At 47.8% G+C, this 490,576-nt stretch overlaps 11 protein-coding genes, 1 long non-coding RNA gene and 8 other non-coding genes across 53 annotated transcripts; 11 read left to right on the top strand and 9 right to left on the bottom strand.

Annotated features, from left to right (window-relative positions):
* Positions 1 to 31,221: 31,221 nt before the first annotated feature.
* Positions 31,222 to 31,323, top strand: LOC112438302 (U6 spliceosomal RNA). The gene has a single exon (XR_003026758.1). It is a non-coding gene; the product is annotated as a U6 spliceosomal RNA (small nuclear RNA).
* A 14,310-nt stretch (positions 31,324 to 45,633) lies between these two features.
* RNF220 (ring finger protein 220) lies at positions 45,634 to 292,067 on the top strand. 6 transcript variants are annotated; one of them, XM_003812810.8, is made up of 15 exons: positions 45,634 to 45,995; positions 52,450 to 53,191; positions 254,494 to 254,626; positions 263,071 to 263,116; positions 266,627 to 266,728; positions 272,681 to 272,723; positions 275,883 to 275,926; positions 276,368 to 276,500; positions 285,042 to 285,138; positions 285,339 to 285,425; positions 285,565 to 285,620; positions 285,754 to 285,832; positions 290,003 to 290,111; positions 290,225 to 290,299; positions 291,046 to 292,067. In XM_003812810.8, exons 2-15 carry the CDS (start codon positions 52,567 to 52,569, stop codon positions 291,115 to 291,117), a joined length of 1,701 nt encoding a protein of 566 aa, XP_003812858.1. In that variant the 5' UTR covers positions 45,634 to 45,995; positions 52,450 to 52,566; the 3' UTR covers positions 291,118 to 292,067. The 6 variants fall into 6 exon arrangements, with proteins under 6 accessions (XP_003812858.1, XP_008963528.1, XP_057155053.1 ...); XM_008965280.5 differs by having other exon boundaries at positions 45,671 to 45,995; positions 275,883 to 276,004; XM_057299070.2 differs by having other exon boundaries at positions 45,721 to 45,999; positions 275,883 to 276,004.
* On the bottom strand, positions 275,576 to 287,305 carry LOC129393338 (uncharacterized). Its single transcript, XR_008620139.2, has 2 exons — positions 285,704 to 287,305; positions 275,576 to 276,795 (listed from the first exon to the last, which is right to left on the bottom strand). It is a non-coding gene; the product is annotated as an uncharacterized LOC129393338 (long non-coding RNA).
* TMEM53 (transmembrane protein 53) lies at positions 291,573 to 314,854 on the bottom strand. 6 transcript variants are annotated; one of them, XM_034963476.3, is made up of 4 exons: positions 314,704 to 314,836; positions 314,139 to 314,309; positions 300,529 to 300,650; positions 291,573 to 295,565 (listed from the first exon to the last, which is right to left on the bottom strand). In XM_034963476.3, the coding sequence occupies exon 4, from the start codon at positions 295,527 to 295,529 to the stop codon at positions 294,915 to 294,917; it is 615 nt and encodes a 204-aa protein (XP_034819367.1). In that variant the 5' UTR covers positions 295,530 to 295,565; positions 300,529 to 300,650; positions 314,139 to 314,309; positions 314,704 to 314,836; the 3' UTR covers positions 291,573 to 294,914. The 6 variants fall into 6 exon arrangements, with proteins under 6 accessions (XP_034819367.1, XP_063464149.1, XP_034819369.1 ...); XM_063608079.1 differs by lacking the exon at positions 314,139 to 314,309 and adding an exon at positions 304,257 to 304,814 and having other exon boundaries at positions 314,704 to 314,826; XM_034963478.3 differs by having other exon boundaries at positions 314,139 to 314,219; positions 314,704 to 314,811.
* A 110-nt stretch (positions 314,855 to 314,964) lies between these two features.
* On the top strand, positions 314,965 to 366,270 carry ARMH1 (armadillo like helical domain containing 1). 10 transcript variants are annotated; one of them, XM_008965277.5, is made up of 13 exons: positions 314,965 to 315,246; positions 328,581 to 328,704; positions 330,057 to 330,284; positions 337,490 to 337,558; positions 338,451 to 338,617; positions 341,306 to 341,502; positions 344,488 to 344,572; positions 364,807 to 364,929; positions 365,005 to 365,077; positions 365,224 to 365,353; positions 365,440 to 365,517; positions 365,815 to 365,896; positions 365,970 to 366,270. In XM_008965277.5, exons 3-13 carry the CDS (start codon positions 330,079 to 330,081, stop codon positions 366,080 to 366,082), a joined length of 1,323 nt encoding a protein of 440 aa, XP_008963525.1. In that variant the 5' UTR covers positions 314,965 to 315,246; positions 328,581 to 328,704; positions 330,057 to 330,078; the 3' UTR covers positions 366,083 to 366,270. The 10 variants fall into 10 exon arrangements, with proteins under 10 accessions (XP_008963525.1, XP_034819307.1, XP_054949918.1 ...); XM_034963416.3 differs by having other exon boundaries at positions 315,042 to 315,246; positions 365,206 to 365,353; XM_008965273.5 differs by having other exon boundaries at positions 315,082 to 315,246; positions 365,022 to 365,077; positions 365,711 to 365,896.
* Positions 362,452 to 362,566, bottom strand: LOC112438252 (U5 spliceosomal RNA). The gene has a single exon (XR_003026705.1). It is a non-coding gene; the product is annotated as a U5 spliceosomal RNA (small nuclear RNA).
* A 5,418-nt stretch (positions 366,271 to 371,688) lies between the features above and the next one.
* LOC112438247 (U5 spliceosomal RNA) lies at positions 371,689 to 371,804 on the bottom strand. The gene has a single exon (XR_003026701.4). It is a non-coding gene; the product is annotated as a U5 spliceosomal RNA (small nuclear RNA).
* Positions 371,805 to 373,681: 1,877 nt separating this feature from the next.
* KIF2C (kinesin family member 2C) lies at positions 373,682 to 408,760 on the top strand. 5 transcript variants are annotated; one of them, XM_003812801.7, is made up of 21 exons: positions 373,702 to 380,647; positions 381,572 to 381,666; positions 388,030 to 388,131; positions 388,298 to 388,346; positions 390,905 to 391,027; positions 394,144 to 394,266; positions 394,745 to 394,845; positions 395,764 to 395,859; positions 396,941 to 396,995; positions 397,087 to 397,249; positions 398,569 to 398,659; positions 398,921 to 398,984; positions 399,062 to 399,153; positions 400,215 to 400,357; positions 401,288 to 401,492; positions 401,601 to 401,711; positions 402,930 to 402,997; positions 403,359 to 403,464; positions 403,558 to 403,671; positions 407,841 to 407,964; positions 408,113 to 408,760. In XM_003812801.7, exons 1-21 carry the CDS (start codon positions 380,578 to 380,580, stop codon positions 408,193 to 408,195), a joined length of 2,178 nt encoding a protein of 725 aa, XP_003812849.1. In that variant the 5' UTR covers positions 373,702 to 380,577; the 3' UTR covers positions 408,196 to 408,760. The 5 variants fall into 5 exon arrangements, with proteins under 5 accessions (XP_008963520.1, XP_003812849.1, XP_034819390.2 ...); XM_034963499.3 differs by having other exon boundaries at positions 373,709 to 380,687; XM_008965272.6 differs by lacking the exon at positions 395,764 to 395,859 and having other exon boundaries at positions 373,682 to 380,647.
* Positions 408,761 to 416,490: 7,730 nt separating this feature from the next.
* RPS8 (ribosomal protein S8) lies at positions 416,491 to 419,750 on the top strand. Its single transcript, XM_008965271.4, has 6 exons — positions 416,491 to 416,622; positions 417,056 to 417,162; positions 417,687 to 417,786; positions 418,626 to 418,801; positions 419,012 to 419,141; positions 419,588 to 419,750. The coding sequence occupies exons 1-6, from the start codon at positions 416,619 to 416,621 to the stop codon at positions 419,695 to 419,697; spliced, it is 627 nt and encodes a 208-aa protein (XP_008963519.1). The 5' UTR covers positions 416,491 to 416,618; the 3' UTR covers positions 419,698 to 419,750.
* On the top strand, positions 416,886 to 416,965 carry LOC112438432 (small nucleolar RNA SNORD55/SNORD39). The gene has a single exon (XR_003026852.1). It is a non-coding gene; the product is annotated as a small nucleolar RNA SNORD55/SNORD39 (small nucleolar RNA).
* Positions 417,502 to 417,605, top strand: LOC112438446 (small nucleolar RNA SNORD46). Its single transcript, XR_003026862.1, has one exon. It is a non-coding gene; the product is annotated as a small nucleolar RNA SNORD46 (small nucleolar RNA).
* On the top strand, positions 418,855 to 418,924 carry LOC112438444 (small nucleolar RNA SNORD38). Its single transcript, XR_003026861.1, has one exon. It is a non-coding gene; the product is annotated as a small nucleolar RNA SNORD38 (small nucleolar RNA).
* LOC112438443 (small nucleolar RNA SNORD38) lies at positions 419,402 to 419,470 on the top strand. The gene has a single exon (XR_003026860.1). It is a non-coding gene; the product is annotated as a small nucleolar RNA SNORD38 (small nucleolar RNA).
* Positions 419,587 to 422,399, bottom strand: LOC100974075 (small ribosomal subunit protein uS8-like). Its single transcript, XM_055094031.2, has one exon. The coding sequence runs from the start codon at positions 421,751 to 421,753 to the stop codon at positions 421,361 to 421,363; it is 393 nt and encodes a 130-aa protein (XP_054950006.1). The 5' UTR covers positions 421,754 to 422,399; the 3' UTR covers positions 419,587 to 421,360.
* A 2,523-nt stretch (positions 422,400 to 424,922) lies between these two features.
* BEST4 (bestrophin 4) lies at positions 424,923 to 442,982 on the bottom strand. 2 transcript variants are annotated; one of them, XM_014344791.4, is made up of 12 exons: positions 442,712 to 442,895; positions 433,874 to 433,997; positions 431,136 to 431,253; positions 428,912 to 429,075; positions 428,730 to 428,824; positions 427,805 to 428,038; positions 427,416 to 427,570; positions 426,941 to 427,018; positions 426,450 to 426,647; positions 426,247 to 426,327; positions 425,967 to 426,121; positions 424,923 to 425,821 (listed from the first exon to the last, which is right to left on the bottom strand). In XM_014344791.4, exons 4-12 carry the CDS (start codon positions 429,061 to 429,063, stop codon positions 425,548 to 425,550), a joined length of 1,422 nt encoding a protein of 473 aa, XP_014200277.2. In that variant the 5' UTR covers positions 429,064 to 429,075; positions 431,136 to 431,253; positions 433,874 to 433,997; positions 442,712 to 442,895; the 3' UTR covers positions 424,923 to 425,547. The 2 variants fall into 2 exon arrangements, with proteins under 2 accessions (XP_014200277.2, XP_063464064.1); XM_063607994.1 differs by lacking the exon at positions 433,874 to 433,997 and having other exon boundaries at positions 442,712 to 442,982.
* PLK3 (polo like kinase 3) lies at positions 441,164 to 448,057 on the top strand. 2 transcript variants are annotated; one of them, XM_055093875.2, is made up of 16 exons: positions 441,164 to 442,165; positions 442,435 to 442,735; positions 442,902 to 443,009; positions 443,098 to 443,214; positions 443,686 to 443,815; positions 443,913 to 444,000; positions 444,814 to 444,909; positions 445,009 to 445,207; positions 445,322 to 445,448; positions 445,657 to 445,748; positions 445,988 to 446,081; positions 446,220 to 446,303; positions 446,396 to 446,558; positions 446,707 to 446,836; positions 447,326 to 447,439; positions 447,547 to 448,057. In XM_055093875.2, exons 2-16 carry the CDS (start codon positions 442,526 to 442,528, stop codon positions 447,736 to 447,738), a joined length of 1,944 nt encoding a protein of 647 aa, XP_054949850.1. In that variant the 5' UTR covers positions 441,164 to 442,165; positions 442,435 to 442,525; the 3' UTR covers positions 447,739 to 448,057. The 2 variants fall into 2 exon arrangements, with proteins under 2 accessions (XP_054949850.1, XP_063464049.1); XM_063607979.1 differs by having other exon boundaries at positions 441,164 to 442,735.
* Positions 447,960 to 450,797, bottom strand: DYNLT4 (dynein light chain Tctex-type 4). 2 transcript variants are annotated; one of them, XM_034963543.4, is made up of 2 exons: positions 448,857 to 450,797; positions 447,960 to 448,752 (listed from the first exon to the last, which is right to left on the bottom strand). In XM_034963543.4, the coding sequence occupies exon 2, from the start codon at positions 448,739 to 448,741 to the stop codon at positions 448,070 to 448,072; it is 672 nt and encodes a 223-aa protein (XP_034819434.1). In that variant the 5' UTR covers positions 448,742 to 448,752; positions 448,857 to 450,797; the 3' UTR covers positions 447,960 to 448,069. The 2 variants fall into 2 exon arrangements, with proteins under 2 accessions (XP_034819434.1, XP_063464151.1); XM_063608081.1 differs by having other exon boundaries at positions 447,960 to 448,748.
* On the top strand, positions 450,616 to 457,608 carry BTBD19 (BTB domain containing 19). 7 transcript variants are annotated; one of them, XM_063608062.1, is made up of 9 exons: positions 450,797 to 450,979; positions 452,285 to 452,498; positions 452,626 to 452,679; positions 454,098 to 454,157; positions 454,517 to 454,549; positions 455,048 to 455,116; positions 455,190 to 455,321; positions 455,426 to 455,551; positions 455,690 to 457,608. In XM_063608062.1, the coding sequence occupies exons 1-9, from the start codon at positions 450,894 to 450,896 to the stop codon at positions 455,822 to 455,824; spliced, it is 909 nt and encodes a 302-aa protein (XP_063464132.1). In that variant the 5' UTR covers positions 450,797 to 450,893; the 3' UTR covers positions 455,825 to 457,608. The 7 variants fall into 7 exon arrangements, with proteins under 7 accessions (XP_003812848.1, XP_063464132.1, XP_063464135.1 ...); XM_003812800.7 differs by lacking the exon at positions 454,517 to 454,549 and having other exon boundaries at positions 450,616 to 450,979; XM_063608065.1 differs by lacking the exons at positions 454,098 to 454,157; positions 454,517 to 454,549.
* A 3,927-nt stretch (positions 457,609 to 461,535) lies between these two features.
* On the bottom strand, positions 461,536 to 461,650 carry LOC112438249 (U5 spliceosomal RNA). Its single transcript, XR_003026703.4, has one exon. It is a non-coding gene; the product is annotated as a U5 spliceosomal RNA (small nuclear RNA).
* A 1,942-nt stretch (positions 461,651 to 463,592) lies between these two features.
* On the bottom strand, positions 463,593 to 487,408 carry PTCH2 (patched 2). Of its 2 annotated transcripts, none has more exons than XM_008965267.4 (22): positions 484,557 to 487,400; positions 483,549 to 483,741; positions 473,816 to 474,005; positions 473,639 to 473,708; positions 473,370 to 473,461; positions 472,512 to 472,707; positions 471,573 to 471,694; positions 471,278 to 471,425; positions 471,066 to 471,197; positions 470,817 to 470,972; positions 470,642 to 470,734; positions 470,166 to 470,291; positions 469,956 to 470,074; positions 469,503 to 469,851; positions 469,062 to 469,374; positions 468,827 to 468,969; positions 468,562 to 468,742; positions 468,148 to 468,428; positions 467,910 to 468,047; positions 464,897 to 465,039; positions 464,723 to 464,822; positions 463,593 to 464,323 (listed from the first exon to the last, which is right to left on the bottom strand). In XM_008965267.4, the coding sequence occupies exons 1-22, from the start codon at positions 484,626 to 484,628 to the stop codon at positions 464,069 to 464,071; spliced, it is 3,612 nt and encodes a 1,203-aa protein (XP_008963515.1). In that variant the 5' UTR covers positions 484,629 to 487,400; the 3' UTR covers positions 463,593 to 464,068. The 2 variants fall into 2 exon arrangements, with proteins under 2 accessions (XP_008963515.1, XP_034819474.1); XM_034963583.3 differs by having other exon boundaries at positions 464,113 to 464,323; positions 464,902 to 465,039; positions 484,557 to 487,408.
* Positions 487,409 to 490,576: the final 3,168 nt, after the last annotated feature.

Here is a 490,576-nt window from a genome sequence, read left to right as displayed (position 1 = left end):
CGTGCCCCTCACTAGGGCCTAGTTAATTTTCCCTTTGATTTTAATATAGATTTATTGAAAGTTTCAGTTATCAAAACAAACTGCAGCAGCAAATTGGTGTTCTTTGCAGGCCTACAAGTGCCTATAAAGCTGCCATGCTTGGGAACGAATGGCGCTCTCCGGGAGGTCAGTCATGGCAACAGGAAGTCCCTGGGGACACACACACTGCAGTTTAATATTTTTCTTATTAGCCTTTTTCTTCTTGGCTATCTAAGCCTCCCCTTTAAATCGGAAATCAAATGGAGCCACCTGCCCAGGGAGGTTCTCTTCCTTAGGCTGTGACACTCTCTGCCTACTCTCTGTCCCCTCTCTAGTCCCAGTGTCCTTACCTCAAATCCTGTGACTCCACCCTGATTTGCCCCCGGGCCCAGAAAGAGTCATGATTCACATGCCCCAGAGGTGTGGCTCACAAATGTCATGAATCCCACAGCTTTGTCCCAACTGTACAAAGTCAGCTTGGGCTATCCAGCCACTAGTCAGAGGCAAAGCAGCCCTAGAAAAGATTGGGGCCCCAGATTTCTTCCATATCTTGTGCTCAGAAGGGAGGAAAAAGCAAAGTTTGAAAGCAAAGCAGTTGCTTTCAAAGAGGCAGACGATCCTGCCAGGATGTATTGAACTCAACGGAAGTAAAAAGGAGATGGTGATCCTAGAGAGTGTGCAAGCTCTCCTTCCAGCCCAACAATTTTCCAATTTCATTCTCGTAGTCCCATGCTACTCCCAATATGGCTCCCCCTCCTCTCAATCGCAGCTTGATTTTTGAGGCTCCTCTCTCTGGCCCCAATTTGCCTAAGGACCAGCCAGCACTCTCTAGTGCCCCAGGGGCTCCCGTAGCTAGAACCATTCACTGCCACTTCTAGGATCTGAATCAGTCCTGTCCCGGCGGAGGGTCTCCATGCCTGGTAATCTCTTTTTTTTTTTTTTTTTTTTTTTTTTTTGAGACAGGGTCTCACTCTGTCACCTAGGCTAGAGGGCAGTGGCTAAATCACGGCCCACTCCCAGGCTCAAGCACTCTTTCAACCTCAGGCTCTCGAGTAGCTGGGACTATGGGTTTGTGCAACTTCGCCTGGCTACTTTTTGTTTGTTTGTTTGTGTTTTTTTGTAGAGACAGGGTTTTACCATGTTGCCCAGGCTAGTCTCAAACTCCTAGGCTCAAGTGAACTTCCTGCCTCAGCCTCCCAAAATGCTGGTATTATAGGCATGAACCACCCCACCCGACCCACACCTGGTAATCCTGAGGGCACCGTTATCCTTTCTGGGTCTGATATGCAGCTGCATCACGTTTGTGAGCCGCATCCCAATTCCCAATGTCCTCGCCTCGTTCTTAAACATTCCCTGCTAGGCCGGGTGCAGTGGCTCACACCTGTAATCCCAGCACTTTGGGAGGCCGAGGTGGGTGGATCACGAGGTCAGGAGTTCAAGACCAGCCTGGCCAGTATGGTGAAACCCTGTCTCTACTAAAAATACAAAAATTAGCCCAGTGTGGTGGCACACGACTGTAGTCCCAGCTACTCGGGAGGCTGAGACAGGAGAATTGCTTGAACCTGGGAGGCGGAGGTTGCAGTGAGCCGAGACCACGCTATTGCACTCCAGCCTGGCGACAGAGCAAGACTCTGTCTCAAAAAAAAAAAAAAAATCCCTGCTGGTAGCAAAGGCTACTACTGCCCTTCCTCAGAACTCAGACTATGACTTAAGGGTCTGGACAACTATAGCTGTGCGCCAGAATGGTGGAAGATGCTGAGGTTTGGACCCAGACAGTGCAGGATTTGAATCCTGGCTCTGACACTTACTGACTGACTCTGTGACTTGGGAAATCTCTTTGTGGTTTCATTGCACCTTCTGCTTACATCTACTCTTGTCTGGGGAGCACAGTAATAAAGTGATTTGCCTCGTGTCTCTCTCCTACAATATTCTGAGATCCTCAAGGAACAGGACTGTGTCTTATCTTTATATTCCATGTGCATATAGTTGATGAATAACTGAAGACAGCTTCTCTGAGCCTGTTTCCTCAACTGTAAAATAGAGATAATGCCTATATCACCAATATAGTGAAGAAAGTGCCCACCCAGCATAAGGTAGGTACTTAGTGAGTAAAGTTTCCTTCATCAATTTTCCTTAGAGTTTCGTTGTCAACCACGAACACTCCTACTTTTCTCCTGTTCCCACCTCAGCTTCAAGTTCAGCTCTCTCTTGTTGTCTACTAGGGCTTTCGCATCACTGATCAGAGGTCAGCATTCACCCGGGTCCCTTTGGAGTGGTGCTGACTTCTCTCCTCCAGGCCAGGCTCCCTTTATCTTTCCAAACCCACTCAGAAACTGCTGCCTCCTGGTGGCTCTGTTTCTAGTCAAAAGTCAGATTCCCTAGACTGCCTTGTAGTTCATCTGTAGCAATGCAGATATTCTCAGGCCAATAGTCTATACTGGCTCATAGTACAAATGTGTTTACATTTACATTCATTCATATACCAGTCTTGCTAATTGTAGGCATCCACCTGTTCCTATAAAAATACCAATCCGGGACCAGGCGCAGTGGCTCATGCCTGTAACACCAGCACTTTGGGAGGCTGAGGTGGGCGGATCACCTGAGGCCGGGAGCTCAAGACCAGCCTGACCAACATGGAAAAACCCCATCTGTACTAAAAATACAAAATTAGCTGGGCATGGTGGTGCATGCCTGTAATCCCAGCTACTCAGGAGGCTGAGGCAGGAGAATCGCTTGAACAGGGGAGGCGGAGATTGCGGTGAGACGAGACTGTGCCATTGCACTCCAGCCTAGGCAACAGGAGCAAAACTCCATCTCAAAAAAAAAGAAAAAAAAAAAAAAAAACAATCCCTAGCAGTGCTCCTCCCAAATTCTCAATTGTACCCATCAACTCAAGGTACTGTGCTCCACTGGTTTCTACCACTAGGTGCGTTGTGGATGCTGTCCTTGAAGTTTCTGCTTAATGGGCCCAATTCTTCTGGTACCACGACAGCATGAGAACATGGCACTCTCCTTCAAAGAAGACAACTCCCTCCACATTACAGGTAGGAAGATGTGGAGCCCCACAGCAGGGTTGTTCGAGCTCTTCATTCTTTCAGAGACAGCTGTTTCCACATATTCTAACAGCCCTTTTTCTTCTCACGGTGCACCTCTACTACCACCAGAGTTGCCAAGGTAGGATGAGTTTATTTAGAGCCGCCATGCTGAACCAGAGGCGTGATCTCTTTTCAACCTTTAATCCTGTGGAAACTGGCTCACTCTGCCAGTCTCTACCCTCCTCTATCATTAAGTCACTCGCTGGAGCTCTGCTGTCCTTCCAGCAATTTGGTGTCCATTGGTTTAACCACATACCCTTACTCTAATTGTGCTGGTATATACCTGATCCAGTTATGGGCTTGGTTCAAATTTACTTGCTTTGCTCTGAGAGGCTTTTCAGCCCCCATACAAATTAGTGCATTGAAATAGATATTTGGGTCGGACAATGTTACTTCCCTTCCCACACCGGATGTAGCCAAGTATTGGCTGCAAACCTACTAGGACTCCATTATACTACATGCTTCCCCTAGGATTTAGTGAATAAGCTGCTTTTACTGCCAGCCACCTTTCCCTGCCTTCCCAGACTAGCAGGGCCTGTTCATTATACTGGACTCTTTGTGGTTTCATAGGTCCTCCTTCCTGGTCCTGATTTGGCAGTCAGATCCTCTATCCTCATGCTTCAGCCTCTGCTTCCAACCTCATTTTCTAGTCATTCTTTTAACTCATCTTCTCTTCCAGGCCCAAGGGACAAATTACTACTCGTCAGGGTGCTTTGCACTTTTCAGCCTCCAAGCCTTTGCTAGCATTGTTCTCTCAAAGGGGGTGCCTACCCCATTCCTATCTCCACCTGTTGAACTCCTGGAGAATGATGCCCTGCTCCAAGAAGCATTTGCTTAGTGGCAGTTCCTTCCCATCTTCTGAGTGCCCCAAGCCCTTCCTGCATCTTCTGCCCTGAACAGCACTCTGTAATCCACAGGGCAGGGGCTTGCTGAGCAATCTTAATGTCTAACCAGTGTCTGACCACAGCCCCAAGACCTGAGAGTTCTAGAGGGCTTTTAGGAAGGCATCTGAAGCCTTCAGAGCATCTCTTCTAGCAACCCCAGCAGAGTCCTAAGACCTTGAACCCATTCTTTTCCAAGTATATACTTTTTCAATATTCAACAAACATTCTTTGAATACATATGTTGTGCTATGTTCCATGAAAAAGCACAAGACAGGAACATGAACAAGAGACACAGTCCCCGCCCTCATAGAGCTTACATTTGAATGAAGGAGACATACTGGTAAAGAAATAATTGTCATTCAGAGTGACAACTGTGATTATAGGCAGCACTTGCAATAGGGATTTAAAGATGAGGCATCCCTTACAGCCTGGAAAGCCCTCCTAGAACAAGTGACATTTAAGTCAAGTCTTAAATGTTGAGTAGGAATTTCTTAGACTGAGAAGGGATTGAAGAGGGGAGAGCATTCCAGGTGAAGAGAATAACGTGAGCAAAGGCACTAAGCAAAGAAATGGCCCACGTGAAGATGGAAAGAAAGTTAGTAGGACTGGAACAGAACGTGTGCAAGGGGAGTGACGAAAGAGGAATTTGAAGACATAGGCAAGAGTTAGATCCTGCATAGTCTTCTGAGAGTTCTTAAGGTGTTTGGACTTGGTCTTGAGGGTAATAGAGAGCCACTACTGGAGCTTCTGTGTTAGGGCAGTGCTTCTCAAACTTTAATGTGCATTCCAATCACCTGGGCATCTTGTTAAAATGTAAATTGTGATTATGTGGGTCAGGAAAAGGCCTTGACTCTGCATTTCTAACAAGTTTCCTGGGGAGGCTTGTGCTGCTGCTCTTCAGACCACACCTTGAGTAGCAAGGTTTTGAGGGCACAATCATCCTACTTTAGTAGTGCTATCTCTCTGGCCTACCTTCCCCACCTTCCCACCTTCCCACCTCCCCTAAACATGTCCACTCACATCAGTAGGCACAGAGCATTTTTCTTTCTGCTGAGTCTGGTTTAAGACTACTGTGACTCTTACTTTTTTTTTTAGCATCTATATTTTAGAAGCCGTTTATTAAATATTTGTTCCATATCCAGCGAGGTATCAGGTAAGGGGTAAGGGTGGGGGGCTGGGGGAAGATAAAAAGCAAGACATTTTCCTGCCCAAAAGTGTTTGGTGTCATCTCCATCTCTGAAGGGGCAGCTTTTCCTGAGCTGCCCTCTGCCAGACCTGTCATAAACATGCTAAATGAGGCCTGTCTCAGCAGTGCTCCCTGGGGTCCCACCGCTTCTGCAGCCCCATCCAGAGATGAGCCTGTTTATCCCTAACTATTGTCTCTGACCTCTAAATCAATTCCCTATCTGATACAAAACCTCAGTCCTCCCCTACCCTTCTCCCAATTCCAAGCTAGGTCAATTTGTAAAACCAGAGGCAGTGAACGATGACAGTGGTTACGCGTACGGGCTCTGAAATCAGACTGCTTGGGCTCATAGCCCAAGTCCACTACTTATTAGCTGAGTGAACTTGGGCAAGTGGCTTAACTTCTCTAAGCTTCAGTCTTCTCATCTGTAAATTGGGGACAGTACTTTGGCCTGTACCATGGGGCTGTGGTGATGATCAGATACAACAATGCATATAAAGCACAGCCTTTGAAACACGCAGGAAACACCCAATCAGTGTTATCTGTTGTTTTCATAGATACGAAAAGCTATGTGCATGGAAGCTTATCAAAGCTCTTTGAAAGCCTGTATCTGTAAAAGTCACTGTTGTCCATTATACACCTGTGGCTTTTCCTACTTGTATCATCCCCTCCCTGATGCTGGGGAGGCAGAATACAGCCGGAGATGTTCATCCCAGAAAAAAGGCCTGCTGGATGAGGCAGCCTTCAGAAAGCTCTTATGGGACAAGAGGTTTCAGCTCCCAAAGCTGAGGCTCAGTGTTGGAGGGGGGATGCTTTGCAGATCCCCTCCCACCTCAACCCCATCCCCATAGTGTCCCCTCAGTCCAGGGTCACCCAGGCTGCCCTCCTTCCAGCTGCAGTGAGAGGCAGCTTCAATCATTCATCTTAATGTCTCTATTAAGCAGGGTTATGACCAGGACGAGACAAGAAACAAGGTCTTTTAGTGTAAAAACACAGCTCCAGGGCTTGGTCCCAGGGAACTCCTTCTTAGCACTGCTGCTGCTCCTGGGCTACTGCTGCTGGGGGGCCACTGAAGTTCCAGATTGGGCAGGAAGATTCTGCTCTGAGTTCTCTCTCTTCTCTCTTCCCTTGAGCCTCCTAAGGGCCTGCCCAAAGCTTCCATTTCCAACAGGAAAAGCAATGACTTGGCATTTGGAGGCAGCCATGAGACCTCCAGGCTGTCTTTGTGTTAGGCCTGTACCCTGACGAGGGATCACTGTCCTCATCATCATCTCACCACTCACCAGCAACGTGGAGGTAGCTGCAGCCTTAGCCACTGGGCCCTGGGCAAAATAGGCCCTCACCTGGAGTCTGGGCTCAGAGCCTAGGGATAATAAGAGTATTTCTGATTATAGAAAGACCCAAGGAGGAATCCTAACAAGACTGCACCACAAGTCCTTGTCACTCATATTAGAGAAGGTTTAGGAACCATCAGTGGACTAAGCATGTTCTCAGACCAAGACCTGGGCTCCATGGTAGTAGCTGTCAGCTCAAGGAGTCCAGTGTTTACCGACTCTCACCTACACTCATGCATGGACAGCAGCAGGTTAGCCCACTCACCTGGAGAAATGGGCTGAGGCTCCTGGAGAACCAGAATTAAAAGGCAACTACCGAGAATCCATTTGGAAGGACTCAGTGGGAGCTGTGTGTACAGGCTTACCCTTCAGAGGCATGCAGAGGGTTCCCAGGTAACTGCTCCCAAGTGTTAGTAACATCGCCGTTAAAACACGAGTCCTTTAACTGTAGAACCCACAGAGGTGAAGGTACAAAAGAGAGAGGCAGGTCACCCAACACAGTTTGCTGACTGCAGTCCTGCTAATCCTCAGGTCACCAACTGCTATTTCCCACAGTGCTGCTGCTGTCTCACTGGTCCTCGTTTCTCTTTCTGTATCAAGACTTATCCTAACCATAACCTCCTCCCTGAGGTGGGCTGGCATAGAGGTAAACTTCAAGCCAGGGATCCAGGCAAACCTGGGCTCACTTCGTGATTCTTCCTCTTCTGAGCAAAGTGACTCTGGGCAAGTCATTGCTGCTCCCTGAGCTTCTGTTTCCCCTTTTGTTCCTTAAGGTCTTGAGTGAATGAGACTGTACATGTTCAGCTTAGTGTAGGACCTGGAATACAGTGGAAGAAGGTAAGGGTGGAGGAGAGAACTGGGAGTCTCGTTCCACTCTGTGCAGAGGAAGGAAGCCTCTGTGCCTAGAATGCAGGGGCGTTCTAGACTCTCCTCGCTGCAAGCTGTGGGTGGTAGGACTGTGAGCGCAACAGGGCTGTGGAGGGAATGCCAGAGCAGCTGAGGGCAGCACAAAGTCAGAGTGAGTTAGCACTGGTCCCAGGGGTTGCACGAGCAAGGCAGGCTTTTACAGAGATATCCAGGGAATAAGAAATACCAGCAAGGAAGTTGCCCCATTAATAAATAAGAAGGTGGGAAATTAATGATGGTCTGAAAATGGCTGAGCTGCTGAACTCAATCTTTAAATCTGTCTTTAACAAGAAAAATAAAGAAAAGAGATTTGGCCAATTAGGAGGTAATGAAGACATTGTGGAAATAGCACCTGACAAAAGCGCACATGCGGGGAGGGGCTGAATGAGCTTCCAGAGGCCTGGACGCCCCTGCCCCTCACTGGACAGAAGGAGGGTGCCAGTGGAGGGGCCTCCTGCTTACAAGCAGGGAGGGTGGAGGATCGTCCAGGGCCTGGGAAGGGACAAGGAAGAAACAAAGATGGGGAGACTCCAATCTGGGCTTAATGGATGTTTTTCAAGAACCTGTTGTGAGCCCGGGCAGGATGCTCCACATTCTCTGACATTGTCTCCTGTGAAGGCTGAGAATGAAGGTGAGGAATTGGGGGATAAAAGGAGAGCAAGAATGGGGGCAGATGTAGAAATAAAGGGGACCCAGGAAAGGAGGGATCTCTGGGGGATGGGAAAAAGCAGAAAGGCCCTGCTCAGAACTACAAAAAGCTTAGGCCCCTGACATCTAGGATGGTTCCTTCTAGGGAGTTTATACCTAGAAAAAAATTAAGAGAAGGAAATAGGAGACGAGGCATGGAAAGGAAAGAGAAAGAAGTCAAGGGAGAGACCTGGAGTCTAGAAGAGGAGAGGGCAAGGTAACACATGGAAGAAGGAAAATTGGAGTCAGTGTCTAGGCAGAGCTTAGGAAAGGAGCCAGGGTGGCTCCCACCCAGGAGGAAAAAGAGCCATTCTGCTAAGTTCCAGACAAACCACACTGCTTGCCACACTGACCTAACTCCGGTATTCCACTGAGGTCCAGGTGGCCCTCCCTGTGAGCAGAATAGCAGATTTGGTGAGGTCTTGAGTAAGGGAGTGAGAACACAGGTCCAATCTAACCCCGGCCCTACCCCTTCTTAAACACAAATGAACCTGGTCCCATGGCTAGAAAGGGGATCCAGTGCTCCCTTAGCCTTCCCCATCCTTTCCCAACCAGGGCCTACGACCTCCTGCTGCCCCTGGGTGAGGCTCCAGGGTCTGTCTCCAAGTGTGGTTCCAGAATTCAATCCAAAGTGGCTGGGCTGTAACCCTGACATGGTCTGTGGTGGAGGGGAATGAGGGGTGCCATGAAACTGCAGAAGAAAGAGAGGGCAGCTGGTGATGAATAGGGGCAGCCAGAGGCTTGTTAGAGAGGGGTGTGGAGAAGAGGGCCACTGCAGGGATGAGCCCTGGGCCTGATTTATCATCTTCACAGCTGATCTGAGCAAGAGGGGTTAAGTAGCAAGTTAATGAAATCTGCAGATGCTGCTAAATGGGGGAGAGCTGGGAGCACCAAGGCTGGAGGGGATACCAGGCAGGACACAGGCAGCAAGTTGGCCACCAAAGAAAGAGGTTCTTCTAGAGGGGAGAGACAGTCAACATATTCCAGCTGAGGGAGAGATCCTGTCTTAGTCTCTGAAATCCAGTTTTGGCAAACCACGGAGAGAGAAGTTAGAGATCAGAATGCAGGAAGAACCAAGGTCCCATCCCAGAGATGTCCTCAGCCAAACTTCACAGCCCCCGCTCCAATCCCAATGGGCTTCGTCAAACACTGGGCAGCCCCCGAGCCCTAGAGACAAGGAGGTGAATCAGACCAGTCTCTGCCGTCTCTTCTCCCAGACTGAGTGGTGAAACAAGTAACTACAGTTCTCTGCGATAAGTGCTGTTCAGCAACACAAAGGAGGGAGCAATTCATCCTGACAGGGGAGGGCAGGGAGGTCAGGATGACATTAAAGCAAGGCTTGGTAAGTATGGATTTCGCCAGGCAGACAAGGGGAAAGGGGGATTCTGGGCAGAAGGAACAGCATGAGCCAAGGCCAGGAAAAGAACAAGGGAAGCTGAGGGGAAGGAGCTGACCCGGTGGAGATGCCTGTTCAGGCAAGGAAACGGGCAAGGGAAACCAGCCCAAAGCTGCAGGCAGGCCAGAGCAGCAGGTCCTGCAGTGGTCTGGCTGTGTAGGACAAGTGAGGCTGGGGGAGTCAAGGGGCAGCAGAATCCTTCCCGAAAGAGCTGCGGCTGCATGCCAACTGCATTCTCCACCTCCAGTGCTAGCGCAGGGCCTCCATTATAGCGTTGCCCCAAGGATGAAAGAAAATCGTTCCTGTATAGGGTTTGACACAAGGCCTGGCATACAGTAAGTGCTGACTAAATGTAAGTGTTTTTTGTTTTTTTTTTTTTTGAGACGGAGTCTGGCTCTGTTGTCCAGGCTGGAGTGCAGTGGCATGATCTTGGCTCACTGAAACCTTTGTCTCCCTGCAACCTTTGTCTCCCAGGTTCAAGCAATTTCTCCTGCCTCAACCTCCTGAGTAGCTGGGACTACAGGCACACGCCACCATGCCCGGCTAATTTTTTTTTTTTTTTTTTTTTTTTTTTTTTTAGTAGAGATGGGGTTTCACCATGTTGGCCAGGCTGGTCTTGAACTCCTGACCTCAGGTGATCTGCCTGCCTCAGCCTCCCAAAGTGCTGGGATTACAGGCATGAGCCACCGCACCCAGCCTAAATGTACGTGATTATTATTGTGGTGGTTAATATTCCCAGGCTGAATTTAAAAACCTGGCCCATGGGTCTGACTGCAGCTCCAAATGCACCCAGGGAGTGGCAGAAGATTGAGTGGACAGGTGGCTACTTAATAAGTAGAAGCTCAGGTGCATGAGGCAGAAAGTCATCAATAGCTCTAATGATGAGGTGGGAGAGGGTACTGCTGAGACATCAGGGACCCGAGACCTCTGAGAAGGGGAAGACTGACACACAGGCTTATATCAAAAAGAACTCTGAGGACCAGACTGTCAACACCTCTCCCCAGGACCTGCAGGGCTGCTCTTGGAAGCAGGGAAGGAGAGCAGTTTGCGTCTTAGGGCCAGATGGCCAAGCCTTCTTATCCTTTCTCCAGCCCTTAAAGCTATCCTGGGCAAGTGAATACCTCCTTTCCTACAGAGGCCTTGCTTTCTCTACTCAAAATGTGAGTAGCAACCCTCCCCTTGTAGGAAAACTCTCCCTAAGGGAAGTTGCAAGGGTATAGAAGCAAAACATCTGTCTCAGTCCTTTTTATTCTGTATCAGAGAGGTATTCAGTGAACATTTGCTGGATGTAGGACTGAATGAACTGGTAAGAAACTGGAGGCTCTTCAGCATAGCACAGCACAGCCGCAGCTAGAAAAGGTTCCTCTACTCCCCATCACATACACACATACATACATACACACCTCTTTCCTCGTTTTATCTCATGGCAGCTGGTGTTAAGAGAATGGATAACAGTATGGCTATGTAAAGAATAAACCTTGGAGTCAGACAGTCCTGGGATTCAGACGTTGTTCCACTACTCACCAACTTAAACTCCTAAGGAAGTTCCTTAACCTGCCTAAATCTCAGTTTCCTTCTCTGTAAAATGGATATAATGATACCTACTTCATAGGTTGTGTAGATTACATCAATAATACATGTAAAGAGCCTAGAAGAATACCTGCCACACAGAAAGTAACTGTTCTACATAAAGCAGGATCAGTAAAATGAAAACAGGAGACATTTGAATTCTCCCCTTATCTCCACTGTCCTTTCAAACCTTCTCTATGGGCCTGTACTCTCTCTGCCCCTGCATGATTTTTAATGCAGGTCATTTAACTCTATAATAAAAACTGGGTTCTGGGCCAGGCACAGTGGCTCACACCTGTAGTCCCAAAACTTTGGGAGGCTGAGGCAGGAGGATTACTTGAGGTCAGGAGTTCAAGATCAGCCTGGGCAACATAGCCAGACCCTGTCTCTACAAAAATAAAAATAACAAACTGGGTTCTGAGACCTACCAAGTCATAAGATTAGGCAGGCCAAGTAATAATTCATCCTAAGATGGAAGAGACACATGGTGAGATTGAGCATGAACAGGACTGGAGGACACAAGCAAGCTGCAGAGCAGGTATCCCAGCCCCCCATGTCATCTACCACATGGCATCAGTGCCTCTCCTCTGCTCACATATAGGTTGTGTGAAGAAGTGCCTTATGATCAGGGAAGAGGAGGGTAAAGCCCTACTTTGATGGATGGGTTTACCCAGTATGTGGGTACAAGCTGAAAATGGACAGTGGCTGCGCTGAAAGACAGAGGTGAGGGAAAATCATCCCAGTGAATAAAGCACTGGTCATCTACTTTGGAAAGAGAAGTAATTCAAGGTTAGAATATATATGGACTCATGAGCAGTGGGCAATGATTGGGATGACTGGCCAGGGCCTGGAAGCAAGATTGGAGGACCACAGACAAGACAGTCTGGGGTAGTAGCAGGTGAATGGACATATGAGGATGAATACAAAGTGTGAAGATCTTTGTATCACCTGTTAATGCCCTTCAGAGAGCATCCACCATGGAAGAGGCACTAAACCATCAAGTAAACAAAATGACTCAGCCAGTTGATATCAGCCAGCTTCTGTCATTGGCTGCCCTGATGTTGGTGCAATGAATGCATAGATGAAGTAGCCATGATGGCAGGGATGGAAGGAAGTTATGCATGGGCCAACTAACACAGGTTTCCAGTTACCAAAGTTGATCTAGCTACTGCCACTGCAGAATGTCCAACCTACCAATGCTAAGGCCCCAAGATGGCAATGTCCATTGAGGAGATCAATTGGCCACTTGTTGGCAAGCTGATTATTTTGGACCCTTTACATCCTGGAAGGAACAGAAATTCATTTTGACAGGAATAGACCCATATTCTGAGTTTGCCTTTTCTGCCTTGTAGGGCTTTAGCCAACACCACTTAGTGAAGGCTTACACAGAGTGTTTAATCTACCAGCATAGGATCTCATATAGTATCCACCACATCAGAAAAAAGGACCTACTTTACAACAAAGGAGGTGCAAGAGTGAGCCCATAAATGAGATCCGTTGATTGTTCATATCACATACTACAGAACCCAGGAACTGCCAGCCCAACAGAGAAGTGAAATGTTCTGTTGACATAGCTGAAACGCCAGCTACGATGTGATATTTTATGAGAATGGGGCACCATTTCTTGGATACTGGCTCTCAACTGGAGGCAATTGTGCCTTCCAGGGGACACTTGGCAATGTCTGGCGATGTCTGGAGACTTTTTTTTTTTCTCTCTGAGGTCTGTCACTGAGAAAATGGAGACACGGCCGGGTGTGGTGGCTCATGCCTGTAATCCCAGCACTTTGGGAGGCCGAGGCAGGCAGATCACAAGGTCAGGAGTTCGAGACCAGCCTGGCCAATGTGGTGAAATCCCATCTCTACTAAAAATACAAAAAAATTAGCCAGGTGTGGTGGTGCACACCTGTAATCCCAGCTACTCAGGAGGCTGAGGCAGGAGAATGGCATGAACCCGGGTGGCAGAGGTTGCAGTGAGCCGAGATCGTGTCACTGCAATCCAGCCTGGGTGAGAGTGAGACTCCGTCTCAAAAAAAAAAAGGCCAGATGTGGTGGCTCATGCCTATAATCCCAGCACTTTGGGACGCTGAGGTGGATGGATCATCTGAGGTCAGGAGTTCAAGACAAACCTGGCCGACATGGTGAAACTCCGTCTCTACTAAAAATACAAAAAATTAGCCAGATGTGGTGGTGCATACCTGTAATCCCAGCTGCTCAGGAGGCTGAGGAAGGAGAATCTCCTGAACCCGGGAGGCGGAGGTTGCAGTGAGCTGAGATTGCACCATTGTACTCCATCCTGGGTGACAAAAGCGAAACTCCATCTCAAAAAAAAAGAAAAAAAGAAAAGTAGATACATGTTTTACTGTCACAACTGGGGGGTAGGGACAGAGAGGAAAGATAATACTACTAGCATCTAGTAGGTAGAGCCCATGGATGTGCATCCTACATGTAGGACAGCACCCCCTAACAAGGAATTATCCAGTCCAAAATGTCAATAGTGTCAAAGATGAGAAACGCTGTTCTAGGACACAGTATATACTTTAAGTCAAAGACCTTTATATGGAGATGTGTCTGCAACTGGGTCTGGGAACCAAGGGATAGAAGCAGGAGTAGCCCCATTTACCATTACTCCTAATGATCCACTTGTGGAAATTATGGTCTTTGCAAATTTAGAGGAGCTGGTTGCCAAAGGGGAAACACTTCTGTTCGGAGACACAGCCAGATTCACATTGATCTATATAATATGGTTGCTGCCTGGTTATAATATGGTTTTAATATGGTTCATGCTAGGGGACCAAGAGGCAAGAAGAAAAGTCACCCTATCTTGGCAGAGGTAATTGATTCTAATCATTGGAAGGCAGTAGGCTGCCATTACACAATGGGGGCAACCAAGAGTGATCCACTTGGTACTTGAGCGTTTATTGATCCTGCCTTCCTGTTTTGATGATATATGGACAAGTGCAACAACCGCAGTTTGAGAAGGGCATGGTGACCAGCCTGAGATCCCTTAGTGATGACAGTCTGGGTCATGCCACAACTGAAGCTACCAAGACCAACAAATGCATTACCTGAGGGTAAGGGGAGTCTAGAATTGTTAGTAGAAAGGGAATATAATAAGTTGCGGCCCTGAGACTAGCTGTAACAGTGGGATCTATAGTCTATTCTGAAAACCTTTCTCTTCTAAATTTTTCTTAGGAAGAGAGGCCTACCAAAATCCTTGAGGAGATGTTCTAACAATTTATATAAAGAAGTGAATCCGGCCAGCCATGGTGGCTCACACCTGTAATCCCAGCACTTTGGGAGGCCGAGGAGGGCAGATCACTTGAGGTCAGGAGTTCGAGACCAGCCTGGCCAACATGATGAAACCCCATCTCGACTAAAAATACAAAATTAGCTAGGCGTGGTGGCACACTCCTGTAATCCCAGCTACTCAGGAGGCTGAGGCAGGAGAATTACTTGAATCCGGGAGGTGGAGGTTGCAGTGAGCTGAGATCGTGCCACTGCAGTCCAGCCTGGGTGACAGAGCAAGACTCCATCTCAAAAAAAAAAAAAAAAAAAAAAAAGAAGTAAATCCAAGTGGCACCAGGAAAAATTGCAGTAGTCGCTGTGGTCTGTTGCCTAGATCCACCTTCAGGAAGAAAAGGAATTATTTCACCAGTTGCTGGGAGTGCTGTTTATGGCTAGGCCTCAGCTGTGTTAGCCTTGTTGAGGGACTGCTGCAGTTGAAGAAAAACTTCTTTGGCTAACATCCTTTCTCCTTCTAGGGGCTGATCAACACTAGAATATAAAGATCCCAGCCCCCTTATCCCAATTCAAATAATTTTGAAAGACCACCCCAGCTCCAGAGCTTCCTATAGGATTGTTTGAGGCCTTTGTTGGGACTGCATCACAGCTCAACTTCTCCCTCTGCACCAATACTGCCTCCCTCACTTCCATCGGTGTTGATCCCAAGAACACTCTTTAAAAACCACTTGCATGCTACACTTTGTCTCAGAATCTGCTTCCTGGGTAACACAACCTATGACAGTCAATAAACAAAATAAAATCACTGCTATGGTCTGAATGTCTGTGGCCCACCCCCACAAAATGTATACGTGGAAATCTAATCCCCAATGTGAGAGTATTTGGAGGTGGGGCCTTTGGGGAGTGATTAGATCATGAAGGCTCAAGGAATGTGATTAGTGCCCTATAAAAGAAATCCCATCCATACCATAAGACAGGGTGGGAAAAAAAAAGATAAAAATAAAAAAAACAAAAACCCAGAGAGATCCCTTGCCTCTTCTACCATCTGAGGACACAATGAAAGATGGCTGTCCATCTATAAACCAGGAAATGGGTCCTCACCAGAACCTGAATCTTCCAGCACCTTGATCTTGGCCTTCTCAGTCTCCACGATTGTGAGAAATAAATTTCTATTGTTTATGAGCCATCTGGTCTATGGTATTTTGTTATAGCAGCCCAAATAGACTAAGACAGTTTCTGTCCATGTTCAACTTACTTTCTAAACATGGAGAGCCAGACAAAACCCACAAATATCAGAAATAAGTAAATCATTAGATATGTTAGAAGATGATAAGTTCTAAGGAAAAGAGAAAAAAGTAGAGTAGGGTAAGGAGATCAAGAGTGTCTGGGTATAGGAGTAGGCAATGGTAAACAGGATGCAGTATTAAATCAGAGGTCAAGGTATACCTCACTGAGAAAATAATATTTGAGCAAAATTTAAAAGAGGTGAGAGAATTGAACAAGTGGGTATCTGGAGACATTACAGGTAAAGAGAAAAGCGAGAGCACAGACCCTAAGGCAGGAGTCGATGTGTTTCAGGGGCACCCAGCAGACCAATGAGGCTGGAGTAGAGTGAGCAAGAAGGGAAATAAAGTGATAGGAATAGAAATTAGAGAGGGAATGTGGGAATTGAGAGTGTCAGATTGTGTAGGCTATTTTTTTTTCTTTTTTTTTTTTTTTTTGAGTTGAAGTTTTGCTCTTGTTGCCCAGGCTGGAGTGCAATGGCACAATCTCTGCTCACGGCAACCTCCACCTCCCGGGTTCAAGCAATTCTCCTGCCTCAGCCTCCCGAGTAGCTGGAATTGTAGGCATGTGCCACCACGCCTGGCTAATTTTGTATTTTTAGTAGAGACGGGGTTTCTCCATGTTGGTCAGGCTGGTCTCGAACTCCCAACCTCAGGTGATCGCCTGCCTTGGCCTCCCAAAGTACTGGGATTACAGGCCTGAGCTACCGTGCCCGGCCTATGTAGGCTATTTTAAAGACTGTGGGCCATTTTAAAGATGTGGATTTTGCTTTGAATAAAATGAGAACTGTATGCTATTCATCCTCCTCCAGGAAGCCCTCCTTGACTGTCTCTGGTTAGATTAGGTGCCTCTGTACTCTCACAGCCTCTTGGGCTTCCCCCGTAGTAGCACTTATCTATGGTAAATAATTGCTTCATTATCATCTGTATTGCCTGCTCAATTGTGAGCTCCATGAGGACACACTGAAATTATGTTGATTATAGGGGATCTTTGTGAGGATATAGACAGAAATAAGAAAGTCAAGTCAAGATATATAGCCACACGGTTAGACTTCACAGAGATCATAAAAAAAACTTAGAGAACTAGAACTGGTTCAGGATACAGCATAGTTCTAGAAATTAGGTGATTTCATTGCTGCCTCTGAATTGGGCATTCATTGATCTCTACTCTTATGTTTCACCGTTATGGTCACTTAGTACTCTGTCCTTGCTTCTATGGCACCCAACACTTCCAACCAATAAGAGTTTATATTTCCAAGGAAAAGGATCTTGTTGGTTTGACCATACCCTAGTCACTAACTCTGTTGGGCAGAGATTTCTTGTTGAGCCACACTGTGGATTCTTGGTCAGCCAATAGATTGGCTGTCTTTGGGTCTGATCTTCATCTTTTTTTTTTTTTCTTTTCTTTTGAGACAAAGGTTTTCTCTTGTCACCCAGGCTGGAGTGCAATGGCGCAATCTTGGCTCACTGAAGCCTTCGCCTCCTAGGTTCAAGCAATTCTCCTGCTTCAGCTTCCTGAGTAGCTAGGACTACAGGTGCGCACCAGCACGCCCAGCTAATTTTTTTGTATTTTTAGTAGAGACACACCAATTCTGGTTTCAACATGTTGGCCAGGCTGGTCTCGACCTCCTGACCTCAGGTGATCCGCCCGCCTTGGCCTCCCAAAGTGCTGGGATTACAGGTGTGACCCACCGCACCCAGCCAGGTCTTCATCCTTGATCCAGTTTGCTGTGGCCAGGGTGGTAAAGTCACTTAATACCACATATGGTCATCTATACATAAGAAAGCACCCAGGGCCCCTCCTCTTGGTCAAGAGCTGTAGATGTAGCAGCTACTCATCGGATAATAGATTCCTCTCCAGTACAGCTTAGCATAGTGATTGGCAAATAGGAAATATCAATAAATCCATCAATCTTGTATAGAGTCCTCCTCTCTCAAGGGCCCAGCACAGTCCCTGGAACAGAGTAGACTAAAATAATTATTTTGGAATAGTAGGCCAGTGTATCCAGACAGCATAGCACAGAAAGAAGCAATGTAGAGTAGTGGTTATGCATGTGGATTCTTGTCCTAGACTGCTTAAGTTCAAATTCCAGCTCTGCCACCTAGCAACCGTATGACCTTAAGTAAGCTACGTAACCTGTCTGAGACTTAGTTCTTATGCCTGTAAATGAGGCCACAAATGACCCCAACATCATAGGAGTGTTGGGTGCATTACATGAGACAATACACAAAGTACTTTTCTGCATTCCTGGCACATAGTGGTGCCTCGATGGATAGTAGTGCCAGTGCTATTATTTTTGTGAGACTCGTGCTAATGAACATGGAGCTCTAGGCCAAATACTAGTCTGGAAGACAGTAGTCATCATACTATGCAGAGAGCTTCCTAAGGACACACCAGTTCTGAGATGTTCAGGGCCATTGTCACTAGCAAACCCACTGTCTTCCCTGTGCCCTCACCCACCAGGTTATAAGTAACCTGGAGTTTATGGGTCATCCAGATAACTGTTGCTGACTTTAACAAAGAAAGATACTAAGACCCAAACCTTTCTGGGTCCATAATAAATATATTAGTTATTGGTCAACCCGCTGCTATACCTTTAATCTGAAGTGAGGTGGTATCCAGGCAGAGTACGGAGAGAGAGGGAGGCGGGGGCAATGACCACAGCCAAGGATTCTGTAAGTCATAACTCGATTTCTATGCAAGTTAACCTTAATATATCCAGCATGGAGAAGCCGACTGGTCACCACTTCTAGGCACAAAAGGATCAATGAGAAGGTCGAGGCAGAGACAGATGTCTGCATTTACATGAATATAGACATGTGTGAGGTTGGGGGCTCATTCAGGGCTGGGGCAAGCCCTAGCCCTACACCTTCTTGAACCCCTCTTCAGGCTGGCATACAAACTGGGACTGAGAGCAGATGGAAGGTGAGGCTCTTCTTTGGGACCTACTTAGTGAAGAAGGGCTCACAATGGATGAGATGACAGGAAGGTTTAGGGAAAGGAATAGGAGTACCTGCCTTGGCTTGGGGTGTGTTGAGGGGTTGGAGGGGTGATGGGCACTGGGAAGGAATAGAGAGAACAGATGGAAGATGGAGTCCCTGCTGCAAGCTGAGCCCTCAGTAGACTGGGCAAGGAACAAGGAGAGATCCCCTTTCCACCAGAGCACCATAGTGGCCTGCGGTGGACAGGAGCCTGAACAGCTTCCCTGCAGGGCTTTCTGGGGCAGTATGGCCAGGCCTCCTAGTTCCCTCCAGATGCTCCACCTGTGACAGAGCCTTCCATTTGGCCTGCCCGCACAAGGAGCACCACACAGCCATGCCAACTCCACCTTTACTGTGCACAGCACCCTTGTGGCTTTGAGGCACACTTGTCAAGGGAGAAGCTTTTATCCAGGCAACTAATTGTCTGTTTCCCCACTAATTCAGCTATGAATTTCCTTTGAGGAAATGGTGCCTCAGATACCACCAGGGGGCACTAGGGCCTCTAGGCACCAGGGGCCAAGGAAAATGAAATCCCCTTTCATGAAGGCCCCAAGTCCAGGTTCTGAGCCTCCTGCAGCAGTTCTCTCCAGCAACACCTTGGCGCAGCAGACCAGGGAGGCCGCGTTGTTGGCTTATCTAATGAGAAATGAGAGGACTGGGCCAAAGAGCCCTATTTCTGTCCAGCCCTATACTACCTGCCATAAAATTAAATGATCACAATGAGTACATTAATTACCTGACACGAATGCTTTAACATAACAAAATTATTAGCCATTCTAGATTTAGTGTTTGTACAGCACTTTATATTTGCAAGGGCGTTGCAATAACTTACGCTGCTGAGGGTGCGTTTCAGGCCCCGAACGACATCCTAAAGGGTTTCTTCTGGCCAGCCAGCTGTCTGGCCTCTCCACAGCTGGTCCCCTGCCCTTCTTGTCTTCACTGACTGCTTTTCTTCTCCAGCTGCCACCTGGCGTCTCCTCCTTGCAGCTCCTTCATCTGTTCACTGAATCCCTTTTACCTCAGACAGCCATGAGACAGTGTCTTCACTTGTGCCCATGTTACCTACCTGATCCTGCATCAGAATTAAAGGGCTTAAGGGCAGCAGCCATGGGTCGGGTGGGTCTTGGTGCCCAACAAGGCTCTCTCCTGTTCTGCTAGCTGTGGCTGCAAGTGTGGACACGTGATGGACTCTGCAAACAGTAGGGGCTCTACTATGTAGGGGCTCCGAGTTTTGGGCCTGATGTTGCTCGAACTCCACAGGAACTGACTGCACGTCCCGCCTCAGTTCATTTGTTGAGTGCTCACTTTACCCACATGAGAGCAAGCCCCGGGTCCTTGGGGAGCATGGCATTGAGGAGACTCACTACTGTGCAGATTCAATTTCAGACTGGATGGGATATCATAGGAGACCGCACTAGTAAAACTTGTTGCAGTTGGCTTGAGTGTGAAATCTGCTTCCCAGGCAGAGAGATCAAAGCCCAGTTGATGGATGTGTGTGTACCCAGCTCTCCTTGCTTGCTTTCATCTTCCTTCCAGAAAGAGGAGTAAACATTCAGCTAGTGAGCACTGCAGGTGTTCCCTTGAGTGGAAAGGAATATCACTGACAGCACATAAGACCACCAATGAAGGTATCCATGAGGATACCAAGGGCCTCAAGGAGGATCAAAACGAAGGGCATTTGCAGCAGTAGTTCTAGAATTTTAAGGTAGGAGCATCTTTGGGGCAGCAGCCATTTGGCTGGAAGGCAGCTGGGGAGATGTACCTTGAAGCTACATTTGTATAGCTCATATGATACAGATCAAATGTTTCCTAACATGTTTTTAGTCATACTTTACGGAAGCTGAGAAAACATCCATTTTTAACATGAAGTATATCATAGTGCATAGTATAGTGGTTAAGAGCAGAATCAAGAGGTGGACTGCTTGGCTACAAATGCCACCTTCATCATTAACCAGCTAGGTGACTTCAGGCAAGGGCTTTAGCTTCTTTGTGCCTCAATCTCCTCATCTATAAAATGTGGATAACTGTAGTGTCTGCATCAGACTTGCCGTTAGGATTAAGTGAATTAATCCACATAAGCCATTTAGCATGTGCTCATTAAGAGTTAGCTGTTATTATTTATTGGGAGAGACTTGGAAGGGCCTGGTATTTGGGAGTAAATTTCCAAGTCATTCAAAGTGAGGGAGATAGGGAGAGGGATTCAAGATTTAGGCTAACAGGGGTGTGTGCTGTGGGGTATTGAGGAGCCTCCTAGTAAAGTCCAGAGAATTCCACCTCTAAAGGGGTCTTTGAGGGGAAAGGGCTGTGCTCCAGGTGATCAAAGACCCTCAGCCTTTCTGTGTGCATCAAGTTTGGAGATTGGGAGCTCCCCAACAACTCCTTTGACTGGACTAGATGTTGCACCAAATGGTAGTAAGGAAAATGAAGCATTCTCTTGCTTTTCCAAGCATAGTCTGGGGGACTCTCCCTAGTCCAGGACACAGCCCCCATCAGACCAGCTGGACTGGAGGACCCTACTCCTCCTGCCCGCCCCCACTGCCCTCCAGGCTCTCTGCCTCCTAGAGACTCTGAAACAGTGGCTGCACCAAGGGAGGGGACATCTGGGTTCCTGGCCCTGACCCAATGGGGAAATGAAGTAGAAATGAGCCAGGCATGCAACGAAACTTCATCCCTGGTGAGGTCCTGGTAAGTCCCAGGCCCACAGGCTGAGGGTCCTGGGGCATGTAGTGCCACATCTCCCTCTTCAGTGAAACAAGAGGCTCTCACAGAGTTCCTCTGAAAGCCTCTTTCATCAACAAGTCCATTTGTGATTCTGTCTCTTCTTGTGGTGACCACCAGGAAAATGAGAGAGCAGAGCTGCATTCTAGGGTTTTGCTATGACTCTTCTAGGCCCAATCTTAAAACTGAGATGATCATGCCAAACCCCCAGCTCCTCCCCTACACTCCAGACTCAGAGTAAGCTCATTCACCAAGCAAGTGCAAAAAGACCCAGAAGATCTGCCCAGCCAAGAAGGTATGTATTTCCTCCTTGGAACAGCATTTTCAGGAAGACTCTAGATTAAGAATTAGAAAGCCAATGGGAAAACTTCTGACCTTATTACTTGAGGCGATCCTCTTGCCTAGAGGTCTTCAAAGGTGATTCCTTAGGTCAGGAAGAAAATAGTAGAACTACAATTTATATGTAGTTTTACTGTTAAAATAATGAGCTTTACTGATATTTTACATGAGCATTGAGATGGACATCTTCACTTTTTAAGTCATTTGGTCACCTGTCATGTGAGGGACACGATGCACGCTGAAGGCAGATGGAGACCTCAACAATGTAAGAGTTGACAGTGGTGCCTATGATATGTTGCAGTTAGCATGTGCCTAGTTAAGCGATTTGCTGATTTTGTTAACCAGTTTTAGCTAAACATGCCCATAGAATGAACAGATGGTTTAAAAAGATTCCTGCAGATCGGGCATGGTGGCTCACACCTGTAATACTAGCACTTTGGGAGGCTAAGGCGGGTGGATCACCTGAGGTCAGGAGTTTGAGACCAGCCTGGCCAACATGGTGAAACCTCGTCTCTACTAAAAAATACAAAAATTAGCCTGGCGTGGTGGTGGGCGCCTGTAATCCCAGCTACTCGGGAGGCTGAGGCAGGAGAATTGCTTGAACCTGGGAGGCGGAGGTTGCAGTGAACCGAGATCACACCATTGCACTCCAGCCTGGGCAACAAGAGGGAAACTCCGTCTTAAAAAAAAAAAAAAAAAAAAAAAAAAGATTTCTGCAAAGAAAACATGACTTGAAAATAATACAAAAATTCAAACACAAGCCATCACTTCTACTCCTAGTAGGAGCTGTTAGCCAGATGATCAGATATAAGCAATTACAAGCTAATCAGATCTGACAAGAAGTCAGCAAAAACTTTTTGAAATTATTAAGAAGAGTATTTGAAACATAGATATACATACATTCTAATGAATTCTGCCCTAAGCATATATTGTACCATAAGACATTAGCTGATAGTGATAATTTATAAATAAACATATGTATATTAGGGGAATGTAAACTTTTTTTACAGATAGGTAGACATGATCAAGAAATTGGGGACCGCTATTTTAGCTTATCTGTGGGTCAGGTTTTTTCATCATAAAATGAAAAGGATTATTGTTTTTCGGAAAAGTGATAAGATGAAACTTTATTTCTCTTAATTTGTGATATGTTATTTAGTGTCTGCACTGTCATTTTCTAACTATGAAAACTTGTATGTTTCTTAAAATTATCTGAACTGTGCTTTGCTATATCTATAGATCATTATAGGGTTGTTATAAGAATTATATTAAAAATTTTAAATGTCTGCCATACTGTGGGCCCTTAATAAGTGGCTATATTACTACACATAAAGATATTGCTGAGCAGAAATAATAGGATTAATAAATTAATAAGATAAACAATATTTTGGCACAAAAATTTTTTAAGTGCCTTGGAAGTACCAACTCACTTGAAAATTGCTATGCTGATTAAAATTGACCACTTACCACTCATCGAAAACCACCATGCCAGGCTTTAGGCTAAGTGCTGAGGATAGAGAGATGAGTTTGTCATAGACTCTGGAGACTAGAATTTGGAGCTGGCTTAGTTTAGGTGACTATAACAGCCTCCTGCCTAGTCTCCCTGCCTGCATTGTCCCTCACTATTCCCTGGCTCCAGCTTCCACCGTCATGTGACTGACAAACCAGTCTTCCTCATCATTTTCATCATTCATTCCCATGCCTGAAAACCTTGTGCTATTACCTCTTCATTTGCTATATACTATCTTATATTATTCAGTAATTTTTATTCCAGTTAGTCTTCTCATCTCAGCTGAAACTGTTATAGTTAGTACTTAGAATTTATAGATAAGGTTGCCTTTGAGAGAATTTAACTTAATCAACAGGTGACGAAAGGAGCCCAACCTCTCTGAGGCTCTTGGGAACAGCTACTTGACCACTAATCAGTGGTGTTAACACATCTGAGGAAAGAAAGATGTGGTCTGCAATGCGACTTGGAATAGAGGAAAGCCAGAGAGATAAACTTTAGCTGGATGCACCCAACATTATCTGTGGGACAAAGATATTGGAAATAGGGGAGCCTGGGAATTTCAATCATTCCTTCAGGCCTATTTGTTTCTTCTGGCTGGTAAGAGGTCCTGCTTTATGTCTGTTATATTTCTCTGGTTAAGGTACTTAGCATTCTTCTCATCTTTGATCCCCTGGATGAAATATTCTCTTTTTTATTATGAGTTGTGAGAATACCATCAGGGTACTAGTTTACTAATTCTACCTTCCAGGTACCCACAGACTGAGGTGAGGTGTCTCTGCTAAGATGTAATACATTCTGGTCAATGGAAAATTATATCTTCATTGTGACTTAATGAGCTGGTATTCTGGTTTACACTTCTGAATTTATTCTTTGTGAGTCTGATTATCTAAGTCTCATAATCTCAGTTTATGTGAATCTGATAGTTAGGTAAAGGTCTTAGTGAAAAAGATGTAATTATGGACCAAGAGAAAATATAGAACATTTTTTAAAACTTGTGGTTGAAATGCTTCTTTTAAGTAGGACATAAAATCTCGAAGCTGTAGAGGAAAAAAATTAAAATTTAAAACTATATAATAAAAAACTATAAACAAATTTGAAAGACATGATAGGCTGGGATCACATATTTGCAACATACATAATAAATAAAGGATTAATAGCTATAATATATGAAAAGAACCTAATAATGAATAAGGAAAAGCCAACCCAAAAGAAAAACAGGCGAAGGATATGAATTAGAAAAGTCACAGAAAATATGTTCGATATTAATATGTCTAATAAACATTTGAAAAATAGTTCAAGTTCACTTTTAACTAAAGAAATGAAATTAAATTAGCAGTGATATGCCCCTTCCATAAGATTGATGTAATTTTAAAAAGATACATGAGAGGGTGTCTTAGTTTGGGCTGCTGTAACAAAGTATCATAGACTGGGTGGCTTATAAACAACAGGAATTTATTTCTCAAAGATCTGGGGGCTGGAAGCCTGAGATCAGGGTTCTGGTGAGGGCTTGCAGACAACACAGTTGCACACAGCCAACTCTTCTGGGTTGCAGACAGCAGACTTCTTGTATCCTCACTTGGTTGAAAGAGGACAAGAGAGCTCTCTAGGGTCTTTTTTGCAAATGACCTAATTAACTCCTGAAGGCCCTACCTCCTAATACCCTCACATTGGCGGTTTGAATTTCAACATATGAATTTGGAGGGGACATAAACATTCACTCCACAACAGAGAGATGTGTCACTGCTATTCAACTGAAAAATTGATATACAGTTGATGAGGGTGTGGGGAAACCGATATTTTCAAATACTGCTAATGGGATATAAGTTGGTACAGCTTCTTTTAAAGCATTTATCAAACTGTGCCTCTTGCTATTATACTTGAAGGACAATCTGGCTAACAAAATTCATAGACTTTATTTTCTTCCCCTCAGAACTCGAAGTCATTGTCCTGTTGTTTCTCTGACGTTGCTTTAGTTCTTTTACCCCAGTAGCTTCATTCATCTCGGTTGGTTCAACTTAAGTATTTTTTTTCCCCAGAAAAGGATCTTATGCCCTTTATTCCCTACATTCTCACTTGTTTGAGAATGTCTGTCTTTGGCTTGTATAAATAAATGACAACTTGACCAGATATAGTATTCTCAGGCTCACTCTATGTCTCCTGAAACTGCAACCATTGAATGTTTCTGTGAGGTCTGAGGGCCAGCCTGATTCTTCCTTCTTTTAGGTGACCTGCTTTTTCTGCTTGGATGACTGAGGAGTTCCTTTTTCTTTTTATTATTATTATTATTATTATACTTTAAGTTTTAGGGTACATGTGCACAATGTGCAGGTTAGTTACATATGTATACATGTGCCATGCTGGTGTGCTGCACCCATTAACTCGTCATTTAGCATTAGGTATATCTCCTAATGCTATCCCTCCCCCCTCCCCCCACTCCACAACAGTCCCCAGAGTGTGATGTTTCCCTTCCTGTGTCCATGTGTTCTCATTGTTCAATTCCCATCTATGAGTGAGAACATGCGGTGTTTTTTTTTTTGTCCTTGCGATAGTTTACTGAGAATGATGATTTCCTTTTTCATTCTTAAAGTTGAATAATTTAATCAGGATAGATCTTGGTTTCAATTATGCATTATCAGTTTTTCTTGGAGCACAGTATATCCTTTTAATGTAGAGATTCAGTTCTCCATAGTTCTTCATATCAGAAAAGTTTCTTCTGTTATATATTAAAACACCTCTTCTTGCCGGGCACAGTGGCTCACGCCTGTAATCCCAGCACTATGGGAGGCCGAGGGGGGCGGATCATGAGGTCGGGAGATGGAGACCATCCTGGCTAACACAGTGAAACCCCGTCTCTACTAAAAATACAAAAAATTAGCTGCGCATGGTGGCAGGCAGCTGTAGTCCCAGCTACTCCGGAGGCTGAGGCAGGAGAATGGCACGAACCTGGGAGGTGGAGCTTGCAGTGAGCCAAGATAGGGCCACTGCACTTCAGCCTGGGCAACAGAGCAAGACTCATCTCAAAAAAAAAAAAAAAAAAAAAAAAAACCCTCTTCTTTTTAATTTGTTGTGTTCTTCAAGGATGCCAATTTTCTTTTGGCTATATCATCTTTATGTGCCTTCTTTTTTATTATATATTATTCTTTTTGAGACAACGTCTCACTTTGTTACCTAGACTGGAGTGCAGTGGCACAATCAGAGCTCACTGCAGCCTCAACCTCCCAGGCTCAAGCCATCCTCCTACCTCAGCCTCTCAAGTAGCTGGGACTACAGGTATGTGCCACCATGCCTGGCTAATTTTTTATTTTTTGTAGAGAAGTGTCTTGCTATGTTGCCCAGGCTGGTCTCGAACTCTCAGATGCAAGTGATCCTCCTGCCTTGGACTCCCAAGTGCTGGATGACAGGGGTGAGCCACTGTGCCCGGCCTCTTCTATATTTTTAAATCTTCTTTCAAATTTTTTAGAAAATTGACCATTTTCTCTTATTCACTATTATTAGATCATGAATTTCTTTATTTATAAGTTATGTATAGTGTTAACTGGGTCCCTAATTTGTCTCCTCTGCTCTACAGTGTCTCTTTTCATCTTATTCTGTTGTTTTATCATGTTGTCTTTGCATTCTTTTATTTAATTATTTAATTTATGGTTTTTTATTCTTTTCTTTTTTTTCTTTTTTTGGCTCACTGCAACCTCCGCCTCCCAGGTTCAAGTGATTCTCCTGCCTCAGCCTCCTGAGTACCTGGATTACAGGTGTGTACCACCATGCCCGGCTAATTTTTGTATTTTTAGTAGAGACGGGGTTTCACCAGGTTGGCCAGGCTGGTCTTGAACTCCTGACCTCAGGTGATCCACCTGCCTCGGCCTCCCAAAGTGTAGGGATTACAGGCGTGAGCCACCGTGCCCAGTCATTTAATTCATGTTTTTTTAAATTTCTTCTATAGCATGAAGCACTCATGGACAATTTTCTCTTCCTCTGGTATTACTTTCAACACTCCACTCCTTATCTTTTTTTTTTTTTTTTCACTCCATGGTTCATTTCCTTCTTTGTTTCTTTTTCCTTTTCATTATGCTATGTTATATTTTCACATTTATTATACTGATGTTTTGGAGGAATTCTTCCATGATATCCATCCAATCTTATCTAGTCTCAGGAGTGGGCACATACACAGGCAAGACCAATCAGTGTTCTAAGACAATTGATAATATATGCCTTGTTTCTTTTCTACATTATATTGCCTTGGTTTTGAATCCTCAGAAAAGTGCTTTATAAAATACTTCGGATAGCAGTCATAGCAGCTAAGCACTCCCTTACCCTCACCATATATTGTCAGGCTACGGATATGTAGACTAGCCTAGTCCACCCTCAAACTCTAGCTCTTAGGTAAAAAACAAACTCTAATTCACAGGTCATCTCCTTGAGGGGCTTTCTCTTACTATCTTTCCTAAGGATACCCAAACTCTAGTTACTCTATTACAGCACTTCTGAGGAGGTCTTTGTGTGTCTTCAAAGCGTTTGTCACTATTTCAGAGTATCTTATTTATTTGCTTATTATTTAATGTTTCTCTGACTCTTGGAATGTAAGTTTCATGACAGAAGGGACCTTGTCTCTCTTGTTAAGTTTCTGTATCCGCAGCATCAAGAACAGAGCCAAAGAAGATAATTGTTTCAAAAAATATTTATTTTCAATTTTATTATAAATTATGAAGTGAATATTCTTAGCATACATCTTTTTGAGTCATTTAAATGATCTCTTTTTTACTTTAAGTTCTGGGATACATGTGCTGAACGTGCAGGTTTGTTACCTAGGTATATATGTGCCACTGTGGTTTGCTGCACCTATCAACCTGTGATCTAGGTTTTAAGCCCCGCATGCATTAGATATTTGTCCTAATGCTCTCCCTCTCCTTGCCCTTAAATGATCTCTTTAGAGTACATTGATGGAAGTAGGATTACTATGTCAAGAGGTACACACATTTTATATTATGTTACCCATAGCCAAACTATTTCTAGAAACGTGGTTCACACTTATACCCTCAAGAAAAGTGCAGGTGAGTGCTCATTTTCCTCACCTACAGTGGATTCGGTCAATCTTCCTAGTCTTCACCAACCTATAAGTAAAATATAATAGTTCATTGTTTTATTTATATTTTTTATTTAGGCTATTAGCCATTTGTAGTTCTTAATTTGGGAATTGTCCATCATGCAATTTCACCATTTTCTATTGGGTTGTTAGTTTTTTCTTGTTCATTTATGATCTAATTGGATATATGTTATTAGCTCTTTTAAATTGAATATTATAAACATTTTCTCTATTTGTTATTTGTCTTTCAGTCTTATTTATGGCCTTTCTTGATAGGCAGAATGTGCACATTTGTATGTAGTTAATATTTTCCCTTTATGGCTTCTGGGTTTTGGGATATGTTTTGAAAGACCTTCTTCACCTCCAAGATTATACAAATATTTACCCATGTTTTCTTCAAGTATTTTTATAGTTTTATGTTTTTCTCTAGGTCTAAGGAGTGAGGTAAGGATACAACTTTATTTTTTTCCAAATGACTGGACAGTTATTCCAAAATCTTTTGCTGAATTATTCAATGTATCTCCACTGATAACATTTAGTGATTATTTATCATGTGCCAGACACTAAATCCTCCACATACCTAATCTAGTTTAATCCTTACATCAAGTGGCGACAAAACGAGATTTGCATTTATAGCACACACTCGCACAGTTTGTCTTTAATGTAGAAAACAGATTGGCGGGGCATAGATAGATAGATAACGGGATTATGGGAATCAGCTGATGCAATTATGGAAGCCAAGAAGTCCCACAATATGCTTTCCACAAGCTGTAGATCCTAGGAAGCTGGTGGTGTAATATATCTGAGTCCAAGGTCCGAGAACTGAGGAGCCAATGATGTAAGTCCCAGAGTCAGAAGGCCCAAGAACCTAGAACTCTGATGTCTGAGAGCAGGAGAAGATAAGTGTTCCAGTTAAGAAGAGAGAAAGTGAATCCACCCTTCCTCCATCTTTTTGTTCCATCTGAGCCTTCAATGATTGGATGATGTCAGCCCACATTGGTGAGGGTGGATGTTCTTTACTCAATCTACTGATTCAAATGCTAATCTCTTCCAGAAACAGTCTCACAGACACACCCAGAAACAAGGTTTTACCAGCCATCTGAGCATCCCTTAGCCCAGTCAAGTTGACATATAAAATTAACCGTTGCAGTGGGGGAAAGAATGATTGCAGGAAGACCCATTATTTATGTCATCCAGGCGAGAGGCTCCTTTGAAGCTCTGTATTCTAGCACCTTACTGTGCATGGCACATGGTAGGTAACAAGTGGAATGAAACTTGTCCATGAAAAATGATAGTGACTTGAACGGAGGTTGGGAGGGATGGCAGTAGAGATGGAAAAAAAAGTGAAAAAAATTGAGAAATAATTTGAAGACAGAATTAACAGGTCTTCATGATTATTTAAATATGGAGAGATGAGAGCAGGAAATGTCAAAGATGGCTCAGCTTTCTGGCAGAGATAGATTTAATGGAATATTGATGAGTTTACTTTTGAACAGGCTGAGTTGAAGGTACCTTGGAGATATCCATTTGAAGAAGTCAGGTAAGCAGTTAGATATATCAGTCCAGAACTCCAACAGCAAGGTATATTTGAGGAGCATATGCATGTTGTTAGTAACTGAAGCCATAGGAAAAGTTAAAATTACTTCAGGAAGGGATATTGAATGAAAAGAGAAGCACTCCTAGGACAGATCCCTGAAAAACTCTCCTACTTAAAGGTTTAATAGAACACAAAGGAGGAGTCAGCAAAAATGTTTGCAAAAGGGCAGCTGGAGAAATAAGAGGAATTGGGAGAGTGTGGTGTTTCAGAAGACAGGAAAGAGAATAATTAAGGAGAGAGTTCAGGGTAATTCTAAGAGAGCAAATGAAATGATGGGCCATGAACTGTAAGCTCGACAAATGGGGAAGTGAAGACAAGAAGGGAGTAATAGAAAGAAAGGGGTCAATAAACTGATATTCAAATGAAAGGGAAGAATAGTTGCAGTCGTACTAGCTTAATAATGAGCTGGAAGCATAGGTGCTTGTGGTCAGAAAGTAGACTATCTGAATTAGTGATTTTAGAAGTAGAGAGAATTTTAGGTCATGATGACAAGATCCAGGGGGTGACTGTGAAGGTGGGTGGTTGAATAGCAATGTAGGAGGACATGGGAGATACTCTGGGTCTCTCTTGAGGACTCTGAAGTCACTTAGGATGATGGCAGTACTCATGGCACAAGAGAAGACAGTAAGCCAAGTGCCACTGTCTTCTGTGAGGTGGGGAGATTACAGTTACCAATCACGGAGAGAGTAGTAGGGGTTTTCACAAAAGGGTGGAAAAGCAGTGGACTCTAAGTAGCACTGGGAAGCATCCTCATCTCCTGACAGTACATAGGTGTAAGAATATGAGCGGATCTCTCTTGAGGGAGCTGCAGGGTAAGTGGTGTAGAGAGAGCCAGGTTTAGATAAGGCATGAGGTGGAAAGAACATTCAGAGAAAAGTGTTTGAGGGCATAGGAGAGTTGAAATTCCAAAGGGCAAATGGAAAGTTTTGGCAGGGAGAGAAGAGAGGGATTGGATACTTCCACACTTAAGGAAGTATGTAGCATTTTAGGAATGATAGCTCATATAGGACAAATATGGGAAGAGACAAAGTATCTATATTTGGAGCTTTGACCTATGAAAATAGGAATGAAACTTGATAGGTTTAGTCTCACTTAGCCCTCAGAGAAGAGTGGACACAAGGGCTTAAAAAAAAGTCAGCTGTGGTCTGGAAAGTCCTGCAAACATTTCTTCTCACGCAGAGATGTGATTAGTCATAGGAGATGCAGCAGAGGATAATAGTAGGGAACAAAAAAGCTTGAAGTTCAAGGTTCTTTGAGGAGAGGGATGAACAGTGGCTCTAACAAGATTGGATTAGACCCAGGATCCACTGGTACCCTGTTTAATCGAGGCTTGGAGGTCTGGATGTTTGTAGCTTGGGATAGGGTGGATGTGAAAGGAGGAAGTGAAGGGTGGCCCAGGAGTGCTTCAGCAGCACATATGCTAAAATTGGAATGATACAGAGATTAGCATGGCCCCCTGCACAAAGGATGACACAAACATTTGTGAAGCCTTTCATATTTAAAAAAAAAAAGAATGGCCTTTTCTTTTTTTTTTTTTTTTAGACAAGAGTCTTGCTCTGTAGCCCAGGCTGGAGTGCAGTGGCACAATCTCGACTCACTGCAACCTCCACCTCCCAGGTCAAGAAATTCTCCTGCCTCAGCCTCACGAGTAGCTGGGATTACAGGCATGCTCCACGATGCCCAGCTAATTTTTTTTGGCATTTTTTAGTAGAGATGGAGTTTCACCATGTTGGCCAGGCTGGTCTTGAACTCCTGACCTCGTGATCCTCCTGCCTCAGCCTCCCAAAGTGCTGGGATTACAGGCGTGAGCCATCGCGCCTGGCCAAAGAATGGTCTTTTCTTGACCCTAGATCTATAGGTGCAGATACAGTTTAGAACTTCGGATATCTGTTGTATTACAAGTTTTAATTTTACTCCCCAAGTATAGATATAACAGCTAAACTATTATTTTTAAATATTTTCACTTGTTCTTACAGGTTAAATATTTAAATTATTTGGGCCATTTTCCCCAAATTTTACTCTTATTTTAGCATATTCTATATTTGCTTAATTTTTAATTTAAGTAATTGTTTTTAATTAAGTTAATGTCAACAATAAATATTGGTTTCGAGTTGGTATAGTGATAGAATTCAGAAGTCTTAACAAAACTGAAAGTTGTCACATTTCAGGAGGTAAAGTATAAAGCTTAGTTTTTAATTTGTCCTTTCCTTGCCAACACTTTATAGAATCAATAGAAAATACATTAGCAGAACTAGGCCAGTATCATACACAGTGCACTTTCCTCACCACCCTCAGCTCCTTGTAACTTCTTGCTCCACTGAATTTCTGAGAACCTTTTTGTCTCTAATACTCACTTGGTACTTTTTACGGATATATTCCATTCTTTTCTCTCTGTGGAAGCTTTTTGTTTTTTATCTATATATAATCAATTTAAGATGCATATTTTCCCACATTTTAACAGCTCTGAAATGGGGATGCATCTTATAATCTAAACTATCTTTGATTTGATAATGTACAGTACTTTGTATCACTCCCCCAAACAGCCTAGTATAATTCCTAACACACAGTAAGCACTGAAAAAATGTTTGTTTATTGATTGATTATATGTAAATTAAGAAGAGGTCACATAATTCAAATTATTACTTAAATACAAATGTTAACCTGACCTCTAGCACATCCTCGAACTCTTAAGGTTCATAAGTTTTTAATTCAATAAAATGTAAGATCATTTCAAAAAAGAGGAAATGGGCCAGGCATGGTGGCTCATGCCTGTAATCCTAGCACTTTGGGAGGCTGAGGCAGGTGGATCACCTGAGGTCAGGAGTTTTAGACCAGCCTGGCCAACATGGCAAAACCTCTACTAAAAATACAAATTAGCCCAGTGTGGTAGCGCATGCCTGTAATCCCAGCTATTCGGGAGGCTGAGGCAGGAGAATTGCTTGAACCTGGGTGGCAGAGGTTGGCGTGAGCCAAGATCATGCCACTGTACTCCAACCTGGGCAACAGAGAGAGACTCCATTTCAAAAAAAAGAAAGAAAGAAAGAAAGAAATGAATAAGGAAAATTTAATTATTTGCCTGCTTTTATAATATTTAAAAATGGATTTAATATTTAAAAGGCATTCCTTAATAATACCTACCTTACTTTTGTGTAAAATTTGTCACACACACAAAAAAATTTCTGCAACACAGGAAGAAAAATCTATTAGAAGAGAGAGTATATGATTTACCTGAGTTCTACAACTAGTAAATGTCTTGGCTTCTTGCTTATAGTACTCGTTCTTTTTACTAGACTCTCTTGTTCCATGGAAAGGCAGATATACAAAATGCATTCTTAAATGCAACCTGTTTTTGCAGAGTGCTTTTTAAAAGTGATTGCCATGAAGTGAAATTCTAACTGCATATGTGCTGCTGCATTCATTTCTTTCTAGTCTTCAAAAGAAAGGAATGGAAAAGATACAACAGAGCTGAAGTATAATTGCTTATTAGGTGTCGTTCAATGAGGGAGGCAGTAAAAAGTGAAACTAGTATTATTGCATAGTAAAGAGCACCTTATTTAGCTCTTGGGAAAGATTGAAGGATATTTACTGCAAAAATGCAATTTTCTCCGACTTCAAAGGAATCATCACAAGAGTCAACCCATTTTCCAACTTAGAACCTTTAAGTCATTCCCATGATGTGTTTCTATTCCTTTGTCTCACGTGGCTCCTCTGCAATTTCTCTTTCGTGCCACTCCATTGCTTAGCTTCTATTCGACTTTTGGAGGAACTTTCACTGCTACATATTGATTTCTGGGCTCTCCTTAAGTTGGGTTACCCCTTTCCTGCTTTTATTTTTATTGCAATAATATCTCTTTTTTTTTGAGACGGAGTCTTGCTTTGTTGCCAGGCTGGAGTGCAGTGGCCCAATCTCAGCTCACCACAACCTTTGCCTCCCAGGTTCAAGCGATTCTCCTCCCTCAGCCTCCCGAGTAGCTGGGATTACAGGTGCGTGCCACCATGCCCAGGTAATTTTTTTTCTTTCTTTCTTTCTTTTTTTAGAGACGGGATTTCACCATGTTGGCCACGATGGTCTCGATCTCTTGACCTCAGGTGATCTGCCCGCCTCGGCCTCCCAAAGTGCTGGGATTACAGGCGTGAGCCACTGTGCCCGGCCTGATCTTCCTTTTTCAATTATTTCTTTATATTTAGTTAGTTTGTTTTGCTTTTTTAGCCATGTTAACTTTTTGAGAAGGTTACTTGATCTGAGTTTCAACTGTTTTATCTGTGAAATATGGATGAAAATACCTACCTATCAGGGTTTTTTTTGTGAAAATTAAGTGACACCACTTACTTAAAAGTGGCTAGTGGAATACCTGCTTCCTTTCATAGTTGGCTCTTCATAAAATATTATTCAGTTCAGGCTGGGCGCAGTGTCTCACACCTGTAATCCCAACACTCCGGGAGGCCGAGGCGGGCAGATCACCTGAGGTTGGGAGTTCAAGACCAGTCTGACCAACATGGAGAAACCCTGTCTCTACTAAAAATACAAAATTAGCCAGGCACGGTGGTCCATGCCTGTAATTCCAGCTACTCGGGAGGCTGAGGCAGGAGAATTGCTTGAACCCGGGAGGTGGAGGTTGCCGTGAGCCGAGATCACGCCATTGCACTCCAGCCTGGGCAACAAGAGTGAGACTCTGTCTCAAAAGAAAAAAGAAAAGAAAAATTCAGTTTAGTACATCCCTTCAACGAGAACTAACTTTAATTCTTTGCCATGCTTTTGTATTAAATGCTATTGCCCGTAATTTACTCAAATTTTCCAAATTCATGTAATCTTCTTGCAGGCCGGCCATGTAACTTATCTGGACACTTTGAGAGTGTAAAGGGGCAGGCACCATCAATTATTATGTTAAGACAACAGGTGTTAATTGGGACTGTCTTAGGCAAATTAGAATGTAGCCTATCAGCCCTCTCCTGGCTGTAGCAGACTCTGCTTTCTACCTTGGAATTACTTTCATGGTGCCCTTTTCAGGACCCCATTTCTTTTCTAACCTCTTCGCTGAGTATAAATTTTCCCCTTTGTCACCACCACTATCAGTACCTATGCTTGGAACTGCATATGTTTACTTTCTAAACCACCCAGTCTCCTTCACCGACTTCTCCATTTCCGTCAAAGACTAGAGCACACTTCAGAGTTTATCTCTGATTTTCCGTATTCCTTCAAGTCTCATATCCAGTCAGTTGGCAGTTTGTTTATTTAATTCTATAAGTCTTTATTGAGCATTTACTTTGTGCCAGATGCCAAGTGAAGTGCTAGGGATAAAACTACAAATAAGATATAATCCTGATGTACAAGAAGCTCATTTTTTTCAGAAAGAGAGTTAAAACAGATGGACGCAGTAGCCCATGCCTGTAATCCCAGCACTTTAGGAGGCTGAGGCAGGTGGTTTGCTTGAGCTCAGGAGTTTGAGACCAGCCATGGACAACATGGCAAAACCCTGTCTCTACAAAAAAAAACATAAAAAATTAGCCAGGTGTGGTGGTATGCACCTGTAGTCCCAACTTTGGGAGGCTGAGGTGGGAGGATCCCTTGAACCCCAGAGGTGGAGGTTGCAGTGAGCCAAGATCGAGCCACTGCATTCCAGCCTGGGCAACAAAGTGAGACCTTATTTTAAAAAAAAAAAAAAAAGGGAAAAAAGAAAGAAAAAGGTTAAACATGTAAAGAAATAATTACAATACAATGTAAATGCCAAAAGAGAGTCTTTGGTATAGTGGAGATGCTAACATGGAAGTTATCAACTCTGCTTGGGGTGGTTCCAGGAAGGTTTTGTGGAAATAAAGGCAAACTCTACCTGTAGCTGATTGTATGAATTAATAAACATGTTATTACCTACTATATGCTAGATACTATGTTATGTACCAGGAATGCACTGATAAGCAAGACAGGCATCGGCCCTGTCTCTCTGGGGTTTATAGACTATTAGGGAAGGCAGACGGTATAAAAGCAAAGGGTATTAAAAAGGAGAAGAAAGGATGAGGCATCCTGTGAACACACAAAGAGGGAACTAGCCAACAATGCTTCCAGTTCCAGAACAGTTAAGCTGAAACCTGAAAAGATGACTAGGATTAGCTAGGTAGCTATTAAAATAGGTGGAGGTAGAGATTGATAGAAGAGGGAGAGAGCAAAGTCTTAAGGTGAGAGCATGCAAAGCACTGAAGCATTGAGAGAAGACCAATATGGCTGGAGAACAGAGAGAAGTGGAAATGCAGGTAGATGTCAGAACATACAAGACCTTGTGGATCATATTAAAGATTTTAGGAATTTATCCAAAGGTCAATGGGAAGCCTTTTTTTTTTTTTTTTTTTTTTTTTTTTTGAGACGGAGTCTTGCTCTGTTGCCCAGGCTGGAGTGCAGTGGCACAATCTCCACTCACCTCAACTTCCGCCTCCTGGGTCCAATCAATTCTCCTGCCTCGGCCTCCCAAGTAGCTGAGATTACAGGCATGCGCCACCATGCCTGGCTAATTTTGTATTTTTAGTAGAGATGGGTTTTCTCCATGTTAGTCAGGCTGGTCTCGAACTCCCCATCTCAGGTGATCCACCTGCCTTGGCCTCCCAAAGTGCTGGGTTACAGGCATGAGGGAAGCCATAATTTAAGCATTAAAAGTGATATACAGATTTGCTCTTTTAAAAAGGAGGCTGTTGCAATAGCTTGGACAACAGGTGATACTGGTTTAAAAAATGGAGAATAATGATGGTTTTTAGAAATATCTAGATGGTATAATGGCAAAATTAGTGGCCGGGCATGGTGGCTCACGCCTGTAATCCCAGAACTTTGGGAGGCTGAGGCAGGTGGATCACCTGAGGTCGGGAGTTTGAGACCAGCCTGACCAACATGGAGAAACCCCATCTCTACTAAAAATACAAAATTAGCCCAGCGTGATGGTGCATCCCTGTAATCCCAGCTACTCGGGAGGCTGAGAATTGCTTGAACCCGGGAGGTGGAGGTTGCAGTGAGCTGAGATTGTGCCATTGTACTCCAGCCTGGGCAACAAGAGTGAAACTCTGTCTCAAAAAAGAAAGAAAAAAGGCAAAATTAATAATTGATATGGTATGGATGGTGGAAAAGGAGTAGTCAATGATGACTCTCAGATTTCTGCCTTGAACCACTGGTTAGCTGGTAGGGTTATTTACTGAGTTGAGGAACACCAAAGGAGGAGATGGTTTGGGAATGAAGATGATAAGTCCAGATTTGCGTATGCAGAGTTTGAGGTGCCAGTGAAATATTCAGGTTAGGTAGGCTATTGGGTATGAGGGTCTGAAGCTACAGATTGAAGAGCTTTAGGTATATCCATTGTAAGAAAGCCATAGGAGTAAATACATTTACCTCAGGAAAAACTCAAAGTGGGAAGAGAAGTGTACATTCAACAGAACCCTGAAAAACATTGAATGGTCCATAAAGATGTGTCAAAAATGGGTAAGAATGAGCTACTAGTGAGGTAAAAAGAAAATCAGAAAGGCGTGATGTCCACAAAGTCAAGGGAAGAAAGCATTTCAAAGAAGGAATGTCAGGTAAAATGGGAAATAAAAATTGATAACCTTACTGAAAGCCATTTTTTTGAGGAATGGCAGACAGAAAATCCAGATTGATGAGCTTGAAGAGTAGGTGGAAGGTGAAAAAGTAAAGACGGGGTCTGGAAGCAACATTTTCACAAGCTTGACCGGGAAGAAGAGAGAGGAGAGAGCATTAGAGCTGGAGAAGGATGTGGATGAAGGACTAAGGAGGATTTTTCTTTCTTTTTTTAAAAATTTCTCTCTCTCTCTTTTGAATGAGAAATACTTCAGTGTGTTTAAGTGCTGAATAGAAACAATTATTAAAGAGAAAGAGATTGGAAACATGAAAAGTGTGCTACAGGTGCAAAGACCCCTGAAGAAGACCAGGGCTCCAAAGCAAAGTGGAGTTGTCCTGTCTTTCATTGGAGAAGGGCTTCTTCCCTCTCTGTACCAGGAGAGAACAAGGAAAGAGGGGACAGGTGCAAGTAAGGGGTGTGAAGTTGAAGTAGTTTCCACTTGACAGCTTTTAATCTTTCAAAAATAGTTGCTCAATAAATATTTATTGAGTTGATGAATGAATACAAGCAAATAACATGACTCTGAAATCTGCACACTTCCCTCTTTTCCTCCGGAAGCATTCTATTGTCTAGAGAAGCTTGGGGATGACAGTGAAGGTGAGCAAGATTCAGAGTACTTTTAGGAAGAGGAAGAAGGATGTTTCCAAATCAAACAACAAGGACACTAAAATCTTGCTCCAAATGGAAATCAGCATGGAATAGCCGCTGTGTTGGATAAGGTGAAAGCAAAATGGCTGGCTATCTGTTCTATACAGGTCTGTTCTGATCTATGCTTTAAAAAAAATCCTTTTCAATTTCTAGAAGTTTCAAGCCACAAACTTGCACTTTGAGGGGACAACATGGAACTCTCACCTATTGAACCCTTACTATTTGCCAATAACTTTGGTGAGTACCTTTCATTTAATCCTCATATCAACTTCATGAAGCTACTAACATTGTCTCCGTTTTAAGCTTGTGGAAACAGAGCTTCAGAGAAGGTAAATGTGACAAGGTCATTCAACCAATAAGTGGTTGAAATAGGATTCAAACCCAGCTCTGCCTTCAGTTGCTCTTAACTATGATGCTATAATTCCATGAAATTTTAATAACTCTCATCACTACAAATACTCTTTATGACACAACTCTTGGGTAAATTGTTCCCTGACATACCATGGGCATTATTCTTGTAATATTTTCCACTCTTCAATATTCAACTTTTATATCTTTTAATGTCCTACTTAAATCTTATCTTTGTAAACTATCGCAAGAACAAAAAACCAAACACCACATATTCTCACTCATAGGTGGGAATTGAACAATGAAAACACATGGACACAGGAAGGGGAACATCACACTCTGGGGACTGTTGTGGGGTGGGGGGAGGGGGGAGGGATAGCATTGGGAGATATACCTAATGCTAGATGATGAGTTAGTGGGTGCAGCGCACCAGCATGTCACATGTATACATATGTAACTAACCTGCACATTGTGCACATGTACCCTAAAACTTAAAGTATAATAATAATAATAATAATAATAAAAATCTTATCTTTGTCCAAAACACTTAAGGACATCTCAAACCATGATGGTTTCTCTGGCTTTTGAAAACCTACAACAGTTTGCCTGTATTACCCATTTGATATATTTTATCTACATTATAAAATTGAGTTTGGGTTTATTTAACCTTTCTTTTGATTATGAGTTAATGCTACAATTCTACAAGCTTCTTGGGGGATAGGAAGTGCATTTTGTGCCTTTTTGGGGGGATGGGGTGGGCATCTTTTACAGCTTCTTCCTACTGCCTTGATTCATACATAGTATGTAGTCAGTAAATATTTGTTGCTAGATTGCCAGACGGTCAATCTTGGCATTGATATTGGCTGAATGTCTTTGGGAGCTGCCTGCAACTACTTCAGAAAGTTTCTTGTTGGAGTCAATATGAAAAATGGAGGATTTATTATTTCTACTGTGAATTTATTTTTTCTTTTTGGGTGATAAAACTGGAAATCTCAAAAAGTCTCCTGGTTTATGTGTTGGGCATAGATGAGGGAGATTCCTTTTGAAAGTGAGTGTAGAAAAGCAGACTTTTTATTTTGTGAAGGTTTTTTGAAGCTTACAAGTCCTTATATATATATTTTAAAAGTCCAAATTGCTCGAACTTGAAGTTCCCCTCCTCCTTGCTCCTCCTTCAGGGCCTTTTTCTAAACCTACTTCCCTTAAAATGACTTTTATTGATTTTCACTCAATGAGAGTTATTCTTCAGAATGAGGATGGAGGGGTCAGAGAGAGAAATTTACCCTGTGTTACCTGTGGAATAGGTGTGCATTTGTATCCAGTCTTGCTTTATTTGTTCTGTTTCCTGTATCCAGAAACCCACACACTGGGGATCATTAGGTCCTCTGTGTCTTGGTCGGAGCTTGAGTACAGTATACTAATAGATCAATTTATGTGTTCATTCATTCAGCAAACATTTATTGAGCAGGCATGTCCTAGGCATTGGAGATACTAAGATGAATAAGACATAGTCACTGCCCTCAGTGACCTCCAGATGTACAAGAAGACACCAGCCTGAAGGCAGCTGGGGTCAGGGAACAAGGCAACTGAATATCCTCCATCAGGAAATCCTAAGAGAATAAAAAGACCAGTCTTGTAACATAAATATAAACATCTAATCAAATTAGCCAATTAGAAAAACATTTTTAAGAAAAGGCAATCTTTTACCAATTTGTCCTATGTATCTTTTGCATTTTTTCTCCCTAATTTCTTTGTCTCCAGTCTTACTCATCTCCAGTCTACATTTAAAATTGCCTCCAATTTTATTTTTCTAAACCCTGATCTGATCATGTCATTCCTGTTTTGAGAATTTTCACTCATTCATTCTGCACTTTTTATCAATCACCTACTGGATGTTTCCAGTGAGTGTGAAGTGTTTGGGATGCAGTGGTACGCAAGCAGGCCCTTCCTTCAAGAAGCTTTAGAATCTAGACCAGGTAGTACTTTCTGAATCTTGTCCTTTTATCTAAATCAGTTGAGTCCGACAGACACCAGTATCTGTTGTGCTAAGTACCACGCAAAACAACTAAGACAGAATTCTGCTTTAAGCAGATCAGAGTCTATTAGAGGAACCTGAAAACAATCGATAATTCCAGTACAATGTGATAAATGAATAGATGCATGCATAGACTGCTATGATAATCAGATTTGAGGAGAAGAGAGGCTGGTGGGCAGGGTGGCTTCCTGGAAGAGTCCATCCCAAACAAAGTCTTGAAGTATAAATAGGAGTTGGCTAGACACTGGGAGTGTCCAGTTAGTTCCTTAATGTGACAAACAAGATCTTTCACAGTCCATTAATCTATTTTTCCAGTCTCCCCTTATATCTTCTACATCTTTTTTTTCAGCTCCCAGCCCAATTTCTGAATGTTTTTCAAATTAGGAATGAATGCCCCTGGTTTATTTAGTGTTGTGCTTTGGATGTGAGAAAGCACCAAATAAATGTGGTGCATCTTTCTGGAGCATCAGTTCTATCAAATGATAAGTAATTTAAAACATGGTTTTATATTAAAGCTTAATATATTTGTGGAATTGAAGGCAAAATTTTCATTCATTTTTCAAGATAAAACAGGATACATAAATTTCAAGCTAGTGGCAAGCCATTTTAGGCTTGCCCTTAGACATCACCACCTGCACCACCTCTTTCTTGAGGAAAAATTTGAGATGTACTATCGGAATGTGGCAGGAAATTTCATGTGCCTTTGCATACGCTATTTGCTCATCCTGGAGTGCTCTCCCTATTTTTCTCCCTTGATAAACTACTTATCCTTCAAAGCCCAACTTAAGTGTCATTCCATATAACAGTCATTTTTAACGAAGCTTAAATGTCATCCCATATGATAGTTATTTTTTAAAACACCCACTTGTGTCTCTGCCTCCTTTCCTAATAGCTCCAGGCAGACTCAGCACCTCCTTCTTTTGTGTTTCTACCACCCTATACTCAGAATATCCATTATAGCACTGCTTTCATTGTGCCATATGTATTTGCTTTCCAATCCATCTCTGCTGTTGGACTATAAACCTCTCTAGGGCAGGCACTATTATTTATCTTTCTATTCTTAGTGACTGGCACTTGGTAGACACTCAATAAATGTTTGTTGAATTTGTGGACCATTCCTTACTCTGCATCACCTCTGTTCTTATATAAAGTGATATCTCCTTTACTTCTCATCTTCAGGGAATGATGTGTTACACAAAAGTATATTTTCCAGACAACTGAAATTTACTTCTTAAAGTATCAAAATCTTCTGTTTAAATCATTTTGGTAGGAATTTATTTTTCTATATTTTCACACGTGTGCTTACTCTCATAAGTAAAATATACTAAGTGTAATGTGTTCCTTGATGACCTATCCCCAAAAGTATCAGGGTATGTTTGGTTGGAATTCATGACATCCGCTGGGAGCACTGATGGGATAGGGCTTTTTGCCTTCACACCAAATAACCCTATTTTGTTGTAGTTTTTGAGTTATGGTGCTTGCTTCTTATAGTTCGGTCACCATTTCTCATTGTCAGTGTTCTTGCTCTAACAACACTACCCTTTGCTCTTTTTATATACGTTTTAACGGATATTAAAATTACAAAACTAATATATGTTCACTGAAAACAAACAGAAGTCTATGGAGTAAAAAGTCAAAGTCCTCCCTTCATTCCTGTCTAACCCCCTACCCTGTCACGTCCACACTCTCACTCCCTAGCCATAACCATTGTTAACGGTTTAATGTATCCCTACAGGCCTTTTTCTGTCAATGTGTGTGTACACGTATACGGACAAATATCAAATCATATTGTACATACTGTTGTATGACTTGCTTTTCTCACTCGACAATATATAATAGGTATCCTTCTATGTCAATACATCCTAGTCTATATCATTCTTTTTAATGGCTGCCCCCTTTTAATTTGACAATCTTAATCAGCTGTGAATGGGAAAGCCAAATAATCAAGCTTATTAGAATTGTACCTAAGAAAGAATAAATCGGCTCTGAATGAAGGCTTGTGTAATTCTCCTAGGAGGGAAATGTGTTAACTTTAGTGCATGGACTTTGTAATGTTTATTTTGGCTATTCTGGGACCCTTTTTGCTTATTTCCTGCTTCATTGTGTTTTGGATAGCTGAGGTTGCTGGACATATGACCTGTGAATTAGTGAGGTATTACATATTCAATTTTGCATTACATAATTTTGCTCTGATTTTATGAGGGATTTGCATTTAATTTATTCGTTTAGATTGCTGTTATAGACAGTGATTAATTCTAGTTTCTGAGTACTTGCATCGTAGTGAGGACCACTGCATGTGGTAACAGCTAAAAATATTTGGCTTGATGATTGAACAGGCCTTCTTATCTGTATCATCTATCTGTGAGAATGTGCACTGGATCTACGGGAACTCTCTAAGTTAGTCTGAGGGAGCCTTTTACTACTGATAAACATTAAAGTACTGACAACGTCTTTTGCTATAAATAATAAAATCTTATTTAGGATTTATAAAGAGTCTTCCTTCTGCCTTCATCCACCATACTAAAATGGCTAAATCCTGTTGATTCTACCTTTTAGATCTCACTGTAATGTGTCCCCTCCTCTCCACTCACTCTGCCCCAGTACCTTGGTTCAGGCCCTACTTCATCTCAACTGAATTACTTGAGATAGACTTTTTGATTGGCCTCCCTGCCTCTTGTCTAACCTCCACCTTGTCCACCCAGCAACTAGTGCTTGTTTTAAAACAGAAATCCTACCCTGTCACAACCCTAAAACCCTCTAGGGGTTTCTCATCATCTATAGGATAACGTCCACTTTCCTTAGCTTAGTATACAAAGCCTTTTGTGATTTGGCCCACTTCTCCTGCCTATCTCTTGCTGCTCAATGTTTCATATTTCAATTTTGAGGGAAATCAGTGGCTTATAATTCCTTTAACACACCACGCAAGAGAGTTCTCGATAAATGCTTGTTAAATGAATGAATGAAATACCTTATGTAGCTAGGGTGACCATTCAACCTGCTTGGCCCAGGATGGCCCTTGTTCACATTTGTCATCCCAGTGTAATTATTAAAAGTGTCCCTTTTTTATCATCAAACTTGTCTCAGTTAGATCAATAAATTCTAAGGTCATCCTTATTATAGTGGTTATCAAATTGATTTCTAACTCTTTCTTTGTCTCCTCTACTAGATGGTGAGCTCTTTGAGGACAGGAGTTCATTTTTATATCCTCGTTTATTCATTCAACTAAGAGACTGATGCTGTAAGGTGCTTAGGGTATGATGTAGAATGCAACAAACATGGTTCTTGACTTCATGAAGTTTACAATCCAGCAGGAAATAATAATTTAGTGGAAAGAATAGAGCCTAACATAATAAATGCTGGTGTATGAATGAATGATTAAACATGGATTAGAAGTTCCTCAACAGGCCAGGCGTGGTGGCTCACCCCTGTAATCCCAGCACTTTGGGAGACCGAGACAAGCGGATCACTTGAGGTCAGGAGTTTGAGACCAGCCTGGCCAACATGGTGAAACTGTATTTCTACTAAAAATTATTTGGGCATGGAGGGGCATGCCTGTAATCCCAGCTACTTGGGAGGCTGAGGTAGGAGAATCGCTTGAACTCGGGGCGGAGGTTGCAGTAAGCCAAGATCACACCACTTCACTCCAGCCTGGGCGAGAGAGTGAGATTCCATGTCAAAAAAAATAAATAAATAAAAATAAAGTTCCTCAACAAATAATCCTGATATCACGAATTATAGAAATAGTTGTAAATGTAGAACTCTAAGTGATCAAATTAACAATTTATTTAGAGTTGCCAATTAAAATTTTAAAATACCAACAGCACACATATATGTAAACATACTAAATATTTAGATGCTACCTTAATGTTAAACATAAGTAAAAAGGACAATGAAATAATAGCAAGAATGAGATTTTGAGTCTCATTCTTTTTAGACAATTTATAATCCTATGTGGTTCTCTGTAAAGTGGATTATCAGTGTGTACTCCATTTCTCCCCACCCTCCCTTTTTTTTTTCCAGATGAGAAATCTGAGGTTTTAGACACTTAACTACAAAACAAAAGAATGACTTTTTTTTTTTTTTTTGTCACCCAGGCTGGAGTGCAATGGCGTGATCTCGGCTCACTGCAACTTCCGCCTCCCGGGTTCAAGCGATTCTCCTGCCTTGGCCTCCTGAGTAGCTGGGATTACAGGCGCATGCCACCACGCCCGGCTACTTTTTGTATTTTTAGTAGAGACAGGGTTTCACCATGTTTGTCAGGCTGGTCTTGAACTCCTGACCTCTTGTTCCGCCCGCCTCGGCCTCCCAAAGTGTTGGCATTGCAGGCGTGAGCCACCGCGCCCGGCCAGGAATGACTTCTTAAACCAGGATTTGATTTTGGTTGAACTTTGCTTTCAGAACTAGAACTACCTGCTATCCAAGACTTGTTAACCACGTTTTCATGGGCAAATTACAAAACCCTTTCAACCCCAGTTTCCTCTTCTATAAACTAGTGGTAATATTATTATCTCCAGAATTAATCTTAGGAGTAAATGAAATTATGTAAAGGCATTTAGTCTCATAACCGAGCTCCTAGAAAGCACTCAGGAATGTTAGTTCTCTATCCATTTCCCCTGTTTATCTTTGTGTTTGATGAATTATAGGATGATATGAAATGATCTGAAATGAACTGTAATATAAACATCAATAAAACACCAATAAAAAATTTTATTCTCACATCTGGATGCTATACTAGGCCTTCACCTCCTCCAAAAGTTACAGTTTTATTAATATTCATTTATTATTTATTATTATAGTCAAAGACCCAGAGAAGCATTCCAGGAACAAAGCAGCAGGTAAGATTTTTCTGGGAAAAGGCAGAGATTTTGAGGGACCCAGGATTTGGGGGTCATTTAAGCAGCAGTGGATGTCAGTCTTCAAGCTTTGCCCATTTACTCATGGTCCCTTTTGGTTCAGGAAAGGAAGAACAATAAGCACGAAACCATTCACTGAGACCTTTGCGGGTGGGGGACGAGGGATGTAAACAAAAGCCAACGCTCTCTTTAGTTCACAATGGCTCGCGACCCCAAGACTTCCAAGCTCTTTGGTGAGGGCCAGCAGGTCTGTTCTCCAGGAGTGCCCTGGGTCTGGACTTCATTTCCCAGAGTCCCTTAGTGCCCTAATGTATTCAGTGCTCAGAGTGCCTGTATGTGTGTGAGTGTGAGAGAATGTGTGCGTGCGTGTGTGTGTGCGCGCGTGTGTGTGTCTCCGAGTCCCTGGGAGAGTGGAGGCTCATTCACTGATTAGATCCAGCGCTGAGAGGCAGCACTGCTCCTTCTCTCACGCCAACCGAGTCTCTTGATCTGTACATGCAATCCCAGGCAGCTCGCGAACACAAACCCGGGGCCAGCCGCCTACTGCTGCTGCTGCCGCTGCCGCCGCCGCCGCCGCCGCTGCCTCCGCCGGCTCTGCGAACCCGGGACTTTTCATGCACCACACTCTCCGCCTGCTTCCCTCCGTGTCCTGAAAAGTGCGACCGTTCTCCCAAGGAATTTCCACGGCAAGTATGGAGATCAGAAAGGGGTGTGGACGTGTGTGCGTACCCAAGAGGGGTGGGTGCGAGGGCGGCCGGCTTGTTCAGGAACCTGGCTAACTTTCCGGGTCCGTTTCCTAGGGATTCGGGCGGTTCCCTCTGGACGGGGGCAGGGACTGGGACTCGGACTGGCGCGTCTTGGATCATCGCGACGGAGCCTCTCGGCATCGGCGCCCTGCGCGCTCCGTGCGCTGCCTCGCTCAAACTTTCCGTCTTGAGTTTTCCTTAATGTGTTTTATTTGGGGAGGGGGGGAGGTGCAAGGGGGAGGGACCAGACGCGGGAATTGGACAAGTTGGGAGGGTGAGGGCACTGCAAGGGAAGGGAGCAGGACTTCTTTTCTCCATCTCTTAATAAGCCCCATTCCCACTTTGTTCGGGTCGATCGCGAGAATGCTTTCTCGCCGGGCTCTCTGGTGCACCCCCCGGTGATTTCCGGGCTCCCCTATGTACCCCGCGTTGATTTCCGGCGAGGCCAGGGCTGGGTGGTACTCAGTGGGGAGCCCGAGGCGGCGGGCGGATGGAGAAGGGGCGATCCGAATGAGAAACTACCCCGACAGCCTCCACCCCACACACAGCCGGCTCCGCGGGATACCCGGGGAGTGGCTGTTTAGCCCTGGACCCCGGGGCTCGGCTGACTTTTTCCTAGCGGGGGCGGGTGTGGAGGGAGGGAGGTGGGGTAGGATGGATGGATCCTCTGCGGGCAGGAAGGAGGCAGGTGCTAGCATAGAGGCGGACCGTTCTAAACGCCACCGGTGAACTCCCCACTCCGCTGGGCTGGACCGGCCTGGCCGTAGAGTAGCCCGACACGTGGGATCTCCCGGGATTTTCGGGGTCGGGACCCCCTCTCCCAGCGGTTCTACTGAGCAAGGCGGGAGGACGATCGTGGAGACGAGGGCTACTCGACTACTCTACTTGTAGTTTTATTTTTATCTTAGACCTGCCTTAAACTGAGTAACAATTTCTCTTCTGACTTGAGAACAAAACTTTTCAGTGAGCACGCCGGTCGCTGCGGTCCTGCGGCCACTGCCGCCGCGCTTGTCAGCCCGGGCCGAGCGACCTTCTCTGCCCGGAACCCAGCCCCGCCACCGCACTCCGGAGCCTCTGGCCTCCCCCACCCCACCCCCGCCCCCCAACCCGGGGCTTTTCAGGGCTCGGCCTGGGCGTTTCGCCTTTGTGCTTTGTAAGAGAAAGCCTTTTCTTCCAGGGCACAACAAACTTGGGCGGAGAGCTTCCGTGTGGCCCCCCGGGCGAGGCCGCCCACGGTGGTGAGGCCATCCGAGGGGATGCCCGGTTCATCCCCCAGTCCAGGAGCCTCTCCGAGAGCTCGCGGCCCAGGTCGACCCCAGCTGGCGAGGGCGCGCAGGAGTCCCGAAGTAGCGGGGACTAGGGCAGCCAGGAGGCAGGGGGAAAGCTCTCGCTTCCCGTTAAGCACACCCTGCATTCTCGGGTCGTGGATGCAGCTCCAGCGGAGAGCCCGTGTTCCGGCCCTGAGCCAGGCGCGCGTCGCACTGGGTGGGTGCATGGGGCCCGGGCCATAGGTGTGGGGGCACAGCCCTACCTGGCCGGCCCGGGTCGTCTGGGGTCTGCGCCGGCCCACTGCCCCGGGAGCCGCCGAGGGGGAGAGCACCGCACTCGCTGCCCACGACGCCCAGCAGCCACATCTTGCCTCTCGCCTCCGCTCCGGACTCGGCTTGAGGGGCAAAGGGGAGAGAAAGGAAAAATAAAGAAAAAAAAGGGCGGCAGTGAGGAAGCAGCGAGGGGACTGGGGGGAGCAGAGTGGGCAGGGGGGCTTTGCCTTGCCTGGCCTCCTCTTTCCGTCTCGCGGGCTCTTCCTGCAAAGGGGAATGAGCAGAGGGGGGGGAAAGGCAGAAAGAGCGTCGAGGAAAAGCGGTGCTGGCGTCTTCCGTGCCGATCCCTCCTGGCCCGCAGAGACCGGGCAAAAGTGGCGTGAGTTCGCTTGCTGCGCTTCGAGGCAAGGCTGGGGAAGGCCGAGGACGGGGCGGCGCCGCGTCGCGCCGCTGGTGGCCGACAGGGCCGGGGCCGGGCGCGGAGCGAGCGGGGACACACACCTGTTCTGCGAGCCGCGCGGTGTGCGGCGGCCGGACGGCCGCGGTGCGGGCCGCAGAAGCCTCCCTCCCGCACTGCGCATCCGCAGTCCAGGAGCTGGAAGGGCCCGGCAGCCCCGCGCCGGTCCGCATTTGCAGGAGAAGCGGGAGTGGAGGAGTCCGCGGCTGCCCGCTGAAGCGGTGGTGCGCGCGGCGGCGGGACCCGGGTGACCCCCGGGGCGGGGCTGCTCGGGGGCTGGAGGTCCTTGGACTTTGGTCGAAGGCTGGCAGCTCTGAGCCCCTGCCCCGCGGGCCCCGCGCGGCTGCGGACCAGGGGCCCTTGCACGTGTCGGTTCTTCCTGGACTGGCGCTTTGGTTGCCCAAAGTTGGGCGCAGATTGTTTCGTGCGGCGGTTGTTGGGACCCAGAGTATTCTATATACAAAGGCAACCGAGAGCCGGAGGGAGAGGTCGGGCCAAAGAGTAGTGGGCTCGGCTCCGCGTTGGGCCCAAGTTTATGTAGGTTTCGCCTTCACCTCTTCTTCCCCCGTTTTCCCTAAAAGAGTTGATTTTTTTTTCCCAGTCGAGACTCTTCCGAGCTGAATAATGCACCCGCTCGCTGAGCCAGTATCCCGCGACCCCGCACTCTCGGACTGGCCCGGGCTGTCTCGGATTCGCACCCTTTGGCCAAGCTGGGCCTGAACCCGGGTCCAAATCTGGGACGATACCCGGCCATGCCTGAAACACAGGCGTCGGCCCTAGCCCGGGAACTGTGTTAGCCTTATGTTCCCTGAGCTCTCGCATATGGTGGTAAAATTTCTGTTAGAGCGGTGTTTCCAAATACCCCCTGGGCATTTGGTGTGCGGGAATTCTCTTCAAGCGAAGAAGTCTGTGAACTTAAAAAAAAAAATTCTTTCCTGCGTTCTTAACAACCCCCCACTACTCTGCCTCATTTCCCATTGTTCTTTGCTTTTTAAGTTCCTTGTTAATTTTAAAAGTTTATTTATGCAAAGGAAAAATATCGTTTAATTTGTTCTATTATTTTAATTCCTGGCTTTTGGAAACGGTTCAGAGACCACAAAAATGTCACCTGTTGTAATAAGCAGAGGAGTGTTGTGTGTGCATTTTAATTGCCAGCAGAGCCGTAGTTTGGTGGGCGCCCTGAGCTCGGCTCCGGGAAAGAGCAAACCTTTGCAGCTTTCTTTGTGGCAGTAATTTGCAAAGGGGTTTGGCTCTCAGCTACGGCGGAGGCAGAGGGGGCAGCAGCACCGCTTCCTTCTATGCCGATCCCGGGCGCGGGTCAGGAAGCCCAGACCTTGGACCGGGATGGGCAGAGGATGGGATGGAAGATTACCTACTCTCTGAGACTTTCTCTTGGGCTTTCGGTTTTTCTGTGCGAAAGTGGCTAGTTCGCTCCGCAGAGCGCGGAGCGCTGCGCATCAGCCCAGCCTCAGACATTTTCACGTTCCAAACGCGGACGTCTTCGTTTCATTTGTCTTGGTTCTGGCGTGTTTAACCACGCAATTAGTAATCTCACTAATTATTCAGATAGCTGGCGTTTTGCAATCACTTTAAACCAGGGTCAGGAGTGTAATTTAAGAAACAAACAAACTCCCACAGATACGGAACTGAACCAAACCCATCACGTCAAGGATTTGAAATTTTTTAACTCAATATTTGTTGGTCCCTCCGTCCAACCTCACTGCCTGCCAGACAATTTATTTAGCTTCGTGGATTGATCCCTCCTCCTTGTTTAGTTAATTCAACAAAGACTTTTTGCAATCTGTTTGGAGTTTGTCTGATGCCGTGGAAAAGTAGCTGATGATTTATTTGGTTGCTTTTCGATTTCTGTCTTCAGCCCTTCTTTCTCCTCCTTTCAGCGGGGATGTCAGCTGTTATTACTTCCTATTGATCCCTTTGCAAAGTGAGAAGTGAACTAAAATTAATGTCAATTCCACTGCTCGGATCAATAGCTGGAGTTATTTTAATCTGGATTTGCACGAAGTGCTAAATTAAAAAAAATCAGCATAGAGGCAGAAAAGTAACAGTTACTTACTTTCCCTTTGCCGGGTTCTTCACAGTCACCCAAATGCTCCATCAAGCTGATTATCTTACAATCCATATTTTTTTAATTAAGAGGGTCAGTTAGTTTTCTTATTTTGGGTTCTGTGTTTAAACCCATGACATTTTGACATTGGGAGTGTATTAACTATAGATTTTCATAATGACTGTGGTCAGCTGAAGCCTCATCTATACAAGTTGTTAATGTGAGGAGAGGGTAAGAAAGAAAAGGGAAAAGAAAAAAAGCACTCCCCCCTCCCCCATGGAGACCAACGCCCACGCAATGAAGTAAAAGAGATGTGGCCTGGAAAAATATTGTTGATTTATTTTCAGTGTAATGAAGTTTTCAAATGAATAACCAGGGTTGAGTGATTCACCAGGTTCTGTTGGAGTGTCCGGTGCTGTCACCAGATTCCTAATTTATGAAACTCATTTAAGATAATGAGGTGATCTAGGAAGTAAAAATAGCAAGTGAATCCTGGGGGGGGGGTCGTATTTTGAGGGGGAAACATTCCTCCCTTCACATTTCTTTTCTCCAGTTTGCCTCATATAATATTGCTTGTTGATAGACAAGTAGCTATTTCTGTTGTGAAGAGCTGCTTAGAACCCTTGGAACAGCCCTAGACCCACTTTCAGAGCGTCCATGTTGTATGACCATTAATCTGACTAGAAAACAGCCAAGAACAGGATTCCCAGACTTGTCAGCCTAACTGGCTGTCCTTGGCAGATCATTCCCTGCACTGCTATAGCTTGACAGGAAAGTTATTTAAAATTTGGAAGAGAGAAAAATCCGTTAATGTGAGATACATAATCTGGTAATTTAGCAATGATGTCTATAAGGAAAGATGCCAAATGAGGAAGCAGTGTGATGGTGTCCACTCATCTTCCCAATTAATAACAGTCATTGACAGGTCTGCTACAGGATGGGAGAAGGAAATACTCTCTTTGCACTGCATTAAGCCAGGAGGATTCATCTACCGTTTAACTGATGTTTCTCTGTTTGAGGGAATACCAAAGATACTCCAGGTGGGCTTTTTAAAAGGGACGAGGTAGATTTTATTTCTGATATGACTCTCAATTTAAAGGTATAATTTGTAGCAGACAGTGATTTTTGGTTATGCTTTGAGTTTCACTAAGTTTCTATTTCGTGTATATTTTTGACACTAATAAGTCCTGGTATTCATCTTATGTTGTGCTGGCTTTTGATATATAGCCCTTCTCCCAGCCCCCACTCAAAATACACTTTGGAATGGAACCACTGACTATGAAAATGTACAACCTAAATTTACAAGGGAAACTGAAAGAAGTCTCTCCGAACTCCAGTTTGTTCCGGGGGCCTTTATTGGACATCAGCTCTGACTGGGCCAATAAGCAGAGCAAAATAAGTCAGAAATTTTGTTAACATTTTGTTCTAAATGTTAATGGCAAATCCAAGGCAGTTTACAAATCTACTTAAGAGTGAGTGCATTAGTAACTAAAATTACCGATCTGTTCTTTGCTGCCCTTAGAAGACAGATGCTTCTAGAGAGCGTATGCCAAAGGCACCCATTATGGTTTTAAATGTTGTCAGAGACGCCAGGCATTTTACTGATGAAGGTTTTGTTCCTTCTCAGAAAAGAGAAATAGAAAGCCCATGTGATTAGAGAGGGGTGTGCATCAAAATAAATGTTAATGCTGTTTGTTCACATAGCACTTTTTTCTGGAAACAGTCTTAGATGATACATGAAGATGTGTGTGTGTGTATGTGCCAATGTGTATCTTTTATCCACGTGTATACTTTGTACCAACTAATATGTACAAGTGTTCCTGGTCTAGATGAACTTGAATTAGGGATATTTCAGTATCAGGGTGTTGTTAGGGGAGATGAAGAGAGGATGCATATGTGGGGAATCGTATAGGTAGAATGTGGTCTCTGAACATCAGGCCTGCCATGAGTGGTGGATGCAGGCGGAAGCACTTTAAAACATAGACCCCCACTTCATCTACTGGATGGCTTGGCCTTCCAAAGCTCATTTGTTCAGGGAATATCGTATTTGGAGGTTTTATGATATTTTTTTCTTTGCTGGGCTCAGGCGCATTTCACCCGGAACGTGTAGGGACCAAAGTCAGCTACGTGTACATCACAGTAAGTTGTCTATTGATTTTCCTGAATGAAAATGGTCTGATGCTGCTGCCCACTGGCTCCTAAAGCCTGTGGTGTCTCTTGCCCGAGCATCTGTGAGCCAGAAGGATGGTGTTTCGATCACTTGGGGTTTCCCTTTTTTTCCTCCCCCTGACTTTCCTCCCCCTTCTTTTTTTCTCTTTGCTGTTCCTACAGGTCTTAGGAGGGAATGATTCCCCAGTAATATTCCCTGCCCTGACCCAAAGTGCTGGTTGGCCTCCCTCCCAGGGAAGACTGCTTCTTGTGTAACGCCGGCCACAGAAAGAGACTCCGATGGACTTACACCGGGCAGCCTTCAAGATGGAGAACTCATCCTACCTTCCCAACCCTCTGGCATCCCCAGCACTGATGGTCCTGGCATCCACGGCTGAGGCCAGCCGTGATGCTTCCATCCCTTGTCAGCAGCCACGACCCTTTGGTGTACCTGTCTCAGTTGACAAGGACGTGCATATTCCTTTCACCAACGGTTCCTATACCTTTGCCTCTATGTACCATCGGCAAGGTGGGGTGCCAGGCACTTTTGCCAATCGTGATTTCCCCCCTTCTCTACTACACCTCCACCCTCAATTTGCTCCCCCAAATCTAGATTGCACCCCAATCAGTATGCTGAATCATAGTGGTGTGGGGGCTTTCCGGCCCTTTGCCTCCACCGAGGACCGGGAGAGCTATCAGTCAGCCTTTACGCCAGCCAAGCGACTTAAGAACTGCCATGACACAGAGTCTCCCCACTTGCGCTTCTCAGATGCAGATGGCAAGGAATATGACTTTGGGACACAGCTGCCATCTAGCTCCCCCGGTTCACTAAAGGTTGATGACACTGGGAAGAAGATTTTTGCTGTCTCTGGCCTCATTTCTGATCGGGAAGCCTCATCTAGCCCAGAGGATCGGAATGACAGATGTAAGTACTTTGGTTCGAGCCCTCCCTTACCCCCAGTAAGCCCTGCCTCACCGTGATGTTCAACAGGTCGGTGGCGTTTTGCATGCTCCTAGTAATAGGAAGGGCCAACTACTTCCCTTTCACTAGCTGTGGAGTGCTAACCTTTGCTTGTCTCTTATCAGTGAGCACTGATAGTTCTTGAAATGTTTTTCTGAAAGTAGCCAGAGGCAAGTTGGCCCCAGCACAGCCTTTCTCTCCGGACCCTAGTGGGCTTATTCTCTGAGGACTTGAGTGAAGAGGGGTGCCACCGATGTACTGAAGTGAATGTCATTTCATTAAGAAGTGTCGGCTCCTAGGGAATTTGGGGGGCCTAAAGAAACATGTCCACCCCTCCTCTCTTTGCTGTCCTCGTTATGTTTGTCTGATCTCAGTGTTATTTTTTAGCTTTTCCATTGTATCACATCCAGCAGACTCCACGTGATTCTATTTTCACAACTCTCAGCCCTTGTCCACATCAGGCTATTTTTCAGAGAAGGACAAAGGTGTTGTCAATCACCATAAAGCATTTCAAACAGCTGTGTTTTCCTTGCGATCGCAAGGCTAGAAAGCCGACTTCTCTTGGGATTTCACAGGTTTGCTGGATGCTTATCCTGGGGCTCACTTTTAGGACTAGACATGGTTGACCTGTGTGACTGCTCCATATTTGATGTTCACAACTATTATTAATTTCTGCTTATGAAACAGCTTTTTCTCATGTTCTCCAAGTGCCTTGTTGGGCTCTGGCTACACTTATAGCTGGAACTAAGCCTTTATTTGGAACTTGTAGACTAGGAGTGCTGAACCCTGCAATCTTTTGCTCTAATATAATCAGAAAATAATTGTGTTTTGAAGCTTTTGGGCTGTGGGTAGACAGAGCAGTTTTCTTCAAGCCTGGTGAGAATTTATGAACTGAGGGTGTTTTTTCCACGCAACCCTTTGTTCTCAGATTTGCTTCATTTTATTTTCTTAAGAAAACTACATCTGAGGTTTGCCTTCCCCTTTTCTCTATTTTTTCGTGCTCCCATCCTCTCTATAACCACCAACACGAATACCATTTTTTTCCCTCCTCTTTATGATGCCGAGGAGAGTAATAGAGACATTGCAGCTCTCTCCCCTGTCGCCACTGCTTCCTCAGGCTGTCTCCTTGAATTAGGCACTGTGTTAACTTCCCTGCGCTAAAAGGCATCTGCCTAAACCCAGCGTACCTTTTCAATAAAAGTCATCATAAAATCAACCTGCCTTGTAAATCCATCGCTCTTTGGTTTTGAAATATGTTGCAAGTGTGTCTTTTATGTCAGCGTCTGTAAGCCGGAGACCTCCCCACTTAAGGGAGAAGGCTGCTGGCTGACAGCACTACTGCTAGTGTTGCCCTCTCACTTTGGCTTTGGTTCTCTTTCACCTTTTCACTTTCTGTTGACTTGTGTGTCTTGTGATCCTGCTTCTTGGATATACCTGCTGAACAGGTATCGGCATTGTGTTGGTTCATTTGATTTTATTTAATTTTAGTTTTCATTTGTCCAGTGATGTGCAAGTGATCAAGGCTAGTTATAATGTGACCTTCAGCCAAAACTGCCTTGTGTTAGGGTGTGACAGATTCCGCCCCTTTTTTTCTCCAAATACAAGTTGAAAATGAAATCTTCTCGTAGCTAATATGCCACAAAGTAACATCTGGAGATTGAGATCTCTTTCTTCTTACCTAACGGATCCAGCTTGTCTCCATTTTTCTATCTTTTTAGCCCAAACCTGTATCCGACTCCAGAGCAGGAGGAAGCTTGTTAGTCAAGTCAGAACTCATAGACGTGGATATCCATTCCCCTCTGAGTGTCAAAGCCATAACTCTTCTGTTTGCCTGGTTTGCATTGTGTGGTGGTGGCATCCCCCATGGAGATGGATCCCTCACACAGGAATACGCCTGGGTGGAGAAAAATTAAATGAGTCTGTCTCCCAAAGTGAAATGGAATTCTGACCTTGAAATTAATGAGATTCTGATCAGAAGGGTGGGGAAACTTCTTTATTTCCAATGCGGTGTTATATAAATTGGAGTCCTTTCCTCTTTTATTCATTTAAAATAGTCTTCCCTTATAGAGTACCCTGTGTTCTCCTTTTTTTTTCTTGTACACAAGCATAAAACCTATAGGAGTGTCTGTGAGGGGAGGGTGTTTGTACACCCACGTTATTATCCAGAGTTGCATTTGTGACTAATCTTTAATAAAAAACAAAGGTGCAAAGTGAAAAGGAGGCTGTGCTACCCTGTGGTCACCCTGGAGTTGTGCTCTTTACTCCCTTCCTTACCTTAGGTGGTTAGCACATCCCTCACTGGGTCATACTAGATAGCGTTTGTGCTTTTGATTGTGAATTTTTGGAAGGCAGGAGAAGTATTTTTCTGTAAGGAAGGGTTGAAGAGGCAGTAAGACAAAGTCTGCAGCAGCTTTCTTGGCTCCTGTCATATGCCGACGTGTGTTGGAATATTTATGGTCTGTTTTATGTAAATACATATTTAAGGGCCGTTAGAAGGCCTGATTATTCCCACTAGATGCCTTTCAGGTCCTCCCTACAGAACCGTTTTGAAATAAGTAATATTTCTCAGATAATCGAGTGACAGTATACAAGACTGCTTCCAAAGGGAGAGAAAGCTTCAGGGGCAGATGGGGGCAGTGACGGGGGATGGGGATATGAAAAGACAGAGGATAGAAAGTGTTCAGACGAGCAGAGTGATAGCATACAGTGCTTTCGCCAGATTGCCCAAATTAACCATATATGGTTGATATACACACACACACACATATGTGTATATATGTATATATATTCTTAAAATTTAGAGTTAATTGCTGATATGGTTGACTCATTTTTCAGTTCTCTTCATATAAATATCTTTTCATAAAATATTTTAAAAATGTTTTAATTAAGTGCAGCAGTCAAACTCCGAAGTAAGCATTTAGCTTTAGAGTTTTGTTGGTGGGTGGGGGTGGGAGATGAGAATGGGGGTGTGTGTCCTTTACTTAGAGCAGAAGTTTTTATGACTGAGTTTTAGGTCATTAAGAAATCAGTTGTATAATGGAAACACTGACAGTTTTTACTGTTGCAGCCACCCCCTGCTCACACACTACATCAATATGCAGATATGTCCACTTGTGAGCCCACTGGAAAGAGAGGCCTGCAGACATGGTGTAATGCACACATGTTCTTTCCTTAAGTCTGGGTACTGGTAGGCAGGATTTCTTTTGTGGTTAAACATGCATTTTTATAGACAGAAATATAGCGATTTGGGTCAAGCATCATCTTTCCTGATAGATGATTCTGGTTTGCTTGCCTGTCCATCCACCTGGCTTCACAGGTGATTCCTGAGGGAGGTGTTGTGCTCTATGGAAAAACAAGCAGCCTTTACTCTGCAGGACTGACTTACTTGCCCTGGAAAATGGGAGAAGTGTTTTGTGAGAAGCCATTCATGGAGGATGCATAATTCCCCAGGAAGGGGACTGAGGTAACTCCTGTTTATTGTCACTCCCTGAATCAGTCCCCAAGACTCATTGTCCAGGGAAATAATGCTAAAATTTATGGACCAATTACAAATAGTTCACGTGTGCTTTACATATGAAATGTCTACAGCCATGTTTCCCAGGGCCTTTAAAATAAACATTTCCTCATTAAGGAAACTTCACAACAAAAGGGAAGATAAGTATTGTCTGCTGTCTTGTGTTAGAATCTGTACATTTATTACCCCCTTAGCACTCTGGCTCCTGTCATGTGCATTTCCTGATGGTCCTCTTCAGGCTGCCCCTGTGCCCAGATTCCTGCCTGTGTGAGACAGTCTTTGGCCAGCCTGCCAGCCTATCCACTCAGCCCAGATTGGAGTTGGCGAAGTATACATGCTCACCACAGGACTGAGAGGGCCCAGAACTGCCCGCGTGGAGCGGCGACTGGCCCTGTCTTCTGGCTTACCCCAGGGATGGACCCTGGGCACTGACCATAAGTGGCTTGGCTTTGCCCTCTTTCCTTGACCTTCACTGTGGTCGGGCAGAGTCACAGGTAGGCAGGAAACCTGATGGCTCACAGCAGCTCCTGGATGTTCTGCTTTGCTCTCATCTTTGATGTACTTGAACAGCCATTCTTGGGTCCCAAAAGCCCTGAGTAGGAGATGGTATTTTGTACTCTGTGTCTTTATATAAAGGCATGTATCATTGAAGACCCTGTGTTCTAACAATCAAATCAGCTGAGCCCACCTAGCCCAAAGGCAGCCTGGAATGGGGAGGGCTGGGGTGAGGGGGGATACTTTCCAAGGGCTCTGGGACTGGGGTGGGCAGGGACTCTACACTGGGCTTTTAGGAGAGTTGTTCTTGCTAGGGAGAATGTTTGGGGCATGCCAGGTGGCCAGGCTGCACCTCTGGGTTGCAGCTGGGACAGATGACCACTGGGAAAGGGTCAGCAAATCGCCAGAAGACCTGGGTCAGATGCTTCCCTCTGTCCTGACTGCCCAGACCTAGCCTGACTCTCCCTCAGCTGCTCCCGGGTTCTCCCCTACTCCCCGGGGGCAAGAACTCCTGTGATGTGTGTGGTTGTTTCTGGTTGTTCACTCCCAACACAGCCATGGAGACTCTTTTTCATGCTGCTGGGTTTAATTGTCTTGTTGGGATAAAGAAATGTTTGCACAGCTAAAGTGGGGCCAGGCTGGACGGGAGCAGTCCCTGATGGCTGCAGAGCCATCTGGCCTGGCTTGGCTTGGCTCGGCGCGCCGCTCGCCCGGCGGCTGGGCTCGCTGTAGTTGTGCTCCCGCTCTTCCCCTGCCCTCGCTCCACGCCGCGCCGCTCTGTGCGGCGGCTGCCTCCTCTTACGGCCGGAATGCCTAATCACCATGGTGAGAAAACGGACACCGCAGCCGTCCTCCCTCCTCGCCCCGCGCCCTCCCTCCCATCAATTGTCATGCAGAAGTGATCCGGGCTGCCGTTTTCTCGCGGCCGCCCGCCAGCCCCTCGCCGCTGCCGGCAGAAGGGTGGCTGGTAATTGATCGTCTGGGGGAGGGGGCGCGGAGAGGCGCGAGAACTGGCCCCGGGGAGGCCAGGCCACGGGGTGGGCCCCGTTCGCTTACTTGCAAGGGACTCCCAGCCTCCGCCACCGAGGCGGCTTGCAAGTGGTTTCAGAAATGTTGGTGATCTCGCCGTCGCTCTGCAGCACTTGGAGGCCGCAGGAGGACTCCGCGCGCCGCCTCGAGGGCCGGGAGCGCCCAGCCCGCGGCCGCACACACGAGGGCCCGTCGCGCCCCCCGCCCTGCCCCGCCTCGCCCTCCACGTCCCTGCGCCCCCCAAGTCGCACTAAGAACCCAGTCCCCGATCGGTTTCCTCTACGCCGTCTGAGCAGAAGAGAGTGGGAACCGGGGTGAGGGATAAGGGGGGGCGCCCACGCGACGTCGGGGTGCATGGGAGCGCGCGGGAGGCGCTAGTGGGTGCACGGGGCGTGAGGGGGACACAGCGCGGGCGTGGGGATGGCCACTGCGCGGGGAGGGTTCTGCCTGGAGAAGGAGGGATGGGAGGAGGTTGGGGGAGCAGGGCGCGTGGAGGAGGGAGGTTGGACGTGTGTACAGCGCCTGGGGACCTTGCTGGCCCCTTGGTGCCCCCAGGACTCTGAGGCTTCTCCTTTCGGCTTGAAATGTTTTTCCCTTCCTGCTTTTCAAATCTGTAAAAATGTTCCGGGGAATGTTTCCCAAGTCCAGGGCTCCGTCCTTCGGCGGGATTGCTGGCATTCGGGCAAGGCGAGTCGCGGTGGCCTCTGAGGCTCGCAGCCAGCACAGCGGGGCTCGTTAAAGTCTGGGCAATTTCTGGAACTCTTCCCACGGGAAGTTTTCCGGGGCTGCCTTCCGGTCAGCGGCCCCAGGTTGATTATTTGGTGGCCCTTTTTTGTTTGAAAACAAAAAAAAAAAACACACACACATTGTATCCACATAACAAAAGTTGCTGTCCCTCCCCACCCCCTTTCCTCATTAGGCAGGGAAGAGGAAACTGAAAAATAGAATTATATTTTTATATTGGTTTTCTTATTTTTAACCCTTATTAACTACATCCATCTGGTTAATAAATATTGGCACACATTGAAATGTATTCTTTGTAAATAATTCAGATTTGGAGTGACAACATATTTAATGGAGTTATATTTTTATAATAGTTTTTCTTATTTTTAACTCTTATTAACCACATCCACATCCATGTGGTTAATAAATATCAAAGCACACGTTGGGACGTGCTCTTTATAAATACTTGAGATTTGGAGTGATGGTACATTGCATTGTAAAATCCACAGGATTTTTAAACACCAAAATAGCAATATTGTTTGGACTTGCGTTTTTGCTGCTAAGAGTTTAACAGCATTTCCCAGCGCCATTTTATCCCATCTTAAAGAGAGATGAACTGCAGACTTAAGGATAATTTATTGCTATATATTAGCTAAAATGCCTTTAAAAAAATTTTTTTAAGTATCATTTAAATTGTGGCATGTATGGTTGAACAGAATGTGTTGTTATCCTTTGTAACTTCACATGTGTGCTACAGGGTAGGAATTTGTAAGTATCTCTTTCTTTGCAGCAAGAAGAATTTTCTGCGAAAGAACTTTCTTACACCTTTTCCAAGAAAAGATCCTGGATTGGGACTACATGTTGAGCCTGGAGAAATGATAGGCTGTAGTATGAATCAGAACACCTGGTAGATGCTAAGTAAACAGAAGGAATTTATCATCTTCCAGCCTTACCCAATGGATTGGACTTTTCTGTTATCTTAATCACACTACTTTGGTTTTAGTGTTTAAAAAAATTATTATTTTTTGTCTGGTACCAATCATCTAAAAGGGTTTAGTGTTCATTGCATATTGAATACCTTAATGGTGGCGATTATAATCTAGTTTTTACTTTAAGTTTTCATCATCTTACCACTCTTCAGCATTGCACAGAACAGTATCTGTAAGACTATGTATGCTATCCCAAAGGCGTAGAGGTTTGAGGAAAGAAAGGAAGAACTTATTTATGCCTTGAGGTTTCATGATGATGAAGGTAGGGAGGGAGTTTTCCAAGAATTTGTGAAATCACCTTTCTCAAATATAGACTTATTTTATTACTTGGGGTACTATTAATACAAAATCGTTCATAACTTAACAAAAATTTAAATCTACTTTTTTCTCCTAACCCTTAGAATCCTAAGATTGGAGCCTATCCCCTTTCCAAATGTTTTCCCACAGCATTACATCCCCTATCGTGGAGTCCACACATACGGCTCTGCTTTTGGTGTGTATTTTAGAAAAAAGTTTCTACCTAGATCCTGGCCAAAGTTGAAAACAGTCAAGTGATGTGGAGGTTTTGTAGACACATGTAACCATCTGGCAATTCAGATATGTGGCTGTCAGTTTTCTCTGTGGAATGCGTTCTGGTTTAAGATGACCTAGAAGAAATGAAAGTTGTGTTTTTGCTGGGGAGACATGGTGCTGTGTCCAGTACATTCTGTTAACAGATCTGAAGCTTTAGGAAAATCTGGAGCTATGTGAGTGAAGAAGGAACCTTTTGGTACAGTCTTACGAGAAATCCAGGCCAGTAAGTTTGAGTGTGACTTACCAGGCAAGAGTTGTCTTTTTCCACTGAAATTCAGGCTAGACTTATGGCTTTACATCAATCTTAGTGCAGCAGAGACAGAAAGCTGTAGGGAGGGGGCAAGGGCCAGCCCTGGAGAGACCTTCGCTTTATTTTCAGGTATATGATTCCCATTTAGGTGCCAGCTAATCCTATATTGCTCTCATTTGACCTTGCTTCTGGGGGTTTGATTTAAAGCAAGTCAGAGTGGCCTAGCATAATAAATACCTGTTAGAGGAATAAAAGCTGTATTTGCCCCCTTTGAGCCTCAACTCGAAGGTGTTTCAGATCAAAGGTGGGGAGGCAATGTAACATAGTCATTATGAGTTTGGCCTCTGGAGTTAAGTCCTGACCTGTTAGCTTACTTGCTTTCTGATACTGGGCAGGTTACCTAATCTCTCTGGGCCTCAGTATTCTTGCCTGCAAAATGGGAGTTATACAGACTTAAAGGGTTGTTGGGAAGGACTGAATGAGATTAAACACACAGATAATGCTTAGAACAGTTTCTCACACATACTAAGTATTCAATACTTAGTTACTGTTATTATTTCAAGGACAATCTGGTGGTAAAACCTTCCTTGTTAGAAGCACTGATGTAGCCAAACACAGGGTCATTAACAACTAGCAATGTATGTAGGGTCCTTTCACACACTCATGCCTTATGGCAATGTGGAAAGAGGGAGGGAGAAAGGCTTGAAAGCCCTTTTCTGTGATGGCCAGCTGCTTCTCCTCCCTTCATTATTATCCATCCACCAGGATTAGCCCTGGTGTCCTCCTGACCTCTTTCTCCCTTGTTTTATTTAGAAGCAAGGTAATAGTCGAGTTAGAGAAACTGAGTCTGGGAGTCGGGAGAGGATTTGACTAGGGTTGGATATCTAGGCAGTGGCCCGGGTTAAAAAAGCCAAATCTCATGGTATTTTCTTATTCTGAAATTTTATATTACTGGATATTGTTTGAAATCAATGGGTTATTAGAATTTGTGTGTGATAGAGATTTGGACTACATGTAATGAGATTTGCTGTAATAGTATTTGACTAGTATTAGAATTCACAATCCCTGGGTTTCTCGTGTGTCCTTAGATTTTAAGTTATACAGACAGTTTTAGCCTCTTGCCTATGTGAGACAAATCTGTGAACCTTCCCCCATCTGTGTGTGTCACAGTCCCACAGCATGATGGATTGTCTCTGCTTGGGGGAGGCTTAGGACGGGGCTTGAAGGGGCCTTGTAGGTCAGAAGAGAAATACAGCAGCAGGACTGAGATGGGGGGGGGTGCCTGGGGAGGGATTAGCAGGGGGAAGGGGAGGGCAGGGTTGGGCGGGGCATAGTGTCTGTGTGCATTCTCCTAGGAGTAAAAGAGGGCTGTCCATTACCCTGAACGCACAAATAAACTCAGTGTTTTTCTCTTTGTAGAAAAAAAGCCCCATGGGACTTGGGAATACCAGAGAATGACTCTGCATGTCAGTGGGAGAGGTGGGGAGTAGGAGGATGGGAGTGGGGAAGACTGACCCTGTGCCTGAGGACCTCGGATTTGAGTCTGTTATTTAAATAGAGTAGCTCATATTTGAAGAGCCTCATGCCCACACATGTTTGTAGCAGAAATAGCTGTTGGCAGCCAATCATCTGATACCTCAGTCTCTATCAACTCCTTCATGGCTCCATTTAAAGGAAGGGTTCAGCTCACCTTTGGAAGTAAAGTGTCACTGAAGGTCATGCAGCACCCAATTCTCCTCCCTCTCTGTCCTCAGCCCTTCCCACATACAGTCACAAAGGTGTGTACTAGGTAGGAAGGGAAATGCTGAATGTTCTTAATTTTTGGTTCTTAAAGAAGGAGAAAGTCTGGGATTTAGGTCCAAATGCCAAAATCATGGTTCAGAAGGAATTCTAGAAAAGGAGCGGAGTCTGAGAGGTCGCTGGAGCGGTAAGGGCAGTGGCGCATGCTCGGCTGAGGAATCAGCAGGACTGCAGTTAGGGCCTAGGCTTCAGCTTCCTTCCTGAGCAGTAAAATTAAAAAAAAATCCTTAGAACAACAAAAGTCTGGACGCATGGGCTTCCTTCCTGACAGGCCAACCTGGTGGGGCTTCATTCAGACTGAGCAGCAGTCAAGGCTGATTTACGGGGAAAAGAACCCAGACATGGGTTTAACCCTTTCCTAACCACAGAGATGCTTCATTGCAAATGCTGCCTCCTCCTTCTAACTTACCATCATGGTATGGGGAGATTTTTATTGTCATTTCTTCTTTATTTAAAGTGAGTGCCTGCTGCTAAAGTACCCACTGTCCTCTTCATGAGAAAGCTGAGCCTATGAGAAGTTGAGTGACTTGTAAGAAACTCAAGTCTGTGGCTCATGGCCAGAATAGCTCTCAGGCTCTTGATGACATTATATTGACTCTGTAGTATTGAATCCATCTTTGATCGTGGGAAGTGCCTCCTGGAGTCTGTACTGGGGTGCTGCTGTGAGCCCCAGTTTTACCTCCATAAGATACTGGTCCCACAGAAGGAATAGTACTGCTTCATCTTAGCTGTTTGTTGGTGGCAGTGGATAAAACTGTCGCAGAGTATGTGAGACATGACTCAGTTGCCGTATCATTGGTCAAATGTGATGCACTCATTAGTTGGTTTAATCATTCAGCTGTATTTACTGCGTACCTACATTGTTCCAGGCACCATGCGAGGTACTGGGAATAGACTGATGTGCAAGATAGATTATAGCCCCTGCCTTACTGGACTTCAAAGTTTAGTTAGCAATTGTAGGATGCTGCGAAAAGTACTGTCATAGGGGAAATATAACATGCCATGAGACTTAGAAGTTGGAGCATCTAATCTCGTCTAAGAGTCAGGGATAGCTTTCTGGAGCAAGTGACCTTTATGCTGATATCTGAAAATCAAGAAGGAGTTATTTATTCAAAGGAGCTAGGGGTAGCAGTTGGCTTTTTTGGACAAACTGTAGTATCTGAGAGTGGAGGAAAGAACTCCAGAATTGCCAAGGATTGCTCACAGTGAAGTGAGAATAGAATTGTTCCCTGGCAGGGCCTGAGACCTGACCTTGGATGTCTATAGCACTTCATCCTATAACCAGGCATTCTTGAGAATATCCATTTGGTGCTTATGTGGCTCTGAGGCTCATCATCATCTAGGGTCCTGCTTTTAAAGTAACTTTCTAAAGATATGTCACTAGAAAATGCTTTCTGATAACATATGCTATCTTAACCACCAGAGGACCCGTGAGCACCCAGAACCATGCTTGGCACAGAGTAGATACTCTGGAAATATTTGCTGAATGAAGGAGGGCCATTGCCCTGCTGATGTTTAGTGAGTTAGATTAAGGGTCCTCATCTTTTTACTAAAGTTCAGGCTTAGCTCTATCCTTTGCCCTACCCGGAAATGTGACAGGTCTCAGGGCCTAGAGTACTCGCTTGGCCGTTAAACTAAGCCACATAGCACCCGGGATTCTTGGCAGAGTTTCTTGGCAAAGTTTCCTCTGGGAGGTGCATTGCTCAGGCTTGACTTTCACGAGGGAGGTTAGGCATGTAGTGCCAAGAGTATTGAAGTAGGAAAAAAAGAAAGCGAAGCAAACCGTTGTTCTAGCCTGGCACACGTCGGCATGCTAAAAACAGTTCCTTCCAGCCGGGGCCTCTGTACTCCACCATCCCCGCTGTGGTTTTCCTTCCCTGGCCTCTTATCTTCATCATCGCTCTACATCCACGAACATTTCCTGAGCTCCTGTGTGTAGAGCGTTGTGCTCGGTGCTGTTTGCAAGGGAATCAAAGAAGTAGGAGATGATACTTCCTCTTCTTGACAGCCTTATGGTTAAGGTGAGTAGCTAAACTGTATATATGAAAAAGAAATGATAATATAAAATAACAGACAGTAAGGGCACTAGGATTTCAAGAGAGAGAGAGAGAGTCATCCCTGAGGCTGGCTTTCCCAGAATGTGATCTAAGGACTGCCTGCTTCAGATCACTTGTGCTGGTGATAGTGGAGGATGGGGACAGGGATGGGGGTGGGGTGAAGAATGTTATTTATAATGCAGATTCCCAGGGCCCACACTAGACTTCATCTTCAGAATCACAAGGAATACAGCTTAAAAACTGTGTATTTAGCAAGCAGCCATCCTAGGTGATTCTTGTGTTCCTTAAGGTTTAGGAATCACTCATCTAGGGTGAAAGTCTCGGGGGAAGGTTTCACCGAGGTGTTTGGCCTTGCAGAAAGGGGAGTGAGGACTAGTGGGGAGGAAAGGAGAGGATGGAAACCCACTGAGGAGTCTGGGCAGGCAGGGGAAGGGTGAAGACCCAGCATCTGCTCACAAACAGTACCTTCCTCATCCAGTCTCCTGTCTTGGGGAGGATCTGTCCACCTGTCCCGGCTCCCCCTCTGCCACTGCTCCTCCTCGGATTGCCTCCTTCTGCCTGTCTTATTGCTGATCAAGTGACTGTATGTGCCCAGACCTCCCCTTCTTGGTGCAATATTATTATGATGAGGTGGCCCAGCAGAGGGTCTGGAGGTGCTTGGCCAGATGTGAGGGAGGCCGGTGTGCGCTGCGGTGCCCCTTGGGCTCCAGCCCGCTTATCTTCTCACTGCTGTTGCTCTGCCGAGAAGGGGCTGGAGAGGGTTTGGTGTGTATGCTTTGCCAGCCTCCTCTGTCCTCTTCCGCAACCCTTGAGCTTTCAAATGCTCATTTGTAAAGAAATAAAAGTTGGAGGGTTAGAGGAATCTGTCAGTGTCAGAATTAGTCACCAAGACCTGCAGATTGGCTTTCTGCTTTAAGCTTTAACCCTTCCAGGGGGCAGCTGCCACCGGGTAGAAGGTTCAGTGAGCTGTGACTAGGGGCATGCTCTGAGAGGTTCAGGGGGTTTTGGGTACCTGGGCAGTAGGGGATGCTCTCGTCAACTTTGCTTATGGAGTTGGGGATGGTATTTTTCCCCCAACATAATTCCCCCTTTAAAAACACTCATCACATTAAATTGTAATTATTTGCTTAATTGTGCCTCTCCCATGGGCCCATGTCTGTCTCCTTATGTGACTCCATCTAGCGTGTCCCCTCACGTAGTGCCTAGCTTGGTAAATATTTGTTGTTAAAGTAAATGAACCCAGGATCACTGTTTCTTCTGCTGAGTTTGCAGAGTTGCCAGCTGGCTCTACTCACTTGGACATAGTCTGAAGGGCCACACAGGATCCACCACAACACTGGGCACCTCCTGGCATGTTTACAAGTGGGAGGTAGTGACTAGAAATAGAGGAACGGTTCAGCAATAGGGCAACAGCACAGTCAGAAGCTCTGGGCCTGTCATTTACTAGCCGTGTGACGCTGGGTAAGTCTCTGTTTCTCTGAGCCCCAGCTCCTCATATATAAAATGGGAGATGGCAGATAATCCCTGCCCTACCCTACAGGGTTGCTGAGTAAATAGATAATCCAGATGTGTTTTGTAATCTAAAAGTAACCGTATAAATGCCACACCCTCACATACACATAGGTACATGCAAGATGTCTATCTACGTCTGTCTCAAGAGCAAAATGGTCTTTGGGGGCTAAAATAGTTTATGAAATGCCTGAGTGTTCAACCTAGAGGGAGCCCTCTGACATACCATTCCCTCCTTGAAGCTGAGCTACAGAAGACAGTCTGCATTCCCTGAGACCGACTGCAGCACTATTTTTCGAGGTGTTTTGGGGCAAAAGTTACCCAACTCTTGTAGACTTTTTGTGAATGTAAGTTGGCAGGCCGTTTTCTATACAGATCTGTGACATCTCAGCTGAAATTTTATTTGCTAAATCCCCACTGAAAGAAGTTTACCCTTTGCCTTTCTTCTCAGCAAAGCTCGGAGCATCTTTATTTTTCTGTTTCCAGGGCCAGTGACTCTATTCCTATTTTGTGGAGGGAGATGTTTTGGCTCAGAGGCACAGTGCTTAGGCCTGAGGAATGATAGGCAGAACCAAGTCAAAGAGGGCTTTCTGCCCTAGAGATCTTTCCTAGGCTGCAAGAATAGCCATGCTTTATCGGCCAGTATGACAAGATGAAGAGGTCCCTGTCAGATTTGGAAGGGCTTGCCCCTTAGGCAAGATCTTTAGAAGTTAAAGCTGGGCCAGGAGGATTGGAAAGAGCAAGAATTTGAAAAAGGCTTTATTAGGCCGGGTGTGGTGGCTCACTCCTGTAATCCCAGCACTTTGGGAGGTTGACGCAGGAGGATCACCTAAGGTCAGGAGTTCGAGACCAGCCTGGACAACATGGCAAAACCCCATCTCTACTAAAAATACAAAAATTAGTCAGGCATGGTGGCACACACCTGTAATCCCAGCTGCCTGGGAGGCTAAGGCAGGAGAATTGCTTGAACTCGAGAGACAGAGGTTGCAGTGAGCCAAGATTGTGCCACTGCACTCCAGCCTGGGTGACACAGCAAGACTCTGTCTCAAAAAAAAAAAAAAGAAAGAAAGAAAAAGACTTTACTTGTGCGGTAAACTTCATTGTGTGATTATTTAATAGACCATTAACAAGCAGATTCATTAACAAGATCTTAATTAACAAGTTCCAGGGTTATTCCTCCAAGTTCCCAGGGGTCCTGTTCTCCTCCCATTTAGTCCCAGAGACTTCCTATCCACCTTAAACTAACCAAGCCAGATGCATTTAAATTCAGTCTTTTTATTGCAAGTGAAATGACTGCAAGCAAAGAGAAGAACATAGTATCACTCCTAATAATAATAGCTGACACTTCAAGCACTTTCTATATGTCAGGCACTATTCTGAGTGCTTTACAGGTAATAATTGATTTAATCCTCATAAAATCCCTACGAGATAGGTGTTATCTCCATTGTACAGATGAAGAAACTGATGCACAGTGTTTAAGCAATATGCCCATTGTCACACAAGCAGGTGTGAGAGAAGAGGTTCAGATCCAGGCAGTCTGACTCCAGAGTCAATGAGAAGGAAGGACACTCCAGGAGAGGGAGACCTATGGGTCAGATTCACGAGGTAACAAGAATAATACTTGTATTTGTTCACTGTGTGCCAGACACTGTTCTGAGCACTTCATATATGTATGTCAGGCTGTCTCCATACTCGAAAAATTGATAGGAGCCTTTTGCAGTGTGGCAGCCCTTAGGCACAATTTATTTTGGCCCACTCACAAGCCCTTTTCACCCTCCCTGCCCTGTGAGTTCCTTGAGATGGGAACTGTGTCTTATTCTAAGATCTCTGTTCCTAGTACCCAGTGCGTTGCCTGGAACTTACTAGTTATGATCTAAGAAAAAAAGTTTGTCAAACATACCCTTTGGTGGGATGGGAGAAGATGATTTAGTATCTGCTAACGCCCAATGTGCTTTACAGACATAGTAGTTTAAGAAGAGCTAAATCTGTGAGATGAGACAGATGCACCTACTCTTTCTGTGCCTCCATTTCCTCAGGATAAAGTGGGATGAACACTAGTATCCATCTCTTAGTGGTGCTATAAGGATTAAATGAGTTAATAGAAAATACAAATAAAGTCCTAGGAACAGTGCCTCGCACAAAGTATGCCTTCAATAAATGTTAGCTATAATTAATATGATAAGGGGTTGGGCACAGATTTGAGGTCTCTTAAACCAGGCTCCTCCAACTCTTACCTCTACTCCTAATTGCATTATGGGGACAGTGACTCCAGCAAGCCCTGAACTCTTATAAGTTTGTGCAGTTTATGACAAGTCTTCCTACGGCTGAAAAATCTTCCAATTGATATTCAGGAGTTGGTACCTATAATGTTGTTTTTCCTTCTTGGCTTCAGTTATATGGGGGCTGGAGCAGGGATGAGTTTAGCACCCACCCAATGACCACCTTTTTAAAATACCCGAAAAGGCACAGAGTGGAAATGACTAGAATTCTACACTAAACTCCTACCCGAGGAAGGACAGTAAGCCAGAAGGAATTTTTTCTGGGTTTAATAAAGGGCTTGACGAATCCTGTTCTATGCCTCTGCCTGGACAGCCAACTCAGATAGCAAGTCTGTGGACCATTTACTGTTCACCAGCTATTTTGAGGAGAGGATGAGGAGGTGATAGAATGCCTAGAATCACTGGGAAATTTGAACTGGGAAGGAACCATTGCAGGCTGCTTTATTTTTCCAATTTTCTAATAACTTACATAATGCTTAAGACTGTGTTTTCCCCTTTAAGGGGAAAAATGGCTTTTGCTCTATTTAGAGCTCATCACATTTGTACAGTCTACAAATACTCTTCTCCTAAATCTCAACTTGATGACTTCCAAGCACCGTTCTCACAGCTGGCTGCTTTCGCTCCCACTCCACTATCCCACCCCGCCCCATCATCTTTAGTTAACGATGGATGCTCATAAACCCCCAAACTGGCCTCCCTCTTTCCGACTTCGCATCCTTGTGTTCTTTCTAAGTAGCTCGGCCATAATATCACTTTTCTTTAGCAGCATTCTAACTTCTAAGAGGCTTAATAGGCAAGGAGATTGTGGGGTCTTTGACTTCCTCTGAGTCTTAGCCCTAAGTGGTTTATTCTATTAAGCTGATTCTTGGTGGTGGATAGAGCTTTGCTGGATAAGAAGTTGGGGTCGGGGAAAGTTGCAGTTGGAGGAATTGGATACTTTCACTCCCCCTTCCACTGTGCCCCACCCTCCAACCCACTCCTGCCCCATTCTGTTTTTAGAGCTTTTGAATGAAGGAAGTGGTGATGAAATTAAGTAAAGAACTCTTCTTAGAGGACTTAAGAGGTTGACATTTTCCCCAAAAGTGTCTTTTGCCTCCTCACCTCTTCCCTCCCTGCACTTTCATTCCTACTCTTCAGTCTGCCACTTGTGGACTTTTTTTTTCTTTCCTTCCACCTCTACTTATGCCTCCACTCCAACACTAGCTTAAAAAAAAAGCTGGGGGGAGTAATGAATAACAATTTTGAGCAATTGTTTTAAAGAGAGGAATCCTATCCAGGTGTGGAATGTAGAAAAAAAATAACAGATAAGATTTTAACAAAAGGAACAATGCAAATTCTTCCAGATGTTTTCTCCTAGCATTACACCAAGTTAAATATATTCCTTCTAATATTCTGACCCAGATTAAGGATTTTCAGGTGTCCCTATTAACGTTCTCTCTTGGTTCAGGAGGGCCAGCAGGCTGGGAGAGCAGAGGAAGTGTCTCTTCTTTATTTAATCATGCTGAGCTGCAGAGGAAATCGTAAGGGACATTTGTGAGCACGAAGAATGATATTAGAGAAGTGAGAAGGGGAGTCAAGAGTGTAAATGTAGGAAAAGAAAAATACAGGACAACCTTCACAAGGAAGGTGGGAAGAAAACCAAAAGTAGCCAGAGAGCTGAAAAGAAGGAGGGAAAACTTGAAGATGGAGGTGGGAAGATGGAAAATGTGAAGCATTTCAAGGAATTGTGAGTAATTTGTTTGATGGCCTACAGTTGTTGATGAAGGCGTGGGGAAACAGGGTGGGGACGTGTGGTTGGTAGGCCTATAAGGCAGCAGCAGAGTCTCTTTGGAGGGCCTTTCAGCAATGTCTGTCTATGAAAAATTTAAATACAAATATCCTTTGATGGGATTCAACTTAAGAATTTATCCTGCATATATTGGGTTAAGTACTTAAAGATGTATGTTCTTTATAATGTTGTTTGTAATGTGAAAAACAAACAAACAATGTAAATGTACATTGATAAGAAATTGGTAAAATAAATAATGATATATCTGTGTTATAGAATACTACATAGTGGTTAAAAAAATGAGTTAGAGCCATAAGTGCTTATATGTAAAACAAGATACAGAGAGAAAAAAAAAAACCTCATAGAAAAAAAGATACATTCATGTCTATCTTTATATATGCATATAAAATGTCAGAGGGATACATATGAAACTGTTAATGCTAGTTTCCCCTGGGAAGTATGACTAGGTAGGAAGAAGCGAGTAATACTTTTTCTTGTATGCTCTTCTGCGGTATTTGAATAGTTAACATGTGATGTATTATTTCTATAATTAAAAAATTTAGTTTATGATTTTAAAAAGTTAATTTGGAGATGCTGGAACAGGAAAAGGATATTAGGAAAAAACTAAGGAAATCTAAATATAGTTAATAATGTATCAATATTGGTTCATTAGTTTTGATAAATCTACCATATTACTAATATATTAATAATAGCGACAACTGGATGAAGAGTATATGGAAACCCTCTTCTACTATCTTTGCAATTTTTCCATAAATCTAAAAACTATTCCAAAATAAAAGTTTATTTTTATTTATTTTTATTTTTTATTTTCTGAGGCAGAGTCTTGCTCTGTCTCCCAGGCTGGGGTGCAGTGGCATGATCTCGGCTCACTGCAACCTCCGCCTCCTGGGTTCAAGCAGTTCTCTGCCTCAGCCTCCTGAGTAGCTGGGATTATAGGCGCCTGCCACCACATCCGGCTAATTTTTTTGTATTTTTAGTAGAGACAGGGTTTCACCATCTTGGCCAGGCTGGTCTTGAACTCCTGACCTCGTGATCTGCCCACCTTGGCCTCCCAAAGTGCTGGGATTACAGGCGTGAGCCACCACACCCAGCCGCCAAAAGTTTATTTTTAAAAGATGATTCAGAAGACTGTATTATGGGACAGGCTTATAACCTAGCATTTATGATTGAATCTTGGAGAGATGAATTGATAAAACTGAATGATTCCTCTGGTTCTATAATTACTACTTGGTTCTATTTCTTCCAAATGGTCAAGTGGATGTGATTACAGTCACAATTGCTGGGAAAGTGTCTGATTTGTGTGTGTGTGTTGACAAAATTAGTTTTCTGAATTTGTTTTTTCTTCTGAGTTAGTTTGTAAAAAAGGTTAACTGATGGTTATTTCAGTTTTACCATCCAAAAAGCACGGACTGGTCTAGGAGCTATATAGTGAAGGTAGTTTAAAAATGAAATAAGATGGCCGGGCGAGGTGGCTCATGCCTGTAATCCCAGCAGTTTGGGAGGCCGAGGTGGGTGGATCACAAGGTCAGGAGTTCAAGACCAGCCTAACCAAGATGGTGAAACCCTGTCTCTTCTAAAAATACAAAAAGGTAGCCAGGTGTAGTGGCCTGCGCCTGTAATCCAAGCTACTCGGGAGGCTGAGGCAGAGAATTGCTTAAACTTGGGAGGCAGAGGTTGCAGTGAGCCGAGATCGTGCCACTGCACTCCAGCCTGGGCGACAGAGCAAGACTTCATCGACTTCATCTCAAAAAAAAAAAAAAAAAAGACTTGAAGTGGTCAAATGCTTGCTGCTTTCTTCAAGTGAGCAAGATGGGGTAAACAGCAGATGTGAGTGCTAAATGGAATTCCATTTAACCAGCTCTGTTTGTGGCTGTATCTATGAAACTTTTTCTCCACTTAAGTTGGCGCTAGAGCCACATAGGAGTGGGCAAGAAGACTACATCCCTGGCCATCTTTTGAGTGGAGTCTCTTCCCTCCTCATGCACCAGCAGGCCTGGTGGTGGCCATCGGCTCTGTTTGTTGCAGGATCAGAGTCTGGAGGGCACAGAGCCGTTGGCTCAATATGATATGTGCTCATTGATCCTGCTGCTGATAGTAAGGCATGGCTAAGGCCAAATATAAGGCATTTTCCCTTTGAATTAATTCACATCTCAGCCAGAGGAAGGCACCTGGGTTTTACCTTCTCATGTAGTAGAGAGGGAGATCTCTGGGTCCTGCTCCCAGTTGGCCCTGGCACCCAGCTTGAAAAGAGGGATCCTCTGTAATATTGGCTGCAACCAACTACTTCATCCTTCTTGGAATTCCCCTTACCGTGGCTTCTGCGACATTATACTCCTATTGTTCTTCCACTTCTTCAACCATGTTTTTGCTGTCATAATACCCTGTGTTTCCCCATGTTAAAGCACTTTGAATTTTTTTTTTTATTGTGATAAAGTGTGCATTGGGGAGGGGAACAGGATCCTGCTACTCTGTAGAGGCATTTTAAAACAACAGTCAACTAAAAGTTGGTCTGCTTTTGTTTGTTTTTTTTATTTTTTGAGATGAATTCTTGCTCTGTTGCCCAGGCTGGAGTGCAATGGCGCGATCTCGACTCACTGCAACCTCCACCCCCCAGGTTCAAGTGATTCTTGTGTCTCAGCCTCCTGAGTAGCAGGGATTACAGGTGCCCGCCACCATGCCCAGTTAATTTTTGTATTTTTAGTAGAGACAGGGTTTCACCATGTTGGTCAGACTGTTTTGAATTCCTGATCTCAAGTGATCCTCCTGCCTTGGCCTCCCAAAGTGCTGGGATTACAGACGTGAGCCACCATGCCCGGCCTGTTTGTCTGTTTAGAAGCAGGGTCTTGCTATGTTGCCCAGGCTGGAGTGCAGTGGCTATTCACAGGTGTGATTATAGTGCACTACAACCTCAAACCCCTGGGCACAAGTGATCTTCGTGCATTAGCCTCCCCAGTAGCTGGAACGACAGGTGTGCACCACCACAAAAGGCTCTGGTCTGCTTTTTAATATCATCATGTGCTGGCAATTTTAAACAATGTCACTTGGAAAATATTTCTCCCCACAGAAATATTTTGTTGGTATAAGTTTGAAAAAAATGCTGTGGTTACTCTTGAGTTTTGGTATGTATGTAAGTTTCAAATTGGCTTTTTTTTTTTTTTTTTGAGTCTTGCTCTGTTGCTCAGTTTCAATTTTGAGTCTCGCTCTGTTGCCCAGGCACTGTACCCAGGAGTGCAGTGATGCGATCTCGGCTCACTACAACCTCCGCCTTCTGGGTTCAAGTGATTCTCCTGCCTCAGCCTCACAAGTAGCTGGGACTACAGGCGTGCGTCACTACACCTGGCTAATTTTTGTATTTTTTGTAGAGATGGAGTTTCACCATGTTGGCCAGGCTGGTCTCGAACTCTTGACCTCAAGTAATCCACCTGCTTCAGCCTCCCAAAGTGCTGGGATTACAGGTGTGAGCCACCATGCCTGGCCAAATTAGCATTTTTAAATTATTTGTCCTTTAATGAACATTGTCATCTATAAGGCAGAATTTGGAGAACTTCCAGTTGTACTGTGGGCCCCTGACATTGGCAAATTCAGCTTGATTTGGGTAAAAGTACGTAACAGTTCAGAATCAGTTGAGCTTCCATAGGACACAGTTTGTGTCTCCAACTCCCGTGACACAGCATATTCCTTCCTGCATTTACACAGTATATTCAAAATAAACAATGATAGCACATGAACTGTAAAGATAAAGACATGAAAATTGGAGTTCTTTCCAATTCTGCAGTTCTTTGTGACTACTTGGAGTTCTTATATGTGTTTAAGTTTTAAAACAGTGAAATAAACTGTGAACTGCAGGGTGTAATATTTTTGTTTGGTATGTGCAAATTTTAGTTTGCCCAGTAAATAGTTTACTAAATTTGAACATCTTTAAAAATAAAACATAATGGCCAGGTGTGGTGGCTCATGCCTGTAATCCCACCACTTTGGGAGGCTGAGGCCTCCTGAGGCCAGGAGTTCAAGATCAACCTGGCCAGCATGGTGAAACCCCATCTCTACTAAAAATACAAACATTAGCTGCTGCAGTGGTGCACGTCTGTAGTCCCAGCTACTCTGGAGGCTGAGGCAGAAGTATTGCTTGAGCCTGGGAGGCAGAGATTGCAGTGAGCCGAGGTTGTGCCACTATACTCCAGCCTGGGTGACAGAGCGAGACTCTGTCTTAAAAAATAAAATAAAATAAAATAAAATAAAACATATTTTTAAAATCATTAACTGCTTATATTAAAATTAAAGAATCAAGAAAAGTATTATGACTGATTATTACATGATTAGTTATTTGTCATTTAAAAAATGACCTGCTGTGTCAAATATGTTCCTTGGAACATATTTGAATTGGAATGCCCTTGGAATGATGTTTGAATTGAAATATGAAATGATGAGCCAGGCACAACTATGTAAGGGTTTGGGAATAGGGGGTCCTGGAATGTTTGAGGAGGAGAGAGAAGGCCTGAGGGCTGGGACAGAATGAATTTGGGAGAATATGGCAGGAGATGAGATGGAGAGGAGCCAGACCTCTGTAAATCTTTTAGGCCACAGAGAGTTGGATTTTATTTTGGGTTCATCAGGAAGCCACAGAGTGTTTTAAACATAAATCACCATGTTGTGATTTATCACTTTAAAAGATTACTTTGGGCTGGGCGCGGTGGCTCACCCCTGTAATCCCAGCACTTTGGGAGGCCGAGGCGGGCGGATCACGAGGTCAGGAGATCGAGACCATCCTGGCTAACACGGTGAAACCCCGTCTCTACTAAAAATACAAAAAAAAAAAAAAATTAGCCAGGCATGGTGGTGGGCGCCTGTAGTCCTAGCTACTCGGGAGGCTGAGGCAAGAGAATGGCATGAACCTGGGAGGCAGAGCTTGCAGTGAGCAGAGATCACACCACTGCACTCCAGCCTGGGCGACAGAGCGAGACTCTCTTAAAAAAAAAAAAAAGATTACTTTGGCTGTTTCGTGACTAACAGATTGATGTAGGGAAAGTGTTAGTAACAGAAGACTTGTGAAAAGGCCATTGCACAGGAGTTTGAAACCACCTGGGCAACATAGCAACACTCCATTTCTAAAAAAAAAAAAAAATTAAAAATTAGCCGGATGTGGTAGCACACACCTATAGTCCCAGCTACTCAGGAGGCTGAGTGGGGAGGATCGCTTGAGCCTAGTAGTTCAAGGCTGCAATGAGCTATGATTGCACCATTGCACTCTAGCTTGGGCAACACAGCAAGATCCTGTCTCTTAAAAAAAAAAAAAAAAAAGACGAGGAAGGAATAATGTCTTAAAGTTTTTGAAATATCCACAGTACTTTTCCCATAGTAGGTACTCAAAAATGCCAAATAAATAAATTTATAAAACGTGAAGTGCCTAAAAAAACACCAAAAAATCTGCAATGGAGTGTGACATGCTGAGCAACATGGTGCTAGTCCAAGAACATTGACTTTGGAGAGCAACAAATTGGGCTTTAATTGCGTTTCTGATACTTCTTAGCTATGTTGCTTTGGGGCAAGTAATTTAAACTCCCAGAGCTTGGGGCTTCCATGTCTGCACAATGGGAATAAGATGACTCACTGTTTTGTTTTAATGAACAAATTAAATGAGATAATGTATTTATAACATGGTGCCTGATTTATGGTAAGCCACTCAATAAATAGTGACTATTATAGTTAGCAGGACATGAGGATACCTTGAGACTGTGGTCAGTGAAACTTCAGTGTGATTACAGCCAGGGGGAACAAGGCACCGGCGTTCCTTGGGATAAAGAGGAACACTTGGGACCTTTTCACAGTTGAAACTCTGTCTCCTGAATCTAAACTTGTGCTGGCCTTCGAATAATTGGATTTTCAAGTCTAAAGAGGAAAAAAAGGCCAGGCATGGTGGCTCACGCCTGTAATCCCAGCACTTTGGGAGGCCGAGGTGGGCGGATCACTTGAGGTCAGGAGTTTGAGACCAGCCTGACCAATACGGTGAAACCTCGTCTCTACTAAAAATATAAAAATTATCCGGGCATGGTGGCATATGCCTTTAATCCCAGCTACTCGGGAGGCTGAGGCAGGAGAATCACTGGAACCAGAGGTTGTAGTGAGCCAAGATCGTGCCGTTGCACTCCGTCTTGGGTGACAGACTGAGACTCCATATCAAAAAAAAGAAAAAAGAGGAAAATAAAATGGAAGAAACCTTTGGATAGGTTAGGGTTAGAATCTTTTCTCTCAGCTCAGTTCTTCCCTCTGATTTTAGGAGGAGTCAAATCCCTCTCCTTCCATTTCCAAGTTTAACAGAACCGTCCTAATGTATATGCTTCCTTGACACACAAAGTCCCTGAAGCAAGTTTCCACTTTTCTCTGCAAAAGCTCCCTGGAGCGCAGGGAGCTCTTGTCTTGTATCTAGTTAAATGCCTCGATTAAGGATGTAATCATAGTTGTTTGGCTCTGTAAATCATTTGACCCTCACCTAAAGCAGCCCGGGCCTCTGGGGGGCCCAGCAATGACCATTCTGAATCTGGGAGGACAGAGTGGAGCTGAAGATGGCTTTTACCCTTAGTGGAAAGACAGCCAGTTTTAGGGGGGGTAATATATTTTTCTTTTTCCCTAGGTTTTCTTGTCGAGATCGTGTGTGTGCTCACACACACACATGTGTGAGCAAAAGAGAGAGAATAAAAAGAAAGAGGAAAAGGCCCAACAGTGTACAGCAACTGCTAGTACAAAGGCCAGGGGAGGGACTTGCAGGGAAAGACAAGGAAGTGATTTTGCCCAGTTTAAATCCCACTTGAACCGTGTGGTTTCTGAGTCCTGAACCTTTTGAGGTTCAAGTTGAGTGCACTCTTGACAAAACGTGATTTTCTGGTTCACATCAAAAAGGCTTTAAAAGACTTCGAAGTCTTTTCCTTAGGACATCAAACAGTCCACAACAAAGCAGGGTGCTGATGAGATGCGTGCAAATGAACAGATTAAATTCTCCCCTGAGGATTAGATTCTCCTTAAGAAGCATGTGAAGTTGGAAACTTGGGAGATGGGGCTATGCCAAAACATACTCACACTCTTGGGACCCCAGAGCGCCCTCTCGTCTGTTTACCCCTGGCACCTCCCTGGGCCTGGAGGCTGACCTTATTTGTTATGAAGTTCACACAGAAGTGCCCAGGGAATTAGAAACTGAAAACAAACTCTTCAGGATTCTCTATCTTGCCTAAGGCAACACTTATGTCCCCCAGTAAAAGGTGTAAATTAACTTAGAAAAGATAGGTCATTCCTTTGAAAAGCTGACAGTTGTTTGGATGGCTTAGAGCACAATTTTGCTTATTGAACGAGCCTCAATCTTCAGAGAAGTAAGTATTTAGAAGACTACTACTGCCTTATGGCAAATGGAATAGCACGCTTTGGGAGTGGCATAGCAAACCAACCAATGCGGTAGACTTTCTGTTTCCAAGTGAGCAGCTAAAGCTAAAGTCGATTGCATAGACACAGCTGTGGGTGGGCCAACTGCATGAGCACAGTTTCTGAGCCAAGCCGCTAAAATATTAATGATTAGCTTTAAGGAGGAGCAACTCTGATTGAGGCCACTCTCCTGTTAGAAACCATAATTAGCAATTAAAATATATTCTAAAAACTGTTCCAACCAGCAGCTTTTAAATAAATAATTGTCACTGCTGATTGAACTTGTTTTATTTCCCTGTGATTTTTCTTATCTTCCCCCACCCCACCCCGCATAACTTACAACCCTGTAAATGCTCAGTAGCTGTTAATGTGAGTCTGTCAATACATTTACCATGGTGACTTGGGCTGTATTTGGCGAGCATTTGAAGAAATCAGTCACTGGTTGGAGGGAGGAAAGACAAGCTGTCGATATCCAGGGAGAAATGCTAATAACCCTGGTGACAAATCGTCCTCTGGATTCTCTAAGGGTTAAGAAAAAGCACCTCTTAGACCTGGGAGCTCAGGGGTAAGGGATGGTGACTTGTTAGGAAGTGCAGACAGTAGCTGTCATGATCTGCAATGTCCTTTTCATTGTCTTGCTTTCAGCCTCTCAAAACCACAGATGAGTTCTGGAGACAGACAGGCCTGGATTTGAATCCTGATTCAATCCACTGTGTAACTGTGTGATCTTGCAACCACTGAACCTTCATTTTCTCATCTGTAAATTAAAGATTGTAATACCTGGCCTCATGAGGAGTTGGGAAAGGCCTTAAACAGAGACACTAACTTACTGTTTCTCAAACTCTTCTGGGAAAATACACATATAGAACAAAACTAACTTCTGCCCTCCAGCATTGCAATCGTGTATAGAAAGGATCAACTATTGGAAGTCTTGTTTTTAGCTTAAATTTTTGTACATTTTGTACTTTAGTTTGTTTTTTTGTTTTTGAGACAGCATTTTGCTCAGTCACCCAGGCTGGAGTGCAGTGTTGTGATTGTGGCTCACTGCAGCCTCAGCCTCCTGGGCTCAAGTGATCCTCACACTTCAGCCTCCCAAGTAGCTGGGACTACAGGCACCCACCCTTACACCTGACTAATTAAAAAATTTTTTTTGTAGAGATGGAGTCTCACAATGTTGCCCAGGCTAGTCTCAAACTCCTGGGCTCAAGCGATCTTCCTTCCTTGACCTCCCAAAGTGCTGGGATTACAGGAGTAAGCCACTGTGTCCGGTCTGTACTTCAGTTTTACTTTGTCAAAATAATGTTTTAATATGCCTATCATTAAGTAAAATTGGTACTCTGGTACGATTCATTTATTCAAGTACTTTTTGAATACCTACTAGGTGCCAGGCAATTTTAGGCCCTCCGGATACAGTAATGAATAATACAGGTAAGGTCTAGGCTCCCATTGAGCTTACAGCTACATCAGCCAGGGAACCTAGTACTGATGTTTCTTAGGTGGCCTGTGACCCATTTAAGGAGACAAAAACCCTATACCAGGGAATCCTATGGACAACCTCCCGCTGGCTATCTGCCATGATTTTTAGAGGAGAAAGAGAATAAAACACATAGACAAAAATCATTAGTATTTTGGTATATATCATTCCAGCTTCCTTTTAATGAGTAGATAGTAAGTAGATCAGTGTGTTTTGATATAAGTAGGGTCATACCAAATGCTGGTTTGTTACTTTCTTTTTCACTTTTTCATTTATTACAGATACTACTCTATGTCAACATAAATCTCCATCACCATCACTACTCTTAAAAGCTTAGTATTCCATTGCAGGGATGCATTACATTTTATTTAACCAATCTCTGGTTGTCTAATTAGGATGTTTCCAGCTTTTCAATATTAGAAACAACATTACAGAGAACATCTTTGTGAATTTACTTTTGTCAAGCGTCTGATCATTTTCTTAGGATATATTCTCGAAAGTAGAAATGTTAGATAAAAAGGTAGGCATATTTAAATCTTTATGCCGATTGCCAGATTACCTTTTTCTTTATGCTGTTATCAACACATTGTGATAAATATTTTTAATCTTTGGCAATTTAGTAGACAAAATGGTTTCTTATTTATTTAATCTGTATTTCTTTAGTTACTAGTGAAGCTAAACATTTTTTAAAACACTTATTGGGATTAGTTTATCTTCTTTTTTGAATGGCTTATCCATGTCCTTTACAGGGTTTCCATCTTTTTCTAATTGATTTTAAGAGCTCTTGTTAATAGGAAGGATATTAATCTTTTTTAATCTATAATATTTGTTGCATTTTTTTTCAGTTTATCATTTGTCTTGGTACTTTAGGGTGGTGGAGCTTTTTGTTGTTGTTGTTATTTGTTTTTATTTATTTTTATTTTATTTTATTTAGTTTTATGCCTTGTGGAGCAGGGCTACCCCATAGGCAGTGTGTCCAGAATAGCCTTAAGTTTTTACTTTTTAACAAGGCATTTTATCATTTTTTTTTCCCCTTTTGGCTTATCCTTAGAAAGCTGTAAGGCCACTTCTAATGAATCCCTAAAGCTATTCAAATGTGCCCTAGTTATCTCAAAGATAGTCCCCAGTTTTGGGAAAAAAATCTAGATCCTAAATTCCTGTGGATGTCCACTCAAAGGGAAGATGAGAGGTACCAAGACCTGAGAGAGGAGGGCCATAGGGTTTACAGCTAGTGGAAAATACAGACAGACCAGTCGTTGAAATAAAATGTGATGAGTGAGATAAGAGAATTGTAGATGCTAGAGACGGGAACAAAAGGGAAACCTAACTGATCCAGGGACACAGGATATGCATCCTGGAGGAACAGATGCTCAAGTTAAGGTTTTATGACTGAGTAGAAGTTAGCTAGGTGAAGAGTGGGGAAATACATTTCACGCAGGGAAGTAGCAAATGCAAAGACTTACAGTCTAGAACTAGAAGTCATGGTAGCCACTGGCCATGTGGGTATATTTACATCTAAATTAATTAAAATTAAATAAAATTAAATTTGTATTTCATCAGTCCCATCAGCTACAGCTCAAAGGCTGACTACCCACATGTGACTAGTGGCTACTATATTGGACAGAGCAGGTACTGAACCTTTTCATCATTGCAGAGGGTTCTGTTGGACAGCTCTGTCCAGAAAGAGCTTGATGCATTCAGGGAACTGAAAAGGGTTCACTCTAGCAGGTATGCAGTGTGCAAGGGTGGAGAGTGGCAAAAGATGAAGAGGACATGGCAAAGAATGGAGGGACTTAGTCAAAGCTGACCCTGGCATTGGGGCTAATGTTCCTAGCCAGGTGCTCTTACAGAGAAAGTAAAGAGGAAATAAATTTAAAATTTACTGTCTAACAGCCCTGCAGGTAGACATTGTCTCCATTTTATATAATGCAGCTGAGACTCAGAGAATTTAAGACATTTGACCAATATACAGCTAGTTAGTGGCAGAGCTGGGATTCAAAGACAGACCTGTCTGATGCCAAAAATCTGTGCTCTTCCCCTTTTGTCACTCCAGCAGACTTCAGAAAGCTCTACCCAGTGATCTCTTAGATCAGGATGGAAATAATTCTGACTAAGAACAGACACCTTCTCAACTTGATGCTTTTTCTGTTGAGGCGTGAGCTTGGGACCCAGCATGGAAGTAAAAGAGCTTAGAGCAGAGCTTTCTTTGGAGCTGTGCCTCCTGTTCCCTGAGTCTCAAAGAAAAACTCCTCCAGGTGCTCCAGAGGCCTTGACATTAGCCAGATTCAAGGATGAGCTCTTCCCAGGTGCTAACCCTCAGATCAGGACTGCATTGCCAAGGAGAGCCGCTGGCCTGCGGAGTCCCATGTGAAGCCTGTCAAGGGGGACCCCTGGACATCAGAATATATGACTTGGCTCATCCCCTCACCTAGAACCTGTTGTGATGGCTACTTCCAAGATATTATCATTGGAAAGAAAGAATGCTGATCCCCAGTTAAAGGGGGGAAATCCTTGCCCTAGTGCAATCCCATCTTGTCCAGCAGTTGAGAGAAGAGTGTGTCAGGCCGTGCCTCCCCATCCCTAAGCAGCCATAGGGACTGAGGCTTTTAATTTGCTGTCACAGCTCCAGGCATTTTTCTGAGCCAGGAAAGTCATGCCTGGCAGGATGTTAAGGAGAACATTACCATCTGAATGTGAACTCTGGATTAGTCAGTCTCCCTAAATTCAAGATCTAGTATTTTCTAGGGTAAATATGGTACCTTCACATTTTCTAAGCTGGCATGAGTGAATGGCTATGTGGGAAGATAAAATGCATGATCATACAGAACAGGAATAATAAAGGGCGTAAATCTAAGGAAGAAGTAAAAGACGCAGTCAACATGATAGGGAGGAGGATGAGCCTTGGAGATGAGCAATATTCTGAAAGAAGAGAACATTTTAAATGGATGAGGAGGGAGATGCTAGTGGCCTCTGCCTTGAAAGTAAGAAACATTTGTGGAGAACTTGGGAGGAAAGAATTGAGGAGCAGCTGGAAACTTAGTGTATGAAGAAGGTTAGTGATCTCTGTTAAATGTAGTGCAGAGAATACTTAAGACATGATAAGAGGAGTCAGCAGCATTTCATCATTCATTCCACACATTTATTGAGTACCTACTATGTGCTAGGAGCCATTAGGTCATAAGAATCCAATGTAAAGGAGACCTGACTTCTACCTTCAAGCATCTTACAGTTCTTATGGGGAACACAGATATGGAAACAGCCAAATACGTTACATTGAGGTTCACATTTTAAGAGGAATAAGTATATGGTATAGTTCACAGGAGTAGCACCCAGCCTGGAATTATTAGGTCAGGAAACCCTTAAATACTGTCTTTATACTAATGAAACCCAAAATTATAACTCTTAACCTTGACCTTGTCCTCTAAGCTCCACACTGGTGCACACAGTTGCCTACCTGATGTCCCCAGTTGAATGTCGGAAAGACATTTCTTTTTTTTTCTTTTTTGACACAGGATCTTGCTCTGTCACCTAGGCTGGAGTTCATGGCATGCTCATGGCTCACTGCAGCCTCGGCCTCCCTTCCTCAAACTCCCTAGGCTTAGGTGATCCTCCCACCTCAGCTTCATGAGTAGCTGGGACTTCAGGTGTGCGCCACCATGCCTAGTTAATTTTTGTATTTTTGGTAGAGATGGGATTTCGCCATGTTTCCCAGGCTGGTCTCCAACTCTTGGGCTCAAGCAATCCACTCTCCTCAGCCTCCTAAAGTGTTAAGATTACAGGTGTGAGCCACCGTGCCCAGCCTGCATATTATCTTAAAGAGTCCAAAGGAGAGCTCTTGATTTTTTGCCCCACTGCCACACCACTCACACTTTTTTTTTTTTTTTTTTTTTTTGAGACAGGGTCTCCCTCCTGTTGCCGAGGCTGGAGTGCAATGATGTGGTCTCGCCTCACTGCAGCTTTGACTTCCCAGGTTCAAGCAATCCTCCCAGCTCAGCCTCCTGAGTAGCTGGAGTTACTGGCGTGCACCACCATGCTCAGCTAATTTTTTTGTATTTTTAGTAGAGACAGGATTTTACCATGTTGCCCAGGTTGGTCTTGAACTCCTGGGCTTGAGTGATCTGCCCATCTAGGCCTCCCCAAGTGTTGGGATTACAGGCATGAGCCACCATGCCTGGCCTACCCCTCTTTAAAAATAAACAAAGCCAGAAATAATCTTGCTTCTTTATGTCTCCCCATCTCAGATGATAGCACTGTTGTTTACCCAATTGCTTTGGCTGAAAAGTTAGGAACCCTCCCTGTTTGCTTTTCCACTCTTGTACCCAAGGGCCCTCTTACTCCACCCTCTTGCCTAGTGGAAATAAGACTTCTCAAATAACTGGTAGTGGCCCAAACCACATTGAACCATTTCACAATTTTGAGACCTAGATATTGAATCATCAGGATCCAGAACAAATATCTCTGCTGCTGAGCTTCACTCATGTGTATCTGGCTGCCTTATAGACTTTTATTCTTGGATGTCATGCGGGCACTGAATACTCAGCAGGACCAAAACCAGATTTACCGTCTTCTCCCACTAAACCTGTATCTCCCTTTGTATTGCCTATTTTGATTTATCATGCTAATGTTATTCAAATTAGAAACAGGATCCCTCCATTACCTCACCCCTTATAACTAATCAATTTTCATGGCCTAACAATTCTGCTTAATAAATACCTCCATCTGTCCCTACTTCTTTTCCCATAGTTCATACTCTCCTGCTGTCTTAGCACACTGTTGCAGTAGGCTCCTAACATGCTCTGGCATTAGCATCTGCTCTCTTCCAGTTCATTCCGTATACCCTACTGATAAAGGTCTTGCTAACATGCAGACTTGTTCATGTCACCTGCCTACCTAACACCCCTCATTCCTATCACAAAAAAGCCCACAACTCTTCAGCCTCCTGTTCCAGGCTCTTTTCTCACCATTCTCCTCTTAGCTTTTCATTTATAAGCATATCTTGCAGTATGTAGCTGTTAATGAGTATTTGGTTTTTTCCCCAAGTACATTTTTTCTTTTATATTTTGAGATGTTGCATACATACAGAAAGGTGCACAAGACATATGTGTACAGTTAAAAAATTATATGATGAACATTCATGAAACCACATCCAGCTCAAGAAATAGAGCATTAGCCAGGCACGGTGGCTCACACCTGTAATCCCAGCACTTTGGGAGGCCGAGGCAGGCGGATCGCCTGAGGTCAGGAGTTTGAGACCAGCCTGTCCAACATGGTGAAACCCTGTCTCTACTAAAAATACAAAAATTAGCCGAACATGTTGGTGCATGCCTGTAATCCCAGCTACAGAGGAGGCTGAGGCAGGAGAATTGCTCGAACCCGGGAGGCGGAGGTTGCAGTGAGCCAAGATGGTGCCACTGCACTCCAGCCTGGGCAACAGAGCAAGACTCCATCTCAAAAAAAGAAAGAAAGAAAGAAATAGAACATTTCCAGCATGTAAGAAGCCCCTTGTATGTTTCTCCTTGATTATAACCCATCCTCTCTTACTTAGGTAATCACTATCTTGACTTTTATGATGATTACTTTTTTGCTTTTTAAAATAATTTTATCACACATGTAAACATCCCCAAACAATATAGTGTTGTATTTTGGGACGTTCAAATGAGAGAGATCATGTTTTTTTTTGTACTGTTTGTGTTTTGTTCTTTCTGTTCATCACTAAGTTTGTGAGATTCATCCATATTATTGCATGTAGTTAGAGTTCTTTCATTTTTATTGCTGTGTAATACCCTAATTTCCTTTCTTTTCTTTCTTTCTTTCTTTTTTTGAAATGGGGGTCTCACTCTGTTGCTCAACTGGAGTGTGGTGGTGCAGTCTCAGCTCACTGCAACCTCCACCTCCCAGGCTCAAGCGATCCTCTGTCCTCAGCCTCCTGAGTAGTTGGGACTACAGCCACGCACCACCACGCCAAGCTAATTTTTGTATTTTTTTGTAGAGACAGGATTTCGCCATGTTGGTCAGGCTAGTCTCAAACTCCTGGACTCAAGCAATTTGCCTGCCTCAGCCTCCCAAAGTGCTGGGATTACAGGAGTGGGCCACCATGCCCGGCCTACCTTGATTTCTATATCCATTCTGATGGTGATATACATTTGGGTTGTTTATAATTCTTTGGTTCTTATGAAAAATGCTGCTATAAACATTTTTATGTGTATCCTGGTGTACAGGGCCTGAGTTTCCTGAGGGTAGAGACCCAAGAGTAGAATTGCTGCCGCCTGGGGAAAGTGTTTCTTCAACTTTACTAGCTAATGTCAAACTGTATTCCCAAGAGGTTCTACCAATTTGTTCTATTTTTAGCGGTATATAAGAATTTTTGTTGTTTCATGTTCCCACTAGTACTTGATATTGTCAGACCTTTTAATTTTTAATCATCTTTCTGGATATATAAATTTAGTTTTTGTCTACATTCCCGTAGTTACTGATAAGCTAGAGCACCTTTTCATATGTTTATTGGCCATTTAAATGTTCTCTTTGGTGAAGTGCCTGTTCAATGTTTTGTTCATTTTTCTGTTGGGTTGTCTCTTTCCTAATTTCTTCATGTAGGCTTAGTATTTCTCCTGTTCAACTATTACAACTCATTAATATCTCCTATAAATATATATTCTAACTGATCTCTGTATCTCCAGTCTCAAACACTTTGATTCCATCGTCTTCATAGCTACCAGAGTTCTAAGAGAAACCCTGTTGTTGTAATTCCCATCCCTAAAACTCTTCAATGACTCTCCGTTGCCCTTGAAGTTAAGAGAAGGACAACATGGGCTGTGAGATCCTTGATCATCTACTCTCTAATTTCTTACTCCGGCTCTTGCTGGATCCTCTCTCCATCTTGTATTCTACGAAACACACTATCTTTATTTCTAGCAAGGCACCTGTTTATTGCATTTATTGGTTAATATGCCTGCCTCTTCCATCATATTATACATAAGTCCTTTCAAGCCATGGGAAGCCCCTTGAAGGTAGAGGAATTGCTTCATCATCTTTTTGTTCTTGCGCCTAGCACAGTGTCTGGCACAGAGCAGGATATGATAAATAGTAGTAATTGTTATTAATGTTATTACTTGTATTGGGTATGATTGGGTGCCAATCTGTTTTCCTTATTAGACTGTAAATTCCTTGAGGAGCCTGGTACTTGGGTGGCATGTGGTAACATTTGTCTAGTGAATTAATAACTTATGAAAAACTTCTGAAAATCACAATTGCTTTAAGCAGTATTTGGAGTAGGAACATAAAAACATGAGTATTAACTTTGCAGAGAAAAAAAAGCTGGTTTACATCCATCTCATGAAGATGAAATCTTAGGCTCAAACTCGTTCAAAGTAAAATTTTATAAGAACAAATGTAATGTTTTATGCTTCGGTTAAAAAGTAAGGGGTAAAAGTGGGGAAAGCCTAACTTGTCAGTTCATATAGAAAAGAAGCTCAAATCTGTTATATGGTATTGTCTTTCATCTAAAAAATTAAGTTTTGCGGTGAACTGTAATTTGTGTGTGAACGTGACTGGGAAAATAAAAATTCTGCTAAAGAGAGTATGATTTGCTTAGCACCTGTGTCTGCAGTCTGAAGAGCTTGTCACTGTTAAAGTGAAATCTTATAGATGTTTCAGCTAAGACTGTCTTTGCTCAAAAAGAGGGACCGGGCCGTTCCTTGGAGTAACCTTTTTTTTTTTTTTTTTGAGATGGAGTCTTGCTCTGTCACCCAGGCTGGAGTGCAGTGGCGTGATCTCGGCTCATTGCAACTTCCACCTCCGGGTTCAAGCAATTCTCCTGCCTCAGCCTCCCGAGTAGCTGGGATTACAGGCACATGCCACCACGCCCAGCTAATTTTTGTATTTTTAGTAGAGACGGGGTTTCACCATGCTGGCCAGGCTGATCTCGAACTCCTGACCTCGTGATCTGCCCACCTCGGCCTCCCAAAGTGCTGGGATTACAGGCGTGAGCTACCGTGCCCAGCTGGAGTAACCATTCTTAAACTGTTTTCAATAAGGCATAATGGATGAAGTTACGCAGATAACACTGTCTCATAGACACACCTGCAGCGATGCATAATTTCTGGTCCATGAGCTCTACGTCCACTTCTTTCTGTCTCTCCCTTAAGAAGATGTATTGTAATGGAAGTGAGCAATAGTGAAATTAATTATTATAGTGATAACCTTGATCTGCTCCACATTTTATTTCCTAAAAAGCAAATCATTTTTCTAAAGTTCAATACTTTAATTATTAGTGTTAAGAAATTACTATATTCCTGACAATTGACATCTTGTTGAGAACGATATGTACAGCAGTATATTTTGTTTGTAGGAAGAAGAGAGGCTTTGGAGTCACACCAGCTGTGATTCATATAGCAGTTCAGTCATTGCCCTGTGATCCTGAGCTAGCTGCTTAATATCTCTGACTTTCATCTAAAAAATAGGCTACCTACTTTACAAATTGCTGTCAGGACAATAAATAATTACATAAAACAGCCAAGATAGTACCTACCCCCTAAATATCTTTCAAATCTATATACATATCTCTGTTCTCCCCGCTACAGCCCTATTTTAAGTCACTAGCATCTATGTTCTGGATTATTTAGCACCCTTCTAAATGGTCTTTTGCTTCCAGTCTTGCCTGCCCTAGTTTTGTTCAGAGCAAAGGATGTTGTGAAAGCTGACTTGAACCACTAACAGGTGTGTCCCTGGTATGGAGATGAATATGTAGCCACCATGGATGAATGTGTGGTATGGAGATGAATATGTATCATACTACAGGGACTGGTTTAGCATTTTATGCATTATCTGATTTAACCCTCACCATAAGCCAGCGAAGTATTATTCACCCTTTAAAAACTGGAGTTTAGAGAAGGTGAGTGACTTGCCCACTGCCACTCTGCTGGGACGTGAATAATTCTATGTGTGTCCAGGCCTCTCTGGTTCCAAAGCTGATGCTCTGCCCCTGCTTCATGCTGCCTGTGCTGTTCGGTGTTCTAATCCTATTTCTAAGTCCCTGCCTTCTGGGCTTACTGTACACTCCTGGTAACAGCTTTGCACGTCACTTAGCTATGGGGAGATGACGGTGGATGCAAATATCTGATTTTCCTGACAGTCACATTCCCTTTAGTATATTAATAAACTGACATTGGCCGGGCAGTGTCACGCCTGTAATCCCAGCACTTTGGGAGGCCAAGGTGGGCGGATCACTTGAGGTCAGGAGTTTGAGACCAGCCTGGCCAACATGGCAAAACTCTGTCTCTACTAAAAATACAAAAATTAGCTGGGCGTGGTGGTGTGCGCTTGTAATCCCAGCTACTTGGGAGGCCGAGGCACGAGAATCGCTTGAACCTGCGAGGCAGAGGTTGCAGTGAGCCGAGATCGCCGCACTGCAGCCTGAGTGACAGCAAGACTCCGTCTCAAAAAATAAATAAATAAGTAAATCAACATTCTGGTTTTATACTTCATTTTTTTTCAGACTTAGATGCATGAGCCTGCCTGGGTTCTCTGGACTCTGACAGGATTGAGTTTCTGGACTAGCAAGGCTGAGGGCCAGACTCTGGTCTTTGATAAATTTGATAAGGCAATATCATGTGGCACAAGCCTTCTTGCAGCCAACCTGCTGCTCCAAGCTGCAACTTTCTGATGCCTGCAATTAACCTTGATGACACTGATGAAAAATCTTATTTGGTTTGAAACCTGGATGCTTTTATAGACTTTTAGATAGTAACAGAAATGAAGACTGTCTACACTTGGTTTCCTTGAGATTTAGGAAACTTCTCAAGCATTTAATCAACAAACATGTCTTGAGACCTATAACAAGGGGAATACAAAGAAATTTAGTGTCTCGCCCTTGCCCTCAAGATGCTTCCAACGTAATTGAGAACATTAGAGGTTTTTTAAGACCCACAATTCAAAATACCGGATTACAGTACTTTCACATAGTAAACGTTCTGTGTGTCCAAATGGGTTTCAAGTGAATGCTTGATATACCTGAGCCTGACTTTTATGTGGAAGCTTGATAAATATTTGTTGAATGATTATTGAGTATTGGCCTCCCAGACACTGCTCTCTCATAGGCTTGACTCTAGCTCTGTCCTCTCCAAGAAGCTGCAGACTTAGGATATTTAGCTACTCACTGTACAACCACACCTCAATGAATCTTCCGTCAGCACCTCAAACTCAACATGTCAAAACTGATTGTATTAACTTTCCATGTTTGGAGAGGCAGCATAACCTCAAAGTTAGGAGCATGGAGTCTGGGATATTGGTTTCAGTCACAGCTCTAGCTAGCTGAATGACCTGGAGAAAGTCTCTAAACTGTTCTTTCTTTGTGTGAGGAAATATAGGTTTACTCTTGGGATTCGATGAGATAGTGGATACAGCACATTCAACACGATACCTGCACACAGTCAGTAATCATTAAATGTTAGCTATTATCATCCATAATTGCCCCCAAAACTTCCAGTTTTTCCTGTCTAGTAATGATACCATTATCCACTTGAACCCTCTTCTTCACGCCATCTCAGCTAAAGAGTTAGCAAAAACTGTATATTCTACCTTTTTTTTTTTCCTCACCCTGTCACCCAGGCTGGAGTGTGGTGGTGCTATCACTGCTTACCGCAGCCTCAAACTCCTGGGCTCTGGTGATCCACCTACCTCAGCCTCCCAAGTAGCTGGGATTACAGGCATGTGCCACCATGCCCAGCTAATTGTTTTATTTTTTGTAGAGACACGGTTTTGTCATGTTGTCCAGGCTGGTCTCTAACTCCTAGACTCATGTGATCCGCTCCCCTAGGCCTCCCAAAGGGCTGGGATTGGGGCATGGGCCATGGTGCCCCTCCTATTCTACCTTTTTATTTTCTCTCAGATTATGATTCATTCAACATACACTTATGTGACATCTACCGAATACCTAACACATTGCTAGGCACTGAAGTCACAGAGATGAATACTTATCAGTTTCTGTGTCTGTAGAAGCAAATACATATGTACCTGCAGACTTCAGATGATCCACGTAATGGAGATACAGAAAGTATGTTTAAAAAAGAAAAATTTCTGAGCCAGGCGCAGTGGCTCACACCTGTAATCCCAGCACTTTGGGAGGCCGAGGCAGGCAGATCATCTGAGGTTGGGAGTTCGAGACCAGCCTGACCAACATAGAGAGACCCTGTCTCTACTAAAAATACAAAATTAGCCAGGCGTGGTGGCACATGCCTGTAATCCCAGCTACACGGGAGGCTGAGGCGGGAGAGTCGTTTGAACCTGGGAGGTAGAGGTTGCAGTGAGCCGAGATTGCGCCGTTGTACTTCCAGCCTGGGCAACAAGAGCGAAACTCCATGTCAAAAAAAAAAAGTCTGAAAGAGATTTCCCGTCCTCTTTTCAAAACCAGTGCCCTTGCTGAAGCCTGCATTGCCTCTTACTGTAGATATAGCAGGAGGTTGGGTTTTTTTTATTGGTTTTGAAATGTATAGGTAAAACATAAATTCATGCCCATTGCAAAAAAAAATAAATTACAGAAATAACTAAAAAGTAAAAGCCGCTTACTCCACCTCTTTAATCTTACTCCCTTCCACAAACGTAAATAACTGCGCTGTTTACTGTTTAATAGGTACCCTTGAAGACCTTTTCTATTTATACATGTATACATTTATGTATATTTATGTAGATAGAAATACAGTTTTTATACAAATGGGATGATACCATAAATGTGCTTCTTCCTTTTTTCACTTAACCATGTGTGTTTTCAATTTTTCCATGTCAATACATAATAGAATTACCTTATTCTTTTTAACTCCTAAATGGTATTCCATATTTTGGAACTACCATAATTTATTTAGTTATTTTCCTGTTGGAAGCCTTGTAGTTTACTTCCAGTTTTTCATAATTGCAATCAACGCTGCAGCGAACTTTTGGCACATAGGTTTTTATGGACACATCTAGTTATTTCTGCAAGTAAGTTTCTAGAAGTGGAAGTACTGAGTTAAGAGGTGTTTTTGTGAGGCTGTGCTAACTTACCCTTAAAAAAGACTGTACTTGGCCCAGCGTGGTGGCTCACGCCTGTAATCCCAGCACTTTGGGAGGCCGAGGCGGGCGGATCACGAGGTCAGGAGATAGAGACCATCCTGGCTAACACAGTGAAACCCCGTCTCTACTAAAAATACAAAAAATTAGCGGGGCGTGGTGGCAGGCACCTGTAGTCCCAGCTACTCAGGAGGCTGAGGCAGGAGAATGGCATGAACCTGGGAGGTGGAGGTTGCAATGAGCCGAGATCGGGCCACTGCATTCCAGCCTGGGCGACAGAGCGAGACTCCATCTCAAAAAAAAAAAAAAAAAAGGACTGTACTTGTTTACATTCCCATCCAACAGAGAATGAGAATATTCATTTACATAATGAGAATAATCATTACACATCTCACCAACACTGGATATTATCAGTCCTTTAATTTTTGCAAATCTAATGAATAAAAAATGTATATTGTTCTTTTATAGATTTTCTGTGGCTACTAATGAAATTGAGCATGCTTTCATATATTTATTGATTATTTCTATTTGTTCTGTGAATTGCCTGTTTATATTGTCTTTTTCTCTATTAGATTGTCTTATTCTTTTTAGTTTGAAGGTTCTCTCCATTACATTATGATATTAATTCTTTCTCTGTGATATGTGTTGCAAATATTTTTTCCTGGTCTCTTGCTGGTCTTTATTTACATTGTCTTAAATCATACATAAGGTTTTAATTCTTTTTTATTTTTTATTTTATTTTATTTTTTTTGAGACGGAGTCTGGCTCTTGTCGCCCAGGCTAGAGTGCAATGGCGTGATCGGCTCACTGCAACCTCAGCCTCCTTGGCTTAAGTGATTCTCCTGTCTCAGCCTTCCGAGTAGCTGGGATTACATGCATGGGCCACCACGCCCAGCGAATTTTTGTATTTTTAGTACAGATGGGGTTTCACCATGTTGGCCAGGCTGGTCTCAAACTCCTGACCTTGTTATCCGCCCACCTGGGCCTCCCAAAGTGCTGGGATTACAGGCGTGAGCCACCGCACCCGGCCTTAACTCTTCTGTCAGTCTTTCCTGTTATGGCTTCCGAAGTTTGTGTTTTGCTTAGGAAGGGTATTCCTACCCCTTAGAAGATGTTATATGTTTTAAATTTTCCTTTCAATAATTTGATAGTATGTAGTGTGAATTAGGTTTATAACTTTAAGAGAATTTCCAGTAGTCCCAACACAATTAAATAGTCCATCATCCTTTTCCTGCTGATTTAAAATGCCAGGTTGTACATGGGTTTGCTTCTAAATTCTATTCTACTCCTTGGATTTTTTTATTTTTGGTCCATTTGTGTGCAAACACCACACTGTTGTGATTATTGTAGCATTATAGAATTTTTAAAAAACCTTATGAGGCCAGCTGGGTGCGGTGGCTCACGCCTGTAATCTCAGCACTTTGGGTGGCTGAGGTGGGCTGATCACTTGAGGTCAGGAGTTTGAGACCAGCCAGACCAACGTGGTGAAACCCCGTCTCTACTAAAAATACAAAAATTAGCCGGGCTTGGTGGCGGGCGCCTGTAATCTCAGCTACTCGGGAGGCTGAGGCAGGAGAATTGCTTGAACCTGGTAGGCAGAGGTTGCAGTCAGCTGAGATCGCGCCACTGCACTCCAGCCTGGGCAACAGAGCGAAACTCCATCTCAAAAATAATAATAAAAATAAATAAATAAATAAATAAACTGTATGGGGCCAAAAACTGTGTATTCTACCTTCTTTTTAATTTTATTTTACTTTGTGGATTTTTAGTAGAGACGGAGTTTCACCATGTTGACCAGGCTGGTCTCGAACTCCTGACCTCAAGTGATCCACCTGCCTTGGCCTTCTTGAAGTGCTGGGATTACAGGCGTGAGCCACTGTGCCCAGCCTCTACCTTCTTATTATCTTTCCTTTTTCTTTGCCTCGGTAGTTTTTGTTCTCATACTTTTCTTGACTGCTTTTATACATCTTCTCCCAGTTGAACTTTAGAATAAATCTGTCAGTTCCATAAAATATCTTATAAGTATTTTGATCGGAAACTCATTAAATTTATAGTTTAATTTGAGTTTCATCCAGGAATATGATGTGTTCCTTATTTATTTTTGTCTTCTTTTAATGTCTTTCAATAAAGTTTACAATTTCTTCATATAAATCTTGGACATATTGGTGAGTTTAGTTGCATGTATTTTACAGTTTGCTTGCTATTGTACATCTTCCACCATGTCTTTCTATTTGGTTATAGTTGGTGTATAGGAAAAGGATTAATTTTTGTGGCTGATCTTTTATTAAGGCTTTACTAAAATATAGTATTAGTTTTAAATTTTACAGTTCTTAGATTTTCTAAGTTGAAAATTAAATCACTTGTAAATAGTGATGGTTTTATGTATTTCTTTGTGATGGTCTTTCTTTTTCTTGTCTTATTGCACTAGTTAGGACTTCCAGTGCCATATTTAGTAGTTGCAACTATAGCAATGAAAGCTGCCATATTTATCTTGTTCCTGACTTCAATAGGTATGGTGAATATTCTTAACAAATTAAATAAATTTTCTTCTATTACTGGTTTTGCAAGAGTTTTACATTTTTTATTTTGTTTTTTATTTGTTTTCCTGCTTGCCTCTTAAAATCAGGAATGGATATTAAAATATATATAACTTTTTGAAGGATCTCTTCATGGTGATCATGAGGTTTTACCTCCTGTAAACTATTAAGGTAATGGATTATATTAATAGATTTCTAAATACAGAACCATCCCCTGCATTACTAGATAAATTTTATCTAGTCATGAAAATTGTTTTTTTAAGAACAGTTAAGTCTAAGATATTTGCATTTATGTTCTTAAGTAAGCTAGTAGTCTTCTTTATTTATGCTATCTTTGTCTATTTTTTATATTGGAGCAATATTAGTTTAGTGCAATGGTTCTCAAACGTTTGGTCTCAGGACCCATTTGTCCTCTTAAAAATTATTGAGGATCCACAGAGAACTTTGTTTATGTAAGTTACCTATCAATGTTAGAAATTAAAATGGAGAAAATTTTAAAACACAAGAATATACAAGCATGCATTTTGTTATTAATAGTTGCCAGAGCAATGACATCATCACATGGCATTCCATTAGCCTCTGGAAAACTCCACTTTACACTTGTATGAGAGAATGAGAGGGAAAGAGTCAAAACATCTTAGTATCATTATCAAAATAGTTTTGGGTGTGTGGACTCCCAGATAAGTCTCAGGGATCTTCACATATCCCTAACCTACACTTTGAGATCTGCTGATATGGCAGAATGAGTTTACCATTCTTCCTATGTACTAAAATAAGTAACTTAGAAATTATTTATGTGTTGAAGGTAGAACTCATCTGTAAATTATTTGAAACTGATGGTTTTTGGAATGGTATATCTTTGCTTATCATTTCCATTTCCCCTACAGTTAATGGTCTACTCAGGTTTTATATCTCTTCTTGGGTCAATTTGTAAATTTATGTATACTGGAAAATCATGGAATTTCATGTAGATTTTCATTTCTTTAAGAGTAAAGTCATGCTTACATTACAATTTTTAGATTTTCTATTGAAAATTAAATCCCCCTTTTTTTCCTTCTAATACTATTTACCTGTGTATTTTCTCTTTTATTCTCATTTGGATTTGCCTTGGGTTTAACTATTTTATTGCTGTGTGTTAGTGTGTTTTAAAGAACATTTTTTGGTATGATTACTCAAGTTTATTTTTGTTTGTTTGTTTTTCAGTCTATCTTTACTAATTCATTTATTTTGGTGGGTTTTTTTTTAAGTCAGATTTATTGAGGTATAATTTATATATAGTAAAAACCCTTTACAGTGTACAGTTCTGTGAGTTTTGACAAATGCATATAATCATTTAACCACCACCACAATCAGGGCATAGAAGAGTTCTACCATCCTCAAAAATCCCTTCATTCCCCTTTGTAGTCAGCCTCTTCTCTCCTGGCATCTTGTTTCCTGTTTTGGTAGTTTCTTCCTTTTTGTTACTGAGTAGTATTCCCTTATGTGGATATACCACCATTTGTTTATGCGTTCACCAGTCAAAGGACATTTAGATTGTTTCCAGTTTGGGGCAGTTATGAATAAAGCTACTATAAACATCTATGAACAAGTTTTTGTGCAAACATAAGTTTTCTTTATTCTTGAGTAAAGAACAATGAGCAGAATTGCTGGGTTAAATGGTAAGTTTAAGTTTGACTTTATAAGAAATTGCCAAGCCATTTTCCTGTCATTCTCTGTTCACTAGATTTGCTTACTGTTTGTTTTGCTCTTTCCTTTGCTTCTGTCAAATCTCTGTTTTTGGGATGTGAGTTTAGACTCCTTACTATGATTCCCTTTAGCGAGGGCATAGGACACACCAAAATGCCTCAAGCACAAAATGCCAAGGAGGACACCTCAGTGACAGGATGGGAAAATGGAGTCATAGGAGGGAGAGGAGAAAAATAAGAAAGAGGAAAACGGAGAGCAAAAGAAGGGGAAGAAAAGAAATGAAAATAAAATGATGCATAGGAAGGCAGCGGTGAGTGCATGGAGCTAGCAGTGAGACTTTCTAATAGTCTTGTTGCCAGTCTCCTGGGGGCTCATGGGGCTCTCAAAGAAAAATTTATGGGATGGAAAAAAATGTGGTAGGGATTTAATAAATATTTGATTAACTGATTGATTAATTCATTATGGAGCTTGGTATTTTAAGTAGGTTATAAGAAACAAGTTTGTTAGAACTGCAAAGGCATGAACTGGAGACAGTAAAAACATTGAAAACCACATGGAAAGATGAATAAGTTGAGAGAGAAGAAGAACCCTGAAAACTGATTTAATGGTCTGGAATAAGAAGAGGGGTTGGCACTGGAGATAATCAACTAGTCATAAAACTACATAAATACAACACAGATTGTTTTGGAATAAACACGGGAACTTAGTGAAGATCAAGGGTGACCTTCTGAGTTCTCTAGCTCTAGCACATGCCATCTGTCCCTGACTGACACCTGAACCGATCTCAGAACACCCTGGGGCCAGACAGCTAAGTGATGAGGAAGGAGTGGTACTGAGGGAGTGTAAGCTTTGGGGTGGGAGTAAGGGGTAGATTAAATGCCTCCAAAGATCCCTCTAGCTTTCAGATCTTGTGATGCTTGTGAAAATATTGCTAGAGTGTGATATTCTTAGAATAAGGATTCTCTTAATTTGGAGAAAGGCCCTAAGACCTTCAAGGGGAAAGAATACACAAAAGCCATTGGGTAATCCAAGCCAAGACAATTACCATTAGTCTCTGGAGGTGTTTAATTTAAGAGAGAAAGAAGTTCCTTTCCACTGAAGAATTAATGGAATTTGGTTACCAAGGGTCCAATGTTCCTATTATGAAGTAAGGTAACTGCATGTTGTAGAAGAAGGAAAAAATGGTAGCAGGACAGATGTCTTTTCCCTTCAGATTATATGAATTTTGTGCATGGCTTTCACATTACATTAACTATGAGTTTAGTCCTTCCCTCACAAGAAAGATCATTCACTTTTCAGAGTGCCGGAAAGCCCATGGAGTTGAGATACTATATAAATGTCATGTGAGAAATGACATTAAAAAGTTGCACTATTTAAGAAACGTTTATTAAGGACCTACTAAGCACCGGGAACTGTTTTAGGCACTGGGAATACAGCAGTGAACAAAACAGACCAAGTCCCTGTCCTCAAGGAGCTTCGTAAGTTTTGGTAGGAGCACATGGGGTCAAGGAAGTCTTAAGAAAGGAGTGACATTTGCTGCACTTCCTATCTGTTGTCTACGTGGCAGCCAGAAGATTTCTAAAATCACAAACCTGAAAACGTTATTCCTTTGCTTAGGTCTCACCAATGGCTCCCTTTTGCTTTTCTGATGAAGATCGAACTTATATTGCCATGGCCTGCATAGTCCTGCAGGGTCTAGCCCTCTCCCTCTCTGGCCTCATACCCCTCTGTCTCTTCCATCTGGGGTAGGACATCCTGCAATCCCATCACACTGGACTTCTTTCAGTTTCTCCATCATGTCACCCCTCCTTCTGCCTCAGTGTCTTAGCACCCGCTGTTCCCTGGATCTGGAACACACGTCCCCCCAACCCCTCCTGCTCCTACCTATCCCCAACTGCCGCCAGTCTTGCCCAGTTACACCCACATATCCTTCAGCTGTAGCTCCAATGTTAATTCCTTAGAGTTTTCCCAACCGTTTCCCCTTCCCTGCAAGCTATATATACTCTCCCAACACCCTCCCAACACTCTACCTTCCTCTCTCCTCTTCCTCCTCTTCTCTGCCCCTTCCCTTGAACACTAAACAAATGAACACACAAATAAATATAAAATAGTAAATTGAGATAAATGCTTCAAAGGAAAAGAATAGCTTATCATAACATTTCAATAGGGAAACATCATTTTATATATATTATAGAAATATATTAGTTCATTCTTCACTCAATAGGTGCCCAGAACTATTTGTTGAATGAATGAAAAAATGAATGAAAAAAATTATGAGTAAGATTTCTCCAATTAGAGAGGGAGTGAAGATAATTCCAGGCAAAGAAAATGACACAGTCAGAGATACTGAAGCATGAATGAAGTAACTGGCAGATGACTAGAAAGACGGGCAAGAGGGACTGGCTCCTTTACAATAAGATGGTAAAGGTAGGCGGGATACTACGTATAACCTTGGATTTTTTTTTTTTCTGGTTGAGAGTAGGGGTAGATGGTGGAAATTAAAAGTATTTAAGCAAGGAAGCGTTATATTTAGATCTGCGTTTTAGGAAGATAGCTGATTCTTCATCTAGGGCTGTTCCATGTCTGAAATTTTAAGTTCTGAAATGGAGAAGTCCTTCTCATTCAGCATTGCTACTAGGTTGCTTAATCAAAGTCAGTTAAAGTGGTACATCATAAAAAGTACCACATATACTACATATATACTTTCAACATTGCATTCTAACTTAGAAATGCACAACCACTTGCTAGTCTTTGGGTAGAGTGTCAGGGCCTTTTATCAAGTGTGGAGTCCTTGATTCTTGAACAACCATATCCATACCGACTTGTCTATGGATTTTGGCTTCAGCTTCTTTACAATAGAACAAGAAAGCCAGGTGTGATGGCTCACGCCTGTAATCCCAGTGCTTTGGGAGGCTGAGGTGGGAGGATTGCTTGAGCCTAGGAGTTTGAGACCAGCTTGGGCAACATAGCAAGACCCTCCCTCTACTCAAAATAAAAAATAAAAAAATTAGCAGGGCATGGTGTAGGCACCTGTAGTTGCAGCTACTTAGGAGGCTGAGGTGGTAGGATCACTTGAACCCAGGCGTTACAGTGAGCTATGATCATGCCACTGTACTCCCAGCCTGAGCAGCAGAGTGAGACACTGTCTCTTAAAAAAAAAATAACAAGAAACTTAAATATTCTTATGAAATAGCCTCTGCACAGACTCCATTGTTAGGATTTTTCCAGTTTTTTTTTTTTTTACATGATATCATAATGGTTAGGACAGTCTCTCAAGCCAGACCACCTGGGTTCAAATCCTGGATGTACCATTTCCTAACTTGGGTAAGTTGCTTAGCCTTTTTGTGCCTCAGTTTCCTCAGTAACCACTTCAGAGAGTTATTGTGAGGATGAAATGGCTATTTTATATAAAGCCTTAATGTACTGCCTGATACATAGTAAACATTCAATAAATGCTAACTGTTTTCTAGTTGTCTTACCCACACCCAATTCAATAGCATTTAAAAAAGAGATTTACCTTTATGAAATTTCCCAAAGTATCTGATTTAGTGTTCTTAGAAACAACAGTTCTCTTTCTTTTTGCACGATTGGTTTACATAATGTTTAATTAAATTATGTAAATGTAATAACTACTACCACAGGAATAAAGAAATTTTGGAACAATCACAATGACTTACACTCAGCTGGTAAAAGTGGAAGTAGTATATGTGTGTGGAAGAGTGGCCTGCCAGCCATGAGCATTCAGAGCACTGTGTCCATTAACTGGAACATATTACAGCTGGAATGGAAAGTTTTAGTTAACCCAGTAAGTCTGTAGGGAAGAGGCTGGTTAAGAGAGCATCCACTCTTGGACAACAGCCTCTACCTTGCAGCTTCCTCTCTCCCTTGCTCCTGTTATAACTATGCTTTCATCTCATTGACTGCCTAGATCCAAGCCAGACCTTTAATGTCCCAAAGCACCAAAAAAGGGAATGTTCCCTTATGTAATTTAAAATGAAAACAATTCTAACTTGTAAAATAAGTGTAAGGAAGTTCAATAAATTTCTGACTTTTACCATGGTGATTCTTTTGGTGGGTTTTTTTTTTAATGTCAAGGTTTTTCTAAAAATATGTTGTGGGGGTTCACTTTGCTTTTTGGATGCCCTAAGAATGTGTTTATCTATTGAGTAATCCAGCACTGCCTTTGACGCTTCCATTTCTTCCCAATCTCTCAGCCTTCTCCCAGAATTACTTCCTTTCCTACTGAGCCTACATCTCATGACCCACCACTTTTAAATGCTGTCTTGCCAATGTCTTCTACCCAATTTCCTTACACACTTGTCCTCACACAGAACCTCCCCTAATAAACCCCCCAAAACTGGGTATACTGCATTTGAGATAACTTTGTAGCTTCCAGGTAAAAATGTCCAAAAAGTAGTCAGGCACAAAATCTGAAACCCAGGAGACAAAGTAAGGGTAGATAAAGGAATTTGGGGATCTTCGAAAAAAAAAGTGAGATTTGATCCTGTGCAGGTGGGCCACATGGCCAAAGAAAGGCATGTAGAGTGGGAAGAGCAAGAGCTGGACTGAGAACTCTGGGAACACCACTGTGTAAGGGGTAGGTGGAGCGGAACTGCCGTTGAAAGAGGGAATATCCACATGCAAGGAAGCCTGAATCCAAGGAAGGAGAGCTTCAGGAAGGAGTGATTATGGATGTCAAGTGTATTAAAGAGGTGAGGTCAGATTAGACAATACCTAGAACCTAGTAGGTTCTCAATGCATACTTGCTAACTGATGGATTCACCAAGACCGAAACAGTCAGGAAGTCACTGATGATCTTGGTGCTTAGTTTGAGTTTTCCTAAAAGTGGACCCTGAGACAAGGATTAGTCTGTTTGAAAGATGAAGAACACTGGTGTGTGTGGGAGAGGGGGATGAACAGGGAGGGGATGGCCAGTAAAAGGTGAATTAAGCCAGCAGCCACCCTGGGCAATTATAGCTTAATCCCAACGGGAAAGTTCAGGAAGTCAGTGAAGAACACCCACCTCATCGTTCCCCGTCTCACGGGGTGAGGGAGCTCTTTCAGGTCATTGGTTGAGGGCTGTTCTTAGAGGGCATTAATTCACTGACATTTCCAGCCTGCTGCTTGGGCAGCAGAACAGACCCCGGCTGTGAGAGAAATCCCTCAGGTGAATGAATGCAGGTACCAGCGGCTGGAAGCCTGGGGTTCACTGAAGTAGTAAGGGCAGGGGATACTGGTAGGGCAGTGACATCCTCTAACACCTGGTACCTGCGGTTTCACTGGCAGAAACTAGACTGCTGTGGAGCAGTAGGAAATTGGAAGTGAGAAGTGGAGGAAATGGGTGTAGGTAACTATTTCAAGATGTTTGGCTGAAAAGATAAAAAATATGTCAGTAGGCTGATTCTGCGAAGGGTAGGAAAAAACAGGGTAAAATGGGAGATCGGAGGGTTCTCCGATCATTGAGGGTTCATTGAGGGTTCTCACAAAACTTCCCTGTTTTTAATTAGGGGAGAGGAGGTCAGCTGCACTAACCACTTCTTACTTCAGGATCCTCTTTTAGCTTCCCCAGACAAGCGCCCAGTGTTTCCTCTGCTAGACTTTGGGTCCTGGGTTCCCCAGCTAAAGAGGCTGTGCTGGTACAGCCTCACATGCTAGCAATTCTAAGCTTGAAGTGCCAGAGGAGTAGATTGAATATAGCTGCAGAGCAGACTGGGACACGTGTGGAACACGGTGGCCAGATTCTGAACTCTAGGAGAACCACAAGGGTCAGAGGAGACCTTCTGAGGGGTCTGCCGCTGCTGAGGGACTCCTTGCATTCCTGGCCTTCCCCCTTCCCTGTCAGCACATCTCAATAATTAGTTTGGTTTGGGTGTAACAGACCTGCCCCATAGAAGGAACCTTCCTGGGACATTCATCTAAATAACTCTTTGATTGATGTCTCTCTCTTAGCTAAAGCTTAAACTCCCGGGGGCAGGGACGGTATTCATTTCAGCACTATTGTATCCCTAGTGTCTGGTGCCTAGTCAGTACTCAATAAATATTGCATATTTAATGCAAAAATACCCAGCAACAGGTAATGCTGTCTATTGATGGTGGCTACACCAAGAAAAAGATAAAACCAGGATTTTTATCCTTCTAGAAGTGGATTTTCTATGCAGTTAATGAATTTAAACTTACAGGTCCCTTACTTGCATGAACTCCTTTAAAGACCCTGGAAGAGGCCGTAGCAATATTTTTACATGGTTACATTTTTTCACGTTGCAAAAATAAAATACTTTAATCAAAATTAAGACTACTGTTTTCCGTCTGAGTTCATATTTCCCCTCCTGGAGTGGCGTTGGAGTGGCTGTGGATGTTTTGGTGATCTGTTTCAGGTAAAGCAGAGTGGGGAGTATATTTTATATTTAGTTTATTTGAGTATATTTTGTATTTAGTTGATGCATCTGTTTATGTGGTTTGCGGTCTCTTCTGTGTAGAGTTAACTTACTGCTGCCTGTCCTGGTATATAAATGGCTCTCAGGAGTACTGCTACTGCCTACTATGCTAATTAACTGGGTCAGGCCATGAAGGTGCATGATGAGAGCTTGTCAGGGGACATGAATGTGTCCTATGATGCTCTGCAATGGAAGAGAAACAAAGCTTAAAATGTATGGATCCAGAAACTAGTCCTCACATATATAAAATTGTAAGTGAAAATTTTAGTTCTTGTTAATGGCTGGTCAAAATGAAACCTCGCATCTGTCAGGAATACATCTTAATGCAGTGTATACAATTGTAAATGTATCATTTTTTTTCTTTTTTCTTTCTTTTTTTTTTTTTTTTTTTTTTTTTGAGCCAGAGTCTTGCTCTGTTGCCCAGGCCAGAGTGCAGTGGTGCAATCTTGGCTCACTGTGACCTCCATCTCCCAGATTCAAGCAATTCTCCTGCTTCAGCCTCCCAAGTAGCTGGGATTACAGGTGCACACCACCATGCCCGGCTAATTTTTTTTTCTTGTATTTTTAGTAGAGATGTGGTATCACCATGTTGGCCAGGCTCATCTCAAACTCCTGCTCAAGTGATCCGCCCGCCTCGGCCTCCCAAAGTGCTGGGATTACAGGTGTGAGCCACCACGCCTGGACATATATATATATTTTAATGGGAATCACATGAAATGGAATTTATTAAAATTCCTGTGTTTATACTGCATAAGTCTGTAGCAATACTACTAACAATGAGTGCATTCTTATGTGAAGTTATATACACATCTCCAAAATATTGACCAAAGGTAACATAAAACTCATAATATGTCGCTATAACCAGGACACCAATAATAAGCTGTAAAAGAGTATCAATAAAGTCTGAGAATATTAAGGAAAATTTGAAAGGCCATGAAATCTTACAACTCCTATATGAAAGAAACTTGATAGAGGTTTCCCCAAATTTCACATTAATCCTTGACATTTATGTAACAGTACTAGTAAGGGGTTTTGAAGTGGAAAGAAATTCTCTAAGCTATCAGTTATAAACAAGTTTTGGTCAACAATGGTAGAAAAAAGACAGGATTTTCTATTTTCTTTATAGAAAAATGAAGTATAGATGCTTCAAAATTGTTCACATGAAGAGTCAGAGTCCACAGCTTAGAAAATACAAGAAAGGCCGGGCACGGTGGCTCACGCCTGTAATCCCAGCACTTTGGGAGGCCGAGGCGGGCAGATCACAAGGTCAGGAGATCGAGACCATCCTGGCTAACATGGTGAAACCCTGTCTCTACTAAAAATACAAAAATTAGCCAGGTGAGGTGGCAGGCGCCTGTAGTCCCAGCTACTCAGGAGGCTGAGGCAGGAGAATGGCATGAACCCAGGAGGCGGAGCTTGCAATGAGCTGAGATTGTGCCACTACACTCCACCCTGGGCCACAGAGCAAGACTCCATCTCAAAAAACAAAAAAAGAAAATACAAGAAAGGCTGGGCGCAGTGGCTCACGCCTGTAATCCCAGCACTTTGGGAGGCTGAGGCGGGCAGATCACCTGAGGTCGGGAGTTTGAGACCAGCCTGACCAACATGGAGAAACCCCGTCTCTACTAAAAATACAAAATTAGCCAGGTGTGGTGGCACATGCCTGTAATCCCAGCTCTTGGGAGGCTGAGGCAGAAGAATCGTTTCAACCCGGGAGGCAGAAGCTGCAGTTAGCTGAGATCACACCATTGCTCTCCAGCCTGGGCAACAAGAGCAAAACTCTGTCTCAAAAAAAAAAAAAAAAAGAAAGAAAGAAAATACAGGAAATAAGCACTTAGAAGTGTATCAATTAATTTAAAATTATGTCATTGGAATATTTTTATGATGTTTCTCATTTTCCTCAACCTTTAAAACTTTGTAACTGTTGTGAAATGATTTGTCGTTCTAATAAATACTCACTTTTGAACCTAATTTTATATTTATAATTTTGTTTCTTTTTTTTTTTAAGAGAGTCCTCAAAGTCATGTGCTAAGCTTCGGATGCCACAGAATGTGAATCTGCCCCATATCCTCCTTATCTGCCTGGCTTTAGGTGGTTTGGGCTGTAAAGCAATATCATCTCGAGTCCAAACTATAGACAATTGGTGTATAATTGGCTTCCATGTAGACATTTTAGATGTCTCCTGACCTCTTTCTTTGTTTTTAGACTAACTTGAGTTTCCAGAATTAACCAGGAGCTGAGAGCCACTCCCTTCTAATTCACTCATGGAGTTTGAGCTTTAATCTTCCTGAGCCTCCTCATTCTAGATTCACCCTGAGCCCAGGCTCCAGGGACAGAGTCTTTCCTTTTCCATAGGGTAACCTCTAGAATGGAGACAGTTGAAGAGGAGAGGAAGAAGGTCACATGTGTGCAGAATTCTAATTTGGTGATTCTTTGGAGGGGTGCCTCCTAATTGGTTCAGTTGGCATATCTTGCAGAGAAATCTGACAGAAATAAGAAAGGAGGGGGCATGCTATGAACAGTTGCAGAAAATAGGGATATTTAGCCTAGAGAAAAGATACCACTTTTAGAGTCCTATATCAGCAGCTCTTGCCACAACAACATTGTATAACAAACTTACTCAGAATTCAGTGTCATAGATGATGGATATGTATTTCTTGAGTGTACAGTTGTATAGATCACCTGAGATTCAGCTAGTCTAGGCTGAGGTCAGATGGGCCTGACTCTAAGCTGTGGATTAGGTCCAGGTCTGTTCCACGTGTCCTTTATTGTCCTTGAACCAGCAGCTACCAGAGGCATGTTCTTCTCATGGTGGGAGGCAGGAGCCCAAGAGACCAAGGCCAACTTTGCATGTGCATCTTTTTCTTTTTCTTTTTTTGTGCATATCTAAAATCTCTACTTGCATTATATCTGCTAACATTCCACTGGTTAAAGGAAGTCGATGGCCAAGCCCAGAGTCAGAGGGTAGGAATGTCACTTCATCCTGCTTTGAAGACTAAGCAAGTCATATGAGTAAAGCACATCTGTGTGGCAGAGAAGATGGGAGGCGGAGGAATGAAGGGAATGGATATTTGATGAACTAATATGCCACAATAGCTATTATATCAAAGAAACAGCAACTTTCCTCATCTCTCATTCAGTCCTCAACCCACGAAAGCCTATCCTCACTCCCCACTCTTACCAAAATCTTTCTCTTACTGACTGCCTCATTCCATCTAGAATCTGATTTCTCTTCTTCATTCTCACTACATTGCTTGCCTAGATTGCTGCTATAGCCTACTAACTGCTCTCCTTGTCTCTGGTCTCGTCCTTTCCTGATTCATCATTCACAGAGCTGCCAGCTATTATCCGTATCTCATCAGCATCCACATCATCATTATTGTTACCTATTTTGCATTATACTTACTGGTTTATGTGCCTGGCTCCTTCATTATACTGAGAGTGTCTGGATGGCAAGAAATGTGTTTTATTTACCTTTGAATCTCCAGCACCTTACACAGGGTCTGACACATAGTAAAACTTCAATAAATTAATGTGAAAAGAAAGAATCAAAGAAAGGAGATGGGGTTTCAGTTCAAGTCTGCATGACCTGAAAACCCATACTGTTTCTACACTATCATAATATATCTTTAGTCACAGCTGTGTTGCTGATAAAAATAAGGACACAGCTCAAACCCTCCCACTGCGACACCAGTGGAAAAGCAGGTTACTGAATCTAGATTAACTAAAGATTCTTCCTCCCATAGTCACAATAATCCTTCCCAATCCTAATTCCTCTCAAATGGAAAGGTCTAGAAGCCATAAAAAAATTTTAATGGCCATAAATATATTAAATATATTGAAAAATGATCAACTTTACTCTTAGATAAATCCATGTGCCATTTTTTTTTTTTTAGGTGGACCCTCGCTATGTTTCAGAGGCTGACCTCAAACTCCCGGGTTCAGGTGATCCTCCTGCCTCAGCTTCCTGAGTAGCTGAGATTACAGGCATGCACCACCACACCTGGCTGCAATATGCCATTTTTTACCTATCAGATTGGCAGAGATCAAAAAGGTTTTAATAGTGCACAAGTATACCTTAGAGATGTTGAAGATTCAGTTCCAGGCCACCACAATAAGGCAAATATCACATCAAAGCGAGTCACATGAACTTTTGGTTTTCTGGTGCATATAAAAGTTACATTTATGCTATATTGTAGTCTATTAAATGTGCAATAGCATTATGTCTAAAAAACAATGTACACACCTTAACTTAAAAATATTTCATTGCTTAAAAATGCTAATGATCATCTGAGCCTTCAGCAAATCATATTTTTGCTAGTGGAGAGTTTTGCCTTAATGTTGATGGCTGCTGACTGATCATGGTGGTTGCTTAAGGTTGGTGTAGCTGTGGCAATTTCTTAAAATGAGACAACAATGAAGTTTGCCACATTGACTTTTTATGAAAGATTTCTCTGTAGCATGTGATGCTATTTGATAGCATTTTACTCACAGTAGAACTTCTTTCAAAATTGTAGTCAGTCCTCTCAATCTCTGCCACTACTTTATCAACTAAGTTTATGTAAGATTCTAAATTCTTTGTTGTCATTTCAGCAATGTTCACAACATCTTCACCAGGAAGTGGATTCCATTTTAAGAAACCACTTTGTTTGCTCATCCATAAGAAGCAACTCCTCATCCATTCAGGCTTTCTTATGAGATTGCAGCAATTCAACTACGTCTTCAGGCTCCACTTATTGTAATTCTCACTATTTTGACCACATTCGCAGTTACTTTCTCCACTAAGGTCTTGAAACCCTCAAAGTCATCCATGAGGGTTGGAATTAACTTCTTCCAAATTCTTGTTAAGATTGATACTTTGGCCCCCTCCCATGAATCACGACTGTTCTTAATGGAGTCTAAAATGATGAATCCTTTCCAGAAGATTTTCAATTTACTTTGCCCAGATCCATCAGAGGAATCACTATTTATAGCAGATATAGCCTTACAAAATGTATTTGTTAAGTAATAAGACTTGAAAGTTGAAATTACTCCCTGATCCATGGGCTGTAGAATGGATGTTGTGTTAGCGGGCATGAAAACAACATTCATATTCTTGTACATCTCCATCAGAGCACATGGGTGACCAGGTGCATTGTCAATAAGAGGAATATTTTGATAGGAATATGTTTCTCTTAGCAGTAGATCTCAACAGTGGGCTTAAAATATTACGTAAACCATGCTATAAACAGATGTGCTGTCATCGTGGCTTTGTTGTTCCATTTATAGAGCACAGGCAGAATAGATTTAGCGTAATTTTTAAGGGCCCTAGGATATTTGGAATGGCAAATGAGCACTGGCTTAAACTTTAAGTCACCAAGTGCATTATGCACCTAACATGGTCAATCTGTCCTTTAAAGCTTTGAGGCATTGACTTCTCCTCTCTAGCTTTGAAAGCTCTGAATGGCATCTTCCAATATAAGGCAGTTTCATCTACATTGAAAACACATTGTTTAGTGCAGCCACCTTCTTCGATTATCTTAGCTAGATCTTCTGGTTAACTTGCAGCTTCTCCATCAGCACTTGCTACTCCACCTTGTAATTTTCTGTTACAGAGATGCCTTCTTTCCTTAAACGTCATGAGGCAACTTCTGCTAGCTTCAAACTTTTTTTTTCCTCTTTTCTTTTGAGACGGAATTTCGCTCTTGTTGCCCAAGCTGGAGTGCAATGGCACGATCTCAGCTCACTGCAACCTCCGCCTCTCGGGTTCAAGCGATTCTCCTGCCTCAGCCTCCCGAGTAGCTGGGATTACAGGCATGCGCCACCACGCCCAGCTAATTTTGTATTTTTAGTAGAGGCAGGGTTTCTCCATGTTGATCAGGCTGGTCTCGAACTCCCAGCCTCAGGTGATCCGCCCACCTTGGCCTCCCAAAGTGCTGGGATTACAGGTGTGAGCCACCGCACCCAGCTGCTTCAAACTTTTCTTCTGCAGCTTCCTCACATCTCTCAGCCTTCATAGAATTGAAGAGAGTTAAGGCCTTGGTCTGGATTAGGCTTTGGCTTCAGGGAATGTTGTGGCTGGTTTGATCTTCTATCCAGACCACTAAAACTTTCTGTCAGCAATAAGACTGTTTCATTTCTTATCATTCATGTGTTCACTAGCATAGCATTTTTTATTTCTTTTAAGAACTTTTCCTTTGCATTCACAGCTTGGCTAACTGTTCAGCACTAGAGGCCTGGCTCTCAGCCTGTCTCGGCTTTTGACATGCCGTCTTTACTGAGCGTAGTCATTTCCAGCTTTTGATTTAAAGTGAGAGATGTGTGGCTCTTTCTTTCACTTGAACATTGAGAGGTCCTTGTAGGGTTATTAATTGGCCTAACTTCAATATCGTCGTGTCTCAGAGAATACGGAGGCCCAAGGAAAGAGATGGGGAAATAGCTGGTCGGTGGAGCAGTCAGAACACACACAACGTTTATTAAGTGTGCCATCTTATATGAGTGTGGTTCATGGCACCCCAGATCAATTATAATGGTAATATCAAAGATCAAGAATTACCAAAATGTGACGCAGACACAAAGTGAGCACGTGCTGTTAAAAAAATGGCACTGATAGATTTGCTCAACACAGGGTTACCACAAACCTTCAATTTGTAAAAAATGTAATGTCTACAAAGTGCAATAAAACAAGGTATGCCTGTACCGGTGAAAGGTGTGGAAAGAGACATTCGCATATTTTGCTAATCAGAGTGTAAATTGGTTCAACCTCTATGGAGGGCAATTTGGCAATATCTATCAGCTCTTCCTGTACTGATATGGAAAGGTCTCTGATATATCTTGTGTCGTAAGTGAAAATGCAAGATGTGGAAGCGGAGTGCATTATTGCCTTTTGTGTGTGTTGTAGGAAGATAAACAGCTATACATATAAGTTGTTATTGCTTAGGCAAGCCCTGGGAAGATATACAAGAAACTTTAATAGTACTTGCGTTTGGAGAGGGGAATTGAGCTGGAAAACAAGAGAGAAGGAAGATTTATTTTTCATTATATAATCTTTTGTTATCTTTTAAATTTTGTTCCATGTAGAATAGAATTGTTTAGGCCAGGCACAGTGGCTCATGCCTATAATTTCAGCACTGTGGGAGGCTGAGGCAGGTGGATTGCTTGAAGTCAGGAGTTTGAGACCAGCCTGGCCATCGTGGTGAAACTCGGTCTCTACAAAAAAATACAAAAAAATTAGCTGGGCATGGTGGTGCACACCTGTGATCCCAGCTACTCGAGAGGCTGAGGCACGAGAATTGCTTGAGCCTGGGAGGCGGAGGTTGCAGTGAGCCAAGATCACACCACTGCACTCCAGCCTGGGCAACAGAGCGAGACTCTGTCTCAAAAAAAAAAAGAATAGAATTGTTTAGATGCCAAAAACAATATCAGAAGATCAACAACAAACTGGAAAACATATTACAACATAATATGACAAAGGGCTCATTTCTTTAATCTACAGAGAGTTTATAAATCAGTCTAAAAAATTAACAGAAGAGGGTAAAGGATATGAGAACTCATTTTAGAAAGAAATATAAATGGCCAATAATCATATGAAAAAGATGCCTAATTTATATATTGTTAAAGGAAAGAAAACCCACAGGGAATCCTTTGGAGAAGAATTGAACTCTATTATTAGATGTGTTTAAGTAGAGAATAAATAACCAATTATTAAGGTTGTTGTTAAGGAGTCTCTTTGAATCATCTGATAAAGGAAAGGTTTCCAACATCTGAAGGAACTAATTCCTTCCAATCTGTAGGGTCTTTAATTCTTTATGGTACCCAGTGGAGGTGTATAGATAAGGCCAGGCAAACCAGCCTAAGAAAAGGAAGGGAAGGAAAATAATAGAAGTTCACCTAGAAAGCACAAATCTCAGAAATGGAAGGGATCTTGGAGTTCATTTTTCAAACCTCCCCCCTAATACATTTCCTCTTGGGACACAGTCCCAGATCTGCCACTTAACACCACTGAGCAAGTTTATTGGTATATTATTCATTCATTCATTCATTCATTCACTAAATATTTACTGAGTTCCTTCTACGTGTGAGGCACAGTCCCTGTCCTCACGGAAACAGGCATTAGTCAAATGTAAAATTGCAACTGTAGCAGGCACTGTGAAGTAGAATTATGTAGTGCTATGAGAGCCTGAGTATGATATTACCCAGACAAAAATTTTTGGAAAGTTGAACTGATTAGGATGAATAGGCGTTTAGGCCACAGAGAGGAAAAACAGTAGGCAGAGGCAATCGCAGGTGCAAAGGCCCTACCAGGAGGAATAGTGACAAGCACTAGGCTGGAAAAGAGTGAAAATAGTATGAAAGTATAGTACGAGGTGAGGCTGCAGAAGAGTCTGACATTAAGGAGTTCTTACTCTAAGAACAATGGGAATCCCTTAAAGGGTTTGAATGGGATGAAGGCATAAAGGACACACATCCTGATCAGATTCACATTTTGAAACTATGACTCTGGCTGCAGAGTAGAGAATGCATTGCAGGGAAACAAGAGCAGATGTGCAGAGGTGAGTAAGGAGGCAGATAAAGTAGACAGGAGATGATGGGTGCTTAGACCACCATGGTAGAAGTAGAGCAATGTGGACATATGTGAGAGATGTTAGGAAGTAAAATTGTTAAGACTTGATGATGGATTCCATCTCAAGAGTGACAAAGAGGAAGGAAATACGTCAATAATGCTTCCTAAGATTTTGGCATGTGCAGTGGAATAGATGAGACAGATAACAATGGAAGAGAACTAAGTTTGGAAGGGAATCACAGTTCAGTTTAGAACATGCCAGCTTTGAGATGCTTTTGAGAGCACACGTCAGTCAGTTGGCAACATTTATTTATGGAGTGTCTACTAAGTAGCTAGTAGTGGAATATACAGGTTTATTTATGTGTAAAAAAGAAAAATAAAATGGATACACACAATTCCCCCTTCTTCGAGACCCTTGCTGTTCCACTATTCTACTGTCTTCTCACTTCTGTCATTGTCTGTTCTCTGACAGTCTCCACTCCTCCTCATTTGTTGGATGGAATGATCTGATCCCTCACATTTGTAGTTTCTTGGCCTGTTAATTTCTATAGACCTTAACCACCACTCCACTTCACTGTCCAGTCCCATGGCCACACTGTGAACCTCATCACTAAGAACTCATCAACCTTAAACTTCTTGCTCTCTAGCTGGACCCTTCTGTCCTTTTGGCTCTCTCATTTCCCTCCCGTCCTCTTCCTGCATCCTCCTCATTTACTTTCCTATTTCTTCCCTTCCTATTATTTCCAAAGCTTGTTGGAAGGATTTCCTCTCTATCGTGGCCTGACAAATAGGAGACATTCAATGAATACTTGAGAAGGTGACCTTCTCCGCTTCTTTATCTCCCATTCATTCCCAACCCACTGGACTTCAGCATTGACCTCCACCTCCACTAAGGCTGAGGCAGGGGGATCACTTGAGCTCAGGCATTCGAGGCTGCAGTGAGCAGTGACCCGCTGCTGCACTCCATCCTGTGTGACAGAGTGAGACCCTATCTCAAAAAAAAAGATAAAATTCACCATTTTAATCATTTTGAAGTGTACAAGTCATTGGCTGAGTGCAGTGGTTCGTGCCTGTAATCCTAGCACTTTGGGAGTCCGAGGCTGGTGGATCACCTGAGGTCAGGAGTTCGAGACCAGCCTGGCCAACATGGCGAAACCCCGTCTCTACTAAAAATACAAAAATTAGCTGGGCGAGGTGTTGGTTGCCTATAATCCCAGCTACTCAGGAGGCTGAGGCGGGAGAATCGCTTGAACCTGGGAGGCAGAGGTTGTAGTGAGCCAAGATCGTGCCACTACACTCCCAGCCTGGGTGACAGAGCAAGACTCCATCTCAAAATAAAATAAAATAAAGTGTACAAGTCAGTGGTTTTTAGTATAATCACAATGTCATTCAACTATCACCACCCTCTAACTCTGGAACATTTTCATTACGCTATAAAGAAGACTCGTACTGGCCAGGCACAGTGGCTCATGCCTGTAATCCTAGCACTTTGGGAGGCTGAGGTGGGCGGATCACCTGAGGTCAGGAATTCAAGACCAGCCTGGCTAACATGATGAAACCCTGTTTCTACTAAAAATACAAAAAATTGGCTGGGCATTGTGGGACATGCCTGTAATCCCAGCTTCTTGGAGCCTGAGGCAGGAGGATCACTTGAGCCCGAGAGGCAGAGGCTGCGATGAGCCGAGATCGCACCATTGCACTCCAGCTTGGGCAACAAGAACAAAACTCCATCTCAAAAAAAAAGAACAAAAAACAAAAACAAGAAGCCCTGTACTTCTCAATTCCCCCTCTTCTCCATCTCCTGGCAACCACTAATCTGCTTACCATCTCTGTGGATTTACCTATTCTAGACATTGCACATAAATAAAATCATAAAACCTGTGGCCTTTTGTGTCTAGCTTGTTTCCCTTAATATAATGTTTTCAAGTTTTACTACTATTGTAGCATGTTTCAATACTTCATTCCTTTTTATGGCTTAATAGTATTCCATTGTATGGATATACCATATTTGGTTTAGCCATTCATCAGTTGATGGAATGGATCTTGTTTCCACCTTTTGGCTATTATAATAATGTTGCTATGCACATTGCTGTATGAGTTTTTGTGTGGACATATGTTTTCAATTCTCTTGGGTTTATATCTAGGAGTGGAATTGCTGGGTCACGTGATAACTGTATGTTTAACATTTTGAGGAACTGTCAAACTCTTTTCAATAGCCACTGCACCATTTACACTGTTCCTGCATCAGCCTTACATGAGGGTTCCAGTTTTCCTGGGTGCCACTTATTTTCTGGTTTGTTTTTTTTGTTATGTTTTGTTTGGGATTTTAAAAAATAGCCATCCTAGTGGGTGTAAAGCAATATCTCATTGTGGTTTTGATTTGCATTTCCCTAGTGACTAATGATACTGAGCATCTTTTCATTTTGGGGCCGTTTGTGTATCTTCTTTGAATGTAGAGTCTTTTTGAAAGGCAGTCTCATCAGGTTGCTTCAGTACTGAACATTTTGAATGGTTCCCAATTGCCTACAGGATAAAATAAACATTTCTGAGTGTGCCACACAAGGCCCTTCAGGATCTGGCCTCAGCCTTCCGGTCCAACAGCTTCTGTCACTCTCCTTCTCACACTTTCTGTTTTAGCTGTGTTGAACTGAGGAGAGGTGGGGATATTTTGCTTTTGTTTCCTTTTTTTGTCAAACTAGTCTGCAACAATAGAGGATGTCAACCAAAGTTAAGGAATGCAGTGAGCTGGGCCAGCAGGGTGATGGGATGGGTGCGCGTGCCTGTGGTTCCCTGCCACCTTGCCTTTCTCCCTCTGATCCTTCTTGCCTTTTGCTTCTCGGCAGCACTCACTTTGCCCTAAATAGGTCACATAAGTTCCGGACAGGATGATATTCATGTCTCTAGACCATACTGGAAGGTTCTGGCTTTGAGGTTTTCCTGGGCTGTGAGGTGTGTGTTTCCCCACGTCCTCTGCTTTCCTGGGACTACACTAGGCAGGGCAGGAGGAGGCAGGTGGGCAGAGGAACAGCAGCCGTTTGTTCTGGAGGCCCCTTCCTTCTCCCGTCTTGACTGCAAAGGGCTGGAAAGTCAGCTTCTATTGTGATTAAGTTATAATTTAAGGCAGTGAACATGTGCTCTGCTGGCGGCTATAAAGATTCAAATCATAAAGTTTTACAGTGGAACGGTTTCTGTAAAAGCATCGTTAGGAAGTGGGAACCATGCCTTTAATTCTTATGACATATGGGACTGCCTGGTTTGTTTTGGTTTCAGTGGAGTTTAGTAGGGTGATGGTCTGACTAATTAAAGTCAGACCTTCTTCCTCTCCACAATGCGGTGCCCCATCACAGGACAGTGTAGAAAGGTGGAACTTTTCTCCCCATCTCAGCTCACCAGGGATGGCGGGGGCGGGGGGCGGGGCGGGTCTCAGAAATCAGGAGTAACTCTTTGAAAACTAAATATTTTAAAATCTCTTCCAACTTACTAGGCTTCATTTCTTGGGGAGTCTATGTGTTCCTCTGTTCCTTTCTGGCCAGGGGCAAACCTCAACAGTGAACCAAGCCTGATTGAAGATAATTTCCTTCAGAGGGGTCAGCTGAGAAGATAATTGGGCTCTGTAACTAGGTCAATGGTAGAAACAAAGAGAATAATAATATCGTAGCTATCTCATCCAACTTCCACCTAACTTACATGCCTGGTTAACCGACACTCTGTATATCCTGTATAAAACATTCTAACTGATGCCCACGACATACTATTGGCTGATGGTTTTGCTAGTATACAGTATGGCCACTTACTGCCATTCCCATGCGTTATCTTGTGTGCTTACCATAACTCAGCTGTACTTGTTTCTAAGCCTCTTTATACCAGTGCTAGTTATTATTGCAATTACCTAATTTCATTAAGTACAGTCGGCCCTCTGTATTCACAAATTCCTCATCCACAGATTCTACCAACCACGGATCAAAAATATTCAAGAAAAATAATAATAATAATAATAATAGGCCAGGTGTGGTAGCTCACGCCTATAATCCCAGCACTTTGGGAAGCTGAGGCAGGTGGATTACCTGAGGTCAGGAGTTCAAGACCAGCCTGGCCAACATGGTGAAACCCCGTCTCTACTAAAAATACAAAAATTAGCTGGGCCTAGTGGTGTGTGCCTGTAATCCCAGCTACTTGGGAGGCTGAGGCAGGAGAATCGCTTGAACCCGGGAGGCGGAGGTTGCAGTAAGCCGAGATCACACCATTGCATTCCAGCCTGGGTGACAAAGCGAGACTCTGTCTCCAAAAAAAAAAAAATAATAATAATAATAATAATAGGCTGGGAGTGGTATGGCTCACACCTGTAATCCCAACACTTTGGGAGGCCAAGGAGGGAGAATCACTTGAGACTAGGAATTCAAGACCAGCATGGGCTACACAGCAAGACCCTGTCTCTTCAGAAAATTTAAAAATTAGCTGTGTGTGGTGGCATGCACCTGTAGTCCCAGCTACTTGGGAAGCTGAGGCAGGAATGTCACTTAAGCCCAGGAGTTCCAGGCTGCGGTGAGCTATGATCACACCATTGCACTCCAGCTTGGGTGACAAGGCGAGACCCTGTCTCCGAAAAAATAAAAACAAAAACAGCAATACAAAAATAAATATAAATATAAATATAAGAACTATTTACATAGCATTTGCATTATGTTAGGTGTTATAAGTATCTAGAGATTATTTAAAATATACAAAAGGATATGTGAAGGTCATATGAAAATACTATGCCACCTTATATAAGGGAATTGAGCATCCAAGTGTTTTGGTGTCTGGAGGGTCTCCTGGAACTAATCCGCCATGGATATGAAGGGACAACTGTATTTTGTAAACGCAGTGATATAAATTGGAGAATTTTTTTTCTATGAAAGCCAAGTTGAAAATTATGGCGAATCCCTAAAATAATTGCTGTTGAAAGATATGTGGGTAAGACTGAGGAAAAAAAAATCACAACAGTCTAGGAATTTGCACTCTAATTGCTTTAAGTTCTTGTTCCACTAAAAACTAAAATTGTAGACAATGTGTTATGGGTGTGATTTATGCAGGAAAGATCTGAAAAGCCAGTCAGCAGACACATACCTTTGGCCCTACATCAAAAACTTGGAGAATGAATCCATATTTATATTTTTTAAGTTAAAATAAAATGTTCAGGCTGGGCGCGGTGGCTCATGCCTGTAATCCCAGCACTTTGGGAGGCCGAGGCGGGCGGATCACTTGAAGTCAGGAGTTCAAGACCAGCCTGGCCAACGTGGTGAAACTCCGTCTCTACTAAAAATACAAAAATTAGCCGGCATGATGGCGCATGCCTGTAATCCCAGCTACTCAGGAGGCTGAGGCAGGAGAATCACTTGAACCTGGGAGGCAGAGGTTGCAGTGAGCTGAGATCGAGCCACTGCACTCCAGCCTGGCAACAGTGTGAGACTCGGTCTCCAAAAAAAAAAAAAAAAAAAAAAAAAGTTCAAGGTAAGTATATATCTCTGTTTAATGATATACAGGACTTTTCAGATTAATCATCCAATGCATTGAATAAGAGAGTTTCTCTGTAATAGGATTTATCATCTATTGGGTGCCATTATTGAGTGTATTAATCTCTACAGAGGCTGGGCGCGGTGGCTCACACCTGTAATCCCAGCACTTTGGGAGGCCGAGGTAGGTGAATCATGTGGTCAAGAGATCAAGACCATCCTCGCCAACGTGGTGAAACCCTGTCTCTATTAAAAATACAAAAATTGGCTGGGTGTGTTGGCACACACCTGTAGTCCCAGCTACTCAGGAGGCTGGGGTAGGAGAATCAGTTGAACCTGGGAGGCAGAGGTTGCAGTGAGCTAAGATCGCCAGCCTAGTAATAGAGCAAGACTCCATCTCAAAAAAAAAAAGAAAGAAAAAGAAAAAAGAAAATCAGTTGCAGAAGAATATATACAGTATGATATACATGCTTATAAAGTTCCAAAACAAGCAAAACTAAGCAATATATTGCTTAAGAACATATATATATTTAGTAAGCTATAAAGAAAATAGGGACCTGAGGAGGAGAAAAATCTGAGATGCTAGTTCTGTGGGTGGGATGGGGAAGTAGGGACTTGGGGTCCAGAAGGAGCACATAAGAGATGCCAACTGTGAGTAGTCATGGTCTATTTCTTAAGTGGGATGGTGGTTCACAAATGTTCATTTTATTGGGCTTCATAACTTTCACGTAACTCATATATAATGTTTAATAAAAGTTTAATGCCTTGAAGAAGGAAAAGAAAATAGAAAAGTACGGAGATTAAAGTCAAAGATCTTGACTTGAAGAAATTTAGAGTTAGAAAAGCCAGAAAGCCAAACCTCCAGAAACGATGAGCTTAGCTGGGTGTTGTACCGGGATCCATGCCCTGACTGCTGTTTCTACCCCGTCCTTAGGAGAAGATCTCCAGGCTTCCCAGGCCCTCTTTCTCTCACAGTGTGTGGTCTGTGGCCCTAGAAATATTGCAAAGACTGTTACTGAGACCTTGTAGTTGGGGCAGCAAATACTACAGGGAGGAAGCTCGAGGGAGCCTAGGGAAGGCAGATGTTAGAGTCACTGGGTTGTGGGCTTGCAACCATCAGGCTAGAGATAGCCTTGGGCTTCAGCTTTCTGTCACAGCCTTGAGGCAAGCTCTGTGTGTCTATGGGATTTTTGTGAGCGTGCTTGTGTTTTCAGGGTGGATAGACTAATCAAACTTTATGAAAAAGTTTGCTCTGGCCTTAGCAGAAACAGCAGATGGCCTGAGCTGCATCTTTGACCCAGAGTCCTAATGCTGGTCCAGAAGCAAGCAGGGAAAGTGTAAGCAAAGAGCCCATCAGTTATGTGTTTTGGCCAAATTGGTTGGTTAAGCTACCAAGCAAGCAACCTAATTCCTTGGGAAGCACAGCTCATTAGGAAGGGAACAAAATCATTCTTATTAAAAATAAGAGGAATGGAAATAAATTGAATTACATTTTCTAAAGCTGCTCAAAGAGTATGCTAAGTGTTTCCTAACATATGCATATGAAGTTCATTCACTCACTTAAAAAATTCTTTCATTCAGTAAATATTTACTAGCAGTCCAGTATCCACCAGTCTTAATCCTACACTTTGGGAATGCATTGGTGAATAAATGAACATGGTCCCTTCCCTTGTAGGGCTTATAGTCCAGTGGGGAAAAGAAGTAAACATAGAATTATTTATTGTTACAAATGCGGATGAATGCTGTGAAATAAATCGCACAACTATCTAGAATAATAGGGTGATCTATCAAGAGTGGTCTCTGATGAAATGCATTTAAATTAAGAACTGAAGTTAAGGCCTGCAATGAGCAAGGACATTTCAAAAAGAAGGAACAGGTATTTTAATGGTCCTGAGGCAGAAAAATGCTTGTTTGCATTTGAAGAATGAGAAAGAACCAATCAGCTATTGCTACATAAAAAGCAACCACAAAAATCTCCTTTGCATACAACAGCACTTACTTCTCATGCATCTGTAGGTGATCTGATCTAAGCTCAGCTTGGCCAGGAATCTCTGCTCCTTGTAGTAGGTCTAATCCAAAGATGTTCATTCTGCAGCTTAGGCTGAAAAGACAGTAGCTACCTGGGGAGAGCTCTTCTCTCCAGGAGGACCAAGCACACAAGTACATGCTTGGGTCACATCTGCTAATGTGCCATTAGCCAAAACAATCACAAAACTGAGTCAAAAGTCAAGAAGCAGGTAAACTTCTCCATGGAGGTAGTTGGGGAGTAAATGTTTTTGAACAATAATCTAATCTACAACAGTACATTTCTTTGTGAATATTCACATCCCTCCCACCTGCAAAATACATTCACCCACAATCCCAAGACTCCCCCAGTTTTTATTTCATTTATTTATTGAGACAGGGTCTCGCTCTGTCACCCAGGCTGGAGTACAATGGCACAATCTCGGTTCACTGCAGCCTCTGCCTCCTGGGTTCAAGCGATTCTCCTGTCTCAGCCTCCCAAGTAGCTGGGATTACAAGGTATGCACCACCACACCCGGCTAATTTTTATATTTTTAGTAGAGACGGGGTTTCACCATGTTAGCCAGTCTGGTCTCAAACTCCTGACCTCAAGTGATCTCCCTGCCTCCGCCTCCCAAATGCAGCCTCCCCCAATTTTTACTCAAATCATGGTACTTGGCTTAAGATCCAGGATCTTATCATCTGTATATCAGGCCTAAATATGGTTTCTCTTGATCTGAAGACCTAAGAACTTAAAAAAATCCCATTCAACATACAGTGGTAGAATACAGGATAGCAGCAATAAATTATTCCATTCAAAAAAAAAAGGGAAGAACTGCCAGGCGTGGTGGCTTCTGCTTGTAATCCTAGCACTTTGGGAGGCCAAGGTGGGTGGATCACCTGAAGCTAGGAGCTCGAGACCAGCCTGGCCAACATGGTGAAAGCCCGTCTCTACTAAAAATACAAAAATTAGCTGGACGTGGTGGCACATGCCTGTAGTCCCAGCTACTCGGGAGGCTGAGGCAAGAGAATCGCTTGAACCTGGGAGGTGGAGGTTGCAGCAAGGTGAGATCATGCCACTGGACTCCAGCCTGGGCAACAGAGTGAGACTTTGTCTCTAAAAAAAAGAGAGAGAGAGAAATGAAATCAGAAATCGCCAGTCCATAGCAGTTCTGAAATTCTACTGGGCAAATGTTGACAGGTCCCACGGTCCTAGGGGTTGAGAATGCTCTCTGATTAGGCTCTGATTCTGGATCTCCCATCCATTGTTCCCCATGGCTGTTGGTCCACTCCTCTGGAAGACCTTCCTTTTCTATCATCCTTGGACATCACCCATGGACACTTCTGAAAAAGATATTAAATATTTTTTGTGGGTGTGCAGCTTTTTTCAGCCTACTGCCTACTTGTAGAAATTTGGGGCCCCAGAAATCTTTTTACATCTTCAATAGTCTCTGTTTCTTTCTGTTGGAGCAGGCAGTCTTTCGCCAATACAGCTCTCTCACAAACTTTGTGGATTTTTTTTTTTTTTTAGACAGAGTCTCGCTCAGTCGCCCAGGCTGGGGTACAGTGGCGCATTCTCGGCTCACTGCAACCTCCGCCTCCCGGGTTCACGCCATTCTCCTGCCTCAGCCTCCCGAGTAGCTGGGACTACAGGTGCCTGCCACCAGTGCCCAACTAATTTTTTATATTTTTAGTAGAGACAGGGTTTCACCGTGCTAGCCAGGATGGTCTCGATCTCCTGACCTCGTGATCCGCCCAACTCAGCCTCCCAAAGTGCTGGGATTACAGGTGTGAGCCACCGCGCTCGGCCAACTTTGTGGATTTTTATGTGTTTTATACTTATCAACTCTATGTACCACAAGCCACACCCACAATTTTTACAAGACAGAATCTACCGAGACTTAAGTACTGGGAATGTCAGGCTGCTGTAGAACCTTGCTCTTAAGTTTTCTACAAGCTTCATTTTCAGCTGCAAGAGCCTATTAGATGCCATCTGATTTCCTTCAGAGCTTAATACTCTTGATTTTGACTTCACCCGGAAACAGTATCGTTCTTGCCGCACTCTGGATTAGGTCTTTAGCCCCAGGACGGATCTTAATTTGAAAATCTCTTACTAGAGAGATTGGAGATGAGAAAGTTTTATTTTTCAGCCCCACAAATTCTGGGTTCTCTATATTCCCACTGAATCCTGCTTGCAAACTAGCCAGTTTTCTGAGTTTATCACTTTCTTGTTAGTGCTTCATCAAATACAGCTAAAAGCAGCCAGCTCATGCTTGCAATGTTTTGCCTTAAGATCCCCTCCTTCACCTTTGCTAGTTTATAAGATACATTTCCTGCCTTCCAAATTATTGTAGTTTAGTCACAAGTTTACCACTAAATAATACAAGTTGCTATTATTCCCGGCTTTTATACCAGCTTCCTTGCTGCCCACTTGCCTAGTCCCAAAGCCAATGTCACATATCTTTGTGTTTTGTTGTTGTAGTTATAACAGCGCCTTGCTATTTAAAATGACTGCAAAGGCAGGGCACAGTGGCTCACGTCTACTCCCAGCACTTTGGGAGGCCAAGGCAAGTGGATCACTTGAGTCCAGGAGTTTGAGACCAGCCTGGCCAACATGGTGAAATGCCATCTCTACTAATAATACAAAAAAAATCAGCCAGGAGTGATGGTGCATGCCTGTAGTCCCAGCTACTCAGGGGGCTGAGGTGGAAGGAACGCTTGAGCCTGGGAGGTAAAGGCTGTGGTGAGCCCTGATCGTGCCACTACACTCCAGCCTGGGCAACAAAGTGACTCTGTCTCAAAAATTAATTAATTAATTAATTAATTAAGTGATTGCAAAAGATGAAATGAAAATGAATGGTGTAAAAGAGAGAAAATAAAAGGGCACAGACCCAAGCCTTGGATAACTCTAACATTTAAAGATGTGGTAGAGGAAAAGAAGAAAGGAGTCTGAGAAGGAATGGACAATAGAGATCGTAAAACCAAGGAGGAAAAAGGAGTGTTTTAAAAGAGAAAATGGGCCAGGGGCAGTGGCTCACGCCTGTAATCCCAACACTTTGGGATCACTTGAGGTCAGGAGTTCAAGACCAGCCTGGCCAACATGGTGAAACCCTGTCTCTGTTAAAAATACAAAAATTAGCTGGGCATGGTGGGGCATGCCTGCAGTCCCAGCTACTTGGGAGGCTAAAGCAGAAAAATTGCTGGAACGTGGGAGGCAGAGGTTGCAGTGAGCTGAGATTGTAACACTGCACTCCAGCCTGGGCAACAGAGTGAGACTCCGTCTCAAAAAATAAAATAAAGTAAAATAAAATAAAATAGAAAATGATGAGTTATGTCAAATGCTCCTGGGAGATCAAGGACAGAGATGTACGTGTCTTCAGGATTTGGCAATATGGAGGGCAATAGGTCACTTTGAGAACAGTTTAGTGGAATGACAGGGCAAATTCAAGTTGACATGAATTGAAGAGCTAATAGGGGGTGAGAAAATGTATGCAGCAGATGTAGACAACACCTTGGAGGTGTCTGGGGATAAAGAAGAGCAGAAGACTGAGCGTGGTGGCACACGCCTGTAATCCCAGCACGTTGAGAGGCTGAGGTGGGAGGATTGCATGAGCCCGGGAGTTCAAGACCAGGTTGGGAAACATAGTGAGACTCCATCTCTGCAAAAGAATTTTAAAAATTAGCTGGGTTTGAAGACGTGCACCTGTAGTCCCAGCTACTTGGGAGGCTGAGGCAGGGGGAATCACTTGAGCTCAGGAATTCGAGGCTGCAGTGAGCTGTGATCGCCCTGCTGCACTCCATCCTGGGTTGGCCATCATCCTCAGCAAACTAACACAAGAACAGAAAACCAAACACCACATGTTCTTACTCATAACTGAGAGTTGAACAATGAGAACACATAGACCCAGAGAAGGGAACAACACGCACACAGGGCCTGTTGGGAGCTGGAGGTTGAGCGGGGGGTACTTAGAGGATGGGTCAATAGGAGCAGAAACCACCATGGCACACATACACCTATGGAACAAACCTGCACGTTCTGCACATGTATCCCTTTTCTTTGGTTTGTTTTTCTTTAGAAGAAATAAAGGGGGAAAAAAAGAAGAGCAGAAAAATATGATGGCAAGTGGAGAGGATGTGGAATCAAGAGAGAGAACTTTTTTGTTCTTGAGAGAAGATAGCAGTGCATGTGTGTGTGTGCTGGTGGAAGTGATCCAGGCAAAGAAAAAGACTGACAGTCAAGAAACAGAGATGATGAAGCAGTTTTAAAAGACAAGAAGGGATGGAATCCAGACCACGTGTGAGGGATTAGACTTCAGTCGTAAGAGGGTCATTCTCTCAGTTGTAACAGAAGAGAACAAGGAGCAGATGAAGTTAATTCAGAGATAAGAAGCCAAAACAATGAGCACCCGCTTTTCCTGGGTGCCTGCTCTGTGTCAGGCATTGCGCCAGAAGTTCTGCATGCAGTACTTGGGCCCCTTGATTTTGGTTTTATTTCATTCCCATTTTACAGACAAGAAAAGAGAAGCTTAAAAGGTTAATTTTCCTAAAGTTTCTCAACTTACAAGTAGCAGAACTGGGATTCAAACCCCATCCATCTGACCATGAACCCACATTTGATTTCTATTCCAAACAGATTCATTTTTCCATAGAGAAATAATGTTCAAAAAATGAGACAAAACTAAGAATACACGGCCTGCAGACCAGACCTGGTCTAGTCTGGATCCCTGGGACTCCCTTCTCAGGGGAGCAGGAGGGGTGGAGGGCAGTTGCTGTGGTGAAGACATTTGAAGGAAGTGGGGAGAGAAGACTGATACTAACTCCAGTCCGTTCGCCTTTTAGATACTGCATATTTTTCAAAGAATTTTTGTGTTCCATCTCTCAGTGAGCAATGAATAGCTTCAGTGGAGCTAGAAATCTTTCTGTAGGAAGAAAGGAGCTATGCTCTGGTTGTCATGAGTCATTTGAGTTCTAGGGGATCTGAAATAGGATTCTTCACATTTATCCTTGGCATAGTCTAGGGTAATTCAGTAAATTTTTTTTTTTTTAGACAGAGTCTTGCTCTGTCACCCAGTCTGGAGTGCCGTGGCGCAATCTCAGCTCACTGCAACCTCTGCCTCTCAGATTCCAGCGATTCTCGTGCCTCAGCCTCCTGTGTAGCTGGGATTACAGGCATGTGCCACAATACCTGGCTAATTTTTGTATTTTAATAGAGACAGGGTTTCACTATGTTGGCCAGGATGGTCTCAAACTCCTGACCTCAAGTGATCTACCTGCCTCGGCCTTCCAAAGTGCTGGGATTGTAAGAGTGAGCCACCACACCCAGCCTTTTTTTTTTTTTTTTGTCCAGATGGGATATTGCTCTGTAGCCCAGGCTGGAGCGCAGTGGAACGATCGTGGCTTACTGCAGCCTCAAACTCCGGGATTCAGGCAGTCCTCCTGCCTCAGCCTCTGGAATAGCTAGAATTACAGGTGCACACCATCGCGCCTGGCTACTTTTTCTATGTTTTGTAGAGACAGGGTCTTGCTTTGTTGCCCAGGCTGGTCTCAAACTCCTGGGTTCAAGCCATCCTCCCGACTTAGCCTCCCAAAGCGCCAGGATTGCAGGCATGAACTACCATGCCCAGCCCAAGCATAGTATTAATACACACCTTTTAAAAGGATGAGTTCCATCCCTTTGCAGCCGGTTAGACCTGTTCTACCTTGCTCAATGTCAGAAGCCCAGCTTTTAAATACTGTTCTAGATCAGAAGGGAAACCAAATGAAAATGTGTGGAAGAACTATGTCCAGGCTCACAGCACTATTTTAGAAAGCATCTCAACAATGGAGTCAGGAAAGGGAGAAGTGCCATGCCCATATCAGAAAATATACTCATCATACTAACATGTACAGTGCTTTGTGCTCATTCATTTAGCAGATACTGAGCTAGTACCAGGTTCCAGGCCCAGAGCTAGCTAAAGGGGTATGGAGGTAAATGAGGCTCTTCTCCAGACCTTGAAGAACTCCCGAGCTAGTGGGCTAGCAGGTTACTCTGAAGAGGTGTTCAATGAAGATATGTCTGAGGAGCTATGAGAACATAGCGGTGGCAGGCTAGATAAGGGGTCAGATCAGAGAGGGCCAAAGAGTATAAGCAGTGGTGCAACTTGATCTGATTTGAGATTATGATTTATAGTTTGCTTTTGCATATTTCATTATTTTGTTTAAATCAGATGTTCATAGCCTTCCCTCTTAGGATTTTTTCTGCCTTGAGCCTTCCAAAACGTATCAGAATGCAGCTTGTCTGGTGTGTGAGAAACCCCTGAAGCTGTGAGCCCCCTTTCCAGGAGTCTGGGCTCACTGCTAGCCTTGGCCCTCCTAAGCCCCTTACCCTTGCTTTTCCTAGGCAAGCAGTGAAATGTCTCCAAAATCTGGGAATAACTGTTTCCCAGCCTTGGGCTGGTTCTCCTTCCTTCCTTGTTCTTCACAAGCTGTAGAGCCTCCTGAGGTGGGGTCGAGGCATCTCATTTTCAGGGTTTATTAGGGTAGGCTAATGACTACCTCCAACAAATCCTTTTTAGAAGGCAGTCACATAGCGGTGCCTTTGGAATTCAGGTTGAGCCGTCCCCTAGGGTTCAGGATCCCCCTGCTGGATGCTGTAACTGGCATAGAAGAAAAAAAAGAGCATGAAGGGTCAAGTAGGAGACTTTTATTGGCCCAGGGGAAATGGCTTACATCACCTCCACCTACGATCCAGTGAGTGGAATTCCTATCTAACTGCGAGGGAGGCTGGGAATGCAGTCGAGCTGTGTGCCCAGGAAGAAGAGGAAGAAGTGAGCACATAGCAAACTGCCGCACAGTGGGTAGAACTGACAAAGACAGTAGACTGCTGAGCACCAGCGAGTACGAAGGCAACAGCCACAGGATCCCCCTGTGGCCGTGTCTGGAGACATAGCACGTACTTGGGGCTTTAGGTGGGAGGACTGGCAGAGGCCACTCCATGAACGAAAGGAGCCTGGGCACCAGGGGCTGAGTAAGAACTGTTTTGAACAGAATGGGAGCTGACTCACATCTGGAGGAGGGTTCTCAGGTGGGGTCCCTCGGTATTGCTGTAACTGGGTCAATCTGATTGTCTCTCTTCAACCTTTTTCAACCATGGTAAGCACAAATGCCCTAAGCCATTGACTGTAATTAATGAATTTCTCTCCTATGCATCTGGATTGTACAGTCTAGATGTACAAGTTGTACTATCCTTGGGAGAACTAAGAAAATAGTTGCTCTGACAGCCGGGCACGGTGGCTCACGCCTGTAATCCCAGCACTTCGGGAGGCCAAGGCAGGTGGATCACAAGGTCAGGAGATCGAGGCCATCCTGGCTAACACGATGAAACCCCATTTCTAGTAAAAATACAAAAAATTAGCTGGGCATGGTGGCACGTGCCTGTAGTCCCAGCTACTTGGGAGGCTGAGAATCACTTGAACCCGGGAGGCGGAGGTTACAGTGAGCTGAGATCGCGCCACTGCACTCTAGCCTGGGCAACAGAACCAGACTCCATCAAAAAACAAAGAAAAGAAAAGAGTTGCTTAGGTAATTGTTCTGTCTTTGTGGCTCAGTTGAGGAACCCTGGCTGAGAAACCCCTGCCTGAAGAGATGCAAACAGCATTTTATATTTGAGGCAAATGCTCTAGACTATTCTCTCCCTCCCCCCAGTCTCCTGCGCCCTGAAAGGAAACAAACTGATGTCATGAGAAATTCCTTTCTAATAACAAAAACAAATGGGAGGTCTCCCGGGATTGTTCCTATGGAGAGACAGTGGTTGTGTAAGAATGAGAAAATGGTGACTCCTGCTCAGGGTTCTGGTTAAGTAGCAGGTAGAATTTTTCCAACATCATTTTGAATCAAGAGAGGCACCGAAATCACTGTAGTAAAATCTTCGAGTGGGAAAAATATAAAGAAAACAAAATCCAACTAAGGCCGTTTTTCCCCAGGAAAGGCATTAGTCAGGCAGCCGCTGGAGCCAGCCACCTCTCAAGAGCCTGTTTTTCAGTGTCACTGCGGTGACTCTCCATGCTCTGGGTTTTAATTCTAGCCTCTAATCTCAGTCGCTTCTGTGATAAATTAATTGTAATAATAGAGGCCCCAGTTACGAGGTCTGCACCGTTTGCTTGTAATGTGAGCGACAGGTTTAGGGCCTGCTTTATTTAAGATGCTGGGGTAATTACATGGGAGTTAGCATATGCAGGCAGAGATATGATTCATTCTTCCAGCCACAAGCATGACACAGCTGTTTGTGGGATAAAATAGGGGAACCGTGTTGTTACAAAATGTTCCCCTTATTATACCTCATTAAAAACAAGGCTGTGATAAGTCAGGACTGGCAATGAAGAAAATCTATTGCCCCTCTGTAAAACCTGATAGGAGAGGGCTTAGAGCTATGCTGTGTCATTTTATTTTTTATTTATTTTTACTTTTTTATTTTTTTGTCCTTTCTCTGACTCTTTTCTCCCTATTATTCAGCAGCTCTCTGAATACTTGGGGAAGGAACAGTCTCCCAGACCGTCTTCCTTTCTTCTTATGAAATAGGGGCTGCCCTTTCCTTGCTTAGCTAAAGCTGAGAATGTTCAGAAAGAGAGAGCATTCGCCCAGAACAAAGTGAAAGGGGGGGTCTTTTGGGCGACCTGTCCCAATTTTGTCCTCATCACCTTTAACAGGAGCACATAGGCTGAGAGAGCTCAGAGGCTCCAGCAGGGGCCAGAGCTTCAAAGTCAGAGAAAATCACGGGCAATAGACAGAGGCTCATTCCTTTCAAGAGACAGACATATGTTCTCTTCCCCCATCATCTTTCTTTTTAAAAATAACTTTAAAATTTAAAATGAATTTTGGCCTCATTTTTCTTCTTCTTTTCTCTCTCTCCAAGGTTAGTGAGAGCTTAAACCAACATGCAGATTAACATTGAACTATGGACCCAGGGCCAAATAAATCAGGCTGGTTTTTTATCAAAATGGTTGGTTAGGAAAAATAAGCATCACAGTATAGAATAGTCTTCAGCAATACCTACCTAGGGCCATTCCAGAAGAGCTGTTCCATGACACGTCCATGTGTCTGTTGAACAGTAAAGCCCACTTGGGAAGCCATGGAGCTTCATGGCTAAGAGTGGGCTGGGAAGCTCGACTGCCTGTGTTCAAATCTTAGCTCCACCACCACCTCCTAGCTGTGTGGACTTGGGAAGTTGAGCCAATGTCTCCAGGAGTCAATCTTCACAATCTACCAAATGAAATTGGCAATAATATTATCCACCTCTAGGGTTGTTCTAAGGAATAAATAAGATAATCCATGCAAAAGGCCTAGAACAATGCCTGGCAAACAGCAAGTGCTCAATAAATGTTAACTATTATTATAAGTAACACAATTAACAGCAGCAAACTGCTTTAGCCCAGGTTGTGTGTTAGAATTAGAAGGACGGTTTAAAAATTGTCATCCAGGTGCGGTGGCTCACACCTGTAATCCCAGCACTTTGGGAGGCTGAGGCGGGCAGATCATCTGAGATCAGGAGCTCGAGACCAGCCTGGCCAACATGGCGAAACCCTGCCTCTACCAAAAATACAAAAATTAGCCAGGCATGGTGGTGCATGCCTGTAGTCTCAGCTACTTGAGGGGCTGAAGCAGGAGAATCACTTGAACCTGGGAGGCAGAGGTTGCAGTGAGCTGAGATTGTGCCATTGCACTCCAGCCTGGGTGACAAAGCGAGACTCTGTCTCAAAAATAAATAAATAAATAAATAAATAAATAATTTTAAAAAATAAAAAATAAAATAAAATGGTGGTTGCTGCAACAGAAGTAAGGACTATACCCTGATTTGTGACCCTTTTGCAGAATTTGGGTTTTGAGAGTAAAGTCTCAAAATTTAGGATGGAGATAAAGGGAGAGAAGCCCCTGGGCATCCTTGTTTGTCTGAGTTATAAAGTAGGGACGTGGGCCGAGCATGGTGGCTCCCACCTGTAATCCCAGCACTTTGGGAGGCTCAGGAGGATGGATCACTTGAGGTGAGGAGTTTGAGACCAGCCTGGCCAACATGGTGAAACCCCATCTCTACTAAAATAATAATAATAATAATAATAATAATAATAACAATAATAATAATACAAAAATTAGCTGAGCATGGTGGCGCACACCTGTAATCCCAGCTACTCAGGAGACTGAGGCAGGAGAATTGCTTGAACCTGGGAGGTGGAGGTTGCAGTGAGCCGAGATTGTACCACTGCACTCCAGCCTGGGTGACAGAGTGAGACTCTGTATCAAAAATAAATAAATAAACATAAAAATAAATAAACTAGGGACCTGCTCACTTTCGTAATAGGAGTATCTTAGAGTGGTAGCCTTTTGGCACTGTAATTTTTTTTTTTTGAGACAGAGTCTTGCCCTTTCACCCAGGCTGGAGTGCAGTGGCATGATCACAGCCCACTGCAGCCTCGACCTCCCAAGGCTCAGGTGATCCTTCTGCCTCAGTCTCCTGAGTAGCTGGGACTACAGGCAAGCACCACTATGTCCTGCTAATTTTTTTTTTTTTTGAGACAGAGTCTCACTCTGTTGCCCAAGTTGGAGTTCAGTGGCACGATCTCGGCTCACTGCAACCTTCGCCTCCTGGGTTCAAGCGATTCCCCTGCCTCAGCCTCCCGAGTAGCTGGGATTATAGGCGTGCGCCACCACACCCGACTAATTTTTAGTAGAGCACAGGGTTTCACTATGTTGGCTAGGCTGGTCTCGAACTCCTGACCTCAGGTGATCCACCCGCCTCGGCCCCCCAAAGTGCTGGGATTACAGGCGTGAGCCACCACACCCGGCCATGCCCTGCTAATTTTTATATTCTCAGTAGAGACAGGGTTTCGCCATGTCATAATTTTTTATTTTTACTGGAGATGGGGTATTGCTGTGTTTCCCAGGCTGGTCTTGAGCTCCTGAGCTCAAATGATCCTCCTGCCTCAGCTTCCCGAAGTGCTGAGATTGCAGGCGTGGGCCACCATACCCAGCCTGCACTGTGCTCTATAGTAAGAAATATGTTTTACATCATGACTCAGTACACATGATCAACTGAAAAAAAAGTTTCACAAAAATAGTACTTAGCCTTTTTCTTTTTCTTTTTTCTTTTTTTTTTTTTTTTTTTTTGAGACGGAGTCTCACTCTGTCACCCAGGCTGGAGTGCAGTGGTGCTATCGGGCTCACTCTAACCTCTGCCTCCCAGGTCCAAGTGATTATTCTGCCTCAGCCTCCCAAGTAGCTGGGACCACAGGCGCACGCCACCACACCCAGCTAAGTTTTCCTAATTTTAGTAGAGATGGGGTTTCGCTATGTTGGCCAGGCCAGTCTCTAACTCCTGGCCTCAAGTGATCTGCCAGCCTTGACCTCCCAGATTGCTGGGATTGCAAGTGTGAGCCACCGCTCCTGGCTCTATTCTATTGTATTTAATTAAAAAGTGCTCATTACCACTCTAGGTTGATATCATCCTTCAATAATGGATCTCACTTTGCAAGCAAAAGGCACTTGGTTAGTAATTGAGTTGAAGCGTTCTTGTATTCTGGAGGAAAAGGAACACATGAACATGGCATGTTCAGGGTACAGCAAGTTCTAAAACACTGCTGGAGCAAAAAAAGTTGTACTGAAGAGGTAGGTAAGGGGCTACATGATATAAAATCTTATATAGACTACAAATAAGTAGCATCAGACAAGCATTTGATACTAAGAGATAATACACATTTCCGTATAACTATACATACTATGAAGCAGAAGATAGTAAACACTGTAAGAACAATTCGATAAGCTGTCTTGGGAGTTCAGAGGAAAGGGAGATGGCTTTCAGCTGGGAGCTTCTCGTATTCTTTGAGATTCTGTTATACAATTGTTCATGCATTCATGTATTTAGTGAATATACATTGAGTTCCCACTATGTGCCAGGCACTTGCCCTTGGCTGTCATCCATCTACCTGGTTAAAACCACATGAGGATGACTTAGATTTTCAGCTGCCTGTTGCACATTTTTCAGCACGAAAAAGCAAAAGTCTTTTTCTTGAAATCTCAGGGAAAGTCCTGGCGCATTCCTTTGGCTTTGATTCACGCCCATTCCTGAACCAATCATTGAGGCCAGGGAGAAGTCATCCTTCAACTGTGTAATGCCTGGGTCACATTCATGACCCCGCAGTTGAATGCAAGGGCAGAATCTGCTTCACCAGAGTCCCATTGGCTGAAATAGGGGAAAGGGTAGTCTTGAATATCCCCTTTTGTCTCGCAGCTCTAAGTCTTTACTCATGCTGTTTCCACCACCTGGGAAATGGTCTATCATCTCTTTGCCTAGCTGGTGTGTTACTATTTGTCCTTACAAACCCTGCTCAGTCATTATCCCTATTGTAAAATGTACTTTGTTAGAACTAATTACTTTCTTTTCTATGTTCTTTTTTGTTTTACACATAATTCTATCTTTGAATTTCTATATTATTAAACTAAACCGTTCTTCGTAAGACCAGTTGAGTAGCAAAATATGAAATCAACTAGAAAGGGAAATACTGGATATGTTTCTTAAGGATAGTTAAAGATAATAAATAAGGTATCAGCCGGGCATGGTGGCTCATGCCTGGTAATCCCAGCACTTTGGGAGGCCGAGGCAGGTGGATCACCTGAGGTCAGAAGTTCAAGACCAGCCTGGTCAACATGATGAAACCCCGTCTCTAGTAAAGATAAAAAAAAAATTAGCTGGGCCTGGTGGCGAGCGCCTGTAATCCCAGCTACTCAGGAGGCTGAGGCAGAAGAATCACTTGAACCCAGAGGTTCACTGCAGAGGTTGCAGTGAGCTGAGATTGGGCCATTGTGCTCCAGCCTGGGCAGCAAGAGCGAAACTTCATTCCAAAAAAAAAAAAAGAAATAATAAGGTATCAAAGGAGGAATCACAATAGAAATTGGTACCTTTAAATAGATAAAAATGAAAACACAACACCAAAACTTATGAGATACAGCTAAAACAGCACTCAGAGGGAAATTTATAGCTGTAAATGCCTATACTTTAAAAAGAAGAAAGATGTTATATTAATAACTTAATCTTCCAATTTAAAAACTGAAAAAAAGAACAAACTAAACCCAAAGCAAGCAGAAAAAAGGAAATAAAGATGAGATCATAAATAAATGAAATATAGAATTGAAAGACAAAGAAGAACATCAACACACCCAAAAATTGGTTCTTTGGAAAGATCAATAAATTGAAAAACCATTAGCTAGAATGAATAAGAACAAGAGAGAGGACTTAGATTACTAAATCAGGAATGGAAGAGGAGACATCACTACCAGACTTACAGAAATAAAAAAAGCATTATAAGAGAATATTATGTACAAATATATGCTAAAAAGTTAGATAAATCAGATAAAATGGACAAATTTCTAGAAAGCACAAACTGCTGAAACTGACTCAAGAAGAAGGAAAATCTGCATAGACCTATAACAATTAAGGAAATTGAATTGCTAATTTTAATATTTCCCACAAAGAAAAGTCCAAGCCCAGATTACTTCACTGGTAAATTCTACCAAACATTTTAGAGAACAATTAATACCAATTCTTCACCAAGTCTTCCAAAGAATACAAGAAGAGGGAACCTTTTCCAAATTATTTCATGAAGCCACTATTACTCTGATACCAAAACCAGGCAAACATATCACAAAAAAATAAAACTTTAGACAAATAACTCGTATGAACATATATATATGTATATATAAATCTGCAACAAAATTCTAGTGAACCAAAGCCAGTGACATATAAAAAGAATTATATACTGTGACCACGTGGGATTAACTCCAGGAGTGCAAAGTGTGTGTAAGATACAAAATAAATCAATGTAATATACCATATTAATACAAGAGAGAACAAAAGCTATATGATCATCTCAATAGATGCAAAAAAACCATTTCACAAAATTCAGCACCACTTCATGATAAAAACATTCAACAAACTAGGAATAGAAGGGGCCTTCCTCCATGCTTAATGGTGAAAGACTGGATGCTTCCTCCCTAAGATCAGGAAAAAGACAAGGATGTCCACTCTTTTTTTTTTTTTTTACTTTTGAGACAAGGTCTCACTCTGTCGTCCAGGCTGGAGTGCAGTGGCATGATCTCAGCTCACTGCAAACTCTGTCTCTTGAGTTCAAGCAATTCTCATGCCTCAGCCTCCCGAGTAGCTGGGACCACAGGTGCACACCACCACGCCCGGCTAATTTTTGTATTTTTAGTGGAGATGAGGTCTTGCCATGTTGGCCAGGCTGGGCTTGAACTCCTGGTCTCAAGTGATCCACCCGCTTCGGCCTCCCAAAGTGCTGGAATTACAGGTGTGAGCCACTGTGCCTGGCTGGATATCCACTCTTACCATTTGTATTCAATATGGTACTGGAGGTTTTAGCTAGGGCAATTAGTCAAGAAAATAACAGTCATCAGATTGGAAAGAAAGAAGTAAAGTCAATAATAAACAGAATGACTCAATTTTAAAATGGGCAAAGAATCTGAATATTTATCTAAAGAAGATGTATGAATACTTGGCAAACCCACGAAAAATATTCAATGTCTTTAGTCATCAGGGAAATGCAAATCAAATCCACAATGAGAGTCTGCTTTGCACCCATTAGGATGTATATAATCAAAAAGTCAGATAATAGCAAGTGCTGGTAAAAAATGTATAGAAATTGGAAGAACCATATGCTCCCGGGGGGGTGTAAAATAGTGTAACCACTTTGGAAAACAGTCTGGCAGTTCCTCAAAAAGCTGAAGATAGAGTTGCCATTTGTCCCAGCAATTCCACTCCTAGGTATATACCCAAAAGAACTGAAATTAGGTCCACACAAAAATTTGTACACTAATATGCATAGAAGTATTATTCATGATAGCCAAAAGGTGGAAGCAACCCAAATAGCCATCAACTGATGAATGGATAAACACAAATGTGATTTGTTCATACAATGGAATATTTTTAGCCATAAAAGGAATAAAATACTGTTGCATGCTATAACATGGAAGAACGTTGAATACATCATGCTAATTATAAGACATCAGATACAAAAGGCCATGTATTATGTGATTCCGTTTATATGAAATATTCAGAACAGGCAAATTTATAGAGACAGAAAGTAGATTAGTAGTTGCCTAGGGCTGGGGTGAGGGGAGGATTGGGGGTGACTGTTTAAAGGTATGGATTTCAGGGGTGATGAAAATGCTCTAAAAGCCATTTGTAGTGATGGCAAGCCAACTGTTTTAATGTACAGGTTGAGCATACCTACTGTGAAAATCCAAAATCTGAAATGCTCCAAAATCTGAATTTTTTTTTTTTTTTTTATATATGGATGAGGTCTCATTATGTTGCTCAGGCTGGATTCACACTCCTGGGCTCAAGCATTCTTCTTGCCTCAGCTTCCTGAGTAGCTGGGACTACAGATGCATGCTACCTTGCCTGGCTATCCAAAATTTTTGAGCACCAACACGATGCCACAAGTGGAAAACTCCATATTGACCTCATGTGATGGTTCATAATCAAAACACAGTGAAAACTTACTTTCATGCACAAAATTATTTAAATTGTTGCGTAAAATTACCTTCAGGCTATGTGTGTAAGGTATATGTAAAACATAAATGGGCCTGGAGCAGTGGCTTACGCCTGTAATCCCAGCACTTTGGGAGGCCGAGGCGGGTGGATCACGAGGTCAGGAGTTCGAGGCCAGCCTGGCCAACATGGTAAAACTCCGTCTCTACTAAAAATACGAAAATTAGCCAGGCATGGTGGCGGGTGCCTGTAATCCCAGCTACTCAGGAGGTTGAGGCAGGAGAATCGCTTGAACCTGGGAGGTGGAGGTTGCGGTGAGCCGAGATCGTGCCATTGCACTCTAGCCTGGGTGACAAGAGCAAGACTCCGTCTCAAAAAATAAATAAATAAATAAATTTTGTGTTTAGACTTGGATCCTATCCCCAAGATATCTCATTATGTATATATAAATATTCTAAAATCCCAGATCCGAAAACACTTGTGATCCTAAGCATTTCGGATAAGGGATATGCAACCTGTACTAAAACTACTGAATTTTAGCTGGGCACAGTGGCATGCACCTGTAGTTCCAGCTACTCGGGAAGCTAAGGTTGGAGGATCATTTGAGCCCAGGAGTTTGAGACCAGCCTGGGCAACATAGGGAGATTCCCCCACCTCAAAAAAAAGTAAAAACTCAAATAAAATTATTGAATTTTATGCTTCATATGGGTCTCTGTATGGCATATGAATTATATGTCAATAAAGGTATCTATTAAAAAAGGAAAAAAAATGGCCCAGGCACGGTAGTTCATGCCTGTAATCCCAGCATTTTAGGAGGCCAAGGCTGGTGGATGACTTCAGGTCAGGAGTTCGAGACCAGCCTGACCAATATCGTGAAACCCCATCTCTACTAAAAATACAAAATTAGCCGGGCATGGTGGCGGGTGCCTGCTTGGGAGGCTGAGGCAGGAGAATCGCTTGAACTCAGGAGGCGGAGGTTGCAGTGAGCCAAAATCACACCATTGCACTCCAGCCTGGGCAACAAGAGCAGAAACTCTGTCAAAAAAAAAAAAAAAAGAATCATGAGGACTTGAACTGGAGCAGTAATGGTGGGGATGGTGGAGAAGGGATGAAGGGATAAACTTAAGAGACATTACGGGGCTAGACAATCTATTAGACTTGCTAAAAATATGATTGATGTACAAGCGAGAAAAAGAAATTAATTCAACTAGAGATATTCTCAGACATGCATGAAATAGCATTTGCAGCATTGTTTGAAACAGCAAAAGTTTGAGACAACCTAAATGTTCCTCTCTAGGGAGCAGGTTAAAAAAATCATAATTTTTTTGCATGGTACAGGCATAACATGGAGCACCAGGCAGCCACCAAAATGAATGAGGCAGCTGTTTAGATTACTAATATGCAGTGACCTCCAAGACATATTGTTAAAAAGAAAAAAAAAAGATACAGAACACTAGATTTAATATGCCTCCCTTTGTGGAAATGTATTTGTTTGCATATGAAAAAAATATCTGCAAAAGAAACAGATAAAATTGTTTCTTGGGAAGCAAACTCCAGGGGCTGGGTAAAAAGAAGACTTTTGCTCTTTCTTTTGGTACCTTTAGAATTTTGAATCCTGTCAATGTATTATTACCTATCAAAAAAAGTAGATAGAATTTAATAAAAACAAATCTCTAACTTGTCTTTTAAAAAGAGGAATCACTTCACAATGAAATTTCTAAGATGCGTGCCTGGGAGTAATGAATAGCACCATTAACAGAAACAGGCCAAGCACAGTGGCTCACGCCTGTAATCCCAGCACTTTGGGAGGCTGAGGCAGGAGGATTGCTTGAGCCCAGGAGTTCAAGACCACCCTGGGCAACATCGCAAGACCTCATCTCTACCAAAAATTTAAAAATTAGCTGGGTGTGGTGGCACACACCTGTAGTCCCAGCTACTCCGGAGGCTGAGGTGGGAGGATCACTTGAGGCTGGGAGGTTGAGGCTGCAATGAGCCATGATCATGCCACTGCACTCCAACCTGGACAACAGAGTGAGACCCTGTCTCAAAAAACAAATAAACAAATAAAACCAGAAACAAAAGATACAAAAAAAAAAAAAAAAAGAATAGATTTGGCTGGCAAGATAAATATTTTTAGACTACCACAGTGCTTGGCACAGAGCAGTTGATAATTAAATATCTACTTAATTAATTCAGTAGTGCTAGGCACGAAGGTTACAGCAAGATGATCTCTAAGACTGCTTTCAAAGAATAGATAGTGTAATGGGAATACAGACAACTTAAAAAGTAGTTACAATGAAATGGGGCTGGTACAGATTGCTTTGGAAGCATGTAGTTAGTAAGGGAACGTAACCTAATTTAGTTAGGAGAATGCGGGAGACCTAAAAAATGAATAAAAGTTAGCCAGGGATTACAGGTGTGCGCCACCATGTCCAGCTAATTTTTGTATTTTTAATAGAGACGGGGTTTCACCATGTTGACCAGGCTGGTCTCAAACTCCTGACCTTGTGATCTGCCCACCTTGGCCTCCCAAAGTGCTGGGATTACAGACATTAGCCACAGCGCCTGGCCCGACAAAGAGCTTTCTAGCAGAATAAACTTTGTATATATTGGCCCAGAGGTAAGAGGGTAACAGAAAATAGATCAGGAGAGCTACAGCTCTGGGAAGACAGTACAGCTCTGGGAAGACAGACATCCGTTTTGCTCCCTGCTGTATCCCAGCATTTAGAGTAGTGTCTAGCACCTTAGTAACCACTCAGCATATGCTTACTGGATGGATGAATGAATGAGTGAATGAACCAGTGGCAAGAGATGATGCTGGAGAGGTAGACAAGGGTCAGTTCGTGCAGGGCTTTTATATATATGCCTTGCTAAGAAGCTTACACTGAATCCTAAAGACTACGGGAAGCTACTGAAGAGGGGCAGAACATGCTCAGATCTGGGTTTTAGAAGGAGCCGTGTAGCTGCAAAGTGGAGAATAAAGAGTAGCTGAGGGATAGCCCAGGTGATGGGGTGGACAGGGGCACCATCCTCCAAGGTGGAAGGACAAATCAATTTGAAGGGGAGAATGAGCTCAGCTTTTGACAAACTGAATTTCAGGTGCCTGTGGGAAATCCCAGTGAAGTTGGGGATACAGAGAGTTTTGTGAGGATGGAAATCAGAGGGATCTGGGCTGATGATAGAGAGTCAGAGTCACTAATATTTATAACTGAAGCTGTGGGAGTGAATGAGATATCTCTGGAAGAGGGATAGACAGGCATGAGAATGAATGAATTCATGAATGAATGAAATGCAAAGCCCTGCTCTGAACAGCTTTGGCTAAAGACCTGAGGAATGATTAATGCTAAGGAAAAAAGGGGAAGACTTAAATTAATGAACCACTGCTCCCTCTCAATCCCATGCTGCAGAGCTGAGTCCAAGAGGAAAAAGCCACATGCCCCAGCGTAGGAAAGGGTGACTTGTCACTTCAGCAGGTCCCACTTTTCACCCCTGCCCTTGGCCACCTCCACAGTGGCATGGTTTTCTAGTCCAGGGTGGTGCTGCTGTGTAGCAGATGCATGTGGTGTGGGCTGATGGCCCAGAGCACAGCTCTTCTCTAGCTCTTCCCCTCCCCCCAGCACTGAAACAGCCTCCCCATCCTCCTAGCAAGTTGCTAAAATTAAAACTTAATCAAGCCAGCTCACTTGGGGATGTGGAATAATTTTGCAGCTCACCCCAGAGAGCAGGGAACTGCTGGGGCAGACAGTGTGAGAGCTGCGGGCGGCACCTCCACCTTCTTGTGGTCCTCCTCCAAACTCCTGTTGGATGAAAAAACGGTGCTGCCTGCCTCCTGCTGGCTTGGTGATTGCCTCAAAGGTGAAGAGTCCTGGCCTGTAATGTCTCCTCTGTGACACTGGCCTAGGGATGGGGATAGGACCCCTGGGACAGTTTCTTCTCTGGCCAGTTCTGCCATTTTCCCTAGATGCTAAGCAACGGTTACACTAGTGTCCCCTTTCCAATAAATTCTGGGCCTTCAAGCCTAGAATTCCCAAGGCATCTCTAGAGGTCCCGTTAAAACAATGCCATCATGACAGACATATTTGATATGTTTGTCTCATCCTTTCCAGTTGTGCCTACCCTACCCACAGTCCAGATACTTTCTTAAGGGTCTTCATGGTTCTTGGCACGTATCTATATGATAATCTCCCCTTCCCTGACACACACACACACACACACACACACACACACACACACACACACACACACACACACAGAGTATTACATTGCTAATACCTGGTCATTCTGTGCTTAGAGACCAAGGTTTTCCTGTATAAAAAAACCCTAGGAGTCTCAACCACCAGTGTGGGATAATATCCTCAAGTCTTGAGGGAACATCAGATCTCATCAGGGTGTGATCAGCCCACAGTTTGTGCCAGTTCCTTTCATCCACCTGTGGGTGACAATCCCTTCTTGTCCCATCACCACCACGTGATAATCCTCGTCTCCAGCCTTAATATTGTCTAATTGTATGAGACAATCTGTCCAAACAGGTCTTCCTGTATTAAGGTCAGACCTCGTGAGTATGTGATCATCCCCATCCCTTTCCTTGGTACATGCAAATCTCTCCATTCCCCCAAGTTCAACAATTCCCCTCATCCCTGGTTCATTTACTAGCCACCTTATTGAGCACCTACTATACTGCTGCAAGCACCCCTTTTCTCATGTCTCCCCTCTTTCTGCTGGAAGTTGCTTCCTAATTGTTAGGATAAATCTTTCTGCAAAGGTAATTATAATTCTTCTCATCTGAACTCCCAAGGGATCTGGACTGGCGCCAAAGGCAAAGGTGCTTGATACTTGGAAATCTGCTTGTGCTTCCACGTTAAGCAAAAACCAGTGGGGAAAAGCCTGGCCTGGCCAAGTAGGCTGCTGGCTGGAGCCATGGATCAGCCATGGCCTGGCCCCGACCGAGCTCTGACAGTGGTTGCTTCCGGAGACCCAGGCGTGCCAGAAGGAAAGCAACATTTACTATGGGATATATTTGGTGAGTGGCAAAGGTCCCTATTTCTTTCATTTATAGATTCATCCTTCCAATCTACACTTTTTTCTGGGTTCCTAGAAAAGAAAGAACCATTGGCAGATGTGCGGTGTAACTCCAGAGGTCCACATGCTCTTGATAATACTGTCCTACCCCAAGCTCCAGCACACACAACCTCACCACCCAGTTCTGCCCAAGAGTGTACCAGGACCAATGTCACCAAGCTCTCCATTTGCTTCAGTCACTACACAAGCTCCCTGACTCCCAGGAAGCCTTCGTTCCTGTAGGGCTCTGTATACCCCATTATCTCGTGGTGCTCAACCTTGCTTGCATGTTGGAACCACTAAGTAAACTTTCAAAAATACTGATATCCTTGAAGTCCCCCTCCCTGCCAGATCATAAGGAAATTGATTCTGGAGCGCAGGCTCACAGCTGGGAGTTTTCATTTTCCTGGTGATCCTAATGTGCAGCCGTGGTTGAGACCTGCTGCCCTCATCTGACCCCATGTCTGGCCCCTCCTCAACTGCCACAACCCATCAAAACCCTCTATACCAGGGATTCTCAAACTTACTATCATCAAGTCTTTCAACAGGACTTGTTAAAACATAGATCGCTGGGCCCCACGCCCAGAGTTTCTGATTCGGTAGGTCTAGAGACCCCCAAGGATGCGCATTTCTGAGAAGTTCCCAAGTGGTGCTGATGGTGCTGCTGTTCCAAGGGCCACACTCAGATAATCGTTTTCAATATCCTGCTCATTTGGTTCCTTGACCTTCTCTCCCCCAATAAACTTGTCCTCTATCCCACCTCAGTCACAGACTCTGATATTCATCCCGAAATCTTGTCATTACCAGTAATTGTACCCCTTCCTAATAACCAACTTAAACATCCTGCTCTCCAACTGCCAATTTACTCCTGGTAGTGACCCAATTCCAACTCCAATGGGAAGGACTGCACCCTATTGACCCTGCCTGCCTTTCATGTCCCCCACCCCATCTCACCTAACTTCTCTCCTAATGTAGCTTAGATTATCTTCTAGTAATTGTCTCCCCGAATCTCACCATCAGAGCTTCCCTTTCTGCTGGAAGCTCTGATGCACACAAACGTGCAAAAATATTTACCATCTATTTTAAAAGCCTTCCATTTCCCCCTGTAGCTACCTCTCCATTTCTCTGTTCCCCTTTAGGTCACCCCCTCTCCTTTCATTCTCAGGTGAACCCTCACTAGTCAGATTTTTCCTATCCTTCCTGTGAAATGGCTTTTGTCCAGGTCACTAGTGACCTCCCTATTGCCAAATCCAACAGCCAGTCCTCAGTGCATATCATACTCAATCTGTCACTCCCGTCTTCTAGAAACACTTTCCTCACTCCGCTTCTAGGACACACCCTCTGTTGGTTCTCCTTCTTCCTCACTGCTTGTTCCTCTTGCTGGTTCCTCCTCCTTTCAGTGATGCTAAACTTTGGAGTACCCTTGACTTAGTCCTCAGATTTCCACTCTCCTTTATCCACACTACCTTCCCAGGTGATCCCTCCAGGGCTTCATACCAGCTCCATGGTGACTCCCAAATTTATATCTCTAGCCTAGACCTCTCCCCTGAACTACAAATTCACCAACTCCACTGCTTACTGGACATCTCCAATTGGTTGTCTAACAGGCAGCTCAAATGTTAAGTCCAAAACTGAACTCCTTATTCTAACTGCACAGGATCAAATGATTATGTCCTTTATCTCTACCCTGCCCGTCAATAGCCACTCCAGTCTTCCAGTTGGATCAGGCCAAAACATTGAAGTTATCCTGGACTCTGGTCTCCCACACCATTCATACTGCCTATCAGCAAATCCTGTTGGTTCCCAAATCTGACAGCTTCTCTCCGTCTCTACCACATGACCCTGAACCAAGCCACTACTATCTCTCACCTAGACAATTTCAACAGAGTCCTTAGGTTTTCCTGCTTCTACCCTTGTTCCGGCCCTTTTAATACATAAATCAAATTCTGTGACTCCTCTGGCTTGCCATTCGTTCAAAGTAAGATCCAAACCTCTCTACAGGCATGAGAGACCTACCCTCTCTGGCCTCCCTGCCCCTCCGGGCTCACAGGCTACACACGCTGCCCTTGGGTCTCCACCTTAGCCTTTTAGTTCCTTAACTAACAGCTTAGAGCCTTTGCTCTTGCAGTTCCCTTGGGCTGGAAGTCTGTTTTCTCAGACGCTCCTTCCTATGTCTAAATTCTGCCCGTATCTGGAGACTTCCCTAACGCACCCCCGCTGCTACCCGCATCTCACATACTCCCCACCTGGCACTCTCTGGCTCCTTGTCTTGCTCTCTTTTTCTGGGTGGACTTGTGCCTGAAATATGTATTGATTTGCTGATTGTCTGTCTCACCCACTGGAATGTAAGCACTGCAAGGAGAACTTTGTTCTGTTCACTGCTGTTTCCCCAATGAGCGTGTATGATAGGTGCTCAATGAGTACTTGTTGAATTAATTAATTAATGGAAGCGTGTTTAGGCCTTTCCTCCCCAGCGGCTGCAGCTCTGTACAAGGAGGTGTCCCAGGCTGCCTGTCTCCATTCTCTAATAGCCTCCTGGCCACCACCTGGGCATCCACCTCCCCAGAGCCTGCCAGACCATTCTAATTGCCGCTGCTGCCGAGGGAGGGAGTCTCTAAAGAGAGAGGAGGGAGGGAGGAGCTCCATCTGGTGTCCAGGAAAATAAGGGAGCCAGCTTTGGTCTGCGGCTCCAGGTCCACCCTGGAGTCCACAACGTGGGGCTCGGGAGCCAGGGGCGAGGCACCCTTCGGGCATAGACGGGCCCTTGGCTCTTCTGTCCTGTCAGAGAGTGGGCCTGGGGGCCCCATAGAGGCCCCTCGATTTGGCCAACTGAGCGGGACCCAGCACAAGGCCTCCAGGCTGCAGAAGGCTGTGGGGGTGGGGGTGGGGGTATCGGGAGACAATAGGAGAGCCCAGAGCCAGCTCTCCCTTTCCACCAGCCCGAGTGACACAGTGACACAAAGGGAGAGTCTTGTGCTTGGGGGAGGGGGTGGGGAGAGCCCTTTGTCCCGCTATTTTCTACATTGCTGGGGGTGGGGGGTGGGAAGGGTGTGGGGGGGTGACCAGCGGCTGTCAGTATGGGGAGGAGTAGAGAGTGGTGCAGAGGCCCTGGAAAGTTTTTGAATTTCAATCAGGTTGGCTTTGAAAGAGTTTGGCTTTTGTTGAAAGAAAGAGAAAGGTTAATGCTAGAGTTGAGGGGGAGGGGGTGGATTCTGCAGATAGAGTCCTGTTTGCAGGCCGGTCAGCTGTGGGACACCCAGGCTGGCAGAAAGGCTGGGGATGGGTGAGCAGAGGAGGAGCAGGCGTCCCATTTCCCTTCCCGGGCCCAGGTGGAGGAAGGCTGGGCAGAGAAGCATGGGGTTATTGGGTGTGGGCAGAACTGGTCAAGAAAGGAAAGCAATGCGGCCAAGCAGGACAATTTCTTTCTTCCTTTTGCATGCCTTACAGAGCCTTTGACTTTTTAAGCCAGGAAAGAATGAAGTTCCCTCCCTCTCTCCCCTCCGTTTCTACTCCACCCAAGCACAGCGGCGGCGGCAGAGCACTTGCCAGGGCTGACTTTGTGACAAGTGCAGGCTTGGTTGGTGCAGGAGAAGGGGGCTGGGTGGCTTGGGACCTCTTAGTGCTCAGGAATCAGCTGTTTTCTCCGCTCTTACCCTCTGCTGACCCTCCTCTGCACTCTAATTGCTCCAAAAAGAAGCATAAAAATGTGGAGCTATTGTACTCTTTGAAATAGGCAGCATACTGCTTTCTCAATGTTGGGAGAAAAAGGAGGAGGAAGGGAGCTACAGCCACGCAGCAGGCTAGAGATCTGCAATTCCAAGTTGGGGAGTGGGCACCTGGCATTCCCCAGCTGACTTCACACCACTGAAACACACACACACACACACACACACACTTTGTAAGGCTCCTGGCTGCAGTATGATCCTTTGTCTCTCTCTCTCTCTCACACACACACACACACACACACACACACCATACACACTCACACACACACATACACTTTATGAGGCTCCTGGCTAAGGCTGCCGCATGATCCAGTGTTCTGGGAGTCCCAGTGTATTCTGGGAGTCCCAGTGTATTCTGGGAGTCTATTGGGGCAGTCAGTTCTCTAAATGGCACCACTGTGTGTTCTCAGCTCTAGGGGTTCTACAACCATAAAGATAACTCCAGAACCAATCCCTGAATTCCAGCCTGAAAACATTTGAGAGGAGAAAGATCAGAGGAAGAGGGAAAGAGAATATAAAAATGGGATTATTCTTATTTCGACATGTAATAACCATCTGCATGGTATTAGGCCTCATCTTCCTGGAGCAAATATTCATGCATTAAATAATTTGCTCAGCATTCCTTGTGTTAGACATCGTGCCAGGCCCTAGGAGACACAGAGGAAATAAGAGCTGTCCCTGCCCTGAAGGAGCTTATTCTTAAACAGAAAAGCAAATGGAGAATAAATAATTCTAATCCAATGAGATAATATCACACATGCCACACAATACATTGTAACATACATCACATTTAACTTCATTTGACAAGCGAATACTACAGAAAAACATGTGAATTATTATTATTATTATTATTAAATTATTATTTTAGAGACAGAGTGCTAACTCAGTCGCCCGGGCTGGTGTGCAGTGATGAGATCGTAACTCACTGCAGCCTTGACTTCCTGTGCTCAAGCGATCCTCCTGCTTCAGCCTCTCCAGTAGCTGGGACTATAGAAGCACGTTGTCACGCCTGACTAATTTTTTCTATTTTTATTTTTGGAGAGATGGGGTCTTGCTGTGTTGCCCAGGCTGCATTTTTTTAAGATTTCATTGATATTTTTTACTTTAATGTTTGGTGCATTTGAAGTGTTTACCAAGGGCCAGGCGCAGTGGCTCACACCTATAATCCCAGCACTTTTGGAGGCCTAGGTGGGCAGATCATTTGAGGTCAGAAGTTCGAGACCAGTCTGGCCAACATGGTGAAACCCCGTCTCTGCTGAAAATACAAAAATTAGCTGGGTATGGTGGCACATGCCTGTAATCCCAGCTATTTGGGAGGCTGAGGCAGGAGAATCACTTGAACCTGGAAGGCAGAGGTTGCAGTGAACCGAGATTGCGCCACTGCACTCCAGCCTGGGTGACAGAGCCAGATGCTGTCTCAAAAAAAAAAAAAAAAAAAAAAAAAAAAAAAAAAAAAAAAAAAAAAGAAGCGTTTACCAAGGAAAGCATTTTGGAGGTGAAAACGTGTCCCACCAAGCAAAAAGAGGATTGGACTCCAAATGCAGGCCAAGGGAAGAAAGAGGAGAATGTCCATGTGTGCATACATTAGTGTGCTGGGAAGACCTCCATGCCCACACTGCCCTCATCCAATACCACATTAAAAGTATTTTGCTGGTTTACTTCTCCATCTGATTTGCAGCCACATATAATCTCAGACACCCCCTGTTCCGCCCTCTGCCACATCACCTCCCACAGGAGAGAAACAGCTATCCTAGGCCATTCTGTTCCCCTTTCAAGGCCAGATCTGTGGTGAAGAGAAGGCATTGAGAAAGTTAACCCAAGGAAGAATTTTAGGCTAGTGTTTTCAAAGCTTGGACCAACAGCATCAGCATCACCTGGGAATTTAGAAATGCAAATCCTTAGGCGCCACCCTAGGCCTACTGAACTGAAAGCTCTGGGTGTGGGGCCCAGCCATCCGTGGGTTGTTTTTTGTTTTTTTTTTTAGACAGAGTCTGCTGTTGGCCAGGCTGGGGTGCAGTGGCACAGTCTCGGCTCACTACAACCTCCACGTCTCGGGTTCAAGCGATTCTCCTGATTCAGCCTCCTGAATAGCTGGGACTACAGGTGCGTGCCACCATGCCCAGCTAACTTTTTTTATTTTTAGTAGAGATGGGTTTCACTGTGTTAGCCAGGATGGTCTCGATCTCCTGACCTCGTGATCCACCTGCCTCAGCCTCCCAAAGTACTGGGATTACAGGCATGAGCCACCGTGCCCGGCTGCCATCCGTGTTTTAACAGGCTCTCAGATCATTCTGATGCTCCGTAAAGTTCTAGGTATGCTGATCAATGTTGCCACCCTTGGTTAGATCTTCCTGATGCACTTCAAAAATAACTTGCTCTGGTAGAAGCCAGGGGGCTAATGGGGGCCAATCCAGCCCAGCACCTAAGTCTTTTGGTTAGTTCTTGGGCTAATCTGCCCAAGGATGTGGATATGAATGGCTGGGACACAGACACTTTTAAGGACCCCGTTATCTGGGATGTCTGGGCCCTGACCCTTCTGAGCCTTGACTGGCCCCCTGTGCTCATATTGAGAGCATGGGACCTGGCAGAAGTTCGAGGGGCTGATCCAGTATGGCAGGTCCCTTTGAGAGTCCTCTTAGGGATCCGGGTTTGTGACAGCACATGACACGATTTGGCTCTCTGGAGTTTCTGGGTGGGCGGGTATAATGAAAGGATGGTTAGAATTGGAAAGAGCAGTGAGGGAGAGAGCAAAGTCCCCTCTTCCATATCCGATTTTGTAAGCAGCTTCTGATACCTCAGTGACAATATCCCAGCACCTGTGTCTCATTGGCATCAGTATCTTTTTTGGCACAGACCGAGAATCTCTTTTTGGAAAATTCCCTTGCCAAAAGCACGTGACCATATCTGTCTTAAGAAGCTGGCACCTATCCTTTTTTTCAAATTTGTCTCTGGCCTCTCTTCCCTCTCCCAATGTTCCCTTTCACCTTGAGCTAGAAACATGTGGTGTCCTCAGGGCCATTTCAGATTGATGCAACCACATCACTGGTTCTGACCTGTAAAAGTAAAGGCCAAGAATTCCTTTCAGAGGGGAAGAAAAACTATCATGAACTAGACATGAAATAGCCAAGCACTGTGCCCCTCGCTTTCCATGATGCTCCTCATTTATCGTTATAGCAACCCCATACACTATATGTTACTTCCCCCATTTTATAAGTAAGGAAGCTGGAGTTGGGAGAGTTTGTCCCTTGTGCAGCATCACACAGCTTCTAAGTGGCAGTCAGGATTTGAACCCAGATCTGCCTGACTTCAGAGCATGTGTTTGCTGCTCTTTACCACACTGTATCAGGAGAGATCCTCTAGGTCCTGGCTCCCTCCCAGGCAACCCCAAGGAAACAGGACTCTGGCCAAGTCCACGAGCTTTGTAGGTCCTGGCTGGATTCCCTCTTGATTAGACTCTGGTCAGGCCTTCCCTGATTTCTCCTGGCCAGCTGGCCTCTCCGCCTCCTTGGCTCTACGTGGGCTCCTGAGGGAGAAGGCAGAGTGAAGCCACCAGGCCTCTGGACAGGTTGCAGTCAGCATCCGTTCCATCACGCGTTAACCCCTGCGGCTGGCCCACAGCAGGGAAGCCCTCTTGCCTAGCTCTGCATGGACTGCTCGCTTGCCTGAGTTTGCATTATTTATTTAATGTCTTGTACCGTAAATAATGGTAACTTTATGGTTATTAGGAACGGGTTAAGGTACATGCGGGTAGCACCAGGCTGCCTTCAAAAGGAACAGTCCTGGCATAAAATGTTGCGATAATTGCTTTACTGCTGAGTGTTGGTCTTTATTTTGTGTCTGATTTGTCCCTTAAGCCAGCGTAACATTCTCCCCACGGCAGGAGAATGCAGAGAGCAAATTGAAGGGCTGAGCATGAACAATGCGACATGGCGCACTGCTGGGTTTTTCTTTTTTCCTCTTTCTTCGTTTCTCCCTTGACCTCCCTCCAATCCTCTCCGCTCCCCTCCCCCCATGCCCTGCCCCAGTCTCCGCCCTACTCTGGTTGGGAGAATCATTCTCCCCCATCCTTGACACCTCTAGAAGGTAGCCCATCTTACCCCCTTATTTCCTTTTGTTGAAAATAAGGTTAATAGAGCACTCCTATTCCTTACCTCTTCTCTGGGCAGCAAACAAGACAAAACAGATAAACACATAAAAGATGCCTTCTTTTCATGGACCCGGTGCCCAAGCAATGCCCAGGCACTCTAGCCCAGAAGTTATTGTCCCTTACATTTCTTAAAAGGATGTGGTATCCTGGCCAGTGCCCAGCATCACAGTGGTCAGAGAGGGCTGGGTGTGCAGAAGGACTTGGGAGGGTGGCAGGGTTGCTGGTGGCGGGTGTGGAGGGGTGAAGGGGGCAGAGTCTGCCAGCTCCTTCCTAATAGTGGGAGAGAGTGATGGTCTTCAGTGGCCAGTGGGACTCTTCCTCTTCTCTTCGGTCCATCACACCAAGGCAGGAAGGCCACTGGCACTGGCCGCCATGTGCCATACACATATTTCCCTTGTCTGCACAGGAGTGGAGTGAGGGCAGGGGTGGGGTGAGGACCTCTCCACTTGGGGCAGCCTTTTGGTTTGCCAGAAGTGGATCCTCCTGGCCTTCATCTGTTTACCCCTGGGGGTCATCTATCAGCCTCCAGCAATACCCTGCAGGCCGGATGGCCCAAGCCAAGTGAAACCTCTTCCCTGTAGCAGAAAGCAGGTCCAGCATCTCCCAAAACGGGCGCTCTGACTGACTGGGCTTCTTCGATGTTCAGAGAGCTTGGCCAAAGCACGAACACTGGAGTAGGAGCCAGAAGTCCTGTGGTCTTGTCTGAGCTTCCCCACTGACTTGCCCGGTGTGGTAAATTCGTAGACACAGAAGTTCCTTGGAAACGTTCTGCCTCGGTTTCATCTGTAAAATGAGGGCAAAAATCCCTGCCTTATGGGATTATTGGGAAGATCAAAAGTAGCTAATGAGTGAATACAGACTCCAGAACCAATCATAGATTGTTGATCCTGGAGTCTCAAATAACCCATCATGCCCTCAGGCCAAAGGCCAGTGACTATTTCTGGGTAAGGATGAGAAGCAGGTGGGACTGGAGGGGCAGCTGGGGTGGTACAATGACAAGGAGAAGAAGGAGGCAGAGATCCTCCAGCCCCATAGCTATCTTGGAGCAGAAAACCAGTGTTGCTGTCCTCCATGGGGCAGGCCTCAGGGAAGACCACAGGCTGTACCCCACCTTACAGGAATGCCTTCTCCTAGCGGCTGGATCTCTTCCCTCCCTCCAGCCAAAACCCCTTCTTCTGCTTTGGCCCTTTCTCTTGCCATTCCTCCTCTTCTTCCTCTAGGGCTTCTCCTTGGCTACAATGGAGGGGACAACAAAGTCCAAGCAAGTTGATATCCAGTGGCTTTAAGCTACAGGAGGCTGAGAGGATTTGTGTGTCTCTCCACTTACTCCACCTCTCCAGAGCCTAGTAACTCATCAATAGCGGAAATTTGAACAAAGTGGAGAACCTGGGATGAAAGGAGAAATGCTGCGGTGATTGGGGGTGGGGTGAAGGGGGAAGAGGGGATGGCTTTAATTAGGGCTTCTTGGCCTCGTCAGTCCTGGGGCTGGTCGGGGTAATCCAGTTAGAGTCCCAGCCTTTCATCTCAGCTGGCCGGCCTCTCGGGGGCCCTGTCAGAGCCTTTAGGGGGCAACAAGTAGCGGGCAGGCTTGGAGTGGCGTGGGGGTTGATAACACACTTACTTCCAGCTGGACGCAGAGGGGGGTACGGAATGAAGCCCCGCCAGCACAGCAGTTGGTGGTGAGCAGTGAAGTGGCTGGTGTGGGCGGCTTGGGCACTGGGCGGCTGTCTCCTGACACCAGAAACTCTCTTTATGAAAGGATCAAGTCGGTAGCATTGTTCTCTGGCCAGGGAACCAAGGGCTCAGAATGCTCTTTTGTGTGGAGGTGCCCCCCACCACCACACTCCCCCTTCTTTTTCTCCCTTTGAGCCACTGCTGGCTGTGCCTCTGCCCCCATGCTTGGGGCGGGAGGCGATGGAGTGGTGGAGATGGGCTCGGGACAGACAGTCCTGGGGGAGCCATCTGTGCTGGGGTAGGATCCACTGGAGCTGAAAAATTAAACAGCATTTTCAATTAACTTTTCCTCTCTTGTTTGGGGGTGGGCGTGTGGGGGTGGTGGAGCAGGCTGGTTGAATTTAACCTTTGAAAAGCTGTGTGGAGCAGAGGAGGAGGGAATGACCTTTCTTTCCCGAGGCAGGGTTGGGCGGGGGTGGGGAGCAGTGGAACTGTTTCCTCGGGCCAGGCGGGGGACCCCCTCCTGGTGAATATTCCAGAAGCTCTTGGTGTCCTTGGCCCCTGAGGTCCCATCTGTGTAGAGAGAGGGTTTGCTAGTGCATCTCCAGGGTGTTCGTCATAAGGAGAGATGGGCGAGTCGTGTGGGGTCAGCAGGTGGATGAAGGCTCACTGCCGAGCAATGGAAATCTTTTTCACCCCTCCCTCAAAGGCTGCCCCTTTTCTCTACCCATCTTCCCTTCTGCTGCTCAGGAACGCCTGCATCTTAGTTTCCGCTCCTGGGCTGGGTGCCCCAAAAGTTGGAAGAACATCTGTAGAAGGGACTCTGCTGTAGGTGGCGTTTGCTCTAAAGGCCTTTCCGTTCCTGTCTCATTAGCACCACAGAACGTAACACGACCAGAAGTCAGAGTCAGAGTCCAGTGTGTATCCTTCTCACATCTTGTTGCTGCATGCCCTGGCCTTCTCCATTTTCCCTGGGAACTGGGAGCAGGTCTTCCTCACCCCTCTCTGATCTCTTTCTCACTCCACATAGTGACCAGAAGAGGGCTTTCACCTCTTCTTTAGACCCTCGTGGTGGAAAACTTCTGTCACCATAATGACTGTTCGTACCTGAAGAACACTCTGTAGTTTGCAAAGAACTCATGGGAGTCTTCTTTTAATCTGTGGGGATAGATGGAAAGGAGTAAGCCCTTTTTTATGATGAAGAAACTGGGACTCAAGAGAGATTAATTTTGAAAAATGGGGCATCCCCTGGAGGGCACAGCAGCATCACCTAGGGGTCTTTTTCAGTTATCCATCCCACCCAGAGATTCCACGGTCCTCACTCCTCCTGCCCCTACCTTCACCCCAGAGTAGGGTTTCTTAATGAAATTATATCTTTTGCGTTTTCCTTTAGCTAAATACAGACAGTCCCATTTACGGGTGTGAAAAATCAGGAAGTCTACTCAAGTGAGCTGAGGCAAAAGAGGTAATAAAGCCAATGGTTTCATTTGGGTTTTCACCAGTCCTGGTGTTTATCCGAGCAACAAGGAGGATGGTATTAGAAAATAGGCATAGGCAGCCGGGTGTGGTGGCTCACGCCTGTAATCCCAGCACTTTGGGAGGCCCAGGAGGGCAGATCACGAGGTCAGGAGATCAAAACCATCCTGGCTAACACAGTGAAACCCCATCTCTACTAAAAATACAAAAAATTAGCCAGGCGTGGTGGTGAGCACCTGTAGTCCCAGCTACTTGGAAGGCTGAGGCAGGAGAATGGCGTGAACCTGGGAGGCGGAGCTTGCAGTGAGCTGAGATCATGCCACTGCCCTCCAGCCTGGGCAACAGTGTGAGACTCTGTCTCAAAAACAAAAAAAGAAAGAAAGAAAGAAAAGAAAAGAAAAAGAAAATACGCATAGGCTGGGTGCGGTGGCTCACACCTGTAATCCGAGCACTTTGGGAGCCCAAAGCAGGCGGATCACTTGAGGCCAGGAGTTCAAGACCAGCCTGGCCAACATGGCAAAACGCCATCTCTACTGAAAATACAAAATTAGCCGGGTGTGGTGGCACACACCTGTCATCCCAGCTACTTGGGAGGCTAAGGCATGAGAATTGCTTGAACCCAGGAGGCAGAGGCTGCAGTGAGCTGAGATTGTGCCACTGTACTCCAGCCTGGGTGACAGAGCGAGACCCTGTCAAAAAAAAAAAAAAAAAAAAAGAAAGGAAGGAAGGAAAGAAAGAAAGAAAAGGAAAAGAAAGAAAAGAAAATCAGCATAGAATGATTACAGGTTCAATGCCTGTTACCCCAACACTTTGGGAGGCCAAGGCGGGAGGATCGCTTGAGCCCAGGAGTTTGAGACCAGCCTGAGGTACATGGTGAGACTCTGTCTCTATTAAAAAATAAAACAATTAGCCAGGCATAGTGGTGTGCACCTGTAGTCCCAGCTACTCAGGAGGCTGAGGTGAGAGGATTGCTTGAGCCCAGGAGGTCAAGGCAGCAGTGAATAGAGATCACGCCACTGCACTCCAGCCTGGGTGACAGAGTAAGACCCTGAAAAAAAAAAAAAGGAAAGAAAGAGAGAGAGAGGAGGGAGGGAGGGAGAAAAGAAGGAAGGAAGGAAGGGAGGGAGGGAGAAAAGAAGGAAGGAAGGAAGGGAGGGAGGGAGAGAAGGAGGGGAAGGAAGGAAGGATATGACATGAGCTGCTCCCTCAGCTACCCCAGGGCACAGTGGAGCAGCACCTTCCTCCCCAAACCTGTTCCTTGTCTTGTATTTCATGCTCAGTTAAGGACACTGCTCTCTAGCCTCAGCTTGGGGCACTCTCCTCTTCCTGGGCTAAGTTCAGCCAAACTGCTTTTCCTTCAGTTTGTCTAATATGCAGGCTTTGCTTTTCAGGACATTAACATCACCCTCCCTGACTCTTACCCCTCCTTCCTGTCTCAGTGAATTTTACTGCTCAAAGAAGCCTTTCTGTCCCAATGTACATTTTGTCTTCCGGTTACACTTTCTCATAGCATTCTGTCCTTCCGGGATGTAACGTATCATGGTTTCTAGTGGCACGATGAGGTGGGGCAGTAGTTACCATGTCTCCCCTACCAGTCGTTACGCACTGTGAGCACAGGTGTCCTGCTATTTTGTTCACTACTCTATTCCCAGTGCTTCTGGGAGGCACTGAGGGGCTTAATACGGTCAATGAATGAATGAAAGGAGAAAAGGGAAAGGTAGTAACTCACAGAGAAAATGAGCAAAATGAAAACCAAGATTTCCCAGAGGTAAAGGTGAGAAACGGTTGTTGCTTCGAGGTCTAGGAAATTTCTTTAGGCCCCCAAAACGGAGGCCAGTTGGCCTGAATGGTGCAGAGAACACTCTCGCAGTGGGGGGATGACGGGGAGTGATGTTTGAGGACCTTTTGGTGAGGCAAGGAAGCATGCAGCCCACTTCAGCTTTCTCCTTATTTTTCAAAGGTGCCAGTCCATTTTTGGAGCCCTGAGGAAGAGAAGGCTAGAGGGAGAACACGAAAGACTACAGCCAATTCTGATAAAGAATAAGGGAAAAGAAAAGGCTTTGCCTGCTGGAATAGCTTTGGGTGAGGTCACCGTAGTTTTCTACAAAATAAAGGGATTGGCTACAGGAGCCACCAGAAGAGAGATCCCCGGGCCTGCGGGCAAGAAGTTGAACCCTAGAGAGAAACTTTCACTAGCGAAGGGTTAAAGGGAATAAACATGTTTAGCAATGTATTGAGGGTGAGGGGAAAGGAAAGGTGGGGGACAGACCAGTGAGCATGTAGACTGCTAATAAATGAAGAGAAGTGGGAGATTCATCTTACCTCCTACAGGGCAGAGATGCTCAGCTCATTTTTTAGATCAGTCTTTAAGAAGAAAAATGACAAAAAGGAATTTGGATAATTAGGAAGTAAATGCAGACTGTGCAAAAATCGTTCCTGATAGAAAGCAGGTAGGAGAATACTCAGAAAATGTAAAGGTTTCACAAATCAGCAAGCCAGGATGACATCCATCATGAGATATTAAGGCTAGTGTTCTGGGAACATGCTAAGCGGGGCGCTGATTGAACCACTTATAATTATGTCTGGAAAATCATAGAAAGTAAAAGGGGCCATCAGGAGGCTGGAGAAGTGAAACGGATGTGACTCCTGTCTTCTAAAAAATGGTAAACAAGCCTAAAAATGTTCATCCAGTCAGTTTGGAACTGGATACAATGAAAGGGGGAAAAAATCTGTCATCTCCGGGAGGAAAGTAAAATTGAGAAGAGTGTGTGTGTGTGTGTGTGTGTGTGTGTGTGTGTGTAAGTATGCCTAAGGGCCAAACCACACCAAACAGAATAGCGCTAAGTGATCAAATTGAAAACAGAAAAACAGATGTGTTGTAATGGGTGTGCCACAAGTGGCTGTTGTTAAAACAGGTTCAGGTTTTCACTGTGGTTGTAGGTATGTAAGTGAAAACTGCACAGAAAAGAAAAATCGATGGCAGGGAATCATTCAGAGAGAGGGACACTCTCTGGATGAACAGAGTATTCTGAACCAATTTAACATAAGGTCTCATTTTGGATGGGGAGAAAGCTGCATGTAACTGAAAAAGCTGATAGGTAGGTGTGGCTGAGGAACAATTCAGGAACCTGAAGAAGTCAACAACCACATGAACACCTAATTATGGGGGGAGGCGGTGGGTTGAAACAAATGAACATATTTGGGAGGAAATCTCTGCTCATCCAAAAAAGCCATAGGAAGGCCCTGGAAGCTGCCTTGCTTTGGGGGTTGCATGCACACAATTTGGATGTGGAGCTCTGGGACCTAGAAGGGAGGTGACACACTGGGGTGGTTTCAAAAAGAATGGGGACGGCCCCTAAGGGGGTTAGCTGAGAGGGAGTGGCTCCTCATGGTAATGATCCTAACTGACTCCACAGCCCCAGCGCCCTACACACTTTTACAAGGTTAAAGCAACAGCTTGAACCTGTATGGGGTGAGCATTTGTTTCCTTTCCAGATTGCCAGCTAATGAGGAAAGATTAAAGGAGCTAAATCTGTTTAGCTTGGCTAAGTGACGACGGAGGCGGCGGGAGTGGAGAGGCATGCTGGGCAGCCTGGCCAAGCGGAGGGGTGTGATAACCGTCTGCAGATTTCAGGAAGGTGTAACTACGGTGGAAGAAGAGCGGCTGTCTCAGGTGGCACAGGGGCCTCACCCTTCGGCAGCGAGTTTCCCAATAGTGAGCTTGGTGGCTCCTGGAGCAGCCAGTTGACCTGAGGAAGAGAGAGCAAGGATTAGGAACATCCCGGCTGAGCCAAGGGAGGGACCAAGCCAACCCACCCAATGGTGCAGGCACTGTCCCAACAGACCAGCTTTCATTTTGCCTTTTGCTAGCAGCATCCTCAGCATTCCCAAGGGTCTTCTCTGACTCTCTGCCCCCACTGCAGCCAATCCCTTAAGGGATTTGGAGTCCAGAAAGGTTCCCCCACTTTCTGGCCTGTGATAGACATTCGCAGTAGCTGGTTTGGCAATTCAGAACCTGCCTGTTCTTTGATGATGTCTTCAGATAGATTATTCCAAGGCTATGAGATCAGAACCTGTGCGAGGAGCTCTTCTGGGAATGGAAATAACTCACCCAAAAGGGGAAGCAAGTGGCAAGGCCCAGGGTGTGGCGTCCCTGGGGTCCCGAGCCTGGCCCATGGGGGCCAGCCAGGCCGCCTCCCGCATGCTTGCTGTTGGCAATCTCACGGTTAAACACTTAAACAATCTTTCTTTCTCCTCTTTTCTCTCTCCCCCTCTCTCTCTTTCACTCTCTTCTTTTCAGAGTTGACAGGGGCCAAATAAAGGCCCTTTTAAAAAAAACACACAAAACAATTTTGTTCCTTCTGAAAGTGATGGAGCGAAAGTGAGTGCAGATTATAGGCCTGTGAGGCGAGGGCCTTCCAGACGGGGGGAGAAGCGGTGACATGATGGGAACCTAATGGCAGTAATTGGCCCTGGCTTTGACAGGGCCCATATCACAGCTCAGGAAAAGAGAGATGTTTAAAGTAAAAATTTACACAAAATTATATGTTTTCGGGGTGAAAAAGACTGTTTGGATTTCATTTTTTTTCTTCCTCTTCTTCCCCTCAGGGCATGTTTCATGGGTCATCCTCTGCGTGTGTGCGCGTGTGTCTGTGTGCGTGTGTGCACACATGCCCGTGCAGCTGTCTCCCCAGGTATATGGGCATCTTATGCCACATCGCCAATGTCTTCTACTTCCGCTCTTCCTGGAATAGCGGCGTTTGTTAGCTTTGGAAGTTTCCCTTCAGAAAGCAGAAAGAGCCTAAGAGAAGAAGGGAGAAAAGAACCATTCGAGTAATAGATCAGGCCACCCTTCATAGTATCACCACAGCAGACCTTGTTTGGATTCAATATATAGTCGTGTAGCATCTTGTATTTATCCTTGTATCGCTTAGTCCTAAATATAACCAAGTAATAGATCAAGTAGTTATATTTGTTTAGTGTCTGACTCCCACTCCAAACTGTGAGCTCTTTGAGTGCAGGACCCTGTTTCTCTTGTTAAGTGCCATAATCTCAGCACCTAGCACAGTGCCTCCCATGTAGCAGGCTTGCAGGATTTGTTAAATGAGCGGCCTAAAATAATGGAATTATGGAGGGACGGCTGCGACGTTGGAAGCCCGTGCCTTCCTGAGTAGAAAATGATGATCAATCAGACTTTTGTCTAACTAGACAATACTAGAATATTCAGATAATTGATTCTTCATTGCCTGTTGGAAATGTGGCCTGAGAGGAAGACTTCAGAGGTGGCAGTGAAGCTAGAATATTAGGCATTCATCCCTGGTTCAGAATGGTTTAGGCTTCCTGCATTGTGAGCTTCACTAGAAGCTCTACAGTCAAACCCCAACTGACTCTTTAATGCTAATGGCCATGCTAGTGTTGAAACGATCTCCTCTTCTGGCCTGCAGAATGTCCTGCTGCTCCCTGTTTTACTTGGGATTTAGGCGTTCTCTATGGACTAAGCTAAGAACGAGCCAGCTATTGGGCTACTTTTTAGATTTTTTTAAAAAAGATATATCTTTTGGCTAACATGATAACAAGACCCATAAATGAAACAAAATTGAATGTTTTATTCACATGAGCTCAAGGGAAGTACCCGAGTCACAGAACCACAGATTGGGGAGTGGCTTTAGAGGTTCTGAAGTTCATGCTTTACTAGTTGTGTGCATAACCTCTACAGTAACCTCTCATGCTCCAGATGCAAAGATTGGCACGTCCAGCAGGGCAGGTAGAGTTTAAAGTCAAGAAGCAAAGGGGTAGGAGCTGGGCTGGACAAGGACCAGTCCTTGAAAATGGGTCAGTCATGGGGGAACAAACACAGAAAGGGAAGACCTAGCAAGACTGTTCCAGGGAGTGGCTATGAAGGCTGGAAATAAGTTCTGAAAGGCAAGTCCAGGAGGCTGGTGTTGAATGGAAATGTATAGCTATCAGCAGCAGGGACCAAGCCAACAGTCTATTCCCTTCCCATTTTGCCTCAATGTTTGAAGAAAATCTCAGCCCAGACAAACCAGGAGGTTTCAAGACCACTAGGGGAATCCAGAACACGGGGTGGATGTCACTGGGGACGGGAGAAGGGTAGCAGGGTAGAGAATCAAATGGAAATGGGGCTCTTAGAGCTGTGGCAGTTGCTGAGATTAACTGAGGTCAACACAATTAAGTAGATGGTTCTTGAATAATGTAGGTGTAGTTTGTGTGGTGATTATTGTGTTAGGTACAGTAATAGCAGATAAAGTCGTAAATGATCCACAGGATTGGCATGCTCTAGGAATGAAGAAGTCATTGCTTGTGGTGAGAATACAGGTTCTTAAAGAAAAACTGAGGCATTTGGGGTTTCAGAACCATTTATTTGTCCGAACATTTATAGGACGCCTGCTCTATTCCAGGTATCATGCTGAGTCAAAGCTCTTCAGGCCTACTATTTAATTTGAGTCACTTCCCTTTTACTTTCCCTTTGTGTGATGAACTGAGGGTGCCAGTAGAGGGGAAAATGGCTAACATTCCATCCATGAAAATCACACAGTATGAGAAGGCTCTCTTGGCATTCTCAGAGTTCTCCGAGCTCTGTAGATGCTCCAAGAGTCTAGGAAACAGCAGCAGCTTACAGAAGTTTCCTCCTTTGACATTTAGCACAGAGATGGCAACCTTGTCCTTATCTGCTACCTCTGTGTAGGAATATTAAAATTGTAAATTACATACACTTTCCTAAAATACAGTCCTTTCACCCGGACCTGAAATAAATGACTTGGCTTCAGGTGCCTCTGGGTATCACTTGGCTTGCCCGTCAGTGCGGATCTGAAGATGAGACGCTAAAACCTTCAGATCTGCCTCCCTTGAATGTGATCTTAGCTGCTACACCATCTCCTTCTAAAAGGATAGCAAAGGAGATATGGGTGTTGTTTGCTTTTTCACTCATCTAAACTTTTTGCTTAAAATTATGGAATCTCAGAGCCTTGGAGATGATGCAACATATTTTTAAATAAACTGCCTCGTCTAAGTTAAGTGCTGGAAATACAAAGGTTTAAAAACAGTTCTCCTTTAAAGGAATTCATAGTCTACCAAGGAGACAGGCCAGCCAAAGAGGTAATGTCAAAACACTATGGTAAGTGCTAAGATAGATGTAAGATGCAGCACCTCCTAGAAGAAGCAAACACCTAAATCAACTAGAGACCTTAAGGAAGACTTCGCAGAATTAGCAAAGCTTAAAATGAATCTTTAAGAAGTTTGCTACGCAGCCAAAGAGCAAAGGAAAGGTGTTCCCAGCAAAGGACATGGCATGATAGTTGAATGCATGAATTTTAAGTCAACTATTCCTGACCCCTTGTTCCTTAATATGTTTAGCAGCTTCTAAGAAATTCGCTGTCCTCATTTTTGTGATAGCCGTGTGCAGCGTATAAGGATAGTGAGAAAAAGAAAGGGCTCGAAGAACCACCAAGAGAAAGGAAGATGGGAGGAAAGTGAAGGGAAAGAGGAAGAGAAGGGAAAGGAAACCAATATTTATTGAGTGTCTATTATGTGCCATGTGGTTTTACATGATCTCATTTCATATTATTTCCATTCCATATATTAAGTCAATATGTTTCAGAGAGATGAATGATTTCTTCACCTAACTTCACCTTTTTGTCCTCTCCTGTCCCCATTCTCATGCTAACCCTACCTCAGACCTCTCTTTGAAGCTCCACACTGCCTATTTACCACCACCACATGGATCTCTAACAGACACTCTGCCCTCACCAGTCCAGAATGCTGCTCATCATTTTTCCCACCAAAACTATTCCCTCTCCCCTTTTCCCATGGCACCTCCCCATCCACTTGTCCAAGCCAGAAACCTGGGAATCACTCTTCAGCCTTTCCCTGTTCCTCAGCCCCTCAGTCTACCTCTAAATCCTATCTCAAATGCATTCCCTTCTCCCCAGCTTGCCTGGCACCGCCCAAAATCCAGGCATCAGCATCTGTCCTCTGTCACTGCTGGAACTGTCTTCTATTTGATTTCTCCCTTCCAACCTTGCCACTTCCCATTCTAGCCTCTCCACCGGGCAGCTAAGGAATCTTTTTAAGAGATATGACCCCTAGAGTCAAGCCCATAATCCTTAACGTGGCAAGACCTGCCCCCTGTCTTCCCGGACCCCCATCTCTCCTCGGGGTCTTTCATCCTGCCCAGTTCCCTCTCTCCAGCCTCCTTACATGACTGCTTCCCCTCATCCTTCAGATCTTAGCTTCAATGCCATTTCCTCAGAGAACTCGTCCCAGTCTATAAAAGATTTCACCTGTTTTTTTCTTTCTTTCTTTTTTCTTTTAACCTGGCCTTTGACTGTTGTCATCACCGACTTTTCTATTTCTTATCTATTGTCTTCAAGTGTGTTTGACAAATGTAGTTAGACATTTATTTGCCTGTTTAGTTGTTTCATGTCTGTCTTGTTCACTAAGTGTAAGCTCTGTGAGGGCAGCACTGTGTTTCTTTATATTTTTAGAGACCAGGGTCTTGCTCTGTCATCCAGAATCATCAACACTGTGCACAGCACTGAGCAGAGAGTAAGCACTTAAATGTTATATTTTAATACATTACATATTTTTGTTAAAAAGGAATATTAAATTAAATGTGTTCAGGATAAAGAAGAGCTTGGATTTAAATCCGCCTCTAGGGCCAGGTACGGTGGTCCACACCTGTAATCCCAGCACTTTGGGAGGCCAAGGCAGGTGGATCACCTGAGGTCAGGAGTTCGAGACCAGCCTGGCCAACATGGCAAAACCCTTTCTCTACTGAAAATACAAAAATTAGCTGGGTATAGTGGTGCGCACCTGTAATTCCAGCTACTTGGGAGGCTGAGGCAGGAGAATCACTTGAACCCGGGAGGCGGAGGTTGCATTGAGTGGAGATCGTGCCACTGCACTCCAAGCTGGGACAGAGCAAGACTCCGTCTAAAAATAAAATAAAATAAAATATAAATAAATCCACCTCTAGGCTGGGTGTGGTGGCTCACACCTGTAATCCCAGCATTTTGGGAGGCCAAGGTGGGAGGATTGCTTCAGGCCAGGAGTTCGAGAATAGCCTGTGCAACATAACAAGACCCCATCTCTATAAAAAATAAAAAAATTAGCCAGAGCAGTGGTGAGCACGTCTAGGCCCAGCTACTCAGGAATCTGAGGCAGGAGGATCGCTTGAGCTCAGGAGTTGGAGGCTGCAGTGAGCTATGATCACCCCACTGCACCCTACTCACTCTGGGTGACAGAGTGAGATCCTGTCTCTAAAAATATGCAAATAAACCCACCTCTTCCTGATGCCAAAGCTCATGATCTTTCCTCTTCCTCAGGCATTCAGTGGGGGAAAATCCAACACGGGCCATCAGGCAGTGCACGGTATTCCTGGAGTTTGTTTCAGAGAAGAGACAGAAAGCCTTTAAAAACAATCCTGGGCCAGGCACGGTGGCTCACACCTCTAATCCCAGCACTTTAGGAGGCCAAGGTAGGCAGATCACGAGGTCAGAAGATCAAGACCATCCTGGCTAACACAGTGAAACCCCATCTCTACTAAAAATACAAAAAATTAGCCAGGCGTGGTGGTGGGTGCCTGTAGTCCCAGCTACTTGGGAGGCTGAGGCAGGAGAATGGCGTGAACCCGGGAGGCAGAGCTTGCAGTGAGCCGAGATTGTGCCACTTTCCTCTAGCCTGGGCAACAGAGCAAGACTCCATCTAAAAAAAAAAAAAAAAACTTAATCCTGATTAGAAAGTGAACTCTTTGCAGCTAGAGGCCATGTCTTCATTGTTTAGTAAAGTGCCTGGCACAGGGTAGATGCTCAATAAATAATGAATGAACGAACAAATGAACCATGAGAAACTCACAGGTTTCTAATTTGAACAAATGGGCAGGGGCACCGTTCACTGAGGTAGATGAGGGAGAGGAAGAGCAGATTTGTTGGCTGGGTTGGGAGGGGTGGGGAGAAATGAAAGAAGAGTTTAGTTTTAGAATGACATGCAGAGAAAGGCACAGTTGTCAATAAGCGTGTTGTGTTTTGAGAACAATGAGAAGTTTATTCATTCAGTCATTTATTTATTTAGTCATTAATCAACAAATATCTATTTAAAGCTTAATACATGTCAAGCACTACGCTAGGCACTGAACATATGATAATAAATCAGACAAAGTCAAGAAAAGGAAATGGATAAGAAACACCTATTAAAATGCAGAGTGGCTCATGCCATTATCAAAGCAAGCATAGGGTGCTGTGTGTGGGGCCTCAGAAGCGGAGGCTGCAAGACTTCCTGGGGAAAGTAACACCCCAGTTGCATCCTGAGGAATGGAGGAAGTAGGTGCTAGCCAGACTGAAAGCCAGAGAAAGGGTGTTCGAAGCAGAGGAAGTAGCATGTGCAAAAGCCCAGCAGCAAAAGAAAGAAAAGCACTCAGAGAACTCCAGATGGTTCAGCAACGTGGGAATCCAGTGTCGAGCTCAAGGTGCTCCACGGACAGTAGTAAGCGGCCCAAGTTGTGAACCTCCTTGACTCCCCTCCCTCCATCTCTCCATGTAGAGAGAAGAATAGATTGCACGGAAAGTCAAGTGCAGGTGTCAGTCAGTCCCTGTGACTCACAGTAGGATGTGTGAGGGGAAATGAGGAGAAAGTAGGGTTGAAATTATAACCTTGGACCAAATTGTTAAGAGCCTTGTCTGCCATAATGGAGTGTGACTTCTAGGGGCAGTTGGTAACCACTGAAAGTGTTTAATTGGGAGGGTGGTGGTGGTGACATGATCAGATCCATATATTAGAAAGATAACTCAGGGCTAGTGTGAAAAATGGATTAGCAGGGACATGACAAGAAGGGACTATATTTTCTGTCAAGAAGGCATTCTTCAGACTGGAAAAAAATAGAATGGTAAGAAGATGCTGAAGTCCAGCATTGTGTGTGTGTGTGTGTGTGTGTGTGTGTGTGTGTGTGTGTGTGTGTGAGAGAGAGAGAGAGAGAGAGATTATAAGAAACTACATGAGTCTCGGGCTGGGCGCGGTGGCTCACGCCTGTAATCCCAGCACTTGGGGAGGCCAAGAAAGGTGGATCACGAGGTCAGGAGATCGAGACCGTCCTGGCTAACACAGTGAAACCCCGTCTCTACTAAAAAATACAAAAAAAAAAATTAGCTGGGCATGGTGGCGGGCGCCTGTAGTCCCAGCTACTCGGGAGGCTGAGGCAGGAGAATGGCATGAACAGGGGATGTGGAGCTTGCAGTGAGCCGAGATCGCGCCACTGCACTCCAGCCTGGGTGACAGAGCGAGACTCTGTCTCAAAAAAAGAAAAGAAACTACAGGACTCTCAGTTCTGACGTTCATGGGCAACTTAACTCCCTGCCATCTGCCTCTCCTGCCTTGGGTTTCCCTGACACATTTTGCCTCCTCTGCTCAAAGAGTCCTCCCTGCGTCTTGCCCATCTTAAAGTAAAACTTCAAGTTCAAGCCTTCCCTACTCCTCTTCCCCCAGACAGATTGAACAGTTTCATTCTCTAGGCTGCTATATCATTCTGGACATAACAACTACATTATAATTACTGTTTTTCTCGTCTGTTTCCTAAACTAGATTATATACTCCTTGAAGGCTAAGACTGTACAAGTTTCTTTGTATCCCCGACATCAGGTATTGTTCATGGCAAACACTCAGTGAGTACTGGATTGGAATTTATAGGAATGCTAATAAACTGGGATGATCTAATAATGTGATTTGTTTTTGTTTTTGTTTTTGAGATGAGGTCTCACTCTCTTGCCCAGGCTGGAGTGCAGTGGCGCAATCATAGCTAGCTGTAACCTCAAACTCCTGGGCTCAAAGGATCCTCCCACCTCAGCCTCCCAAGTAACTAGGACTACAGGTGTGCACCACCATGCCCAACTAGTTTTTTAATTTTTTTGTAGAGTCAGGATCTCACCATGTTGCCCAGGCTGATCTGGAACTCCTGGGCTCAAGTGATCCTCCCACCTTGGCCTCCCAAAGTGCTGGGATGACAGGCATGAGCCACCACCTAAGGTGAAATTTAATAAATGTGAATTCCTGCACCTGGATCTAAAACTTTAGCTGCCCCAGTACAGGATAGGAGAGCAAGATATCTATTCAGCAAACATCTCTGGACTATCAAGCAAATGCTAGGTACTGTGCTTGACGGGGGACATAAAGCAGGAAACCAGGGAGACACATTCTTTGCCGTCATGGAGTTTACACATGGGATGACAAATTTTAAACAAGTAACCAAATATAAGTGAAATGCTGTAGAGAACAATATAGAGTCCAATGGAGACCTCACCTGGTCAGGACCATAGAGGAGCACTCTATGAGGAAGTGATGTATAAGCTGACCTGAAAGACTGCTGGAGTTTTCTAGGCAGAGTCAAGGGTTGGGCCTCTGTGGGTGTGGGTGGGGGCAGGGGTGAGATAGCGTTTTCAGCATTGTTATCATTACTTCCTTAGGCAAGTCTTCCTTGACTTCTCTGAAGAAGTCACATCTTCTGTGGCCACATGGATCGCTCGTACAGAACTTACCTCTACTGCAGATTCGTGTTTATTTCTGCCATGACTTGATCAATGCCCAAGGCCCCCACTAGACTGTATGCAAGGTGAAGAGACCTGTCCCTGTGCTCATCAGTGTATTTCTACTGCCTAATACAGTACCTAGCATGTAATAGGCTCTCAATTGATGTCTACTGAATGAATGAGTGAATGAATGAATGAAGTGGGTATTCCAATCAGAGAGAACAAGCACCAAAGACCAATGTGTCTGGGAACACAGTGAAGGGGAGACTGAGTGTCTCAGAAAATCTGAGTGTTTGGTCAACTGCCGGCTATGCATGAAACAACAAAGCAAGATGGCCGCAACTTTAGGATTTATTAAGAAAAATCTTGTCTCTACTCTGTCTTGGCCAGACTAAACCTACAGTGTTGTTTTCTTTCCTGGGTGCCACACTTTAGAAAAGACCATGACAAATGTTTGCAAAACATTTCCATGTGGGAAGCTCCATCACATGATGGAAGGATGGTGGGATTTGAATCAGATGGACATGGTTTGAATTCCAGCTCTGTCGCGTGTTCACTGAATTGGACAAATCGCTGAACTTCTAAGAGCCTCTTTTCCTATCCATAAAGTAGAACTAATAATATTCAGAGTCCTAAAAGCTAAATGGAATGACATGCAAAATGCCTAACATGGAGCCTGGCACACAGTAGGCACCCAATAAATGTGAGGCCCCATACCTATTAGAAGAAGCAGAACTCAGAGCATTTGAGTTACAGAAGACTTCTTGAAGGGGGTAAAAGTCGAACTGGTCACTTAAGGACTGGAGGATTCTACTTTATTGAAGAAAAGAGAGACCTTAATTGAGGGGGGTGGACAATAATTGAGCACAGCACTGGGCTGGGCTCTATGCATGGACAGAGAACCAAGTAGAGACCAATCTGAGCTTCAGGTAGAAACATCCCTCCTGTGGGGTGGGGGGGGGGGGACCTTCTGTGCTTGACGTCACCTTCCCAAAAGGAATGCAATGCCTGGGGACCATCTTTGACTAGTATACCCATTTTGGAAAGTAGGGGAACTCGATCTTAGTTTATAATTTGCTCACAAACTTAGATAACCTCTGAGGCCCTGCCCTCCTGGAGCTGGTGTGGTACATACATTCCACTAATGGTAGTTAGAGCAAGTAGGACTGTGTGTGCATGCATGCATATGCTTAAGCACTCACAAAGCCAAAACAAAGCATGCTACCCACACTGGCCTTGGAGCTTGGCAGTCACAACCAACAGCAGCCCATCCAGAGAGCAGCTTTGGGTCTGGAAGGACTAGTAAGGGAGAAGGAAGGCGAGAGATGGGGAAGAACATATGTTCAAAAATAAACACTGCCTCCTGCTAAATGGTCTAGAAAGCATCTGTAAGAGGGGCTCTGGGCTGTGGGGTTTCCAAGGATGGTGAGTGCGGGAATGTTTTGTCTGTGGAGTTGGGGCTGGGGGCTTCCACATCCTGCCCACTGCCACATCTGGGGAAGTCATCTGCACTGGGCTGATGGCTCCCCAAGCACTCCTGCTTTAATGGCTCGTGGTGCCGCAAGAAGTGGCCCTGTAATGGCCATTCCAGGCTGCCCCGGGGAAGGGTCTGGGCAGGCCCCAGGCAGCCTGTTTGCTCTCCTCCCACCCCAGGCCAGCCAGCACCTTTCACCTCCTCTTTGCCTAGGTGAGCTGGCCTGAACCCTAGTTGGGAGCCTCCAGCTGTGGGGAGACAGTGGGACTAGAGGCCTTGGACATTTAGAGTGGGGATAGGACTTGGTCCCGCGCTTCCTGAATGCCATCCCCTTGCTAAGGCACAGGCTCCTGCATCTGTCATGGTTTGCGTTCTTCTCTTGACACAGCTCTGCCAAAACCTCATCTCTTTACAAAATGAGGCTAATGGTTATGGGGTCAGGTCCAAGACCAAGTGGTGCAGAAGGAGCAGGAACACCATGCTTTGAAAGAACCTGCTTCGCATGGTGTTAGGGAGAGGTATGGAAGGAGAAAGCAGAGAAATGTGCTGAGGCGGCTCAGAGGGCTCCCGCCTCTGCTATCCCCCAGGGCCCAAGAGGATCCACTGGTCATTTCTGCCCTCACAATCCAGCATCCAGCGCAGCCCCATCCTCATCCATCCCGAACCTGAGACATAACTGCAGGTGCAGACAAACCTGCTCGCCAGTGACCTCTGGCATGGGGTATTTTAATGGCATAGTCCCCTTGCCTTGCTCAGGTCCCTGGGGAATTAGCTGGGGGACCCAAGAGCAGCGGCATTGTGAGTCGAGATACCTGCAAGTTGTAAGGATTGAGCGATGGGTCCTAGCTTCAGCAAGGGGGAGACTCCCCCTGCCACTCTGGTGCCCCAGCAGCAGCCTAGCTAGAGTGGGGGCCCAAATGTGAATGGGGGGGATGCTGGAGGGGGGCAAAGGGAGGGGAGGGCTTGCACTGGCTCCTCTCAGCAAGGGCTCGTAAAGCTGCAGGTGTGAGATGTTGTTATTTAGTCTAGAGCCTGGTATGTGACAGCCTGGGCCCTCTCTCCTGCGAACTGCCGCCGCCACCGCCTCTGCTGGCCAGATAATTAGTCCATTACGACTCTCCCACCTCGGGTGGGTGGGGGCAGGGTGAGAGCCCACCCTCAGACTCCTTGTAATTCAACTTCCTGTGTTTTATGGAAGCAGGCTGTTGGGGGCAGAGAGTGAAAGGCCGGTCCCTAGGCTTGGCCAACCCCTTCCTCGACTCCCAGCCCCCACCTCCCTCCTTCCACCCAAACCCGGTTGCTGTGGTGACCAAATGTTATTTCCCAGCTTCATGTTGGAACTGCTTTGTAAAAGTTTTTTACATCTCTTACCTGCCTCAAACACGAATGCAGGCTGGTCTATCTCTCCCTGCGTCTTGCTCTGCCCGTCTCTTCCTCCGCATCTCTCCTCTGTCTCTCTCTATTTTTATTACACGCTTATCGCCTTTTTCCCTCCTGCTTTTGAAATTGATTTCCTTTCCTTTCTCCCCCTATTCAGGACCTAAACGCTGAATGTTCGATATTTCATTTGAGACCGCTAATCGCATTACTGCCCTTGACGTTTTACAGATATCATATTATGGGCGCAAATTTGGCAAATTATTAGCGCTGTAATGTATAGCTTGTCAGAGGTATTTAAGACGCTAAGAGCCCAAGGCTTATCGGGGTTAGCAGAGAGCTCTCGTTGAGCTTTTGAAATGCAGAGAGCCAGTTATAAAACACACTGTGACTCTCTCTTCAGCTGGTGAAAAAAAGGAAAAGAGAAAAAGAGAAAGAAAAAGAAAAAAAAATGTCACCCGTCTATCAGAGGCTTCCAGGGCTGATAACAAGCAAAATTCTTCTCTGTGGGTTTCACTGGAAATGTGAGAAGCTTTTAAAACATTTCTCAAGCTGTCTGGAAAAGAAAAAAAAAAATCTTTATTGAAAGGATGTAGCAATCTTTTTTACTGTGGCCTATTTATCTCTGGGGAAAAAGCTGTAACAAGAAGATCCCCTACTGGTCACCAGCCGTGTCAGGGCCTGCCTGGCTTTGGTGCCAGGACTTTGGTGTGGGGGGCTTGCTGAGCGAGAGGGGGGCCACCTTTGGCAAAACGGGGAAAGGCTGCTGGCTGGTGTGCATTCCTGTGGAAGAGGCAGCGTCCTGCACGCCTAGCACAGTGCTCAGGGCTCAGCAGACGCATCTCATCAAATCCTTTTTGAATGAATGGTTGAATGAACCAACCAACAAACACACACAAAAAATAACAGAACCTTGAAACTGCTGCCCCGCTTTGGTCTGCCTAACTGTGCCAGGTACCTGTTTACCCCCCTACTACTGTAGCAAGTGACTTTTGCTGATACCACTGTCCACATGTGTTCCTTCACCCTCATACAAACATCCCTGCTCTTTTGAGGCCATTCGATCCTCTCTACTTTACTTTCTTGTCACTGTCATCTGCTGATGACATCTCCCCTCTATTCAGCAGGAACGTTGGCACTCAGTATCTCCCTGCTCACCCCTATTCTGCGTTCCTCCTGTGAATTGCAGCACCCACATGGACTGTCCACATCCTGGGATCCTCTGCTGCAGCATCCTGCACTCCTACAGCAGATTCCATGGAAACACAGCCCCGCCCTCAGTCTGACCATCTCCCACAATTTCTTCGTCTCGAAAATAATGAACTCTGAATCCCACTTTGTAAGCTGCGTCTGCTGTCCTTACGTCTGTTCCCCTTCCTCACTCCCACTGAATCTGTTTTTGACCTCATTTAGACCTTCAGTCCCTGGACCATTCCTAATTTAACAAGCCCACCATTCCCCTCCTAGCTTCACTTTCTTTCCTGCCCGAACTTGACCCTTTGATCAATATCTTTAAAGAATTTCTTCGTGCCATTTCCTCACCCTTTTGCCTTTCTGTCCCACCTGTTTGCCTACCTCAGATCCCAAATCCATGAAAGCATTTACTTTCTCCTCTATTTCCGGCCTGTGATGCTCCGGGGAGAAAAGCGCATAACCATTTCAACTGGTGTCACCATTAGCAGACCCTGACTAAGTCTCAACAGTCTGCGTACTTGTCCCAGAATGATTTCCCATTTCCCACAGCAGTTGTTGTAAACCCTTCCCTCTCTCAAAATATTTCTCTTCACTGCCTCTGTTTACCTCATTCTCTGTAGATGACTTCATTTCCTGCTTTTCAGAGAGAATAAAGGCCAAACAGCCACAACTTTTCTCCCTCCCTAACCTTGGCCTCACCTTGGAGGCCATCTTCACTGAATTGTCCCCTAACTCAGTACTACTCAGTACTTGTGTCCTGACTCAGTACTACTCAGCACTTTTGTCCTAACTCAGTACTATCCAGTACTTGTGTCCTAACTCAGTACTCATCCTTCCACCTGGGCCCATCACTCCTCCTCCTTCAATCTGGCACCACCATTTCTTCTCTCACATTTTAAATATCCCTCTTCCTACCAATGCCTTTCTCTCTGCCTTCACACACCCTCAAATCTCCCCTTTAAATCTTCTTTTAATCTTAACTTCCAAGCACATTACTGTCCCCTCTTCCTCTTTCCCTTTACTGATAAACTTGTTCAAAAGACATCTCACTCACATTGCCTCCACTTCCCCACCTCCCATTCAGTCAGCCCATTCACTCAATGAGCTCTATCCCACTTCTTCACTGACATTCTGATCACCTCTTCTTTCTTCAAAGCCGCTCTTCCCTTAGCTTCTCTGACTCATCTCTTTGGATCTTATCTACTTCTACTCCTGCTCATTCTCCTTCCCCAGCTTCTCCTTGATGTGCCCCTTCAGTATCGCTGCTGCCCGGAGTACACTGCTTCGCTTCTCTCCTTACTTACGCATCTTCCCGGGGTGAGCTCATCATGCCTGTAGTTTCACCTGCCACCTAAACACTGATGAATACCATGGCTGCAACTTCAGCCTCAACCTCTCTCCTGAGCTTCATGCCCATATTCCAGCTGCCAACTCACTATCTCTCCTTGAATCCTTGCAGAGCACCTCCAGACTCAACATATTCAATACTGACATCATTATATTCTTCCAAGCCTGCAACTTAAATGATCCATCAGCACCATCTAACCACACAAGCAGAAACCTAGTTTGACCTAGAGTCTTCCCTTTTTCTTTCCCCATTATCTGTCCTCTTTCACCAAAGGAAGGAGGAAAGGAAGGAAGGAAGAAAGGGAGGGAGGGAGTAAATAAGTAAAACTTGGGAAGTAGGAGAGAAGTAAGTTCCTTGCCTTGTACCTTATATCAGAATTAATGAATTAAGCCAGGCACTATGAAGTACACCTGTAATCTCAGCCATTCGAGATGCGGAGATGAGAGAATCGCTTAAGTCCAGGAGTTCAAGACCAGCCCAGAAAACATAACGAGACCCTGTCTTATTTTTTTTTAAGTAATGCATTAAATAGATGAATTAAAAAGTTAAATGCAGGGCTGGGTGCAGTGGCTCACACCTGTAATCCCAGCACTTTGGGAGGCTGAGATGGGCAGATCATCTGAGGTCAGGAGTTCGAGACCAGCCTGGCCAACATGGTGAAACCCCGACTTTACTAAAAATACAAAAATTAGCCAGGCATGGTGGCGGGTGCCTGTAGTCCCAGCTACTTGAGAGGCTGAGGCAGGAGAATCTCTTTGACTTGGGAGATGAAGATTACAGCGAGCCGAGATTGCATCACTGCACTCCAGCCTGGGTGACAGAGCAAGACTCCATCACACACACACACAAAAAAGTTAAATGCAAAGGGTAAAAATCATAGCTATGTATCTGGAAAGAACTTTCATAGTGTGAATGCAATGAAGTCACCAAAAATTCTAAATTACTATACAACAACAAAAGCCCCACCATAAACAAAAATAAAAGGCAAATGCCACCTGAAAAACAAAGATTTGCAGTAAGTATAGCAGAACATTTGATGTCCATAATATGTAAAGAGTGCTTACAAATCAATAAAAAGCACTAATAGCTCAATATAAAATGGACTAAGTAATGAACAACCAGTTAATAAAAGAAATATGAACCTTCATATTAATATAGTTCATGTAAATTAAATGAGGTGATATTTTGCCTATACAAATTGGCAACTTTTTTTTTTTTTTTTTTGAGACGGAGTCTCACTCTGTCACCCAGGCTGGAGTCCAGTGGCGCTATCTCAGCTCACTGCAAGCTCCGCCTCCCAGGTTCATGCCATTCTCCTGCCTCAGCCTCCCCAGCAGCTGGGACTACAGGCACATGCTGCCACACCTGGCTAATTTTTTGTATTTTTAGTAGAGATGGGGTTTCACCGTGTTAGCCAGGATGGTCTCAATCTCCTGACCTTGTGATCCACACACCTCGGCCTCCCAAAGTGCTGGGATTACAGGCGTGAGCCACCGCGCCCGGCCCTGCAAATTGGCAACTTTTTTTTTTTTTTTTTTGAGACAGAATCTCACTCTGTTGTCCAAGCTGGAGTGCAATGGCACAATTTTGGCTCACTGCAACCTCCACCTCCCAGGTTTAAGTGATTCTCCTGCCTCAGCCTCCCAAGTAGCTGGGATTACAGGCATGTGCCACCATACCTGGCTAATTTTGTATTTTTAGTAGAGATGGGGTTTCACCATGCTTGTCAGGCTGGTCTTTAACTCCTGACCTCAGGCGATCCACCCACCTCAGCCTCCCAAAGTGCTGGGATTACAGGCATGAGCCACCGCGTTTGGGCAGGATTGGCAACTTTTAAAATTATAAAGTTCAGTGCTAATAAGGGTAGAGTTAGGCAGGCATTCTTATATACTATTGGTAAAAGCATACATTTGTATAACCTTTCTAGAAGCAATTTTGTAATGTGTAGCAAAATCCTTAAAATATTCATATCCTTTATTTTAGTAATTCCCTTCTTGGAATTTATTCTAAGAAAATAATTAGATATGTGGTCAAAGATTTATGCATAAGGATCATCATTTCAGTATTATTTATAGCAGAAAAGATCTGAGAACAACCTAATGTTCCACAACAATAAAATGGTTAAATAAGTTGTAGTATAATCATATGATAAAATATTGTTCAGCCATTTAAAAACATATATTTGAAGAATATTTCAGCAGAGATCCTAAAATAATGTTAAGTAAAACTATGCATGGGGGAAAAAAAGGAATTACACACACACACACACACACACACACACACACACACATATTTTTAGACAGAGTCTCGCTATGTCACCCAGGATGGAGTGCTGCAGTGGCACGATCCTGGCTCACTGCAGCCTCCACCTCCCAGGTTCCAGTGATTCTCCTGCCTCAGCCACTCGAGTAGCTGGAACTACAGGCAAGTGCCACCACACCCAGTTACTTTTTGTATTTTCTAGTAGAGATGGAGTCTCACTATGTTGTCCAGGCTGGTCTCGAACTCCTGGCCTCAAGTAATCCACCTGCCTCGGCCTCCCAAAGTGCTGGGATTACAGGCGTGAGCCACCATGCCTGGCCAGATATTTATTTATATTTTAAAAAGGAGATTTATTTGAAAAACATAAAAGCACGACAGAACACTTCATAGGCCACTTTACACAATAAAATAAGCAACAATAGGCTGGTAATAGTGCTATAATCCCAGCATTTTGGGAGGCCAAGGTGGGCGGATTGCCTGAGCTCAGGAGTTCGAGATCAGCCTTGGCAATATGGCGAAACCCCATCTCTACTAAAAATACAAAAAAAATTAGCTGGGCATGGTGGTGGGCACCTCTACTCCCAGCTATTTGGGAGGCTGAGGCAGGAGAATCGCTTGAACCAGGGAGGTGGAGGTTGCAGTAAGCCAAGATTGTGCCACTGCACTCCAGCCTGGGTGACAGAGTGAGACTCTTGTCTCAAAAAAAAAAAAAATTAAAATTAAATAATAAAAAATAAGCAACAACATACATTTTTTTGTGAGCATAAACGTTTAGGTATACTAACAAAAGTTGCATGAGTATAGCATTTATGATCAGACGAACCATATTCATAAAGAAATAGGTCAAAGAGGGAAATGTATAAACACATTTCACTATAGTTGGTAATTGTGTGCCATCAGCTTTATAATTGTGGTTATCTGAAATACCATGATGAACAACCTAAGTCTTTTGACAAGATGGAGCAAAAACTACAATGGGTTACCACTGTGGGTCACCACCACATATGCAGTCACCCAAAGAGCAGAGATCTCAAGAAATTTTGTCTTTCACAAATGCAGATGTACAAAAAGGACATCTCGTCATTTACTGAGGAAGTTTCAACATTTTTACATAGATGCGCAATGCTGATACACAAAATCAACTTTGTGATAATGCACTTTCATGGAGTCAAATCTGGAAAAAAAAAAAAAAAAGCATAAAAAGAATTACAACTCTCTTAAAAGTCTCTACACAATTTATACCTCCAGTATTGGAAATGATGCAAAGATGAAATACGTAGCACAGCAAATTATAACAAATAATGCTGACAATTTAAAATAGTGAAAGAACTGGCTGCGCACAGTGGCTCACTCCTGTAATCCCAGCACTTTGGGAGGCGAGGTGGGCAGATCACGAGGTCAGGAGTTCAAGACCAGCCTGACCAACGTGGTAAAACCCCATCTCTACTAAAAATACAAAATTAGCCAGGCATGGTGGTGCACTCCTGTAATCCCAGCTATTTGGGAGGCTGAGGCAGGAGAATCATTTGAACCCAGGAGGCAGAGGTTGCAGTGAGCCGAGATTGCGCCATTGCACTCCAGCCTGGGTGACAGGGTGAGACTCTGTCTTAAATAAATAATAAAATAAAATAATGAAAGAAAACTAACCTGTGATTGTGATCTTGGAGATTTTGGACATTAGAGATTTACGTTTAGAGATTTTGATCTTTTGGGATGTCAACATTTAGAATTATGGCATTCAGGATTGTGTCTTTCAGAATTATGATCCAAACCCTTTTAAAACACAGGTGTGACTGGGCTGCTCTTTGTAGATTCCTCCCTTGCTTCCTGTAATCCTCAAGGTAAATCCGGGGTCCTCCAGAAGTTTCACTAAGTGCTTCACAATCCAGCCCAAACTATTTCTTCTGTCCCATTTCTCATGCAGCTCATCTTCCCCTAAACTTTGTCTGCTTTTGCATGATTCCATGGCTTTGCAGGTCTTGTCCTTTCTACCTGTTGTCCTGTTATTTCCCTTTTCCATCTAGGAAGATTATTTATTCAAAACTCAGCTCCAGTATCATCTCCCTGGTGGACTCACTCCGTTCCAAGCATTTAGTTGCTCTCTCTGATGTGTGTCCAAAGCTCTTTGCCAGTTAACCCCATTAGACTGTAAGAGCGCAGAGGCCAAAGTCTTTTCCTTATTTTTGCTTATTTTCTCAGCAGCTAGCACAATGCCTGGCAGGTAGTGGGTGTTTGAGGAATATCAGATCAGTTATTAAATTGAAGATTTCTGACTTTTCCCTTCCCCTGTGATGAGAGAGAACAGGAGAGAGACAGCCCCAAAAGCCATGACACTTTGGGGTCAGAAGAGCCCTTCAAGATGATCTGGTCTCTTCTTCCATGTTTGAATTCCCTCCATTAGGACCAATTATCATCCAATCACTGCTTGAATACCTCTTATGAGGGGGAGCTCATTATTCTTCAAAGCAGTACTCTGATTGTTAGAAAATACTTTCTTAAAATGAGCCTAAATTAGCTTTAACTTTCACCAACTGTTCTTGGTTTGGCTCACAGGGGACATATAAGAATCAGCTTCCTCTGCCTGTGGCACCCCTCTCTAAGCCTCCTCTTTCTGCCCCCCTTTTTTCTAAGGTGCTGAGTCTCACTCCCCCCTCTACTGTACTGCTTTATCCCTCTAAAGTCAGTGCAGATGACCTCTCTCTCAATTAATACTCTACTGCTGATGATTCATAATGATGTTTTACATATATACGCTCTTTATGGTTTACAACGGGCCTTCACATACATTTATTATTATTTTGAGCTCACAAAGAATGGTGCGCAGACCTGCCCTGTCCAAGGTGGCCAAACCAGGACGCAGCAGGGTGAGCCTGTCACCACTTTATGAATGCGGCTGGAAGTCACATTAGCTGCTGACTCATACTGACCTTATCAACTAAAACCCCTACCTTGTTTCATTGCTGAGTCATGTCTCTTTCATCCTGTCCTTATGCTGTTTTTTTAGATAGAAATTCAGACTCTTACATTTATTGTTATCCTTACTTCTACTATTTATTGAGTCCCCACTATATACCAGAGGTGGACACTTCAGACATATGTGTATTTTGGCATCTTTTATCACATGGTTTATTCCTTATTAAAACTGTGGGTGAGCATTATGAGTTCATTTTGCAGGTGGGAAAGCTGAAGTTAAGAAAGGGAAGCAACTTTTGCAAAGTTGAATAGCTTATAAGAGGCCTAATTGTTTTATGACTTCAAAGCCTTGCTTTGTTCTGTTTTGTTTGAATTATAACAATGTGCCTTTCAAAGGGGAAGGAGGAGCAGAACAGTAGGACTTGAGTGCTTGTTGTATGACTGATGCAGTGATAGGAGCATTGCCTTCATTATCTCCGTTAAGCCCCACAGCAATCTTATGAAAAACATCAGTAATCTACTTGCTATCCACCTGTGTCTCCTGCAAATGGGAACAGCTCAAAGCAGAAGGGTATACTGAGGCTTTCTGCTGAATGGTCCTGCCCCTGAAGACCTTCTTGTCACAGCAGGGGAGGAAGAGGGGAGCTCCAGCTCCCTAGGGGAAGTCGGGGTGCAGCTGCGTTGCTCTGTAGGATTGAGCCACTGAGTCCCTGGACCTGGTCAGTCCCTGCTTGCACCTTTAAAGACCAGACTAAAAGGAAGGAGGAAATAGATGGCAATAAAATAGAGGACTTCCAATGTCACAGACATGAGGGTTTGCCCCATCTCTTTGGTCTTGGAAAGAACTGCCCAGCTTTGAGTCCTAAAGGGGAGAGTAAACGAAAGTCCGCTGAAGGCTCTAGGTCAGCATATTGGTGTGAGTTTAAAGCTTTAAGTCCAGGCTGGGCATGGTGGCTCACGCCTGTAATCCCAGCACTTTGGGAGACCAAAGTGGGAGGGTCACTTGAGCCCAGGAGTTTGAGATCAGCCTGGGCAACATAGTGAGACCTCATCTCTAAAAAATATCAGAAAAATGAGCTGAGCATAGTGGTGCATGCCTGTAGTCCTAGCTACTTGGGAGGCTGAGGCAGGAGGATTGCTTGAGCCTGGGAGGGCTGCAGTGAGCCCTGATGGCACCACTGAACTCCAGCCTGGGCAACAGAGTGAGACCCCGTCTCAGAAAAAATAAAAGAAAAAGAAAACAAGTTTTAGTCCAGGTTGGTTCTCCCAAACTATGGAATAGATAGAAACATGTATTAAGTACTTGCTTTGGGCCAGTACTTCATACTGAGTTGCAGGGACCACAAAGAATAAGACACCTGCCCTGAAGAGGTTCAAAAGCTATTGACTGACATGAGATAGAAGTACGGGGTGCTTCCGGCACATGAAGGGTCACCTAGATCAGACAAGGGATGGACTGTCAGAAAAGGCTTCTGCAGGAGATAGCACCTGACCCAAGTTAGGAGGAGTTGGCACTGGAAAAAAGTGGATAAGCATTCTAAGCAGAGGGATCAGAATGAGCAAAAGCAGAGAGGTAAAAGAAAGCATCCATTTTTAGGGGGAATTTGACCCAAGTCAGCATTGCAAGGACATAGAGGTAGGGCCTAGGAGATGAGCCTGAAGAAGGAGGTGGGTGCCACTTCATGGAAGATCAGCTGAAGAGTCTGAACTTGATTATTTTTATTGAGACAGACTCTTGCTCTGTTGCCCAGGCTAGAGTGCAGTGGCACAATCTCAACTTACTACACCTTGGCCTCCCGGGTCCAAGTGATTCTTGTGCCTTAGCCACCTGAGTAGCTGGGATTACAGGTATGTGCCACCATGCTCGGCTAATTTTTTTACTTTTTGTGCATGGAGGTTGGGTTTTGCTATGTTGGCCAGGCTGGTCTCGAACTCCTGCGCTCAAGCAATCCTCCCGCCTCAGCCTCCCGAAGTGTTGGGATTACAGGTGTGAGCCATTGCACCTGGCCTGAACTTGATTTTTGTTTTCTACATTTCTATTATTATTATTATTTTTAATTTTATTATTATTATACTTTAAGTTTTAGGGTACATGCGCACAATGTGCAGGTTTGTTACATATGTATACATGTGCCATGTTGGTGTGCTGCACCCATTAACTCGTCATTTAGCATTAGGTATATCTCCTAATGCTATCCCTCCCCTCTCCCTGAACTTGATTCTTTAGTCAATTCAAATTACGATTGCATCTAAATACCAAATATCACTTCTTCACTGCTGGACTTTGACAAAGCATTGGCATTTAATCTGGTTTGGAGATGTTAATGGCCTTTCAGCCCATTGTTCTTTCCTTAGATTTGGGGATTATCAAGTATCAGAATGAGGTGGTCATTCCTTTATCATCACTGCCATCATCATCATCATGGTTGCCATCATAATAGCCGAATTATGAAACCTAGAATTGTATATGGAAGAGAAAGGTGATCCTCCAGTTCGTTAACCTCAAGTCTGTGATATATCAAAGCACACCCATTAGAAAATAGTCAAATCATTACGTCTCTAGTCATTTGTTATCTGATACGGACAGACATTTAAAGATTGGAGAGAACTAAAACAACAAAGAACATACCTGGAACAGAAATTTACTAAATGTTTTTAAGCTCTTCAAGTGGAGATGCTATTTAGAGCGGGAAAGGGGGAGCTATTGAGTTGTCCAGACTCGATGTGACCAGGGAGCAAGTTACTGCTAATCTCCGTAGGAGGAGTAAAGCTTTCTGGCTTTATCGGGGGTAGGGGCTGGGAACTGGGGGAACAACTTCATTACATTTCCTTCTGTGTGAGGAGGGGCTTCAGGAGGCAGCTTCTTTTTTTTTTTTTTTTTTTTTGAGACGGAGTCTCACTCAGTCACCCAGGCTGGAGTGCAGTGGCACGATTTCGGCTCACCGCAACCTCCGCCTCCCTGGGTTCAGCGATTCTCCTGTCTCAGCCTCCCAAGTGGCTGGGACTACAGGCACATGTCACCATGCCCAGCTAATTTTTGTATTTTTAGTAGAAACGGGGTTTCACCATATTGGCCAGGCTGGTCTCGAACTCCTGACCTTGTGATCTGCCCACCTTGGCCTCCCCAAGGGCTGCGATTATAGGCATGAGCCACCGTGCCCGGCCAGGAGGCAACTTCTTCTGAGAAATTTGTGAGAACTCCCACTGATGTTCCTTGCCTTGTTTACTATTAGGGTTCTTTGAGAGGAGCCCAGAGCCCAGGCCAGATGTGTTCACAATTTGAATTTAGTTTGTGAATTAGCACATCCACTATGGATCTCTAAAGGAAATGTGGCTGTTCATGTTAGTCTTTGAAGTTAATGTGTATTTCCTAATACCCACATCAGTCCTTCGATACACCAGCACAGCACAGGCAAAGTGGGACTGACCCGCCATCCTTCTGCGCAGCTCCTGGGTGACTACTGAAGCTGATGTCTACTTAGTAGAGGTCTGGGAGATTGTATGGGGCCTGGCTGGGACTTCTGGTCAGCGAGCAGACCTTTGAAGAATTGGCTTCTTCAAACCTGTGGCCCATTCCCAACAGTGAGGCTGCTGGGAGCTGGCTACGTGCTGTGGGTCCAGGCAGTTCAAGAGGCCTTCCTAGAATATATGAGAACTCTGCAAATTTTCCTTCAGCCTGGGGAGCGGTGAGAAAGGATGAAGTGTAACAGGGCCCTGAAACCTCATCCCAACTCGCTATTAAGCAAGGGTGCTCTTTTCTAATCTAATAGAGTAAAACTGAGAAAGGGGTCTTCTCTACTTCCCAATTCCAGGGCCTTCCTGTATTCGCTGGTGATGATGGAGTAGGGTGACCTTAGGAGGTGTGACTTGGGCCCTACAGGCTGTCTGGGAAAGTCAGAGCTTCCCTCCGTACTCCTCCCAGAACACTGAGTGGGTGGCTGTGTTGTGAGAGTCCCTTGAGAGCCCAGAGGCAGAAACGAACTCTTTGCAAGAACGACGCATCTCCAGAACATCTTCTCAGAACAAGGCTGCCTTCACTAGAGCTCATTCAGTAAGTGCTTTAGGAACAAGGCAGTGGGGGTGAAACATTGCTTTGAACTGGGCTACCTGAGCAGCAAGCTTGGAAGCCTGGAGAGCAGCAAGTGGTGCAGATTTACAAGACCTCATTAAACAGCCCGTGGGATTGATACAGGCCTTTATACTTGGAGGTTCTGGGCTGTCCAGCAGGCTGTGGGCCCTGTGTCCCCAGGGCCCTGGAACGTGGGCCTGCAGCCTTTCTCAGCTCTCACCCTTGTCGCTTTCCTCTGGGGCTGCGGAGCTGGAGAAGGACGGATCTCTTTGCTTCACTCTCATGAAATGGCGCATCAGTAAGTGCTACTTAAGAAAACACATGGTCTGCCCCTCGAAAAGGCCCCCCTCTGCTGCTGCCGCCACCAACACCTTTCTTTATTCCGCCCAAACCTCACCAAGGGGAATTCGAAACAACTGTGGTGATAAATCCGCCTGCAGATAATTGGCAAGAAAACAACACTTGTGCAGTATATAACGTTTTATGGTTGTTTCATGTACTTTATTATAATACTAATGAGCAGTTATATATCAGGAGCTAACTGCACGCCGGATTAGCTTGTTAGCATGATATGAAATGGCAGAGCAAACAGTCCAGGCCCCTCGCTCCCTGCATGCCTCCCCCACCCTCCCTCCCTACCCCTCGGTCCCATTTGCACTCAGTAATTAGTATGCAAATTAGGCCCCGGGACCACACAAGTTCTAGTATATTACAAGGGCTTTATTATGCTCTTGTGAGTACATGATGGAAACGGCCCATGACAGTGTTTATCTCACTACCTCTGTCTTGCCTTCTTCTTTCTCTCTCCCCCTCTTCTACCCCCTGCATACACACACACACACAAACACCTTTCTTTGCATGGTCTACAACCAACCCCTTCTTGTATCAGACCTCTAAACTTGATAGAGTTCACTAGGTCTTTCTGCCCCTGTTTGAACATATCCAGTGATGGGAATCCTGCTCCTTCTGGAAGCCATAGTTCCATTCCAATTACCATAATTGAAAGAAAATTCTCCCTTTTTCTGTGGTTCTTAATGTGTGTGTGTGTGTCACAGACTCCTTTCAGAATGTGTTGAAAGCCATGAACACCTTCTACAAAAAAAAATGTATATTAACATTTACATAACATTTTATATTCCATTTTAGGGACCCTAAACCCATGCACAGAGGGGGATCCATAGACTTCTTACCTCATATTGAGCCAAAAGTTGCCTTTCGTTACCCTAGGAGTAAAGTTCTGCCCTTTGAATCTCTTCAGAGGGAGTCTATTCTCTTTACTATATGATAAACTGGCAAATACTTAAGAATTCCTGTCGCATTTCTCAAATTCTTTCCCCAACTTCCCCAACCAATGATCACAAGTCAGGGTTCCAAGACATCTTTCCATCCTGACCCACCTCGCCCTAGTCACCTATCACCTGAATGGTACGGAGCCCAGAAAAGTGCAAAATGTTCCCACTGTGTTTGTGGTGTGACCAGCCCGCCTTTGTTCTGTGCACTGCGCCTCTGCCAATGTGGCTGAAGTCTTCAGAAGTCTTTTGGCAAATGTAAACTCAACCAGAATTCCTGGATCTTCTTCCCATGAACCTTCTCGAGGCGTAACTTCTCAAACCTATACTTCCAGAAATTCTATTTTTAGCCTACATGCAGAATAGTTACTTTCGTCTGTTAAATCTCACCTGTATGCCTACTTGCAGAAGTGATTTTTGAATACTGATCCTGTACTTCATCTTGTTGGCTGTCCCTAGCCTTATCTGACTATAAATGTGTTAGCCATGCTGTTCATGCCTTCAAGTTGTTGATAAAAATGCTGTACAGGACAAAGGACAAATCTGGTCATATGTCACTGGAGACCTTGTTTTCAAACTCTCATCAATATTCTTTGGGTGTGGTTATCCAGCCAGCTCTGTATCTACTTACCTTTCTCCAGTGTTTTCTCTCTTGTCATCTCTTTTCCGTCTGATTTACCCTATAAATGTTTTTTTAACCCCTGCCCCTTCTTGAAAGGATCCCCTTGATCCTGTATTTCCCCTTAAGCTACTCTTATTTTTGTCATTTTCTTCTTAGTTGCATTTCTTGAAAGATTGGTCTCCACTTTCTCACATCTCATCCAGAAGTGAGCTGGCTGGTATGGCTTCTGCCCTAGCTACTGCAAGTAAACTGCTCTCTCAAACAGCAGTAACAACCTCGGAATTGCCAAATTCTGTGGACATGTTTCTGTCTTTGTCTGTCTTAATTTCACTTTTGCATTTGGCACCAAAAATCATTGCCCTCTTAAAAAGCTCTATTCTGGCCAAGCGCAGTGGCTCATGCCTGTAATCCCAGCTCTTTGGGAGGCCGACACAGGTGGATCACCTGAGGTCAGGAGTTCAAGACCAGCCTGGCCAACATGGTGAAACCCCATCTGTACCAAAACTACAAAAATTAGCTGGGCGTGGTGGCAGGCACCTGTAATCCCAGCTACTCGGGAGGCTGAGGCAGGAGAATGACTTAAACCCAGGAGGTGGAGGCTGCAGTGAGCTGAGATCATGCCACTACACTCCAGCCTGGGTGACAGAGTGAGACTCCATCTAGGGAAAAAAAAAAGAGGCTGGGCGCGGTGGATCATGCCTGTAATCCCAGCACTTTGAGAGGCCCAGGCAGGCGGATCACCTGAGCTCAGGAGTTGGAGACCAGCCTGACCAACATGGCGAAACCCCGTCTCTACTAAAAATACAAAAATTAGCCACGCATGGTTGTGGGCACCTGTAATCCCAACTATTCAGGAGGCCGAGGCAGGAGAATCACTTGAACCTGGGATGCGAAGGTTGCAGTGAGCCGAGATCACACCACTGCACTCTAGCCTGGGCGACAGAGTGAGACTCCATCTCTAAATAAATAAATAAATAAATAAATAAATAAAGTTCTATTGCTTTCGTTTGCCATGAGCCCTGATGTCACTCTCCCAGGTCTTTCCTGACTCTCTGAGCATCCCATCTCAGTCTCCTTGGGTGACTCCTCTTCTTTCACTTGCCCCCAAATGCCCGAGCTTTCTACTTATAGTTCTGTCTTCCCTCCTTTTATTCTTTTTTTTCATTCAAAATGTGAATAAATACCATTGAGCCACTCTACGTGCCATGCACCATATGAGAGAGCAAGACACAAGGATTCACGTAGCCTGGAGCCCACCGTCAAGGAGCTCAGGCTAATCATCATAATGCAATGTAATGAGTGTCTGCAGAGAGGAGAGTATGGAAGGACATTACAGGAGCCAAGAGGAACTAGTGAGCCAACCTGGAGAGTGTGGAAATGATTTCACAGAAAAGGTAACACTAAAGTCAGTCTTAAAGGATGAGTAGGGTTTACTAAGCTCTCCCCAAAATCTCTCATTTCTGAATCCAATACCTTATCATTTTTCATCTGTATTAATGCAACACTGTTCCAGAATTTTCTGATTCCCATCCTACTCTTTGCTTCCTCTAACCTGTACCTCTCCCCCAATCTATGCTCCACACTAAAGATGCAGCAAGGTCTTTCTAAAATGCAAATCTGATTCTTTGTAAAATTCTTGATTGACCTCTTTTGCCTATTAGGATAAACTCCAAACTCTTCGGCGTGGTATGAATACTGTCTCCTACTAACCTGACCTCTGTCTAGCCTGCCAGCTCTCTTTGAGGGCCTTTTGTTTGGCAGGTGTTCTTGCCCACTGTGATAGGGTCCACCACTGGGCCATGAGAAATCCATCATTTAAAGGCATTCTTCCACACTGGCTTCAACTTTGAAGAATGCTCCCCTTATGCAGCCAAGCTCAAAGTCTATGCCTGATGGTCTCCCCAGGATACCTCTGAGCAGCCTTCCTCAACCACTGCCCACATCTCTTCCCCAGGCTGCAGCAAGACCCCACAGCACAGGCAGACAGAGGAGAGAACAGGACGGCCGCTGCCCATAGGAGAAGATCAGAAAGGAAGAATCTGTAAAGCATGAGCACAGAATAATGGGCTTCATGAATACTTAGCATAAGGAAGAGAGAAAAAAAAATCTGTGTAGCAGGCAGTTTTTGTAAAGCGTTGAACTGTACCACACATCACCCCCTGACAGGCCCTGATGTTAGCTCCTGGAATGGATCACAAGAGACTCATTAGAAAAAACAAATATTATCGCACGCTGAAATGATTTATGGAGAAAAATGAAAAATTTTGTGTTGTTGCGTTCCCTCTCACTCACTCCCCCTCGCCTCTGCCTTCTATGGGGAAGTTATTTATGGCTCTAGACCCTTAACAAGAGAACAGCAAAGCTCTGAGCTGATCACTCCTGCAAACTGCCTACATTTGATTTTTATTAGTGACTTAAAGCTTCCTTTTTTTTCTTTATTGTCGTGGGTGAACCAAAATGCATTTTAATGCCTGCTATTCAGGCCAGACAAGAAATGTGTAGATGCCTCCCACGCAAACCAGCCACGCCAGTGTCTCTGTCCAGAACCGAGGGAGGTGTACAAGAAGGGACCAAGAAAGACCAAACTTTCTGAGAGCACGAGTCAGGTCTCCCTGGTGTGCAGGCCACTAGATATAGCAAGTTGATTTCCTCGTTTTTTGGGGCAGAGAGTGAACCAAGTAAGTTTCAGACAAGGAAAAGAGACAGTAATTAACATTTGTTACGGTGTTTGCAATCTGCCAGGCATTATTCTAGGTGTTTTCCCTTAGATTCTTTCACTTAATCTTCCCAACAACTGAGAGGTAGGTATCCTCATGCTTATTTCATGGAAGAGGAAACTGAACCTCAGAAAAGTCAAGTAACTTTTCCAAAGTCAGGCAGCTAGTAGGCCTTGAGTGGTGGCTCATGCCTGTAATCCCAGCACTTCAGGAGACCGAGGTGGGTGGATCACTTGAGACCAGGAGTTCAAGACCATCCTGGCCAACATGGCAAAACTTCATCTCTACTAAAAATATGAAAATTAGCCAGGTGTGGTGGCACACACCTGTAGTCCCAGCTACTCGGGAGGCTGAGATGGGAGAATCACTTGAACTCGGGAAGCAGAGGTTGCAGTAAGCCAAGATCGTGCCACTGCACCCCAGTCTGGGTGACAGAGTGAGACTCCGTCTCAACAACAAAAAAAGAAAAAACAAAGTCACGCAGCTAGTAACTGACAGAACTGGGAATCAAATCCAGGTCCATCTCACAACATTGTCAGTATTTATCACCGTACCACATTGTCTCCTAAACTGGATCATGCTATCTCTAGAATCATAACTTCTGAGCACTAACTGGAAGGTTCCTCAGAGACTTACTTCACGGTCCCATCTTCTATCCACTGTAGGAGCTTTCCCTTTTCTGTTCCGGACGGTCATCACCATGTTCCTGTTGGAAGGTGCTGCTTCTCAAGGCAGCCCAGGGCGCTGCAGAGCAGTTCTAGACAGCCACAAGTCCTTTGCACACTGAACCGTCATCTGAGCCTCTCCTGTTTGGTCAGGTGCTTTCCCATTCAGTCACCTTGCTCTGGAACATTGCAACTGTCAGATTCCTTCTTCCCATATGTCTCCTGGATATAGGTAACTTTATAAAATTAAATTTTGAGAGATTCCTCTTAAGAAAAATTTTAACTTTAGAATGCCCCCAGGTGGAGCAAGACCTTTGCATCTCTCGCTGTGACAATCAGGATCCATGCTATGGCAGAGCCTGGGCTTGACCTAACTAAGCCTTTGGGGTCCTTTTCTGCCTGGCCTGTGTGATCCTGGACCTCTGTTCACATTGGTCCTCTAGGCTCTCTGGTCTCTCCAGCTGCTTCACATGATGCCAGCACTGGGCCAAGAACAGAGGGGGTACCAGTGCAGACCCAGTGGACCCTCACAAGGGAGCTTTACAGTGACCATCATTTTTCCTTTTCCATTGAGCTGTGACTTCCTACTGTCAATCAGACAGTGAACAAAGATGCACAAGAAACCTCAGTGGGCAGGAGCTGACCAAGTCTTTCATCTGTATCTGGGTGCCGTGAGTCCAAGGCTGTGGCCTCACTGAGGACAGTCAGCAGAGGGTTACACACTGAGCCTCGAGTGACTAGCCTTGGAAAATGCCCTGCCCATGCCCCTGTACTTTAGGATGTCCTATGGGGGAGGGAGGAGGATATAGGGAATTTAGCAGAAAGTAAGAAGCTACCACAGAGATGGCTGGGGAACCAGGCTCGGGCGCACAATCCCAGCTAATCCTAATCTGTGCTTTCCCTCCACAGCGTGTCCCCAGGGGGGAGCTAGGGTTCCAGGAAGAGAGGATGGTGTTCTTGACAACAAGGGGCTGGGAGCCCCAGATGAAGGGCCATGGGGGCTGCACTTCAGGGTGATCCGTAACTCACTCTGACATCTGAACAGAAGGAAGGGCTGCCCAGGCCCCTGCCCCACCACCTCTCATTTAATCCACAGGGAGACAGGGAGCCCAGCCTTGGGACGTTGCTAGCAGCTTCCCCTGAACCCTCGAGTTCTCCTGTAGCAAATTGGGCTGACCAAAGAAGGCTGGAGAGGGGAGGAAGGCAGTGCTGGAGAAAGGAGTGGTTACCTTGAGTGGGGCTGGGGGCCGGAGGGTCTGCGCCTCCCCTCCCTGCCCCAGCCCCTCCCAGGCCCGCTCCAGGGCCAGCCGCACTGGGCCTCATTCTTGGAGGGCCCTGTCTCTCGGCAGTGTTGCTAGGTGCGGTGAGCCCAGGCGCCTGCCACCGGCTGGCCAAGGCTCTGCCTGGAGACCATCGGGGAGCTGGGAAGAAGGAGCTGCATTATTTGGTTGATCCCTCCCTCCCTCCCCCAGCCTCAGCACAGTGAGCTTTCCGGAGGGATGGTTCTGAGCCAGCCCATCCCCAGGCCTTCCTCTTTGTGCAGAGACCTCCCCGTCAGACCCCCCACCTTCGCCGGCTACCCCCTCCCCCTTCCCTCCAGTTGAGCAGAGCCAGAGTTAAGCCTGGGGTTAATGCCCAGTGACACCTGCAGGTTGGCTAGTGTTGTTGACATGGGGCTGGGGGGAGGGGAGGGGGTGATGGGGGAGATCGTTGGTGGCTTTATTATGGAGAACTCAGCAGGCCTGGGGCCTTCTATTGTCCAAGTGGCAAATAAATAAATAGGAGAAAGTAAGTCTTCCCCATGGCTTACCGACGGGAGGTTAACAGCTGGACATGACATGACAAATTGGGCATTTTTCTTTGGGGACTGATCCTTACAGCAGCTAGCAGGGAGAATGAGAGAGAGAGAGAGGGAGGGGGGAGTAGAGAGAGCGAAAGCAAGCCGGAGCACGGAAGGGGCTAGTCACAGAAGTCAACGTGGAAGCCGTGTGTGCATGTACAAGAGTACGTGACCGGGGTGTACAGGAAACATTGCATCATGTTTGGGGCATTAAAAAAAAATACATGCAAGCATTTCACATGTAATGACTTCAGGAGTCAATCCCAGAACCCCGAAAGCTGGGTATCTGGCTGTGGGGGGAGATATCTCTGGGATCTGCCTTCTTGAACCCCTCCCCTGTCCTGCCAAATGGAAAAACCAAAAGGTCAACGCCAGCTCTGATCCCAAAGAATCTCCTTCCTCCAGATGAGTGGGATTACTGGGCAGTGGCGAGTGGTGGAGCAAGCAGCCTATCTCCAGCCTGGGCCCGGGGTGAGGACTCTTGCATTATGCCCAGTTGCCCGGAACTGGTCCCAGCTGGACATCAGAGCATCCCACTGGCCTGTGGAGCTGGGGTCAGGGAGCAGCAGCTCTCCCCTGACCCTGTCCCATCTTCCTCCTCATCCCCAGGGAATACCCAGCAAGAGGTCGGGAGGACCACAGGAGACAACCACTCCCAAACAATGATCTCAGTTGCCCACTGTGAACTGGAGCAGGGGTGGGAGAAGAACAGAGCAGGAGCAGACAGGAAAATGCTTGATCTCTGCCGGGGCCCCAGAACCATCTGAGCCAAGGACTGCTCTCCCTCCCTGTCTTCTGAGGCTGTAGATTATAGTGGGTAGTCACTTGTGCTCTGGAGTCAGACAGACCTGGGATCAGCCTGTTCCTCTTGTTCTTGGCCCTGTGATCTTGGCATGCTATTTAACCTCTCTGAGCCTCAGTTTCCTTATAGGTAAAATGAGACTAATACCAGTACTAGCCAGCATGAGGTTTTAATGAGTTCATGCATGTAAGTGCTGAGTGCAGTGTGGCACACGATAAATCCTTTATAAATGCCACTCAGCACTGCTCTGGGGCTAGCCAACCTTTTCCTCCCTGTTGCCCTGTGTTTTAAGATTGACTGAGGGCTCTATAGAACTGTCCTCTGGAGAAGGAGGGAAGTGCATCTCTAGCTCACCTTTCTGGAAGTTATCTTTTCAATCTCCAAAGGCTGGGCATGGATTAGCCTAAAGCCTTGTGGAACTTTGCCTTCCAAGACATGTTTGTTTCTAGCAGTGGGCTGCAAGGAGAAGCCTTGTGGCTGTGATTCTGCTCCATGCCCACTCCACGGCGGATGCCTGACCAGTGTTCCAAGGACATTTTGAAGGAAGAGAGGATTTCTGATTTCCAGGAGGGGTTGTTGTATGTCCTGGAATGCAATCTCTCCATTCTCCCACTGGGTACAGAGAAAAACCACAGGAAAATGGTGAGAAGATGCTGAATGAGTTAATGCAACCAGGAAATACTTATTGAGCATGTACCAAGTGTCAAGCATGGCTCTAGACCCTGGGAATAGAGCCACAAACAAAGCGGGCTAAAATCCTTGCCCTTGAGGAGCTTACGCCGTAGTTCTCTAGGAAGGCAAGCGGGACACCTCAGCGTTGCCTCCACCCCTTCCATGTGGCCAGGGTCCATTGTGATCTTCTATGCTCTTCCTGTTGGATTCAAATCAGGCCTCACAGAAGAGCCAGTCACAAAGGGAACTCGGAGATGTGCAGGACAGAGAGAAGAGCTGACGGGACATCTGGTACCTTCGGTTGGAGGGAGGGCAGTTTCTGAGGATTAAAAGAAGCTTTATTGAAGGGAGGTTTGAAAGGAGAAGAATTGTGGAGAAGAAAGCTACTGTGTATTTCATGCTGATTCCATGCCATTAACTTTCAGGCACTTTACATCCATTATCTAATTTTATCCTCACAGGCACTCAGCAAGGCAGTTCACGTTATTCCCACCTTGAGATTCAGAGGAGGAAGTGACTAATCCAAGATCCATAACAGGGAAATGGGAAGAACTAGATTTGAATCCGGACCTTTAGTTCTTCCCTTTGCCCAATTATGCTCCATGTGGTTTGCTGGAGAAAGCCTGGCAGAGGGTGCAAGGGCAACAGTGGGGGTGGGGGTGCAGAGGCTAGGAGACCTGACCAGAGTGTAGAGGGGTTCACAGGGCCAAGGAGAGGAGATATCTAGGGGGCCTAAAGATGGGTGAGACCTCTGAGCCTCCCTAAAACGGCATACTGCAACCTCTTCATCAGAAACCCAATTTTTTTTTTTTTTTTTGAGATGGAGTCTCACTCTTGTTGCCCAGGCTGGAGTGCAATGGCGCAAACTCGGCTCACTGCAACCAGGTACCAAACCCGTCACTGGGTTCAAGCAATTCTCCTGCCTCAGTCTCCCGAGTAGCTGGGATTACAGGCATGCGCCACCACGCCCGGCTAATTTTGCATTTATAGTAGAGACGAGGAGAAACCCTTTCTTGCATGTTCTCCTACCTCATTGCAAGCCTTTCTGAACTGAGTGAGGGGCATTCTGAACCTGAGAGAGAAAGGGGCTAGTTCTCTGAAGATCATCACCAGACCATAGAACCAAAGTGGGTAGAAGGTTTATAAAAGGAGGTGGAAGGTGTGACAAAGACAATAAGCACCCGAGATGACTCACACTGCTTGCCAGGTAAGCATGGGCTGCAGGACGTGGGAGGAGAAGCTGGCGAGCTCACTGTCAGTCCTGGTTCTTCCGGCCACCCAGCCTCTTCATGGCCAGTACCAGAAGGCCAGATCCCTGTCCTCCTCCCCAGGCCCAGAGCCATGGCTCAGTGGCCCCCCAGGCCCAGCCTAAGAGGTCGCATGGCTAGGACTTCTACCTGGAGAATCACCTCCACCGCAACATCTGAGAGCAGGAGCCACACAGGAGCTTTCTTCTTCCAGGAAGTGCCTTCCCCCAGCCCCCTGCTACTCACTCCCCTATATAATATTCCACGTTAGAGCTCATAAGTGCTGCTGCGGGTCCCCAGCCTGATTGAATTTGGAAGCCATTGTTTACAGACGTCTGGCTGTACGGGGGGATTTATTGAATTTTCCATGAAATGTTGCTCCCCTAATGCTGTAAAAGGCAAGCGGCCCACATCAGAGGAGCCCTGCGTTACAGGATCATGTTACCCCGAGATGGAGTGCTTGCTTCAGAGTCATTGATGCAACGAGCTCTGGCTCTGAAAAGTAAGACCTCGGGCATCACTCCTGACCCCTCGCTGGCACCCCAAAGCTGGGACTTCTGAGCCAGCTCTGCCCCTGCATTTCCCTCCACCCATGTCTGGTTAGTCTCAAATCCCTCTCCCAAATCCACTCTCCTCTCCAGCCCACCTGCTATGGACAACTGCATTGCTACAGCAGCCTCTCCAGGCGCCTCCTGGCAGTCCTCTCTCACCTGCCCCAGTCCCAGAGTCATACCCCTCAAGGCAGATGACACTAAGGAGGGGTTCAGCAAGTAAATAAGCAAAGGAAGAGAAGGAAGCAGGGCAGAAAGAAGGGAGAAGAAAACCAAGGTGTTCATGTTGTCACACATTGAGAGGGATGCTTCCTCCAGGGTGCCTGGCACACTAGGCCCTGGGAATCTGTGAACACAAGAGCCCCCAGGATGGGAAAAGGCATTGCCAACAGCCCTGTGAGACAGAGCTGAAGTGAAGATGTCTCCTTGTGTGTCTCACAAAAGTGCAACTGGACCAAGCCTTCCCCATTTTAAAAAACACATTCTTTAAACCCTCCTCACTCCTTGAGCTTCTGTCCCCTTCACTGCCTCACTGCTCAAAGGCTTTTTTATATTTAACCACTTCCATTCTCTCCACTGGCTCATTTCTGCCACAGTCCTTACCTCTTTGGTGAATCTGTTCTCCTAAAGATTGTTCATCCAAATCTCCAAGTCCATGTTGGTGCTCACCCTTCTTAACATCTCTTCGCCTAACCCTGCGGTCACCCTCCTGAAACCCTTTTCTCTCTCGGCATCTCTCATACCACCTCCTGGTTCTCCTTGCAGACAGCTCCTTCTCTGGCTCTTTGCCCTCCTGCCACCCTAAATAAAAGTAGGTGTTTCCCAGTGTTCTACCTTTGACCCTCTTCTCTCGGTGCACACTTTAATCTGATGAGCTCATCCATTCCTGCAGCTGCAGCTATCATCTTTATTTAGAGGACTCCTGAATATAAAGCTCCAAATCTGACCTCGTGCTGCTCTGGTCCCATTTTTCCAACTGCCTGGTGAATATCTTCAGCGCTTTGTCCAACAGACATCTCAAAATTCAATCCGCCATGTAGCCCCAACTCCCATGATAATTCACCTTCCGCGGTCATTATTTCTGTTGATGACATTGTCATCCTCTCAGTTATCCAGTCATGAGATCTTGAAGTGGTCTTTGGTATAGCTGCTCTAGGCCCATCTACCTACTGCATACTGAGTATCTCAACCCAGACTCTTAACACAGCCTTATTACCCCCAGCACGCACACACATCAACTCACAACTTGTTCTCTTTCCTTCATTTTCTTTCTACCACGAACAGTACCGCTATTGTCCCAGGCCCTTAAGCCAGAATCCTAGGCATCCTCACTGTCTTCTCTCTTGGCCTCACATCCCCCATGTCTCGTTAGTCACGAAATCCTGTGGATTCCTTATCATCCCTTATATGTGTCCCCTTATCTCTAGCCCCTGCTACTGACTTAGTTCAGGTCCTCCCTGTAGCTCACTTATACTGTCTAAAAAATCCTTCTGACCAGTGTTCACCATCCAGTCTTTCTCCCTACCGTCCATCCTCCCCACTGCTGCTCACATGATCTTCCTAAAACGTGACTCTAACACCTGTCTAAAACACTCCAACAGCTCCTCATTGCTTCCAGGATTACATCAGAGCTCTCTAATGCCTCCTAGCATTTGCACACAAGATTTCCTTTACCTGGAATGTTTCTTCCTTCCAGGCTCCCCACCTAGACTCCTTCATTCAGCCTCTGGTACTCTCCCAATTCTTCTTTTCTTTTTTTTTCTTTTTAGACAAGGTCTCACTCTGTCACTGAGGCTGGAATGCAGTGGTATGATTGCACCTCACCACAGCCTCGACCTCCAGGACTCAAGCAATCCTCTTACCTCAGCCTCCCTTGTAGCTAGGACTACAGGTACCACCACATCTGGCTTAATTTTTAAAAATTATTTTTGTAGAGACAGGGTCTTGCTGTGTTGCCCAGGCTGGTCTCGAACTCCTGGCCTCAGGCAATCCTCCTACTTCAGCCTCCCAAAGTGCTAGGATTACAGGCGTGAGCCACTGCGCCCAGCCTCATTCTTTAAAACCCAGCTCAGAGATGCTGTCTTCCCTAACCCCTCCAAACATAAGTGGAAACCCTTTCTTTCTAGTAAGCAACTACTGTACTTAGTTCTTGACACTCTCAAAACAGCTATGATTGGCCGGGCGTGGTGGCTTATGCTTGTAATCCCAGCACTTTGGGAGGCCAAGGCGGGCAGATCAGTTCCAGACCAGCCTGGGCAATGTGGTTAAACTCTGTCTCTACTAAAAATACAAAAATTAACCAGGTATGGTGGCACATGCCTATAATCCCAGGTACTCAGGAGGCTGAGACACGAGAATCACTTGAACCCAGGAGATGGAGGCTGCAGTGAGCCAAGAACACACCAGTGCACTCCAGCCTGGGCAACAGAGTGAGAGCCTCTGTCTCGGGAAAAACAAACAAACAAACAAAAACAGCTATGACGTAGCATTGCAATGTTGATATACAAGGCCATCTTTCCCAACTATTCATTTCATTAGCCCCAGTCCCTAGCACAATGCCTTGCATATAGGAGGCTCTCTGAACAATTGCTAAGTGAAGGTCAAGTTTAAGCGAAGGAGGCAGAGCGCACATGAGGAACTTTTATCACCAAGGGGAATTTTTCTCTCTCCACCTTTTCTGTGGTTCTCAAAAAGGGTGAATTCCAAGAGTGATAGTCTCTTGCTCGCAACCCATCATTCCTAGAATCCTGGTGTTTCCAACAGTAAGAGGTGTTCACCAGCCAGCAGGTCCTGAAGCCTTGGAACTCCCTCTCTCTCTTCCCTCCTTGCCCAGCGTGATCAGCCTGATGTCTCTTCCCTCCCGGTTCTGCTTCCCCATTCTAGTGACCCCTTCCTCCCCTTCCTCCTGCTGCTTCTTAACTGGGGGACTCCAGTGTGACTGAAGGGCCTCAGAGGGAAAACAATGATCCTCCAGAGAGAGCATGTGTTCACCACGTTAGGTAAACATGCCAAGCTGCAGGGGCCGCCTGAATGAGGGGTCTCCAGCCAGGGATGGGGAGAATCCCACACCAGCATCTTAGCTGGCAGACAGACCCACCTTCGCCCTGAGTAGGGGGTGGGCAGTAGCTCTGAAGAGAAGTAGCAGGACATTGTTTTCTCAGATTTCATTGGTTTATTTATCCTACGCCTGGGCTCCATCTGTCCTGTCTCCAAAAAGTGAAGCAGCAAGGACTCCAAGCCACCAGAGAAGCCCTGTCCTCAGCCTGCAGCTCTGTGAGGACCTAGAGCCAAGCGGAGTTGGGAGTTTGTCCCCTGCAGGGTAGAAGCCTGGGAATGTTTCAGGCCCTATGGCTCAATTGCCCAAAGGGATAGAAAGAGAGCAAATAGGCCAAAAAGATAGCATGAGCGTAGGCCTGAGCCCTCCTGATTCCTGACTGGTGTCCCTCCACAGTCCCCTTGGCAAAGCCAAGAGGGCCAGGGGCTTTTGGAGAAGTGGGCCAAGAAGGCTCGAGAAGAAGCCCAGATGACCCAGACTTGACCTCTCTACTGCAACCAAGAGAGGCAGGTGTTGGGTGGAGATGCTTGGGGTTATGGAGACATCCCCTTGGAGGAGCCTGCTGTGTCTCTCGGGCTGCACATTAGCTGGGAAGGCTGTTGAGTACCATGCAGCTGGTCTTGGTTTTGCAGAGTTCTGGACAGCATTCAGTTCCCTGAAATCAGGGACAACAGAGCAAATCTCCCCTAGGTGCATGGGAGAATCTGCGGCCCTCTCAACAGTGATGGGCTGATAGGAGGAATAAGAAATGGGGAATCAGGAGAGCAAGATACCTTGAAGAGATGCAGAAAGGTTGTTTTCCATCCTTACGAGTAGGAACCTCTCTACAATACAAAATCATGGCAGCTCAGGACTTGCCCCACATTCATACCTTACCTTATCCCAGCCTGAGGTTGAGCTACAGGAGCTGTACCAAAGTATAACATAGCTAGGCTTTGAATGAAGGTTTCCAGCCCTTTTAGTTCTGAGTGTATGTGTAGCTTCAGCAGCAACTCAGTGGAGATGCTCAGGGCGTTCTTGGGCCTGTTCTAGTCCCTGCAATGCTTCTCCATGGCCAGGTTGGATCCCCTGTTCATTTCACTCACCACCCCCATGTGTCTGGTCTCCTAGTGTCACATGACACACTTGAACCATGCTTTCCAGAGCCCAGATCCATCACTCAGGCATTCAGGGGATTTGGATATCTCCTAGCACCTCCATCGCAGCAGAGCAGAAACTAAAGTCATTGTCTTCCCACTAAACCCTGCCAAAATTGGCCCCTCTCCTATCCTTTGTACGTCTGGAAGTGTCGCCCAAGTTTACTGTCATCTTCACTTCTTGCCGTTTTTTTTTTTTTTTTTTTTTTTGAGGCGCTCTGTCGCCCAGGCTGGAGTGCAATGGCATGATCCTGACTCACTGCAACCTTCGCCTTCTGGATTCAAGCAATTCTCTTGCCTCAGCTTCCCGAGTAGCTGGGATTACAGGCACGGGCCACCACGCCTGGCTAATTTTTGTATTTTTAGTAGAGACGTGGTTTCACCATGTTGGCCAGGCTGCTCTCGAACTCCCGACCTCATGTGATCCACCCACCTGAGCCTCCTAAAGTGCTGGGATTACAGGCGTAAGCCACCGTGCCCGGCCATTTTTTTTGTTATTATTAATAGCACTGATGAGCATTCATATTTTTGAGAATGTCTGATAATTTCCTTAGGTTAGGGTCCTAGAAAAGAAATTATTGGGTCAAAAGGTATAAACTTTTAAAAAGCTGTTGATACGTATTGATAGACTGCTTTCTAGAAAGGTTATACCAATTCACAATCTCATCATCAATGAATGATTATACCCATTTTCTTAAACCATCATCCACATTATCAATTTTTAAATCTTTACTAATTTGATTAGCCAAAGGGGAAAAAAAATCTTTCTGCATTATGGTAGCAACCTCCCATTGGTCTCTCCACCTCCAATTCACCTTGTTAATAATCACCAGGTTATACATCCTAAGACTGAGATTTTACCGCGCACTTCTTCACTCAGAATCCTTCAGCTCTGCTCCCCAACTTGCCTGCTGCATAAACTGAACACCTCAAGCTCCCATTCCCACAAGCTATGCTTTAGATCTAGTCTCCTCCTAACACATACCTCCATTTTTACCTCCTTATGGGGCATGGTTGGCAGCCACCTCCTCTGAGGGCCTGACTCCAAGCTGGAAGTCATTTGATGTGTGCCAGTGGAAGCCATTGCCCCTCTAGTGCCTGGTATATGCCACCAAACCGTGGACAGCAGGCTACTGAAACTGGAGTATAGAGGCTACTTGGTTGGGTCCTATAAGCCTCATCTAAGACTATTTCAAAAAGGCTCCGCAGCAGGCTCAGAACTTGTGAGCAGGAAAACTCCAGATCCTCACAATGGCCTCCTTTAGGCTGTCTCAGATGTGTCCATCACGAATGAAAATGAAACTCCTGCTGGGTGTGGCGGCTCGTGCCTGTAAGTCCAGCACTTTGGGAGGATTGCTTGAGCCTAGGAGTTCAAGACCAGCCTGGGCAACAGGAGTGAGACCCCACCTCTACAAAAAAATAGAAAAAGCTAGCCAGATGTGGCAGCACATACAAGTCCCAGATACTTGGCAGGCTGAGGTAGGAGCCTCGGAGGTCAAGTCTGCAGTGAGCCATGATTGTGCCACTGCGCTCCAGCCTGGGCAACAGAGCAAGACTTTGTCTCAAAAAACAGACAAACAACAACAACAACAAAAACCCATCAATGGCTCCCTGCTATTCTAAACTTCTTTTTTTTTTTTTTCTTTTTTTGAGACAGAGTCTTGCTCTGTCACCCAGGCTGGAGTGCAGTTGCGCAATCTCGGCTCCCTGCAAGCTCCGCCTCCCGGGTTCACGCCATTCTCCTGCCTCAGCCTCCCGAGTAGCTGGGACTACGGGCACCCGCCACCACGCCCAGCTAATTTTTGTATATTTAGTGGAGACGGGGTTTCACCTTGTTAGCCAGGATGGCCTCGATCTCTTGACCTCGTGATCCGCCCGCCTCGGCCTCCCAAAGTGCTGGGATTATAGGCATGAGCCACTGCGCCCGGCCTCTAAACTTCTTAATGCAGCCTAGAAGACCACATGTCATCTGATCTCTACCACTTTTCCAGCCTAATCTCTCATCACGCCCCGCCTTGAGCTACAAATTCCAGCTGTGCTGAGTTACTTTCCTTTTCCCAAGGCACTGTGTTCCAGCTCCTCTCTTTGCACATACTGTTCCCTTCTTCTTCTCCCTATCTCTTCCTCCCCCTGTCAACTCCAAGATTTCCTTCAGATCTTAGCTTAGACTCATTTCCTCTGCGAAGCTTTCTTCTGTCCACCCCGCAAGAGTAGGATAGGTGCCACTTTTGTGTATTTCCACAGCACTCCTCATACCCACTCTTCTAATAAGGTTATCTTCTTGTAATTGCCTCCCTGCTTGTCTGTCTCTCCAACAAAATTGTGTGCTTAGTGACATCAGGATTATATTTTGTTTATTGCTTGTGGTATCCATGGTGACTAGCATAGTATCTTGAACATGATAAGTGCCCTACAAATATTTGCTGAGTATAAGAATGAATGAATGAATGAATGAATGAATGCTTCATGGCATCCAGCTACCCAGTCCTGACACTCTCTGAGTCTCAGTTTCTCTCTCACTAAAAATGAGATGACTTCTTTTTCATTGTTGTACTCTCTGCAAACCTGTAGAAATGAACCCCTAGTGGCTATGAGAAGCTGCCTAGGCCAAGGGCATGGGATTCAATTGCTGTTTGGTTTCTCTACACTCTGCCCATCAACAGGAGGAGGCACTTAGTATTGAAAGACTCATGGTAGACAAAGTAGGATAAGACTGATGAAAACTTTCTGGAATAAATATATGGTCCAGTTAGTGTCCCATCTCTGAGAATGCCTGCTATACTAGTCAGTGTTCTAGCAAGAAACAGAGGCCCACGAATGGGGTAACAAAGGAAAGTTTAAGGAAAGGACGATTTATAAAGAGAAGGTGAAGTACTTCAGAGCTAGCAACGACAGGGGAGCTGTTACTACCCCTGGGATTGAAGGAGCATATACCAGCACCCAGGAAGAACTGCGGCTATGACCACGGCTGCAGGAGGAGCTGTGACTTTCAGGAAAGGAATGCTAACCCTTGGCTGGCAGAGAAGGAGCCAGGGCAATACTCACCCCAACTGCTTCTCTCCTCTCGTTCTCTAATGTCCTCCATGTGTCAAACCCCATAGGAATCCTGAAGGCAAGCAAGCTTGGTTGTTGGGGCAGAAGACGGAAATCAGCTTTCAGGGCACAGAACAGAATGGAGAAGGGTGATGTGTGTATCTGCAGAAGCAAACAGATATCTCTCTGGCCCCTGCCCCCAGGAATGGAGGAAGGATGGAGATGAGGAGGGCTGGGTCTTCTTATCCACTCAGGCTTCACCCAGGACAGAGAGCAAGAGCCATTAAAGAGGCAAAGCCCAGAATTTGGGAGCTGGCAGCCTGGTAGGCATTGAGGAGGGACTTGGGCAAAAAAATTGAGGAATGCTTGCCACTGCTTAGGACATGTCCTTCTCGCCTACCCTTACTCCTTTGCTGTCTTACTCCCCTAGCCTAGAACTGGATCCCAAGCTGAGACAGAATAGGAATCCTGGCAGGAATTTCAAGGTTGTGCTCTCTGATGTATTCATACTCAACAAAGCTCTCTGTCCTGGAGAAAGAAGCTCCAATGTCAGACCCAAGGACAGGAAACAGTTGGGCTGAAGGGGATCCCATTGATCTGGGACTTGGAATCAGCTGAGAAGAGAATGGAGAGTCAGGAAGATCTACCCTTTCCCTAGAAATCATCTGAAGCAAACCTGTGGGGCTTGGGAACCCAGTGCCCTGCATCAGAGCAGTTCCTTGCATGCATCCAGGTGGGGAGCCAGTCTGAGTTCCAGCTGGAATTTCATAGCAAGCAGGTAGAAGGCAACGGCCCTCCCAGCTCACCTTCCCCACCTACCTTTTCACTCGTTTTTTGGTCTCTTCCTTTTTATCTCCACTGCTTCGTTGTTCTAGTTCAGACCTGTCTTTGTCCCTCCTCTTAGATTTTTGCAATAGCTTCCTTACTTGTCTCCCTGCCCACAATTCTGATTCCTTAATTCCTCCTCCACACTGTTTCAAGAGTGATATTTCTAGCATGTAAATCCAGTCATGTCTTACCCCTTGCTTAACTTTCTTCAATGGCTCATTTTTGCCTATAGGATCAACTCCAGTCTCCTTAGCATAGCACTCAAACTCTTTTTTGAGACAGGGTCTCACTCTGTTGCCCAGGCTGGAGTGCAGTGGCATAACACAGCTCACTGCAGCCTCCACCTCCTGGGCTCAGGCCATTCTCCTACCTCAACCTCCTGTGTAGTTGGAACCACAGGCACACGACACCACGCCTAGCTAATTTTTTGACATTTTGTAGAGACAGGATCTCACTTTGTTGTTCAGGAATGTCTCGAACTCCTGGACTCAAGCGATTCTCCTGCCTTGGCCTCCCAAAGTGCTGGGATTACAGGGGTGAGCCACTCCACCCGGCCTTCAACTTTGTATGATCTGACCCCACCTACCTGCCCAGTCTCAGTTCCTATGGCCTCTATGCATACCCTACATTCCAGCTATACTGAACGTACCAATTTATGTATTTATTTACTTTAAGTTTTTTGAGATGGAGTCTCGCTCTGTCACCCAGGCTGGAGTGCAGTGGCATGATCTTGGCTCACTGCAAGCTCTGCCTCCCAGGTTCACGCCATTCTCCTGCCTCAGCCTCTGGAGTAGCTGGGACTACAGGCGCCTGCCACCATGCCTAGCTAATTTTTTCTATTTTTTAGTAGAGACAGGGTTTCACCGTGTTAGCCAAGATGGTCTCAATCTCCTGACCTCGTGATTCGCCTGCCTCGGCCTCCCAAAGTGCTGAGATTACAGGCGTGAGCCACCGCGCCTGGCCTGAATGTACCAATTTATTTTTACCTCTGTGACTGGGCATATAGCTTTCCCTTTGCTTAGAATGTCTTCTATGCCTTCATCTGCCTGTTGAACTCCTACTAATCTTTCAAGACCCAGCTAAAGTGATACACCCTTCTTGAAGCCTTCCTTGATGTTGTTAATTGTCTCCTCCTTTGTGCCCCTACCCAGAATGTATTTCTATCACCACATCATTTTCTAATTATCTGTCCACATGTTTTTCTCCCCACCAGACTATGTGCTTCTTTTGTGTGTGTGTTTGAGATGGAGTCTCGCTGTGTCGCCCAGGCTGGAGTGCAGTGGCACAATCTCGGTACACTGCAACTTCCGCCTCCCAGGTTCAAGCAATTCTTGTACCTCAGCCTCCCAAGTAGCTGGGATTACAGGCATGCATCACCACACCTGGCTAATTTTTGTTTTTTCAGTAGAGACAGGTTTCACCAAGTTGGCCAGGCTGGTCTCGAACTCCTGACTTCAAGTGATCCATCAGCCTCAGCCTCCCAAAGTGCTGAGATTACAGGTGTGAGCCACCACACCCAGTGCTATGTGCTTCTTAAAGAAAGGTAGTGTATTTCCTTAGCTTTAGCACAGTGCCTGGCACATAAAACATGCTCCCTAGTCAATTAATGATGACCTGAATGAACAAATGACACCCCTCTCTACCTGCTGTCCTCTGGTAAACCTACCCTCTTTTTAATGCAACTCCCTCAGACTGGCTGGACCTATTTAGGGTATCTCCTTCCCTCTCTTGCCTTTTCCTGTCTGCTCTTCCTGTTCTTTTTTTTTTTTTGACAGAGTCTGGCTCTGTCACCCAGGCTGGAGTGCAGTGGCATGATCTTGGCTCACTGCAAGCTCCGCCTCCCGGGTTCATGCCATTCTCCTGCCTCAGTCTCCCTAGTAGCTGGGACTACAGGTGCCTGCACCACGCCCTGCTAATTTTTTCCATTTTTTAGTAGAGACGGGGTTTCACTGTGTTAGCCAGGATGGTCTCAATCTCCTGACCTTGTGATCCGCCAGCCTCGGCCTCCCAAAGTTCTGGGATTACAGGCGTAAGCCACCGCGCCCAGCCTCTTCCTGTTCATTTTTAAGCAAAGTTCTCCTCTTTACAGATGTTGCTAGACAGGGAGGGGAACCCATGGTGCTCACTATATCACTGAGCTGAATGTCTTTGCCCAGTGAGAACCCCAGGGTGCCCGAAATGGCTGAAACAATCCCTCCGCTAATAGGGGACCCTGGGCCCTCATTCTGCGAGTTGAAGGAGCTTCTTTCTCAATCCACATACATATATATGTGTATATATGTATGTATATGTATATATGTATATATTATATATATGTATGTATATATAATATATATGTATATATTATATATGTATGTATATATAATATATATACATATGTATATATTAATATATAATATATATTTTATATATATATATAAGCTTCTTGATAGAAACTGTTTGTGTTGGCTGGGCGAGGTGACTCACACCTGTAATCCCAGCACTTTGGGAGTCTGAGATGGGAGCATCGATTGAGCCTAGGTATTCTTTCTAGACCAGTTCTGGGCAACATAGTGAGACCCTGTCAAAAAGGAAAAAAGGAAGAAAAAGAAAGAGAAGGAAAGAAAGAGAGAGAGGAAGGAAGGAAGGAGGGAGGGAGGGAGAGAGGGAGGGAAAGAAGGAAGGAAGGAAGGAGAGCGAAACTGTTCATTTTTACATCTTGCACAATGCTTTGCTCATAGTAGGCACTCTGAACTGAAATACCTTGAAAACTAGGATCATCCATATTCATTCGTTCATTCATTCATTCATTCACTGAACAAACTGATTAAGGGATGTACATGACTGTGTCTCATAAATTTGTCCAAATATGTTTAAATTCATGTATGTTTTCTGCTAGACCCACCATTTGGGAGAATGAATTTCTTAAGTTCACTGGCCACGGTATAAAATCACCTTTATTCATCCCAAATGTGTTCAAGTTTCAAAGCAAACCCACTTTGCCTACAGTTTCAGGATCTTGTGAATAAGTTTCTAGTCACCTTCTCTACACCATTTGTGATTTGTGATTTCCTTCACATCCCCCACCAGCCTTCTCACTTCCAGACTGGGTGGTGAGTCATCGACTCTTCCCCACTGAGGAGCTTTTGCATGCCCTGCGTCTTCTCCAGGGTGGGACAGAGTGCCACGGCTGAGCCCTGCGGGTAGGACTGTTCCAGCTGGGCACCTCAAGGAACATGTTCTCCTTCTTCCGTCACATCTTATTCACAGTTCTCTTAGCCTTTTGGCCAACAGCCTCAGGGAACTGTCTAAATGAAGAAGGATTTCTAGGTCCTTTGCCAGAACCGTGGCTGACCATGCAGAGTTGAGCACTGGAGAGGGGGTTTTGATGTGTTCATCACAAAAGGCATTGCCTTGCACTTGCCCACATTTAATTGAGTCTGTACCCTTTTGCCCTGAAATCATCCTGCCAACTAAATCCAAAAGGATGCTGGAGAATAGAGAATAACATCTATGGCCCAGCCCCCACTGTATATGCGTATGCACACCAAGGGCCATACCTTTGGCTGGATGCCTAGGGCTCTTTTCTGGCACCAGGTGAAATACCAGAATCTTTTCCACTGCTCCCTGTCTAATTCAATCAGATATAAAATGTGTAAGACTTTGTCTAAACCTTCAAAGACCTCCTAGTAGGCTTGGGGAAGAAATAGACACATATGATAGTACCATTAGTGGTAGCATCTACTGCATATTAAACATGTCCTATATGCCAGGTGCTTTATATACATCCTTTATATTGAGTATCAACTTTAATCCTTACAACAGCCCTGCAAGGTGAGTATTTTTACTCCATTTGATAAATGATAAATGAAGCAGAGAGGTTAAACAACCTCCCCCAAGATCACGCAGCTAGAAAGTTTACAGAGCTAGAATTCAGACCCAGGTGTGTCTTACTCCAAAGCCTGTGTTTTTTGCCACCACCTTACATGATCTCAACATATAGCAATCAACATGACATGTTATAGCCCCGGTGAAAGAGATCAGTTATTGGACTGTTTTGCTCTCTTCTAGGTTACCTGTCACCTGTCTCAACCTAACTTTTTCAGACCTTAGCTTAAAGTTCATTTCCTAAGGGAAGCTTTCTCCAGCCCCCAGGATGCATTCCCATAAAGCCAGTTCTTTCCCTCACAGCTGTTGTTTAGGCAATTGTTTGTGTAATGTGTTCCTTTCCTGTTAGAAGGCAACTCCGTGAGGGCAGAGACAATGATAGTTTTGTTCAGTGTTTTGTCCCTAGCGCCTAGCCCAATGCGCAACACATAGTAAGTGCTCATTAAACTTGCCTTCTCGCTCCAGAATCTCACTTGCTTTCTAGTTCTCCCCTACTCCCCTGCCCTTTCCACCTTGCCTCCAGAACTTCCTTCAGTGGTGATGGCTCCAACATCCCCCAGCCCCAGTCCTCAGCCTTCCAGATGCTTGGGTATCCCAGGAGTTTTATTCACACTGCCACGCTGTTCTGTGGAAGCAGGGCTTCCCCTCGGCCCTAGCAGGGCAGGTGCTGACAGGAGCAGCCAATAGCCAGGATGCCAGGTTTCCCTGTGCTAAGCTTTTTCCTGGGAATGATTTAAGGCCCTGAACAGATAAGTGAAGAGCAAACCCGCAATGAAGTCAGCACTCTGCTTATTAAGTGGAAAAAGCTGTGCTCGGCTTATTGAAATGTTCATTAGACAGCTATATAGAGATGAGAAGGAGGAAGGGAGGGCGGCGGCACCGCAGGATCAGGCTGCGCTCCAGCGGTGATGCAGGGGGCATCCCGGGGGAGACTTCGGTCTAGCCCCGGGAGGAAGGGGAGTGGGGCTGGGACAGATGAGCAGGCCTGTTAGGAAGAGGGGGCCACGGCCCTGACTCCAGGAAGCCGGAGCTGAAGGAAGGGGGCCTGCGCAGTGCGCGAGGGAGCTTTGGAAGCTGTCAGTGCTAGCTAGCTCTGTGAGGCAGCAGATAGAGGGGACTTGGCCCACTTTAGAGAATGCCCACTTCTCTGCATCGATGTCACTGTCTTTGTCCCAGGAACATAATTTCTGAAGAACTTTGACCCACTTTATTTGCCCACTCTGAAGGCAAGAGGGTGACTGCTTCCTGAGCTCTGAGCTCCCCCAAGGAAGGGCTTTTCCTGGGGTGGGAGCTGAGCCTTGCCAAAGGCCCCCCTCAGCCCAGCAGGAGCCACGGCTCCTTCAGCACCTCCCGGCTCTCTGGCTTCTGTCCTCAGTGCCCATCAGGCAGGCAACCCCAGCAAGCTCTGGAGAGGAGTGGCCTTGAAAAAGCTGCAGCTACTTGATGACGGCGTCACCTCCTGCGATGTGGGGAGGACTCCCAGTGAGTGGGGAACTGGGTCTAAATCATCCATGTCCCTGGCAGTAACCTGGAGCCTGGCCCACGGAAGGCTTCTTATTGATAAGCTCTAGATGGTGGCTGATGGAGTGAGTGAAAATTCTACCGCTCTCCCCAGTTCAGATGTTGGAAGGGGGAAGAATCATGGTGTGACTGGAAGGGCAGGTGCTGTTTCCCAAACAGGAAAAAAAAACAGCCACAAGATTTTCCAGTGTCTTCATGGTCTTTCTTGCCATCATCAGTTCGGCTCCTGGAGGTAGAGTCGGTGGTGACCAAATGGACAAAAAAAAGGATGCCGGCTGGAAACTATGTGAACAGAACAATAAAAACAGTATCTGTAGAGTTTCAGAGCATTTTCACAGGATCTCATTTAATCCTCATTCATTGATTCAGCCAGTAGTTGGGGTTTGTTTGTTTTTGTTTTCTGAGACAGTCTCACTCTGTTGCCCAGGCTGGAGTGCAATGAGGCGATCTCTGCTCACTGCAACCACAGCCTCCTGCGTTCAAGCGATTCTCCTGCCTCAGCCACCCAAGTAGCTGGGATTACAGGTGTATGCCACCACACCCAGATAATTTTTGTATTTTTAATACAGATGGGGTTTCACCATGTTGGCCAGGCTGGTCTTGAAAGCCTGACCTCAAGTGATCTGCCCCCTCAGCCTCCCAAAGTGCTGGGATTACAGATGTGAGCCACCATACCCAGCCTTCAGCCAGTAGTTGCTGACCTCCTACTTCCTGCCAGGCCTGTACATGCACTACAACCTCAGTGAATGAAACCAACTCTGTCCCACCCTTGTGTAGCGAATCGCCTCATGAAAGGTAAATGTCATAACAATTCTTCATTAATTCTTTCATTCAGCAAACAGTGATGCCAAGCTGGACTCCTGGGGATGGAGAAATGAATCAGACATGCATCCTGCCCTAGAGAACTTTACAGTCTAGGAGGTACCTGTACAAGTAAATGGATGATTAGAAACAGTGTAATAAAGATACTGAACTAACCCCTAAGTGCCTGAGGGTTAGGCAAGGCTTCCTGAAGATGTGTGAACTGAGTCTTTAAAAAAGAACATACGTGGCTGGGCGCGGTGGCTCACGCCTGTAATCCCAGCACTTTGGGAGGCCAAGGTGGATGGATCACGAGGTCAGGAGTTCAAGACTAGCCTGGCCAACATGGTGAAACCCCCATCTCTACTAAAAATACAAAAATTAGCTGGGCATGGTGGCCGGCGCCTGTAATCCCAGCTACTCGGGAGGCTGAGGCAGAGAATTGCTTGAACCCGGGAGGCGAAGGTTGCAGTGAGCCAAGATCGCACCACTGCGCTCCAGCCTGGGCCACAAAGCAAAAAAAAAAAAGAACATATGTTTGCTAAGCATTCAGGGAGAAGGAATTTCTAGGCCAAGAGAGGTGGATTTGAGGGGAAATTCAAACAGGTCAGCCATGGAAAAAGAATGGTGGAAAATAGTGTTAGTGAGCTAGCCAGAGGCCAGGCGCAGCAGCTCATGCCTGTAATCCCAGCATTTTGGGAGACTGAGGCAGGAGGACTGCTTGAGGCCAGGAGTTTGAGACCAGCCTGGACAATACGGTGAGACCCCGTCTCTACTAAAAATTAAAAAATTAACTGGGCATGGTGGTGCACACCTGTAATCCTAGCTACTGGGGAGAGTGAGGCAGGAGAATCACTCGAACTCAGGAGGTTGAGGCTACTGTGAGCAGTGTTCACGCCTCTGCACTCCAGCCTGGTTGACAAAGGGAGACCCTGTCTCAAAAGAGAGAGAGAGAGAGGAGAGAGCTAGGCAGGACCAAATCCCAAAGGAATTTCCCAGCTACATTTAAAGCTAACTTAACTTAGCTAATTTAAAGCTAACTCCTTAAGGAGTTAGACCCATTCTAAAAGCTCCTGCAGGGTCAGTGAAGGGAAAAGACCACCTCAGCAGCAGTGCAGAAGAGGGGTTATCTAGAGGGGCCATCTCAGTGGTCCAAGTGAGAGATGGTGCCATCTGACTAGGGCAGCGGCACCAGGAAGGAGGGGACCAGATGGCCCAGCATGAGGTCTGAACGTAGTTTGGCACCCTGCTAGATATAGGAAACCAACCAGAAGGTGTCCATTTCACAAGGAGGGGAGAGGGCACAGAATGCCTTGTCCAGGGGGACCCGGAGCAGTGCAGGGAATCCAGGGCCCTGCAGGGAGCCGTGGCTGCTTAAACCCATGTGTCAGGGCCCGCTTGTGATGCTGAGGCTGCTGACACCTGCTCCCAGGCCTTGATGACTCCATTTCCCAGCTCCCTCCCTCTGCCTCGCTGACTTTGGAGGTGATTAGTAATAAAACTTTAACAAGCATCCATAGGTACGTCTCTCTGTCACTTTTATGAGGCCATTTCCTGAGCAAAGATATAGGAGCGCCTTCAGTCTCTCTAGCCATGTTGTTGCTGCCACCATTTCAGTGTCTGCCTCAGCCTGAGCAGGTCCCAGACAGCTCCAGGGGCTAAGTCGGGGTTGGGGGGTTGGTGCCTGGAGGAAATTGGAGCATGCCTAGCTCAAGGAACCTCAAAAAGGCAGGCACAGCTCCCTGTATGCCCTCGAGGGCTCTTTGGAAATTGTCACTGGGAAGGCTGGAGCCGTTTTCACTGCCTGGGCCATTAGAAATCAAAGCAGGCCTCACTTCTTTCTTCCCCTCCTCTCCCCGAAGTGTCCTCTTCCATCCCCATCCAAGAGTTTTGCTCTCCTGCTTCATTGATCACTATGTATTTATCCAATGCCATCACAAATGGACGTTGGAAATACAGTCAAGAATTATACTTGCTCTCTGTCTTGGGGGAGCTGTGGACCTGAATGGGGCTAGGAACAATAGACACTACCCTGTAACCAAAAAACATGGTAATAAAAGTTCTCATGGGCACGAATGAAGTGCTTTGGTGGGAACCCAGAGGGGGATGCACTTATGAGGCCAAGGAAATGGGGAGAAGCTGGGGAATATTTCTCCAAGACGGTAACAGCGGACCTGGGCCTTGTTGAATGAGGATTTGTGTGAGCTGGGCAGAGGGAAGGCAGCCCCTTTTTCCTGGTGAGCTCCGAGGTCCTCAGGGGCGAGGCTGGGCTGGCCTTGCTGGAGCTGAGCCTCCTCTAACTGGTCTGAGCTGATGCTGAGGCAGGGCCCCCTGAGCTGGTGGCCCCCCTGCTTCAGGAGGTGGCTGAAGTGGCACAGTAACTCTGGTAGAAAGGGGCTCCATCCACAACAGCTGAGGACTTCAGGGGGCCCCGCTTCCCTCCCTTGGCCCTGATGGTACCTGTTTCAAGTCCACCCAGGGAGATGGGGCCAGATGAACAGGAAGAGGGAGAGCTGCTGCATTTGCCGCCGTGGACTCCTCCCTCGTTCTTGAAATTCTCTGACTCTGGGTTCTGTGACACTAGTGTGTCCTGTAGTATGTATGATGTAGTGCAAAGACACCATAGAGCTGGACAGATATAGTTTCAAATCCTAGCTCCTGAATTTGAATCTCTGATAACATCTTAGGCAAGTTGCCCTCTCTGAACCTGTTTCACCATCTACAAAATAGAGATAATAGTCCATATTTCAAAAGGTTGTTGTACTCCTCGAATGAGATGATGACTGTGAAGTGTCCAGGACAGCCTTACGTCTGTGTTCTTCTTCCACCCCTACCTTTCCTAACCTCTATGACTGCTCCCTCCAGTCTTGTTCCTGGGCTCCTTTTCTTGCATGAGCCCCTTAGGGTTTCCCAGAGCTGACATCTCTACATCTCTATCTTCTCTTCACAGCTCCCTCCTGAGTTAGAGACCCACACTTACAGCTGCCCACTAGATTCAATTCAATTCAACATTTATTAGATACCTATCTTGTGAGAATGCCACTGGCCCCCATGCCTGCCTTCAAGGACTTGGAATCCTGTAGAGTTTTACCCAATGGCCCCAGTTTCTTCTGTGAAGTTGGAATTGAGGTCATCTGCTAAGAGTGGTGGGAGTAGGGGATGAATGGGGGACCAGAGAGTGGTAACTGTTAAAAATAGCTATCAGAGAAATGTTTCTCAAATTCCCCCTCCCTTCTACCTTGTCACTGCCACCCTTATTCAGATCACTGCCATCTCTTGCCTGGACCATTGCAATCACCTTCTAACTCAGTGGTTTTCAAAGTGGACTGAACGTTGGACTCCCCTAGTTAGGTGGGGCTTTTTAAAAACTCTGAAGCCTGGATCTCTCCCCAGAGATTCTGATATAATTCATCTCAGCGTGGCCCAGGAATCAGCATTTTTAAAGCACCCCAGTTAATTCTATTGTGCAGCCAAGGTGAAGAACCACTATTCTGGCCAGGTGCAGTGGCTCATGCCTGTAATCAGCACTTTGGGAGGCCGAGGTGGGTGGATCACCTGAGGTCAGGAGTTCGAGATCAGCCTGGCCCACATGGTGAAAAAACCTGTCTCTACTAAAAATACAAAAATTACGCAGGCAGTGGCATGCATCTGTAATCCCAGCTACTTGGGAGGCTGAGACAGGAGAGTCCCTTGAACCTGGCAGGCAGAGGTGCAGTGAGCAGAGATGGCACCATTGCACTCCAGCCTGGGCAACAGAGCAAGACTCCATCTCAAAAAAAAAAAAAAAAAAGAACCACTATTCTGTTTTCCTGCCTCTGTTCTCATCCTCACTAATCTGTTCTCCACAACACATGTGCTCAGGGGGAACCTTATAAAACACAAGTCTGGTGGTGTCGTTCCCTTGCTTGTCTGCCCCTTAGATTGTAAGTTCCTTTAGAAAAGGGACGATACCTGAATCAACTCTATCCCCAGCACATAGCATGGGCCTGGCCTGAATCAACTCTTTATCCCCTGCACAGAGCATGGGCCTGGCCTGAATCAACTCTATCCTTAGCACATAGCATGGGCCTGGCCTGAATCAATTCTATCCCCTGCACATAGCATGGGCCTGGCCTGAATCAACTGTATCCTCAGCACGTAGCATGGGCCTGGCCTGAATCAACTCTATCCCCTGCACATAGCATGGGCCTGGCCTGAATCAACTCCATCCACGGCACATAGCATGGGCCTGGCCTGAATCAACTCCATCCCCTGCGCATAGCATGGGCCTGGCCTTAGGACATGCTTGGTCAGCACTCCGTGAATAAATGAATGAGTGAGTGAACAAACTGATCAACCAGTAACCAACAAACTGACAGATAGATGTTGGTTCTGTGCCTAGGAATATGTTGGTGAATTATAGCAGTTCACCACTGAACCAGGAGAATAAGGCCAGTTGGGTACCAATCTGGAAGCCTGGGGAAAATGCAGGGAGGGAGGGAGGGAGGGAAGAAGGAGGCAGTGAGAGGTCAGAAAGGCAGAGTTTCCTGAGAGGTGAATTATCAGAGGGACCACCATGGGTCGGGCAAGCATCTCAGCCAGGGAGTAATGGAGTTAGGGAGGAAGGGCCCAGGCAGAGCCAGAGAGAGCCGCAGGAGCCGCTTAATCTGCCCCTAGGAAGTGCAGGCTGGGGACAGCAGGCAGGAAGCAGCGGGCCCATTCCTCAGCGCTAATGCCCCCAGCCTAACACAATTACCCCTTCCTTCTCCCTCAGCCCAGGCAAGGGGGAGGTTGCATGGAGGGCAAGCATGCCCCGCAGCTGGGGAGGGTGGGGGTCATGGCTGGAAATCCAATCAGGAGTTCCACTTTAGTATTAGCCTGAGCTACCCATTTTAGCTGGAGGGGTTTGCATAGAGGCTGGGCTAAAGAGATGCTGCTGGAAGATCTGTGAACCACTGCCTTCCCTGCCCCTCCCTGGGTGCCAATGGGACTGGATCTGGAGACTCCCATCCCCGTCCTGCAACCCAGTCCTCCTGCCGCAGTCTTACCTGTCCTCTGAAGCCAGTTTGCTAAGTCTTGAATCCCACCTCATGGCTGGCCCCCACTGCTGCTTCTCACTCCCCACCTCAGCCTCTCGCCCTCCCTCTCTGCTCCACATTGATATAAATGGAGGCTTCGGCTGCCTTTAAATAGTCCGATCTATCAGAGGGGCACACGCTGCCCATAAATCTGCTGGGGCTGATGGCTCCCTAAGTGGACTGATAGGAGCTATTTCCGGCAAGGTGTTCAGTTACTCTGTCCCTCCCATCCCTCCCCCTAGCTTGCCCTTCCCCAGGGGCAGGGACCCTTTTTGTCATCTGGTAATTGGCATTTTTTCACTTGCACTTGGTCCTGCAGAGGGAGTGCAGCGCCCAGCCCAGCCCCTAACTGGATTAGCATTGGCTTTCAGAGAGGGTCCCTCTGGGGTCGACCTTCCAGTTCAAGAGATCAAGATCGAGCTGTTGGTTCAACAAGGAAGGGGGCTGAGGTGGGAGGTGGGTACCCAGGGGAGCCAAGACTAAGTGTGGAGGGAGGGGGTGAATGAAGTCCCCAGCCCCTCTCTGGCTAAGCCTGCCTGTATCCAGCGCCCTAGCCTATGGAGCATGGAAGAGACCAGAAGACAGGCTCTGGAGCTGGGGGTCTCCATCCTGGCTGTCAGAGTCCCTCTGGCCCTCCCCGTCAAGGCTGCCTCGGGCTAGCTGTGAGCTTTCCCTTTCTAGAAATGACCTAGGATTGAAAGGGGGATGGAAGTCTGAGACTGGGATGGGGTTTCTCCAGACAAGTGGTATGGATCTGAAACAGAAGCGGGAGAAACCCTAGGGCCAGCTGTTAGACAGTAGGGGGCCTGGTGCAGGAACACACACACATTACCCTAATTTGGAGGGCGGCTGCTAATGGATGGATTTCCCTGAAGGAGAGAGAAAAGACCTCTGGAGGCTGGGACCTGCTGGGGGAGACACAGAAATGCCCTTGGAGGTCACCCCAGTGACCTGTGGTCAAGAGGTCACTATGGCCACTCAGAGATCACCACTAACATAGCTCCATTTCCTATCCCATCCCCCTGTGGTTTTCAGAGGGCAGAAAGCTGAGCCAGCCTCGTTATACCGGCCCAGGCCCTTGCCCCTGCCAAGGACCCCTAGAATAGTCCTGCTAAGGTTCTTGTGTCTAAAGAGGAGGAAAAGCTAGAGATGGTGAAGGGCAGAGAAGAATGGATGGAGAATCACTCCTTTAATGCATCCGTAAGACACTTACCAAGCTTCTCTCCTGAAATCTGAGTTCTTGGGAATGGGACCGAGTGGAGGGGTCAGTGTTCCTTATCAGGGTGCGGGAGGTGGGATGCTCTTGCTCATGGACTCTGGTTAGGGAACCAGGAAGAGTACAAACAGAAGACTTGGAAGAGTGTTGTTTTGAGCAAAACAAGACTTGCTTATTACAGTGACCCCATTTCTGACCCAGCTGTTGGGGATTAGAACATAGCAAGAGGGTGAAGGGAGGAGCATGTGATGAGATTCCCAGCTGTGTATGATCCTGGGACAGGGACAAGAGTTGGCCACATAGCCCCCGCCAGAGTCTCAGACCTGAAGGGGACCTTTTCTCCTGCTCCAGGGAAGGGGCTGAGCACCCAGCAGTGACCAACTGAGAAGCCCCGTGAATGACACCAAGAATGCCTGTTGAGGTCATCAACAGCATTTCTCAAGCGATCTTGAGAAGATCGTTTCTCAAGATCAGGAGACTTGGAGAGAGCCTACCCTTCCTGGGGCAGGGGTGGGAGGGTGAGGGAAATAGACTGTTTAGCAGCAATCAAGAGAGATTCTGAGGTGGCCACTAAGACCCTAGGGATAGCCTCACACAGCATAAGTCATTGTTCTCTCTTCCTCCCTTCACTCATTCATTCGCTTGCTCACTCAGTACACTTTCACTGGAGCTCATGGAGCTCACATCTACTAGGGAGAAAGACTTCTGAACAGACATGAAACTCAGTGTACCAGGCGCCATGTGAACCCAGAGGCTGTGCGAGTCCCTGCTGAAAACCTGCCTGGGGAGCCCCATTTCACCCTGCAGCTCCAGACTCCACCCGGACTCCTGGAGGTTCCCATTGACCCTCAGGCTCCTCAGACTCAACTTGTCCAAAGCTGAACTATGTGATCATGCCTCTGACTCTGTTCCCCAGTGAGCGTCCCTAACTCAGTGAATGGCACACAGAGAATCAGCGCTGTGTCACCACTGCTGGAATTCTGGTTCCTCCTAGAGTCCCTCTTCTTCAATCTCCACATCCAACTAGAGATCCATCAGAGTGTCCTTTTCAACAATGTAGGTGACACTGTGCCACTCCTCTGCTGAGAATCCTCCAGTAACGAGCCCTCCCAATCAGGGTAAAATCCTTACTGTGGCCACAAGGCCCTGCCAGTTCTGCCTGCCTCAGCCTCCCTGCACTCATCCCCACCTCACTCTGCTCCAGCCACACTGGCCGTGTGGCAGCTCCTCAAACATTCTAATGATATGACTCACATGTATTATCTCACATAGGTATCTGTGCACCGATGCTTGTCTTTCCCACCTGTGACCTTGAGCACCCTGAATTTATCTTAATTCTTGTTGGATAAATTCACCTTTGTAACCCCCATCCCTGGCACAGTGCCTGGCCACATGGTAAATGTTTGTTTAATGTCTGCCAAATAAATGAATGGGCAAATGTGAGCTGGGATATCCCTGAATGAAGAAAGACCCTAGAGAAATGTACTAGTCTAACTCCTCTGCAGGATTTGGAAGGCGTTTCTCTGTAGTCCTTGCCCTCCTGAAGCATTCTCCAGATGCCCAGGCCAGGAATCAGCGGGGATGGAGTTGCGAAGGCAGGAGAGTGGCAGCCTGTTCAGGAGAGGCTGGGACGCGTGCAGAAGGTTGCTTGGGTGGAGTCCGAGCTCCCCCACCAACATGTTGTGTAGCTTAGAACTTATTATCTCTGTGCCCTTTTATTCTTTCATTTATGGGATGGGATGGGGGATTCCATGGGAAGGCTTCGGAGGCTATTCCTCCTTGAATATTCTAGGATGCTACAAAAGATGGTTTGGGTCCAGACAGACTGGGTCTGGGAGCTCAGCAAAGGAGCCTCGCTTTGGTCTTTTTGGCAGTGCAGTTTCGAAGCAGAAAAGTTTGGCTTCAGAACTTGGTCCATTTCAGAACTTAGAGGCAAAAACTTCCTTCCAGCCCTTTAAACAGACCTTGAGGTTTTTGGAAAACTGATGAAGAACAAAGACTTCACTTGCAGGCAGTCTGAGGTGTGTGGAAGCTAAAGAGAGGTTGTCTGTGGCAAATGCACTGTCTCCCCAAGGGAGACTTTGGAAAGGTGCTTTTGTCTGTTTTTAGACTAGCCTCTCTCCCCGCCCCACTATCCCCAAAAATTATTATAAAGAATTATTGCCATTAGTACGTCTTTCCTACTGAAAGGAGAAAATCGCCTCATTCATAATTTATACCCTCAATTACTATTAATAAAGAAATATTTCAGCAGAAAACCGCCTGGGAAAATTACACGTAACATTGCATTAACATTCTATTTGAACATTTTCATCACATTTGTTATAGAGTTAATAAGAGGGATACGGTCCCCTGACTTCTTCATGAAATTATGGGCTGACGATGATAGTTTAATCTTTTAGACTTTATATAATATATTCACTTTACTAATTGAGCTATCCAAGGAGCAGTTAGAGATGTTCTTAAATGTGGAGACAGAGGAATCAGGGCCATGACTTTGCTGCCAGAGGCACCGCCTGTCAGGATGGGGCTGTGGGCAAAGCCTGCTGACTTAGGCACCAGCTCAGACCCCACCCTGGCGGAGCCAGGATCTCTACACTACCTGCTGAGAAGCCAGGGTCTGGTGGGAAGGGATGTGGGGCTGCTGAGGGGGAACAAGGAGGAAGGGAGAAGGAAGGCCATGGGGAGCTGAGAAAAGGAGACAAAAGGGGCATTTCTTTCTAGACCACTCCTTCAATAGTCATTTGTTTAGACGCCCTCTACCCGCATCGTCCTGGGCCCCAGCGGGAGTTCATAGTCTGAAAGGGGTAGCAGGCCTATGACGGTGTGTGGTATTACACTTGGCAGTGGTTCTAGATGCTGTGAACTCCTAGAAGATCGGGCACCCTTGGGACCATCCTATGAAGGCCCCTAGAGACAGGTGCCAGAGAAGGCGCTGCCCCTAAAGGCCTTTGCAGCACAAAGGAAGGAGTTGCTGTTTTTCAGGTCCGAATGGAAGCGATGGGTATATATTTTGGGTAATGGGGAGGAGAGCTGAGCGAAGTTCAGACAGTCCAATCCTTTGTCACTGCTGTAGTGCCTGTGCTTTTCCATCCCTCGTCTCAGTGAACAGCAGCAAAGCTGAGAGGCAGATCTGGCGAGGGTGGAGGTCCTGTTCCTGACTCACCTTCCATGACGCCTTTACTGGGGCTTTTCTTACACACCCCATCCAGCGCTGTCCCTTTCCCTTGTCCACTTTTCTATGACAGTATTCTGGGGGATCTTTGGTAACATTTCTTCTTAAAATTGCTTGTTTTCTTCCCTACTAGAATGTAGCTGTTTGTCCGTTCCATTTGGCGCTGAATGTCCACCACACAGGAGGCACGCCATGTGTTAAGGACTTATGTTGGACCAAGGAAAGTAAAGTACAGAGGGGTCGGATAATGTCCCCGAGACTATGTGGTTAGATCAGAACAGGCTAAAGCCGAAGTCTCCTCCTTTCTATTTCACCTCTGAGTCTTGGCACCTCTTTTTACTTTATTGATCCAATGTATCAGGAATGGGAAGGCATCCAGACTTCTCCCTCCTTCACGCTCATGTCGCGATGCAGGTCACTGTCATTTCACACTTGTGCTATTGCAATCTTCCTGCTTCCTTACCGGCCCTCCCACGATCTGTTCTTTGCACAGCAGCCAAAATAAGCCTTTAAAAGATAAATCAGACCGAGTGTGGTGGCTCACACCTGTAATCCCAGCACTTTGGAAGGTCAAGGCGGGTAGATCATTTGAGGCCAGGAGTTCGAGACCAGCCTGGTCAACATGGTAAAACCCTGTCTCTACTAAAAATACAAAAATTAGCTGGGCATGGTGGTGCGCACATGTAATCCCAGCTACTCAGGAGGCTGAGGCAGGAGAATAGCTTGAACCCAGGAGGCAGAGGTTGCAGTGCACCAAGATCACACCACTGCACTACCACCTGGGTGACAGAGAGAGACTCCATCTCAAAAAAAAAAGATAAATCAGATTATATTACTGCTCTGCTCCAAACTTTTCCAGACCTTCCTATCACACAGAATAAAATCCAGTGTCCTCTTCCCAACCTACAAGACCCTACAGTCTGGCCCCTCTTCCACCTGCTCTTTCTACCACGGCCACATTATCCCCATTGTTCCTTGAATACACTGAGTACCTTCCCCATCAGAGCCTTTAAACTTATTTCCTCTACCTGAAACACTCCTCCCTCGCAGATCCTCATGACTCTCTTCTTCATTTCACTCAGATATCTGCTCAAATGTCACTTCTTCGGAGAGGCCTTTCCCGGCCACCTGGTGTCACTCTCAGCATCTCCTTACCCTGCTCATTTTCCTTCAATTTGCATGTGCCTACCTGACATGCCGCTGTGTCTTTATTTGTTGGTTATCTACTCCAGCAGTAGAAAGTAAGTTCTACATTCACTGTTAGATTTCTAGCGCCTGGAACATGGTAGGTGCTTAATAAATTTCTTGAATAAATGAATGAATGTTTGCTCTGCTTTTGTCTGCACATGTTCTATCGGGGTGATCTCATGATCTTCCATGTAAATGCTACACCATATGCCAGCAGCTTCTAAATCTTAACTTCAATCCAAATCAATCTCCTGAGCGTCCAACTCACTTTGCAGCCACCTACAGGACATCTCCCCATGTGTCGTATGTCTAACACACATATGTCCAAAATGGAACATACCATTTTTCTCCCTTCTTTAGCTCCCATTTCATTAAATGGCACCACAATCTTAAATGCCCATCCAGAAACCTGAGATTATTACCCCTCTTCCTTTCTCAGACCTCCATCTAATCAATCCCTAAATTCCATTCATCCTACCCTTAAATAGCTCTCAGATCAGTCCACTTCCCTCCATTTCCAAGGCTGCTAGCCTAGTCCAGGCCACATTGCCATCTCTCACCCCAGTGACTGGGACAGCCTCCAGCTGGTCTCCCTGCCTCCGGTCCTTCCTCTACAGGATGTTTTATGGTTAATCTAAAACATAAATCCTGGAGTCAGAGATAATATCCAGGCTTCTAGCTGAGGAATTAGATGATAATGACTCCTCTCACATTAAATGGAAGAGGAGGCAGTCTGGGGACATGTGACATTTGACTACCTTTGTGGCATTTTAAAACATAGCTGTCTCCTCCCACTAGGTGGCAGAAATCATCTCATTCATCTTTATAGCCTCTGTGTCCTCAGCACCCAGCTCAGTGCCTGGCACAGAGCAAGTGCTCTTGAATGTTTGTTGCATGTGACTGTACCCTGAAATTCACGAGGGAAGGGACTCTTTGAAACCCAGCCTCGATGGCACCCCGCCACTGCTCTTATCATATGCATCATGTGGTTCTGTAATTCCTGTTTACTCATCTGACTCTTCACTAAATGAAAAGCCCCTCTTTCATAATTAAAGCTCAGCACAAAGTGGGTGCTGAATAATGTTTTGTGAAATCAATGACAAAGTGAATCTCTCTCTGTACATTGCAATATCCTATTTACTGCTCCTTCTACCTCCTTCTGATCTGCCGGCCTCTGCAGCAGCAAGACCAGCCATTCTCCCAGGCAGGTCTTCTTTGGCCCAGCCACTTCTCAGCTCTTTCGGTGTCTGTGACTCATTGCCTCAAGAGTAGCTTTTGATATCTGCCATCAGCTGCTGCCGCTAAGGATTCAGGTCATGCTTGTGTCTCTTCTCTTCAATACCAAGTAACCATTATTGTCTAAGAGAAATGTTTGTCCCTATAATTTTGCACCGTTACTCTACTTGGGGAGAGATACCCATGAGGAAGGATGTTGTTCACCAAGTAAACAATGAAGGGAAAGATCCTCCAGGTGGAAATCACGTTGAATGAAATGGATAAAGATGTGGAGACTTGAAAGAGAAGTTCTCGAGGCCCTCAAAGAAGAAAGCATGCAGGAGAACTGAAGAGAAAGACAGGTGCCAGAATGTGGTACAGGGTAGGGGGAGCTTATAATATAATTATAATATGATAATGATATAATATAAATTATATAATTATTATAAGAGTAATAAAGGCTATTATTAATTGAATGCCTAAAATGTCCCAGGCGATGTGCCAGTTGCTTCACATGCATTATCTCATTTACCCTTCACTAGAACACTATGCGTTGGGTGCCAAGGAGTTTGAACTTATTCTTGTTTATCTTGAGGATAATGGGGATCCATTGAAGGCTTCGAAGGAGAGTTGCATGGTCAGATTTGCCTGGGCCCTGCCCGTGGAATGCTGCATCTAGAAAAGAGAGATGTCAGGATCAGGACAGCCCAGGGGTTATTACTGAGCTATCAGTCCTTGAGGACACCAGGCCAGAAAGAAGAGAAGAAACCAGAATCTACAGAAGGAAACCTAGCAGTGGGCATCGTGGAAAGCAGACCTGGAGTGGAGCAGAGGCCTAAAGGAGGATCAGGAGCAAGCCTGGAAGGAAATCAGGAGAGTTCATATCAGATAGCATGAGTTTAATGAGTTTACATCCGCTGACAGTTGGATATAGGGGTCTGATCTCCCAAGAGGGGCTCAAGGGTAGAGATAGAAAATTTGGAATTAATAGACTATAGATGGTAGTTGATTTCATGGAAATATGTCTCCAACAGGACAAAAAACTGAGCTTACTAGGCCCTACATCATCTAACCCTTGCTTACCTCTCTGGAATCATCCCTATGTCCTCTTGGAGTTATTTTCCCTCTGGTCATACTGTAATATTCAGGGCTGGGCGTGGTGGCTCACCCCAGTAATGCCAGCACTTTGGGAGCCCAAGGTGGGTGGATTGCTTGAGCCCAGGAGTTCGAGACCAGCCTGGGCAACACGGCACAACCCAGTCTCTACAAAAAATACCAAAAAATATGAGCTGGGTGTGGTGGTGCACACCTGTAGTCTCAGCTACTCAGGAGGCTGAGGTGAGAGGATCACCTGAGCCCGGGGAGATGGAGGCTGTCATGCCACTGGACTCCAGCCTGAGCAACAGAGTGAGACCCTTGTCCTAAATAAATGAATGAATAGATGGATGAGTGAATGAACGAATGAATGAGTGAACGAATGAATGAATAAATAAATAAATAAGAAAATAAAAAATATTGTAATACTCAGATTTCCCCAACTGGGCCATGCTCTTCCTCCTATAGCCCTTGCCCTCTGGAGGGCCTTTTCCTAAACTCTCCCCTCTGTTTGGAATGACCTCTGCCCTATCCCACTTCACTTGGCTAACTCTTACTTGTCCTTCGGGTCATATTTTTAAATTAAGCTTTAAATTTCTTACCATTGAGAAAGTCCAGAACACATGTTTATCCTGTGCTTCCTGCAACTCATAAGTATACCTTCTTACCCTCTTCTGTGCTCCAGTTTAAGAAGACTGGGTAACATAGAAAAAGCCTCTCAGGGCTTCACTGTGAATCTTTAATACATTTACTTAGAGAAGCCAAACCTAGACAGTTCACCAGCCCCAAAGCCCAAGAGCCTAAAGCCTGGCCCTTCAGTGCTATTTTGTGAGGGTAAAGGAGTAAGAGAGAGCACCCAGGTCAGCCTGCCCCTGCACTGCCATTAGGGATTCTGCACGTTCATTCCTCCTTTGTTTAATAAGCACATTTGTTTGCTATGTCTTAGATGTCACTGCCTTTGAGAAGCCTTCCCTGACCTCCAGCCCGGGGTGGGGTGATTCCTCTGTGCTTCCTCAGCCGCCTGTGCTAACCCCTATGGGATTGTTGCTTTTGCTGTGGTTTTGTTGTTGTTGTTTTGCATTTGTGTTTTTTTTTATTTTTTATTGACTCATAATATTTGTACATATTTACAGATCACATATGACATTTTGTTACATGCATAGAATGTGCAATTACCAAATCAGGGTATTTAGGGTTTCCATCACCTCGAGTATTTGTCATTTCTACATACTGGAAACATTTCAAGTCCTCTCTTCTAACTATTTTGAAATATACATCATTGTTAACTATAGTCATCCTACTCTGCTATCAAACATTAGAACTTATTCCTTCCATTAGAACTTATTCCTTCCATCTAACTGTATTATTGTACCCATTAACCAACCTCTCTTCATCACACGCACTCCCTGCCCAGCCTCTGGTAACTATCATTCTGTTCTCTACCTCCATGAGATCAACTTTTTTAGCTCCCACATATCAGTGAGAACATGCAGTATTGGTCTTTCTGTGCCTGGTTTATTTCACTTAAACAATGATCTTTACTTCCATCCATGTTGCTGAAAATGACAGGATTTCATTTTTTTTAATGGCTAAATAATATACCACATTTTCTTTATCCATTCATCTGTTGGTGGGCACTCAGGTTGACTCTGTATCTTTGCTGTTGTGATTAGTGCTGCAATAAACATGGGAGTCAAGTACGGTGGGCAAAGGACATGAACAGACATTTCTCAAAATAAGACATACAAATGGCCAACAGGTACATGAAAAAATGCTGAGCATCACTAATCACCAGGGAAATGCAAACCAAAACCACAATGAGATACCATCTTACCCAGTTAGAATGGCTATTATTAAAAAGACAAAAAGTAACAGATGCTGGCAAGAATGCGAAGAAAAGGGAACTCTTATACACAGTTGGTGGGAATGTAAATTAGTACAGACGTTATGGAAAACGATATGGAGATTCTCAAAAAACTGAAAATAGAACTACCTTGCAATTCAACAATCCCACTACTGGGTATTTATCCAAAGGGAAGAAATCAGTATATCAAAGGGATCACTGTGCTTTTTATTGCCTGCTCTCCCACTAGTCTGCAAGCTTCTTAAGAAACATTTGTTTAATAAATGAAATAATTGTGTCCCACTGTGTGACATGCTCCATAATGGGCCCTGGGACCACCAGGTTGACGAGAACATGGTCCCTGCCCTTGAGCAACTGCCAGTCTAGCCACTTGATCCTCATCCGTAGAGATCACTTGCGTGATCTACCACTTCACTCAGGTGAACTACCATAGATCACTTCATCAGAGCAACAAATTTCACTTGGGTGAACTACCATAGATCACTTGGGTGAACTAGCATACATCACTTCATCAGAGCAACAAATGCTTTCCAAGTCTGTGCATACACATAATTTTCTTTGATCCTTATAGCAGTTTCTGGGGGATAGTGGTAGATAAGGCAGAGATTAGTTCCCAGACCTTAGCTACCAGGGAGAATAGGGGGTGGCCAGGAGGAGTGAACTTTGTTGGTGAACTTTGTTGTCACAAGTTCACCACTTGAAAGAACAGAGATGGAAGCCATGGGATTCCAGCAGTTCTCCTTTCTCTGGGGCTCCTAAGGGCAGAAGTTTGGCTGCGGGACCAGATCTTACACTGTTTTCATTCCATCTTGAGGCTGATGCCTTCCCTGGCCTTTGGGCATGTAGGATTCCCTCCCAATTCTAGTGCCCCCAGCCTAAGTCTGGGGAGCCCTGGGCAAGGAGAAGCCAGTGGCTGGGCTGTGACTGAAGCTCCCCAGCCCAGCCAGGACAGGATGGGCCCCAGTGTAAACCGGATTTGCCTTGTAAACAGCTGAGCAGCTGGGCTCCATCTTGGCAGGGGAGCCCAGCAACAACCCAGCAGGACAGCCCCAGCCCAGCAGGGCATTGTCCAAAGAAAAAGGGGGGGAAAAAGCTGAGTAAACAAAGAGGGATGGCCAGTTTTTTCGTCTCTGACTTGTTATTTCAGCCGGACAATTGCTGTGCTGACTGTGGGTCTGGTTGGGCTGGGCCAAGCTGAAGTTTCAATGATCTTCCTTACCTCATCTCCTCTCTTCTCACCTCAGCTCAACTCACTTTGCCTTCTGTACTCTAGGCTCACTTCTGGGAAAGGGGTCAAAGACGGAAACTGCAGACAAGTGGGGACAGGCTCCAGGAGCCGACAGGAGGGTAAGGAATTGAGCATTTGCCAAGTATATATAGAGGTATATCCAAGGTCTTGTTAGAACACAGAGCAGAGGCTGATACAGCAGATTCAAATAGTCAAGACAGTCTGTCCAACATTGGCTCAGATAGCCCCACTCTGGCTCTCATAGGAAAGTTCACTCTACATTCCAATAATCTTGATACCAAAGTTACATGTGAAACCCTAGGACTGTCTTCCTATCAGGTTTCACATCCCAGCCATCTTCGGCCACTGCCCAAGTACAAGCCCCTGCAGCCTTCTCCAGTATTTTCAGCCCCAAACTGCAGTGCACCCCCTCTTACCCGCTGCCACCTCTCCTCCCAGCTTCTCCCCTCTCCCCACTGCCACCTCTCCTCCCAGCTTCTCCCCTCTCCCCACTGCCACCTCTCCTCCCAGCTTCTCCCCTCTCCCCACTGCCACCTCTCCTCCCAGCTTTTCCTTTCTGCCATCTAAAGCAGATTCTCAGGTCTTGACCACCTCAACCTTAGTGCCCTTTATCACCACTTTATGTGTCCATCCCTGATCCTATGCCATTCATTCATTTGACACATATTTAATAGGCACCTACTCTGTGTTCTCAACACTTGAAATAGTGACGAACAAAACCCTGTTACCAAGGAGCTTTTGCTTTAGAAGTGGGAAACAGACAATGAAAAGATACAAGATACTTAAGGGAGTGATCAGTACCACAAAGGAAATAAACAGTGTGGTAAAATACTGGGGACAGTGGCTCATGCCTATAATCCCAGCACTGTGGGAGGCCGAGGCGGGTGGATCACTTGAGGTCAGGAGTTTGAGACCCACCTGGCCAACATGGTGAAACCCTATCTCTACTAAAAATACAAAAATTAGTTGGGCGTGTGAAATGCCTTTTTTTTTTTTTTGAGAAAGGGTCTCACCCTATCCCTCAGGCTGGAGTGCAGTGGCATGATCACAGCTCACTGCAGCCTCGACCTTCTGGGCTCAAGTGATCCTCTCACCTCAGCCACCAGTCCCAGCTAATTTTTAGATTTTTTGTAGAGACAGGGCCTCACCATGTTGTCCAGGCTGGTCTTGAATTCCTGGGCTCAAACAACCCTCCCACCTCAGCCTCCCAAAGTGGCTCAGATGATGGGTAGAATCTTCCAACCAGATGAATGCAACTGGGATTTTCTTTCTTTCTTTCTTTCCTTTTTTTTTTTTTTTTGTTGAGACAGAGTCGTGCTCTGTCTCCCAGCCTGGAGTGCAGTGGTGCAATCTTGGCTCTCTGCAACCTCCACCTGCCGGGTTCAAGCAGTTCTCTGACCTCAGCCTCCCAAGTAGCTGGGATTACAGGCGTGGGCCACCATGCCCAGCTCATTTTTTGTATTTCTAGCAGAGATGGGGTTTCACCATGTTGGCCAGGCTGGTCTTGAACTCTGGCCTCAAGTGATCCTCCCAAAGTGCTGGGATTACAGGCATGAGCCACTGCGCCTGGCCAGTGGGATAAGTATTTGAATTTGAGTCCATGCCAAGGGAAGGAAGGCTAAGCTGAAGAGAAGCTCTGGGGGTTATTTGATAGTAAATTTAGAAGAAGTCGGCAAGTGCTATGGGCCCCCATGCATCTACTATTATTTGGATCCCAGAACACTTCAGGGGATAGAGAGTTCTGTTCCACTCTGCACTTGTCAGGTAGCGGTAGATCCACCTGGAGGACAATGTCCAGTTTGGGAGAAGAGACACTGATCAACAACTCTAATCACTCCCACAGACCACAGACCCTGATAGTTTGCCAAGAATGACACCTGCCTATGGTTTAGCATCCTTGATCTTCACAAATATCCTGAGAGTGGGATAATAACAGTAGCTAATATTTATTGAGTGCTCACAGTGTGCCCAACATTCTTTATTCTGTTTTCCACACAGAAAATCACGCAATCCTCAGGCCGGGTGCGGTGGCTCACGCCTGTAATCCCAGCACTTTGGGAGGCCGAGGCGGGTGGATCACGAGGTCAGGAGATTGAGACCATCCTGGCTAATACAGCGAAACCCCAACTCTACTAAAAATACAAAAAAATTACAGGCAGGCGCCTGTAATCCCAGCTACTCGAGAGGCTGAGGGAGGGGAATCACTTGAACCCAGGAGGCAGTGGTTGTAGTGAGCCGAGATCACGCCACTGCACTCCAGTCTGGGTGACAGATCGAGACTCTGTCTCAGAAAAAAGAAAGAAAGAAAGAAAGAAAATCATGCAATCTTCATAACAACCAAGAGATGGGTAGACTAACTGCATATTTCAAATGAAGAAGCAGGCAGAGGGGCTTAAGTAACTTGACCAAGACCACACAGTCACTGAGCAGTAGGACCAAGACTCAGACCCAGACTACCGAGGAGTCTGAGCAAAGAAAGGTTAGGGAGGCTTGATGGAAATCAACACTAGTTGCTTTAGTAAGTGCTACTGTGCTGCATCTTAATCTCTCCCTAGACTTGGACCCCCAGTCTGAGCTTTGACTCTTGAGTTCTGGCGCTATGGGGCCTAAGAACGGGCTGGCTCCATCACTGAGGCAGGCAGCCTCTTACATGTGAGCCTGTTTGTCTAAGGGCAAGAATGGGGAAAACTGTGTACTTGAAGCTATTTGCTAGGACTTTGGGACAGTTGGTTCTGGACACTCATCCGAGACAACCAGCTATTTGTGGATATTGTTTATTCTTTCTGCTCCTCTCCTCATACTGTGACTTCTGCTGACCTCCTCTGCTTAAGTAAGTCCCCACTGAGGTCCTGACCTATCTTTGGACCATGTCCTGAAGAAGTTGTTCCAGGCCAGGCATGGTGGCTCAAGCCTTCGGGAGGCTGAGGTGGGTAGATTGTTTGAGTCCAGGAGTTTGAGACCAGCCTGGGCAACATGGTGAGAATCCATCTCTATAAAAAATACCAAAAAATTAGCCAGGTGTGGTGGCGTGCATCTGTAGTCCCAGCTACTGGGAGGCTAAGGTGAGAGGATCATTTGAGCCTAGGAGGCAGAGGTTGCAGTGAGCCATGTCATGCCACTGCACTCCAGCCAGGGCAACAGAGCAAGACCCTGTCTCACAAAAAAAAAAAAAAAGAAAGAAAAGAAAGAAAGAAAAGAAAAGAAAAAGAAAGAAAGAAAGAAGAAATTGTTCCATGGAGAAGGTTGTCCCTTCATCTAGTGTTAGGATAAAGAAACTGAATCTCAAAAAGATGAAGAAACTTACTCAAATTCATGTTGCTATTACATAATGAAGCTGGGATTTTGAACCTTGGGCCTCCAACTCCAGATGCTGTGCTTTTTTCCCCTTTCCCCACCATGACAATAGAAAATGGGCCTAACGTTCTCAGCGGAATAGAACTGGAGTGCCTATGGGTCAGGATATTTGAAATCGGGTCATGTTGGAAATCACTGAATGGACTAGAAATGTTCAACTTAGAGAAAAGAAGACTCCAGGGGACATTATTGTTGTTTTTAGATTTCCAAAAGGCTATTGTGTGGGACAGAGATCAAACCTTTTCTGTCTGAGCCCAAGAGTTTAAACACAGACCAGTGGGTGGAACTTCCAGGGAAATAGATTTTAGCTCAAGCTGTGTATGAACTTTCTAAACAGCCGAAGCTCCCCAGAGCAGCAAAGCCGCCTGAGGATGTCTGGAGCCTCCTGGCCTCGGAGGTGTTTGGGCAGGCCACCTATTAGGAAGACTGTGAAGACAGGCTAGACCATAAGACCCTTTGAGGCTTTATAGAGAACAGTCTGGGGTTCTGGGCTCCAAATCCCAGCCTCTCTCAGCCTTCAGAGCTCTGGAAGCTGCTGAGTGCCGCACCTGCCGCCTGACCTGTTCTGCTGGTTGTGTGTCCCTCCTTCCCAAAGCATCCTCCAGCTTCTCCAGGAGACTGAGGAGTGGAGAGCGGCATGCCTAGGGCCTGTGTCCATTTGCTGTGTGGCCGCCTTCTCCAGGCCTTGCTCTTCCCTTGATTTTGAATAGAGCTTCCTAGAGCAGGAAGTGGAGTCAAGGCCATGCCCAGAGCCAGAGTCTGGGCCAGGAGAACTTCATGGGAGAAAGGCTCATCTGTGCTTAAGAGCTGAGGTCTAGGCCAAGCCTTGGCTGAGAGAGAGAGTGTCTTGAAGGACTGCCTGTCTGGTGCTGATCGGGGAAGGTTCATTTGATGACATCTTCATTAGGATTTTCCTCTCGTCATACGGACTCTGCACCACACTCACACACATATATAACTATTGGAAAAACGATTTTAATACCCATGGCACATTGTCCTTGTGTGATATAAAATCCAATGACATGTGGCATTTGGAAAAGGTCACTTCTCCCATCAGGATTCATTAGCCTGTTTCAGCCTCTACGCCGGCAGGACAGGTCCCAGCTGCTTGTCCCCTGCAGTGGGGCCAGTTGGACAGGTGGAGCCTACAGGGACCCTCCCTGGAGAGCAAAGGGCCTCCCCAGGGTGCCGGCCAGGGAATCCCTGCTTTGGCCAAGCTCTTTCCCACACATGCCTGGGGAGTAGGGAAGGGTGGTTGCCAGAAAAAATGAAACCTTTGGCCAGGCAACCATGGCTTTCAGGTCTGGAGTGCATGGGAAACGGGAAGTCAGGACCAAACCCTCGATGTTTTTCTTAAGACGATCATCCTTTGGCAGAGAGGGACCTTTGAGGGACTCTGGAGAGAGAGCTGAGGCACAGGGTGGATGCAAAGAGGAGGCAAAGGACATGAGGGAAGAAAGAGTCCTAGGGGGCTGGGGTGGGCAGGATCCTGAGCCTTCCTCTGGGGACCTGACTAGAACCTGGGATCTGCTGGTATTCTCTATTCATTCCTCTTTGGCAAAGCTAGGACCCAAGCCTGGTCTTCTTGCTCCATTCTTGTGTTCCTTGTGTGCTGGGGTTTCATCTCTAGGTGTGAAGCAGCTGTGCCCACTAGCCAGGTCAATGGAAATGGACATTTTCTGTCAATGCTGGTGTCAATGTGGCCAAGGGAAGCGCCCACCAGCACCAGCATCTATGCCTCCCTGACTTTGACATGCGGCCTGGCCAGCACTCACCTTGGGAAGTTACTTCCTTACAGCTAAACGGAGCTGCTTCTCAGATCCTTGGGCTGTTGGTTTGTTTGATGGGAGTCACCAGATCACAGAAGAACTCTAGTTGCAGAGTGGAAGAACGAGGACAGTCAAAGGAAGAGAGAAGACTTTGAAAAAACTAGAGCTGGAAACCAAGAAGCCAGTAAGCTTGGATGAGGGGAACGGGAAAGAGATGCACCCTAAGGCAAAGCCTGAGAAACTGGCAGCCCACAAAAGCAGGGGTCCTGCTCCTGAGCGGCAATGTCCATGCACTCCCACATCCATGCACCCCTCTTATATGTCTGTTCTTGCCGTCCAGTATTTAAAGGATGGGAAAAGAAGGGCCCTCCAGCAAAGAGAATAATGGGTGCCCAGTGATGCAGGAAGAAACAGGGGACTGAGGTACCCAAAGCCAAGTAAAAAATTCAAGAAGAAGCGAGTGATGCCGGGCGCGGTGGCTCACGCCTGTAATCCCAGCACCTTGGGAGGCCGAGGCAGGTGGATCACTTGAGGTTAGGAGTTTGAGACCAGCCTGGCCAATATGGTGAAACCCCATCTCTACTAAAAATACAAAAATTAGCTGGGCGTGGTGGCAGGCGCCTCTAATCCCAGCTACTCAGGAGGCTGAGGCAGGAGAATTGATTGAATCCGGAAGGCGGAGGTTGCAGTGAGCAAAGATCGCGTTACTGCACTCCAGCCTGGCCAACATAGTGAGACTACATCTCAAAAAAAAAAAAAAAAAAGGCACTTTGGGAGGCCGAGGCGGGTGGATCACCTGAGGTCAGGAGTTTGAGATCAGCCTGGCCAACATAGTGAAACCCCATCTCTACTAAAAATACCAAAAATTAGCCTGTAATCCCAGCTATTCAGGAGGCTGAGACAGGAGAATCGCTTGAACCCGGGAGGTGGAGGTTGCAGTGAGTCGAGATCACGCCATTGCCCTCCAGCCTGGGCAACAAGAGCAAAACTCCATTTCCAAAAAAGAAGAAGAAGAAGGGAGTGATCTACTGAGCTCAAGTCACTGTCCATGGAGTCTGGTGAGGATTACTGAGACTTAACCATCAGAACTGGCAAAAAGGGAACGCTTGTCAATCCCAGCCAGAGCGCTTTCAAGAGAATATGAGAGGGGAAAAAGAGAAAATGATGAATATCAGTTTCTCTTTTGAATTTTGCTTCCAGAAGCAGATATATATGTATATACTTATACAAAGATTCATTATTCATGTGAGAAACATTTATTGAGGCTCTAATCTCTGCAGGTTCTATTCTAGGCTCCGTGTACCCAGAAGTAAGCAGCACAGTCCTTGCCCTTGGCTTCTCGCAAAGTAATCAGTGAATGAATGGGATGAAGCCTCACTTCTCCCGCTGACAATTTTAGCTTCATTTTCATAGCTGTTCAAACAGATACTAGAAATCTGTGCCCTCTCTGTTTATGAAGTTCAGCATGTCCCAGCTTTTCTAACCTGTCCCTATTCCAAATGTTTTGACCTATTGCCATACCATGTAGTCACACTGGATTCTAATTTTTGATTTAGAAAATGTGGTCATTACTGGATTATTTCGAGAATCAAAAGAATCAAAGAACATCACTTCTGTGATGTGCTAAGTGCTCTATCAGTAGAAGGCATTATTCAAAACTGGCTTAGACTAGAGAGGCAGGTTCAGCCACTTCTTTCTTTGTGCATTCAGGGTAACCTGTACGTCCTTCCTTCCCAGCACCGATCTCCTTTCTTTTTAATGTGTTTTAAGGTATGTGCCTCTCATTCCAAATTGTATCTGACACAGGGCCTGGCACACAGTCTAATTTCTCAGTAAAGATTTATTGAATTTCTGAATGGATGGATAAATGGTGGGGGCATAGACAAGTAGACAGCAAATTATGATTTAAGACAGAATGAAATGATAATTACTGCCACTAACATTTATTGAGGACTTACTATATACAAATCCAATGCTAGTTCCTTTACATGCATTCTCTCACATCATTCTCACAGCTACACCATGAGGTACATAGCATCGTGTCTCTTCCAGATGTGGAAACAGAGGCTCAGAGAGGTTAAATGACTTGCCCAAGACACCAAGGTCACCTGAAGACCTGGGAACTCCAGCTCGAGCAGCCCAGGCTGCTCACCCTGACCTAGCCAGAGGGTTACAGGAAATATCCTTTGGCCCTTGGATTGTCCCTCCTTTGGTCCACTCAATTCAGAACCCAGACAACTGGCCATGAACCCACCACTTACGTCTTCGCCCCTCCTTCATCAGGGCGGGTCAAGCTAGTCCAACCCTAGCAGCCGCTAGGAAGGAGCTGTCCAGAGCGCGGTTCATTCCTCTTTTATAGCCCTTGTCAAATTCCAAAGCAAGTCGTAAATTCATTAACCTAGTAGGGATTAAGCTGTGCAGCTTACTTAGCACCATAAACAAGATCATTGGGATGTTGATTTTCCCCTTTTATTGCTGCACTCAGGAAAGCCTAGCTGGCTCCAGCTCTGGAAATAGGAGTTGGCTCCCCTGAAGGTTGTCAGGATGGTGGGGAAACCCTAGCTGGCTGTCCCTCAGTAGTTGCAGGTACTGGAACGTGGGGCTCAGGTATATGTAGCCCAAGAATTGTTCCCCAAGCTTGTCTTGGCACAGCCAGAAGTAACATTTCTTTTTGTTTTTTGTTTGTTTGTTTGCTTTTTTCTTTTGAGACTGAGTCTCACTCTGTCGCCTAGGCTGGAGTGCAGTGGCACCATCTCAGCTCGCTGCAACCTCTGCCTCCCAGGTTCAAGTGATTCTCCTGCCTCAGCCTCCCAAGTAGCTGGGATTACAGGTGCCTGCCACCACGCCTGGCTACTTTTTGTATTTTTAGTAGAGACAGGGTTTCACCATGTTGGCCAGGCTGGTCTCGAACTCCTGACCTCAAGTGATCTGCCCACTTCAGCCTCCCAAAGTGCTGGGATTACAGGCGTGAGCCACCACGCCCGGCCCAGAAGTAGCATTTCTAATCCAGTTGCCTGAGCTGTCACCATGCATCCTGGGGAAAGGCAGAGGAGAGAAGCCCAAATGTCTACCCACCAGGTCACCTGGCTCTCCTGACAAAGATGGTATTAAGATGTCATCTCCCATCTCCTGACTCCCCAGGCCCTGTGGGTTTCCTCTAGTGCCTCTCGTCCCCAGGTCTGTTTAAGCCATCTATCTCTCCAGTAGACTAATGTCCCTCACTAGCAGGAACTGTTCCCTCTCCTAGCACTTGGGATCCCATTTCCTCATGTCCGTCTGAAGCCTGGCTCCAGCAGTGATCCTCTGTCCTGGAGCTCCAACTCTCTTTCATACACCAAAAAGAAAATCCAGACCCTGTGCTTCCTGAGACAACAGCAATCCCTCTCTCTCCTCCCTCCAACTTCTGGAACAGTGTCATGCCTGACATCTGTCTGCACTGCTTCCCTCCCATTCACTCTGTTAACCATGGCTGTTCTACCTAAGTCCCTACCTCTCCCTTGACCCTGCTTTTGCCAAGGTCAGCCACAACTTCAAACTATCAAATCCAATAGATGCATTTCAGTCATTTGTTTGTCATCTCTTACTCAACAGATATTTAGTGGGATCCTAGGGGCTGGTGACACAAGAGTAAGCAAAACAGAGCAAAGCAGAGACCATGAGAAGTTAAATATAGCACAGCGACCATAAGCACAGCCTCCACCTAGGTTCATACCTTGGCTCTGCTGTGTGACCTTGGGCAAGTTCCTTAACCTCTCTCTTTTTCTCATCTCTAAAATGGGATAATCATAGCACCGTTGGGAAGATTGTTGTGAGATTGTCTGACCTTTAGGTCAGAGCATGGTGCACAGCAGGTGCTCTGGCTATGTTTGGTTTAGGTAATTTGCCTAACATCATACCCTGGCAAGCAGCAGACCAGGCTGTAGACCCAAATCTACCTGACTCCAAAACCTTCACTCTCTGTTGTCATCAGGCCGCCTCCCTGTTCTTCCTGCCTCCCACCTCCACCCCCATTGCCCTGTGCTATTTGGGCTTTGCATAGGGTAGTTACCTGGAAAACATTTGTTTAATGTAATAATTTAATCAGTAGTTCTGTGTTTGGGGAGTCTAGGTAGTTATTTAATGGGAAGAAATGAGGTGGTGGAAAGGGAGCTGTTTTGAAGAGAAGATAATTATTTCTGACTTAACATGTTTCACTGGAGGTGACAGTGGAGAGTCCAAATGGACATGTCCTTTGGGCAGTTGACAATTCGGTGTGGGCATTCAGGAGAGACATCAAATTGGAGGCAGGTTTGGGAGTCCTGGAAAGTTGACGTTCAAGAGGGTAAAAAGATAAATTCTCTAAGAGCAAAGGGCACAGGAGTGACAAGGTCCCTGGATCAGGTCAGTGGAAGAGGCGTGAGGGACAAGGTAAGGATAGAGGGTGGTGTGGAAAGGAGGACAGGAGCGCTGAGGAAGAGCCCCAGATGCCTGAGGAGGGGGTCACAGCTCCAGGGACCCAGGGAGCTGCTGCAGATGACACCAGGACAGCGACAAGAGCTCCATCCCAGACAGTGGGGAAGGAAATGAGGCGACAGGCACAGGTCCTTGTTCCAGGAGGCAGACTAGAAGACAGAAGAAAGGAAGGAGATAGAGGAAGCGGCAAGGTCCAGGGAAGGGTTGGCCCTTTTAGGAGACAGTTACACACAACGTAGAAGACAGAGGAGAAAGGACCGCTCTCGCAGCAAAAATGCAAGAGCGAGAGGAATATCGCAAGGGCAAGGTTCCTGCTGAGGATGGAGAGAAGTGGCTCTAAGGGACAGTAGGCACTGGTTTTGGAGAAAAGACAAAAGTTCTGAAAATTGAGGGAAGATGGAAAATCAAGTGGAGGCAATGGATATTAAGCTGAAGAGAGAAGTGGCTAACTCCTTTTACATGGTGTTCTCAGTAACCGCATCATAACAATGATAATTAAAAGTTTATATATGAAATATTGTCCCCCTCCAGTCTCTACCGGAGACACCTCAACTGCCCTTGGATGGGCAGTTGATCCCTTAACAACATGGGCAAATTCCCCCTAATTCCCAGTTCCTTCTGTTTTTTTAAAGTTGGTGCAGTTTGAAATTCCACTATTGTATCTTCTTCTCTTCTTCTTCTTCTTTTTTTTTTTTTTTTTTTTGAGACGGAGTCTTGCTCTGTCGCCCAAGCTAGAGTGCAGTGGCACAATCTCGGCTCACGGCAACCTCTGCCTCCCAGGTTCAAGTCATTCTCCTGCCTCAGCCTCCCTACTAGCTGGGATTACAGGCACCTGCCACCACGCCTGGCTAATTTTTATATTTTTAGTGAAGACAGGTTTCACCATGTTGGCCAGGCTGGTCTCAAACTCCTGACCTCAGGTGATCTGCCCACCTCAGCCTCCCAAATTGCTGGGATTACAGGCATGAGCCACCACGCCCGGCCACTGTTGTATCTTCTTTAAGGCATTTTCCCCCTTCTCTTCATCACCTTGTGGCAAGGAGGGGATGGAAAGAGATGGGGAACATTCCCGCCCCCTCTGTGCTGGCCTCAGCTCCTTTGACAGGGAAGAGGGAGAGGGGGTGGAATGGTCTCTCTTGCCCCGCAGGCTGCTGTAGTCTAGCTCTCTGGTGGTATTAGTTTCCCTGGCCAACAGACAGGCATCAGGGTTCTCTGTAGGGCTGGTTCTCTTCTAGGGCACATGTGTTCCGATAACTTAACCTGCTTGAGCCTTTGTTTCCTCTTCTGTAAAATGAGTAGCTCTGGCTTGGACCGGCCTTACAGGGGCAGCGTTAAGGATTAGACAAATGCTTGTAAAGCACCTTAGACACAGTGCTTGCTCCACAAATGAACTCCAATTACCAGATGCGTGCGTGAGATAGCTCCTGGCATGAATGTGCATTTGCGGCTATGTCCAGATGTGTGTGTGTACCTGTGTGTGCAAGGGAGAGTTATGTGTGGGCTGGGGATGGGGCACCCTTGTGAGTCAGCTATTGCCTGTGTCATTGCCTACAGCTGACCCCGAGGCTATAAATCCTGCCTCTGTACCCGCTAGAGTGAACACTTTATAGCCCAAGGTCAGGCCCATGAATCATAAGCGGCGCTGGCAGGAAGCAATCAGGCAGGGCTGGGTAGAGCTGGGCAAGAGAAGGTCCCCGTATTTGGACCACTTGGAGAGGAGCCCTGGGCATATCCTGCAATCCTGATCTCTGGGAGCCGGGCTGTTCTCAGCAGGACTGCAGCTCCCATGGAGGCTCGCTGGCAGGGAGCCCTTCTCTACTTGACCGCATCTCTCCTGCTGGGGCTGCCAAGCGGCAGACCTGCCCTGCCAAGACAGGCCTGTCCTGCATCCCGGGCACCAGCACGGCCAGTAGGCGAGCTGCTCTTCAGGCCTTTCCCTTGGAGGCTTCAGAGTCCTTAGCCCAGCACGCTCAGCCTGGTGGACGTGGAGTAGCCGCCCTCTAAGCCAGATGCTTTTATTTCTTCTTTGCCTTTCCAATCTGTCTTGGGGAAAGTGGCCCCAATAAGGCAGTCCTTTCACTCTGAAACCTTTTTATGACTCCAACCATAATTAACTCGAGTAATAAAATTTTTCAAATCCAAATAGATATAATTAACATTTAATGCCCCTGGTTGGTGCTGGTAGCTGGGCCCATTAAGAGCACAGTATTGATTGAGAAGGTGAGCCAGCTGGGCCGACTGCTGGGCCAGGGGGCAGAGGTGGCTGGAGCTTAGGGCTGTCTATGAGCAGGGCCCCAGCACAGGTGTGAGGAGGGTGGCAGGTGACCAAACCCCAACCCTACCTGGGGTTCAGGTCATGACTACCGAGGCTGGGGTGGACTTCTTCCTGCCATAAGTTTCTAGTGGCTCTCCCACCTTCAGACTCTGCCATCTCAGGCCTCTCCTGCCATGAAGTACTTCTCCACCAACCCTCACCCTGCCTGTCATGTGCCTGAGGCCTGCCTCCTCTCCTAGAATTTATCAGGCTTCCCAGGACAAGGCTGTGTCTTCTCTCTGAGGGGCCCCCTGGCTCCGGGGCATGCCCCTTCCCACTATTTCTCCTTTCTGACTTGCCTGCTCAGCTGTGTGCTGCAGGTTGAACTTTAAACCCACTGGTCAGATGAAAAGCCATATCTGTCTTCTAGACATGACTTACACCTCCCACCAAACTTCACTTTCCCCAGGAAGCTATACAGTGAGACAGTGCCAGAAGCATTCATTTGAATCCCAACCCTCCATTTCCCAGCTGTGTGACCTTCGGCAAGTCACCGTGTTTCCCTGAGCCCCAGTGTTCTTATCTGTGAAATAGGTATAACAAGAATATCCACCTCCTGGCTGGGCGTGGTGGCTCACGCCTGTAATCCCAGCACTTTGGGAGGCCGAGGTGGGCGGATCATGAGGTCAGGAGATCGAGACCATCCTGGCTAACATGGTGAAACCCCGTCTCTACTAAAAATACAAAAAATTAGCCAAGCGTGGTGACGGGCGCCTGTAGTCCCAGCTACTCGGGAGGCTGAGGCGGGAGAATGGCGTGAACCCAGGAGGAGGAGCTTGCAGTGAGCTGAGATCATGCCACTGCACTCCAGCCTGGGTGACAGAGCGAGACTGCATCTCAAAAAAAAAAAAAAAAGGAATATCCACCTCCTAAAGGTGGAGTCATAACAGTCTTGACCTCACTTAGGTTTCACAGGATTCCCAGGTCATAGGAATTACTGTCTCAATTTTACATGGAAAAACTGGCTTAAGGAGGCAAAATCCTCATCCCTTGTGTCTTATATTTCTGTCTCTACCAACAGTTAATTTAATATATGTTTATAAACAACACCTAAGCTGGGACTACAAAGAATATGATGATTCCTTGACTCAAGGTGCTCGTGGTCTGGGGGTATGAGGCAGGGAGAAGGGGTGCACACAATCAGCTGGTTTAAGTTAAGGCTGCACGGGAGGTGAGCAGGCTCTGGACCCTGGTGCAAATTAAGATGCAAAACGCTACAGAAAAAATGGGTGAAGGTCATGGGCCCAAGGCAAAGCCAGATATGGGGATGGACAGGGCACAGTGGGGCTGATGTGTGTGGTTCTGTGGCAGTGCGGATGCTGGCCCAGGTATGGTCTTCAGAGAATGCGTTTTCTGTGATGATCCCTGAGCCAAGGAGCAGGCTGGTACCAGGATTCACAGGTGTGGTTTAGGACATCCCAGCTCATCCACTCAGCATGTTAGAAGGACCAGCCTTCCAGGCAATCACTCACATGAGGCCCTTTGGTGAGCTGGGCAGCCCAAGCCCTGCTGGGCAAGGAAAGTCCGGGGAGGGGCTGAAATCCTTCCTCCATCCAACTTTGCTACTACTGTGTCCCCCTGCTCCCAAGCTTGTGGTCCTGTGCTCTCCATGATCTCAGTATTCTCCATCCTTCATGGGGCTTCCTCTCAGTGGTACTTTCCCAGCCTGCAGGAACCCCATGCTTCCTCAGAGCTCTCATGGCTTAACAGTGGCTTTATATGTAGGGCCCTGAATACATCCTGCTTTAGGCTAGGTCTTGCATTGAACTAAACTTGGGTGATTCTCTGCTGTGTCCAGTTCCCCGCTCCCCAGAATGTTTGCCCCTGGCAGGCTCTGTTCTTTCAGTCCAGCTCCATGCCCAGTGCTATTACTCAGGAGGCCGTGGGGAGTGGATGCTGCTGATACCAGAGATGATGAATAGGAAGCGGGAGGGCCAGGGAGGATTCATTCACCTTCCACTCATTCATTCATTTGACGTCACTCACTGTGCCAGGCCCTGTTAAAGAAATAGACAAGTAAAAGTGTAATCACAATTAGGGAAGTCTTGGGGGCTAGAGGACACACAATCTAGCCAGATGCTTCTGATAGTACTGCCTCCTAGAAGAGTTAACCTTGAAGCTGAGCCCTGGAAGATAGTTTTCCAGGCAGAGGGAACAACATGGTTTTTGTTTTGTTTTGTTTTTTGTTGTTTGGTTTTTCTTCGAGATGGAGTTTCGCTCTTATCACCCAGGCTGGAGTGCAGTGGCATGATCTCAGCTCACTGCAACCTCCGCCTCCTAGGTTCAAGCGATTCTCCTGCCTCAGCCTCCCGAGTAACTGGGATTACAGGCACCCACAACGCCATTTTTATATTTTTGGTAGAGACAAGGTTTCACCATGTTGGCCAGGCAGGTCTCGAACTCCTGACCTCAGATGATCTGTCCACCTCCGCCTCCCAAAATGCTGGGATTACAGGCATGAGCCACTGCACCCAACCAGGAACAACATGTTTAAAGACCCATTTGAGAAACCAAAAGAATTCAGTGGGACCAAGACAATGGTGTGCAAGGTGAGAGGCAGCAAGAGAGGAGGCTGGCAGGTCACCTATGGTCCATGCGCAATGCCCTTGCAGGCCTTGCTAAGGAATCTAAGCCCTTTCAAGTCCCAGAGCCATTATGCACTTGCAGTGGGACTTCAGGTATCTTGCTTGACTTCTCTGAGTCTTGGTTTTATTCTTACTAAGTGAGGTCAGTAATTCCAGCTACATCCGCCACGTCTAAGGATCCAACTGCTTTGTGCTGGGCCAGTCCCTGGCTTATTAGGGTGTGGTTAGAGGCATGGCCAGAGCGTGAACTTCTGCAAAGGAATATTCTAGTCACAAGCCACAATTTCCTGTCTAAATATTGAGGGGGCAACAACATGGTCTATAAGTCCTCCCGGCTCTGAAATGCCCGCAGAAAGAAGGCCCATGGGAGGCCCCACTCACCTTTAGAGCCTGGACCCTCTCACTCCTCTGTCCTCCTCCTCCTCCAGCCGTACTAGTCCTGCTGGGCTGCCTCTGGGCCTTTGTCTTAATTTTCACTCCACTCTTCCTTCTCTTGCCATCTGACACTCCAGACTTCTCTCCTCCAGGAAGCCCTCTCCACCTCCGAGCCCTGACCTCCTCCTCCTCCTCCTTACTCCTCACTTCATCCTCACAGTGGTATCTTAGGTGCTCAAGCCATCCCCCATCCTGTGAGCTTCTGAGCCTGGGCCTCACTCCTTACTCCACACCCCCAGAGGACTGGCCCACAATCTTTGAGGGTGTTCCAGGACTAAGTTTGGAAAAGGACATGATAAAAATGAAAGGAATGAGAGAAGAAGGAAGGGAGAAACAGACCAACAGACAGAAAGAGAGAGGGCGAGGGAAGACTCTGCCTCAAGCCAACCCAGCCTCAGTCGTGGTATACTTCCCCGAATTCCTTCCCGCAGCCCCACTCTGTGCTTAGAACCAAGAGCTAGGAGAGCAAGGGAGCCTGGGACTGGCACTTTTCAGCTAGGGGGAGCTGGTGGTGGCAGGGCAGAGAGGCCCATTGCGCAGCTGGTAACAGGCTGTGCCTGGCCAGGCCTCCCAGCTGCCCCTCTGTCTCAGGCCCTTATTGCACACAACATCCAGCCCAGCCCCCTACGCAGCTGCCTTCCTCATGACACAGCCCTGTGTTGTCCTGTTGGCCACTGACCACTGTGCCTGGGGAAGGGCCAGGCCTTCCTGGGAGGAGGAACTCGAGAGCCTGTGGGCTCCCAGGTTGGCAGCCCCCGCCCTCCGCACTCCCAGGCCCATACCTGCTCTGTGATTCCCCGCTTAGGGCAGGAAGGCATGCTGAGAGCCACTCTGCAAGTCCCTGTGCTTCAGGTGGTACACGCTCCTCTCATTCATTTGTTAAAGCAAGGTGGGGGTGAGTATTATCATCCTCAGTCTCTAGGTGGGGAAAAGAAGACTCGGATGGGTTATAGCAGTTGCCCAAAGACACATGGCTAGCCATGCTTCCAGGTGCTTTCAAGACCAGGTCTCCCCTGAGGCCAAAGCTCATGTTCTGCCCTCCCAGCTCCTTGCCTAACTCTTGTTCCCTATGACAGCCCAGCCCTGGCCCTCGCATTCTGCCTACAATGGAGCCACCAGGATAGGACGCAGGGAGTGGGAGTAGAGGGGGATGCCATGTGGAGAGAAATGAGGATATAAGCTTGAGGAGAGAGGAAGGTGTTTTTGATGGGGGGGATGGGCCCAGAGCTGCCATGGTGTCTCTACAGCTCTCTCTTTTGGTCACAGAAGCCCAGCAGGCAGACACAGAACAGATCCAGGAGCAGACCATACCCAATCTTCTCTCCCAACACAGACCCAAGCCTGAGCCAGCCCACAGGGACCCACCAGTTTGTTTGGCAAAGCCCTTTTCCCTGTTCCATCCCATGCCCTAGACCCGCAGAGGGCAGGAAGAGATGAGACCCACTGTCCTATCACAGTCCTGATAAGGATTTCTTTGACCAGATGTTTTCAGTGTAGGAGTCAGAACACAGCATCGGACTATTAGGAGCCCAAAGTTTCATTTTTAAGCTTTCTACCAACATGACCTCAGGCAACTTTTACCTTTCCCTATCTAAAGAAATTTTCCATATCTAAAGTGCTAAATATCACAAGATATCAATAATAATAACAGGCCAGGGTGGTGCCTCATGTCTGTAATCCCAGCATTTTGGGAGGCCAAGGCAAGAGGATCGCTTGAGCCCAAGAGTTGAAGACCAGCCTGGGCAACATAGTGAGAGCCTGTCTCTACAAAAAATAAAAACTACCTGGGCATGGTGGCACAGGCCTGTATCCCAGCTCCTCAGGAGGCTGAGGTAAGATGATCATTTGAGCTCAAGAGTTCGAGGGTTCAGTGAGCTAGGATTGCCACTGCACCAGCCTGGGTGACAGAGTGAGACCCTGTCTCAAAAAAATTTTTTAATGATATAAAATAAAATAATTGCACTCTTAAAAATCACAAAATATGAGACTTAAAAGGGCTAAACTCTTGGCCGGGCATGGTGGCTCACGCCTATAATCCCAGCACTTTGGGAGGCCGAGGCGCGGGTGGATCATTTGAGGTCAGGAGTTCAAGACCAGCCTGGCCAACATGGTGAAACCCTGACTCTACTAAAAATACAAAAATTAGCGGGGCATGGTGGTGGGCCCCTGTAATCCCAGCTACTTGGGAGGCTGAGGCAGGAGAATCGCTTGAGCTTGGGAGGCGGAGGTTGCAGTGAGCTGAGATGGCGCGACTGTACTCCAGCCTGGGTGGCAGAGTGAGACCCCATCTCAAAAGAAAAAAAAAAAAGGGATAAACTCTTATAGTCCAGCTTGAATAACAACCTACCACCCCTGCAGGAATCCGCTTCTGCACTACCCAGAAGGGCCAGGCAGCGGACAGAAAAAGGAAAGTGAAAGGCCCCCAAGAGAAACTTTGATTTGAAAAGAAAAGCCCTGGAGGGCGCTTTGCCTGCCCGCCTCCCTCCTTGTTACTTCATTCCCTCCTCCTCCCTTCACTCCCTCCATCCTACCCCCTTCACCTGCACTTGGGGCTGGGCTAATGGACATGCTTCCTCCCAGCCTTCCCCACATCCCAGGAAATGGAGCCCATCGGGCAGAGCAGAGCCATACGGGGTAAGGCAGAGACAGAACTTTCCCCAACAGAAATGGCCTTGCAGGGAGAGTCTGGGGAATGCCTGTTCTCAACTAGACTGCCAAATTGCTCTTTCCTTTGTCTGGAGCAATGCCTGAGCTCCCTTGCTGAGTTCTGTAAGAGCCTGATCCAGGCATGTGTCCCCAGACCCTATTGCCCCACTGCCCTGGCTCAGGCTGGTATCCAGAAGAAGGTATGGCAGAGGACCAGGAAGGTTATCAGAGAGGCTAAGGGGGCATTCGGTCTTGGGACAGGACTGAAGCAATCAATAGCCCATTGGGAACTGGGGTTAATTTGGGGAATTTGGATTGGATTGGACTGAAGTTTAGGACTTGGGCTAGGAGGTAGGGCTGGGTTGGTTCAAAGTACTGGAGTTAGGTTTAGGTTCAGAGCTTCTCTAGAAACTGCCCAACTCATGCTGGTCTAGCTAAGCCCATCTCCAAAAAAAGAGGGGCTCTACCCTTGGCCTCTGATTCGGGGCTTTATTTAAAGACATAGGAGTGAGGGTGAAGATTGGCTTTGGAAGACAGCAGAGCCAGTGCCTCCCCACTATGGAGCTGTTTAGTTAGGACCTTGCTACTCAAAGAGCATCCACAGACCCGCAGCACTGGTCTCACCTAGGAGCTTGGTAGAAATGCAAAATCTAGGATCCACTCTAGAGCTGCTGAATCAGAATCTGCGTTTTAGATTAACCTCCAAGTGTTCCATGGACACTTAAAGAAAGTGTGAGAAGCCTGGTGAAGGCTCTGAGTGAAGGAAGGCCCGAGGTAGGGGTGGGAGGCCAAAGGGCACCCAGCACCTCAGCCGGCTCCGGGGCCCCTGCCTAACACCCCCTCCCAGTGCTGGAGCCACAGCGACACCTACTGGCCACGGACACCTAGGCCACCCACTCCAGGACGCCCGGGCCCTGTGGTCCATCTGGCCCAGCCAGTCCTGCACCCTGAAGCTGGCATTCCTCAGTTCTGGGAATCTGGCTCCCCGGGACAGGCTAGGGGAGCAGGTACAGGATGGGCCAGGGCTCAGTGCACAGCAGGGTTGTGTGCAGGCTGGGACTCTGGGGCCTCAGTGTGAAGAAGACAGGATCAGTAAGCAGGTGTTTTCTCAGGGGCATGATGCTCAGATCACATCCCCAGCCCTGGTGTTCTCTCCAGACTCAGCAATACTGAGCACGTGTTTGTCTGCTCTCTTCACTGAAACTCTCAGCCAGAATGGACAGGGTACAGCTTTCCATTCCAACCAGCATCAAGCAGATGCCCTGTGAGGAACAGAGATTTTTATTTTACTTTTTATTTTATTTTATTATTTTATTTTTATTTATTTTTTATTTTTTGAGATGGGGTCTCGCTCTGTCACCTAGGCTGGAGTGCAGTGGCACAATCTCAGCTCACTGCAAGCTCCACCTCCCGGGTTCACGCCATTCTCCCACCTCAGCCTCCCGAGTAGCTGGGACTACAGGCGCCTGCCACCACACCCGGCTAATTTTTTTGTATTTTTAGTAGAGACAGGGTTTCGCCGTGTTAGCCAGGATGGTCTCGATCTGCTGACCTCATGATCCGCCCATCTCAGCCTCCCAAAGTGCTGGGATTACGGGCGTGAGCCGCCATGCCTGGCCGATGAGCAAAGATTTTTGAACCTATGTCTAAATGACTCTTCTGGAAATGGACTTTTAGGAAGGACAACAACTAAAAAGCAACTCAAGGAAGGGGAGCAGGTAGGATATTTCTGGGATATTTCCACTGTAGTGGTTGCTGGAGATTCCCATGAAAGAATTCTAAGTCAAAAGGGGAGACTGAGGCCAAAGGGCAGAGAAGTAAAAAGATAGAGAAGGGGCTGGGTGCGGTGGCTCATGCCTGTAATCTCAGTACTTTGGGAGGCTGAGGCAGGTGGATCACCTGAGGTCAGGAGTCAGAGACCAGCCTGGCCAATATGGTGAAACCCTGTCTCTACTAAAAATACAATAATTAGCTGGGTGTGATGGCAGGTACCTGTAATCCCAGCTACTCAGGAGGCTGAGGCAGGAGAATCACTTGAACTCGAGAGGCGGAGGTTGCAGTGAGCCCTCGTGCCATTGCACTCCAACCTGGGGGACAAGAGTAAGACTCTGTCTCCAAAAAAAAAATAGTACAGTGCTTTGCACAGAGTAAGCATTTGATTAGTGTTACCACTTCCCTCAGTCTCAAAAAAAATAAAAGAAAAAAGATAGGGAAGGAAGCGGACCCACTTCCAAGGCAAGGCTCAGCTGACCCATCCCAAGGGACCTGGCTGGCCCAGGGAGGAGAGAAGGGCCTCTTTCTAGGCAGCAGTGAGCCTCCCCCCCCATCATTCCCAAATGCCAGTTATTGCTGGATCCCCTCCCTCTAGTCCGCTCTCAACTATGAGGAGTTTGCCCAAGAACTAAATGAATGTGATTGCCCACCAGTGTTTGCCATTAGTGGTGATTAGTTAAAACATCAGAGTCTAAACAGTCAATTGGTTCTAATAATTAATAGTATGGCTCAGCTGTGATTGAGAGAGAACGAGTGGGAGAGAGGAAGGGAGGAGGATAAGGGACATGGAAAAAGAAGAGAGAAAGGGATTGGCAGAGGAGCTGCAGCTCTGCGGCTACCATTTCCTGACCCACATGCCAGATGCTGTGCTATAGAGTGCATCCAGCTCCAAATTCTGTGCTCTTTCGAGACATTTTATGTAAGTTATACCACCAAGGTATCCTAATCACCCTGTTAGGCAAGTATAATTATTATCTTCTTTTTATAGGTAAGAAAAAGGAGGCACAGGAAGGTAAAAGCTAGCAGATGCTCCGTAATAATTTGGTGAATGAATGGATAAATAAATGAATGAAGTAGCCAGAAGTGAAATTCAAACCCAGGTTAGCATGGCTCCAAAAACTTTGGGGGGAAAAGGGGTAAGGAGGGGAGAATTTGAAGAGACAAAGGAAAACAAGACAGAAAACGTACATCCTTCTCTGTCTCAACATACATACACGCCCTTCTCTCTCTCTCTCTCACGCGCGCACACACACACACACACACACACACGAACCTCCCTCACCTCCCTCTCTCACGCTGTGCCCCTCCCTCCCATCCACACCTCTCACGTTCTTTTCATACACAACATGTCTGTTATGCACCCCTTTCTCTCATCTCCCCTCACACACCCACTCTTGCACACACACCGTTTCTCACGAATGTCTCCCAGATGGCTCCGGCACACACGCACCTCTCTGTCTCATAGAAGCCTCTCACATGCACATATTCACCCCTCTCTCAGCCACACTTTTTTATTTCTTCTTGCACACTTCTTGGTCTTTCTCACTCTTACATGGACCTCTTTCTCTCATGTACACACCTCCTCTTCCCGGCGCCCTTGTCTGTCTTCCTCAGTGCGCTATCTCCAGTCTCAAAGAGAGTTTGGGAAATGAAATAAACATACACCTGTCTACTTCCTTCACATACAACCCCCCACTGTCTCCTCACACCCCACCCCACCCACCTCTCTCTCTCTCTCGTTCTCTCTCGAACACAGGTGTACACTTTGGGACATATCCTGAAACCAGCCCCCTCATGCCCCCTGCCCCCCCCACCTCCAAGAGTCAGGCCTCCAGATGTGCTCTCTCTGGCTAGGCTTGCTAATCTTTGAACTGTCCCCAGATCTTGAATGGTCATGTGGACTTTCCTGCCTGGTGATGGGGAGGGGGAAACAGGGAGGGGGCTAAGCCCAGAGTCCTCAGTTATTCTGGAGCAGGTTCAGCTCCTCCCCACCCCTCCCCAGGTCATGAGCAGCAGCAGGAGCTGCAAGCGAGCAAGATGGCTGTGTGTGTATTGCTATTAATCACCCCTCCTGGTCCGCTAACGAGGCTAATGCGGTAAGTGACAATAGCCCATCTTGGTTCCTGATTTAGGGGCTCAGGACGGAAGCTGGGCTCCTGGGAGTGAAGACGTGAATTCTCCACGACACTAAACCTTCAAATAAATCTCCTCCAGTCAGAGAAGCCCAGGGCACTAAATCCCACACGCCGGTAATTGAAACCCTTAGAGCTTTCTTGGGTAGGGAAATTGCTGAGTGAGAGAGAGAAAGCGTGCAGCCCAGGGGTTCCGGGTGGGGCTTGGGCCCACAGAGAGGCCTGCCGAGGGCTCTGGGATAGGGGAGCTGCTGGGGGACCCTCTAGGAGCACGTGACTGGCCATATGTCCTGGTGTGCATGTCTGTCAGTGTTTCTAGGCATGGGATTTTGCTGTCTGGTTATGTTCACATGGTCACTGGTCACCCATTTCCCACCAGGTCTATGACCACTTGATATTTTGGTAAGGAGAGCAGTTCTGGAGCTTCTGTCTTTCGAGAGCTTCTACCCTTTGACACCCTTAGGGCCTCTGACTCTCACTGACCATGAAGCAAGGCTTCATTTAAGCAAAAGAAGGTTTCGGCATTGCCTCAATTGCCTTCCTTCCCCTATCCCCACCTCTCTCACCCTCACACTTCCCCCACCCCATCTCTCTTTTTTTCCAGACATTCTCCTGCAGGCCTTTCACTCCCATTCACTTAGTCCCTGAATCATTTAACAGTTACTAATACCCACCCTATGCCAGACTGTATGCCTAGGGTCTTGAGTGTTCCAGGATGAATCAGAGAATCTCTCTGCCCTCAAGAAGCTCAGCATCAGCTACTCTGGGCACACTGCCTACGGGGTGGCCCTGCTCCACAAGGAGCAGTAAAAAAATTAAATAAATAAATAAAACAAAGAGCTCAGAATCTCCCAGACAAGACAGATAAATAAATAATTGCAATATTATATGATGTATGCAATAATCGACATATAGACATATGTGGAACATAGCATGAAAAAGAGAGTAATTATTAGGGAAGGCTTCAAAGAGGAAGCATTGTCTGAGTGTGGTCTTCAAGAATAAATAGGGTCAGGCACGGTGGCTCACACCTGTAATCCCAGCACTTTGGGAGGCCAAGGTGGACGGACTGCTTGAGCTCAAGAGTTCAAGACCAGCCTGGGCAACATGACACAACCCTATCTCTACAAAAAGTTAGCTGGGCATGGTGGTGTGTGCCTGTAGCTACCCAGGAGGCTGAGGTGAGAGTATCACTGAGCCCAGCAGTGGAAATTGCAGTGAGCTGTGATTGCACTACTGACTCCAGCCTGGGCAACAGAGTGAGACCCAGTCTCAAAATAAAAAAGGAATAAATCACAGTTTAAAGTTGCCCACGGGGAGATGATGGCATGGGCATGAGCATTATTGGCAGTGAGAATACCAGATGAAGAGCTACATTTTGTCCAGCCAGAGCACACACTATTGCAAGATGGGATAGGAGGCTGGAGAGGGGCATGTATGATAAAGAGTTCAGAATGTATGCTGTGGCTTTAGGAACCAGGGAAGGATCTTAAGCAGCTGAATGATAGGATCTGATTTGTGTTTTAGGAAGATCCTTGTAACTGTAGGGATGGAATAGATTAGAGGGGAGAGAGATACATGAGGAGACCTAAGAGTAGGGACTGAATATGAAGATGCCTAAACTAGGGCAATCAAGAAAAGAAGATGATTCTGACCAGTACTTAGGAGGTAAAAACAGGGAAGATGTTGACTTACTGGATGTAGGGACTGGAGTAAAGAGTAAAAATTAAGATTGTCAATTTAGGGAGGTCTCTGGATAGTGGTACCATTCACTGAAACCAAAAGCAGGAGGAGGGCAGGTCTAGAGGAAGGTAAGTCCCATCTCAGACATGTTGAGCTTAAAGAGCCTATGGGACATCCAAGCAGAGCATCTTCTACACAGTGTTGTACGTGGCTCAGATTGGAGGTACAGGCTGAGGGAATGAAACCAGAGTTTCAGAGATCACACATAGAGTGTGGAGAGAGGGAGAAGTGAATGATGACAAGGGCAATAGCTAACATCAGAGGCAGCAGAATAGCGTGACTAAGAGCATGCATGGGGCTGTGGTATTACATAAGTCCCACACAGCCACTTACCTCGTAACCATGGGCAAACTAAGAACTTCTCTACGCCTCTGTTTCCTTACTTATAAAATAGGGATTAAATAGTACCGTGCTGGCTGGGCACAGTGGCTCACTCCTGTAATCCCAGCACTTTGGGAGGCCGAGGTGGATGGATCACCTGAGGTCAGGAGTTGGAGACCAGCCTGGCCAACACGATGAAACTCCGTCTCTATTAAAAATACAAAAATTAGACAGGTGTGGTGGCACACACCTGTAGTCCCAGCTACTCGGGAGGCCGAGGCAGGAGAATCACTTGAACCCGGGAGGCAGAGGTTGCAGTGAGCTGAGATAGCGCCATTGCACTCCAGCCTGGGCAACAAGAGCAAGACTCTGTCCCAAAAAAAAAAAGTACAGTGCTTGCCACAGAGTAAGCATTTGATTAGTGTTACCACTTCCCTTCTTCCTCATCTCTTCAACAAGTACTTATCTATCACACCTCAGCTTGTGTCTCTAGGTTTCTCTGAACAAGGCAAATATCTATATTACAGGCTCCCACAGCACTGTTGACCTCTTTTTGGTACAATTGCAATTTTACAATTGTACAAGTATGTTATTGCATCTGTTCTCTCACTAGACTGTTAGCTCCATAAGGACATGGATCTCATTGTATCCCTAGACCCTGGTATATTGCCTAGCACATGGAAGGCACTCAACAAATATTTATTGGGCTAATAAATAAATATAACTGGAGTATCTATTGTGGATGATCACCAAGGACCTCATTGAGAGTAGTTACCATAGAATGGTGGGGATGAAACTCAGGTTGCGATGAGTTAAGAAGTGGTTAGGAGGTAAAAAAGTATGGGCAGCAAGCAAGAGTCTTTGGAGCATCTTAGGTGAGAAGAGAAGGAGAAGAAAAGGCCATTAGTAAAAGGGTGCCATATGGAAGAGAGAGCTGGGTTGTTGATGCTGATGTTGCTGTAATATGGGAAAGACGTGGGAGTTGATATGCTGATGGAGGGAAGCATGAGGAAGGGAAGGAGAAGATGCAGTGGAGAGGGAGAACTTAACGGTTTTCCCAGGGAACATAGGCAGGATTGGTATCAAAGCCCAGGAGAAGTGATTAGGCTAAAGTAGGAGGATGCCTATTCCACTGAAACTGGAGGGAACAGGGAGGTGAGAGTAGATCCACAAGCTGAGGAAATTCATGCCTAAGGACTAAATTTCAGAGTGAAGGAGGAAGCAAGGCCACCTAGCAGAGAGAGGGGGACAGGAGATGGCGAGGCGGCTCAAGATAGTAAAATATTATTGAATTGTCTCTGTGGGAAAGAGGAGACGGAGCTGACCAAGAGCATGCAAAAGGATTGTTTAGTGGTGCTGAGATTGGAAACTGTGAATTTTTATTGGCACATATCTGCATGGTTTTGTGATTTTCCCCAGCTGTGCTTAGCCGCCTGAGTGTCTGAGACAAAAAGGAGAATAGTTGGGTTGTGGAGAAGGCAAAGGAAGTAAGAAGTTGAGTGTGTTGGCAAGATGGTGTTGAAGGTGCACAAGGGACCCAGGCTAGCATCCATGAGTACGTGGTGGCTTGGGAGTTGGGAGAAGGGAAGAGGGAGGAGCAAGTTTAATGGGTACAAGTCTTTGAGAGGGCTTGGGGGAGAGGGAGTTCCATCACGGGTTCTACTTAGGTTGATGACAAGGATCTCCAGGAGGAAGTCAAGTACAGGAAAAAAAGTAATAGGAGCTGAGGAGGTCAGGACAGTGATGGGCTTCGGGGAGAGAGGCAAGTGTGAAAGTCCTGGGTGAGTGTAGAGAATGATAGGTAACTGACAAGGTGGGCTGTAGCATGGTACTTGACCTCAAAGAGTCCAGAGGGTGGAGAAGCAATGAGCTGGAAGACACTGAGTCCACCGCCTGGCCTGAGGAGCATGGAGTTGGGAGAATAAACAGCCTGCAGTGGAGAGGACAGCAACTGAGTGGCAGCATCTCCAGGTTCCGGGGAAAGTGAGCAGAGAGAGTAAAGGGAGTATCTAGAGACTGCGGATGGAGAGGAGTTTATTGGCATGGTCCTCTGTCCCAGAGGTCATGCTGGGAAGGTAGTGGAGAGATATCAGTCGGAGCTACCTCCACCACTACCCTCTGTCCACTGCATCCCTCCCAGAACTGCCTGCATCTCTAGCCTGCCTTCCCCAACTTGATGTCTCTCCTCCTTCACTGACTCCTGACTCCACCCCACACACACATACCGCTCATCTCATCCATCCATCCATTCCTCTTCTTCCCACACTCCTCCTTAGTTCTCTCCTCTCCAGACCCTTCCCCTGCCCTGCCCCACCCCATCCGGCCTGAGTGAGCAGGAACCCCTGCACCTTCATTTCTCAGGTCACTGCTTGGCTAATGGGCTATTAATTTGCTCAATCGTCCCCTGTGAGGCAAACTCAATTTCTGCCAGCCAGTCGTCCCTCCCTGTCGACAGTGTGATTGATTGGAGGAACAGCTGTCACCGCCCGGCTGCCTGCTCCCTGCCTCCTCTCCGAGTCCACACCACCCCTCCTCCTCCTCCTCCGGCCGCCACCCTGCGCCCATAGAGGCAGCACACCCCTGCCACCTGCCCAAGGATCTGTCGCCAGCAATGAAAAATGACAGAAATATTTAAGGACAAATAAGGTTTCCCAACGCAATTGAAAATGATTACAGGCAGCTACAGATGGGGCCAATCTGATGCGCAGCAGCAAATCAAATCGAATTTCCTTATCGGCGTATTATTTTAGGCGTTATCTGGCACGTTGATGCAGTTATCAATTCAATTTCAGCCGCCGGTCCGCTGTTTACTGTCTCGCCTTTGCTGGGAAAAGGTAAACATGCTCAGCCCAGCAAATTAATTTCTGGCTGAAGCCAGAGGCTGCAAAGAACTGCTACCCAGGACCCACTGCCCCCACCTTGGCCCCGGGCTACAGTGGGCCAGGCCAGCGGGGCCTGGGGCAGGCCAGAGCTCACCCAGGGAGCAGAAGCCCCACTATTTGCCTGCCCAAGTCTGGCCCCAGACCCAAGCAGGATTCAGAGCTCCTGGGAGGCTGAGGTGACCGTTGTTGGCTCCGCCGCTGCTGCCAGGGAGAGGTGAAGGTCTCCCATTAATTCCCAGCTAAAAATGACAAATTCATCTTGGACGACAATTAAATGAAGTCAGTAATTGATGCTAATTGATCTCCAGATGCAAGGGCTCCCCTCAGCCTTAGCAGCACGTGGCTGGCTGCTCACTCTCCCCACCCAGCCCTTTTCTTCCTCTACCTCCCTCTGCTGCTCTCATAGTCCTTGTTCCCTCCCTAGGGTTCTGGGTCTCTTAACCCCTCAGGTGTGAGGGAGGCAGCTGGCCTGGGATGTGCTAGCAGGCAGCGCCTGAGGCCAGGCAGCTGGCCCATTGCCCATCCAGCCCTGCAGGCACTTGTAATCAGTGCCCCACGGTCCACCCATCAGCCTAGAAAGCAGGTAACACTGCCCTCCTTGGCAGCTCAGGATTTATTGCCCACAGCTGCGGAGGTTCCCACTTCATTTTTATAAGCCCATCGTCAGAACCAGCAGGGGGTAAAGCACACTTGAAGTTACTTTCCTTTAAACAGTACAGTCTTAGCATTTTGGCTGCATGGCAAGGAAGGCATGAGAGAGAGTGAAGTGTGTGGGCAGGCTAGGGAGAATAGGCAGGTATAGTGATAGGTGCTCAGGTGTTTGTCTAAATGCAAAAAAATACCCACACTGTGTGAGCACCTGTGTGTGCCAGTGCCAGCACAAGCATGTGTGTGTCCAGACACTTGAGAGGATGCATGTGCAGGTCCACATGTGGATATTTTCCAGAATCAGGCCCTTCAATGTAGTCTGTGAAGCCTAATCCCAGGGAACTCTGGGAGGCCCTGCCTGCCCCACCCTCCACTGGCCCAGCCCAGCCCAGGGAGATGTCTGGAAGTTATTAGCTAAAGGAGAGAAACTGAATTGTAGCTCCACAAGAGGACAGAGGCTGTAGTTATGTTTGAAATAGCCAAGGTCATGGGTGTGAAACAGCTGTGGCCCCTGAAGCCCCGCCAGTCTCTGAACAGGTTGGCTGGTGCCTTTGGCCGGAGCAAAGGCTCATGGGGTCAAGGGTTTAGCTCCTATGACCAAGACTCAGTGAGCTTGCTTGTGCCTTGGCCTGGAGCCTTTGGCTCCAGCTTAAGCCCAAGTCTGAGCCTAAACCTGTCCATAGACTGACCTCACCTGGCTGTCTTGCAGATGTTTGCCACTGGCCACCCAGGAGCCATGTCTGGCTCAATCCAGGCACCTTCTATTGCTAGAGATGGTAAATAGCATGCATCACCATAGGAGTCAGGCTCTTGTACCTGGAGCTGGCAGGAGGCCATGTCGAATGGGCAGTGCCAACCTTGAGTTTCTGCAGGCAGAATGGAGGGAGAAGGAAAGATGGCAAGGGTATGTAGGCATGAATGTTTCACACCTGTGTATTATATCTAGGTATGTGTGTCACATGTAAGGAACCTCATGCTGTGTGAGAGGGTCTATACATGTCTTACAGAAAGAAGAGGAACAGATAAAGAAAAGCATATATAGGGGCCGGGCGCGGTGGCTCATGCCTGTAATCCCAGCACTTTGGGAGGCTGAGGTGGTGGATCACGAGGTCAGGAGATCGAGACCATCCTGGCCAACATGGTGAAACCTCGTCTCTACTAAAAATACAAAAATTACCCGAGTGTGGTGGTGGGCACCTATAGTCCCAGCTTCTCAGGAGGCTGAGGCAGGATAATCACTTGAACGCGGGAGGCAGAGGTTGCAGTGAGCTGAGATCACACCACTGCACTCCAGCCTGCGACAGAGTGAGACTCCGTCTCAAAAAAAAAAAAAAAAAAGAGAAAAGAAAAGCATATATAGAAGGATAGCTGACCAGACTAGACCAGAGTCAGGGTGGGACAAGGAATCAGAGAAAAACCCCATGGCATCTCCCAGCTGGCATCTGCCTCTTTGGGGATTTAGCGAGGTCAGTGATTACTTATTCATTAATTCAAACAATATTTATTGATTTCTACTATTACTATGACTATTTTCTCACTTTGGGCTATGCACTCTGCTACATGCTGGGGCTATAGCAGGGAACAAGTTAATTTTTGCCCTCAATAAATTTATAATCTAAAGAAGGTGATAGAATCATAACAGGCAATAATGACACTGTGACAAGCGCTGTGATAGAAGTAGCACAAGAGGCTTCGGGAACACAGAGGAGGCACCCAATACAGTCTGGAGGAGTCCGGGAAGGCCACGTGGAAGAAGGAACCCTAGGTTGCATCCTAAAGGATGAGGAAGAGTTAGCCAGCTTGTGCAACTAGCCCCTGTCCTATCCTTTTTGGTTGTTTAGCAAGCCCAAAGCAGAAACAAATAGGCCTATTGGGTTCCAAGTGACTCTGGAACTGCTGAAAATGTCACCTCTGCCCCACGGGCACCGGCCACTACCCTGGGGTCTGGGCAAGAGGGTGCACAGCTGTTCCCAGGACATCCCTGGGCACCAGAAGAAAGCATGGGCCACAGCTAAATACATATCTCTCCCCTGCCCGCCCTACCCCCACCTCCTCAACCAGGGATGCCTATTAATCCTGACAAATGATGACTTACGAACATGTAATGCAAACTGATTCATCATACATTCAAATCCGCTGCCCCGCCCCAGCGGGAGGCCCCAGCCAGACAAGTGTATTACACGGATAATGTATTTGACGTATTAATAAAACCAGCCGCATTGCTCTGGCCTGGAGACTGGGGAATGCCAATATACGATGACAGATCACATATTGATGAAATCCAGATGTTTGGAATCATAGTCTTGGGGCCTCGTTCATATTGACTGAAGGTAAAAAATGCCATCTGTCAGCATGTTAACTCTTGCTGTCCCATACTCAGCAGAGGCGCCAATCATAGTTTTAAGAGAAGGAGGAAGGGACTGAGTGAGGGGAGAGAGGATGAGTAATTAGGTGGTTTGGATGGATGACAGGTGGATGAACTGGAGGGTAGATGGTTGTGCTATGGATAAGATGAGTGGATGGGACACTTTTCATGCCTTATGTCCTTGACCTCTCAACAGCATTTGACCTTACTGAGGACAGTAGAGTCCTTGCAACTCTTCCTTTCTTGGCTTCAATGACATCACACTTTCCTTGTTTTCATTCTACCTCTTGGCTGTTCCTTCTTAGTCCTTGATGCCTTAAACTTCCTCTAACTGTAAACGAAGGTTCTGTTCCAGACACTCTTCCTAGTGTATTCTCTCTCCCTAGGTGATCTTGCCTACTCTGAACTTCATTCGTTTATTTATTCAATAAATATTTATTGAGCATTTACCACATGCCAGACATTGTTCCAGGCACAGAGGACACAGTGGTGAGCTTCGGTGCTCTATGTCAATGTCTCCCGAGTCTAGAACTCTAGCTCTGGCTCACATAGAGTGCCTACGCAGCATTTTCACATGGATGTCTAATAGTTCCTCAAGCTAAGTACATCCAAAACTCAACTCATTTTCTTCCTTACCAAGCTTGCTGCTCCTCCTCCCATTCCATAAATCAGTCAATGGTCTACCACCTAGAGGTTGCTCAAGCGAGAAACCTTAGAGTCATCCTTAACTCTTTTCTGTCCCTTAACTTCCACGTCCAATCCATCTGCCTCTGTTCATCTCCGGCATCGTCATGCTAGAGCAAGCCGCCATCGTCTCTCCCCTGAGTTAGTGAGATAACCTCCTAAACAGCCTTCCTGCACTTGCTCTTGCCCCTTAGACCACTGGCTACTTTGCAGTTAGAATAATCTTTTTTAAATACAAGTCTGATATATCACTCTCCTGTTTAAAACTCTCTGATGGCTTCTCATTGTATGTTTAAAAAAAATAACCAAAATCACTAATGTAGTTTAAAAGTCCTCCAGGATGCACCCTCTCTATCATCATACCTCAGCACTCTGCCCCTCACTCTCTGTGCTCCAGCCACATTGGACTCTTTCCAGTTCCTCACTTAGGCTCTTTCTCCTGTGTACCTTCAAATGTGCTGTTTTCTTTTCTTTTTTTTTTTTTTTTTGAGACGGAGTCTCGCTTTGTCACCCAGGCTGGAGTGCAGTGGCGCAATCTCAGCTCACTGCAAGCTCCGCCTCCTGGGTTCATGCCAGTCTCCTTGCCTCAGCCTCCCGAGTAGCTGGGACTACAGGCGCCCGCCACCACGCCCAGCTAATTTTTTTTGTATTTTTAGTAGAGACGGGGTTTCACTGTGTTAGCCAGGATGGTCTCGATCTCCTGACCTCGTGATCCGCCCGCCTCGGCCTCCCAAAGTGCTGGGATTACAGGCGTAAGCCACCACGCCCGGCCAAATGTGCTGTTTTCTATCTAGAGCACCACTTCCCCCAATCACTGTTTGACTGGTTCCCACGCATCCTTCAGCCTTCACTGAATGTCACTTCCTTCACCTTCCAGACCAGATGATATACTCCCCTAGTTCTGTGTACTTTTTTTTTTTTTTTTTAAGACAGGGTCTCACTCTGTAGGCCAGGCTGGAGTGCAGTGGTGCGATCATAGCTCACTGCAGCCTCAAACTCCTGGGCTCAAGTGATCCTCCTGCCTCAGCCTCCCAAGTCGCTGGGACTACAGGCACATGCCACCACAGCTGGCTAATTTTTTAATTTTTTTGTAGAGATAGGGTCTGTGTTGCCCAGGCTGGTCTCAAACTCCTGGCCTTAAACAGTCCTCCCACCTCGGCCTCTCGAAGTGCTAGGATTACAGGTTTGAGCCACCACACCGGCCCCATGTACTTTTCTTTTCCTAAGACCACTCTGGGGACAATCGTTTCATGTTTCTATCCATTGTTAGGTCCTAAGCTCCCTGAGGGCAGAGAGTGCGCCTGTCTTCATTATTGTCTGGCATCTGTGCTATAGCGACCCCTAGTGGGCATCCAGTAAACATCTGTGGAGTCATATTGAATCATTAGCTAGGTGAGTGGGTAGGTAGGTAGGTAGTTGGGTATTGTTCAGGTCTGGATTCAGACAGAACTGGATTTAAATCCCTGCTCTGAACTTTGTAGCTGTCACCACATTGTTCTGAGCCCCATTTGCCTCATCAGTGTGATAGAGACAGTAACACCTACCTCACAGAACTGCTGTAAGGATTAATGAGATAAAGTATGTGTAGTATTGACCTACAGCCAAATATATAATGATACTTGATAGACAGTTGTTGTTATTACAAATGGACAGATAATGGATAGATGATAGGTAGATGGACAGATGGATAAACCGACATATAAACCAATAACCAGATATATGGGTAATGATGGATAGGAAGAAGGAACTCCATGGGGGCCAGAGGAGCTAGGGCCAGGGCACCTACTGAGTGGTAAAAGATCTGGATCATAGAAGGGAAGAAGGCCAGATATAGGCAAGGCAGGGCAGGTGTCAGGATGGGGCAGATATAGGCACAAACAACAAACTTTGCTAGTGTGTTACTGGAGGCACTAATGACTCCTCACTTGTACACAGCCCTGATTTCACTGGATCTTCACAGAAGTCTTGGGAGTTAGATATCATTATCCCCATTTCACACAAGGAGAAATGAAGCTCAATAACGTTAAGTGATTTGCCCAAGGTCACACAGCTAGCAAGAGGCAGCTCTGTTGAATTCTGCTTGAAGTTCCTGTTTCTTGGTCACTAGGAAAAGGAAGTCTTTCCATTGCAGGGGTGGGGGTAGGACCCACGTGTGTACACATGAACACACACATATACCCACACACATACTCTTAAAAGTCCCAGCCTCCATGGCCATCTGTCATTACAGTCACCCTCACCCTCATTTCAACCCTCCTCATCCCTGTCAGACACCAGTCGATCAAGCCATGCCTTTTGTGGTCTGTAGAGAAAAGAGAATAGAGATGGAATTTGTTGCTTGGACAAGCAGAGGCGAGAATGGAACTCTCATGCAAAAGAACTGGGACAAAACCAAACATGCCAAGCCAGAGAGCTGCAAGGCCAGACGTGGGTGAGTGGTCAAGGAGGGGAGGGCTTTCCCTTTGAACAAGACGCCCGACCTCTATATGTCCAATTCTGCACCAGGCTTCGCTGTGGAAGATGGCAGGGAAGGAGCAGGTTGTGCCGGCACTTGAGTTGCCTGTTCCCAATGGTCAACCATTCCCAACAGAGGAGGGCAGCAGAGGGCTGATCTAGGACCCCGGGTACCTGAGGCCTTGTTTCGAGGCGAGAGGGCTGGGCTGGCTGGAGCCTGGCCCAAGCTAGGAAGAGGGCTGCCTTGGCATGACCTCTCCTCTCCTCCTCCACAGGCCTGTCCTTCGCAGCTTACCATCAGTCACTCCCTGTTGGAGCCTCACTGTTGTCCAGCAGGAAAGGTATTCTAGCAGCTCAGCAAGGAAAAGGGACTCTCTGGAGGTCATACAACTTAGGGAGCCTCCAGGCTGGGACCTGATTCCCCTGACTCCCGGTCCCTGCCTCTACAGAGTCGCCTCCCTGCTCTTGGAGCTGGAGTTGCCCTGTGTAAGGCTGAGGATGGGGTCAGAGCCCCTCCCCTCCCTGCCCTCCTCCTGCTTGCAGGGATACCTGTGGCAAGCAGAGAAGTGGAGGTGGCAGGCACTCCGCGACTGGGGTGGTGGGGAGGGAGGTGCGGTAATGAATGTGGACGGGAGGCGGAATGAGCGATCCATCTTTGCATGGGAGGGGAGGGGGCTGCGGGCGTTCCCCCCACGCACTCACACACTCAATCAGGCGCTGTCAGACCTCCGGCCGCCTGGCATTTTGGTGAAGAATCTCTCAGCTAAAAATTGTTGTCAGTCCCATTTCCTCGTTATCAGTGCAAGGGCTGAGGCAGCGCCCGGGGATTAGCAGGAACGGCAAGCGCCCGCACCCGCCATCCTCTGCCGATAACACTGGGCCTCCCGCCTCACCTCCCCCATTCATCATCTTTAGCACTGACAGCCCATCCCAGTCCCTGTCCCCATCCCCATCCCCTTGTGCTTCCCGCATATCCCCACTATGCTGCTCAGCCCAGCTCCTGACCTCCTGAGGGAGCGAGGCCTCCTGAGGAGGGACAGGATTCAACCAGGTCTGTGTGACCTAGACCCACATGTGGCAAAAGGGTTTGGCCAGCTTTTGGGGGTTGGGGGGGTGTCATGAGCTGGAGAGAGGAACACTCGAGAGGATGCCTGCTGACAGCCTGCCTCTGGTGGGCTCGGCCTGCCCACCTGTGGTGCTGCCGGCAGTATTGGAGAAGGGATTCCTGCATCCAATGGGCAGCTGAACTAAGGATTCCAGGGGCCTCTCCAGCCTGAAATGGACTTCCAGATTCTGGGAGCTGTGGAAAGGAAGAGCCAGAGGATGCTTCCTCCCAAGCCTAGGAAGAGTATGGGGTTGAGGGCTTCATTTCCACCCCAGCAAGACCACAGCCCCCTCCTCTTGGCCATCCCCAGCGGTTTTATGGCCCGTTTTATGGCCACTGTAATGGCCCAGGTCAAAAGCTTCAGGGAGCTGTATTCTGGGAATTATGCAAACGAGGAGCAGGCCCAGGGCCAGAGTATGGATTTTGTCATTAAACCTGGGCAGGCTATGTCGTTAGTGCAGTAAAACCCACGTCATGACCACAGGTCTCAATATAAAATTATAGAGAACACAGCGGGGGAGGGGACAAAGGGGGCCCATGGCCATGCTGACACCTGCCACTCTAACCCCTGAGAAAATGGGGGTGGGATGGAGGGCAGAGGCTGCAGAGTCCCTTTGCTGATCCCTGCCAATGCTATTCCTGAAGCTTGGAGGCAGGAAGAGGGCCTGTTGTCCTGATAGGGAAACTGGGGCCAAGCTCAGAAAAGTAGAATGTCCCTGTGGCAGCAAAGCAGATGAACTGAGTACAGGTATGTGGGAATGCTGACGCCTGGTCCCCATGCTTGGAGTGAGACATCTGGGCTCCAGGAAGCCCTAAGAACCAGACTTGGTGTACCAGGCTAATGGGGGCTGAACCCCTGATATTTCCAGCTCAGCTCAGACCCCATGTCTGGGATCCACCTCTTTCTCCATTCTCCTGTCTTACCATTGCCCCCTTCAGACCCCAGTCCCTGCCTCAATTATCTGTTCCAACAACCTGTCAACTCCCTTACTCACTCCTCGTGCCTCCCACTGAGCATCACCTCGCCCACAGATCCTGCCAACCTTGCTGGCCCCTTCCCACCCTCCCACAAATCCTTCATATCCTCCTCATAGTTCTCACCAGCACTGACTGCAGTCACGGGCTCTCTTTTTGCCTTTCCTACTAATTTGTGTTCTCCTCGAGGCCAAGGATGCATTATATTTATCTCTGAGCTCCAGTTTCTCCTAGAATAATACCTGACGTAGAATAATTGTTAAATGTTTGCTGAGTGAATGAATGAAGTAGTGAAATCAAAAGCCGAGTACAGAGGTCTGTGTCCCATTCTGAGCCTCAATTGCCCTAGCTGTAAAGATAATGGCCTGGAGAATGTCTAGGGTCTTGTTCACCTGTGAGATTCTCTGGCTAACTGAAGGCAGGAGCAGAGCTGAGACTGGACGCCTCATCTCCCACCTCCCAGACCTGGGCCACATCTGCTGCTGTTACTCAGAGCTTCCCTCCAGCTGTCCCCGAGCATCCGAGGCACAGCCACCTGATCAGTAGGACTTCCTCCCCTCCTCAGAGACCTTGCCACACGGACTGAAGCCTCCTGGATGGCTGGAGCTGCTGTCCCAGCCCTCCGAAGGTTATCTGGCTTCTAAGACAGTCTGTTCTTCATCCCCACCTTTCTTCTCCCCCTTTCTCTTTTCCTCTCTTTTGCTTCATCATGGAGCATCTAGGCTATGCCAGACCTGATATAAATTGTCTATAAATATAAAGATAGATAAGAAATGGTCTGTCCCACAAGGAACTCACAACTTATTCATTAACTCATTCAATTGCCTGATATACTTCTAAGGTACAGCTTAAATTTCACTTCTTTGGTTAAACCTTCTCTTTTTTCCAGTCCTCAAAACTCACAGCCAAACGAAGAATTCCTCCTTCGTTTTAGCCCTCAGATGACTCTATCTGGGCATCCAAGGGAGCCGTAATCATCCTCAGTCTGGTGTCAAAGGGAGGTGGGTTTTGTGCTCAGCCTGAACTTGAGGCTTCCTCAAGTACAAGGTTGCTAGATTTAGCATATAAAAATATGGGACATCCAGGTAAATTTAGAAAATTAGAAAATATGGGACATCCAGGTAAATTCTAGAAAATGATAAATAACTTTTAGTATAAGTATGTCCCATGTAGTACTTGGGACATGCTTATACAAAAAAAAAATTTATTATCTGAAATTCAGATTGAACTGGGCATCCTGTGTGGAATCTGGCAACCCTACTTAGGCAACCATCTTGCTCATGTCTGGCATGGCCTTTATCTCTCTGAAAGCTGATTTTGACCCCCTCCAGGAACCAGTGGGAAGAAGAAGAAGGAAGGAAAATCTGGGCTCAAACTAAAGTCCTTTGTGCAGTCAGAGCATCCATGGATATGCAGGGATGTTTCTAGATTAATAGGGCTCCTCAACCCCACACCTGTAAGCAGAGGCCACAGAGCATCCATGGATACGCAGGGATGTTTCTAGATTAATAGGGCTCCTCAACCCCACACCTGTAAGCAGAGGCCACAGAGCATCCATGGATACGCAGGGATGTTTCTAGATTAATAGGGCTCCTCAACCCCACACCTGTAAGCAGAGACCACAGAGCATCCATCGATATGCAGGGATGTTTCTAGATTAATAGGGCTCCTCAACCCCACACCTGTAAGCAGAGGCCACAGAGCATCCATGGATATGCAGGGATGTTTCTGGATTAATAGGGCTCCTCAACCCCACACCTGTAAGCAGAGGCCACAGAGCATTGTGTGTCTCCACAAGTGGCAACAGAGGCGGTTTAAACATCCCAGCCGGCCAGGTGCGGTGGCTCATGCCTGTACTCCTAGCACTTTGGGAGGCCAAGATGAGAGGATCACTTGAGGCCAGGATTCGAAACCAGCCTGGTCAAAATAATGAACCCATCTCTATAAAAAAATAAATAAATAAGGCCAGGCACAGTAATCCCAGCACTTTGGGAGACCAAGGCTGGCAGATGACTTGAGGCCAGGAGTTTGAGACCAGCCTGACCAAAAAGATGAAATCCCATCTCTACAAAAAATACAAAAATTAGCCAAGTGTGGTGGCACATGCCTGTAATCCCAACTACTCAGGAAGCTGAGGCAGGAGAACCACTTGAACCCAGGAGGCAGAGGTTGCAGTGAGCCAAGATCACGCTACTGTACTCCAGCCTGGGCAACAGAGCAAGACTCTGTCTCAAATTAATTAATTGATTTAAAAAAGAAAAAAAAATAGACATCCCATGGGGGATGTGTCCTAATAGATTTCTGAGAGGGGTGGCTGGCTGAGGAGGTACCATTCATGGCCACAGCCTCTGGAGCTGCAAGGAGGAGGGGTGCTCGTGGGCTCTGAAACCCTCAGGCCCCTCCTCTAGGCCAAGAAGCCCTAGAGGGCAGCAGCAGGCTTGGGTTTCAGGACTGGGATGCTGGGTCTGCCTCCTGGACTAGCCCAGCTTACGCGTCTGTCTGTTCTTCTCCCCTCACTAGGTAAGAAGAAAGCAGCGGCATTGTTCGACAGCCAGGCCCCAATTTGCCCCATCTGCCAGGTCCTGCTGAGGCCCAGTGAGCTGCAGGAGCATATGGAGCAGGAACTGGAGCAGCTAGCCCAACTGCCCTCGAGGTAAGCCACCTCCCAGGGAGCCTGCCTGCTGGAGGAGTCCACTCAGGGTTCTGGCCACCAGATCCCAGGAGCAGCCGCCTGGCCCATACCCCAGCCCCTCGGGAAAAGACAGGACCCTGCCACCCTTCTCCACAACTCTGTTTCAATCCTCAGATCTTTCCGCTGAATGGAGCCACCTTCCTCTTCTTGCTCTATTTTTGGAGATGGGAGGAGAGTGACCCCGCAGGCCCCAGCCTCAAAGGAAAACATGAGAGGAGCTAGACAGGGGTGAGCCACTGCCAAAGGCCCAGCACTGCCATGTTGAGCCTCAGAGCAGAATAAAAGAAGCAGGTCCTAGGCCTGGCAGGCCCCTCAGAAGTGCAGCCAAGTCCTTCCTCCAGGGGGGTGGACACTACCTTCTCTATGAATCTCAGTGTCTGAAAGATGACAATCTTATGAATGTGCTCAGGTGTGTCCCCCACTGTCCCACCCCACCTCACCCCCAGCCTCCCTCCCTTGTCCCTGCCTGAAGGACTGGGCTGAGCCTCCTCAAGGGCCTGGTAGAGGAGCCAGGTTATCAAAAAGAGTAGAGGAGAGGTGTGACAAATTACCTAAAATCTTAGCAGTTTAAAGCAACCATTTCATTGTGCTCGTGGAATCTGTGAGGTCAGGAATTCAGATAAGGCACAGAGGAGATGGCTGATGTCTGCTCCATGATGTCTGGGGCCTTAGCTGGGAAGACTTGGTGGCTGGGAGCTGGGTCATGTGAAGGCTGCTTCCCTCACATGTCTGGGGGTTGATGCTGGCTGTCAGCTGGGACCTCAGCTGAGGCTGGAATCAAAGCACCTACACAGGGCTTCTCCATGTGGCCTGGGCTTCCTCATAGCTTGCCAACCTCGGGATGGTTGGACTTCTTGCATGGCAGCTTTGGGCTCCAAAAGCAAATGTTCCAGCCAACGAGATGGAAGTTGGATCACCTTTTATAACCTAGCCTGAAAGTCACTGAATCTCACTTCCACTGTATTCTATTGATTGAGGCAGTATTAGACCACCCAGAATTCAAGGGGAGAGGACATACACCCCCCTTTTGATGGGAGGACTGGCAAGGTCAAATTGTAGAAACGTATGTGGGATGGAAGATATGGTTGATGCCGTCTTTGGAAAATATAATCTGCTACTGAGGGACGGCCTGCCCCGCTCCTCCCAGTCCGACCCTTATTCAGTTCAAGTCATCAGACTTGACTGATCCTCCTTCCTTCTACCTTCTTACCGAATCCCCATGCAAGGTGCAGGGGATCCCATAGTGAATCAGAATGGTCCCTGCCCTTGGAAGTTCATAGCATGAGGGTAGGGAGGGTCAGGCAGTACAAACCCAGAGGGATGGAAACTGCTATACAGGAAGAACTGGAGCTGGGGGGTATCAAGGAGGCACCAAACCCAGCACAGAGCAAAGAAGCCTTCCTCAGAAGGTGAGGCCTGAGCTGAATTTTGAAGGAAGAAATATTTAGTCATCTATCGCTGTGTTACAAACTACCCTAAAACCTAGCAGCTAAAACAACATACATGTATTATCTCAGTTTCTGTGGTCATCAATTCAGGAACAGCTTAGCTGGATGGTTGTGGGTAGTAGTGGCTACTGGCTGGGAGTCTCTCATGAAGCTGCAGTCAAGATGTCAACCAAGGCAACGGTCATCTGAAGATCTGACTGGGACTGCAGGATCTGCTTCCAAGATGCTCACTCACATGGCTGTTGGCAGGAGGCCTCAGTTCCCCCACATGTGGGTCTCTGCATAGGACAGCTTGAATTTCCCTATGACATGGCAGCTGACTTCCCACAGAGCATGCAGTCCAAGAGAAGACTAAGGAGGATGCCACAGTGCTTCTTATGATCTAGTCTGGGAAGTCACACACTGTTGCTTCTACTCTATTCTATTCTATTCTGTTCACTAGGAGCAAGTTGTCAAGTCCAGCTCATTCTCAAGGGAGAAGAATTAAGCTCTAGAAGCTCTACCCATTGAAGGGAGGAGTATGAAAGAATCCATGGGCATATAAGACTATACCAGTGATAATAATAATAATCCTTGTTGAATGCTCACTATGTGCCGAGTACTTTACATTGCATTAATTTATTTAATCTTCACAACAACCCTCTGAAGTAGGTGACAATAATTGCTCCCATTTTACAGAGGAAGAAACTGAGGTGCAGAGGAGTTAAGTGACATCTCTAAGGTTGCACAGCTAGTAAGTGATGAAGATAAGATTCAAACCTAAAGTAATCTGACTCCAGTACCCATGCTCTTAATCACTCCCCATCCCTACACCCCGCCCACACACACCTGGGATTGGCCTGCCAGTGGCAGAAAGTGGAAAAAAAAAAAATCCTTCTGCAGCTGAGTTCCATATTTTGGCTGTCCAGGAGGGGTCCTGTGTAATTTGCTCCCAGAGGAGGACTTCTCCTAACGGGGTCAGAGAATAGAGGTAGAGGCCAGAGGAGCATGCCCAGCCTTGTAAAAGCAGTGTGCCCCCTAAGGGCCTGGAGAATGCGGGCCCCCAGCTCTCTGTCTGCCTCCTCGGTGAGGGCCACACTACAGTGCAGTCCCAGGTGCTCCACACCTGCAATGTCCAGGGCATGCTCTTCTGCCAACAGCCTTCCTTTTTCCACACCCCCACCCATGACTCTGCACAACCCCCTTATCCCCCACATCCTCCCAGAGCATCCCCGTGTCCATTTCCCCACCCCAAGCTCCATGCTTCTCACGGCTATGTCTTGCGTCCCCGCATCTGTACCCCTCACGTCGCGGCCCAGCCCAGCACCCCTACGCCCATGCCCCCTCCGTCTGTGCACGCCCTGCGCCCCCGGCACGCGCCCCCCTCCAACCGGGTGTCTGACAGCCGGACAGCGGGATCTGCACAGCAAGTGAAATTCCCGTCGGATCGATAAAGCCGAAGCGCTGGCGGCGACGGGTCGATGGTTTTATCTGTCTCGGCCCCGCCGCGCCCGGCGCGCTGACAGTTGGACCGGCCGGCAAAGGCGTTCAAGGGCAGCCGCGCCCGCGCCCCCTCCCCTCGCTTCTCTCGCCCTCCCTCCCTGCGGCCGCTGCGCCCACCGGACTGTGGGCTGGACCGGCCCGCCGCCGCCCTCGTGATTTATCTGGATTTTTAATTGGAAAAAATTTGCGAATTAATTGATTTCAGGAACTTGCCAATTAACATTGTAATTGGGTGCGTGATAAATTCCCAAGGAGCTTGTCAGCTCCCTCCGGGCTGACGGCCGCGCAGCGGGGAGCGTGGGGAGGGCCCCAGCCTTGGCTGCCCTTGCCCCGCCCCTGCCCGCTCTCGGGAAGCCAAGACAGCAGAGGAGGTTGGGAAAAGATGACACACTGGGGTTCCTGAGACACCCTCTCCACTCCCCACCATCAGCTCCCTGAGCAGAGGGGCCTGAAACCAGCCATTTCACAGATGGGGAAACTGAGGCCCGCAGGAGGGCAGAGCCTGTGTGTGCCTCACTTCCAGGGTCCTAGCAGAGCCCACATCAGGGCAGTTCCATCCACCAAAGGCACATCTTTGGAGGCTTCCTCCCCAGCTCTCCCTCCTCCCCTCCCCTCTCCTCTCTGCCCCAGCCCTTCTTTCCCCTGCTGACTCCTCCCTCTTCTCTCCTCCAATTGTCCCTTTTCCTCTCCTACCCTGCCTTTGCCTCCATTGCCTCCTTTGCCCTCCCTGGCCTTCTTCAGCTTAGCCAGCTCCTGAGTCTGTGGATGCTGCCGCCAGGTGCCCTCCATCAACCTGGACACGTCCCCCCTCCACTTGACTGCATCCTAAGGGGCTCTTCAGACTGGCCTGGTGTTCCACCTCCTGCCTCCCTTTGCCCAACAGCACAAAGCACACCCCAGTAGGAGCAGGCTGCTATTTCAGACACACTCACGGGCTCACAGAGAGAAGCAGGAACCTTCCAGCTCCAGAGCCAGGGCTGGCTGTGTTTCAGACACAGACACAAACATATACAGGACATGCAGGTGCACACACACACCCATTCCAACACACAGATGTGCCCACACACACACCCTGAAAGAAGCCTTGTCCCATGGGTGTCATTCCCACGGGTACATGGGTGCACAGACACTTACAGGAAGAGCAATCAGAACTTCCTTTGGCAAAGTCCTTACACTTTTCAAAGCACTTTTCCATTTGAGATCAGAGGCTGTGCTAACACTCTCTCCCTCACCCCATCCTTTATCTTTCCCCTGTTCAACCCCTTCACAGGGGTTCCATTAGACCCCAGAACTTGGCCAGGTAGAACAAGGAGGGCAAAGTTAGATGGAGGACAGATTGTGGAGGGCCTTCAATGCTGGAGGACGTCCTTGATGGGGTGGAGAGTAAGCCGAACATTCATGAGCCAGGGTGAAGCCTGGTCAGAGAGAGACAAGTGGGAGGGGCATGGTTGCAAGGCCAGTGTGGAGTGTGGGTTGGGGGAAGAAACAGGAGGCAAGGGAGGAGGTCGGCCAGGGTCCAGGGGAAAGTTGGTGAGGCTGACCCAGGACAGTGGCAGTGGCAGTGGGGATGCAGAAGAGGGAATGACGACAGACCAGGTGGAGGAAGAAGCCACAGGACTTAGTTGGGGTGCTTATTGGGAGGAAGCTTTCTAACTTGAATGATTGGGAGAGTGATGGTGGCAGAGAAGCGTGTCTGAGGGAAGGAGGGGATGTTGGGCAAGCTCAGCCTAAGATGTCTCTGGGTTGGTGATGGGGGAGGGACTGGATGTGTGGAGAGACAGGCAGGGACACAGATAGATGGGGGCTGGAGGTTGAAGGGCGGGGGTGGAGGAGGGAGTTGGCCCCCAGACTTCCCGGTGGCCCTCAGGCAGGAGTTTCCATCCAGAGAGATGAAGTAGCCTTGGGCATGGAGAGATTGCACAAAGCTAAAAGTTGGGCTTGGCTTGGTGGGGCCTGAACTTAGAGAGATTCTCTGGGAGGTTTCTGGAGCCATTCAAGATCTGGCCTCTGGGCTGGGAAGCCAGCTCTCTGGCCAGCACTTTAAAAGGGCTCAAAGAAGCCAGAGGGAGGCTGGGTGACTCTAGAGAAGAGGCGGGGTGTGGAGATGGCAGTGCCCCCACCCCCACTTAAGCCTTATTTAAGGCCGGCCTCGGTGTTTGGTTGGGTAATGAACTAGATAAACAATTCCCCAAATAGATTAAAACGAAGTGTAACTTACAAAGGCGGCTGGTGATGATGGTTTATTCCCGGGCAGTGCACCATTTCTTTATTTCCAAGGATAATTCAGTGTAAATCACCTTAATTAAAAGTGTCAGCCCAGCCCATGAATATTGTACTTAGGAACGCGTTTCCTGGGTCCCAGTTATAATTTAAAACCCATGGATCACTAGGCAGCGAGTGACTGAGCAAGGGAGGAAATCGTTGGGGGCGGGCTGTGGAAATAGGGAGGGACGAAGGCAGAGCTGATGGGCTGGGCGGGAGCCAGGCTGCCTACAGCTGCGGACCTCAGACCTGTCTTCTATGAGGCAGGCCCTTCAGCAGACTCCTCAGCCTCTGGGGGCCAAGCACACTGGGAGGTAATCAGGTTGTTGGAGGGAAGATAGGGAGGGGGTCCCTTGCTCAGAGAGAGGCAAGGAGTCTCAGGTAGTACCAATGCAATGCAAGGGACAGCGAAGAGTGTTGCTAGGAAAAGATCCAGAGGAGTGGATTGCCAAATGACAGGCTGGGCATTCTGACCCTGAATGTCCCTGTTTCTGTTCACCAGCAGAGCAAACTGAAGCCCAGAGTCAGCAGTTCCCCTCCCCAAAGTCACACAGAAAGCAAAGAAAAAGAACTGGATTCTGCCCTCTATCCTAAGCCCTGAGTGTCTTTAGGGAGGCAGCATGGGCAATTAAAAGCCAGCACTGTGGGCTTGGCCAGACGCCAACTCAAATCCCAAACCCTCCACGGACTGTGTGACCATAGAAATGTCATTTGACCTGGTAGTCAACTTTGTAGAGATTTTGTGAAGTTTCAATGAGATAACACATGTTAAGGCCTGCGCCTGTCACATACAGTGGGTGTGCAATCATTGTTCATTCCTTCCTTTTCTGCTGTCACCTGATCCAACTGGAGATAATACTCTTATCCTAGGCCAGGCAGAGCAAGCATGGTGTTGTACAGTAGATACCTCATTTCCGTACCAGGAATGGTGATGGCAGTATTTGTTTACTGAGTGAATGAAGGAGTGAACGAATGATAAAAGCCATAAACTCAAAAACTAGTTGCTCTCAAAAGCAGCTCCGTGCCCTTCTTGAATCCCCAGTGCCTACATCAGGGCTGGCATGAACCATTTATGAGCAAAACATAATTGAATGGAACCTGTTGTAGCTAGCCTTCCTAGTCTGTGATGCCCCCACTGTGTGATTAGACTGGCTGACAGCTCTGTTTTTACACTCAGACCTTGGCCTCACTCTGCTGCTGGGCCTGGTGGCCTCTGCACTGGGATATACATATGTTATGTGTGTTGTGCATCTGTGTCTACATTTGTGGGTACATGTGCATCTGGGTGTGTGTTGGTACACACAGGTGTCCATATCTACACATGTGTTTATTGGACTTGTGCACATGAGCAGCTCTCATCTAATCTGTGTGGCTGTTGTGAATCTTTTTTTTTTTTTTTTTTTTGAGACAAAGTCTCACTCTTGTTGCCCAGGCTGGAGTACAGTGGCGCAATCTCGGCTCACTCCAACTTCTCCCTCCTGGATTCAAGCGATTCTCCTGCCTCAGCCTCCCGAGTAGCTGGGATTACAGGCGCCTGCCACCACGCCCAGCTAATTTTTGTATTTTTAGTAGAGACGGGGTTTTGCCATGTTGGCCAGGCTGGTCTCGAACTCCTGACCTCAGGTGATCCACCAGCCTCGGCCTCACAAAGTGCTGGGATTACAGGCGTGAGCCACTGCACCAGACCATGCATCTGTCTTTATGGACATGTGTCTGGGAATATGCCTCTGTGGCCCTGTGCATCTGTATGCGTGTCTGAATCTCCAGGTGTGACTGGTTATATCTGTGCCTGTTGGCAGAATTATAGAAAGTCTATGGGTATATATGTGTGCGCCTTTATACCAGGGTTTCTCAACCTCGGCACAGTTGACATTTGGGGTCAGATAATTCTTTGCTGTGAGGGGCTGTCTGGTACACTGTAGGCTGTTTAACATCCTCTACCTACTCCATGCCAGTAGCAACCTCCCCTTCCTCCGCTCAAGTTTTGACAATCAAAAATGTCTCCAGACATTGCTGGATGTCCCCTGTGCAGGCGAACATCCCTTCCCCTTCTCCCCTGTCCCCCACTGAGAGTCACTGCTGCATCTGAATCTGCCTGTGCTTTTGCTGGCTTGTCCGGTACGTTTGTGTCTGGCCCTGTGGGTGTCTGAGCTCATCTGTGGATGTTCCTTATGTCTACACTCGTTAAGTCCCTATGTGCCCCATGCATTCTGCCTTGGATGTGTGTCTGTGTGTTCTTGTGCTTTCCGGGTATATCTGCAGGTGTGCTGTACGTTATACCTCATATGTGTGTCTGTGCAGGGACCCTATGTGAATGGGCTGCGTCTGCCTCCGTGCATTCATCAGCCAGCACTTCTGTGAGCATGTGTGTGTGTGTGTGAGTGCATGCGCATGAATGTGCGAGCACAGATGTGGTGAGCGTAGTGGGGGCAGCAGGCAGGGAGGGACAGGAACAGGGATATTAATGTTTCTGAAGTGGATCTGATTTGATACGTCTTGTTCCATTGTCAGCATCTGTTTAGCAGGGATTTGTAATACTTTGTGGCTCTGGATCACTCATGCTTAGCACAGGATGTGGCCTTGCATACCAATTTTGTTATTAAACACAGTCCTCGCCTCCCCCACAGCCCATCCATCACCTCCCACCCCAGCCCCCGCCTGCTCTGAGCCGCCCACCATATTTCAGGGCCCAGCTCCCGCCTGCCTGCCGTGCCCGATGCCGGAGGGCCTGGGGCTGACAAATTGAATCAGGGGGAGATCATTCCTGGCCTAACACAGTTTGCAGCATGTTGGAGGGAGAATTGACAAGAGCCCTGTCAGCTCCATCACCCCAATCCCACAGGAGCTAAGAGCGGGCTGGGAACAGGGGGTGGAGAGAAGGGGGTCTCCAGGACAGGCAGAATCTTCAGGGCTGATACGAGGAGTCAGGTAAAGCCCCTTTCTTCAGATCCACTGGGAAATCTACCATGCCTAGTGTCTGTGTCTCCCTCCCAGGGGCCAGCACTAGCCCTTGGCCCAAGAGAGAGGCTGAGCCACTCAGCCCATGAGAGAGGCTGGGCCACTGGGATTGAAAGGACTGGGTGGAGCTTGGCTAAGCTGGGCTGGGCTAGGCAGTCTATGCCTTCTCTGTCTTTGGGGTCTTCTTGCTACTCTACCGTTGCATGCCCTGGGCAGCAGGTAGAATGGTTACCCTGTTCTCTTCTTTCTTGGCAGCAAGAATTCCCTTCTGAAGGATGCCATGGCTCCAGGCACCCCCAAGGTAGGTGGCCAATTACATGTTTTCCTCCTGCCCATACTAACCTAGGCCTACCCAGAACTGGTTCCTCCTGAGAAAAAGGAGCTTTTCTAGTATCCTCAACTATCTCCAGCTTTTCTAATATCCTCAACTATCTCCAGGTCTTGAACATCATCCTGAGGCCTAGGGCTGCACCGTGTGTGTGTGTAAGTATGTGTGGTCTATGCATGAGTGAGAGTATGCTCATCTGACTTCCTCCTCTTCCAGCCAGGAGAGGGGTCAGAGCCAAGAATGGCCTGGGAGATGTGGGTGACCCAGACACTAAGGGTGAGAAGACTCAAAGGAAGAAAGTGAGCTATAGCAGATGAAGAAAAATAAAGAAATGCAGGTCAAGATAGTGCAGGGCCCTAGAAGCCAGACTATGGGGGCACGGGGGTGTATGAATGTGCAGGTGTGTGCGTGTGTGTGTGTTTGTGTGTACTTTGTCCTGAGGGGAACAAGGAGCCAAGGAAGAGGCTGGACTCTTTTGGGGAGCTAGTCTGCCTCTCTGAACAAACCCTGTGGGAGAAAGACTTGAAAGCATCAGTTGGAGAAAGGGAAAGTGAAGAGCAAATACCTGGCTCAAAGGAGGGGCCAAGAGGCCTTAGCACAATGACATTTGTATCAAGAACTCCTCAAAGATGGCCACGGACACAGTGGGTACTACTTACCCAAAGGTGGTTTTGAGGGGATGGATACATGGGGAGAACCAAACCCTCACTCACTGAGTATCCCCTTCCCCATTCCTCGGTAGAAGACTGCATCCTTTTCCCCACAATTATTCAGAACAGGAGGCCACCCCTAGCCCATTTTATAAGGAGTGAGGAATGACTATGGAAGATTTGGGAATGGGTGGAATCAGTGAAGGAGAGTGTTTGGAGAGATTAGAGCAAAGGCCAAGGTGAGAATCTGAGGGACTCCTGCACTTGGTGTCAAGATAAGGTCCAAGAGGCAGGGAAGGAGACAGAGGAGGAACACTCAGTGAGTTAAGAGGGGCACAGGAGAGCATGGTATCTAGGATCCTAAGGAAGAAAGTTTCTAAATGTATCAGGTGGTCAGCAGTCAAACAGGAAAAGACTGGAGAAGGGGCCCGTTGTATTTAGAAGTCTGGCAGTGACTGGTGACCTCTAAGAGGGCAGTTTTGGGAAAGGAGCCAGAGTGACAAGTATCACTTCCATGGGGTAGACCCAAATACCCTGCAAGCCTTTCAAAGGTATAGGAATGGATCGTGTACCTTCGTTTAGAAAACTGCTCACCTGCAGCAAGCTGGGAGAGGAGGAGCAGAGCACCTAGCCCTGCCTTGGGTGGGTATAGGCCTTGGCCAAGGAGTCAAAGCCCCAAAGAGAAAGGGGAGGCTGGGGGTGCCAGGCAGCTGCAGACTCACAGAGGTAGGGAGCTACACTCACTGAGTGTGGCCCAGCCTGCAGCATTTAATGGTGTGGTTCAGGAAAGTCAGAGACAAGCTTCCAAGTCGGCCGCCACAGGTGACAGCTGACACCTGAGCATGGCTGGCAGGGCTGGGGACTTGGACATCAGTGAGGCCTGTGTTCTAAGGACAAACCCCTAGCAGACACAGTCTACCTCCGTCCCTAGCTCCCCACATATACAGACCCACACACACACTCAGGTCAGAATACAGACATAGGAAGTCTTAAAACATGTGTCCTGAAACCACAGACACAGGCATACTGACCATCAGACACAGAGATAAGGGACACTTGCTCACCCACTTCCAGATATATGCCCACACCCCCAAAGCTGAATAGTTCAGGGTCTATCCTCTGCCTTGACCTAGGCTTTAGGGAAGCAGGTCATGAGTGGAAGAGGCGAGAGAGAGAAGGTTCAAGCAAGAGACTGAAAGGACAGGGAGAAGGAGGGAGGGAGGAGGAGGAGAGGGCGAGGGGGCCTTAGACAAGATTGATGGCCTCGTTGCCATTAAGAAAAAAATTAGCCGGTGGCGGCTATCATATTAAAGGGTGAAGAAGCCGTGAATTATTTTCTTAAAGATCTTATCGCTTACAATGATAATTTTACCTTCCAAAAGGCCACTTTTAATGAGGCGAAGAGCCAGGCAAAAAGTCATGATTTAATGCCGGGATTTTTTTTTCAAAACACATTTTACTGCTTTTTGGTCCATGTTTAAAAAGCACCAGTGACCTTTTTTTATTCCGCCTGCCCCAGGTGTAATGCCGAGGCCTCTCAGGGCTTCTAACCTAGAGAGAATGAGAGAGAGAGAGAGAGAGAGAGAGAGAGAGAGAAAGCGCACAAACAGGAGCTTTTTCATGGGCCGGAGGTCGGGGTGACCCACACTGTTCCCCCTCGTTAGCATCTTCCTTGGGACCAGAGAAGGAGAAGAACATTGCCTGAGAGCACCTCCTTTCTGAGCTGAGGGCTGGGTCACCCATGAGGCCTCCCACTGGGCTTGGATGGGTGAAGAAGGAGCTCCACGTTGCAGAGAATCCCATGCAGGCCCTTTCCAGCCTCTTCTCTCCTCCAGCTCCTGGGGTACGGGCAAGTCAGGGAGCCCTGCCAGACCAGCAGCTGTCCCTTCCCTTTCCAGGGCCCTTGCCTGAGGATGTGCAGCATGGCCACCGCATGCGGGTCACATCCTAAGGCTCAGCCGGAGACGAAGGATAAATGGCTGCTCCATCTTTCCCAAATTGCTTTCTTTGGGCTGTCACTGGCGATTTGGCGTGGTTTTCTAAGCTGGGGAAGACTCCTAGGGAATTGTGTGCTTCCGGCTCAGAGCTGTACAGGCTGGAGAAGGTAGGGGGAGGAAGTATGGATTGCTTTCAGGCCTCCAGGCACCCAGTTTGCAGCTGAACAGGCCTTGGCAAGAGCGGGCTCTCAGGCAGAATGTGCCATGTGGTATTTAGAATTGTGGTGATTGCACACAATTTCAAGCAGACAGTTTATTAATCTAAACTGCAGGCGTATGTAGAAGAGGCCATACAAGATTGACATGGGGGGATTAGTTTTCTGGGGTTTTTGCTGGGGTCATCACCGTAGCACCGGGACAAATGGACCCACGTACATCCCTAGCTACACGTGGGAAACTCACATGCTATTTAATTTACTGTCTCCATTGTGGGGCTGCCATCAGCCTGTATTAAGGGCAGGCGGGGTAGCGGGTATATGGCTTTACCCACAACCCTTCATGGGGATCCCAGAGTCTCTGCTCTCCAAGGGAAAACAAAACATATATAGTCTCAGCCTACTCGGAGTGGACTGGGAGTCTCACTCCACTGGGACAGAGATTAGCCTAAGCAGGGTCCCTCAAGGGGTCTCTACCCATCCCTAAAACCAAGCCATGCTCTCCCACAACCACACTCCCAGGACTTGACCCCATGCCTTTAGAATCTCAAGAGTGGTCTTTCTATCCCTCAGCCTCCTTCTCTTTGCCTGGCTCCCCAAAGCACCACAGGACTGGGAACTCTAGGGACTGACTGTAGGTCTCATTTGGCCTGAGGCCACATGTCCTTTTTCTTCTTCCAGTCCCTCCTGTTGTCTGCTTCCATCAAGAGGGAAGGAGAGTCTCCAACGGCATCACCCCACTCATCTGCCACCGATGACCTCCACCATTCAGACAGATACCAGGTGAGGAGGGGTGGTGAGTGGCCATGAGAAGCAAGCTCACCTGGGGGAGGGCTTCAAGAGCCTGCCCGGTGCTAACTCCTCCTCTCCTCCGTAGGCCACAGGAGAGGCCTGAACTGGGTTTGGTTCCCCCTGTGTCCCGTGCCCCTAAGTGAACTCAGGAGGCATACGTGTCAGGGAATAGGCCTTAAATAGATGGATTTTAGGGAGAGATGCCAAGGTCACATGGGCTCCATGGGCTCTGAGCACCTCTGAATCATTCTATCCATCAGGAAGTATCCTATGGGGTTTGGTTTCATAAGGGACCCAGATACATAGCCCAGAATCACCTGAAGATTTCAGACTTCAAAAGCATGATACCGGCCGGGTGCGGTGGCTCACGCCTGTAATCTCAGCACTTTGGGAGGCCGAGGCAGGCAGATCACGAGGTCAAGAGATCAAGATCATCCTGGCCAACATGGTGAGACCCCATCACTGCTGAAAATACAAAAATTAGCTGGGCATGGTAGCGTGTGCCTGTAGTCCCAGCTACTTGGGAGGCTGAGGCAGGAGAATCGCTTGAACCCAGAAGATGGAGGTTGCAGTGAGCCAAGATTGCACCACGGCACTCCAGCCTGGCGACAGAGTGAGACTCCATCTCAAAAAAAAAAAAAAAAAAAAAAAAAAAAAAAAAAAAAGGCTAGGCGTGGTGGCTCATGCCTGTAATCCCAGCACTTTGAGAGGCCGAGGCGGGCGGATCACGAGGTCAGCAATTGGAGACCAGCCTGGCCAACCAACATGGTGAAACCCCATCTCTACTAAAAATACAAAAATTAGCCAGGCATGGTGGCGGGCGCCTGTAATCCCAGCTACTCCGGAGGCTGAGGCAGGAGAATCACTTGAACCCGGGAGGCAGAGGTTGCAGTGAGCTGAGACCCCGCCATTGTACTCCAGCCTGGGTGACAGAGCAAGACTCCGTCTCAGAAAAAAAAAAAAAAAAAAAAAAGCATGATACCTTAAGCAAATAACCATTCAATTCTGCCAAACCTTGGTATCAGGCCCAGATAGAGAGACAGGCAGACACTGCCTGTGAGTGTCTTGGGCAAATAGGAAGGGAGTCATCACACAGTCCTACAATATCATAGCAGAGGGGCCTAAGGGTAGCATCTTAGCTATAAACGGACCTTCTCTGGAGTAGGAAGGACAAAGAACTTCCCCCAAAACTTTTGTCTAAGGAGAGGCAGAGCCCTGTCTTTAAGAACCCCAGAGCCGTTAGATGAAAGAGAACAGTGCCCTATTCCAAGGAACATTTGTCCAAATGGCAACAGGGCTTCGCAGGGAGGCCCAGTGTGAGAAGGGAAGAACAGCCCTGATCTGATACAGAAAGACAGGGCTGCAGGGACCTGTAAGCTTGGGTAGAGAACCAGGGGCCCTGCTGGCACACCTGACCCTTTGTGGGAATTAGAGAAAGGTGTTCTCTGCACCCCTTCCTTCCAGCTGACACAGCCTGGCATGGCACAGGGTGCAGAGCTTGGAGAGTAGAGTGCCCAGCACGGCTGGACAGACTCCGCCGAATGCCTTTGCATGGGACTCAAACTGCATAGCCCAAAGTGCAAGCCCTGGGAAGGGATCCCTGCTCTCTCTAAGGGAACCCCAGTTTCAGAAAGGAAGCCCAATAAGCCCCTGGGAGACACTGCCCCGATCCAGACAACCCTGGTTCAAGGCAGAGAAATGACCAGACCCCAGGGAATTCTGATCTGATAGGGAACAGAGACAAGGCTTTGTTCCAGAGCATTCTGGTCCAGAGGAATAGACAGCCCCACCTTCAGAGGCCTGTCCTCTGTACTGCACTCACGGCATGCGCCTTGCCATCTGTTCAACTAGGAAAGAGTAACCATCAGGCAACAATGCCTCAACTCCCTGACCCACCTTCCTCCCCACAAATGTCAGTATTTCTTTTATCTCCTAGAGACTATGAGGAAAGCTATGGACTCTCTTGCCTAAAAACATACGCATGTGTTTTTACATACACACAGGCACACACACATGCAGTGTTATACATACAACTTCGGGAGGTTAGGAAAGCTCTAGATCCCATCCCAATACCACTTGGAGATCTCTGAAGCCCAGGTTAAGACCCAAGACCCTGTTCTAGACTCTAAGCACACCTCCGAAAGGGCAAATCAAACTAGGTTGTGTCCTACAAGATAAAGCTGAAGCTCCTTATCATGGCAGCAAGGCCTTCTGTGATATAGATTCAACCTATATTTCCAGCTTCCATTCCAAATACTGTCCATGAATCCTATGGGCTATGCTTACTGAACTAATGCTAAACACTCCCTGGATGAGGCATTCCTTTCTTGCCTCTATGTCTTTTCACATGCTATTTCTTCTAACAGAACTGTTTTACCCCACTACATCAAATTTCTATTTATCCTTCCAAATCCTGCCCAAATATCATCTCCTCCAGGAAGTCTTTCTGGATTAGCTATCTCTTGACCCTTGTGTGTCCTGGTTATTGCCCCGTCACCCTACATTGTGATCACCTGTTCAGGTATGTTTCCGTTATCTACAAACCATCCCAAAACTTAGTGGCTTAACACAACTCATTATTTATGATGCTGTGGTTGACTGGGCATTTCCTCACTCATGCAGCTCATTCATCCTGGAGGACTGGCTGGGCTGGAAAGTCTAAAATGGCCTCACCGCATGTTTGGGAGATTGGGTGTCTTGGCTCTCTTCCATGTGGCCTCTCATCCTCCAGTATGTTCAATCAGCTTTCTTACTTAGCAGTCTCAGGGCAGTGTCACACCAAGAGGGTAAGTGCCAAAGCCGCAAGGCCTGTTGAGGCCTAGAATCTGGAACTCACACATCACTTCCACCACTTTCTATTAAGCAAAGCAAGTCACAAAGCTAGCCCATAATCGAGTGATGAGGAAAGGCAGCTCTTGATAGGAGAAGATGCAAATAATTCTGGCCATATTTAATCTTTCACAATGAATCTGATTCCACTAGACTTGGAGTTTCTCCAAGGCAAGGACCTTGTCTTATCCTTCCTTTACTCAAACATTTATTTAGTACTGACTCATGTTCAGCTTAGTGTCCTTGCCTTCAAGGGGTTAGATTTGCAGATAGACAATTATGGTCCAGTGTCTTGAGTGCTATGACAGGAGTATAAATAAGTTTCTAGGAGCCAGGCACAGTGGCTCATGCCTGTAATCTCAGCACTTTGGGAGGCCAACGCAAGTGGACTGCTTGAGGCCAGGAGTTCAAGACCAGCCTGGGCAACATGGCAAAACCCTGTCTCTACTAAAAATATAAAATAAAAAAATTAATAATAAATAATACGTTTCTAGGATACTACAGTAGAAGGAGAAGAAAATCAGAGTAAGCTTCACACAGGAGGTAATGACTGAAAACGGACTCAGAGAAGGAACAGAAGTTCACTTGGCAGACAAGGAAGAAAGGTTACTCCAGATATAAAGACAACACTATGTAGAGAACATAGAGGTGTAACAGAATGATGTATCTGGGGACCTGCTAGCAGTTTGCTTTTGTTAGAAAGTAGAATGCAACGAAAGTTAGTAGGTGAAGCTGGAAAGCAACCCAGAGACTAGCTGGGTATCCCATCCCTTGCTCTTTACACAAGGCCTGGCATGTAGTAGTTGTTCAGCTATGTCGGATTTTTAAAGTCACTGAGCTAGGCCTTGAAAGCAGGGGGTATTGGTTTCTGGGGTTTTGTTTTTGTTTTTCATAGAGACGGGGTCTCACTATATTGCCCAGGCTGGTCTTGAACTCCTGGGCTCAAGCAATCCTCCTGCATTGGCCTCCCAAAGTGCTAAGATTAAAGGCATGAGCCTTGGTTTCTGGTTTGAATTCTCATTTACTTAGCCCCTGCTGACTAACTAACCCTCTTTATCATTACCTCACTTAAACCTCATAGCAACTGTATTCATCATGCCCAGTCTATTACCAAGGAAACAGGCCTAGAAAGAGGTGACTCTTCTAAGAACACATAAATTGTAAGTAACAGAATTAGGACTTGAACTTGAGTCTGTTTGGCCCTAAATCCGAGATTGTTTCCCAACCCATCACTGGGCTCAGGGCTTATCTCATAAAGTCTTTCTCCCGTTCCCGCTGGTGTCTCCTTCATGCAAGACGCTGTGCTGGGTAAATGGCTAGAGATGACCTCCCAAGTACAAGGGACAGATATGTAAACAAACAGTCAAAATATACATGATCAAAGAGAAGCAGTGGAACTGCGAAAACTCAGAGGAGGCATCAAACCCAGGCTTGGGGGACAAAACTAAGTCTTGCCAGAGTCCTGAAGGATGAACAACAGTTAACCAAGCAAGGGATACTGGAGGGCATGGAGGCTCTCTGGCCTGGAGTGCAGAGCATGGAGTGCTCTAAGAGCTAGTTAGCTCTGCAAAGCTGAGTGTCAGGAATGTAAAGGGAGAGAATAGGAGTGGGAGAAGAGTCTGGCAAGGCAGACAGGGAAGGCCTATATGCCTTGGTGGAGAACCAACTGAAGGATTTAAAGAAGGAGAGGGTCAATTTTGTCCAACAGATCACATTGTGTGTAGTGTGGAGGATGGGTTGCAGAGAGAGAAGCTAGAGACCAAAAGATGAGACGGGAACAGCTGCAAATTTAGAGAGCTCGTCAGATTATGTATGACTGGAGCACAACGACAACCAAGGTAGGTACAACCTTGGAAGAAGAACTCAGGGCTGACTTGCCTTTGCCCAGTGCCATGCTGGGCTCTGGGTTCACCCAAATAACTCACATACGGCCCCAACCCTGAAGTGGTCAGTCCACTGATAAAAACTTCACAAGCGATGATAACGGTGCAGAGATGAATGTACTCTTACACAAGGCAAAGCTATTTTTCAGTTAGACCTGGAAGGATGAGTAGGAGATACAGAGGTGGAGATGAGAAAATTAGCGACCTTTCAATGTACACTTTCAGGATCTAGAAAAGGATTGAGTGTGAGGGATGGAGAACGTGGGGTCCAGGACGAGTCTCAACTTTCTTCTGTGGGCACACCTGAGTAGATAGTGGCTTCCTCTTATGAACAGGGAAACCAAGAGGAAGGCCTCTATTTGGAGGATACTGAGTTCCATGTTGGCCATGTTGGCTGTGTGGGTATGCAGTGCCTATGGGAGCTCCAGGGGCCGTGCAGCAGACAGCTGACATGTTGGGAGTCCTCTGATAACAGAACTGGATGGCCTAGGGGTTGGGCGGGGATCGCCCACAGGCGATAGGGAATTCGGACGCCTTGTCCCCTGTAAAGCGCCCAACGCGATGCCTCTGCCCTAAGGGCAGCCGCGAGAAAGGCAGGCACAGGAGGCGGGAGCCGGGGCCGGGCGATGGGGCGGAAGGAGCCCCGCAGCGGGAGGGGTCGTGGAGTGGGGTGGAAGGACTTCGCAGCCGCTAAAGATTGGGTGGGTAGGCTTCACGGGCGGTGGGAGGGACCCCGGGGAGGCTTCTGCCGGTTGCTACCGGAGTACAAACGGCAGCTTCCTGGTCTCGGTCCGGTCGCCCCCGCCGCATTGTGAACTTTCACCCCCAGCGCGCGACGGCGGCAGATCACGTGATCAGGGCCAACATGGCCGCCGCCGCCGCTGGGAGCTGAAGTGCCGCCGCCGCCGGGCAGCCGGGGGGAATCCGCCCGCATCGCCGCCCTCGCCGGCCGGGCGGCCGTGGGGCCCAGAGCGCCGGAGGCCAGGGCTGGGGCGGCACCGCGCAGCGGCCACGGGGTCCCGTTAGAGCAGCGCCCGGCGGCTATGCCGAGAGCCCGGAGCGGCCGGAGGAGCAGAGGGGCCGGCGGGAGGGAGGAAGTAGGTTTGTTTACGGGCTGTTTGGGGCGGAGCAGCTTTGGTCGGGGGTCCGGTGCTGGGGCGGGGGCCAGGACTGCAGGCCGCGCCTGACGCTCTCTTTTCTTTTCTTGCATCTGCCCGCGATCTTCTCCCAGACCTTTCTGCGAGTACGAGCCAACCGGCAGACCCGACTGAATGGTGAGTCCTGCCCGGCCCCTCCCTCCGCCCCACCCCCGGCCTCCTCCCTCCCTCCCTCACTGCCTGCCGCTCCTGGCTTGCCTGGGTCTCTTCGACTTTGGGGCCCTTTGGCTTCTTCGCAGTCACGGCGCCTGAGTATGCGCAAACCAAAGCTGCCGCTCTCAGTTTCCCCGTCTGTCTAATGGAGGTATGGCGCCCAGCTCTTGCCCAAACCTCTCTAAAGGCCCTGAAGAACCCTGGGGGGGCAATAAGTGCCGGAGAATGAGGAACGAGCTACACAATTCTACTCGGGAGCTCAGCTTTGAATTTGCAAACTGCTGGGACCTCACTATACAAACCTGCAGGGCGCTGAGAATGTTTTTCTTCCAGTTTTTAATCAGTGCCCAGTAGTGTGAATACAGCCTCTCTGCTGAGACTTGACAATACAGTGAGATCTGGAGTTCCCACGGCAACAGGAACTAACTCATCCCAGGGCTCTTTGAGTTATCAGTCGGCCCACATTTCACAAAGGTGATCAGCGTGGGCTCGACAGCTCTTAGAGGCCTTCTCTGAAAGCAGGCCGTGTATGCACTACCTAGCAGCCCCCCTTTTGGATTCAAACCTCTTGAGCATTCCTGTTTGCTGAATACAATTGAATGATCCTAGCTTTTTGTGCTTACTGGGGTGTGGTATCTGGGGGGTGGCTGTAAGGGGTTTAGGGTCTCTGGGTCAGCTGGTAAGTGAGAGAGGCCATGGAGTTCAAGATCCCCAGCTCTTATCACTTGGTTTCTGCTGCCAGGCTGAGCCCTAGTCTGGAAAAGGGAGAAATTCATGATGGGCTGGCGCCATGTTAAGCACCATTCTCACAACGCCTCTGAGAAGAGTATTACACACCTTTTGTGAATAAGAAAACAGGCTCTGAGAGGTGAAAGTGGTTTGTTTAAAAGTACACAGCTGGGATGTAACTGAGCCATGATTCAATTGAAGTTTGTTTCCCACCAAAGCCCGTGTTTCTCCAACCATGCCATGCTACCTCCTTGGCAAATGCTGTGATTCTTCCTATTCGTACGTAGCCTCTGGATAGAGAACAGAACTTTCCCTACCACACTTTGGTAAGCTTAATTCAGGATTTAGAAGATGAATGGGAAGGTGAAAACCAAACCTGCCTTCCTTCTCTGAGAATTTGCAGATGAAGCCCAGTCCATCGGGGTGCTTTCCAGGGACAACAAGGGATCATCTGCTGGCCTGTGTGTCCTGATCAAGGAGCGCATCCAGTATTGTGCCTTTCTTGACCATTCCATGAGATTCGTTTCCTTAGTCATTGAACATTGTGGTATCATCAGCACCTTCTTCCCCAGGGAGGCATTCCCTTGGTGTAGGCATGGTAGGGAGGAAGCTTTGTGTTGGCACACTGCTCCTTACTACACTTCTAGAACTCTCAGGGTCCTTTGCTCAATGCCTTTCTGATGTTTCACGTCCATTCTCCATCCCAGCCCTGGCTCTAGAGTGTCAAGGCTACCTAAGTCTGAGATTCCAAGAGTTAGGGCAGCCAAAGTGAAGAGTTCTCGATCTGTGTCCACAAAGTCAAGTGAGGCACTAGGACACAGTCATGTCACCTATAGCGAAGACACAGGAAAGTGAAGAGATGGACTGGGCTACAGACCAAGTTTCCTCAAACTCCATGCCCAGTTCTGGCAGGATGGTAGCTTTCCTTTTGGTTTGGGTCTTTCTGGGGTTGCTCTGTTTTGGAGTTGGAGTAGCTCCCTGCCTCAGGCTCACAACAGGCAGGAGCTGGAGCCCTAGCACACTCACTGGGACCAGTCTTTGTTGATGCTGCTCAGTTAGGAGGTCCCCTTGAAACAGGAGGGCACTCTAGGTTGTGAAGTCAGTTCTGGTTTCCTATCTTGCCTTTGCCACTTTTTAGCTACTTGGACACGTACCTTGATCTCTCTAAGCTTTGGGTTTCTTCATCTGTTAAAATGGGATAATGCAATCTAGCTTCAGCAAGTGGTAGTAAATGAGCTACCTTGGGTAAGGTACTTGGCTGTGAGCCTGACACACAGTAGAAGCTTAAATTGTAACATAGCAGCTCTCACCTGTGTTCCCCTCCTAGATTGCATTCATGAGCTTCCCGTTAGGGTCACTGTCCATGAGAAAGTTCTTCCTGGCCCTGCTTTGGGGAACCTTTCCCTCCTTTGCTGGCTCTCCCCACTCCCCATCAGTCTGGTCCCAGAGTAGCCATCTCTGATCCTGCTGTGGCATTCTGGAAGGGACTAGAGGGAACAGAGTTTCTTGTTTTGACCCCTTCCTGCTTCAGTGACAGGAGGGCTACAGAGAGGGATTAGTGAGCTAATTAGAAATGATTGCATTGCTCAGCATTAATTAGCAGTGTTGTGGGCTTGCAGTGTGCACTTTGGAACTGAGCCCCCTGTGGGACAACATGGCAGGCAGCCCTCTGCCTCCAGGGCCTGCCAGCCCCTCTGTACTGATTAGAAATGATGGAACAGGTTCGGGTGGGCACAATAAGGGCTGCCTTCTCAGGGTTCCCTGAGCCTTCTGACCTGGCTGCCAAAGGTCTGACCCAGACCGTCTTACCTTTATGACTGGGCCTCAGTCTCCTCTTCTGTGAAATGGGATTAGTGGACCTCAGAGAAATTCTTCCTGATAAGATTCTAGGTGGGATGCTAGGAGCTGTACCTCAGGGCTCTTGGCCCAGGAACCAAAGAGGATTTAGCTGATGAGTGAACAGCAGGCCAAGTCAGGCCATCGGAGGGGTTAGGTTCTAGTCAAGAGATGCTCTTTAGAGTTGTATTTCCTGACACCAAAAGAGTTCATGGTCTTGGCCTTCTGGAGAGATACCTAGCAACATGGAGTGTCTTTGCTCATTGGACTTTTATTAAACACTGCAAATAGAAAGGTATGGGTAGACCTTGCACCAGCTGCAGCCAAAGAGTGGACTTACTCACTGGCTTAGTTAGCACCAGTCTCCTCCCCAGGTGCTCTTGGCAAAGCCCAGTCCCCAAAGGAGCAGGAGGTATTTCAAGATGAGGGCCAGATCAGGCACTGAATAAAAAGGCCAATGGCTGGCAAGAGGTCAGGATGTGTCAGCTCCACTGGGACCCTGGGGGCTGCAGTGACCGTCTGCTTGTTCTGTGCTTTGTTTTCGGTTTCCCCGTGCAGCTCGGATTGGGAAAATGAAACGGAGGAAGCAAGATGAAGGGCAGGTATGTCCCCTGTGCAACCGCCCCCTGGCAGGATCGGAGCAGGAGATGAGTAGGCATGTGGAGCATTGCCTTTCTAAGGTAGAGGGGCCATCACCACCCACCTTCCTTCCCCGCTCCCTTCCCCCGACACTAGCTGCTGACTGCCCCTGAATCTGTGGGCTCTTGGGGTCTCCATGTGGTCTCAGCAGCTTCTTCCCTTCTGACCACTGCTCTCTCCCTTTGCTTTCACTCTCACTCATTCCCTCCTTGGGCTCCAGCGGAAAACTATTGGGAAGAGGCCCAGGTCTTTGACCTCTAAATTGGTTTGCTTCAAAGGAGCCCTAGAGCTGAGGGCCCACTTGGCACACCACAGCTGGGGCTAGAGCTGTGCCTTCGTTGCAGACTGTGGGGAGCAGGTGGGGATGGCCTGGGCCCAGCATGATCCTGCTCTGCTCTTCACAGAGGGAAGGCTCCTGCATGGCTGAGGATGATGCTGTGGACATCGAGCATGAGAACAACAACCGCTTTGAGGAGTATGAGTGGTGTGGACAGAAGCGGATACGGGCCACCACTCTCCTGGAAGGTGGCTTCCGAGGTACAAGCAGCTGACACATAGACAGTGGCACTCTGGTGCCAGGCCTCTGCTGGGTATCCATCTGCTGGGAGCCAAGAGGCCGAGGCTGGTGGCTGGTCATCCATCCGTTCCACCACGTGGGGACTGCTGCTGGTGGGGCTCCTTTGTGACCGTGCTGCCTGCCTGTGATGTGCATATTAAAATGGATGTATTTGGGTGGGGAAATGGAATTGTGAGGCTGCAAGCTAGGAGTGACGAAGGGGGGCTCTCAGCTTCGGGTGATGCATTGAAGGTGACAGCCAAGCCGCGTTAGCACCTGCATAAAATATTAAAGGGACGGTTATGCATTTATCACTCCATCCCTCTTAAGGCTGATAAATGAGAATCCAGCAACCTGCTGTACACCTCCAGCACTGGGGGCCCTGAGGGCTTCCAGGCAAACACATTGGATTTTCCTCCTCCTCCTCTTCAGCCCTATGTCAGGGAAATCAGTTACAGAGGAGAGTGAGTTATGGCAAAATTTGACCTCCCATGAGCTTCATTGGTGAATCTAATTTTAGCTCTGATCCCATCCCTTCTCCCTGGGCGCCCTCTGCCCTGAAGCAAGAGGGGCCTGGGCCCAGCTGCTCCCTCCTTCCCTTGGGCTCTCCCCAGTTGCTACAAAGGAGTGTGCAGGGCCCTGCCCATCTCCAGTGCCCTCCCAGCTCCTTGGAAGAGCAAGGCTTGACACCCCCCACCAGGTCAGACAGCAGAATTGGTTGGGTGCCCAGGGTTAGTGACTTGTTAAACTCCCCAGCCTTGGGCAGGGGAAAAGGGGAGCTGTCTGCCTCTTGGCCTCCAGCTCTTCTCTCTTTCTGTGCACAAGCACAGCTGGTACTGCAGCTTGTGGTCATTAAGTGAGCCAATCTGCTTCCCGTCTGCCTCTCTCTCTGGGCAACACTTTTGGGAATACTGCTGTGTATGGTCCCTGGGGAATCTCACAGCAGCTGGGAAGAAGTTCTCTGCCTCCGTGGGGCCGTGCTACCTGGGCAGATGCTGAGGAGTGGTCTCTGCAGGGCCGTCCAGTGCAGACTGGTTCCACGAAGGGGCTAAGAGCCCAGATGAGACATTATGCCTCTGGGCGTCTCTCACATTACCCAGGTGTTTGGGGGCAAGCCAAAACATAAATCAGGAAGGTTAGTCAGATCAAACAGTCTCCCTGAGCCGGAGCTGGAGAGTGTTAGTTTGCCATTTCACTCATCCCGTACTGGAGCCTTCGAGTATCTGAGGCCCTAGAAGAGTGAGCAGCAGGGCTGACGACTGTCCCAGTTGGACACATGGGTGTCGGATGGCAGCCACACAGGGTCAGTTTCAACGTGCTGCTCTGGTTAGCTTTGTTGGCAGCTGCAACTGCTCACATCCTCCATTGCTGTGGCAACTTCTTAGGTTCCTTGGCACAGACCTGGACCTGATGGCTTCTGGGCACCAGACAGGGCTTATGGAGGATAAAGCTGCAAAGGGCCTGCTGATTTGACAAGAGTATTTCCCCTGTGCCGGGATGCACTTGCAGAGCAGTGTGAGGGGCTCTTAGGCCCCGGGCGGGTATCCGTTTTCCCTGAGTGTTTACACTGTGAGGTTGTTCCTTTCAAGAATTCCTGAGGGGAGTTCAAAGGGGGCTTTTCTTTGAGCGATTTGGAGAGCGAGAATGAGAGTGAGACTTGAAGAGGGAACAGGGGCCGGAGGTGCCTTTATCTGCAGAGAATTGCTCCAGCTTTCCTGATAGAAGCTGCTGCCGCCTCTTAAACAGCTTAGTGCAGTCAAAAGACAGGCAGACTTGAAAGGCTGTTTTACAGCGAGATCAGCGGGGGCCACGAGGCAGAGAGCGGGGCGCAGTGGAGCGGAGGAGGCTGAGGCTCCTCAGTGGGGGGGCTATCAAAGGGAGGCCCTGGCTGATCCCTACTGCCTCTGCCCCCAAAACCCTGTCTGCAAAAGCTGGCCATCTGTCAGCCTACCCTCCCTGGCCAGGACTGATAGGCCCTAACTCTTGGGGGGTTGGGTGTGGCCTCGCCAGGCGGGCTGGTGTCAGTGCAGCGCATTGATCGCCCGCCGGGCGGGCCGGGCTGCAAGCCGGGCAGCGCGTGCTTAATGTGATTGAAAGGCAGTTAAAATGGCGGTGACCTTTTCAGGAGGAATTAGATTGCCTGCCAAGACCGGTTAGAGGGAGTGATAACGCCAGCTGAAGAAGCTGCCCAGCCGACTTCAGAGAGAAGGAGGCAGAGGCAGGATGAGCAGGCGAGTGGCGAGGCCCATTTAAACTGTGCTGTGCGTGCTGACAGAACAGAGATTGCTGTCGTTGTTAGATATGAAAGAAGTGAAGAATTGCAGATAAGTTCCTGTATCCGATCACCCCCATCCCTCCTCCCAGACTAGGGCCTCTTCTTCATCCTCAGCAAAGCTTCCCACCAGGCCCCTGGAGGTTGGTCTGATGGATCAGATCGGTTACCTCAAATGTAATCTGCTGTGGGAAGCAGTGAACGGGCAAGAGTTTTGGTGGAGACACTTGGCTGAGGGCAACAGGCCTTAGAGATGGGGACCTGTGGTTACTGAGGAGGAGCTCCAGATATCTCAGGCCTGGGAGTACTCGGATTGATATTTTAGGACAAAATTAAAAAGCAGACAGAGCAGGTGAGCACTGAGGTAGGTCCCACTGGAAACAGATTTTTGAAAAGACTAAAGGAAATAGGTATTACTTCAAGAAAGTAAGTTGGAAGGAATTTTTGCTGCCTAGGAGGCACTCTGACCTTCCCAATTCTAGAAGAAATACTTAAGCTGTGTGTCTAAGTTGTTGATTGTCCTTTCAGAACCATAGATTTTCTAACCTGCTACTGCTCTTTACATAAAGGACAGCACACAGAGCCTAGTGCGCCACCAACATTCCACTAAAAGAGATCCGCAGTTAGGGAGAAAAGATGTTTTTCTTGGGTACCATGCCAAACCTGGGCAGAGCAAGGGGCTTCTAGGCTAGAGAAGCAGACTACAGGGGAACCTAACTATACAGCCCTTAAGACAAGCCTGCTTCCACCTGTAGTCTAAGGAGGTGTGTGACTAAGGAGCCATGCCTTTCCTCTCCTGTCCTCCATCCAGCTCCTGGATCCTGGAGAAGAGACCTATAGTGGTGAACTGTGGTCCCTCCTGTGTGTTGGTTGCCAGTGAGAGTTCACCCAACTGCATTAGGGAGCCCAGAGCTCCTCATATCTGGAAGGGACATGCTGGAAAGAGGACATGGGAATGATTGGTTTCAAATAAGGTGGCAATGATGTGGGCACAAGAGTGGTGAGATGGAGAAATTTCCCAGGAAGCTTCACAGGAAATGGAAGCCTGCAGCTGTATCTTTAAGCCCTGGCGGTGACTGCATTGCTACAATCCAGCATGAAGCCCCTCTGAACCAAACAGGAGGAGTGGGTAGGGAAAAGAAGGGTGTTAAGACAGTCAGCAGTGCAGGGTCTTTGTCCTGCTCAGTTCCTGGCCTGAAGCGTTTCTTATCTTTCATGAGTTCCTTACATTTAAGCCGGTTCCAAGTAGCTGGATGAGAAGTCGTGAAGCAAACAGGCAGAGCAGCTGTGGCACAAATCTTTTCTCTTCTTTTCTTTTCTTTTCTTTTCCTTTTTATTTATTTATTTATTTTTGAGACAGAGTCTCACTTTTTCACCCAGGCTGGAGGCTAGAGTGCAGTGGCACGATTTTGGCTCACTGCAACCTCCACCTCCTGGGTTCGAGAGATTCTCCTGCCTCAGCCTCCCGAGTAGCTGGGATTACAGGCATGTGCCACTACAACCAGCTAATTTTTGTATTTTTAGTAGAGACGGGGTTTCACCATGTTGGCCAGGCTGGTCTTGAACTCCTGACCTCAGGTGATCCACCCACCTCGGCCTCCCAAAGTGCTGGGATTACAGGTATGAGCCACCACACCCGGCCTGGCACAAATCTTTTATCTGGCTATTTCTTGATAAAACTTCAGCGCCAGAAGTATGGGGCAAGGGGGTAAGAGGTGTTGTAAGCCCCAGGGCATGGGCACATAGGCCTTGCCCTAGCTGCTGCCTTCTTTGGTGTGCTAGTTCTCAAAAGAAGGGAGCCCCAGGTGCTAAAAATGTCCCCCAGTGCAGCTCTGCTGTTGGTCCAGCCAGTGACAGATGTTGGAACAGCACACTGCTGGAGGCGGTCTTGGAGTGGAGAGGGTTGGGCTGCTGCCTTGTGACTCCCTACCATCTTTAGTTATCTCTGTCGCCTGTTGGGAGGGGTGAGGAGAGGTGGCAAGGAGCAAGGCACCTTCTGTCCCCCGTGGCAACTGACGGGATTTAATCGCCTTTTGGAACACAATTGTTAAGCTAGGACAGAGGGAGTGCAGGCAGAAGGAGCAAGTATCAATGGTTTTAAACGGCGTCTGTCTCTCTGCGTCTCTCCTGACGTGAGGCAGTGAAACGCGTTATCGAGGAGGCCCGGAAAGTGGCTAAGTGCGTTTGACACACGCCAACTCCCTGCCTCCACACTGGATAATTGCATTGTCAACTGTTCAGCGAGGTGGCAGGTGACACTGCAGGCCGATTGATTGTCCCGCATCGCAGCTCCCCAGACTGTCAGCTCCCCAATCGATGGCGTTTACACAAGACACCGTAACTGCATCTGTAACTAATTCCAGTGTAAAACTCGCCGGAAGCTGCTGCCCCTGCCCTCCGTGTTGGAGAGCGCAGGCCTCTGGAGGGCCCCGAGACGTTTCCTTTCTCCCTGGGCTCTGGTTTTGTTGGGAGCAGCAGGTGAGGAAATCGATGCCTCCTTTTTTGTGGTTTCAGGTTCCAGGACGATACTGCCCCCAGTAAACGGGCATCTCCAGTTTCTCAATCGATCATCTGATCAATTGATTAAATTAACACTGATTTTTTTTTTCTCCCTTCTCAATAACCCAGGAAGAAATGAGTTTATGGGAGAAGGGTCGTTTTTATAAAACGTAGACCTGTGTTTCATTTCTGCACTTAACTCTCTCCCTCTTTGTTGCTAAGTTTTCACTGTGAGGAGAAGGATTTTTTTTTTGCACTGCCCACCCCGCCAGGAATGGACAACTCTGGCACCACCCTGCTGGGTATCATTGACCATCAGGCTTAGGTTGCCTATGGGTGGGGGCTCAGGCCTTTATGCCACTTTAAGCTGGGGCAGAACTGTAGCAAGAGGCCCTCCCTGGTGACTGAAGGGTACTCTGGGCCATCTTGGAGGTCCTGGGGGCTGAGTTCCTTCCCTAGATAGCAGTAGTAGGAGTGGCAGCTTGCCTGTTATCGCTGGAGCTACATGGAAGAGGAGCCAGAGACTTGGAAAGGAGCTGTCTGTGCCATCTTGCCTCTGAGTACTGGCTTGGGATATTCCAGCAGCTGAGAACATCAAACGACTGTGGAGCCTTCCTCTCCAAGCGGGAGGGGGGGCAAGCTGGCGGGGGCGCTGTCTGCATAAAACGGCTTTATGGCCGTTTCTTTTTATTATGATTCTGCCAGAAGTCAGCAAGTGACATTTCATTAAGAAAATAAAGTTTAATGTGCTGGGAAAGAGGTTGGAGCAGGCTGGGGCAGCACAAGAGTGAAATTGGCAGCAGCAGCCTGTTCTGAACACCTGTGGGGGTAGGGAGAGGTTCCCAACATCTGTCTCAGCTGGAGGATGGGGTCAGGGTCAGAGTGAATGGCTCAGACCAGAGGCAGAGGCCTTTTCTTTGGCAAACAAAGTGTGTCGTGCTGTCCATCCTGCCTCACTGGCCAGAGGAACAGAAAGCTGCTGCCCGGCTGGGAGCTGGGATCTGATAAGGAAAATTGTATCCTGAGAGATTTCTCTAGGCCACCAGCTAACTAGGACCTAATAGAGCAGTGTCGCCAATGTTTAGCCAGTACTGCTGGGGTGTGCTGTGTGGCACCAGCCATCAGCCTGGCCAGCTCTGCTGGGTGATGCTGAGATCACAACAGTGAGTCAAACTTGGGACCCTTGCAGCTTCCACTCTGGTGAGGGACAGTGACAATAGGTGGTAATAAATATGATTTTGGAGTTACACAGGATTCTGGGTGGACACCAGGGAAGGGACACCTGTGTATAAGAACCTGGGAAGCCCCATCTGCCACGCAGAGCACCATGAGGATAGGGATCAGATCTTGAAGCTCTCTATTCTCAACATGGAACCAAACAGAGGATGAGCCCAATAAAGGTTGAAAGAATGGCATTGAGGTGAGAGTTCTTTCCTTTAGCAGGGATTTAGAGAGCAGCTGCTCTGTGTGGGCACTGTGAGTTAATGGTAGGAGGCATGATTGGGCTGAGTCAGACTTGCCAAAGGAGCAGGCATGTGTATTGTAGACCAGGAGGGAGAAGGTTCTAGGCAGAGAGCAGGAGGTGCGGAGGCATGGGGGCATGAGAAAGCACAGGATTTGGGAGACCACAGTAGCTCTGTTTAATGGAGTATGAGTCCTGGGCCAGGCATGGTGGGCAGTAAGACTACAGAGAAAAGGACTTCAGGCTACAGGGCTGCTTTCTGCGTTGAGAAGCTGGGGCTTTTCCTGGCAGCTTTGGGGTACCCTGTTTTCTCTGCTTTGCCATGGAGCCATATTGGACTCACATGTGGTGCCAGGGTTCTCTGCTTTCCACTTATAAGGCAGGGCTAGGCAGGGCCAGGCCGAGCAGAGGATGTGAGGCCAGCTGCTGAGCTGCATGTACTTGGGGAAGGGGGGTTGGCAGGGCTTGGGTGCCGCAAGCTGTAAGTGAACCTGATAGCTACATTCTGATTGATGGTGGAGTTTGTCTCCCAAACTGTCAGATGGTTTATGGAGGTGCCACTCACCCACAAGGCGGGAATTGCTTGTCAGGACACCTGGCCGTGAACAGGAGACAGAGCTGTAACTTGGTGTTTTCTCAGCTTAATGGCCCTGCTGCTGACCTGACCTGCCTGCTGCCCCAAGTGTGTCAGTGCCTCAGGGTAGAGGGCAAATGAGGACTGTCAGGGAGAGGTGGAGTCCAGGCTGTGCCCAGCATCTTTCCTTCCCGATGCTGCTTACCTTTGGGATTGGTGGTGTCTTTGTGAGACCAGAGACTGGTGGAGTAGAAGGGAGAAGGATCAAGACTCAGTGTTTTTCAGGGCTTGAAAAATGGAGAACATTCCAGATGGAGTGAATAGCATGAGCAGGGGTCTTAAGAGCAGCATATACAGGCTATGTTTGTGGTTTGGTGAGCAGCCTGTGTGTGCACATGCATGGGGTTTACAGAGTGAATTAGTAGAGAGCAAGAGTAAAGACATAGATGGACCCAGATCTTCATGGATCTGGCTGAGGAGCCTGGGCTTGGTTGTGCATGCAGTGGGAAGCCATCAATGGTTTTGGAGCAGGAGGAAAGGTGGTCAGAACTCAGTGGTAAGCAGAATGAAGGAACAGATAAGAGGCCTGAGGACCCCCTACAAGACATACCCTAATGAGAGTATAAGGACCTGAGAGGAAAGAGTGGACAAGCAGAAATGTCTGAAATCATCAGGCAGATACTGAGCTGCTTCCTCACTTCTTTAAGGATTTCCTTGCTGATCCCAGTAGCCACAGAGTCTCACATTCTTTTGTCCCTGGCAGGGCTGTGCTGGCTAGTGAGGTGTGGTCTGAGACCCACCAGGAGGAAGTGGGGAGCTGGGGGGAACAGCTCTATAGCACTTGACCCTAGGCTATCAGGAAGGGTGGTCCTGGATGTCAGAGAGATCGCCTGGCAGGTGAGCAGGCCTGGTGTAGGCCCAGCAGCTCGCCCCTCCCTCTGAGCTGAGAGTCCGTCTGTGGCTGTGCCAGATGCACCTCAGGGGTCAGCCACTTGCCTGGCCCATGGCCTGGCCTCCGCTCAGCCTGGTTGCCTTCATGGACTGCTTTGAGAAGTAGGTGTGCATGCCTGTCCTCCCTCGTCTGTCCCTTCTTAATCCCTTTATAACTGCACTTGTCCAGGAATCTGGGCTGAGTGAGGTGGAGATGAATAATTAATGTCAGGCGCTTCAGACACCAAATATTTGAACAGCTGCCTGGTGTTTTTGCTGGCAAGGACCTAGCGGCCAAAATCAGGATGTTGGCCGGGGGTCCCACTCTGTGGCTCTGATTGGCCTTAGCCAGCCTGTTCTCTCCTCTGATGGACTTGTCAGGCTGGATAATGGGGCATAGGGGAGGCCCCACTCTTTTCCTGTGAAATTCCTAGACCTGAATTTTTCTGTCCTCTTACTGTTCTTCCTAGACCTGGAAGAGAGGTGGACAGCAGGCCTGGGCTGAGTGTCCCCCGAGGACGTGACATAATATATGAATGGGCTAGTTTATGAGCAGAGACCACTTGGAGCAGCATGCAGTAGCAGAGAAAGATGAGGTTTGCAGAGTGAAGGGCCTGAAATGTCAGGGTCAGGGGCACTGAAGTATCTGGCTCTATACATCCCAGGCCCAGGTTTCCCTCTGGGCCTTATCAGGTCCAAAGCCTAACCCCTACCTGGAGGCAACAGGAGGGGCACCCTTGGCCTCGTCTTGTCCCCAGGCCCTCCTCACACCCTGCTTCCCACAGGCTCTGGTTTCATCATGTGCAGCGGCAAAGAGAACCCGGACAGTGATGCTGACTTGGATGTGGATGGGGATGACACTCTGGAGTATGGGAAGCCACAGTATCCTTGGAGCACTATGGGGGCTGGTGGGGCTGATAGGGCAGGCACAGGGAATAAGAAAAGTAGCTCTTCTAGTATTCACCTGCACCACCCCCCGGGCCAGAGTCTCAGCTTTGGCCAGGAGGGCCATGCTCTCCTGAGGATTCAACCCTCATAGCCTGCTGCAAACTAGGATCCATTGTCCTTGACCACCATGCCAGATACACGGAGGCTGATGTCATCCCCTGCACAGGCGAGGAGCCTGGTGAAGCCAAGGAGAGAGAGGCACTTCGGGGCGCAGTCCTAAAGCAAGTGTGGGCACAGGCTTGGGCGGGTGGAGCAGAGAAACAGGAAGCCCTGAGGCAGGGGTTAACGCAGTACTGACCCTCAGGGCTGTCCTGCCCGCCTTCAGGCCTCACTTTGTTCTTCCTCCCTCCTTTCCTCCAGTGGCGGCCCTCCCAGCACGCGCATCACACCTGAGTTCTCTAAATGGGCCAGTGATGGTAAGTCCTGCCCCAGGTTAGGAGTAATGGGGGAGAGGGGGTATCCCTGGATGGTGGTGACTGACTCAAGCCCAACCCCTCACCTGTGCTGCCCAGTCTGGCCGGAGTGTGAGTTGCCCCTCTGTCCCAGCAGAGATGCCATCCACCAGCAATGGTGAAAGCAGCAAGCAGGAGGCCATGCAGAAGACCTGCAAGAACAGCGACATCGAGAAGTAAGTGTTTGGCCGGGAGAGGGCCCTGGGACCACAGTTCAGTGGGAGGAGGGGGCCTTTGCTAGCAGGAAGGCCTGCTGCCAGGGCTTCTGGCCCTCCCAAGTGCAGCTCAGTGCTGCTGCCCTGGGCACACAGCCGGCAGTGGAGCCCAGCTGGTGCTAAGCGTGACTCTGTGAATTGATCACTGGGCCACGGCCCCGGAAGCCTTGGCGGTGGGAGGAGCAGTCCACCCGCCTGCCTGCCTGCCTGCCCGCCTGCTGCGGCGGCCTTCGCCCGGGGAATGTGATGTATGGCCGCCCAGCCCAGCCGGCACACTTGATTCATCTCCAGTTTCTGTTTCTTAATCGGGAGCTAAATTGGTTTCATTTTTCTTGTCCCGGGTGGCACTCGCAGTGGATTTTAGGCAGGAACATTGGGTATCATCACTTCTGGTAGGAATTTTTGGCCTGGGTTCTCTGGCAGAGGAAAAGGGATCCATTAGCACTTTGCCCAGGGCTGAGCAACCCCTGGCCTGGATCCCTGGGAACCACAAAGATTTGATATCAGCTGGGCATCTTCCTGCCTTCCCAGAAGCCCAAGGAAGGCCAGTTCTGGCCTCAGGAGATGGCATTGTCCAGTCTAGGCTGCCTGGTGCTGCTGCCATTGGTCATTGCTTAACTCCAGTACCCACCCCACCTTCTGACTGCAGGCTAGATTGCCTGGGGTTAAAAGGCAGCCTCTTCATTCCAGGGCCAGTGTTCCATCTTTGCCTCCTGCCAGGAGAGTGGATTGGAGGCCGGTGCAGGGCCGGGTCGGTGGCCCAGGGTCACCTCCCATTTGTTTCCCTCCATTTTGTGTTGTCATAAATTCATTCCAGCCCGTTGTGGTTGATCAGTTTATCTCGGCCGGGGCTGCGAGTGCTGCTGGCATGATGTATGGGCCGCGGCGCAGGGCTCGGCTGCCCATGAATCACCGCAGCTGCTCCGTGTCAGCGCCGGAGCGGGCCGTACGGGTTCGGCGCAACCAGCTTGTGGGGGGGAGGAATGACGTATGGATGTTTATTTAATAATTCTCTCCTACTCCAGCTGAGCAGGGCGGGCGGGGTTGTAAGGGGCACCCACCCTCGTCTGGAGGGGCTGCTCATAAATCAGAAAGACAAGATCATTAATCAGGGATGGCGCCCGAGGGGGAGGTGGGGGCAGAGCCAGTGGCTTCCATGAAGGTACAACCCACCCAAGGCTGGGGGGAGCCAGGATTTCTGTCCCACCTGTGTGAGCACAGGCACCCGTAGGCAGGGATCTCTATGATGAGGTGGAGACTGGCTCAGTCATGTGCAGAGCTCTCCACTGGGTCTGGATCTGCTGAGACTGGGGCCCATCAGTCCCCGTGATTTCTCTATTTCTTGCCCTAGATCTGTTTTACTACTCAGGGAAAAGGAATGGTAGGATGCCATGGCTCCTCCAGGAATCTCCCCACCCCATGCCCTGGAGGGACTCAGGAATAGCTCACAGCCAGCCTGGACCAGGGGTTGGAGGCTTGGGTATTTCGCCAGAGCCAAGATTGGAGGGCAGGTGTGTGCTGAGCACATCCAGGATAGGTAGGCTCTGGAGTTGGCTATTGGCCTTCAGTGGGGCCTTGTAGCTCTTGGAGATGGCATGGGAAATGGCTTCATTCTCTCCTGGCCTCATCCTTCTTTGCCATTCCAGCTCTAGTTCTCTGATTTGGGGTTTGGGAGTTAGTTCTCCATTCTGGGGTAGGCTGCCCCCAGCTGCAGGCCTTAGTTTCCCCATCTTTGACATAACTATATAGGACTAGGCAAATTCTCGCTTAGTCCTTGGAGTGGAAGGGAGCACAGCTACAAATCCTTGTCTCCTTATCAGGAATTTACCTGTAATCCAGATGGGGATGGCACATATGGCATTGTGCAAAATGCCAGGGAAGGAGCCTGCTATTTGGAGGCTTGTGAGGAGGAAAGGGATGGTAAAGGCTTCCAGAGCCAGAGAGCTAAATGGAAGCCCCCAGGGAATCAGCCAGTACCAGGAGGAAAGAGTCAGAGCCTTTCTTGGCATCCCTGGAAAGAGGCAAGGCAGAGGGAATCATGGACCCTAGGGTGATGGATTTAAGTGTCCCTGATACAAGGACACAGCCACTAAGGAGTCATGCTCTGTGTTGCTGCTAGCTCCCCAAAGGAAAAAGGCCAGAGATTGAAGTATTGCCCATGAAATGGGACCACTACCCTCCCTGCACTCCCATTACCACTCACATCCAGCAATGACAGGCCACCTGTAAGCTCTCAAGCTTCCTGAGCCAATTGTCTCCCCTAAACTGCAGAACAGGTGCCCCCAGGAGACTGTCCTTGCCCAAAGTCCACGTCCCTTATGATTCCCCCGCCTCAGTCCAGCCTCTGCTTCCTGATTGAGTACATCTGTGAAACCTGAGCTGTTCGTACCCCACTCTTCCAGCATCCTCAGCAGCTTCCTGCTGTCCACGAGATAAACTTCAGCTCCTTCAGGTGTGGCATTTGAGGTCCTCTTGCATGCCATCTCCTTTCTTACTGTAGCACTTTGCCTACATGTGGGCCTTCTAGCCAGACTGGGCTCTTGGGCCTCTTGGCCTCTGTTTCTGCTGTTCCCTTGGCCTGGAGCCCCACCTCCTCCTGGGTGTAGCCAGTATAGTCATGGTCAATCACACAGTTATTAGTTGATCATGGAATCAGTCTGCCAGGTTTGAATCCCATCTCCCTGACTCTGTGGGGACCTTGAGCAAGCTACTTAATCTTTCTGTGCTTTAGTTTCTTTGTATATAAAATGGAGATATTAGAATCTTCTCATGGGGTTTTTGTGAGGTGTAAATAAGATAATTATCAATCCCTCAGTACAATCTCTGGCATTTAGTAAGTGCTTAATAAATTTTAGCTATTTTATTTGTATTATCATTATTACTCCCTAAGGCCAGTCTCCTATACCATCTTTTCTACTTTTCCAGGAAGCATTCTTCTCCATCTGTGAGCTCCCCTGGATCCTGTTCATTTGTTTTAGGAGGGTGGGAAGGTTCCTTGAGAGAGTCCTAGCTATTCCCTGTTCAGCACTGCAGCCCAAGGAGTCCTGGAAATGCAGGAGGGACCTTCGGGTGCAGGGCTTGGCCCACACACAGGACTACCAGGGCATCTGATATATCTAGGAAGTAACAAGGAGCCCTGGAGGCAGGCCAGGCCTGTGGCAAAGGGACCTAGATCATGTGGGACACGCCCAGTTCCTGCATCTGTCCCCCTCTCCCTGGAGTTTGGATGGGCCCTTTCTTCAGCAGGTGTTTGCTCACGTCCCATGCCTGAGGTGGGGCTCTTGGCCATAGTCAGTATTGGTGGAGTGAACAGCCCGCCCTCAGGGAACCCATACTCAGGAACTTTACACTGCTGTGGTGGAGTTCACACGGGGGGCTGTGAGAGCCACTGTGCAGTGCTGGCTCAGGGGTCTGGAAAAGGCTTCTGGGAGGGCATGGGAACAAAACTAGATCTGAATGATGAGGCAGAGCTAGTGAGTCAGGCGAGGGGGTACAGAGGGATCACAGTGCAGAGGCCAAGGCAGTGAAAAAGGTGGCGTGGATGGTGACACATAGGAGTCGAGCATAAAATGCGTGGCAAGGTCCTCAGGGGTACGGCGGGCTGGGGCTGGACCAAGGAGTGTAGTGGAGCTCTCTACTCCAAGGGGGACATTGGAATGTTGGAAGTCACACCACGAGAGATTTGCGTTGAGAACATAAATTCTTCTAGGCGCTGGGAGAGTGGAATGGAGATGAGGGGCCTGGAGGCAGAAAGGCTGTCTGGAAAAAGTTAGTGGTGGAATTGGTGGAAGACATCTGAGAGCCTGGACTCGTGGTGGTGAGGAGAGATGCCGGAGATACTAGGAGAGATGACAGATTTGGGTTGTTGGGAAGACTGCGAAGGAGTGGTTGAAAATGGTTCCCTGGTATCTGGTGTAGAAATTCATCCGAATGGGAATGGAGGAATAGAGAGGGTGAGGAGTTTAGTTCTGGAATGTGGAATTTGCAGATTGAGGTTATCAGAGAAAGGGGGCAGGCAGGGATGCCTAGGGGACATTTATGTATTTGGTTCTGGAATTCAAGGGAGGCGTAGGCTGGAGGTGCAGATGAGAGATGCCAGCCTGCTACCCAACCATGCCTTCCTTTTTACAGAATCACCGAAGATTCAGCTGTGACCACGTTTGAGGCTCTGAAGGCTCGGGTCAGAGAACTTGAACGGCAGCTATCTCGTGGGGACCGTTACAAATGCCTCATCTGCATGGTGAGTAGAAAAGAACCTAGGGGTGCCCTTGGTCAGGCTTCCACGCCCTCTGGGGGAGTTGGAGAGGGTGGGCCTACCTCAGAGTGACCCCTTCTCTGCCCCCTCCTCCCTAGGACTCGTACTCGATGCCCCTAACGTCCATCCAGTGTTGGCACGTGCACTGCGAGGAGTGCTGGCTGCGGACCCTGGTGAGGTGGCATGGGGGTCGGGGAATGGGAGGCCGCTCCGGGCACTGCCCAGATGTCTGTGCTTATGCCTGAGCCTGCCTGGGGGAAGTGGGGAGCATGGCGCAAAGGAGAACAGAGCCAGGAGCCAGGATATTTACCCGCAGGATATCTACCCCCAGGCTCGCTGCCTCTCCTCCCCAACTGCAGGTTTAGGAACTTCTCCCCCTCCATGAGTTCACTGCATTCTCCCTTCCCCGCCCCGGTCCCCGAAGGCCCACTGCATCACACAGACTGGTGAGGCCTGGGGTCAGGAGGAGGCTGGCTGTAGGTAAACAGGACCAGGGCCTTGGCCCCTCCCCCTCCCATTACTAAGCTCCTTCTGCTCCTGCCCCTGTTCTTCGCTCAGGAGCAGCCATTAAAATGTCGCCCGGAGACAGCAATAAAAGGCTCGGACGTGGGCTCTGTGTCCTGATCAAAGGCCGCGTGTAATCTCGTTAGGGCTGCGGCTGCCACAGCTGGACCCAGCCTTGTTCTCATTACTGGGGCTCCTGCTGCGGGGCTGGCCAGGCGGTTTGATCCTGGCGTCCCCCCAACACAGGAGCGTGCCTGCCTGCTCACAGAAGCTGCCTATGCGTCCCCAGCCTGGGCTGACAGGACTAAGGTCTCAGCACACACTGGTGCAGAGAGACATGGCTGCAGGCCCAGGTGCTCACATGCGCACACATGGCTCATTGTGTAGACCAGAGCCCTCCCTGTTCTCCCTGCAGGGTGCCAAGAAGCTCTGCCCTCAGTGCAACACGATCACAGCGCCCGGAGACCTGCGGAGGATCTACTTGTGAGCTATCTGCCCCAGGCAGGCCTCGCCTCCAGCAGCCCCACCTGCCCCCAGCCTCTGTGACAGTGACCGTCTCCCTTTGTACATACTTGCACACAGGTTCCCCATGTACATACATGCACATACTCAAACATGCGTACACACACACACATTTACACACGCAGGACTCTGGAGCCAGAGTAGAGGCTGTGGCCCAGGCACTACCTGCTGGCTCCCACCTATGGTTTGGGGGCCATACCTGTTCCAGCTCTGTTCCCAGGGTGGGGCAGGGAGGTGGGGGTTGGGGGAGTAGTGGGGCACGGCTCCTAAGATCCAGCCCCCATACTGACAGACGGACAGACAGACATGCAAACACCAGACTGAAGCACATGTAATATAGACCGTGTATGTTTACAATGTTGTGTATAAATGGGACAACTCCTCGCCCTCTACCTGTCCCCTCCCCCTTTGGTTGTATGATTTTCTTCTTTTTTTAAGAACCCCTGGAAGCAGTGCCTCCTTCAGGGTTGGCTGGGGGCTCGGCCCATCCACCTCTTGGGGGACCTGCCTCTCTCTCTCCTGTGGTGTCCCTTCCCTCTCCCATGTGCTCGGTGTTCAGTGGTGTATATTTCTTCTCCCAGACATGGGGCACACGCCCCAAGGGACATGATCCTCTCCTTAGTCTTAGCTCATGGGGCTCTTTATAAGGAGTTGGGGGGGTAGAGGCAGGAAATGGGAACCGAGCTGAAGCAGAGGCTGAGTTAGGGGGCTAGAGGACAGTGCTCCTGGCCACCCAGCCTCTGCTGAGAACCATTCCTGGGATTAGAGCTGCCTTTCCCAGGGAAAAAGTGTCGTCTCCCCGACCCTCCCGTGGGCCCTATGGTGTGATGCTGTGTCTGTATATTCTATACAAAGGTACTTGTCCTTTCCCTTTGTAAACTACATTTGACATGGATTAAACCAGTATAAACAGTTGCTGCCTGTGTGTTATGTGTGTGGGGTGGTGGGGGAGCTAACTAGGGGAGGTGGGCTCAGGCAATTAAGGGGTTAATTCCTGGTGGCAGGATGGGGGAAAGGACTTAGCTATAGGTGTATGACACTGTGCAGGGTTGGTCTGCTCTGGGGCCGTGGAGCATTTGGTTTGGAGGGGGGTGGGGCTGGGGATCTGGGCTCCTGACTGTTGATGGGTAGGGGCTCTAGGTTAATTCTTTATCGATGCAGAATCGTCAGCTCATTAATCACAGAAGAGGTCAGAGCTTGGGGGTACAGAGGGGATGCAAGCTCTATCCCCCAACCTAGGCTAGGCGTGGCCACAAGCTTGGGTACAAACACAAGCCCCAGGCCTCTATCCCTTTCTGGTCCCCTGAAACATACCAGAGACCACAGTGGGATCACCCTATCAGCCTCCCAGGCTTTTGTTCTATTCTCCAAATGTATCTCTAGTGACCATCATCCCAGTGTAGCTACTGCCTAGATTCTCAAATGGAAAGAATGGAAACCCTATTATCCAGGATGGGCCTTCAAGTCTCCCATGTGCTCAGAGAACCAAGGCTGGCAGCTAGCACTGGAGAGATGGCACTTTGACCCCCACAGCTCCCCACTGCCAGTGAGGTAGCTCAGCTTCCTAGATGCCTCCCAGGCAGGTGCTAAAAGTTACATGTAAGTCTTCACCCACAACAGAAAGCTGTTTGGAGAAAAACAGTCAAGGCCCCAGAGTAGCCCCATGACTCCAGACTTGCTTTGACACCTTGCACACCAGGCCCATCTGCCCAAATCCCCAGCCTTAGTTGCCCATTTTCTCTGGGATACCCACAGTGAATTCCTCAGAATTGGGTCCAGTTGGCAGCTCCTGCCACCCTTTGCACCCAGATGAAGCACAGACAAGTCCCCCTTGGAGCCCAGCAAAGGCCCTTCACAGCTCCACGCCCAGTTTGATGGCACCCAATATCCTGAACACAGGGATTCTGGGGATGTACACAGCCTCTGTCGAGGCGGGTGGAACAGCTCCAGCGATGGCTGAGGGTTTGGGAAAGAAACAGGTTTGGAAGAGAAGAGTGGGTAGGTGAGGGCAATGGAGAGATGAAGAGGAGGCTCTTAATGCCCAGTTCCTGTCAGGCCGACTTCTTTGATGTCTTTAGTCTCCCCTCCCACAGGCTTGGACTCAGTAGGTCCTTGATGGCTGGTTACTGCCACCCTGGGGGCCATATGGTCTCTAAAAGGGGCCATTAACCCAGAGTGAGGGCATTCCACTGAAGCCCGCCCTGCTGTGGGAGCCTTGAGCTGTCTCATGGCACAGGCTGCACTGCCACCTGTTGGCCATGGCTAGGAATGCAGCCACACGGCATGGGAATCCCTGCCACCATAGTGGGGACTCACCAAGGACTGATGGGATGCAGACAGAACGCGGCTCTGGGGACAAAGGATCCATCATCCCCAAGAGTCAGCTCCCATCCAGAGCTTTTCTAGCCATCTCCTTCACTGCCCCCTAAGCCCCGTGATCACCACGGTAAGCTCATTCAATCAAATATTTATTGAATACCTACTGTATGCCAACACTGTGCAGTAGTGACTTCTAGAATGATAAATGATACTGAACTATCAGGCTGAATTCACCTCTTCTGCCTAGAGAGTATCTAAGTGGGTCTCCCTTCCAGAAGATGAAGGAGTTTGCTATTTCAGCCCAAATCCCCTTACCCTGGTTCTGGTCTTTAGGGCTTGGGAGTTAGCTCATCCCAGCTCCTGTTACAATGCTGCTGCCTTCCTGCCCCCCACTGTCTCTGGCAACTTTCAGCTTGCAACTTTCCCGGACCCAGCGGCTTCCTAGCAAAGTGTGGTAGAGCCAGGCAGGCCCCTAACCTCAGCTCCTCATCTGGCTTCTACCTCAGACTCCCAGGCAATGGGGTCAGAGGAGCCTCTCTGAGTGAACTGCCAAGTGGGAGCCATGTGAATGGTACTTTACACTGTAGGGCTTCGCCCTGCTGGAGCAAAGATCACAGCCCCTATCTGCAGCCTGACGCTACCCCTGACCGAGATACCTTCCCTCTGGCATCTCCCCACAAAGGTCACCTTCCATTCAAGGAATCAAAACTCAACTCTGGTAACAGGCACAAAGTTTCAGTTATGCAAGATGATGAAGTTCTGAATTATGCAAGATGCAAGACTATTCAGTTCTAGAGGTCTGCCGTGCACATAATCTCTTAAATTTTAAGTATCGTACACACTTACAATTTTGTTAGGTGATCTTGGCCAGGCGCGGTGACTCATGCCTGTAATCCTAGCACTTTGGGAGGCTGAGGTGGGAGGATCACTTGAGCCTGGGAGGTTGAGGCTGCAGTGAGCCATGATTGCACCATTGCACCCCAGCCTAGGTGACAGAGTGAGACCCTGTCTTGAAATAAATAGATAAATAAATAAGTAAAGAAAAAAAGAGAGTAGGTCTCATGTTAAATGTTCTTACCAGAGTTTAAATTTTAAAAAATCAACTAGGGCTCACCCTCAACACCCCCCTCCATTTGTCAACCTCTACAGCCTGCATGCCACAGGAATCAGAAGCCTGATTGTTGCACTTGTCCAAACACAACTGACTGCAAGGCTCCCATAGACACATGCCCAGGCACTCCTGCCCCTTAGGATTCTGTGGTAAGCAGACCACCAGCAGACGGAGGCCCCCAGGAGACAGGCCCATAGGAATTTTCTACTTAGGGGACCGCAAAGTCCCAAAGGGCTACAGGGAGTTGAACGAGAAGAGTGCCCCACAGATGCAGGTTGTGGGGAGGTGTCAGGCATTTATTTCTGGAGCAGAGGTGAGATGGAGCAATGGCCTCAGCAGCGGACGCAGTTGCGCATGAAGTCGACACAGAGGCTTGTGTAGTAAGTAGGGTAGTCACGGAGGTGGCTGACGTGTGCAGATGACACGAAATCCACAGAACGCGCCAGGACCCGGCGTGCCAGGCGTGCCTCTACCATGCGTTCTATGTCTCTGGCCAGGACTACTTCATCAGCCCTCGAGTAGAGGTAGAGCTCGGGCCAGCGAGAGCCCGCGTCCTGTAGCCTGTCATAGAAGTGGGTGTGGAAGAGGGCTGTGATGGGAGCAAGCAGGACGTGGAACAGGACAACCACCAGGGCAAAGGCCACCAGCAGCAACAGGCGCAGCATGGCGGCCCGGCGCTCCAGGATGGCTGCCAGGGCCCGCAGAGCCCCTACCAGGTTGCTGTCACCAGGAGCGCTGTCAAAGATGGTGCCCACCACACGCAGGTGGCAGAAGCGACGGGTCTGCAGGAGCTCCAGCACGTAGCGGTACAGCATGACGCCACCGTTGCTGAAGACATGGAAGAGCAGGGGCTCCTTCTCAATCTCATAATCAAAGAGCAGCTCGAGCAGCTTCTGGGCCAAAACACGAAGTGAAGGGATACCCAGTGACTCGGAGAAGAAGACCATGTGCCACGGGGCTGTGTATCGGATTACGATGCAGCCCTGGGGAGAGAGGCCAGGTCAGTCCTCACAGATGAGGTGGGGGTAGTGGGTACAAGCTTAGTCAGAGGGGCCCAGCAACCCCAGCCTGTAGGACATAGGCCATGGGGCCCACAGCGTCAGCAATGCTCTGGGTCCTGCTTCAGCCTGAGCCCACCAGCCCGCCGCCCACAGACACAGGTGCCTTCTGGGCAGGGAAGGTATACTTAAGGCCCATTTTTGGACTAATTGCTTCATGCTGGCCAAGCCCTCTTGGCCTGGAGTGGTATTTGAGGCCCAGAGCCTGAAGCATGTACTGGAGACACCTGGGCTGACCAGAGGAAGTCTCTTTACTCTGGTTCCCTCCTGTCTGCGCCCCGCCCTCCCATCCTAGGCCTTGCACATTTGGGGCGGGGCCTCACTGCTTGGCTATACCCTGTCCCAGCACCTCAGATCTGCACTGTCCCTACCTCCCAGACACAAGTAGTACCCCCATGAGACCAGTACCCGAGAGCTGGCCTGCAGGCGCCAGCCCTGACCACCAGAGGCCACTTCTGAGCCAGGCCCACATCACTTTCATCACTGGTCACTGTCACCTTCCCTCTCTCCCAGGCTCCTAAAAACAGAGTCCATACTCTCTGGACTCAGGGACCTGACACTCAAATGTCCCTGGTTCCCCGGCCTGGGATCACTCCTCATATCTGCCCTGAAATTCCAAATACAGTAAACACTTGTTCCTCGAATTCTAAAATCTGGGCCCAAACTCCCTCTAGGCTTCTATATTCCTCACGCCTGGGCCAAGGGTGCCACAATCTCCACACAGGTCCCCTTCTAGGTCAGTTAGAAAAGCCACCATGCCTGGCTCCTAATCCCCTCTCATCCTCCTGTTCCAGAGACAAAGGGCCTTTTGTCAGGGGAATGTGACTTTGGAGAGTGCTGGGGTCAGACAGGTCCGGGTTCAACTCCTGGCACCACTATGTATCAATAGTAAGAACAAGGAGCAGCTTACTACTTTCTGAGTCTGGGTCCCCATCTATAAGATTACGGTGAAATTGGGATAACACCCACCTCATAAGGTTATGGGTAAAATTAGATGAAAAAAAATGTATCTCAAATGATCAAAGCAGTACCTGACACAAAGTAAACTCTCAACCAACAGCAGCAGTAATTAGTGACGTGGTAGTGACAAGGAGAAAATCGTATGGCCACAGTAGTTAAATGACCCATGGCTAAACAGGGATGGTCAGCAGAGGTACCTTGCCATCAGCCGCCTGACCTCCTAGCCCTGGAGTGCCTAAGCATCCCTCCCAAGACTCTGAAGAGGAGGCTGCTTAAGGCCACCCACATTCTCCCAAATGCTCAAATCTGACAGAGGCCTTTCAGTCCCCACTGTATGTTTCTCCCTGGCAGCATCTGGAATCACATACTCCTAGAAATATTATCGTGCAGCCCAGTCTCTTCAATAAGCCAGTAACATGAAAAAAGGGGCTGTTCTATAGCCTGGACGACATAGGGAGACCCCATCTCTAAAAAAGAAAAACAAATGGTCGGGCACAGTGGCTCACGCCTGTAATCCCAACACTTTGGGAGGCTGAGGTGGGCAGATGACGAAGTCAGGAGTTCGAGACCAGCCTCACCAACATGATGAAACCCCGTCTCTACTAAAAATACACAAATTAGCCAGGCGTAGTGGCACATGCCTCTAATCCCAGACACCTGGGAGTCTGAGGCAGCAGAATTGCTTGAACCCAGGAGGCAGAGGTTGCAGTGAGCCGGGATCATGCCATCGCACTCCAGCCTGGGCGACAGAGCAAGACTCTCTCTCAAAAAAAAAAAAAAAAGAACAACAAAAAAAAAATACTAGCTTGGCGTGGTGGTGCATGCCTGCAGTCCCAGCTACTCGGGAGGCTGGAGGCAGAATGATTGCTTGAGCCCAAGAGTTGAGGCTGCAGTGAGCTATGATTGTACCACTGCACTCCAGCCTGGGTGACAGAGTGAGACCTTGAATCTAAAATCAGGTGGGGAGGGGAACAGTTCTGGATTTAAAAGAGCCTTAAGAAGAAACAAAATAACTAGATGCAATGTGTGATCTTAGATTGGATCCTGTTTTGGGCACATCCGCTGTAAAGGATGCTTTAGGGACAATTAGGGAATCTGAATATGGACTGGAAACTAAATGAGATCAAACAAGAAGGTGGAGATCATGATCTGAAAAAAGCAGGATACAAAGCAGTACATTCAATAGGTCTCATGTAGGTAAAGAGAAGATATACCCCCCAAAAAAGCTGGAAGGATATACACTAAGTGTAAATAGAGGTCATCTCTAGGTGCTAGAATATGGTGTTTTTGTTTTGTTTTGCTTGTTTTGTTTGAGACAGGGTCTCACTCTATCACCCAGGCTGGAGTGTAGTGGCACGATCACAGCTCACTGCAGCCTCAACTTTCCAGGCTCAGGTGATCCTCCCACCTCAGACTCCCAAGTAGCTAAGACTACAGACACACACCACCGTGCCTGGCTAATTGTTTTAATTTTTTTTGTGGAGATCAGGTTTCACCATGCTGCTTAGGCCGGTCTCAAACTCCTAGGCTCAAGTGATCCTCCTTTCTGAGCCTCCCAAAGTGCTGGGATTACAGGCATGAGCCACAGCATCCACCTTGTTTTCTTTTAAATAATAAAATATTAGAGTTTTGGGTTGGACTTTTTTTTTTTCTCTACATTCATCCTGTCCTCCCTATTGGAAAGTCTTCCTTTCCAAGACTACCCCTCCCCCAACCCTGCAACCTCAACACCTCTGCCTTCTCTGGGATCTTACTCCATCTACTTTCTCCCTCGTGCCTTCTGCCCAAGTAGCATCTTTACCCCTGCCCTGTACAACGGCCCATTTCCCAAAGACTCTTTGTGCAGATTCTGTCACACCTTCCTGGGTTTTCATATCCATCTCTGGCCACTCCTCCTTTCCTTGTAGGACCCTCTTCATCTTCCACTCCATTAAGTTTGGGTTCCTCAGGACTGTCCTAGGCCCTCTTCTGTCCCTCTACACACTCCCTGGGGGATCTCATCCACTCCAGAGCCTATGGATTCTCTTCTAGTGCTCCGGTCTCAAAAAACACACCCCCCTCTACCCAGGAGGTGCCCAGCCAGAAACCTGGCATTACCCTGGGAACCTCCCTATCCCTGTGCCCATGCCCAATCTCTCATTAAACTACCATTCTACCTCCTGACAAACTCCTCAATCCATCACCTTACCTCTACCGACACCCCCAACTCCAAGGTCCTGACTACCCTCTGTCCCTGGATCATGGCAAGCCCCTCTAAACTCACTTCTGGCTTCCTGCCCCACCCCTCCAATCTCCCCGCTACTCTGCAGCAAGGAACTTTGTTTGAGACAGGGTCTCACTTTGTTGCCCAGGCTAGAGTGCAGTGGTGCGACTTCGGCTCACTGCAACCTCCACCTCCCAGGTTCAAGCGATCCCTACCACCTCAGCCTCCCTGGTAGCTGGGACTACAGGTGTGCGCCACCATGCCTGGCTAATTTTTGTATTTTTAGCAGAGATGGGGTTTCACCATGTTGGCCAGGCTGGTCTCGAACTCCTGACCTCAAGTGATCTGCCCGCCTCGGCCTTCCAAAGTGCTGGGATTATAGACATGAGCCACTGCGCCAGGCCAAAAGGGACTTTCTGATTCACGAATCTAACATCACATCCCTGCTTAAATACCCTGAGGACCCCCTCCAAACCCCACCTCTTGCTGGGTACCTGTCCCTTCATTATTCATCCCAGCCATACTTGACTATTCCTGGTCCCCCTGCCTGCCCTCAAGGATCTCAGGCTAATGAAGAAGCCAGACAAGCCTAGCCCAGTGAGCAGAACTCGCAGCTGAAACTGCCCGCAGTGAGGCTGTCTGTAAAAGGCAACACCAGAGCCCCAGCCTCGGAGGTTGGGGAGAGACTTCAAGCTCAGAACTACATTTTCCCCCAATCTCTCTCCCATTCCAGGGCCACCACACCCCTCAGTCAGGTGGGATGTGGACGTGGGTGAGTGGAGGGATGCTGAGGGAAAGGGGGCTCAGCTGGCCTTTCTCCCAGGTGCCCCCGCACTGCTCAGTCCAAGGCTTCCAGCTGGCAGTTGGAGCTGTCTGTATGGGTACCCCCGCAGGAGGCTGTTTAGGGGAGAGATCTGGGCTGAGGAGGGGAAGGTGGAGCTGGAGGCCCAAGATGTGAGAGAGGCTTCCAAAATATAACCAGGTCCTGCTAAGGCCCTCTGCAGTTACCACAGTCTCTATATCCAACCTTGGTTGGATGAGAAGAAGCGTGAATCTCTTTTCCAAGAGGCCCTACTAGTCTGGGAATGTGAAAGGTGCCATGGGCAGTCATAAGACAGAAACTCACCTGGTGGGAAAGGAGGAGGTCCTGAGAGTACAAGCTATGTCCAGACACCCAGCCCTGGCTCCTGCTGCCCGCAGAGGCACTGGCCAGTTAACAGAGACTGGAGCCTGGGCCGACTCTACAACTGTAGGGCACATCAAGGGTGGGCTGCCCATTGTGGAATGCAGGGAGGAAGGAAGGGGAAGCCATCAGGAGACCAAAGGGGTCACGCCAGGCCACAGAGCTGGCAGCCAAGTGGGGATAATCCCACCAAGTCCCTATAACCCCATGGCCTTCCTCACAGGCTTTTTTTTTTTTTTTTTTTTGAGACGGAATCTCACCCTGTCACCCAGGCTGGAGTACAATGGCACAATCTCTGCTCACTGCAACCTCCACCTCCTGGGCTCAAGCGATTCTCCTGCCTCAGCCTCCCAAGTAGCTGGGATTACAGGCACGCGCCACCATGCCGGCTAATTTTTGTATTTTTAGTAGAGACAGGGTTTGACCATGTTGGCCAGGCTGGTCTCGAACTCTAGAGGCTGTTCTTAAAGCCATTCCCAGTCCTGCCTCAAAGGTGGTCAGCCCTCACGGCAGCCCAGGGGAGAGGGCACCAGAGTACTCACCCTTTTGTGGTAGATGGCACTGTACTTGGCAAGGTTCTTGTCCTTGCAGCCACCCCAGCCCAAGAGAATCACCACAGGCTGCCGAGTTTCTGCCTCCTTCCCACCTGGGCTGGGGCTGTTCTCTGAAACACAGATGTGGACTGTCAACACCAGAGCTGGGGTGGGGGCGGGGGTGACTGCCCAATCCAGAGTCAGCAGCGCTCCGGCTGCTGCAGGCAGGGAACAACGGGTGCCAGGCCCAGGCATCCTGCCAGCACGCACGCACCAGTTCCCACCCCGTGCTGCTCCAGCTGCCTTTCTGCAGGAGGCACCATGGGGTCACCGGACAAACCAACACAAGGGCACCTTTCTTTAGAGACTCGAAGACAGCCCAAGTGAGGAAAGTAAATACCTTCTCCATGCCCTTTCCTCTTCTGATCCAGGGCTCAGCGAACTACAACCCCGGGGCCAAACTGAGCCCACTGCCTATTTTTGTATGGCCTGCGAGCTAAACTAATTTTCACATTTTTAAATGGTTAAAAAAAAAATCAGCTGGGCGCGGTGGCTCACGCCTGTAATCCCAGCACTTTAGGAGGCCGAGGCGGACGGATCGTGAGGTCAGGAGATTGAGACCATCCTGGCTAAGACAAAAAAATACAAAAAAAAAAAAATTAGCTGGGCGTGGTGGCAGGTGCCTGTAGTCCCAGCTACTCAGGAGGCCAAGGCAGGAGAATGGCATGAACCTGGGAGGCGGAGCTTGCCGTGAGCCGAGATTGAGCCACTGCACTCCAGCCTGGGCGACAGAGTGGGACTCTGTCTCAAAAAAAAAAAAAAAAAAATCAAAAGAATATTTTGTGACATGTGAAAATTATATGGAATTTAAATTTCATTGTCCACAAATAAAGTTTTATTGGAACACGCCACACTCATCATTTACTTAGGGTCTATGGCTACTTTTACACTAAGAACAGCAGAGTAGAGTAGTTACAACAAGATCGAGTGACTCACAAAGCCTAAAATATTGACTGGCCCTTTACAGAAAAAGTTTGCCAGCCCCTGTTCTAATTCCATGAGCAGATGGAAGAAGAGGGTCTTTTTTGAGACGGAGTCTTGCTCTGTCACCCAGGCTGGAGGGCAGTGGCACGATCTCAGCTCAGGGCAACCTCCATCTCCCGGGTTCAAGCAATTCTCCTGCCTCAGCCTACTGAGTGGCTGGGATTATAGGCACCCACCACCATGTGCAGCTTTCTTTTTCTTTTTTTTTTTTAGAGTAAAAAAGGGGTTTTGCCATGTTGGCCAGGCTGGTCTCGAACTCCTGACCTCAAGCGATCTGCCCACCTCAGCCTCCCGGGAACAAGAAGGTCTTAAAAGGAGAAATGGATAGGACAGTGCAGGCAGGGACATGAGGCTGACTCTGGCCCATACCAAGCCACCTACCCTGCCCTGCCAGAGAATAACAGCCTATATTTATTGAGGTTTAACCCTTATAACAATACTCTAAGGCAGGTCCTCTTATTACAGATGAAGAAACTGAGGCAGAGTGAGGTTAAGGTACTTGTCTAAGCAAAGTGTAGGGCTGGGAATCTGGCCCCTGCTCCCCACCCTAAACTACTCCAGCACCATCTGTGCTGCCACCCCATCCACAGCTGGTGATATGCTAAGAGGCACAAACCAGCCGCCGCCACCACCAGGGCTGCCTTTGAGGAAGCCTCCCTGCAACCTTGTCAAACAGACCTCATCTCATTTCCCCTGCAAAGTGAATACCCGCCCCCTCAGGGGGACTTCTGTACAAGGACCGTCTGTAGCCAGTTAATCTGCCCTCCCAAAAGGGCCGGCATGCACCCTTCCAAGGACCAAGCCACTTGGCTATGCTCAGCTGCCACCCTGAAATTTATGGATGCCGGCGGTGACCTGGCAACAGTAAATTTCAAGGCTAGTTAAGAGGATGGTAAATATAAATCACTAACCTTTGGACAAAAGGAAGACAACAATTTCCTGTGGAAATTAATGTGATTGAAAAGTTCAATGTTCCTGCTCTCTAGTGGTGGTGACTCTGGCCTTCGGAGATTAACTGCCCGCACCGGTGGGGGTCCCAGGCCTGGCTGCAACTCAGCCTGGAGCAGAAGCTGCCAAAGCCTCAGTCCCCTGCTGACACCTGCCAGCCCTCCCAGCCTCCACAGGTGCTGGCTTGGCCTCTGATAAGGGAGACAGTCCCACAGGTCTATCTCAAGCAGCTCCAAATATTCTCACCACTTTTCTCAGCCTAGTGTCCCCATCTTCTGCCAGATGGCTCTTCACCTGCACTGGCCTTTCTGGTGGAGAGGCCCTGGGCCTCAGTGGGGCCCCAGGCCAACCTTGCTGGGTCTGACTCTGCCCACGAGGCGCAGGCTGCGGCGGCCTCATGGAGGGTAATCAGCAGCTACCGTTTGAACCTGCTTTTGCATCTTCGAGACCCAGCAACTCGATTTCCAAGACCCTGTTCTGGGAGGCTCCCTTACCTCTGCAGCTGTCTGAGAACAGGCTCCCCTTCCCCTGCCTACAGGGTTGCCCCCATGTGCCACCACCGAGACACCAGCAAAGGGCTTTGGGATTTATCGCAAATACAGAGAAAGCAACCAAGGGAGGTCACATCCCCTGGCAGCCACGGGATGTCAAGGCCAGCCCCCACCAGCAGAGATGGTGCACTCCCAATTGCCAGAGGTTCAAACAGCTGCTGCTGGGCCTCCCAACTGCCCCTCCTTCTGAGGCTGGGATTTGTAACTCCGTTTTGCTGGCAACCTTGGCTTTACCAACTCAGGCAGGAATGACTCTTCACCCTCCATGAAGGCGAAGAAACCCTCAGAATTCTGGCACCCTGGACAGACTGCCTACTCCCATAGCCCAAGCTTTCTGTAATATTCTTTATTGATTTCTTTATTTTTGGAGATAGGGTCTCGCTCTGTTGCCCAAGCTGGAGTGCAGTGGCACGATCACAGCTCACTGCAGCCTCAACCTCCTTGGGCTCAAGCGATCCTTCTACCTCTGACTTCTGAGTAGTTGGGACCACAGGCACGTGCCACCATGGCCCGGCTCATTTAAAAACACTTTTGTTGTTGTTGTTGTTGTTTGAGAAGGAGTTTCACTTTTTCGCCCAGGCTGGAGTGAAGTGGCGTGATCTTGGCTCACTGCAACCTCCACCCCCTGGGTTCAAGAGATTCCCCTGCCTCAGCCTCCTGAGCAGCTGGGACTATAAGTGCCCACCACCACACCTGGCTAATTTTTGTATTTTCAGTAGAGATGGGGTTTCACCATGTTGACCAGGCTGGTGTCGAACTCCTGAGCTCAGGCAATCCACCCGCCTCAGCCTCCCAAAGTGCTAGATTACAGGTGTGAGCCACCGCACCTGGCCAAAAGTCATTGCTATGGCTATTGTTATTCATTGCCACATCAGGATCATGATTCTTCCACCCTCTTGTACAAACTCCTCCCCTTTTCTTACTTATTCCACTGGCTGTATCACCCTCTCCCCTTCCTGCTGCTGACATCTGCAGGCCTCTGGCAGCTAACTTTGAGGCACTGAAAACTTTGGCCCCTGGCTGGATCTCCCACTCTATTCAGACTTACCAGAACCCTGTACAAGCAATCAAATATACCTTGTTTCTAAACCATTAAAAACTTCTCCAGCAAAAAGTGCTAACACACACAGCATGATGTGTCAGGCACTATTGTAAGCATTTTACATATCAACTCATTTATTATTCACAACACACCTGTAATCCCAGCACTTTGGGAGGCCAAAGCAGGCAGATCACTTGAGCCCAAGAGTTCAAGACCAGATTAGGCAACATGGCGAAACCTCATCTCTATAAAAATTAGTTGGGCAAGGTGGCACACGCCTGTAGTCCCAGCTCCTCAGGGTGCTGAGGCAGGAGGATAGTTTAAGCCCAGGAGATCAAGGCTGCAGTGAGCCATGATCATGCCACTGTACTCCAGCCTGGGTGACAGAATGAGACCCTATTATAAAAAAAAAAAAAAAAAAAAAAAAAAAGCCAGGTGTGGTAGCTCACGCATGTAATCCCAGCAATTTGGGAGGCCAAGACAAGCTGATCACCTGAGGTCAGGAGTTCAAGACCAGCCTGACCAACATGGAGAAACTTCATCTCTACTAAAAATACAAAAATCAGCCGGACGTGGTGGCACATGCATGTAATCCCAGCTACTCAGGAGGCTGAGGCAGGAGAATCGCTTGAACCTGGTGGTGGGGAGGTTGCGGTGAGCCGAGATCGCGCCATTGCACTCCAGCCTGGGCAACAAGAGCGAAACTCCATCTGAAAAAAAAAAATTGCAATACTCTTATGAGCAAGAATTCTCATTTTACAGACGAAAACCTGAGGCACATACGAAACGGCTTGCTCAAGGTTACATAACTAACAAGCAGTGAAGCTGAAATCCAAATCCAGCTGGTCTGACTCTAAAGACCAGCTTGTATCCGCTATCCTAGCCAGCCCTGTAGATAACAAAACCATCTCCATCACCTCAGCTCCAAACCTGTATACATGGCTGCCTCCTGTACATCAAGAGACCCCATAAATGACCTCATCTACCTGCTTTTCCCAGCCACAACTTCAATATATGCTGCCTCATTTGGTCTTGCAACCATCCTAGGAGTTAGCTACTATTACTATCCCCATTTTACATAAGAGAAAACTAAAACACAGAGAGGGGAAGTCCCTTTCCCCCAACAACACACAGCCAGGAAGCAGCAGAGCCAGCGCCCACTATCCGGACCAGCGTGCTCTACCGCCTCCACCACCGCGACCTTGCACTTGCTCTCTGCTCTCCAGCCCACGATGCTGATGCTCCGTGTTCATGCTTTGCTAATGCCCATTCCACCTATAGAATCAGCTCACTACTTACTTCCAGGAAGCCTTCCTTGACGCCCTCCCCAACCCCTTCTCACCACCCCCCACCCCAAACCATCAGACTGAGTGAGGTGCCCCTCCTCTGTACTGTCACAGCACCCACCACCACACCACTGCACTTAACACACACTATACTGACATCATCAGGAACAGGTAGGAGGCTACTGTAAAATTCAAGGCAAGAAATGGTGAAGGCCTGAACCAGAGCAGTGGAGAGACAGATAGGGAGGGGTAGAAATGACAGGAAGAAAACGGTCACAAGAATTCTGGAACATGTATCAAAAGTCTCAAAAACATGCAATCTTTGCCGGGCGCAGTGGCACAAGCCTATAATCCCAGTATTTTGGAAGGCCGAGGCAGGTAGATCACTTGAGGTCAGGAGTTGGGGACCAGCCTGACCAACATGGTGAAACCCCGTCTCTACTAAATACAAAAAATTAGCTGGGCACAGTGGTGGGCGCCTGTAATCCCAGCTACTTGGGAGGCTGAGGCAGAGAATCACTTGAACCCAGGAGGCGGAGGTTGCAGTGAGCAGAGATTGCGCCATTGCACTCCAGCCAGGGCAACAAGAGCGAAACTCCATCTCAAAAAAAAAAAAAAAATATCATGCAATCTTTGACTTGGTAATTCCACTTATAAGAAAGAAAAATGTTAAATCATGGAGAAATATTCAATAATACATTAAGCAGATCATAGACATAAATATAAGAGCTGAAACTACAAAACTGTTAGAAGAGAACATACGAGTAAATCTTTGGATTAAGCAGCAGTTTCATAGACATGCCACCAAAAGTACAAGGAACAAACAAACAAAAGAGATAAATTGAGACTTCATCAAAATAAAAACTTTTTACTTCAAAGGACATAATCCAAAAAAAGTGAAAAAAAGAAAAACCCCACAGCATGGAGAAAATATTTGCAAATCATGTATCTGATAAGGGAGTAATATCCAGAATACAGAGAAAACTCCTAAAACTCAACAGCAAAAAGTAAACCCAACTCAAAAATTGGCAAAGGACCTGAATATATTAAGCAGGTCTTTCTCCAGAGAAGATTTACAAATGGCCAATAAGCACATAAAAACATGCTCAACATCATAGCCATTAGGGAAATCAAAATCAAAGCCACTATGAGGTATCTCTTTATACCCAGGATGGCTATAATTAAAAAGTCAGATAATAAACAAGTGTTGGTTGTGGATGAAACCAGGACCCTCACACACTGCTGGTGGAAATGCATAATGGTGCAGCCACTTTGGAAAACAGTATGGCAGATCCTCAAAAAAATTAAACGTAGAGTTACCACATGATCCCACAATTTCACTACTAGGGATACATCCAAGAGAACTAAAAATATACATCCACATGAAAACTTGCCCATGAATGTTCACTGCAGTCATAATAACCAAAAGGTAGAAACATACCTCCTATCATCTGTGAACAGATAAACAAAATGTGATACATCCATACAATTAAATACCATTCAGTCATAAAAAGGAATGAAGTACTAATACATGTGATAGCATGGATGAACCTTGAAAACATCATTCTAAGTGAAATAAGTCAGATACAAAGGGGCATATATTATATGACTTCATTTATATAAAATATCAAGAATAGGCAAATCCACAGAGAATGAAAGATTAGTGGTTGCCAAGGGCTGGGGGGAGGAGGGAATGGAGAGTGACTACTAACAGGAATGGGGTTTCTTTTTCAGATGATGAAAATGTTTTGGAATTAAATAGCAGTGATACTCTTACAATTCTGTGAATATACCAAAAGCCAGTGAATTGTACTTTTTTTTTTTTTTTTTTTGAGACAGGGTCTCACTCTGTCACCCAGGCTGGAATGCAGTAGTGAGATCATGGCTTACTACAGTCTCAACCTCCCAGGCTCAAGCGATCCTCCCATCACAGCCTCCTGAGTGCTAAGACTACAGGCACATGGTACCACGCCTGGCTAATTTTTTATTTTTTGTAGAGACAGGGTCTCACTATGTTGCCCAGGCTGGTCTTGAACTCCTGGGCTCAAGCAATCCTCCCACCTTAGCCTCCCAAAGTACTGGGATTACAGGCATGAGCCACCGCGCCTGGCCAGAAGTACATTTTTAAAGGGTGGATTTTATGGTATGTGAATTATTTCTCAATAATGTTATTATTTTTTAAAATAATAGTAATACATTAAGTGAAAACAAGTTATAAAGCAATATCTTAACAGAATACCCATATACACACACATACTACACAAATGCACACTTTTTTTTTTGTTTTTTTTTTTTTTTTGACAGTCTCACTCTGTCGCCCAGGCTGGAGTGTAATGGTGCAATCTCGGCTCACTACAACCTCCGCCTTCCAGGTTCAAGCGATTCTCCTGCCTCAGCCTCCCTAGTTGCTGGGATTACAGGCGCCCACCATCATGCCCGGCTAATTTTTGTAGTTTCAGTAGAAACGGGGTTTCACCATGTTGGCCAGGCTGGTCTCGAACTCCTGACTTCAGGTGATCTGCCCACCTCGGCCTCCCAAAGTGCTGGAATTACAGGCATGAGTCACCGTGCCCAGCCACGTATTTTTTTTAATGCATAGAAAAAATACATCAAATATTAATAGCAATTATTTATGGGATTAGAGGCAATTTCTTTTTCATGATTTTTTTCCCATTTTCTAAAATCAGTATGTATAACTTCTGCAATGAGAGTTAAAATATTATCTCAAACAACAGGGGAGGTGGTCCAGCAGAGTCAAAAGCAGTTGAGAAGTCAAAGAGGCCAGGGATGCCCAGAAGCCCCTCAGCAATGTGGAAGGATTCTTTTCAACCCTAGCACTTCTCGAGTACCCCACAAAACAATTTAATCTCACAAGCTCCCTGTCCTCTAGAATTTCTCAACAAATAACACTGACACAGATAGTGCAAGAATTACAAATACGTATATTGTACAACAGTTCAAGCCATAAAACTCAAGCATAAATTAGATTGTGTATATCCCAGGGGCATATGGGGAAGACAAAGGAATGGGCTGATAAGGCATAAGGGTCTGTAGTACAATATGTACTTTTTTATTTGCAAGCCAGAATGAAAATAGAAACCATGTTTTCTTTTTAAAATGCAAAAAATTGGCCAGACTTGGTGGCTCACGCCTGTAATCCCAGCACTTTGGGAGGCCGAAGTGGGCGGATCACAAGGTCAGGAGGTCAAGACCATCCTGGCTAACAGGTGAAACCCCGTCTCTACTAAAAATACAAAAAATTACCCGAGCTTGGTGGCGGGTGCCTATAGTCCCAGCTACTCCGGAGGCTGAGGCAAGAGAATGGCGTGAACCCAGAGCCGAGATCGCACCACTGCACTCCAGCCTGGGCGACAGAACGATATCCTGTCTCAAAAATAAAATAAAATAAAAATAAAAATAAAATAACATGCAAAAAATTGAAAGAGTCTTAATTTTCTCTACTCCCCAGAAAAACTTTCTAGTGTCTCACAGTTCCTATATTTAAATCAAATTTTTCTTTTCTTCTTTGAGACAAGGTCTTTCTGTGTTGCCCAGGCTGGAGGGCAGTGGTGTAGTCATGGCTCACTGCAGCCTCGACCTCTTGGGCTCAGGTAATCCTCCTACCTCAGCCTCCCAAGTAGCTGGGACTATAGGCAAGCACCACCATGCTCAGCTAATTTTTGTATTATTTTGCAGAGGTAGGGTTTGGCCATGTTGCCCAGGCTGGTCTCAAACTCTTGGGCTCAAGCAATCCACCCCCCTCGGCCTCCCAAAGTGTTGGGATTACAGGTGTGAGCCACTGTACCCGGCCAAATTTCTTTATTTTTTTATTTACTTTTTAAAAGAAGAGCAGAGCAGAGTAGCATAGTATCTAAGAGTACATACTGTACAAAATCATATCTCGGTTCAAATCTCTGCCTCTGCCACTTAATAACTATGACACAGACCTTAATCAAGTTCTCTAAGCTTCAATTTCCTTATCTGTGAAATGGGGACAATGATACAAAGAATTAAATAAGATAATAGCTATAGAGGGCTTATCATGGTGCCTGGCAGAAGGAAAGAGTTCAATAAATTGAAATAATTATTACTTCACAAGTAATGCATACTCACTGTAGAAAAAGTAGAAAATGAATATCTAATAAAATTGGAATCATATTGTTTGTAATCTGCTTTCTTCCGTTTGGCAATATATTGTGAACATTTTTCCCTGTCAGTTTATATATTTCTACACCATTATTTTTAGTGGCTTCAGAGAGGCTATAGAATGTTTCATAATTTATGGTGACCAAATCTCCCATTATTGGATATGATGCTGTTCCCAATTTTTTGCTGTTATAAAAATACTTTAATGGACACCCCTTTCTTTGTGCATGTCCCTAATTGTTTCCTAGAAATGGCATCGTATTCAGGCAGCCCCTCCTAATGGCAACTGAAATCTCGGCATGCACAAGCTCTGGAGTAAGGCTCTTAAGCTGAAATCTGGAATTACTTTGGGCAAGACACTTTACCTCCCCACGAGCGTCTGTTCTTCATCTGTAAAACAGGATTAAGGGTTCTCCCTACTTCACAAGGTGGTTGTGAGGATTAATAAAATAATGAAAGGAGCTCCTGGTGGGCCTGGCATGTGGATAGAACATGGTTAACAGTGTAAGTACCACAGACATTCAGAGAAAAGGAGGCCTGCAAAGAGGCCTGGATCTCAAATCCAGGGTCTAGTACAGCACCAGCACCTGGCATAGAGCAGACACTTAGAAAGCATTCTATTTTTTTTTTTTTTTTTTTTTTGAGACGGAGTTTCGCTCTCGTTACCTAGGCTGGAGTGCAATGGCACAATCTCGGCTCACTGCAACCTCCACCTCCCGGGTTCAAGCGATTCTCCTGCCTCAGCCTCCTGAGTAGCTGAGATTATAGGCATGCGCCACCACACCCGGCTAATTTTGTATTTTTAGTAGAGATGGGGTTTCTCCATATTGGTCAGGCTAGTCTTGAACTCCCGACCTCAGGTGATCCGCCCACCTCGGCCTCCCAAAGTGCTGGGGTTACAGGTGTGACCCACCACGCCCAGCCAGAAAGGGCTCTTATCTAGAGGTGAAAGAAAAGAGATCATGATTCCAAAAATAAATACAACTCCTCTGTATTAAAAAAAAAAAAAAAAGACCTTTGGGGTCCTCGTAGACAAGACAAGGATCAAATCCCAAACAACTCTCTTCGCCTGGGTCTTTGAGGTCTGTCCATCATGACAGATCTTCAGGTTTTCATCTCATTCTCCACCCACAAAAGCACAGTGCAGCCTCCTGCCAGGCCCCTGTTCCCTCCAGCCACTCACTGTCCCACTTCAGGGATTTACTTCTGCACTTTCTCCCATCCAAGTTCCAAGCAGGCCTGACACTGCTTAGCTTCTGAGATCTGCATGTTCAAGGTGGTATGGCCATGGACTTGACTTCCGCACTTTCTGCTGCTCACCATGGGGGTCTGTCAGCCCTCCTGAAGCTTCAGGTCCAGCTTGGGCTGCTCTACTCTAGGAAGCCTCTCCCACCACAGGGCCCACCATGGTGGTCCAGACCCTTCAGCACTGTCTCCTGGGTGTCCGAGACAACTTCCTGAGGGTTAAAATGATGTCTATATTTCTTTGACCTCAGCCAGTGATGAGCAAAAAAGGAAAAAAGGCACGCGGTAAAACCTGGGGAGCAAAAACCCCCTCACTTCCCCTCTCTGTGATCCCCTTAAGACCTTCTGTTTACTTTAAGAGCAAAATGTTTGTCTCAGGCCCAGGCCCCAGCCCCATTAATTGTATGAATGAATTTTTCTTTATGTTTACTGAACATGAGAGCCACATGGTGCCTTTAAGAAGGTTGCTGGCCTATGAGCAAGTCACAGAGGGGATCTAAGTGGGACTTGGCTGACCATTCTCTGGATGGGAGGAGGGGTGGCACGGCCTGGGCCTGGGATGTCAGAGCAGCTCTGGCTTGGGCCTACAGTGCTGCCAAGTGATTCCATTCAGCTCACTTGGTACCTCATCCCTCCCAGGCCCTGGTGACAGTGAGTGAAGCCATCAAAAACACGACAACAGGAAAATATAGTGCTTATGGGAGCCCCAGGAGAGACCCTTCCCAAATGAAATGAAGTAAGAGAGGGTATTGAGAGACTGAGGGGATCACTGGCCTGGGAAAAAGAGAGGGAAGAGGGAAGACAGATTCTGGGTCAAACGACCGGCTTTAGCAAAGGCCTGGGCAGACGACCATTGGCGTGGGCAGCCAATAGGTACTGGCTGGTAGGATTCCCAGCAGAAGGATGTTGGGCTGCCAAGCCTGACCTACAAGGCCCAGGGCTCTGAATGACCCCAGATCTGCAGCTGCCTTCCAGCTGCCTAATGTGCCAGCATCAGCTTCTCTGTCAGCTCACAGCAGTGATGGGCTCTGTGGTTTCGATTTTTCAAATACAGGGGAAAAGTAATTTCAGGCCAGGCGCAGTGGCTCATACCTGTAATCGCAGCACTTTGGGAGGCTGCGATAGGAGGACTGCTTGAGCCCAGAAGTTTCAAACCAGTCTGGGCAACACAGTAAGACTCTGTCTCCATATAAGAAAATGAAAATTTTTTAAACTGAAAAAAAAAGTGTTTTTAAAGGCTGGGCACAGTGGCTCACGCCTGTAATCCCAGCACTTTAGGAGGCTGAGGCGGGTGGATCACCTGAGGTCAGGAGTTCGAGACCAGCCTAACCAATATGGTGAAACCTTGTCTCTACTAAAACTACAAAAATTAGCCAGGCATGGTGGCGGGTGCCTGTAGTCCCAGCTACTTGGGAGGCTGAAACAGGAGAACTGCTTGAAGCCAGGAGGCGGAGGTTGCAGTGAACTGAGATCGTGCCACTGCACTCCAGCCTGGGTGACAGAGTTAGACTCCACCTCAAAAAAAAAAGTTTTAAAAAGTAATTTCAGAAACTAAATATGAATGTCCTACACACTTCTCCACCATTAAACAGTAATTGCAAAAGACAGACAATCTCTGGGGCTCCAAAAGACTGTCACTCTATCAGGCCATGTTGGCCTGGAGGGAAGCTCTGCAGATAGGAAGCAAATGGATTCAGGGGACCACAGCGTCGTGATCTCCTTCTGAGGGGTTTGACAACCTCTAGCTCTCCTCTGGAGCATGACTGTGAGAGGGAAGGGCAATGAATTAAAGCCAGTCAGGAGGAGCAATAAGGAGGAGAAACAACTGAAAGCCGTGGAGGTGTTTCCCTTGGAGGAAATGTGAAGGCACGAAGCTGTCCTCTTGAACAGAGGAAGAGAGATTCCTTGCTGTGTATCGTTCCCACCACAATGCTCTAGCTCTGCAGTTAGCACACCATTTTGAAACCACCTGCTTATAAATTCACTCCCCTCCCCAAAACCTCAGCTCCTTGGGCGTGTGAGTCACTTCTGAGTGGCCAACAACGATCCCACAGCCAGGACACAGCAAATACTGAACTGAGAGCGGAAATTACAGGAAGGCCTATTGTGGCTCAAGAAAGAGAAGTGCTTTCTAACAATCCCAGCTGCCTCCAACAGGCTAGGATGTTTGGGCAGAAGCATCGCCCCAGGGAAGGGTCTGCTAGCAATGGAATGCACTCATGCCAACAGAGGGAGGCAGGACAAAACAGTCTCTGAGATTTCTTCCAATTCTAAGACCCAGCCTCCTGGAGCAGCGAAGGGAGCCATGGGATCCGCCACTGCACTCCGGCCTGGGCGACAGGGGAGACTCCATCTCTTAAAAAAAAAAAAAAAGAAAGGGGGGCGGAGGGGGAACCATAGGGGAGCAATGCAATGGCAGCACCTGCACTGTGCCAGGGACACACATCCAAACGCTACCTCGTAACCCTCGCAATCCCACGAGGAGGTAGGCACTAGTACTCTTCCCATTTCACAGTGGAGGAATCTCAGGCTCAGGGAGGTTCAATAGCTTGCCAAAGACACATAACTTGTAAGACATGGAGCTGAAATGTGAACCAGGACCACGAGGCTGCCCTCCTGGCCGTGCAGAAGGCACCTCCAACCCTTTGCAGCCGAAGACTCTCCAAAGGAAATAATATTAACTGACTTCATGGCTTGCTGACGCCAAAACGTGTCCAAAGTATTTTTACATCTATAAACCCAAAAGCGCTAAGCCAGCAGATCCAGCTCTAGGGAAAAACAGCTGGTCTGGGGCCATCTGTTCTGTGGGAGTCTAAGGGCTGCCCTCTCCTAGACTCCAACCAAAGAACATGAGATGCTACGGGAGGGATCTGGGAAGGCTCTCCTTAAGGAGGTAAGTTTTATGGAGAGCAGAGTATAAGATCAAACCTTTGCATTAGAAAGATCAGTGTGGTAGCAATTTAAGAGGCTGGGCTGCAGGCAGTGAGACAGGAGGCGTGAAGGCGATGCTGGACTAATGCAAGTGAGGGACACGCTGGCCTCAGGCTGATCATACTTCAAGGCCCTTCTGCCAGAATTCCCAGAGAGACCAAACTTTCCACTCTCTGGACCCCGATCTACTCACACTGTCATGGATGCGGGCCTGCTGTCAATCCTAATTTTGTGGAGACTCCTACATGTCTTTCTTTAATGTAAGGAGAGAAACAATGCTGATCGTAAATGCCAATTACTGAACTCACTCCATGCCAGGCCCTTTACACAATCTCCAGATGGCCCCAAACAGCCCTATGAGGAAGGTTACTATCCTTATCCCGGTTTTGCAGTGGAGGAAACTGAAGTTCAGAGAAGGTAGCTTACCAAAGGTAATCCAGCTCCTAAAGGAAGGAGTCAGGATTTCAGTCGAGTTCTACCCGACGGCAGAGACTGCACTGTTAACCACTGCCGAGAAGAGTGGAGAGGGACGGCTAAGGGTTCTGAGTCCCGGGCTTCTGCGAGGATCGGTGACCCCGCGAGGCTCCCCCTCCACGCCTTCGGGAAAATAATAAGTGATAGGCTAGATGTGGGAAGCCCAATCCCAAACAAAGGAATCAGGAGGGATCCAGCTTTCGGCAGCCTTCAGCTATGAGAAGTGATTAAAGGGCATGGACCTGAGCACCCCGGACAGGAAAGACAGAAAAAGAGGTCCCAAGCGAGCAGCTGACTCGGGGCAGAGGCGGGGCTCGCCAGGGAGGAACACTCTGGGGCGGGACTTACGAGGGGCGGGGCTCTCTGAGCCTCTCTAAGTCTAGGACCTGCCAGACCCTATGAGGGGGCGGCCCGCGGGAGGGCGGGGCCGCATGAGGGGCGGGGCTACAGCTGCGCTCGCAACCCACAGGTTCATGAGGTCACCTCCCCGCGCCTGGACCCAACCCTCATTCCATACTCTGGCTCCAGCAGGGCTGATCCGGGATCTCGATGGTGTAGTCCAGCTCTGCCGAGGCCATGGTGAAGGCGCCGGCCCAGAGCACGGGTCTCCAGCCGGAACTCCCGCTTGCGCACCCGTGCCTCACCCGGGCGCCTCCTGGGCGCCGCCCAATCACCACACACCTCCCCCAACACGGCCCAATCCCTGCGCCGCGCTCTGTGACCTCCCGCCTTAGCAACCACCGAGTCTCTTCCAGAGCCTCTCGCCTCACCCCACTAGCTCGGCCCTAGCAACCATGCCCCGCCCCTATTATTGACCCGCAGCCATTGGCTAATTCGCTTGATCTGGATCAGGTATTGGTCAGCCGGGGCGCCGGTCAGGAAGAGTCCCCACCCTCTCATGTAGGTGAGAGGCGGCTGAAGAGTTGCTGTATTCTGGGAATGGGCAGGGTCACTTGTCCGAACAGAGTCCTATCCTACGCGGCGGAAGCGTGTGCCCTTTGACTTGCATCGTCTACCTACCTCTGCCATCCTCTACCAGCCGCAACTGCGAGGGCTGGAGGTATAAAACCGTACAAAACGGCCTAGGGGGCGCGTGCCGACCCAACCTCCACCCAGTGGGGTTGAGGCATATTCTGGATGGATGAATGGATGGGTGGGTGGATGGGAAGCAGTCTTCAGTTGATGACTTTAGAGAATGCCCTGTTGATAGGGCCCACTGAGGAGCTGGGAGTGCAACTTTCTTGCATTTATCTATATTTACCTACTATGTGTCATACTATGTGCCAGCATATTTACATACTATGTGCCAGAGACTGGGTGGGCTAAATAAGGTTCCTTAGGCCCTAGTGAGGATCAAGCTTTTGGCCCTCCCTCTCCCATGTCTTAACGGGAGAGGGAGAGAAACCATGCATGAAGCAACTCTGATTCTGCGTGTGAGATAAATACTACAGAAGAGTAAGGATTTGAGGAGCTCAGAATCAGAGAAGGGGCATTTATGGCAGTGGGGTTGGCTCTTGAGCTGGGCCTTGAAAGACTTTTAGAGATAGGGAGGGGGAAAGACTCTTTGCATGCCAGGCGCGGTGGCTCAAACTCGTAATCCCAGCACTTTGGAAGGCCGAGACGGGAGAATGGCTTGAAGGAGTTCAAGACCAGCCTGGACAACATAGTGAGACCTTCATCTCTACAAAATTAAAATTTTAAAAATTAGCCAGGCATGGTAGTGCATGCCTGAAGTCCCAGCTACTTGGAAAGCTGAGGTGGGAGGATCACTTGAGTCAGGAGGTCAAAGCTGCAGTGAGCCATGATTGTGCCACTGCACTCCAGCCTGGGTGACAGAGTGAGACCCTGTCTCAAAAAACAAAACAAAGAGCCCAGTGTGGTGTCTCAACCCGGTAATCCCAGCACTTTGGGAGGCTGAGGCGGGCGTATCACTTCAGGTCAGGAGTTCGAGACCAGCCTGGCCAACATGGCGAAACCCCATCTCTACTAAAAATACAAAAATTAGCCAGGCATGGTGGCGCACACCTGTAATCCCAGCTACTTGGGAGGCTGAGGCAGGAGAATGGCTTGAACCTGGGAGGCAGAGGTGGCAGTGAGCCGAGATTGCTCCACTGCACTCCAGCCTGGGTGACAGAGCGCGACTCTGTCTCAAAAAAAAAGAAAGATTAGTGCAGGAACTGGATTGAGGATTGGGAGAAGGAGGGAGACCAGTTAGGAGGTTGTTTCAGTAGTGGGGAAGGATTATGGTGGCATAAAGCATGGAGTGGCAGCTGAAATGGAAAGGGCAGGATGAATTCCTTAGACACTTATAGCTAGAAAAAAATGGACTTGGTTACTAATTGGGTGTGGGGGAAGTAAGGGAAATGAAGGATGACTTCTAGATTCCTGGTTTGGGCAAACAGGAAGGAGAGGAAGCAGGGGTTTTTAGGAGAGGGTCAGTTCTGGGCACGGTGAGCTTGGGGTGCCAATGGAACATCCAAGTGGAGGTATCCAGAAGGCCATTGGATATGCCTAACTGGAGTTCGCCAGATAAGTCTAACTGGAAGTTGCAGTGTGGGAGTCTATGGGGCCTTATAGATGCCAGCCACACCAATAGATTTGTTGAGCTTGCCCAGGGAGTAAGTGTAGAGTCAGAAGAGACCTAGGACAGAGCCCTGAGAAACACCCAAGTTTGAGGGTCTGGCAAAGGTGGACGAACCTGCAAAGGTAATCAAGATGAAGTGTCCAAAATGGTGAGAAGATCAGTAGTAGTATGTGGTGTTTCAGAAGCCAAGGAAGGAAAGTGTTGAAGGCTTATGACTAATCAAGTAAAATAAGGCCTGAAAGAATCCACTGGATTTAGAAACAAGGAAGTTGTTGGTGACCTTTACAAGTGCAGTTTCAATGGAGTGATGGGAGCAGAGGTCAAATTACAGTGGTTTGAGAAGCAGATGGGATTGAGGAAGTGAAGATTCATGTAAGATACATTTTCAGAAAGCTTGGCTATTTAGGAGAAGAAAAAAGAAGGCAATATCTGGAAGGAAACACAGGTTTTATTCGAATGGAAGAAATGTTGGTGTGGATCCAGCAAAGGGGAAAAAGATAAAACTATAAGGGAAAGAAGATAACTGAGAATGGTGCCCCTGAAAAAAAGACTTCACCAAAGTGTTGGTGAAGAAATTCACTTAGAAGGGTGGAGGAACATTTGTTTTGTGGCAGAAGGGAAGCATTACGTTGAGGTTAATTGGTGGGTTTGGTGACAGGAAGTTGAGGGAATTCTTTGATGGTTTCCATTTTCTCTGTCAAATAAGAACATTATATCAGCCAGTGAGAGTGGGATTGGAGATGGTGTGCGAGATTGAAAAGAGCAGAGAAAGATTAAAATAGCAGCACTGGAGAGTGGCAGTGAGATGACTAAGGTAGCAAACAGATTTCTGGGCAGTTATCATGGCCCTGTCGAGGTTAGTGACCATTAATTTTCGGAAGCAGCAGTCTGCAAGGTTGTGTAATATGCATTTTTCCCTCAACAACATTCAGCCACCTAGAGGTGGGTACACAGAGGTTAGTTTAATTGATCTAGGTTTGGGTTTTACCAGGCGGATACAATGGAAGGACAAAGGACAAGGAAGTTGAAGATTGTGGCAAAACAGTGATTGAAATGAAGGGCCTTAGTATCTAAACTGGATAGGAGAGTGAAAAAAAATGTATGGACTAGAGGTCCCAGTGAAGTCAGAGAATCCATATCTGAGATCATTGAATGAGAGAGTTGTGATCAGAAAGTGGAAGAATGAAGTTTGAGTAGTTTCCGGTGATGACAAGGTCCACTGTGTGGCCGTGGGAGTCAGTGGCCAAAGTGGAGTACAGGAGACAGTCAGGATGCTGATGTGGCCACTGAACTCCCCCTGGATGATAGAAAGACTTGAGGGGAGGGAAGGGAAGAGGATGCCCGTGAGCTAGGTACCGGTCTCTGATGGGCAGAGCAGGTTTTTCTGGAGTCTCTAGGTGACAGCATGAGGAGGGGCAAAGGCTGAGACAGCTAAATGGTATGACCCTTGAAGTAGTAAGGGCTTTTACAAGAAGGAGGTGGAATAAGGAACTGAGTTGGGCTTTGGCAAGGAGACATGAGGCCCCCTCCTAAACCTGAAATCCTGGGGGTGTAAGAGTCTAAACAGATTCTACCAGGAGGGCCATGCAGAAGGGGAGCCCTGGGGTAGAGCCAGCTTTGGATGCAGGCTGGAGGTGGGCAGGTGACTGGAGAGGCTGAGGATGGAGGAGACTTAGCTGATTGGGAAGAAGGGTTTTCAAGAGCAGAGTAAAAAGGTTGGGAAGGGAAGGAAGGCTGGGAAATGGGTCGAGGAAGATGAAGCATAGAGCAGTGAAGGGGCAAGGAGAGTGTGGTTGACCTCGCCAGTTACATGTTGTGGAGAGAGGATGAGGGCAGGTCTGTGGAGCAGTGTTGGAGGCAGAAGTGAGTCTGGGGAGAAGAAGAGTGGGGGCTGTGGGTAGGAATGAGGGCAAGTGGGGAGAAGATGAAGGCAGAGGATTTCATAGGAAGGAGATGGGGGAAAGGAGTTCTTGTGGGAAGAGGATGGAGAAAATGGACAGATGTGAGGAAAAGGTAGGGGCAGATGGAGTCTACCAGGAAGTGATGAGTAGCAGGGGTAGGGGTATCTGTCAGGGTATGACTGGGGAGCAGAAGAGGGTCCATGAGAAGGAAGTGACAAATTGGAGTGCATATGCCCCTGGGAGAGAAATAAGGACACCTTGTTTGGAAGTTTGAGGAGATAATGTTTCTCTCTCCCTATCTCTGAATGGAGAACTGAGAGTTAGGAGTCAGGGATGGGAGCCCAAGGAGAAGGCCTGTCTCATTCTACATGTGAAACCTACAGGAATAGGAGGCAGTGACTCGCTTGTTGTCTCCGAGGCCATGTGGGGACAGTGAGCCAGGCTGGCAACCCATGCCTTGGAGGCCTCTTTGCTTTCAGAAGGTGTCTTTTGATTTGCCAGGGGGTGGGGAAGCCCTCTGGGAAATTTTATTTAGAAACAAGACCTATTGACCTCTTGATTTTTAATACCTCCCCTTCGCTTGTTGCCAAGGACCTTTGGCTTAGCATGAGAGCTGAGGCTTTTGAGATTGTGTGATTTTAGTTTCCCTGCATGAAGAAGAACCATTTGGCCACTATAGAAATGATTTGTGGATGAGTCCAGATTTATTAATCACCTCTGAAGATGGAGAGGAAATTAAAAACAAAGAGTCCACTCTGGGCTGAAGACAAAGTAGGTCTGTTATCCTTGCAGAAGACTTTGCCAAGGTTAGAAGGCCACAAACAAACCAATTTGGACCGAGGTTCCTAATCGGGATTTTTAATTTCGCGTGCTTGATTTTTCGCACCATTTTCTCTCTGAGGTAAAATAATGACTATTTTAATTGGCTGCCACTTACAGAGAGATCCCAATAAGCATGATGGCATACATATATTTTTCTCTGGCATTCCATGTGTGCTCCAGTTCTTATGATCAAGCTGGTGAAGCTGACTTTTACTGCATGCTGCATGCCATGATCAGTTGACTATAAATTAAATCTTCTTTTCCAAAAGCCATTTTCCATTAGTGCTAATTTGTTTGCTTCTCATTTCCACTGATCATTAGAGTCTCTGGTTGTGAGCACCAAATTGGAAATAATTTCTTTGACATTTCAAAAAAAATTTCTCCCCTTCTTGAATGCCATTTGGCTGCAGCTAAATAACATTATGGTTTACAGAAGAACAGTTCACTCCAATTACAATTTAACTGACCGTTCATGGCACTGAATCCCTGTCCTTAGTGTCCAAAGATGACACCGCTGCTGACATTGCTGTTTCCTGTCATAGCTGTAAAACACCTCATAGACTTTGCACTGGCCTTCTTGGATGGAGATTCTGCCACTCCGCACATGGCAGCTTTGGGAAGTTGGTAGTTTTATGGACCTGCATATCATGGACATTCAGATATAATCATCTCAACAGGAGCTGGCTGATTTCTTCACACATTCACTCAGCGAGCATTTATTCAACATCTATTTTGTGCCAGGCATTATGCCAGGCCCTAGGGACACAGAGACAGGGAAGACCAACCCCTGCCCTTGAGGAACTCACACTCTAGTGAGAAGGATGGGTAAGTTTTAAAGCATAGTAGAGGAAGAGGTGGCATGGATGGGACCAGAGCTGCAAACCCCTAGTTGTCCCAGGGAGTTTGCCAAAGGGCAAAAAGGAACCTGGCCATTCCTGATGGCAGAGCAACACTGAGATGCAGAGGGCCCTGGAAGGGCCTGGGGAGTTGAGAGTGCAAGGTTGTTGTAATGTGGAAGTGACTAGAGATGAAGTTAGATTGGGGCCAAGTTTGTTTGTTTGTTTGTTTGTTGTTTTGAGACACTCTGTCACCCAGGCTGGAGTTCAATGGCACGGTCTCGGCTCACTGCAGCCTCAGCCTCCCAGGTTCAAGTGATTCTCCCGAGTAGCTGGGACTACAGGTGCGTGCCACCACACCCAGCTAATTTTTGTATTTTTAGTAGAGACGGGGTTTCACTATGTTGGCCAGGCTAGTCTCGAACTCCTGACCTCATGATCCACCGCTTCAGCTTCCCAAAGTGCTGGGATTATTGGCGTAAGCCACTGCGCCCAGCTGGGGCCAAGTTTTGAAGGGCCTTGAGTGCCATATTGGGTTTAGACTTTATCCAGTAGGCCACAGTGAGCTAATGGAGAAATCTGGGGGTGAAGCAAGTAGGAAGGGTAGAAGCTTACGGAAAAAGTAGTTAGGAGATGGCTTTGTTTGTATATTTATTTGGGTTGGTGGGGATTGAGCAAGTGTTTAAGAGGAGTCAGGGAAGATGGGAAGATTGAAGATAGGAGTAGAACCTAGTGCACACGGAGAGGGTGGGTGCTGATATGATGATCTTAAGAGGAGAGGGTTGCGCTTGATGGCCCCTATATTCTCTGTGAAGTTGGAAGCAAAGTTATCCAGGCATCCTCCTTGATTCCTCCCCGTCTTTTATCTTCCACAGCCAGTCAGTCACCAGGCCCTGTTTCTTCAAATGGTGTGACATTTCTACTTCTCTCCAACCCTAATATCATCAGCATCTTTGTCAAGGCCGTAGGAATGACTTCCTAACTGGTGCCCCCACCTCCAATTTGCCCCCTTCCGATCCCCTTTTTTTTTTTTTTTTTTTTTTGAGACGGAGTCTCACTCTGTCACCCAGGCTGGAGTGTAGTGGCGTGATCTTGGCTCACTGCAAGCTCCACCTCCTGGGTTCACGCCATTCTCCTGCCTCAGCCTCCCGAGTAGCTGGGACTACAGGCGTCCACCACCATGCCCGGCTAACTTTTTGTATTTTTTAGTAGAGAGGGGGTTTCACCGTGTTGGCCAGGATGGTCTCGATCTCCTGACCTCGTGATCTGTCTGCCTCAGCCTCCCAAAGTGCTGGGATTACAAGCGTGAGCCACTGCGCCCGGCCGTGAGGCTCCATTTCTAAAAAATTTTTTTAAGTTAGCCAGGCATGGTGGTGCACACCCGTAGTCCTAGCTACTCAGGAGGCTGAGGCAGGAGGATCGCTTGAGCCCGGGAGTTCAAGACTGCATTGAGCTATGACGGTGCTGTGCACTCCAGCCTGAGTGACAAGAGTGAGCCCCTATCTCGAATAAATACATTGATAAATAAATAATAATAAAGATAGGTAAAAATCAAGGCTAACAAGAAAAATGCCTAAATAGAGGGGTTAAGGATACAAGGGAGGCAGGAGTAATGAGTAGAATGAGGGCCCTGAGAAGGCAGGGTGGATGGATGCAGAGCTCTGGTAGATGGCTAGAGAAGGAGAGGAGAAGGATGGATGTGGATAGAGATGAAGAAAGAAGAGGAGTATGATGACATTCTTACCTAATGGCCTATAACTTTCTTTGTTAAACCCAAAAGTAGGCCTTCTGAGAATAGATGGAAGAGGTGGGAAGGTAAGGAGCTTGGAATTGTAGACTTCATAGGTGGGATGGTGCTAGCCAGTCACAGATTTGGGGTGTGGGTCTTGGGTATGAAAGCTGTGTTGGTTGGAGGTGAAAGCTGGAGGTCGCTGGAGTCTGCATTCCATGTCTCTTCTCTGTGCGCCAACAGAACCTGGGATATATCCCATCAGAGCGCTCTCCACTGTTCATTAAAATCACCTTTTTGCTTGTCTCTCTGCCCTGCCAGTCTGTAAGCACCCGAGGGCAAGGTCTATGTTTGTCACGTTAACCAATCCCAAGCCCAGTGCTTGGCTCAGAGTTGGCACCTGGGAATCTGTTTAATTAACTAATGTGCAGAGCTAAGGAAATTAAAGTGCACATTCTGAGCACAGTGTGTTGGATGTCAGTTTAAATAACACTTATTGAGTGCCTGTGTTTTACCAGAGACCCTGCTAGCCACCCAAATTACAAAGATGGAGCACACTGATGTTGAAATTGCCTAGTGGCTCTTGAGTAAACAGGAAGGCTTAACGTGTCAAAGTCATTGATCAGCACTGCGGCAAGGTAGAGAGGGAAAGACAGATGGCCTGACCTCAGAGGAGGAGGAAGGGTTCAGGAACAGTAGTAGGGATTTAGAGAATGGTGTTTGAGGTGTAGGATAGTGGGCAGCCCCCTTCCTGATTTAGAAGCAGCAGCAGCATGGGTTGAGGCAAGGGGTGGGGTGGGGTGTCAGGTTTCACCTGGGGCCGAATTTAGATGGAAATTCTTTGGCCTGAAATGTTTGAAGCTTTATCCTCAGGTAGTAAGGAACCACTGAAGAGTTTGAAGCAGTGAAATCTGTCAGATTTGTACTTTTAAAAATCTCACATCAAAGCCTGGCCTGGTGGCTCACACCTGTAATCCCAGTACTTTGGGAGGCCGAGGCAGGAGGATTGCTTGAGCCCAGGAGTTTGACACCAGCCTGGGCAACAAAGCAAGACCCCACCTCTACAAAAAATAAACAAATATAAAAATAAAAATTAGGTGGGCATGGTGGCATGCACCTGTAGTCCCAGCTACTCAGGAGGCTGAGGTGGGAGGATCACTCGAGCCCAGGCGATTGAGGCTGCAGTAAGTTATGATTGTGCCACTGCACTCCAGCCTGGGTGACAGAGCAAGGCCCTGTCTCAAAAATAAAAATAAAAATAAAAAATCTCACATCACTGTGGAGTTTAGGCTGGGGCAAGCCTGAAGACCAGTGGAGGCTGTTGCAGTAATCCATATGAGGAACAAGGGTGTGAAACTAAAATAGTGGCAGTGGAGGTGAAGACAGATAGACTGATCTCAGGGAAATTTAGGACATGTAATTGGCAGGAGCTGGCAACAGTTCAGATGAGGGCAAGGGAGAGGAATAAGTCAAAGACAACTTTTGGCTGACTAGGAGGGTGGTGACCCAAGCACTGAAATAGGACCAACACAGGGCAAGGGGCAGGTGTGAGTTGATGAGTTCAGTTTGGGACCTGTTGACTTGAGGAGCCTGTGACACATACCAGTGAAGAGTCTGCCGGTCACTTAAGTACATAAAGAGATCTGGAGCTCAGGTGGGAGGCCCAGACTGAGGAGACGGATTTGAGAGTCGTGCGCCTATAAATGTAATTTGAAGTGATGGGGTGAATGAGGTCACCCAGGGATTACAAAGCATGAGAAGAGAACTAAGAATGGGAAAACGACCTGCAAAGACACTATCCTGCAATGGCAACTGAGGATTCAGAGAGTCTGTAGTAGAACCAGGGGATTCTGGGGTTAGGAAAAGAGTCATTCACAATCCATCAGAGAGACCAAGCACGGTGGGACGGTGAGCTAAACCACTAAATCTGACAACAGGAGATTATTGGTGACACCTTGGAGCACAGAGGAGAACAGGATCCATGCCCTTGGCTTAGTGGGGAAAAACCTGGACTTTGGAGTTATATACAGATCTAAGTTCAAATCCCATTCCCATCCCTATTTGAGACCTTCAATAAATGAGCAAACCCTTCTAAACCTTAGTTTCTTCATCTGAAAGTTGTGGATAATGATGACCTCCTGAGGATCTTAAGAGGATTAAAACAAAGAATTTAGGCAGGGTGCGGTGGCTCACACCTGTAATTCCAGCACTTTGGGAGGCCAAGGTGGGAAGATAGCTTGAGGCCAGGAGTTTGAGATCAGCCTAGGCAACACAGAGAGACCCCATCTCTATAAACAAAAACAAGCACAGAGAGAGAGAGAGAGAGTGTGTGAGTGTGTGTGCGTATGGTGTATGGATAGCTCTTAATCAACACTCAAAAAATGTCAGTTTCTTCTCCCTGCCTTCATTCCTTCTGCCTTCACCAGGAAACACAGCTAACATCACTTTTTCCTTAGCGGTCAACAAGCTTAGATACAATTTATCCCAGCAACTGACTCTTGAAATTGACACATTTTGGTCTGTTTTCCACTGTTTTCATCTTATTAATTATTTTTAAAAATGGTAGTTAATGGGTCTTTTTTTACCCTCATCAAGCTTACTATTAAAGAAAGGTTGAGATAAATAATACATGACTGGAGGCTCTTAATTAAATATACTTAATGTCTTTTATCTCCCCCTACTTCTCAAAAACCTTAGTGACATAACCCCGCTGAAGAAATATAAAAAAGCATTCAGTCACAAAAGTTCATGGAAGGAGGCAACAGGAGATGAAAGAATTCAACAAATATTTGGAAGGTAGAAGGCAGGTGCAGGGAGGTTAACTGGCTTGAAGCAGAGGAAATTGCAAGCAAGTGCCAACAAGGGGAGCTTACCAACAAGAAACCAGTCAATTCAGTCAGTTTGACCTCTAAGAGGCTTAATGCTTGAAAGCACAAATTACCACTGAAGGTCAGAAATGAGGTATGGAGCCCAACCTAGGGGGATTCACTGACCTCTGTGTGCAGAGCACTTGCCCGCACTCCAGACCCTCAACCGCCAAGAAAGAAATGACTCTAAACTTTCTTGCTGCATGAAGAGGAAGGAAGTTGGACTCTGTAGGCCTCCTTGCACAGGGACCTCAGGCAGGGCTTGAAGGGCAGAAATGAGACATAGAGTTGAAAACTGTTGAGTAGAGGGAAGGTCTACACACAGCATTGTGTGAGCCCTTCCCCCACCTGACTCCCAACATGCCATGGCGAGGTGTCTGTAATAGCTCTTTCACCCTCCCTGCTCTCTCACCCCTGCTCTCTCACCCTCCCTGGGAAAGTAGGAAAGTCTTCTCCAGAGACCCTGATATCTCTATGAGGGTGTTAAAAAAAAAAAAAAACCTTCCACTGACTGACATTTATGAATTCCCCAGTGAGAAGACTAGTTGCCTAATAAATATCCAAACACTGAAGGATACAGTGATTTAAAGAGCCCACCAAGGGCCTACTATAGTAAATGAAAAAAGACCTTCACCAAAGCATATCATTATACAACTTCAGAAAGGTTTCAAAATCATCAGGAGTGAAAAAAATAGACAAAGGCACAGGAATCAGAATGACTTCAGATTTCTCATCAGCAACAGCAACTGGGGAGGGTGAATCTGAGGGAAGCTTTTTTTTTTTTTCGAGACAGGGTCTTGCTCTGTTGCCCAGGCTGGAGTGCAGTGGCGGGATCATAGATCACTGCAGCCCCGACCTGGTCTCATTCGATCTTCCCACCTCAGCCACCTTAGCCTCCCAAGTAGCTGAAACTACAAGTGTGTGTCACTATACCTGGCTAATTTGGGGGTGAGGGGATGGAGGTCTCACTGTGTTGCCCAGGCTGGTCTCAAACTCCTGGGCTCAAGTGATCCTCCTGCCTCAGCCTCCCAACATACTGGGATTATAGGCATGAGCCACCATACCTGGCCAGATAGCTTATTTCTTTTTTTTTCTTTTTTTTTTTGAGACAGAGTCTCACTCTGTCACCAGGCTGGAGTGCAGTGGCACAATCTCGGCTCACTGCAACCTCCACATCCTGGGTTCAAGTGATTCTCCTGCCTCAGCCTCCTGAGTAGCTGGGACTACAGGCGCGCGCCACCACGCCCAGCTAATTTTTGTATTTTTAGTAGAGACGGGGTTTCACCATGTTGGCCAGGATGGTCTTGATCTCTTGACCTCGTGATCTGCCTGCCTCAGCCTCCCAAAGTGCTAGGATTACAGGCGTGAGCCACCGCACCCGGCCCAGATAGCTTATTTCTAACGCGGAGTTATATACCCAGCCAATCCAACATGTGGTCAAAAACAATATTTTTAGACTTTCCGGGACAAAACAAGGGAGTACACAAAGAAGGAAGAAGATGTGAGAGATAGGAAATGGGCATCCGTCAGAAAAACTCGGCAAGAGGAAATCCCAGGACAACATTTGCATACCGGCCTTAGTGAGCAACCAGTCTAAACTATAGTAGAAAGAGATCTGTGGGACAGAGGTTTCCAGGGAAAAGATGGAATTAATCAGTTACAGATTGAACATTTGGAAAAATAATCACTACATATTTGGGACATTTGGAATGAAATAGCCCTTGGTACTTCAAACCAAACAATAGGAAAAAAATGACAATTATTAACTCCAGGTAAAACCAAACTGTAAGAAAAAAATGTAATAGTAGTTTGCTACTTGAAGAGTTTATTTGCTTGATCAATCATGTTAACATGCCGCACTCAGTGGCTCATGCCTGTAATCCCAGCACTTTGGGAGGCTGAGGCAGGCAGATCACTTGAGCTCAGGAATTTGAGACAAGCCTGGCCAGCACAGCAAAACCCCATCTCTACTAAAAATATAAAAATTAGCCAGGTGTGGTGGCACATGCCTGTAATCCCAGCTACTCAGGAGGCTGAGGTAGGAGAATCGCAGGAACCTGGGAGGCAGAGGCTGCAGTGAGCCAAGATCACACCACTGCACTCCAGCCTAGGCAACAGAGTGAGACTGCATCTCAAAAAATGATAATAATAATGTAAACACTATTGATTTAACTATAAAGTATGGGAAATAATGTTGGAGGATAGAAAGAAAAAAAATGGGAGTTAGAGTGGTGCAATAAAACTGATTCCTCCGCTGGGCAAGGTGGCATGCGCCTGTAGCCCCAGCTACTCAGGAGGCTGAGGCAGGAGGACTGCTTGAGGCCAGGAGTTTAAGGCTGCAGTTTACTATGATCGTACCTGTGAATAGCCACTGCACTGCAGGCCGGGCAACATAGTGAGACCTCATTTCAGAAAAAAAAAAAAAAAAAATGAAGACCTAATTCCTCACCTGCCAGAATGATAAATACATAAATATTGCCTAAGGTTGATACATCGAATGATAGCAGTGTATTAGTTTGCTAGAGCTGCCATAACAAAGTGTTATAGACTAGATAACTTAAATGACAGAAATTCATCATCTCACAGTTCTGGAGGCTGGAAGGCTGAGATTACAGTGTCACAGGGTTGATTTCCTCTGAGGCCTCTCTCCTTGGCTTGCAGATGACCATCTTTTCCCTGTGTCTTCACCTGGTTTTCTCTCTGTGTATGTCTGTATCCTAGTCACCTCTTCTTATAAGGACACCAATCATATTGGATAAAGGCCCACCCTAATGACATAGTTTAAACCTAATTTCCTCTTTAAAGACCATATCTGCATTTACAGCCACATCCCGAGTTACTGATGGTTAGGACTTCAACATAGGAATTTGGGGAAAACACAGTTCAGCCCATAACAAGTAGTATAAGCTCGTTATTTGGAAATACAGGGGTAAACAGCAGAAAAAATAGCCAAAAGAGTTTAAAGTAGCCTCCTCTGTGAGGAGAGACTGGAGGGCAGCAATAGATGAGGCAGGTGCTATTACTATTTGATTTTTTTCAAAATAGCAAGTGGCGGAGCTGAGCCTTGAACCCTGTCTGACTCCAGATCTCATGTTCTTCCACTCTCCCCCAAGAGTAGGAACTCCTCCAGCGCCCTGCAGCATCGTATTCATCTTTGCATCTCCCACGGTACCTTATACAGAGCCACAGGATGGGCCTTCACCACATACATAAGATTTACAGCTGCATCACAGTGACGTTTAAAGCTGCCGTTTGTTGATGCTTCTTTTCCTGTCTTCAAAGAAGATAGGGGAGACTGAGGTCCAAGGAAACATTGAGGGGCCGTAATGTGCCCTGCTTAGAGGTCCCTGCCTTTGGTGTCCTGGAATCACTGGGTGCATCTCTAATGGCACATTGAGTTTTGATACTAGAAAGGGTCCATTTAAGGCAGGGCAAGGGCACACGGTGCTTTCCTGCCTGATAAAGCTAGTGGTGGTGCCTCAGCCCCACCTCCCTGGGGTCTAGAACAGCCATTCACCCCCATTTTCTTGATGTCAGTTTGGCCACTGAAGGCAGCCACAGCCTCCCTAGGTTATTCTCAGATTTATGACTGCAATGGCATTCACAGCGATTGATGCAAGATCCCATGAGGGGGTTTGGTCATTTTTGTGTTCAGGTTGGTCCGCAGTCATTCACCTGGTTCTTAAGGCCAGCTAGATTTTGTGGTTATCTCCATCCCGGAGGCTGCGTGGACGCCCTTCTGGAAGCACACATCCCATGTCCTCTGGGGAGTAGTAGAGGTTGGTGTGTATGTATGTCTGTCTCCGCATGCCTCAGATTATTGCTTCCTAATAAAATTCTGATAGCTGGGCCCCATCAATATCTCAAATACATGTGAGGAAACGTTAATTTAGAATCAATTTTAGGATGTTTCAGACTGTAAAGTCCTTTTAACTAGATCTCTGGCGAAGATGTAGAAGCACTTTATGGGACTGTAAATTTCATGTTGAACAGTCTTCGTGAAATACACATCTCTCCTACACACAAGCTGTTCTCTCCATATCAATCATGGCCCCTGCAAGTAATGTTTCACAAATATTCTGTAAATCACAGAAAACTCCATGATAATGTGAAATATGACTTTCACTTGTCTGTTAGACAAAAGAATCACACATGCCTCTCTCCCATCAGCACTAACATTTGTTATGGATAATAACACTTTCAATCACAACTATTTTTGGAAAACGGGTTTATCTTAAACCTTCCCTCCCCCCACTGAAAATACTCTCCCAAGGACACAGACTCCTACAAACCACAGCCCATTAATCCAACTATGGAATGGGAACTTTTTCTTCCCACTAACTTTTTTTTAAGTTGTTTTTAAGAGTTAGTGTAAAAGCCCGAGGTACAAGGTTAAGGGGCACTTTAACTTAGGTGATTGGCATAAGAGGGAGGCCATGTCTCTCAAGACCTCAAGCCTCTGACCCTGTATGAAGTAAGCCACAAGAGAGGCCCAGATTTTGTTTCTTGTTTTTTTTTTTTTAATTTTTGTGGTTTTTTTAACAGAGTCTCACTCTGTCGCCCAGGCTAGAGTGCAGTGGCGCGATCTCGGCTCACTGCAACCCGCCTCCTGGGTTCAAGCAATTTCTCCTGCCTCAGCCTCCCAAGAGCTGGAATTACAGGTGCCTGCCACCACGCCCAGCTAATTTTTTGTATGTTTAGTAGAGACAGGGTTTCGCCATGTCAGCCAGGCTGGTCTCAAACTCCTGACCTCAGGTGATCCACCTGCCTGGGCCTTCCAAAGTGCTGGAATTACAGGCATGAGTCACCACGCCCGGCCTTAGCAAGCACTTTTATCTCAGCTGGATGCTCTGGTCTTTTAGTTGCTGGCATCATAGAGACGCCAAAGAGCTAAAATTTTAGTTCTTAAAGAGCAGACATTTAGCACACTGATATTCTTAATCCCATTACACTCCAGCTAGAGCCTCCCTGTTCAAGCAGCAGGTGACCAGTTCTAGAGTATATTTTGCGCATAACTACATCCATTTGCATGATAAAGCCACACCCTGCCTGCAGTTGATTGCTAGAAAAATAATGGAGTTGCATGATTCTAAACATTCCGATAACCTGTCTCTTTTCCCTCCCTCTGTAGCCAACTTCAGGACTGATTGATCATGACTTCTATAAAGGAGCAGGCAGCAATTAGCAGGCTCTTAAGTTTTTTACAGGAGTGGGACAACGCTGGCAAAGTCGCAAGGAGTCACATCCTCGACAAGTTCATTGAAACCAACCAAGGCAAGACTGCCCCTGAACTGGAGCAGGAGTTTTCCCAGGGAGCCAGTTTGTTCCTGGTACGCTTGACCACCTCGCTTAGAATCACGTATCCTTTGCTGAACAGAAAAAAAAAAAATTAGGCACCGGGCACGGTGGCTCACGCCTGTAATCCCAGCACTTTGGGAGGCCGAGGTGGGCAGATCACAAGGTCAGGAGTTCGAGACCAGCCTAACCAACATGGTGAAACCCTGTCTCTACTAAAAATACAAAAATTAGCCAGGCATGGTGGCAGGTGCCTGTAACCCCAACTACTCAAGAGGCTGAGGCAGGAGAATCACTTGAACCCGGGAAGCAGAGGTTGCAGTGAGCCGAGATCATGCCACTGCACTCCAGCCTGGGCAACAGAGTGAGACTCTGTCTCAAAACAAACAAACAAACAAAAATTAGGCAGCCTTCAAAAACAAAAAGGAGAGGAGATTGTCAAAGGGGTTTTCTCTTGATTCTGATATTTTAGAACAGACATCTGGTGTTAAAAAAAAGTGATTAAAAAAAAATCCTTAGAGTCAAGAACTCTCTCAGCTTCCTGTGTTCCCAACCTATAATTGTATTTCTTTCTCACCCCTAACCTCTTTTGCTCCCATCAGAGTTGAAGTAGGTATACCTTCTGTCTAGGGCTAATCCTCTATTTGTACTGCACTTGAACCCCTTCCTATCTCCTTATTCTTTCTCTCCTATAGCTTTCACCTTTGCCTCATAACCAGCGATTTTTCAGCATTTATATATGCTGAAATCTCTTCTACTTTAAAAAATAAAATTGAATCCCTGTTTCAAATCTATATTCCACCCAACCCCAGTTTCTGCCCTTCATGGTGAAGCTTCTTTTGTTTGTTTGTTTATTTGAAACAGAGTCTCTCTCTGTGGCCCAGGCTGGGGTGCAATGGCACAATCTCAGCTCACCGCAACCTCTGCCTCCCCAGTTCAAGCGATTCTCCTGCCTCAGCCTCCTGAGTAGCTGAGACTACAGCCATGTAGCACCACACCTGGCTAATTTTTGTATTTTTAGTAGAGACAGGGTTTCACCATGTTGGCCAGGCTGGTCTCAAACTCCTGACCTCAAAATGCTGGGAGTACAGGCATGAGACACCGCGCCCAGTGAAGCTTCTTGAAAAGGTCGTTGAGGGGCGGGGCGCGGTGACTCACGCCTGTAATCCCAACACTTTGGGAGGCCGAGGTGGGCGGATCACCTGAGGTCAGGAGTTTGAGACCAGCCTGGCCAACATGGGAAACCCCGTCTCTACTACAAATACAAAACTTAGCTGGGCATGGTGGCACATGCCTGTAATCCCAGCTACCCGGGAGGCTGAGGCAGGAGAATCATTTGAACCCGGGAGGCGGAGGTTGCAGTGAGCCAAGATCGCGCCATTGTACTCCAGCCTGGGCCACAGAGACAGACTCCATCTCAAAACATTTTTTAAAAATTATAAAAATAAAGGTTGTTGAGTCTCCCTGTCTCCACTTCCTCTCCTCCCTTTTCTCCACTTGCTGCCATCTGACTTCAGTGCCTCCCACTCCACTGATGCAGGTCTTGCTAAGGTTACCCATGTTTTTCCAGTTGCAAAACCCAGGGACTGCATCCTCAGTCCTTATAGGTGACCTCTCAGTGGCATTTGTCAATCAACCTTTCCCACTTCTCAAAACACTCCTGGTTTCTCTGATACCGATTATCTTGGTGTCTATGCATTTCCCGCTCTTCTTCAGCCACCCCTTAAATGCTGTTCCTTGGGATTCCATCCTCGTCCCTCTTCTCTACTCACTCTCAGATTCTCCCTGAGGGACTAGTTCATTGTCAAGATTCAACACCACTCTTGTATGAGGGCTTTCAAATAAGTATCCCTGCCCAAATTTCTCTCTTGAATCTGAGTTCCATACCTATATATCCAACTATTCCATACCCATATATCCATCTTCACTCATATGCCACAAGATGAGTGTCACATATCTGACTTAGTAAACTAGGGGAATATGGTGCCATTATGTGGAAGAGAACATAAGAAGAGGAGTAAGTTTGAGGGTAGATAAGCTTGTTTTGGGACATGTTGAGTTTGAGATGTCTGTGCTCAGGATCCCTGGAGGCAGGTCAAGGCTAAAGACAGATCTGGTCACCGTCAAGGTGACCTCCAAGTTATAGGAGGATTTGAGGATATTCCTGCTCTGTGTGCCCATAGCACTCTACGGATTTATCTCAGACCCTTTTATTGTATATTTCTGTCCTTGCCTGAACCCTCTCACCTTCTCTAAACCCCCTCCTTGACCCATGCACAGTGACTTACACCTATAATCCCAGCTACTTGGGAGGCTGAGGAGGGAGGATCACTTAGGCCTTGGAGTTTGAAGCTGCAGTGAGCTATGACCACACCGCTGTGTTCTATCCTGGGTGATGGAGCAAGACCTCATCTCTATAAAAATAAATAAACCCCCTCCTTATTTGACCAACTCCTACTCTATTATTCAGGTCTCAATTTAAACATCACTTTCTCAGGAAGCCCATTTCTGAGTCCCAGGCTAGCTTAGGTTCCCTTCTTATATATATTCATAGACTTCCTCTGCCTTAATAATCATAACATTTTATTGTTATTACCTGCTTAATATCTCTCTTTCCCCCCACTGGATTTTAGATCCAGTGGGCAAGAATCGCATCTGTTCTACTTATCTTTATATTTCTAACATGTAGCACAATGCCTGGCACATGTTTGCTGAGTAGAGGAATGAAGACCCAGCATCTGCAGCTGGGAAGAATTAAAGGTTTAAGTAAACACTGCTCTCTTTCTTACATTTAAGTTATTGATAAAATTATTTTTCAGACTCAGGCCTGTAACACAGGCCAAAGGGAATAACCATGGAATACATCTGTAGGTTTACCCAAATGTTCTTTTTTTGTTTGTTTGTTTGTTTGTTTGTTTGTTTGAGACAGGGTCTTCCTCTGTTGCCCAGGCTGGAGTACAGCAGCACAATCACAGCTCACTGCAGCCCCAAACTCCTGGAGACTCAAAGGATCCTCTCACCTCAGCCTCCCAAGCAGATAGGACTATAGGCGTGCACCACCACACTCACCTAATTTTTCTGTTTTTAAAATTTTTTTAGACATGGGGTCTTGCTATGTTGCCCGAGCTGGTCTCAAACTCCTGGCCTCATGCGATCTTCCCACTTTAGCCTCCCAAAGTGCTGGGACTACAGGTGTGAGCCACCACACCCGGTCTGTTCTCAAATATTATTGTGCATAAAAGAGGTTTAAAATGCAGATTACCAGTTACCTATCCACCCACACTCCCAAGGTTCTGCTTTAGTAGATTGAGGGTGGAACCCTGGACCCTTATTTCTAACAAGTACTCTGTGTGGCTGCAGTGCCAGTGGTCCACGGGTTATGCTTTGAGAAACATTGCTGCCTATAACCTGGCTCCTGTCCCCACAACTCATGACACTAGCCTCACCAAGTCCCTAGCTTTGTGGCCAAATCTAGAGTTCCTTTTTCCTTCCTTGTCTTACTGGACAATATTTTCCACTTGGCCACAGGGTGAGATGAGTAAGGCAGGGTGGTACAGGTGCAGGGTCAGATCCTGTCTATTTAACACTGTGATGTCTTATTCATTTCATTATGGATTTGTTGTTGTTGTTGTTTGAGACAGAGTCTCACTCTCACTCTGTCACCCAGGCTGGAGCAGAGTGGTGCCATCACAGCTCTGCAGCCTCAACCTCCCGGGCTTAAGCCATCCTCCCACCTCAACTTCCCAAGTGGCTGGGACTATAGGCATGCACCACCACATCCCCAACTAATTTTATTATGTTTTTGTAGAGACAGGATCTTGCTGTTGCTGTTTCCCAGGCTCATCTCAAACTCCTGGGCTCAAGCAACCCCCCACCTTGACCTCTCAAAGTGCTGGGATTATAAGTGTGAGCTACCATGTCTGGCCCATCATGGACTTTTTATATTAATTTGATTATTTTAAATAGTGCGTTGAAATATTATTTGATTACTGAGTTTTTTGGTGCCCCTTTTAATTTCAGACCCCAAGGAAGTGCCTCCCTCACCTCACCCTAGTCCTGGCCTTGCTTGACCACTGCCCCTTCTTAAGCTGTCCTCTCTTCTACCTTTTCCCGCTGTTTCTCAGTTGCTATTGCAGGATCTCTCCCACTCCAATCCCCCACTTAAATGTCAGTGTGTCTGAGCATTCTGTGCTTTTTTACTTGGTCATTGCACTTATTACATTAGGCATTACATCATTCTTCTTCATTTCTCAAGTGCCAATCATAGTGCCTAAAATTTAGTGGGTACTCAGTCAGTGCTTACTAAATGAATGTACCATGCTTTTACTGAACAGTTGTAGATTCAGTGTTCTACACCTAGAATTATTCATAATTCCCTAACTTTTTGCAGCCTTGTCATACAACAGATAAAATAGACTGCGTGATGTGGTAACAGTGTTTTGAATTAGCAAACCCACTTCTCCTACTCAGCCCTCCAGTTATGGTGGATTTTGGAGGAAAACAAGTCAATATAATAGCATCATAGCATCATTATTTTTTGCAAAATTGACTACCACATAGTCCCAATAAGCCTAAACCCTTTTTTCAACCTTGAACTTTCAGAATAGATCAGTAAAACTAAGCATTTATATATTAAATGATAAAATTAGTTGCCATTTATTGAGTCTTTTTCTTTTTTTCTTTTTTTTTTTTTGAGACAGAGTCTCACTCTATTGCCCAGGCTGGAGTGCAGTGGTGCAATCTCGGCTCACTGCAACCTCCGCCTCCCAGGTTCAAGCGATTCTCCTGCCTCAGCCTCCCGAGTAGCTGGGATTACAGGCATGCACCACCGTGCCCAGCTAATTTTTATATTTTTAGTAGAGACGGGGTTTCACCATGTTGTCCAGGCTGGTCTTGAACTCCTGACCTCAAGTGATTCACCCTCCTCAGTGCTGGGATCCCAAAGTGCTGGGATTACAGGTGTGAGCCACTGGGCCCAGCCTATTGAGTCTTTTTATGTTCTAGGCACTGAGATATATACTGTACAAATATTATGTCATTTGGGCCTAACACCCAGCCTAATAGGTGATTGGTATTATTCCATTTTATAGATAAGAAAGATGAGCCTTGAAAAGGTTGAGTAGTTTACTAGCAAATGGTAGAGATAAAGTTAGAACCGGGTGTCTGTCCGAAAGCCTATACACCATCGTGTCTCCTACTCAGTGGACCGTGCAGACCACAGCTCCACCTGCGACACCACACTGGGAGTTCATCTGCAAAGCACCCTCCCTCCATTTGTCTACAAGCCAGAAGGCCTAACAGTAAGAGTTAGAATCCTAGTCAGACTGCCTAGGTTCAAATCCCGGTTCCAGCAGTTCACTGTGGGACCTTGGACAAGTTATTGACCTGAGATTGTTACCTCATGTTACTCAGGAAGTAAATGGAAATGCTAATAGCACCCACTGGAGGGCCATGGTGAGGATTATTTGAGACAATGCAAGCAAAGCAGTTAGCACAGTGCCCCGCACACAATAGGAGCTGGTACTTGTTAGCAACTGCTGATCTTGTGGCCCCAACATTGCTCCTTCATCCCCTGTTCTCTAGATCCAGGACTCAAACCATGTGTTCTGGAACTAATTCCTGGAAATAATAGACCAGAAATATGTATAGTGAGTGACTATGAAAACAAGACTAGCTGGGTGTGGTGGCTCACGCCAGTATCTCAATACTTAAGGGAGGCAGAGGCAGGAGGATCGCTTGAGCCTAGGAGTTCAAAACCAGCCTGGGCAACATAGCAAAACTCCATTCTCCACAAAAAGGAAGAAAAAAACAAACAAAAAATAAAGCTGGCATGGTGGCTTACCTCTGTAATCCCAACACTTTGGAAGGCTGAAGCAGGAGGATTGCTTGAATTCACAAGTCCGAAACCAGTCTGGGCAACACAGCGAGACCCCCGTCTCTACAAAAAGTACAGAAAAAAAATAGCTGGGTATGGTGGCACGTGCCTGTAGTCCCGGCTACTCAGGTGACTGAGACAGGAGGATTGCTTGAGCCCAGGAGTTCAAGGCTACAGTGAGCTGTGATTGCACCACTGTGCCCCAGCCTGGGCAACAGAGTGAGACCCTATCTCAAAAAAAAAAAAAAAAAAAAGACTAGCCCAGGACAGAGGAAACAGAAGGTGACAGAAACAAAAGTTGGCCAGCCTAGCCTGAAGAAAAAGGGGAGAATGCACTGAGGAAGGAACAGGGGCAGAAGTTGAGGGAGCAGGGTGGGGACAATGTAGGAATAAAAAGACCACCGTGTGGGCTGCTGCCTGGCCCCAACTATGGCAGCAACAGGCAGGGGAGCCTGGCTCCAGAGCAAACACTATTTTTGCAGTAAAGAGCCTTTCCTAATGAGCCAATCTGTCTCTACTTCTATTGGCATCCTGGGAACCAGGGTGCAGCAGAGATAATTTGCTTCACACACCCCCCGCCTAAACAAAGCACCATTACCTCCAACCCATTACATTAGCCTTTATCAGCCTTGGAAGCTCTCAGTCATCCTCCATGAGCTGCAGTAATTTCAGCTAATTTCTTAAGTGTTCTAAGAGCCTCTGATGTGTTATGAGCCTAGTAATTGTTGACTGGTTCCTTTTCTGTTGTGGCTTGATTTCATACCTTGTATCTGAGCTGATGCATGCTTTGGGTACTTTATTATAATGAGGCTTTTTGCAAAGACTCACATTAAAAAATAACATTAAATACTGAGGTTGTTTTAAATCAGAGTTTAATTTTTCCACCATCTCCTATTATTCTTATTAGGAAGCCAATTCTTCATAAGGATAGTGACCTCCAGTGTAAAACTTTGAACAAGTACAAAAATTGAGAATTAATGATGAAGCTGGTTCTTTTTAGGGAAATCTAAGAATGAGGCACAAAGTCATGAACTATGCTGACACCAAGGATGCAATGGGCATGGCTTAGAGAGCTTTGGGATATTGACCCCCAGCCTTCTCCAGGGACCCTTAATTCATCAGAGCCTCCTTGTTCCCTAGAAAGCCTGTAAGAGCCAAGGTGGCTGAACTGCCACAGAGGAGCTTCCTGGAGAACAGTGAACAGCCAGCACCCTCTTCCCCCAACCCTGTGTGTACTGCCACTGCCCCTTCAGCTGGTAGCTCCTCTCAGGGTAAAGAGGCACAGTTCAGCTACTTGGCCACCCTGGGCCCGGGGTGGTACCAGAGATCAGGCACAGGCTCTGGCTTCTGTGTGAAAAACCACCCTGAAACTCACTCTTTAACGTGTCATACAGCTATATGACTGACTCATATTTAGAAAAGCTTCTCAGGTCCATTGGCATCTTCTTATCAGCTGTAAGCAGGTGAGTTCTGTTCTAGCGTGATTCTGGGGGTCTCAGTGGCATCTCAGGCTCATGATGTCTTTGGCATTCACACCGCCCAGGGCCACGGATTCCTGTTAGCAGTGGGTTCCTTGTAGCTCTTGGGATGGGCCCAGAGGTAATGTCCACCGGGCTCCTGCTCTAGTTGCTCCCCCATCCCTTTCTCTCCAGTGGCGCTTCACTAGTCAGCACCCTCTCGGTTGTGAATTACAGAAAACCAACTCATATTGGACTCAGAAAAAGGAAAATTAGTGGCTCACTTAACTGGAAAAACCCAGAGGGTAGAAATACATATTTCAGCCCTAACTAGATCCAGGGCTCAAACAATGTCATCAGTACTTGGCCTCCTTCTCTGTCTTTTCCCCCATTTCTGTCTCTTCTCCTCTGTGTTCATAGACCTCTGTATGCCATGGTCCTCAGGAGCTCTAGACATACCAAAAACAGAGCAGATCCTTTCCACAGCTTCCCAAGAAAGTCCCAGGCTTTGAGCCTCATTGGACCAATTTAGGTCCTATGCCCAGCCCCAAATGAACTTCTGCAGTCAGAAGGGTGACATACCCTGTCACCTCCTCACCCCACCAAAACTACATGGCCCATGAGTGGCAGAGGGGTGATTCCCCAAGTGACAGTTGAGGTGGTATTACAAGAAGAAGAAGAGATGCTGGAATGGCAAAACCAAGAACTGTCCCTAGTATGTAATTCCAGTCTTTCCTGCTGGAAGGAAGAATTTCCACACTCGTGTCACTTTACCTATGGACATTTCCTGGATAGGAGGGCAAAGTATGTGAAGAGGGGACCTTGGGATCTCTTTGAAAGCTCAGTGCAAAGGAACTTGACAAGAGTTTTATTTCTACTTTTCTATCCCTCTGGACAGTAATCGGTACCTTATAGAATTTCTTGAGGTTGGAGGTGTCCTAACACTCTTGGAAATACTTGGGCTAGAGAAGATCAAGGAGGAGGCCAAGAAGGAATCTGTCAAACTACTTCAGGTTATTGCGAACTCTGGCAGGACATACAAGGAGCTCATTTGTGAAAGCTATGGTGGGTACTGTGTGTGACAAGATGTGTCTCCCTAGGGGCCTGAATGACATGGTGGCAGAACCCACCACTGCTATAGGAAAAACACATCATGAAACTGGTTGAACAGGAAGCTTTTTGTGCTCCTGTCCATGTCACCACTGGAAGACCCAGATTTATGATTCTCCTGATTCATCATTTGCTCACATTTTTCAGTAGTGGTTTTAGAAATACTTCTTCTTTTTAAATATATCCTCTTTCAGGCATCCATTCAAAGATTTGTTGAGCTGTGGCCCAATATCTTTTGTGAAATTGAGTTATGAGGCCGGGCGCGGTGGCTCACACCTGTAATCCCAGCATTTTGGGAGGCCAAGGCGGGAAGATCACGTGAGGTCAGGAGTTTGAGACCAGCCTGACCAACATGGAGAAACTCTGTCTCTACTAAAGATACAAAAAAATTAGCCTGGTGCAGTGGTGGGGGCCTGTAATCCCAGCTACTTGGGAGGCTGAGGCAGGAGAATCGCTTGAACACAGGAGGCAGAGGTTGTGGTGAGTTGAGATCACACCATTGCACTCCAGCCTGGGCAACAAAAGTGAAACTCCATCTCAAAAAAAAGAAAGAAAGAAATTGAATTATGAATAACTCAATAAATAAAATTGAAGGCCAGACGCAGTGGTTCACACCTGTAATCCCAGCACTTTGGGAGGCCAAGGCGAGTGGATCACCTGAGGTCAGAATTTGAGACCAGCCTGGCCAACATGGCAAAACCCCCTCTCTACTAAAAATACAAAAATTAGGCCAGGCGCGGTGGCTCACGCCTGTAATCCCAGCACTTTGAGAGGCAGAGGCAGTCGGATCACGAGGTCAGGAGATCAAGACCATCCTGGCTAACACGGTGAAACCCCGTCTTTACTGAAAATACAAAAAAAAATTCAAACGCATGGTGGCACGCACCTGTAATGGCAGCTACTTGGGAGGCTGAGGTGGGAGAATCGCTTGAACCCGGGAGGTGGACATTGCAGTGAGCCGAGATCGCGCCATTGCACTCTAGCCTGGGCTACAGAGCAAGACTCCATCTCAAAAAAAAAAAAAAGGAAATAAAATAAATTTGAAATAAAATTATGGAATACCTACTGTGTGCTAGGTATATGCCAGGTGCTAGGGATACAAAAATGAATACAATATAGTCCCTGTCCTCAGACAGTTTAGAGTCTGGTGAGAAAAGTAAATAATATAGTTTTTTTTTTTCTTTTTTGAGACGGAGTCTCACTCTATCGCCCAGGCTGGAGTGTGGGGCGCAATATCAGCTCACTGCAACCTCTGCCTCCTAGGTTCAAGCAATTCTCATGCCTTAGCCTCCCAAGTAGCTGGAATTACAGGCATGTGCCACCATGCCTGGCTAATTTTTGTTATTTTTAGTAGAGACGGGGTTTCGCCATGTTAGCCATGGCTGGTCTCAAACTCATGAGCTCAAGCGATCCACCCACCTCGGCCTCCCAAAGTACTGGAATTACAGGCATGAGTCACCACACCCTCAATAATTTTAATATAGTCTATGAAGTGAGGCATGTAAAAGAGATGCCATCCCCCACATCTCCCTTTTTCTTTTTCTTTTTCTTTTTTTTTTTTTTTTTTTTTTTGAGTTGGAGTCTCGTTCTGTAGCCCAGGCTGGAGTGCAGTGGCATGGTCTCAGCTCACTACAACCTCCACCTCCCAGGTTCAAGCGATTCTCCTGCCTCAGCCTCCCCAGTAACTGGGACTACAGGCGCGTGCCACCAGACCCAGCTAATTTTTGTATTTTTAATACAGACAGGGTTTCACCATGTTGGCCAGGCTGGTCTCGAACTCCTGAAGTCAAGCCATCCACCTGCCTTGGCCTCCCATAGTGCTGGGATTACAGGCGTGAGCCACAACGCCTGACGAACATCTCCCTTTTTCAAAGCACTTCCCACCCTGCATTCTCATCAAGGTTCTCCTGCCTGTCTACCCCATGGCCTCTCGAAGCCTCAGTGTCTTCATCCATAAAGTGGGAGAAACACCTTCCTCTTGGTATGGTTTCTGGGATTAAGTGAATTAGTATTTGTAAAACCATTTTGCAAACTGCTGAGTGCTATACAAGTGTTATCATGGCCGGGCGCCGTGGCTCACGCCTCTAATCCCAACACTTTGGGAGGCCAAGGTGGGCGGATCACGAGGTCAGGAGATCAAGACCATCCTGGCTAACACTGTGAAACCCTGTCTCTATTAAAAATACAAAAATTAGCCAGGCCTGGTGGCACATGCCTGTAGTCCCAGCTACCTGGGAGGCTGAGGCAAGAGAATCGCTTGAACCTGGGAGGCAGAGGTTGCAGTGAGCCGAGATCACACCACTGTACTCCAGCCTGGGCAACAGACAGAGACTCCATCTCAAAAAAAAAAAAAAAAAGTTATTATATAGCAATAAAAAAATGCATGTTTTATTTGTAAATTGTGCAGAGCCATTTTAAACTTTAAAACAGATTTTGACATGCCTATGCTGAAATAAAATCCTCCAGCCACATAACTCTAAGGTAAACAAGACAGTGATGCAACATGAGAACCAGGCCTCAATTTTGCTTTGGTTGAACAGGCTTGGTTGAAGAGCTCTTAATCCTATTCATATTATGTAATCTTGAGTGGGGATTTTTTCATAAATCCCTTCCAATTTAGCATTTCCTCTCTTCTTTGCTCAGGTGTACGATCCATAGCAGAATTTTTGGCAAAGTCTAAGTCAGAAGAGACCCAGGAGGAAGTGCAGGTTCTGTTGGATTCTTTGGTCCACGGCAATCCCAAGTACCAAAATCAAGTGTATAAAGGTCTAATAGCTTTGCTGCCCTGCGAGTCCCCGAAAGCCCAGCAGCTGTCCCTGCAGACTCTCAGGACTGCCCAGGTGAGCCAAGGCTGCATGCTCCTGTGGTTCTGATTCAGATGCAATAATCTTACAATTACCTTCCGCAGTTGCACTCCACACAGGCATGAGAAACGGAGCTCAGCCTCCCACTGCATGTCTGTTGTTCAATCAGCGTTACTTCCAGAAGGCCAAGGTAGGGCAGAGAGTTCATGCCTCCCAGCAGAGTGATTTGTCCTGTTTACTTAAGGATCAGAAAGATGTTGGCAGACTTAAAAGTGGTTGAGACAAGCAACAAGGATGACGAAAGGGCTGTAGAAAAGATTAAAGGAGTCGATTTGATAGGGAAAGAATAATGGTGCATTTGTAGACAGCATGTAAGTGAAGAGGCCAGATCTCCAGTGCTGGGGAAGGCTTTTTTTTTTTTCTTGTTGGCTTTTGCCCTTCTCTCAGACAGTACCCTCGGATGCAAGTGAAAACCGAATTTGGGGCATGGTGAGCATACGAAGACATCGTACCTAGTAAAGAGGGGATAGAGGCTTAAAAAGTGGCTTTAAGATGAACCATCAGACCGGGTGCGGTGGCTCAGGCCTGTAATCCCAGCACTTTGGGAGACTGCAGTGGGTGGATCACTTGAGGTCAGGAGTTTGAGATCAGCCTGGCCAACATGATGAAACCCCGTCTCTACTAAAAATACAAAAATTAGCTGGGCATGGTGGTGCACACCTGTAATCCCAGCTACTTGGGAGGCTGAGTTCAGAGGATCGCTTAGCCTGAGAGGCAGAGGTTACAGTGAGCCAAGATCATGCCACTGTACTCCCTGGGCAAAAAAGTGAGACTCATCTCAAAAAAGAAAAAAGCAAATTCAAAAATAATAATAACTGGCTGTGGTGGCATGTGCCTATAGTCCCAGCTGCTTGGGAGGCTGTGGTGGGAGGATTGTGTGAGCCCAGGAGTTCGAGGCTGCAATGAGCTATGATGGCACCACTGCACTCCAGCCTGAGTGATAGAGTGAGACCCTGTCTCTAAAACAATTTTAAAAACAGATCAGATTATCATCATTATCTTATTTCCACAGTTCCCAGTTATTAAGTGCCTCATACATGCCAGCCACTGTGTTAGGGGCTTATCTACACGCTCTCTCTTAGTCTTCACTATAGCTGATGGAGGCAGATACTATTCTCCCTTTTTCAAAGATGGTGGAACTGAGCTCAGGAAAGTGTGTTAAGTGACTTATCCAAGGCCACATGCTAAGTAAAAGGTGTTTACCAATCGAGAATTTAAATCCACCCTCTCCTAAGTCCTTATTCTTTCCACATACCACTCTGCCTCTTCGAAAAAGGGCAGTGACAGGGCTGGGCGCAGTGGCTTACTCCTGTAATCCCAGCACTTTGGGAGGCCGAGGCAGGCGGATCATGAGTTCAGGAGTTCAAGATCAGCCTGGCCAGCATGATGAAACTCTGTCTCTACTAAAAATACAAAAATTAGCTGGGTGTGGTTGGTGTGTGCCTGTAATCCCAGCTACTCGGGAGGCTGAGGCAGGAGAATTGCTTGAACCCAGGAGGCGGAGGTTGCAGTGAGCCAAGATTGCGCCACTGCACTCCAGCCTGGAGACACAGCGAGACTCCATCTCAAAAAAAAAAAAAAAAGAAAGAAAAGAAAAGAAAAAGAAAAAGGGCAATGACAGTGATAGAAGAAAAATAGGGTTGGAAAATCAAGGGAAAAGAGTTTCCGTAAGGAGGACATGATCAGCTGGGGTCAGATGCAACAAAGGCATTCAGTAAGGGTAGAAGAGAAAGATAGTCCCAGCAGGAAAAGTTTTGGTGAATTAGAAGACTGTCTATGGCAGGAAAAATTAAATCGCAGCAGCCCGTCAAAGGATGAATAGGGGATGAAGAAGTGGCTTCTCTTGGGAGGCTTAGATGTAAAGGGAAAAAAGAGCAATAGCAAAGGAGAAGACAGAGTTGAAGGACGATGTTGTTAAATATGGATGAGCTTGAGGATGTTTAATGCTAAAAGAAAAGAACCAATGCATGGGTAAAGTTTGAGGAGAGAGGAAAAAAGGGGTTGTCTGATGGGATGAGGTTCCTGAGGAAGAGAAGATTTTACGATCTTGGATGAGTTCCATTCTTCTTGCCCTGTGTCCTCTCTCCCCCAATCAGAGTAGCCGGCCTTGTTCCTGCACCTCTAGCAGGTAGCCTCATTTAATGCCTCCTGAGCTAGAGAGTTCAGTGGCAGCCTCAGCCTAGGCCCAGTGACCCACCACTGCCCTCCCTCCCTCTCCCCCATTCACCCAGGCACCTGGCTGTTTGGAAGTCTGCGTTTCCTTTCTAACAGGTAGACAAGATCTAAAGACTAACCACCTTGGGCGGGCACAGTGGCTCATGCCTGTAATCCCAGCACTTTGGGAGGCTGAAACGGGTGGATCACTTGAGGTCAAGAACTCGAGACCAGCCTGGTCAACATGGGGAAACTCCGTCTCTACTAAAAAAAAAAAAAAAAAAAAAAATTAGCTGGGCATGGTGGCGGGCACCTGTAATCCCAGCTACTCAGAGGCTGAAGCAGAAGAATCGTTTGAGCCCAGGAGGCGGAGGTTGCAGTGAGCCGAGATCGCGCCACTGCACTCCAGCCTGGGTGACAGAGTGGAAATCCATCTTTTTTTTTTTCTTTTTTTTTTTTTTTTTTTTGAGACGGCTCTGTTGCCCAGGCTGGAGTGCAGTGGCGCGATCTCAGCTCACTGCAAGCTCTGCCTCCCGGGTTCACGCCATTCTCCTGCCTCAGCCTCAGGAGTAGCTGGGACTACAGGCGCCTGGCACCATGCCCAGCTAATTTTTTGCATTTTTAGTAGAGACAGTGTTTCACTTTGTTAGCCAGGATGGTCTGGATCTCCTGACCTCGTGATCCGCCCACCTCGGCCTCCTAAAGTGCTGGGATTACAGGCGTGAGCCACCGCACCCGGCCGGGAATCCATCTTTTAAAAAAAAAAAAAAAAGACTAACCACCTTGTCCTGTTGTCTGTCTGGTCAGCCAATCATTGGGACCACACACCCCAGCATCGTGGACTGCGTGCTGAAGGTGCTGGGCACGATGCACCTGGAAGTCCAGTATGAAGGTAGGGAGGCTGCTCCAGATTGCAGAAGGGGGCACCGAGAGCCAGGCATATCAGTTCTCAAAAGCTTTCTCTTAGTCACAAAGAGCCTTGATGTTGAGTGTGGGACAGCCTTGGCAGATGGAAGACGCTGGTTCAGAAAATGTCAGTCACACCTATGCCTTGCGTCAGCCACAGGGTGCCTAGGGTGCCTGAACGGTTACGAGAATCTGCCTGGGTCCAGAGCTGGCTGTGGCTCCCAGTCTTATGTGATGTTTCCTGGCTAAACAGAAATCACCCTGAGGAATGTCCTTCTTCTAAGAAACTAAACTGAATAGTCGTAGTATTTGGTTGGTTTTTTTTGCTGGGTTTTTTTTTTTTTTTTTGGCAGGGTCTTGCTTTGCTGCTCAGGCTGGAGTGCAGTGGTACCATCATAGCTCACTGTGGCCTCAAACTCCTGGGCTCAAGATATTCTCCCTCCTCAACCTCCCAAGTAGCTAGGACCACAAGTGTGCACTACTACATCCATCTAACTTTTTAATTTTTTGCAGAAACGAGGTCTCACTATGTTGCCCAGGCTGGTCTTGAACTCCAGGCCTCAAGCGATCCTCTCACCTCAGCCACCCAAAGTGCTGGGATTACAGGCATGAGCCACTGCACCCGGCCAGGAGTTTTTTATTTATTGAGAACTTTTTTTTTTTTGCGACGGAGTCTCGCTCTGTCATCCAGGCTGGAGTGCAGTGGCGCAATCTCAGCTCACTGCAAGCTCTGCCTCCCGGGTTCACGCCATTCTCCTGCCTCAGCCTCCCAAGTAGCTGGGACTACAGGCGCCTGTCACCATGCCCGGCTAATTTTTTGTATTTTTTAGTGGAGACGGGGTTTCACTGCGTTAGCCAGGATGGTCTCGATCTCCTGACCTCGTGATCCACCCGCCTCGGCCTCCCAAAGTGCTGGGATTACAGGCATGAGCCACCGCACCCAGCCTATTTATTGAGAACTTCTATGTGCCAGCCACTTTCCATACATCACCTCATTTACTTCTCAAAATAACCATAAGAGGCCAGGCATGGTGGCTAACGCCTGTAATTCCACCATTTTGGGAGGCCGAGGCAGGCGGATCACCTGAGGCCAGGAGTTTGAGACCAGCCCGGCCAACACAGCAAAACCCCGTCTCTACTAAGAATACAAAAAAATTAGCCAGGGGTGGTATCATGTGCCCATAATCCCAGCTAGATGAGTGGCTGAGGCATGAAAATCACTTGAACCTAGGAGGCAGAGGTTGCACTGAGCCGAGATCTCGCCACTGCACTCCAGCCTGGGTGACAGAGCAAGATTCTGTCTCAAAAAAAAACAACAAAACAACAGCAATAACAACAAAATAACCATAAGAGTACAAAGCCTGGTACATATTAGGTATTCAAATGTTTCCATGAATGAATGGTAAAGATACGTATTTTTATGTTTTTCAAGATACAACAATAAAGCACAGAGAGATTAAGTATGCTTCCCAAGGTTACACAGCTATTGGATTCTAGCCAGATCTGCCTGACTCTAAAGTTTATGCTTTTAACATATAGCACATGGCAGATATTTAAACGATATAATTTCCTTCCCTTTCCCTATAGTGGTTAAGAGGAAGGAGATTCTATTTTCAACAGGAGGAGATTAAGGAAGCGTTCACCGAGACGGTGGTGTTTGAACTGAGCCGTGGAGAATAGGGAGGATTTGGGAAGGTCGAAAGGAGGAGAGGAGTTCGTTCTGGAAAGGGGAATGGGAGAAAGGAAGGCAGACAGGGAAGTACAAGGTGTGTCCTGGGAATAATGGGTGGGTCCTTTAGAGAAGGGATGGTAAAGGTCTATGTCTAGGAAAGGTAGGCTAGGAGCAATGGAGGGGCACCTGGAATGCCGTGTAGGTAGGTGGCAGTCTCTCCAGTATGCAGCATGGAGCCGCTGAAAAGTGAGCTGTGCACAGGTGAGGGCTGAGCGAGTGCAGTGCCTCCGAAGATGGCCTGGGTGGTGCTGTGCCAGGTGGGCCAGAGCCACAGGGAACCACTTGAGGCTGGAGGCCAATTAGGAGGCATTTGGGGTGGTTCAAATGACAAAATAAGAATGTGCTGGCCCAGCTGGGTACATAGTCCCAGGAAGAGAGCATGGACAGCACAGGGGACTGCCTGGTGAGGAGAATGAAGCAGCTTATGGATGTCACAGTAGGCAGGGCCCAGGAGACCGGGACAGACAGCCCCAGTAAGCAGGAATGGTCTGGGCATCAGTATAGGGATAGGGACTCCTGTGTCCAGGATGACAGGCTGAGCCCCAGGTTCAGGAAGCCCGGGGAGGAGAGCATAAGGAGCAGCCAGGCACTGAGGTTCAGGTACGCAAGTGAGATCCTGGGGAAGATCAACAAAGCTCTGGAGGCCACTTCCAACCTAGGTTATTTTTGAGCAGCAGTGCTTAAACTGAATGTCAGGCATGTTATTCCTTCAGCAACATTGTCGGTTTTGTATTTTTTGACCCCTGCAAGGTCTGTGTGCATATGTGGGCCTTGTATGTTGAGAAATAATGCTATGCTAAAATCTGTTAGCAGCTGGAGCAGAGTGTCCTGGCTGGAGAGGAGTTGCCAGTGAAGGGGTAGAGTGGTACAGGGACCTAAGTAATAGTCAGACCCTGCACCAGAGGGTTGTCACTGGCATTGGAGCAAGGGGATGACCTGGTAGTAGAATCATGTTAGGAAGCTTAATCAAACAATCCCAAAGACTAGATTGGGTAGCACTGACACCTTCCTCTCCCCACCTCACCTCTGTATGGCAAACTTGCCCACTCCTCCTCATCCATCCATCACTTCTCAGCTTAAGCATTGACTCTCTAAGCCCTTCCCTGACCCTGCCTTCAACCCCTGCCCAAATGTCAGCCCTTCTTCCTTTGAACCACCCCTGCCCCCACCTCCCCTCCTTTAACCCCCCTCCATCAGAGCGCTGTTCTCTAAAATGGTACCTTCCCCTTACATAGACTGTGTGCAATTTCAGCTCAGCCATCATGGCTTTTATCCTTATATCCTCAGCACAGTCCCCAGCATGTTAGGTCCTCATTGCATGTTTGCTGAGTGAGTGAGTGAGTGAGTGAGTACTGCACATATGCACTGCATTAGTGATTACTCACCTCTATGCCTTTCTCCTCCAGACCTCTGAGCAACTCCAGGGAGGGACTGGGTCTGATTCATCTTTTTCCAACTCAGGACCTGGAACATAATGGGTGCTCAGTAGAAGTCTGTGAAAAAAAAATCTTATTTCTTTTTTGAGGCAGGGTTTCACCCTGTTGCCCAGGCTGGAGCACAGTAGCACAGTCATGGCTCACTCCAGCCTCGACCTCCTAGGCTCAAGTCATCCTCCCACCTAAGCCTCCCAAGTAGCTGGGACTACAGGCACAGATCACCATGCCCAGTTAATTCTTTGTAAAGATGGGGTCTCCCTATGTTGCCCAGGCTGCCCTCAAACTCCTGGGCTCAAGTGATCCTCCTGCCTCCACATCCCAAAGTGCTGGGATCACAAGCGCAAGCCACTGCACCCAACCAAAACAAAACCTCTTATGCTGATGAAGTCCTCCAGAGTTGTAACTGGCCACAGCTTCTTCCAATATCGGCCTAAGTTAGAGTCCTTCTGCATTTATTCAGTAACAACTAACAGCGTGGAAGAGGCAGTGGGAACGTGACTCTGTGACTGCATTTGGTTTGTTATAGGATCATGTGATAACAATGAAACTACGTGCCTCAAGGTAATTTCAGATATACCAGACTCATAACAGGTGCGCACAAAAAAAAGTCTGTTGAATGAATGTATTATTATTTTTTTAACCAGGCGCTTCAAAATAGTCTTCCTATAACTCCAAATGTAGAGAATGCGTATGCAATGATTTCCCACTAGGGGGCACTGTTTCACATGGTCAGAGTAGACCGGAAGTTAAGGGAGAGAAGAAATTCGCACGCCTTCAGTTTCCACTGAAACTCCGCCCGAGGGAGGGAAGGAAAGTTCCTACGGGTCCTACATGTGGTCCTAAACAGTGGGTGACCGGAGAGGATTAGAGAGTAATTTCTTTGAGTTTGAGTATACCAAATTTTAAAACCAGAGTGAAGCCCTAGGATGCTGGCAGTAGTCAGCATGGAGAAGCAGCCTGTGTCCAAGAGGAGCCTGAGTGACTGCGGGGAGAAGAGTTTAGTAGGTGACAGGGACTGATCTCAAAAGGGCAGGGTTGGTTTGTTTCTTTAAACAAATATTTACTGAATATCTGTGATGTGCCAAGAACTGTACCAGACACTGGGGTTTTGTGTTTGCTTGTTTGCATTGAGAAGGGGAAAACTGAATGTCTTGGAAGAAGGGTCGGGGGTGCCCACTCCACTCCCATGTGGCATGTGTGTGGGGCAGAGTGGGAGGTTATTGGCATCCTTCCCTTAGAAAGCTACAGGGAAAGTGGCATCCTCAGGGCAGTGTCCACTGACAACAGGAGGCGGAGGGGCTTAGGGGGCCTGGCGATTGTTTATCTTACAGTGGGTGTCAGTGATGGAGGAAGCTGCTGGTGGCGTCACCTCCTTTTCTATGAAGAACGCCACCTTCCCCCACCAACCTGCCTGACCGGTGAGTCAGGTTAGCCACGTCCTCTGCTCTCCTTCCCATTATGAGAGTGTCCCTGGTTCCTATCACAGGCCCTCTCTTCTGCTTATTCTCTGAAGCACATTCCCTCAAAGACTTCCCTTCTGTAGCTCGCCTCTCCCTTTTTCTCTGCTGGACCATCTCCATTGACGTGCAAATATGCTCTCTATCTTCCATTTTTAAAAGAGCCCCTCTTTGGGAATTTATGGATTAAATGAGACTTAAAAGACATGTACCAAAAAGGTAAAATTATAGCATTTAGGGATGTACACCCCTCCTTGACCCCAAGTTGCCCCCCAGCTATTCATTTCTTTACCATTTCCTTCCTACTTGACCTCCCAGCTGCTTTCGACCCAGTTGATCACTCCCTCACTTTCTTTTGTTGGCTTCTGTGATAGAAGTTTTCCTCCCACCGTCTGGTTTTGCCTTAGTCTCCTTTGCTTGTTTCTCCTGTTTCTCTACCAGACTGTTAGGTCACCCTCTTCCTTCTCATCTCTGTATACTTTTTCCCTAAGTGGTTTCCCATGTGGATGTCTAACAGACATCTTAAATTTATGGCCAGAATTCTTGAGTTTCTTCCCAAAGCCTGTCCTTCTTGTTTTCCCTATCTCAGGCAGGCGCGGTGGCTCATGCCTTTAATCCCAGCACTTTGGGAGGCCAAGGGGGGCGGATCACAAGGTCAGGAGATCGAGACCATCCTGGCTAACACGGTGAAACCCCATCTATACTAAAAATACAAAAAATTAGCCGGGCGTAGTGGCATGCGCCTGTAGTCCCACCTACACGGGAGGCTGAGGCAGAAGAATAGCTTGAACCCAGGAGGTGGAGGTTGCAGTGAGCTGAAATCATGCCATTGCACTCCAGCCTGGCAACAGAGTGAGACTCCATCTCAGAAAAAAAAAAAAATTATCTGAGCATGGTGGCGCGCACCTGTAGTCCCAGCTACTCAGGGAGGCTGAGGCAGGAGAATTGCTTGACCCAGGAGGCGGAGGTTGCAGTGAGCCCAGATCATGCCACTGCACTCCAGCCTGGGTGATAGAGGGAGACTCCATCTCAAAAAAAAAATTGCTGAAAATATGCTAACAAATATGTATAAGAATCAAGTCCATGGTAAAATGGAACTGTTTATGAATTTGGAAAATGGTCATTTGTAGAATACGATTTTTGTCTACTTGACCTAGAACCTGGAATTAACTTGACTTGCTAATAAAATGATCATTTCATATATTAATAGCGAAGTTGAAAGTATGGTTCATCAGCCCCAAAGTACAACAGTGGGGCTTGTAGCTGAGCGAACTCTCACACTAACACAGTGGAATCCTCTAGAGACGCTAGTGCAGGGAAACAGTGGCCCTAACTGACCAAACCGAACAGACATGGACAAGGCTTTGAATGTGTGACACCTCCCCTGGCCCCCTGAAACCTGGAGAGACTGGTGGTCGCAAGAACCTCATTGTTAGTTTCCTTCAGTTCTTGGCTGTGTAAAGTTACTTAGGTTCCTAATTCTAAGAGGTATGATTGATCTAGAAATTAATCACAGATTGGCCGGGCGTGGTGGCTCACACCTGTAATCCCAGCACTTTGGGAGGCCAAGGCGGGTGGATCACGAGGTCAGGAGATCGAGACCATCCTGGCTAACGTGGTGAAACCCCGTCTCTACTAAAAATACAAAAAATTAGCCGGGCGTGGTGGCGGGCGCCTGTAGTCCCAGCTACTCGGGAGGCTGAGGCAGGAGAATGGCGTGAACCCAGGAGGTGGAGCTTGCAGTGAGCCGAGATCACGCCACTGCACTCCAGCCTAGGCAACAGAGCAAGACTCCGTCTCAAAAAAAAAAAAAAAAAGAAAAGAAATTAATCACAGATTTGGTTTACTTCTTTCTTCATAAAAGCACATTTTTTAACTGAGATGACATTCACATAACATAAAATTAACCATTTTAAAGTGAACAATTCAGTGGCATTTAGTATACATTCACAGTGTTGTACAACCACCATCTCTATCTAGTTCCAAAACATTTTCATCCCCCCAAAAGGAAACCCTGAATTCAGCAAGCAGCTATTCCCCTTCCACTCCCTCCAGTCCCTGGGAAGCCCCAATCTTCATTCTGTCTCTATGGATTTACCTATTCCATATATTTCACATAAATGGAATTATACAATACACGACTTTTATGTCTGGCTTCTTCCACTTAGCATAATATTTTCAAGGTTCACCCACATTGTAACATGCATCAGTACTTCATTCCTTTTTGTGGCTGAATAATATTCCGTTGTATGTATCTACCACAATTTGTTTATCCATTCATTCATTATTAGACATTCGGGCTATTTCCAGCCTTTGGCTCTTGTGAACCAGTGCTTCTATGAACATCCACATACATGTAATTGAGTACCTGTTTTCAGTTCTTTGGGGTATATTACCTAGGAGTGGAATTGCTGGATCATATGGTAATTCTGTTTAACTCGTTGAGGAACCCACTAAACTGTTTTCCACAGTAGTTGTACCATTTTACATTCCCAGTAGCAGCAATATATGAGGATTCCAATTTCTCCACTTCCTCACCAACACTTGTTATTCTGGGGATTCTTTAATTATAGCCATCTTAGTGGATGCGAAGTGCATTTTCCTAATGAATAAGGATGTTGAACATAGACCTGTTTCATAGACTTGTTGGCCATTTGTATTTCTTCTTTGGAGAAATGTCTATTCAGGTCCTTTTTCCATTTTAAAATTGGTTGTTGGGTTGTAAGAGTTTTTCATATATTCTAGTTTCTGTGCTCATCAAATATATGGTTTCTCCCATTCTGTAGGTTCTTTTCACCTTCTTGATAATGTCCTTTGTTGTTTTCATTTTCAATGATTTAAGTTTCTCATTTATTCATTTACTTATTCAAAAAGAATGGCACTGGGGTGGGCACTGACAGTATAGTGACAAATGAAACAAGTCCTTGTTCTCACAGAGCTTTGTTACAACAGTAATACTAATGGTAATGTTAACTCATAACTACTACTAGTGACCAACAATGACTGTGTGCCCAGCATTGTTCTAAGCTCTTTTATCATCTCATCTATTCCTCAGAACAACTCTGTGAAGTAGGTACTATTTTCATCCCCAGTTTACAGATGAGGAAACTGAGGCACAAAGCAATTAAATAACCTGTCCACAGTCTCAAAATGATAAATGAGAAAGCTGTAGATCGAACCCAGTCAGTCTGCCTCCTGCGCCCATCCCCTCACCACCACACTATTCTTTCTTCAGTATTAGAACAAGACTTGCCTTGTTTTTACCAGCTTTGAGAAGTAGATAAAAACCCAAGGACACCCTTTTAATCCCAGCACTTTGGGAGCCCGAGGCGGGCAGATCACTTGAGGCCAAGAGTTTGAGACCTGGCTGGGCGCAGGGGCTCTCACCTGTAATCCCAGAACTTTGGGAAGCCAAGGTGGGCGGATCACCTGAGGCCAGGAGTTCGAGACCAGCCTGGGCAACAAGGTGAAATCCTCTCTCTACTAAAAATACAAAAATTATCTGGATATGTGGCAGGAGCCTGTAATCCCAGCTACTTGGGAGGCTGAGGTAGGAGAATCACTTGAACCTGGGAGGCAGAGGTTGCAGTGAGCCAAGATCGTGCCACAGCACTCCAGAGTGGGCAACAAGAGCGAAACTCCATGAAACTCTGTCTCTACTAAAACTACAAAAATTAGCTGGGCATGGTGGCTCACACCTGTGGTCCCAGCTACAGGGAACCGCAAAAAAAAAAAAAAAAAAAAAAGGACAGACAACATTGTTAAGATTACAGTAAACCATATTTTTAAAATTATGTTTTCTTAGCTTCATACCCCTCACAGGATTAAGCAAATACATCAGGATTTCTTCTTTTTTCTTTTTTTTTTTTTTGAGATGGAGTCTTCCTCTGTTGCCCAGGCTGGAGTGCAGTGGTGCGATCTTGGCTCACTGGAACCTCTGCCTCCGAGGTTCAAGCGATTCTCCTGCCTCAGCCCCCCAAGAAGCTGGGATTACAGGCATGTGCCACCACGCCCAGCTAATTCTTGTAACTTTAGTAGAGACAGGGTTTCACCGTGTTGGTCAGACTGGTCTCAAACTCCTAACCTCAGGTGATATACCCGCCTCAGCCTCCTAAAGTGCTAGGATTACAGGCGTGAGCCACTGCACCGCCAGGGTCTCATTTAAAAACTAGTGTTTTTGCCTTACAGAACATTATGCCTTTGCTTTGCACTTTTTTTTTTTTAAGACGGAGTCTCGCTCTGTCACCCAGGCTGGAGTGCAATGGCAAGAGCTACTGCGCCCGGCCTTTTTCTGTTTCTTTTGTTTTTTTTTTTTTTTTTTGAGACAGTCTTGCTTTGTCACCCAGGCTGAAGTGCAGTGGCATGATCTTGGCTCACTGCAACCTACACCTCCTGGATTCAAGCAATTTTCGTGCCTCAGCCTCCCGAGTAGCTGGGACCACAAGCATGCAGCACCATGCCTGGCTAATTTTCATATTTTTAGCGGGGATGGGGTTTCACCATGTTGGCCAGGCTGGTCTCCAACTCCTGGGCTCAAGCGATCCACCCGCCTCGGGCTCCCAAAGTGCTGGGATTACAGGTATGAGTCACTGCACCCCACCCTGCTTTGTACTTCTCAGCTGACATGGGCAGTAATTTTAGCCTTTCCTGCTGTATAAGAGGCCACCTGTCCTGTACAGCTTCATTGAACAGCAGTCAGAAGGCTCTGACACTGAGGGAGACTTTCACATAAAAACCTGCTATTTTTAAAAGATGCATTACTTCCCCAAAAGTATATGAGCACTTCAACTGTGACACTTTATTCAGCGTTTATAAAAGTCTATAAAACAGTCTTCCAGGGGATTTAAGTGAAAATCTTGGGGGGAATCTTATTTCTAACTTCCCCATTTGTCTGCCCCTCAAAACATCTGCATCCTGCCCTTGCCTTATACTGCGTCCTTTTTGAGGACACTGGTGCTTGACTCGAGTCTCAGGGATAGTTCAAAACATCAGTACACGGACTGGTTGGGCTGGGTGAAAGCAGATACCAGTGGAAGACACACCATAGTAATTCTTGATCCAGCAATAAAAATACCACCATAGCACATACATTAGTTACTTTGTTGCCTGGCTTTAAAAACAAAAGGTGTGCATAAAATATATTTTTATCGTTTCAACATTGAGCTTTGAACAGGATGTAGTTAAAGAGGTAGCAGAGGGCCGGACGCGGTGGCTCATGCATGTACCCAGCACTTTGGGAGGCCGGCGGATCACGAGGTCAGGAGATCTAGACCATCTGGCTAACACGATGAAACCCTGTCTCTACTAAAAATACAAAAAAATTAGCCGGGCGTGGTGGCGGGTGCCTGTAGTCCCAGCTACTTGGGAGGCTGACGCAGGAGAATGGCGTGAACCCGGGAGGCGGAGCTTGCAGTGAGCCGAGATTGCACCACTGCACTCCAGCCTGGGTGACAGAGCGAGACTCCGTCTCAAAAAAAATAAATAAATAAAAAAAATAAGAGGGAGCAGGGGCCAGGCCTGGTGGCTCATGCCTGTAATCTCAGCACTTTGGGAGGCCGAGGCAGGCAGATCACCTGAGGTCGGAAGTTCGAGACCACACTGACCAACATGGAGAAACCCCTTCTCTACTAAAAATACAAAATTAGCTGGGCGTGGTGGCGCATGCCTGTAATCCCAGCTACTTGGGAGGCTGAGGCAGGAGAATCCCTTGAACCCGGGAGGCGGAGGTTGCGGTGAGCTGAGATCGCGCCATTGCACTCCGGCCTGGGCAACAAGAGTGAAACTCCGTCTCAAAAAAAAAAAAAAGGTAGCAGGGTATACAGAAATCAGAGACAGAATTAATTACAGAATGTCAAGAAGATGCCTGACACTGGTCTCTTCCTTTTTTTTTTGAGGCAGGGCCTTGTTCTGTCACCTAGGCTGGAGTGCAGTGGCGCATGCACGGCTCACTGCAGCCTCAACCTCCTGAGCTCAAGTAGCTGGGACTACAGGCACATGCACTATGCCTGGCTAATTTTTTTTTTTTTTATTCTTTTTAGAGATGGGATCTCACGATGTTGCCCAAGCTGATTTGACTGTCCCCGGCCTTTTTTCTTTTTCTGGGGGGCGGGGGGAAACAGTTTTAACTGTTTCCCAGGCTGGAGTTGAGTGGCTTGACAGCTCACTGCAGCCTCAAACTCTTGGGCTCAAGCGATCCTCCCGCCTCAGCCTCTTAAAGTGTTGAGATTGCAGGCATGAGCCACCACGCCTGACTGGTCTGTTTCTTACAGCAGTGCAACGTGCCAAACACGTTCATGCTAGTGCCCTGCTGGAAAAGGAAGCAAACCTCGGTAAGGAAGCGCACTTCTCATATGTGTCCAGTAGGTGGCAGTCTTGTCTGGACCTGCAGAGAAAGACCCGGAACCCTGGTTTTGCAAGGCTCTGGGATCAAAGAATTATAAATGGCTCTGGGATCAAAGAATTATAAATGATCAGTGCTGTTAGCACCCTGGAAATGGCTGCATGGAATATCCACAGTTCCCAGGTACAATGCCATTTCTATGGCTCCTTCTGCCAAAGGAATACTAAGCCTGCTGCTACAGCCCTGTCTCTTGTTCATTGTGGTTTCCTGGGCAAGTCATTTGTTCTTGGTTTCTTCGTCTATTCAATGAGATGATCAGACCAGTGATCACTGAGGTTTCCTCTAATGCTGATAGGCTGTGGATTCCAAAGTTCCTCTTCGGATTGGAGGAATGAATTTGTCTCCTGCACCACTAAAGTTTCCATGGAGTGTGAGTGGCTAGGACCTCACATCTGTTTTTTGTTTTTTTGAGATGGAGTCTCACTCTGTTGCCCAGGCTGGAGTGCAGTGGCACAATCTCAGCTCAATGCAACCTCTGCCTCCCGGGTTCAAGCAATTTTCCTGCCTCAGCCTCCTGAGTAGCTGGGATTACAGGCGCCCACCATCACACCTGGCTAATTTTTGTATTTTTAGTAAAGACAGGGTTTCACAATGTTGGCCAGGCTGGTCTTCAACTCCTGGCCTCAAGTGATCTGCTCGCTTCAGCCTCCCAAAGTGCTGGGATTACAGGCGTGAGCCACTGCACCCAGCCACATCTGTTTCATTTACTGCTGTTTCATCAGCACCAGCACTGCACCTAGCACGTGCTCAATCCCTGTTTGTCAAATGCATGAGCATGGGCCCCACAGAGCATCCTCTCAGCTTCATGGGGCCTGAACTCTCAAACATTCAAACCCTCCTGATGATACCTCCTCCTTGAATACTCTCATCCTCCTTCCTGAACCCATACTCTCCTGGCTTCCTCCTATGGCTCTAGAAACTGCTTCTCGGTCTTTTATACATTCCCATTCCTCTACCAGTCCCCTAGGTGTCAGTTTTTTTTTTTCAGCATTCAACTCCAGGTCCTCTTCTCCTTCTTTGCTGTCTATGGCCCCTCGTCCACTCCCACAACTTTAATTACCACGACTTTATTTACCACCTACCACCTTGATGACAGAAACAATAGTCGCTAATCTTTATAGAGTGTTAACTCTATGCTGGATACTGCCCTTGATCTTTACTCATTTACCCCTCACAACAAGCCAAGGAGGTGGGCACTATTATTTTCCCCATTTTATGGGTGGAGGACAGAGTAGTTGAGTGACCTCTCTACAGCTCTAGACCCGTGTGTCCATTTGCCTTCTGAACACCTCCCCTCAGATGTCACCAGTGGACTTCTGATATTCCAGTTCCAAAGCTTTTCTTCTCCAAGGTCCCAATCTCAGTGGAAAGTACCCAGCTGCCCAGGCTAGAAATATTGGTAATTGTCTTGTCTTTTTGCTTCCCACCTTCAACCAACTTCTAACAAGACCAGTCAATTCTAACTCTTCAATATTCAGATGTGTTCCCTCTTCCCCATTCTGTCTCCACTGCTGTAATTCAGGTCTTCATACTGCTCACCTGCACTGGCCTCTACACCAATCTTCATCTGTCCAGTATGGCGCCCACACACAGTTCATTTTCCTAGTCCACTACCAGAGTGGAGGCAGTAGACTTAGTGGTGAAGAATATGGGACTTGGAATCCGAACTATTCTTTTTTCTTTTTTTTTTTTTGAGACGGAGTCTCACTCTGTAACCCAGGCTGGAGTGCAGTGGCGCAATCTCAGCTCATTGCAACCTCTGCTGCACAGGTAAAAGATATTCTCCTGCCTCAGCCTCCCAAGTAGCTGGGATTACAGGCACCTGCCACTGCGCCCAGCTAATTTTTGTAGTTTTAGTAGAGATGGGGTTTCACCATCTTGGCCAGGCTGATCTTGAACTCCTGACCTCGTGATCCAACCGCCTCGGCCTCCCAAAGTGCTGGGATTACAGGCGTGAGCCACCACGGCCGGCCTGAAATCAGAACTATTCTTATTAGCTATCTGATCCTGAGCGAGCTACTCAACTTTTTTGAGCCTTCCTTTTCTCTGAAATGAAATGAGAAAAATGCCTGCTGTATCGGGTTGTTGGCACATGCATAGCCCTGCAGAAGCTGGGGCTGGCCTGCCTCCACAGGCTTAGCTCTGATGCATGACCCAGCATCCCTGTTTCCCAGCCAGATCTCCCTTGCCTGGCCACAAATGTGACATGGCACTATCCAACATGGCACTTGCCACATTCTACATTCCAGCCCCTCCCTTCTCCCTATGGTTTTGCCAATTCACGCATCACCGTCTCCAAGGAATCCTTCTCCTGATTCTCCATCCCCTATCATCTCCACTCCATCAACCAACCTGGCTTCCTTTGTGTTCCCATGGCCCTGATAACACTGCCTCATAAATGCCAGTTTCCCTATTGGTATCCCCCACTCAGCTGTGATGTCCCTAAGGCCAGTGATTAGATCTTCGTCCTCTTCATAGCCCTAGCCCAGAGGCCTGGCACAGACAAGATGCTCAATGAGAATTTTGTTAAATAAATGAATGAATCAATGAATAAATCAGTGATTGCTCAGCTTTAGGACATTTGGGTGTTATCAGCACCACAGGCTTTAGGCAAAGCTGCCAAAGATAGTCTTTTGTTGTCCTTTGCTTTCTGAAGGAATTGCCCTTCCTAGTAACTAGCACGATATATAAAGAGTTGTAACTGGCTGTGGTTCCTGTGAAGACATTTGGGCAGAGACCAGTACTTTCACTTTGGGTATAAACAGTGACAGCTGTGAATTTTAAAACTCAGTCAGAAATGATTCAGTGAATAAATCTTCATTTTTCTAAGTAGCTCCAAGTGTTACAAATACATAATTAGCAAAAGATTAAGCATTTAGTGTAAAGTGAATAGTCAGAACTAGACATTTGTCTCCTGGAGTATTTGATTCTACATGGGCAGAAAATGCTATTTGTGGTCAAGAAATTTTCATAAAAATATCTTCACCCATTCGTTTCTACCCTGAGTGTCCACCAAGTCATGTCTCGCTGCAGGAAGAGCTCTTGGGCACAGGCAGACATTTGCCCAGGATGTCCTGGCATTACACACTGCCAGCTTGTGCCTGGGAAGAGCCCAGCTACTAATGAGGGACGTGCTGCAGGCGACAAAGCCAAGTGTCATCAGATGCATGAGGGGCCAGACCACTTGGCTCCAAAAAAATGAGCTGCACCAATTCAAGAAGAGGAAAGAAACCAAATGGTAGAACAAGTGAGAAATACTTTGGGGTTTCAGGCAGCAGCCAGTGCAGGCTACGGCTGCCAAGCAGCCAGAGATGTCCGGTCTGCCATTTTGTCCAGATCAGAGAGTGTTTGGGGGAAGCCAGGGAAGCTCAAGTGCTTTGCCCCTTCCTGGGGCTGGTCCCTTTCCCTCCACAATGTTGCTGGGCCTTTGATTCCAAAATAGGACCACATCTGGGCAACCAGAGGCTGCAGAGGGTGGGCAGATGGGATTGCGAGGGCTACCTTAGAAGACCTGGAAGAAAGAGGCAGCCCAGCGGCAGTGGCTGGTTGGTCATAAGAAGCGTTTCTGGGCCGGGCATGGTGGCCCATGCTTGTAATCCCAGCACTTTGGGAGGCCGAGGCAGGCGGATCACCTGAAGTCGGGAGTTCAAGACCAGCCTGACCACCATGGAGAAACCCGTCTCTACTAAAAATACGAAAAATTAGCTGGCCAGTGTGGTGCATGCCTGTAATCCCAGCTACTTGGGAGGCTGAGATAGGAGAATCACTTGAACCTATGAGTCAGAGGTTGCAGTGAGCTAAGATCGCACCATAGTACTCCAGCCTGGGCAACAACAGTGAAACTCTGTCTCGGAAAAAAAAAAAAAGCATTTCTGAATGAAGCCACTATTTCTAAATCAGGAAGGTCCTCAGAGGAAAGGGTCTGCCCCACAAGGTCTGTCCCCCAAAGGGTGAATAAGTACTGGAAGGGGTAGCACAGGATGTCTTCGAAGATCTTCCACCTCCAGGTGATTCTTTGATTCTGTGATTGGGAAAACCAGGATGAGACAAAACTAGCTTTGTATAGGGCTTCAGGACCAGGCCCCCTCTAGTGTGCCTCAAGGCTCTGGAGCCTGAGGATGATGGGCAAGAGGCAGAGGAGAGCAGGATCTGGCACAAGGGCAATTTTGAGGAGGCAGGCTGGTTCTCTACTAGTAGCCTTTCCATGCCTTTCCTTAGATTGACACACCAGCCAAAACTCATTCTCTTCTTCCTGCCGAAGGGCACTCTGAGCCCTGGAGTGGAGAAGTCAGCTCCCCATCCCTCCACCAGTGTTTTCAGCACCCAGGAGAGCTGAGCATGCAGCCTGCAGCACACAGGATGTGGCTGCTCCCTCTGCCTTCCCAGACCACTGCTCTTTTGGAAATCATCAATGATAGTTTTCTGACAAAGTTAGAAATCGCCAGCATGTGTTCCTTTTTAGGCAGCATATGTCTGTTTGGAGTTAAACAAGTAAAGTTTGCAGGAGCTGAAGCAGAGACCTGTTCTGTGTGCTCTGTAAATCCAGGCAGTCCACTTCTCTGACCATCTCACCAGGTGCCCTGTGTCTCCCACTGTGAGAAGGACCACACTCTTCCCCTTTCTGTTGTGCCTGGGTTGTATGATGTGAGCATCCATAGAGTGGTGCCCAGTTCTGGGGTGGCCAAGAAGTATAAGGTCCTGGCTTCAAAGCACTCTCAAAGTTGGCCATGGGGCCAGGTGCAGTGGCTCACGCCTGTAATCCCAACACTTTGGGAGGCCAAGGTGGGTGGATCACCTGAGGACAGGAGTTAGAGACCAGCCTGGCCAACATGGTGAAACCCCGTCTCTACTAAAAATACAAAAAAATTAGGCAGGCGTGGTGGCGGGCGCCTATAATCCCAGCTACTTGGGAGGCTGAGGCAGGAGAATCGCTTGAATCCATGAGGCAGAGGTTGCAGTGAGCCAAGATCGTGCCATTGCACTCCAGCCTGGGCAACAAGAGCGAAACTCTTGTCTCAAAAAAAAAAAAAAAAGTTGGCCATGGGGTATACGGGGAGACAGCCGCCGCAGTTCTGGCTCTCCAGCCTGTCCAAGATTCAAGCTAGGAAAGTTCTGTAGCTGTGTGAATGAGGACCACAGTGGCCACTGCAGAGCCTCCTCTGGGGTCATCCACCACCAGGCTGGTGGTTTCTAAGCATGGTCCTAGGCTGCCATGACCCAAGCCTAGCCTGTTGGAATGCAGAATCCAATGAGGTCTTTTCAACAAGATGTATGGAGCATGCATTGTGTACATGGAATGGTTTCAGGCTCTAGGTAAACAGAAGTGAGATGTGTCAGATGTGTTCACTGGAGTTCACACACTAGTGAGGAGACCATTTAGTGGACGGTACTAGAATTCTATAGCAAGAATTCTATACGGTGCTACAGGATCAGAGACATAGGACATCTACTCCTGAGTGAAGAGTGAAGACAGAGGAGAGCAGGCCAGGGGCAGCTTCCTGAAAGTTGATTTCTCAGCTGAGCCTAGAAGAATGAGTAGCAATAGCCAGATAAACAAGACTTCTCAGCCCGGGCGTGGTGGCTCACACCTGTAATCCCAGCACTTTCAGAGGCCGAGGCAGGTGGATCACTTGAGGTCAGGAGTTCAAGACCAGCCTGGCCAACATAGTGAAACCCTGTCTCTACTAAAAAATACAAAAATTAGCCAGGCGTGGTGGTGCGCACCTGTAATCCCAGCTACTCGGGAGGCTGAGGCAGGAGAATCCCTTGAACCCAGGAGGTGGAAGCTGCAGTGAGCCGAGATCGTACCACTGTACTCCAGCCTGGGTGACAGAGTGAAACTCCATCTCAAAACAAAACAAAACAAAAAAAGGGCAAAAGAAAGAGAAGGCACCGAGATTCTGCTCTCGGTGGGAAGTCTGATACCTCTAGCATACATACTTTAAGTTGGACCCCAGAAGACAGTACCCTCAAGGTCAAGGTGGGCCAAAAGTAAGCCGGCCCTCAGGTGGTCTTGTATGGATTATATAACTACCAGGTGGTCCAGAGAACCTCAAGTGTTGAATGTGGACAAAGGTAGTCCAGAATTGTTTGTGCCCCCAGGTACCTGATAAAAACAAAAGAAAACTATCTCTGGAAGAAAGTATCATCATCCTAACTCTTAAGTTTTTCCTACACTTAATTTTTCAAATATGAGACCAGTCCAAAGTATAAGATAATCATGCACACAAAGTCGTCACTATAAATTGGAACTAGCACACTAGAAAGACTCACAAGACTTCAGCCAAATTATTAGATACAGACTGTCAAAAACTAGGTTTTCTTTAAAAAAAAAAGAATCTTATAAACATTTAGCTTCCTAAATGTTTACAAGAAGCTAAAAAAATATGACAGTAGGCCAGGCACTACAAAAAGTACACAAAATTAACCAGGCTTATGAGGCTGAGGTGGGAGGATTGCTTGAGCATGGGAGATGGAGGTTGTAGTGAGCCGCGACCACACCACTCCACTACAACCTGGGTGACAGAGAGAGGCCCCATCTCAAAACAAAACAACAACAAAAAAGGAAGACTCTGGACCCAGTGGCCTGATAAGATACAGAGATAGGGTCTTGCTATCCTGCCCAGGTTGGAGTGTAATGACACATTCTTTCACCACAATCTTAATTTAACTCCCCAAGCTCAAACAATCCTCCAACCTTTAACCTACCTCAGCTCCACCAAGTAGCTGGGACTACTAATACTTGGCCAACACACTGAGCTACCCTAACCTCCCAAAGCATGAAAACCCACAAGTGTGAAACACCACACCCACACATCTATTTTTAGTAACAGAACACTCAGTCCTGCCTAAGCAGGACTTCAAAAAATTGTACCATAAACTCAATTGTTTCCCTCCACGGAAATCTTTAGTAAAAGGCGAAAGATTTATTCGTTATGAAGAGAAACCGGAGACTACCTATTGTCCTTTATGCCTGGCTTCCCAGCTATTGACTGGTCTCCCTATACTTACGGTGCCTTTGGACCTGCAGACAGAAGCTTTTCTTCCACTGTAGAAAAGTGTCCTAAACATGTTCTCACTGGGTAAAATCTCCTGACAAAGAAAAAAAGTTTAAATATTATTATTCAAACAGATAACCCTGGTAATAATTCTCATATCTACATTGCATTCTGGGATGCAAATGAGCTGAGCGCCGGAACAAGAGTTCCCCTAAACCCTCTCTCTCTTACCAGTAAATGGAGAGAGGCACTTGACTACTGAGCTGGGGAGAGCACATGGCCAAGTCCTGTCTTCCATGTAGCCACATGTGTTCAGAATAGCAGTGCCGGGTGCACAGTGACTCACACCTGTAATCCCTGCACTTAAGGAGGCAGAGGTAGGAGGATCGCTTGAGCCCAGGAGTTCAAGACCAGCCTGGACGACAGAGTAAGACCTTGTCTCAGAAAAAAAATAAAATTTAAATTTAAAAAAAAGTCCAGGCGTGGTGGCTCAGGCCTGTAATCCCAGTACTTTGGGAGGCCGAGGCAGGAGGCCTCAGTCACTTTGGGAGCACTTTGGGAGGCCTGAGCACTTTGGGAGGCCTGAGGTCAGGAGTTCAAGACCAGCCTTGCCAACATGGTGAAACCCTGTCTCTACTAAATACAAAAATCAGCCGGGCGTGGTGGCAGACGCCTGTAATCCCAGCTTCCCAGGAGGCTGAGGCAGGAGTATCGCTTGAACCCAGGAGGCAGAGGTTGCAGTGAGCGATTGCACTCCAGCCTGAGTGATGACAGTGAAACTCCGTCTCAAAAAGACAAACAAACAAACAAAAATACTAGCATTTACTGGCTGGGCCCACCGGGCTCAGTGGCTTATGCCTGCAATCCCAGCACTTTGGGAGGCCGAGGCGGGTGGATCACGAGGTCAGAAGTTCAAGACCAGCCTGGCCAAGATGGTGAAACCCCATCTCTACTAAAAATACAAAAAAAAAAAAAAAAACAACAACAAAAATTAGCCGGGTGTGGTGGCGGGTGCCTGTAATCCCAGCCTACTCGGGAGGCTGAGGCAGGAGAATTGCTTGAACCCAGGAGGCGGAGGTTGCAGTGAGCCGAGATCGCGCCACTGCACTCCAGCCTGGGCGACAGAGTGAGGCTCTGTCTCAAAAAAAAAAAAAAAAAAAAAAAGGTAGCATTTACGCTGGTGTGCCATCATCTTAGCATCTCCTTCTCCTCCTGCCCCCTCTAGCTCTGTGGTTCCTTTCTCTTCTTTACAAAAACATTCAATCCTTGCCGATTTTCTCTTGTGCTCCCACAGCCCAATCACTGACTCCTTCCACAGCACCTGTCACCATATCATCGCTGCCTGTTTGTGCACGCTTAAGGAGGGTTGGTCGAATGAATGAATTCAGTCTGTATCCTCAACACCCAATGCCGCGCCTGGCACCATAGGCGTTCACATGCAGCCGTGCCGAAAGACTGAGTGAATGCTGGACTGAATGAATGACTGCCTGTGAAATATCTACAGGAAAGCCCTGCAGGAAATGCCCTCCATAAATTCTAGTCCCCTTCTCCTTCCTAACCAAATCCTCCCCTCCTTCTGCTTCCATCACTTCCTAGCTGTGTAACTTAGGCAAAGTGGTTTACCTCTCTGTGTCTAATTTCGGCAAAGGTAAAATGGGGAAGTGAACCTCATCTGGTTCTGGTGAGCTTCCACGGGTGCTGTATGGAAAGCCTGGCACCCTGCCTGGTGGAGAGGGCTCGATGATGGTTAGAAGGAGAGTTTCTCTAAACTGCCGCCTACCTTCCTTCCCCTTTCTCATTTCCTGCCACAAGTCTCCCACCCACTTTCTCTGTCTCCCTCTCACCCCTTGTCTTTCTCCATCTTGTCTTCCTGTAAAGACCCAGCCCTTCCCTCCTCCATGAAACCTGGATTCCTCCAAGGCGAAGGCCCCCCTCTCTGGGGTCTCAGCCTCCAGCGCTGACATCCTAGGCCGCCTCGACAGGTGGGCTCACCATCCAACCCTTCCTCCTCCCCCTTCAGCCCCCTCCTCCTGCTCTTCAACTGAGGTTCGCCTTCCCAGCTCCCCCACGCCCTGCACAGTGCTGATCAGTAAAAGAGGAGGACACTGACGAGTGGCGACTTGGTTCACGGGGTTCTTTGCTTCCTCGGTGGCGGAGGGGCCTGGGGCCTCTCTCCAGCACCTCTGCCCTTCCGCAGCCATCGAGTTGATCAAGGACCTGGTCGGTTACGATGTGCGCCAGGCGCTGCTCAAAGGCCTCGTGGCGCTGCTGATACCGTCGGTCAAGGAGACCTCCAAACTGCAGGCCAAGATCCTCAGTGGTAAGGACCTGCTCAAATGGGGCTGCCTGGGCCACGGGAGGGCGGTCTCTTGCCTCACGGCTGCCCCCTCCTCAGACCCTTCGGTTCTCCAGCTCACCCCCAGCCTGCCGATGTTTTTGCAGCAGGCCGCGGCCGCCAAGGCCATCGGGTAAGCGGGCAGGGGTTAGTGGGTAGCTGCAGCAAGCCTGGCTTGGCGCTGCCGGCGGGCCCCGGGAGCGCTCCGTGCGCCGGGTGGGCGGGGGTGTGCGCCGGGTGAGCCCCAGGGCGTCGCCCCAGCCTGAACCCCCGGCCCAGGGTCCTGGCGCGCAACGACATGAGCATCGCCGAGGAGCTGCTGTACCTGCGCGTCGTGCGTGGCCTAATGGCCGCCATGGGCAACACGGACCACAGCAACAGCCAGCGGCTGGCCAGCCTCACGCTGGAGGTGCGCGCGGCGGCTGGTTAGGGGGCGGGAAGGGCGGCGGCACCCGCAGCCCCGTCGCCCCCTCAGTCACGCCGCCCCGCCCGCAGTGCTTCGTGCAGATGTTCCCCTTGGTGGCGGAGCACGTGCGCAAGTGCATGGGGGAGGAACTCTACCAGCTCTTCCTGGTAAGTGCGCCCTTCCTGCCCCGCCGCAATGAGCAGATGGCGGCTCGGACAGTGTGATGCCCCTTCACACAGTCCCCATCCTGGAGCGCGCCACATGCAGAGTGGACCTGGCCACCAGCTGCAGGAGGGACTGCTCTGGCCTAGGCTCCTCCACCCGCCACCTTCCTGTTCCCTTTCCTGCCCTTTCGGTCAGGCTGCCGACCCGCCCCCCACCTGCAACATCCCTCTGCCAAGCCCAACTCCAAGTCCAGACTGCCCTGGCACCCCAGCCGGGTCCCGCCTTGCTCCTGTCCTCAGAGCAACGCTGAGGACTTGTACATGAAAATAGACAGCATTCAGGCGGACATCTTGGCGGCCAACACAGTCAATGTTACCAAAGGTGAGTGTGGGACGAGGGAAGCCGGGCGCAGGCGCCGCCAGCACAGCCTCACGCCTGCCTTTCCTGCCTGCAGCCCTGTGCCTCCATGGCAGCTCCTACAGCATGAACACTCTCTATGGCTCGCGTGATTCGGCTCAGATGGCCTACCTCACACACTTCGAGGAGGATGTAGAATCAAAGGAGTAACAGCCCCTGTGGCAAACCAGGAAGGCCAAGGCTGCGGGGCAGGGAAGCCTGGCAAGAGGAAGGCGCCTGGGGTCAAGCTCAGAGCCACTCCACTTGGCTCCAAGGGGGAGACCGGGATTAGGCACCCCAGAGGGGCAGAGGGAGAGCCGCTGGCTGCGAAGAGTCAATAAACAGCCTTGATACCTGTCTGTTCTTTGTGTGTGTGGAGGGGGAAGGGAGGTCAAGTGAGAGCTATGATGCTAGATTGTGGTGCCTGTGCTCCTCAAGTTAAAAAGCAGGTCCAAGTTTAGGACAGTGGCTTGCACCTGTAATCCTAGCTACTCTGCAGGCTGAAGGAAGAGGATCTCTTGAGCCCAAGAGTTGGAAGCCATCATGGACAACAAAGCAAGACCCCATCACAAAAACAGGCCAGGCACGGTGGCTCATGCCTGTAATCCTGGCACTTTGGGAGGCTGAGGTGGGCGGATCGCCTGAGGTCAGGAGTTCGAGACCAGCCTAGCCAACAGGGTCAAACTCCGTCTCTACAAAAAAAAAATAAAAAATAAAAAATTAGCCGGGTGTGGTGGCACACACTTGTAATCCCAGCTACTTGGGAGGCTGAGGCAGGAGAATCACTTCAACCCGGGAGGTAGAGGCTGCAGTGAGCCAAGATCACACTACTGCACTCCAGCCTCCTGGGCGACAGAGTGAGACTCATTCTCAAAAAAAAAAAAAGCAGATCCAGAGGGAAGGGCCACCAACACCCTGGAAGGTTCAAGGGCATAGCCTGAATAGAGGGCCTCACCTCCACTCCCTGATGGCCTATGCACCCTTTCCTCCAGAACACCCTACCTACCTGGTTTTTCTCCGGTTGTTACAGACATTAAAGGGGGTCGTTTGATCCTAATGGGTCCTTTCCTTGCCTGGAACCATTTGCACCAATAGAACAAGGCCAGGTTCCATAAAGCAGAGCAGAAGCTTTATTCATTGATCTAGGAGATAGCAACAGGAGGCGGCCAAATGCCTAGGCAGATAGGGGTGGGTCCCCAGTGAACCCCACCTTCAAACCAAAAACAGCCTGAAGGCTGAAAGACCAACTGCTGGTCCTGGATGAAACCCACAACCCAGAGTGAGAACTTCTGTTTCTGTTTGCCTGCCCTTTCCTGATTGATTCTTTCTGAATAATGCCTTTTAACCAATTGAATGTTGCCTTTTCCAATACTACTTATGGCCTGCCCTTCCCCCATTCTGAGCCCATAGAAGCCCTGGACTCAGCCATATTAGGGGGACTTTCCCACTTTCAGGTAGGGGGACCACCCCCCACAGCCACCGAAAGCTGTTTTATCACTCAGTAAAACCCCACCTTCCTCACTCTTCAATTGCCAGTGCATCCTCATTCTTCTTGGGCTCGTGGGACGAGAACTCGGGAACCAGTGCATAAGCTAGACTCCGCCAACTGGACTGAGTGGGTGGGTCGTCTCCTGCAGCAAGTAAAGGCCATCTCCTGCAGCAGGTAGCCTGGCGAGTGAGACGTGGCAGGGCATTGCTGGCCAGAGGTCCCCAGCTTGCAAAGTGACCAAGAAGAAAACCTTACATCATAGGAATGGAGGAAGGGGAGCTCATGCTCAAAGCACCTCCTCCCAGGGGGAGGGGCCTGGTAAAGGGGGAGTCTCAAGGGATCTTAGGGCAGGTAGGTGGAGACTGGGTTGAGGATTTCTGGAAAAAGGTAGGTTCTTCCAGGAGGGGCTGGAGTGTGCATAGTCTTTTTTTTTTTTTTTTTTTGAGACGGAGTCTCGCTGTGTCACCAGGCTGGAGTGCAGTGGCACAATCTCGGCTCACTGCAACCTCAGCCTCCCGAGTAGCTGGGACTACAGGCACGCACTACTAAACCCAGCTAACTTTTGTATTTTTAGTAGAGCTGGGGTTTCACCATCTTAGCCAGGCTGGTCTCGAACTCCTGACCTCATGATCTGCCCGCCTCAGCCTCCCAAAGTGCTGGGATTACAGGCGTGAGCCACCACACCCAGCTTTTTTTTTTTTTTTTTTTAGACAGGGTCTCTGTTGCTCAGGCTGGAGTGCAGGGGTGCAATCTCGACTCACTGCAACCTCTGCTTCCCAGGCTCAAGCAATTCTCATGCCTCAGCCTCCGGAGTAGCTGGGACTACAGATGTGCACCACGACCACATTCGGCTAATATTTTTTTCTTTTTTTGTAGAGACGAGGTCTCACTATGTTGTCCAGGCTGGTCTCCAACTCCTGGGCTCAAGTGATCCTCCTGCCTTGGCCTCCCAAAGTGCTGGGATTGTAGGCATGAGCCACTGTGCCTGGCCTGAGTGTGCATGGTGTTGTTTTTTCTTTTGAAGATTTCTCCTCTTCAATCCAGTCTCATTCAAGTTGGAGTGAGGCAGGGCTCCTGGTCTGGAGTCTCTCTTCTATCTGCTTTTACACCCTGCTGATTTCATCCTGTCTCAGAACTTTAAATATCATTATAGGCCAATGACTCCTACATTTCTATTTCCAGCTAAATATTTCCACCTCATCGTGTCTAAAACTGAACTCCTAATCCCGTGCCACTTTCCCCAATTCAACTCATGGCAACTCATCCTTCCTATAAAACAAAACAAAATAGTGGAGTGCTTTTTAATGTCCATCTTTAGCACCCATATCTATTATGTCTGTTGGCTCTATCTTCCAAATACATCCAGAATCCAACCATATCTCACTACCTCTATTGCTAATACTCTGGGCTGAGCCACTATCATCTCTCTTCAATGTTATTCTGCTTTTCTCCCTCTTCCTGTTCTCTTTTCTTTTAGTTTCTTTTTTTTTTTAGATGAAATGTCACTCTGTCACCCAGGCTGGAGTGTAGTGGTGCGATCTAGGCTCACTGGCACCCACTACCTCCTGGGCTCAAGCAATTCTCCTGCCTCAGCCTCCCGAGTAGCTAGGATTACAGGCTTCCGCCACCACGCCTAGCTAATTTTTGTATTTTTAGTAGAAACAGGAGTTCACCATGTTGGCCAAGCTGGTCTCGAACTCCTGACCTCAAATTATCCACTCACTTCAGCCTCCCAAAGTATTGGGATTACAGGCGTGAACCACTGTGCCCAGTCAATACCTGTTCTCTTTTTAATAGGACAGCCAGGGTTATCCTTTTAAGCTTCAGATTCTATCACTGGGCTCAAACCTTGGAGGGCTCCCCATTTCGCTGAATGAAGACCCTAGGTGCTCAGGTTTCCCATCACCTCTCTAAACTCTTCTGCCTCTGTCTGTCCTTCACTCTGCTCCAGACACACTGGACTCCCTTGCTGGTTCTTTTTTTTTTTTTTTTTTTTTAATTGGCAAAGAGGCCGGGCGCGGTAGCTCACGCCTGTAATCCCAGAACTTTGGGAGGCCAAGGTGGGCGGATCACGAGGTCAAGAGATGGAGACCATCCTGGCTAACACAGTGAAACCCCATCTCTACTAAAAATACAAAAACTTAGCCGGGCATGGTGGCGGGCGCCTGTAGTCCCAGCTACTCGGGAGGCTGAGGTAGGAGAATGGCGTGAACCCGGGAGGCGGAGCTTGCAGTGAGCCGAGATCGCGCCACTGCACTCCATCCAGCCTGGGCGACACAGCAAGACGCCGTCTCAAAAAAAGAAAAAGAAAAAAAGAAATTGGCAAACAAGCTCTTGTCTCAACGCTATTGTACTGACTGTTCACTCTGCCTAGAACTTCATCCCACATATCCACAGGGCTCACTCCCCCATCTCCCTTCAACTCTACAAGAAGGCCTACTCTTTTTAAAATTGCAATGCACACTACCACTCTCTATACTCACCACCTCCCCTCCCACCTTACTCTGCTATTTTTTTCCATAGCATTACCTTATTATGTTTATTAATTGTATGTGCTCCACCTGACTGTAAACTCCACGAGGACAGGGATACTGTTAGGACAATACCTGGCATGCATGAATCAGTGACTGAGGTATTGTGAGGGAATAGTCCCTCCAAGTCGGAGGAAATGAAGTCAGATGGCAGTAATTCTCCAGGATGCCACAAGAGGGCATCACCAGCCCTGACATTGTTGGTCTAAGGCAGTTCTGCTTTCCCCAAACTTATTTTGAGCCTCAGCTTTCCTCTTTTTGTACCTACAGAGGAGAGAAAAGTTAACAAAATATATTTATGTTTTGTTGTTATGTTTTCTTTAAAGCTAAATGGATTTCCTATTTTATTTTTATGTATTTATTTATTTATTTATTTTTGAGACGGAGTCTCGCTCTTTTGCCAGGCTGGAGTGCAGTGACGCAGTCTCGGCTCACTGCAACCTCCGCCTCCCGGGTTCAAGAGATTCTCCTGCCTCAGCCTCCCAAGTAGCTGGGATTACAGGCATGCGCTACGACGCCCGGCTAATTTTTGTATTTTTAGTAGAGATGGGGTTTCACCATGTTGGCCAGGCTGGTCTTGAACTCCTGACGTGATCCACCTGCCTCGGCCTCCCAAAGTGCTGGGATTACAGGCGTGAGCCACCGCGCCAGGCCTTTTTATTTTATTTTATTTTATTTGATTTATTTTATTTTATTTTATTTTTTGAGACGGAGTCTCACTCTGTCTCCCAGGCTGGAGTGCAGTGGCGCAATCTCGGCTCACTGCAACCTCCGCCTCCTGGGTTCAAGCGATTCTCTGCCTCAGCCTCCCAGGTAGCTGGGATTACAGGCGGCTGCCGCCATGCCCACGCCCAGCTAATTTTTGTGTTTTTAGTAGAGACGGGATATCATCATGTTGGCCAGGCTAGTCTTGAACTCCTAACCTCAAGTGATCCACCCGCCTTGGCCTCCCAAAGTGCTGGGATTACAGGTGTGAGCCACCGTGTCCACCGCGTCAGGCTGAGAGATCAAGTCATTTTTAGTTTTTAGTCTTCTTTTTCTTTTTCTTTTTGGTCATTGTTTGGTTTTAGTTTTTTAGTCTTGAAATGTTTTCTTTTGTATAATGGTAAAAAAAATAGTACCCCAGAACTTTTTCGGAAATTTTAATAATTGGGAAGTCCAAAAATCTAGGAACCACTGGGCTAAAGTGATCATAATTAAAAAAAAAAAAAAAAAAACCTTTAAAAACTAAACTGGCCAAGCGGGAAGCGGTGGCTCACAGGAGGCTGAGGTGGGTGGATCACTTGAGGCCAGGAGTTTAAGGCTGCAGTGAGCTATAATCATGCCACTGCACTCCAGACTGAGTGACACAGTGAGACCGTTTCTAGAATAAATTAATTAAAAACAAAAAACAAAAACACAAAACAAAACAAAATCTTCGCACGGTGGCTCATGCTTGTAATCCCAGCACTTTGGGAGGCCAAGGCGGGCAGATCAGCCCGGCCAATGTGGTAAATCCCCATCTCTATTAAAATACAAAAACTAGCAGGGAATGGTGTTGCCGCCTGTAGCCCCAGCTACTTTGGAGACTGAAGCAAGAAAATCCCTTGAAGCCGGTAGGCAAAGATTGCTCACTACAGTCTAGTCTAAACCCCACTTCCAAAAAAATAAAAATGCCACACACCCATACAGCCCAAAATAAATGACCAAACACAACGTTATCTCACGCTTAACAACAAACACACAGTTCTCTGTCTGATTTTGAAACACCGTTAATTAGCCCCACCAACGTAGGACTTTAAAAAATTGGCTTAAAACTCACAACCGTTTCTCTCCACGGAAATCTTTAGTAAAAGGCGAAAGATTTATACGATTTGAAGAGAAACCAGAGCATATATTGTAACGGTTGCACACAGTCCTCGGGGGACGGTCACTACTAGATTAGCAATGGTTACTATTAACCCAAAAGAATGACTTCTGTTTTTGTCTCAGACGATTGTGTGAAAGGAGTTTCGTTATTATGGTAAAGGAAAAGAGGGGAAAAAAGGGAGAATCTCCTTTTAAAGTAGGACGTGGTCTGTGTGCAGTGCATTGTGGGTATGTAAATGACGCTGAGTCACCACCCCCTCGGTTTCCAGAAATACCTTAAATAGTTCGTTACTTTTTCTAGGCGTTAGGCCACCACCAGGGGGCAGAACGGAAGCCAGATTTACAGAACTGTAGATGCCTGGTCCAACTAGACAGTGACTTTATTTTATAATTGGCACTTAAAGTAAAAAAAAAAAAAAATTAAAAGCTTTAAAATAATTGTATTCATACGCCTGGCGCGGTGGCTCACGCCTGTAATCCCAGCACTTTGGGAGGCCGAGGCGGGCGGATCACGAGGTCAGGAGATCGAGACCATCCTGGCCAACATGGTGAAACCCCGTCTCTACTAAAAATACAAAAATTAGCTGGGCGTTGTGGCGTGCGCATGTAGTCACAGCTACTTGGGAGGCTGAGACAGGAGAATTGCTTGAACCCAGGAGGCGGAGGCTGCAATGAGCTGAGACTGCACCACTGCACTCCAGCCTGGGCAACAGGAGACTCCACCTCAAAAGAAAAGAAAACCACATCATAGCAAATACTGAATTTTGTATCATCCCTCTGCCTTCCACAGTATGTAACAAAGACTCCAAAAAATAGTAGCTTGAACAAGCAAGAAGTTTATTTTCACCTTACCTGAAGGAAGCCCGGAGAAGAAATTCTGAGTTGTTACAGAGGTGTCAGGGCTTAGAACATGATACCCCAAAATATGGCACCTTAGCATACTGAGTATTTTAAGCCATCAAGGAAACTGAGAAAACTATATAAGCAGGAAGTTATTTTTGACCTTTTCCTTCTCTTCTCCCATGAAGACCTTCGTGTGACAATTGTCCTGCCTTATGCCCACAGGGAATGAATGTCACACAGAGGCCAAGAATAATCTGAACAAACAGGCTTTGCCAAGTACCCCCCCACCCATCCAGTTTATTACCATTCGATCATACTTTTTTTTTTTTTAAAGAGTCTCGCTCTGTCCCCCAGGCTGGAGTCCAGTGGCGCGATCTCTGCTCACTGCAAGCTCCGCCTCCCGGGTTCATGCCATTCTCCTGCCTCAGCCTCCTGAGTAGCTGGGACTCAGGCGCCTACCACCACGCCTGGCTAATTTTTTGTATTTTTAGTAGAGATGGGAGTTTCACTCTGTCAGCCAGGATGGTCTCAATCTCCTGACCTCGTGAACTGCCCGCCTTGGCCTCTCAAAGTGCTGGGATTACAGGCGTGAGCCACTGCGCCTGGCATTTTTTTTTTTTTTTTTTTTTGAGACAGTGTCTTGCTCTGTGTCCCAGGCTGGAGTGCAGTGGTGCAATCGAGGGCCACTGAAGTCTTGAACTCCTGGAATCAAGCAGTCCTCCTGCCTCAGCCTCCCAAGTAGCTAGGACTACAGAAGCATACTACCACAGCTGGCTAATTTTTAAATTTTTTGTAGAGATGAAATCTTGCTATGCTGCCCAGGCTGGTCTTGAACTTCTGACCTCAAGCAATCCTCCTGCCTTGGCCTCCCAAAGTGCTGGGGTTACAGGCATGAGCCACTGCACCTGGCCAGAAAATTTTTGATCATTCCTTTATTAGCTATTAAAGCAAATGGAATGATAAAACATTTACTAAATATTCTAAAATTTACTAAAAATTTTACTAAAAATTTACTAAATTTTCTTGTGCCAGTTTTGACATTTTTGACTTTTTTTTCTAGAAATGTAGAAACTTATTCACACAACAAGAAGTATGGAGACAGGTGGATCAGGAGGTCAGGAGATCAAGACCATGCTGGCTAACATGGTGAAACCCCATCTCTACTAAAAATATAAAAAATTAGCTGGGCATGGTGGCACACGCCTGTAATCCCAGCTACTTGGGAGAATTGCTTGAACCCGGGAGGCAGAGGTTGCAGTGAGCTGAGGTCTCACCACTGCACTCCAGCCTGGGTGACAGAGCGAGACTCCGTCTCAAAAAAAAAAAAAGACATATGGAGATAGAAATTAAAAATGTATATATATGGAAGTAGGTAGTCGCTAGCATTGGTTCAACTACTGAACCATCAAGAACGCTCTTAGGCTCTTCCTGCTGTACTTGGCTGTCCTGAGCATGTTGGCTTTTAACCAAATTACTGTCTCCTGCCTCATGATCACAAGGCAGCTGTCACAACTCCAGAAAGAACACCCCATGTCCAAGGCAAGAAAAAAGGGATGACACCAGGAAAGCATTTTCTGTCATTCCCTTTTAATAGAAAAACAACAAGTCTTGCCCACAAGCCCCCAGAACTCTCCTGCTTACATCTCATTGGCCAGAACTGTGTCCCATGGCCAGCTCTAATTGCATGGGAGTCTGGGAAAGGAAGTATAGTAACTATAAAGCTTTTTCAGTCTCTAATGTGGAGATGATTTAGGAAGAAGGGGGTTGAGAATACCTGCTGAATTAACCATCAACAGTGTATGTCACAAACAGTTGGTTCATTTGTTTTCTGCCCTATTTTCTTTATCCCTTCCTGATGTCTTTTGGGTGAATCCTCACCCTTGATCCTGTTGCTCCTCATTTCATTTTGGCTGTAACCATTCTGCTATTCAATTCATGTATGGATTTCAACTATTAAATTTTTCAAACCTGGTATTTTCAGTTGCTTCTTCCTGCCTTAACAATATCCTTCCTTATCTTTTGAAGATGTTCATTATGCTTATTTCTTTTTTCTTTTTTTGAGATGGGGTTTGGCTCTTGTTGCTCAGGCTGGAGTGCAGTGGTGCAGTCTTGGCTCACTTCAATCTCCGCCTCCCGGGTTCAAGCAATTCTCCTGCCTCAGCCTCCCTCCTGAGTAGCTGGGATTACAGGCGCCCGCCACCACACCCGGCTAATTTTTGTATTTTTAATAGAGATGGGATTTTACCATGTTGGCCAGATCAAGTGATCTGCCCTCCTCAGCCTTCCAAAGTGCTGGGATTACAGGCATGAGCCACCATGCCTAGCCCATTATGCTTATTTCAAACTATCAGATCTATTAATTCTGCTTCCTCTAATATCAGTTTCTGGCCAGATGTGGTGGCTCAAGTCTGTAATCCCAGTATTTTGGGAGGCTGAGGCAGGCAGATCACCTGAGGACAGGATTTTGAGACAGGCCTGGCCAACATGGCAAAACCCCGTCTCTACTGAAAATACAAAAATTAGCCAGGTGTGGTGGTGGGCACCTATAGTCCCAGTCACTCAGGATTCTGAGGCAGGAGAATCGCTTGAACCCGGGAGGCAGAGGCTGCAGTGAGCCAAGATCATGACACTGCACTCCAGCTCAAAAAAACACTCTGTCTCAAAAAAACAAAAACAAAAACAAAAATCCCAGCATTTTGGGAGGCTGAGGCAGGAGAATTGCTTGAATCTGGAGGCGGAGCTTGCAGTGAGCCGAGATCATGCCACTGCACACCAGCCTGGGCCACAGAATGAGACTCCGTCTCAAAAAAAAAATTAGTTTCTCAGTCTGTCGTTTTCCTATTATTGCAAATGTGTTCCCCTTTAACTTCACATCACCCTGGGGGCATCAGTGATTGTGACAGGGGAAAACAAAAGCCCAGAACCCAGGATACACAGTATAGGAGGAGGTACGGAGATTATGTCTAAAGTCAGGTATGTTCCTACGTGGCCAGGCTAGGGCACTGAGACAGCGCTGCTGGTTTTCTGCCTCACAGTGGCAATGGGGCAGTTAACGACCCACCCACGGCCTTGGGGGATAAGAGTGGCATATGGAGGGAGGGGCGATGGTGAGCACAACTAAAGAGCTCTCCCTCAGCCTGCCCCGCATGTCAGGGTGTCTGACCCTCTTCCACTCTGGCTGCAGTCACAGTCTCCCCACAACTGGCTCCTGGCCGCCACCTTCTCTTTTTTTGAGATGGAATCTCGCTCTGTCACCGAGGCTGGAGTGCAGTGGTGCAATCTCAGCTCACTGCAACCCCGCCTCCCGGGTTCAAGCAATTATCCTGCCTCAGGCCCCAAGTAGCTGGGACTATAGGCATGTGCCACCACACCCGGTTAATTTTTTGGATTTTTATTAGAGACGGGGTTTCACTGTGTTAGCCAGGACGGTCTGGATCTTCTGACCTCAGGATCCACCTGACTCAGCCTCCCAAAGTGCTGGGATTACAGGCGTGAGCCACCGCGCCCGGCCTTTTTTTTTTTTTTTGAGATAGAGTCTCTGTCACCTAGGCTGTAGTGCAGTGGTGTGATCTCAGCTCACTGCCACTTGCAACTCCCGCCTTCTGGGTTCAGGTGATTCCTGTGCCTCAGCCTCCCAAGTAGCTGGGATTACAGTCTTGTGCCATCACACCCAGCTAATTTTTATATTTTTAGTAGAGATAGCGTTTCACTATGTTGGCCAGACTGGTCTTGAACTCCTGGCCTCAAGTTATTCTCCTGCCTCAGCCTCCCAAAGTGCTGGGATTACAGGTGTGAATCACCACAGCTGGCCCACCTTCTTTTTTTTTTTTTTGAAACAGGGTCTCATTCTGTTCCCCAGGCTCAAGCGCAGCTGCACGATCATAGCACACTGCGGCCTCGAACTCCCCAGGCCCAGGTGATCCTCCCACCTCAGCCTCCTGAGTAGCCAGGACTACAGGCATATGCCACCACACCCGGCTAATTTTTGTAGTTTTTGCAGAGATGGGGGTCTCACTGTGTCACCCAGGGTGGTCTGGATCTGCTGAGCTCAAGCAATCTGCCTGTCTTGGCCTCCCAAAGTGCTGGGATTACAGGTATGAGCCACTGCATCCAGCTTAGTCCATTTTCTGTTGCTACAACAAAATACTGGAGACTGGGTAATTTATAATGAACATAAATTTATTTCATTCATGGTTCTGGAGGCTGAGAAGTCCAAGAGCATGGTGCTTGGATCTTGTGAGGGCCTTTTTGCTGCATTATAACATGGCAGAGAGCATAACATAGTGACAGGGCAAGAGCGTGTCAGCTCAAGTCTCTCTTCTTCTTCTTATAAAGCTACCAATTCCATCACAGGGCCCCATCCTGATGACTTTATTAATCCTAATTACCTCCCAAAGGCCCCACCTCCAAATGCCATCAATATGTGAATTGGGGGATTAAGTTTCCAGCACATAAAATTTGGGGGACTCATTCAAACCACAGCATATCCCTAAACAATATTCCATCTATTCTTGTCTCTCTAGTCTGGTTCTCACCCTCAATAGTTCACCAAGACTGCACAAGGTCAGCAATGACTTAGGTGCTAATAAATCCAAAGGATACTAGAATGTCCTCATCTTATTTGGCCTCTTGAGTAGCTCTTCAGAGTTACTTTCACCTTCTTCATTCCATCCCTTGACTTCTAAGGAACTCCCCCCAACTCTTTTGTTTTCTTCATTCCTTCAAACCACCCTAATCCCATCTCCTTTGCTGGCTCCTCCTCCCCTGCCCTACCTCAAAATATTGGCAAGTCCCATGGCTCAATTATACATGTTCCTCTCATCTCCATCTATACTCTTTTCCTAGATAGTATTCAGCTCATGACTCCAAATACCATCTACATAATGCAGACTGCCAAATCTCAATCTCTCGCTTTGACCTCTACCTTAGCTCCCAGTTTGTATATCCAACTGCTCAGTTGACACCTACACTCAGATGTCTTGTAGACATCTCAAATTCAAAATGAACAAAATGAAACCCTGGACTTAACCCCCAACTCATTCCTTCACAATCCCACTCTCCCTTTTCAGGACATGGTCCGTCATCCAGCCAGGTGCTCTAGCCAGAAACCAGGAGTCATCCATGACCACCCCTGTCATTCACATCCAACTCATCAGCAAAACCCATTCACTTCACTTCCCAAACATGGGGTATCTTGAATCAGTTCTTTCAGCCATACTTCCAATCCAGTATCACTACCCTGGCCTATGCCAGCATAATCTCTTGCCTACTAAGCGGTCTCTGCCTTCTGTCTTGCCCCTTTCAAATCTACTCTCCACATAATAGCAAGTTTGACTGACATAAAAGTAAAATGTAGGAAGGGCGCAGTGGCTCACACCTGTAATCCCAGCACTTTAGGAGGCTGAGGTGGGCGGATCACCTGAGGTCGGGAGTTCACGACCAGCCTGACCAACATGGTGAAACCCCGTCTCTACTAAAAATACAAAATTAGCCGGGCGTGGTGGTGCATCTCTGTAATCCCAGTTACTTTGGAGGCTGAGGCAGGAGAATTGCTTGAACCTGGGAGGTGGAGGTTGTGGTGAGCCGAGATCACACCATTGCACTCCAGCCTGGGCAACAGGAGTGAAATTCTGTCTCAAAAAAAAAAAAAAAAAAAAAAGTAAAATGTAAATCAGATCTTGTTAGTCCCCTGCTTAAAACTTTTCAATGACTTCTCATTAGCATAAAAGCCAAAATTATTACTACAGGCCACAAGATGCTCTATGATTTTGCCCCTCCCCACCTCTTCAACTTCTGATGCTCCTCTCCCCCACTGCCTTCCAGTCACCAGTTCTTCAAACAAGACCTTTCCTGGCCGGGCACAGTGGTTCACGCCTGTAATCCCAGCATTTTGGGAGGCTGAGGCAGGCAGATCGTCAAGAACAGGAGGCCGGGCTTGGTGGTTCACACATGTAATCCTAGCACTTTGGGAGGTTGAGGGAGGATCTTTGAGCCCAGGAGTTCAAGACCAGCCTGGGCAACATAGCAAGACACTGTCTCTAATTAAAAAAAAAAACCTCTCCCTCTCCCCCGCCCTCCTCCCTCCCTCTCCCCCTCTCCCCCTCCCCCTCTCCCCCCTCCCTCCCCCTCCCCCTCTCCCTCTCCCCGGTCTCCCTCTGATGCCAAGCCGAGGCTGAACTGTACTGCCGCCATCTCGACTCACTGCAGCCTCCCTGCCTGATTCTCCTGCCTCAGCCTGCCCAGTGCCTGGGATTGCAGGCGCGCGCCGCCGCGCCTGACTGGTTTTCGTATTTTTTGGTTGAGATGGGGTTTCGCCGTGCTGGCCGGGCTGGTCTCCAGCTCCTGTCCACGAGTGATCTGCCAGCCCTGGCCTCCCAAGGTGCCGGGATTGCAGACGGAGTCTCGCTCACTCAGTGCTCAATGTTGCCCAGGCTGGAGTGCAGTGGCGTGATCTCGGCTCGCTACAACCTCCACCTCCCAGCCGCCTGCCTTGGCCTCCCAAAGTGCCGAGATTGCAGCCTCTGCTCGGCCGCCACCCGGTCTAGGAAGTGAGGAGCGTCTCTGCCTGGCCGCCCATCGTCTGGGATGTGAGGAGCCCCTCTGCCCGGCCGCCCAGTCTGGGAAGTGAGGAGCGCCTCTTCCCGGCCGTCATCCTGTCTAGGAAGTGAGGAGCGTCTCTGCCCGGCCGCCCATCGTCTGGGATGTGGGGAGCGCCTCTGCCCCGCCGCCCCGTCTGAGACGTGAAGAGCGCCTCTGCCCGGCCGCGACCCGCTCTGGGAACTGAGGAGTGTCTCTGCCCCGCCGCCACCCTGTCTGGGAGGTGAGGAGCATCTCTTGACTGGCCGCCCCGTCTGAGAAGTGAGGAGCCCCTCCGCCCGGCAGCCACCGCGTCTGGGAGGTGTACCCAACAGCTCATTGAGAACGGGCCATGATGACGATGGCGGTTTTGTCGAATAGAAAAGGGGAAAATGTGGGGAAAAGAAAGAGAGATCAGATTGTTACTGTGTCTGTGTAGAAAGAAGTAGACATAGGAGACTCCATTTTGTTCTGTACTAAGAAAAATTCTTCTGCCTTGGGATGCTGTTAATCTATAACCTTACCCCGAATCCCGTGCTCTCTGAAACATGTGCTGTGTCCACTAAGGGTTAAATGGAAAGAAAAAAAAAAAAAAAGGACAGGAACTATGTGTCTAGTTCATTATCTCCATTTCCTGGTACCATGCCTAGCAGGTGGTAGACTTCACTCAATAAATATCTGGTGAATCAGTGTCTTTCTGGAAATTTATACATAACTCCTTGAATGAGGCAACATGCTTCTCCACTATGCAATAAGAAAAACTAAGTCAAGTTTCTAATCTGTGGTTTTGTTTTGCTTTGAGAACAGGGTCATGGCTATGTTGCCCTGTCTGGTCTCGAACTTCTGATCTCGAGCGATCACTCCCACCTCTCCCTTCCTAAGTGTTGGGATTAACAGGAGTGAGCCACCGCGCCCGGCCAAGTCTCCAACTTGCTCGAGGTCACTGAACTTGCAATTGAAGAAGCTACGATTCGAACCCATGTCTGTAGGATCCCAGAGCCCTCACTGTCAAATACATACTGAAGTTTCCCAGTTTTCGGGAACCCCGCAGTACAAGGTGACCGAGGACAATACCAGAATTGGGAGCCCCAGACCCCGCGGAGCGGCGAAGTTCCCAGAAGGCACAGCGCTCGAGGGTGTGGCCAGACGCATGGGCGGTGCCGAGCGTCGGAAGATGGTTCGGAACTGCGTCTCCCCCAAGGCTCCGCAGGGCGCCGCTGACTGGCGGAAGCGAGGGCGGGGACAGCGGAATGACGTTTTAAGGACGCTTGCGCGCGGGTTTTAAACTGCGGCGGTTTACGCGGCGTTAAGACTTCGTAGGGTTAGCGAAATTGAGGTTTCTTGGTATTGCGCGTTTCTCTTCCTTGCTGACCCTCCGAATGGCCATGGACTCGTCGCTTCAGGCCCGCCTGTTTCCCGGTCTCGCTATCAAGATCCAACGCAGTAATGGTGAGGAGCGGGGTCCCTAGGTCAAGGGGACTCGTGAGCGGTGAGACGACTGAAATTACTGCCCCTCCCCGGACACACAGATGGGCTTTCACTCTCTTTCTCTCCCTCCCTCCTTTTCACACGCACTCACTCCGGGTCTCTGCACTGGCAGTCATTCTTGCCTACACAGGGGTGAGAGTCCCTGCGCTGTACGTGGGTCCCTTTCGCAGTCCTCTGGGAGTGGGCGGACCTTCTCCAAGGCTGGTAGACCTCCCAGGGAAGTTGGGGCTTCTAAATTCACTTCCCTTCCAAAATTCTCCCCTGAAAATGCCCTGCTCTTACGGGGACCTCGGTCTCCTGGCCCCTTTACTCTCGAATAAATATTGCGCAGTTGCGGTATGTCAGGTAAACGGGACAGACAAGATCCCTGCTCTTGAGGAGCTTGTAGTCGTTCTCTCTTTTGCTTAAGCAGGTACCGCAGTTCTGGCAGGTCTGATACCCGTGTCATTAGGGAAATGGACAGATATGACCGCCAGAAATGAGTTAGGAAAACCCCAAAAGGGCCAGATCCTCAATGCTATGTTGAGGAAAAGTTCATCTAAGGGCTGTGGGGAATCCTGTGCTCAAACATACCTTTTGTATGTTCTCTTTTGTAGGCTCTCTCTTTTTTTGTAGGGTCTCTTGAGTAGGGGTGAATCCTTATCCCATGCAGCTCAGTTTAAAAACCTGTCCCCAGCCCACCTCACTGTGGATATTCTAAAGGTGAAGCCCAGGAGATTTATTTGTTTCTCTTAGTTTTTTGTTTTGTTTTGTTTTGTTTTGTTTTGTTTTTAAGGTAGCTGCCTGTTCCTTCAGGTTAACTCCACTTTGGGAATCTCTGTGGAATCCTAAAAGTGAAGCTCTCAGGAAAGAGATGGGTAACTCTGGCTTTTTCATACTTTATAGGTTTAATTCACAGTGCCAATGTAAGGACTGTGAACTTGGAGAAATCCTGTGTTTCAGTGGAATGGGCAGAAGGAGGTGCCACAAAGGGCAAAGAGGTAGGTTCTATGAAAATTCCTCTACCACATTTAATGTCTTCCTACATAAAGGATCTGTGCAGAAGTGGAATCTGTGAGAGCCTAGTTTCTGATGCTGTGCTCTTCTCACTCACGCCTGTAATCCCAGCACTTTGGGAGGCTGAGACGGGCAGATCACCTGATGTCAGGAGTTCGAGACCATCCTGGCCAACATGGCGAAACCTGTCTCTACTGAAAATACAAAAATTAGCCAGTCGTGGTAGTGCATGCCTGTAATCCCAGCTACTTGGGAGCTTGAGGCAGGAGAACTGCTTGAACCTGGGAGGCGGAGGTTGCAGTGAGCCGAAACTGTGCCGCTGCACTCCAGCCTGGGTGACAGAGTGAGAATCTGTCTCAAAAAAAAAAAAAAAAAAAAAACTGGCTGGGTGCGGTGGCTCTTGCCTCTAATCCCGGCACTTTGAGAGGCCTGGTCTGGAGGATTGCTTGAGCTCAGGAGTTCGAGACCAGCCTGGGAAAAATGTTGAGACCTTGTCTCTACAAAAAAATAAAAAATTATCAGGGTGTGGTGGCTCACGCCTGTGGTTCCAGCTACTTGGGAAGCTGAGGTGGGAGGATTGATTTAGCCTGGGAGGTTGAGGCTGCATTGAACCATGATCGAGCCACTGCACTCTGGCCTGGGCGACAGAGTGAGACCTTTCCTCAAAAAAAAAAAAAAATGGTCGTCTTGGCTGGGCACAGTGGCTCACATGTATAATCCCAGCACTTTGGGAGGCCGAGGCGGGCAGATCGCTTTGAGCTCAGCAGTTCAAGACCAGGCTGGGCAACATGACAAAACCTCATTTCTACAAAAAATACAAAAAACATGAGCCAGGCATGGTGGTGCATGCCTGTGGTCCCAGCTGCTCTGGAGGCTGAGGCTGGAGAATTGCTGGAGTCTGGGAAAGCACAGGTTTCAGTGAGCTGAAATTGCACCACTGCTCTCCAGCCTCCTGGGCAACAGAATGAGGACTTGTCTCAAAAAAAAAAAAAAAAAAAAGAATGGTCCCCTTCCAGATGCATTGGGATTTTATTTAGTCAGGTCCATTCTAAATTGAAGCAATCAATAATTTTCTGGGTTTTTTTTTTTTGTTTGTTTGTTTGTTTTGAGACAGAGTCTCGCTCTGTCGCCCAGGCTGGAGTGCAGTGGTGAGATCTCAGCTCACTGCAAGCTCCGCCTCCCGGGTTCATGCCATTCTCCTGCCTCAGCCTCCCGAGTAACTGGTACTACAGGTGCCTGCCACTACGCCCGGCTAATTTTTTGTATTTTTAGTAGAGATGGGGTTTCACTGTGTTAGCCAGGATGGTCTCGATCTCCTGACCTCGTGATCCGCCCGCCTCTGCCTCCCAAAGTGCTGGGATTACAGGCGTGAGCCACCATGCCCGGCTCTGGTATGTTTGTAGAAAGCAAACTGCAGCCAGGCGCGGTGGCTCATGCCTGTAATCCCAGCACTTTGGGAGGCTGAGGTGGGCGGATCACTTGAGATCAGGAGTTCGAGACCACCCTGGCCAACATAGCGAAACCCCCATCTCTACTAAAAATACAAAAATTAGCTGGGTGTGGTGGCACGGGCCTGTAATCCCAGCTACTTGGGAAGCTGGGGCAGGAGAATCACATGAACCCGGGAGGCAGAGGTTGCAGTGAGCTGAGATCATGCCACTGCACTCCAGCCTGGGCAACAGAATGAAACTTCGTCTCAAAAAAAAAAAAAAAAAAGCAAACTGCACAGAATTTTAGGTTTTAGAAAACTTTGCTTGCCCAAGCTAGGTTCGGCATGCACACTACCTGTGATATCAGTTTGGTGAATGAAATCAATAACCTGGTTGAGGAAACAAAAAGACGTTTCTGAATCACCAACTAACAGAAGGCAACTTGTGATGAATGGCACAGATGAGCATTGCTAGAGCAGCTCAGAGGTGGAAACTTGCTGAGAATGGGCTGGGCTTAGAGGGTGGAGTGTGAAGGCTTAGCTGAAGCAGCAAGATGGCACACATGGGGGCCATGAAGAAGCTGGCCACGAGCAGTGCAGGGCCCAGGATGCTTGGCAGCCGCAAAACAGCTGAAAAAGGAGACAAAGGTCTTCATGTCTGGCACTGAGCTGGTTAGGTTTTCTTCTGTAGGCAGTGGGGAACCTTGGAAGGATTTTGAGGAGAGCACTGTGACTAAGACATTTCTGTTCTAGTGGCATTGTGGTGTAGTGAAAAGGTCACTGGGCTAGGAGTATGAAAACCTGGATTCTAGTCTGGCTCTGCCACTGCTTTGTGTTCTCAGGCATGTTTCTGCCCCTCTTCGAAGTTTAGTTTCCCCATCTATAAAGTGAGGATGATGATAATGTCTACCTCACAGGGTTGTTGTGAGGATTTACTCAGCACATTTTTTGGACTGCTTCCAAAATGCTAGACACTTATTGGGTGCTAGGGATACAGAGGTGAAGGAGACAGACTCTTGGACTCTCTTCCATGGAGCTTAATAAAATAATACATGTATTGTAGCTGGGCACAGTACCTGTAATCTCAGCACTTTGGGAGGCTGAGGCAGGAGGACCTCTTAAGGCCAGGAGTTTGAGTCCATCCTGGGCAAATACAGCAAGACCTCATCTCTACTAAAAATAAAAAACAATTAGCCATTCATAGTGGCTTGCGCCTGTGGTCCCAGCTACTCCAGAGGCTAAGGCAGGAGGATTGCTTGAGCCCAGGAGTTCAGGGCTACAGTGAGCCACTACACTCCAGCCTGGGTGACAGAGACCCTGTCTCAAAAACAAATAAATAAAAAAGATAAAACATGTAAAAAGCTTGCTTAGCATAGTACGTATAGTAGAGATATTTAGGTGGTATATTTGAGAAATAAAAGGATTGAATGCTTTCCATTATCTGCCCCTAAAGAATCAAGAGGTTCCTAAAATTCCTTTCAACCAGCTATTATCAGTCTTTTGTGATTTGTTTTTGTTGTTTGTTTAGAAATATATCCCTTGTTTTACCTCAGATCAAATACTGCTTTTGGAATAAGATCCGAACTTCTTAGTGGGGCATTCAGAGCCTTTTCAAGCTCTGATTTTTTTTTTTTTTTTTGAGACGAAGTCTCACTCTGTCGCCAGGCTGGAGTGCAGTGGCACGATCTCCCTCAGTGAGCCAATTTCGGCTCACTACAACCTCCATGCCCCAGGTTCAAGCAATTCTCCTCACTCAGTCTCCCAAGTAGCTGGGATTACAGGCACCTGTATTTTTAGTAGAGACAGGGTTTCCCCATGTTGACCAGGCTGGTCTCAAACTCCTGACCTCAAGTGATCTGGCCATCTCGGCCTCCTAAAGTGCTGGGATTACAGGCATGAGCCACCACACCTGGCCCAAGCTCTGATTCTAATCACCCTTTTTCTTTGTACCACATACTCTTCTTCCACATATCCTATGCCCTGGCAAATGAGGCAGTTTACTGCTCTGTGACTGCCTAATTCCCTGCTGCCTTTACACTCTTATTCCTTTCTCCTGGGATGTTCACCCTGAATTATCAACATGAGAATCAGTTGATTGTCAGCAAGGCTTAAAACTCTGGTTTTCGCGGGTCGTGGTGGCTCACACTTGTAATCCCAGCACTTTGGGAAGCTGAAGCGGGCGGATCATGAGGTCAGGAGTTCAAGACCAGCCTGGCCAATATAGTGAACCCGCATCTCTACTAAAAATCCAAAAACTTAGCCGGGCGTGGTGGTGCGCACCTGTAGTCCCAGCTACTCAGGAGGCTGAGGCGGAAGAATCGCTTGAACCCAGGAGGTGGAGGTTGCAGCGAGCTGAGATCGCGCCATTGCACTCCAGCAGCCTGGGCGACAGAGTGAGATTCCGTCTAAAACAGGCCGGGCGTGGTGGCTCATGCCTGTAATCCCAGCACTTTGGGAGGCTGAGGTGGATGGATCACCTGAGGTCAGGAGCTCCAGACCAGCCTGGCCAACGTGGTAAAACCCTGTCTCTACTAAAAATACAAAATTAGCTGGACATGGTGGCGCATGCCTGTAATCTCAGCTACTCAGGAGGCTGAGGCAGGAGAATCACTTGAACCTGGGAGGCGGAGGTTCCAGTGAGCTGAGATCACGCCACTGCACTCCAGCCTGGGCACCAAGAGTGAAACTCCATCTCAAAAAAAAAAAACAAACCTCTGATTTTCTTTGTTGTTTATGCTCTCTGTAGTTTAGGGGTTAGAAATGGGGGAGGTATGTACCAAGAGTCTGTGGCTGTCCCAGAAGTGTGGATAGAAGTGTGATTACTGAAGTGCTTGCCAGCTTTTGCATTTAGTGATTCTATCCTCCTTTTTTTATTTAAATCTCATTCTGCTTTGATTTCCTTTGTACATATGACTTATAATCCCCATTAGAAATTGAGCTCATGGTGGCAGGGGTTGTATATGTCTTTTTTTTTTTTTTTTGAGACAGTGTTTCGCTCTTGTTGCCCAGGCTGGAGTGCGATGGCGCTATCTCGGCTTACCGCAACCTCTGCCTCCCGGATTCAAGCGATTCTTCTGCCTCAGCCTCCCGAGTAGCTGAGATTACAGGCATGCATCACACCTGGCTAATTTTGTATTTTTAGTAGAGACGGGGTTTTTCCATGTTGGTCAGGCTGGTCTCGAACTCCTGACCTCAGATGATCTGCCTGTCTCAGCCTCCCAAAGTGCTGAGATTACAGACGTGAGCCACCACGCCCGGCCTACATATATCTTAATTCATCTTTGACTACCTTCCCCCTGCAGGCTGCTGTCTTCGTGGTGCCTAACAAATGTTTGAATAGGCAGCAAATAACTGCAGGTTTCTTTTTTCTTTTTCTTTTTTTTTTTTTTTTTTTTTTTTTTTTTTTTTTTTTTTTTTTTTTTGAGACGGAGTCTCGCTGTGCCGCCCAGGCTGGAGTGCAGTGGCGGGATCTCGGCTCACTGCAAGCTCCGCCTCCCGGGTTCACGCCATTCTCCTGCCTCAGGCTCCTGAGTAGCTGGGATTACAGGCGCACGCTGCCACACCCAGCCAACTTTTTGTATTTTAGTAGAGACGGGGTTTCACCGTGTTGCCCAGGCTGGCCTTGAACTCCTGAGGTCAGGTAATCCGCCCACCTCGGCCTCCCAAAGTGCTGGGGTTACAGGCATGAGCCACCGCGCCCAGTCCTGCAGGTTTCACCTCTAGGCAGTAAAGCCCTCACCCTAGAGTACATGCTTCAGCTCTGTCACATTTTGAAATACAAATAACAAACTTGGGACAAATTTAATATGTCTGAACCTGTTGTAAAGCTATCCTGGTGAAGTTTGAGTTGTTCCTGGAGAATTGCAGGCCTCTGATGATGTAAACTTAGAATTGTGACCTCATTGCAGGCATCAACAGGAAATAGGTAAGGCATGGGCAGGAAGCCGTAACTGGGGAAGTTTCTGGGCCCAGAAGAAAATGTAGGTGGTCTTAGGGTTAGGTAGCAGCTGTCAGGAACTTGCCCCTGCCCATAAGATCCTAAAGGGCCCCCATTTGACTCTCACCAGACAGTTAGAACTTGTTTCCTCCTCCGTGTCAGCCATCAAGAGGTGCTTGGGGGGCTGTGCCCAGCAGGACCTCACTGCCCAGCAGATCAGCAGGGGAGCCAAGTGGCCTAGATCTGCTGTGGAGTACCTGACTGTTTGCCTGCCTGTCTGCCCTCCTCTTCACCTCATTCTCATCACTGACGTCTACCATTGGCTTGGAAATCAGAAACCCATATCCATCTAGATGGTAAACCATTATTAAGGAGTAACTATTTGTTTTATAGCTATTCATACTTAGTGGAACTTAAAGTTGGTAAAGTTTGAATTTAGGGGTACCACTGTCTATAGAAATTTAATTTTTTCTATGTTGTTTTTTTGTTTGTTTGTTTGTTTTTTGTTTTTTGAGACAGAGTCTTGCTCTGTTGCCCAGGCTGGAGGGCAGTGGCTCAATCTCAGCTCAATGCAACCTCCGCCTCCTGGATTCCAGCAATTCTCCAGCCTCAGCCTCGGGGGGGCCAGGCACAGTGGCTCACACCTGTAATCCCAGCACTTTAGGAGGCCGAGGTGGGGAGATCACCTGAGGCCAGGAGTTTGAGACCATCCTGGCCAACATGGTGAAACCCTGTCTCTACTGAAAATACAAAAATTAGCTGGGCGTGGTGGCGCATGCCTGTAGTCCCAGCTACTCAGGAGGCTGAGGCAGGAGAATTGCTTGGACCCAGGAGGCAGAGGTTGCATTGAACCGAGATCGCACCACTGCCCTCCAGCCTGGGCGACAGAGCGATACTCTGTCTCAAAAAAAAAAAAAAAAGAAAAAATGTATTTGGATTGAACAATGTTGTTTCATTGAAACTTTTACTTGCTCCTTGCAGATTGATTTTGATGATGTGGCTGCAATAAACCCAGAACTCTTACAGCTTCTTCCCTTACATCCGAAGGACAATCTGCCCTTGCAGGAAAATGTAACAATCCAGGTAGGTGCCTGTCATCTGGCTGCAACCAGTGCCCCAGAGAATTCACTTTGCTTATTGACTCTTTGCTGATTGATTGTCTGGCATTTTAGCATAGTACATGGGCCCAGGATAGGCCCTTGAGAATTGATAAGAGCCATATATTGTGACAATTTGATTTGTTTTTCAGAAACAAAAACGGAGATCCGTCAACTCCAAAATTCCTGCTCCAAAAGAAAGTAAGTGGATTTCTACTAGCTTACTATCATGGAATTTGTGTCAGGAATTATGTTTCTAGGACTCAGAGTTGTGGAAGCTCCTCTTTTGCAGGTGGTTTCTATGTGGGTTGAGTCCTACCTGTGTTCCAAGCATCTTTCTCTATGAGGAAGAATCCAATCTACAGCTATCAGGCCAACCTTTAAGAGACCTGGTGCATTTAGGAAATTTGCTGCCTGGCCTAGAAACCTTTTCTGTAGAATCCAGAGCCTGATGCTGAGGAGAGTGGGAATCAGCCATTGGTAGGCCTTTTTTCTTCCCTCAGGGCTCAGCCCCCTCAGGGGAACAATATGCCTTGGAAAGAGATTTTGAAAACGGGAGACACTAGGCCTGTGGGTTGTTTAGAAGTACAGTTGGTGGCGCTATAGAGAGGGATGGCTGGGGCTGGAGAGAATAACAGCATTGCCTCGTCATCTAGGATGTTGGGAGTCTCTCTGCAGAAGTAGTCTGTGAAAACCTACTTTGACAACATGATAGACTGTGACTCTAGGGGGTAAGCTTCCCAAAAGATCCAGCTTAAAGCCAATTGTACCTTGAAGGCTGGTGACCTGCACAGCTCTCCAGGTCTAGGGGTCATCATTGCCCTGAAATGATCCAGCTACCTCAGGGACTCACAGAATACTTGGCTGGAGCTTCAGGTTCTGGGGGCCCTGAGTGGAAGGTGGTGCCATTGCAAGCTTGGGCCTGACTGTTGTGGTGCTGGCCCTTTGTTGCTGGGTGTACCGTAAGGTCATGCAGGAGAGTTGGGACTCGCGGCAGTCCCATTCCGTGTTCATGTCCTCAAAGGATATTGCCCCAGCTTTTTTTTGTTTTGTTTTGTTTTGTTTTGTTTTTCAAAGGCAGGGTCTCACTTGGTTGTCCATGCTGGAATACCATGATATGATCGTAGCTCACTGTAGCCTTGAACTCTTGGGCTCAGGCAATCCTCCCACCTCAGCCTCCCATGTAGCTGGGACTACAGGTGTGCCCCATCACACCTGGCTAATTTTTTTTTTTTTTTTTTGTAGAGACAAGGTCTCACTATGTTGCCTGGGCTGGTCTCAAACTCCTGGCCTCAAGTGATCCTCCTGCTTCAGCCTCCCAAAGTGCTAGGATTGCAGGCGTGAGCCACCATGCCCAGCCAATAGCTTTTTTTCTTTAGGATGGAGTCTCGCTTTGTTGCCTAAGCTGGTCTTGAACTCCTAGCTTCAAGCAGTCCTCCTGCCTCAGCCTCCCAAAGTGTTGGGACTACAGGCACGCACCACCATGCCCAGCTACACAGCTCATTTTAATGGAAAAAAAAATCTTTAAGGCCCTGAGCAGTAGCTCATGCCTGTAATCCCAGCACTTTGGGGGGCCAAGGTGGGCAGATCACCTGAGGTCAGGAGTTCCAAGCCAGCCTGGTCAACATGGTGAAACCCTGTCTCTATTAAAAATACAAAAAACTGGCCGGGTGTGGTGGCTCACACCTGTAATCCCAGCATTTTAGGAGGCCAAGGCGGGTGGATCACCTGAGGTCAGGAGTTCAAGACTAGCCTGGCCAACATGGTGAAACCCCTGTCTCTACTAAAAATACAAAAATTAGCCAGGAGTGGTGGCGGGTGCCTGTAATCCCAGCTACTCAGGAAGCTGAGGCAGGAGAATCGTTTGAGCCCGGGGGGGCGGAGGTTGCAGTGAGCCGAGATCATGCCACTGTACTCCAGCCTGGGCGACAGAGTGAGACTCGGTCTCAAAAAAACAAAGAAAAAAATTACAGATCATTTGGGGCTAGATGTGATGGTTCACACCTGTAAGCCCAGTGCTTTGGGATGTTGAGGCAGGAAGATGGCTTGAACCTAGGAGTTTGAGACCAGCCTGGGCAATATAGCAAGACTCAATCTTATTATAAAAATAAAAAATAAAATAAAATCATTAGGGAAATAGGACGATTGTAAAAATTCAAAACATGGATTATATATAGCCATCAGCCTGAACTTATAATACTCAGAAACTGGGTAGAAGTTGGTTTTGGCAGAGGTTGCAGTGAGCCAAGATCATGCCACTGCACTCCAGCCTGGGTGGCAGTGTGAGACTCTGTCTCTCAAAAAAGATGGGCTGGGCACGGTGGTTCACACCTGTAATCCCAGCACTTTGGGAGGCCGAGGCGGGTGGATCACAAGGTCAAGAGATCGAGACCATGCTGGCCAACATGGTGAAAGAAGATTCATAATACTTTTTCTCAAGGACTTAGATTAGGTCTCTCTCTCTCCAGAAATGTTTTCAGGATAGCTATAGGTTCCTGTACTTACTCAAGACAGCCGCTCTTTGTGGGAGATATCCTTGCCCTCGGGAGCTCCTAGATTTGCACAATGTGGACAAAGAGGTTTTGGGGTTACTGGTACTTGGTCTTTCTAATTTTTCCTTTCTAAGGAATATGGGAAGTTGGTGAGCCCCTTTCCTGGTGGCTGGGACCTATTTCACCTTGTACAGAAACTTGGAGATTTGCCCCTGACCACCCTCCAGATCGTGCAGCACTGACTGGCTACTGCTCTCGGTTCTCCAGGTCTTCGAAGCCGCTCCACTCGCATGTCCACTGTCTCAGAGCTTCGCGTCACGGCTCAGGAGAATGACATGGAGGTGGAGCTGCCTGCAGCTGCAAACTCCCGCAAGCAGTTTTCAGTTCCTCGTGAGTAACGAATGTGCCCCCACCCACCATGTTTGAGGCCCTGGAGCACATTGCTTGGTCCCTGTGCTAGAATATCCTGAGATTCATCCATTCCCCCAGCTTCAGAACTGGTCTGCTCCTGCCCTACCAACACGGCTTTCTTATTTGGAAATCATCTCTTTTTTTAAAAAACTTAATTGAAACATTACACACACATACACACAGACATGAACACATAGCATTGAGTATTTAGTTCTGTGAATTTTTGTAAACTGAACACACTCATGTAACTAACATGATCAGAGCATTACCAGTACTTCAAATCACCTGAGTTCAAGCCCTGTTTGTCACATGGGGGCATGTTTTCCTGTGGCCATGGAATCAGTCTTTCGGAAGAGGTGAAAGACTAGGCAGAAGCCCTCTGAGATAGTTGAGGAGTCTAAGGTCTAAGTACACAGAGCATTGAGTATATAGTTCAGTGAATTTTCATAAACAGAACACACTCATGTAACTAACATGATCAGAGCATTACCAGTACTTCAAATCACCTGAGTTCAAGCCCTGTTTGTCACATGGCATGTTTTCCTGTGGCCATGGAATCAGTCTTTCGGAAGAGGTGAAAGACTAGGCAGAAGCCCTCTGAGATAGTTGAGGAGTCTAAGGTCTAAGTACACAGAGCATTGAGTATATAGTTCAGTGAATTTTCATAAACAGAACACACTCATGTAACTAACATGATCAGAGCATTACCAGAACTTCAAAAGTCCCTGTTGGGCATATTTGCAGCTCCTAATTCCCCCAAGGGTACCCATAATCCTGACTTCTAATAGCATTAATTAGCTTTTTTTCTTTCTGTATTTTATTATTTATTTATTTATTTATTTATTGAGACAGAGTCTCACTCTTGTCACCCAGGCTGGAGTGCAATGGCGTGATCTTGGCTTACTGCAACTTCCGCCTCCTAGGTTCAACCAGTTCTCCCACCTCAGCCTCCTGGGTGGCTGGGATTACAGGCATGTGCCACCACGCCTGGCTAATTTTTGTATTTTTAGTAGGGGTGGGGTATCGCCATGTTGGCCAGGCTGGTCTTGAACTCCTGGCCTCAAGTGATCCGCCCACCTTGGCTTCCCAAAGTTCTGGGATTACAGGCGTGAGCCACCTCGCCCAGCCCTCTTTTTGTACTTTTTTTTTTGAGACGGAATTTTGCTCGTTGCCCAGGCTGGAGGGCAATGGCGCTATCTTGGCTAACCTCAATCTCTGCCTCCCGGGTTCAATTGATTCTTCTGCCTCAGCCTCCCGAGTAGGTGAGATTACAGGCATGTGCCACCATGCCAGGCTAATTTTGTCTTTCTAGTAGAGATGGGGTTTCTCCATGTTGGTCAGGCTGGTCTCGAACTCCTGACCTCATGTGATCCACCCGCCTTGGCCTCTCAAAAGTTCTGGGATTACAGGCGTGAGCTACTGCACCCGGCCCTCTTTTTATACCTTTTTTTTTTTTTTTTTTTTTTTTTTTGAGATGGAGTCTCGCTGTGTCGCCCAGGCTGGAGTGCTGTGGTGTGATCTCAGCTCACTGCAACCTCTGCCTCCCCGGTTCAAGCCATTCTCTTGGCTCAGCCTCCCGAGTAGCTAGGACTACAGGTGCACACCACCACACCTGGCTAATTTTTGTATTTTTAGTAGAGACAGGGTTTCACCATATTGGCCAGGCTGATCTCAAACTCCTGACCTCGTGATCTGCCTGCCTTGGACTCCCAAAGTACTGGGATTACAGGTGTGAGCACTGCGCCTGGCCCTTTTTGTACTTTATATAAATTAAAATTTTTTTTTTTTTTTTTTTTTTTTTTTTTGAGACAGAGTCTTGCTCTGTCACCCAGGCTGGAGTGCAGTGGCGCAATCTCGGCTCACTGCAAGCTCCACCTCCTGGGTTCATGCCATTCTCCTGCCTCAGCCTCCCGAGTAGCTGGGACTACAGGCGCCTGCCACCATGCCCGGCTAACTTTTTTGTATTTTTTTAGTAGAGACAGGGTTTCACAGTGTTAGCCAGGATGGTCTCGATCTCCTGACCTCGTGATCCGCCCACCTCGGCCTCCCAAAGTGCTGGGATTACAGGCTTGAGCCGCCGCGCCCGGCCTATATTAAATTGAATTTTTTTTTTTTTTTTTTTTTGAGACAGAGTCTCGCTCTGTCGCCCAAGCTGGAGTGCAGTGCTGCGATCTCGGCTCACTGCAAGCTCTGCCTCCCGGGTTCACGCCATTCTCCCTCAGCCTGCAAGTAGCTGGGACTACAGGCGCCCGCCACCGCGCCCGGCTAATTTTTTGTATTTTTAGTAGAGACGGGGTTTCACTGTGTTAGCCAGGATGGTCTTGATCTCCTGACCTCGTGATCCGCCCGCCTCGGCCTCCCAAAGTGCTGGGATTACAGGCGTGAGCCACCGTGCCCGGCTATAAATTGAATTTTAAAATTTTTTAAGTGAGTCAGATGAGGTGTGGAAAATTAGTAAATATAAATAAAAATTTTTAATGTGAATTGTCAGTCCTTAATAGATTATATAAATTAGATGCAAATTGTGTAAGACACACAACCATTATACTTTACATATATCAAATTCAGCTCTAGTACGATGAAGGTAAATGAATGGGTCATGACCACGTATGGGAAGTAATGAGGTGTTGTGGATTGGACCTTTCTGTATTGAATCAATCTGGTTAGTTATTGCCCCAGTTCCCTGTCACCCTAGATTTTCAGTCTTTGCTCCTGTTAACCACCTGGGTTCCTGAGGCTTGAGAGAAGTCAGAAAGGCCTGGCTTTTGTCCCTAAGACCAGACCTGGCCTGGCCTGAGAACCCATGCTTGGGTGAAGTCTAAAGAGTTCACGCCCTCAGAGGCTTTTCCCTTCATGTCAAAGCCCATACTGAACTGTTCACGTACCCTTTAAGATATTTTGACCCCAGGAGCCAGCCCTTGCAGAAAGGGTGAGAGTGTGGGCTGAGGTGAAGGGAAAAGCACAAGCTCTGCACATACTGTAAGCCTTGCCGAGCAGGCAGGTCGCTCTCCCCACCCATAACCAGGGCCATGGGCTCAGGTGAGATGCCTGTGGTATACTTGCCTGCTTCTCCAGTGACTCTTGTTCCCCTACAGCTGCCCCCCCTAGGCCTTCCTGCCCTGCAGTGGCTGAAATACCATTGAGGATGGTCAGCGAGGAGATGGAAGAGCAAGTCCATTCCATCCGAGGTAGCTCTTCTGCAAACCCTGTGAACTCAGGTAGGCACACTGAGCTGTCTGCTGTTCTGCTTCTAGTGAGGCACAGATAGTTTACATCCTGTCCTAAACCTGGCCTACCTTGGCACCTGAGTTCAAGCCCTGTTTGTCACGTGGGGGCATGTTTTCCTCTGGCCATGGAATCAGTCTTTCATTATCAAGACAAAACAAGAACTGTTTCACCTCTGTGGTTGTTGAGAAAGCCAAGATGCATAGGAAGAGCTTGAGTTAGAACTGGAGTGCAGTTATCACTATTTGACTTCATATTGGCCAGGCCACTACTTTGTGGACTTGTCCATCCCGAGAGTCACATCTATTACTTCTTTTTGCATATAGTGATTTAAGAGTAAGGATCTAGAGAAGGCCTCTCCCTGAGAAAGGCCCAGTACTCAGTAAATAGCCAGAGAAGAGTAGGCTGGCTTAAACTGGTAACAGAGTGGGCTTCCTTTTTTTTTCTTTTTTTTTTTTTATGTTTTCATAGTTCGGAGGAAATCATGTCTTGTGAAGGAAGTGGAAAAAATGAAGAACAAGCGAGAAGAGAAGAAGGCCCAGAACTCTGAAATGAGAATGAAGAGAGCTCAGGTACCTTTCTTGGGAGACTAGGGTAAGGGTTTTTGGACAGGTGTCCTTAACCGAAACTCTACGGGCAACAGAGATACAGTTGGGCCCCAGCATTTCTGAAGCTCCAGTTCTTGAGGCCCCAATTCTTTTTTTTTTTTTTTTTTTTTTTTTTGCTCTGTTGCCCTGGCTGGAGTGCAGTGGTGTGATCTCGGCTCACTGCAACCTCCACCTCTGGGTTCAAGTGATTCTTGTGCCTCAGCCTCCCAAGTAGCTGGGATTACAGGCATGTGCCACTAATTTTTTGTATTTTTAGTAGAGACAGAGTTTCGCTATTTTGCCCAGGCTGGTCTGGAATGCTTGGCCTTCCAAAGTGCTGGGATTGTAGGCATGAGCTGTTGCGCCTGGCCTCTGACGCTCCAATTCTGATATCCAGGAAATTTAACTGGTTTATCAGGATTCAGAGAACACATAATTCAGAAATGTTTCTGAAGGCCCTCAGATGAGGAACATTTCATGCTGATTGTCTAGTAAGCAAGCCCATCACATGCTCACGTGGCATGATGGCCAGAGGGGCTGCAGGGCACAATTGGTCTGCTCTCTCCTATCCTCCCCCAAGTTGTACGTATTTGGAGGGCAGGGACTGCAGTACAGTCCCCTTATTTGGGTTCATTGCTTCTGGGAAGCCCGGTCTGCTGCTGTGCCTCCTAAAATGTGGAACTGGCCCTAGTCCCAGTTCCTAGCGTGCTTTGGCGTATGCTTAGGCCCCTCTGCCAATCTCTTCCCCAGTGCTTTGTACCTGGCTTCTCAACCCAGAGCCAGGGCGGGGACTTTGACAACTATGAAGGGTGGTGAGCAAAGAGCTGTTGCTGCTGCCGCATAGGGGTCTGAGAGCACTTATATCTTAACAGTCTGCCCTTTTTCACTCTCGTCTCAAACCAGGAGTATGACAGTAGTTTTCCAAACTGGGAATTTGCCCGAATGATTAAAGAATTTCGGGCTACTTTGGAATGTCATCCACTTACTATGACTGATCCTGTAAGTACATCCAAAGAACTTCCCTTTCTTAAGTGTACAATTGAGAGACAGAAAACTTCTCTTTACAGGAATGAGGGCATGCAGGAATCTTTACTCACCTTTGAGGGTTTTTTTGTTTTTTTTTTTTGAGATGGGGTCTCACTCTGTCACCCAGGCTGGAGTGCAGTGGTACGATCTTGGATCACTGCAACCTCCACTTCCCTGGGCTTGAGTGATCCTCCCCACCTCATCCTCCCAGGTAGCTGGGACCATAGATACATTCCACCGCACCCTGCTGATTTTTTGTATTTTTGGTAGAGACAGGGTTTCACCATGTTGCCCAGGCCAATCTGGAACTTCTGGGTTCAAGCAATCTGCCTACCTTGACTTCCCAAAGTGCTGGGATTATAGGTGTAAGCCACTGTGCCTGGCTGAGGTTATTTTATTTTACTTTTTTTTGAGACAGAGTCTCGCTCTGTCGCCCAGGCTGGAGTGCAATGGCATGGTCTCGGCTCACTGCAGCCTCCACCTCCCAGGTTCAAGTGATTCTCCTGCCTCAGCCTCCCCAGTAGCTGGGATTACAGGCATGTGCCACCACGCCTAGGTAATTTTTGTATTTTTAGTAGAGATGGGGTTTTACCATGTTGGTCAGGCTGGTGTCGAACTCCTGACCTCGTGATCTGCCCACCTCAGCCTCCCAAAGTGCTGGGATTACAGGCGTGAGCCACCATGCCCAGCCGAGGTTATTTTTTAATATCCTTTGGTGGGCTGAAGCTAGTGAGGCCCACATGGGAGGGGTCTGATCTTTATAAACTGGGTTCCACCCCCATACCATAGGTTGGCTAGATTCCTGCATTAGTAAGAATCATGAAAGTGTGCTGAAACTCTTGTAGGCAGCAGAGTGAGAAAAATGGGAACAAAATCCAGTGCTCTCTTCTTGTGCTCTGGAGTATCTAATGGAGGATGCAGGGGTCCTAGTGTTAGATCTTGGCCTCTGACTGGGCCAGACATGGGATTGGAAGGGGTGGGAGTTCTGGACAAGCTCGCTTTTGAAATTGCTCTGACCCTTTGCTGTTGGTTGCCTCCTCTCATCTGCTTGCAGATCGAAGAGCACAGAATATGTGTCTGTGTTAGGAAACGCCCACTGAATAAGCAAGGTAAGTCCTGTTCAGTCAGGAAGAGGCTTCAGACTGACTAACGGGCCTTCTGTTTCCAGGGAGCACCCCCTGAAATACTCTCCTTCTGCAGAATTGGCCAAGAAAGAAATTGATGTGATTTCCATTCCTAGCAAGTGTCTCCTCTTGGTACATGAACCCAAGTTGAAAGTGGACTTAACAAAGTATCTGGAGAACCAAGCATTCTGCTTTGACTTTGCATTTGATGAAACAGCTTCGAATGAAGTTGTCTACAGGTTAGTCCCTTGCATCCATTTTTCCCTCCTTGTGCCCTTCCATCCCCTTTTTTTGTGGGACATCGTGGTAACACTACTCACAGACGTGCTGAATTCTGAGGCTCTTCCTCGCTTCTTGTGTTTTCTTTGGTCACACCCTTTGGCAGCTTAGTGGCCCATCCTTGAGTGGATACTGAATGAGGTATCACCCGTTACGTGCTGAGGCAGGGCTGGCCAGGCTCCAGGGGTTCTTCCTGTGCCTTATGCAGCCACACCATTGCCCACTGGGGTTTACAGATTTGGGGAACTCCAGATCTGCTCTATCTGCTTTTTTTTTTTTTTTTTTTTTTGAGACGGAGTTTTGCTCTTGTTGCCCAGACTGGAATGCAGGGGCACAATCTCGGCTCACTGCAACCTCTGCCTCCCAGGTTCCAGCGATTCTCTTGCCTCAGCCTCCCACGTAGCTGGGATTACAGGCGCCTGCCATCACACCTGGCTAATTTTGTATTTTTAGTAGAAACAGGGTTTCGCCCTGTTGGTCAGGCTGGTCTCAAACTCCTGACCTCAGGTGATCCGCTCGCCTTGGCCTCCCAAAGTGCTGGGATTAAAGGTGTGAGCCACTGCACCTGGCCCCAGATCTGCTCTTTCTAATACAGCACCCAGTACCCTCATAGGGATATTTACTTATTTTATTTATTTTTATTTATTTGTTTTTTGAGACGGAGTCTCAGTCAGTCTGTTGCCCAGGCTGGAGTGCAGTGGCGAGATCTCAGCTCACTGCAACCCCCACCTCCCGGGTTCAAGCAATTCTCCTGCCCCAGCCTCTCAAGTAGCTGGGATTACGGGCACGTGCCACCACACCTGGCTAATTTTTTGTATTTTTATTAGAGACAGTTTCACCATGTTGGTCAGGCTGGTCTCAAACTCCTGAGCTCAGGTGATCCACACACTTCGGCCTCCCAAAGTGCTGGGATTACAGGCGTGAGCCACTGTGCCCAGCCAGTAGTGTCTCTTCTGCTGGAAGCTGGATGCTGAGCTTAGGCTTTCATGCTGTGTCTCCAGGGTCAGAGGAAAGGTCAGATGGCTTAGAGTATGGGCCATCAGCTTGCTTCTGGGTAGTCAGCCCAGTGATCCCCCAACACCCATCCCACTGCCAGTTTGCTAGGAGTATTTCAGATTTGTAAAGTGGGGTTGGGGTCAGGTGGGACCACTGAGGCAGGAGAGGAGTGCTATTTTTAGAAGGAGGAATCGACCCTAGAACTCTGCAGTGGAAGGGTGGCAGGACATGTTCCAGGGAGCACAGTTTGGGAACAGATACAAATACTCTACCCCTCTTCTAGGTTCACAGCAAGGCCACTGGTACAGACAATCTTTGAAGGTGGAAAAGCAACTTGTTTTGCATATGGCCAGACAGGAAGTGGCAAGACACATGTGAGTATTGAGGCCTGGCGGGGAAAGAGCCTTTCCATTGTGCACTCCTGGCTCCCTATAAAGGGAGACAATGAGTTTGTTAAGAAAGGCCCCTTGTTACAGATGCCCCATCACCAGATAGCCTTGCCATGTCAGATGCAGGGAGGGGCTTTAGGTCCAGCCTTCTGGCTTTGTTGTGGCCCACTGTGGTGAAGGAGCCAGTAGTGCTCTGCTCTAGGCCAACAGCCCTTTTCCATGGTCTTCTACCCCTTCCCTTTGCAGACTATGGGTGGAGACCTCTCTGGGAAAGCCCAGAATGCATCCAAAGGGATCTATGCCATGGCCTGTAAGTACTGTGTACTGCTGCTTCAGGGTTGGGCACCAAAAGGCAGGTTGTTTGCTTAGCAAAGTTCTCTCCCTCAGCCCGGGACGTCTTCCTCCTGAAGAATCAACCCTGCTACCGGAAGTTGGGCCTGGAAGTCTATGTGACATTCTTCGAGATCTACAATGGGAAGGTAGCTGGCAGGAAGCCCCTTGTTTACACTGTTGGGGCCCAGCACTTTTTAAAACCTTGAAGCTGGCTAGAAGTTGAGGCCAAAAACCTATTAGCTGTCAAGCCACTGATGGGCCACCCTGCCCTGGCATACACATGTAGGTGGTTTAATCTGATGGTGAGATGGCACCTAAGTTCAACAAGTATGGCAAGAATGCTCCTCAGGGTGCCCTTTCAGGTGCAAGGTTTGCCTGTGTGTGTCCTGACCTCCCTCAGCCGACCTTCTTCATCCCTTCTTCCCCGATTGTGCACATTCAGTCTCATATTCATTCTTTCCCTGCCCGCACCACCATATATGTCTTCCACCCCTCACTGTATTCACTGTGTGCTTCTGCAGAGTTGCTTTCCCTAGAGTGGGATCTAGATAATAAAAATAGCTAATATTTATCATTAATAAGATATTAGGGGCCAGGCGTGATGGCTCACGCCTGTAATCCCAGCACTTTGGGAGGCCAGGCGGGCAGGTCACCTGAGGTCAGGAGTTTGAGACCAGCCTGGCTAACATGGTGAAACCCCATCTCTACTAAAAACACACAAAAAATTAGCTGGGCATGGTTAGGGGCACCTGTAATCCCAGCTACTCGGGAGTCTGAGGCAGGAGAATCGCTTGAATCCAGGAGGCAGAGGTTGCAGTGAGCCGTGATCACACCATTGCACTCCAGCCTGGGCGATACGAGCGAAACTCCGTCTCAAAATAATAATAATAATAATAAGATATTAGGAGCTATGCACTATTCTAAGCACTACCTGTCTCAGCTTTACAGATGAGATGCAAGGCTAGAGTGGTTATTAACTTGCCCAGGCTCACACAGCTAGTAAGTTACCAGAGTCACAGCAAACTGAGGCAGTTCGGCTCAGATCCCAAGTATATTGACCTCTGCTAGGCTGACATCCGCCAGCTCATATTCTCTGCCTTTCCTGCTGCTGGCTCTTGTCTGAGCTGGGCAGGCTAGTAGGAGGAAGCAGTCGGGTGGGGTGCCGGGTGCCCAGTGGCCTTAGCCTCATTCCCCCTGCCTGGCACAGCTGTTTGACCTGCTCAACAAGAAGGCCAAGCTGCGCGTGCTGGAGGACGGCAAGCAACAGGTGCAAGTGGTGGGGCTGCAGGAGCATCTGGTTAACTCTGCTGATGATGTCATCAAGATGATCGACATGGGCAGCGCCTGCAGGTGAGAGTCCTGGTGAGGGGAAGGAGCGACCTTCTCATGTCTGGTTTATGAGTAAAGTCTAGCTCTGAGCACATTTCTGTTTACACAGAGTGCTGCTTTGCCCAGTTTGGTAAGGGCTGCGAAGGCCTCTGCTTTACGGGGTCTCAATAAGACATATGACCCCAGGGCCAAAGGCTTATCAGAACCAAGTCAGGTCAGGCACAGTGGCTCACACCTATAATCTCAGCAGTTTGGGAAAATGAAGCAGGAGGATCACTTCAGGCCAGGAGTTAGAGGTTGCAGTGAGCTGTGATCGCACCACTGCACTCCAGTCTGCATGGCAGAGCAAGATCCTGTCTCAAAAAAATAAAAATAAAAACAAGTCAAAGTGTTACCCCAAAGGCATGCTTCCTGGCTTCTTTGGGTTCTCCTTGCTCTTCCCTCCCTTTGTGGTGGAAGTCGGGAGCTCTGGGTCTGTTCTGGGCTGGAAGTAATGGGTTCATACCCCCTCTGCACAGAATTAGGGGAGCACTTTTCCACTAGGGCTGTAGACATTGGTACAGTGGGGCGCTAGGCAGCTATAGAGGCCCAGGGAGGGGGCTGCCCTCTACAGGGTCCTCAAGTTCTGGCAGGTGGTTCATGACAGCTTCCCCCTTCCCTTTGGGCCCTTTAGCAGAGGGAATTTATCCTTCCCCGTGTCCTTCTAGGGCTCCAGGTCTGACAAAGGCCCTAGTCCAGAATCCAGTACTAATTTGGCTGCCAGGAAAATGTATTAGGTCCAGAGCTGGAGGGAGAATTGCTACCCAGGGAGGGCAAGATGGAAGCCTGGGACAGGAAAACAGGACTTCTTCGCCTCCTAACCTGTGTCCCTCCCTTCCTAGAGAACTTCTGTGGACTTGGGTGCCATGGGGGCTGGTGACCACAGAATCTCATAACCTTTCTTTACCACAGAACCTCTGGGCAGACATTTGCCAACTCCAATTCCTCCCGCTCCCACGCGTGCTTCCAAATTATTCTTCGAGCTAAAGGGAGAATGCATGGCAAGTTCTCTTTGGTAGATCTGGCAGGGAATGAGCGAGGCGCGGACACTTCCAGTGCTGACCGGCAGACCCGCATGGAGGGCGCAGAAATCAACAAGAGTCTCTTAGCCCTGAAGGTAGTGGGGCAGCTAGAGCTGGTTGGCCGGGAGAGCTGCTGGGAAGGGATGGGGAGGGATCAGTGCAAGGAAAGAAGGGACCTCAGTTGTTCCTGCTGCCCCCCACAGGAGTGCATCAGGGCCCTGGGACACAACAAGGCTCACACCCCGTTCCGTGAGAGCAAGCTGACACAGGTGCTGAGGGACTCCTTCATTGGGGAGAACTCTAGGACTTGCATGGTGAGTAGGGTCACTTTGAAGGTGATGGTACAGGAGGAGACAGAGTTGCTTTCCACGGAGACACTTAGTCCTGTCCCTGGGCTGGAAGCTCAGCACTGCTGGCTGCCTGGGTTTCCAGGCTGTACCGTGACTGGGCTTCCAGACCCTGCTTTAATGCACCAGACTCCTTGTGGCCTAACCAAGCGTGGAGGAAAGGATCTATTCCCTTTAAGATGTGTAGGTGCAGCTCTTGGTTTGGGAGAGGTCATTCCTGCATTACCTGATGAAAAGGGGGTTCCAGAATTCGGAAGATGGGCCTTTGGGTCAGCAGGAGAGGGAAGTCCTTGTCTTTTCCATGGCCTCCCTCAGGTTCACTGGCTCCCAGCCTAGAAAATAGAAATAGCCTGGATCATAAGGCTGTGTCCTTGAATGACTTCCTCTTTCCTGTTTTATCCCCAAACCCCTGTATGTGAGATCTGCCATCCTTCCCCTCAAGAGAATATTCTCCCCTACCCTTTGGGTAGGAGTCCTTTCACGAGGAAGGTGGGATTTTCTGACTAAGCTCTACCTAAGGCATTATCCTTTGGCCTAAGGGAACTGAAGTTTCCAGCAGAAGCCACAGAGCTTTAAGATAGGACCTTGGGCTGGGCGCGGTGGCTCACGCCTATAATCCCAGCACTTTGGGAGGCCGAGGCAGGTAGATCACAAGGTCAGGAGATAGAGATCATCCTGGCTAACATGGTGAAACCCCATCTCTATTAAAAAATTAAAAAAAATTAGCCAGGTGTGGTGGCAGGTGCCTGTAGTCCCAGCTACTCGGGAGGCTGAGGCAGGAGAATGGCGTGAACCTGGGAGGCAGAGCTTGCAGTGAGCTGAGATCGCGCCACTGCACTCTGGTCTGGGCGACAGAGTGAGACTCCGTCTCAAAAAAAAAAAAAAAGAAGAAAAAAGAAAAAGATAGGACCTTGGTAGCAAGACTATCTCAGTGAAGGAATAATGAAGCAAAAGATAATTAGACGTGTCTTTGAAAGCAGGAAACCAATGTCTGAGGCACCTTAATTTGCAATGCCCATGGGGCAAGTGTCCTAGCACAGCGCGGTGCTAAATGACTCCTCCCACCAATACCATGTGGGTCTCCGAAGCTTGAAGAAACACCCTGACTGGAGGCCCCTCGGGGACAGGCTATGTAGCATCCCCACCGCGCCTCTCAGCCTTTAATCACCCACCCCTCTTTTGCAGATTGCCACGATCTCACCAGGCATAAGCTCCTGTGAATATACTTTAAACACCCTGAGATATGCAGACAGGTACTAGTACCTACAGCTAGGTGGGATGCGGAACAGGACTGGGCAAGGGAAGGGCAGTGATGAGAGGGGAGGAGGCTCTGGGGCCTCAGGGCCTACTGTATACTCCTCTGTGACTCTGAACCTGAGGCTTGGGAGTTCCGCCATGATGCTAGGTCTGTCCCAATCCTCTCCGGGCCCTGCTGGAGAGTCAGCTGGGTGAGGGGCTTTTCCAGTCCAGCTTTAGTTTTCTCTCTCCTTGGCTGAAGGCAAGGTTGCCATTCCATCCCCTTGGAGCCTCAAGCCTCGAAGCCTGGGCGGTGCCGCATTCCTCTGGTGAGTACCAAGGGGGTGCTGTGGATCTGAGACCTCCTTGTTTCCTCAGGGTCAAGGAGCTGAGCCCCCACAGTGGGCCCAGTGGAGAGCAGTTGATTCAAATGGAAACAGAAGAGATGGAAGCCTGCTCTAACGGGGCGCTGATTCCAGGCAATGTAAGGACCAGGATGGGGCCAAGCAAGACAGAAGTGTGGCCTGCTGAGGCGGCACCTGGGTCACACAATTGTCTTTCTTTTTGGCCCTCTCAGTTATCCAAGGAAGAGGAGGAACTGTCTTCCCAGATGTCCAGCTTTAACGAAGCCATGACTCAGATCAGGGAGCTGGAGGAGAAGGCTGTGGAAGAGCTCAAGGAGATCATACAGGTAGGCAGCTGGCCCTGGACAGGGAGCTGGATGCAGCACGGCTCTCAGTATGCTCCACACCATTCCCAGAACATGACCTGGGCCTTGTTCCCACAGGTATTCACATAGCAAGAAGCAGCCCTCTACACCAGCACTCTTTAATTCTTTGCCTGTTAACCCAGCTGTTCTTCTAATTATCACAACCCCTTCTGCAGGTTGGCACACATAGGCTTTCTGACATCACACTAACCAGAGCTAGTCTCTCCTCCACGCTCCTGATAGAGGATTTGAAGGGTGATCCATATGCAGGGATCTTGTCTTGTGTTTTAGTGAATGTTGCAACTCTTGTGCTGAATCCAAGGGCCAAAAAACATGAAGTATAGGTAATAGGCCCTAAGGGTATGACTTGAGATCAATCCTGTCTCTTCCATTAACAAACTGATTTCCTTGTGAAATTCATTTAGCCTCACTGGGCCTCAGTTTTTGCATCTCTGAAATGGTCAAGGTAGGATGGTTGTATTTGAGCGTTCAGTAATATGCTTATAAAGTGTCAGCACAGTTACCCAGTGTGTGGTCAGGGTTCAGTAACTGGTAGGTGCCCCTGCTACTGTAATCCCTACTGTGGAAGAGCAAGTGACTGGGAGGCAGGAATTTACGTCCCAATGGTGGGGCGCTCAGAGGATTGCAGAGAAGGAAGGAAGAACTTGGGGCAGGTGTAACTGAGGAGGGACTGTGAAGGGTAAGTGCTCAGGCCTCTCCTCCCCTTCCTGGAGTGCTCAGGGGTACAGAGTTTTGTAAGCACATGGCACTTTCAGGATGAATGAGAGGCTCACCGTGGTCAGAGCAAAAGGAGTGAACGGGTGATGGAGGGTAGTTAAGGCTGTGGACAGGTCAACAGGGATCTGATCTAGAGTCTTCTAGATGGTTCATCTCACAGGCCTGGACTGCATCATGAGGAAGCCTTTGGAGGGTGTTAAGCAGAGTGGTGACATGGGCATGTCAGAGCTTTAGATATATCATATGGCCACCATGTGGAGCCTGGTTTGGGGGCTTGGGAAAAGCAAAGGTAGAGGCAGTTAGGAGATTGTTGGAAAGGGTTCAAGAAAAACTAGTGCCAGCCAGGCGCGGTGGCTCATGCCTGTAATCCCAACACGTTGGGAGGCCGAGGCGGGTGGATCATGAGGTCAGGAGTTCGAGACCAGCCTGGCCAACATGGCGAAACCCCATGTCTACTAAAAATACAAAAAATTAGCCGGGTATGGTGGCGGGCGCCTGTAATCTCAGCTACTTGGGAGGCTGAGGCAGGAGAATTACTTGAACCAGGGAGGCAGAGGTTGTAGTGAGCCAAGATCGTGCCACTGCACTCTAGCCTGGGTGACAGAGCAAGACTCCATCTCAGAAAAAAAAAAAAGAGAAACTAGTGCCTAGACCAAGCTGTGTCTGTGTTCATGGGATTGGAATGAGGGCATGAGATTCATGAACCATTTAGATATACAAGCATGAAAATCTTACAAGGTACCCCCCAAAATATGTACTCTCTCTCTATATATATATGTTTTTGAGACGGAGTCTCACTCGTCACCCAGGCTGGAGTTTAGTGGTGCAATCTCGGCTCACTGCAGCCTCCGCCTCCTGGGTTCAAGCGATTCTCCTTCCTCAGCCTCCTGAGTACCTGGGATTACAGGTGCGTGCCACCATGCCTGTCTAATTTTTTGTATTTTTAGTAGAGATGGGGTTTTACCATGTTGGCCAGGCTGGTCTTGAACTCCTGATCTTAAGTGATCCGCCTGCCTCAGCCTCCCAAAGTGCTGGGATTACAGGTGTGAGCCACCATGCCCAGCCTATATATCTGGTTGGTTTTTGTTTGTTTGTTTGTTTGTTTGTTTTGGGGCGGGGATGGAGTTTCGCTTTTGTCCCCCAGGCTGGAATGCAACGGCACCATCTCGGCTCACCACAACCTCCACCTCCCAGGTTCAAGCAATTCTCCTGCCTCAGCCTCCCAAGTAGCTGGGATTACAGGCATGTGCCACCACGCCCAGCTAATTTTGTATTTTTAGTAGAGATGGGATTTCTCCATGTTGGTCAGGCTGGTCTCGAACTCCCTATCTCAGGTGATCCTCCAGCCCCGACCTCCCAAAGTGCTGGGATTACAGGCGTGAGCCACCACGCCCAGTCGTATATCTATTATTTAAAAAGAATCATTTGACCGGGCGCAATGGCTCACGCCTGTAATCCTATCACCTTGGGAGGCTGAGGCGGCCACATCAACTAAGGTCGGGAGTTTGAAACCAGCCTGGCCAACATGGTGAAACCCCGTCTCTACTAAAAATACAAAAATTAGCCAGGCATGGTGGCAGGCATCTGTTATCCCAGCTACTTGGGAGGCTGAGGCAGGAGAATCACTTGAGCCCAGGAGGCGAAGGTTATAGTGAGCCGAGATCGTGCCACTGCACTCCAGCCTGGGCAACAGAGCAAGAGTGTCTCAAAAATAAAATAAAATAATCAGTTGGCCAGGTGCAGTGAGTCATGCCTGTAATCCCAACACTTTGGGAGGTCAAGGAAGGAAGATCACTTGAGCTCAGGAGTTCGAGACCAGCCTGGGCAACATGGCCCCATCTCTACAAAAAATAAAAATAAATAAATATCCCAAAGGTGGTGTGTGCAGCAAAAATTATAATAAAAAGAACCTGGGGTAGGGATAGCATTAGGGGATATACCCAATGTAAATGACCAGTTAATGGGTGCAGCACACCAACATAGTTCATGTATACATATGTAACAAACCTGCACGTTGTGCACATGTACCCTAGAACTTAAAGTATAATAATAATAAAAGAAAGAAAGAAAAAAACCATTTAGGGAGCAGAATTGAGGAGGATTTGGTGACAAGTAGGGTGAAAGAATAAAGTCACTCAGGCTGGGCGCGGTGGCTTATGCCTGTAATCCCAGCACTTTGGGAGGCCAAGGCAGGCAGATCACAAGGTCAGGAGATCAAGACCATCCTGGCCAACATAGTGAAACCCTGTCTCTACTAAAAAATAAAAAAAATTAGCCTGGTGTGGTGGCGCGTACCTGTAGTCTCAGCTACTCGGGAGGCTGAGTTGTATATCTGTTATTTAAAAAGAATCATTTGACTGGGCGCGATGGCTCACGCCCGTAATCCTAGCACTTTAGGAGGCTGAGGCAGGCAGATCAACTAAGGTCGGGAATTTGAGACCAGCCTGGCTAACAAGGTGAAATCCTGTCTCTACTAAAAATACAAAAATTAGCCAGGCATGGTGGCAGGCACCTGTAATCCCAGCTACTTGGGAGGCTGAGGCAGGAGAATCACTTGAACCCGGGAGGCGGAGGTTGCAGTGAGCCGAGATCACGCCACTGCACTCCAACCTGGCGACAGAGCAAGACTCCGTCTTAAAGAAAAAATAAATAAATAAATAAATTAGCTGGCTATGGTGGCGTGTGCCTGTAGTCCCAGCTACTCGGGAGGCTGAGACAGGAGAATCACTTAAACCTGGGAGGCGGAGGTTGCAGTGAGCCAGGATCGCACACCACTTCACTCCAGCCTGGGTGACAGAGCGAGACTCCATCTCAAAAAACAATAAAAATAAAATCACTCAAATTTCTAGCTTGGGCATCAGGACCAATGATGTTATTCATTTGACATAAGAGATGGGGATAAGCTTGGGATAGGAGGCCGGGAGTGGTGGCTCAGGCCTGTAATCCCAGCACTTTGAGAGGCCGAGGCCTGTGGATCACCTGAGGTCGAGAGTTCGAGATCAGCCTGGCCAACATGGAGAAACCCCGTCTCTACTAAAAATACAAAATTAGCCGGGCGTGGTAGCACATGCCTGTAATCCCAGCTACTTGGGAGGCTGAAGCAGGAGAATCCCTTAAACTCAGGGGGTGGAGGCTATGGTGAGCCGAGATCACGCCATTGCACTCCAGCCTGGGCAACAAGAGCGAAACTCTGTCTCAAAAAAGAAAAAAAGAAAACGAAAAAAACAAGCTTGGGGTAGGAAGAGGGTGAATTCAAGCTAAGGATTTCCTTGGGGAGAGGGTGAACAGCCAGGGTATGGGTCATGGACCAGAGGTAAAGCATCTTACTCAGGTGTCTGCATTGCAGTTGGTAGGACCCCAGGAATGATTTGCTAAATGGTTATTGAACTGACAAGGTCCTCCCTGTGTTGTAGCAAGGACCAGACTGGCTTGAGCTCTCTGAGATGACCGAGCAGCCGGACTATGACCTGGAGACCTTTGTGAACAAAGCGGAATCTGCTCTGGCCCAGCAAGCCAAGCATTTCTCAGCCCTGCGAGGTGGGTGTGGCTGGATGGGGTGCAGGTGGATGATGGTGGCCTCTGCTGGCTCTTGGGCAGCTGCAGGTGATGGCAGCTCTGCCCTGAGTGAATGGGGGCTCCTCAGACTCTTCACTAACCCCATATGTACCGCTACCCTTTCTTCCAGATGTCATCAAGGCCTTGCGCCTGGCCATGCAGCTGGAAGAGCAGGCTAGCAGACAAATAAGCAGCAAGAAACGGCCCCAGTGACGACTGCAAATAAAAATCTGTTTGGTTTGACACCCAGCCTCTTCCCTGGCCCTCCCCAGAGAACTTTGGGCACCTGGTGGGTCTACGCAGGGTCTGAGCTGGGACAGGTTCTGGTAAATGCCAAGTATGGGGGCATCTGGGCCCAGGGCAGCTGGGGAGGGGGTCAGAGTGACATGGGATACTCCTTTTCTATTCCTCAGTTGTCGCCCTCGCGGGAGGAAGGAGCTCTTAGTTACCCTTTTGTGTTGCCCTTCTTTCCATCAAGGGGAATGTTCTCAGCATAGAGCTTTCTCTGCAGCATCCTGCCTGCGTGGACTGGCTGCTAAAGGAGAGCTCCCTGGGGTTGTCCTGGCTCTGGGGAGAGAGACAGAGCCTTTAGTACAGCTATCTGCTGGCTCTAAACCTTCTACGCCTTTGGGCCGAGCACTGAATGTCTTGTACTTTAAAAAAATGTTTCTGAGACCTCTTTCTACTTTACTGTCTTCCTAGAGATCCTAGAGGATCCCTACTGTTTTCTGTTTTATGTGTTTATACATTGTATGTAACAATAAAGAGAAAAAATAAATCAGCTGTTTAAGTGTGTGGAAAGGGCCTGGGATGAGTCTGAGCCTTTTGGGACTAAGGACATGACTGTACCTTTGGCCTCTGGGTAGTACTGATTCTGTACTCCTTCCAGGAGGCCATATCCACGCCTACAATTCCAATGACAAGCTGAAGACTCCTGTGACTTGTTTGATGTCTATGAGATGCTTACTAGGCCTGGGAACAGAAACTCTTAAGTAGAAGGAAGATGGCCGCCGGGCACGGTGGCCCACGCCTATAATCCCAGCACTTTGGAAGGCCAAGGCGGGCAGATCGCAAGGTCAGGAATTCAAGACCAGCCTGACCAACATGGTGAAACCCCATCTCTACTAAAAATACAAAAATTAGCTGGGCATGGTGCATGGTGGCACGCACCTATAGTTCTAGCTACTCAGGAGGCTGAGGCAGCAGAATTGCTTGAACCCGGGAGGCGGAGGTTGCAGTGAGCCGAGACTGCGCCACAGCACTCCAGCCTGGGCGACAGAGTAAGGCTGTCTCAAAAAGAAAAAAGGACCAGGTGTAGTGGCTCACACCTGTAATCCCAGCACTTTGGGAGGCCGAGGCAGGTGGATCACCTGAGGTCAGGAATTCAAGACCAACATGGTGAAACCCCGTCTCTACTAAAAATCCAAAAAATTAGCCGGCCGTGGTGGCGCATGCCTGTAATCCTAGGAGGCGGAGGTTGCGGTGAGCGAAGATCGCGCCATTGCACTCCAGCCTAGGCAACAAGAGCGAAACTCCGTCTTAAAAAAAAAAAGATGGCACCCTATTACAGTCAGCCCAGGGCCTGTTAAAAGATTCTGTGGGGTTGAGGCCAGGAGTCTCCCTGACTGAGGGCTCCCTGAACACACATTTGCTTAAAACCTTTTAGTGATACCTCATTACCATTCACACAAAGGCTGAAGAAAGCACTTAACTTGCTGGACAGGGAAGGATCCAAAGGGAAACACCAATTTGGTCTTGAAAAAAAGTCTGTCCAGTGGACTGAGGGCCCAGTCATAGGGCATGAACAGTTTAGGAACTGGAGAACTCTATATTCCATGTCATTGAGCATGGATTATCTGAATGGTAATGAGGTGCCACTAAAAGGTTTAACCTAGGAACCATACAAGCAAATGTGTGGGAAGCCCTCAGTCACAGAGACTCCTGGCCTCAAGCAATCCTCCTACCTCGGCCTCCCAAAGTGCTGGGATTACAGGCATGAGCCACTGCACTATGCCAGAAGTTCACTTTTATTTCTAGTTTGAGTCTTTTAATCGCCAAAGGGTATTGGATTTTGTCAAATGCTTTTTCTGTGTTTTGAAGTGATCAGGTGGTTTTGTTTCTTCCTTTACTCCATTTGTTTCTTCCGTTACTCCTTTACTCCATTAATATGGTATATTAAACCTGGGAAAACCAAGTAAATACAATGTGGTGAGTAGAACAATAATTTGCTCAAATATTTAGTGCCATTTAAATATTTATTGAGTGAGGCCGAGGCGGGCAGATGGCTTGAGCTCAGGAGTTCAAGACCATCCTGGGCAACAAAATGAGACTCAGTCTCAGCTGGGTGCTGTGGCTCACGCCTATAACCCCAGCACTTTGGGAGGCCAAGATGGGCAGAAAACAAGGCCAGAGTTGGAGACCAGCCTGGCCAACCTGGTGAAACCCTGTCTCTACAAAAATGAGCTGAGTGCTGTGGCTCACGCCTATAATCCCAGCACTTTGGGAGGCCAAGATGGGCGGAAAACAAGGCCAGATTGGAGACCAGCCTGGCCAACCTGGTGAAACCCTGTCTCTACAAAAATGAGCTGGGCGTGGTGGCGCATGCTTATAATCCCAGCTACTCGGGAGGCTGAGGCAGAAGAACCGCTTGAACCCAGGAAGCAGAGGCTGCAGTGAGCTGAGGTCGCACCACTGCACTCCAGCCTGGGCAACAGAGCAAGGCTCTGTCTCAAAAACAAAAAACAAAACAAAAAAAACCCAATCTCTACAGAAAATACAAAAAGGAGCCAAGCGTGGTGGCATGTGCCTGTGGTCCCAGTTCCTTGGTAGGGTAAGGTGGGAGGATGGCTTATGCCTGGGAGGCAGAGGTTACAATGAGCCGAGATTGCGCCGTTGCACTCCAGCCTGGGCGACAGAGTCAGTCCCTGTATCAAAAAAAAAAAAAAAAGGCTGGGCACGGTTGGTCACACCTGTAATCCCAGCACTTTGGGAGGCCGAGGCGGGCAGATCACAAGGTCAGGAGATCAAGACCATCCTGGCTAACATGGTGAAACCCCGTCTCTACTAAAAATACAAAAAAAAAAAAAAAAAATTAGCCAGGAGTGGTGGCGGGCGCCTGTAGTCCCAGCTACTCAGGAGACTGAGGCAGGAGAGTGATGTGAACCCGGGAGGCGGAGCTTGCAGTGAGCTGAGATCGTGCCACTGCACTCCAGCCTGGGTGACAGAGCAAGATTCTGTCTCCAAAAAAAATAAAATTATTGAGTACTTATTAAATAGCAAGCATTATTCTATGTATAGGTGTTAGAAATATGGCAGTGAATAAGACTAAGTTTCTACCCTTATGCACATAGTATTTCAGTGGAGAAAACAGATAATGTGCATGTAAACAAATGATAGGTAGTAAGTGGGTAGAGAAAGATGAGAGAGTGTTGCTGCTTTAGAAAGCAGACTCAGAACTGTGGCCTGAACAGTATAATGAGACCCTGTGTCTAAAATTAAAAAAAAAAAAAAAGGCCGGGCGTGGTGGCTCAAGCCTGTAATCCCAGCACTTTGGGAGGCCGAGGCAGGCTGATCATGAGGTCAGGAGATCGAGACCATCCTGGCTAACATGGTGAAACCCCATCTCTACTAAAAATACAAAAAATTAGCCAGGCGTGGTTTTGGGCACCTGTAGTCCCAGCTACTCAGGAGGCTGAGGCAGGAGAACGGCATGAACCCGGGAGGCAGAGCTTGCAGTGAGGCAAGATCGCTCCACTGCAGGCTGGGCAACAGAGTGAGACTCCGTCTCAAAAAAAAAAAAAAAAAGAAAACACTACACTTCTGCTCTACATTCCTTTCCAGCCAACAACCTAATTCTCTCTTTCCCCTTTAAAGTCATACCTCTCAAAATAATTGTCTACATACATTGGATTTTTTAACTTCCCATTCTATTTCAAGTTTTTTCCCACTATACTGTACAGAAACTGCTCTCGCCAATATCACCAAGGACTTTCAGGTTACTAAATCCAATAATCACCTTTTTTTTTTCTTTGAGACGGAGTTTCGCTCCTGTCGTCCAGGCTAGAGTGCAGTGGCGTGATCTCAGCTCACTGCAACCTCTGCCCCCCAGGTTCAAGGGATTCTCCTGCCTCAGCCTCCAGAGTAGCTGGGACTATAGGTGTCCACCACTGCACCCAGGTAATTTTTGTATTTTTAGTAGAGATGGGGTTTCGCCATGTTGGCCAGGCTGGTCTTGAACTTCTAACCTCAGGTGATCCACCCCCTTGGCATCCCCAAGTGCTGGATTACAGGCGTGAGCCACCGCACTGGCCTAATAATCACTTTTTAGTCTCATTTTAACTAGCATTCACAGCAGCATTAAGCTACGGCAGCACCCTGTGCTGGCTTTCCTCTAGTCACTCTAATTTCTCTTTCTGTGTCCTTTGCCAGCTATCTTTCTCTATCTGGCCTTGAAATGACAACATTCCTTTGTTTTTTGGGGGGGTGGGGATGGAGTTTCGGTCTTGTTGCCCAGGCTGGAGTGCAATGGTGCGATCTCAGCTCACTGCAACCTCTGCCTCCTGGGTTCAAGCGATTCTCCTGCCTCAGCCTCCTGAGTTTCTGGGATTACAGGCGTGTGCCACCACGCCTGGCTAATTTTGTATTTTTAGTAGAGCCGGGGTTTCGCCGTGTTAGTCAGACTGGTCTCAAACTCCTGACCGCAGGTGATCTGCCCATTTTGGCCTCCCAAAGTGCTGAGATTACAGTCGTGAGCCACCGCACCCAGCCGAAATGTAGATATTCCTAAAGCCTTGGACCTATGTTTTTTCTTGTATTTCTTTCTTTCTTTTTTTTTTTTTTTAATAGGCAGATGGAGAGGCTGCTTAGGTCAATTCTTTTCTTTTCTTTTCTTTTCTTTTGAGACAGGGTCTTGCTCTGTTGCCCAGGCTGGAGTGCAATGGCATGATCATAGCTCACTGTGACCTTGAATTGCAGGCTCAAGCAATCCTACAGCCTCAACCTCCCGGGCAGCTAGGACTACAGGTGCATACCACCATGCCTGGCTCCTACATATTTTTTTTTTTGAGATGGAGTCTCGCTCTGTCGCCAGGCTGGAGTGTGATGGCGTGGTCTTGGCTCACCGCAACCTCCGCCTCCCGGGTTCAAGCAATTCTCCTGCCTCCCAAGTAGCTGGGACTACAGGTGCGCACCACCACACCCAGCTAATTTTTGTTTTTGTTTTTTTTTTTTTTTGAGACGGAGTCTCTCTCTGTCGCCCAGGCTGGAGTGCAGTGGCGCTATCTTGGCTCACTGCAAGCTGCGCCTCCTGGGTTCATGCCATTCTCCTGCCTCAGCCTCCCGAGTAGCTGGGACTACAGGTGTCCGCCACCACGCCTGGCTAATTTTTTGTATTTTTAGTAGAGACGGGGTTTCACCGTGTTAGCCAGGATGGTCTTGATCTCCTGACCTCGTGATCCGCCCGCCTCAGCCTCCCAAAGTGCTGGGATTACAGGCGTGAGCCACCGCGCCCAGCCTAATTTTTGTATTTTTAATAGAGACGGGGTTTCAACATGTTGGCCAGGATGGTCTTGATCTCTTGACCTCGTGATACACTTGCCTCAGCCTCCCGACATGCTGGCATTACAGGCGTGAGCCACCACCCCGGCCTCCTACATATTCTTTATAAGAAATGTTAAACACTATACTTTAGGGATCATTTCTATAGTTTGTTGCTAGGGAAGTTTCTCTGAACATGTACAGCACTGCACAAAAATCAAATCAAAATGGATTAAAGACTTAAATCTAAGACCTCAAACTATGAAACTACTACAAGAAAACACTGGGGGAAATCTCCAGGATATTGGTCTGGGCAAAAATTCCTTGAACAATACCCCATAAGCACAGGCAACCAAAGCAAAAAATGGACAAATGGGATCACATCAAGTTAAAAAGCTTCTGCACACCAAAGGACACAATCAACAAAGTAAAGAGACAATCCACAGAATGGGAGAAAATATTTGCAAACTACCCATCTGGCAAGGGATTAACAACCAGAATATTTAAGGAGCTCAGCTCTAAGCAGGAAAAAACTAATAATCTGATCAAAAAATGGGCAAAAGGTTTGAATAGACATTTCTCAAAAGAAGACATACAGATGGCAAACAGGCATATGTAAGGTGCTCAACATCACTGATCATCAGAGAAATGCAAATCAAAACTACCATATCATCTCACCCCAGTTCAAATGGCTTATTTCTAAAACACAGGCAATCACAAATGCTGGCGAGGATGTGGAGAAAAGGGAACGCTCGTACACTGTTGTTGGGAATGTAAATTAGTACAACCACCATGGAGAACAGTTTGGAGGTTCCTGCACTGCTGGGTATATACTCAAAAGAAAGGAAATCAGGTTGGGCGCGGTGGCTCACTCCTGTAATCCCAGCACTTTGGGAGGCGTAGGCGGGCAGATCACTTGAGGTCAGGAGTTCAAGACCAGCCTGGCTAACATGGTGAAACCCCATCTCTACTACAAATACAAAAATTTGCTGGCATGGTGGCCCATGCCTGTAACCCTAGCTACTTGGCAAGCTGAGGCAGGAGAATTGCTTGAACCCAGGAGATGAAGGTTGCAGTGAGCCAACATCGCACCACTGCACTCCAGCCTGGGCAACAGAGCGAGACTGTCTCAAAAAAAATTAAAATTAAAGTTAAAAAAGACGAATGGCGCCAGGCGTGGTTGCTCACGCCTGTAATCCTAGCACTTTGGGAGGCTGAGGTGGGCAGATCACCTGAGGTCAAGAGTTCAAGACCAGCCTGGCCAACATGGTGAGACCCCATCTCTACTAAAAATACAAAAATTAGCCAAGCATGGTGGCGCATGCCTGTAATCCCAACTACTCAGGAGGCGGAGGCAGGAGAATTGCTTGAACCTGGGAGGCAGAGGTTGCAGTGAGCTGAGATCATGCCACTGCACTGCAGCCTGGGTGACAGAGCAAGACTCCGTCTCAAAAAGAAGAAAAAAAAATATGAATGGATAAAATGTGGTACATATGCACAATGGATTACTATTCAGCCGTAAAAAAGAATGAGATCCCGTCATTTGCAACATCATGGGTAGAACTGAAGGTCATTATGTTAAGTGAAATAAGCTGGGCACAGAAAAACACACTTATGCAAAGAGAATCGCATGTTCTCACTTATTTGTGGGATCTAAAAATCAAAACAATTGAACTCATGGTCCTAGAGAGTAGAAGGATGGTTACCAGAGGCTAGAAAGGGTAGTGGGAGGGTAGGGGGAAGTGGGGATGGCTAATGGGTACAAAAATAAAATATCATAATAAATAAGACCTACTATTTGATAGCAAAACAGGGTGACTATAATCAATAATAACTTGTGTATTTTATTTTTTTGAGACAGAGTTTTACTCCATCACCCAGGCTGGAGTGAGTGCATTGGTGCCATCTCGGCTCACTGGAACCTCCACCTCCCGGTTCAAGTGATTCTCCTTCAGCCTCCAGACGGAGTTGCTGGAATTACAGGTGCCCGCCACCACGCCCGGCTAATTTTGTTTTGTTTGTTTGTTTTGTTTTGAGACGGAGTTTCGCTCTGTCGCCAGACTGGAGTGCAGTGGTGCGATCTCGGCTCACTGCAACTTCCAGCTCCCTGGTTCAAGCGATTCTCCTGCCTCAGCCTCCCTGAGTAGCTGGGATTACAGGTGTGCGTCACCATGCTCAACTAAATTTTGTATTTTTTTAGTAGACACGCGGTTTCACCATGTTGGCCAGGCTGGTCTCGAACTCCTGACCTCGTGATCCGCCCCCCTCCGCCTCCCAAAAGTGCTGAGATTACAGGCGTGAGCCACCGCGCCAGGCCTAAAAAATTTTTTTAATTAAAAAATATATATCCTTCTAGCTCAGAAAAAAAAGTTAGCTGATCCCTCCTTTATACTCTCTTCCTAAGTTCCGTTCATTCTGGTGGCTTTAATTACCATTTATAAGCCAACGATTCCCAAAATAACATCTTCAGTGCAGATCCCTTATAAGGATGACCAGTCATTAATATTCAGCTTCCTATCTGTTAGTCCCACTCAACATGACTTAGCAAGATCTCAAAATGAACGTGTCCAGTACAGCTCCTACCTTAGCCTACCCCATCTCAGTAAATGGCCCCAATATTTATCCGATTGATCAAGTGACAATCTTAGGAATCCTTGACACCGCCCTCTCCCTCAATCCCCATGTCCAATCTACCACCAAACCCTTCAAAACAAAACCCAAGTCCACACTCGTTTCCAATTCCATTGCCTTCCACTCTTTTTCAACGCAGCCGCACCCACATCTCATCCTAAACGACCGCAGCAGCCTCTGAAACTAGTCTCAACACGCCCAGATCTGCCGACGCCGCAGACCCCCTTCCCCCAGCCCAAGGTCGGAGGCGAGTCGCCGGAGGTCGGCAGGGGTCGGCAGAGGTCGGCAGCGGTCGGCAGCCTGCGAGACCCTCCCAGGCTCGTGGCCCTAGGCGCGGCAGCTGACACGTAAGTCTCGTCGCCCGACGTTGTTTCGGCGCTCAGAAACAACGTAAAGTAAAGGGGCGGGGCAGCGTTTTACAAACCGAACCGTGAATCTTTGCGGTTTCTCTTTCCAGCCAGCGCCGAGCGATGGGTGAGTGTCGCTCTGCATTGAGGCGGGTGATGGGAGGTTGAGCTCAATCAGGCCCCATCCTGCTTCACAGCCTGCTGAGGAGTCCAGACGCCCCGACCCCCGGCTAGGGACAGCCACGAGGAGTGGTGGCCCTCGGGTTTCGGCCGCCCAGCCCGTCTCTGGGGGCTGCGAAGGCTCTGGGCTCCGGGTTCCGGGCCGCGGGCTGCGGGCTCCGAGCGGCGCCAACATGGCTGCCGCGAGGAGGAGGCCCCGGCCTGGCCGCACGTGTATGATGACAACTCGGTAATGCTGCATACTCCCGAGTGCGCGGTGGGGAAGCCAACCTTGGAGAGCTGAGCGTGCGACCGGCCCGGCGCGGGGGTCTCCGGGAGCTGGCGAGTCTCTAGCACCGAGTCACAGTGGCTCAAGCTTCCTTCCCCGCTTCCATATGCAGGCATCTCTCGGGACAACTGGCACAAGCGCCGCAAAACCGGGGGCAAGAGAAAGCCCTACCACAAGAAGCGGAAGTATGAGTTGGGGCGCCCAGCTGCCAACACCAAGGTGGGTGCGAGCGTGGGCCTGTCCGCCTGGGACGTCGCCTTCCCCCGCTCTCCAGCGTGCTCGGGTCTTTCCGTGTGACAGTTGTGCGTTCTTTCTTGGGCTCTGATTTCTCTGTAGTAGGGCCTGGGTGTCCTGTCCCCCTTTAGCTGTTGGATAAGTAAGTACCAAAGAGGGAATGCTCCCTCAGGCCCCCAAACCTGGAGCTTAGGGTTTCAGAGAGAAGGATACTGTGTGGGGACTTGAGCTTCTGGAGAGGGTGGCGCCTCGCGTAATAGTCAGAAGCCTAGTCTTGTTTTTTTTTTACAGAGGCTTAATTTTCAGCATTTTCCTCTTGGAGGCAAGTAGGGTGATGAAAAAGAATCCTTAGGCGTGGTTGTGGCCGTCTTGGTCACCTGTGTGCCACTTGCCAATGCAAGGACTTGTCATAGTTACACTGACTGTTGCCTCCTCCCGGCCCAGGTTCCTCTCCCTCACTTGCCTTGCTCTCCTTGGTAACCTAGTTCCTGTAACCTTGTGTTTTCCAGATTGGCCCCCGCCGCATCCACACAGTCCGTGTGCGGGGAGGTAACAAGAAATACCGTGCCCTGAGGTTGGACGTGGGGAATTTCTCCTGGGGCTCAGAGTGTGAGTGAGGCCCTTTGGGAGTGGGTGGGAAAACGCACCTAAACGGTCTTAAGATTCACCAAGTGGGCCTGGCGCGGTGGCTCACGCCTATAAGTCCAGCACTTTGGGAGGCCGAGGCGGGCGGATCACCTGAGGTCAGGAGTTCGAGTCCAGCCTAGGCAACAGAGCGAGACTCTCAGTAAAAAAAAAGATTCAAGTGCTTTTAGCAGGTAGTCTGTGGCTTAGACCAAGGCATTTGAAGTTTCTCCTTGCTGAAAGATCTTAAGGTAGCTGGGGAGTTCTCTCCACCCAGGCTGTCCTGCTCCAATCTCTTTTTTTGAGATTGGGTCTCTGTTGCTCAGGCTGGAGTGCCAGTGGCGTGATCTTGGTTCACTGCAGCCTCCGCCTCCTGGGTTGAAGTGATTCTCCTGCCTCAACCTCCCAAGAAGCTGGGATTACAGGCGTGTGCCATCACACCCAGCTGCTTCTGTATTTTTAGTAGAGACGGGGTTTCACCATGTTGGCCAGGCTGGTCTCAAATTCTTGGCTTTAAGTGATCCACCCGCCTTGACCTCCCAAAGTGCTGGGGTTACGGGCGTGAGCCACCGTGCCCGACCTGCTCTGATCTTTCTGAACTCTGCAGCCTGAGAAATTGGGGCTGGTAAAGACTGCGGGTTGCCAAACATAACTAGAAACGTGGGTTAGGGGGTTGTGGAAGACGAACTGATGCCCCGTGGCTTGTAAAGGCTGAGAGTTCCCTTATTTCTCCTTAAGGCCTCATGGGGCTGAAGAACCTGGAGGAGTGTGCCAGGGCCATTTGTCCTCCAGTTTACTTGATGCCAAATTTCTCCTGTGAGCAGGTTGTACTCGTAAAACAAGGATCATCGATGTTGTCTACAATGCATCTAATAATGAGCTGGTTCGTACCAAGACCCTGGTGAAGAATTGCATCGTGCTCATCGACAGCACACCGTACCGACAGTGGTACGAGTCCCACTATGCGCTGCCCCTGGGCCGCAAGAAGGGAGCCAAGCTGGTGCGTGTTACTTCCCTGTAGGGGTTGTGGGGAGGGCAGCCTGACTCCAGCCTTCTCGTGATGAAAACTCTGTCCAGTTCTGCTACTGAAGGGAGAGAGATGAGAGCCTTTTAGGCTGAGGAAGGCCAGCACTGGGGTGTGCAGGGTTCGAGAAAGCTCCCAGGGTCTGCCTTCCTTCCCTGAGCTCATATATTTGTATCCCCTTTTCAGACTCCTGAGGAAGAAGAGATTTTAAACAAAAAACGATCTAAAAAAATTCAGAAGAAATATGATGAAAGGAAAAAGAATGCCAAAATCAGCAGTCTCCTGGAGGAGCAGTTCCAGCAGGGCAAGCTTCTTGGTGAGAAGGCTGTTGTGTTGGAGGTGGGGAGTCGCAGAGATTGAGTGTGCCGAGGCACTTTTCCCTTGTCTCAGTTCCTTTGACTGCCAGCCATGCGGTCTAAAGGGTTCACTGATAACAGGCTGCAAGCACAAAGGGGAACGTTTGGTCACCCTATTCGTATGAAGCTGAAATGGGAAGCATTGGGTAGAAGAGTCTGTATAGGCCCGTGCTTGGAGTCTTTGTATTTGGGGAAGTCTCTGCCCAGGCTGAGGGGGCTGTCTCAGTGATGAAAATTTTGTCCAGTTCTGCTACTGACAGTAAGTGAAGATAAAGTGTGTCTGAGGAGACAGCTGGCTTCATGCTTGCCCCCAGGGTACCTGAACCCACAGAGATTCTTAAGGGGGTGGAGAGGTTTGGGTGGGGCCACCTTGTCGTTGTGCTAAGGATCACCTACTCTCTTGCAGCGTGCATCGCTTCAAGGCCGGGACAGTGTGGCCGAGCAGATGGCTATGTGCTAGAGGGCAAAGAGTTGGAGTTCTATCTTAGGAAAATCAAGGCCCGCAAAGGCAAATAAATCCTTGTTTTGTCTTCACCCATGTAATAAAGGTGTTTATTGTTTTGTTCCCACATTTGTGTTGCCTGAATATATGACTGTTTTCTCTGCTTTATTTCCTTGCCCTGCAAAACTGATCTGGGTGGGTGGCTGCAACCCCTTGCCTTAACCTCTACCTCCTAATGTCCTGATCCAGGCTCACCACACTGTAAAGTCCCTGTTCTCAACTCCATGTCCCTGAAGGCCAGATTTATTATGTGGGCTATGTCTATAGTGGGAACATTTCTCACCACATTTTGGTGGGGATAGGGATGTGGCAGAGGCTATGAGGGGGTATCCCAACCTTGGGGTTCAGCAATATTGTGCTGGCTGAGTCATGATTAGAATCTCAGGCTATATTGCTTATAAAAAATTTTAAGGATCTTGTACCCATTGTAAGATTAACAGTGATTTCTGCCTTGCTTGGTCTCCAAGGGTCACTTCTTTGACTTAAACTTGCCCTGTCAAACACTTATCTTTAGTCCTGACCTGCCTGACTTCTGCACTTGGATTTTTTTTTTTTTCTTTTTTTGAGACAGTCTCTGTCACCCAGGCTGGAGTGCAGTGGCATGATCATGGTTCACTGCAGCCTTTACATCGGGGCTCAAGTAATACTGCCTCAGCCTGCCAAGTAGCTGAGACAATAGGCACTACACCCCTTTTTGTTTGTTTTTGTTTTGTTTTGCTTTTGAGACAAAGTTTTGCTCTTGTTGCCCAGGCTGGAGTGCAATGGCGTGATCTCGCCTCACCGCAACCTCTGCCTCCTGGGTTCAAGGGATTCTCTTGCCTCAGCCTCCCGAGCAGCTGGGGTTACAGGCATGCGCCACCACACCTAGCTAATTTTGTATTTTTAGTAGAGACAGGGTTTCTCCCTGTTGGTCAGGCTGGTGTTGAACTCCTGACCTCAGATTATCTGCCTGCCTTGGCCTCCCAAAGTGCTGGGATTACAGGCGTGAGCCACCGTGCCTGGCCTATACCCATTTTTTTAAATTTTTTTTTTTGGTAGAGACAGGGTCTCACTTCATTGCCCAGGTCTTGAAATCTTGGGCTCAAGCAATCTTACCACCTTTGCCTCCCAAAGCGCTAGGTTTCAGGCATAAGCCACCACACCCAGCTTTGCACTTGGGTTTTTTGTTTTTCGAGACAGAGTCTGGCTCTGTTGCCCAGGCTGGAGTGCAATGGCAGGATCTTGGCTCACCACAACCTCCACCTCCCAGGTTCAAGCGATTCTCCTGCCTCAGCCTCCCAAGTAGCTGGGATTACAGGCGTGCACCATCATGCCCGGATAATGTTGTATTTGTAGTAGAAACGGGGTTTCTCCATGTTGGTCAGGCTGGTCTCAAACTCCCACCCTCAGGTGATCTGCCCACCTCAGCCTTCCGAAGTGCTGGGATTACAGGTGTGAGCCACCGCACCTGGCCTGCTTTTTGGGTTTTTTTTAGATAGTCACTCCGTTGCCTAGACTGGATTACAGTGGTGTGCGATCTCGGCACACTGCAACCTCCGCCTCCTGGGTTCAAGCAATTCTCATGCCTCAGCCTCCTGAGCAGCTGGAATTACTAGGTGTGCACTGCCATGCCCAGCTCACTTTTTTTTTTTTTTTTGTCCTTGAGGCATTTTATTTGTAAATATATGTATTACATCCCTAGAAAAAGAATCCCAGGATTTTCCCTCCTGTGTGTTTTCGTCTTGCTTCTTCATGGTCCATGATGCCAGCTGAGGTTGTCAGTACAATGAAATCAAACTGGCGGGATGGAAGCAGATTATTCTGCCATTTTTCCAGATCTTTGAGTTGCACATCAAATCTGGGGCTGATCGCTCCACACTTGTTTAGCCTGCCTGTGAGGTTCACAACAATTTTCCCAGCTCTGTGATCATCAGTGATTTCAAATTCGCCCATGTAACCATGCTTCATCATCACAGTGAGAAACTGGACGATGACTTTGCAGCGTGGCCTAAGAAGCACCTGGCGTTTGCCTCTCTTTTCGGCATTGTTGATGCTCTTGAGAGCATCTGCCAGGGCATTCATGCGCACCATTGTGACGGCGTGGAAAGATGGCGGAAAGAGGACGGGAGGGGAGAGCGCACGGAGTTATGGGCCACTTTTTGTATTTTTAGTAGAGAGGGTTTCACTGTTGGCTAGGGTGGTCTCCAACTCCTGTCCTCAAGTGATCCACCCGCCTCGGCCTACCAAAGTGCTGGGATTATAGACATGAGCCACTCGCCCAGCTTTGTGCTTGGATATTTTAATAGGGCTCCCAAAGGCCAGCATTTTCAAAACTGAGCTCTTGTCTGCCCCCACCTGCCATGTTCCTCAGTTTCAAGAGTCAGGATCTCACACTAGGCTGGAGTGCAGCGGATCGATCATTGTTCACTGCAGCCTCAATCTACTGAGTAGCTGGGACTACAGCTGTGGTGCAGGGCCCAGAATAATCATTTTTTTTTTTTGTAGAGATGGGGTTTCATGTTGCCCAGGCTAATCCTGAGCTCCTGGCCTCAAGCAATGCTCCTGCCTTGGCCTTCCAAAGTGTTGGGATTACACATGTGAGGTACTGCACCCCACCAAGATTATATTTTTAATGCAACAGCTTCCTATCTCATCAATGAAAATCCTTACCAAGTATTACGACTTGATGTGACCTAGCTCCTTCTATAGTGACTCCCTCCATCAACCACACAACCATCCTAGCTTACTGAACATACATGTACACGTGCTATTCCCTTTGTTAGGCACGCTCCTTCAAATATCCACTTGGGGCTGGACACTGGGCACAGTGGCTCATGCCTGTAATCCCAGCACTTTGGGAGGCAGAGGCCAAGGCAAGAGGATTGCTTGAGGCTGGGAGATTGAGACCAACCTGGGCAACAAAGTGAGACCCTGTTTCTACCAAAAAAAACCCACATGGTTCATTCCCTCCAGGTCTTTGCTATGCCATCCTAGTGAATTCTTGCCAGATCACAATATTCTAAGTTGCAGTCGCCCCTCTGAACTGTCTTACACTTCGCCTATTTTTTCTCTTTATTCCTTAATCTGACAAAGTTTGCTCTTTTCCCTTTGGAATGGTACTCCAGGGAAACAAGGATATTTGTTTCCTGCTGTGTCTCTGGCACCTGGAAAAGTGTATGGACATATACTGGGTACTCAAATATATGCAAGATTAATTGGGAAAAAAGTCTTGAGACTTTATTAAATTTGAAGTTTGGCCAGGCATTGTGGCTTACGCCTGTAATCCCAGCACTTTGGGAGGCCGAGGCAGGTGGATCACTTGAGGTCAGGAGTTCAAAAACCAGCCTGGCCAACATGGTGAAACCCCATCTCTACTAAACATACAAAAAATTAGCAGGGTGTGGTGGCATGTGCCTGTAATCCCAGCTACTTGAGAGGCTGAGGCATGAGAATCTCTTGAACCTGGGGAGGTGGAGGTTGCAGTGAGCCAACATCTGTCCATAAAACCAGTGGGTTCTTTCTCTAAAGTCTTGAAATCCATCCATTCTCCATTTCTACCACCTTCACAGATGACCATTCTCACCATGGAACAAGGCTTGTAAAAGCTGCAGAAAAAAAAAAAAACTCAAATACCTCGTGAATGAATGGCCATCATTGTGGGGTGCTACTGTCTCCACATTATAGATTTGGAAAATGAGGCTTAGAAATATTCACTATTGGCGCCGGGCGCGGTGGCTCTCGCCTGTAATCCCAGCACTTTGGGAGGCTGAGGCGGGCGGATCACGAGGTCAGGAGATCGAGACCATCCTAGCTAACACGGTGAAACCCCGTCTCTACTAAAAATAGAAAAAATTAGCCGGGCGTGGTGGCGGGCGCCTGTAGTCCCAGCTACTCGGGAGGCTGAGGCAGGAGAATGGCGTGAACCCAGGAGGCGGAGCTTGCAGTGAGCTGAGATCGGGCCACTGCACTCCAGCCTGGGCGAAAGAGCAAGACTCCGTCTCAAAAAAAAAAAAAGAAAGAAAGAAATATTCACTATTGGCTAGACGCGGTGGCTTACGCCTGTAATTCCAGCACTTTGGGAGGCTGAGGCGGGTGGATCACCTGAGGTAAGGAGTTAAAGACCAGCCTGGCCAACGTGGTGAAACCCCGGTCTCTACTAAAAATACAAAAAATTAGCCGGGCATGGGGGTGGACACCTGTAATCCCAGCTACTCGGGAGGCTGAGGCAGGAGAATTGCTTGAACCCAGGCGGTGGAGGTTGCAGTGAGCCGAGATCAGGCCATTGCACTCCAGCCTGGGTGACAGTGCAAGATTCCGTCTCAAATAAATAAATAAATAAATAAGAAACATTCACTATCCCATGGACATACAGATGGAAAGAAGCAAAGCCAGCATTAGAATCCAGTCAACTGACCCTGCCAGAGGCTGGAGTCTACTCACTGCACTCTAGTGTCCCCCCTCTGTCTTCCTCCTCTGTTCTGGCATTTATCCTGTGGCCTTAATATTCAGTTTTGGCCTTCACTGATTTCTTTAGGTGAAGACTGGGATTTAAAAAGCAAGAATCGTATAGGAGCATAGTTTTATCACAATTCCAATGTAGTGCTCTGTGGCAGACTGTTTCCAGAAGACTTTTTTTTTTTTTTTGGAGACAGAGCCTGGCTCTGTAACCGAGAGCTAGAGTGCAGTAGAGTGATCTTGGCTCACTGCAACCTCCACTTCCCAGGTTCAAGCAATTCTTGTGCCTCAGCCTCCCAAGAAGCTGGGATTACAGGCATCCACCACCACACCCAGCTAATTTTTGTATTTTTGGTAGAGATGCGGTTTCACCATGTTGGCCAGGCTGGTCTTTAACTCCTGGCCTCTGGGGATCCGCCCACCTTGGCCTCCCAAAGTGCTGGGATTACAGGCGTGAGCCACTGTGCCGAGCCACAGAAGGCTCTTTACTTACATCAGCCGAGTGCCCCCAGCACTGCAGGCCCACCATGGAGATGGGCCTAGGCTTCTACTCGTAAACTGTACTTTTTCCCCCTGTGTGGTTGGTGGGAGTGGAGAAGAGCTTGGCACACTGAAGTCCAAATGCTAGGTCTAGGGTGGGTGGTGGATGGCTGCCTTCACATCTGACTTTAATCAGCCTCCAAGACAGATTCCCAAACCCTTCCTTCATCTTCATCCTACTGCATGCATGCCAATTCAATTTTAAACAATTATAACTGCACAAGTAATAAATATATTCTCAATATAAACAAAAACTAAACAACACTTAAACAAAAACTTGAATATATTCTCAATGTAAACAAAAACTTTAACATTACAGACAAGGCAAAAGTCCCCCAGCACACACTGACCCCTCTTTTGAGTAAGGTTACCAGGGTAAGGTATACCCCTTCAAGCACGTTTCACATGACTCTCAAATTGTGTTTCCTGGACAAGCAGCACAGCATCACCTGGGAACTTGTTAGAAATGCAAGTTATTGGGCGCCATCCCAAATCTAATGTGCCAGAAATGCTGGGAGTGGTGCCCAGCACTCTTTTGACAAGACCTTCCGTGATGCTGATCCTTCCTTAAGTTTGAGAACCAATGGCCTAGCTCCCTGTTGCTGTGAAGCTAACCGTGCACCTGGGCTCTAGTCCTCTATGCCTGGGCTCATTTATTTTTCTAGCTTCACGTCCCCCAAGCAACCGACCTTCTCTCCCACCAAAGTGGACACATTCCCAGCCCTGGCTCAGGCCCTTTTCGCCATCTTCTCTTTCAAGTTCTGTCCCTAAATGCTCTGGCCTTCAAGGCACACAGGAAAAGCTGCTCTAATAGCGCTGGCTGGCAGGACCGGGCACGGGAGGGAAGGAGGGTAGTGGGTGGGGGAAACCGGGCGGGGGCAGGCGAGACCTCAGGGCTCCAGGGCCTCGTCCCCGGACTCCGCCGATTCCTCCTCGATGCGGGCTGCGGCCTCGGGGTCGCCGCCCTCCTCCGCCCGGAAGCGCAGCAGATGCGGGGGGCGGGGGGTGCCTCGCACGCGGCCGAAGTTCCGGAGGCTGATGGCCGGGGAGGGCGCCCCTACGCCCAGGAAGCGGCCGAGCAACGGGGTCTGCGCGGCGGGCGCGGGCCGACCAGATCCGGGGGACGCCTCCACCTGCAGGCTCTGCTCAGGGTCGTCGCTCATGCTGCGGGCGGGAGGGCGGGCTGAGCCGGGGCACAGGGCGGGAGCGGGGACGCGGGATCGGCTCTCGGGGAAGGACCGAGGCATCGGTGCCCCAGAGGCTGAGCGAGGACCCGCGTGCCGGGTCAGGCCCAGTGCAAGCCACTCACCGCAGGTTGAAGGTGGAGCCCAGGAATGAGGGCCGCAGAGACTCGGCCGCCGTGGCCACAGTGTAGGGTGGCTGCGGCTGGTCCTCATCCCAGTACTGGTCCTTCTCAGCGGGGGGAAGGTTCTGATACATTTCGTCCACGGATAGCAGGGACACCTGGGCCACCAGCAAGTTACAAGGATCCTCCTCTCCTCTCCTTCCCACGGCCGGGCTGAGAGCTGACCGGGAGAGGGGGCCCAGGAGCTGCCCTGGACTCCTGATCCTTCCTGATGCTTGCTCACCTGCAAGTTGCGGTCTATGAGCTGATTTGTCTCAAAGTCGTCATCATCCTCACCAAATGGGTTGATGATCTGTTCAGCCACCTATACGTGGCAGAGACAGGGTTTTCTGGGTTCAGAGCCCCACTCTTTTTCCCCAAAGTCGGGGCAGCCCCTGTGCCCACATCTCCACAGAGCAGGCTGGCATGCCCATCTGCAGTGCCCACCTTGAGCCAGCCAGCATAGAAGAAGAACTGCAGCAGAGTGGTGAGAGGCACGTACATGTCCGGGTCTCCCAGGGCTGGGGCTGGCTCCTGGCCTGGCTTCAGAAGCTTCTGAGGTTTGGCAGCCCCTGCCTCTGGCTCCACAAACTGGCGGCCAACCAGGGAGAGGGCAAAGAAAGAGTAGACGGCTATGGTCACCACCTGGAGAATGAAGAGCCAGGCTCAGTGCAGGATGCAGCGGGCCAAGGAGAAATGCTGCCCCTGCCTCTGAGGATCTATGGGAAGTCTGACAAGTAATCAAACATGTATCCTGGTGTGGCAGTACCAGTGGGGACAGGGTCACCTTGTTGGGGGTGGTGGGAGGCTTTGAGGATGAACCCGGTGCCTCAGGGGACTGAAATGGCCAGGCAAGTACCATCGCTAATTCTTCTCATCTCACACACAGCACAGGACATACAGTAGGCACTGGGACTCGGGAGGGGAGAGGCAGTTACTTGGGTGTAGACGAGGGGGATGCTGATCCAGTCATAGTGGAATAGCATGCTGCACTTGGCTCGGTACTTGTTCAACTCCTGGGGGAACAGCAGGAACAGGAAGTCAGCAGAGGTGAGGAAGGAACAGGGGTGCCCAGCACAAACTAGGCCTGGGCCCGGCCAGGAGGCGCTTTCTCATTCTGCCCTCAGAGGTGTATTAAGATGGGGTGCTTGAATCCCAGCTCTGCTAACTAGCTGTGTAACTTAGGCAAATTTCTTTTCCACTCTGTGCCTCAGTTTCCACATCTGTGCAAGGAGGATGATAGTACCTATGTCAAGAGTTGCTGTAAGGGATGAATGAGTTAACATGGGTACAGGGCTTCCAAAAGGCCAGGGTACACAGTTGGTGCCATACAACTGTTAGGTATTAAAATTATTATTCATCTTTAAAATTAGAGGGAGGAGGGCAGATGGGTCTGGTCCTGAGCCCACTCACTTCCAAAAGTAGACAGAGAGCGATATCGTCACGTATTCGCCCGTCCCTCCGGGCCTGGGCCGCCAGGTTGGTGAACCAGACGCAGGGGACCCAGTACTTGTTGAAGTCGGATTTCAGGCTCTCAAACTTTTTCCTCTCTTCCTGGGACATGAAACCTGAGGGGGTAAAGCAGGTGGGGTGCAGTTGCACCCTCTGCCGCCAGGGGAGGCTGCTGTTCCGCCGTCTGGCTCCCCTCCCTCGCGTCCACCGGCTGTCCCAGGACTCGCGGTTCCGCGTTCCTGTCGCAGTCCAGACCCTTCCCTGGAGGCCCCTGCTCCCAGGACTCTCCCAGGCGGCACCTGCATCCGGCCGTGGGCCGGGCCCCCAGAGGCTCCCGGCGGGCGGCGCACCTGCGTCCACCACGTGCTCCATGGTGGGGAAGCGCTTAAGCACGCGGGTGCTGACCGAGCGCAGCACCAGCACGGACGCCAGGTTCGCGTAGCGGATGAGGGTGCGGCGCAGCAGGCGGCCCCGCTGGTCCACGCCGTGCACGCTAGCCGAGATGACGCACATCAGCTGGTCTGGCAGCGGGATGCTTGTGTACTGGGACCACCAGCGGTTCACCACAAGAGTCACATAGAAACCTGCTTGGCCGCCGTGATAGAGGGAGTAGGAAGGGAGAGTGGAGAGCCTGGGGGTCGGAGCGCCTCACCTCCCCCAGCAAAGGGCCTGGTCCAGGCCAGTTGAATCGTGGCAGGGGGAAGGAAACATTCAGCTCCAGTGCCCTGCTGTGCGAGGCCAGGAGGAGGGAGGAGGGCAAACTTCCTTCAGCAGAGGGAAAGTGGGGATTCAAAGCCAGGAGACTGCTTCCCAGGAGGGTGGGGAAGGGGTTGTCACCTCTGTCCAGCTCCCCTGCAGTGCCCAGGGTGGGCTTGTGAGGCCAGCAGGTGTCTTGTGCCTTGCTGGAAGTGAGGGTCCAGCAAGTGATAGGGCCCTGCCCTCTGGAAGTCCTGGACCCAGCACCCAGCTCCTGTGCCTGCTGGGCCTGCTCTGGCTGACCAGGAAGGCTCTGCTACCGTGTTGAGTAATTCTTTTTTTTTTTTTTTTTTTTTTTTTTTTTTTTTTTTTTTAGCAGAGTCTCGCTACATTGCCCAGGCTGGAATGGAACTCCTGGGCTCAAGCGATCCTCTCACCTCACCCTCTCGAGTAGCTGAGACTGCAGGTGCGTCACCACACCATCTGTTGGGTAATTCTGACCCTCGGAGCTGTCAACCCAACCCAGAGGTCAGGGAACACAGTAAGGAGGACACAGGGAAAACTAGAAGGGAGCCTTACCCAATACAAAGGACAAGGGAATGAGGTCTGCTGAGCGGTTGCAGTACCGGGCCACCTGAGCATACACGTACCTCTGCTCCTGGGTCAGCAGCAGCCTGGGGAAGGCAGGTGTAGGCTTGGGTTAGAGGGAGGTGGGTGGCCCAGTCTCCCCACTTGCGCCAGCTCTAAGACCCTGCCCTTACCGGTAGGTGATGCTAAGCACAGCGTACAAGGCCCCGAAGAGGAGGAATTCCTTGTAGAGGAGCTTGTAGATGCTTCCCCTCCAGCGGAGAAGCAGGCCAGAGAAACCTCCGAAGCGGGCCTCCGCCACTTTGAGAGTATATGAAACCGTCATGGTGCTGGGAGCCTGGGGCAGGAAGTCACAAGAGTTGCCCCCAGGGCTGTCGTTTAGTTCTCCAGACAACCTCCCTTCCACTCTGGTCTCACACACCCCAGCCTTCACCCTGCGTCAGTGGACAAGGGGGTAGGAGCCTGCAGAGCAGAAAAGTACACCCCACCCCCTGCAGAACTGAGCAGTACATGGGCAAAGCCAGGCTAGAGTTGGACAAGATAGAACTGAGATCTGTGTCCCTTCATGCATGAGGCTTCCTCAAGCTCCTCTTCAGCCTGCAGGGCTAGGGATAACCAGATCCTGAACTGCTGCGGACAAGAGACGCAGCTCCAGCCCAAATCCACTGCTATTCCTTGGGGCCTTGCTTTAGAAGCTGATTAACTAGAACTACCAGGGCCCAGGGCACTCTCACCCCCATCCCATACCTGCCTACCTGCTCTGGGCAGCAGCCCGTGTAGAAGATGAACTGGGCTAGACTTCAGCCCCCACAGACTTAAGTACCTCTGCGGTCCATAAAGTTAGGCTGGACTGAGGCCTATCATTGATGGATTGAAGCTGTCATCCAGCTTCCCCTGGTGCTGGGAACTGGGTGTGTCTCCTTACCCCTGTAGGGTTGGGCTGGCCTTTGAGTGGCAGAAATGCCAGCTATACTGACCCCACAGCTCACACAGACGACACCATGTCCTTCAAGCCAGTATGACAGGGGTTATTGTCCCACGTTTCAGGTGGGAAGACAGATGCATGATAAACTGTTATAATAATACCAGCTGCTGATCACAGAGCACTGACTAAGTGGCAGGAACCATGCCAAGGGCACTACTAGGTCATCCTCTCAAGAAATCCTCATCACAGCACCATGAGGTAGGGAATCAATCATCCACATTTCACAGATGAGGCTCCAAGAGGTAAATGACTTGCCCGCCGTCGGCCATACAGCTAGAACATGTTGGAGGCAGGATTCAAAGCCAGGGCTGATGGACTTCCAAGGCTGGAAGTGGCCTAGCAAAGGCATGAGCTCCAGGACCCATCCTGTGCACTGGCCACACTCCCAGTCTTCTTGTACAGGGGCTTGGGGTCTTGGCCAGGCTCTTCTCCATCCATGCCACGGGGCTGACAGCCACAGATCTGGAAGCTCAGGCCTAGGAGTGCAGGCCCCGTTAAGCCCTGTGTCCAACATCCTGACTCCTAGGGGTGCCCAAGATTTGAGTGGCCACTTTCACCTCTGGAGGAAGTAATACCTAAGGCGCTGATAGAAATAGAACTTCCGCTGCCAGGCAAGGTAGCTCACACCTGTAATCCTAGCACTTTGGGCAGCCTCAAGGCAGGTGGATCACTTGAGGTCAGGAGTTCGAGACTAGCCTGGCCCAACATGGTGAAACCCTGTCTCTACTAAAAATACAAAAATTAGCCGGGTGTGGTGGCACGAACTTGTAATCCCAGCAGGTACATGGGAGGCTGAGGCAGGAGAATTGCTTGAACCTGGGGAGGCGCAGGTTGCAACGAGTTGAGATCGTGCCACTGCACTCTAGCCTGGGTAATCAAAAAAAAAAAAAAAAAAAAAAAAGAAAGAAAGAAAAAGAAAAAGAAAAAGAAATAGAATCTCAATGGAAGAATCGCTTGAACCCGGGAGGGAGAGGTTGCAGTGAGCTGAGATTGTGCCACTGCACTTCAGCTTGGGTGACAGAGACTCTGTCTCAAAAAAAAAAAAAAAAAAAGGCCAGGCACTGTGACTCATGCCTGTAATCCCAGCACTTTGGGAGGCCGAGGCAGGCGGATCACCTGAGGTCGGGAGTTCGAGATCAGCCTGACCAACATGGAGAAACCCCATCTCTACTAAAAATACAAAATTAGCTGAGCATGGTGGCACATGCCTGTAATCCCAGCTACTCCGGAGGCTGAGACAGAAGAATCGCTTGAACCTGGGAGGTGGAGATTGCGGTGAGCCGAGATCATGCCATTGCACTCCAGCCTGGACAACAAGAGCAAAACTTTGTCTCAAAAAAGAAAAAGAAAAAGAAAAAAGAAAAGAAAAGAAATAGAACCTCAAAGTGGAAGAGAATTGGCAGCTTACTTACCCTCCCAGTGCTGAGGTAAGTGAACACTGAAAAATCCCAAGAGTGGTGGTCCTGCCTCTGTCTTGTTTTGGGAAGCTCCTCCCCCTACACTGTGAGCTGGTTCTCTTCTGCAAGTTTCCTAAAGAGAGGAAGCATAGAGAGGTGATTAGGAGCACAGGCTTGGGAATTGGACAAACCTGGGTCTGAACCCCAGCTCTTTGTAACTGTGCAAGTTACCTAATCTCTCTGAACCTCAGTTTCCTCCTCTGCAAATCAGAATCAAGAACGCCTAACCTCATGGGGCAATTTTGAGTATTCACAGAAACAATGCCTATGGCCTAAAGCACTGTGGGTGGTTGGCTTGGGCTGCTGTTACTATGAAAATTTGAATCTGTTCTCTTTGGTTTCCCACGACTGGTCCAGTCTTGCCTCCCAAGCCTTCCAAGCCAGACAGTCCCTGAGAAATGAGGAGGCAGAGACCTTTTCTTCATGTCCTGCTAACCTGCCCCAGACCAAACAGTGCTGGATCCTGGCTTTTAAGCTGAATACACAAGGCCCTCTGAGACTTACCCACCTCCACCCTCATCACCAGTCTCTGCCTAACTCATATAAAATTTTTTTTTAATTTTAATTTTTGTGAGTGCATAGTAGGTGTATATGCCTAGCTCATTTGTAACTGTTCCTTCAAGATGTGGCTCAGAGCACCCTCTAGGGAGCCTTCCATGATCTTCCCCAGGTTACTCCTCAAAACCCTCTGGGTTTTCTCTCTTGCAGCAGTTAATCACAGTGGTCTATGATCTGTTTACAGGGAGATCTCCCCTCTAGCCTGTGAGACACCTGAGAACAGTTTTGAATCTGATTCATCTAGGTAAAGCTAGATTACAGTGGCTCATGCCTGTAATCCTGACACTTTGGGAGGCTGAGGTGGGAGGATCACTTAAGCCCAGGAGTTTGAGACCAGCCTGGGCGACATAGTGAGACCTGTCTCTACAAAAAATTTTTTAAAATTAGCTGGGTGTGGTGGTGTGTGCCTATAGTCCAGGTACTTGGGAGGCTGAGGTGGGAGGATCACTTGAGCCCAGGAGTTTGAGGCTGCAGTGAGCCATGATACAGCCATTGCACTCCAGCTTGGGTGACAGAGTGAGACCCTGTCTCAAAACAAAAACAAAAACAAAAACAAAAAAAGAAAAAGAAAAAGCTGGGGAGGACTTGAAACCAAGCAAGCTTCTTTTTCTTTCTTTCTTCTCATCCTTCCCTCCTTCTTGCCTCCCTCCACCCCCTCTTTTGTTCTCCATTTCTCTCTTCCCTTTTAAGATGAAAGACATCTGGTCCCCCACCCCACCCCTGCTATTTTGTGAGATTTCCCAGATGAGCCAAGATCTGGAAAACTACTCATGGCCTGACTGGAGTTACATTCTCCATGGGAGATGTCAATATGAGGAAAGAACAGGACTCAGAGAGAGAGAGAGAGAGAGAGAGAGAGAGAGAGAGAGAGTATGTGTGTGTGTGTGTGTGTGTCTGTGTGTGTCCAGGACCTGACCTGGGGAGGGTGAGATACCAGCTCCTGGGCCTCAGGCATCATGGCCAGGCAGTTCATTCTCATGCTCTGATCTGTGGCTTTCCTAGAGCATCTGGGCTGCTTACCACTTAAAGATGTTCTAGGACTTGGAAAGCCAGGTCCTGGGAGTGCAGGAGCTCAGGCCGTGTCTCCCTGACAGCTCTACCCCAGGAAGACCAGCTGGCTGCATTTCAATCCTGCACCGCCACCCACACCTGTGGCCCTCACACCTCTGCTTGTTCCCAGCCCTGTGGTCTGTGAATTTCCCACAGAGCCCGGGATAAAAGTACGTGACCTGAAGCCTCTGCCAGAGGAAGAGGGCGGTCCCCAGGCCCACCCAGTCCCTACCTCCTGAATCACCTTATCTCCTTCTCAGCTGTTGACCAGTCCCTTTGTTTATGGTGCAGGAGAGGGAACCACTCAGCCCATAAATCACCTGCCCCACCTTTCCTTATCCTCCAGCTCTCCTCTCCCTCCCTATTGGTCCTGCCCACCCATTCCCCTGTCTCCTCCTCACAGCTGAGAAGTGGTTATATGGCTTGGCAGTGAAATGGATTCCGGAGCCACACTGCCCAGGTTCCCAAGTCCATGCTTCACCATGGTCACCAAAGTCACCAAGCTTTGTGACTTTGGGAAAGCCATTGAACCTTTTAAATTCCCCATGAGAGGCTGGGTGCGGTAGCTCACGCCTGTAATCCCAGCACTTTGAGAGGCCAAGGCAGGTGGATCACTTGAGGTCAGGAGTTCGAGACCAGCCTGACCAACATGGCAAAATCCTGTCACTACTAAAAATACAAAAATTAGCCGGGCTTGGTGGCAGGAGCCAGTAATCCCAGCTACTCAGAAGGTTGAGGTGGGAGAATCGCTTGAACCTGGGAGGTGGAGGTTACAGTGAGCCCCAATCATGCCATTGCACTCCAGCCTGGGCAACAGAGCAAGACTCCATCTCAAAAAAAAAAAAAAATTCCCCATGGGAACACGGGGATGATAATGCCTATCACATGGAGTGGTTGAGCATATTAGGTGAGTTAATAGTATAAAGTGCTCACAATAGCACCAGGTAAGTGGGAAGTGCTACTGTGGCTATCAGCACATCTCTTCTTTCAGGTTGGCTTTATCCCTTCCACCTCTGCACCCACCAAGGACACCTGCCATCTCCTTATTGCTGAAGCCAATAGCCCTTCCTAAGTCCTAACCTTACCTGGCATCTCTTGTTCTTGACCCTCCTCCGTTGGCCTCTGTGACCTGACACTCAAGAGATTCTGGCCCAAGCACGGTGTCCAGGAATTCGAGACCAGCCTGGACAACATGGCAAAACTCCATCTCTACAAAAAATACAAAAAACTAGCCGGGTGTGGTGGCGCATGCCTCTAGTCCCAGCTACTTGGAGGCTGAGGTTGGAGGATCGCTTGAGCCAGGAAGTCGAGGCTGTAGTGAGCTGTGATTGCACCACCTGCACTCCAGCCTGGGTGACAGAGCAAGACTCCATCTAAACAAACAAACAAACAAACAAACAACAACAAAAGACAGAACAGGAAGACAAGATAATAAGCTCACAGCCCCAGCCTGGGTGTGGGCCCACCCAGCCAGTTGAGGAAGCCACAAGACAACAGCAAGAAAGGCCAGATGGGATTTCATTTTGTGCCTGAGTAGTGGCCCCTGGCTAGGGTCCTGTGTGGCAGAGATTAGAGAGGTAACATGGCCATGGATCAGACAGCCTGAGCTCAACCTTAAATCCCAGCCTGGGAAGAGAAGGAAACCCAGTCTTAGGCTCAGCACCTACGTACTTGGCAGGAGCTCCTCAGCTTTGGGGAGGAGGCTCTAGGGAACCAGGCCAGGAGGGCAAATCAGCTTTCTCTTGCAAGGAGCCTGTCCTGGCCCCCTCCTTCCCACTTTCCAGACCCACTCCCTGGCTATATTGTCAGACTTCACCTGAACTCACCAAATTCAAAACTTAGGTCAGCTTGGGAACTTGGCAAATTGGGGAAGGGGCAAGTAGACCTTCACTCCTCCACACACATTGCAAAGCCTTTGGAGTTCTGGCCCCTGGACTGTTCCAGTCACCCTTCCCCTTTCCTCCAGCTACTCTGAACTTTCACTTTTTTCAAGGACCAACAGCTCTCACTCCATGCCTCAAGGAGCACAGGGTTCCTCTTATGGAATACTTTCTCCTCCTGTCCATTACTGTTCCTGGCTAACTCCTCCTCAGCTCTCAGGTTTCAACTTAGAAATCTCAGCCTACGTACATTCCCCAAACTGGGTGTGATCCCACCTCTGGGCTCCCATAGGCCACCCCTATACCCTGTCTGTCTTCACCACTTAGCACTAATTACAGTCCAGTGTCCTTGTCCTACTGACAGGTCACACCAGGGTGCAGCACAGGACCTGACACATAGAGGCTGCTCAAGAAAACGTTTGTTGAAAAAATGAACAACTGGCCTGGCTCAGTGGCTCATGCCTGTAATCCCAGCACATTGGGAAGCCGAGGCAGGCGGATCCCTTGAGGTCAGTAGTTCAAGACCAGCCTGACCAACATGGTGAAACCCATCTCTACTAAAAATACAAAAATTAGCCAGGCGTGGTGGCGGGGGCCTGTAACCCCAGCTACTCGGGAGGCTGAGGCACAAGAATCTCTTGAACCCGGGAGGCAGAGGTTGCAGTGAGCTGAGATTGTGTCACTGCACTCCAGCCTGGGCAACAGTGCCAGACTCTGCCTTAAAAAAAAAAAAAAAAAAAAGGCCGGGCGCAGTGGCTCACGCCTGTAATCCCAGCACTTTGGGAGGCTGAGGCGGGTGGATCATGAGGTCAGGAGATCAAGACCACAGTGAAACCCCGTCTCAACTAAAAATACAAAAAATTAGCCGGGCGCAGTGGTGGGCGCTTATAGTCCCAGCTACTCAGGAGGCTGAGGCAGGAGAATGGCGTGAACCTGGGAGGCGGAGCTTGCAGTGAGCCGAGATGGCACCACTGCACTCCAGCCTGGGCGAAAGAGCGAGACTCCGTCTCAAAAAAAAAAAATTAGCTGGGTATGGTGGTGCGTGCCTGTAATCCCAGCTACTCGGGAGGCTGAGGCAGGAGAATCCCTTGAACCCGGGAGGCGGAGGTTGCAGTGATCTGCCATCCTGTCACTGCATCACTACACTCCAGCCTGGGTGACAGAGCGAGACTCTGTCTCAAAAAAAAAAAAAAAAAATAGCTGGGTGTGGTGGCATGCACCAGCTGTAGTCCCAGCTACTTGGGAGGCTGAGTTGGGGGGATTGCCTGAGCCAGGGAGGTCGAGGCTTCAGGGAGCCATGATTATGCCACTGCACTCCAGTCTGAGCCACAGAGTGAAACCTTGTGTCAAAAACAAAAAAACAAAAAAACAGAGTGTGTTAGATCTTGCTAGACTTGGTGATATAATTAAGAGGCCATTATGGGCAGAACTGTGCCCCCTTCCAAAATTCATATATAAATATATAAATACATAAATATATATAAATATATATGAATATATATACAAATATTTATAAATAAATACATACATAACTATATATAAATATATACATATATAAATATATATAAATATATGTAAATATATATAACTATATAAAAAATATATAAATATATATAAATATATAAATATATGTAAACATATAAATATATAAAAAATATATAAATATATATAAATATATAAATATATAAAATATATAAAAATATACAAATATATAAATATATATATAAATATATATATAAATATATAAATATATAAATATATAACATATATAAATATATAAAATATATAAATATATAAATATATAAAATATATAAATATATACAAATATATAAAATATATAAATATATATAAATATAAATATATATAAATATATAAATATATGTAAATATATAAATATAAATATATATACATATAAATATATAAATATATGTAAATATATAAATATAAATATATACATATAAATATATATAAATATATAAATATATATAAATATATAAATATAAATATACATATATAAATATATAAATATATAAATATATATAAATATATAAATATATAAATATATAAATATATATAAATAGATAAATATATATAAATATATATAAATAGATAAATATATAAATAGATAAATATATAAATATATACATAAATATATATAAATGCATACATAAATATAAATATATACATAAATATATATAAATATATAAATATATATAAATATATATGAATATATATGAATATATGAATATATATGAATATATATATGAATATATAAATATATATGAATATATATGAATATATATGAATATATATGAATATATAAATATGTATGAATATATATGAATATATATATGAATATATAAATATATATATGAATATATATGAATATATGAATATATATATGAATATATATGAATATATATAAACATATAAATATATATATAATATATATAAATATATAAATATATAAATATATATAAATATATAAATATATAAATATATGTAAATATGTAAATATATAAATATATAGAAATATATAGAAATATATAGAAATATATAGAAATATATAAATATGTGTAAATATATAGATATATAAATATATATAAATATAAATATATAAATATATAAAATATATATAAATATATATAAATATAGAAAATATATATATAAATATATAAATATATAAAATATATCTAAATATATAAATATATAAATATATAAAATATATAAATATATAAATATATAAAATATATATAAATATATAAATATATAAAATATATATAAATATATAAATATATAAAATATATATAAATATATAAATATATAAAATATATATAAATATGTATAAATATATAAAATATGTATATAAATATATACATATATAAAATATATAAAAATATATATAAATATATACATATATAAAATATATAAATATATAAATATATAAAAAATATATATAAATATATAAATATATAAAATATATAACTATATATAAATATATAAAATATATATAACTATATATATAAATATATATACATATATAAATATATAAATATATATACACATATATACACATATAAATATATATACATATATAAATATATATAATATATATTATATATAAATATATATAATATATATTATATATAAATATATAATATATAATATATATAAATATATATTATATATATTATATATAAATATATAATATATATAATATATAAAAATATATATATTATATAATATATAAATATATATAATATATAAATATATATAATATATAAATATATATAATATATAAATATGTAAATATATAAATATATAAATATATATAAATATATATAAATATATATAAATATATATAAATATATAAATATATAAATATATATAAATATATAAATATATAAATATATATAAATATATAAATATATATAAATATATATAAATATATAAATATATAAATATATATAAATATATAAATATATATAAATATATAAATATATAAATATATAAATATATATAAATAAATATATATAAATATATAAATATAAAAATATATATGAATAAATATATAAAAATATATATAAATAAAAATATAAATATATAAATATAAATAAATAAATAAATATATATATAAATATATATAAATAAATATATATAAATATATAAATGAATATATATTGATATATAAATATATATAAATATATAAAAATATATAAATATATAAATATATAAACATATATAAATATATAAACATATATAAATATATAAATAAAGATATGTAAAGATATATAAATATATAAAGATATGTAAAGATATATAAATATATAAAGATATATAAAGATATATAAAGATATATAAATATATAAATATATATAAATATATAAAGATATATAAATATATAAAGATATATAAATATAATATATAAAATATATAAATATATATTAAAAATATATACATATAAATAGGTATATAGATTTTTGAGATGGGGTCTCGCTCAGCCACCCACGCTGGAGTGCAGTGGCATGAGCTCGGCTCACTGCAACCACTGTCTCTCGGGTCCAAGCAATTCTGTCTCAGCCTCCCAAGTAGCTGGGATTACAGGCACCTGCCATCATGCCCGGCTAATTTTTGTATTTTAGTAGAGATGGAGTTTCACCATGTTGGCCAGGCTGGTCTCGAATTCCTGACCTCAGGTGATCTGCCTGCCTTGGCCTCCCAGTGCTGGGATTACAGGCATGAGTCACCACGCCCAGCCCTATATATATTTTTGAGACAAGCTCTGTGTCTCCCAGGCTGGAGTGCAGCAGCATGATTATGACTCACTGTAGCCTAGACCTCCAGGGCTCAAGTGATTCTCCCACCTCAGCCCCCCAAGTAGCTGGGATTACAGGCATGCACCACCACACCCAGCTAATTTTTGTTTTGTTTTGTTTTGGAGACAGAATCTCTCTCTGTCACCCAGGCTGGAGTGCAGTGGTGTGATCTCAGCTCAATGCAACCTCCACCTCCTGGGTTCAAGTGATTCTCATGCCTCAGCCTCCTGAGTAGCTGGGACTACAGGCGTGAGCCACCACACCCTGATAAATTTTGTATTTTTTTTTTCAGACGGAGTCTCACTCTGTCATACTCAGGCTGGAGTGCAGTGGCGTGATTTTGGTTTATTGCAACCTCTGCTTCCTGGGTTCAAGTGATTCTCCTGCCTCAGCCTCCAGAGTAGCTGGGATTACAGGCGCCTGCCACCATGCCCACCTAGCTAACTTTTTTTTTTTTTTTTTTTTTTTTGAGATAGAGTCTCACTCTGTCACCCAGGCTGGAGTGCAATGGGGCGATATTGGCTCACTACAACCTCCACCTCCCAGGTTCAAGCGATTCTCCTGCCTCAGCCTCCTGAGTAGCTGGGATTACAGGTGGGCACCACCACGCCAGACTAATATTTGTATTATTAGTAGAGACGGGGTTTCACCATATTGGTCAGGCTGGTTTCGAACTCCTAGCCTCAGGTGATCCGCCTGCCTCGGCCTCCCAAAGTGCTGGGATTACAGGCATGAGCCACTGCGGCTGGCCCAATTTTTGCATTTTTTTTGGTAGAGACGGGGGTTTCACTATGTTTCCCAGGCTGGTCTCAAACTCCTGGACTCAAGCGATCTGCCTGTCTCAGCCTCCCAAAGTGCTGGGATTACAGTCATGAGCCACCACTGCACGGCCCCAAAATTTATTTATTTTATTATTATTATTATTTTTTAGATGGAGTCTCCTTCTGTTGCCAGATTGGAATGCAGTGCCACGATCTCAGCTCACTGCAACCTCCCCCTCCTGGGATCAAGCGATTCTTTTTTTTTTAAGACTCTGTCTCAAAAAAAAAAATTTTATATATATATATATATATATATATATATATGAATTTTGGGCCAGGCACAGTGGATTATGCCTGTAATCCCAGCACTTTGGGAGGGCCAAGGTGGGTGGATCACAAGGTCAGGAGTTTGAGACCAGCCTGGCCAATATGGTGAAACCCTGTCTCTACTAAAAAATACAAAAATTAGCTGGGCGTGGTGGCATGAGCCTGTAATCCTGGCTACTCTGGAGGCTAAGGCAGGAGAATCGCTTGAACCGGGGAGGCGGAGGTTGCAGTGAGCCAGGATCGCATCACTGCACTCCAGCCTGGGTAACAGAGCAAGACTCCGTCTCAAAAAACAAACAAAACAAAACAAAATAAATAACGGTGCAAAATTGAATATGCCTTTTTGACTCTCTAAATGCCTCAGATCCATTTACCCTGGGGATTTGTCCTTTCTAGCCCCACCACCATCTCCCGTCTGGAAGACTGCTGACCTGTAAGGATAAAGACCAGACTCTTGAGCAGGCATTTAGGGTCTTCCTGCCCATCCCTATCCCCAACTCCCCCTCCATAATTTTGGCTACTAGTATTTCTCCACATCTGAGTCTATCGTGGGTCTCCCTTCAGTGGTCATGAAGGACAAGGTTGGAGAAGTTTGCCCTCGTGAGTCTGATGAGGGATTGGGTGGGATCCCTCTAATAGCATATGGAGGGGGATGAAATGGGCATGAGACCAAAGGCCAGGAGAGGAGCAAGGAGCTGTGGCAATCATCCTGACAAGAGAGACTGTGGCCCAGGCCAGGGTGTGAGGGGAAGATGGAGCCAAGGGGATAGATATCAGAGCTATTTGGGAGATAAAATTGGCACAAATTGGGTACTCAGCAAATATTTGTTGACTTTCCTGGCTACTCTTTCTAAAGTAGGCTCTTCATTTGCTCTTCTGTTTATTCTTCCTTCATAGCACTTTTCACAGCCTGCAATTACCTTGTTTATCTGCTTGCCTATTGTCTGTTTCCATCAAGCAGAATGTAAACTAAATGAGGGCTGCAAGCTTGATTAGTTTTATTCGAGATAGTGTCCAGCACTTAGCAGATGCTCTCAATAAATCTTTGAGGAATGGCATGGTAATTGATTGGCTGGCACAGAGGGAGGGCAGAGAGGTGAGAGACAAGGCCAGGAGGCCTGTGGTCCTGGGCCTCTGTCTCTGGCCCTGGGAAGGGTGGGCATTGCGCAGGGGTCTAGGGGTCCACATGGTCCAGAGACTAGCTGCCCAAGTGCCCGTGTCTAGCATTTGAGAAAATCCAATTCCCAGCCAGGCAAGGTGGCTCACGCCTGTAATCCCAGCACTTTGGGACGCCGAAGCGGGCAGATCACCTGAGGTTGGGAGTTCCAGACCAGTCTGACCAACATGGAGAAACCCCGCCTCTACTTAAAAAAAAAAAAAAAAAATACAAAATTAGCCGGGTGTGATGGCGCATGCCTGTAATCCCAGCTGCTCGGGAGGCTGAGGCAGGAGAATCGCTTGAACCTGGGAGGCAGAGTTTGCGATGAGCCAAGATCGCGCCATTGCACTCCAGCCTAGGCAACAAGAGCAAAACTCTGTCTAAAAAAAAAAAAAAAGAAAGAAAGAAAGAAAAAAGAAAATCCAATTCCCATTCACTTTCTGGCTTCTGGCTGCTGACCCAGGCCCGGGGGTATTTTCAGAGGAAGGGAATTGGGGACCCCGGAGGAACCCGAAATTTGCCCCTCAAGAGTGTAGAAGTGGGTAGCGGAAGATGTGGCCTGGGCATGGTAAAAGCCTTGAAATTCCAGACTGCTTGACTCCTAAACCTGGCAAGGCAGCCCTCGGGCCAGGCAAGCCAGGCGCGAGACTGTGCCTTCCTTCCAGGCCCTAAAGAGGGCAGCACTGGGCCGGGCCCCGGGCGAGGGCGAGGGACACACGCGGTCCGGCACACTGAAAGGGGAGTGTCGGGTAACATGCCCGGGCAAAAGCGAGCGCCGCCCCTGCCTCTCCGCTGCTGGCTGGAACGCTGATCTATCTAGTTGCTGGGGAGAAGCCCCCTGATGCCCGGGCCCCACTCGGACTTCAGCACACATCCCGAAGGATGGGGAAAGAAAGAGGCCCCCATGAGCGGGACTCGCAGTGGCCAAGGACGGGTGAGAGGCGGACAGGGATCAGCTGGCCCCTGCGGCCTGGTTGCACCTGCATGGTGACTAGCTGCCGGCCTGCGCCCCGGGACGCGGCGAGGAGGCGGGGTCTGGCAGTGCGTTGGGTGGGGGAGGAGCTTCTGGGTGATGTAAGGCCGGGAATGGGAGTGGCCTCTCCTCGACTCGCTGCTAGGAAGGGGGCGGGACTCTCGGTGACCAGACGCCGGGGAGGGGGCAGGCGTTCATTGATAAAAACGCTGGGCTCCCCTGGGCGCCAGCGCAGCGTAGCAAATCCAGGCAGCGCCACGCGCGGCCGGGGCCGGGCGGAACCGAGAAGAAGCCGGGACCGCGCTGCGACGCGCCGCCCGCATGGAGCCTGCCGCCGGTTTCCTGTCTCCGCGCCCCTTCCAGCGTGCGGCCGCCGCGCCCTCTCCCCCGGCCGGGCCCGGGCCGCCTCCGAGTGCCTTGCCCGGACCTGAGCTGGAGATGCTGGCCGGGCTACCGACGTCAGACCCCGGGCGCCTCATCACGGACCCGCGCAGCGGCCGCACCTACCTCAAAGGCCGCTTGTTGGGCAAGGTGGGCCGAGGGACGTCCGCGGGGTGGTGATGGTGGAGGTGGGGGTCCCGGCCGGCCTCTTTTCTGGCGCCGAGCAGGGCGTGGGCACTTGACCCCCAACGCGGGGACGCCCGCGGGCCAGACTCGGCCCCCCTGGAACACCCAGCCTGATGCCCCCTCTTCACAGGGGGGCTTCGCCCGCTGCTACGAGGCCACTGACACAGAGACTGGCAGCGCCTACGCTGTCAAAGTCATCCCGCAGAGCCGCGTCGCCAAGCCGCATCAGCGCGAGAAGGTGGGTCCAGGCTCAGCGGGCGAGGGGTGGGGTGGGGACGGTGGCATGGGAACCATGGAAGGATGACGACTCCGCGCCCTCATCGCAGATCCTAAATGAGATTGAGCTGCACCGAGACCTGCAGCACCGCCACATCGTGCGTTTTTCGCACCACTTTGAGGACGCTGACAACATCTACATTTTCTTGGAGCTCTGCAGCCGAAAGGTGAAAGATGGTGATTCCCGCAGGGATGAGAGTGAGGGAGAGAAGACAGTCTTTTTTTTTTTTTTTTTTTTTTTTTTGAGATGGAGTCTCTCTCTGTTGCCCAGGCTGGAGTGCAGTGGCGCGATCTCGGCTCACTGCAATCTCTGCCTCCCGGGTTCAAGCAATTCTCCTGCCTCAGCCTCCTGAGTAGCTGGGATTACAGGCATGCACCACCACGCCCAGCTAATTTTTGTATTTTTAGTAGAGACAGGGTTTCACCCTGTTGGTCAGGCTGGTCTCAAACTCCTGACCTTGTGATACACTTGCCTTGGCCTCCCAAAGTGCTGGGATTACAGGCGTGAGCCACTACACCCAGCCGAGAAGACAGTCTTAAGACCCAAAGCTGGGGCCCTGTTTCTTCCTCAGGGAGCACAGATGGAGGGGGAGGGGGAGGGAGGGCTCACCAGGGGCTGAGGCAGCGGCTCTCTGCAGTCCCTGGCCCACATCTGGAAGGCCCGGCACACCCTGTTGGAGCCAGAAGTGCGCTACTACCTGCGGCAGATCCTTTCTGGCCTCAAGTACTTGCACCAGCGCGGCATCTTGCACCGGGACCTCAAGTTGGGTGAGACTCCTGAGCCTGGAGGATGGGAGGTTGGGGAGGGAGGGAGGGAGGGAGGGAGGAAGGAAAGAATCTGACACACCTCTCTTTCCCCATCTAGGAAATTTTTTCATCACTGAGAACATGGAACTGAAGGTGGGGGATTTTGGGCTGGCAGCCCGGTTGGAGCCTCCGGAGCAGAGGAAGAAGTGAGTTTTGAGGAAAGGGGCCCTGTGTGTGATACAGATGACATGCGTGACAGACAGGCAGGCAAGGTGACTGCCTGATGTGTGCATGAGATAAATTGGAAGGGATGATGGGCTGTTTATGCATGTGTGAAGGTGGAGGTGGCAGCCTGTGTTACCGAGACCGGTGGAGAGGGGGAGGATCCTATAGGTGTGTGACACAGATAGGGTAGGTGACTCTGAGTCCCTGAGACAGATGGGGGTATACAGATTCTTGGAGGCACATGACTTACCCTTTGTGTGGATGGGGGAAGGTGACAGGCAGCGTGTATGTGTGTGTGAGAGACAGACTGAGAGTGTGGAAATGGTGGGATATGACATTGTGGGTGTAAGAAGACCCTGCAGTGGCCATCATACTTTGTGTGTGTGACACAGATAGCGTATGTGGCAGATGAGTGTTTATGGGGGTTGTGACAGCTGGTGTTGGCGTGTGTGTGGCACAAACCGTGGGAGGTGACAGCCTGATGCCTGTCTGACAGACAGGAGTGCAGGAAGGGGGAAGGGATCAGCTGTGGACTCTCTGTGTTGACCCTAGAGGAGAGGACTGGGCTGGGAGTCAGGCCCTCCCCCTGTCATGAAGAGCAGCTGAGCAGCTGGGCCAGGCGGGTGGGCGGGGACTCAGCTGCCATCCCTGGCATCCATTGTCCCAGGACAAGCAGGAGTTCTCTGGCCTTTGGTGACAGGCAGCTGCTTTGTCTGGACTCACAGTGGGGGAAGGAGTCGGGGGGCTGCTGGGCTGGGTCTCAGCCTTCTCTCCTCCTCCCCACCCTCTTTCAGGACCATCTGTGGCACCCCCAACTATGTGGCTCCAGAAGTGCTGCTGAGACAGGGCCATGGCCCTGAGGCGGATGTATGGTCACTGGGCTGTGTCATGTGAGTTGCAGGGTCCAGGTTCAGCAGCAGACAGGTGGTAGTTGTGTGGGTGGAGCATCTCCTCCACTTTACTCCTGACCCCTTGGCCCTGCCCTATAGGTACACGCTGCTCTGCGGGAGCCCTCCCTTTGAGACGGCTGACCTGAAGGAGACGTACCGCTGCATCAAGCAGGTTCACTACACGCTGCCTGCCAGCCTCTCACTGCCTGCCCGGCAGCTCCTGGCCGCCATCCTTCGGGCCTCACCCCGAGACCGCCCCTCTATTGACCAGATCCTGCGCCATGACTTCTTTACCAAGGTCTGTGGCTCCCCAGACCTCTAAGTCCATCTGTGTATTCCCAGGGATTGAAAGGGGGCAGGTGACAGGACCCCTGGAGCCTCTCTTCTCTGTTCACATGGTTCCCCTCCCTAGGGCTACACCCCCGATCGACTCCCTATCAGCAGCTGCGTGACAGTCCCAGACCTGACACCCCCCAACCCAGCTAGGAGTCTGTTTGCCAAAGTTACCAAGAGCCTCTTTGGCAGAAAGAAGAAGAAGAGTGAGTCTGGGGTGTCAGTGGGTTGAGGGGGCAGAGCAGTAGAGCGGCTTGTCACATTTGTCTTGGGTGTGTGAGTGTGGGTGCCTGGAAACTCCTGGGGAGAGCATGTGCAGTACAGGCACTTGGGGAGGCCAATCTCTGTGTCATCCCTGTCGGAAGTGGAGGGGCTGGGCAGGATACTGAGGACGGTATCACCTTTCACCCCCAGGTAAGAATCATGCCCAGGAGAGCGACGAGGTCTCCGGTTTGGTGAGCGGCCTCATGCGCACATCCGTTGGCCATCAGGATGCCAGGCCAGAGGTGAGGCGCTCACGTGGACACTGTTCCCCTGACTCACCCCCACCCTAGCAGCTGAGGGAAGCCCGGGATAAAAGAGGCTGCTGAAGCATCCAGCCTCGTGGTGGCCTAATTGGCTGTGTGTCACCAGCCTGGCGGGGCTGACCTGGGGTGCCCTGGGAGCCAGGGCAGGGCCAGGCCATGGACTCAAGGGTTTGGATTTTGGGGCCTGTGTCACTCCCTTTCCCTGCCCAACCCTCCAGGCTCCAGCAGCTTCTGGCCCAGCCCCTGTCAGCCTGGTAGAGACAGCACCTGAAGACAGCTCACCCCGTGGGACACTGGCAAGCAGTGGAGATGGTGAGGAGCCAGGGAGGATGAGAGGTGATAGAGGTTGCTGGAGCTGAGATCAGGGGCCAGAGGGAAGGAGTGGGCAGAGGGGCCTGGCCTGGGTCCTGGGGTGCTAATTCCTAAATCTCAGTGCCCTGTCTCCTTCAGGATTTGAAGAAGGTCTGACTGTGGCCACAGTAGTGGAGTCAGCCCTTTGTGCTCTGAGAAATTGTGTAGCCTTCATGCCCCCAGGTAAGGTTGGGGTCTGGTACATGCTGCTGTGGTGGGAGTTCTGTGGCTGGGAGGCCAGGAGCAGGTGCTGACTCCCTCCTCTCCCATGACAGCGGAACAGAACCCGGCCCCCCTGGCCCAGCCAGAGCCTCTGGTGTGGGTCAGCAAGTGGGTTGACTACTCCAATAAGTTCGGCTTTGGGTATCAACTGTCCAGCCGCCGTGTGGCTGTGCTCTTCAACGATGGCACACATATGGCCCTGTCGGCCAACAGAAAGTAAGTGCTGTTATGGGGTGCCTTGTATTCAGGCCACTAATCCAGCAGGGCTGCACCCTCGTGTGTGCTCCTGGGCTCAGGGGTCTGGGTTTCTCAGAGGAGGGGCATTGGTGCAGGGCTCCCTCTGACCTCTGCCTCCCCATTCTAGGACTGTGCACTACAATCCCACCAGCACAAAGCACTTCTCCTTCTCCGTGGGTGCTGTGCCCCGGGCCCTGCAGCCTCAGCTGGGTATCCTGCGGTACTTCGCCTCCTACATGGAGCAGCACCTCATGAAGGTGTGAGGGCTGGGGCTGTGGTACATTGAAAACTAACCCGTCCTGGCCGGGTGCGGTGGCTCACGCCTGTAATCCCAGCACTTTGGGAGGCCGAGGCGGGTGGATCATGAGGTCAGGAGATCGAGACCATCCTGGCTAACAAGGTGAAACCCCGTCTCTACTAAAAATACAACAAATTAGCTGGGCGTGGTGGCGGGCGCCTGTAGTCCCAGCTACTCGGGAGGCTGAGGCAGGAGAATGGGTGAACCCAGGAGGCGGAGCTTGCAGTGAGCAGAGATGGCACACCATTGCACTCCAGCCTGGGCGACAGAGCGAGACTCCATCTCAAAAAAAAAAATAAATAAAGAAAAGAAAACTAACCCATCCTGATCCTTCTGATTCCCCCTTGGTGGTGGTTGGGGTTGCTGAAAGCTAGAGGATAAGGCATACACTAATGGGGAGGGGGCTGTCTCACGCTGGATCAGTGACCTGCCCCAATCCTGCTCCCAGGGTGGAGATCTGCCCAGTGTGGAAGAGGTAGAGGTACCTGCTCCGCCCTTGCTGCTGCAGTGGGTCAAGACGGATCAGGCTCTCCTCATGCTGTTTAGTGATGGCACTGTCCAGGTAAGAGCCTATCCAGGAGTTGCGGGAAGGTCTGGGAGGCCCAGGGTGCTGGGGAAGAAGCTGGGCCCGGAGCCTAGGTCCTGACCACTGTCATGCTCTGTGTGCAGGTGAACTTCTACGGGGACCACACCAAGCTGATTCTCAGTGGCTGGGAGCCCCTCCTTGTGACTTTTGTGGCCCGAAATCGTAGTGCTTGTACTTACCTCGCTTCCCACCTTCGGCAGCTGGGCTGCTCTCCAGACCTGCGGCAACGACTCCGCTATGCTCTGCGCCTGCTCCGGGACCGCAGCCCAGCCTAGGACCTAAGCCCTGAGGCCTGAGGCCTGAGGCCTGTGCCTGTCAGGCTCTGGCCCTTGCCTTTGTGGCCCTCCCCCTTCCTTTGGTGCCTCACTGGGGGCTTTGGGCCCAATCCCCCAGGGAATCAGGGACCAGCTTTACTGGAGTTGGGGGCGGCTTGTATTCGCTTGCTCCTACCCCATCTCCAAGATAAGCCTGAGCCTTAGCTCCCAGCTAGGGGGCGTTATTTATGGACCACTTTTATTTATTGTCAGACACTTATTTATTGGGATGTGAGCCCCAGGGGGGCCTCCTCCTAGGATAATAAACAATTTTGCAGAATTGGACTCCCCCTCACTCGCAGTAGAGCCCGTGGACCGTGGCCACCGCGAAGAGCGAGGTGTTGGTGTAGGAGACCGAGGCCAGCCCATCGCGCGCCACGTCCCAGAGCGCACGGCTGACCACGTGAACGCCCTGGCCCGCGCGCGGCCCCAGCACCACACTGCACACCAGCTTGTAGCGTGGCGGGCTGAGCTCGCGCAGGCGAACGTGCACCTGCTCGCAGAGCTCCCGCACCAGCCGCGCGGCCTCGTCGCTGGAGTAGCACGCGTCGTGCAGCCCTGCGGCCAGCGCCGCCTCCAGGGCACGCTGTGCACACGCAGCCTCCCAGCGCTCCCCGGGCACTGGCTCCGTGCGGTAGGAGGGCGCCACCCAACGGGCGGGCGCCAGGGGCAACCCTGAGAAGCTGACCCTTGAGCCCAGAGGGGGCACCGGGCCCAGGGATGGCCGCTGACCCCCAGGACCCGCGCCTGGCCCGACCAGCGAGTTGCGGCGGGAGAAGGACGCGGCCAGGCCCAGCATGGAACCCCGGCGCGAGGCGGGGCCCGGGCCCGGACCAGGACCTGCCGGTCGGGCCTCATCAATGCTGGGCAGGCAGCCTCGGGGCCGCACCGGTGAGGGTTTCCGCCCGGAGTCTTTGGCATTCTCCTCCTCCTGGCGTCCCGGGGGCAGAGACCTGCTGGCCATGGACCTGCTGGCTGGAGGACCCACACTCAGGGTGGCCTTCACCGGGCATCTGTCTACCCACCCCAGCCTCTTGCTCAGTGATGTCAAGGGTTTTTACCTTCTACCCCCTTCTTACCTGTGTTTTAGAACAAATGGATCAGATAGTCCCAGGCTGCCTGGGTTCCTAGGTGCTGAGAAGGTTAAAGGCTGTTAGACACATGAGCAGGGGACAGGAGGCTGCTAGGACTGGGATCCTCGGCTAGTCCCTGCCGACTGAGCTCCTTCTCTGGGCACTATGGAAGTTAGCCAGGTACGCTCGGAGTCTTAGAGACTGCCATTTCTCCCTTCCACCCGACTTCTCTGGAAGGAGAGGCAGGCCTCTGCCTCAGCCTGGACTGTGGAGGCAGAGCCTCCAACCCCTAACCAGGAAGGACTGACAGACTCAGCTCCTTCAACCCCACAGATCCTTCCAGCCCTGGGGGTGTTGAATCCAGTCATCTTCCACCCAGATCTACTCTAGGGTGGCTGGCACAAAGATCTCCCCTACACCTGGCCCAGGCTGAGGGCAGATGACTCATGAAGCCCCCTTCCACCTTCTGCCTTTGGCCTCTGATCCCACTTCCTCCAGAATCAGTTCTGAGATGGCTGCCCTCTGCTCCCGAAACTCCCTCAGGCACCTGAGTCACCCGCAGGCTTTGGCTTCTGAGTTCTGTCCTGGCTGCACAGCCCTGGCCCCGCTGGCCTGAAGGGCAAGTGGGAGGGGAAGGACCTGTGTTGTGGAGTTGCCATGGGTTGCTAGAACAAACACTCCTCCCTCCCAGGATCCCTCCCTCCAGTCTGGCTCTGGCTTAACCTGAGAGCATTGTTACTGTGAGCATGTGCTGAGCATGGGGTGCCCCTGAGTCATCAGGGAGAGCGGCCGACAGGGTCTTGCAGCTTAGAGGCAAACTTCCTAAGCGCAGGCAACAGAGGGGCAGATGTAGAGCAAGGCTATGGTCAGAAAGGCTTTGTCCTACCCCAGGACTCTTGAGCCAGGGCCCATTTTCTCCCCTTGTGGAATGGCCAGATGACTGGCCATTTGTGAACAAGTCACAGAGGCCTAGGTTAGGGGGAGATCTTGAGGCTGCGGGGGTGGTGGCTCAGGAATCCAGAGTCTGGGCCCACAGGAAGGAACACGTCATGGCTCTGTTGTCTCCCCATCGGCCTCGACAAGGACAAACATTTCCGCTCCCGGCGCAGAGTTAGGGTGGGGCTTGGATGACTTCCTCAGTTCAGGGCTATGTGCGGGGGAGGGGAGGCCCATTGGCTCAGCTGGTAGGAACCAGGCCTCATAAAGTGGCAGTGACTCGGCGGTGAACCCCGAGTCCAGCCCCGTGACCTTTGCTGACCCAAGTGTCCTGGGGCTTGTCCCTAGCTAGCTACACCTCTAGTACCTAGGTTTCCCCAAAGTTACATTTCAGAGATGGCAGAGGCTGTGACACTTCTGCCAGGGCTGACAACTCATGTGACTCCTCCTCTGGCAGGGATGGGACTGTCCCCTCCCAAACAAGCCAGGTCGGGGCCCTGACCCATCTATGGGGGCGAGGATTTTCCCTGTTGAGTGGGGGTTTCCCCGGCCTGGCTAACCGGATCCTGACCCTGTGTGCCTGTGGAGGAGGGAAGGGTTAGGAGGGCAAGGAGTTTGAACTCTGAACCTAGGGCAGGCTCAGCTTCGGGGGCTAAGACCCTCGTATGGCGCTTAATGCCCCTCTAAGGGCTGAAGTTTTCCCTGGGCCTGCCCGGGAGATGGGTGGAGTCTCTTCTCAGGCCAGCTCCAGTTTCCATGGAAACCCATAGGCTTCCCACCCCGTCGGCTGCCTGGGCAGACTCCCAGCCGGGCCTCTTTCGCCACTGCCACCGCCAGCCAGCCAGCCAGCTTCTTCCCAGGACCATAGGCCACTCCAGCCTCAGCTTCTCCTGGCCCCCTCCCTGTGTCTGTTCCTGTCCCCGAGCCTCTGGCCTCTGATGCCTTCAGGAGCTTGGGCCTCTCCTGCTCCACTCCTAAACTTCAGCTTCTCAGCAAACAGGCCTCCCAAGTCCCTGCTTCTCCCTCTCAGGCCTTGCTAACCTCACCAGCTCTAGGGCCTGGCCAGGCCTCCCAGGCTCCCTCCTCCACCCCCACCCCTTCTCACTCATGGAGCCCCTGGGACTGGTCGTGCATGGGAAAGCTGAACCTTTTTCCGCAGCACTCCGAAGCCTTGTCAACAACCCGCGATACAGGTGAGGGGTGGGCCCTGCCTGCGGGTTTTTCTTAGCTGGCTCTGTGGGCCCCAGGACTCTAAGGAGGCCCTGGTGAGAAGAGGCTGGGAATTAGAACTTGGCCATCCTCCCTGGTGAACTTAGGCTGTGGGGAGGTCAAATGTGGAACATGGCTACTGGTCACTCAGTGTCTGTGAGACCCTGAGGGCCAGAGGCAAGGCTGGCGGGGTGGAGCTGCTGTGTGAGCTCAGGCAAAGCCCTTCCTTCTTTGGACTTTGGCTCCTGGCAGAAGAAAATGATTCTCAGCCCCTGGGATCCTTAGAGATGGTGGGTCATGATTCCCCTCCTCCCTCCACTCACTCAGCTTGGTATTGAGGCCTCACTGCTAGAAGAAGAGGAACAGATGACCTGTTCTGGGAACTGAGGCTTCACAAGAAGAACAAAGCTCCAGAGATTGAGCCATAGTCCCTGACAGGAAGCCTCGGGGGTGCTGGCTGCTCCCTGCTGGCCAGGATGCCAGTGGTGTCCGAAACCAGGGGTAGAGTTTACAGGAGGCCGGGCTGCTCAGGAGAGCTAGAATGAAGTTCTCTGTCCTCATAGTCTCAGATCTGAGCTCTTCCCCAAAGGGTGGTGACTTCCATCACCCTGCTTCTTTGGGGTCACAGTCTGGTCTGGGTAATGTGAACCCCCCAGGCTTTGGACCTGGGACTAAGAGGCTCTAGGAGGCTCCAGCCTCATCTGCCTCCTATCCCCTGCCTTGTTCAGAGGCCCAGAGCTGGGGCCGGAAGTGATCATGAAGATGGAAACTGTGGTCGGCTCATGATGGTGCATCACTGCTGTGTCTGTTTGCAGTCGTTGTGCACTCTGTGCCCCACACCCCCACACCCTCCTGTCTGGAGGAGGGCTGAAAAAAAGCTGAGTTTGCAGCTGGTGGAGGAGGAGCCAAAAGAAGCTTCCCTGCCCCCAAGACTCAGGCTGGGGAGGAGAGGGGAAGGTGGGATCAACCTTGCTTCTATTAGCCCAGATGCCCCTCAGTAATCAAGCATAGTCATCTCCTCTGAGACCTGAGGTTTAGGATTATTGTCCCATTTCATGGGTGAGAAACCTGAGATTCAAAGATAGGAAGTCACTTGCCTATGGTACCCATCAGGTGGAGCTGGGACTAGAACTCAGGGCTTTGGGTCCCAGACCTTCTGCTGGAGGGACGAAGCCCTGTCTCTTACATTCTGGTTAGGAAACTAAGACCCAGAGTGGGCAAAGGCACAGCCCAAGTTGCACTCCGGGTGCTGGCCTCCTCCCCGCTGCCTCTCTGCCTGTCTCCCACAGTGATGTTTGCTTCGTGGTCGGTCAAGAACGGCAGGAAGTATTTGCCCATCGGTGCTTGTTGGCCTGTAGATGCAACTTCTTCCAGCGACTTCTGGGCACAGAGCCAGGCCCCGGGGTGCCCAGTCCTGTGGTGCTAAGCACTGTGCCAACTGAGGCCTTCCTGGCAGTGCTGGAGTTCCTGTATACCAACAGTGTCAAGCTGCACCGCCACTCTGTGAGCCTGCTGACCAGGGGCCTGGGTGGGAGAGGTGGGGGGTGCCAGAGGCAGGAGTTTGCCCATTACACTGTGGCCACAGGGCAGGGGAAACTCCCTTCCACTCCCCCAACCACCCACTCTACAGGTGCTGGAAGTGCTGACAGCGGCTGTGGAGTATGGGCTGGAGGAACTGAGAGAGGTGGGTTTTTGTGCCAGGTCCCTGTCTCATTTCCCTTGCTTCTCACGGGCTCACTTCCCGCCCTGCCTCACACACACTCTGGCCTGGAGAGGAACGTGTGCCCACACAGAGAGAAGTATGTATATCTCTCCCAAGTAAGTAGGGCATGTATGTGTGCCTGTGTGCAAAAGGATCCATGCATGCCTGCCCTGTGTGTGCTGTGGGAAGAGGGGGTGATTATGGCTGGTGCTGTAGATACAAAGATATCAGCCTTGATCCGTGTTCTCCAGAGAGGAGACAGACACATGAAAATGCTTACCTGGGTGGCATAAGAAGTGTGATAGAGGCCGGGCGCGGTGGCTCACGCCTGTAATCCCAGCACTTTGGGAAGCTGAAGCAGGTGGATCACTTGAGCCCAGAAGCTCCAGACCAGCCTGGACAACATGGTGACACCCCATCTCTACTAAAAGCACAAAAATTAGCCAGGCATGGTGGCACACACCTGTAATTGCAGCTACTTGAGAGGCTGAGGCACAAGAATCGCTTGAACCTGGGAGGCAGAGGTTGCAGTGAGCTGAAATCGTGCCACTGCATACCAGCCTGGGTGACAGAGCAAGACTTGCCCTCAAAAAAAAAAGAAGAAAGTGTGATAGAGAAGCGTGAATGGTGCCGAGACTGTATGGGGGGCCTCTCCAGTCCTGCCACTAGGGAGAGGAGAAGACTTCCCAGCGGAGGAAACATTTGTGTTGGATCTGGTAGAACAAATAGGATTTTGTTCCTAGGGGAAGTGGGAAGATGGTATTCTAGTCACAGAGGCACCAAAGGAGCTAGTGAGACATTTGGTGTGTCTGAACTGTGAGGAGAGGGCAAGATGAGACTGCAGAGGATGCCGGGGCCTGGTTCATGTAGGGCCCTCAAGCTTTTGGACTTCTTTTAAGCAGAGGGCAGTGGAGATTCACTGAAGGTTTCCGATAAGGGAGTGAAGAATTGGAAACTCAGGGGAGAAGGGATTGGAAGAGGTGGAGAGGACTCGCTAGTCCAGTCAGGAGGCTAGTGCAGCAGTCAAGAGATGAGAGATGTCACGGATGAAATTCAAGTTTCTGCTAAAAATAGAAGTATCCTTGAGTCAGGAAGGGAACAAGTGGAGGAAGATAAGCATCCTGAAAGAAGGGAAGAATTTTGCATGGCCTTTATCTGGTTTTGATTAGTGGCAAATGTACTAGAAGGTGGGTGGCTGGGCTTGGTTTTGCTAGTCTCCAGTTCCTGTAAGCCTGCTGTCTCAGGCTCTAGCAATTCCCTGCGTCCCCTGGCCTGGGTCAGGATGGGTCTGGGGCTGCTGGGTGACTCACCGCTCCAAGCCTGCTCACTGCTTCTGGGGTGGAACTAGTGTCTTGGAGCAGGGACACCGCCACCCAACCCACATTCATTTCTGTTCCCAGCTGTGCCTGCAGTTTGTGGTGAAGGTGCTGGATGTGGAGTTGGTTTGTGAGGCCCTGCAGGTGGGTGCTGCTGGACAGGCATGGTAGGAGTCTGGCTCTGTGTGTGGAAATGGGCTCCCAGCACCTGGGAGCCTGGGCCTGCTGTGTCTGGCCTGGAAATAACTTGGGTACATGGTGGTGGTGGGGGTGCTCCAAGGATGTTTATAGGATGAATTCTGTGCCTAGATCTGTGGGATCCTGGGTGTGTCAGCAGGGTCAGGTGCAGGAGCAGGTGTTGAAGGGGCTGGAGGTCTTTGCTGGTCTTCTGTCTGTCAGGGCTGGGGAATGGTTCTCAGCTTGACTTGGGGTAGGGAAAGGGTGGCTGTAGACTTTAGAAGTCAAGCCGGGTCAGGCACAACGGCTCACACCTGTAATTTCAGCACTTTTGGAGGCCGAGGCGGGCGGATCAAGAGGTCAGGAGATCGAGACCATCCTGGCTAACACGGTGAAACCCTGTCTCTATTAAAAATACAAAAAATTAGCCTGGTGTGGTGGCATGCTCCCAGCTACTCTGGAGGCTGAGGCAGGAGAATCGCTTGAACTCGGGAGGCAGAGGTTGCAGTGAGCCGAGATTGCGCCACTGCACACTCCAGCCTGGGCAACAGAGTGAGACTCCGCCTCAAAAAAACCAAGCCTAGGTCCCAGGTGGGGTTTGAAGGCCATGGCGTGGTCTCCTGTAGGGAAGAGCAGGTTGTAGAGTGAGTCCACGTGTGTGTGTGTGTGTGTGTGTGTGTGTGTGTGTGTGTGTGTGTGTAGCAGGCTTTCATTGGGTCTAGTTTCCTGGAGGGCTGAGGGCCCTGTCAGCCTCCCCAGCTAGGGCTAGGGTCAGGCTTGCAGTGGTGGGTCCCAGTGAGCAGGCTGGGCTACGGCCTCTCCAGTCTCCAACCTGATCTCCCTCATTCTGCTCGCAGGTGGCCGTAACCTTTGGCCTGGGGCAGCTGCAGGAGCGCTGCGTGGCTTTCATAGAGGCCCACAGCCAGGTACTGCTCCCTTCATACTCCTCACCCTACGCACCGCATTCTGCTCCTCCCTGACCCATTTGCCGGCTCGCAGGAGGCCCTCCGGACCCGAGGCTTCCTGGAGCTGTCGGCGGCGGCGCTGCTGCCCCTGCTCCGCAGCGACAAGCTCTGCGTGGACGAGGCGGAACTGGTCCGCGCGGCCCGAAGCTGGGCGCGCGTGGGCGCGGTGAGTGGGGCTGGGGGAGCGCAAGGGCACGGAAGGAGGTGCTGGCCACGAGACTGGTGAGCGGGCGGCAGGACAGGTGCCCGACTCAGGGCTGGCGTTTGCAGGCGGTGCTGGAGCGGCCGGTGGCTGAGGTGGCGGCCCCGGTGGTGAAAGAGCTGAGACTAGCCTTGCTGGCCCCGGCGGAGCTGAGCGCCCTGGAAGAGCAGAACCGGCAGGAACCACTCATCCCGGTGCGGACGCGGGGAACCGGCCCAGCTCCACTCAGCAGGGGGTACAGGGCGCTGGGAGGGGGCAGGAGCAGCCCGGCCCACGGTCCTCGGGGCGAGGGGCCACGGCGGGACTGCGCACTAACTGGCCTTGCTCTGCAGGTGGAGCAGATTGTGGAGGCGTGGAAATGCCATGCCCTGCGGAGAGGGGATGAGGCCCGGGGCGCCCCGTGTCGCCGCCGGAGAGGCACCCTGCCCCGGGAGCATCACCGCTCTCTGGACCTGTCCTTCAAATGATCCAACGCCAGGACTCGCAGGGAGCCCTCGACCCGCCCAGCTGAGCCTGCCCCAAACTACAGCTCCCGAAGTGCTCGGCGTTCGGAGCGGGCTTCCGTTCCCAGCGTGCCCAGTGAGCCGGGCGCCGGAAGAACCATTGTCTGCCACGCGCAGCCCCTTCTTGTGCGGGATCAAGCTCGTGTGGGCGAGGTGGGGTCGGGCCGGGCAGGGCTTGGGCTGGGCCTCCCTGAGGGGGTGAAACTCGAAAACGAGGATTTCCTTCGCTCCACACCCTCACTCTACGCCCTGCCCCTGGGCATTGTCGTCTGCTAGTCTATTCTGATGACTCCCACATATCTATCTGTTCAGCTCAGCTCCCTCTTTCTTTTCTTTTTCTTTCTTTCTTTCTTTCTTTCCTTCTTTCTTTTTCTTTTTCTTTCTTTCTTTCTCTCTCCTTCCTTCCTTCTTTCTTTCTTTCTCTTTCTCTCTCTCTTTCTTTCTTTCTTTCTCTCCTCTCTCTCTCTTTTTTTTGAGACGGAGTCTCGCACTCTCGCCCAGGCCAGAGGGCAGTGGTGCCATCTCGGCTCACTGCAAGCTCCGCCTCCCGGGTTCACGCCGTTCTCCTGCCTCAGCCTCCGGAGTAGCTGGTACTACAGGCGCCCATCACCACGCCCGGCTAATTTTTTTGAATTTTTAGTAGAGACGGAGTTTCACCGTATTAGCCAGGATGGTCTCGATCTCCTGACCTTGTGATCCGCCCGCCTCGGCCTTTTTTTTTTTTTTTTTTTTTTGAGACAGAGTCTTGCTCTGTTGTCGAGGCTGGAGTGTAGTGGTGTGATTTCGGCTCACTTCAAACTCCGCCTCCCGGGTTCAAGCGATTCTCGTGCCTCAGCCTCCTGAGTAGCTGGGATTACAGACATGCACCACAACGCCCGGCTAATTGTTGTATTTTTAGTAGAGACGGGGGTTTCACCATGTTGGCCAGGTTGGTCTCGAACTCCTGACTTCATGTGATCTGCCAGCCTCGGCCTCCCAAAGTGCTGGGATTACAGGTGTGAGCCACCATGCCCGGCCTCAGCTCCTTCTTTCATTCCAGACCTGCCCCCCTGGAGATCGCTCCCTGAATGCCCCTCAGACACCACAGGCTCGGCGAGAAATTGATCTCCCCAGCTTTTCCCCAGCTCTGCCCCCATCGTGTTTCTCATTTCCGTGGGCACCCACGCCAGAAACCTGGATCTCATCCTTGCCTTATCCCTCTTCACACCTGCCTTAGGTCTCTTTTTACCTTGTAAGAGACCTTAAGAGACCTTTCCAGTTGGTTCAGTTCTCTCAGCCCCAGGTTCAACCTGTCCTGTCTGACACGTCTCACAGCCTTCCTGCCTTCACTCCAGCGCCCCCTCAATCCATTTCCCACAGTGCAGCCAGACCTGTCTTTGATTGTCAGTCCTATGGGGCTTAAGTCCTGGAACATCCCATTGACCTCCAGGACAAAATTCAATCTATTTCACTTTCAGGGCACTCAAAACTACTAGTGAGTGGTTCCTCACCTCTTCTCTCAAATACAATCTTTGTATAAATTCATTTATCCTGGAGGTATTAGTCCTCTAGCTCCATACTTACTCAGTTACTGCAGACCCCTCTGCTACCTCCTTCATTCACTATACATCTTGTTTTCCCGAGGATGTGAATCTCCCTCAAGAAAGATCCCTGGGGCCTGGAGTGGTGTCTTACTCGTTTCTGCTTCCTCAGTCTCTGTCAGATAATCAGTGCTATGTAAATGTTAAGTAAATGACTTTATTTATTTATTTATGACACAACCTTATTCTCACCCAGGCTGGAGTGCAGTGGTGCAATCTCAGCTCACTGCAGCCTCAGCCTCCCAGGCTCAAGTGATCTTCCCACTTCAGCCTGCTGAATAGCTGGGACTACAGGCATGTTCCATCACATTCGGCTAACTTTTTTTTTCTTTTTGTAGAGATGAGGTCTCCCTACATTGCCCGGGCTGTTCTCAAACTCCTGGGCTCAAGCAATGGTCCCACTCTGTCCTCCCAAAGTGCTGGGATTACAGGCATGAAGCACCACCACACCCAGCCTATTTCCTCATTTAAATGCCACTTTATTCCATGAAGAGTTTTAAAGGAGCTGCAAAGCAAGATACTGTTAATCTAAAATGAGAGACAGTTGACTATTTAGAAGAAAATAAAGTTAGATTTCTATCTCAGGGACTTCATACAAAAATATATTGTACAGGAGGCCAGGCACCGTGGCTCACGCCTGTAATCCTAGAACTTTGCGAGGCCGAGGTGGGTGGATGGCCTGAGCTCAGGAGTTCGGGATCAGCCTGGGCAACATGGCAAAACCCTGTCGCTAAAATACAAAAAACTAGCCAGGTGTGGTGGCACATGCCCGTAATCCCAGCTACTTGGGAGGCTGAGGCACGAGAATTGCTTGAATCTGGGAGGCGGAGGTTGCAGTGAGCTGAGATTGTGCTACTGCACTCAGCCTAGGCAACAGAGTGAGACTCTGTCTCAAAAAAAAAAAAAAAAATATATATATATGTATATATATATATATACACACACACACATAGATGTGGGTGTATATTATATATACACATAGATGTGGGTGTATATTATATATACACATAGATGGTGTATATTATATATACACATAGATGTGTGTGTATATATTATATATACACATAGATATGTGTGTGTATATATTATATATACACATAGATATGTGTGTATATATTATATATACACATAGATATGTGTGTGTATATATTATATATACACATAGATATGTGTGTATATATTATATATACACATAGATATGTGTGTATATATTATATATACACATAGATATGTGTGTGTATATATTATATATACACATATATTGCACAGGGATTAAAGATAGTTATTTAGCATTATCTCTCGACAGAAAATGTGCTTACTCAGTAGTACATGGCAGCATTGGTTGGATAGTGGAAATTGAAAATCATCTATATGTCCATTACCAGAGGACTGGTTATATTAACTATGGTATATTCCTATAATATTTTAAAAATCCATGATCTTTGGTGAAAAAAGCACAGAGTAGACCAATTACAGCATGATTCCTCTTGTTAAAAGAAAAAAGGTAGCATAGTGATTAAGAGCGTGTCTCCTGGAGCCAGAATGCTTACATTTGAATCCCAGCTCCGCCACATATTTTCTTTGTGATTAACCTTTCTTTGCCTCAGCTTCCTTATTTATAAAATGGAGATAATGGAACCTATTTAGTAGAGTTTTTAGGAAGATGAAAATAATTTCATAAAATACTTAGAATTGTAGTGGGACAGATTAAATTCTGTATATGTGTTTAGAAAACATATTCATTCATTTGTTCCACAACTATTCATTGAGTGCCCACACACTAGACATTGATTTAGGGTCATGGAATAAGTACATCAGAGAACAAGTCAAGTCTTTGCCTCATGGAGCTAACATTCTAAGAGGAGAAACATGCAGTAAACAAGTAAAGAAATGTATGCTCTATTCAGGGAGTAGTTTGTGCTATGAGGAAAAGCAAAACAGGTTAAAGAGATATAGCTATGTGGTGGGAGTGGGACTATTTCGTACAGGGCAGTGATTGTAGACCTCTGATGAGATAACATTTGACAAGAGATCTGCAGGGAGCTATGTGTCATGGGGGAAGGCATTGGAGGGTTTTGTGCAGGACAGTGATGTGTGATCAGATTTAGTTTAAAAGAATAATTTGGGCTGGACATGGTGGTTCCTGCCTGTAATCCCAGCACTTTGGGAGGGTGAGGTGGGCGAATCACTTGAATCCGGGAGTTCGATACCAGTTCGGGCAACATGGCGAAATCCCGTCTCTACAAAAAATACAAAAATTAGCCAGTGTGGTGGCACGCGCCTGCAGTCCCAGCTACTTGGGAGGCTGAGGTGGGAGAATTGCTTGGATCTGGGAGGTGGAGGTTGCAGTGAACTCAGATTGCGCCACTGCACTCCAGCCTGAGATTGTGCCACTGCACTCCAGCCACTGCACTCCAGCAAGACCCTCTCAGAAAAAAAAAAAAAAAAAAAAAAGAATTTGGCCGTTATGTGGAGGACTGGAATTGAGAAGGGCAAGAGCGAGGTAGAAGAGTGGTCTAGGAAGAACAGTTAGGGGCTATTGCAATTATCCAGCAAGAGATCTTGGACCAGGATGGCAGCAGTGGAGGTGGTAAAATGTGGTTGGATGAAGCGTACGCTTTGAAGGTATCAACAGGACCAGCTGATGGAAGGGAGTCAACAGGACTAGCTGATGGCTGTAAACTGGGGGGTCACTAGCTATCAGATGGCATTTACTTAAAGCCATGGAAGTAGGTGAGCTCCCTTATGGAGAGGGAATAGGAAGGAGGTAGACCATTCTATCAAAATGCTCTTTCTACAGGGCACTTCTCACTGAGATATTATTTATCTGGGATTTATATTATTTATTCAATTTGTTTTGTGTTTGGTTCTATTAGAAAAGCTCCATAGGGGCCGGGCACGTTGGCTTTTGCCTGTAATCCCAACACTTTGGAAGGCCGAGGCAGGCGGATTACCTGGGGTCAGGAGTTTGAGACCAGCCTGGCCAACATGGTGAAACTCTGTCTCTACTAAAAACACAAAAATTAGCCGGGTGTGGTGGTGCGCCTGTAATCCCAGATGCTGAGGAGGAGAATCGCTTGAACCCGGGAGGTGGAGGTTGCAGTGAGCCGAGATCGCGCCACTGCACTCCAGCCTGGGCAACAAGAGCGAAACTCCCTCTCAAAAACAAACAAACAAACAAACAAAAAACCAAAAAAAGAAAGAAAGAAAGAAAAGGGCCAGGTGTGGTGGCTCACGCCTGTAATCCCAGCACTTTGGGAGGCTGAGGCAGGCGGATCACGAGGTCAGGAGATCGAGACCATCCTCACCAACACGGTGAAACCCTGTCTCTACTAAAAATACAAAAATTAGTCGGGTGTGGTGGCGGGCGCCTGTAGTCCCAGGTACTCGGGAGGCTGAGGCAGGAGAATCGCTTGAACCCGGGAGGCGGAGGTTGTAGTGAGCCGAGATTGAGCCACTGCACTCCAGCCTGGGTGACAGAGTGAGACTCCATCTCAAAAGAAAAAAGCTCCATAGGAGAAGGAACCTTGTATCTTCACCACATAAACTGTGTTTGGATTCGCAGTCGAGTTGGGGGAAAAAAATCAGTCTGGAAGAGCCACACCAAACCGCTAACAGCTACTATCTCTGGGGATAGAACAAGGAGTTTGGTTGGCGCGATATACCGTCCCTGAACCTCTAGCCACACTAAGGCTTAATTAATGACCGGACGACTTGAAAGCGCCTTCCACTGTTTATCTCTTAAATCTGCAACGAAATGCAACAAAAACGCAAGAAATAAACAATAGAAGCCAGTCTTACTGCACACTGCAGAAGCCAATAAACCCCAAATGCAGCTCAAAACAAGGTGTCACGCGAACTTCCGATTTTTTTTGTTTTAGACTGAATCTCTGTCACTCTGGCTAGAGGGCAGTGGCGCGATCTCGAATCACTGCAACCTCCGTCTTCTAGAGTCAAGAGACTCTCCCGCCCCAGCTTCTCGAATACGCGGGATTGCAAACATGCACCAACCACTCCCGAGTAAGTTTATGAACATTTGGTACGAATACCAAATTACTTGGTCGTAATTGCTTAACTTTTAATACTTAAAGATGTAGCCTCGAGAAATACGAGGCCTCAAAAAATTGGATAGAAACTCACAACTTTCTCTCCACGGAAATCTTTAGTAAAAGGCGAAAAACTTATGCGTTTTGAAGAGAAACCAGAGTATATCTTTGACTTCCGCTTCGAACCTCGCAGGGAGAACTAACACTTAACACACTTATGGTTGTTGGGTGCCTGCGTGGTACGCACTCCCTATATGTAGTTTATGCACACAGATGCGTGTAAGAGGCATCATGCTCTAAAACAGTGCAGAAATGCGCGCACAGAGGGAGTGCAAGCATCGTGAGGGTATCTTTTCGTGGTGCACCATGGGTATGCAAATCACAGGCGGCTCCGGGCTGTTCCGCGCCACCGGGGAAGCCATGGGTGACTGATCTCCTTTACTCTCCTATGCTCCTCTCTGCTGGTCCTCCTGGGACCCGCACCCCGTGGGCGGCGCCGGGTGCCGAGTCCTTTGCGGAGCTGGTGTTCGTCCCAGGGGTTAAGGTCCTGTCCCGCCGTCCTTACCCGCAGTAAGCCTCCGGGCTTAGAGAGAGGGACGGGGAAACAGACGGGCACAGACACTCAGGGGCACTGGGACCTCACAGGAGGCACGACCCCACCCCTCCTGGAGGAGATGGCATAGATCCAATTCACCTCGAAGGGTGATATGGGGTCACGTCAAGGGGAGGTGAGAAAGTGTTCTAGGCAGAGGGAATGGCGTATGAGAAATTAGGGACCCGAAGACCAATTCAGCCTGTCCAGACAGTGGCGCTCCGTGTGTCTGATGAGGGGGTGCTGGGGTGGGAGGCAGAGGCTAGATCTCCTCGGGCCTGGAAAGATGAAGATGAGGAGGCTTAGTGAGGCTGGCTAACTTGCCCAGGGTTACTCCGCTGGTAAGTGGCACTGAGGGCTGACCCCCTTTGCACTATTCTGGCCTGGTGAGCTCTCTCTGCTCCACCTAGAAGGCCCTTCTTGGTGACCCAAACACTGCTGGACCCAAATGCAGCCTCCCTCCCTTGGGCCTTCTGGTTGCACCCCCTACTCTAGGTTCTCTGCCAACTACCCGCTTCTCTTGAGCTTTTTAGGCATTTTAGCGTGGATTCAATTGCAATAGGCGTTTTTTGTTGTTGTTGTTTTTGTTTTTGTATCTTTTGGTCAGAACATGATTTCCTGGCCTTTGTCCAGGTGGGGTGGGATGTGAGAATGCATTGTTCCTGGGGTGGGATCATTCCTGGTGAGTGGGTGGTTGGAGCCCAGGGTCTATGTGAACTAGACTATGGGTCCTAAGCTATGGCTGGGAAAGGGCAGTTGCAAACCTCCCCACGCCTCTAGGTGAGGCTCTGTGCTCTATTCCAGGGCTGTGGCCACTCTTCAAGGCCTCTGCTTAGTGGAGCTGTTCAACTTTCACAGAACAAACAACTTACATTGTGTCCTCACTAACTGCTAGCACCTCAGTTTCTGAGCAGTTCCCGCAACTGATCCACTGGCTGACTGGCCAAAGACACCTCTCGGCTGTCAGGACAACCACCAACTTACAGAGGCCTTTGCCTTGGAGGTTGCTCTGGAACCTGGCTCCTTTCCCTGGGTCCACAAACCTCCTGAGAAGCTCCCCAGACCCTGTTGACCTCTCTCCGCTTCAACTGGCTACTTTCCTGATCTGCCTCCACCTCGCCTTCCACCTGCTGCATGGCTTTGCCCCTCTGCCTTGCCGTTTCCCGTGCGGGTGAAGCAGGTAGGTGGAGGTGAGTCTGGAGAGACGGGCGGGCTGGAATATGGTGGCTCTGAAAGTCACACAGTGGGGTTCTTTTTTTTCTGCTCTCGGTCTCCAGATTGAACCCAGTAGGATTTCACACCAACAAAATTTGTTATCGTTTTGTATAGTAAGCACTTAATCCAGATGATGTTACCAAGTATATGACAAAAATCCAGAATCTGGGGTCTTTTCCACCCAGAACTAGAGAAGCTAATACTTCAGGTCCTGGCACCAGAGAAGCTCCTTCCAATAGCTAATGTTCACTTGCAAACTCCCCACTCTGTCCAAAAAAAAGCACTGAAGTCATCTGAGATTAGTTCACATAGAATATATTTCATTCTTTAAAAAATAAAACTTTCATCATAGCTAACATGTATGTATACTACAAAAATAGACATTTTCATATAAATAATGGATGTGGTAGGAGGTGGGCAGGGATATGGAGAGCCTGCCCAGGAGTCACCAGACGGAAGGGTGCTGGAGGGTCCCTCAGGCTTGGTCAGCTGGGCAGGCAGTGGTGTGGGGTGGGAAGGGGGACAGGGCTGCACTGCAGCCCCAAGTGCCAGCTTTCACTCTCAAGTGACACAGATACAGGCTCACACAGGCCTGGATGTGCAAATCGGTGGCTGTTCTGTATGGATATCAGGGAGGCCCATGACAGCTGGGTCAGGAGAGGGGATGCAGCAGCAGCAGGGCCCCCAGGGGTCCATCCTGCGTCTAACACCAGACCCAGTGCTTCCCAGTCACCCCACACGCCCCACACATGGTCTCTGTGCTTCAGCTGCTCTTTCACCCAGTGGCTGGACCTGGTCCCCTGGAACTGGGGTTGCCAGAGCTAGTGGCAGCAGGGGACCAAGGGGGCTCATCAGGGGCTGGATGGATGTAGGCACCAGGCAGGGGGGGTGGGTGGATGGCCACGGTCATGGAGGTAGTCACTCTGGCAAAGCTCTGGGGCAGGGAGGAGGATGCCCCCCACCTAAGCCCGCCTCCCTGTGGAGCTGGTGGACTCAGGACCTCTGGGCTTTCCTTGTACATCTGTATCACCTGTGGGGAGACACCAGCCCCAGTAAGCCCACGGGCCCCTGGGGCTTCCGTCCCCTTCAGCATCTCGCTGGGGATTACCATGGCTGTTGGGAAGCTGGGGCCCTTGTTGGTCTCCAGCAGGATATGAGAGCTGGCAGGCGACAGGATGTTGAGGCCTGGGGCAAACCCTGCACCTTGCTCTGGATCCTAAAAGTCTAAGGTGGGTCCCATGAAGAAGCCAGGAGGGCTGAGGGGCAGGAACATGGTGTCTGGGGAAAGGAGGAGGCTGCCACCTTCAGCTGGTGGCACCTGTTGGGGAGGTACCTATCTGTGGGCCACAGGGCTCTGTCCCTTCCCTTGCCTCTCCCTACCCCGTCCCTTGGGCTGGGAGTAGAGGGATGGTGCCGAGGGTGTGGTCACCTGTGGCGGCGGGCCCAGGATGGACAGCAGCACAGGCAGCAGCACGAGTCCATGGAGGAGGCCCAGGAGCGTGAGCACTGTCAGCGCCGCAAAGAAGTACCTAGGGGTGGGGGGTGGGGGGAGTCAGCCCAGGCCTGTCCTGAGCCCTGCCTCCCTGCCCCAAGCCCTCCCTACCTTACAATGAAGTCAAAGTGGGAACCAGCAAGCATGAGCAGACCCAGCAATGTGGAGATGGCCCCATCGGTCACGGGGGCAAATGTGTGCTCAAGGGCATGGGCGGCCCGCAGGTTCCGGCTGCCCTGGGTGGTCAGGAAGCCCTAGGAAAACAGAGTGGTCCTGGAGCTGCTCCTCTGCCAGTCATGGCCAGCTCAGCCATGTCCCGAGCTGTATCTGTCTTCAGAGCTCAACGATACCTTGGCCCACCAAAGGCTGGGTGAACTAAGTTCATGGGAACTGTACAGGGAGCATGCGTGAGTCCTTTTAGGTAACACTGTATGGATGGGTTTGGTGAGCTTAGACACAGAGACACGTAGAAAATAGGGTACAGCCTGGGTGACAGAGTGAGACCCTGTCTCTTAAAACAAACAAGGCCGGGCACGGTGGCTCATGCCTGTAATCCCAGCACTTTGGGAGGCCGAGGTGGGTGGATCACCTGAGGTTGGGAGTTCGAGACCAGCCTGGGAAACATGGCAAAACCCTGTCTCTATAACAAATACAAAAATTAGCTGGGTGTGGTTGTGTGTGCCTGTAGTCTCAGCTACTTGGGAGGCTGAGGTGGGAGGATCGCTTGGCCCAGGAGGTGGAGGTTGCAGTGAACCGAGATTGCACTGCTACACTCCAGCCTGGGCGACAGAGTGAGACCCTGTTTCAAACAAACAAACAAACAAACAAACAAACAAAAATAGGTTGGGCAAACTACAGCCTGTCACTTGTTTTGTAAATGAAATTTTGTTGAAACAGCCATACCCATTGGTTAATGTATTGTCTAGACAATTTTGTGCTTTGATGGCAGAGTTGCAGCAGAGACTCTATGGCCTACCAAGCCTGAAATAGTTATTATTTGGTCCTATAAATAGAAGAAGTTGGCCAACCACTAGTCCATCTAGAAGAGGGACATCAAAGTGATAACAGTTACTTCTCAGAGTAGCATTTCAGAGGATTTCTAATTCTTCTTTTGTACCTTTCTGCATGCTGGCTTTGTTTGTTTTCAAGGATCATATATTGTTTTTATAATCAGAATAATAATAGAGATATTTGGTGGGGGGAAGGGAAGGGAGCTGTTTGTGGAGTCTGGCTGGTCTGTGGGTCCCCCCTTTCCTCTGCCAGAGAATATGCAGCCCTGGGCGAGGCCCTCCTTGGTTCTGGCATCTCTGTATCTCTGGTATCTTTGTAGAACCCCTCCATTAAGCCCACATTGCCATCCCGCTACCATCCCATTTTTTTTTTTTGAGACAGGATCTTACTGTGTTGCCCAGGCTGCAGTGCAGTGGTGTAGTCATGGCTCACTGCAGCCTCAAACTCTGAGGTTCAAGTGATCCTCCCGCCTCAACCTCCCGAGTGGCTGAGACTACAGGCACGCACCACCATGCCCAGCTAATTATTTAAAAAAATTTTTTTTCTTTGAGACGGAGTCTTGCTCTGTTGCCCAGGTTGGAGTGCAGTGGCGCAATCTTGGCTTACTGCAGCCTCTGCCTCCCAGGTTGAAGCAATTCTCCTGCCTCAGCATCCTGAGTAGCTGGGATTACAGGCACCTGCCACTACGCCTGGCTAATTTTTGTATTTTTATTAGAGACGGGGTTTCACCATGTTGCCCAGGCTGGTCTTGAACTCCTGGCTCAAGCAATCCACCAGCTTTAGCCTCCCAAAGTGCTGGGATTACAGGTGTGAGTCACCATGCCTGGCCCATCCCACAATGGTTCACAGTAAAACCATTCAAAAGAATCATTGATTCCCATTTTCTCATCTTCCATTCTGTCTTTAACACATTCCAGACAGGATCTTGTCTACTCCTCTCTACTGAAATGGCTGCTTATTTATTTGTCTGCTTATTTACTGTCTATCTCTCTCTTCTTTTTTTTCTTTTTTTGAGATGGAGTTTTGCTCGGTCGCCCAGGCTGGAGTGCAGTGGCATGGTCTCGGCTCATGGCAACCTCCACCCTCCCGGGTTCAAGTGATTCTCCTGCCTCAGCCTTCCAAGTAGCTGGGATTACAGGCATGCACCCCCACACCCAGCTAATTTTCATATTTTTAGTAGAGATGGGGTTTCACCATGTCGGCCAGGCTGGTCTTGAACTCCTGACCTCAAGTGATGTGCCCACCTTGGCTTCCCAAAGTGCTGGGATTACAGGCGTAAGCCACCTCACCCAGCCCTTATTGTCTGTCTCTATCCCTAGAATATAAGTTCCTTGGAGGTAAAAAACTGTATTGCTATTATATCCCGTATTCTTTTTTATTTTTATTTTCCAAATTCTTTTTTGAGATTGAATCTTGCTCTTTTGCCCAGGCTGGAGTACAGTGATGTGATCTCAGCTCACTGTAACTTCTGCCTCCTGGGTTCAAGTAATTCTCCTGCCTCAGCCTCCTGAGTAGCTGGGATTACAGGCATGCGCCACCACGCCCAGCTAATTTTTGTATTTTCAGTAGAGACGGGATTTTGCAATGTTGGCCAGGCTGGTCTTGAACTCCTGACTTCAGGGGATCCGCCTGCCTTGGCCTCCCAAAATGCCCCAGCATCATCCCAATTACAGGCATGAGCCATTGTGCCCAGCCCAAATTCTTTTTTTTTTTTTTTTTTTTTTTTGAGACGGAGAGTTTCACTCTTGTTGCCCAGGCTGGAGTGCAATGGCACGATCTCAGCTCACTGCAACCTTCGCCTCCCAGGTTCAAGCAATTCTGCCTCAGCCTCCAAAGTAGCTGGGATTACTGGCATGTGCCACCACGCCTGGCTAATTTTTTGTATTTTTAGTAAAGACAGGGTTTCACCATGTTGGCCAGGCTGGTTTCGAACTCCTGACCTCAGGTGATCCACCTGCCTCGGCCTCCCAAAGTGCTGGGATTACAGGAATGAGCTACCACATCCACCCAGCCCAAATTCTTAAATAGTACCTAGCACATAGTAGGGGCTTGAACAATATGTGTTGAATACTGAATCAGCTGATTGGTCCCTCCCCGGGGTGCCCGTGCTCACCAGAGCCACGTGGACTGTGAACTCAACGCCAATGCCTACAGAGGCCACAAGGATCACCACGGGGATGGCGCTCAGCTTGATGCCCAGGAAACCCATGATACCAAAGAGTTCCACCGTCATCATCGCCAGGACCAGCACCTGAGGGAGACAGGGCTCACAGAGGGCTCCTGGCAGGAGGGATGACAGGCTGGGCAGGGCAGGGTGGGGTGTCTCTGTCCCCACTCCTGCAAGCACTCACTATGAGGCCAGCCGTCCAGGGGTTGAGGAGCAGCAGAGCACAGACGAGGAAAGTGCACACCAGCAGGATGCAGACGGCCAGCAGGAAGCAGCGCCGCAGGCCCAGATACTGTTCCCAGAAGAGGAAGGGGGAGCCGCTGGGGTAGGCGTGCACCCCAGCCTGGCCGGCCTCTGCGCATGCTGCCCGGGCCCCCTCGATGGCCTCCACAAAGTCTGCAGTCTTCTGGAGGCCACGCAGCAGGAAGGGGAACTGGGCAAACTCCAAGGGCTGAGCTGGCGGGACTGTGGAGGGGAGGGGAAGGGAGAAGAGGGAGAGGGACAGGGCGGTGAGCACGGGGCAGAGTGGGCAGGGCCTCAGGCTCAGGGCTTGTGTGGGCGAGGCTGAGGCTCTTGCCGAGCTCCCCCCAAGACTCACTGCGAAGGTTCTCCCCCGTGGTGTCGTATTTGTCGTGCAGCCATTCAGGAGGTGGGGGGTAGAAGTTGGCCTGTGAGGCTGCCAGACCCAGGGGGTCACTGCTCACCCACACGGTCAGCCCCATGTAGAAGAGCTCGGGTGGAATCAGTCCCTCTCTGTCCACCAGCTTCCTTGTGGTCAGCTGCAGAGGCAGAGAGGGCTGAAGGCCTGGGCCTAGGAGGCCTGCAGCCCCTGTACTAGTGGACCCCTCCAGCCCTCTCCCAACCTGGCTGAAATCCAGAGGCTCCTGGGCGTCTCCAGTCTGGATGAGCAGCTTGTAGGCCAGGGCCCCATCCTCAGAGCCATTGCGGTACGAGTGGCGGGTGATGCGCCCAGAAGCCCAGTCCTGGTCAAAGGCAGCCTGGATTCCTGGGGGAGACCAGGATAGGGTTCTATTAGCTGGCGGCCCCAGGGCGTTTCTCCCTGCAGCACCCCTCCCTGCCCGTCTCCTCGCCTCTCACCCTGTAGCCAGTTGCGGTAATAGTGCAGCCAGGTGCGGGGTGCCTGGGTGGCCGGTGGGGGCAGCACCGCCTTGAGGGAACTGAAGCGCTGGTGCAGATCAAAGAGGGCGCGTTGGGAGTGGGCGTAGTCAAAGCCACCCTGGGTCACCAGGGCCACCTCGTACAGGGAGAAGTACCTGAGCTGGGCGCTCAGGAAGGCATGCTCCTTGGTGCCCCGAGGCACCACATCCGTCAGGGCCAGGCCGTCTTGCACCAAGGTGGCTCCGTAGAGGCTCAGGCCCAGAAGAGCGCCAAAGAGCACCAGCACGATGGCCTGCGGGATGTAGCAACTAAGCTGGAGACCCCAGGGCTGCCCCCAGCCCCTCAGGCGGTGGACTAAGCCCTCTCTGCCCTTCTGGGCCCAGAGATGCTAAGTCTCTGCCCTGCTCTGCCCAGTCTTACCTTGGCATGTGACTGGAGCAGCAAGGGGGCAAACTGATAGCGGGCGAAATGGGCAAGATTCCAGCGGGCACAGGGCAGGGACTTGCAGGCTGCCTTCTGCCTTGTCTCCTCCTCCTGGCCTAGAAGGTCCCGTGTGGACCCTCCAGGGCTGAAGAGCTCAGAGCCCAGTGGGTCAGAAGGTGGGGGCACCAGGTGGGCTTGGGGAGGCAGGATGGTGACCACATGCTGGCTGCTGGCTTCACAGTGGGTAAAGGCTTGAACTGTGGCAGTGAGGTGGGCAATGCCCACTGGTACTGTCCCATCCCCCAGCTCCTGGGGCAGGATCTGAATCACCTGAGCAGAGCAGGGACTGGAAGAGGTAGAGAGTGGATGACAGGTCTGTGCCTTGAAATGCTGGTGAGGGGACAGGCTGGCGTGGGTCACGGGAGGAAGGGGCTGGGGCGCAGGCAGTACCTGGAGAAGCAGCAGAGCACATCAAGGCGCTGGCAGTGGCGCCGCCGTAGGTCCAGGCTGAGGATGGCTGGGAAGACAAGCATCACGGCTACAAAGGTGCAGCCAACCACTATGGCCGCCTGGGGGACGGACAGGAGGGGCATGAAGGCTGGATGAAGCTTGGCCTCAGCCCCACACCCACCCTGAGCCGCCCCGTGTGAGAGGCCTCACCTGTAGGGAGAAGGCTCGCAGCGCAGGGATGGGAACGAGGGCAGCCATGAGGAAGGCGGCCATGTTGTTGATGGATGTGAGTACGACACTGGTGCCCGTGCGCTGCAGACACTCGCCCATGCGCTCCTGCCAGGACAGAGTGGGGACCTGCCCTCAGGTCACAAGGGAGGGGCCGTGTCAAAGTGGAGTGAAGGGGAGGCTCAGGAACTTGGGGTGCAGAGGTGGGGCAGTCATAACACAGCGGCTAGCATTTATTGGGTACCATGTACGTATGATGGGCTGTTCTAAGCATTCAACTTGAGTTACCTCACTGATCCAAACAACAACCCTTAGGACACAGCACTATTATTTCCCCTGTTTACAGATGGGGACAAGAGGCACCGAGGTTCATTAGCAGCCCAAGGTCACTTGAACCAAGAGGCTCTTAACCAGTAAGCTGAGCTGCCTCAGATGAGCCCTGGGGGACAAGGCCCCACCTGGAGAGGGGTGCCAGGCAGAGCCTCTGTGAAGGCATGCGCCAGCAGGAATACGTCATCCACGCCGATTCCCAGAGCCAAGAAGGGCAGCACCTGGAGGGGCAGAGGAGCGGGCAGCTGAGGACCCGTGAAGCCTGGTGACTGGCACTGAGTCTGCCCTGCAGTCCTGGCATACCTGGGTAGTGGCAGCATTGAAGGTGATGCCGAGCAGGGCACAGAGCCCAAGGCCTGAGGCCACCGCCAGGGCCACCAGCAGTACCCCGGCAAGGCCCACGGAACCCTGGGACTGGGCGCAGTCCCACCGCAGCATGGTCACACAGGCATAGGCCAGCTGTGGGGAGAAAGGGCAGTCTCAGACAGGGGCTCCCAGGGTGGGCACTGGTTGGAGGTGGGGTGGGGGCAAGGTGCCAGGTGCAAGACCCACCATGAGCAGATAGCCTCCCACCACACGGGCAGCACTGACTTCAGAGAACGCATGTAGGATGTCATCCAGGGTGGTGGAGGAGAAGGCGTGGATCTGCTGGGAAGCATTCTCAGGCAGGGCCTCCTGGGCCAGCTGGAGAAACAGGGTGGATAGGAGGGGGCAGGAGGAGGGAGTGGCCTCAGGGCACCCCCCTTGTCCTTGTCCATACCGACCTGCACAAAGCGCCGCTGCCAGGCTTGTAGCACTGTGCTGGCCTGCTCCTCACTCCAGCCAATGTCATGTGTCTGATAGTCACCCCGGAAATGCTCGTACAGCTGGCGGGGACTCATCAGCAAGAAGGTGCTCTGCAGGGCCTCTGCCCTGGTGGGGGTGTGGGAGAACCAGGGGTCAGAGCTGGCCCAAACACCTGGTGAGGGATGTGAAGGGCCTTTTGCCAGAGCTACCTGGCATTACAGTATGGGTTCTCATGAACAGAGTCCCCTCACCAACTCCCAGAGGAGACCCTACCTCAGCAGCTCTCCTTGGGGGTCTCTGGCCATGCCTCCCAGCAGCAATTCCTCCTGCCAGTGCATGAATTTGTGGGAGAAGCCATGGCAGCCCCCACTCAGCTCGTGAGCCACATTGGGAGCCTGGAGGGGAACAGGAGGGGTTAATGCTCAAGGCCCTGGCCGTGGATAACTGAGTGTCCCTGGGCTTCCACCTCCAGGAACCACGCTGCCATGAAGCTCAGTAGGCCTGGAGTGTAGGTAACTATTCTGAGCCTCTTGACTGCTCTGCAGGAGTGAACAGCTAGTATCCCGCAGACAGGAAGCCCCAAGGGGAAGTAGAGGCCTGGAAGTAGGCTTCTGGGAGGAGCTGGTGTAACTGGCGGATTCTGAAAAAAGTACCACATTTGCAGGGCCATAAAGAAACCTGGGAAACCAGGTATGATATTCATGCTTTCCTGCTGTGTTCTTAGTTTCCCTGTATTAGTCTATTTTGATAAAAAGTCCAGCCTTGGCCAGGCGCAGTGGCTCACGCCTGTAATCCCAGCACTTTGGGAGGCTAATAAAAATTAGCCGGGCATGGTGGTGGGCACCTGTAATCCCAGCTACTCAGGAGGCTAAGGCAGGAGAATTGCTTGAGCCGAGGTTGCAGTGAGCCAAGATCGAACTACTGCACTCCAGCCTGGGTGACAGAGTGAGACTCAAAAAAAAAAAAAAAAAGAAGTCCAGCCTTATCTAGGCTTAGAAAAGGAAAAAGGGATTCATATACCACTTGAGGGCTCCGTAGAATAACTGAATGGGAATGGAACATTGGGGGCCTGGCACTGTGGGAGCAGGGTAATAATGGCCAGGAAGTGGGGGGTCAGGGCACAGAGCAGTCAGCTCCCCCAGAACACAGGAGTATGAGGAAGGGAAAGGGAAGGAAAACAGCCTTTCCCTGGCAGACCTGGTTGGAACCCACCTGACTGCTGTGATGGTTGGGGGCACTAGGTGGGCAGTGGAGGTCATCAGGGTGCAGACAGGGCCGCCCCACATAGGCCTGGCCCACCTGTGCCTTGTCTAGCAGCTCCCGGAAGCCCTCAAGGGAGGCAAAGGGACCCAGCTCCTCCAGCAGCTGCTCTGGATCCAGGTTGGTCCACTGGATATCCGGGCGGCCGCTGAGGGAAAAGCCTATAGTTGGTGAGGGTCAGGGACGAAAACCCAGGCTCCAAACTGCTGCTGGGGCCCCATGCTGTACCCCACCCTCCTCTTATCTGCCGATTTGTCCTTCCATATGGAGGGTGTGCAAGCCTCAGCTTCTCAGAACTGCCAGGCTGCATGGGCCCACCAGGGTGCTACAGTGAGCTGTAGAAGAGTACAAGGGGCTGAGACGAATATCGGGGCAGGGTTACCTAATACATAGAAAGGGGCCAGAAAGGCCCCACTGAGTTCCTTACCAAGCTGTGTGCTTGGTTCTAATATACAACCAGCAGGCACATGCCTGTAGCAGGTTTTCTTTCTGGCCTGGGCAATGGCTTAGCAAACACCTAGGTAATTTCCCCCAGCAAAGCCTCTTTGTGGGGATCTTTTTCTCCTTTGCTCAGATCTTACAGATCTTTGTGTTTAGTTTTGTGTAAATAAGTCAGGTCTTCCTTCCTTGAGAGGGAAGGAGAAGGAGGATGTGGAGAGAGCCCTGGGGAAGCCCATGCTCTCTGTTCCTGGCCTGGGAGGTAATTAGGACCTTGGTAAGGTTTTGATCATCCTCATTCCCCAGACCCCTCCTTTCTGCTGGGAGAGTCCCCAGCGGGAGATGAAGCAGGGCCCCAGGAGTGGCACTCACGGCAGGTAGGCGGAGCCCCCTTGGAGTTTGGCTCCCTCCCAGAAGCAGTCGAGGGGGGTGAGGATCACGCATGGAAACAGCTTCTCAATCATCTGCCAGGGATACCCCGGGCCATGTCAGTCCTGCCCCACAACCTTTGTAGGATGCCCTCTGCAATCCCCCTCCTTACTTTTAAGGGGGCAGATTGCAGGCTGTGGGGCTTGCTCGGTCTCTGAGTCCTCCCACGCTACAGAAAAAGTTCTGCCTCTACTCCCTCTCAGGACACTTACCCGCTCAATCATTCCATTTTCAATAAGGGGAACTCCTGACTTGTAGCAGATTTTGTTCAAATCCCAGGACCTGCAATAGCCAGGGGCATAGGAGATCAGCAGAAGAGGGGGATTCCCACTCCAGAACCCCCACAGCACACCTCGCCCCCAGCTGCTCAGGGGCTCAGCCAGACTCACTTCCCATAGAGTGATACTTGGACTTTACTGGCAGTGAGGGCTGCCTGGAGGTGGAGGCCAAGTGCTTCGGGTGTGAGGATGTTCTCTCCCTCCTGGCGTGCGGTCTGTAGCAGCATCTGAGAGGTGTATGCAGCCTCCTCCCCCAGCTTCTCCTTGGTGTAATGCAGCTCCTGGCTCACCCGGCTGCCCACTGCCAGAGCAAACAGAGAAAGCTGGGGGGAAAGGGCCTAGGCGGGTCAGAACTTGGGAAGGGGGCTTCTAACTCTGAGGCCTCCCCAGACAAGTGGGAGAGGTGCGGCAGAGAGGAGCCCCTGCCTTATCCCTGAGGGCCTGGTCATGGCCCAGGCCGACTCCCCAGGCTTCTGGGTCCTGGAGCTCTGCCAGGGAAGTGGAGAAGCCTCGGTTGTGTGGCTCTGCGGATTTCTTGTGTGGTCTAGGGCTTAAGCATGAACCAGGTTGGCTGGGTTTTGGGTGTAAACTTAAAAATGACAATCAGCATGAGCTGGCCGTGGGCTGTGGGGGTTGTAGAGGCATCTTGGTAAGGGAACCCTCGCTCAGTCCCTCTCTGTTCTGGTGGGGAGGACAAGGAGGGCCAATAGGGGCCAATAGGGAGGCTGCTGCTAGGAGGGTTTCCTAAAAGAACAGGTGTAGGGCTAGGGCTGGCTCTTAGTTCAGGTTGCTCTGGGCAGTGATTTATATCCACACACCTTTCTGCAAAGTGTCCTGGGGAGAGGGCAGGGATAGGAGTGTCTGATAATAATGGGTGATAATAATGGGCCCTGTGTTGGTGTGGGGGAGGGGGAGGATGGGACAGTCATTCAGTGTGCTGCTCCCACTCAGGCAGGAAGTGCATGGAATCAGCTCACAAACCCTGGCAGGGGTGAAATCAAAGTGGGCCAAGGGGAGGGAGGTGTCCAGATCCTTTTCACCGCCCTCACTGTCCAGACCACAGGGATTCCCGGCGCCAGGAATGCCATAGCGTCCTGGATCTTAGCGCCCCTCCAGTCCTCCGTTATGCTGGCCACAGGCTCCTGCTCTGTAACTGGGACCTGGGGGAGGTGGGGACATTGTGAGGGGCTATCACCTAACTATGATGTGGGGAAGAGTGAGGGCCAAATCTACCTCTGGAGGCTTTGCGGATTTGGTCTGATCTCAGACCCTGCGCTGTTTCCACCTGTCTGGGGGTCTCCTCCTGTTAGTCTTTGCTGCCTGCTGGGACCCACACGTACTGCTTCTCTGAGACTCAAGCCCCATCTGAGATCGTCATGTTTCCCAATCTCTTTTCCTTTTTTTTTTTTTTTTTTGAGACAGAGTCTTGCTCTATTGCCCAGGCTGGAGTGCAGTGGCCTGATCATAGCTCACTATAGCTTTGACTTCCTGGGCTCAGGTGATCCTCCCACCTCAGCCTCCCAAGTGGCTGGGACCACAGGCACCCGCCACCATGCCTGGCTAATTTTTAAATTTTTTGTAGAGACGAGGTCTCATCACTATGTTGCCCAAGCTGGTCTTTTTTGTGGCTCACTGCAACGTCTGCCTCCCGGGTTCAAGCGATTCTCCTGCCTCAGCCTTCCGAGTAGCTGGGATTACAAGCACCTGCCACCATGGCCAGCTAATTTTTTGCATTTTTAGTACAGGCGGGGTTTCACGGCCTCCCAAAGTGCTGGGATTACAGGAGTGAGCCACCGCGCCCGGCCCTAAGTTGGTCTTAAACTCCTGGGCTCAAGCGATCCTCCCACCCCAGCCTCCTAAAGTGCTGGGATTACAGGTGTGAGTCACTGCACCTGGCCCTCCAATCTCTTTTTCAAACCCATGTAATCTTCTCACTCACTCACAAAAGCCCCAAATCCTTGGTAGCCCCCAACACATACTTACCCATATGCTCACATGTCCCCTCGTGCCCCAAAAGTCACATTCCTGGCCTTCACCTCATGAAAACAGTCTTCCTGTCCTGCTCCCCACACTGCCAGTTCCTTCCCTGACTTTTTTTTTTTTTTTTTTTGAGACTGAGTTTCGCTCTTATTGCCCATGCTGGAGTGCAATGGTGCAATCTCGGCTCACTGCAACCTCTGCCTCCCGGGTTCAAGCGATTCTCCTGCCTCAGCCTCCCGAGTAGTTGGGATTACAGGTGCCTGCCACTACGCCTGGCTAATTTTTATATTATTAGTAGTAGAGATGGGGTTTCACCCTGTTTGCCAGGCTGATCTTGAACTCCTGACCTCAGGTGATCTGCCAGCCTCGGCCTCACAAAGTGCTGGGATTACAGGTGTGAGCCACCGTGCCCAGCCTCTCCTTCGCCGACTCTCCCCTACTCCCCACTCTTTTGCCAGGCCTGTACTGCAGTGTTTATTTCACCAAGATTAGGCCGAAGGCTGCCGCATGGAGGGGAAGAAGAGGACAGAGATAAGCTCTCCATAGTAAGTGGGTTTGCTGAGAGGAAGGAGGCATGGGAGGAGGAAGGAACCCAGAGAGATCTGATAAGAAAGCAAGAGAAAGAAACACGGATAATTTAAAATGGAGCATCAAAGAGAATAAAGACTCCTCAGGGGAGAAAATGGGGCAGAGAAAAAGATAAACCTTAGTTGACAAAGATAGATATGGACAGGTGAACTGGGATTCATTGTGGTGCAGGAAGGAAGAGACGCTAATGCTTAGTCTGTGCCTTGGGCTCATTAGTTATTCTCTCTGGGTCTCCAGCTCCTCATCTGTCAAACAGAAACAGTGACTACCTTGGTAGAATTAGAATAAATGCAGGCAAAGTACTTAGGAAATTGCATGGCACACAGTAGGTACAGATGTGGAGTTATTTTTCAATAGTTGCTGGTAGAGAAATGAAGTGACAGAAAAATGAGAAGGAACTGAAGGAAAGACTGCAGGTGACAGGGGAGGAAATAGGACAGAGGAGGGAGAATATCAAGATTGATACATGAAAAAACAACTTGTCTCTTTTTTTTGAGACGGTCTCGCTTTGTCACCCAGGCTGGAGTGCAGTGGTGCGATCACAGCTCACCGCAGCCTTGACCTCCCGGCTCAAGCAATCCTCTCAAGTAGCTGGAACTACAGGTGTGTGCCACCATGCCCAGTTAATGTTTGTATTTTTTGTAGAGACAGGGTCTCCCTATGTTGCCCAGGCTGGTCTCGAACTCCTGGGCTCAAGTGATCCTCCCACCTCAGCCTCTGAAAGTGCTGGGATTACAGGCGTGAGTCACTGTGCTCGGCCAAACTTTTATGTCTTTACCAACGGGAAAATATAACTGGTTAACCAATATGGAAAAAGACTCTACCTTATAAATAATCATGTAAATGCAAATACAAACATCAATAAGTTACTATCTAACAATTTAGCAAAAAATTTAAAATTGATGGCACTCGTTGCTGGTTTACAAGAGTACACTCTAACCCACCATGAGAGTGTAATATGGTACACTCTTCGGGGGAAAGCAACATTGCAATATATATGCTCCATAATCTTTGGTCCAGAAGTTTCACGTGTAAAGGCCTATATACTATTGTAGGGCCTTAAGCTTTCTCTAGGTGAAATGGGAGTCATGGTAGATTTTGGGCAGAGGGGATCTGACGTTTTCATCACCTAACAATGTATTTTTGTGAATACACTATTGTGAGTTGTGAATGATGAGGTGCCCACGAGAAGAAGTCAGGAAAGGTGTCCTGGACCAGGTGTGCGCAGGGAACTGTCAAAGACTCCGTGTTTCAGTACTGCTAAGAGTGAGCCAGGGAGGAGCCAGCGGCAATGCTGGAGAAGCAATCAAGTCCAATTATGGAGGGCCTAGAGTGTGTGCTATGGAGTTTATATTTGATTTTACAGAATCTGGTGGAAATCGGTGGAAGGGCACTAAGAAGGGGACTGACTTGGCCAGATGGAGATTGGCCACAGGGTGGTGCTGTGGAGGCAGATTTGAAGGTGAGGCTGTCAGCACCTTCCTCCTTTCTAACAGACCCTGATTTCCGTGGCCGTCATCGGAAAGGCCCAGTGATTAGGGACAGCTGGGCTCCTCCCCAGCATCAGGAGGTGAAACTTGATTAGTTTAAGAAGCCAATCAGTAATTCCATTGCCTTTGCCAAGTGAAGGATTTCGGCATAGGATGCTACATAGTTCTTGCCAAAGAGAGCAAATGAGAAGTTGGCTGGGAGGCTACTAATACATTTTTCCTCACTTTTTAAAAGAGATGCAAGATCAGGCATGGTGGCTCATGCCTGTAATCCCAGCACTTCAGGAGGCCAAGGCAGGAGGATCGCTTGAGACCAGGAGTTCAAGACCAGCCTGGGGGCCGGCCAGGCGCGATGGCTCATACCTGCAATCCCAGCACTTTGGGAGGCTGAGGTGGGCGGATCACGAAGTCAAGAGGTTGAGACTAGCTTGGCCAACGTGATGAAACCCTGTCTTTACTAAAAATACAAAAATTAGCCAGGCGTGGTGCGCACCTGTAATCCCAGCTACTGAGGAGGCTGAGGCAGAAGAATCGCTTGAACCCAGGAGGCGGAGGTTGCAGTGAGCTGAGATCAATCCACTGCACTCCAGCCTGGGCTAGAGAGCAAGACTCTGTCTCGGGGGATGGAAAAGAAAAAGAAAAAAGGAAAAAAGATCAGCCTGGGCAACATAGTGGGACTGCGTCTCTACAAACAAACAAACAAACAAACAAACAAATTAGCTGTGCATGGTGGCATGTGCCTGTAGTCCCAGATACTATAGAGAAAGAGGCAGGAGTACTGTGTGAGCCTAGGAGTTCCAGGCTGCAGTGAGCTGTGATTGTGTCACTGCACTCCAGCCTGGGTGAAAGAGTGAGACCCTGTCTCTATAAAACAAAACAAAAACAAAAAGAAATGCAAGACAAGAATGATTTCTTTTTCCTGACACTGCAGCAGCCACTTTGAGATAAGTCTGAGGACAAAAGTCCAGCATGTTGAAGATGGCAGAGGAGAAAGATAGAAAGAAACTGGGTCCTTGCTAATGTCCTTGGGCTGCCGAATTAACTGAATTAACCAGGCTTCCTGTTACAGAGAATAATAAATCAATCTTCTTTCTTCCTTCTTCCCTTCTTCCTTTCCTTTTTTTCTCTTTTCATGTGGCTAAAAGCATTCTATTATTTAATTTAATTTATTTATTTATATATTTTTTTGAGACAGAGTCTTGCTGTTACCCAGGCTGGAGTGCAATGGCACGATCTCAGCTCACTGCAACCTCCGCCTCCTGGGTTCAAGTGATCTCCTGCCTCAGCCTCCCGAGTAGCTGCGATTACAGGTACATGCCATCATGCGTGGCCAAATTTTGTATTTTTAGTAGAGACAAGGTTTTGCCATGTTGGCCAGGCTGGTCTCGAACTCCTGACCTCAGGTGATCCACCCTACCCTGGACTCCCAAAATGCTGGGATTACAGGTGTGAGCCACTATGCCTGGCCTTATTTTATTTTTTAATTTTTTAGAAATAGAGACGGGGTTTTGCCATGTTGCCCAGGCTGGTCTTGAATTCCTGGGCTCAGTCAAGCCTCCCACCTTGGCCTCCCAAAATGCTAGGATTACAAGCATGAGCCACCAGGCCTGGCCTAAAAGCATTCTAAATGATACAATCAGAAGTGTATTGCCAGAGATAGAACAAGGCCTCAACTAGAGCAGTGACCACAAGGTAGAAAGGATGGGTTTGTGCCGGGCCCGGTGGCTCAAGCCTGTAATCCCAGCACTTTGGGAGGCCGAGGCGGGCGGATCACGAGGTCAGGAGATCGACACCATCCTGGCTAACATGGTGGAACCCCGTCTCTACTAAAAAAAATACAAAAAAGTTAGCTGGGCGTGGTGGCGGGTGCCTGTAGTCCCAGCTACTCAGAAGGCTGAGGCAGGAGAATGGCGTGAACCCGGGAGATGGAGCTTGCAGTGAGCTAAGATCGCACCACTGCACTCCAGTGTGGGCAAAACACATCAAGACTCCGTCTCAAAAAAAAAAAAAAAAAAAAGAAAGGATGGGTTTGTTATGAGAGAGGTTAAGAAGCAAGGATTTAATAGTTTAGTAAACAATTGGGTGAACAAGAACTGAGGCTGACTCCTAAGGTTTTAGCTTTAGGTATTTAAGTGGATGGTGATTCTACCAACTGATATAAGGCCATCCTCTGTCTTCTACATGGAATGGCAGCTCTTGTTGCGCAGGCTGGAGTACAAAGGCACGATCTCGGCTCACTGCAAACTGCCTCCCGGGTTCAAGCGATTCTCCTGCCACAGCCTCCCCAGTAGCTGGGATTACAGGCATGCACCACCACGCCTGGCTAATTTTGTATTTGGAGTTGAGACAGTGTTTCACCATGTTGGTCAGGCTGGTCTCAAACTCTTGACCTCAAGTGATCCACCCGCTTCGGCCTCCCAAAGTGCTAGGATTACAGGCGTGAGCCACCGTGCCAGGCCTTTGTAATTTTCATTTTAGAGAACAATCTGCCTCTGAACGCTTGACTTTACAGTTGGCCAGGAAAGACAAACAAGTGAAATTCCAAGTCTCACTGAGGCAAAGTTAAGGAGGACCCTGAACTCTGGTCTGGAACACTGTGATAGCCAATGTTCGGTTTCTTCCTCGGCTTAATCTTTCTTTTTCTTTTCTTTCTTTTCTTTTTTTTTTTTTTTTTTTTGAGTCTCGCTCTGTCGCCAGGCTGGAGTGCAGTGGCACGATCTTGGCCCACTGCAACCTCTGCCTCCTGGGCTCAAGCGATTCTCCTGCCTCAGCCTCTGGAGTAGCTGGGACTACAGGTGCGAACCACCGCACTTGGCTAATTTTTGTATTTTTAGTAGAGATGGAGTTTCACCACGTTAGCCAGGCTAGCCAGGCTGGTGTTGAACTCCTGACCTCAGGAGATCCACCTACTTCGGCCTCCCGAAGTGCTGGGATTACAAGCGTGAGCCACTGCACCCTGCCTTCTTACACTTTTTCTTTGAGACTGGGTCTCACAGTGAGACTCCATCTCTATGAAAAAAAAGATTGGCCTAGCGTCTGGCTCAGGCCTGTAATCCCAGCACTTTGGGAGGCCAAGGCGGGCGGATCACAAGGTCAGGAGATCAAGGCCAGCATGGCCAACATGGTGACACCCTGTTTCTACTAAAAATACAAAAAAATTAGCCGGGCATGGTGGCGCATGCCTATAGTGTCAGCTACTCTGGAGAATCGCTTGAACCCAGGAGGCGGAGGTTGCAGTGAGCCAAGATTGCGTCACTGCACTACAGCCTGGGCAACAGAGCAAGACTTACTCTCAAAAAAAAAAAAAAAAAAAAAACAGAAAGAAAGAAAAAAAAAGATTTTTACCTCACCCCCAGCCAATATAGGACAAGAGTGATACTCTGAAATAAAGGAAAAAAGCCTAGGAATTGGCTACCATCCTCTTATAAAACCCTCCCCCAAACAACAGCAAAAAACTGCTGGGGTCTAGCGTATCCTATGCTGGAGTATAGGAGAGAGGATGAGGAAACATGGAGGCTCAAGCAGTGTTTAGATGGGGAAAATGTGGGGAATGGAGAGGGAGGAAGGGAAGGGAGACTGCCTCTGTTGGGGCAGGAAATCCAAGAGTCATCTGGGACCACCCAGGCAGCAGTGGTGTGGGTGGGGATATGTGTATGTGCGTGTATGCACATCTGTGTCCTGGGGCTGGGGGCAGGCAGGCAGAGCGAGACATCTGCTCTGGACCCCAGGGCTGGCCTAGAGTGTATATGGATGTGAGAGTCTGCAGGGCTGGGGGTAGGTAGAGTGGGGATGGCATGTGGGAGCCCAACAGGCAGGCAAGCTCTGAGAAACATCTGCTGTGGATCCTAGGACTTGCCAGTATTTGAAATAACTCGAGGGTGTGAGACTCCAACCTGGGTTCTGCCTTTGGGTATGGGCCAGGGCTGAGGGAGTCTACAAAATGCAAATTTCCCAGGGAAAAACAGACTGGAGTTTGACTCCTATCAAAGGGCTGCCATATGAAACCAGCCCTCAGGAAAGAAGGGGGTCATGCTGAAATTTTTTTTTTTTTTGAGATGGAATCTCCCTCTGCTGCCCAGGCTGGAGTGCAGTGCAGCGATCTTGGCTCACTGCAACCTCCGCCTCCCAGGTTCAAGCAATTCTCCTGCCTCCGCTTCCCAAGTAGCTGGGACTACAGGCGCCCGCCACCACGCCTGGCTAATTTTTGTATTTTTAGTAGAGATGGGGTTTTATTATGTTGGCCAGGTTGGTCTTGAACTCCTGACCTTTGATCCGCCCGCCTCGGCCTCCCAAAGTGCTGGGATTACAGGCGTGAGCCACCGTGCCTGGCCTGCTGAAATTATTAATAAGAAATCATTCTGGCCAGGCACGGTGGCTCACACCTGTAATCCCAGCACTTTGGGAGGCTGAGGTGGGCGGATTACTTGAAGCCAGGAGTTCGAGACCAGCCTGGCCAACATGGTGAAACCTGGTCTCTACTAATAATACAAAAATTAGCCGGGCATGGTGTTGCCCACCTGTAATCTCAGCTACTTCGGAGGCTGAGGCAGGAAAATCGTTTGAACCTGGGAGGCAGAGGTTGCAGTGAGACGAGATCAAGCCACTAAACTCCAGCTTGGATGAGACAGAGTAAGACTCTGTCTCAAAAAAAAAAAAACAAAAAAACCAAAAACCCAAAAATTTTCAGGGCGTGGTGGCTTATGCCTGTAGTCCCAGCTACTTAGGTGGCTGAGGCACAAGAATCACTTGACCCTGGGAGGTGGAGGTTGCACTGAGCTGAGATCACACCAGTGCACTCCAGCCTGGGTGACAGAGCGAGATTCTGTCTCCAAAACAAAACAAAACAAAAATTAGCTGGGTGTGGTGGCGCACGCCTGTAATCCCAGCTACTTGGGAGGCTGAGGTGGGAAGACCTGAGCCCTGGAGGTCTAGGCTGTCTCTACTAAAAATACAAAAATTAGCCGGGTGTGGTGGTGGGCACCTGTAATCCCAGCTACTTGGAGGCTGAGGCATGAGAATCACTTGAACCCAGGAAGTGAGGTTGTAGTGATCCAGGATCGCACCACTGCACTCCAGCCTGGGTGACAGAGAAAGACTCCGTCTCAAACAAACAAACAAAAAAACAACTCCCCCCCCAAAAAAAACCCCAAGAAAACCATTCTTCTTTTATGCTTCCTTAAGAAAGTGAGGATTTGATTCCATCTGACCCTGGCTATTGCCTCAAAGTGTGGATTCTGTATTGCTTTTCCATTAAATGGGCCTGGGTGCCTGAGTCCTCTCCCTGGAGGCTTGGCCAGATTATTTACTCAGTTTCCCCAGCCTTCTAGTTCTAACTTTTCTGATTCTGCTGGTCAGAAGTGATTTCTCCCTGCCCTATCTTATACAACATAATCACAGGATGCTCTGTATTGTATTTTAGTTATTCCAGCACATATTTTACTTTCTTTGCTACTGAAAGATGAATCTTGTTTTAGCTGCCTTTGTAAAACCCTGATGCATTGTCAAAGACACACATAGAAAGTTAACAATAAATGCTAAATAAACACGTACAAAATCATCGACAAATATTCTATACACCCAATTCACAAGGTCTAACATCTGCAGATGTCCATTTATGGTTGTGGGAGGGAACGGTGTTCCTAGATGCCCAGGTGTAGGACTCTGGCCAGCAGGTGACCCTCCAGCCCCAGGGCCAGGCCTGCTAGAGCTCAGTAGCCAGCTCCTCACCCCGTTCTTGTCTTGGGCTCACCATACCTGAGCAGCTATGGCCAGTGTCCACAACTTACCTTCTACCCAGAGCTGTTCCAAGTTTGTCTCAATAATGGCCATGCGGAGACCTAATGCCAGGGCCCCAAAGGCCAACAGTCCCAGAAAGAGCACTTTGCCACAGTGTCTCTGGATCCCGCATCCCAGAGAGAAGAGCAGGCCCTGGAAGTAAGCACGAAGCCAGAGTGGAGCCTTCAGGCTCCCAGCTAGGATCTGGGATGGAAAGAGAAGGGTCAGCCAGGCATCACTGCAACAATGCATGAAATCCTTCCCTTCTCACCCTGTATATCTGCTGCCCAGCCCTCGCTTCTTGATTTCTGGATGTGGGACAGGGAGCACCAACACAGACACAGGCCCAGACTTGGAAGATGTAACACCCACCACCCCCAGCACACACCTGAGGAAGGCATAGGCCTATTTTCCTTTCTTTTCTTTTTGTTTTCTCTTTTTTTTTTTTTTTTTTTTTTGAGATGCAATCTCGCTCTGTTGCCCTTGCTGGAGTGCAGTGGTGTGATCTCGGCTGACTGCAACCTCCGCCTCCCAGGTTCAAGAGATTCTCCTGCCTCAGCCTCCCGAGTAGTTGGGGCTACAGGCGCCCACCACCACGCCCTGCTAATTTTTTATTTTTAGTAGAGACAGAGTTTCCCCATGTTGGCCTGGCTGGTCTCGAACTCCTGACCTCAGGTAATCTGCCTGCCTCAGCCTCCCAGTGTTGGGATTACAGGCGTGAGTCACCGCGCCCGGCCGGCATAGGCCCATTTTCTGAGAGCAGGATACATATGTACACACACCTGTCGTCGGGTGGACACAGAGGTGAACCCACAGACATTCATTCTCACTGGCCAGACGATGAGGAGACACAGGCACAGACACACCGACACACACGCACAACTTGCTTGCGGTGCTAGCTCTCACTTGCCTTCAGACATCTAATGACACTCGGCACTTCAAGACATCACAAACCTTGCAGAGGCCCGAGTGACAGACCTGGCTCCGCTCTTCCTTCTTCTAGCTCCCCCTCTACTCACCTGGGGTGCTGCGGTTCGAGCTGGGGGTGTGTAACTCGGGGGCAGCTCTCTGAGGGGCGGCGATCGAGTCATGCTGGCGGGGATGGGGGGCGCGGGCGCCCCCAACCCGCGTTATCTGGGCGCTCCCATAGGCTAGCCCGGTCTCCCGGTACCGCTGGGCCCCGCGTAGGGATTCAGTGGGGCCGCCAAGGCACGGGCGTGGGAGAGACTGTGGGGTGTGGGTGTTAAAGCGGCTGGGAGGGAGGAGTGCAGGGAGCTGCGGGTCCGGGGCGCGGCGCCGGTATTCACCCGCTCCGTGGGCCGTGGGCCGCGGCGGCTGGAGGAGGAATGGGTCCCGCGCGCAGGCGGAATTGCTGGCCCGAGACGCACAGCAGGGCTCGAGGTGGCGACTGCAGTCCCCGGGAGGCGGCTGGAGCTCCAGAAAAGGGAGCTGGCCGGGGCGACGCCCTCCCATTGGCTGAGGGGCCCGCAAATTACCCTAGCCGCGCGGCCCGGCCCGCTGCTAGGTAACGGCGCCGCAGGGGGCGGGGCGGGAGACCACCCAGGCTGGGCCACCCCGCGCCTCCCTCCCGCCCTCGGGGCCCCAGGGAGGAGGAGGGAGGGGGATCCCGGAGAGGCGCAGCGCCGGCCAAGTGTAAGTCCAGAGGCTTACGCTGAGAAAGGGCATTTGCAGGCTCTGTTAGGGATACACTTTTTTTTTTTTTTTTTAAGACGGGGTCTCACTCTGTCACCCAGGCTGGAGTGCAGTGGCTCCATCTCGGCTTGCAGGCTCCGCCTTCCAGGCTCAAGCCATCCTCCCACCTCAGCCTCCCGAGTAGCTGGGATCACAGGCATGCACCCCCACGCCCGGCTTTTTGTATTTTTGGTAGAAAACGGGTTTCGCCATGTTGCCCCGGTTGGTCTCAGACTCCCGAGCTCAGGATATCCGCCCGCCTCAGCCTCCCAAAGTGTTGGGATGACAAGCGTGAGCCACCGCGCCCGGCCTAGAGCCACAATTTCTTTTTCTTTTCTTTTCTTTTTTTTTTTTTCAGGCTTAATTCACTTTATTTTTCTTGTATAAAAACCCTATGTTGTAGCCACAGCTGGAGCCTGGATCCTCTGCGCGGAGACTCTGGTGTGGGTCTTGACGAGGTGGTCAGTGAATTCCTGATAGGGAGACTTGGTGAATACAGTCTCCTTCCAGAGGTCGGGGGTCAGGTAGCAGTAGGTCTTAGAGATGGCATCAAAGTGGGTAGGGCCACACTTTCTTTCCGACCCAATCAAAGCCCAAGATTTCTTCTGTTCACTCTTCCCGGCTTCCATTCTTGCCCTCTTCAGTCCACTCTCTCCACTGAGACCAGAGTCATTTCTCTAACATGCAAATCTGATAGCTCCAAAGCACAAGGCCCACTTGGAGCACAGGGCCCTGTGTGATCTAGCTAAAGCCTTCTCTCCCATAGTTCCCTCACATCAGTGTTCCCTCGTTCCTGCCTTTGTACATGTTTTGGTCCTTTTGTCTTGGCAGATAATCTTCAAAAACTGAACTTGAATCACCCCCAAAACCCACTTTTTTTTTTTTTTTTTGAGGCAGGATCTCCCTCTGTTGCCCAGGTTGGAGTGCAGTGGTGCCTTCACAGCACACTGCAGCCTTGAGCTCCCAGTCTGAAGGGATCCTCCCACCTCAACCTCCCAAATGGCTGGGACTACAGGTGTGCACCACCACACCCAGCTAATTTTTGTAATTTTGTATAGACAGGGTTTCGCCATGTTGCCCAGGTTGGTCTCAAACTCCTGGGCTCAGGTCATCTGCCCACCTGGGCCTTCCAAAGTGCTGGAATTATAGGCGTGAGCCACTGTACCCAGCCTACCCCCTCTTTGAAACCTTCCTTGATTCATGTCTCTCTCCTGGCAGATAATTGCTTCTTTGTGCTCTGCATAACAACTCAATTTATATATGTATAATTGCATTTATGACACAAAAACTTATGTACTTGAAAGTCTGCCTTCTTCACCAGACAATAAATAGGTGCTTAATAATTGTTGAGTGAGTCACTAAGAGTTGCAGAATTCAGGGTGTAAAGGATTGGAAATAGGGAAGAATAGAGGCAATAGTCCCTCTATTAAACTTTCAACTATCCTATCTGAGTGTGCTGTTTCTATTGGGTTCCTGATTGATAAACCTCAAGTGGCAGAGTAGGGTAAAATCAATATTCTAATATGTAAAGTTTGGGAAAGAGAAAATGAATCTACAATAAGCTAATTTTTCTAACACAACTACTATTATCTCTGGCAAATTTCTTGGTCAGTTCTTCCAGACTTAAAAAAAAAATCATTCCATCATAAATATTTCATGTTACTACGTAGTTTTTGTAATCAATCATTTGGAGAATATCCTTAGGACAGATTCCCAGAAGTGGGTTGTTTGGGTCAAAGAGTATGAACATTTTTATGGCTCTTGATACACACTGCTCAACTGATTTTTTGAAAGCTTGTGCAAATTAACATCATCCCTAGAGCCTCAGTCCTGGGGAAGAGGAACATTTAGGTTGAGGGGGTGAACACCTAACAGGTTTGCCATTTCCATTTGTCCATTCACCCAGAAAAATGCCTATGGAGGAACTAATATATGTATGATGCTGTTGGCCAAACAGTAACTGCACATGAAAAGCAGCCTACCTGAATAGCACTTTCTTCTCCCTGTTATAGAGTGTGTCCTGCTGAGGATAAAGTGGCATGGTAGCTCATGCTTGTAATCCCAGCCCTTTGGGAGGCTGAGGCGGGAGGATTGCTTGAGGCCAGGAGTTCAAGCCCTGGCAACATAGTGAGACCCCATCTCTACAAAAAATAAAAAATTAGCTGGGTGTGGTGGCGCACACCTGTAGTCCCAGCTACTTGGGAGGCTGAGGCAGGAGAGTTGATAGAGGCTGCAGCGAGCTGTGATTGTGCCATTGCACTCCAGCCTGGGCGACAAAGTGAGACCCTGCCTCAAAAAACAATAATAATGATAACATAAAAAATTTAAGGTTAAAAAGAACTGTACCCCTAGCAAGTCTCTGAAATAGAAACAGCCTCTAACTTAGTCTGTATGGGCCCCTAGTTTGCTCTTGGGGCAATAGCTGAAGACAGGGAGTGGCCTGGACTCAGCACTGGTTGTCATCAGGAGTACAACTCCCGATGCTATGCTTTAAGTAGGTCTTAATCTCCTTCCTTTTTACCAGACTCTGCAAGACATAAGGTCCATGGATAAATAGATTTGTAACCACTTGGGCCTTGGGACTCTGCTTTCATCATAGGCCCATCACTGCTAACAATTGTGACAAAGTCCACCATTTCTATGGATGCTTCCAAGGCCAAGCCTGTCTATTAAGGAAACCTCTTGCCTTATAGTTCAAAGACTAGGATGGAAGAAATGGGTCTACAGTTTCCAGCCTTTCCAACCTAGGGCCTAGTGCTGTCTGGCTGCTCCAAGCTACAAAATGACCTGTCTTCTCCCAAACAAAATGGTTTCCTGAGCCCAGCTAAGCTCAGCCAGAGCCAAAGCCATAGACCCCAGGAATAGGAAGGGATAAAGAGGCTTCTCTTCTCTTTCTGCAAGCAGCCTCCTTTATGATAGAACAGCTTGTTTCACTGTCACTTCCACTGGTCCTGGGTACGTGTTTTGGGCCTAAACTAGAGATATTCTCCAAATAACAGGATAAAAGCAATCTAATTAAATCTCATTACTGACTCATGAAACAAACGTCTTGGGATCTCCTTTTTTTAAATTTTTTCAATGAGACAGGGTCTCATTCTGTCACCCAGGCTGCAGTGCAGTGGCATGATCTTGGTGCACTGCAGCCTCTACCGCCCAGGCTCAAGTGATCCTCCCATCTCAGCCTCCCGAGTAGCTGGGACCACAGGCGCGTGACACCACGCCTGGCTAATTTTTTTGTATTTTAGTAGAGACAGAGTTTCACCGTTTTGCCCAGGCTGGTCTTGAACTCTGAGCTCAGGCAATCCACCTGCCTCGGCCTCCCAAAGTGCTGGGATTACAGGCGTGAGCCACCGCGCCCGGCCTTGGGATCTCTTATGTGTCCATTCCTTTGCTGGGTTCTGGTGTTGCAGGGTACCTGCTTTTTAGAAGTTCATAGCCTGAGGGGGAGCACAGAGACCACAGGGGAAACCACTGAGTTGGGGGTACTCAGGGATGTTTCCAGAAGTGAAAGGAACTGGATGGGAGAGGTGGGAGGATGACAGAATCTAGAAGGAAAAGGAATGGCTCATGGTCTGGATCTTTCATTTGCTGGTTGTGAGATCTTGGGGAAGTCACATAATCTCTGACATTAACTTAAGGATTAAATGAGATAATACATATGGCTGAGGAACAGTGCCAGGAAAAGTGAGGCAGCCCACACTCACATACACACAGTGCTGGGTAAAGTGACCAGTCTGGTTTCAGGGGTGGGTTCATGTGGGAGTTAATTCATGGTGGAGGCAAGGCAGGCTTGCTTTCTCTGGCATTCCTCTAGGCTTCTCACTCACCAGCTTTTGGCTGCTTCTGTTATCTAGGCCAAGCAGAGTCAATGACCCTGAGATGTGGAGGAGGGAAGTGGGGGTCCTGGGCAGCCCCATGACCACCTGTTATATTTAGGGGCCAAGCCTGGGTATGTATGCTCCTTCCCTGTGGGCAGGTTGAGGCCAATAGCACCTATCAAGTATTTGTTTGTTTGAGATGGAGTTTTGCTCTTGTTGCTCAGGCTGGAGTGCAGTGGTGCGATCTTGGCTAACTGTAACCTTCACCTCCTGGGTTCAAGCGATTCTCCTGCCTCAGCCTCCTGAATAGCTGGGATTACAGGCGCCCGCCACCACGTCGGGCTAACTTTTTGTATTTTTAGTAGGGATGGGGTTTCATCATGTTGGCCAGGCTGGTCTTGAACTCCTGACCTCAGGTGATCCACCCACCTTGGCCTCCCAAAGTGCAGGGATTACAGGCGTGAGCCACCGCGCCTGGCGTACCTATCAAGTATTTGGTGCCAGGGCTGCAGCTAGAGATTAGGGAATGGTCCTTCACTTTAAGTGTGGGGGAAGGAGACAGGCTAAGAACAAATGCAGCCTCTCTCTATTTATCCATGGCAGAAAGGCCCCGATGCAATCATCCTGGGTAGTGGCAGATGGCTCAGGCCAAGGACAGGTCATACTGGCTTCCAGTAGAATGTGTTCTCCTGCCCAGTCTCTCTCCCTCTGGGTCAGCTTCATTAGAGCAGAGCTTTCTAGACTTTCTGTCTGGGTGGTCCTTTCCATGGGCCTCCCCCTTCCTCAGACACATTTAACTATTTAGAAAGCTGCATACAAAGGCCTGGTTTATGTACCTCCTTAGGAGTAGGGATAGCTGTGGATAAAGAAAGTGTATCCCCTGCAATTCTCTGGGAATAGAAACAACTTCTCAACTAGGCCATGCAGGCCCTAGATTCCTGTTGGGGCTACAGCTAAACACAATTTCCCTCTCTCCACTGAGTATGGAAGTGGGATGGTAATAGTAAAGTAGTGAAGAACTGGGAAGAAGTTCGACCTTTGGCCTTGGGGAACAGCTTGGAGGGCAATCTTGGCAGTCTTATAGGCTCACAGGAGCTTATGGCCCCTCACTTCAAGTATGGGGAAAGGAGAGAGGCTAAGAACCAATGCAGCAGCTCCCCATTTATCCATGGCAGAAGGCCCCTGATGCAATCATCCTGGGTAGTGGCAGTCTTCTCGGCTCAAGGAACTCTTGCCAGCAGGCAAGGATGAATTGTAACTGGGGGATGGATTCCTGGAATAGCAGCTGTCAAGTTTTGTCTGACCCGGCAAGCTCCCGGAACCCTGTTCCTCAGCACATCCCCAGGGTCCTCCCTGATTCGGCATTCGAGGTCCCCTTTCTCCTCTTCCTCCACTTCCCTCATTGAGCATCACTGGGAGAGGCAGGGCAGACCCTATTAACTCTTCTGCCTGCCTTGCTTTTCTGATTTCTGTCCATGGAGAGGTGGCCGGCCAGTGGACATTCAGTTGCTCACTATGTTTCAGACATA

Source organism: Pan paniscus, chromosome 1 (assembly GCF_029289425.2).
Source record: "Pan paniscus chromosome 1, NHGRI_mPanPan1-v2.0_pri, whole genome shotgun sequence".
Classification (NCBI taxonomy): Eukaryota; Metazoa; Chordata; class Mammalia; order Primates; family Hominidae; genus Pan; species Pan paniscus.
Note: the sequence above shows the minus strand (reverse complement) of the source record. Positions and strands in the feature narration are given on the sequence as shown.

Coding starts and splice junctions, on each gene's coding strand:
- LOC100974075 (XM_055094031.2), bottom strand. CDS start 421,753: ATGGTGCGCATGAATGCCCTGGCAGATGCTCTCAAGAGCATCAACAAT.
- BEST4 (XM_063607994.1), bottom strand. CDS start 429,063: ATGACGGTTTCATATACTCTCAAAGTGGCGGAGGCCCGCTTCGGAGGT. Junction 426,648..426,940: donor TCCCCCTCGTCTACACCCAA/GTAACTGCCTCT, acceptor TTCATTCTCCAG/GTGGTGACCATAGCCGTCTA. Junction 426,328..426,449: donor TCTATGCTGGCTGGCTCAAG/GTGGGCACTGCA, acceptor TGCCACGTATAG/GTGGCTGAACAGATCATCAA.
- BTBD19 (XM_055093994.2), top strand. CDS start 450,894: ATGGAGCCCCTGGGACTGGTCGTGCATGGGAAAGCTGAACCTTTTTCC. Junction 454,158..455,047: donor TGGTTTGTGAGGCCCTGCAG/GTGGGTGCTGCT, acceptor TTCTGCTCGCAG/GTGGCCGTAACCTTTGGCCT. Junction 455,117..455,189: donor TCATAGAGGCCCACAGCCAG/GTACTGCTCCCT, acceptor GCCGGCTCGCAG/GAGGCCCTCCGGACCCGAGG.
- PTCH2 (XM_008965267.4), bottom strand. CDS start 484,628: ATGACTCGATCGCCGCCCCTCAGAGAGCTGCCCCCGAGTTACACACCC. Junction 469,852..469,955: donor GTGCTCTGCTGCTTCTCCAG/GTACTGCCTGCG, acceptor TACCTCTTCCAG/TCCCTGCTCTGCTCAGGTGA. Junction 468,970..469,061: donor TTACCGCAACTGGCTACAGG/GTGAGAGGCGAG, acceptor GGTCTCCCCCAG/GAATCCAGGCTGCCTTTGAC.
- TMEM53 (XM_034963457.3), bottom strand. CDS start 314,764: ATGGCCTCGGCAGAGCTGGACTACACCATCGAGATCCCGGATCAGCCC. Junction 300,651..314,703: donor TCAGCCCTGCTGGAGCCAGA/GTATGGAATGAG, acceptor TCTGTGTTTCAG/AGAACAGCCCCAGCCCAGGT. Junction 295,566..300,528: donor GTGCCATCTACCACAAAAGG/GTGAGTACTCTG, acceptor CTCTCTCCCCAG/GGCTGCATCGTAATCCGATA.
- ARMH1 (XM_034963388.3), top strand. CDS start 330,079: ATGACTTCTATAAAGGAGCAGGCAGCAATTAGCAGGCTCTTAAGTTTT. Junction 338,618..341,305: donor GCTCATTTGTGAAAGCTATG/GTGGGTACTGTG, acceptor TTCTTTGCTCAG/GTGTACGATCCATAGCAGAA. Junction 365,897..365,969: donor CACAGTCAATGTTACCAAAG/GTGAGTGTGGGA, acceptor TCCTGCCTGCAG/CCCTGTGCCTCCATGGCAGC.
- PLK3 (XM_055093875.2), top strand. CDS start 442,526: ATGGAGCCTGCCGCCGGTTTCCTGTCTCCGCGCCCCTTCCAGCGTGCG. Junction 442,736..442,901: donor AAGGCCGCTTGTTGGGCAAG/GTGGGCCGAGGG, acceptor CCCTCTTCACAG/GGGGGCTTCGCCCGCTGCTA. Junction 443,010..443,097: donor AGCCGCATCAGCGCGAGAAG/GTGGGTCCAGGC, acceptor CCCTCATCGCAG/ATCCTAAATGAGATTGAGCT.
- KIF2C (XM_003812801.7), top strand. CDS start 380,578: ATGGCCATGGACTCGTCGCTTCAGGCCCGCCTGTTTCCCGGTCTCGCT. Junction 380,648..381,571: donor CAAGATCCAACGCAGTAATG/GTGAGGAGCGGG, acceptor CATACTTTATAG/GTTTAATTCACAGTGCCAAT. Junction 402,998..403,358: donor ACCCTGAGATATGCAGACAG/GTACTAGTACCT, acceptor TTGTTTCCTCAG/GGTCAAGGAGCTGAGCCCCC.
- DYNLT4 (XM_034963543.4), bottom strand. CDS start 448,741: ATGGCCAGCAGGTCTCTGCCCCCGGGACGCCAGGAGGAGGAGAATGCC.
- RPS8 (XM_008965271.4), top strand. Junction 418,802..419,011: donor GCAAGAAGGGAGCCAAGCTG/GTGCGTGTTACT, acceptor TCCCCTTTTCAG/ACTCCTGAGGAAGAAGAGAT. Junction 419,142..419,587: donor CCAGCAGGGCAAGCTTCTTG/GTGAGAAGGCTG, acceptor ACTCTCTTGCAG/CGTGCATCGCTTCAAGGCCG.
- RNF220 (XM_008965280.5), top strand. CDS start 52,567: ATGGACTTACACCGGGCAGCCTTCAAGATGGAGAACTCATCCTACCTT. Junction 263,117..266,626: donor TGGCTCCAGGCACCCCCAAG/GTAGGTGGCCAA, acceptor TTCTTCTTCCAG/TCCCTCCTGTTGTCTGCTTC. Junction 276,501..285,041: donor CCTGGAAGGTGGCTTCCGAG/GTACAAGCAGCT, acceptor TGCTTCCCACAG/GCTCTGGTTTCATCATGTGC.